This window comes from Penicillium longicatenatum (assembly GCF_028827895.1).
Source record: "Penicillium longicatenatum strain IBT 33135 chromosome Unknown contig_3_segment0_segment0, whole genome shotgun sequence".
NCBI lineage: Eukaryota > Fungi > Ascomycota > Eurotiomycetes > Eurotiales > Aspergillaceae > Penicillium > Penicillium longicatenatum.
In genome coordinates this window covers 1-533,055 of record NW_026643121.1, presented here as the reverse complement: position 1 = coordinate 533,055, position 533,055 = coordinate 1, and the positions used below count along the sequence as shown (strand labels likewise).

Here is a 533,055-nt window from a genome sequence, read left to right as displayed (position 1 = left end):
ACCATGGAAAACAATGAAACTAAGAACTGCATCATCATAGAATTACAGGCAAAATATCAATGGCCATGAAACAGAGCTAGTAAACAAAACCAAGAAGACAGCTCCCTAAAGTTACAAAATGAAATGCCGCGATGAAACCGGAGAGAAGAAAGCATGGGGAATTCTATACACGGAGAGCAGGTGTCATGTAGATCCAGAAGCTCGTCATCAGACGCCAGTTGCCCTTGAGAAGATGAAATCTGAAAAGAGGAAGAAAGAAAGAAAAGGATAGAAAAGAACAATGGAACATGATCTAAATGGCCACGTTCTTCATCTCTCCAAGGACCTCGGAGTCTAGGGTATTGGGTGATGATTCTGCGGTCTCATCGTTCTTCTCGGACTTTTCTTCGGAGGGCTTGGACTCGGGGAACCCTTCATTCTCTTTGTTGGAGATTTGCGGGGTGGTCACCTCTAGCAAATCTTCTGTGGGCTCGTCCTTGCTCTCCTGGGGATCTTCAGAGATCGTAGGCCCAGCCGAGCCAGAGGGACCTTCCTCGGTCACCCGGGCAAGAGGGCTGGACATACCGAAGGGGGTCTTAGGGCTCTGAGCGGGCCCTCGGTTGGGGAAACGGTTGGGAGATCGACCACGCTCCTCAGCGCGAGTCGGGCTGCCGTAAGGAGAATCCCGGGTGGATCCTTTACCAGATGCATTCACACCCATTCCGTTGGGGCCACGTCTGCGTGGTGGGCGGCGGCCGTACTTCTGGTCAACTCTCCACCGCAAAACCTCCATGTATGGCGGCTCGACATTCTGCGACTTGAACTCCTTGAGTTTCATCTCGTTGGTCTCCTCGTCGACGATGGTTCGGCCGCTGCAGAGATCATCGGCGAAGGTAGCCAGGAAGGCTGCCCAAGACCGCGCAACCACATATTTACAGTCGTAGTCGCGGCCGAAAATGATCACCTGGCCCCATTTACCAGCGGGACCGGGGGCAAGATCAATTGCAAGCAGATTGCCACCCCAATCGCGGGCTAGGGGGATCCAAGCCGGGTGGGCGTAGGCCTTTTGCACGGCTCCAGGAGGCTGAGAGTCCTGACGATCGAGCAACTCATTTCTCCATGTCGTACCGGACTGAGGCGGCGCGGCCGACGAGCTGGCAGCGGAGCTGGACACGGGAGTCGACATCATGGCGGCACTGAGGAACTCTTCGTTGACGGTCTTCCAGTTGTGACGCTCCTGCACAATCTCCTCGCAATCCAGCAGCATGGAGCTGAAGATAACACCGGTAGGCAGACCTCCACGCTCTTGCCCATCGTGGATCATCAAAGATTCCCGCAACTCGAGTGGCAGACTGCAGTCCAGCTCGTGTTCCAACTCGTTAATGTCGTTCTGTGTGCATCCTTCGCCGAGGTTGTCCAATAATTCCTCGTAATTGTGTTCCAACCACCGCTCGATCTTTCGCCAGGAGTGAGCGACGGGCGGCGGCGGCGGCGCACCATCGTGGAAACTTTGCATTTGAATTTCTCCTGTTTCCTGGTCATTTGACCTCCGTTTGGATGCGGTGGATCTCATGCCGGGCGAGTAAGGGCGGTTAGGGGAACCAGGGTCGGTCGGGGAACCGTTGAATTCAGTGGATTGGGCGGTCGCCAGGCCCTTGGAGGACTCATCATCATATGGGTTGGAGAGATCTGGCCGAGATTCGATGGCACTGGTGGCAATGGATGTGAGAGGTTCATGGCGACTTTGACTGAGAGGGACGTGTCGACCAGTACGGTAGGGAGAGTCGTGGGAGGCATGACGGTCATAGGAGGTCATGGTATGCCAAAAGGAGCGCCATGTCGAACCGAATCTGCAAGCAAAATTAGATCCGATTCCAAGAGAGATACTGATCTGCGAGGGGGGAAGGAACTAACACATTCGCCATGATGGGAGCGGGTTGATGGAGAAGAAGAGAGGGGGAGGTTTTTTTGGGCCAGGAAAAGGGAAGGTCTAGGGCATTTAGACCCGCAAATCAGGAGGATCTAGAAGTTTGCAATCTTGGGTTTGGAATTAAAGGGAAATCTGAAATCTGAAATATGGAGAAGGAAAAAGATGGGATCCAATTTCCCCTTAGGATAAAATGTCATAACTGCCTCCCCCTGGCCGCATCCAGGTTCCTCAGGCATGCAGATCATGATGTCGACACCTGAGCGCAGAATGATCATCTTGGCTTCTAGGATGACTCTGTATACCGAAGACGGTCATTTCAATGCATTTCAATGTGATTGTAATACGTAGTTCTGAGGCATTGTGAGAGCCCCCCCCCCCCCCATGCAGAACAACGCAATGCCTAATACCTTCTATCGAATTCCTCTTAACTCTCTAGCTCTCCTTACTAGCCATCTCTAGTCTGTATGTGTCAAGTTCAGCCACCGTGGCGCCTAGACTCCATCCCAATTAAGCTTCATCACAACCGAGACAAGATCGACGGGGAAGAAAGGTGATCCCCATGAACCTATCGCCATTCAGGCACCGAATAGACACATAGTGCCCTTGAAAGTCAATCTATGGGATATCTCTCATCAAGGTTTAGGGTCGGATGTGACTACCAAGGACGAGCCAAACACAAATCGAGGCACGATCACAAGTTATAAAATTAGACCATGGACTCCAAATGGCCAGAAAAGTGGAGCGCAGCGAGTGGCGCTGACCCAGATTAAAAAGGGGAACATTGCGACGCAGACATTCAGACCACGTCAGCCGTTGCGATTTCTGTTGAAACACGATTTGAAGTACCAAGTTCACAAATCATAGTGTAAAAAGGAAGAAAAAAGAGATGGAGAGACGTAGAACACAGAAGTATACAAGGCTGGCTCTTGGACCCTGGTATTAACCAGTTCTAGCCCAGATTTCTTATTACGATCAGCATGGCGGACCAACCCATCTGGTCTTTGGTCTGCATCGTTGCTTACCAGTGGCTGCAAGTCTCTTAGTGGCTTCGGACATTTGCCGGTGATTCGACGCTCCAAAACGGTGTGGCTTGGTCCACTTTCCACTTTTTCGTGGATTAAGTATTTGCCACCTGAAGTCATGGACCACTGCATGCAGTTATGGAATCTATATCCATACTCACTGTATACATAGTACTTACTATATGCTCTATAGACATAGAGATCACATCATACGTATTAAAGGGAACTCAACAAGGAGTGGACGGCATGGGATTCACACCAACGTAGTCATGAAGACTAAAACGAAGGGAAAAACTACTCAACATGGGAAATAGGTGAAAAAGCCAAGACCAGGGGTCCAGCAAAGACACCAATAAAAGGGAAAGAAAACATCAAAGAAGTAACCATCTCGAGAGACAAAATCATCAAAACATGCAGAGAGCGAATTTCATATCGTAGCCATCCTCGGCTGACATCCGCGAAAAACCAACCAGGCACGCACCGCACTTGGAAAGATCCCGACTCCGAACGATGCAAAGGTCCCCTTTCCTCGAAGAAAACAGACATCACTGTACCGAAAAGCAAGACCCGTGTATCTCAAAAACACCTCCAAACCAAGTACCAATCGCGAGCTAAAGGAATGCCCAAACGAAGCCACCGAGGGGACCTTGAACCAGTCTAGGTTACCCCTATGAACCGAATGCAAAAAAGCAGGGAAAAAATACAAAGGAAAAGAAGGATACTGAAGGAACGCAGGAGAGATGGTGTTGAGTAAGCACAAAAGAAATAAGAAATAAAACAACAGGGAGAAAAGAGCGAGGTCATCTGGACACCCGTCATCAAACAAGCAAGTCAAGTATGAAATTAGGCAAAAGAGCTCTGGATGCCTGGTGCCGCATCCAGCTTCAAGATGCGTCGGAGATCATCCTCCATCTTCTTCGTATCAACGGACTTGGAGGGCGATGGGGATTGAGTGGGCATCCGGAAGGCAGCAGTGGCGTATTGAGGCTGTGGAGAAATGTAGTTGTCCGGGGGCACAGCAGCCTGCGCTGGTGCTCGTCCCATGTAATGATTGCCATATGGACCGGGTGACGGTACATGATACTGATTAGGAGGGACTTCACGTCTCAGCGGGGACTCCGTATTGCGAACTTGGTGACCATTCGCGTAGGCAAATGGGTAACCGCCGTGGTTGGGCATTTGCGGAAGCTGTGCCGGAGAGTATCCCCGGTTGACCGGAGCAGGAGGGCCAGAGCTGGTTCGACTGGGAGTCGCATATGGAGGAAGGCTGGCATTAACGGGAGGTCGGCCTCCGTGATTGACAGGATATTCTGGAGCTGGAGAGCCCGACGCCGACTTCTGGGGGCGCGGATTAAGAAGCAGATGCCTCAACTCCGCATTCTTCATGCGTCGCTCCTCCTCGGCCTCGGGAGATTCGGTAGGTGGCGAGCTGTTGGAGCGAAAAGCGGACATGCGATCTTGATAAGATGGAGCGAAGGAAGGCCCGATATTTGAATTACGTCCATTCTCGGGGCCCATCTCAAATGAGAACATGCCACCAGGCGGATTGGAATAAGGCAGTCTTGGTTCAGTTTGAGGCGAGCGCACGCGACTGCTTGCCTCGGGGCTGCTCATGGGATTGGACTGACGCGCCTGCACAGCAGCCTTGAACAGGAAATCCAGAGGAGTAGATTTGGGCTCATCAGCCGCGGGCCGCGGGGGGCGAGCCCGGGGTTTGGAAGGGGTTGTTTCAAGATCGCCTTCCGTATCGGCAGTATCACTATCAGTCTCAAGAGTCGTCGCGAGGTCAGATTCAGGTAGCGACTTGGAATAGAAGCTTGGGATTGGTAATGCTGATGGCGCCGGTGATGCATGGAATGTAGGCCCTGCATATGCGCTATCCTTGGGTTGCGGGGTAACGTTCGAGCGGGAAGAGGTGCGTCGGTGTCCGTGCGATCCATTCGGTCCATGATATCCATTCGAAGTAGGCTCAGATCGATTCATGTCCTTGGGCTTCTTCCCAGAGCGGGGAGGCTTCTTCTTGGAATGGACATTATTAGGAATGGGGGAATCTGTGGCTACACCAGCTGGACTCATATTGCGTGGTGGTGAGGACGGAGGGGTATTCAGCAGGGCCATCTTCTGGGCGTGTGGGGTGGTGTTCTTCTTGGGAAGTGGGCGGCGGTTGTTGTTGTTGTTGTTATTGCGAGGGCCCTTGGGCGTAGGAGGATGAGGAGATGGAGTCGACATGACGACAGTGTGGCTTGAAAAATAGGCAGCCTGGTTCGAAAAGTGATGAAAGAGAAAGGAAAACACAGCGCAGACGCTAAGAAAAGCAGGTAAGGATATCGAATAGAAAGCCGGTCCTGTCACTGCTCAGCAGCTGTCGACAATATTAAGTTATTTCCAACGCTTAGAAAGCAGAGAAAATAGGCGAAAGGGAATGTAAAAGGAAGTGAAAGCAGAATCTAGGTCGCAGGGAACAACATAAATAAAGCGCGGGAAGGCATGTCTCTAAGGTGTGTGAGGCAGAAGGTGAGTCGTAGGAAAGTGACGGAAGAGTTCCCAAGGCGGGGACCACATGACTAAGGGTTTTGCCGCCTCCAGAAACAGTGGGGTTTTGCTGTGTTGGTGCTGGGACAAGCTGGAGCCTCACTCTATTTGAATTTGGCAGATTCCGATTGCCGTACAAGTACCTTTACTACCTACTCTGAAGGTGACCTGGGGATCTTTGCATGGTAATCTACCCTTACGTCAGTGACCTAATCCAAGTTCCTCCCGAGAGGTCCTCCCAGCATCCTAATCTACCGACCATCCCACTCCCGACCTCCCCACCGCTACACCACCAGACAAGCTACAAAAATGGCCGACGTGGAGATGAAAGATTCAGGCGCAGCCTCATCAAAAGGCAAAGCTGTCGCAAAGTCTGACGGTGCTGATGCTAAGAAGAAGTTCGAAGTGAAGAAGGTACTACACAACCACCTTGGGGGCCATGCGCGATCATGACGATGGGATACTGATTCTGATTTCCAGTGGAACGCCGTTGCCCTTTGGGCCTGGGATATTGTCGTGGACAACTGCGCTATCTGTCGAAACCACATTATGGACTTGTGTATGTTGTTGACACGAAGCTTGCGTGTTCGAGCTACAGCTAAACTATGCGGGAAACAGGTATCGAGTGTCAAGCAAACCAAGGATCTTCAACAACAGAGGAGTGTACTGTTGCCTGGGGTATTTGCAACGTAAGTAGCCTACACACCTTTTGAGGCAGTTGAATAAGTTCTGAACATCTTTAGCATGCCTTCCACTTCCACTGCATCTCCAGATGGTTGAAGACCCGTCAGGTGTGTCCACTGGATAACCGTGACTGGGAGTTCCAGAAGTACGGCCGGTAGAATATTTGAGGTAGAACCATTCGACAGACCAGAACCAAATGCACCGGAGCCTGGCCGCTGCCACGCATACATGTTCAATGGCTATGATCAGAGGGGGAAGAGCACTTTTTTGAAAGACAAAAGGATTTTATGATTTCCTTTCCCGGCGTTTAGGTAGTTATTTGCCTTGATATTTATCGAACCCGATGAATCCTTCCATGTGTTATCCCGTAACCTTGTATGCTTCTTCCAGGCTTTCAAGCCACCTTGACCCCATCTACCACCACATGTGGACCCCTTGAACTCCCATCTTTATTCAACCACTTCTCGGGATTCTGATTGTAAATGGGCCATGGCGGGATCACGGCGAGCGCAGTAAACAGCGTACCTCCCAGGCCGATCCAAAGCGTAAGGTGAATATCCTTGTAGATATATCCGACGAGAAAGCTAACAATCTAGAGGAGGTTCAGATGTTAGCAATATTGCTGTGTCTAATAAGTGAGGCTGGGCACTTGCTCCGGAAATAACTAGCAAAATAGTGCTTAGCAGCTCTGCTAGGTGTTGACCGTGGAAGTCCTGTCGCGTCAGGTCAGTGAAGATCTTCCCAAATTGAAGACACGCATGTGTCAAATTAGCGAATACGTACAATCTGACCTTCAAGAGCATCCTGGATTGGTGTAAGTAGTTCGTCCATGATTAGATGTGAATGGGATACTCGTGACGAAAGGTCACGTAACCTGGGGAGCGGGCTTATCGCAAGGGTGTCATCTGCCCACCGCCTCCGCCCAAGCTCCATGTCAACCATGAAGCGTTTCTGTTAACCATCACTCTGATGGATGTGATAGTAATTTTTTATCACTTCGATGGAAAATCCCGGCATCTCATTACTATGAGTGATTTCTATTAAAGAGAGAGAATCTATGGGGGAAATGTTTCGTAATTCATCTACTTCTACCTCTACCTCTTATGGCTTGGGGCCTTATGACCCACTCATACATAGATCATCTAGAGCGCTCACTATGGCAACTCATATCAAGCTTTCTCACCATATAACAATTACTTTCGCTGCAGCAAATTCCCGTGTCTCAGATCGGTTGCATGCTGCAGCGCAGACCGCAAACCAGCGGTGAAAAGGAGGATCTTGCGGCAACACACGGTCGATGCTTGGCAGAGAAAACAAGATTCCGGTGCACCAGTCACGAAAGCATCATTGTCCCTGGCAATTTGCCTCGCAATAGCTACCGATCAGAGCGCTTCCATCTCCGTGCATGCGCGTCAGGACAAAAAAAGGCAAGATTGGGGACGAGGATCGCCGATGACGCGGTGGGATTTTGCTCTCATGGAGTTCAGGTTTAAATCTCGGTCACGGTGGTACCCGCCTGTGCGGGCTCCAGCAGCTTCCATTGGCAGGTAATATTGTTGGAGGCGAACTGCGCGATGATGCGGTCTGCAATCTGGTCAAAGTTCTCCGTCGCCAGAGCCAGGATGGTTGGTCCGGCACCGGACAGACAGATGCCCAAAAGACCGGGCTGCGTCGCGGGAGTCATGAATTGCAGGATCTCGGTCAAGCCTGGGATGAGGGTCTTGCGGTATGGTTGGTGGACTCTGTCCTGCATGGCAAGGAAGATCATATCAGGGTCCGGCGGGGAGGTACCCAGAGCGGCGGGCAAAAGGGCTGCACGTTGCAGATTGAACACCTAGGAAAAATTGATGAGTCTAAAGTTTGACCAGGTCGAATCCGATGTCTCGACATACCACATCGGCACGACTGTACGATTGAGGAAGGACGTTGCGAGCATTGGCGGTGGGCACGACAAAGTCCGGGATGATGGCAATAGCCTTGATCTCGGGGGCCCAGTCAAACTTTCGGTAGTGACCAATGCCCAGCGGAGGCTCTGGGGGCTTGTTGCCCGTATCAATGCCACCAGCAGGCGCTGGCAGAACCTCACTCAATGGGATTTCTTTCCGGGCGACGTCTTCCGGCTTGAGTTCATTCAGATAAGTACCCACGAAGCCTCCGAACAGTGACGCAGCCACGTTATCCGGGTGTCGTTCTATAGACTATTAGTGTCATGCATGCAATATGGTGGAGATGTGGGTTTATATATCTGGATTTGGATTTGTGTTTGTGTTTAGATGGGCGCGGGTTCCATCGAATTAAGAAGTTGCACAGGGAAGGACTCACCAATCATTAGACAGTAATCCAGCAATCGCTCCTTGCTCAAACCTAGGTTGCCAACTGCATTACCCAGCATAACACCCGCCACCACTGCAGTACCCGACGATCCCAAACCCCGACCCAGTGGGATGGGGTTGGAGATGTGTACCTTCGTCTCCACGGGAAAGGCGCGCTGATTGTGGCATCGCAGAACGTACAGTGCCACTCGGGTGATCAGATTGACCTCGGGATCCAGGCTGATTTGTTCGGTGCTCTTGCTCAGGTCCTCATAAGTGATTTGGCAGTTCAAGGGGAGCTCGGACGAGGTTTTGGAGTCATCCACGGTGACCTTGAGTTCGAGGTGGAGGGACAGTGCCAGGCCGATGACATCGAACCCGGGGCCAATGTTGGCGGAGGAGCAAGGGGTTTGGATCAAAAACGAGCGCATTCTGTTTGAATTCCCAGCTCAGCTCACAGAGAGATGTAATGGCTCTATAGGACCCAATCTCCAAGGTATGACTCGATGCGGGACAGTCTTGGCACACCAAAAAAAAAATGATCCGGTCCGACGTCGGGGATGCAAGAGTGGATCTGATCATCACTACGGTTCAAATGGGTTATGATTGGATGCTTTGATGGATTGGATCTCCTCCAGATATGACAATCTCTGGTTGGGAGGATCTTGGGGAATAGTCCCCATTGTCCAATGCTTTACCCGGTGCTTAAGGGCATTCCCACTTACGGCGATCCCACTTGTCTCTGCCTCCACTTTTTCGGTTTCTTTTAGTTTGCGGCCTAAACTAAGTACCTGTAGGGCGATGAGAAGACGAAACATAGATCCATATTAATAAAGGTGCTATGCCCACTTAGGTAGGTGTATACGTGACAACAATTCCCGCGGATTCTACGTACAAATTAGTGATAGTAGATGCTGACTATTCACCGCTGTACCGATTGGCCAGTTGAGAGATCTGATCCTTCATGTGAGTCATTTGAACTCTATAAGTAGACTAGACAAACGACTAGGGTGTAAAATTTTAAATTATAGACATGACGTGCCGCTATAGAAGCAATAAATACCTCATGGCCAATGAACGTATGATGATACGCGAGACCTTGACGCTGTCGGCGGGACCCGTATTATATAGAGCGGAAAATTTTCACTGTGGCTGGCCAACGTTCATATATACTCCTGGCTGGGTAAAGTCACTCGAACTGGGATTTGATTTTTGGTCAATTCTTGAAAAACCCAGATTCATTGTTCATTCTCGAATCCAGCCTGGTTTGCAATTTTCCTTGCTTTTTGGGGAATTAAATCAAAGCCAAAAAGTGGGTTATGACAGTGTCCGGAGTACAACCCGCAAGCAAAGCCAAAGTGGTCCCGGTCTAGTTTCCACTCGCCACGCCTTAGCGTTGGATTTTCTCTCTTCCCCCCTACCTTCTCTCCTCACACATAAATTTCACCCACAGTGATCCAAGTGGGAGAACCTCTTATTTATTTCTTTTGCTTCTAAAATTGCTCTCCCCCCAATTGAGGAATTTGCATAAACGTCTTCGTTGAAGTTTCTGCAACCTCAAAAAGCCCGCGACCAGCTCGCACCTTTCGCATCCCTCTGCAACCCTGGAGCAGCCGCGCTCCTTTCTCTGGGACTCCTTCAAGTTGGCGGGACTTCGCTACTCTAAGGCCTCTCTCCTCCACCCTCTTGCAGGCCCCAAGTTCCGGGTCTTCTGCGGGGGCGACACCAGACCCCCCTAACTCGACTTACCCCCCCAACCTTCAACTGTGGCAGCCAGACGTGTGTCGGTAACTCCAGACCCCTACGTAGGGTCTGGATTCTGGATGGAGGGTGCTCGACCATAATCGAACCTCTTTTACCGACTTGCGTCTGCAGCTGATAAGCTGCCAAGAGCATATCTCATATTAACCTGAACACAACGAACACCAAAAAGCACAAGTCCTCTGGGATCCCAAAAACAACCAACAAACAGTCAAACTGGCGTACTGAAACCTTCAACTTCATCATGTCGGACTCGCCCCGATCTGAGAAGGAGCTCACCCTCACCCGATTCAGCACTCCGGTGCCGGAATTGGACGATCACCGCTTCCAAATGAACCCCCCCTCATCGAAACCCCCATGCAGGATTCGAGGAATCATCACAGCATGGACCTGGTGGGACCGATGGGGGAGACGCCGGAACGCCCTGACCTGCTGCACGCTCAGGATGCGCTCCGTGATCCGGGCCCATTGTTCCGAGACTTTGAGCAAGCTATCGTGGACGACTCGACGGTTGAAGGAAACCCAATGGGTCGGCGCTTCTCGGTCGACCCTACAGCTCAATTTCACTCGCCCCGCCGCATCAGTGTCGGCCAGCAGGATCTGGGCAATGCTTCCCGCAAGTCATCTGTCTCTGCTCGCTCTTCGTCACCTCCCAACTCAGTGGACGCTTTTGCCGATCCCCGTCGCCGAGAGCGAGCAAACACTCTTGACAGCCATGGTCCCCCGGATCTGGAGGCTATGCTGCAACGCACGGTCTCGGGGGGCACCCAGCCCCGGCGCCCGACCTTCAGCAATGCCAGTATCATCCGGCCTCAACCAGGCGATGTGCCCATCGATGGACCAGAGGAGGCATGCGTTCATACCTACGAGGAGCCTGGTCGGATCCCCGTCATCGACTATGAGGAGCTAGAGGAATTCGTCGCACTGAACCAACAGGCGAAAGCAAGGGCAAATGCCAACCGTCGCAAGCACAGCCAGAGCTCCCAGACCAAGAGCCCTCGGATCTTTCCCGACCTGCGCCCTGCCGAGAAGATCCCCGATGTCGACGAGTTCAAAAAGTCGGATTCGGCCAATTCAAGCGATACGTACCGAGCCCCCGAGTCTGAGGCATTCCCCGAAATCGAGGATGAAAAGCAGTTGGTGGAGAAGCTCCAGAACATCAACGAGCCTACTCGATTCGGGTTTTTCTCGTCTGAATCTCAGACGACGGTGCACGCGGCGGATCTGGGAGACTTGGTGTTCCCTGGTGACAGCTTCCGGGATCTCTTCCAGTTGGGTCCCGAGGGTGGTGTGTGGTGGCTCGATGTCGTCAACCCTACGGAGGAGGAGTTGGGCGCTATTTCCCGAGCTTTCTCCATTCACCCTCTTACCACGGAGGATATTTTGACTCAAGAAGCTCGTGAGAAGGTCGAGCTTTTCAAGCAGTACTACTTTGTCTGTTTCCGTACATTCTACCAGATGGACAAGACCAGTGAGGAGTTCCTGGAACCGGTCAACTTCTACATGGTGGTTTTCCGTGATGGAGTCTTGACTTTCTCTTTCGAGGAGAACCCCCATGCCTCCAATGTTCGGAAGCGTATTGGAAAGCTGCGTGACTACGTCTCGTTGAGTAGCGACTGGATCTGTTATGCCATGATTGACGACATCGTCGATAGCTTTGGTCCAGTGATTCGAGATGTCGAGCTCGAATCTGAGGCGATCGAGGATCATGTCTTCATTGCTCGCGTTGACGACTTTGAGTCCTTCTTGCCCCGGATTGGTGGCCTGCGTAAAAAGGTTATGAGTTTAATGCGCCTGTTGGGCGGAAAGGCGGACGTTATCCGCGGATTTTCCAAGCGCTGTAATGAGCAGTACGCCATGACCCCTCGTGGTGATATTGGCCTTTACTTGGGTGATATTCAGGATCACGTTGTGACCATGATGTCTAACTTGGCTCATTTTGAAAAAATGCTGAGCCGATCGCACACCAACTACCTGGCGCAGCTGAACGTCACCAACTTGGTGTTGGGTAACCACGTCAACAAAGTTCTGAGCAAGGTGACTCTCATTGCTACATTTTTGGTCCCCATGAACCTCATCTGCGGTCTCTTTGGAATGAACGTTCACGTACCCGGAGAGAATGTCGAGGGCCTGGGATGGTTCTTCGGTATCTTGGGTGTGATGGGGGCCATTGTTGTTGTCAGCGTGGGCCTTGCTCGCTGGCAGAAGCTGGTCTAATTTTTCTAATCTTGAGAGGGGGGGGTTGAGCTTTTTGCTTCTGCTTTTTTGGATCCTGACTCTTTGTCTGATTCTGTGTCTGGTATTTCGTTTGAATTTTCTGCTATATCTCTGATTTGTTGATACCTTCCATTCTGCTGTCATGAACCTCTGTGAGCGTCATGTCTCTTTATGAACATCCTCGATAGACTTATATATACACGCATTCTCGAATTACCAATATACATCCATAGATTCCATAGCCTCCGAATTATCGAAAATCCATACTTAACGGTCCCATCCAGCCACTCATCAACTCCTCAATCGTGACATCCAAGTCCAGTCCAAATATAGAAGGATCCGGCAAAGCATACTGCCCCAGACCAGGATCCGCAAACTCCAACCCCTCCACCGAGAGTTCCGCTCCAGCATTACTCGAAACCTCCAGACTAGCAGCCCGATAAGTCTTCTCAAACCAGACCGAGGCAGCAAGAAGCCACTTCTGATAATGCGCAAACTCCCCATCTTTACACGTCTTCGCCACATCGTGAAGCCTTTGCACATAAAATTGCAGCACCTTCGGCAAATCCAGTGCCTCACGCAGTTCCTCAACTTGAACATTGTACCTTAGCGATGGATCTAGAGACACGATGACCAGCTTACAGGCCGCCGCCACGATAAACCCGGTTTGCAGCCAGTTGAGGTAACTGTAACTCTTCTCGATTGTGGGGGGTAAGGTGAAGTAGAAGTCGACGAATCGTTTTGCAGCTGCGAGACCATGGCATAAAGTGTCAATTCGGGAGACGAGTAGGAAGCCGTCGGATGGTGTCGAGGCATGTTTGTTATCTAGGAGGCTGATTTGGCAGAGTTGAAGCTCTAGTGTTTGATACTGTATGGCGATAAGGACTATACAGGCGTTGGTTTTTGTCAATGCGAGTCGAGGATACAGATGGGGTATTCTGGGGATATACTAACCATCACAGGTTGGTGGAATAGGTAGCTGATTCTTGTACTCTTCCACCTCGGCTCGGAATGAACGCAGTTGCATCTCTACATCTGGATGACCTTCGATACTTTTCGTAGTCAACAGATTCATACGTTCCAGCATATGTTGTAGCTGGACATAATAGATCATGTATCGATCGGTGGGATACTCGCATTTCGCCGATAGTGTCACAGCACATGACTCTATGAATGGTGACCAGGGCAAAGTGCAAGTTTTCTGCATGATGATCGCATTCCTAGATCTCATCAGCATGGTTCACTTGTACTTCAATCTTGTCAATGTACCTACGTCGAAACGAGCAAAAAACACCCAATCAAAGCTCGGCTTTCATCGGCTATCGATGCCGATCCAGTCTGATCTGATTCACCCTCGATATCAATGCGGGTCGCGACTCGGTGCTTGGGTGGACGATCCATCCTGGCATCGTTCATAATGCTCAGTGCGATGTGTATGTAGCCGCTGAACCGACATAATTGGGATAATTGGCGAGTTCTGTACCTGTCAGTCTACAAAGATCAGCACAGAGGATAGGAGAGCAGCATACCCAGACAAGACAATTAACAATCCTTGAAAAGTTTCCAATGCATTAGGGTGGTTATCATGTGGGGAATGAAGAATTACATCCGAAATATAAGACTTGAGGACATCTTCCAGGGCTCGTTGCAGAGAGGGGTCTCGGAAGGACGTGGTCACGAAGATGCACAGGAGTATGAACGGTTTTTCAGCTCTGAGTTCTTTGACTGTCGTTCTGCCGGGTAGCATCACGAAGGGGAAGTATTGCATTGCTTCCCGGTAGTTATCTAATAAAATATTTGCGAGCTCATTGCTGACCAGGCCTTTGCCAACTACATCGCAGGCCCGGTGACTGTAATCACTACCTTCATTGCTTTTTGGTGTTGGATATAATTGATCTGGACGCGGATTAATCTGTTCCATTATTTGATCAATCTTGTCTTCGAGGGCCTCGATACGTCTGTTGGATGGTTAGTGACACCCTTGCATATAGGAATAGCACTCACGTTGTCCGCTTCTTGTGATTGCCACGCGGCCGAGACGGCCGGAAGTAACATTCTTTGTTCAAACGACGACATCTATGCCGTTAGTACAGGTGTATAGATCCCGAGAACCATCGAGAGTAAGATGAACTAAATCGGCTTACCGGTCGCAGCTTAGCGAATCGGGGGTATGAGCGCACCGGATCTTCGCCCGGACGCAGTTTTCACAGGTCTTTACCCGATCCGATTCAGGCATGATGAGGCTTGGACATGCAGTCACGGATACGGATACTTGGGGCTCTTTTAATCGGTCCGCGGACACGGACATGGAATTATCCGCGGACACGGAGTTGATGTCAGATTCCGGGCAATCAGCCAATCAGCGTTGCGTCATGTCCGGGGGCTAGATCTTACTACACGTCAACTTGCGTAGGATGTGCATAGCCCAGCTTATTCCCGAAACAAAGAGAAAGCAGTTCGGTAATATGAATCTAGTTTTAAAGTTCGGTTTTTCTACAGGGGACCCTGTGAAGATAGGTAAGGCTGATTTGACGCCAAAGACCTTTCTATACTACAGCCTGGTCATTCATGCTATAGCTTGTCAGCCACGTTCATGCTTGGAAGTCTACTCAAGCCGCATAATTATCTCACGACCTGAGGCATCTTGAGCTGAGAGTTCTGTTCGTCAACAAGTGCAGCTACATCTCCATATATTTCTGTCCAGCATCCTTGTATCACGAAACCACTAGCAGCAGCAAACCAAGGACCGAGGGATGACTTAGAAGCGAAGAGACTGTCTACCCAATACTCGTAATCGTTTGTCTCTTTCATAAAGTGAAAGGGAGCAGGAGATCTACAGGGCCAATGGCTGGTCCTTCTCGTATAGCCCCGGAGAAGACCGAACAAAGACTGAATAGTGGCCTCCGTTGACACCCAGCCATTACAAGGATTGGAAATCCCCTATCTGGATCCCCGTTTGCCAATTCTCCAAAGTTGACGAGCGGGAGATCCAGCTTTTCGTCGGCGCTGGTATGTAATAATCCCCGTGTATCTTCAGCACCGAGAAATTTAGGGTACAGATCAAGAACTAGATCAGCTGGACATGGGAAGTCGTATACCCTATTATTCTGAAGAGCGCTTCCAAGATCCCCAAGAGTCGCTATTCAACCTCGAAGCTGCCCTCAATAGCCTGAAGAAGGGGGTTATTGGTCTGCAATTTCCGAATGGTACCAGGAGAACCGGAGGCATTCAATAACGGCCGGTTTCACCCTCGCAATCTTGCAGCAATAAGGATAGTGCAAGCCATACAGCTTAAAGTAAGTTAACAGGATGGTGATTCTACAATATTTGTCCCCAATCATGTCCCCAACTAGGTTCATGTATGTCTACAGTAGTGTTCCATGAGTTTAAAACCACCGTATCTAGCTCATTGCTTACCAGCACGTAGCACGCTACAGTAGTTAGTCAAACAAGTATAATGACAGCCCACTATTGAAGCGCCTTTATTTGTGAAAAGCTCTGATCTTTTTTTGCTAGATTATCGAGAATGTTCTTGATAACATTCTCAGTAATGCTGGGGGGCCTGTATACTAGCGACTGAGTGTATCTCCCTGCGAGGCTGTGGTCGGCAGCAAAAGTGGCAGAATCTCCGATGAGACAAACGTGAAACGAATCATCGGTACGGAGATATTAGATTCTCTTTGATCGGTCTGCGGATACGAACAGAAGTATCCGCGGACACGGAGTTCATGTTAGATTCCGTTTAATTGACCAATCATTGGTGTGGACTCTATGGAAGCCTAACTATGGGGGCTGACTGTACGAACTTTGCGTACATACACGTCAACCTCTGAGAAGTTGAGGCTGCATAGCCCAGCTTACTCCCCCAAATTAAACCGGACTTTTAGGCAGAAAAATTGGATCTTGGCTACGGTCAGACAACTGTGATAAAATATAAAAAGAAAACGCGATGCCAGGTAGTTTGATCAAGCTTAAATCTTAGAAAATTCAGCCCTAATTACTCAAGATGTCGAACTCTGACAATTGCACCATAGTCACTTGCCCGCTTACCGAGGCCTACCTGGACTACCTACCCAACCTCCCAGCTAATGCATTCTTTGTCGGCTTATTCGGTCTCATCTGTGGGATTCAACTCATTTTGGGAATCAGGTACCGAATGTGGTCTTACATGATTCCCATGTTATTCGGCCTCATTCTCGAAGTGCTGGGATACATCGGCCGGATCATGCTGCACAACAACCCATTTAACTTTAACAGCTTTCTTCTGTAGGTATCTCAATGTGTCATAACTGAACCCTGACTAACTGTTTGTGTAGGTATCTGATTTGTCTGACGATTGCTCCGGCCTTTTTCAGTGCATCCATATATATCTGTCTGGGCAAGATCATCACGGTCTATGGGGAGAATGTTGCCCGCTTTCGTCCTCGAACATATACAATAGCCTTCGTCTCATTCGATATCGCAAGCCTGTTGATGCAATCGGTCGGTGGAGCCCTCACGTCAATCGCCGACGACGATCAGCGCAGCCTCCAACAGACTGGAATCAACATCATGATTGCTGGGTTGGCCTTCCAGGTCGCCTCGCTCTTTCTATTCATTGTTCTGGGCTCCGAGTTTGCCCTTCGAGTGCACAGAAGCCCGAAGTCAGAATTCAGTGACTTCAGTGGCCTCCGACAGAGCCGGAAGTGGACAATGTTCATTTACTGTACGTCCCTTGCCTAGCTTTCTTAGGTCCAGGTACTAACATTCATAGGCCTCATTCTTGCCACGCTGACTATCTTTATTCGATCGATCTTCCGAGTTGCCGAGCTGAAGGGTGGATTTGGCAGTGCATTGGCCAATAACGAGGTTGATCTGATGGTGCTAGAAAGCACCATGGTTTCCATTGCATGCATTGCCCTAACAGCTGCTCACCCGGCAATCGTTATTGGTCGAGCCTGGAATTCTCTATAAGAGAACGATGCAGATTTACAATATAGATTCAGCATCTCTGATTTATTATGAACTAGATAGTATTTATTGCATAGCGAGCGGCGTTAATACAATGGGGACCGTAAGTATTTCCCCAAATGCGGGCCCGGTAGGGCCAACCCAACAACCAACTTTTGGAAAGACATGTACCACTCAGTATGAAGATGGCTCGCTTCAAAGAAATTTTACTTTAACCCATGACTATAGAGAAATGTTTTGAGAAGATAACTCGAAGATCAATGTAGCTTTGGTGACGATAGAGCGGTTTGAAATTTATGAGTAAATATGGAGGACCCGCCGAGGCATTCACTGAGCTTTTAAACCCATATAACATTATTTACATGTTGTTAAAACAAGAAGTTCTTAGAATGTACCTAAAGCTTATTCACAGAGGAAGATATAATAGGATTTAATAGTACCTTTAGGGGTATATACCAGAATTATGGTGAGGAATACTACACGTAAAATTAATGTGTTAGTATAGAGAGTGACGAGACAACTACTAGTGGTTAGAAAGCTTAAATTTTTTGAAGTATTAAGGAATAGTTCTGTGCGTTAGATGGGTATTAAAAAATTTGCGTAATTATACAGAATTTCAGTAAGATATGGTGGTTGTGGTGAACCGTTCAGGGAATATGTATAATTGATGGATAGGCCCGAAGACTGATTTTGGGAGATACTTTTGACTAGATGGTGTATTTTTGTTTATGTTTCATAATACAAGACCACGGACATAATAGCACAATGAACAAACTAAATCACTCAGAACTAGACTCAAGCACACTCTGATTACAATTTCTTTCGAGTTAGCCAAGAAATAAAGCAAACCATTTGGTTGATTGGGTTAGTATACGCGTGGCCAGGCACCAAGGCAGCAACGATAAGCTGATTTGATTCCGATAAACAACTTAACATCTTTCTCCAACTGATCGACCGTATGTCGATGATCCGCCCTTCAGGAGATCTCCACACTCAGAGGCCCTGAATCGCATGTGTACTCTCTGATAAGCTCCATGCGCTTTTCCCGCAACCCAGTCATCCTCTCATGCGACTACTATCCGCTTTGCAGTGTCAACTGACTGCAACAGTCATTGCCACTTCCCTTGCGCTCGCCAGCGCACCGACCGCCTACGCCAATATTTGGAGCGATGGCGGGGTCGAGAGTAACCTAAACGTCGAGAATATTGCTCACGGAGCCGGGCTGCCGTTTGCGCTGGACTCGTTCAATGGATTAGAGTTTCGCGACGAGGACGACGAGGAATCCACCGGGCTGGACCTGGTGCGGAGATCCGTTGCCATTACGTCTCTGGCAAACAATAATTTCCAGGATTCCACTATCAAAACTGGGGGGGTACAATACTGGTACATTCCGGATGATGTGGTGAACGGTGATCATGGAACCGCGGGCAAAGGACTCCCTGATTACCTTGATTCTAGTGGCAATGTCGTGTCGCATACCGCGGCGCATGAGCTTCGAAAACGAGGGTTGTCCAAGCGCGCATCAACAACGGTCTATGTCTCATTGAACACATGCTCTAAGCCTTCCACGAACATTACCGGTGCCGAAGGCTTGTTCCCACAGCTGAAAGTCTACTACTCGACCTCAAAGGACTTGAAATATCCCGGACCGGGCAAGGATGACTCCCTTCAGAATTTCACCACAGCGAGTGAAGGCTTTGTTGGTCTTGAAATCGAGGCGGAGAGCGATGTCTACATCAGTGTCGTTGCGGACAACTCAACGTCCTACTCGGGCTCATATGACTACGACCTTGCCATATCGATCGATGATTACTTCTACAACGCGGTTCCCGAGGACCCGTTCCTGTACTTTATCGACTCGGATCCAAACGCAGCGCTGCTGGTCACCAACAATCTGACCCAGTCTAACTCCAGCTCCGCGAACTTTCAAGAGTGGATGAATCTGAATCCTGCCCCTTATACCCTGTATGCCCACAACGTCAATGACACCTCACTGAGCGGCTTGAAGTCCTCTTTTTGTGCAGTATCGCAGCATTCCCAGGTGATCAGCAATCCAAGCAACACCGGAATGACCAGCCGCGGACTGGGCAACAAGCCCAAGGAACAGTTTTACATTTTGGGACTCAATCGTAGTTCGACCTATATAGGGATCTTGGGCATGGCAGGCAACGGGTCGACCTACGGAAATAACATTGTTGGCGGAGGTGGAATAGTATGGCAGCCGATGAACTTCACCACCAAAACAGGTCCGCCTCCCACTCTCCCTTTCTTCCACACGAGCTAATGAAAACAGAAAATAACTGTGCCGTCTTATTCAACCTGACATTCTGCTCAGAAGTCGCATATGCAGTCCCATCCAATCCCAATCAAACAGTCGAAGACCTACGCCAGATCTACGACAACTACACGTCGAAATACTACAAAAATTTCGATTACTCCCTCCAACAAATCCAATGCAACGCCACGGCCGAATCCATGTTCTCACTAGCTGTCAACTGCACAGACTGCGCGACTCAGTACAAACAATGGCTCTGCAGCGTCAGTATCCCCCGCTGTGCAGATTTCACCTCCAACGACACATATCTCCAAGTCCGCAACGCAGGACAAGAATTCATCAACGGAACTTCCTTGCCAGAAAACGATCCCCTCCGCTGGTCCCCCCTAACGAATCAATCCCGGAATCCCATCATCGACACAGACATTAAACCCGGTCCGTACAAGGAGATTCTTCCATGTAAAGATATCTGCCACGATATGGTGAAGAGTTGTCCCGCAGCATTGGGATTCGGATGTCCGACCGGGAAATGGTTAAACGCGTCATATGGATACCGCGATCCAAACGGTGACATCACATGTAGTTACCTCGGCGCAGCCTATTATCTGAATCTCGGCGCGAGATTAGGTGTATGGGGGAGTGTGTATATGTTGGTTGCAATGTGGGGAGTTTGGTTGATATTGTAAACTTAGACTTGATAATGAGCATAGATGATTCACGTTATTCTTGACTTCGTAGCTTTCTTAGCACAACATACACTCGTTATATACTTCATCCCGCTAGTTACCATTCCAACTCCTTCCTTCCCTCCGCATATTCACCCTCAACCCTCCTATCCCCCCACCGTTCCCTCCACACATCCCTCTCCTCTCGCCACAAATCATTGACACACGGATCACACGAACTCCCACAACAAGTTCCCAATTCCGGCGGAGGCGGGGGATCATTATAGGCTCGACCTGCAGCCCGAAGAAGCTGTTTCGTCCGCGTACCTGATAATCGTTTCTTTTGAAGTGTTTTGAAAATTGGGACTTCATTGGGTTTGTAATATGGTTCTGGTTCCTCTTCATCCTCGGCTTGGCTTTTAAGAATGGCATTTGTCGATTCGGAATTTGGCGCGGCACCCTTGGTTGGGGTTGATGCGGCGGAGAGAAGGTTGCTAAATGGGGCGCATAGAGATGAGAGAATCGATGTGGATTGTTGACCTTCTTGCTTTTTCTCTTGCGTTGGTTTGGGTGTAGTATCGCCACCCGATTCAACGGCCACAGGTGCAGGCGCAGGCTCTGTCGAGCCTAGACTTGAATCTATACTCATTGCGAGTATATTTGCGTATATATAGAATGCAACATAAGGCAGCCTTGGGGCAAATTCGAACAATGGAGATTGATGAGTCGTTTTGATAGATTTTGATAGTGTTCAGGCGGAAGAATGTTCAGCCCGACCTATTCTGTATCAGCATCGAGGATAAACAAAGTCTTATGTTTGTTTCAACGAACCAATATTCCACGCAGACATAGATAGGTAGGAGCTAAGGAATTCAAGTCGATCGCGATTTTAGATAGACTTAACAAAGGCCGAGGTCGGGCCGGATAGGATCGGGTTGTTCGTTCCGATTACCCACTCTTATATGAAGGTTAACATATGCCGATGTCATTGAAGTCGGATATCACAAGAATCTTGTTTAAAGTCAAATAGTAAGTCTAAATTGAATCGGTTTAAATGTACAGGGCGATCAATATGCACCTATAATCTGAGCTATGTCTCTTGACAATGAAAACGCCTTTGGTCCCGTGGTATCATATCATGATCATTATCTATTCACTTGCGCCGTGGAGTGGGAGTCCACATGTTCTTCAATCCAGTAGATCCCCCAGAAGCCCGCGGTGTACTTCCGACCCGCGATAGCAAATTCTGTGCTGCAGAAGTCAACATCTTCCCGGAGCCAGGTCTTGGAGTCAGTCCATCGACACGTGGACTGCTAGCAAACCGGGGCGTAGTATTAACAGGTGTTTTCGTTACACGAGTGGCCCTTTCAACACGCTTGTTGCGTGCGGCACGATCCACCATGCGGTGGTGAAGAGCCTCTCGTTTACCGGTTTCGCGCAGTTGAAAGGGGTTTGGTGTTGCATCGCTCGCGCCGAGGAGACGCCAATCAGCTTCGAGGGAACCAGATGTCTGTGGTTCATATTCAGGTTCGTCTTCGTCGACGAACGCATATCCGTTGACTCGCGGGGTTTCTCCTCCCGGAACCGACGATGCTTCAGACTCGCTGAGGCGCGGGCGTCCTGCGATGGCATCTTGGATAGCCGAGATAGAAGGTGAAGCGGGAACTTTATTGGCAGCATCAGCGGCTGCTGCTGCATCGGCGTCGAGAAGCCTTGTGTTTTGATATAGGGTTCGCTTGGGCCCCGCGCGGGACGCATTCTCGGCCTTCTGCTGAAGCGTTTCATGTGTATCCTCGACCGACGAAGGAAGAAACATGAGCGAGTTATCCGGGCGGGACTTCCAGTGATCGGGTCTGGCTGGGCGAGCGTTGAGATCTGTCTTGATAGCAGGGCCGTCATCTGCCTTGATCAGACTGGTTTTCGGGTTCCCACCCTGGGCTGTGATGCGCTTCACTTCGTGATTATGATGGGCGATTTGTCGTGCCGATGGGATTTTATTATCGTTCCAAAGCCAGCCGTTCTTTTCGCGGCGCTTGATATTCTGCTTGTCCAGGACTTTGTTGAATGACTCGTTGTCCTCGCTTGTATATTTCGCTTGAAAGGCAAGAAGTCCCATATTGGACGCATCGGCAAGTTTCTGATCGTTGGCCGTGGCGGTTGTTGCTGTAGTCGAGGTAGATACAACGGACATGGGAGTATCGCCTCTCCATCCTTGCGGGGTCTCGTCTGACCGACCTGGTAGGTGTTGTGGAGTGCCCGCCACTGATGCGGCGTCGGTCTTTCGTCGCGCGTTTAAGCCTGGGGTCGGAGTGCGCATCACATCCGCAAGCTTCTGTTTGGAACTCTTGATCCATTCTGCATCTTTTGAGTCCAACGCATCGAGGTATTCCTGTTTGGATCGGGTCTCAAGCAAGCCAGGGAAGAAGTCCCGGGCAATAATATGGGAGAGGGCAGTTGTGTAGACATCTTCGTCGAGGACGGTCGCCGGGCGTTTAATACGTTTTGGAGGTGGCGGGGGTGGCATGAGCTGGCCATCTGGCCTCTTGGCCAAAGCCTGCGACTGCGACTGCGACTGCGACTGCGACTGCGACTGCGACGGAGAGGCCATGGTGGCGTGGAGAAGAGAAGGTAAGATTGAATTGAGGTTCGAGGCGATAAGATAGTCAAGTCAGATGATCCACCGACAATGTACTCCACAGCTCCAGTTGAGTTCACTCCACCAGTCTACTGTCTTCTAAGTCTACGATCCAAGATCTACAAGGAAAGCTTGATGGAAATCACAAGGTACCATGGATTTTTGCCCGTGGCTCTATAGTCACATGAAGATAAAAAGAAATATAGCGAATGATCCAAATCCTCCCGATGTCCTCTTTTCCATGGTTTTTACCCAGTTCCCTCCAGACACCAAACCAATATCGCTGAGAAATGCATTCAGACCAAACGACCGAACAGATTGAACACGGCTAACACAGCCCTCCCACCATACAAAAATTGAAACAGGTCATGACTCGTGGGGAATTCTATCAAGGGGTAGAGCGAGAAACAGAAAGCAGAAACCAGATATGCAGACAGATTTGCTCCCCCAAAAACAATCAAGGAAAAATAAAAAAGACAGTGCTTATTGAGCGGCAGTTGGGAAAAGAGAGTAAGAAGGCTTGCGGCTCTTCTTTCGATTCGGGTGTTTAGCAGGAAGCGCGGGGAGAGGAGGCTCGCAAGCCTTGCCCGGCCGGGTATCCATCTCGGAGGTGGACTTGGCACGGTCGTGAATGGTAGTGGGCACAGGGAATTCTGCGCCAATGCAAGGGCTGCTGCCCGCCTGGAGCAGCAGGTGAGCTTCGGCCAGACTCTTGGTCTGGCGATGGATAGTAGAAGAAGAAGGGCGGCTGATGCTAGACCCGGCAGCCAGGGCCTCGCTGGCGCTCAGACGGTCAGTGGGCATCAGCTCGCGACTGCTAGACAGGCTGTGGATCAGCTCTGGCACGCTAGTCGTGGAGACAGATGAACGGTGTTTGCGGACAATGGAAGCCGCGCGAGAGAGCATCAAGCTCTCTTGGGAGTTGCATTTGCTAATGGGAGAGAAGCTGCTCCGTGGGGAGACGGGGTTCTCCGAGATCATTCCCTGGGGGAAAGGGAAATGGCGATCCGACTCTGCATCGTTGCTGAGGTATTCCTCGTACAAAGTCTCTTGGGGAATCTGCTTGCCCAGGCCAGAGGAGAAGGTGCTGACAGGTTGGAAGTACTCGCCTGAGCTCCGAACAATGAAATCACGCTCGTACTCAGCTGTCGAGGGAGTGCCAGCCAAGTGCAACGGTGTCGATCGGGCTGGGCTGGAATCCAGATCCGGGGTGGGAAGAGCGGAGGTGCTCAAGGGGCTGGGCTGGAGATGCCGAACTTTCGGAGCCCCAGACCAGTTCTCGTTAGGGGACGGCACAGTAACCTGGGGGCGCTGAGTCTCTTCCAGAGAAGTGCGCGTCCAATCGAAGTTGCAGGTGGATTCGGCTGCGTGCTCATAGCAGTAGTCGATATCTGCATCCCACGAGTCATACAATTCGTCCTCATGCGAGAACTGATTCACACCCGACGTTGATGGCGGGGTGGTCTCCACCTGATCCTTGGGGGGAGTTGCGGGTAGACTGTCGGGGAGGTTCTGTGGCAGAGTCGGCGAGCCCAGGGCCTCGGAGAACTTTCTTGAAAGCTCCTCCGCCACGAAGATGGAAAGCGGCGCCTTGGGTGCCTTGATAGTAGATGGGTGATACGATTCAGCCGGTGGCTGACTCAATTGCGAGGTCGAACGAGAATGGGCATAGCCAATGCTAGCCTCCGGGCTTTCCCACATGCGGGTGGCCTCTTCCTCCTCCGGCACATCTTCGAGGTCATAATGGCTACTCATGGAGGATGTACGAGCGGAAAGATCGTCAGCCGAGTCCCGACGGTATTTGATGGAGGGTGCGGTGTGAATGTTTTCGGGATAGGTCGTGGCCGTGGACAAACCCAGGATCTCATCAATTGCACGTGGAGCCGGCTCTGCAACTTCAGCAGGAATCTCCGGGGTAGCAGGAGGAGGTGGAGTGGTGGGACACGATCGAGGAAATCTGGGGACCGGCCGCGAGAAGTTCTCATAAGCACGAGACTCCCGTCGAACATGGCCCGGGCTAACGGGGCCTGGTGGCGGCGATCCGGGGGGACTTTGCCGGGGTTCATCAACGGTGGTAGCTGTACCATATGCGGCGAGGTCATCAGTCGAAAAGTTACGGAAGTGGATGTCGGTAGCTCGGATGCCCTTGAGACCGGTCTCGGGCCGTTGAGATGCCCGAATCACGGAGAACTCGGTGCATAGATCGTTCTCTCGGGTTTGATCCAAAGACTGGAACTGTGCTGGGCTCGTATGGGTAAGGTGATGAAAGTCAAATGGATCCGAGATGAGGCTCTTTAGTCGATCTTCTGCACGTGCGCGTTAGCCAATTGAACCACGAGGGGCTTGTCGACCTTATGCTATCTATCCCAAAGACTTACGTTGTTCAACCTGGCGAGATCGTCGACCAAACATATCACCTTTCTCACGGGGCTTCTCACGATCATTCTCGTCTTCCTCGTCCAGCGTGGCGACGATGTTGATCTTGCTGCCTTGGCGACGGAGTATCCGACTTCCTCGAGCGAGGAACGATCGAGAACTCCGATCAGGCCTCTCCGTCCGCATCCCCAATGCCGAGGTGGTGCGTTCATCCTGCGACGACAGGGAGCCGTCCATGGAGGAAGTCATGGACGAACCCGGCGATCGATGGGACGAGGTCGAGGTCGTGGTGTTGCTTCTGGAGCGACCACTAAAGACCGACCGGCGTTTGGGACTATGGGCATTGGGATGGGCGGTAGACCTGGAGCGAGTGTGGACAGCGTGCTCCGGGGGATCATTTGAGGAGCGGGTCGACGGAGGATCACTGCTCCCATCGTCGTCCCAGGCCCGCGAATAGGGCATTTGGGAATACATTGGATCAATGGAATAATTGGGACGAACCCCCTCTAATTTATGTGCGAACAGGCAAAGCACCAACAATTGGGCTTTGTTTCATGGTAGGACCTGAAGCGCGCGAGTGTTAAAGAGAAAGGTGAGACGGTTTTTTCCCAGGAGATTGGGTCGGGGGCGGAGTTACATATGTATAATACATGTTGGTAAATACTGGTGGAGCTCCCGACTTCAGGGGTGTCGCGCCATGATTCGATGACGTTCCAACGTTTTTTTTTCTTTATGCAGACCTTGGGTTTCTTTTGATCGAAAATCTAGATCGATAGATTGATCTCATAATTGAGCATCTGCGACCAGCTCTCTTCCCGATCTCTTTTCAGATCCCTATGCTTTCCAATTTCGATATGCCTCCGGTTTTTTCATCTCCCCTATTGCGACTGATACGGAACGAATCCCAAAGGATTGTAGTGCCATGCAGCTCAGGGGGACTGAACGTGTTGGTAACTGTGGGGGGCCGCTTATCCATGTCGAGTAAGTATCGGCACATGATACGTATCCGTGTTTTGAATACGGAATGTTTGTTCCAGCCTAGGTTCTACTCAGTCCGAGGTTCCATGGGATGCAGGGCTCCCTCACATTTGAGGAATGGACAGGTGCATGGATTATTGAGGAAATTGGCTATTTCTTTGGGGCTTCTAGCTCCTCACATTTGTTCCATGATTCGTAGAACCCCCAGCCCGAGTCTATTTTCCTGTTTCCCCGCGTCACTAGCGCAAGCCTCGGGTCTAACGGTTTTATTCTCGCAAAGTGCGTTTGGGCTGGGCCCCGTGTAGGGCTTGCGATGGTCACAGATCCAAGTGGAGATTAATTACAGAGATAAAAGCGATCGGAGGCGGCCGTGTTTATCTATACAGGAGACTTCCCGTCAACACGCTTGTTGACTTTTTGTTTGTTTTCATCTTTGGTTGTGCCCGGGACTCCCCGGCGGTCCATGTCCAGTGACAAGTGACTGTGTTCCAGGCTCCGAGGAGGATCCCCCTCGTTGTTCCATGGTCGAAGGTATCTCCCGTGTATCATTACATCGTGATACACACAATCTCCGGTGGGGTCTAGTTCCTAAGATAACTCGAGCCCCAAGCCCCAGGGCCCATTCCCACAAGCCCTACGGAAAAGACCCGACATCACAAGTGGGGGACTCGTGGAGCCAGTTTGCGAAACAAGAGAAAAGGCGAAAGTCAAAAAAAAAAGAGAGAGAAAAAAATAACCAGCAAAAAAACAAAGGACGCCGGCGTCTCAGAGTAGACGGGACGAAAGTCAAACCCTCACTACTGGGGCAACTATGCTTTGGCCGCGTGCCCGTCCGATTTATCCACGGTGAACTCTCCTGACGATCCCTTGTCTAGAACCACCCATGGAACTCCTGTAGACGATCGGTTCGTTTCAAGTGGAGCTACGGAGCTGGTCCTTTTGGAGCCGGGTTACCAAGACACGCATTGTATTAGGTGGCCCCGATGCACAATTGTCCTCGCAATGAGTTTTATTTTAGGATATCGCTTGATGCTCTCGTAGATGGATATTGATACTTTGGGGCCAAAAGCAATAAGCATAAGGTTCCCGAAAGTCAAAGAGCCATACTCCCCGGGGCCAGGCAAGAGAGCCCGAAGTGCATCTCACATGCAATTGCAACGCTATGCGGCCCCCGCGTTACTTTGCAATCGTGCGCTTAGAGGGCCATATGGGTGCACGCCAATGGCAACGTGGACGGGATCTCGCGATCCAAACGCTCGGTATATTTAGTTACCGAAATCCTGCGGCTCGTTCCTCCCCCCTTTACCCTCAAGGGGGCTAAGATTTGCATCGGTTGCCCTGGCCCCTATTGTCATCTCTACGTAGACATGCATAGCTAGTACTAAGACATAGATTGCGATAGCTCCAGGGGCCATTTTTATCCATTTCTCTTCATCTTTCGTCATCCCACTCAGCCAGACCCAGTTTCGCCCCATCGGGAGTAACGGTCTGCCGAGGCGAGCCGTAGTCTTGTTTTTCGCCCTCCTGCAGGTACGCTACCACAGTAACTGCTGATGCATGCAGGATGCTATCTTTAACTGAGTCGTCAGCTATCAATCTGCATAGCGACAGTACATAGGATATGAGGGAGCACATGGGCTGATATTCAAGGCCCACGCGATCTGGACGTGGGCCCCAAATCGCACTAAAGGAGAGTAGTCCCTGTCAAATCCAGGCGACTGGCGCCATCGGCGACTAGTTGGAAAATCCAATCTATTCAGTCCATAGTGGTCCCGGCCAGCTGGTTAGTACTATATTTTTGGGCGATCGGGTCCATAAGGGGGACCAGGGCTCTAAGGGGTGCCGAGACTGGGTACAGCCGAATACAGTAAAAGGGGAAGACTTCACATTGCCGAGTCCATTGTCAATTTGAAGAATAGAACAATTCTTGATTACGGATGGGTACAGTAGATCCCAGGCCCATTTTTAAGCAGAAATCTCTTTTAGAATGATCTGCATGAAAAACTTTAGTAAATGAAGACAACGGGAGGGCGTATACATACCATCGGCTATTCTTGAGTATAAATAGTTCGTTCAGTAGGCGATTACCCCTTAACGACCGACATTAATGTCAGAAGTGCCCACACTGACGGGATCAACCAGGTTATCCTCGCCACGCTTCGCACTTCCAGCATCAATGATAGGACTTGCCGCCTCAACGGCACCAACACCACCAAGCGAGATACCACCACGCTTAGCTTTCTTAACATCGGCGCTGTCTCCATTGCTCAAGACATTGGCTAAAACATCGACCTGGTCGATAAGATCCTCCGAGCGGGGAAGAACAGCGTTACTGCCGCCTGTCAGGATGATAGGGACTGCGGTGACAGTCACGGCGAAGAGAGCTACAAGTCGGTATTGCATGGTGGATGTCGTGGGGCTGTGATGAGTTAGACTTGCTCAATGCATATATCTCGCTTGTCCCTACACTGTACCGCACTTACCGTGGTGGAAGCTGAAGATGTTAAGAATATCTCAAAGCTGCAATACCAAGGAGGAGTAAAAAGGATGGACAAGGGACGAGCAGCTTCAAGAAGCAGTCCTTTAGTTCGGAACCTGATGGAACCCTCCGTCACGGAACGAATACAGTTGACGTGCTCCACCCCACCGGGTCGAGTATACCGTTAAACCCAGCAGACCACTCCCCTTCCAACCAGCACACAACTGCGGTCCGGACGAGGCCAATGACATCGGAAAACCTTGAATGCCCTACCATAGGTAGGCAAAGCTAGGCTCAAGCCTTTGAGGAGAGGCTCAGTTCAACTAGTAGCAGACATCTAGAGCCTCAGCCAGGAACTCTCACTGAGTATCGCCGTGGTAACCCAATCTTGGAGAACCGTGGTGCTGGAGCTCTTGTGGAGAGCTGTCCTGGCCCGAATGAATGGAGAGTGGATTCAATGGGTTACAAAGTTCAAACTCAATCATACATCATGCCCGACTCCGTAGAAATGAGTTATCAGATGGTGACATTTGGTCGTTGTCGATCCCTAACTAATTGGGCGACAACCACAGAAATGGGGCGGATGGTGATATCATTTCGGGTTGCCGAACCGAGTACAGCGTTTCAAGCAATTAGAGGAATCACACGCCTTTGAATAGATAGGTATATAAAAGAGATCTAAATCCATGTCGTTTACTTTACATTCAATCAGGTACTGCTGGGTACATATGATATATCAACCCGTAGAATATCTACGCCACTCAACTGTGTATCCAAGTTTCCACAACCTTAAGGCGAATAAAGTTACCGCCACCGAGAAATGCTCCGCTGCAATCCGAGTCTACAGCGTTGCACTCAAGCTTCCATGGGACTTTTTCCCCCTCAAAGTCCCACTGAGAAGAGGGGCTTGGAGATTTTCACCACTGTTCCCCCCTCACTGCTGGTCTATAGTGACCACGTAGTCATCGAGCGATCGGAGACACTTTACTTCCCCAGAGTACTGAGGTTGCGGTATTTATCGGCTATTGTGACTAGAACGTGATGTGTCTAGTGTCCGTTCAGTAGGGTTATAGCGGCTGCTCGCAGGTAAGAACATGTTCGCTACAACAGATCTAGAGCGTTCCGAGTTCTCTGTCACATTCTTTCTTTTGACCTTACCTGACTACCCTGCATGTCTTGGCCACCCCTATCGACTTGGGTATTTTTGCCTACCACAGGCATATCTGTATTATGGAGGACAGGTATTACAATCGTGAGACGTTCAATAAACAACATACAAGATATCTCAGCAAACTGATTCTAAACGAGAGTACAAGATGCCTTGAGAAAATAAGAAAATAAGAAAATAAGAAAAATAAAAATAAAAAACCAACAAACCACAGATACACGACATTGGTATAAGCTCCTAGCAGCCTATGCAGCCAATAAGCATTTCAATCCGAGATGGATCTCATATGCATAGTTCCCGAGACCATCTGCAGTAAGCAAGGACGAGAAAAAGCCCGCAAGCAAGACACGCAGAAACTTGGACAGTAATGTATTACAAACCCAACAATACCGAAACATGTACATGCACGATCGGGACTGCCCCTGCGCCTGCATGCATCCTGCAGCCTATACCTCGGAATCGGGATCCAATCCCTGTGTACAGAGCACGATACCGCGTACAGGAAGAATACGGACGAGTGCGCGTCCAGTATCCCATGTACTGTATCGACGGAATTTTCAATCGCCAGGGACTTGATGGCACGCCTAAAGTTAAAAAGCACGCGACTAAACGAGAAAACACAGGGATCGGAAATTAGACCCGTCAGCTTGGGCCGGCCGGATGGATCTCGGTGCTAATTTCTTTCCTTGTACCATCTCACCATGTCATATGGCGCTCGGTCCCGTACGGTTCGTTTTTTTTTTTTTAATATGACTGGGATCCGTGGGTTGATTATGATTGCTTAACTCTCGTGTGTGGGGCTCTGATTGTTTGTAGATCGGGGATAGATCGGACGTGATTCCTTGTGCGTTTGGGAAGTGGTGGATGGTTGGTGGGGAAATTACAAGAGCCCGCGACTCTTGGGGATTGCGTAAGTTGTGGAGATCCTGGGATCGAATTCGTATTCGTAGAATATATTAAATGCCTCTCTGTATTACCGATTCATACGCGTGAGTGGAAGTGGTTCGAGTCTGGTGGACTGGACTTGTGAATGGAAGATGTACGACCTTGGAAGGTAGAAGTAGAAATATACTGCATAGAAGAATATAACAAGGTATTGAGGATAAGAACAACTAAAAGGCTAATTTACAAGAACATCTTGTTTCGCAAACTGTGTCGGGCAGCGTAAGTGACATCGTCTCTGCTCCCATCCCAGACGCCGGAAACACTTCTGCGAATAGGAAGAAAGAAAATGCTAGAAAAGTAAAAGACAGGCGCAGCTCAGTCCTCCATCTCTTCATCTTCGGTCGGCTTGGGCAAATCCACATCACCAAACAGTTCCTCGTTATCGTCGTCCGCGTCGACGGTCTGCTGTGGCGCCGGTTCTTCTTGCTCCTCCTCGTCGTCGTCATCGTCATCAGCGATGCGGCGAGAGACTCGGTCGCGGCGACGGGGTGCGGCGGTCTCTTCATCCTGCATTGGCTCGTCATCATCGCCGAAGAGATCTTGATCTCCCTGTTCTTCACCAGGAGTAGCCGGAGCGTCTTCTTGTTCATCGTCGTCCGAGTCTTCCACCCTCTCATTGCTCTTGAACTTGCTTTGGGCCTTGCTGCTTTGGGCCTTCGCACCAGAGCGGCGTTCCAACCGACGGCGCTTCTTAGGGGCGGCGTTTTCGCCCTCGCTCTCGGGCTCAGCGCCACTGTGCTCCTGATCATTCTCATCCTCGGCAGCGATGAAGTCGTCACCACCCTTCTTCTTGCGCTTCGTGGTGGGCTTCTTCTTGCGCTTGACCTTCTCGCCGGTCACCGAATCATCAGTAAGCTCGGCCTCTTCGCGAGCGCGTTCTGCTTCTGCACGCTGGAGAGCCTGTCGCTCAGCCTGTTCAACCATGCCCTGACGCTCTTCAGCAATCTTGCGCTTCCGCTCAGCCTCAATCTCCTGGGCCTTGCGGAGTGCCTCCTCGCGCTCCTTAGCTGCGGCTTCACGGGCCTCACGAGCTTGCTGAAGTTTCGCGGCGTTCTTCTCTTCGTACTCCTTCTGGCTCTGCATGGCACGGTCGAGCTGCTTGCTAATCGTGCGACCCATGTTGGCACGTTGCTCCAGAGCAGCACTGGGATAAGGCGGGTTCTTCTCCTTGGAGATGCGCTCGAAGGTCTCGATGGCCTCCTTAAGACCCTCAGCGGCCTCCTGCACATCCTGCAGGGTCTTCTGGGTAGCCTGGAGACTGTAAGCCAATGAGGCAATTTGGTTTTGCACAAAGGCCACATTGAACTGCAAGTGAAGTTGATCGGGGGAGACACCCTGTGCTCGTTGCGCGTAGTCAAGGGCAGTCTTCATAGCCATGAGGTTCATCTCCTGCTTGCCCTTCAACCACCAGACTCGACCAAGACAGGCCAGAATCTGCACGTCGCGGGAGCGGTCCTTGGACAGAGCAATTTCGTAGTTCTCAATCGACCGTGAGTACTGTCGGAGCTCGGCGTAGACATGTCCCAAATTGAGATAAACGCTGGGGTCCTTCAAGGTTTCTCGAATTTTGGACAGGATCTGCACAGCAGTGCTGTGATCCTTTTTGTCATCGACGAGAGCAATGGCGATACCTTGAGCAGCATAGGCGTTCTTAGGATCCAGCTGCAGAGCCTTGTCGAAGAACTCCACGGCACGCTGATACACCTTCCGGCGTTTCTCCTTCTCCTGCTCAGAATCACGACGCATGTCACGAGCCGAGAGAAGATGCACATTACCCATACCAGTCAAAGCGTACCGGTCGTGCTTGTCGTGGTACTGCAGAGTGTGCTTGTAATGGCGCTGCTCGTGATCCTCGGCAAGGTTGGCAACCCGCTTCTTGGATTTGCTGAGATACCAGCCGAAGAGCGCGCGGACCTCCAGGTTCGAAGACTCAACCTCGTACAGCTTAGCCATCTTCTTGGGCCCTTCGTCAGTGGGGCTCTGGCGCAAGCTGATGTATGTAAGTCGAGCGCTGGCTTCTGTGTAATCGCTGTGTCGCTCCAAAAGACCCTCGTAGACCTTCTTGGCTTCATCCCACATGTCGGCCGCCTCGTAAGTACGACCCAAATTGTAGCTGATAGTAGTAACAAGTGCATCATTGTCAGCCTTGTCTTCTCTCTCCTGTGATTGCACACAGGCGTTGAGCGCCGACTGGAACATGCCACGGGCCAATGCAATTTTCTCGTTTTGATACAAGAATGCACCCATGTTGTTGAGCAGCTGTGGGGGAAGCATGTCGCGGAGAGCATTCTTCATATCTTCGTCATCTTCAATTCCTTCCGGACGAGCACTCTCAGGAATACTGGCAATCTGGAGTTGCTCCAACTGAACAAGACACTGCATGCTCTTTTCGGGGGAGGTGCCCTCATACAGTCGAGAAAGGTAGACCAGAACCGATTCGTCGGGGGTCAAGTTTAGCTTCTCATCCTTCCACATCGATCGCACAGACTCCAAGAGGGTGATTGCACGTTTGATCTCAGTTGATTTGTCTTCTTTGCTGCCAGACTTTTGAGCAGCAAACACCTCTTCCGCATGGATCGCTGCCAAAAGTGTCATGGCCTCAACATTCTTAGACTGCTGAAGAATCTTCTCCAAGCGGAACTTAGCGCCATCAAAGTCCTTGTTTGTGACTTGCATCTGCACTGCGCCGAACTTGGCCGGAAGGTAGCCCTTATCACCACCACCGCGAGCCTGATCAGAACGGTTATAATATTCAGTGGCTCGTGTGTTATCGTTCTCATAGTGAGCTTTGCGTCCGAGGAGATACCAGCCGTCGCTGGCAATTGGCATGACATCAGTCTGCTCGATAGCCTTGCGAGCAAGAGTCTCCACCGTCGGGTATTGTTTTCGCAGAAGGAAGTAGCTGCCGAACAAAGCGCAGGTCATAGGGTATTCTTTGTCAAGCTTGAATGCTTTTTGGGTGTACTGAGTCATGGCGATCTTGTACAGGGAACCGAACATAGGGTCGGTGGTGGATCGGCGAGAGCTGTCGTATAGGTGGTACACTGCAAGCAGGATATTCGCAACCTTGGATTCGGGGTTCTATATTCGAAGCAAATTAGTTGTGAAATTCAGGCAGAGTCCAGAGGTAAACATACCAGAGCCAATGATCTTTCCCATGCCACCTTGGCTTGATCCTTGAACCCTAGCTGCCATAAGCAGCATCCCAAACCAATGCGAGGATCTGGGTCTGTGAGGTTTGGCACCTTCATGAGGACTTTCTGGTACCCATCCAGGGCTTCAGCGTATCTTCCTAGCATGTAGTGTGCCCGGGCACGTCCCAAAATGGCCATGATATTGCGGCCACCAAAGGCCTTGGATGACTCGTCGAAGCATTTGAGTGCTTGACGCAGAGCTTCCACCCTCTCGGAGGTATCAATTGCGCCAGGGCGGACAGCACGAGGCGGGTATAGTGATGCACGGAGAAGACACAAAACACCGCGAGCGAGGAACAAAGGTGGGTATGCCGGGTTCAAACGCGATGCCTCGTTCAGGGTCGATGTTGCCAACTGCAGGTAGTGGTCCTTAGTTTTTGCCTGCGAGTAGAGCTCTCCCTCCGGCGCCACACGAGGTGCCTGTCGGCTCTTGAGCATCAAAAGCCAGCAGACCCAGCCCAGGAGCCCAAGCTTTTCTTTGGTTGCTCCATGAGCCACAGAGGCCAGGCCCTTGTTGAGAATGTCGAGGGCATGGTCGAGCTGCTTTCGCTTCGCGTAGGCAAGCGCAATGATTACCCAGAAGTTCTTTGCTGCTCGTTCGTTTTCCAGCAGCGTGCATAGCTCGGTAGGGTCTTCGGGAAGATCAAGGAGGCTAACTTCGACTTCGCTGTCGAAGCTGGAGGCGGGGATATCGATGGCATCAGGAATGTCAGCAAAGCGAAGGGTATTCGAAGAGCTTGGAGGAGGCATTGTCTCCGTAGAACCATTGGTGTGGCCGTTTTCGAGGGACGCCATGGTTGCGACTGCGCGCTGACGAGCAAGAGATGCCGATGAAGTTGCGACTGGGATGAAAGAATGAAAGAAATCGAGCAAAGTCTTCAGCTCATGATCAAGCAAGATTGCCCATCTGATATATTGAGGATGTGGGCCAATTCACTGGGAGAAACGTTTGCATGAAACGCGCCAGTGAATCTCGGAGAGGCTCGCAGACCGCGGTGCTTCCAATTGAGAATTGGATGCTTGGCGTGGCTGAATCACACCGCCACGCCACTCACCTCCGCACCGCCACATTTGGAGTCTCCATCATTACCGTTGATAGGAATTGATTGTAAGAATGAATAATTTATTTATATATATATATGTATGGATATATATTATCTAGGTATTGATAGTCATGTCATGTCTTGTCCCCAAACCTATGGTCAAGCAAAAAGTCGTATTCCCCATCATTGCAACCAACTGCCCACAAACTTGCACAAAAACACCAAACCAATCAATACGGCAAAGATTTGTCCAAGCTCAATCCAATGATGCAGTCGAACATATGACTCGACATACCCAGCATCGACAGCTATTTTCTGTTCAGGTGTGGCGTTTTTGGCGTCGATCGAGCCGGCCAATTCAGACGGGAATCGACCCGTCTCCCAATATTGATCCAGCAGCTGATCTTTTTCGGTCCACCGGGCTTGCAACCATTCTTCAAATTTTGGCTGATCATCCAAAGGAATATCTGCAACAGCAAACCGTCGCCAATGCATGTTGACCGAGGTCGGCGGGCGTCCTTGCATGTATGTAGACCGGAGAGTAAAGAACTTGTCGGGGTAGACTCCATTTCTAAAGAGAATTTAGTATTATCCACATAAAGCTTGAAAGAGGAAACATACGGTGGGCCCTCATAGGCGATAGTGCTGTCATAAACCCATTCTACTGTCCCTCGGAGCTGTTGGAGACAAAAGAATAGGCCCGTTGACCGAGGCAGAATTTGATGATTAAGTGGAGACAATCCCTGTTTCTCTCCAAAGGCATCGCTTCGTCGCTTGGTATTGATGGACAAATTGGTTCCTTCGGGGAAGATCAGCAGCCACATGGGGTCATACTGGGACCCATTGGATTTGGCTCCCATATACTTTGTCTTCAATTTTTGCAGGCGGTACTCGATCCGGGCCTTGTCTGAAAGCCACTTCCGTGCCAGGAAGATGAATCCATAGAACATCATCCCCTGACCCATAATAGGGATCCACTTGAGGGAGTCCTTGAGAATAATGAAGATCCGGCCATGCATTGAATTGGTGTAGGCAAACCACCACAGGTATATCCAATCGGTGTAGATCTGGTGATTGGCAATCATCACCAGGCGCTCTGGGAAATCGGTCTGCAGCATACCATCTTCTGACAGATGAACTTGACCTCGGATACTGGCATCTCCACTCACCCGGAACAGCGTTGGGCTGCCCCATTCCGTGAGTGCAGTGATCACCAGCCCAAAGTTTTGCTTTGTGTACGCCATATACGAGTAGTACCAGCTTTTGTTGATCAGGTACAGCGGGCAACCAGCAAGTTGGGTTATGAAGATGAGGATAATACAGCTGTTAAACCATGTGGCCAGAGCCATGGATCGAAGTATTTGCATTCCAATTCCATGTTTCAAACCAGGCTCTGTGGGCGGCTTGGTGGAGTGTTTTAGAAGCTCGGTCGCTTCTTTGGTGGGAGGTTTGCGCTGGCGAGCCTCGGTTGAACTCATGACGCAATATGAGGCCCTGAATGGGCTAGCAGAAAAAATAATCTCAAGCTGGGAGACGATCGGAAGCTTGAGGCCCTCCAGGGAAGATGTTGTACGACAGTTCGCCGGTGGGGAGGGGAGGTATTTGCTTTAGTGGTCAGCGGGAGCTGGCGGGATCGGAGAGATCGACAATCAGGGCACGGGCTCGGGCTGTGTCTGCTTCCACTGTTATATACAGAGAAGGTAGGAGACAAGCCTCAAAGGAAAGAAAGGGAGTTATGTAGGAAGAGAACGAATATGTTAATTTAGGGAAATGTAGAGCATGTCAAGGTGTCCAGCTCTGTGGGGTGGTCTCGTGTACACGCATAACGTCAGAAGCCCGAGAGCGGTGGGGCCTGATCTTATTTACTGTTGCTCTCCGCTTTTCTTTCAACTTGGTGTCACAACTCCGACAAACTTTCTTTGAGCTGGACCGCTGTCCGGATATGATACTCATTACACAGTTTCCTGCATGACCGAGGCCACGGTTATCCAACCATGCAGTGCGCCCGTCGCAAAATCCCCGGCCTGTTCCTGCGTCGCTGTTTCTCTTCGTCTGCGCCGCATCACGAGATCCGCGATATTAGCGTTTTATCGCAGCGGCTGATCCCCAAATACCAAGGTGTGGCTGAGTCCGATATGTTGAAGGGGTAATGAAAGGTTAACTCTCTTTCAGAATCCCAAGGCGAACTTCTTTCTCTCCAATGGCCAGCGCCGCCACGAAACGTCTTGCTGGTGCGCAAGGATTGCGCTCCAACAGTGACAGAGTCTCTCATTGAATTTGCCAAGTATGCCAACCTATACCCAAGGCCAGTCATATAGCTCGTTTCCCTAACACGCTTTGTTCCAGTCATATCACCTCCACGTACCCGTCCACCGCTGTGATCCTCGAATCCAAGACCGCGGCTGAAGTTCATTCGTCGCTACCGTTTCCAGTCTACTCTGCATCCCTGGACGATAACCCAACCGCATTTCATAATAAGGTGGACCTTACGGTGACCCTAGGTGGAGATGGCACAATCCTCCATGCATCCTCGCTCTTTGCTACCTGCTCCAATGTTCCCCCGGTCCTGTCGTTCAGCATGGGCACACTAGGCTTCCTCAGCGAATGGAAATTCTCCGAATTTAAACGGGCCTTTCGAGAAGTTTACATGTCCGGAGCCGGGGCCGGTGATCGCACTCCAGTTCTGGAAGATAGAATTTACCCTGCAGAAAATACCAATGAGTCCACACAGGAATTAACGGGGCCGACAGGCTGGTCCTCTGTCCGAGGCAAGTCCATGGGTAGTACTCGTGGTGCCCCCATCTTGATGCGCAATCGTCTTAAGGTTGGGCTATTTACAGGCGATGGCCGAGAGACAACCCCCATTCGCGGCAAAAGCGATCAAGGGGAGGGAGTCTATGTCATGAATGAGCTGCTTATCCACCGTGGCAAGGAGCCGCATCTCGCCGTGGTGGATATCTCTGTCGGAGGTCGCTTTCTGACCGAGGCCGTGGTGGACGGCATCATCATTTCAACCCCCACGGGTAGTACAGCATACAGCCTGAGCAGCGGTGGCAGTATTGTGCATCCACTAGTGCCCTCAATTCTGCTGACGCCCATCTGTGCGCGTAGCCTCAGTTTCAGGCCTCTCGTATTGCCGCTGACCACGCCGATCACCATGCGGCTCAGCGATAAGAACCGTGGTAGGGAGTTGGAGGTCAGTCTAGACGGGGTCAATCTTGGCCAAGGAATGGCAACCGGCATGGAGGTCCGAGTGTGGAATGAGGAGATGCGACATGGTATGAATGAATGGCAAGGCGGCGTGCCCAGTGTCATGCGGAGAAGTATGGGCGACGAAGCGCACGAAGGGTGGGTTGGTGGCTTAAATGGGCTCCTTAAGTTCAACCATCCATTTGGCGAATGAGTTCCCCAAGGCACTCTGTTCTTTTTTATATTTAATTGTACTATACCCTGGGGGATATTCGATTACCCCTTTATATCAATTTTGTAACTTTTCCACATCTTTGACAGACTTTCGCCGTACACTGATCTGCCCATTTATGGTACCAAGTAGCCGCGGGCCCAGATTCACAACCGTGGATCCCATCCAGGACCATTGACGCAGTTCAATCTTTGTGATTGGTAGAGCTTTGTTTTCTGTAGATTAGCTCCATACACTCCATAGTTGGTTTATTAAATTCTTCCCCTATCCAGTAACCAAAATCCCATCTCAGGGGAGATCTGCCCCCATTCCCGCCCCAAACCACTTCGCTCCCCCTTTCATCCGTTTCCCTTCTTCTTTCCACCCCCACCATTATCATCCCACTTTTTTTTTTCTGTTCTCCCCCAACAAGACTTTGTCGGTTCATTGTCTCCGAGCCATCCTCGCAGTGCGAGGACCGCTCCTTTTTACTCACCACAGGTAAGCGAACAATCCCCGATTGGGGTTGTATCCCGACCCCCTGGAACGTGGGAAGCCAATAAGCTTCTTCCGCTCCTCCTTCAAACCCTTCGAACGCCCCTAGAATTTGTTCGTGCGACAACAGGGATGGTGTTGTGCTAACCTGTTTCTGCTCAAGCCACTAGCTTGGGGCCTCAGGAGGTCTGGTCGCGCATTCGCTTCTCCTAGCCCCGCGAACGCTGATCCCGACGTGACTCCAAACTCGGGACTGAACAATCATGGGTTCTTATGGAAAGTGAGTAGACTCAGGGAGAACAAGAATCAATGCCAACGATCCCCAACTCACATTCGAATAATTAGTGGTACCGCGTACTCGCCGGATCAGTTCATGAATCCGGGGCCGGCTCCCCGCCCCCCAACTGATCGTCCTAAGTTGACGCTTCCTACCAACAATCCAGTGGCCACCTCGTTCAGCCAGATGTCCTTGAATTCGCCGAGTACACCAGGCCCCGGCGGCAATCTATCGCTGTTCCCTAACACCAGCACTCCGTCCTTGGCCCGGAGCCAAACCGGCGGAAGCGGCGTCACCATTGTGAAAGAAGGCCTGGTGCGATGCAAGGAAGACAAGTTTCTGGCAACATGGAATCAGCGCCAGTTGATCCTGCGCGAATACAAAATCGAATTTCTGAAGACCGAGTCCGGAAAAGTTGTTCTCTCATTCCCTCTATCGACCGTCACCGCTGTTTCTCGTTCGGAGGATTCCAAGATGGCCTTTGAGATCACACGACTGGCCAATCCCAAGGATGCAAACTCCAAGACTGCTTTGATCACTCGCGACGTGCCCACTAAGACCATCACTTGTGAGGTGAAATCTGATGATGAGATCTACGAGTGGATTGACAAGATCTATGAGCGTTGCCCCGGTATGGGTGGTGTCAGTAATCCCACTAATTTCAGTCACCGCGTCCACGTTGGCTTTGACCCGCAGTCGGGTGCTTTTGTCGGCTTGCCTCCAGAGTGGGAGAAGCTGCTGACAGCCTCTGCCATTACTAAGGAGGACTACAAGAAGAATCCTCAGGCCGTGATTGAGGTCTTGGAGTTTTACTCTGATATCAAAATGCGAGAGCAGAACCCACAATATTACGGTGGAATGAATGGCTCTTCAGGTAGCCCGAACAAGATGCCTACGAGCACTTCGGTGGGCAGCGGCATTGCCCCTCCCCGACCCGCTCCACCAGGCCCCATGCAGCGCCTGGACAATGGACAGTCCATGCGTTCCGTATCTTCGCCAACATCGGATCGAAATGCGGACCAGCAACAACAATTGCAGCAGATGAAGGAAGCAGCGGACCAGGAGCGTCGCCGAGTAGAGGAAGCCCGTCGCAAGGAAGAACAACAAGAATATAATGCATCTCTTCCCAAGACACGTACTCCACTGGCCAAACAGGAGCTTGGTGGGTACGGTGGTGGTTCAGACACCCGCTACCAGCCAAGTCGCCCTGCCCCACAAGCGCCTGGCTCTGGAGCTCGCGCTCCAGCCTCCGATTCCCGTCAGCTTACCGCACAACGACCGGCCCCCGCTCCGCCATCGCAAAGTCCTTATGGTGGACAAGCTTCTTCCCGCACCCCGGGTGGCTCTCAGGACCAGGGATCGCCCTCGCGCTATGCTGCAAATGACCCTCGGGCTCAGGCTTCGTCAAGCCGGCCCCAACAGGCTCAGGGACCTCCCCCGACCCGGTTGCCGGCTCCTGTGCAGCAGGTGAAACCGCTGAACATAGCCAACAAGCAGCCAACCCCCAAGGCCGTTCCCGATAGCGTTCGGCAGGCAGAGGCTGCCTTGACCAAGAAGCCCGACACCCGACAGAAGGAGGTCCGTATGTCGGCTATGTCCGAGAATGAGGTTATGGACCGACTTCGCGCCGTGGTTTCCAAGGACAACCCGAACGAGTCCTACAGCAAGCAGCGCAAGATCGGCCAGGGTGCCTCTGGCTCCGTGTACGTGGCACGGGTCAAAGAACATTCTACATCAGCTGTGGCTCACGAGCTGTACCGACAGTACGGCCCGCGGTGCCAAGTGGCTATTAAGCAGATGGATCTGCGCAGTCAGCCCCGCAAGGAGTTGATTGTTAACGAGATTATTGTCATGAAGGACAGCCAGCATGCCAACATTGTGAACTTCCTAGATTCATTCTTGCAAGAGTCAAGCAACGAGCTCTGGGTTGTCATGGAGTTCATGGAGGGTGGTGCTTTGACCGATGTGATCGACAACAACCCAGTCATTCAAGAAAACCAGATTGCGACCATTTGCGCCGAGGTATGTTTCCCTTCGTCTTTTTTAAATGCACATATAACTAATCAACATTGCAGACTTGCAAGGGGCTGGCCCACCTGCATAGCCAGAACATCATTCACCGTGATATTAAGAGTGACAACGTTCTCCTCGACCGTGTCGGCCATGTCAAAATCACTGACTTTGGCTTCTGTGCCAAGCTCACCGAGTCCAAGAGCAAGCGTGCCACCATGGTGGGTACCCCTTACTGGATGGCACCCGAGGTCGTTAAGCAGAAGGAGTACGGTCCCAAGGTTGACTGCTGGTCTCTGGGTATCATGGCTATTGAGATGATTGAATCCGAGCCCCCTTACCTGAACGAGGAGCCCCTAAAGGCGTTGTACCTCATTGCCACCAATGGTACCCCACGCTTGAAGAAGCCCGAGAAACTGAGCAAGGAGCTCAAGGCTTTCTTGAGTGTCTGTCTCTGCGTGGACGTCCGTAGCCGTGCTACGGCCGACGAGCTTCTCGCCCACGAGTTCTTGCAGACTGGCTGCAGCCTTGCCAGCCTGGCAGAATTACTGCGCTGGAAGAAAGCCAACGGCCAGTAAGGAGTTTGAGGCAGATTGGACATTGTCTCTCAAACTTAATTACACCTCACCTCTGCACACCTACCATCGAAGTTGGGAGATCTGTTCCTGCGCACATATGAGTTCGATTTATCGCACTTCCGGTTAGATTATTCCTCTTTTTTTTTCTTTTTTTCTTGTGTGGATTTTGCCTCTTACGAACGAACCGAATACTGCATGGACATTGCCATATTCCCCCCTGCCTTGAGCTTGTCCTTGAGACCCTTTTTTTGCTGCAACACATACAGAACACTGGGCGTGGGTAATCTGGCGTTGATGAACTTTGATTGCTTTCGTCTCTGTCTCTAATGTCTCATGCACAAGATCCTTTCTCCTCCCATTTTGCCCTTTCCCCTTATTGTGCTTGCTTCCGACGACGTTCACGATTCCGTGCGCTGTGTATTTTGTGTCTCTGCACTAAAAAGCGACAACCTACTTAGTTTCAGTCTGAATTGAGGGCTTTTATCTTTCCGGCTTTATACCCGCCAAATTACAATTCAATAATCATTTATGGACATAATTCATTGAGTGATTTATGGGTGTATAAGTACCCATTAGTCTAGGCCGATCTATAGTGCATACCACCCGATTCAACGGAATTGATGTTGCAGCTAAAGTACCAGATATTTCCTTGGATATGTCGCTTATCAAGCCACTGTTCACAGGGGTGTGATGGCTTCCTATTGGGCTAGAAGATCCTCTTCAGGGAGTTTCCCTTCTTTCAAAGTGCCCCGAGGGAAACCGAGGAATTTACCAGAGCTTGGCCTTGACTCAATACACTATTGAAATTTCTTCTGCTCTCTGGTTGGAAGACCGAAGAGCAGTGCTTGATTGCCATATGAGCGGCGCTCTGGATTATCTGGATCCAAATCACGGCTTTTCTGATGTCGTTCCCATCTTCCCATCGAAGCCGTTCCTATCTACCACGATACAAAGGTGGTCTTTGAGCTGGCTCGTCCTCTGACTGATCCCTGCGCATCCCCCTACATGAATGGGCTTTTGACCAGCTAAGGTACTCGGGGTAATGGAGAGGAGAATAATCAGACATAGAAAAGACGAGACCTGGGATAGGGACCAGATATGGGAATAAGAGCCATTATAGGAGAAGGACAAGACATAGGAGGATGGTAATAACAGGGATCATCGGTTCCATCCCACTTGCTCGTGGACGATGCTTCTTATCAAACTTCCGAGAAATGCCTATCGCAGGACGAAGGACTTTATTCAGGTTATACCTACTAGTTCCCATGGTGGAACTCGTCTCTTTGGTCTGACTTCTTCCTTTGACACAGCCACCCCTGTCTTAGGTTCAGCGTCGCCAGGTTGTTGCTCATTACTTATATTGGCCTCGGTGTAGCCATCTTCCCTCGCTCTGCTTTCCCAATAGTCATCCCGAAACTGACGGCCGTTGACAATGATACGGTACCCAAACTGCAGGAAAATGGACCGGGCAGACACAAACGTGACCATCATATGCTGATCCTCAACTGGAAGGATATGTTTTTCCATCATAGTTTCTTTTTCGACTGATGAGGCGGCCATCTCGTGTAGAGACCGATATTCCATGAATAATCTTCTGCGACTATGATAGTTCAATGCCTCTGCACACTCCTCCGAGAGCATAAACAGCTTTTTGCCTCGATACGGTAAGCGGAAAGTCTGACATTTGTATTCACGGTTGTGACGCAGGTATCCCAAGAAATCGACCTTGGTCTCGCCCACAAGGTCAAACTTCGTTTGAATATATTCATCGCTCTCCTCGTTAAGATCATCTGACGTGTAATCATGGTATGTTGGAAGGACGCTTGCCAGTAATTTTGTCGGTTTATTCTTTTCTGGGGTGGATATCTTTCTTCCAGGGAGACCTGTATTGAGACCTGGATGGAGACCTGGATGGTGTGATGCCGTTGTGCGCTTTTGTGCTTCATCATCGGAGCTGACGGGATATTTTTCCTTCTTATACAACTTCCAATCATCTTCGAGATCATCTGAAATCGGAGACTGATCTTCACTCGAATCATGATTAGAGTTTTGTCCCTCTTCACAGATAGGGCTTGCCTGGCTAGTCTGCGGCGTTTCACGCGGACGTGTATCACTTTCGGTAGACATTTGTGGAAACAATTCTGGAAAAAAGCGATCGAAAGCTGCTTGACGATCGAACTTCTGTGTAGATGAAGGTACCGGAGTGCAATCCGATTCTCGGTCAAAGTCTACCGGCGAGTCCAATTCCATTTGGCTCAGTGACTTCACTGGTGAGAATGTATTGGCTTCGTCTTGCAGTTCCTTACTCATTTCATTTTCAGCTGAAGATAGGGAAAGACAGATATCGCTGTCAGCCGAGAGCCCCGGTAGTTGAGGATGATTCATCTCCTCTGAATGAGCCATGGGAACCTCAAAAGAGCAATCGAATGGTCCATCGGATTGCCGGGCAGCTTCAAGTGATCGTTTAGCTGCTAATCCCACATTCGTGGTTTCGACGGCAAGCCTGTCATTCGAGGACTCCTGTGTCCCCATTTCATCAACAGGAAGGGTAGGATTATTTGAAATCTCTAGAAAGAGGGGGTGAGAGGCTGCATCTGGCGAGGAATGTTCTGAAACTGTACGAAGGACGAATAAAGCCAGCTGTTCCAAATGCTCTCCAACGTGCTGCTCAAAAGTAACTGGTGGCTCAAAAAAATCAAGACATAAATGACATAAAGGGCATCTGAAAATATCATTCTTGCTGAGTATGGAATGTGCTTCGCACATATGACGATACCATTGCGAACGGCTCTCGTATAGCTTGAATGGAGTAATGCAATCGGATGATAAACAAGTATAAGGCATCAAGTCTTCAAAAATATGATTGGCCCAGTCCATTGGACATTTGATTGTCATAAGAGAGCCGCAGTATGGACATTCAAATGGACTGCTGTCTGTTGAGCTTTCTGGAGGGCTTGGAATGGACGCCGGCTCATAGCCTGTGAATGCATTTATAAAGTATGGCGCTTGGGGGAGCTCGGATGTAGAAGTCTCAGAGAACTGCAACTGATTCAAGCCACCACCAGCCTGAGAGCTCTCTGTCGGCGCTCTTCGAGGTAGAGTAGACTCTGAATCGACAATTTGACCACTGGGCCTTGGCTTCTGTGATCTATATTGCAGGACTGCTTTTTGCTTGGCCATGGCAGCACTGAGCCGTTGAACTGTAGACTCATCGAGATCGGGGAAAATCCGAGAAACGTGCTGCTGCGCCCATGATCCAAAGGGCGTAATATCCTCAGCGTTCACACCCAAAAGAAGATCGTGCTCGGCCGGCTTGCGAGTCTCCAAGGATAGCTGATTCAATAGACTGATAGCATTGTGTAGGGACTGATGCAACATTTGGGCATCAGTCATCAAGTCTTCATCCGATACTTCGCCAGCAAGATCCAGGAAAGCCTCATCCTCTGACGTATTTTCTTCAGGCTCGTCGAGAAAGTCAGATAGGCTTCGAACTACCCGCAGCACTCGCTGCAAGATGTTTAATATCTCGTTTCTCAGATGCGAAGCATCGCGAAGACGATAATCCAACGATGACTGGTCACGCTGAAGGGCGCCGGTATTCCCTGCCCAAATACGTAGTCGGCCAAGTTCATCCAGCCAGCGAGGTTGGGAGACATCGTTTTCATAACGCTGGACCCTCGAGGAGGCGAATTCCCCCACCTCTTTCAAGCAATCATTTAAAATGCTTGATATTGTTGTCATTTGGCAGCTTTGGAGTCTCAATTTTGATAACGCGGGACGTAAGTTGAGGAGCAGCGTTGTTTGAATGGTATGAGTTCCTTGTGTCTAGACAAAGTAGCTCCTCGTATCGAAGTGTGACGAGCTGACGGCTGACTGAGCGGGGAAACGCGGGGTTTGGTAAATATCATGGCTTTCTAATCGTTCTCTTCTCCTTTCAATTTCCGTCATTTCTGGATTCTGCTTTTCTTTCCCATGGCGACCGGAATCGAGGCTGTCGGGCTGGCCTTGGCCATTCTTCCCGTGGTCGTGAACCAAGTGGATAACTATGCCCGTGGACTGGAAAGAATAAAAGTCCTTCGTCGATACAAATGGCAACTAGAGGAATATTCCGTTGGTTTGAGTGCACAGTACGCCATCTTACTGAATACTCTGGAGCTGTCTCTCGAGGGTGTTGTGGACGATCGCAATCGAGCTGAGTTGATTAGGAACCCGAGAGGTCCAGGGTGGAGGGATGCGGCATTTGAAGACCGTCTGGCTGATAAGCTGGGCCGTGACTATATGCCATTCACAGCAACTGTGAAGGGATTGTGTGGTCTTCTGGAAGATCTATCTCATCGACTTGGATTGGACAACACGGATTATTCCACGATTGCATCAACAAAGCCTCTAGGCGCCTTGAAATTCCGCAAAATATTTTCTACTGCTATCTACGATGATCTGCTTGACAAGATCAATAAGACGAATCTGACGCTCAAGACACTCAGCGAGCAGTCTCAACACCGTGTGCAATCAGGACCAGATCCAAGACGACGAAGAATTCTGCAACGACACCGGGACCAAAGGAGACATGCAAGAGCTTTATATAAGATCATGGTTCAAGAAAGACAATGCTGGAATTGTCCTTGTCAGGATGCGCACTCAATTGGACTTCAATTGGACTCGAATCTTGAATCCACGCCAGCTTTCCACATACTGATATCACCACCAAATACCACATCCCCTTGTACGCGGCAGTGGAGCGAAGTCAAAGTGCAGGCTAGTGAGAGTAAAATCGCTCAAAGTGTGACGCATTGCATTTGCTTTAACTCACAGTCAAAGGGGAAGGTCAAGGTCAATTCAACTACATACTGCACGGATTCGCGGCACACAGCATCCCAGTCTCAGGGAACACCGGTCACCAACCTATGTTACGTCTTGAATGAACAGGACATTGATTTATTGGGATATTTGTCCAGTAAAAATGCCACATCCGATGCCAGATACACTGTTACCCGGCTCGCCAACTCCCAAGACGAAGTGTACCGGTATTCATTACGAGACACACTTCTGGTCTCATCTCCAGCGGTACAGCCAGATCAGCGTATAGAAGGAATGAGCCGCCAGGACAGCCTCCACCTCGCCACTGTTCTCGCATCCAGTGTTTTTCATTTCCACGGAACCTGGCTTCAAGAGAAATGGGGAACGCAGGATATCCTATTCATTCGCACCAAGGATGCCCTACATCCCCGGTATCAACGTCCATATCTTATTCGACGTGTGTCAAGCATACACCAGCCAGAACTGAATGACTCCACATCGCATAAAGGAAAAAGCCGACAGTGGATATCAAATGAGGTTCTCTTTCCGCTTGCCTTGGTGCTAATTGAGCTCTCCCTAGGGTCTTCCATTAGCTCACTTATCCTTCCCCAAGATGAGGGCTCATCTGAGCAAGAGGTCTTTTTCAATGCTGCTACACGCCTTCTTCATCGGAGAGTATATATGACAAGTGGGTTGGGCTATGGGGATGTGGTTAAAGAATGCCTCTATTGGTCCAGAGATGGCGGCTTCGACGATGCTCAGTTTGACGAATCGGTACTTGACATGATTGTCTCTCCTTTACTCAAGGATTTCAATTATTTTGTTGGAGCGGTAAATTGACATGCGTGAATAGCCTCCGTCCATTGAAGATGAGAGTATTGATGGGTCACCTTGTCGGGCAATCCTGTTGCTTCCTGTTGTACTAAGAAAGAATACTACAATATTCCTAGGGTTGCTCTTCAATCTAAAATACCTAGTAGGCACGAGTCATCACCACTCCAAAAATGCGCCCTTTTTGGTGATATTGAGACTGGAAAGCCGGCGAACGTTCATCAACCCAGGATCTTGACGCGAGAAGATGTAAGTCAAATTGGTAAACACATTTTTCTACTGAAACGATGGACTTCATCTTTCATGTTATGTCGTCTTTCATTCAAACCGGCTGTATAAGTAAAGAAAAATCGTACAAATAATACATCAATAGGCTGCTTAGGGCAATATATGCCCTAAGCAGAAATCTAAGAGACACCAAATACCAAGAGAAGAAAACTCCTTGAAGTATTCCCAGACAATCAACTCGTTAAGCTCCCAATTAAGGCAGTCCGTTAGCTACAAACTGCCTCAACTGACCACAGGCCTCGCTGAACAACACACCCTTCAACACACTCTCACCCTCACTAGCGGTCCAGCGTCCAGCATCAGTGAGTCGCCGTTTCCACGCGGCCTGATCCGAGCCACTCATATCCTCGTAGGAACGCAAGCGCTCGGCTTCAGTGAGCTGGTGGTGGTGTGCAGACGAGTATGTCTCGATAAGGACACTCTTTTCGGCATTTCCGTGGTCGGTACAGCGCACAATCACAGATAGAGACTGTGGAGCCTGAGTCTCCAGATCAGCTGGAGCAGCGCCTGCTTTGTGGATGCGGTCGAGGATATCCTTCAGACTTTCCAATACGTCTTCATCAACAGTGACATCTGCGTTGGGGTTTGGAAGAAAGTGGGTTTTGTCACTCTGGCTACGGGATGGAGAAAGGATGTAGTCCAAATAGGACCCTTTGCCTTGCTCTGGAGCAATGTACTCGGAGGCCCAGGATTCGCGGATCCCATCGGATAGCCACTGGGTGGCGCCGAAGTAGGGAGGGGTTGCGCCACGGATTTCCATGTAGACGAGCATTGCGAAGATGATTGCGCAGAATGATAGGATGCAAACAATGATGTAGGTGAGGAGTTCCCAGGTTTCGGAGGGGCCGGGAAGAGATAAAGTGTAGCGGGGATGGCGCGAGGAAGGTGGAAATGGAGATAGTGGGAAGGTGTGGACGACAACTGTGTTGCCCATGCTGACAGATGCGAGCTTGACTCTTTGCGGGGGCACATCTGGAGTAATGGGGTGGGAGGGAGCGATGAAGGTTGAGAAGCATAGTTTTGTCATGGAGAAAGGATGTACATCGCGAAGGGTTGTGTACGGCTTCAGGTTTTCGTAGCCACGGTTGGGACCATATTCAACCGTCCACAAGTTGATAGAGTTATCACTGCCACTCGCGGCAATGATTGTCTGTTGTTGTCCAACCGGGTTGGTGCCAAGTGCACAAACATCGAGGCCGAGGCCAATCTTCACAGTTCGAGGAAGCTTGCGGCGACGGATCACCTTCGCTTGCGCATCTTTGGTCTTTGGCAGCTTGAGGAGAACCAGCTCACTTCCGCTGCGATTCGGGGCATTCTGTAAAAGGAGAATGGCAGTGGGAGAGAGGAAGCGCACGGCACGGAACTTGGGGCGTGCAGTAGGAGCGCCACTGCTCGGCAGAGGGATAGTATAAACGCATCGAACATCTGGGGCGGCATTGGAACGAGTGGAAGACGAGATCTCACCAACCATGACATCTATTCCGTTGGTATATGCTACACGGAACTGGCCACGAGCATCGGCCGTCTGATCGGGATCAAACTCGAGACTGGCAAAGTCGACATCCTCTGCTTCCTCGTTGGCGCCGAGGCGGATACGACCAATCACATCTGACTGTGTAGGAGAGCCTGTCGCGCTGAAGAAGACAACTTCACCTGATTTTGCAAGTCCAGTTGTAATCGCACCGACTCTGGAGTCGCTGCTAATCTTGTCGCCATCAGTCTTGGGTTTCCTCCAGGGTGACAGCCTCAACACGCGTTGATAGCAATCGCCCGCATCAGCTCCGCTCTTAAAGCGGAACAGAGATGTCCGAGATAGTGATTCCGTTTTCCCAGGAATCACTTCCTCCTTGGGCTGCTCTTTATTCTCGGTCTCGTCCCCCTCCTCCCCCACCTCGATCGATGTAGAGCGAATTTTCTGCGGCGCGTGGAATCGAAATGAGCGCATGTGCTGGTTATTATTCTTCTTCTGTTCCGCAACCGAGCTGTTAATTCCAGCGAGAACAACCAGCGAATGTTCATCATCGTCAGCCTGTGGCGCGACAGCCAACGACGTCACCGAGTCCTCGTCGCGCGACAAACTCAGCTCAACAGCCTCCGTGATCTCATCCCGACGCGAGGTATCTAGCAGTGACTGGAATAAATCAGTTAGAATTTTGTCAAAACAAAATCTCACCGAGTAGCTGTGCAACTCACGATCTTGTTACCAACTCCGCTGCGGCCTTCGCCGCCTCCGCCGCCCACGAGTAGACGACCGTTGTTACGTGGGTCGAATTCGACGGAGAAGAGCGGGCAGGAGAGTGTGATTTTGGCAGAGTGGACTGTGGGCGCCATCTTCAGTTTTTGGTGTGGTCTGTTCTCTTGACGAAGGAAGAGGACAGATCTGGGATGATCGGAGGTTTCGATTCCCCGGATTCTTGGCGCGGATGGCCACATTGGGTGATGCCGGAAGCTTAAGCTCAGACTATTGTTTACTAGATATACTAAGAACTAAATGTACCAGCTTGAGTGGAAAATGACCCTGAACGGTGTATGAACAGAAGGCAAATGGTGTATATTTTTTAGACGTCTCTACTCTACTCCACTTCCTGGCCAGTGAACTCGGGCAGCCGCTTGGCCACATCAGCCCAGGTCTCGTCACCATCGGTGAGGGACTTGAGGGCAGCCAGGATCTCGTCTTCGCTAGCACGGACCTGCTTGGTGGAGTCACGGTCACGCAGAGTGAAGGTGTTGTCCTTGACGGACTGGAAGTCGACAGTGATGCCGAAGGGAGTACCAAGTTCGTCGTTGCGAGCGTAACGCTTACCGATGGAAGCGGATGAGTCGTCCACGCGGTTGGAGACACCAAGACGGCGCAACTTGGAAGTAAGACGCTGGGTCAGGGGCTTGAAGGCAGGGTTGGTGGAAAGGGGAACCAGCAACACCTTGGTAGGAGCAATAGCGGGGGGGAAGGACAGAACCTAGAAGGAGTCAGTATATGATGAGAAAAAAAATAAACAATAGGATGAAACATACACCACGAGCTTCATCACCCTCACGGGACCAGTAAACATGCTCGATCATGCTGTACATAATACGGCCGATACCAAAGGACGGCTCAATGACGTTGGGAGTGTACTCGCGGACATTGTCAACGCGGGTGCGCTTCTCAATAGTAATAAGGTCCTTCTCCAGCTCGACCTTGCCAGATCCAACACCAGCAACATCAATCTCAATCTTGCCGTCCTTCTCCAGGTCAAGGGACAGCTTCTCACGAAGTTCCTGGGACAGAGCATCAATAGCCGACTCGACGGCCTTGGCGTCCTTCTTGAAGCGTGGACCAAACTTCTTCTTCTCAAGGTCGATCTGGTACTCCTCGATGCGCAAAGGCTCAGCGCGGGTGGCACGAACCACAAGCGGGGCACCGGTCTTGTTCTTGTGCACGGTCAAATCGTAAGCACTGCGGTCAGCACAGCCAACACACTCAATCCAGCCGTAGCTAGTCTGGAGCTCAGCATCCCAGCAGTCGGCGGCGTAGTGGGCCATCTCGTTGGCCATGTGCTGACGGAAACGCAGCTTGTTGAAGTCAATACCCAGCTTGAGCAGGAAGAGCTGAATACGACCAAGGAAATAACCGAGGGTCTCGTTGTCCACCAGACCAGTCTCCACGGCGTGGCCGATGGTCATCTTGGTGGTCTTGGTGCTGCCAGACAGCTGCACGTTACGGTCAAGCAGGGACATCTCAAGGTCCTTGACCTCGACGAAGCGGGGGTGCTTCTTGCCACCCTCAGGGTCGACGTAGTGCTCAATCTCAGCCATAAGGAACTCACGCACACGCAAAAGACCGGCACGGGGAGAGATCTCGTTACGGAAGGACTTGCCAATGGAGGCAGAGGCGAAGGGCATGGACTGCTGGTTGAACTCAAGCAGCTTGGCGAAGTTCAGGAACTGACCCTGGGCAGTCTCGGGACGCAGGTAGCCGGGCATGTTGCTGCTGGGACCGATAGAGGTCTGGAACATGAGGTTGAAGGCAACGGGGGGCAGCACAGGGCCATCGGTGGTGGGGTTGCGGATATCGTACTTGGTGATGATCTTCTCAAGCTCGGGGCCATCAAAGTTATCAATCTGTGCCAGACACTCCTCGTACTCCTTGACGAGAGCATCGTCCAACTGAACAGCCTTCTTATCACCCTTGTTCTTTCTCTTCTTCTTGGCCTCCTTCTCCTCGTCGACCTCAACCTTCTGGCCACGAGCCTCCTTGTCGCCCTTGAGGCGGGCCTCGAGGACCTCCTCCACAAGGTGGTCCGCACGGAAAATCTCGCCAGTCTTGGGGTCCTTGCACATCCAGTCGGCGAACTTGTCCACGTGCCCGCTAGTCTTGAGAATTTCGTGGGGGGTGAGCATAGTGGTGTCGACCTCCAGCATATCCTCCTCCAGAACGAAGTGCTTGCGCCACAGGTCAGTCATGTTGGCGACCAGGGCGGTTCCAGGTGGGCCATAGTCGTAGAGACCCGACACACCACCGTAGATCTCGAAGGAGGGGGTGTAGAACATGCGACGGCGGAGCATTGAGTCCAGGATGCTGCGGTCGACATCCTGGCCGGTCTTGGTGGCGACGGTAGCCATCTTGGGGTTTCGTTTGGAAGACTTTGGGGGCGCGGTCTTTGATGTGAAAGTCCTGAGGAGGGACGGAGGGGAAAAAGCAGAGCGGGGGAAAAGTCGCGGCAGCAATTGAGTCATCCAATCAAGCCAGGCGCACCCTTGCCTGACTCAAACAACAAAACAATCAAAGTACAAGAATCGAACAGATGATAAGGATCAAAATGACAGGGCGCTTTCGTTTTTGACTTTTTACTTCTTTATTCAGCCCGATTTACTCCAATTGAAAAGGGATCAACAACTTTCGTGGCCGGAGCGCCTATATCCGGGGAAAAGATTTTCCGTGATAATCTATTTTCTCTGCAAAAAAAAAAAAACGTTATCGGACGGTCAAGCTCAACCACCCTGCAAATCTACAACTCAGCAAAATGGGCATGAAAGGCCGGGGTAGACCCCCTCCCAATGCGGGACTCGAAGAGTCGAAGCCTGCCAACAAGATGCGCCGTCAAATGATGCACATCAAGCGCAAGAGAGAGAAGGACTCAACGCGCCGAGCCGAGCGATATGCTTTCAAAAAGGAAGAATCTAAGAACCCCAAATTGAAGGAGGAACGTTTGAAGCGCAATGTCCCATTGACTCTCGACCGTAAGCGAGTCTGGGATGAGGCCGACAACGACGCTGAGGAGAGTGGACTGGGTCTCAGTGTCGACGTCGAACGCATCAAGCGCGCCAAAAAGGAAGAAGAGGATGAACTGAACCGACCCTTGGAGGAAGGCGAGGATGATAGCGACGCACTCGAGTCCGACAACGAATCAGTCGACAGTATGATTGCCAGCGACAGTGAAGACGAGGACGAGGATGAGGACAATGAAAAGGAGGACGCCAGCCGCGGGCGAAGCAAGTCGACACTGCCCACTGCCACCGAGCGTGCTACCAGCCCAACGGAGACAACAAAAAGCACAAACTTGAACCTTGCGCCCGAAGCGCTCGCTGCCAAATTCCCCACTCTCTTCTCGTCAGAGCCTCCTCCTACGCCTAAAGTCCTCATCACAACCTCCCTCAACTCGACTCTCCACAAGGAAGCCGAAACTCTTACCGACTTCTTCCCTAACAGTGTTTACATTCGTCGCACCGCGCACCGCTACTCCCACAAGTTCTCTATCCGCGAGATCTCCAAATTCGCCGCAAACCGGAACTTCACCACCGTGCTCGTGCTGAACGAGGACCAGAAGAAGCCTAGCGGTATGACAATGGTGCACCTGCCTGAAGGTCCTACCTTCCATTTCTCCATCAGCAACTGGATCGAGGGCAAGCGATTGCCAGGTCACGGTAAAGCCACCGAACACTGGCCCGAGCTGATTCTAAACAACTTCCGTACTCCGCTTGGTCTCCTGACCGCGCACGTGTTCCGGACTCTGTTTCCCTCACGTCCTGAATTCCAGGGTAGACAGGTCGTGACTTTGCACAACCAGCGTGATTACATTTTCGTCCGCCGTCACCGTTATGTCTTCCGTGAGAAGCGTGAAACAGAGAAGGCCGTCGTTGGGGCCGATGGCAAGGAGATTGCAGGTGTGGAGGGAATCCGTACCGGTCTGCAGGAACTTGGCCCACGTTTCACACTGAAGCTGCGTCGTGTGGATAAGGGTATCCAGCGAGCCAGTGGACAAGAGTGGGAGTGGAAGGGTGGAATGGAGAAGGTCCGCACGAAGTTCCAGCTGTGATTATCCATTTGCTTTGTTTTGCATGGGGTTCGGGGAGTATTTAAAATGGGCTTGGGCATCTTATATACTTGAATTGAATGAACATAATGTCATCAACTACTAGTTATCATCATTCATTCAGCTCCACGGTACAAGTAGTGATCTTAATAAACCTCAGTATCAAATGATGCAATGCTAAACTTTTCGCTTTAACTGGAACCAGACAACGAGGTCAACACCTGGTTGCATGCAATACACCCAAACACCAAACCCTGATACAACTCCATGTACCCGTAATCACACAACGCAAATCCAGTCTCCATGAATGTGTTATAAATCACCTCTCCCCTCTTTAAAACCCCTAACCTTAGCCATGGCCCTAGCGAAAATCTCATCCCTCCGCTGCTCAAAAGAAATTGGTTTTCTCGCCGTGACAATCCTCACTCTAGCAGTGATCTTCTCAGCAGCAAGAGCCTCCTCTTGAACCTTCTCACAAAGCTCCTTCGCAGCCTCAAGCGTATACCCCGCAAATCTGGTAAGCGGACGAAGCGCATGCGCCTCCAAGCCTTCGAGGAGTGCAATCAGGGCCATTTTCCCCAGTGTCTTGCCATGAACATCTTCCGGCCATAACCCAATCGGAAATGTTTCTTCGATGACAGTCACATTGTCGAATCCAGCTGCTAATAGTGCTTCTTTGCGGAGGTGATGAAGGTCCCGGGGACATCCTGAGATTTCGCCTGAGGCACGGAGGGCCGAGGCGTAAGTCCGTAAATTCGGCGTGTTACTACCTCCACCACTCTCATTCTCATCAATTGAGTTCGTCGTAACTGTGACAGTATCCCCCGCAGGATCTGTATCTGCAACCTCGATATATCCGCCCGGTTTCAGATGTGCAAAAGCTTGTTGGTAGATACTATGCCAGTCGCTGAAGGCACCGGAAAGACCACGGATATGGATCAGATCGAAGGGTTCATGGTAGGTCCACTGGGACTGGGCGTCCGCAAGTTGAAAGTCGACGTTCGGAAGCGAGACGTGGCCGATTCCAGAGTCGAAGATGCCTAGGTCGGAGGCGACGATGGTGGCATTTGGGTATTCGGCGCTCATTTCGATAGCCCAGTCGCCTGGGCCGGTGCCGATGTCTAGGATGCGAGGCGAGTCGTTGGTGAATGTTATCAGGGTTAGACGGCCCTCTAGGAGAATGAGGTAAATTTGATGAACGATGTTGAGGCGGCTTAGTTCTGTTTCGTCGTTGGGCATGAAGTAGTTTTCGTCGCAGTATCGGCGGCCGTTTTCCTCCACGTGGGGAAGGTTCTGGGATGAGCAGGATCGGGTTGATTTTCTATATGAATTAGCATTGGAGGGCCTTTCTCGTTATACTCATGGTCACTTACATGGATTCCTCTCCATCTGAGTCCGAGTCCGAGTCCGTCTCTGGGTCTGAGCTGCCCACTTCAATCTCTAGGGATTCTTCCCGAATATAGGAAGGGCCGGGGTCCTCCTCTGGCTGAATGGGCATGTCATCCATAACATGGCGGGATGATCCACCGGAAAATATTGCAGAGTATATGCACTCTTCAATTCAGCTGACTATCCCAAGGGAGGAAGTATACGACCCGAAAGAGGCTCAGGAAAGAGTTATCGCGAAGCCGGTCCTCACTAGGTATAATGCAGCCCACACAGTTCACAGCTCAATTGTCAAGCGAAAGAGGGGCGCAACAGCCGCCTAACATGAACACCAGAAACTTTTGACGGAATATAGTGGGGACGGACCAGCCCGATACGTCACTGCATAGCCCGTACAAAAAAAGAAAAGATGAAAAGTGATAGAGAATATAACCCGACGGACTGGAACCGCCATGAGAAGGGAGAACAGGTTAAAAGGCAAAATTGACCTAGACTCGGGCACACAAGAGCACGGGAAAGGTAAGTGATTGGAGTCAGCCGAAAGCCGGGAAATTAGAATTGGTCCTTGCCCCATAATAAAAAGTCAAAATTAGGACATTGGCATTGACGGTTTGCATGTACAGAGTTGGACAGCTAAAGTGGAGACCTTGAACCAGTGAGGTGAGGTGATATACGGGGTACTAGGTACAACGTACAGGAGTTTATGAACAGTAGAAATGACATGTTTGTCGACAGCCCGAGAGCCTGAAAGCTCACAATTTGATGTTGAAGAGTCCGGTTATACATGTGTATAGTACAGGTGGATCCATGTCCACGGTGTACACAATGGTACCACACCTCCGACCCGACACAGCGGTACTATACGACGATGACAGCTCTTCGGTCTTTGCAGGAACTGTCGAGGGAAACTAGAGTCCCTGGGGTATGCATCTATGTACTTAAGGAGTATAGGATCCCCTGTACTCCATAGCGATTATTTTCTTCATTGGTCCCAAGGACATGGGTCATGTTTGCATGAGCACATGCATTGATGAGTAGCCTTAGTATACACCGCTATACTTCCTCTGTACCGCTCATGCCGAATTCATTTGGGATATTCATTAATTTAATTTCGCTTCAAAGCCCCTGAATTGAAGAGCCAGGCATTACTAAGTAGCACAGACAATTTTTGGTCCGCGGACCCGAGTACCACCAGCGCTAGCAGTAAACAACAACAGTAGGTCGACATACGTGTGCTTACTCTACCGTGTACTTAAGCACTTTAAACCTTTGTGACATTGAAAACATTCATCTATAGCCCCACAGATCATATAAAGAACCACGCCCTCGGGATACAATCCCCAAACCCAGAAACCCAACAACCCGGATTCCATTTTTCAAAAACTTATTCCCCACCATAAACCCGACAGTCTGGTTCACGTATTCCGCCAAGCTTACCTAATCAGGTAAGGACCAGCGGCACCTCCGAGGCCAGTCACGAGACGATCTCCCGTCCCTGATCCAGACGGGCGGGTTCCATACCAAAAAAAAAAAATCAAATCAAACACATGCATCCTCCACCCGATATTCCCGTCCAATCGAATTCAGACCTGGCTTTGGACCCGGTCACGATTAATAAACATAAACAACGGACAGAAGCAATGATGCCAGCTGTTGCAGCTGCAGGACCGCCCCGCCGCCTTCTCTTCATAGCCTCAATAGGCAACCAAGGCCCTTACCGCCGAACAAGACACAGCGCAGGCCATATCCTGCTTGACGAACTCCTCCCCCGACTCCGTGCGCGATGGACCACACCTAGCGATGCGCAAACAACGCCCATCGGCGCATACTACTCAACATGGTATAGCCCGTCCTTCATGAACGAGTCAGGCCCAAAACTGGTCCGGCAGATGGTCAAGTCATTTGGACGGCAGGAGGAGATTCTTGCGCAGGGCCCTACCTTGTCGCCTTGGTTAGCTGGGTTGGTACCCTCTGGATCTGGGTCTGAGTCTGGGTCTGGACAGCCGCAATATCCAGCTACACTAGTTATTCTGCACGACGAGCTCGAGGCGCCGTTGGGCAAAGTGCGGGTTAAGCGGGGTGGGCCTGAGGCTTTCAGCTTACGGGGTCATCGGGGGCTGATTAGTGTTTGTGAGAGTCTAAGAGGGAAGGGGTTATATCCTGCGCCGAGTCAAGGTCAGAGTAAACGAGGGAAGGATGCATCCACGTCGCGGGATTTGTCTATTTTGCGAGTTGGTGTTGGGATTGGGAGACCGGAGAGTCGGGCCAAGAATGCTGTTGCCGAATATGTTTTGACGGAGATGGATGCGAAGGAGTTGGCAGCTGTACAGAGGGCTGTTGATCCTGTTGTGGAGGTTCTGGAGGAAGAGTTGTATAGGGTTGAGGTACAGAAGTCGTGATGACCTTTGTGATCTGTGATTTATGATGGATTTGTATTATATTGGTTGGATTTGATTTGGATCGAGCGTTGATACCCTTGAGCGATGCACCTGAATTGAACTCCTTGTGTCTCCGGAACAAAAAAGAAAGAGAATGGAAATGACCGATATAGCTCGGTCGATCATGTACATGACAAGGCTGGAGAAACAGAAACACCAAGAAAAAGAATTTGAACAAAGGTCACGTAGTCTTAGCGAGTGACCGTCCGAGCCTCACGAAACCACAATTATGCTAAATGTATCCCATCCTAAACAGTACCAGCAATGCTTAAATCCCGGATCTCTTGTAGCACCTCCTCAACCCGATTATCAAGATCACCACGGGCATACTGGTCTCTGGTCTCCGCATCAAGGTACTGCTGCACCTGCGCCATACGCGAGTAAGCCTCGGCACAGAAGCGCAGCTGGATCTTCACCAGAGCCTCGAAACTAGGATCCAGGTAAGGGACACGGAGGTCGATCAGTTGGGGCAGCTCGTTGAAAAGCTGCTCGTTCAGCTGCTCGTAAGCCTGCTTAGCAATTTCGGTCTCGCGCTCAGTGCGCGGCAACTTGGTAGCATCCTTGTCGGGCTTCTCAACCAGCTTCTTGACCTTGGCGCGCATAGAGTCGTAATCGATAAGCTTGTGATTGCGCTTCTTGATGCATTCGTTGACGTCGGGGAAATAGGCGCAGAAGCGGGAAATGGGGTCGAGGACGGTGGTCCTACAATTGGGTTAGCCTTGAGAAACGATACTCTTCATGCAGATCGTACCGGTATGGTCCATCCAGAGCCTTGATAGTCTCGGCATCCAAGTCCTCCACGGCTTGCTTATAGCTTCGGCTCACGCCATCCTTGGTTCCGGCATCGCCGTAGAAGGCATCGATTGTCTCCGCGATGCGCATCTGTGACGCAGTCATAGCTGCAGATCGTCATACTAGTCAGCCTTTGTTTTCGCTCGCATTAGAGTAGTACTCAGCACCCACCTCGCAACGAGTCTAAATATCCCTTTGCCTCCTTCTGCAGCCGATTCGCGGCCGCCTCCATGGTCCGGTAGCGTCTATATGACTCGTCAGATTCTACGTCCAACCCAAGAGCATATCTCCATACCGTTCTTCAATCTCATAGTCGCGGTCATTTGTTCTCTCCACATGACCTGATCATTGGAGCCTCGAATTAGTATCGCAAGTCGCAGTGGTGGTCGTCGCGATCGGGCAGCGACGCTGCGGGGTAGCATTCCGCGGACTAACCAGTCTTCATCATAACCTGCGTGGTGGCGCGGTTGACATTCTTTTTAAACCCTGAATAATAATGAATAAACTTTAGTATGGTTCTCACGGGGCGACCAAGCGTCTCTCAAACGGGAGCCTCAAGGCCGATGGGGGTTCGTGGTGTCGGAGCGCGTACCTGCCCAAGACATGATGGCAGTATCGGACTATCGTGAATGAAAGGGGGATATTCAAATTGATGACAAAAAGGGGTGTTAATATGATGACCGCACCAAAGTATCCAGCTCTGAGAGAAGAGTACTGCTGGCTGCGTTCCCGTCGTGATCGTGAAGAGCAACCAAGTCCGAAGTCTGCCTTACGAGTGTGGCGGTGCGTGGCTGGATTACGTAATGTACCCAAATGCGGCTACGTCACGATGAATATAGAATTTGCTCTGAAGACAGGGCTGAGGAGGTAAGTGTTTAATGTCTTGGCAATTAGCAGTGTGAATCGTCTATTGGATGTATTTTATAAAACGTAGGATACACCGCATGAACCGAACTTAGTGTACAGTAAGGCTGAAGGATTACAGCGCTTCTGCATTGCCATATCCGCCGGCGCCGAGGAGGAAATGCAGATGCCTAAAGACTGTTGAGATGCGCCAAGACAATAGTCGAAACGAACATTCAAGTCGCATTTTCAAGTGAAAACGTGGTATTGGGGCAGACAATTCAGATACTCAAGGTGCTGGGGGCGCATTATTGCATCAGCTCTGATAAGGCTGTCGATCACTTAGAATAGATTGGGGTCGGGGCGGAAATTGAAGGCTGAAAGGTTTCCCTGCTCAAGTATAAACTCCGGTAAACAAGAAACTTGGAGGGTATCATACAGTCCGTATAGATACAGGCCGAGTACAACCGGATGTAGACTGTTCCATCGTAAGATTCAAGTGGCTGTGGACCTGACATGGGCCCTGGTGCCACTTCTGTAACCTGATGTCATCAACCTAAGACACGAACGCCCACTCCAGGCCGCCTGATTTGTACGAGGTCATACGGCGGACTGATTTCTAAGCAATTGTGTAGTAAAGAAGGTTTGTAGTATTTCATGAATTCCACATTGGGGTTTGCTATGTACAGGTCCATCTGGTATAGGGCGTGTTGACAACAAAGACATCCTCATAGCTTCGGTTGGGATCGCGTAGGAATCTTCCAACAGTTGAGCCGATCATCATAAAAATACAAGTCCAGAAAAGAGTGAGACAGAAACACAGGGAGAGAGAACCCCAAAAAAAAAAAAATCACAAAACGCCGTCATCTCGATATCTGTTATATCATGCCGACTCGAGAGGTATAAGGGAAAAAGAAAGTCATGACTCTTCGTTGCATTTGACGTGAAAAACATGACGTCCATAAACAGAAAAAAAAAAAAGCTAATCAACGAACTTGCTGAAAAGGATATATCAATGCGCCGGATCAAGTGACCGAAAGAACAAAAAGGGCCTCCTGTCTATGAGGAGCATTCAAAAGGACGAAGACCGCCTTTTCCTTGGAAGGGTCTAAAACACAAAAGAAAGAACCACCCTGAGATGCTCGTATAAGGGAAGGGTTACATAAATCAACAAAGCCCCCTTTTTCCCCAAAAAGAATCAAAGGTTTGCGAACCTCTTAGAACCCTTCCTCGCCTGCCTTGCACAGTTTGATCTGCCGAACCCACTCGGACTTGAGAACCTGAGAGGCATTGATACGGCGAGAAGGATTCGGGTCCAAAATGGAGTAGATCACGTTGCGGCAACGGGCCTGCAGAGAGCTTGTTAGGAGGATGATCCAACTAGAAATCATATTATAAGGCTTACCCGATGCAGCGTCTCAATGGGCGCATAACCATCTTCGTGCTTGCGTCCCTCCAAGTACCGCTGGTAGAATTCATCTTCCTCCTTGCGAGCCACACGCCAAAGATGACGTCCCGTGCGCATGGCCATGTAGATTACTCCGGTAGCCCACAGATCGACTGCGCGAGGATCAAACTCCTTTTCGACGTATTCCTCAGGCGCGATGTAGGGAGCAGATCCACAGAGACCAGCGGTCATGTGGGCTTCCTTTTCCCAGGCCATACGGAAACATTCGCCGTTGCCAAAATCAGTGATCTTAAGTGCACCGTGTGTAGTCAGGAGCAGGTTTTCGGGCTTGAGATCACGGTGGGCAACGCCCATCTCGTGCATATACTCAACACCGCGCATCAGCTGCTTGAAGAAGCAGTCAGCTTCGGCCACTTCGAGCTTTCCAGCCGAAAGGACCAGTGTGTAGAGGTCGCCACCGGCACAGAATTCCATCACCTCACAGTAATCGCCCTTGGCGTCTTGTAGAAGGTCGAGGGTGTGGATGACATTTGGATGCCGGAGGGACGAAGAGATACAGAATTCCGATGTGAGTCTCTTCTGGTATTTTTTGGCGGTTTCCTGGGGCCGACGGCGGAACTCCTTGACAGCATACAGCTGCTCACACTTGGAATCCTGCGGGTCAACCTTGTGCGAGATCCGGACAATACCGAAGGCGCCGCGGCCAACGATCTCCTGGCATTTCCCGTATTTGTCTACCAGGGATGCCGTGGCATTGGGGCCACCCTTCTTGTCGAGGGCCAGCTTGTCCCGCTCGGTTTTAAACTGGTCGATCCAAGTCGACATGAGAGAGAGCTGCTGCTCATCAACCTGGTGATCATCTCCACCCTTCTTGCGTCCACCACCTAGCATGTCCCGGAGCAGGTCGGTCAATTTTTCCTGTCGTCGGGCACTCCGGAGGTGATGGGAGTGGTTACCGAGAGCTTCAGAGAGGATCTCGAAACGCTTATGCGGGGGAACGCCATCTTTCTGTTCCTTGCCGCTGGTCGTCTTCTTCTTCTTTTCCTCAATGGGTTCATTTCTGAGAGACGGTTGGCGAGAAGGAGTACGTGAGGGAGGTCTGGAGTTGGCTGGGGTCGTCGGTTTTGAGGTTGGTTTTTCTTTGGTACTGGGTGGTGGCTGGACGCTGTCCAAGCTGCTGTCGGATAGATCACGATGGGCATCGTGTTTGTCTTGAAGAGTGGGTGTTTGTTTGCCCGTCGTGGAAAACATGCGAGAAATACGAGAAGACATTTTTGGCTTCTGAGGTTTCGGGGCAGGGGATGCCGGTGGAGGGAGGGCTTCCCCGTTCGCCGCGGACAGATGCATGCCCGCTAGAGGGCGTGTTACCGAAGGTTCTCCATCCCGGGGGTCATGTGAATGTTGAGAGTTCGCGGTAGAGGAGACTGCAGACGGAACAGGTGAGGGAGGAACTGGAGTCATGTGCGATGAATTTTTGGGGGGAAGGCGAAAGAGAGGTTGTAGATGTCGAGGTTATAAGAATCACGTCGTCCCCGGAGAGGATGTGGGAGACGAGCGGAGCTCGCAACGCGGCCTAGCTGCGCAAAAGTGCAAGCTCTGACTGAATTTATCAAGTCGGTTCCTTTTCAGAAGGCAGAAGGGAGAGAGAGCAATCGAAACAGGCGTCGGTGGGCGGCGGGAAAAAAAGCGGTAGCTGGCCTGGAAGTGCGGCCTGAGGCAGGGAAGTGACGCCAGTTAACCAGTTCACGTTTGGGAAACGCGAGAGATGATATAAGTAAAACTCAGAGAATGGCACTGGAGCCAGAACCAGCCCTATGGAGGGTAGGTGTCACATATAAGAGATTGAACAGAGAAATAAAAGAAAGAGAAAGAAAAAAAGAAAAAAAGTGGCAGAGACGTGGGTTAAAATTGGCGATGCTACGGGAGGGAGCACATTGAAATACCACGGGGAAACGGTTTCTGTGTATATGAATTGTAACGATTTACGGGGTTGGAATTTCCACTTTTTTCATTTTCGCGGGATTATTAAGGCTGATTCTAGCAGAGTCCTACATGAAAAATCTCTGGTGGACGCAACCGTGGTAATTACCGCGTAATTTAATTACCATGTCAGCCTTAACTAAGCACTTTCCCAATGATTCTTTCCTTCCCATATTAAATAAATTAGGGCTTTCGAATAAGAGTAATCCTGAAGTGTTCATCCTTCTAGGAGATTCCCTTACAGATCCCCAAATGGTGCGGTAGCATCATGCAATACCCCAAGTACATTCCTGGTACCGAGTACCACAAGTGGCGCATGCCCTCCTGCCCTAGTGGTGTGGATTCAGGTCCTCAGTACTTGAGAGATTTTATTTTCCTTCCGCCTTCCGGCTTCCTACAGGGAACCGGCTGATCCAAGGATCCGACACTGGGTCTGCTTCCGTGTTCGCAGCTAAGAAAGATTAAGCAATTCGCCAGGCCCGAAATTACCAAGCCGATCCGCTCCGATGACGTTCCCCCCTGATTAGCCACGAAAAAGAAACCACGTAACCTCCCCGGTTTTTCCATATTTCTGACGTCGAAGTAGAGTAAATAAATGAGGGGGTTGAACAAGCTCGGCTATCCTAGGCTTCCTCGAATCCAGTAGCTTTCTCATCGTAAAGTTGAGGCGAGTGAGGCTGTGCAGCTCCTGTGCATAATGAGCATCCTCAACGATGATTCGATCGTGGCCCCGCACCAGCAACAAGAGCCGATGCGCTGGGTGTGTGTTGTGGCGCTAGCATGGCCACTTGTTACTTTTTATTGGGTTTGAGGGGTACAGGTCCGATGGCGAAGTAATTATGTTTTTGGTTCCGAAAGTCATTAGCCATTACCCCACGGGACAATGCACCGTCTAAGCGCCTTTCCCCATGATCGATTACACCACGAAGGGATTGTAGGTGGACGATGAAAGCTAGACGATACGCCCGGGCTAGCACAGATGTACTCCGTCCAAGGCAAGTACATAATGCGTCTCAAGTTTGCACTCACACAGCACAAAGCAGTATTGGTTCCTACAAGAGAAATGATATCCAGTAGAATTAAGCCAAGACTTCCCCTCAGGGAAATGGGGGACCAATCTCATTTTTGTACATTTCCACTGATCATCTATGGATCACCGATGGCTTTCCAACATCTTCACCCCGCGAATCATCCGAATCCTCTTCAAACAATGGTCGCCCGCTTTCCCTCACACATTGCCGGCAGATCGCTACGTGACGGGGTCAAAACTATGCACATCTCCTCATCGGGTTACTCACAGGAAGGTCCGCGTGGGGTCCCTGTGCGATGGAGTCATCAAGACGAAGTGTAAGCTAGCTTGGGCGCCCCCTCTATCTCGTAGCGTCATCCGGGTTGGATGACGGCATCTAGGGTCGGGAGTCCACAAGAGTGTACGTGCAAAGCCGTCCAACGAGGGGAGAGAAACAGAAAGTAAAACACGAAAAAAAGAAAGCAGATGTAGGAGCAAAGACCGTGTGAGTGATAAATTGGAGCCTATCAGGACAGCACGAGTATGCGATCGAGCTTGATTTGTGAGGAGCTTCACCGTCTATTTACCTATAAAGAAACCAGTAATACAGTATTGTCGAGTGGGGTTGCGGGTAAAGCAGTCTCAGGTCAAGTGGTTGTCCACCAAATTCCAAGATTCGTGACCTTTCCAAAAGGTTGACCTACATGGCAAAGGATTACGGATAGAAGGATACGAGAGTTGCGCATCGAAGTTTTAGTTTTAACCAAACCTCGGTCTTCTATAACCGAATATGCACATGCGACAGAGAACTGTACATACTCTCTCTCTCCACTGGCCGGCATACTACGAGGCATTTTCGTCTCTCCAATCAGCTGCCTCAGGAGGGGCTATATCCGCCTTTTCATCTCCTGTATTTCTCTTTATGGTAAATAGCCCCGTACATATTATTGTCACCTTCTTCTTCCGACCTTTATTGTGCACGTTATAGAGCCAGTATAGAAAATCATTACACCGAATAGATGGGATCGATATGTGTGCTATATGTTAGACCTTCACCGGATCGACTGTGTATATCGAGTCTATGTCACAATCCCAGATCACCTCGACCCCATTTTCAATTTCGATCATAGAATTCGCACACGACAGCCCCTCATAACCCCACTATCCACAAGCGCGGATGACACGCCGTAGCTCCGGGTTCAAACCCCAAGCCAAAGCTTTTTCCACCGGACCACGCCAAACAATGCTGACCGCCAGTTTAGACAGACAAAACTAAATAAAGACAAAATTAGAAAAAAAAAAGTCAGCCAAAAAAAAGCCAAAAGACTGAGGGGCCTTAGCTTGGATCCGGTGTCTGATACATGAAGGAATTACCTAAATTTTGAAATTAGTGCCCTAATAACGCATAGCACTAGCAGAGAAAGGACGCGAAACCAGGCCAACATGTATAGGTAATTATGATTATCAATCCGGTAGGACAAAGGTAACATGCAGGTCGGGATTGTCCGTGGGCTGAATTGAATGCGAAGAGCAAGCTTTAGATAACTTGAGCTCAGCTCGGCCTGCATGCATGTGCAGAAGCTCCGAGCCGTACTTGTTATTGCTTTTTCTGTACTTAAATTTTTAGTTTTTAATTTGTTGGGTTTTTTTTCCATTTTGCCCTACGTTGTATTACCCAAGATAGTCTCTGCGGAATAGGATCCGGTTATTGGAAGGTTTAATGGCGCACGCATGTACATGTAATATCAGAGGTAATACAGCCATAATCATAGGATGCGCATGCATTAATCTAGCCACCTATAATAATAAGGAGGACTAATCTTGGCCTAGACCGTTTTCTCTGCTCTATCATCTTTGGGTATTGAGATCCCAGCGTCTACTGCATACCGCCGAATCTCGATTCCCGAGTCTCTTTGTTTCACACCGAACATGTGTTTCTACCAAGGGCTCTGATAGCCGTCAATCCGTGCATGGGCCATGGGCCGGATTTCAAGGAGCCTGCTTTATCTTTTGCTTGGCAACATGGGCAATTGAGACATTGGACCGCCGTGATTGGCTAGCCCTGACACTACGGTTTTTTACGTTGTGCAGCTAGACATTGGTAACTCTCGGGAGTGCGGGAGGAGAAAAAGGTTCAAACTGCTTTAAGCTAAACCCACCTAGAATTTACCGAGTTGCTGGGATAATTATAGATTTGGTCGTTGACCATTAACGGCTCCGGGTATTCTGATGCATTGTTGTCATTAACAATGATAATGGTGTCAATCGAACCGAGTAGACTTCCGATTTATCCCGCCCTGTCTGGGATTGTCTTCCTCCATGATCATAAAACGCGAGCTATAGCCATTCGCAGGCTTGCGCGGGGTGACTATCGCTGATCCAGCCATCGGCCGTTGGCGCGTGCGCGCCACGTGGGGAGCCAGGCGCACTGAGTGGCAGCCACGACGACGGGAAGGAAAAAGGTGGTATGGGGCTCTTATTGCTGGGTATGCCGTCCTTGCAGATACCTATGAAACCACAATGATCCCTTCATGAGATTGCGGTGTGCGTTGTCTGTTGTTCGGCTCCGAATCCTCCAGAAAAAAAAGGCATCGGTGGGGGACCGTCATATAGTAAGGCTGGCCCAACTTGGAACCCATGGTGCAACATCGGTCCCTCAGTGTCTAGACTGGCAGCATGGAACTGCCGGGGCTGAGAATCGCTTGATCACGCCAGAACCCGAGTCTGCTAGCAGATCAGAAAACAAGTCAACAACACAAGGGCAGGATGGAATTTATGATGCGATGCAACATACCACAAATTGTTCTAATGATTCCTCAAATAGCTCATTATTGACGCCTACGCCGCCAGGGTGCTCGACCGGAGACAACGGATTCTTAACCACTATTTCAGATTCAAGTCAGAGAGGTTGTGCGACACAGTTGAGGTTCGCCGGGTCTTACGAACCGTATTCGACAAACAGATTGATGTAGATCTGCTGCAGGGCGATGCGCATGCTGGGACTTTTGAGGTCCGTCAACATGACAAACTTGATGTTGGTCGGAGTTTCGTAGTAGTGCAGCTTGTACTGGTTGGTGGTGTAGGAGATGAAGCTATTGCACTCGCCATTAGCGTTCGGGGTTCGGAAGTCCGCAATCGCAATGCTGAGGTTGTTCCATACTTGTCATCTTCGCCTCCTAGCTTGCGTACCATGTTCCGCAGCGAGAAAACGGTACCGAAGACCAATTTCGCATCATCATCGCTTGCTCGCACTGTCTGACCAAGCCCTGTTGGTCCACCCTGGGGCTGAGGCTTGCCCGCGATGGATGTCGGGCGCGGAAGCCAACGACGTTTGTAGATACATTCCGCTAAACGGTATCAGTGAGTTAGCCCAAAGATGGCTATTCGTCAGGGCCACATGGCACTTACCATGGCGGTCAAAGATGTAGAAGGAATAGACAGTCATGGCGGCTTCAGCATGGGGAAAGATAGCACTGGGGGCCAAAGGTTGTTGATGTTCAGGGGACCAGGGCGGTGAAGCTTAACCAGACACTTATCGATAACGAGGTAACGACGCTGCCTATTTCAGGGAAGGCGTGAGAGACCTGGAGGTCTGTTCTAGTCTAGTGTCACCTAAGTTAGGGCTTGTACACTCTCTAGATAGCTCTTTCTTTGATATTGCTGGTTAAAATTAAAGCTTTATCGTAAGGCTGACTGCACTGCATCACGCGTTATCTCAACCCCCGCTCTCTCTCCCCTCTTCTACCCCACATCTTTTCGCCGTTTGCTTCTCCCTCCATTTTGTCAAAACATCTTCCGCAATGGACGATTGTCCTGAGACTCCCTATGAGATCTCCGCGGAGCCTGGTGTGGACTCACCAGGCGTTGAGTCGGGAGACCCACCGCCACCCCCAACACGAGTCGAGTAAGCTCCAAAGACAGAAAAAAAAAAGCCATTGTCCCTTAGTTTGGGATAGAAGACTGACCCATGTTGCCATTTAATTCAGTTCTGCTGCATCTTACGAGAGCCTTGATCGGCATCGGCGACGAAACCCCCGAACAAGGCGTCCAGTGAAGGTTGGTGTTACGGGTTCTTGAAGCGTGACAGATTCGGCGAGACTGACCGTGTTACGGTTAGGAAACGCTGGACGCTCGCTCCCAATATACGACAAGCCAGGATGACGGCACAGCTGAACACCATATCAATCAATACCTTATCAAGCAAGAAATTGGACGAGGATCCTTTGGCGCGGTCCATTTGGCGGCTGACCAGTATGGAAATGAATATGTACGCACTCTGCGATCGCAACTCGTTGAGAAGCCGGATGAAAGCCAATTTATACCAGAATGAGTGCTGATAATATGCGCAAAGGCAGTGAAAGAGTTTTCCAAATCCCGACTTAGGAAACGTGCACAATCGCATATGCTGCGACGACCACGAGGGCCACGGCGACATGGCACCGGTCTGAATCTACCCAATTCGCCATTGCACCGCAATCCGTCTGAAGACGACAACGAGAATGCGAAAAACCCGCTTTATCTGATTAAGGAGGAGATTGCGATCATGAAGAAGTTGAATCACAACAACTTGGTATCGCTGATTGAAGTGTTGGACGATCCGACCGAAGACTCTCTCTATATGGTCATGGAAATGTGCAAGAAGGGCGTTGTGATGAAAGTTGGCTTGGAGGAACGGTGTGACCCATATGACGACGAGCTCTGTCGATGCTGGTTCCGCGATTTAATTTTGGGAATTGAATATTTGCACGCGCAGGGCATTGTGCACCGCGACATCAAACCGGACAATTGTCTAGTTACCAGTGACGACGTGCTCAAGGTGGTCGATTTTGGTGTTTCGGAAATGTTTGCAAAGGACTCGGACATGTACACGGCCAAGTCTGCTGGCTCTCCTGCGTTTCTGCCACCTGAGTTATGCGTGGTGAAGCACGGCGATGTCTCGGGAAAGGCAACGGATATCTGGTCTATGGGCGTGACTCTTTATTGTCTGAGATACGGGAAGTTGCCTTTCGAGAAAGCAAGCATTTTTGAACTGTATGAGAGCATCAGAAGCGACCCGGTGATATGCGAGGATGAGTCGGACGAGCGTTTCACGGACTTGATGAACCGTCTCTTAGAGAAGGACCCATCAAAGCGAATTGACATGCCTGGTTTGCGGGTGAGTGCCACGATCTGGTTTTTGGATTATTCTCACATATCTGCAGGAACACCCCTGGGTAACAATGAATGGAGTCGACCCTCTTCTGTCCGAAGAAGAAAATACAGCTCATAATGTTGAGCCGCCAACCGAGGAGGAAATGAATGCCGCCATCACTAAAAGTATAGGACATGTCATGACACTGGTATGTTTCTTCGGTCCAATCTGGTGTGATGTTTCCTAATCAAGCCTGTAGATGAAAGCTGTCAAGAACTTCAAGCGTTTGGTTGATCCAAACAAAGCCGCCCCTGCTATGCAAAGTATTCTTGGTGGAGATCATGAAGCCCACTTTGTCGAGCCACCTATGGAAATGGATCCGGATGACGAGTTTCCGGCCGTCGGACTGGATGAAAGTGTTTCATCTGGCCACGGGTCAGGAGGTCTCCGGAAGGTTCTAGGGCGACACCCTATACTTGCTGGGCCAGATCGTCGAGACAACTCATGGACAAGCGATTCAGCGAGCTCGTCTCGACCATGTCATAGCCCTGTTGGTAGCAAACGACCCAGTGGGGTCTTTGAGCCAGAACGGAGAGATTCCGGGTCAATACGCAGTGGTAGGTCCCCGGCTGGTTTCGGACATGAGGCAAGGCAATCACAGTCGGGATCCCCACTGCCAGCATCCCGAGCCAGCTCCGCGACTACCAAACGGAGTGTTGAAGGCACTCGGGGTCATGCGCGGGATCCCTTGGAGGAGGAGTTCCCTTATCTTCACATTGGGCCATCCACATACACGGGTTCTTCACAGGAACCCACTGATCTCAACATTGGAAGTGATCCGGCACCTCTTGTTGCTGAGCCAGATAGCATGGGGGATGATCTGGAGGCAGACTCGGTCGGTCCCGTGCATATTGTCAGCGAATCACCCGGAGCAGCTGAGTTCGATATTTACGACACGGCTTATCGACAGGAACTCGAGCGGATCAATGCCAACTCGAGTCACACTAGCCCCGGTGTCGGTCCGAGGGTATACCTGACACGACGCATCGAGAACAAAGATGAGGTGATGAACTTTGCCAAAGAAAAGGCGATTGACTTGCAGACTGGGACCAGAAAGTTTTTCACCTCGCCAGCAGCCAAGGGCCCGTCCTCAACGTTCAGTGCAGCTGTGAGCTTGCTTCGGAACCAGATAGAGCAGAAGAAAGAAGCGGATAGCAAGGAGACTCCACCGCCAGAAGAGCAAGAACAGCTGGCTGAGGCTCTTGCTGAGGCTGCAGCTGAGGCTCCGGCTGAGCGACGGGGATCCAATACACCTTCATCATCGATCCTGTCGCAATCCAATCCAGATCCCGAAGCGTCGTCGTTTGAGGCGACGGGAGTGCCTGTCCCAGAACCTCCCACTGGAGAAGACTCCCGAGCTCAGTTGCGACGACTTCTTGGTCGAGCTCGTGGGAAAATGGGGGAATAGTTTGTACCCAATAGAGATATGGGGGATGTACAGCACACCACCGCTTGTGAACATATTTTTCTTGCCCCTCCTTTCTTCGCTTCGGTTCCCTGTATTTCCGCTTTTCATGTAAACTGGTGCATTTGCATATTTACCCCTCAATCTGGTCTAGCGGCATCCCCTAAGCCTGAGCTTTTTGAAATATCTCCATCAAATCAACTCGCGTGCATTCCGAATGAAGATGCATCAACAAAAGTGCTCGGCAAGAAACATGAAAATCCCAACAATTTTGGCATATTCCCATTGGCCTCGAGTACCTGATGAGTATAAAGGACCTGTCAACTGGTCATTCGCGTGCATAACGCGCTTTCCAGGCTATTGGATGTTGAGGTTGGTAAGGTTACACATATGCAGCCAGTTCTGGTTTGATTTTACTTTCATTCATTCCTTTTATTTTTCCCCTTGCTCCTGAGATTCCAGAGATCCCTGGGATCGACACTGTTGAACTATTTGGCCGATGTTCTAGTGTAATCTATTTTGTTGCATACTATACCCCGATATCGGAAATATATATATCAACAAAGCACAGTACAGTACATCGTTACACAACACGTACACATAGACGAAGGGATATCATCGGGATCATCCCTGATTCTGATGAAAGAGCTAAAAGCTCACTGTACATTATGTATCACATCTTACATGCACCATAAACACGTATCAAGAAGAAGGAGATTTGCCTTGACAGTATAAGAGATATATGAATCTGATCCGAACTCAACAAATCAAGTCCTCAAAAAGTCAGTCATAAGAATCTCATCATAGATCCCAGAAAAAAAAAAAAAAGAAAGGGATCAGCAGAACAGTAGTGCCGATCATCAGTCAGCAAGAAAGGAATGAAATAAAACCCATTAAATAATACAGGACACAGCAGATCCGTAGTTGAATGCAAGTCCAAACAAGAAGAGAACGAAAGCAGTCAAGAAAAAATTGGAAGGGCTCAAAAGCAAAGAGCCGCCGTCGCCATGCAAGACATTCGTTAGTTGGGGTGCATGTCACATTACGCTAGACTGGGCACAGAAGAGAAGAATCAAACCGAAGCCAGAAGCATCAAAGAAGAAGGGATTGGTAAGAAAGCTTCAGGTTAGAAGCATAAACACAAAGAAAACGATGCAGCTGGATCTGCATCACATAACACTCGTTTCGTTCATAGAAAGCTGCAGATGAAGGGGAGGCGAAATCTTCGAGCGTGGATCATGGACACGTCATTGTTGAAGTTGAAGATCAGGGATTGGCGTGGAACTAGGATTCAGAATTGGATTGAAAGAGTGTCGTTGGAGACGGGTTTACATCGGAGTAAACAGGCCGAGTCTCGGCGTCTCTGAAGAGCAAACGCTAACGCTAGCAGACACAGAACGCAAAAACAAACGCAGACGCAGACGGAAATGTCAACGCAAAGCAACAGCGTTACAGGAACGCTTTCTATTGTTCATGGATTCATGGAATCGTTGCTGGGGAGGGTCAAGTCAATGGAACGAGGGTGTATGTTTCAGAAGGATTGTCGACGCAGGAATCGTGAACATCGCATCAATGGGTGGCAAGTGAAGTCAAAGTCAAAGTCAAATCAAGTCCCAGTTGCGGTTGTTGCAGGTTATTCATATCACCAGGGAGGCTATCGAGGGTTCTCGCCAGGGGTAGAACTTGCCCGTGAGTCATAAGGTCCCTGTCCTTTTGGAGTTGGATCTCCTCGACTGGTCACCGAGTCCCGTCGACTACTATCAGGCGAGAAGCGCTCCGGGACCCCATATGTCCCAGGATTACTCGCAAAGCGGGGAATAGCATCCGGCGGCCCTAGTTGCAACGCATGTGGGGAGGGAAGAGGGTGACCCAGTTCTTGGGGGCGGGGCAATTGGGGCAATTCTCGACCCATGGTGCGCGTCGGGACGTCCCGGCGTTCGTCGGGGCCCGGTAAACCTGGCGCAGGGGCAATTGGACGACCAGCCGAAGGATCATACGGAATAGTCACACCCCCCGGATTCGGGCCATGGGTCTGAGAAAGACCGGGATGTGCGTAGGGTGCGAGTGGGACAGGGCTATTAGGAGACGGCGGGATCTTGAGTCTGCCGGAGCCGGATCGTCTCGGGGGAGGATAAGTCTCCCCGCGAGCTTCGGCGGCGGCTTTACGGCGTTCTGTTTCGAGTTTGCTGGGGCGGCCTCGTTTGCGCGGAGGCTCGCCGGGGACTCCTTCTAGTCGTGGCGAGAGCTGGGCCGAGGTTCCACTTTCACTGCTATACGAGGCGACGCTGGCGGGTGGCCCTGGTGGTCTTGGTTGAATGGCGCGCGGTTTATTGTCGTACATCGGTCTTTTGCGCAGGTTGGGATCTATGGGTGCTGATGCCCTACCCTCTGGACGAGGTATCTGGACTGGGGCGGGCCCGGGTGTCGCAACTGGTGGATACGAACGGAAATGGGCTTGCATGGTATCATAGGCCATTCTGCATGAACTCATGGTGCGACCTGGGTGCCATTGGAGGAATTAGAGATGCGTTGTTACTGTCATTGATTGCCGGGGGAGGTGAGATACCTGGCGGAAGAGGGATATGATCCCAATTGGGTGAAATGCGATTCTCATTGATCATGCGAACCAGATAACTGGATGGGATACCGGCCTTTTTGAGGATCTCGGTGAGTAGGAAATACTAAGGCATTGGGTCAGTCAATCCTGTTCTTGTCGGTATTTCATGTAGTTCATACCTTCTCCTCCTCGGTCCATGGCCTATCGGATGGATTCGACATATCCAGACCATGGAAGCGGGACACTGACTTCCTTGACCCCGGATATGATGGTATAGAAGGAAGCACAACGCAATATAACCAAATATAACGATATATGTATATAAAATAAAAACACACGATCACCTCCCCACGATTTCAATCGGAGCGAATGGCGGGTCCAGTAGAGCGAAAAAAAAAAAAATAACCAGCACGGTGGTAACTTTTTAGCAACCCGAGAGAAATTAGAAAAGAAATCCCCCCCAAAGAAAGAAAAGCAGAAAGGCGAATTCTTATGTGGCCATCCTTCCCCGTCGAGAAAAAAGGAGTGACAGAAAAGAAAGGCTTTTCAGCCAGTGGAAAAGAGGAAGTCGAAGCAAAACAAAACGCGGTCCATTCAATCCCCGGCTCGAATTGGTCGACACGGACTTGAGCCGGGATCGCGCAGGAACAACGCGTTGGACCGGGAAAGCTGCAGGGACTGGGGGAAAGGAAAACAAGAGGAAAAGTGCCTGCGGACAAGTTTCATATCTTCTGGAAGACTTCGAAACTAAAATTACCACTAACTCCCGGCTCAAACATTGGTAGGTTCGGGAAGAGGGGCCAAAGAGCAAAAGTACCTGTAAGTCAGAGGGGCAACCCCTATTACATACATCCTGTTTCCTGGATCTGTATGGATACATGGCAGTTCCAGAGCCAAGGTACCATCGCGGGAAGCAAGTGCTTTTTTCCGGTTCCAAACCGTGCGTTTATTCCGGTGCATTGGGTCAATGGATTGTGTTTGAAGCTAAGGCCAGTCATGGTTAGACTCGATCCACTCACCGTACGGAGGATTCATGCTCCAAGGGCACAGTGCCAGGGCCCGTTCCTGTGTGTGTACGGTACCGTACAATGGTTCGGATCTATAGTTCGCAGCTCCCGGATCACCAGGATGCGGTCTGCAGTAATCTTCATCGACCAGCACTCCGTATATGTACTCCGTACGCGTACTGAGTTTCCGCACAGACACCGTTTGCCTGCAGCATTGTCAACGGTTCCTCTCGTCCAATCGATTCCCGCCCAGACTACAATTCCTTTGACCATGTCCATCTGCCATCCCTATCCACTCATTGTCACGCAAGTGGTCCCCTGTACTTCTTCGCTGGCGGTGTGGCTTGATCGCTAGACTTATCTATGAAACAAGAGGCCTGGGGTCAACTTGTCACGTCAAATCATTCAAAATCCTGCCATCATTCATCGAGAGCTTCGTGCTATGATCCACTGCAACGGATGTTCGGGGTTCATTTGCTTTCTCTAATCGATACCCGACGATCCTAGCGAGCCATGGCGATCTCAATTAACGTACGTGGGATAGAAAACACAAATTCACTTACCGCAATCTCAGCCTCTCCACAATCTCATGACCTCATCCTTTTCGATTTTCGATCGTCAATCTCTCATCCCCATCTCTGACGTTGCAAGGCAAAAAGAAAGACAAAGGATTCCAACGTGAACTCGGTTGTTAACATTACGCGTGGGCGGTGAGCGCGCGCGACACGGAATAGCGCCTGTGGTTTCGTTAGGATAATATCACCAGTCAATTTGAAACTTTTTTCCTCTCCTTCAACTGTCAATTTTCTTCCTTCTCGATCTCTCTTTCCACGTAGTCCGTGTCAGTCATGTCTGCCCATGGCACGGACTCCCATGACTTGAAGGCAGCTATGGATTCACCCAACGGCTTCGACGCCTTGAAAAATGGCCGGTCCGCGCGCACGTCCCGGTCGCCTTTACCGCGCCAGACCTCGACTCCGACAACTCACTCTGTGAAGGACGACCCCGATAGGCCTTCCGAATCTGATCCCATGGAGGAAAAAGTCGGTGGCGACATCGTCGTCAAGCAGGAGCCCGGTCAGCCCCCGAAGCTGTCTCGGAGTTCGTCACAGAAGATTGTGTCAAGGCCACCGCAGCTGTTCTCGCATTTGCCTGACAGCACCGACGATGCGAAGGCGACATTTACGCAGATTGAGGAGTGCTGGTATGCGAACAAATATATGGGCATCACCGAACATGCTATGGAGTGCGAATGTGCAGAGGAGTGGGGTAAGTCTCTCTATTGCGTTTGGTTCTTTACGGGAGTTCCTATTCCCCCTGGATCGTGAAGTGAGAGCGGAGTAAGAGGGAAAAGGGGGGGGGGGGGGGCTCACATTGCCATGTACCATCAATTTCTGGGGTTCCGTGTCACTGACGACCATTGGAATAGATCCCGAATCTGGTCGAAACCTGGCATGCGGTGATGATTCCGATTGCATTAACCGATGGACGAAGATGGAGTGCCTGGGCGACTGTGGTTGTGGCGCCGACTGTCAGAACCAGCGGTTTCAGAAGAAACAGTATGCGCCGGTATCGGTCATTAAAACAGAAAAAAAGGGATTTGGACTACGAGCCGAAGTGAATCTGGAGCCGAACCAGTTGATCTACGAATATGTGGGCGAGGTGGTAGGTGAGGCCCAATTTCGGAAACGGATGCGGGATTACGATGAGCAGGGCATCAAGCACTTCTATTTCATGTCGCTGAACAAGGGCGAGTTCGTGGATGCGACCAAACGGGGAAACCTGGGCCGATTCTGCAATCACTCGTGCAATCCCAATTGCTACGTCGATAAATGGGTGGTCGGAGAGAAATTGCGCATGGGCATTTTCGCGGAGCGCGCGGTACAGGCGGGTGAGGAGCTGGTCTTCAACTACAATGTGGACCGATATGGGGCCGATCCGCAGCCCTGCTATTGTGGCGAGGCGAACTGCACAGGGTTCATCGGTGGTCGGACCCAGACGGAGCGCGCGACTAAGTTATCGAATGCCACGATTGAGGCCCTCGGTATCGACGATTCGGACGGCTGGGATACTGTGGTAGCCCGGCGTCCGAAGAAGAAGAAGACCGAGGAGGACGACGAGGAATATGTGGACAGTGTGCAACCGAAGTCTCTGGATGAGGAAGGTGTGACTAAGGTCATGGCGGCATTGATGCAATGCCAGGAGAAGTGGATTGCCGTCAAGCTGCTCGGTCGTATACAGCGCTGTGAGGATGAACGGGTGCGGAACCGGGTCGTGAAAATGCACGGTTACCAAATCCTCAAGTCACAGCTTTCCATGTGGAAAGAAGATCACAACGTGACGCGGCAGATCTTGGAGATCCTGGATACGTTCCCCCGGCTTACCCGGAATAAGATCATCGACTCCAAGATCGAGGACACCATTCGATCGCTTACAGATTGCGCAGACGAGCAAGTGGCCCAGAAGGCGACGGCGTTGTTGGCGAGCTGGGCCAACCTGACGGTTGGGTATCGCATTCCGCGTATGAAACGGGGCGAGCAAGCCAAGCAAGCTGTGAACCAATTCGAGCGCCGCGAGTCTGGTCGAGAGCAGCAGCGCCCACGATCTGCGAGCCGTTCTCCATCGCCCGAGGCACACAAACCAAATCAACCGAAGAATCGACGGGAGTCTCATAATCGGCAGCCTCGACCCAATCGACGCAATCGTCAGCAGCAACAGCAGCCTTTGCCCGATGGATGGTATACTGCCAAGGACGACCAAGGCCGCGTGTATTACTACTCTGCCTCCCAAGAAGTGACATGGGATCGACCGACTGCCCCTGCATCTGGTCCCTCGGTGAACAAGACCAATTCAATCTTGCAGAATATCATCGACGGGATTATGAACACTCAGGAGACAACCCCTTCCGAACAGAAGAGTGTTACCCCGGGCACACCTCAGCCTTCATCCGACCGACCAGAGAAGAAAAAGCGGGAAGAGGGCTGGTGGAAGAAGATGGATATTCACAAACAGAAGAAGCTTTATGAGAACACGGTATGTCTATCAGATGGTCTAAATACACGCATGCTAACGGGATTACAGCTCCACCCCTATATCAAAGCCGTGGTCGATCAATACAAGCATAAGATTCCGAAAGAGCACCTGAAGCGGTTCGCCAAAGAGGTATGTCCATCCATGTCCTAAGACACCGTTCAGCTCCTAACTTTTCAACAGACAGCCAAAAAGCTCGTCGACAGCGACTATAAGCGGAACAAGGTCTCGGATCCGACCAAGATCAGCGAAAAGCACCAACAGACTGTTACATCGTTCTGCACCTCCTTCTTCGACAAAGCGGCGCAAAAGCACAAGGAGCGCGAGAAGCGCAAGTCCAGAGTCGCCCCAACCAATGGTACGCCCGCAGATGAAGATGCAAAGATGTCCGATGACGAGCCGGAGCCTTCTGCTGGCACGGGCACGGCTACATCGCCAATGGACGACGATGCATCTTTATCTCTGAAACGCAAGCGTCATGATCGTATAGATCAAGATCCAAACCATCTCACCCCGGGCCAGGATGGAAGTACATCCCCGGCCAAGCGACAAAAGTCCACTCCTCCTCTTCCCCCGTCACCTCCCACCAGAGATTCCGTTGACTCCAAGGAGAATGAGAATGACAATGGTCCCACCCCACCACCCCCCACCCCCTCCACCCAAAGACTCCCCAGGAAATGGACATGGGTATGAGAATGGTTACGAAGACCCAGATGTGGAGATGAAAGAGATGCCGCCTTCACAGATTGAAGTGTAATGCATAGTTCTAATCAAATCCAAGTCAGCGAGGGAAGAGAATGCAAGCCTTACAAAAGTAATTGTGCGGGGAATACAAGGCAGAGGAGGGCATAGCTGGACAAGATTGATATCGATTTGACTTTCAATTTTCAATCCTTATCTAGTTATGTCCTCGGTATTCACTTCTTGATTGTGTTTTTTTTCATCAATTTTTTTTTCTCATGCTCGACTTTGTCGATGCTTTTTGTATTTTGCAAATCAATACCCCGATCATAGTTGCAATCAAGGAGTTGGACTTTCTGCTATCCTATATTGCCTGATATACAGCAAATGCGTTAAATTGTACTTGTTCTGCATAGACAGAGAGCATGGAATGCACTATCTGCCAACTTCCTCAGGTATCAGATATCTACACATCTACAGCAGGTAACGATAGTCGTAATTACCAGACACTTCAAAAGAAAAAAAAATTATCGGTTCATTCAATGCAGATCAGATCCATTCGTCGAAAAGGTAAAAGAAAAAAAGAGTCTAGTAGAAACTCTCAACAATAGACTCCTTATTAGGACCCTGTCCGGAACCACCAGGAGCCATCTCGCCCAATCTGAAGACGGATTCAATAACACTCAGCTCAGTAGCGGTAGTATCCAATCCAGTAACAGCGAGCCAGTCATTCACGACCATACCGGCACCGACCACGGGAGAACCACGGTTAACGGAACCGGCGACGAGAGGAACCTGCAGGAGAGAGGAGAGCTCGTCTTGGTCGCGGATTGAGGTCTTAGGGTGGACGATACCACCTTGGTTGGAGAGGGCCATGTATGAACCTGTCAGGACGTTGTCGGCAACTGTTTGGCGGAAGACTTCTACGCCAAGGACGTCGGCGATACTATTTTTTGTAAGTGGATTTCCTTAGAAGGCATTTTGAAGTATTGAGTGTGCTTACATCTCCTCTGTCTCACGCTCCAAATCGGGGTGCACGATTGCGACGTGGTCGTTGCAGCAGATAACGTTGCCCAGTGCGGACAATCGCTCTTCTATGCGCTGGATCTTCACCGCGTCTGGGAGGGTGTTGCGCAAGTGCTGCAGTTCCTGGTCTGTGGTGGTGGTAGGGACGAGGAGACCTTTGCGGTTACTATTTTTGTATTAGTACTTCATATACCGCAACCATATCATATTGATCATCAGTGAGGGATGTTCACATACCCAACTGTTAACCGACCAACGATGCGGGTACCGGCGATGGTAGCGTGGCAGATAGGAATGACATCCTGGAGTTCGGACTCGAAAACACTATAGAGGGATTAGTTAGTATATGCGAGAAATTTCGGTTTCACCAGACTAGATCCATTACACACCTGTAGAAGTTCTCGGAGGCACCGACAGCGACGATAGCGTAGGAATTGGTCAAACGAGCGAAGACACCGACCCTATATGATATGTTAGACCATGTATAATTTTTACTAAATTTTTTTTTCTTCTTTTTTTTGCGAAATTTGCGACGGCCGAGATAAGGATCCGGATCTTCATGCAAAGCGCGGTCCTGCATTCTCTTCCATTCTTGAAAGACACCAAGAACCATAATCGCATCACATCGCATCTCACGAGCATATAGGAACACTCACTCGTTCGAGTTCTCAAATTGCGCGCGAACAGCCATATTGGAGGATTGTCGTAAGACGAGGGTATCACAGGAAAGAATTTTGCGGGAGGACCGGAGTAAACGAGACGCCTAGGTTATGAAGTCCTAGGAGTAAATGTGTCTGTTGATTAAGGTGTGTCGTAGCAGAAAACCAGAATAGCACTGGAATGGTGAGGTCGAGCAGAGAGCAGATCTTAAATGTCGAAGTGGGATGAAGATGAAAAAGAGCAAAAGCTTGGGCCAATCAGAATGCAAGGTTTGCTTTGCCCCGCTGGTGGAGTCGTTGGACCTCAGGGTTAGTCACTGGTACTCGAGTTTGCTCGTATTACACTAGAAAACTCAGGTATCTGGTACTTCTGCCTTGGATTGACTCATCTTGTCTCATGTTGACGGGGAAGATGACTCGATAAGATGGGGCTTGACTAGTACCATTCTGGATGTCCAGCGTGTACAAGGCCTGGATTCTGTCTAGTCTTATCTGCGCCACCTGTGAAAAGAGACTTTGCACTATTACCCAGGTGGATGGATTCATACGATGAAAGCATTTACTCAACTCAGGACTAGTATGGTAGGATTAGATTCTTTAACTGAATCCTGCAAACAAAAGGCTCGATCAGAGCCCAGGGGTAATAGACGCCAGGGGAAATCAACACCGACGCTGAAAAGCAGGTAAAACGCAGTAGAGTACATCCGGGGAAATCATGGGCAAAAAGCAGGCAAAGGGATTCGATCCGGAATTGTGAGAGGGAAACCGGCTCGTATGAATTGAGAATGTACTCAATGGGGACTGTGATCATGATTGGAGCACGGAAGTATTCTCCGCTCTTGGAATCATGCTTGGGGAATTCTTTTTTGGTGGGCCGAATGTCATAATTCGGGCGTGGCTGAGCCACTGAGAACGGTGATGGTACATTGGGAGTTCGTATGAGATGTGATTAGAGAAGCGCCGTCATTCCTTCATCTTTAATATCGGCGAGGAGGTGGTGGCCCATGTCCATGTGGAGGAGGCCCATGCCCATGAGGCGATGGAAAATACAGCGAAGGCGGTCCAGGAGGGCCAGGGGGGCCGGGAGGGCCTTGAGGAGGTCCATGTGAGTGAGGACCTGGAGGAGGCCCATGGGAGTGAGGGCCGGGGGGAGACAAGTAAGCTGGAAGCGGCAGACGCGCAAAGTTGGAACCCGGAGGTGGTGGGAGTTGAGGAGGTCCATTCATAGACGAAAAGGGATCAGGAAGACCCAGTTGGCCTCGTGCGGGAAGTAGGCGACGGGGCTGCTGGGTTGGAGTTGGACGAGGCAGAATGAATGACCGAGGATCAGTCGGGCCGTGGCTCATGCTCGGCGGGGGAGGGGCCGCCTGCGATGGCTGGGACAAGAGAGGTCGATGAGAGGGTGGCATATTAGGATCTGTTCGCATCTGAGGCAATTGGGTTGGCATCGGCTCGGCGAGAGCGATATCAGCTAACGCGCACAGAGCTCGAGGGACAGGCTCAGCTGCTCCATCAACGGAGTTGATTCTGCTGCCGGTGCCTTGCTCGCCGACGGTCTTGGTTGCCTCCAGGAGAATTTGCATGGACTGGTCGACCATGCTTTGGGTCTCGGCATCATTGCCAGAGCTCAATGCTCGAATCTGTGGGTTGACATCGACACCCATGCGGACTTGAATCATAAAGTCTTCCCAAGTCTCCATGCCGCGGTAGTAAGCACCGGCGCCTTCTGGTGTTCGCGCATGGTCAGAGAAGAAACCACGTTGGACCTCCTTGATGCCAGGCTTGCCGATCCGGAAAAGATATTGCGGCTCTTCGGCATCAGGATCAGATCCATCGGTTTCAGTGTGCTCATCATCTTCGGCGACACGTTGGCCTGCAACCAATTCAATGAACTTGCCTCGAGCGACGTAGTACAGTTCATCCTGTATATTTGTGATTTGTTCCTAGTTGCACGTTAGAGCCATATCAAAATGGTCGGGGGGAGGGTCAGGGGAATTACCTTTGTGCGATGTTCAACAGCATGGATCTCACCCTGATAAACTCTCTCCAAAGCCTTCACATTCAGATCATAATCTGCCTTCAAGCGTTTCATGGCCTTGCGCTCAAACTCTGCAAGTTCCATCTGCACCTGGGGCCATTCGGGGCAATCTTTGTGGGCGTTTTTATCCTTGGCAATTTTCTGCATAGAATGGTCGGCGAGGACAGCCAAGGCCAATTGCTGAACGTGTCCCACTTTCTTGAAAATAAGAGACAGTTCCTCTTGGCGATCCTTGAGAGGCTGAGTGAGGGGAATGGGCGAAGGAGATCGTCGTCGACTCTCACTATCCCAAATTTCATCTTCAATTCTCTTTCCGCCTCGTCGAACTGTAGTCGTAGTTGCACGGACACGTCCTCCACGACTTCCGCGGCCTCCTCGGCCTGCACGACCTGCACGTGCTGCCGTCGAGCGAACGGGCCCAATGGCACCACCACGACTACCTCGACCACGGCCTCGACCGCGACCCCGTCCCCGAAACCCGCCGCGACCACGGCCGCCCCGTTTGGCAGGTGCAGCGACCTCGGGTTCAACGTCAGGATCGGCCATGACCGCATCTTCCGGAGTGGTCTCCAGGGATGCCGTTTGAATGCCATTCTGGAGAGTGCTCTCAGGTGTGGCTTCGGCCTCTTCCAACTTGGGCTTCTTCGGGATTGGATCTGGAGATTGCGTCTCATCTTTCATTTCAATTGACTTGCGCTTGCGTGACAGGCGGGGTGAAGTGTATGCCTTGATTACATCGGGGATTTCAGGAGTAGCCTCCTCTGGGGTTGTTTTTGTCGATGCAGACTGTTCCGGCTCATCTTCCGTCTGATGAGGGTCATCAATTTCCTGGTGATTGGATGCATCAAGGATTTCAGGCGTTTGAGAGGCTTTGGTGAGCTCATACTCGCCATTCTGGAAGTCGTCATGTTCAATTGCTTCCATCTCCTTGCTGGGAGTGGGTTGTTCGGGGTCATCCTCGGGTTCCTTCAGTCGAGATGACTGACGAGCTGTTAGGCGAGCTGAGCGAGTCTCTCTGGATGATTCAGGGACAGCCAGGGCCCGCTTGGAGCGTCGACGCGGAGTCGTCGGAGTTTTACCATTCATACTTGACAGAGCCATGGAGGGCTCATGATCTTCTGGTGAAACATCGCTCGGGAATTCAGCGAGCCTGTCACCAGGAACCCTCAATTTGACGATCAGTGAAGAGACGGGGGATTCTTCCCGCGTCACTACAGGTGCAGGGAGACCACCGCGAGCATAGCGATTAGCCCAGCGACCTCTTCCGCGTCCACCCCCACGCCCGCGGGGAGTGGGCGTTGAGATAGAGACTGGTGGGAGTCAGAAAAAGAAACATGCAGCCATTTGGAATGCATATCCGGGATTTGATCATTTACCTGATGCACGACGCGTAGACAAGGATCGCGTAGCCAGACTGGGAGTATGTGCCGGGCCGACACCTCTTTTTCCTCTTCTGCCCACCATCCTGAGGTCTTTTGAATGGAGGCGTTAGCGTTGGCTACAGTGGGTGGAACCAAGGGAGGAAGAGCCTCACGCAGGTAGACCCAGTCTAACCGCGATCAGCAATACAATAGAGAAAGATATTGTGGGGCAGAACGAAGACCAAGAGAGAGAAAAAAAAGAGAACGGAAAGAAAAGAAAAACGGGAATATGAGGGTAAGGGTCTGGATGGAGAAGAGAACAAGAGGAAAGGAAGAAAATGGGAGAGAAGATTGGAAGAGAAAAAGTAAAAACCGGCGTTATAACCGCGACGAAAGGGAAGATTCACAATGGGGAAGGGGAAGGGGAATTCATCTCCGAACATTCACTAGAAGAATCGAAAACCGAAAATAGGAATAGTGAAGATGGGGAATACCACGCGATGCGTCTGATGTAGACGTTGAGTGGTTCTGCTGCTTAGACAGGGGGCGGAAAAAACAAGATTACGTAGAACGCGCTGAGCTGGGGGGGAAGCAAGATGAAGCAAAAAAACGCATTTATGGGGAATGGCAAATGGAGCAGAATCACCGATACTTCCATCCGAAAGGAAAACCAAGAACTTACCAAGAGCGATGAGATGGGGGAAGGGGAGAAAAAGAAAGGCGTAAGGATCTACTCGGAGCGCAGGATTTGACGGGGCCAGGTGGCGCGCGAATGAGGACGCAAGGGTGGGAATCAAGTACAGTATGAACCTCCAACACCCGTGAAAGAAGCACTCAAGGTCCAACGATCTCTCCGTTCCAGGCAAAGAGAAAGAGGAAAAGATGGAAAGAAGGAAATTACGTTCGGTGCTTTTTCCCGCGCGTCTACAGTGCACGAGACTCCTCGGACTAATCATTAATCATTAACCCAATGATGATCTAAGATTGGGATTCCTCTGTCATGCTATATTCGATAGCTTATTACATTCTACCTTATTTCTACCGAGTCCTATCCCTTGGTGAAAAGAAAAAAAAATAACGGCTTTGCTGCTCTTCTCTGGGTTGACCCACTTGAGGTTTTGGCAAGACGAACGCGGCCGTGGATGCCCGAACCAGTACCACGCCTGGAAACACCGCTATACTCGGCCTTGCGGTGGAGGACTGGATGGAAAAAACAACTAGGAAAGGTTGACAAATACTGAGGTTCAATCAAAGCTTATATTAAAAGACATAACTCCAGTTCATTATCATCGCGCAAATCCATTTGTACAAGACCAGCCATATCAAACAACATTACCTCCTTTTCAAAAAATGACAGGGACAAAAGGGAGGGTCAAACAGAGAGGAAGAAAAAAAAAAGAAATAAAAAAAACAAGTAAGGGAATCAGTTCTCGTAGGGAGATTCATTTAGGTCATATCTCTTCTCATATTGCGTGATACTGCGCCGGACATGGCCGGCATCAATGAAAGGCAACAACCCGGAATCGGGTTCCTTTCGCGCCTGAGCCATTTCGTCTTCACTGAGAAATGGCGATGGACTTTGGCGCGAGTCCCGGAGAGATCGGGCGGATCGCATCCGAGTCAGCGTCTGGTGTGTGATGATCTGGCCCGCAGACGGGGACGCCTTGACCCTCGTCCCCGGAGTTGGCATGGGTGAGGGGCAAGGACTTGTGGATCGAAAGAGAGGGTGTATATTTTGTTCTTGAATAGTAAGTGTCTCCATGGACCCCGTCGGGGAGTCTAGATGGAATGTGGAGGCGGTTGGGGAAGGCTGAACTAGGGTGTCCAGCGAGTGTTGCCGGGAGATATCGTCGCGAAGACTGGGCATACTGCGGATGCTTCCACTGCCTCGGAGCAAAGGCCGGTTTTTATCTTCTTGAAATTGGGTTTGTTCGTTGGGAGAGTGCAATGTAGATGCGGTGGAGGTGGTGTCGATAGAGCTATTTTTTGGCTTGAATAGATCTAGGCTGAGCCCAGAGTTCCGGTTGTTACGCCGAGGAAACCGGCGAAGAGACCCTCTTCGGGTATCAAATCGATTCATCTCAGGATACGGGTCCGAGACTTGGGCAGGAGGCGTGACCGAAGTAGGGGTGTCAGGTAGGGCCTTAAGCTCTTGTGACAGGTTATAGGAGTGCGGCCAAGCAGTGTCGGGTTTTTGTTGGAAGCAGATTACAAGAAGATATCCACAGTAAGACCCTTGCGCAAAGACTGAGAGTCCCCAGAAGATTGATCGAGCAATCCATAGCGAGGGCTGGTTGTGATTCGCGGCCATAGTTCCCGCAGTTGACCCGGCTGCAATGATCAGGTATGCAACCGCGAGGAAGAACACACCGATCTTCCAACGAGGCCATTGATGATTGTGACGAATGTCTTTATGCACGAGGAAGGTGAGCATAATCAATGCCACACAGCTCGCAACACTCAAAATGAGAGGAGCCAGCCCAGTGGCCCGCGTGGAAGAAGACAAGGATTGGATTGCCCCGTAAGCGAGGGCATTTAAAATGATAAGAATAAAGACAGACAGCATAGAAGCTCCTCCTAGGGAGTAAAATAGCATATTGGAAGACATCGTGCTATAGGAAGACAGTAAAGAATGATCCCAGATGCACTTCAGCGAGCATGGGCAGGTCTGAGCATCCACGGGGAAGAACGCCAGAAGGTGAGTCTTGAGAATCAAAATCATATGCAGGGGGAACAGCGCATACTTATGAACATGGGAGTTCGCGTGGATTGGAAATGAACGGGCCGGGGCGAAGCACACGGCGTGGCCGCACAGTGTATCGAGCATACAATATGCAGGTTGGGGTGAACATGTCAAATTTTGCAATATAGATCGGATCTGATCCATCAACCCGGCAAAGTGGTTAGAGTCTGCGGGGGACGGGATAAGCAAGCACAAGAGCAAGGCCCAGGCTCATTTACCTGTGGTCCATGATGAAATAGAGTAAAAGTCTACGGCTCAATTTCAGTTCATGTACAAATGATCTGTCGAGTGGAGTCCATTGCATGAACTTGCGGTCTGGGACCAAAGGAATCAATACTCTATTTTCTAATACGGGGCTCTAATATGCAGGTCTACTTGCATATTTCAAATTCCAGGTACCGGCAGTTGAATGCAATTATACATGCTACACTGCATCCTAATACCCACCCAGGTCTTTATGGCGTGCGGCGTGCTGTTATCGACGCCCATTTCCGGGGTACAATGGCGAAACGGGTTCAGGCCGGAGAAAGGTACTGATGATACTATCAGTCCAGCCGCTAGCTTGGAAACTATCTATATGATTCATCCAGTAGGATAACCGAAACTCAAAGTAGCGGATCAAGTAGTCCGATCTCCGGCTTAAATGTGATATATCAATCCGCAATGGGAATATCTGCCGTATTCCCCTGAACCCTTCCCCCTCTGGTTGGATCGTTGTTTCTTGCAGTGGCTCGATTCCGAACAAATGGCCAGGGATCGAGAAAGCTGGCCAGGTTCCTGGGACCTGTATCCCCATTTTTCGCAGATTGACGTATTATTCGTGCCAATCGGAGCTCCCCATATTCCCTTGCAGAGCTCTAAGAAGATCAGCACCTATAATTTGTCATGCCAATCGGTAAGCTTTTCAACTGTGGATGCGTTGATTCCTCATAAAGGTCTTCGATTGCCGACGTTGACATGGGTACCTGGTTGATGCTCTCTTATCGCATGCTAGCAATGGCGTGCAAATTAATGATGATGATCGACTGTTGATTTCTGGTCTAGAGCGCTACAAGCGAGAGATATACCGATATCTCATATGAATGTTGACTCTTGGCCAGTAAGGTCCTCTTGCTTACACCAATGAAGGTCCCCACGGGATGATTCCATGGCCATGGGGGAATCGTGCAGCCTCGGATCTTTTTGTCAATCGCGATGACAAATGAAATTTTCGTACGTCACTTCAGAGTATTGCAGTATGATTCATTATCAAGATCGAATCAAAAACATCGTTATTCAAGATTTCGATCGGGACTGACGTGTGGTTTCCAAGTTGTAGAAATGGAAATCGCCGAGGGTTGCCCGAGTGGGGCGGTGAGCCTGGGGCTTCTTTTGCTTGCCATCATCGTTCGTCTACTCTGTATTCGACTTCTACCAGGACATTCATTGGGACCACATCTCGTATACCTCCATATCCGTCATTCTTGACTCTGTGGAATTCCATCTCCCTCCCTCCTTCTCTCTTCCCCCATTCGATCCTCAAGTTGTGCCAAAATGAAGCTTACTTTCAAGGTTCGTCGAATACACCCATTCCTCTTTATCTGGCGATAAAACGCTAACTGCATATTTTTCACCGGTATAGGATCTGAAGCAAGAGAAGTTCGTCATCGAGGCCGAGCCCTCCGAGACTGTATGTGATGCTCTTAACACGACAAGCTACCCAACGCCACCCAGTGCGGGGCTAATGCTGTATTCCAGGTTCGCCAAGTCAAGGAAAAAATCGCCCAGGTGAAGAGCGGCTACGATGCAGACCGCACGAAAGTGATCTATTCTGGTATGTCATTCTTGCTCGCGGTTATCGATTTGATGGACCTGGCCCGCAGCTCTAACCATCTTCATCTGTACAGGAAAGATTCTGCAGGATGACAAGACAGTGGAGTCTTACAACATCCAAGAAAAGGACTTCCTAGTTTGCCTGCCTTCCAAGGTATGAAGGATAATATCTTTGCACTAGAATGATACATCGCTGACATCTTCTCAAGCAACCCAAGGCCGCGCCCTCTGCCTCTGCGGCCCCTTCCACACCCGCTGCCCGAGCTCCTGCTGCCACCCCCGCTGCTCCTCCTGCTCCTGCCCCGGCTGCTGCCTCCGCTCCCGCCGTCCCCGCGACTCCGTCACCCGCTGACCGTGGTACTCAACCTGCTGGTCGAGATGCTGCCTTCAACGACCCTTCCACGCTAGCGATGGGATCCGCCGCTGAGGGTGCCGTGTCCCAGATGGAGGCTATGGGATTCGCAAGAAGCGATATCGAACGTGCTATGCGCGCTGCATTTTACAACCCTGACCGTGCTATTGAATACCTGTTGACTGTAAGTTGAATACGCGGGTAAGAGGAATGAATTTCAAGGTCTAATCGCTTCTGGTAGGGCATTCCCGAACATGTGCAGCAGGAACAGCAACAACGGCAACAAGAGCAGCAGGAGCCTGCTGCTCCCGTTCCTTCCATTCCTGCCGCCCCCCGCCCCTCTGGTGGTGAGGAGCCCGTGAACTTATTCGAGGCGGCTGCCCAGGCCGGTGATGGCAGTGGTACCCGTGGTGCTCGTGGTGCTCGTACTGGCGGTACTCCCGCCGCTGATAGCAACGATCCCCTTGCCAACTTGGACTTCCTCCGCAGCAACCCCCACTTCCAGCAGCTTCGCCAGCTCGTGCAGCAGCAGCCCCACATGCTCGAGCCCATTCTGCAACAGGTTGCCGCTGGCAACCCCCAGATTGCCCAGATCATCGGACAGAACTCCGAGCAGTTCCTGCAGTTGCTGAGTGAGGACTTTGATGAGGATGATGAGGCCAACCTGCCCCCGGGTACACAAGCTGTTTCCGTCACACCGGAGGAGCGGGACGCCATTGAGCGCGTAAGTTTTTTCCCCATGGCAGTTCATCTACGGGTAGCTAACTATCTCTCAGCTGTGCCGTCTTGGCTTCCCTCGGGATTCAGTCATTCAGGCCTACTTCGCCTGTGACAAGAACGAGGAGCTTGCCGCCAACTTCCTCTTCGAGCAGCCCGACGAAGATGAGGAATAAATCACCCTTTACGTATTTCTTTTCTTGTTGCTTCTTTTACGTTCTGATGAATACCAAGCATACTGCTTTTTGATTCCACATGTGACAGAGCCTATGCCTCTGCTTTCCCCCTTTTCCCCCTACTCTATTCTATCTGCCCTAAATCCAAATCAAGTCACTCCGGCATCTCCGAGCTTAGCTGTCCTTGTCCGGTTAACCTGTATACCGGTTTGCCCCTCATCTTTTACCCCTTTGATATGACATCTTGTGTACTTAACCTAATGGGCAAAATGGGACGTTTCGCTAGTATCAAGTGGTAACTCTGTGTATTTGGAATGGTCCGTGCGTATCCTGTGTTCTGATCATGCGAATCATTGCAAGTGACCCTGACCCATTGACCCACCAATACCCTGAACCTTATGTCTATTTTTTGAGCCGTGGGGTTTAGCTTGTGCACTGGTCTGACCTTTGAGGAATCATCGGTGGCATTCTATGTAAATTTAAAGAGTCAAGATTGTAAACAGAAATATATGGGTACGAGGTACAAGGTTAAAATATATCGATGTTGTTGACAGTACTCGGTATCATGATCCATGGATATCCACAATATATACAACCCCATCTATGCTAAAAGTACCGCCTTTTTTCTTTTTGTACATGTGGGTTGCCTCGTTCAGAGATATCTGTTCGGTCCATGTGCAATATTCAAGTGTTGATGCCCAGAATATGAATGTTCCCGCCTTGGAAGGGTCTTGCACATCATGTTTACTACCGGTACCAAAATTTAGATAAGCATATCGCTAGTCAGGAGGCACAGCATCGCCAAATGTAATTCACCAATTAAATGGTGAAAAATATAACACCGGTATACTGAATGATCACAAGAGCCCAAACGGATATAGTGGGAATATTTGAGAAAGTTTATTTGATGGAATGGAAGAGCTCAATCTCCGCCAATTTACGCCCACTCGATGGGCCATGCTACCTTTATATCCAATTGTAAGGTACAGAAAAAGCCCAAGGTAAATGATGCGTGCCTACGAACCAATAAGTCGATCTTCGGCACCAAGGATGATCAAAAATTAAGCAAGAAGTAAAAGAGATATCCCCAAGAAAATAGACATGAAGTGTAGGACTATATTTAAGTTCCAAGGATGTGATGGATGTTCGCAACCTCCCGACCAGCAATTCATTTGCATGCTCGGCGGACGGACCAAACGCCCAGACCGCGACGGCCGATGACTCTGTTCAAAGTCTCGAGGACGCCGTCGTCGCCGAAGTCGAGGTCGTCTAGGTTCAAATGTTGGCTATATGACCACAGGCGGTAAAGTTGGAGATTGGGTGTGTGTGGGGTGGAGAGGGATGAAGGAGAGGAATATTGATCGAGAAAGGTCGCGGAGGAAGGAGCGACCAGATATACTGGGGAGGAATCTGGGCAGCTAGGAACAGCTGTTTCGAGGTGTTGGATCATTTCTAGGCCTGGGATACCCATTAAATCGAGGGTGTCGATCTGGCCGGTGTGATTTCCCTGTTGGGGACCGAGGAGCCAGTGTGGTGGGGAGTAGGTTTTCCACCAGAAGACGGTTGCGTCTGGGTGGGACTTGATGCCCTGGGCTGCAGTGTTGTTTTCAACGATGGACCGCATGGCGAGCTGGGCTGGAACAACGCCGCCTTGGTGGTAGACACCCATTAAGAAGCCCATCACTGCATTGAAGATGATCCATACTGCCAAGAATATCCGTGAGCGGTGCATACGGACGCAACTGAGAAGGAGTGGCACGCAGGGAATAAGGAAGCGTGGCTCCTGATGTGGGAAGATGGAGAGTAGCACTGTTGCTGAGACCGCAGAGAGGGCACGCGTATTTCGCATCCATGGTGGCACGATCGGCCAGCTGAATAGAGAGAGGATCATGGCAATGTATGCGGGCCCTAGTAGCTGGAAAAGGTTGGCGACGAAGTGTTGGTGGTGCGGGTGAAGGCCATGTAGTGCCAGGTTCGAGGAGTCGGAGTTGTAGAGAATATTATTAAGAGGAGTGATAATTGGATGGCGCACAATATCCAAGAACGAAGCCGTCGGTCGGTAGAAGGATGTATCAATGAATATGCCTATCGAGGTGAAGAGAAGCCCGAAGCCGACGAAGACCACCAAGGAGGTTGGCCTGTGATACAGGTTAGCAAGGTAACCTGCTAGAAACCCGATAGACACACTTACTTGCGCTGGAAGTAGGGCAGCAATTGTAGGCCCGGGAAAAGAAGGAAAGCAGGGAAGGTGATGCGGTTAAAAACACCGACCACCGCGATGAAGGAGAGGACGGCGTAGGAGAAGAACGATGTATGCTACCGCCACCAAGTCAGCTCAAGCCTTTGCGCTAGGGTAATCCGGAACGAACCTTGTTCTCAACGATGCGACGAATCAGCACCAGCCCCCAAGTCACCAACAAGGTCTCTAAAGAGTTGGAGAAGGTGTGCGTCTGATATGTCCAGGTGACATAGGACGAGGCCACCAGGACAACTGCAGCGCGCCGGTGCCGCGGCGAAGGCACTAGCTCATAGATAGCCCAATCTTCCAGCACAAAGCTCAGCAGGAACATTCCTCCCCGCAGCGCATAATAAACCAGTTGTGGTGGCGGGCTGCCCGCCCCAATCTCCATGTAGAACCATTTCAGCAGGCTCATGGGAACATCATAGATCGGCCATAGTGGAAAGACGCTGCGAATCGGAAGATCGGTGGTGAATTCCCACGTGAGTTTTGAAGGATATCCAAAAATGCGACCTATACAGTTATGGATGATCAGTCAGCTGTTGTCCAACTTCATAAGGAGGGTATTGCGGGATCGCCGGAATGACAAGGACGTCGGAATGGTTTTTTTTTTTACACCAGCTAGAAAAGCGCGACGATGCTACTCGGTGTTGATTATGAAAATATTGATGAAATCAGGAGATAGAACCTACCGGCAAAGACCTCTGGGCCCTGGAAATGCTCATCGGGATGTAGATAGCTGGGGGAGAGCGCGAAGTAAACACGGATCAGCAATAACAGTAGGTAGGTTCGTCTCCACATGATGGGGCACCAGGAACATGCTGGAAGATGAGTAACAAGAAGATTAATACATGAAATAGAGGAGACCAAAGGAGCGGATGGACAAGGAGTGTGTACAGAGAAAAAGAAAAAGAAAGAAGGAACGCGTTGATTATTGCGATGATATCACTTGCGACCGATAACGCGCCGGCAGAATCTTGTGTACGGCGTACCGACTATCCTCCACCGTAGTTGATAGTTTACATTTGAATTTACAATGGAATCTAAATTTAAGTCTACAATCCTCCCAGTTACTATCCAAAGAAAGAAGTAGTGGACATCTTGAAAAAGATAGTCAACCTGAGTGATTCTACTTAGATCCTTGTAAGAGGCCATCATATGCCATAATATCACCGAGTCTATTCCTATCGCATCTATGGTGTTATATGCCTTTACATGCCTGTGTATGCTTGAACTGACAAATAATGAATCAGGCAATGAAAATAACCGCAACACTACGTAGTTGTTGCCTATTCTTGACGAGGGTCTCTCAATGTGGGGGCGGAGGTACCTAGAAGGCCTTGGCTTGGAAGCCTTTGCCGTGTGCAGAGCCTCGGACACCTTACTAACCTTCTCTCGAACATCCATCTTTACCTCTCCACCTCCCCACTCCCTTTCAAATAATACTTAAAGTCAGTCTCCTCTCCCCCCTGTCTCCTCGAGTCTTCACAGATTTATCTACTTCGATATCTTCTCCGACCCTCTGCGATACCCCAGGTCACCCCGAAACTGACATCCCGCCTTTCCAGACGTTGCCACTTCACCTCATCATCTATCACAATCATCATGGCTACCATTAGCCTCATGAGCTCCGACGATGCGTTGGTCACTGTCGGTATGTGTCAACGAAGAACCCACGTGAACCGCGTGCTGGTGTGAAATTTCAAGACAGGAAGCTGACCCCGCTATTTCAGAGCGCGCTGTTGCCGAACGATCAATCCTGATCAAGAACATGCTGGAGGATCTAGGTGATTCCGGCGAGGCTATTCCCATTCCTAATGTGCGCCTTGCGATCTACTCTTTCCCCCTTTGGATATTTTAGCTCACTATTCTCTAGGTGAACGAGACCGTCCTCAAGAAAGTGATCGAGTGGTGCGATCACCACAAGAACGACCCCCCAACCGCCGGCGATGACGACGACAACCGTCGTAAGACTACCGATATTGATGAGTGGGATCAGAAGTTCATGCAGGTCGACCAGGAAATGCTATTTGAGGTGATTCTGGTAAGCCACCCCAATTGGGCAGCCTTTGCTTCAGGAAGCATTTATTGACAGACCGCTCTTATAGGCTGCGAACTACCTGGATATTAAGGCTCTGTTGGACGTCGGCTGCAAGACCGTTGCGAATATGATCAAGGGCAAATCTCCCGAGGAGATCCGCAAGACCTTCAACATCCAAAATGATTTCACTCCCGAGGAGGAGGATCAGATTCGCCGCGAGAATGAGTGGGCTGAAGAGTAAGCTTTGTCAAAGTACTTCTTCTTTTTTGAGCCTGCGTGTACTAATTACTTATCCAACAGCCGCTAAACATTTAATACAATGTTTATATGGATTGTCCCTCCCATTCATACCCCCCACACCCTCTGTAAGCTTTGATTGCAGTGACCCATGACCTACTGGAACATGGCCGTGTTATTCCGTCCTGACATTGTTTTATCATGTCCTAGATGGGTCTACCCTTTTGCTTTAGGACGGCGTTCGGCTTTGCGGAATCACTATCTACCCGTTTGCTTGCTCTGCCACATGAAATTAAAGCCCATAGCCAGCCTCTCCACTGGCTTTATGACCCCAATACAATGCTATTCTTTTGAACCTAGTCGTGCGTCTAAAAATAGTTCTTTGATGTAGGGAGCTGAATTTTAGCCTGGACATCGACGACATATATTATCAGGAAAGCCATAGTAACCCCTTTGCTCCATGTTTACCGGGAGCGTTCTAACCCCAGGGCTGCTGCTCATGAATTCCAGAGTTGGGAGGTACATAAAGCTTCAAAGAGGATGGTACGAAGATAGATGCCACTGACCGGAAGCCGGAAGGGTTCTAGATTGAGAGCCTCTTTTGACGTCTCGCTTGTAAATATTGTTGCTTTCTTTATCCCACAGATACCTATTCTGAGTAGGTCGATATAAATAGACATGGTTTGAATTTCGCTTTAATTTTCGCATAGTAACAATGCCATAGATATGACTTGATGATAATTCGGTATTCACGGACTATCGAAGCTGCTCCCAGTACAAGGACCAGACCACTCACTCCTTCACTTCACGCGTAATGGGTTCGAACAGAAATCATCCATTTGCTAATACCCGATAGCTCTTTGATATGTAGGCGTATAGCCTTTCCCTAGGAAGACTGGACCGACGACAGTCTTTTACGAGAACCAGGGGCTTTCTGATAGCTTGCAGCCTCTCTGTGTTCGCGGTTGATCCCATGCGTCGTGCATCCCACGAGGTAGGTGTCTCTAATCCTTTGGACGTAAGAATCGGTGAAAAGGACATGGAGGCCGTATCTGTCGTTGGATATATCTCTATTGTGAGCTTAGTTGTTTCTCATTTGTGCGTCAAAGTGGACAAGACGATGAGCGAGGGAGAGGACAAGAAGAATGGTGGGCTCATACTCCTAGTCAACAACTTCTCTTGGTCTGGACCTTATGGAGACAATCACAGAACCCGCTAAGACGACGTTGTCTGTGTCACTGGTTTCCATATCCAGATGCTCCAGATGTCTTACCAGGTCCTGTCGTCATTTCTAGCGCAATCCACTCTTTAATTAAAGCATATTAGTGATTCTAGCCTTGAAGCGTCTCAAGTGTTTCCACTATCTCTGCCGTGCATGAACGAGGTCGCTTCCAATGTTGATCGATTTTCCAAGACTCCTTTATTCCAAGGGAATAATTTCGAAGTCCTACAATGCTACGAAGCATCACAAAATTATGCAAGACAAAGGGGACGTCAATTCAATTCCATTCAAAATTTTTGTAAAAAGGAAAAACCGCCCCGCCTTCAAGTCCGTTCCTCCATTTAGACGAGCCCTATCTCAATCCCATTCCCATAAATCGTAAAAAGATGAAAATCGTCGGGGCCAGGTCGGATCGATATTCGTCATCGGAAGCAATCGAATATCGGTCGAGGTCGGAGAAAGTTCACCGGCATCGATCATTTTGCACCTGAAATCACACATCGACGATCTCGCATCGGACTTGAGTAGTTTCCCATCAAACTAGCGCGACCAAGTAGGGTTGAAATGGAAGATTCATATCGAGGTAGGCGTCCCGGGATATCGACACACATCGCACAACATTTTGGAAGTGTTGGAAAAATGGATCTTGAGGCGTAGGTCGGAGGGAATTGTCTGGTCGAATCTAGATGCCCAGACGGGTCTTGCGCCAGTGTCGCCGCTTAGCGTTGTAGCTGTGGGAGAGATCCTGTCAGTTTTTGATTCTTGTCTTCTTTCGTAGTCGGATCGATAAATTCTTGATTCTTGAATCGAATCTCTATCGGGATTGGACAGGTCTTGTTGGGCATTGTTTAGGGCGAATTACCGAATGGTGTTGCCAGTGCGCAGGCGAATCCACTGGGGGATAGGGCGGTTCTGGCGCTGAGCCTTAGCAAGCTTTTGCTTGGTGCGGAAGGTCTTGTGGCTCTGTGGGAAAATGGGGGTTAGCGACATGGGGAAAAAAGGCGGAAAATAGCACTTGTGTATAACAAAAGGCTAGAGATGAGTGTTAGCACATACCGGCATCTTGATGGCTGATCGCAACGGCAAGCTGGTTTGGATGGGAGAAAGATGTCGACCTTCGGGAAAGCGGGTGGTTTGTGTGCGGACAGGGCTTGGCGACTTCGCTTGGATGGTCAGGTGACTCATGACCCCAGTCTAAGAAACCTTGCTGCCTCAGGCCTGGTAAATTTCTTCAGTTTATGCCTAAGGCAGACTAGCGGGTCACGTTAAAGTTCGTGATTAGATCAGCAATCGACAGAACCGGTACTGCAATGCATCATACTTGAACGTACGATGAGTTCAACGCCCACTTTTGCTTTTTGTTTGACTATTCCCATTTGCTTCCGTAACTACATCAATATCGTAATGCGCGTTTGCCGTGCAAACAAAACATTATGGGAAACTTACAGGTGCCATCTCCCCATCCACCGGGGATACACCTAGATAGGCATCTCAAGGGATACACGGCAAAAGACATAGTGTGAAATACCTGGTAGAACAAGCCATTTACAAAGGACGTAAGCTGTACATGGCATTTCCTTCGGATCTAGGGGCTGTAAGAGTGATTGGACGGCAACGTTATTGGTTCCCCTGCATACCCTTGCATGAGGAATGCAGCAGGTGAAGACCGAGGGACGCTCCTTCCCATAAACAATACTTCGAACTCCGAAAGCTCGTGATCCACTCAATGGGCTCAGGTGGATTACGCCTCTTTCGAAACCCGTGATTTGACTCTGCATGAGGATCTTTGTCCCACGTCTTATCCTGAAATCCGAACCCCCCCAAAGGTCCAGATTAATCTCGATTTACGTGTCTTTCCTTTAGCCTCACCACTGTCACTTTCATGCGAATAATTCCTACGGTCCTTACGCTTTCTGCTAGCTACCGATCATTCGTGATCAAGATCACCAAGTTCCTACCAAATGCCGCTCGTCGTCCAGTCTCAAGTCTCTATTTCCATCCAACTTTCTGTATCGGCGATCTACGAATACAATACACCCAAGCTTGGTGACGCCAAAGGCTCTGCGACCTCTCGCGAGGAGCCGACCCTCTTATTATAACCAGATCGCGCGACCTTCGTCTCCTCAGCATTGGTTCAACGATATAGTCGACATCCATTATGCACCGTCCGGACTTGACCAAAAAGCAGGATTTCTCGGCGCTGGCCGTCGAATTGGTTGAGGTCCCCGTTAAGAAGGGCGTGATTGACCTCAACAAGGAGCTACCCAATCCACATCTTGATCTACCGAATTCCGCTTATCATCTCCTCCCCGATGAGAAAGACGCCGGAACGAGTCCCCTTTCCGAAGAAGACGCCATATATGCCCACCTGCCTCACGATGAAAAGCAAATACTTAAAAGCCAGCTGGACCAGCTCAACTCCACTGTTACTTTATTCGGTCTTTACAAGTTTGCCTCTCGCCGCGATCTGATTATTGTGGCCATCAGCGCCGTATGCGCGATTACGGCCGGCGTTGCGCACCCCTTATTTGCAATTATTTTTGGCTCGATGAGCTCAGACTTTGCCAAAGTTTCGACTGGCGCGATGGAGAAGGAGGCCTTTATGCACGAACTCAACCATAAGGTAGTATACTACCTCTATCTGGGAATTGGCGAGTTTATTACTGTGTACATCAGTATGGTTGGCTTTATGCATACGGGCGAGCACGTTACCCAGCAGATCCGGGAGAAATACCTCGAGGCGATCCTGCGCCAGAACATCGGCTACTTCGATAAGCAGGGTGCCGGTGAGATCACTACCCGTATTACTGGCGACACGAACCTGATACAGGAAGGGATTTCTGAGAAGGTTGGCCTTACTCTGACTGCTATATCAACCTTTGTTACTGCCTTTATTGTCGCCTACTGCAAGTATGCCAAACTGGCCGGAATTTGTACCTCCACCGTGATCGCTATGGTGCTGCTAGGCTCCATTGGATCGCGCTTTATTGTCAAGTACAGTGAACTTTCTCTGCAGTGCTATGGTGCTGGTGGCACTGTCGCCGAGGAAGTGATTAGCTCGATCCGCAATGCCACAGCTTTTGGCACGCAGGAAAAGCTCGCTCGACAATATGAGAGCCATCTGAAGAGGGCTGAACGATGGGGCACGCGAATGCAGATGGCAACGGGGTTGCTGGTTGCATCTATGTTTTCTATTATGTTCCTGAACTATGGGTTGGGATTCTGGATGGGATCCCGATACCTAGTCAAGGGTGAAATCGACGTTGGAGCCGTTCTGACTATTCTGATGGCCATTCTCACAGGCTCATTCAGTCTAGGTAACATCAGCCCTAACGCTCAGGCGTTTACCAATGCCGTGGCTGCTGGTACCAAGATCTTCGGTACGATCGAACGTAATTCCCCTCTCAACCCGACCTCTGATGAGGGGATGTGTCTGCCCTCTATTAAGGGAGATATCCGCTTTGAGAATGTCAAGCATATCTACCCATCACGGCCAGATGTGACTATTATGAAGGAAATGAACTTGACATGCCCTGCAGGCACAGTCACAGCTCTGGTTGGGCCTTCGGGTTCCGGCAAGTCCACCGCTGTGGGGCTGATTGAGAGATTCTACCTTCCTGTTAGCGGAACTGTTTCTCTTGATGGCCATGATCTTGGAACTCTAAATTTACGATGGTTGCGTCAGCAGATCTCTCTAGTGAGCCAAGAGCCCATACTCTTCCGATCTAGCATTAGCCAAAATATTCGCTATGGTCTAATTGGAACTCGACATGAATACAAGCCAGAATGGAGGATCCGGGAGCTTATTGAGAATGCCGCGAAAATGGCTAACGCCCACGATTTCATCACTGCTCTTCCAGAAGGATACGAGACCAATGTTGGCCAGAGCGGTCTTCTACTATCGGGTGGACAGAAGCAGCGTATTGCGATTGCTCGAGCCGTTGTGTCAAACCCCAAGATTCTTTTGTTGGACGAGGCTACCTCAGCCCTTGATACGAAGTCTGAGGGCGTAGTACAGGCTGCTCTTGACAAGGCTGCTGAGGGGCGCACTACTATCGTCATTGCCCACCGACTATCTACCATCAAGAACGCTCACAACATTGTTGTGTTCGTTAAGGGCGAAATCCAAGAGCAGGGCACGCATGAAGAGTTGCTTGAAAAGAAGGGTCACTACCACTCTTTGGTCGCAGCCCAACACATCGCGGAAACCAAGAAGGATGATGACGAATTAGACCCTGATATGTTAATCGAACAGTCTGACGCCTCTAAGCATCGCATCAAGACTATGTGGCGTGCGTCGACGGCTGATCCGTCTTCTATGTTCCGTCGTGGTTCTGTCGCTCGCCATGGCTCTGTGATGCGGCAGGGATCCATTGTTCGCCGTAGCTCAGTGATCCGCCAGGGCTCTGTTGTTCGTCATAGTTCTGTGATCCGTCAAGGCTCCGTTGTTCACCATGAGCCTCTGGATCGCCATCGCTCTATGGTTCGCCACACATCTATTGCTCATCCCTGCTCGACATTACGTCCTCACTCGATGTTCCATCCTGCTATGCGTGGCTCCTGGAACCGTGGCTCGATGATACGCCCGCCCACTTTCTACCCTGACAGAAATCAGCGTGCAACTATGTTGCTCCGCCCCGAAGATCGTGCTGCCCTCGGCATGTTTTCCCAAGATATCTCGAACACTATGGATTCCATAAAGGCAGTCAATCCAACTGAGTACCTGCGTCATAGCTACCTCGGAATGGAGGCTGGTGACGATGACTGCAGTTCAAGCTTCATTCTTGCGGAAGAGGAACCCATGGAGCCACAGCAGTACTCCCTACTTTCGCTGATTAAGTTCACATTTGAGTTCAATTCGAATGAGTGGAAGGCCTTGACGGTTGGGTTTATCTTTGCGATGCTTGCCGGCTGTGGTCAACCCATCCAAGCTTTCTTGTATTCTCAGGCAATAGGGGCTATCTCTCTTCCCCCGCGTGAATACAAAGAACTTCGCTCAGATGTTAACTTCTGGTCCTTGATGTTCTTAGTAACTGGAATCTCTCAGTTTTTCACCTCCGGGGCCATGGGTGTTTCCTTTGCATACTGCTCCGAACGCTTGATCTGCAATGCCCGGAGCAAGGCTTTCCGCGCCATCCTTCGTCAGGACATGAACTTCTTCGATCGTGAAGAGAACAGCGTCGGTGCACTGACTTCTTTTCTTTCGACTCAGACGAAGTCTCTCGCTGGCATTAGTGGTCAGACTCTTGGAACCATCCTATCATGCAGTACCACTTTGATAGTCAGTATAATCATTGGTCTTGCCTTCAGCTGGCAGCTTGCTTTAGTTGTGATGTGTGGTGTCCCTGTTCTCCTGGCATGTGGCTACTATCGGTTCGAGATGCTTGCCAGGTTTCAGAGCCGCTCTAAGAAAGCATACGCTCAATCTGCTGCTTATGCTTGTGAAGCTACTAGTGCCATCCGTACTGTGGCTGCTCTTACTCGTGAAGATGACGTGGCAAGGCACTTCCACCTGCAATTAGAGGCTCAGACCTATAGCAGTCTTATTGCGGTTGCCAAGTCTTCAACTCTCTATGCTGCCTCTATGGCCATGGTGTTCTTCTGTGTTGCCCTTGGCTTCTGGTGGGGTGGGACTCTGGTATCTCGCGGCGACCTCAATCTTCTTGGATTTTTCGTCTGTTTTACCGAAATTCTGTTTGGTGCTCAGTCGGCCGGCACGGTTTTCTCCTTCTCCCCCGATATGGGCAAAGCCAAAAATGCGGCCATCCAGACCCGTATCTTACTAGAACGTGAGCCTCCTATCGACACATGGTCTGAAGAGGGTGAGCGTGTCTGGAAGATGGAGGGCGAGATTGAATTCCGTGATGTGCATTTTAGCTATCCCACTCGCCCAGATCAGCCTGTCCTGCGCGGTCTGGACTTGACCATTAAACCCGGTCAGTATGTCGCGCTGGTTGGACCATCTGGATGTGGAAAGAGTACGACTATTTCCTTATTGGAGCGCTTTTATGACTGCGTGGATGGCGGTGTCTACGTCGATGGCCGCAATATCGCCGACCTCAACGTTAAATCTTACCGAGAGCATCTTGCCCTGGTCAGCCAGGAGCCTACTCTATACCAGGGTACTATTAAGGAAAATATCATGTTGGGGGTCGAGCGACGCCATGTCACCGATGCCGATATCGAGAAGGCCTGCCGTGATGCTAACATCTACGACTTCATCACATCTCTACCGTAATGTCTACCCCCCTTTACTTTGACTCGTCATATGCTAACTCCACACAGTGATAGTTTCAACACTATCGTTGGTAACAAAGGCGGCATGCTATCCGGTGGTCAGAAGCAGCGCGTGGCCATTGCTCGGGCTCTTTTACGTCGTCCCAAGATCTTGTTGCTCGATGAGGCTACATCGGCTCTTGACTCCGAATCTGAAAAGATTGTGCAAACTGCTTTAGATGCCGCGGCCAAAGGTCGTACTACCGTATCCGTGGCTCACCGATTGAGCACCATCCGGAATGCCGACATCATCTACGTGTTCGAAGATGGCAAGGTTGCTGAAGCCGGGAACCACATCGAGTTGATGAGGAAGAGGGGCCGCTACTATGAACTTGTCAACCTGCAGAGCCTCGAAAAGACTGTTTGATCCGCACAATTTGGCCAACTCGTTTTATGCCGTTCGACTTCGTTCAAGACACATGTATTAGTCTCATGATGCTGTGCGATAGCCCACAGCCTCCCTCCAACCCAAACGCCGTTTCTTTACCGCCAAAAGTCTCATTCTACTGCGGTGCCCTGGTAGCTCTGTGCTGACGCATGGCTGTTTCATATACCCGCCGCCCTAACCGTCTTGAACTTATTACCTGTATGTGTCTATTGAAGACACATTCCCTGCCGCAAATCTTGGTATGACTTCGCGCTAGACTTGATTGGTTGTCTATGCCTCTGGAATGTTGATTGCTAAAACCATGAATGAATGAATTCTAAACTTTCCATCAATCAAATCGTAAATGCATCGATCAAGTGGTGATCAGAAGACAAGCAAAGAGTAGGGTATCAATTGAGATCTCAGTCCTTCTCGTCAACTCCATATTCCTTGTGAATCTCCGCTACTCTGACTCCTTTTGCATCTGCAATCAACCCCATCAATCCCTGCGCTGCATCCTTGACTTCATTGTACTCATGCAATAGACGGACATGTCGTTGTACTGTTGTGCTGGGATCATTCCTGGACCACATCGCATTAGCACCATACTTTGTCGATATGCGCAAGGTTCAGGCATGTAGACCACTCCTAGTACATACCGCAGCTCCGCTTTGCTCTCTGCGACCTCCTTCTCCAACAGAGATAAATCAGATTCGAGCTGTGCAATTGAGGCTCGAAGCGCCTTCTACATTCCGGTCAGCAAGTCATCATATCCTAGCCAAGTCTACTACTCACTAAGCGTTGTTCCCGTTCCGCCATGTGGGGAACCGATGCAAGTCAGCCCGAGAGAGCCAATCAGCTGATGCGCTGAATAATCAGTGGATGGTTGCGGTGATGAGGAAGAGTTGGCTCAGGGGAAGTAAACAGGGAGGTAATCTGGAAGAAATGAAGTGTAGGTGATCAAAGGGCGAAACTGTGGTCATTTAACATTGCTTGATAGTTGGGCGTTGTTGGTTCAATGAAAGTAATCGGATGCTCCGGATTCGTGAGATCGACATTGCCTGATTTGGCCGCTTCCCTTTTTCCCTTTCCACTTCTTCAACCCACTCAAACTCACACTCCATCATGGATCTCTTGAAGCAAAGGTCCCTCTGGGCCCTGTTTCTGGTTATTGGGCTCGTCACAGCCCACGGCGGTCATGAAAATGTTCCCGAGGGGGAAACCGTCTCTCAAGATCCGATTGTTTGTCGCCCCCTCCCTTATCAGAGGTTACGTGTCGGATGCCTATACTAACAGTCTCAGGACTCGACCTTATGGATCCATATGATCCTTATGGGCTTCACATTCGGGCTTGTCTTCCCATTTGGTATGGTTCTAGGTGTACGTATCTATCTCTCCCCTCCACGCGCCTCAATCTAAAAAAAGGAACAGATCGTTCGTTCTCGCTGGCACGTTCCCGTCCAAGTAGTTGGAACCGTTATCGCCGTCGTTGCCTATTTCCTCGGCCACGCGCACAAGGGTCGTCAGTTCGCGCCGAACGTCCACCACTCCTTCGCAAACTGGTTGATGCTCATGCTTGTCGCGCAAGTTGGACTGGGATTCTACTTGAAGTTGCATCTTGAGAAGGGCGGCCAGGGCCGTATCAGGTGGATCTTTGTGCTTGCGCACGGTGTTCTCGGAAAGCTCATGCCGGTTGTTAGCTGGGCACAGATGCTCTTCGGTGGTATTGCCATGATGGGCTTCTGCCAGGCCGATCACATGGGTCAGTGTCTTGCGCACTTCATCATGGGCTCTGCTTTCATCGGGTACGGTATCTGCTTGACCATTCTTCTCTTGGTGGGACAGTACTGGTTACGCCGGACGGGACGGAGCCAGGAGTTCTTCGACTCGTTGATTATTGCGGCTTGGGGCTGTGTGAATACCTTCACCGAGCACCGGTGGGGACAGCCATGGGCGCACAACGATTTGCAGCACACCACTATGGGTATTGTTTGGTGGTGTGCTGGTCTTCTGGGAATGTGGTTGAGTCGCAGCCGTGATGGGCGTCCTAAGCGCAATCTTATTCCTGCGATTGTGATCATGATGACTGGTTATGCGATGTCTGCTCATGCACAGAGTTTGATGATCAGTACTATGATCCATACCGTCTTTGGGTACACATTGATGGCTGCTGGTTTGACTCGTGTTATCGAGATCTCGTTCGTGCTGCGTGATAAGCCTGCTATTAGCATGAGTGGTCGTGACCCGAACAGCTTCCAGTACCTGACACCATTTGTACGTCCCCTTCCCCTGATGGAAGTAATCTTTTGCTAATAATAACAGTTGCTGTACGCCTCTGGATTCTTGTTCATGGGCGCCACCGAGGAACAAATGCAGCTCCTTAACGACGCGGGTATTACTCACGTCTCCTACGTGCTGATCCTCTACAGCGTTGCCTTCATTATGTTCCTATGTAAGTTCGCATGGATTCCCCATAACGATTCACCACTAACTTTCCTAGTCGTCAACGTGCTACTGCATATCTACGCCGTCCACGCTTGGCCCAATGGTAACGAGGAAGAAGAAGCCCCCAAGTACAGCAACGTTAACGGAATCCACATGAATGGCAACGGACGTGCTCGTTCCAACTCCGAAGCCCAGCGCATTCAGGATGCCGAAGGCTTTGAGTTGCAGGGCCTCATTAGTGACGATGAAGATGAGGAGGGCACCTCTATGGGCCCTAAGAAGACGACCGATGAAGAGATGGGCGCAAAAGAAACAACTCACGCTTGATTTGGTTGAGCTCTGTTTCCCCTCTTGACTATGTTCATTAGATGGCTGGTTTATCTGTACTTGCACTTTTTTGGCGTCTAGGTTGGGGGTATAACATACCAGAAAACATCAAGTAGCGTACCTTAATTTTGAACATAAATGGACTCTTTTTGCAATATGAAACAAGCGCGACTTGATGAAGAAGATCTAAATGAAGGCAATGCATTCTTACCCGCTATCGTACAACATATGATTCGTAAGTGAAATTTGGAACATTTGATGAAGTATTACCAAAGATATCCAAGATATCATCCCGTCCAGACCCAAATCCTGAATTGATTTAAACGCCCCCACCAAGCACCCAATTCACGCCTTATTAGGCGCATCATCCATACGTAATGGAATAGTAGTAGAGGGCTGCTGCCCCAAGGGAATGGGATTGGAAACCGGCGGCACGGCAGCCAGTGCCTCCACATTCATGTCGGCGGGAAAGAACGGGTGAAGAGGGTAAATAGGACCGACATTCTTGTCGCCATCGAAAAGAAGCATGTTTTGTAATGGCTGTTCTCGCGCAGAGAGAACATTAATCACATCCTGTGCTAGTGCACCACCGAGGAACGCAGCGATGGGACTCAATTCGCTGCCCAGGTTCTGGAGGAACATACGCAGAAAAATGGAGTCTAGGGATCTCATGTCGAGTTTGAGTTCCTGGTGGCTTTCACTTGCAAGCTTGGTGAAGAGTTCTAGATCGGCGTGGTTATTTGTGGGGCGCCGGCCGCCGGAAATCTTTTCGAATCCCCATAGCGCGCGCAGGCAGCTAAGAAGAGGTGTGACCTGTTTCCGGCGACGGGGAAGACGGGTAAAGTCCTCTGGAAGAGGCGAGGTGTTTGCCAGAATAAGCGGCGAGTAGGATTCGCGCTTGGTGACTAGTTCGATTGTCTTGTCCGTCTTCTTGTCCTTTTGCTTAGTGGTGACCTTCACAATGCTGCGTGTTGGTGTTTCTTGGGTTGCCGGGGGCACATTAGATTTTTCGCGCTCGATCACAAAGTCGTGAGAGATGAGGTCTGCGAAGACGTAGCCATAGAGTCCATGAAGGCCAGCGGCGTAGAAAGGGCGGTTTGCAAGGCGACAGGCTGCGTTGATGGTTGCGTTGGTGCTGAAGTCAAGTTCCGTTGCAATTGTGATATCAAATTGGGCAAAGAAATCAGGTTGCTTTATTCGGACGTCATCGGTGTCAATGGTGAGCTTGACTCGTGGGTTCATGCGCTTGATCTGAGGACCGGCAATCTCGGCGCGCTTTGAACTGTTAGCCTCAAGAGCTGAATCAAAAGATGGGCGAAAGGGCCTGGGGATATCAACATACATTTTTTCCTTGCTTGATGAGTTCTTTATCACGGTATACTTCCTCCAAAAAGAATTGTCCCTCCAGGTCGTTCTCCGTCACCGGCTCATGGTCAATGATGGTTAGAGAACCGATACCTGCCAACACAAGATTCTTGGCAACTTCATTCGCAAGGGCTTTCACAGTGATCAAGAGAATGTTGGCCGAGCGGATCCTGGGACAAGATGTCAGTATCAGACACGACATGCTCACTGGGTCTTATTACTTCTCTTGCGCCTGCATGCCCCATAGTCGGATTTGACGATCATAGAGAGCGATCTCATCTGAACTTTGTGAGTACTTGCTCTATAACAAAACGAAAATCTACCTACCGGCGCTGATCTGGCCATTCTCCTGTTTCTCAGACTCAGTCATATCGGCGGTAGTAGGAGTGCGGAGTGGAGAGAAGGAAGAAGCTCTCCGATAAAGAAGCTCCCCACAATGACCTAATCTTATCACGTGCGAAGGTACAGGGAAGCACCGGAGTCAACTGTCGATCGATAGTTGTGTATCTCTTTCTTTCTCCATGGCGCAGTCTTGGATATCATATTTTCCGGTTTTGTATGAAGTCTGAACCCTCAGTCTTTCTGTTCCAGGTAAACAAATAACCTGGAAGTGTTACCTCGCTCCCACTAACCACACAGTATGGTATGTTTGACATCCCTGACTCTACTTCCTAAACTCACAGGCGTCCAAGTCAGAAAACTACGATCATCCTCCTGCTTCGTCCCGCCGACCATCGCTTCCCAGTGATCAAAACTCTACTGCTATTGTTCCCGAGAGAGGACACTATCAACAGCGACTGTGGGATCTTATCAACGACAACCCGAACCTGGAACCTGTCGCTCGCAATTTAGAGGCTCGTAGGGAAGAGGCTCGCAATTCACAGCGACAGCGCCCAGATGAACACGAGTCAGACTTGGACACGATACTTTCCGATACTCAATTTGCGAATCCCACTTCGCGCCTTTTAGACCGATTGATTGACGAAGAGTCGAGCGGGACCCCGCGCGACAACCAGCTTTCAGCTCGGCCAAGAGAACGCTTAATATATCTCCGGAATCTGATCCATCAAGAAAGCAACCACATAAATACGGATGATACCACTCGTGCCTTGGAGACGTTAAACCGAGAGATCGAAGATCATTACCTTGACCAAGCTCGGGATGGACGCATCACATTTCAACAAGCCTTTCATTCACTTCTAGCGATTCCCAACTTAAATTCACGAAGAAACTTGCTGGATCAACTTCCCCCACGCCAGCCGTCTACTGTGGCTCCTTCCAGTCCTGAGCCCCGCCCACCAAGTAATAGAGGTCACCGACGCCGTTCGTTCAGACCAGACCTAAGAGAATCACTTCCTACGCCATCACTCATGCCTCAATCTCAGAACAGCCGCGATCGCGAACGCCGGCAGAAGCGGCGTAAGCTGGACGCTGACGACAATCGTGAGGAATCCCGTGGGTTTAACTATGGACACCAAGGCCAGGTAGTCCCCGGAGCCTTGAAAATGGAAATCGCCAGCTGTGATGGTGTCTTCAATCAAGAAGGAGACAATTTCTTCCCAGGGAATGTTTTGCGGAATGATCAAACTGTTTACAGCACCAAGTCTGACCGTTGCAACGTGATTCTTCGTCACAGAGATGAAGCACCGTTTTGCTTGAAGAAGATCGTCATCAAGGCCCCTCGTACCGGGTTCGATTCTCCGTATGTGCTGCTATATTGGTTCTAGAACTTGACTGACTCCAGTAGAATCCAGGAAGGCATGGTGTTTGTGTCGATGACGTCGGATGAATTGCTTGCCCGAACCGCTCAGTATCAGATCCAGTATTCCAGCACACGACGCCGACGTGGATATCGCCGAACGGGTCTACAACCATCCCAAGAATACTTAACTGGGCTCCGAACCCCTCTTCAATCTCTCGACCGCACCGTGCTTATGGGCCCTGATTCCAATCTGGCCACCGAAACCCAGACCACACATGATCCCCAGACTGAATTCCGAGTCACCACCGAGTACAATGAAACCGTTGAAGATAACGTGTTTGTGGAAAGGGAAGATGACGGTCTGAATGCCTCGGTCACCACCGATCCGGAAAGAGCCAACGAACTAGACGATCTACTCTGTTCCGACACCGATGACGACAGTCCCAGTGACGACGATGAAGATCATCCAATGACCCGCCGCCGACTAGAAATCCAACGCCGAATTGGCTCCGCGCGCCGCTCAATGAACGGCGATTTATCTCAACGACGCCGCCAACCTCCAAGTTTGATCGATCCGATTCCTCCTCCACCCGTTCCTGGCCCAGCGATGACCACATCCAATGGCGAGGTCCTCAAGCCACATGCTCGCTTCTTCATCGAGAGGGAGAAGAGCGTGGTCAGCATCAAGTTTGATCCGCCTCCGTATGTCCTTGTCTCCCTTTGTTCTCCATTTCTAGGTGCTAATTTTACCAGATCTGGTCGTTTTATATTGATCAAGCTCTGGAGTCCCCGCAGTGATGGAAATATTGATATCCAAAGTATCATTGCCCATGGATATGCGGGTCCAAGATTTTTTCCAGCAGGCGGATTCCGATGATATTCTGCCAATTACGCTTTGATGGCTGCTTCTAAACTTGAGTGTTTAGGTAGCTATTTCGGATTTGGACGACGACACGATTATTGAATGAAGTTATGACTATTATTACCGGATTATGTTGATATCAAACAGCGCTAGAGCACTACCATGTCTTTCGATATTTAAATCGACTCACGTCTGATGTTCTTTCGTACCCACGGCAGCCTGGTTCCAGAAGAATAGGCGAAAACTATTGATCCCATGACTATGGAACCACCGTAGTGTGGCTTACTCGCATTATCCGCCCTCTCGGGTAGTGTGGTAGACTAATGGATTCATGTGGAGAACCTTTGTTGACCCATGAAGGCGATTCAAACAAGGTGGTCAGCACCACTTCAGCAACCTTTTCTCTAATTGATCTGGGACCTAATAGTAGGACGAAGTCTTGCTACTAGAAACGCCACAAGCAGATGGATGCCAATCGGTTCTTTTTGCTTCGGGCTACATGCTACACAGAAAATTGAAGGACACAGCTGCAAGTAAAGTTTGATCGAGACCAATCGCCAGGTATCTCGAACCCTTTTTCAGCTCTTTCCTCAGGTATCACTCACCCCCGCATTCATGAACTGGCACCAATGATCGTCTTGAGTGTTGTCAGACGAGGTAGCTCCTAATATTTAGATGTCAAAGTAATGAACCCAACTGTTGCCTGATTCCAGAATTGCCCTCTGACGTCCAAGCAACAGTCAAAATGGATGCACACAGCGACGATAAGGAAGCCCTTGCAAATCCAAGGGAAATAACTTATGAATGGCTGAGTAACTCCTGCCGTCTCTGCACAGAATCCCTTCTGCGGTTCGAGAGCGCCGATACGCCAAATCAAGAAGAATCAAAGCGACTCACCAAGCTCCTATTCCATGGAACCTGCTCTAACGAGAGAGATACCCACGAAGCACAGAAGTCACTCTGTGACTTTTGTCGCCACTTGCGCCTGAACCACTTACTGGAGTGTCTGAGATCGGGCAAGTTACAATGCAGTATACGATTCTGCGCGTTCGAAGACATCGAGAAGCGCCAAAGCTGCCCGTTTTGCCATCTGCTCATCCGGAGCGCAATGCCCTATGAATTTTTCTCCGGGATAGCTTCACACTTCGATTTTGAAGGTGGATTTTTGGAGATCATAGTTGAAGGTGGAGGATCAATATTTATGAAGTTCCAGTACCCCGATGGTGCTTGGATGGGTGCGAGGCGGATTTATTATGATTCCACGGAGGTGTTGGAGTTACCATGCACTGGATATACTGAGCTGTATGTGGATCTCAGTCTCTGCTGATACATCTCTAATAAGCACTAGCATGGCTGAGCAGTTGATCAAGAAAATCGTGGCTCAGCCTCGGCGACAGTTTCGAACCAATGCTATGCCAGACACATTCCGGACAGTCAAAAGAATCAGTGGATTCGTGGATTGGAATCTTCTCTCGGGCTGGTTGTCGTCCTGCGTACAGAAACATCCGGATTGTGGACCTCGAGACCTAGGCGTGAGACCTGCTCATTTTCGACTGATTGATGTGCAGCGGCGATGCATTGTCTCCCCGTCTCATGACTGTCGCTACGTTGCACTCAGCTATGTGTGGGGACCCAATCCTAATAAGACCAAGGAGATGACCTCTCGAGCGACCCTGAAATTGCTTCAGAAAGACGGCGGACTGCTTGCTTCAAATGTGGCAAAGACTATCAACGACGCGATCCTCATATGCACCAAGCTCAAGGAGGACTATCTATGGGTGGATCAGTACTGCATTATTCAAGATGATCCGAGTGACCAAGCAGAGCAAATCGCGTCCATGGCTGCGATATATTCATCCGCGGCATTCGTGATCATCTCCACAGATGGCGACATGCATGACGGAATTCCAGGCGTGAGCAGCGAAAGAGCGCAGAAACAAATCCAGTGTCAGCTCTCAGGAATCGAACTCATCAACATGGTTCCTAGATGGAGAGAGATAACTGGTGGGTCATCTGTATGGTCAACGCGCGGCTGGACATACCAAGAAGGGATCCTGGGGAGAAGAAAGCTCTATTTCAGTTCTTCCCAGTCATTCTTCGAATGCGACAAGAGCATCCTTGATGAAGATGGAATGTGGCAAGAGGCTCTGTATTCATCAAACGGGCTACATCCGCAGGTATGGCAACCGCTTGTTGATAGCTTCTATAATCATGTGTGGAATTATTCAGAGCGCCACCTGGGAAGTCAATATGATATCTATAACGCTATCGAGGGTGTGGCTAGTGCGCTATACGGGAAGAAGCATCCTCTTTGGTTCGGGCTTCCACGCAATGACTTTGACAAGGCGTTACTGTGGTGTCCTGACTCAAACCAGGCGAATCGGAAAAGCGATGGTTTGTCACCAAACGTTGCACCAAGAGCTCTTATCCCCAGCTGGTCCTGGTCCTCGACCAAGGGGGAAAATTTACTGCTAGATGATTGTAATCGAAGACCAATTCGATACTGTGGACCACTGGTCGTATGGCATTCATGTCAGCAGACAGAGAATGGTTTCAAGTTTGAGAGTATATCCCCCAGCTCAGCACCTGATTTTCAATGTTCCCTCTGTGAGAAGGGCAACGAATCAACAAGAACCACCCACAACGAAGGGTACGAAGACGAACAGCTTTTATTCATAGTCATTGCATGGGGACAGGGGTGCATAGAAAGCGCATATCCATTCAAGCTTCTTCGAAAGACATCACTTTCGAGTCTCAAAAGGGCCATAACCTCTCAATGGCCGTGCATGCATACATCATGGCAATTCCAAGGCCTGATAACCAGACCGTCCAGTGAAGCTGTATCTCACGCTGCATCGCTTGAGCCCAGACTCGAGCCAACCGTCGTTTTCACACGTGCACAGTCGACGTTTTTTCGCCTCAATCTTCCGACTGACCAGGAAATCTTGCTCCGCGATTACCCCATCATCGACGACGACGACGGTACAGTGGGTGTCCTCATCGGTCAGGATCCAGACCTACAAGCAGACCTACGTAGACATGTAGAGTTTGGCGAATATTTCGAATTCATTGCCCTGTCAGTCAGTACATTCAATGGCATCATTTCGCCAGACGCAACAACCAATTCCGGAAACTTTGAGTATAGAGATCCTAAGGAACACCTGCGTGAGAATGCAGTGTTGAGGGAGCTCACATATTTGGATAAGAAGGGAGCACCTCTTCTCCCGATCCCAGTCGTGAATACTATGCTCATACGACGCACTGGATTCACATCACGTCGCGTGGGTATTGCTTGGATTTACCTGAAGAAATGGGTGCAGGCGAGACCGCAGTTTGTCGATATTTTCTTGGAGTAGCTCTTTACAGTTCTACATGAAGTTGTCCAAATCGAATTTCTGAGAGCTATGTACCAACTTCTAACCCCCGACGTCTGCCCGGTATATCGGCAGTTCAAAGCCTCACTGCCGAACAAGCTTGCCTGGGATGTAGCCTAGGGCAGCCTAGCAGCCCCACAAATATTTTCCTTCGCCCCCACTACAGGGTCCAGCTATAAAGCTGCACAACACTTCATCCCCAAAGCCATTGGCAGATCAGAATGTCTTCAATTCCAATTTGGCAGCTCCCCGAGCTTCTAGAGAGAGATGATCCAGCCCCAACATGGATGGTGGTTTTTACATGTCCAATGAAGGAGGAAGAACGCGACGAAATCATGCAAGACCTTATCACCGTTGATAATGACTGGCCTGATCGTCCTCCCTATGAGCCGAGACGGTTATTACAGGTTCCCTGGTTGATGGATACGCCGGCATATCCGTCGAATATTTTCTCTATCGTCAGGCGGGCAGAGGAGCCCGAGTCAATGATATTTGTGGACGAACGGTCGTTGAAAGATGATACCGTTGTTCTGGCCAATTATGAACAGCCTGAGGAGAAGTTTGGGGTTCTAAGAGCTCCTATTCACAGAGCCAATGGTCTCTTGAGTGCCGCGGCTGAAGGCATGGCCCTTGAGGGGATGATGCCACTCCCAGATAGTTTCGAAGCGATGAAAGTAAATTTTACTCTAACTGGCGCTGATCCTAACTAACCTGATTTAGAAACGAGGAACCAAGTCTTATGGTGAAAATCCAGTCTTTATCCTAGAGGAAATGACCGAGGAAGAAATCCAGAAAATCAAAGACCTATTTTCTAAATCTGAGAATGAGTCTGATTGCGACCTGGATTGGGTAGACGTCTCCAGCAAACTCGATATCCCTGATATAGAAGGTCTTCTGGAGTATTTCGAATCCGAAGAACACGAGATGGAAAGGCCACCACCTTATTTCCTCGCAGTGGATCGCGACACTTTGGAATTTGCGAATCGGTCAGAAAGAAAGGCAAAATCGGAGGCTGTGATTCTAGCATCGCAAGAGGCTGGAAGACTCCGGTTCTGTGATGATTTGGGTGATGGACACAGCGAGGTGTGTATGGGATATGGCGTTGTATCAAGGAGTGTAGAAGATGCCATGAACGCCGTGTTGAACCTTTCCTTGGCAAATATGGACTTTTGTGAACTAGCCTCTGGGTATGAATATGTGTATTGGAAGGGATACCAGGCTTGGGTGGATACTAATATGGATGACTATGACGAAGGAGAGAAGTCATTTGCGAGTGTTTGGGTTCCTGGAGAAGGACGAGTCGACTGTGAGAGATACTTCTAAGATTGAACTATTCTATAACCTCTAATATCTATTTGTTTCAATTGAAATCATGCGCCACAAAATAGCTCGAAGGCGGTCCTAGGTAACTTTCCTTGACGCCGCCGAGATCTAAAACGATCTTCTCGAGAAGCAGGTTTGGATGTTTCAATCGTACCCGGATTTTGTGAACACCTGCATCCAGAAAGCCAATATGGTGAGTCTTCTTCCAGACACAATCCATGACAGCATCTAACCAGCCTTCTGCAGGAAGTTTGGCTTTGTCAGTCGATTCTCGGACCAGAGTGTGAGATGTGGAAAACTGATTGTCAATCCCAACATCATAGGACATTTTGTCGTTCGGATCTAGGTCAAGTGTCATATTGAAGTAAAGAGTAACAGTCGTCAGCTCCCGGGCGGAGAAGGTGTAGATGGGATACTCCAGAAACGGGACAGCAGTCTCGATTCCTAGAGCATCGCTGCCAATGGTAATTGATCCTTGGTTTCCTCGTCCTAGCTCCTGGTGATGGACATATGGTGCTTTGATGCCACCAAAAGCAGGAATGGATACACATCCGTCTGCTTCAACAAAGCCATGGAAAGAGCCGGGAATTCTGTGACCATGAATAGGAAGATGTATATTTTCAAAGTCCCCCTCCGTCGACTTAACGGTAATAAGAACCACCTCTTCAAAGTCTGTCTTAACTTGGTCCCAATCGATACCGAGCCAGATTCGTGCATCGTTACCATCAGGATTCAAAGTTCCCTGGTCTAACGAAAGACGAATCCACGGATAAGGCGCCGACGCGGTCCAGTGAATCATTTGTGTCCCTCGAGTGAAAATATCAAACCAGCGCCCTGCAGGTCCATACCGACTCATTGGTCCTAATGTCAAACCAGGCACCAGATCCCGACGACTAGGGTGAGTACGCTCGCTTTCTTCATTGATGCGGCCAGCTCGAATGCCCTCATGACCCTCGACAGCGATACCCATCTGACCCACAATCGGGTTACTATCCTGGCCTCGTTGCACATAAGCCAGTCCGAAGATCGCGTCTCGCGATGGCGCATGCCAGGTATCGCCGTACCCGAGATGGCTCTGACACATCATGTGATTCCATTTACCATTCAAAAGCGAGTGGAACTCTTGCGAGAGTTTGAAGTCGGCGTCAAAGAGATCGAGGACTTCTCGCAGGAGTTTATTCGCCGTGTTGCGTCTTTGGCGGGCGTGCAACTGATTCCGGGCTTGGGTCACTCGCAGCTGGGTAAATATCGTGCTGGCTTTGACTGGGTGGACGACGAGTTCCCAGATTGCTGCTTTTTGTTCCTCGGTGGCGTGGTCATGGATGGTCTCTGCGGCTGACGAGAGCTTAATCCACCGCTTTATGATATCATCGGCTTCGTTGTAGTTTAGGAGTGAGAATGTTTCTGGGTCGATATGTTCATGTCTGCGCAGACGAACGAGACGATCGTATTCGTGCCAGATATCAACAATCCCAGGACTTAACTTCGCACCAAAATATTCGGTGGAAATATTGGCCAGGAATCGAGGAATGCTGTCTTCCTGTACCGAGTTGATGTTCCATGCCATTTCCATGGCAAAGGTAAGAGGAACCTCGATGGGCTTGATATCGCCGACATTGAACACCCATATTTTGCGCGCATTTCGACGATACGCTTCGTGCAGCTGGTGGTATGTTTTCCCCTATATTTGTCAGACATGTTCATTCAAAGACGTATCCTGACTAACCAACGAGTTTGAGTTGATCCATTTGTAGCTCCGAGGCGCCCCAACATATTCAAAGTGGTAGTAAATCCCGGCGCCTCCTGGACGAGTCAGTTCAGCCCCGGATGGCAGTCGCCGAAGAGAGCCGAAATTATCGTCCGCAAATAAAAGAGTCACATCGTCAGGTACGGTAAACTCTCCTGCCTGGTAGAGATCCTGGATTTCCTTGTAAAGAGCAAGAACCTGAGGAACGGCATCCTCCCGTCCATGGACCTCCTTGAAGAGAGCGCGCTGCTGCAAGAGCACATCCCGGATCACAGCGCCAGGATCATCGGTCACCATTCTTCTGTCATATTCACCTCGAATACCCAATGTGAAATATGACTCGAGGCCCTCGGCTCGTCGAACGCCCTTACGGAAGAACTCGATAATCTCTTCTCGGCTCTTAGTCCAATCCCATGTCCCGTCTGCCCGTGGCTCCTCCTCAAACCACTCAGTTGTGGCGCGCTGCATGGGCTCATGATGCGAAGTCGATACACAGATTCCATATTCATCTGCAATGCGCTGATTCTCCGGGTCATCCATGAAGAAGACAGCTCCCGGATTGGGGTATCCGGGCCACATAGCCGGCCACATGAAGTTGGCTTTTAGTCGAAGAAGTAGCTCATAGACTTTCTTGTAGAAGTGGCTATTGTAGGAACCGAATTTCTCCAGCACCCACCCTGTCAGCGCCGGTGCCTCGTCATTGATGAAGATGCCTCGGTATTGGATGCTGGGCTCGCCGTGGCATGTTTGGATAGGAAGGGCATAGATATCTGGGTGAAACTGGGCTGGGACATCGGCCCACCAGTACCATCTGCATCATTAGCAAGACATTAGGATTTCGAATGTGGCAAACCTACGGAGATACGCCAATCTGGCGGGACAAAGTGTATGCGCCAAATATCGCAGCTCGTTTGTCACTTCCCGCGATGACCAAGGCCTTGGAACATCCCGTGATCGGCTTGTCAACGACTGTAGTCAGGAATGATTCCCATTTTCCTTTGATCGGACCGGTGTCAATTTTCCCTTCCTTCTCAAGCTTTCTCAGCATCCAACACGATTCGATGCAGCCAATGATTATCGCCGTGCTTGTTTCTACAGGGTTCAATCCAGCCTCGTCTACGAGCTGGAATGGACTCGCGTTCCCCCGCGTCACTCGACCGAAGTCGTCGGCCAGGTCTCGACCCGCATGCTGGATCCCAACAAAGTCGACTGGATCAATGAGAATAGAAGCTCCAATGAGATTGAGAAGGTCCGGTGACCCCTCGAAAGCGACGAGCTGCTCCTCAAACATGATGCTTTCTCATGCCTGAGTGGAGTGACGCGGTGAACTTCCATCATTTTCACATCGGCTGCAATGCGGAGCTACCCCCACCCCCGCATGGCGGACCGACGGCAACGGCCACAGCTTGAAATGATGCCTGAAAATCAGACTCGTTGCGACGAGCCCTTACACATCTACCTGTGCCGGGCAGGGGAATTGCTAGGTAGCTACGTCTGCATCGGATTCCAGTCTCGGAATGACAAGTTGAGAGATTTACAGAATAGCGTGCGATTCAGGCCAGGTCATCTCTCCAAGCTATGGCTTGCGGGAAGGCTGTTCGGGAGACAACAACCCGAGCGTGGCCGTGGGGGATTATGACGGACTGGCTCGGTGGACCCGACTAGGGCTGTTACGGCCAACTCCGTTGCCGACCAAGCAATCAGAGTTTGAGCTCGGGGCTCTTGTACCGAACTCTTGGCTTGAGGCGTCATTAGTCCCAGTCGGTTAGCAATTAGTTTCGCGCCGTCAAAACCCCGACCAGGGATGGCATGTTCAAGGCGTGGGGGACAGGGACGTTCCCCACGGGGCACATGTTGCGGTCCACCCCCGCTTCCCCGGATAAATGAGTCTGATATTCTGTTTCTTTCCTGCTTACATTTTACAGTTACGGTTGGCGCACGGTGAATATCTTGGCTTCAATTACTGCGATACGGGACCATTTGACTGTTTCATTCTTTTCGCTTGGTCTGAATTGTTCAGAGCGCCCTCATAATGACAAAGACGGAGAACCAGGAGATTGAGAATGTGGCTGGCATGAACGATGTTGACGAGCCACAGAAGAACCATACGGATTACAGCCAGGTTGACAAGGAAATTGCCAAGTACGCCACCGATGGCGCTATCGAGATTGACGAAGCCACCAATAAACGGCTGAAGAAGATGATCGATAAGCGGGTGTTGGTGGTGATGATGTTCACATATTTGCTGCAGACTTTGGATAAGGGTGCGTTGTCTTTTGCTTCGATTATGGGCATTAAGACCGATGCACACCTGCAGGGTCAGCAGGTAAGAGTCTTCAAACTCTGTACTGGTGCTGTTACTTACTGTCATAGTACTCGTGGTTGACTACGATCGTCTATATCGCTATCCTTGTCGTTGAATATCCCGTGAGTATCACACACTCGTACCGATTGGCAAATGCTGATACCTGGTAGGAAAACTGGATCATCCAACGAGTTCCCATTGGAAAATGGCTTTCCATCAATATTTTTCTCTGGGGGGTTTGCATCTCTCTAATCGCGGCCATGGACACATTTGAAGGCTTGGCTGCTCTTCGTGCGTTCATGGGTGTCTTCGAAGCCGCATGCCAACCGACCTTTGTCGTGCTGTCGGCAACATGGTACAAGAGAGAAGAGCAGGCCAGCACTATCAACTTCTGGTGAGCACCCTACTCAAGGACGTCAAAGATGATAGACTAATCTTGTTAGGTTCATGATGAATGGTCTCCAGAACATTGTCGGTGGTCTTCTAGCCTTCGGATTTTCCTTCGTACCCTCTACCTCTCCTATCAAGTCGTGGCAGGCCCTCTTCATGAGCTATGGAATTATCACCGTGATCTGGGCCACCTTTGTCTTTTTCTGGTTGCCCGACTCTATCATGCGCGCCAAGTGTTGGTCCGAGGAAGATAAGCGTCTGATGGTTGAGCGAGTGCGACAGAATCAGACTGGTCTACAGAACCGAATTTTCAAATGGGACCAAGTGAGAGAGGCCTTTGCTGATCCCCAGCGTATGTTCTTCAATCTTCAAACGAGAAGCTTTTTACTAACGAACCGTAGTCTACGCATTCGCTCTCATTCAACTATTGACTACCATCCCCTCCGGCGGCATCGGTGCGTTTGCGAACATCATCGTCAGCTCTTTCGGTTTCAGCACCTGGGCGAGTCAACTCCTGTTGATGGTCGTCGGAGCTGTAACTGCCATCACGATGATATCCTCCGCCTACCTTGACCGCTACTTCAAACAAACCATCCTAATCATGATTCTCTCGCTGATCCCCTCGATCATCGGCACATCAATCTTGGTCGGAATTCCATTTTCCTCAGACAAGAAAATTGGCATGCTCATTGCATACTTTATTTTCTACTCCTTTTTCGCTGTCCAATCGCTCGGATTGAGTTTGATGTCTCGAAATGTGGCCGGCCAAACCAAGAAATCTATCGTCATCGCCTGCAATTTTGTCTTCTGGGCTGGTGGAAATGCCATTGGACCTCAGATTTTCCGGGATAAAGATGCGCCACGATACTATCTTGCCTTTGCGATTATCTTGGCCTGCTTCGGATTGTGCCTTATTCTTCTCATTGCGCTCCGGATGTGGTACAGTATTCAGAACCGCAGGAGAGATGCGAAGATTGCATCTGGGGAGATCGTGCCCGATGTGAACTTTACGCATGCTTTTGAAGATATCACCGACTGGAAGAATCCTCACTTTAGATATAACTACTGATCCCATCCCATTGATGATTTGGGAATTGTACATAGAATGACTTGCATCAATACAGGAATGACCGCCCTCGAAGTGACGAGATAAATTCAAGTGATATAGAACAGTAAAAGCAGGTACAACTCCAAAGCCACATAATCAGCATGGATAAAGATCAAACTGAACTCTTCCGATCAATCGTCACCTCAACATCATGCCGCACGCGAATATAATTCAAACCCAAATACTCCTCCAGCGGATTCAAATTCCGATCAGGCTCAGGACTAGCCTCCACCCGCGCAGCATGAGCAAACAGCCTCACAACGTCCTCCTCCTTTTTACCCCCAAACGAATCAATCGGCGTCATACTGCGGCCTGTACTGTTCACATCAATACTAGCCCCCGTCCCCTTGAAGATCCCACGAATAGAATCCCTCGCGCGAGAAGGCATGCGTTTCCGGATGTAGTAATTGTGTTCGAGTTGGAGTGCCCATTGCACGACTGGTTGCATTGCGGGGAGGCAGGAGCCGATCACTGAGATGCAAGGTTCAATTGTGGACCAGAGGCATACGGGTGCTATGTTCCAGGTGATGTCGATCGAACCCTCGCCTTTTAGTTTTGTCAGGTAGTGGATTCGGATGATACTTGCTGCGAAGACACTGTATGATTGTTAGCCTCGTATACACAAATATAATTGGAGGAATAGAAGAGCCTACAAGCATCCCAAAAACAACACGATGGAAACCATGATCTTCTGGGCTACACGCATCTTCAAGCGCCAAACGATTGGAATCGGAACGGTCATCACGAGGAAATCACAGACGACATTCGTCGCCGCGTTCCCCACATAATAGCTGTAGAAACTGTATCGATAGTATCCGCCCGTTTCATCGGCAACTTGAGTCCAGAAATAGGAGATTGGCGCGGGGGCCAAGCAGAGTGCGACGGTACATCCGATGAACCAGCCCACAGAGAAGAAACAAGCTAGCCAGTTCAGTGGGTTCATGCCGAAGACGCGGCGGTAGAACAACAGAATAGAGATTTTGATCATGCAGAGTTCGAAATTATAGATTACTAAGGAGACGAATAGCATCTTCTTCATATTAGTTCATGTTGAATCCTCATCGGTGGGTATATCTACCTTTTTAAGAGTGATCATGTGCCCGACTGTACAGAGCCAGACATGTTTTCCAAGACCGTAGTGATCGGCTAGATAGTGTGAGAGGATGTTATGGAGTGAAGAGGATGGTACATACCGACGAAGTTGATTGCAAACAATACACCGAGAGGAGCCTGTTGAATCAGTCAGAGGTTAGGATGAGTATTGGTGAACCTCCGACTCACCATCGCAATAATCATAAGCCAGTCATCAATTCGTAGTGTTTTATTCGTACGGATGCGGACAAAGATGCGTATCGGAAGGACAATCGCTGCCAAAGCACACACGATGATGATGGCGATGTTATTCGGCAGATTCTGGTCCTGGGAGAGATCCACCCCCGCCGGCGGGGGTGAGAGTTCTGCAATAGTCGTTGATAGATTCATCTGTGCAGTCTGCCAGCAGACGATGACACGATGACACGAAGACTTTTCTCTTCGCTCGCTTGTCACTTCTCACTTCGATCGCCTATCCTTGCTCCTCGAGTGCTGACAATATAGTAAAAGAGGACCAGCAAGGGTCGCAGATTAGAACTCGCGCATGTCGGATCAGCCATTGTTTTAAGGCAGTGCAAGACTGAAATAGATACATGGCCATGTGGCGATTTCCCCGCTGGGACCCGTCTTCATAGCGAATGATAGCAGCAGGAACAGATGGGCGTTGGGGCCGTTCATGCTATTTTGGGGGCGGGCAAGCTTGTCTACGATGGGATTCTGACCCCCAACTTGTTTCGCATAACCATGTTCTCTGTTTTCTGTTTTCGCTGACTGGGATGGGGGCGGAAGTATACTTTCTCGGTCGATGATTGGGCGGCGATCTTGAAGGATTCGTGCCAAGAATTATAACTCCGGCATTGCGTGCAGACTGTGCTTTAGTCTTCTTCTCTCGAATGTTCTCAAAGACAGAGAATGAGTAGGAGAAGTGTGAATACTTCATGGATTTGACATGGATTCGGTTTAAGCTTGTGGAGTTTGACATGGGGCCGTATGCTGAGATGCAAGTGACTGGGATTGTAGAAGCACCGGGTTGCGACTTTGGTCACGGAAGCCCCGAATGCAGGGTGTGCGAGGGCGTCATGGTCAGAGAGACATGAGTATACAGGGTTGGTGCGTCACCAAGTGCGCGTGATGATGTACCTGTTGATCCTGTGGGGGCCACGAGGCAGTTTACGCTTATCCTGCAGGATTCACGGGAAACAAGGAACTGCAAATCTAGGAAATTACACTTCGTCCTCGGCGATTTTGTTTGATAGTATCTCCTATATTGGACAATTCTACAGATAGCCCACAAGGCTGGCGGTGTCGTTGCCACAAATAACGAACGTTCGCCACAAGTGTCAAAAGAACAATGGCGTTAAGGATTTCGAGTCAGCATAAGCAACGAGAGTTCCTTCTGGAAGCCAGTTTCAGGCTAATCTGAAACGAACAATGGTTCTTGCAATCGATTCGGAACATATTCTCTGGATCTGCAGATCTGGCATCGAATCGGATCCACCTCGTACTGGATAGCCCACTGAGGAACCCCTGGACCTAAGGAGGAAGTGGGCCAAAGACGCTTTTTAGTGATTTCGCGTCTATTATGCGATCGGATGGGAGGATTTACGTCACAGACGCATGGTATTCCCGTTTTGGTATCCGGTCATGTCATGGTCTCCATCCAGAGGCAACAACTTCAAGTCTGTACCTGATGGAGGGCTAAATCATGAACCTCTTACGGTGGTAAAGGTCTCTGGTAGCCAAGTAGCTCCATACCTGGCCCTTTGGTGAAATGCCGGAAAACCCAGCTTCGAAAAGTGAAGAAATGTGCGACGATGTTCATTCACAATACACACTATGTGCTTAATATGGGAACGACGATCATACCACTACGATAGTCAAAGCTAAACCTCCAAGAACAGCCTCCAAGACAGAACAACTACCACTTTGGATTGGCCACTCGGAAAGGGTTCGTATCACGAAGACCGTGCGCACAGCCAATTGCCTCATTGAGGATAACCAAAACAGAGGAAGGATCAATCCTGAAAGCCAAGACCTTGGTAAATGCAGACAAACAAAGCCGTCAGAGTTGAAGAAATATTGCATCAGACCCATAGTGTTCAGAATTCCGCCCACCATTTCGACAAGAAATGATAGTCATCCCAGCGTAAACGTCTAGAAATCAATACAACCCTTCGCGTATACTTAGATCATAGCTTCCACTGATTCTTCTTGTACTGTCGAGGCCAGACACCCGATTTCCCCGGAGCCATAATGCCATTGGGATCAATAGCATTCTTCAAGAGCTCATTGAATTTCAAAAAGGCCCCATCATTCCAGTTGTACGTCCCCATGATCTGGTCCATAACCGCCAAGTGCGTCCGATACTCACCCCAGCCCTTGGCAGCACAGTCATCAATTAGCGTCTTGATAAGCCAGTGCGCTTTCTTCTTCTGCTCAGTGTCCTTTTTATTGAACACAATACAGACAATGTGATCTGAACTGGAATTAGTCGAGGATAACAGTGTAGATCGGTGTACGTACGCATCTCTCGCATGCCAATTGTAAAAGTTCCGATAAAATCTAGACCGGCTTCGTGACATCTCTTCTTCGTGACAGCGTATTGCTCCATCGCATCTTTTCCTTGAACTGGAGCAATTGGTGAGAAGAATAGATGAGCGCCGTTGGGGAGCCAATCTATCCATTTGAGTTCGTCGTACGTCGGTATACCCTGCATGGTCTTGTGTCGGATGCGAAGAACCGAGTTCTCGGGTGTATCCTCTGGGAAGAAGAACTGGGCGCCCGGGATAGCGGAGAAGGCTTCCTTGATGGCGGCCCAGAGAGCATTTCGGATTGGCTCGGGGCCCTATAGAAAGGTTAGCATCATAATCAATACTTGAGGGATAAGACTCACATAGAGTGCTCCGTAGAAGTTCCATCGACCGAGCTTTAGTCTCTTGGCAATTTCATTCAAGTCTTCCTCCCCGAGTGGCTCTGTTTTCGTCGTGTACTCCTTCTTGGATCCCATGACTGCGGCATCTAACAAGATATGTCGAATGGTCGGCACATTTTGAAGCGCCATGTTTAAGCGAAGCGGCCGAATAATATCAACTGCCTGCTTCAAATCCTCTTCCCGGGGAATGGTAACAAGGTAAGACTGATAACCGCCGGGGTTTGGCATAAGCCACATCCCCAGCTTGGTTACGATCCCAAAGTTCGACTGGGTAAAGATCCCATCGACGTATGGACCGAAGCCATAATTGAACAGCTGCGCTGTTTTGTTCCACGGCTGATCTTCTGGTTTGAGGCCTGCTGTTTCTGGACGGGGTGGTTCTGGGAGAGCACCCATTCCGGTGCGTAGAAGTTCGCCGTTTGGAAGAACGACTTCCATGCCGCTGTGCATCATCCAATGGTCTGATAGGGTTAGTTGACGGTTATGATATGGTAACTGTGATACGTACCACCGTACGGTGTGTAGCCCACTCCACGTTCCATTGTATTTCCAAGGACAGAGCCCCCACCAAGGTCAGGAGTGTCGATCCAGAGTTTGTCCTGCAGGTTATTGGCAACGAGGTAATCATACAGTGCTTGGAAAGTGACGCCTTGAAAAGCTTTGTCAGTCATGCCCATAGATTCCGCCTGTTCCCCTTGGCTCTCTTACCTGGCTCCAGAAGACAGTATGCGCCTTCTACATTGACTTCCAGAATCTTGTTCATGTTTTTACCCATGTTGAGCACTAAACTTCCAGACACACGAGGCGCCGCACCGCCGTAGCCGGAGTTTCGGCCAATGGAAATCGGCCAAAGAGGAAATGACAGCGTATTAGCTAGTCGCACGATCGCTCTGTGAATTATTAGCAGATTCCTCTACATCGTAATCCTCTGCCACATACTGGACGTCGGAAACATCCCGAGGCGCTACTACCGCAGAGGCAAGGAAGTAATCTTGCTCCATCACATGGTGAGGGTCATGCGTATATGTCGGGTCCATGTATGACTTGTCGTCAATTTGATCCTTGGATGTAATGATGTCGACATTTTCATCGCCAACGAGGTTCGTTATATCTTGGATGAATTTGTTGAAGTCAGCGAGTGTCACCTTGGGCGGCAAGGCCAAAGGAGTGAACTTGTGAGAGCCGGACATGTTTTCAATGTGAGTTTGAGATGATTGAAATGGAAAAGCGAAGGACGGGAAATTGGAGAACTGGTCGCATTGACTGGACCCGCTGTCATGCATTGTCTGTGAAGACCACCCTATCTACATTTACAATTGCAAGCGAGCTCCACCCAGTGTCGTGTCAAAACTCGCACTACATAGAATAGGAAATGATAGCCAGTGAGATTGCTACGGGCTCAAGCTCTGAAGCTATTGCGGTGTGGCTAGTTCATTGGTGGGGCTTCTCCACTAACATTACATCTAGATGGGGCGGAAGAGGGGAAGATAAATGCACGCTTATAACATCAAATTAACCATCATCCCTGTGATCAAGTATATAAGCCTACTATCATCACATGAGGGTTACAGAAATTGACGGTATGTAGAATGGATTGTATTGCATCGGAAATTTACTCTTCGTTCTCTGCTTAATCTCTATTGAATCCGATGGACCGACAATTCGGCTTGCAACGATGGGAATGAAGGGAAGGAATAAATGAATAGAAGAGAAGGGCTGGATACAGGAACAGAGGGGCGAGATCATACTTGGAGATCGTGTCTTCTTTATATGAGATATCTTCCTTCCTGATATATGATGCTGCCACGACATGCCAAATAATGCCTAAACAGAACTATCTAAGCGAACAACAAGCTTCTCACCCTCGAACTCATCAATGCGCTGCATCCACTCATCCAGTGAATCCAGATCAACCACAGTAACCTTTGGCACAACCACACCCCGACGCACAAACTCTGCCGCCTCGGCAATATCAGCGCGATCCCCCGTAATACTCCCAATCATCCGAATCCCATAATCAATCAAAATCAGGGGATGAATCTGCACCTTCCAAGACGGCGGTGGGATTCCAACAGCAACAAGTGTCCCGAAATAATCCAAACACTCAATCGCACTCTCATACGCCGTCGTGGCACCCGCACAAACAATAGCAGCCGCACAAAGATTCCCACCAGTCTCTTTCAGCAATACACTCTTCAAGTCATCCTGTGCTTGATAATCGATATAAGCCTCCGCACCAGCGTCCATGACAACTCTCTTCCTTTTTGAACCGCCATCAACGCCGATAACCCGATACCCCATCGCCTTCGCATAAGAAACAGCCAACACCCCAACTCCGCCTCCAGCGCCTGAAATAAGCACCCACGATCCGGGGGTCGCCCCAGCCACCTTCAGCGCCTTGTACGCCGTAACACCAGCACACATCACCGGGGCCAGTAATTCAGGCAAAACATCCTGCGGTAAAGACGTTATGTAGCGGTCCGGAACCGCGACGTAGGAAGTCAGTGTACCCGAAATATCACGGCCGCTAAATACCTGCGTCTCGCACCGGGTCGTATCTCGTGCACAGTTCTTACACGAGCCACACGCATCACGGATCCAGCCTACGCCGACTGTTTGACCGAGCAAGGCATTGGGATTCGTACATGCGGCTCCGACTTGGACGATTTTGCCAACTCCCTCGTGGCCGAGGATTTGCTGCGTTGGGCCAAGGTAGCCTTTTGCGAGGGCAACGTCTGTGCCACAGACGCCTGTGACGGATAGTTTGACAAGGACTTGTTGCGGGGTAATTGTGGGGATTTGAACATTTTCAATGCTGAAGGCGAAGTCCGAACCAGGCTGGGAATTGTGAGTATGGATAAACTTTAGGACTGAATTGGACTTACGTTTTGGAGGATTCCGGCTTTTTGAGTTTCAGGTATGTTTACGCCGGGCATTGTGAAATTGCACTGAGAGTTGAGATGCCCACACCCTGTTTGTGGACGTTAACCCCTCTCTTTTTGAATGTATTGATAATAAAGTGAGAATGTTTGAAGTGGCAGACGAGGCTTTTGGTGTTGACGTACTGTAGTGGTGCTTTTTTGTGACCAATTGAGATGGTTGAAGATCGTCACATGATGAACACTTCACATTGGGAGGTCGGGTCCAGATTCATCTTGGACAATCGTTTCGTCTAGTGAAGCCTCGCAAAATTGATTTGGGACATATCTCGACGCTACCTGGGGAATTGGGATGTGAAGGGATTTGGCATAAATTGCCTGTTCGCCTTATTTTTAAGGCACCATTAATTTCAGGGGTCTATATTATATTTTACAGAGGTCGATGCCTTATAATTCAGGGCCAGACCCTACCACAATCTCAGTGGGACCCCAGTGAGTTGATTCCTGGTCTGACTTGGCGAAAAGAATTGCATCAAAACAGTAATGTTCAATTCTTTTTATTTGCGACCGAGTAATATTGTTCAAAGACCTCAGTTTCAAACATACCACATAGAACCACAAGAGCCAGCGTGTATTTTGAGGATGGTGTTTTTCAACCTGATCATTCACTAAAGTGGTGGGTCGGGACTGGGCCTGTGGGCCATGGTTCCAAGGGGCTTGGGGCTGGGGGAAGCGCGGGGAGAGCCCGATTTCTCGGGTATGAGCCTTCTCAATATGTGAGCTATCATATTGCATTCTAATCGATCCTCTCTTGCAAGCCATGGAATAAGCTCATTGCGCCACGCGTAAAATCAAGTACTGAGAGCTGAAAACCCGAAATGACGTAATTCATAAACAACATAAAGTTCTGTCAGGTTGGGATTGTCCTGTGCAGGTCCCAACCATGATCAGTCCATCGGATCGCGCATATTCCTCACCCGTCGGACAATCTTGGAAAAGACCGGTCGAATCATCTCCTGTAGCCACATCGGAGCCGCCCGAATAGACCCCGCTATCGAAAGATGTCTAGGAAGAATAATCTGTCCGCTCCTCCTTGACATGATTTGCTCAACTATAACACCCGAGACAACCTTCGGAGACATGATGGGTTGTCCAAAGTGGGATTGGTGGTCTGTGAAACCCTTGATCATGGGCGTCCCAACCCAAAGTGGATGAATGATGCTAAAGTCCTCAGTTAACGCGGCTTTTTCCATGTGAAAGTGAAATTAATGTATTTGAACTAACCTCGTCCGCACATTCGGCGCATTATACCAATACTTCAACTCTTGCCTCAACCCCTCGTGAAACACAAGGGCTCCAGCTTTCGAACAACAATAATCGACCATCTCGCCCACGGCTACGAAGCTAGCAACGCTAGCGACTGTGATGACGTGGCCGCGGTTCTCCCGGATCATGTACGGGAGAAACTCCTTTATCAATAGGTAATGAGCAAGATTGTTGACTTCGTATGTTCGTCGGATCTTTTCCTCTGTTTTCTCGAGGATTGTTCCATGTTCGAAGATCCCGGCGTTGTTGATTAAAATTGTTGGATCGCCGTGTTCTGTCTTGATCAGGCAGGCGACTTCGGCGAGTTCCTTGGAAGAGGTGATGTCTGCCTTGTAGAAAATCACGTTGCGGGGAAGCGGGTAGTTTGGGGTCTGGATGTCGAGTACTATCACGCGGAGTCGTTGATTAGAAAGGTCTTCAGCTAGTTGTTTTCCAATTCCGCTTGTGCCGCCAGTCAACAGGACCAGTTCATTTTCTGGGTCCCATTTCTCCGATTGTTGAAAGTTGTTTAGCACCAACTTCGTAAGCTTCCTGTGGAGGAGGTAAGCTAGAAGAGAGCTTCCGAATGCTCCTAGGAGTATAGTGGACGGGAGATTCAGCGTGGGCGTATTCATGGTGCTCCCCGATAACCACTGCATCCTTTTTCGTGACTGATATTAACAGAGAAAATCAATTTGAACGGCAGAGTTTAACTCGGACTTATCGTTCCTTATTTATTCTCGGATCGCTCAGCTTCTCCGTCTGCGCATAGTTCATCCATTTGCTTTTGCTTCTCGCTTATCCACATCCGGCTAGCCCAATGAATTAAAGCTGCACTCGTCCAAAAAAGCCGATGTCAGAGTACACATCATTCGCGAATCGGATAACATACCCCTACTCTGCTGACTTTTAATTTGTGCCTGTGGCCGAGCCATACACGTGTGGTTGCACGTTGATGCACAGTGCGGCTGGACCTATCATGACCCCTGTATGCAAGGGAGGCTCAAGACAGGAATGGTTCATGGAGGTGAACCCAAATTTAAGTTTGTGCGTCCATTTTCGAGTGCCACTGACAGTGAAGATCCGGCGATCGTGATATTTCATTCGTTCTTGTCAATTGATCATGGGGAACCGGTCGGCGTTGGATTCAAGCAGGTGCTGTATCGGGTCATGCCGAGCTAATTGTGCTTGGATGCTGGCCCATCGGGTTGCAATCAAGGATAATGGGTCAGCTTGTGCGTCGCCTCGGGCCGGCCCCACTGACAAGGCATTGTGTGCCTGATCCAGTGGAACCGAGATGTCGCTCATGTAACTACCAAAAAACTTAGAAGGTCGTACTGCGTCAAGATTCGGACGGATGTTTCTCTGTTTGCAGCTTTGCAAGTATCTCGGTCTTTGAAGGTTCACGAAGGGGAGATACGATCAGGCAACACGATGTTGGTATGCATGAGCTTATCAAAGAAGTAAGATGTGCGGCGCGGGGAAAGTCAAATGGTAGATAAGAGGCCAGGAAACGGGAAACTCAAAGGTGCCATTGACGTCCTTTACGTTTTACCTTGTCATCTACCCTACCCATCTACCCCAGAATTACAGGTCACACACGTCCGAGTCTTGTCATGTGTCATGAAAAAGTATATGGTTGGAAAGTGGTAGAAAAAGTAAATAATATCATTAAACGCATTAATCATATCCAGGATAATTAAAAAGTCCTTTCAATCATGGGAATACATAATCATAGCCAACGCCTTACAGAGAATTCAAAATTCCCTCAACCAACGGCAACAAGCCCGAGACATCATCAATAATAGTGGCTGTCTCGTTAACGAACTTGGTGGTGAGCAGGTCACCAGCGTTGGTCAGAAGGGAGTGCAATTCCTTGATAGTAGCCGGCTGGAGGAGGGATTCGAGCTCGGGCATAGACTTGTCGAGACTGGTGACCAGACCGCTGAGGGACTTGACGGTCGAGGGCGTGAGAAGCTCGCCCGCCTCGTCGATGAGGTTCTTGGTATCGGTGACGAAGGCGGTGTCGAGGAGAGTGGTTCCGTTGCCCAGGAGGTAGGTCAGGTTCTTCAGGGTCGTGGCGTTCAGGAAGTCCTCGGTGATGTTGGGGACGACCGGCACCAGGTGGTTGAGGAGTTCGCTGAGACCGCCGACCACGTATGGTGTAAGGAGGTCGTGCGCGCCGGAGATCAGGGACTCGGTCTCGTTGACGAAGGTTGGCGAGAGGAGGTCGTTGGCGTTCGTCAGCAGGGAGGAGATCATCTCGATGGTGTCCTTGGTGAGGAGCTTCTCGACCTCGGGGAGGAGTGGGGTCACCTCGCTGAGGATGCTCTTGAGACCAGAGACCAGCGACGGGGTGAGGAGGTCGTCCGCGTTGCTGACCAGGCTCTGGGTCTGGTTGACGAATTTGCCGGTGAGAAGGGCATTGCCGTTGTTGAGCAGGTCCTCGAGCTCCTCCAGTGTTTCCTTCGTGAGGAAGGTCTTGATCTCCGGGAGCAGGGGAACGACCGCGCTGAGGATCTCCTTGAGAGCGTTCGACACCGAGGTAGTAAGCAAAGCAGAAGCACCGGCCACAAGAGACTTGGTCTCCGACACGAACGAATCGGACAGAAGATCGTTGCCGTTGGTAAGCAGAGTCTGAATATCCGAAATGGTGTCGTTGGTGAGCAGGTTCTTGATCTCCGGCAACAGCGGCACAACGGCTGTGAGGATCTCCTTGAGAGAGTTGGTCACGGAAGTTGTGAGCAGGGCAGAAGCGCCGGCCACAAGGGACTTGGTCTCCGAAACGAAGGAGTCGGAAAGAAGATCGTTGCCGTTGGTGAGCAGAGTCTGGATGTCCGTGATGGTGGCCTTGGTGAGCAGGCTCTTGATCTCTGGCAGCAATGGCACGACAGCGTTGAGAATCTCCTTGAGGGAGTTGCTGACCGAAGTAGTAAGCAAAGCAGAAGCACCGGCCACAAGAGACTTGGTCTCCGACACGAACGAATCGGACAGAAGGTCGTTGCCGTTTGTGAGCAAAGTCTGAATATCCGAGATAGTGTCGTTTGTGAGCAGATTCTTGATCTCCGGCAACAGGGGCACCACAGCGTTGAGAATCTCCTTGAGAGAGTTGCTGACCGAGGTAGTAAGCAGTTCAGATGCTGACGCAACCAGGCTCTTGGTCTCAGTGACGAAGTTTTCAGAGAGCAAGGAGTTGCCGTTCTTAAGCAGGTTCTCCAACGCAGTAAAGGTGGAGGGTGTGAGGAAGGACTTGAGCTGGGGCAGCAGAGGCACAACAGCGTTGAGGATCTCCTTGAGCGCGTTGGTCACAGATGTGGTCAGGAGAGCAGTGGCGCTCTTGATCAAGTTCTGGGTTTCAGTGACGAAGGACTCGGTCAGCAGAGAGTTACCGTTCTTCAGCAGGTTGCCGAGCTCGTCGAAGGTCTCCTTGGTGAGGAAGTTCTCCAAGTTGGGCAGCAGGGTCACAACATCGTTCAGGATCTTCTTCAGTGCGTTGGTCACATCGGTAGTCAGCAGATCGTTGGCGTTGTTGACCAGGCTCTCAATAGACTTGACGTTCTTGGTAGTGAGCAAGTCGTCAGCATTATCAATGAGATCATTGACCTTGTCGATGTTGTTAAGCAACTTCTCAATGCCGGCCAGGTTCTTGTCAGACAGCAGAGTATCAGCCTTGTCGAGAATGTTACTAAGGGTCTTGGTGTTCTTAGCCGACAGCAAGGTGTTGGCGTTGGAAATGAGGTCACCAATAGCCTGGGTGTTATCGTTGGAAAGTAGAACCCGGATGTTGGTGTCAACAGGGGGAGCCAGACTAGTGGACAAGTACTTGAAAGTCGAGGTGAGCTCGTTCAGGAAATCGGGGTTCAATAGATTCTCCAAGCCCTTAGCCAGATCACCCAGATCACTGCCAATAGAGCTAAGACCAGAACCAGACAGAAGGCCCTCAATGCTGCTCAGAAGCCCGCTGTCACTGCTGCTTGATGAGTCGGTAGACTCTGACTTGGTGCTAGAGCTAGTAGTTGTGCTATCAGTGTTGGCAGACCCGGCAGCCGCGCTAGCACTAGCAGTGGAAACGGCAGCACTGTTTGTCGCAGCGGCAGCGTTCGAGTTTGCGGTGTTGGCATTGGCAGTAGCAGCATTGGCGGTAGCAGCATTCGCCGAGGCAGCATTGGCATTGGCATTGGCATTTGCATCAGCAGCCGCACTGGTGGCTGTGTTCTCAGTGGACTCCTCCGAATTGGCACCATTGGCAGCAGCTGCGGTTGTTGCGGCGGCCTCGGGGCCATTGACATTGGCCGTGGTAGCCGCATTTGCAACGGTATCGGCCGCATTGTTGACTGCAGCAGCCACGCTGTTCTGACTGTCAGCAGCAGAAGCTGCAGCAGTGGATGCTGCAGCGGTTGGCGACGCGCCTGTGACCGAGGAGATGGCCAGGAAGGTCGTCGCAAGGACTGGAATAAAACGCATGTTGTCGGTGTGGCTCCAATATCTTGTGTATGCGTTTAATCCGCAGTCACAATGGGCGTCGGGCTAAATGGAAAACCGCGAGAGGAGAGCCTGGAGAGAAAAAAGCATGCACGCGGGTCGCGCCAGGTCTTTATTTTGGCGGGTCGTGGGATCGTCCATCTGGGGTATCATTTCGGGGGATGCCTCCTCCACCCGAGTCTTGCGCTAAGAGGCTGCAGTGGAGGAAACCGAGATGTGGATCGCCGTCCGAGGCAGCAAGCTCGCCATGTGATGAGCAGAAAAAAAGCAAAATTCCGTCACATCGCTAGCGTTGAGAACCGCATCTTTGACATCACTCGGGTTCCTGGGGCTTGAGCGGAGCGCCATCGACCGGGGTGTCTTAGGGGAACTAGGCCGGTTCCGAGGCACAGGGGAGCCACAGTCTGGACGAACTCAGTTCAGGGGCGTAGAACCACCAGTTCACATGTGTCCCATTAATTTGGCATTGTTAAATTTCGTGGCTTTTGTGGAGATCGTGTTGGAGAGCAAGAGCTAAACCCAGACGAGCGGACCCGTCTCCACGTCGACGCCCATTGTTGGATCGAACCTGGCCGACCAAAGACCAAAATGAGGGGTTTTCGGAGCTAGAGCTCGAAATGGCAGCGAATCCTACCCCGGACCTACTTCAGCGGGGCCTCAGTGGGGCATTATTGATTGCAAAGCCTTGGAATTGGCAGTGTCCTACGTCCTGCGTCTACGGTGGAACCCGACGATCATTACTCCACATGAACATAATGCGCCGGAGAGAAAAAAGTGAAAAAGTGCAATCATTGGCTCGACCGCCAGGGACCAAAGACCCTGCACAGTTCCTGGATGCGTCATTTAGTCATCCATGATTATGGTGTGTACTGCGTTTTTGCGATTTTTTCAATGTTTCGCATGGCAATAGTTGTTGAAGTGGGCTCTCTCCACTATTAGTCTACTATTCCCATCTATCCTCTGATCGACGGACGTTTCTCCATGACAGAACTAACTCATGTACTAGCGCAAATCGCTTCGTGTACAGTAAGACATGGGATCGTGGTCACGTTCCCACGATGATTGACAGATTTCTGATTGGTTGAGTTTGACTTTGCTTTTCTCTCCACTTCCCCGGCCTCGTCTCCATCGCCAATCTTCATTTCCCGCTTTCCAAGGTTCTTGTTTCTTCCCAGGTTGCGTCATGTGGAGGGCTGTTCAACTTGAGCAGTATTGGTAAATAATTGGGACTACATTATCTAATATAGCAGACAAAGCAATTACGTTCAGGGGAAGAGGTAGCAAGGGGGAACGTGGCGTCAGAGGCTGCCAAGCAACCCGAAATGTGGACAAACCTCGAAACGAGCCCAATCCTCGGCCATGGATCAACCTCGATGGCATCAGTGCTTCCTTCGCGTCATACAAATCTGTGTGCATACAGTATAATATGGTGCAACCGACGTGGACTCAATCTCGCACGACATACATTATCGTGCGTCGCTTTGACTCCTGGACCCGCACGCTAAATCCTGCATGCATGCTAGAAAGCTCTATAGCCCGCTAGTCCAGCCCAGGCTCCACGAGGTCTGTGTAGCTATGAGAAAAGGATCGGTCACAATGGACCTGCAAGATCGGAACGCCTTTCACTCTTAGTCCCCGATGACTACTAGTTGGACATAACAGAGATCAGACAATAAGACAAAGATGAATCGATTGCTTTGTACGGAATACACTGTAGATTGTGACAAGAGTCTGCGAGATCCAGATCCCCTTTTTTCTCAGCTGCGGCCTCCCGTTTAACGGGATCCACATGCCTACTTCGTCTGTGGGACGTGATGCATCCTATATTGATGTAGAACGACAAGTCGGGCATTCTTCTTATTCTAGTCACCGTATTGAAAGATATCGAAATTTGTAGGATATTCAAATTGAAGCTGATCCTATATCCGATGTATGGAGTTAATATGTAGACTCTAAATAGCATGGACCCCGCCAAATCTCGTTAATGCCCGACATCGTAAACTTTCCTCAAATTCGAGTTTTTTCCCGCAACAGATCGGCAGTGATTCAACGGTTGCGGCTCTCTATCTTCCAGCTCAAATTTTACATTGTTCTATTTATGATATTGTTTCTATTTATGAGATTATTTAAACTATCCATCGCGTCTCAGATTATCCCCATATTCCAGTATCAGCCCCGACCGGCCCGGCCCTGAAAATGAACCTGACGAAAATTCAGACACTGGAGGCAGACTCGGACCTTCCAGAGTTGCCTAGTGCTTTAAGTTTTCTGTTTTCCTTGTTCGGCCAAGTCTGCACAGAGCTCGCCGATCTGGGCGTATGCTTTCAAGGGATAGATTAAGGGTGCATGGGGCCGAGTTGCGGGGTCATCATCCAAGCCATTCATTTAATTTCATTAATATCGAAGATTCCGAGGCTTAAGTCTTTACGATAGATTAATCATGTGTCATTTCCGTCATCGCTTCTCTGGACGTCCACTGTACATTCGAGATAAACAGCGACCGGGAAATGCAACTAAAACGGTCTATTCCAAGCTTTTATCCTGTATATACTCTACTGTAAGATACTCATACTCATATCAGCCAATCCAATCTTTGCTTGAGCAATATCATCTACGTGTGGCCGTGATATAAGGGGTGTAGGATGCGGACCGGCTCCCAACACTATAAACAACCCCAGTTCCCGAGGTCAGCGGCAACAATCTCACTGGGGCGCAGCACCATTCCCAGTAACCCCGCACAGTGAATAATCGCCTAGTTTCTCACATATCCTCAACACGAGTTGGCTATATGTAATGTCTTCGTAGGTATATTGAAGGGCTTATTGTAGCTCCCGCACCGTTTGTAGAGGCCGGGCCGCGTGGGGCAATGGATCAAGTCTGTAGCAATGTTCAATTTCATCAAATCGACAAAGGTAGGATATACAGTAGTTCCGGTAATCGGTGTCACCATCTACTGTATACTCTTCTATTCTTTTTTGAACCCCTAATGCTAAGACGTATTAGGCTATATAAAGACTACAGTAGCCTCGGAATAAAGGTAATCCTGTATTATCCGGTAGTCACGTACTAGATTTGCATATATAGAGAGAAATTACTCAAAAAAGTAGTCCATCGCTTATATAGTTAGAAAACCCCATTTTGACTGCCTTGATAAGACTGTAAATATAAATTAACGATTTGAAGGTAGTGCGACCGATGTTAACTTGACATCGGTCACGTAGAATAGCACGGATCTCGTTATATATGCGCTCCGACTGGATAAGCATATTAAAAAGGTCTTTATTAGCGAAAAGCTCTGATCTAGGCGGCATTTTGTAGGAAATAATGGTTAACTCAACGAAAATCATAGACGATTTTGAAGATTTCATAAAAATTCAGAACCAGGCCAGGCCATTACAAAACTACTACCGAATTGATCAGAAAGCCTAAGGATCCAGAACCCTTGCTCATATTTGTCCTAGGTTGCATGGCGGTGGGGATGTGGCAAGATGAAGTGTTGGGATGACAGTACCATAATGCTGTAACTTCTAAGGCTCTTTATTGATATTGTGGGCGTTAGAAACCACGGTATTTTATTAACCAATCAAATTAGCTCATCATTACAGCATGGTATACTGTACCAGACCACGTAAAGGCGGTCACCAAGGCGGCTAAGATGGTGTTTGGAGCTAGTCCTAATTAGGCCAAATCAGACATCAATCAGGCCAAACGGAACCAAAATCATGCATACGATCTCGGGGCGACTATTAGTCGCCGTAGTCAGGACATTAACCGCATTTCTGGGGTTAGTGAACTGCACTGTAGCGGTCATTGCGGTTGCTGGAGTGGGAGACCAGGCGTAATTGAGGCTGCGAGATAGTAAGACAACTAGGCGCATGTCGCTATCCGGCTTAATAATTGACGATACTGATTGATATATCATTCCCCTATAGCTAATTAGCGGACATCACAGGAGGGTACGCAGATTCTCTTATACGTGTCGAAGGCATGTGTTCATCACCCCCCAGGATGTATTCAAGACCAGGTCCGTGGGTATACAATCGCATGCTCGGTTTGGATATTAACGGTTTCGATGGGGCCATAATATCGAACGGTCAAACTCGCTGTGTGCTGCATCGTGGGTGCTCCAACATTTTGTTACGAGAGTTAGAGAGGGTGTGCGAGGGGAAGAGCCGCATATTTCTTTTGTAGACCGAGAAAACCACCCATGACTACAACGCGAGCGCAAGGCAGCAGATGCACGCTTCAATTGTTGTGTCGCTAGAGCCATCGAGCCTTGAGGAGGGCTACCCGCGCGGGGTTGTGTGGCGCGACCGATCGAATTGGTGTCTTTGGCTGTGCCAGGCTTATTGGTAGGTCGCACTAAGCAAAACTGCACTTTTATTGGGAATCCACGCATAAGAAAAAGGTAGCCTAAAAGCAATTCAGGTCGGCTCTAGCTACCTCGCTGTTGGCTTGCTTTACCGCGTCGCCATCGACGTGACGACAAATATTGAAGCCGGAAAAGAGAACGCTGAACCCGAATCCTACTGTACGCTGACGTGGGGGATTGGCATGTGTCATACGGTGCACTACAAACCAACCCTTCGCAAAGGCTAGCCAAAATGTGCTACCCTATCTCATAGGCTGTGTACCGATGCACTAGCCCCGGCAGCAGTTCATCCTCTGTAGTAGCCCATGTCGCTGTGCGATATATACCGGTCTACTTTCTGGCCTTTTTCTCAAAGATCTCGAGGACAGCGTTGTTCGAGGAAGCCGCTGCCAAATCAATCGCCGTCTGCTGCACGTTGTTCTCCATCATCGGATCTAAGCCCACGTCCATGAGCTCCTGGAAGCGTACGACATCGCCGGCCGCTGCGACGTGCAGTAGCCCTCTACCCGCATTGTCCGTGACGAAGAAGTTGGCGCCTAGCTCCTGTAGCAGTGCTATACTCCCCTGCTCTCGCGGCACCTCGTACTTGACACCTCGGAGTTCTCGCTTCATGTAGTCCCTGTCGTACGTATCGCCGGAGCCTTGCGGGTACCGGCGAGCGAACTTGAATAGTGGCGTCTCGCCTAGCACGTTGCGTCCGTTGATGTCGGCCCCGCGATTTACGAGATCTCTAAGTAATTGGCGAAGCTCCGCCGTACCGAGATCATTTGCCAGCATGTGCAGCACACCTTCGCCGTGCTTGTTTATCGCTAGCGGGGATGCACCCGCTAATAGCAGGCTATGTATAGGCTCCGTTTCAGCCGCTGATTCCACGGCCTGACGTACAGCATGCATCAACGCAGTATCGCCATGAAAGTCGACAAGATGTACCAGCTCCGGCGCCAGGTGGATCATAGCCTTCATAGTTGCCCTCCACTCCGATGAGATAGTCCACCTGTGGCTAAGCAGGCATATCAAGATCGTTCGGCCAAGGGCATCTTGTGCAGTGAGATCGGCGCCAAGTGCTACCAGGCGCTGGAAAACAGTTTCGCCTTGTAGTTCGTCAGCAGTGGAGTACTTGGGATGACACGGTTTGTCGATAAAGTCTGCTCTCAAGCATGCAGCATGCAGAACAGTGAGTCCCTGTGGATTCCTGTAGTTGACATCAAGCCCGGGAACTAGGAACAGTTGCGTTTGAAAGCCTCCGACAGTTAAAATCAGCTCGTGCAATAAAGTCGCTTCACGATGATCAGGTGTCGCGTCTAAGGGCGATGCTCCCTTTTGGAAAAGGATGGACACCGGCCTCGAACCTGAGCTGAGGTCCCCTTCTACAAAGAGGTAATTAGAAAGGGGGTTCGCTCCGTGGTCGATCAGGATCTCAATGCACTCATTAACAATGATATCGTTAACCTCCGGCCTACAGAAACCATCATCTGGGTGCGGTTTGATGAACAGCATGCCCGCTGCGCGCAATGCTGGATCTAGATCTACATCGGGATATGCTCCGTCATCTCTTGCGTGCAAAAGCTCACGGAGTGCATCGACCTGACCAGCCTCGACTGCCGATACGACGTCATCAGGCATAACGATGGCTCCGTGCTTCATCAGTAGGCGGATCATCAGGACATCATGGTGGGCCATGCCGAGGCAACTTTTGCCCCTCTTCGTTAGGGCGTGAATGTCGGCTCCAGAATTTATAAGGAGCTTCACTGCATCGTAAGAATGAGGTCTAGGTTTGAGGACTTCCCCGCCACTAATCGCCACGTGTAGAGGTGTGAGACCACCCTTGACGCGGAGGTTAATGTCGATACCCGGCACCTTTAGGAGATATTTCAAGGCTTGGTGAACATGCCACCAGCGCAAGCCTTGTGCAACGTGATGAAGAGCCGAGTCGCTATATGCAAGTATACGATCGTGCCCTGTCCATTCTGTACCCCAAATCCTCTCGTTAACGTCCACGTGGAACTCCTCGACGAGCAACACAACGACCTCATGATTGGGAAGGTCGCGCTGCACGGCTTCGAGGAGGAACGGTTTTGGAATGTTTCGCACATCTGACTCGAGGGAATACACGACTCGTCCCTCTGCTTGCATTTCGTTCGCCGGCCGGTTGGCGCACCACAGCCCTGCTTTGGAACTATCGCCAAAGGCGTGCCAGTCGCCTTGACCGAGCGCGCGTTTCGCCTCAATAATACCAATTTCCTTGACTAGCAGGGCGAAACCGTGCTGGACTAGTACCGCAAAGTGCGTGAAATGGTACTTGTCGCGAGGATCCGGGAGAAACCTCGTGCCGCGCTTGGCAAGCTCCTTCACCAGTCGATACTGTCTTTGACTATACTGTGTTAAATCGTAGTAAACGAAGCAAGTATAGAAGACTTTTCTTACCGTAGAAACAAAAAGAAAATGTAAGTGTTCTGTGCGCCGGTCTCAACCCGTAGAAAGCTCTCCGATGAGGCGAGTGTAGGATCGTATGCAGGAGCGCTGACGGCAAGGATAGCAGTGTAAGGGGATGACTTGCCGGGCTCGACCCAAAGGCAACGTGGAACTCGATCGACAATGCAGCTGGCTGTGTACGCCTTGCCATGCCATATACAGTCCCCTATGATCCCTCGAGCATAGGGCTGTCCCATCGATCCGAGCCCGAAAGGGTCAGCACCAAAGTTAACAAGCAATGTCACAATCTCCTCTAGCCTAGCCGTGTCGCTAGTGAACAACTCAAGCCCGAGGGAATTGATAGAAGAGGACACTGCTTGTTTGCTTGAGGCATCTAACCTGACTTCCCTCTGCGTTAGAGGATCATGATTGACGTGGCATGTCGCCTTGCGAAATGCGTTCTCTTCTTCAAAATCGCTGCAGGCTTTGAGCAGGTTGCCGCCTGCGTTCACATTCGCCCCTGCTTCGAAAAGGATCATGACGGTCTCAGGTCTGCCGCTTCGGACAGCGTAATAGAACGGACTAAGCCCATTTACATCTTTCGCATCGATGCCGTCAATACGACGTTTGTCGCCATCCTCATTCGGGAGAAGGGCCTCCGAGTTTGTGTGTGGCTTCTGGCGTGACAATTTATGCAGCGAGCGCACGAGCATACCGACGATATTGCTCTCTTGTGCGCGAGCAGCCAGATGCAGTGGTGTAAGGTATTCATGGGTAATGGCTCGAGGATTGGCGCCGGCCTTCAAGAGTTTCTTAGTACAATATTCCGTGCGGGCCGACGCAAGGTGCAAAGCTGTCATGCCGGCATGATCCGGTGTATCGATGTTCTTCATCTGTGCGATGATGAAGTCAATGGGCATAGGATCATCGTCATAATGCTGAGCATCGTCGGGATATGCATCACAGAGAACGTGAAGTGGCGTGCGGCCTAGGTGCTATATATTCGCTATTTGATCAGCAACGCTTCTCTTTAGATTCAAGCCATAACCAGCTCCGCGGACACAAGAACCTACGTTCTGCTGGTTGACATCGAGACCAAGGGTGCAGACAAGTCGATTCCAGAGCGGATTTACCCACTCACGGCCATATGCCTTTTTCGATGCCTCTCTGGCTGCAAGCTCATGGAGCAGTGAGTTGCCATCGTAATCGACTATAGTATGGTCAAGACCGATTGCCAGCAGGAAGTCGAAACGTGGAGTGTCCGTTCCCTTTTCAGAGCCAATTGGTTGCGTTTTGATAGCCTCATGCAGACAAGTCCTTCCCCTAAAGTCTCGCAAGTGGGGAGAAGCCCCGTGACCAAGAAGGAAGGATAAATCGCCGGGAGGCTGGCTTTCCTCGTCATCTCTCGGCTTTGGCATTTGTGAGATTCGATGCCAGAAGATGCTGTGCCCGGCGCGATCTCGCGCGTTGATGTCTGCACCCGCTGCCAGCAATAGGGCCCAAATTTCTTCGGCATCCTGGGACTCAAACGAGCACATCAAGGCTGTTTGGCCATGGCGATTGCGTTCATCTGGCCCAACACCGTTTTTAAGGAGAGCATTGACTATCCTCTGCTGCCCGTTAGCTTTTGAACAGTTATCGCAACGTCGGCCTGGCGACCTAGCTTACCGGTGTCGCGTAGTTTTCGAGTGCGACATGAAGGGTGCTGTCACCGGCGGAGTTGAGGATGCCAGCATTCGCCCCACACTCTAAGAGCAGCTGTACTTTGAGTTCGTTATCATGCTCTGCCAGGGCCGCGAGAAGGGGCGTGTCTCCGTATACGTCCCTGACGTTGACGTCGGCGCCGCCCTGTTCCACCAGGAGAGGGACACAAGCTGGGACCCGCGAGTAATAGAGCGGTGTCCGACCTTTGGAGTCCACCGCCTCAGTCGACGCTCCCGCCTCCATGAGAAGCCGGGCCAAATAGTAAGACACCTCGACGACATGATGCAGCCCAGTTGTTCCATCCTCAGTCTGGCGGTGAACATCAGCGCCAGCATTGATGAGGAGCGTGGCTATCTCATGGCAGTCATCCTCGTTCCAATCATCATAGCAGTGCGAGAAACCGGGCAGGCCGCAGAGAGCATGAAGACAAGTGAACTGGTCATGGGAGCCGTTCGGCTTCTTGGATGTCGTGGCCGATCCGAATTGCTCCGCCCAAAGTTCATTCAACATCTCTGGGTCAGCTCCAGCTCCGATCAATGCCTCCACGGTATTCAGGTCCCTACTTAAGCAAGCCTTGAACAGAGCAGTGCTGCCGCGGACCATGGTGTCAACCTCCACACCTGGCTGTGACAACATGTGTTTGACGACTCGGGCCTGCCCCGTCCGCGCAGCCCAGGCTAGACAGCTGTGCATTGCTTCGAGGTCAAGGTATGGTAAGAATGCGTCAAGCACCTCTACATGCCCGTGTTCACATGCGTGTGCGAGGGCTAGTTCCCCGCTACCGTAGTTTGCGTAGCCCGCGGCCTTCGCATGGTTGGTGAGGCCTACCGATGTCAAAGGGTCAACGCCAGCCTCCAGCAAGACCTTTACAACTGCGTCATGACCTTTACTAGCAGCCTCGTGCAGTGGTTTTCGTCCACTCAATCCATCTTGATGATCCGGGTCCGCGCCCGCGGCTATTAATTCGCCCACCGTAGCAGCATGGCCATGAGAAGCAGCCCACCATCTGTTGGGCCGGGTTAGATCGATCTTTGCCTCAGTTAGGTCTGGCAACTCACAGTGGTGTTTTGCCCGTAATGTCGCATGTGTCTATGTCGCCAGACCAATCCGCAACGAGCTTCCTTGTATATGCTACAAGACCATATCTCCCTGCGAGGTGTAGGGCTGAAAACTTTCGTGCATTCGATACACGTCCGGGCCAGGTCACCTCGAGCCATGCCTTTATGACCTTATCCACGCCAAAGAGTTGCTCAAGAAGCTCATTGATCTCATCTTGCGCATGGCACACCGCCTCCGAGTTTCGGATATGAACGTGCCAGTTGCTAGTAGCATACCTAAAGAACGGAAACTTGATGCGTAGCTCGCATATATGGTGCGGAACCCATTTAGACTTCTTATGATTGTATGGCTCATCACTATAGCCCTCTGTCTCGTCGCTATCATCAATCGTAATCTCGACTTCATCAAGACAGTGAGTCACTAACAAATACTGCAGGCACGATAGAGCAAGCTTGGCGTGGGATGGCCCTGGTAGCAGCACTAGATGGCCATTATCGTGCTTAGATCGTGTAGCGCCATTGAGGTACTCGGTGAAGGAATGGTGAATGACGGACACCGTCTCGTCCGGTAGTATCTCCAAAAGCGGTCCACACGCAGTCCTAATAAGTTCTTTCATAGCCCTTAGATCCTGGCCCAACCCAGGGTATTCAATCACCCTACACATCTCGGCGAGTTCGAGTAGTCGTAGCGGCCTTGTTGCATGCGTAACAGACTGGAGAAGGAGGTGCTGCACGCTCGGTGATACGCCGGATCGCCTAGCATGTTCACGTAATAGATCGGTGTAAAGAAGATTGAGATCTGCAGGAAGATTCGCTAAAACGGTCCCAATGTCGACGCCTGGCTCAAGAAAGGCCTCCATGGCCAATTTTGCGTAGAGAAAGAGACCGTTGGCCCGGCCAGGTACGGCATTTACGATTACACTCCACTCGCTGTAAGGAATATGTGATCCTGACAGCGCGGTATGCACGTAGGTCGAGATGTCGACATCGACGAGTCGCTCCTCGAGTCGGATTTGGAGCGCTGGCGTCTGTAGCATGAGAATCTCGAGCCTGGGAATAGGTCGACTCGTGACCAGGACCTTAACCTTCATGGGCCTCCACTGGCTAAGCGACCCGAGGGCCTGGATGAAGGTATCATTTCCAGTGTCCATCTCGTCGAGCGCATCGGCGATACAGAAGACTTTATCGGGCAGAGCACGGAATGCCATCTGCAGATCCTTTAACAGATCACTCGTCGAGAATGAGCTTAACGACATTTCATCCTTGATATAGGTGAAAAGCTTGTGTTGTAGTGGCGGGCTATACTTCAAGACTTGATCCATCCAATCTCGAAGCAGGGCTTGCGGGTTATGGTTGGCCGCAATAATCTGTCGAAAAAAGAAGAACAGCACTGGGCAGCTAGGGTTCGCCTTGCCGAGGTCATCAATCAATTTGGCAGCGTGAACAGATTTCCCTGACCCAGGAATACCTTTTACCCAGAGCAGGCCGCATTCATTTCCTTGAAGCCATCGCCGATATTCATCAGTGGAAGTAAGCCACTGTCCGGTCCCCGGCGAGTGGGATGCGAGATGCTTGCGGAAATCGCCGCCAGCAATGGCGTATGAAGTTGGCTCCAGCCACTCTCGAATTCTCTTGATCTCCTCTATCGATACTGGAAGGATATTGTCAGGGTTGTAGTTGCTCACATCTTCTTTATTGATGATGCTGGCATCAGACTCGCTGTAAGTCTCGCTGCCCGACATTGTGAGCAATGCGGAGAGAAGTTTCTCTATCAGTACTTCGAGAATCACTCCCTTGAAGTAAGACTAAGATGTTTCAAAAAATTGTCCGCAGTCAAGGGCTATCGAAGTATTGAGTCGATAACAGTCGGTGTACAATTGGAAAAGGAGAAGTGCAGGTCACAGCGTACGTAGGACCGACCGGGGACCAATTATCATGGTCGGCGGCTGGCCGTGACCAGTGCACCTCTCCCCAAACACATCACATTACTAAAGAGGCATCCTGCTCCACTCTCTCACCGACCGCAGTTGATTCGTGCAAATCCGCGGCAGACCTAGCGTCATGCCTTGATGATGGCTGTACAAGTACGACCCATTTTGATAACCATATCATGCCTCCTAAAAATGTCATGCGTAGTGCACAATTCAATCTTTCTTGAGCCAGAGTTTCTTTCAATCCCTAAGCTGTGGTTTCCTTGGCCCTGCTGTCTAGCCATGCAGTGAGTACAGCTGGTGAGGTCTGGCTCTGGCTCGGCAGGGTAAAGTTTCAACGAACGGCGTCGGACCGACCCGCCTAACCTTGAACGTGTTCATTTTCAGCAAGGCCACATTGACGACGGTTTGGTAATGCGGCGTCTAGACTCGCAGCCTAAATTCATCGGTGATTTGCTGATGACCGCTCAGGTTGCCAAGAGTGCTGACTTCTGCGCCCGTTCAGTAGCACAACACAACTGGAACATAGATGCAACGGAATATAGGTCTTTCCCCCGCCAGGTGTAGGTAAAAGTCAATGTTCAGTGGTTTGTTTTCTCTTCCATTTCTTTCTTTCTTCCTTCCTCCGCGAATGTGTTTGTCTTTTTCTCTAGCAACTTGTATTCTCTCTGGTTTTTTTATCGGTTGCTCACTTAATTTACACGTGCCGCCGCATCAGCGAACAATATCAACAGCCTTTGGTTCCCTTGTCTTCATATCCACTTCAAATTGAATTTATATTCTATGACCACAACCCACGATGTCGGGGACCTACGCAGACGGCTACTTGAGGCAAACCTCGGAAGTACCCAAAGATCGTTTGAAGTCTTTCATTGGCAGGTTAAACAAGTCGAAGCAGGCTGCTCTACACAATTGCTTGATAATTGGTATCGATTTCGGAACTACGTCAGTCTCCTCTCCAATCTTGATCTAGAAGTCCCAATGCTGATGCCGGTTCTGAGGGTAGGTATTCCGGTGTCTCGTGGGTAACATTGGCCGATTTCAAACAGGAGAATATCAACATCATCACACAATGGCCAGGGGTGCGCGGTGACCATGCTAAAGTGCCCACTAAGCTGTACTACGAGTATGGACCCGAGACTTATACCCCCTTGTGGGGATTTGAGATTCCGCACGATATAGAAGCGCTTGAATGGTTCAAGCTTCTTCTGTTACGGGACGATGACATGTGGAAGGATCTCCAAGAGTCGGTGCATATTGGTCGTGCCAAAATGCTACTGCGTGAAAGTGGAAAAACGGCCGAGGATTGCATTGCGGATTACCTTCGGGCAATTTGGAAACATACACTCAAGACCATTCTCAAAGCTCGTCCCAGCTACCTCGTTGAGTCTCTCGAGTTCCACGTGGTTCTCACCGTGCCTGCCATTTGGAAAGATTATGCACGCAGTGCCATGACGGAGGCGGCTAAGAAGGCGGGGATTCTTGATGATCGCCCTGCCGGCCCGACCTCCCTAACTTTTGCTCCCGAGCCTGAGGCAGCCGGATTAGCAGCACTCATTGAGCGTGGCAGCGACACTAAGCCAGATGACGTGTTCGTCATTTGCGATGCCGGAGGTGGGACCGTAGTAAGTCGCACCCGAGCACGTGGTAAAGTACTATCTGATACAACTCCCACTCACTGCTGTTTTCACATTATTAGGACGTCATAACCTATAAAGTGGGACACCAGCAGCCATTGCAGTTGCACGAGGCAGTTGAGGGCGACGGTGAGTTGATAATACCCTCTCTTTGTCTTGACAAGGCGAGAGATGTTTTAGCTAACGGCATATTGACGATGTACAGGCAGTGTGTGTGGCGGTATCTTCATTGACGAAGACTTTACAGTACAATGCAGGAATCGTATTGGCCGAAAATGGTCTGGCTTCAGCCCAGCGGATCGAAAAGCCATTTTAACAAATGAATGGGAGTACTCCATCAAGCCTTCGGTTTGGAGAAGCAAATGATTGGGATACGTATCCAGTGTCGATTAGACAAGGGCCATTAACGGCCGCGGAGTTAAATGACACTTCCCGCAAGCCCCATATCAAGGATGGCCATATTTTCTTTTCTGGGTAGGTCTCCTCATCGACCCCACCGATAATCTTTGACTGACCAGAGATCCAGCTCGGACATTCGCGACGCTTTCCACAAGAGAGCTGTGCCCGGCCTCTTGAGACTGGTGGAGAACCAGCTAACCGAAGCCCAAAGTAAAGGGCTACGTGTGACGGTAAGTAGAGCTCTGTGCCGTCGGTTCTAAAATGCTCATGCTCTATCAAGGGAATTGTTCTTGTCGGAGGGCTTGGCTCGAGTCCCCACATATATAAATGTCTTGTGGCCAAGTATTCCAGCCGAGGAATTGAGATCTGTCAATCTAGCGCTATCAGAAGGTAGGCCCCAACTCCATGATATTTGCTGATGGGGTAAAGTCACCTAACATCCGATTTGAAAGACGCACTGCTATCTGTCGTGGCGCTATCCTGAAGGGGCTCATGGATGCTCCAATCACTACGCATGTGCCTAATGCTCCTGAGATATTGTCGAGAATCTCGAGAATGTGCATCGGTACCTCATGCATCGAAGAGTTTAAAAAAGGAGTCCATCACAAGAAAGAGAGGTATATGTGTAAACACGAGGGATACTATAAGGTGAGGGGTATGATGGATTGGTACATTACCAAGGTATGCGCCGTTGAACATATCCGCACGATCTTGAGTCCTGATTAGGTACCACCAGGGCGAAGATGTTGCAAAGTCACATGCAATTCGAAAAGACTACTACCGAACCTTCATCAACAGGAAGGACTTCCCACCGTCTTCTTTTACAATAAATATGTACAAGAGTGAAGCTGAAAGGCCGCCTGCTCGGTTGAGCGATGCTAGTGTGATGGAGCATTCCACGCTTGAATTTGACCTCAGTGACTACGATTACGATGACCTTGAAGATTTCAAGGGGCTTAAAGGCCAGAGGGGGAAGAAATTCAATTATACAATTGAGATGGTGCCATCGGGTGCTTCCACAGAGTTTTCGATTTATTTTCAAGGCAAGAAGGTGGGATCAGACTATGTATCAATAATGGTGGACTAGCGGCTTTAAGTGGAAATTATTCTTAAGGGCTGTTTCGATTTAGTCGGATTCCTGTAATTTCTACAGTTCTCCGGACAAAAGGTGCCTCTATAGATACCACTTAATTAAATTATAGATATATCATACTTTAGATAAGTAGGTTAATGATTCATACCTGGGTAAATTATTTAGTATGTAGCTAAAGCTCATACCACTTATATAGTGCTAACTAGTAATCAAATAATATAATAACTAGGCGAGGAGAGGTGAATAATAGTATGTATTCGGTGGAATAATCCAAGACTAATTCTGGAAGAAGAGACGGGGAGAGGCCTGTCCTCTCTTCCCTTTAAAGTAGGTTTTATAAGCAATTTGTATGCGAATCGGGAGGGTGATGTTAGGACTGGAGTCCCAAAGAGGATAAAGATAAGAGTGATGACGGAGAAGTAGAGTACTGGTACGCCACCGTTAGATTAATGGTAATATAATCGTTGAAGAACTTGTGAGAGTTCTCCCGCGAGCCGCCCTCTGAGGGGTAGGTTTTTACCCTACTCGACCCGCGGGCAGGAGGAGCCCGCCCTCCGCCCGCAAAAGTGCGGGTCCGTTGGCGGCACTCAGAGGGCGTCTGGCGGGCCGTTATGAAATATAGATACTCAGCATCGACCAAAGCATTATCTGATATTGTTTGCTGCTATGTCTTTCATATTTCTGTCTGTTTGTACACGAGACTCGACAGGAAAAAAGCAATGCAAAGTATGAGATACAGCAAATTCTACACAAAAGGAAGCACCACATGACTGTCATAATCCCCTCCCATATGCACCCAGTGTAATCCCTTGTTCAAAGTGTGATTCGCACCGAACTTAGAGAAACCCTGATAGCGACCACTGATTCTCAGCTGCAGGGACTCTCCAGCTTCATATTCCACCCCCATGACCCAGATCCCAATCTCCAACCGCACCACTGTGCCAGGAACAACCTTTTCTTCTTTCTCATGTGTGTAGAAAGGCCAGTTTGGATGCATAGACCGAGAAGCATCTATTTCTCGGTTCGATGCACGCTGAATACCAGTAGGACCCTGGTAAAGGATAAGCTCCGAGTGTTCCTTCTCTGGTATCTCTGCAATTGACGAGACCGGCAGGTTCTTCCAAGGAATGTTAAAGTTCAGCAGCTTTTCACCAGAGGCTGAGATCTTCTCCAGGACCAGGAAAACATCCATGTCATCGAGATCATCACAGTGCATGTAAAGCACCGCTTTGGGAATACCCATGAGCTGCGTCCGCTCAGGGAAGGTGTACTTGAAAGCGACACCTGCATCTGGGTCTTCAGAGTTGTACGAGATGGCTGTCTCATGATCAGATGGTTTATCAAAATTCAAACCATCGGGCGTCAAATATGCTTTTCGATACTCAGTACGTGATGGTGGGAAGTCCGACTCGACGACGTTCTCGATCGGCGCTTTCTCCCCGAATCGTAGGAGAGACATTCGGACCCGAGGAGTAGATTCCCAATCATTGTTGATGTCTTTCAGGTATCGATCAAAGAAAGACAGAAGCTCATCTCGCCCTTCCTGATTGCCCCAAATATCATACCACTCCTGATAAGGGTGCCAGCGAAGCCATTTCTGAGGGCAGCTCACTTCCAGCCAACCCCTGATCGCTCCCATTCCATGCATAGTGTTCGTATAAGTACCAGTGATGTACGTCGGGATGTTGATCTTGGTCATGTCGGGCCGCTTATCATTCCACCACTCATTTGCGCTAGGGTGCTGCTCGAACATCTTGCGGAAACTCTCGATGCCATGTCTCCCTCGAAGCATGTACTTGATGATAAGGTTGTCGAAGAGGTCACCACCATATATACCACCTCTTGCAAATTGCTCCCGATAAAGATCTCCACATCCCTCCCAGGGTGCAATCGCTTTCAGAGATGGCGGGTGCAAGGCCGCGATGAACCACTGGATAATTGCCAAATGGGAGTTACCAGCCATGCCGACATTTCCATTGCACCAGTCTTGTTTGGCAATCCATTCGATCACATCATAGCCGTCTTCCGCTTCTTGAGTTCCCATGATAGCCATTACTCCCTCCGAGTCAAATGCGCCACGAGAATCCACATTGATGATGGCGTACCCGCGATTGACGAATTCTGCAGGATCAGGTCCTTCGAATTTCTCCAAGCCGCTGAGCGCGCTCTCAGGGATCCCAAGATTCCATGGCGTCATCAGCTTGAGGGATTGAATTCCATTAAACTTTTTGCCGAAAGGACTCCAGGATAGAACTGCTGGTGTGGCTCTATCGAGAGCGCCGGGTGGTCGGTAGATATCTGCGTAAAGGGTGCAGCCGTCTCTTACTGGGATTGCGACATCATGTTCGACGAGAATATCACATGGTAAGATGAGGCGTCCTGGTGCCGTTGAAGTGCCTTTTGCTAACACCTCGGAATGCGGTTGAAGACCTGCATAACCCTCGGATTGCTCTGGTGCTGAGAGCTCCTCCCACGGAATGTCCACGTTGAATTTGACCATAGTGTGATAGAATGATAATGACTGATAGAGAGCTGTTAATAATTACTGACGAGAATCTAGGCGTATAATATAGTACAAATTTTTGCTTTGCACCCATCCGGCTCGGTTCGGCTCGGTTGCCGATAACCCCAGACTGTGCCCGCTGTGCCGTGTGGGGGACGCCACAACAAAACCCGGGGTAAGATTGCTTTCACAGGGGAATTGATAGGCAAGGGTGACCAGCTATAAGAGTATGGCTATCGTTCGACTCCACAGTCTCCGCAGAAGCTGTCAGATTCCAGCTACGCTCCAATCACTCTCACCATGGACAAGGCCGACATATCGCACGTTGAACTCGCCGAGACAGGCCACAAACAGCCTACAGGACTGCATGTTGAGTTATTCAAAGGAGATGACGTGGTGCTAATTCCGACTCCATCAGCGGATCCCCGGGGTATGTTCCATCCTTGCTCGAAAACTCGGTCCCTGACAAGATGAAGATCCATTGAACCTCCCCGCTTGGCGCAAATGGATTCTCCTGATCATAGTGTCTGCATACAGCTGCACCGCCGTTGTTCTCGCCTCGGGAATGGGATCGATTTTCTCTATTGTCGAAGCATCTTATCCCGGACAGGAAGCGAAAGCTAATGACTTGATGACTTATCCAACGTTGTTCATGGGGATCGGGAACCTCATCTCCATGCCTTGGGCCTTCACGATTGGTCGTCGGCCCATCTTTCTTGCATCGATTCTGTTGCTTCTTGCAGGTGGAGTCTGGTGTCAATGTTCGACGAGTCTGGACAGTCATATCGCTGGGCGTATTATTATGAGTATTGCTGCTGGACAGAGTGAAGCGTTAGCTCCCCTGATTATTCAGGAGATTCATTTCGTCCACGAACGCGGTCGGAAGATTGGGTGGTTTATCTTCATCCAGAATATCGCCGCTGGAGTTTTCTTCGTGATCTCAACGTACATGGTCTCGGCTTGGGGCTGGAGATGGTGGTATGGTTTCTTCACGATTATGAACGCAGTGATCTTTGTCTTTGCTTTGATTTTCGTTACGGAATCTCGGTTTGAGAGGACAGAGGCGCAAATGCGCGGTGAGGCTCTAATTCCAAAGACTGTTGTGGAAACTGCCGGAGGAGAGCAATACAAGCCGCGTTGCTGGCGCGATGATCTCAAGCTCTTTGTTTCTAACCCCCGACTTTCTGATATTCCAACTTTCTATAAACACATCTTCCAAGGCCTATTTATCCCGACAACGCTTTGGCTACTTCTTTTGAACGGCGCGAATCTCGGAACATATGTCTTTGAAGCCTCGACCTTTTCCAGTATCTTGATGGCTCCTCCATACAGCTTCAGCTTCAATGCCCTCGGCTATGTCCAAGCTGGTCAGATTGTTTGTTGCCTCGTCTTCCTTCCACTACTCGGCTATGGAAGTGACATCGTCATCCGGGCCTTTAGCCGCAGAAATAGTGGAATATATAAGCCAGAATACCGGCTACCAGTCATCGCAATCCCGGCAATCGTCGGCGTCATCTGTGGTATCATATATGGACAGGCCGGTGCGCACCCCGAGAGCTGGAGCGTTGCATCGATTGTGATTGGTTACAACGCCAGTTACTTTGCATTCCTGGGAGCCAACATTGTTGGCATCACATACGCCGTTGACAGCTTCCCATTCCGTGCGGCACCATTCTTGGTCGTTATCTGTGCTGGACGAGGATTCATTTCATTTGGATTGAGCTATGCCACTTTGCCTGCTATTTCTACTCTTGGGTATGATGGAACGATGATTGTGGAGGAGGTTATCTGTGTTGTGCTAGCGTTGCTCGCCATTCCAATGTTCTTCTTTGGTCCTCGTGTCCGAGAGTATGTTCAAAGATGGTGTGATGGTGAAAAGACCTGTTGATCCAGCTAGTTATTTGTCAGTGGATGTGACCTAAGAGCAAATTTGAAACTTGAAACCAATCATGCCGAAGTCCGCAAACAAAGTAATCTCATGACATGTTTGTCAATGAATATTGAACAGCAATGATTCATCTGCCACCTAATAAGACTTGGACGATGCCTCCCGGTATCGAGATGATATCAAAGCTTCAACCTTGAGGTTTTTGCATTGAGATGAGAGCACAGAGAATCCGTAGAAGACTGGCAAATTAGCTTAAAGCAATACGCAATTGAGATCATGTTATGTTTGGTTTCCCTTTTCGGTGATTGATAGTTGCCATTACTTTACAGTCCCCTCCCAACTAAAACGTCACTAACCTCATCCTTCTTTCACCACCTCCAATCTTCCTCCTTTATCACCCCATCTTCAGCTCTGCTCCCGTTTCTACTTTTCATCATTCCTCACGTAGTTTCTGCCTTTTATTGCAGTCCCAGTCCTCAACCGTCATCATGCGTAAGTGCACAACTTCAAGCCTTGATGCATGATTTGAGGGTGCTGACTCACGTCATGTCAAAAGCTCGAAAAAAGAGAAGTTTGCAAGCACCGGCCTTGACACGTAAGTCACGTCATGCGTGAGTCTAGCTGTCCATTTTCGAGCTAAGGTGACTTGCAGCCGCCCCGTTGGTGGGTGTCGACAGTGAGGGTAACCCCAGCTTTGAGGAGATCCACAAGGCTCTTATCACGGAATTTGACGAAAAGCTTTTGCGAGCCCCTCTTCTTCGAAATGTTGACTGGCGACAAAACATTGTGCAGAGTTGTGTCACTGCATACTCCAAGCGCTCTGCCCTTGTTCAGCGAACAGGACGTATCGCTCCCGCTGAAGAGGCCTGCACCTGCTGCGCCAGAGGCGAGGGACCGTTCAAAGGGTGTGTTGTCCTTATCACTGAGGGGGATCTGATCTACAACGCTGCGTGTGCAAATTGCTGCTTTCGAACAATGCCGTGGAACTGTTCCTTTCGAGCGGCTCTGCCTGCCTGGATTTTCGACTGGCTGAAGCAGGAGAACCCAACCCACCGCATGATGATTGAAGCCAAAGCCACGGTATGTTGAATTATGCTGAAGGGCGCTATTCTTTATTGGCTAATGCATGACCCCTTCCAGGACCAAAAGTTGAAGATTCAGCAGCACAATATGGATCTGTTCCCTGCCCGTATGAACTCTCAAGCGACCCAAACAACACCCGAACGCCCAAAAGTACCCGAACTCAAGAAGGAGCTTGAAGCAAAGGAAATCGAGAAATTCGGGCCGGACTACAACAGTACTTGGTACCTGTCTCCTTTGGAAGACCCGACCCTCTTCGGCTCCGATCAGGAGAGTTTTGCGAGAGCACGCCTCGCTTATCATTCGCACCACGCCCTGATTAACCGTGCCTACTTCGACCACTCTTGGCTCAAGAGGTACCTTGACACTCACGGTCGACTTGAGGCTGTGGATCCCTCTGAGATGGGAGACTCAACTCCCAAGCCTTTCCTGGCCCCTTCGTTGGCCAAAATTTGATCGGTGGTGCTTCAATAGTATTTTTATGTGATTTCTTTTCGTCCTTTGGAGGCTGAAGGGACCGATTGATATCGACGCCCTGGAATTTTGAGTTGCCCTAGAAATTTGTCATCTCAGAACAGCCTTGGTTGAGGATGTAGGGTGAGCAACTTAAGAAATGACGTTTATTTGCTAGTTTCCTTTCTCCTTGTTCATTCCTAAAACTCGTACTCTCTCTTCTCTCTTTGGATAGATAGTACTAGACACCATGGTGACACAAGAACTGGGTTCAAGCCTTTGACCGGGATGTGGACACACTTGAATGAGTAATGTCAAACTCAATAGGTAGACGAAAAAACTCACAAGGTCCGGCATTTGACAGCAAACGCACCATCCCCGGGTACACCAGGTGTACTTAAGTCCCCAACCGAACCGGGCCGACCCGAACCTAGTAAACCGAACCGGAATCAACCACTCCCAAATTCACAGCGCAGAGGTTGGATATAAAGATTCAAGGTCTCAATCATATTCTAGTAAAGCCAGTCAAAGCTAATTAAACATTGTGAAGTTTCTTAAGAGGTAAAATATCACCAGTGACCCAACATGACCACCGCCACAACCACGGCAACTTCAACCTCCACCAGCCTGACAGCACCAGCTGGACGTCTATTCTCCCAAGGAGCTGACGTAAAATATGGTGACTTTCGCGATGACCTGCTCAAAAATGGCTATGCGGTCATCAAAGGCGCCGTTCCACGCGAGCGGGCATTGAAATACGCAGATGATATCTATGACTGGCTTGAAGGCTTGTAAGTGCATTCCTTCCACACTGAACAAATCGCCTAGTCCATCCACTGACCAACCATTTTCTTAAAATAGCAACCTCGGTTTCAAAAGAGATGATCCCTCAACAATCCATAAAGACCATCTCCCCGATATCAACGAAAAGGGAATGTGTCTCGGCTACGCCATCTCTCACGAATCGTTTACCTGGGCTGTGAGACAAGAGCAAGGAGTAGTCGAAGCCTTTGAGAAGGTCTACGATACCGAGGATATCATTGTTTCGTTTGATTCCGTGAACATCGGATTCCCGTCGCGCAAGGATATCGAGCCCAATACACCGTGGCCGCACCAGGATCAGGATCCCGAGAAGCCAGGATTCCGCTGCTTGCAGGGCCTTGTGAACCTTTTGCCAAATGGGCCCAAGGATGGAGGATTGATTGTTTGTAAGGGGGCTCATTTGCTGAGTGAGGAGCTGCATGAGGTCTTTAAGGGAGAAGAGAGGATTTGGTCTTGGTATGCTATATTTTTTTGTCTGTGTTATCTTCATGCTAAACTAGTGCGGTACAGGACGAAAGAGTGGTACGGCCTGACCGACGCGAACAGGGAATGGTTGAAGGAAAGAGGATGCGAGTGGATCAAGGTGGAGGCTGAGCCTGGTGACTTGTTGCTCTGTAAGATCAGCCTGTGAATATAACCATGCCAATGCTAATGATGTTCTAGGGGACTCCCGCACCCCGCACTACAACCTGTCATCAGAGACATCCCAGCCGCGTTTCTGTGTTTACACTTGCTATATGCCAGTGGCGGACGCTACCAAGGAACAGCTGCAGGTGAAGAAGAAGGCTTTTGAGGAGACTCGTATGACCACTCATTGGCCAAACGCAATGCATGTTGTGGATCTGCCAGTCTTCAGAAATGGAGAGCCCGATCCCCACCAACGCTCGAAGCCTCGATCTAAGGTTCAGCTTTCGGACCGAGGCTTTAAGCTAACCGGTATCCCATATCTAGAGAGCATGGCTTGAAGTAGGACTTTCTCTTTGGTGTTTAGTCATTGTACATGTTCAAAGTTATTGAATTTATTCATTTCATACGATAATTTTTCTATTCACTATGCGCAAATAAGTGGCTCAAATCATTCCAATCCCATCCAGCCCAATCTAGAGCGGACGGGCCCCAAGTTAACCCTGCCTCAAGAACGGAGGCTGTATCTCCTATCGGTATGTCACTCAAAGCGAGACCATCTGTGTCTAGAGGGAGGAGATCGGGCTGGCTTGCCGTTGGCGCTTCCAAGCAGCGAGATGCGTATTCCTGCAAATCGCGGAGAATCTCATCGACATTCCCTGCAGTTTGATGCCTATCATAATATTCCTTCGTGATTCGAATGCCAACTTTCATAAGCTGGGAAGGTATTAGCCTCGAACATGTACTTAGAAATTCTACTTACCTCGAAGTCAGACCGAATAAGGAGTGAATTGCGCTCCTGAAATATATGAACTGCCAAAGCATAGACTGCTGCCAAAGGCGAGGTTATACTCATGAGATAGTTCGGTGTTCCTGAGTCAATGAGTGCAATAAATAACTTGATCGTTTGGCGAGCGGCTTCAATGACCATTGTTGGTCCAGATAGGAGACCTTGGCGCCATGTCTTTCCAGCAGCGAATTTGTTGATCATGGCATGAAGCTCATCCTTAGGTACAAGGATAGTAGATCGCGTAACTAATATCACACTGAGAGAGCGTTAGTAGAGAAGTTACGACAACAAAGAATACCGTACCCGAGAACTTACCCGATATTATAGTAATATGAAAGGAATGCAGACTGCGGTCCACTGCTGAGTGCGGATGCTGATCCAGGTCTGTAGATTTTTGAGTTCCTCAATAAGAGCAAGCTGCCTAGATGAGCTCGAGACATACCTGTATGCAGAAGGCAGACTATCTTGCCATTCCGAAAGCAAGATTTGCAACTCTCCTGCAGTCTGTAGTTTGTCCTCAATGGCTTGCTCTACCGATTGTGGCATCCATTCCTCCCGCCTCCAGGCTCTAACAGAGCGCTCCTGCATTTCATGTAACATATTTGCCAAGCTTATCAGGGCATTTCGAAATTCTAGTCCCGCCCCACGGTCTTGATCGACTTGAACTGGCGACGAGAGTGTTCCAAATAAGTGACGATCCCAGATGGCGGACGGACGACCAAACTCCAAAGCCAAAATTCGTTCAAAAACGTACATACACCACCAGGTCTGGAATTCTGGAGTATCCTGGGTTAAAGCGTCATCTTGGGCTGAGGTTGTTTGGTTTATGCCAATCGATTGCGCCATGGAGACCCCCATTGTAAGGATGTCCCATGCCCAGGCAACCTTGTCACAACTACGCAGTACCATTGCGAAAAGAAGAATGGCCTGTACTGATTGCAAACCGCGACTCGAGATAATATGACCAAGAAGCGAATTGCAGTAGCTGATGTACGAGGAAATGAGTGATCGGGATGACCCGTCAGCTGGCATGGCGAGCATACCTGCTGTCACAATAAGATATTTCAGAGCCTCTCTCGGTGCGTTAGCAACATGACATGGATTAGGTGTCTGTGTGTTGTATGTGTCCGCATCGATGAGTGAGTCGACAATACTTCGATTTAGAAATGGGAAAATCCCGTGGAGGGTATTCCAGTAGCTCTCAATGCAAAGCTGCAGCAATTCCCGGGGTGGAAAATTCGGCGGCTGTACGCAAATGACCGATGCAAATTCCTGATCAATAACAGGAGAAATCGCATGAGTCTTGGGGCCTTTCAAGCGATAAAAGGCCATATCGAGCCACTCAGTCATCAACTCCAGCATACTAGATCCCACAAAGCGAGGCATCATCGGAAGACGCCCCGTCTTCCAACCTTCTGGTCCCCAGCATTGTGACCAAAATCGTGGTCTTTGTTCAGCCGAGGTTCGAACACCTGCGGAAGAAGGTGACTCTAGTGTTCGAGGTGTACACACTTCCTGTGGTGACATTATTGTGCGTCTTTGACATTGAGTATATGCATTCGTCGCATTATTAGAAGGCATGTTATCATGGTCTTCCCGTCTGCGATGCCTTACTATTGCGCCATGGCGTCGTTTGTCTGTTGTAATGCATTCCACCTCGGCGATGCGGCAGTTCCGACATGGGTGTTCCTCGTCACAGCGCGTCTTCTTCTCACGACAGTAGTTACAGGCATAACTAAGTCTTTTGCGCTTTGCAGTTGGCTGGTCAATTAGTTTGTTCATAGGTCATGTAGAGAGTCTTTGGACATGTATTCCCGCAAATTCAGAGTGGATGTGTTTCATCGACCTCCTCCACTTGCCGATATCACGTGATAAATTGGTAGGTTATTCGAGGATAGATTATCTTTGAATAATTATGTGGAATTTCCTGTGCGACAGGAAGATGGGAGAAAATAGCAGCGAAGGGACCGTGGACACTGTACTACCTACCTATTTTGCATGAGTGGAACTCTCAGCGAAGGTAAGAGATGCGCTGAGAGGTTATGTTTGCGAGGCATTGTGTTTGCGTTGATGGGGGCTTAGCTAAGGGCGGGACTAACGGGATTGGATTGTTCGGTGTTGAGTCGCTCGAGAGCTACAGTACAATTGGATTGGTAAAGCACTTGTCTGAACTCCTGTGCCCTTCCAGATTTGAAGCTCGAACAGACGGGTCTTCTACAATACGCATTATCTAGCTCCTGTCTCAACGACGTTGTTTTTGATAGACTGGGGCACCTAAATGAATACTCCCTTTATAGGATTTGTGAGAGTGTTCACGATTTAACCAGATCAAGTAGATTGATTTTTCTTTGTCTAAAACAACCCTACTTCATCCTGGTTATCTAGCAACATTAGTCCTGCCATCTATATGGTTTCTGCGTAGGCAAATACAGTAGGTGGTATTAATCAATGAGTTAAATTAGTTGATTGGTTGTGTCAGGCATATAACAAGGAAGTCATGTCACACAGGGGCGCGGACTTAGATTGTCACAGGGCCTGAGCTCAAGCAACAACAGACATGCATTCCAGAGTTTCATTACGCGGATCTACAAGTGTGATCCACAATTCAGGTGGCGAATTCATCTGAATACAGTATACAGAATTACATGGTAGTTTAAAAAACTTTTCCTATTCAAATATGCCTTTGAGCCCCATTTCATCCTAGATGGGCATATTTGGCCAAATATTCTTGAATTTACAGCAAGCACAACATCCATGATGCGCCCTCGATCCTCTTCGCTTTTTTTCTCTGCTCAAAATTTAGCCGATGAGAATCTTTGAGGGCAAATACGCCTGCCACAGACTATTATTTACCTTGAAATCCTTGGCACACGGGAATCATTGAACTTTAGGCGTGCGAGTGGATACTCAAAGTTTACACTGCTCCCTAGAAGTATAAGGATTCCTAAAGGCCCGTGGGCTCGAAGTCTGCTAGGTGTTACGAACCCTGCAGCCATTCGTGATTGTAGTGGCCGCATCATACGAATGGGCTAGTAAGAGTCAACCAATTCCTAGGAACCAGGTTTAAAAACTTGCTCATGAGTATATCTTGGTGTAACGATATAGCGCCACTACCGTATGAGGCGAGCGGCAAGTCATACGAACTATGAATCAGGAACTATTGGGAGCAAGGAAAATAGAGAAACCCAAAGTATGGTTCCCGACTGTGCGTGTTGGAACATCCCGTGATCACCACTCACTATATAAAGTGGTTCTGCATTATCTGCAAAGGCTTCTTACTATATGTTATTCATATTTTGCTCTTCATATCAATACTAAGTCATACTATATTGTCTATTATCTGACCGACCCCTCCGGCGTATCCAAAGAATTTTTGCGCCCTACGGCCCCTGCCTAATATGAGAGCCATTTCATTGCTTCTTATCTCCTGCATCTTCTTGGTCGCCATATGCACGGCGAAATGCCCTCCAGATGAGGACAAAATAAAGGAAATAGCTCACCCTTTCGGCGAGAAGTGGAAAGAGATGTGCCAAAAAAACAGCGGGTGTAAACCTGGGACAAAGCCCGCTCACACGAAGTTCCTCTTTCATATTCTTGAACACAAAGCTTGGAGAACGTTTCCATGCTTGGAAAGTCTGCCGTTTTCAAAGCTCAAGCCGGATATAGACAGGCTATGGAAAAAATGCCACAAAAAACAAAACCTGTGTATCGAGAAGCACCGGAAGGCTTTCGTCGATTGTGCGAAGCAGTTCATTCCCCCCTTGATTATGAAATATGGTGGCCCAGCGATAAACGCCTGTAATTGCGCTGATGACAAGATTATTCCTAATTGGGACTCGCAGTATAAGGATACTGTGATGGGGTGGATGGATAATTTCTTCAAAAAGTGCTGATAATCCCGGTATGTATCAAATATTCAATCCCTGGATATTAGGATACAGATTGGACTGATATCTGGAGAGTTTGCTTATAGTGATCCCACGTATAAACTCTCGAGTTCTATCAATGAATGGAGTCCTTATGTATTCTTTAAGTTCTTACTTTATGCTTCATTTTTACCAGAATTACTTTCCACCAGAAATCTAAAGCTAATAATGCCATGAGCTGGTGTGCGTAGACTCCTACTGGGACTTGATACGGGGACTTGGAGGCGGTAGTTGACTGCGCTAATTCATCAGAATTGGTCTCCGAAACTTCTTTTCCCTTGCCTTTCAGCGATATCGGATGATCAGAAGCTGTGATGTTGGAGGGCTCCTGGTGAGTATTGCCACGTTCCTCGTGGCTGCAATCATGCGTGCCGGTGTCAGCTGTGCTATCATGAGCTCGCGCACTAGCGGAGGATCTAATATCCAGCTGCGAAGAACACACCGGATAGATTTCTGAATTGAGACAGAGAGTGTTTCCACATCGGCATTTGGCCGGAACAATACAGGGAATATCTCATTCTCGACCATTATCCGCTTCAAATCCTTCGAACGTGTATTTAGCTTCTTGAGTTTCTCATCAAAATCGGCTCGGCGATTCCTTTCATCTCGAGAGAAACTAAGATTATCTCGGGCTGAATTGCTTTCAGCTTGGATCCGCCGCTTTTCCCGGCGAGGATGATTGATTGCTCACTCTCCATTGTAGAAGCTGAGCTCAAGAATTGAAGGAAATTTATTATCCCTATCCCAATTGGAGAGGATATTATAGAGAGGGTCTTTGGACAAAGCAAATATTTTGACGCAGAAGTTCTTGAGGGTATCCTTGATCTTGTTGATTGATTCGTGCTCCGGAAGAATGTCCCCTCAAAAGCGGAGCGACTCTTCCTTCTCCTTCTCCATTGTTCCAAAGCGTCCGCCGTCCAGGATTGTTTACAGGAGAATGAAAGGGATTGAACTGGATTGAGGAAAGGGAGGGCGGGGTAGGCAACCTTGGGTAAAGCAGCAAACAGGCGTCTCTACACGTCCACGGAAAGGATGCCACGTGGTACTGACATGGGTGATATGCACGCCTGACAAGGTGAGCATGAATCCTCAGATGATCTGATCGACGAAACGGTCAATTTTGAATACCGTAACGGGTGACCTTCGAGACGCTAAGCGGCTACTCAGATGGTATTTGCACTATAGCCCTTTTCGGTGGTCAGCAAGCAGATCGCATTAGGCTCTGTTGACAGAACCATCTAGCTCTGTAATACCGATGAATCTCTCCAAGCCTCAAAATTCACTTGACAGTGTTTCACTAGCTGTTTCAATCTCATATTGACGAAAGATTGACAAAGCGTAAATGTCTTATTTGTGCGACGTTTGGTATCTTATACTTCGTATTCGTTTCCCCCTCAACGCACTCGTAAATGCATCAATGCTTTCGAAGTTCTAATATTTGAGGACACAATAACAATCCTTTTCGGACACTATGACCTTCACGCGTGTTTATCGGAAATAGATACCAAGATATGACTTTGAGTTAGCGGAGGTTTAGGTTGATTAGTCGTCGCGTCGAGATAATTCAATAGCTCAAAACGTCTGTTAGGCAATCCTGGAGTTCATATCATTGCAAAAATCATCCTCCACGCCTAATCCCTACTATGCTTTCTGTTACCTTCCTCTGCTTTTAATTCCCTTCATTTTACATTGCTAACGTGCTGACGCTTAATTGACATCAATATCTACGTGTGGCTGACTTTTCATTGCACGAAATCACGCCGGAGGCTCAAACCTCATTCAGACCTAACGTACGATTTCCAAGAGTTCGATCCCTTTGATTCTGATTATACCCCTTCTGAGCCCGATTCCAGCCCTGTGCTTATTAAATTGACCCACAGGTGACTCCGACGTGGAGGACGCTGACTAGAATCTTGAGGAAGATATGACCGATGAACAGCCCTCTGCATCTGATACTTTGCTCAATCTATCCGTGAACCCTATTGCGAACGAACAACCTATTTTATCTGGGGATTTCTCTGGTGAAAGTATAGTGTGCTACGCGAATATTCAATTCTCGGACTATCTGAATGAGGTTGAGTATTTCCCTTTGTCAGTCTTTCCTGCCGGAATGCCTAGGGTGGAGCCTATCAGTGTGTTTGGAGAAATGGTCTCAGATTGCACTGTACTATTTGACAGTGCTTATGAAGGCATAGAAGACGACGATCCCTCCAGGTCTGTTGCTCAGCTTGATTACAATCCCAGCAACCGCCACCCGCGCATACCTTACACGATCATACCTCCTGAAGAGATGTACCAGAAACAGTTGCCTTCCCCAGTGCAAGCCCCTTGTGTATCAACCACTGTGCAGGCCCACATGAAGCAGGAATATGGCGAGCAATCGCTGGAGTTCTCTCAAGTTCTGACCTTTGAGAGCCAAAGGCAAGCTCCTTTGTTCCAAGGCTGTGGGTTTCAAATGCCGCCTACTACCAATGCCGAGCCTTATCAAGATGACCTCTTTCGGATTGAACAACAAACAGAGCTTCAGCGGAGTCAAGACCTTACCCACGAAATACAGCTCCGCCAAGAGCTTCGCATCCCGCTACCAGAATTTGTCGTGAAATCACCTCTTCTGGATAGTGAATATGATCAGGTGAGAAGGGCTTCTCAAACACGTGGAGATTCTTACTAATCAAATTGTATACAAGCCCTCTACGCCTACGCGCCCCCAACGCAAGTACATCTATGAGACTCCTGATCAGGGCACCCAGACTTTTCCGAGTATCAATCCTCCTGCGCAGACCAAGGCACACAGAGAGGACAAACAGCGCGGAAAATCCGATTCTTTTTCAAAAAATGATTCGGGTTTCGACGTTGAGAAGGCCCACAGCCAACTTACCGGAACCCTGATGGAGATTGCTAAATGTGTGAAATTGAACCCCAATACCACTCTGTCCAGGTCCTTTTCTTCCAAGTCTATCGAAGAGATTGGCCCATTCCATCATGCCTTGCAAGAGTCTACCATGACAGCTCGTCGGAAATCGGACCCAGAGAATCTTGATTCAGTCCGCTGGGAAAAAAGAATGCATGCTTCAACTATGGACAAGCGCTCTTCACCAGATGCGGAGCGAAGTCAAACACCAATACAGGGACAATATGACTCATCCTCAGGGCAAGATAGTCCCACGCCAAAGAGCAAGAAGGCTCGCGTTCAACTACATACTTCCAGCAAGAGAACTCCGACCACAGCCCGCAGCGCCAGCAAGAAGACGCCGGCTAAAAACTGCAGCACCAGAAAAAACACTCCACTTACGAACCGCACTGCCAGCAGGAAGGCTAAGCCCAAGGACTCAAGCCCTGACAGGTTTCGGTTGCACACTCCATCGGCCAAGGCCAAGATAAGGCATCCGATTCCCAACAACTGGGAAGAGGCCTCTGCGGAGGACGTCTTGTTGTTTGAGCTCAGAAGGCAAGGCGCGGGATTTCCAACCATCGCCGAGGTATTGAGGACAACTCGCGGCACGCCTTACAATCCCAGGACCCTCCGCAATCGCCACTGGAAAATCGAGCACAGGCTCGGTGAATTTCCCAATAGCCTCCAACCCAGTAAGCCGCGTCTGCTTTTTATCATCTCTAAGACAAGCTTACGTTGAAATTTCATTTGCTAATCTTATTGTTTACTACAGACAACAAGCAGAAAGCGGATGGAGACACATCTGACCTGTCTTCTCCTAAATTCGATACCGAAGAATTCAATTACTTCTAGTTCGAGACTACCGACTAACTATCTGATATGCCGCGAGGGGTTGATGTTTGTAGAATAACGAAGGGTGGTTTATGTGGGAACAACATTCTTATGAGATTTGATGGAGGGCTTCAATGGATGGAAATTATGGGCGAAAGTTCAGATAAGAAGTGACCCACCGGAAGGTTATCTTTAGGCTTCATGCGGAGGATTTAACGGATCTGGCGACCTAAGGAATGATCTATGGGAGAAAACCATTTTTACAAGTTTTCTGTTACCCGTAGACCGTGGAAAGGTCTGATTAACCGAACTCGATGATGTTCTGGTCCTTACCCTAGTTCGGTCGTATGCCCTAAAGACCTTTAGCTAGTTGGGTAGGTATTATGAACATCTTCACAGACTTCTATGAATTTTGGTGGGTAACAACCTTGGAATGGTCCGCACTTCGGCTCCGAGGATGAGATTACTGAAAGTATCATGGAGCATTGCAAGCTGTGGACCCCGGATGGAAGCTTCAAAGATACATGAACACCTGAGTTGAGATGTTCCAAATCAGAGAGGGCATTCCTATGCTCTGTATTCTTTGAAACCCATTCATGACCATAAAAGCGCAATTTCGGGTCAACAAATGTAGAGAATTACACTATAGATGCAATGACGTGGGTAATCCACGATCAGGGTCGTCAACAATAAGCCCTATCAAACCTTGGAAGCCAAAACCTCATCGAGCCAAACTCTCCGATGGATCAAAAGTGGGTCGATCAGAGACACACCCGTAGATCGACCAATGGACGTGAACTGAACAAGTGGAACCCGGTGGGACTACCGACTTTGCTTTTTAGTCTTATCAGCACTATCGATGTAAATCGCGTCAGCAAAGCGAAAATAAACACCCTAGAGCAAGGAAGCGGGTCCTGCATGATGCAGTGGCCCCATTGGCAGCCAATGATTCCCTCGGGTTCGAGCGGACCACATTCTTTCGGCACCTTGATTGGCGATCAGTGCAGCAATCAGTGCAGCCAAAAATGCAATACTCGGCGATCCACCGAGCTGGGCTATGATCGGGGCGGATTCTTTAAACAGTCACTCCGTGTCATTCTACCCCTCTTGCGCTCAGCTGGAAGTCAACTCTGTCACGTACCTCGACACCGCTCGCGCCATGAGTAAAATCATGGAAGAGGAACCTGAGCAAACAGGAATCCCCTACTGGCGCTTTATCTTCGATGCGGGCGTCATTCCCCATGAGGTCGCAGCACACCACCACGATGGCGCAGGTACAGACGAAGATCCCTTCCAGGTGACATGGATTGAGAAAGATGCGCGTAATCCCATGAACTTCGGGATCGTGTATAAATGGTTGATCACGTTGTTGGTCGGCATTAACACCCTTGCCGTCGCATTGGTCTCATCTGCGTACTCTGGTAGTCTGGTTGAAATCATCGAGGAATTCCAAATCAGCGAGGAGCTCGGTATTGTGGGAATCTCGTTGTTCGTTCTGGGATTCGCTGTCGGTCCCTTGATCTGGGCGCCGCTCAGTGAATTATATGGGCGAAGGCCCATTCTGATCGCGAGCTCGGCCGGATTGACGGCCTTTACGGCTGGTTGTGCTGGTGCGCAGAACATTTGGACTCTGCTTATCCTGCGATTCTTCGCTGGATCGTTGGGTTCGGCTCCGTTCGCTGTTGCGGGTGGTGTGATCGCGGACTGCTTCCCTCCCATCAGCCGTGGGCTTGCGAGTGGGCTGTATTGCGCTGCGCCGTTTTTGGGTCCGACACTGGGCCCGATCATCGGCGGATTTTTGTCGGAATCTGCTGGTTGGCGTTGGGTGGAGGGACTGGTGGCTGCGTTCGCGGGACTCTTGGGACTCATCACGCTTTTCTTCTTGCCCGAGACTTTTGCCCCTACCTTGTTGAACAAACGAGCTGATCGGTTGTCCGCTTCCACTGGTCAAGTGTACCGTAGTAAGATCGAAATTGATCAAGGCAAGAAGACTCCCGCGGCTATTTTCAAAGTGGCTCTCTCAAGACCGTGGGTGCTTCTTTTCCGAGAGCCCATTGTTCTGCTACTTTCGATCTACCTCGCCATTATCTATGGAATGTGAGTACCTTTAGGTTCTGCTTAACGAGTTCTTTCACTAACTCCTGTCAGCCTGTACCTGCTCTTCGCGGCAATGCCAATAGTCTACCAAACGGAACGCGGCTGGAGTGAAGGACTCGGCGGACTCTCGTTCTTAGGCATCACAGTCGGCATCCTCTTGTCCGTAGTCGCAACGTTCCCGATCTACTTCAGCTACAGGAACAAGACTCTCGCGGCCGGTGGTCGCCTCCCACCGGAGCAACGTCTCCCAGGTGCCATGATCGGCTCAATTGCGTTGCCAGCGGGTCTATTCTGGTTCGCCTGGACCAATTCTCCCTCTATTCACTGGATGGCTTCCATTGCAGCTGGCGTTCCTCTCGGATTTGGTATGGTGATGGTCTTCCTCCCGGTTCTAAACTATCTGATTGACGCATACACGATCTACGCCGCATCTGTCCTGGCTGCCAACGCTGCCTTGCGCTCGCTCTTTGGTGCTGTATTTCCTTTGTTCACAACCTATATGTATGAGAACCTCGGTATCCACTGGGCATCGTCTATACCGGCTTTTCTAGCCCTTGCGTGCGTGCCCATGCCTTTCTTGTTCTACCGTTATGGTCCCCAGGTTAGGAAGCGGTGTCACTATGCTGCTATCTCGCATGCGTTTATGGAGAAGCTATATGAGAAGGCTGCATTGCCACCAAAGGTTGAGAGAGATGAGCCTACCGATGTCGAGACTACGTCGGATTAAGTTGGAGTTGGAAGAGATCACATCATCGTTCGGTTCACTGTTGGCAGGTTCACTGTTGGCAGAATGACGGCAGACAGAACAGAATACTAGTTGAAACAATGTAATTATTAATGTCTTCTTATCGATGTTAGCTGTTCGATATCGGTTTCGCCTCTATAAGTCCGTTTCCCTATGTTTTAAGTATGAGAAGAAGGACAATCTTTTATTTCTTACTTCCTATACTAATGTCGAAGAAAAAGAGATTTCGAGTGGAAATTGAGGCCAAAATACTTATCACTGAAGCACATTCATCTAGGATCAAGCAGCGCTTAGAAAGTACTAGTGTCTTCTACAGCCTTATCATGTGGTCTTCGGTCTATACAATCGAATTTTAGGTATTTCGTGAGGCGTAAGAGATGGGTCTTACGATAGAAGCTTATCATTATTTACCGGTGTCTCTGAGGGCCTCATACAGCGTTTCAAGTGACTTCCAGTGGCCAAAGAGTGCTTTCCGGCTCATTGACTATATTCCACGTTGAGAATCCTATCCAGAACCCGCTTCTATAATGGGAAAAATTCTCTCTTCAAGAATCTCTTCTCTCCATATCATTCAATCTCTTTCCCGATTATCCACCCAGACAGTTCAGTAACCTCAAATCTTAGCAGCTATTGCCATTTCTATATCTGAAAGCTGCAATCAGAGTCGCCAAGCTCGTTTTTCCTCTTGCTCGCATTCAATCCGTCTATTCAGTAGTATGTCTTGTTCTCTAGTGGTCCAAAAGCGATAGTGATACGACCTAGGATGAGAAGCCGGACTGACAGGACTGACAAAAATGGCCCTATTAGCAAGTTTCAAGCATATTCGCGCTCCAGGCTCAAGGGCACAAGAAGCAGACGATACCAATGTTGGTCTTGGGTCCAAGAAGATGCAGAAAGCTAACAGGGAGGATTTTGGTCTACATGCCATTTTTCTGTTTGGACGACGTGATGCGTCGATCTCTCTCACTTTAGAGACTAGCTAGAGGCTGGAGGCTTTCACGAATCTCAACGAGGATGAGATGACTGGCGTTCTGGGTCGCATGGAGGCCAAAATGGCTGCTAAGAGGCTAAATGATACAACTTCTTCGGAGGTTGGGTTTCGAAGTCTCAGTCATGTCTTCATGGCCATCGAGGACCGGTCCTGGTGCCAGCACCTGGGATGTCGGACCTGCACAGACTACCCAGCCCTTTGGTGGCTTTATAGATATCATGGAGTTTGATTCGACAATGCAGGTTATTGGACATTGAATCCAAGACCTTGTCAGAACGATTGGATCAGGAATTTCATCCAGTGGCAATTTTCTATTAAACGGCAACGGGCAAAAACAAAGGCTAATATCAATATGATCATGTTCACTGATGATCAAAACAGCATGTAGTAATGATAAATGCAGAGAATTCAGATAAGGAAATGGCTCGACACGCGCTCATTACGACACCCAATCCTTGTTCAAAGTATTCGAACAGTTTTCGTCCTGTGAGTCTCCAATTCTATCCAAGATATTATCCAACCGGTCGATATTGCGCTTGAGAGCCTCCTCTGAGCTCTAAGATGGTTTGGCCAAACAGGCTTACTGGTGAATAAAGGCTGTACAGAAACAAACAGTCTCCAATATGATGGACAGTGAACTTCAAAAACAGCTCTTCCGTCCCCACAGAGAGGTGGTCTCCAATTGATTCACATCGAACTATCACTTCCTTTGATTGTATCCCCTGTTCTTCATGCGTAGGCACACTGGAGACATATTCAGATAGTCACATTGCTCCAGAAAGGGGACTACATCTTAACAGAGGTATTCGGGTTCCATCCTGAGTGCCTGGGGTGGGGAAAACATCAAGCCAGCCCGGACACTTGGGTTAGAGATGAGGCCTCTTCGCATACCACGTGAAGACTGAGAACACCCGATCACGACAACTGGTAGCGAAGTGGAAGTTTAGCGCCGCCGTCTTTTCCACAATGTGATGACTCCTCTACTCTCATCCTGGCTCATGTAAGCAAAATATAAGGCTGACATTTAACAGAAGAGGACCGACCTAAGGGGCAAACCAAGAGTCCGAAAAAGTCCGCGACAGGTGAAGAGAAATATCTGTATACTTTGATATTCGAATCTATCTTAAAGTCCGGCCCTGTGTAGTGCTTTTCCGTGCTTGTCCTAAATCAAAGTATTGTGCAATCGAGAATACGTCTAGGCGATGACAGTAATGTGCTTCATAAATAGATGACAGATATCAACCGATGTCAATAATCGTGAGATCGGAGTATTTAAAAGAATTAAATTAGGAAAATATCTTGCTTCTCGGGACTTGGACATGCCGACATGGATCTTCCGAGGTGTAATATTCGAGGCAAAGGTGCACGGGTCAGTCATTTATAACAACCTGGATACAGAATCAAGAGGAAAGACCACATTGGAATTTTAAAAATCTCATTGAATCTTCATATCTATTAGAACACCAGGATACTGGCTTCAGCAAAGGGACGAACATAATGTTTTCCAATATTGCAGAGAGTCATAATCTCTAATTGTGCACAACACTTCCTTCGCTATCAGACGATTGTTCAGCCTTAGCCAAGCTCTGCTCCTTGGTAAGCTTAGGATTCCGCAGGCAAAGAGCAAACGCAATAAGCGGGACCGTCAGACAAATTCCCGTAATGCACAAGAGTCGCTGGGTCGTTTGGTAGGCAAGGATCACTTCATCCCGGGCAAAGGTACCGACGGGGTTCGCAGCTGCAAACACCAGTGGTTCGGCGTAGACTGATGCGGCGAGTGTCTCGTTTCCGAGTCTGCGGCTCAGCTCTCCGGGAAGTACTTGGTTCCAGATGGAACCGGAGATTGTGTTACCGAGGGCACTTCCGATGTTGTAAGATGCAAGGAAGATACCGGTGACGACAGCGAGATCTATATAAGTTTAGTATGTGATTGGATCTCGGATTAAAGTCAGTTCTTTGATCACGTACGCTCATGCTTAGATACTGCCTGGATACTAGCCTGGGCAGGGTAAGGGAAACATCCACCAGCTATTGAGTTGGGTATTAGTACTTGTTCCTGGGATAGTGATTTTCCTGGTGACGTACCTATTCCTAACAGAATCTGTCCACCGATCACACCAGAGTGACTTTCATGTCCACTTCCACCACGGAAGTGGATCAAGATACCGAAGGCCACGGTGAATAACATAGTTCCGAAGATGATGAAAGGCTTCAGCTGGCGGACCTTTATGATAATGAAACCTAAAATAGTTCCGGTGATGACGGATGTGAAACTGTACAGTGAGGTGATGCGTGTCGCGCTGAGAATCGACTCGTCAAATCCCACGTAGAGTACAGTGTACAAGAAATCACCCTGGAGATACCATGCTGAAATAATGTCAGACCAGATTCAGACTTAATGTTGTGCCAGTCATACCTGTGTTAAGCATAACAGCAATTCCGAGGGCAGCCCATACGCCACGATCTTTGAGGTGCTACTAAAGTCAATACCTCTGAACATACAGCACTCGAGCCAAGCTACACACCTTGAAAGGAAGCATTGGGTATTTGCATTTCTTTTCCCAAAAGACCCATACTGGGATCAACAGGACACCGATAACCAGGGGCGCAATGACCTTTGCCGTTCCCCAGGTTGTTTTGACACCTCCGGCGAGCGTGAATGGAACGAGAATGCAGGCGAATATGGCAATCATCAAGAGTAAGCCAATGACATCCAGGTGCCAGAAAAGCGCGACTGCAAGTTGACGACCACCCATAAGATCAAAAGAGCTCTTATAAGATTCCAGCTGACCAGATTTCTTTGCGCGACGGTGGACGATGAAAAGGACTGTGAGCAGAGGAAGCGCACATACAGGGTAAATGATGGCGAACATGCCGATACCCCATCTCCAAGATGTGACTTTGAGAACAGCGGCGGTCAAGTTACCACTGATCCATGTATTGATCTATTTGCAGATGCATGGTCAGAGACGTCCTCATTCTTGTGCAAAAAGAGAAGACTAACAATAAATGGTAGAGCTGGAATGTATGAGAACAATAGACGAGAGCGAGTAGAGGTCAAATCCGCAATAAGGACCTCGACAAGCAGCATGATACAAGTGTATCCGATCTATTTCCGTCAGAAAATCTCTATTATGTATGCAGGGCCTACATACCTGGTAGATTACAGCTCCGGCGCAGAAACTCTCTACGTTTTTCGCGCATGCTTCGATAATCGTACCGACCGTGTAGAAGACAACGGAGACAATAATGAGTTCAATTCTGCCAAAGACATCGGCAATCTTTGCAGCGGTAGGCTAAATAAAAGACTATTAGCCATGGAACTCCAGTCCTCGAAACCTGTGGTATATACCTGAGCAGCGGCGGCGATGACAGCGCGGAGAACATTGATCGTGGCGAGGAGACTGTGCTGACCATAACTCTGAGTAGCATAGGGCTATGTCAAGCTTTGGTCAGTATTATTGATATCAATCGTATGATTTTCCGGGCACTCACCTGGTAGGTGTACCGAACGGTTCCATCTAGACCATAAACGTAGGCGATGAGGAACACACTGGCAAACAAACAGATGCGATCAACAAGACGGAAGTGCGAGTTAATAATCTCAATCCGGTGAACTCCAGGACTACCTTCGCCGAGCAGCTGAGCGTTCTGAACCGGGGCCGTCTGAGTCTGAGGGTCCTTTCCCGGGATTTCCCCGCGGCCGCTGGCCGGGCTCTCAGCGCTGGCCATGATGAACGATGTCAGAACAGGTTCAACAGATACGTAAGATCCACGCGCTGATCACTGGATCAGGGGGTTTCTGGAGATCTTTTAAGTCCGAGGGAAAAAAAGAGAGAGAAAAGTACGCCTCATGAGTTAAATTGGGAAGAGTAAATTCAGGGTCTAATCCATCTTATCAGATGGGGCCCCATGACGGTGGGCCAATCACAGAGCTCACGGCCACACCACAGGAGCCTGGACGCAATTAGACTTTTCGCTCATTTGCTGACACAAGTTTGTTGCCTGAATACGGCTTAGTGACTGTACACCAGGCTGGATCAGCCAGTCAAAGCTGACTTGCCAAGGTCTGGACCGGAGCATAAGCCATATTTGCCGTGTGGTCCGACTCACTGGGCCTTGGCCTTGTAGCGCAACTCTCATAACTACGAGGCATCTCGGACCTTGTGTATATCTGGTCGTGTGACCATCAATGGTAACTTGAAGTGGGCATGCTGATATTGGATCCCTTTGAGATAGAAGTTAGCTTTCCTGCAGTTACAACTATCCAGAAACCCGAAGAGCACGTAGGCTTGAAAGAAGAAACCCTGAACTTGAACTAATGCCGCCAAACGCCATCCAACCTCCATTCCAATCCAACTTCATAAATCATAAGTAAAAAACATCAAAGAACGCTCAATTCCCTCCTTCCACTGGTCCCACTCCGCATACTCATCCCCATTCCCTGTCCGCTCCACTCCGAAGACGAAGAATCTCCACGAGCACGTGAGCCACCAGTACTGGTACTAGCACCGATACTGATGCCCGCCGTCGTGAGGGAGTCTCCATCATCCATAATCGTGGGAACGGGTCCACCAACCATGACCGGACGGATCTTCGCGCCAACGAAGCCACGACGATCCCGACCTGTGCGGCCGCGGCCGAGCCAATTGTGTTTAAGAGCTTTGCTAAGCACTTCGATTCTTTCTTGCGATTCATCGTCTGTTTGGACGCTTGCGAGCACACTGACGCATTGGAGCATGCGGCCGACTGTCTCGGTGATGACGTGAGATGAGTCTGCAGAGCCGACGCGGTGCATGATTGTTGGGCGTTGGTTCGAGGTCGGGGGAGACGAAACGGAGGAGAAGATCATTGGATCTGGGTTGGAGGATGTGTTGGATGTAGCGCGACTGCGGGAGTCGCTGCTTCCGGGTCTGAAGTTGGCATTGGTATGAGCCAGGATACTCACGGAGTCGGAGGAGTAGCTGTCAGCGACATTGCTGAGCATGGTCGAGGACTGAGAGTTGTAACTGCCGAGGCCTGCGTCTAGTGATGCAGCTGTACCTGGTCGGCCGCCTGTGCCGGTGCTTTTGGCTGTCACGCTCAGTGTAGGGAATCCAGTGTTGATACTGTCCAGGCTGAGGCGAGAGAAGGTTTGTTTGAGGGTTTCGTAGCGGTTGAGGATCATACGGTCTCGGAACGCGATCAACACTAGGTTTCGCACGTCAAGCAGCCCACCGACTGGTAGTGATCCCCAGAATTCATGAGCTTCACAAGCAGACATCAACGAGCCAACGCCCTTGAACTCAAGGTCCAGAGGCAAGAAGACGGCTTGGATAAATGGCAATATTGTGCCAAAGACCAATAACCACACTTGAACTAAATGAGGAACCAGCTTTTCATCGGCAATTCCAACCAAGGAACTGTGGTTGAGCGTCGCAAAGCCGGTCTCCAGCAGTTCTTGGAGATCTAAAATGATTGATGTGGGAGTGCGTTTCTGGACACAGCGTTGTAGATGCACCAGCACAAGCTTGTTAAGATCTTCGATGGCTATTCGCACGTCCTCGCCATCAAAAATGACCAGCAACTTCGCCTTGAGAAAGTCCCATGCGTCCTCAGGAGACATGTTGTTAAGTCCGAACCCTTGTAAAGTCTCTCGTAGGACCGCCTCTCCCATCGCACCAGACGAGCTATTTAAAGAAGAAGGTCCAGTAAAAACAGTGGCGGCAGCATTTCCACCCGCCGCCGCATTATTGAGCCATTCAGTATGCTCGGATTCCGCAAGCGCCTTCTCCTTTCCCTTTTCTTCCTTCTTCTTTTCGCGCAGGGCTCGACCGCCATGTAGCAAATCCAACCCACTGACAGATTTCCCAAAGGTGGCACCCGGAGCCGGGGAGGAAGGCCCGGTGAAAGAGTAGAGGGACTGGGGAGCATTGGGGTCAGCAGGACGAGAGTTACTCGATGCTGAGGATAGAGGTAACTTCAAGTGCTCGTCGCGGTCCTTGAGCTTGAGCTTCTGTCGCGACAAAAAGTGATGCTTGTGTTTATCCTTGTCTTTGGTGTCCTTCTCTGGTACAGCAGGCTGGGATTTGTCTCCTGCCGGTACCACGGTATTGACAGAGGCATTGGAGAGGTTATACATAGAGGAGTTGTTAGAGGGCAGATCGGCCAAGCTAGCCGTGGACCCGCTAACCATGCGCGAGAGACCATTGCCAATCTTGCTCGGAGACGGCAGTCCACGATCCCGATTAAAAGGATCTGATTTCTCTCGACTGAGCACGATATGTTTCGGTTTTGAGAATAGCTTTTTTTTTCTTCTTGTTTTCTGGTTGGTCCATCAGCTGGGCTGCTGCGCCAGCCCGCGGGAACACCACGTTGGCGGCCGTTGTGGCCACATTCGGAGAGGGTTGGTTGAGTCGAAGGGGAGCAGGCACCAACGCAGGTAAAGGTGGAGGGGAAGAGCTGCCACTTCGTAGTGCGTCATCTGAACGTTTGATTTGCTGCATAGCAGCCTGAGCAGCGATGCGGGAAGCCGACACCGGGGGCAGCTGATCGGACGATGCGGTGGGTAGTGAGGGCTCAAAGAAACCTTGTGAATGATGCCGAGACCTGTGTCGTGTCAGTTCAGACGAAGGGCCTCGACCCGACGGCCGACGGTCTTGCGGCATTCTAGCGGCCGCGTGTTGGGGCGACGTGGTTGCTGAGGATCGGTGAGGAGAGAAATAACTACCACCGGTAGGCGGGTTGATCGGGGTGATCGGGGCGGCGGAGACGGTGGTCACATTGGAGGAGGCATCACTACCGGAGGATCCGGGGCGAGCCAATTCGTTGTCGTCTGAGTCGTCTTCTTCGTCGTCGTCGTCGGAGACTGGTGGAGGCTGGGGGTGATGACGATAGACTGGGGCGGGGCCTCGTTGGGACCGGCCCGGAGAGTTAGGAGAACGATAAGTAGGGTTCATGGCGAGCGATCCATGAGGACATTAGGCTTTCTATCTATAGGTAGCAGTGTCAGAAGTTGACAAGGTTGGATGCCTGTTTCAATCGGTGATCAACAAGCTCACCCCTTTAGGTTTAGTCAAATCGACTTCTCCGCCGATCTTTTCTTTTTCTCCCCCGCCGCTCCCACTTTCACAATCTACAGACTACAATTCTGCAATCATGGTCCACACTCCTCTTCAAGCTGTTTACACCGCTCCAGACGCCACCAAGTCTTTCCAGCATGCAACCCCTGTGGCTGGTGGGACTGCCTCTGACCCCCTCGCCGCCAAGCTCACTCACCTGCGAGCCCTCCAATCCCTAGTCCCAAAGCTCCAGGACGAGATCAACGTCTACTTGACCGCACGAATGGAAGAAGACAAAAAGGCGCAAGGACAAACATCGGATAAGGAAGCTAAGGAGGAGGAAAACTACGGGGAGGAAGTTGTCGAAGACGATGCTTGATCAACATCATGACGTGATATAATATGCTACAACTGGGTATCAAACGAAAACACCAAATCCTGCACGATGCAGACGAAAAAAAAAAAGAGAGAAAGAAAGAAAAGGAAACCGAAATCTAGCAACCCTACCCGGAACGAACACTCGCAACTCGATTCGCGCAACCCAAATGAACAACAGTGTTGCTAGACAAGTCAGCAGAAATTCGAACTTCAGAATATACCTTGGAACTTACTCGGGGAACACATTGATTACACTCCCTCCCAAGCGCTTGTGACACACGCCACAGATCCGCTCTTCCGTGATCGTAACGTGTCGCGCCCGGGTTCCACCTCGAACATTCTCGCCGAGTGCGAGTTGGGCCTCGGTCTGCATGTCGCGTGCCTTTCGCAGACTCGCTACGATGCGTGCCTCGTTGAAGACGGAATTTGCTGCGCGCATTCGGCCCTTGAAATAAAATTCGAGGTCCTGCACGGCCAGTGTGGCGGGGATCAAGCCTAGAGCTGCATCAGCGGGCAATCGGGAGCCGTGCTTGGCGAGCAAGGCCAATGCGGGTCCATTTTGGGCTGGGTAGCCATGTGGTGGGGCCAGGTAGAGCGACAGCAATGTGAGATAGATGGATTGCTCTGGTTCTTTCTCTTCGGTAGCTTCAGTCAAATGGACATGGTTGCAGTACCTAATACGATTAGCCAAGTCAAATGTGCAAAAAAAGAGAACTTACTCTTCCGCTTTTTCGTGAGCCTCTAGCTTAAACACGTATATCTCAAGCACTTGACGATGCTGGCCCATCTTGCTGAAGACAATAGCTCGTGCCTCGTGGAATTCAGGATCTGTTTTGTCAGTATAATCCTAATTTTGGGTGAGTCTGAGCCTACCTTCGCGGTCCAGCCGGTTCAGAATTTTAGCTGGCGAATATTGCTCGCTTTCCTTGAGCATGTCCAAGAATCTTTCTTTGGTCTGGGTGTCAGTCTTGTCGGCTATGATCTGATCAAGATACAAGACTAAAAGCTGCTGATGTAGATCCGGACTCATGTCATTCCACTCGTGAATGACATGTTCAAGGTATCGGATGGCGAGTTTGGAATCAACGCTCTGCAAGAACTTGAAGACCTGAGGACGTGGCAAGGTCTCGGCATTCTCTGTGTCTGTCAGAAACACCTCCATGCCGATATTTTGGTCATATTGGAGCGGCCATTCTCCGAACTCGAGGATCAAGTCGATTTGATCGGGTGGGAGGTTCTGCAGATAAGCCACAGTACGCGTTGGCCCACTAAGCACGCCCTCCTCATCCTGTCCGAATCGTTGAAGCAGTTCCAAAGCTTGACGATGTAACTTCTTTCCGTAGAGGAAATCTATTAGATCGTTGTACCGGCCGGTTTCTTCCAATCGTTCCATTACCACCTCCGGATCACAAAAGTTGGCAATGCGAAACAGAGACCCTGCGAGTGATGGCGTTGCATACATATGGGCGCGGAACAGGGTCGTATCGACGAGTCGTGCCTTTTCCCGAATTGTAGGCAGGAAGTCTTCGCTGGCTGGAAAGTCCAACAATTTCAGCACAGAGTCGCTGGCCTCGTCCATGGATTCAGTTGGCACGGGAGCTTTGAGACTACCATCCTGAGCCAAGAATCTCTGGAATCGCCGACGAACGTCTGCCAAGTAACCTTGAAGTTCACGTACAGCATTCTTCAGATCCTTTTCTTCGTCACGGATGCTGCCCGAGTCGCTGCTCCCATCAGTCCTCGTTTCAGCCCGTCTGAGGAAGGACTGGACAGACGGCGCATAAACGGACGAAGTGTGAGCTCCATTGGCCCCATTGGTTACATTGGCTGGAGGATCCACAGGACCGTCAGCTTGCGAGCCGTTGATCTTCGGGTCAGAGCTCCTCGGGTCAAAGCCGTTGTCCATCTGCTCAGGGGCAGCTGAAAGTTCACCAGCGATTGACCGAGGATAAAGACGAATGACTGTCTCAGGAGAAGCAGCAACCTCAGTGAACAAGTCCAAAGACTCTCGGTACTTGTGTAAAGCAAACAAGCTCTGGGCCTTTTCGAGCTGTGCAGTGCGTAGTCGGCCGGCTTTGTCTCGGAGCAGAGCATCTTCCAACATTCCTAGGAGACTAATAGCCTCATCCAAGTACCCCTTCTCGACCAATGTGTCAATCTGGGTATCGTAGCTTAAAGCATCCATCCGCCAGATTGTCCGGTCACTTCCAACCAAGAACCCTTTTCCGGCATGGGCAAGGCTGATATTTGGCTGAGGGATGTGCAAAATACTTGCTGATGGAAGCGGGATCGATTGCAATAACGATAGTGTCTCTGGGTTTCGCACTTCAAGAACGCCCTTAGCTGTATCGTGAAGCGCGAGGAGAAACGGATAGGAGTAGCCAATTTCCATGGGAGCATGGCTCCAAGGGATCTGCCGTCGCCCCAGTGGTTGACCTTCCACATCGATGAAATTGGTATTCACATCCTTGGCCAACAAGATTTGGCCTTCTCGTAGCCTCGAGGCAAGTGGCTTAGGTACCATGCCTCCCATCCCAATATAGCTCATGCTCGCTGCACCGACTCCCGTAAACCGACCCGATTCCTCCAAGCTCCCCGGACTAGGTAGTTCGGTAACCTGCCCGCCTTCAACATCCACCATAACGAAGCTCGAGCCCAGTCCCACAACCATTCGCGTCGCTGATACCCAGGTAAGCGTCTTAACCCCGCTCACCAAGCTCAGCTCCGTAGTGTTCGGTTCCAGCTCCATATCCCGCCACACCCACATCAGGATCTTCCTTTTGACGGCGACAGCCAATCGGGACACAATAGCAGGAACATTTGTATCGGGGTCATTGACGACATTCGAAGTGATTGCAAACGCCGAGGCGCCTTTTGTCTGCGCAAGCTGTTCCTGAAACTCATAGGTCTGCGAGTCATGGAAGCTCACATACCCACCAGACAGCGAAACAATGACATGTGCCTCCTTGACCAGAGCTAGCTGCTCGATCTTGTATCGGGCGAACTTCTCCAGCTCTCGAAGTAGCTCGGTCCTGCCATCGTCTGTCACACGGTAGATGCGGAGTGTGCCGTTGTTGAGGCCGGCTAGTAGTCGGTCGCCGTAGGCGAGCACCGAGTCGATTTTGGATTTGTCGCGTGGCTTGAGCTCCACCAGCGGTTGCGCGGTGAATGCAGATAACATCGCGCGCCGCCAAGGGTCAATTTGTCCCTGTCCCTCACTGGGCTCCTTGGTGCTTGTGGTGTCGAGGAAGCTCCGCCATGTGACGTCTTGCTGAGTCAGCTTTTGCCTGAGGCTTTCCCCAGTCTCGACGATAGCAGCAGTATAGTGCGATCAAAGGTTGGACATATTTTTGATGAAATTTAAAGGCTAATGGCTTGAAGAAAACGACCCCTGAAATTGTTTGTTCATACGGGGTTTTTTTCTGAAAATCCCAACTTTGTTCCAAATTTCTAAACGATCTCTACTTGGCTTCGACCAAATCCTCTTCCTATTGTCATCAGTATCACCCTGAAAATTACCAAATTTAGAATTATGAAAGTACCACATCTATTGTTGCTCATAGTATACCCATGCTTCATGGGAATTAGACGCTATCCAGGGACATTTCAAGACTATTGGATGCGAATGCTCATAGAGTCATGAGTAAAGATCCATGGGTATACCTACCTTGATAGGACAAGGACACTAAAAGAGGAATTCATAAGATTGCAAGCGGAATAGTGACTGCCTAGACGTCATTGAAAATTCAATATCTCCCGAAAGTGCTTGAATATCAGATCAATTCGACTTCTTTGATCCAGAAATCATTTCAGATAGGCTTACTGGTTTATGCACCACCATTGGTGCTCTACCTACAATTTCCGGCTGTACGGGGACATTAAATGCCCGGGCACGAGAGGAATCGCAGCAATAGAAGCAGACGAGTCAGGTAGCTATTCGAATGATTCAACTCATACTCGAAAAGGGCTCCGACGTTTCACAATGACCAATGTTTTAGACAGGCAAATGCCAACGGTGGTCAAAGAGATGATGGAAGATACAATGTATGAGAGGTGTATGCTGAATTCCCGATCTAAAAATACTCGCTCGGCAAAACAACTGCTGTTGGATGACTAGAATTGACTTGTAATTGTCATTTTTGGTATCTGAACATACATATTTAAAAACTCTCTTCTAACGCTATTTCCGTTCCTGTTACTTCTGTTCCTGTATATCTACTGGGAAATCCTGGTGCTTTGCTGAACTTCCCTTCCCACGCCACGTAGATACGGCAGAGATACCTGCCTTGAAGCGCTGTTCTTCTGTGCCATACGCACGGGGCGTAAGCTTGATCAATGTATGCAGGGGAACCTCCATCCATGGGCTCTGCTCCTGCGGCACGTTCATAAAGTACGCATAGATACAGCGCAATACCGCCTGATGCGTGACAATAATGACATTCTCACTTCGCTCCAACTCCATGATAATGGGCTCTAGGCGAATGACGACATCGCGATAGGATTCGCCGCCACGGTAGCGGTAGTTGTATTTGTCTTCGTCGCGGGCGGCGAAGTCCTCGGGGTATTTCTCGGCGATCTCTTCATAGGTGAGGCCGTCGCAGACACCGGAGTCCAGCTCGTCTAGCGCTTTCCATTCTAGTTTCTCGAAGCCAGTCTCGGCTTGCAGGTGCCGGGCTGATTGGATAGTGCGACGGAGAGTTGATGTCCAGATGACGATTTTGGTATTCTCGGGGATTCCAGATTTGCGCATTAGCTCAGGGAGAGCACGGGCGTAGGCTTCACCACGCTCTGAGATGTTGGAGTCACCGCCGATACGGCCAGTAAGATTATATTCCGATTCGCCGTGCTGCTAATATGAGCTTTTGTTTTATCTTTTTTATTTCAGGGCGGAAACTCACTCGAGATAGCCAGATCGATCGTGGCTTAATGTGCAGGTTTTGAATGTAGTATACCAAACGACTGGACAAATAATCCTTGATCTGGTTGATGATAACAGTCGATCCAACATTGATGAGTTTGACATAAGTGTACTGCTTTTCACCATCGTCAATCGTCTCATAGGCCTTTTCGTAATTGACAATACGATTCCGGAAATCCAAGGCGGCCAGCTCAGGGTCCTGGCCCTTATAATCCGGGGAAGTAGTCTTAACCTCCAGAATATTGTTCATGATGAGATCCTCGTCGTCACAAATCGACTCGACAAAGAGAGTCTCAACGTCGGCAGCAGTACACTGCTCATGAATCCACTTGCGGCGCTCTTTGGTGGAATTAGTCGCATCTAAGATGGCAACTACACCCTTGCCCGCTTGGAACCAAGCCAGCATGTCGGACAACGCGGCCTCGGCGGCCGCCCGACGCATACGCTCACCCTCGGCATTGTGAGGATCAAAGAAAGTGGCTTGTGGCTGAGGAGTGTTATGGCGCCGGTAGCTGCCGACATTGAACACACGAGCCGGGATGCCAACCCAGGCCAAATATCGCATGGCTGGAGCAATTAGCCTCTAGGATCATCATTTGGTGGGGTGGGTGGGGGAGCTTACCCTTTCCAGCTATGAGACTCTTGCCCCGCGCTGGGAGGCCTACCATGACCACGCATATCTTGGAGTCATCTGACTTGATGGGAGGTAAGCTCGGTTTCATGGTGAATAAATATCAATGGACGGAGGTGGCAAAGGAGCACATGGGCGGGATTAATCAATATGATTAAGAAAGAGGAAGGGTCAAGGCAAAGGAGTAGCAAGCATCAGATGATCAGAAAGATCCATTAGGGTTTCAGGGTCTCATGATCGTAGCAAGGGTACTTCAGCCTCGCCTAGGTTACCCCCATGTTCAAATACAAACGTCTTGTAGCATCAGGTATGGGGATAAGCTTGGGGATAAGCTTGAACCGAGGCAAAGAGGGGCAGGGATCCCCGCGGACAGAAGGCGATCCGGAACTAAGGGGGAAAGAGGGGCAATTGCAGTATAACTTACGCTAGCAATAAACACCTTATGCTGCTGCTGACTCCGGATAACACTTTTTGAAGACATTGCGAATTTTCGAGATCGGGAGGAATAGGGATACTTTCCGACCCGAGGCCGAGAGATGCAGGATTCGCGGATTCACCTAAGCATGCAAGGTTCGCACGGCGAGATTGTAAGTGATTGACTAGTCGTAGATCGAATCCCAAACGTAAAATGAAAAAGAATTTAACTTTTAAAATGCGAAGGAAAAAGGAATGCGATCATGCGGTGAGTCTGGAAATGGTTTGCTCCACTATCGATAACTAACGTCATCAACCCCGTTTTCCTCCCAAATGCTTGATTTCCCACTTTTGAATGAATTTATCCCTAATGCCCTTCTTTTAACTCCTATCTATAATTTTTTTTTTCTTGTCATCTGGTCAGGTCATGATCATCAGTCTTAAAGAGCCTCGGAGCTAATGCGCTCCTCCGGCTTGGTAATGCCCCGCGCCCGCTGCACGCGGATCGGGCCACCCCACGGTCCTTGTTGGCCATTCAGAGTATTCAAGGCCCGTTGAGCCTCTTCCACGGTGCTGAAATCGACAAAGAGATAATAGTGCTCGCCGGGCTCGAATCGCTTCGCGGGGTGGGGGGAGAACAGCTTGCTCACTTTCTCACTATGGCGCGAACACGTCAGTAACGATCGAGGAGAGAACGATTATTTCGGGGACATACACGGTGTATCCTTGGAAAAAGGTCTTGATCTGGGCCTCCGCAACCTCGGGCTCGGCCACACGAGGCAATCCACCCACATATACGCGCTGGCTGAAATCAGAGCTGACTCTGGGTGAACTCTCAGTCTCCGAGCGACGCCATCGGTCCATGGCAATCGGGGATCGCTGCTGTTGTTCACTGGCACGCTCGGCCGATGACTTAGCCACACCGGGCTTGATCTTCACGGGACGACCTAGCATATCCTTTCCATCCAAGTCGATCATGGCCCGCTCAGCTTGTTCCTTTGTGTGCAGGTCGACGAAACAGTACGATGGGTTCCGGCCGGTAAAAGGGTCAATGGCAATGTCAATGCGCTCGCTATCAAGTTTCAGACTCAGCAAGGCCGACTCGCCAGAAGAAGGTTAAAAAGGCCATACATGGAGAATTCGGATGCTGTGAAGAGTGCCTCAACATCCTCGGATTTGGCGGTATAGGGCATGTTGCCAACATATAGACGGCGGCCATCAGAGATAGCTTGGGGCACATGGGATCCTGGACGACTAAAGGCGGTGCGAGAGGTATTGGTTCGCGGGGAGGGGGAGGGGGTTGAGGGCTTTCTTCGCCCTTCATGCGCCAGTTGGCCGAGTTGAAGGCACGGCCGTTGGTGCGGATATTCTGGTGAGGAGTTCTCGGAGCTGATAGAATTGTCAGACCTCTAATGCTCTAGAAATGATCGGCTGTATTTTTCTGCATACTTTGCTGCTCCTCGGGTCTGAGGATCTCGGTATCGGCCATTGCCTGGAAGTTCAGTTGGGATTCATTTAAAACCATGGACAATCCTTACTGAAATTTCCTATGATATCAATCCTCCAAAGATAGTTTTCGTGCAGAACCAAGAAACGCCGTGATGCTTCAACACTTTTTTTTGTTTGTGAGTGCAAACGGTGCAAACACGTGATTCCACTATTTATTTTTTCGCGCGGCGTCTCGCTTCCTCTTTTTTTCTTCGTTGCGGAAAATCTGAAAATTTATGTTTTTTCCTTGCTTTCAGACCATGTGCTTATGGCTTGATGCCATTGTGCTGCAATGAAGCTTTCAAGGCTCCTGTGGTGCTCGCACAATGCCGGCATTGCATGAGCATGAAGCTAAACTTGTCTTGCCTCGAAAACTCTAACCACGCCTCGACCTGACACTCGATCTATTAACAACTAGTGAGTCCTTGTCTAGCTTTCCAATCCGCTTCAATGATGAGTATGATTATACACAGACCTGTTCCAAAATACCTTGAGGATACCAGATCGATATTCAAATCTGATGAAGCTTTTCCATTGTGTTTTTTTTAACGCTATGTCTGATCATTGCTAATGACTATTCAGTAAACAGGAAGCATTATAATCACACGACCATCGACCGAATGATATACACTAATCGGTGAGTCTCATTTGTTCTTGTCCCTCCCGCTTCAGTGATGAGTAAGATTTTACACAGACCTGTTCCAAAATACATTGAGGATACTAGATCGATAATAAAATCTGATGAAGCCTTTGAATTCTGTTCGATTCAATACCATGTTTGATCGTCGCTAATGATCATTTCAGCGCAGGAACTAATCGACCCCGACATTCTACACCAACCCAAGAAGACCCTGCACACTAATTGGTGAGTCTCGTTTGTTCTTGTCCCTCCCGCTTCAGTGATGAGTAAGATTTTACACAGACCTGTTCCAGATTACCTTGAGGATACTAGATCGATAATAAAATCTGATGAAGCTTTGCCTTCCATTTTACTTGGCAATATGTTGTGATCAACGCTAATGATTATCAACAGATTTCAGAACTCCATAATATGAACGCTAGCGATATGATAATATAATTGCTATACCATCTTCAAATTTAGTTTCAATCTGTAGACGTACTTGAATTATAATCGCTTCGTCTGATAGTCATTCTTATGATAGTACTCAGCAAACCCAGTCTCGATCAAGCATTATATCCCAAATCCTCATGCACTGGACCCACGTACTCCCTCTCATACAAAACCTCCGGCTTGACATCCTTCCGCAAAATAAATCTCTTTACAAAATACGGAATCTGCCTCAGTCCGTACTGCGCGTGGAACTTAGTCGACACTGAAAAGACCTGATCCAACTCCTCAAGAGTCTTATTCTTCGTCTCGGGCATAAAGAGCAAAACAAGCCACCATCCGACAAGATTCCACCCGGCATAAAAGGCAAAAGCACCATGCGCCGTAAATGCACTCTGCATAGCCGGCCATGTAATTCCCAGAACGAAATTAAAGAACCACGTCGTCGCAGTTGCCAATGCCATCCCGTGCGGTCGGACATAAAGCGGATACGCTTCCGCGGAGTAGGTGAATGGTACTGGGCCAGCGCCGGGAGAGTAGACCATACCGAAGAGGTAGGTTCCTAGTACTATGCATGTGATTCTGGCGCTGTGGTCTTCTGGTATCCAAAGGCTAAAGCCTGTGAAGAACATTGCTAGTGACATTAGGGGGAATGTTACCAGAAGGAGATTGCGGCGGCCGAATGTGTCGATTGTGTAGATTGCTGGGATTGAGAAGAGCCAGTTTATTACGCCCCAGCCGAAGGAGACGAGCATGGATGAAACGGCGGAGAGGTTTGCGTCCTGTGATTATTTAGATGGATTAAATTCGGGGGGAGGAGTAAGAGTTGATTAGAATATACCATGAAGATTGCTGATGAGTAGTATGCTATTACATTGACACCACAAAGCTATTCCATTTAGTAGACGATCGGGCTTTACGTAGGGGAGTTCTCACCTGCTGCATGAACATGAGAATTTGCGAAGCGATCATAGCTCGCCGATTTCGAGGTACTTTGACAAGCTCCATTATCGAATTCTGTCCAAGTTTCATACTCTTCTCCGCTTCCAGCAACGTATGCATATAAAACATGTCTCTCGCCGCCTGGATTTTATGATGCCGCAACGAGCACATCGACTCGTAAGCGCGGTAATACTGATTCTGACTCATATACCAACGCGGCGACTCGGGACATGAAAAAACAAAAGTCAAAACGATGACAGCTGGAATGATAGCAGATCCCATCATGAATCTCCAGTTGAGACCCACGATTGTGCGAGGATCAGTAATCTGATAGAATGCCAAATCCGCTACATATCCCAGCATGATACCGAACGCAGTCCACATCTGCCATTGCATCACCAAGGCACCGCGGATAGATGATGGGACTGTCTCGGCTGCGTAGATGGGGACAGTAGCGGACTTAGGACCAATACCAAAGCCCAATGCAAAGCGCGAGAGGAACAGGTTCCACCATTCCGATGCGAAGCCGGACCAGAAAACGGACAGGGCACTAAAGGCACATGTAATGAAGATGGTTCCGCGTCGACCAAACCATTGATTGAATGGGACTGTGAGCCAGCAACCGATGAAAGCACAGCAGAGATAGGGCGCTGAGGTGATCAGACCTAAGATCCAAGTACTTCGGGCACTGTCATCTGCGATTCCAAATTGATGTTTATACCAAAGCTGGGCACCGTTGATGGTGGTTTCGTCTGTAATATGTTCACGTCAGCTCTATCATTCTGTTGGCTTGGGGGTGACATTAACCCATTCCCTGAACAGCAGCAGAAAGCGAACACAACACAATCACCAAATACATTTTCTTCGGTTGGGACCATCGGTGCTCGACCTCGTGAAGCAGTATTGCTTTTTCATGAGCCGTCAAGCCCTCTATACTCGCAAAGCGCTCTGGGGCTTGAGCCAACACCGCGCCCAGTTCAAAGGCACGAACGTCCTCCTCTTCGCCTATCTCATGATTGAGCGCAAAAACACGACCCTGCTTCCGCAGCTCGGCGTGGCTATACCCGGCAAGCGGATTCGAGAGCTTAGCATTAAGATTGCGACGGGCGCGCTCGGCCGCATTGCCGAAATCGCGCTGCAGCACAAAGTCAGCAACCGGCTGTTCGTCCAAGGTTTTGTTCTTCTCCGCCATTCAGATCTTGTCAAGGATAATCACAAGAATAAAGATTTAGCGAGGATGCATCGGTGTTAAATGGCATGGAATTACGTGAGCGGACGAAATCAAAACAAAGAAAGGCGAACATGTTGCTTGCTTTTCGAGTCTGCTGGGTAATACTCGTCCTGTCAAAGAACAGACTTCCAGAACTAGAAGCAAGCTAGTGCAGAAGACCGCCTGGTGGAAAATCGGTTCGTGTGTTCTTTCAAGTGATTGGTGGGTAGGAGAGTAACGGCCAGATAGACAAAGGATCGTCGCTCGGTCTCTCATTTGAGTGCAGGGGTGCACGCAATTCATTGGAGTGGCTGGGCGCCGAAAGATGCATGGAGCAAAATGCAGGTAGAATCACAGGGTGCATAGAGAACAAACCTGAGTAATAAGAGGCGGGCAGAAAAGATCGCAATAGCGAAGTGGACCTTGTTCCATAAGATCAGGAACCTCGGAAGTATTTGGCCTTATAGCCCTAGAGTTGCTTAAGCTGCAGGGGTCATGCAAATACTCAGTGCCTAGATGTTCTCGTGACAGAGAATCACCGACACCGTGACATCCGAAGCAATCTACTCCCAACATGTACGTATATATATACAACCCACTTATGCTCAATAACCTTGGAAGTATATAGTGTTCCAAGCTTAAGTGCATTGCTTTTTGACAGTTGCCCGATGGAGTTGCATTGCATTATAATTATACCTGTAACGATTTAGAGCTGCTATAATACCGTCAACTCGTCCACATACGAACCACCAAGGTAAGGTGGAGTTGGATGATAATTTTCCCGCTTATGACGTCTGCGATGCCAAAGGATATGACGGGCTTTCCTGAGCAGAGTAGGTCGTCAACTGCATATATGTAATTGCATAAAATCCAAGCAACAGCCGAGTCAATTCAGCCTTACGCCTACTCAGGGACTAAGACCGTATTTTATCGACAAAACCTCTCTGCATAGATAACTGCACAGATCATAGAGCGCCCGTCGGATAAGGTCGGCTCGGCGTGGGGAAGTGGGCGATCCGCCCCGCAAAACCATGTAAAAGCAGCCGCCAGCGGATCGCCGACCGTCGGATAAGGAGCCGATTTACTCACTTCCGATCGTACATAGTGATGCTTCAGCCATTGGAGGCTCGAAACTACCTTCCGAAGGTGCGGGGAAAGCAACGAAGTGCCAAATATAAAGTGACGCGAATAAACCGCGCAACTGAATCCCTCACTTCCCTTTTTCCATATACCTCCTCCACCAATATTACCACACCACAAGATGCTGGGAAAGATTGCCCTCGAAGAAGCTTTCGCGCTTCCCCGTTTTAAGGAGAAGACAAGATGGTGGGCTGGCATGTTCGCCACGGATGTCGATAAGCACACTGCCGAGATCACAGACGTGGATTCTATCCGGTTGAACTTCGCCGAAAAGCACGGCGTCGGTCTCCAGATTCTCTCATACACCGCACCAGGTGTACAGGATATTTGGGATGCCAAGGATGCACAAGCACTGGCTGTGGAAATTAACGACTATATCGCCGAGAAGGTGCAAGCGCACCCGGACCGGTTTGCTGCTTTTGCGTAAGTCATACACCATACAACTAGTCATGGCACGTCGTACTAACGGTGCGTGTAGTACCCTCTCCATGCACGATCCCCAAGAAGCAGCTACAGAGCTCCGCCGCTGCGTAACAAAATACGGTTTCCTCGGTGCCCTCGTCAATGACACCCAGCGCTCAGGGCCAGATGGCGACGACATGATCTTCTACGACAATGAGAAATGGGATATCTTTTGGCAAACCTGTACCGAGCTCGACGTGCCACTCTACCTTCACCCCCGCAATCCCACCGGCACAATCTACGAGAAACTCTGGGCAGACCGGAAGTGGCTCATCGGACCCCCTCTCTCCTTCGCGCAAGGCGTGAGTCTCCATGCACTGGGTATGGTTACGAACGGAGTCTTCGATCGTCACCCCAAGCTGCAGATCATCCTTGGACACCTTGGCGAACACATCCCATTCGATATGTGGAGAATTAACCACTGGTTCGAGGATCGGAAGAAGTTGCTCGGATTGCAGGAGACGTGTAAGAAGACTATTCGGGAGTATTTTGCGCAGAACTTGTGGATTACTACCTCTGGTCACTTCTCGACTCCTACATTGCATTTCTGTATGGCCGAGGTCGGGGCTGATCGGATTTTGTTCTCAATTGATTATCCGTTTGAGACCTTTGAGGATGCTTGCGACTGGTTTGATAAGGCTGAGTTGTCGGAGCCGGATCGGTTGAAGATTGGAAGGGAGAATGCTAAAAAATTGTTCAAGCTGGGCAACTATAAGGATAGCAATGCTTGATCTGCATTGTTATGACTTATGGTTATGATGATTATAATGTAACAATTACTTGGTCACGACTTGATAGCGAATATGCTTAGTTATATTTGAGATTCGCAGAATGAAATTGGGTATCTGATCATCATATCATGCACACATAGAAGATTTAGCTCGAACTTGCGTATTTCGTGTCGTTTTCCTTTCAAACTTTATCTTCCTCGAAGCAGCGTGCCACCCGAAGGCCACCTGATAACTCCACCATAACCGGCGCAAAAAATCGGCTCTTGATACTGTGCAGAGCATCCCGGTAGATGGCGTAGCTTTCAATCGCACGAGACAGAACATCCCAAATAGCATGAAGTGTCCGAGTCAAATGCAGACGGCCGATATCAAGATTCTTCTCATGGGTGATTTGGCTGTTACGGAGATGAAGAAACGTGTTGTGGACCCACTCGTCGTAAAAATCGAGGTACTTGGAGAGGAGGGTCTGCTCAAGGTGTCGTGGTTTTCTAAGATGACTGCCTGCCTATGTTAGTGTGCTTCAGTGGAGGCCTCGAAATATAGCCGCACTAACGTCGCGACGAGAAGCGCCATCCGTCGGTATCGAGTCACCACTGCGACATCCTCGACGGCCAATAATCCCAAAGTGCCAGCCACGAAGCCAGTTGTCTCAACAAGCTCTTGCATCATCCCGTCTACCCATGAGGCAAAAGCGAGAATCACAGTGGCGATTGACTGGGCATCTTCTGTGGCCTCTGAGTCCAGGAACTGTTCCTCATCGGAGAAAAGGGTGTTTTCCAGACGGATGATTATGTTGGTTAGCGCAATGAATCGCAGGCGAGTTCTCTGACGAAGCTGCGGGTGAGAGAGAGATTCCTTCATGGCTTCCAGTGTTTTATGTTTCTTGTCTACCACTTGTCTGAGCACCAAGATGTGAGGGTCCACGGCTTGGGCGCGGATCTCCTCCTGCATGGCTGCAGTGAAGGCGACTTTGTAAGCCTTTTCGGTTTCTGCATCGGACGCGGATGACTCGTCATCATAGTCTGGGAAAGGCTCGGAATATATGTGTTCCTGTCGTGAGTCGGTTTGCTTCCGGTCTCCGGGATTCGACATGGACGGTGGAGAAGCGTCAGCATCCCAGTCGACAGCGAGGTGTGAGCGAACTGAAGTCAGCAATGACACGGTAGATGGAGCACTCATACTGTGGACAGCCACATTGAAAGTGGACGATGGGAAGGGATAGTGGTTGTGGTTTAGGAACAAATGAAGTGAGGAAAACGCCAAAAGCGCCAAAGGTAAACAATGCATCAATTTCAAAACTATGCCCTAAATATGATTACTGTAGATATATTCCACTTCTCAATCCCCAAATGCATCTTGGATAATGTCAGAGTCACATGAGTGACCCTAACAGAAAGGATGCCTTCTGATTAAGTAGAGATGTGGTCTTGCCTTCCCCTAGATGAAAGCCTGAATAGTGAAACAGACCAGTAACAGCGGAACAAGACGTTCCAGTAGTCACTAGAGCTATCTCTCAGGTGATTCCACCAAGAGTTAATGAAGGCAAACTGGTTCTTCGCACATTGACTAATCAACGTCTCATCGGAAAGGAGGACGGCAACTTAAGTAGTGCGATTTGATGTGTTTTCTACTCGGTTTTGGGATGGGCAGAGGGGTCATCGGGTAGCACTTCATCCTCTTCCTCATCCTCTGGCAAGGGGACGTCCATGACCTTTTCGCCTGCCCATTGTAGGGTTCTTTTGCTCCAAGACCGGACACCCTTGTAAACAGTCTGCAGAAATGGGGTTAGTAGATGGAGGTAGCGTCTCAGCAATGCTCAGCATACCCAAAGGAAAGTGGCCACTCCCGCCAGAATCACTAGCCAGTTCAAGTTGGCAGCGCGATTACGTCCCGTAGACCGACCATTGCTCACAACACCTGAGCCACGTATCCAGAATGGCGGCGAGAGGGTAAACAACGCCCTGAGGAACGACGTCAATCCCAGTGCCGCAAATCCCTTCACAAAGTGTTCAAGCCAAGAGGCCTCTTCGTCCAGCTCCAGGTATTTATCATCCAAGGGGCCGACGTAGAGATCAATGACGGGGTCAGCAACAAATCCAAGTAAGAAAATAGTCAATAGAAGAATGGCCATGGTAAGAGCTAGCTGGGTGCCAGTGCTACTGATCCAGCGAGCCCATGTCAAACGCTCCAGGCGATATTGAAAACCGCAGGTCGGACACTCCCAGTAGTTCCGCGTCGCATATCCAGGGTTTGCATGTCGCCAGGACTGCAAGCATCCTTCGTGTACATATCGCGAAGATCCTTTGCATTTGCAGGGGCGAAGCAGTCGACCGGATTCCGGATCGCTAGACTCATATACCAAGCGAGGTTTTTGGAGAAATTCCGAGGGCTGAACGGTTGGCCATACTGTTTCCAAGCAGATGCGACAGACTCGGGGGGGATAATTCTGCTCGGAAGTCCCTAACCCCGATGAGTCCGGCTCATTGCTTGGGGAGTCCATCGAGTGTAGTGAAGATCATATCCCTGGGCTAAAATTCGCTTCGGTGAAGACAAGAGAAGACTGAAGGAAAAGCGGAAGAAGACAGTTAAAGAAAGTGTGGGAAGACTTGAGGAACTAACCCGATTGGACTCACCGCCTTGGAGCAGCTCAGTCACAGCTACCTAAGCAACCGCGTCAAACGTCACCCTCCGTCTGCCTACTTATCCAACCTCCTTCTTCTCATCTTTTCGATCTCTGTGATTTGGTGTTTGTATTCTACACATTATCATGGCTGACCGTTATTCCTTCTCCCTGACCACTTTCTCCCCCAGGTAAGTTGATGGTCCCAACCCTCAGCATTGGTCCATAAGCTAACCCCATCCTCCACAGCGGAAAGCTGGTGCAGATTGGTAAGATCGAATCAAGAGAATTAGCGGAGAAGGTCTCAGCACTGACACTGTTCAAACAGAATATGCTTTAAATGCTGTCAACCAGGGTGTTACAGCCCTCGGCATCAAAGGTAAGGCTTCCGTCTCCATCAAAACCTACAAAGCTAATGATTTTCCAGCCACCAATGGCATCGTCCTTGCAACTGAGAAGAAGTCCTCATCGCCACTTATTGATCCCCCTCTCTCTCGAAGATCTCCCTCGTCACCCCCGACATCGGTATGGTTTACGCCGGCATGGGTCCCGATTACCGTGTGCTCGTGGACAAGGCCCGCAAAGTGTCACACACTGGCTACAAGCGCATCTATAACGAATACCCACCGACTCGGATTCTGGTGCAGGACGTCGCCCGGGTGGTGCAGGAGGCCACGCAGTCTGGAGGTGTTCGGCCGTACGGTGTCAGTCTGTTGATTGCTGGCTGGGATGAGGGTGTTGAGCCCCAGTCCGAAGAGGCTACAACTGAGGAGAAGCCCACCACCAAGACCGGCGGGATCCTTAAGGGGGGTCCCAGCCTGTACCAGGTGGACCCCAGTGGTAGCTACTACCCATGGAAGGCGACGGCCATCGGCAAGCACGCGACAAGTGCTAAGACTTTCCTTGAGAAGCGATACACTGAGGGCTTGGAGCTGGAGGATGCCATCCACATTGCGCTGTTGACACTCAAGGAGACCATTGAGGGCGAGATGAACGGAGACACAATAGAAATCGGTGAGTTTGAGCAAGTCCGGCTGTTTTTGCTTCGGAACTAACATCAAATAGGTATTGTTGGCCCGCCAGCAGACCACCTGCTGGGCTACGAAGGTGTGGAGGGAGCCCAGGGCCCACGGTTCAGGACATTGACCAAGGAGCAGATCGAGGATTACCTGACCAACCTATGAGAGACATGATAGAACTCGAATGACATTTGATTTGTTTGAGCAATTCATAAATAGAATCGCAAGGACAACTACCGCTGCAGCTTGGACCTTGGACCGGGTAGATGCACTTGACACTTGACAGCTCGTCGACAGTAGACTTTCTCGTCCCGTATCCCCATCCGACATCCTGTTCGGAAAGCATACTAGATACTCAAGTAAGTTTTCCAAGGGCCAGGCCCCGGCGAATACCCGCGTGAAGTACTACGTATCTCGCATGAACCACCCAGGTACAAAGGTCTGTGCCACCCTTGTTATTGACTAAGGCAGGGATCCGGGCAACACCCGACAAAGTTACAATACTGTCCGCCAGTTCTCGTTTCAAAATCGTTGAACAATGTTCTAGATCTTCCGTCACCTCGGGGTTGGCTAGTGGATGCTGAATAGCTTATTTTCTTGCTATTAGCCATGTACCGCATTATTGAAACAGTATTTGGTTATATTTAGTCCTGGGTTTACAAGGTAGCAATCGAGATACATTTCTGCATTTGTTGCATTTGTATCTTGCTTGTACCACCCATCCGTCTTTCTTTTTCTTGTTCTCGTTTCCTTTCTTTTTTTCTTCTCTTTCCTCTCTACGATTTCCTCTATACCCTACCTGCCTAGAAAATGTGGGCTTACCAGACTGGGTGAAAGGCTCTGCCGAGTCCATTCGCTTTTCATTGCTCCCCGAATGACCCGCTTCTATACAGAGTACCCATCATGCCCCCACTCCCCCAGGATCTACTAGATGGAATCTCCGGGGGCCTCGCAGCAGAAGGAGACGTCCTCAGAATGGCCCTAATAATCTTCATTGGGTTATCATGCTACAACATCGCCGAGCTAGTCGTCTTAGTGACAGCCACCTTCCGCCGATGGCGCGGTTTATATTTCTGGTCTTTATTGGCATCAGGCTGTCTTGGCGTGGTACCATACACGATTGGATTCATGATGAAATTCTTCACGCATGCCGACACCGTACTATCCGTTACTATCCTCACAGTAGGATGGTGGACGATGGTGACTGGTCAATCGATAGTGCTATATTCGCGACTGCACCTCGTTCTCCGGGATGAGAAGACCTTAATTTGGGTCCTACGGATGATTGTGTTTAATTTCTTCCTGTTGCAAGTCCCTACTACCACCCTGACGTATGGAGCTAATATTATCCATACCGGTAGTCTGACCTGGGTATGGGGATACAATGTTATGGAGAAGGTCCAGTTGACCGGATTTACGATCCAGGAGAGTCTTATATCTACGCTTTACGTGATCCACACAGTGAAGTTACTTCGTCTCGGTGCGAATACGACGAATCATTCCGATTCGCGGACGATCATGTACCATGTTATTGGGATAAATTGTACCAACATAGCAATGGACTTGTTATTGTTGAGTTTGGAATATGCCAACCAATATGCCGTCCAGGTCGTGTTGAAGGGATTGATATACTCCATCAAGCTGAAGTTGGAGTTTGCGGTGCTGGGTCGGTTGGTCTATATCATTCAGAGATCGAGGCATCCTATCTCGGTGTCTATTGCGGATACACTGCCTCTTTGTTCGTATCCGCATGCGCCTGAGCCTTCGAGTCGTGCTGAGCAGACTGATTCTGAGCCCGAGCCGAAGGATATTATTACCCCGCTCGAAGGGGAAGTGGTTGAGACGAAGGATTTTGTCGAGTCGGGGGAGTCACGGAAACCGGCTTCATGACCTTGTAATGAATAATGTGAATCTGAGCTATGTCACGAATCATTCTTCGGCGCTCTTAACAGCGGCCAACGATTCATCATTCCACTCAAACTCGTCCTCCGAGTCTTCATCCTGACTATCAGCAATCTCATTAGATGCTTTTCGTTTCCGACATGGCGTAGGCTGAGTCTGCTGCAATGGTAACGGTGGGTGTAAGCCCAAAGACCTCCGATCAGCCACATCAATGCGTTCACAAAGACCACCCTAGACCCATTAGAGAAAGGAACCAAGAACCTTTAAAGTAGCAAACCAACCTCCTCAATTCGGAATGGAATAATCAACTCCCCGATCCTAACAGGGAATATCTTTCCACCCCTTTTCGTAATCTCCATGAATCGCTTATCAGGTAAATCTCGATACATAGCAATGCGCGTCATAACATTTTGTTCCCATCCTCCACCCGCAAGGATGGGCTGCAAAGTTGCACGTAATTGGCCCTTAATCTTCGTATGTGCCTGATTAATGGCTAGCACGGCGATACCCCGACTCGCCAACCTGGCCAGATGGACTGCCAAATCAGATGAAACGTTCCACTTCCGATTAAGAAGCCACTGTAGCTGTGACTTGTCGGTGATTTTGCCTTGGGATTGGCGTTCTTTGAGTTCTGCTGCGTTTGGGAAATAAGAGGGGAATAATGAGGAGACGGAGTCGACTATAAGGAGAGAGGTTTCTTGGGGTGGGAAGTCTTTGGGTGGATGGGTAAGAAGGGACATGAGATGAGGCAGAGTTGGAGTGCGAAAGTAGATTAGGTTTGTTAAGGGGATTTGGGTTAGTTCTTGGAGTCTGGGAAGTGGGATTGGGGCGCTTGTGTCTGATATTGTTAGGTTGATTCCAAGATTGCTGTGGTTGGAGAGCGTATAGCGTACCAATCCAGATGACTTTTCCGCCCTCACGGAGTGCATTTGATGCAATATTCATCCTGTACAGAGTTACTATCTCACGTAGTATCGGACAGAGGAAAGACGGTTCTCACGCTAATGCTGTTTTTCCCACCCCTGGTGGCCCAAATACTTCCGTCACTTGTCCACGCAAGACCCCGCCAGGCCGGCCCGGATCTACCGACGCGCTATCCAGCGCTTGATCAAGACGCGCCAGGCCCGTCGAAATGGGTTCCCGGGAGAACTCAGACGCATTCAGTGACTGTGAGGCCGAGATTGAAACAACAGGCTCTATCAAGGGTCAGCATGGTTTCTGCATCTTGTGAGTCAACGTACGCGTATCTTGGCCGTCGGCGCCAAAAAGATCGACGGTACTGCTCATTATGAATGGGCTAGTCAGTTGAGATTTAAGGCTATAACATATTGAGATTGATCATCAACATTGATTCCTGGTCTGTCACGTATATCGTATTCGTGAGCCTTGAGGTGTAGTCGAGTTGTGTGGATCAAGTGGGTCCAGATAAAGTCGCGTGTAGCGCGCCGTGATGCGTACCTGGAATTATATGTGCGGTCTTATTCTTGGGGTCACGCCCTATTAACTTAATTCCGATCTAAATGTTTTCTGCTGCATCGCATACTGAAACCTAGTGTTTCTATTTTGGCAATACATGGTGGCATTTCTGGGGTTATAGTGGAAATTGCCGCCACCTATTAAACTATGTGACACTATGTTCTTGCGCTAATATTCGAGGTTGAACAGGGAACTTATTATTTCCAGTTGATTCCATCAATGCAAATACCACCTACTAGCTAGGTAGGGTCATGAGAAGGCTATATACAAATACAAACGCTAAGCAGTTAAAATCCCAAAATTTACTCAAATTATGCCCAAATTATGCTGTAGGCTCCAACTTGCCAGAAGTTGTCACAGTGGGCTCAGCCTGCTCAACAACCTCATCCTCCGACTCCAAAACAGGAACCTCGTCTGGCTCATCAGGAAGGAGCAGGTTCAGAATGACACCCACAATGGCAGTGACTGCGAATCCATTGGTCATCACCAAGTCAACAGCATTCAGCAGACCCTCCAAAGCACGGTTATCACCCGAGTAGGTGAAGAAGTAACTCCACCACGAAGGAACAAGCGTGATACCCATGCCGAGTGCAAAGCTAGCAGTCAGGATGAAACGGTTGCGACGGGTGAAGTCGATCTGGGAAATAATGCGAATACCCGAGATAGCGACACTGCTGAATAGGAAAGTTGTCATACCACCAAGGACAGGGCTTGGAATGGACACGAGGGCAGCGGCAAACTTCGCGAACAGACCCATGACAATCAGGAAGAAGCAGCAGCAGTAACCGGCAGTGCGGTTGGCGCATTTGGTGAGAGCGATGACACCATTGTTCTGGGCGAAGACAGACATCGGGGAAATTGTCATCAATCCAGCGAGAACGCAGGTAATTCCGTTACCGAGAACTCCACCCTGGATCCGGGAGTCGAACATTGCGCCCTCAACTTGTAAACGGGATACATCGCAGGTTGCGGTAATATCACCGATAGACTCCATCATGATAACAATGTACAGCGCCAGCAGCGGCAGGATGAGTGGGGGATAAACCGATAGCGGAAAAGTGTGGACCCAAGCGAATGAGATGACGGGCGCCTCAGCAATACCCGAGGACTCAAAGTAGTTGCATGCAGCAGCGACGATCGAACCAACCAGCAGACCAACGACGACGGCACAGGACTTCAGGATTGGAGGTCCGAACCGTTCGCATAGAATGATGGTTACGAAGACCAGGAATCCTAGACCAATGAATTGGGGGCTACCCCACAGTAACGCGTGCGGAGCATCAGCACTGGGACACATACTGCGTGGGGACGGTCCACAGCCAGAACCACCACCCCAGTCCTCCATGGCAGACTGAATCAGGGAGGCGCCGATCAGGAGGACAGTTGGGCCAGTGACGAGTGGGGGGAAGATGCGGGCGAGGAGGCGACTGCTCATGAAGGAGAGACCGATTTCGAGAAGAGCGCATAGACAGGACGTTCCGAGGAGGGCACCGTAGCCCTTGGGGCAGGGAAGTTTGGTTCCATCGGCAGAGGTAGGACAGTAGCCTGTTTCGTACATTTGGGTGAATGCACCCGAGGCAACGGTAATTGTGGCGAAAGATGTGCCTGGAAAGCTATAGTTAGTATGCAGAGTTCCTGTCTCGTCCGGGTATGTTCCAGTGACCACATACCGACGACCGATAGTAATCCGGTTCCAATGTAGTATTTTGTGCCGTAGATGTGAAAGCGCGTCATCTGGATGGCGCTGAGAATGCCCGAAACGATCAAAGAGGTTGAGACGAGGTACTGGTAGTCCTCTGTTCCAAAGTTGACACCAGACGTGCCACCGAGCATAATTGGTGGTGAAATGACTATTTTCGGTCAGCGTCGGATATTTTATGAAATATCCAGCGACGGTACTCACCACCAGCCAACATGGCGAGCGCATGTTGCAATCCGAGGATCAAAGCGAGAAGGATGGGGACGCGATCATCGAGACCGAAAAACGGCGCGGATTTCCGAACTTGGTTGGTGAAGGGTAACTTGGGTGTGAAAAGGAAGGCATAGTCGTAGTCGCCGATGAGACCATCGCTAAAATCATTGTTAACTGGGTGATTTGGAGTAGCATTGGCGATGAGCATACCGAGTGGTAAAAGTTCTCACGAAGCTTCGTAGTTTGTCGCTGTAGGTGCGCTTGGGCGAGAGATCGGGACCAATCTGATCGGGGCCGTCCATGATGGGGAAGTGGATTTGTTTACTGGAGCCCACTGGAACCTGGGGGTGTCCCGCACTATATAGAATTCCATGTCGCGTATGATTCACGAAATTGTCCAAGAGCACTAAACCCCGGTTCCAATATCGTTCGCAACATGTGGAGTATGGCCGATAAGATTTAATTCTCTATCATTAGGCAAGAGCATCGAGTAAATCCAATTGTAACTAAACTCCCTTCGGTTAACAGAGTCCACTTTCACTCTTATCTGGGTGGGGCCCCTTCGCCTCCTGCTTCAACCAATCACCGCCCATTTGCCCACAGGATTCCGAAGCCTCGAGATAAGGAACCGAATATGTCTTTAGCCGCTATTGGATTTACGGTTTGTCTTCATTGCCTCTCTACTCGGCTGTCAACTCACTCATGCCTGTCGAGTGGGCCTAACTGCCGTTCGACGCCCCTTTTGCCACCTTGTGATAGGCCCGGGAGCTATCGGGCACGTGTGAACGCGGGTTTCCCGAGACTGACTCGAGGGTTATCGTGATATCTGGGGTTTATCTCTGCTGTCCAAACCATTTGACGGAGCCCCCCGTGGCTCATGGAAGGCGCCGATGCCTTATCAGGGTGACCAAGGATGCAAGAGCTGCGGTATATGAGCTGACCAGGTTGTAGAACTCAAAACGACAGAGATTAATCCAGTCTTCTGCGATTGATGTATCTGAAGGGTCTGAGCATGGCTTTGATCAAACAAAGCGAGATTCAAGAGGGAGAAAAAAGTTTGACATATCAGGGTAAAGAATGTGGTTGAAATATTTGAATATTTAGAGAATTACATATTATAGAAGAGGCCCTCCTAGGGTGAACGTTTCATTCATATTTCAGTTCAGGAACAAGAGTCCGACAGCCTAGTCCATTGTGGATCTACTCTGATCGCTGGTGAAAATGGGGTGATGGTGATTGAACCCTGATGATCTGGAATTGAAGCTATTCACAATGTACCGCCCCCTTCCACGTACTTTTGTAGTCACTTTGCTTGGATTATTGCCACGAAGGTGTTTGCACAGATCTCACTTTATTTACTTTTTGGCTTCTAAGTCTAATGTTTACCAATGGACCAAACCCAGGGCTTCAGGCAAGAATTGCTACTTGTGTATACTTCCAATCATTAGTCAAGGAATTATGTAGCATTAGACAATGTGGCGACTGTGCGTGGCCTTTAGGTCAGCAATTTGTGGGGGTTTACGCCTTTAACGTTTCCGCTAAGCCTAATCATGATTAGCACCGCTTTAAAGCTCCAAAGATTGACAATTTGAATAGCGAAATTGCATCTTCAGCGTTAAATTGCGGTTTTCATCGCAATAACACACTTGATTAAAAGTTAAAAATCTTGAGACTCGACAAAGTTGATCAATAGATAAATCAAAGCATTGTCAAATTGGCTTGGAATACTTCGTTACCTATGAGGCCTGTGACAAGTACTCAAGGGTGACAATGTAGTTCGAGTGCCTGATTAGCCTTTGAATACTGATCAGCGTTGTCAAAGCTGATTAAGCTACCTGTCGTGGCCCTTTCCACAGATAGCGTTAAACTGTATCTTTAAAGTGCCGTCAACCGCTATCATATCCACACTAAAGAACAAAATTTTGAACTATCCTTGTCCGAACAAATTCCTTGCAAGTTGCAATACTGAGGTGTCTCACAATACCAAATCACCAGACCAGTAGTAGAGTATCGTCAGCCCTCAATAAAGAATATAATATGGCCACTCAGCTCTGCGTCTTGGACGGCCGTCTTTTTCTTTTTGAAGGGACTCTGTCGGAGCTCCAAATCCTTTCATTGCTTCTGTTATGATCATCGTAATGTTGCATGTCATCGCATCGAGGCTCTGTAGCCAATGTCAATCATTCCAGTAGAGCATAGTATAATATCCAAGACAGACCCATCTTTTCGCGTGACTAGTCAGCGCATGGAGTTGTCTTGAATGACTGCACGGACCTTTTCGGCATCTACCATTTCCTTTTTAGACAAGTTACAGTAAGTTCGAAATCAGATTTGTCTCGACACTCTTCAAACTGCTTTCCCAAATGTAAACTCAGATAAACTAAGACAAGCCTATCCCGTCAGGGTTGGCTAGATATGTTCTGCTTTCCATAATATAGCCTGTATCTATGTTCACGCTGATACAGTAGGACCATGGTACACTTTTTATTCCTTTTTAATTTTATTTTTTGGGGAAAACAACAAAGTAATCCTAAACTGCATCATTAGCTTCCTGATCTCGTCCTTTCCTGATGTCCAACTGCATTTAGCCAAGTTTCAGCCTGATATGGGATGTCAGAGTCATAATTAACGTATTTCACCACTGAGCGAGCCGTCCCGGTCGGGCGAGCCGCCCCATCAACTTCAATTAATTCAAACCAGCATAATTCACCCGAAATAACGTAATATTGAATATCTAAGCTATTTAATCAAATTTGGACAATGTGTTCTCTTGTGACCCTGAATATTACACTCTGAGCATCTTGGTGGCGCCCTAGGTCGTCGTTCTTGTGCTTCTCGTTGACCGGTTGGCTGGTTGGATGGAGCTTCAATTTGACCATTTCCATCATTTTGAGCTATTTCTCGAAGCTCAGCGACAGATAGGCCCTCTGGAGCTGATATCCGGAGCTTAGAACGTGCTTTTTTTGACTCTGATTTCTCCGCTCTAGCCCGTAAAAGCTTGATATCTTAAGTCAGAAGAGCATAATTATGCATATGGGTTTGACATGATTTAAGCACCCGATCTATATGAGAAAGTAGCGGGCTTAGTGGGCTCTTAGAGCGTGCTTTTAAGAGCTTTTTAATCGAAATTTCATGCTTCTGGAGCTGCTTATAATTTAATGGTGTCTGATATATGCTACTTTAGCTACCTCGAGATGGTGGTGGTGTAGGCGTCCGGAGCTAAATATTAAGCTTTGAAATAACCCGATTTAGATTATATGGAACTAAACCGGTTGCCGAGAAGCTATTTTTGATCGTTTCTGCTTTATAAGCTTCGTTTCGAGCGTCCGGAAAGGCGTCTAAAAAGTCTAACTTATCGATATAGTTCTAACCTAACCGCATCACGTTCTCGACGCACTTTCCGTACGCACGCTTTAAGACGGCAAAACAACCTATATCTAGAGGTTATAAAAGATATGATAAGTGCGGTGGCATATAGATTAGAATGATTCGATTTTTAGAGTAAATTTCGTCGAATTTTAGAGTTAGATAGCTTCCATGACTATCTAGAACCAGGAGTTAATATATCCCCTTTAACCTCGAGGAGGTCGATGGGATAAAGACCTTTTTAAGCCAGTAAAGTCTAATCTCGTCCGAGGTCCATCTATTTGGACTAACCTAGAATTGCTAGTCGCCTAGAAGCTTTAACTCTTAAGCCTAGCCTTTCGTGAATAATTTTGCCTTAAAGATAACCATCGGAGGAAGGCTATATCTAGACGCGCCTATACACTTAATCGCGGTAACCCATTCACGATTTCTAGGCTATAAAAGAGAGCGTCGACTATAATATTCTACTCTTATAACGACTTTTGCGGTCGCTGTTAAGCCCATCGCGAACCCCGTCTCATCAAAGTTATAGATATCGTCTTCGTGGATCCCATACTTTAGGGTCGTCTTTTGAACTAGGTCGAACCACTCTATAATGATTTTTAGGTCCTCGCACTTTGCCCGCTTATAATTATAGCGTCTTAAGAGCCTTGTATCGAGTTCTGGGTGTCGTTTAATGTATTTTGTGACCTAATTTTTGCCGACGGTTTGGATCGGGGTGGTTCCACGTGTGGCGAGTAAGAGATTAGCCATTTCTTGGACCATAGAAGGTCGTGGAGCTGCTCCGCGTATATCCATAGAGATCACCCATTCTTTAAGCGAATTCTCCTCAATTTCAGTCAATTTAAAGGAGGTTGCGCGAAATTCGACGCGGTTTTCTCGTCCGCTGAGCCGGTGCTGGAGCGTTGTTCTAGGGATATTGTACATGCGTGCTGCTTTGGTAATTGACAGCTTTTTTTCCTGCTTCTGGATAGCTTGGATAGCAAGCAAGATACGACCTTCTTGTTCTATCAAATTCTGACGATTTTGAGAGCGAATTGGTGGCATGGTGGTTGGTTGAAGAAGACAGGTCTAACTAATTAACGCATTTTGGTTGGGTCGGCTCGCCCGACCGGGACGGCTCGCTCAGTGGTGAAATACGTTACGCTGTTTGATGACAAATCAACTTGCATGCTGGTTCATAGTAAACCGGCGTATATCTCCCCATATGTTCCATTCTGAACACCCATTTTCAAATAACGAACCGTGACCATAGTCATGAGTGAGACCTTGGCTGATCCTTTTCTCAACAAGTGGAGCAAGCGAAATGCCTGGATCAAGAATTCCACTGATAATGATCAATTGATTCGCATCAGCTACATCGAGTGCGCACCGCCAACAACCAGTGCTCCAAAAGGGAATATACTTTTAATCCATGGATTTCCACAATCTTCGTACCAATTCCGGCATGTGATAAAACCCCTCTCCGAAAAGGGATATCGAATAATAGCCCCCGACTATCGCGGGGCTGGTCAATCGTCGCATCCCACCCAAGATTTTAGAAAATCGACAATGGCACGCGATCTTTTCTCCCTTGTTCATGACCATCTCGGCATTACGCAGGCAATCCATGTGGTCGGGCATGACATCGGGGGTATGATTGCGCATGCATATGCCACGCTATATCCCGATCATGTTGCGAGCGTCATTTGGGGCGAATGCCCGCTGCCTGGAACTTCTATTTACGATAAGAACAAAATCATGCCTGAGCAGTTCCACTTTGTGTTCCACAGTGTGCCCGATGATTTGGCACTTTCCTTGGTGACTGGAAGAGAGAAGATATACCTGGATCATTTCTTTTCTAAACTGAGTTTCAACGCCCAAGCAATATCTCCTCTTGACTTGAACTTCTACACTCTACAATACTCGCAGCCGGGAGCACTACGGTGCTCCTTGGAGGTATACCGGGCATTTGAAGAAGATGCTCGAGAGAATCGGGAAAGCTTGCGCCTCAAAGGGAAATGTACACGACCTGTGCTCATTCTCAGCGGCTCACAGAGCCGGCATGTGCACGAGGCCAGAGAAATGGTGAATGAAGTATATGCTGGAGAAATTCAGATTGTAGAGATTGAAGAATCCGGTCATTATATCGCGGAAGAGAACCCAGACGGCTTTGTGCAGGCGGTATTGGCCTTCATTTGTTCTCATGCGACTGTGAAGTGATTGTTATTTTGAAACGTATCTTTAGGTAAAGCCCTTTAATTGCCTGATCACATTTTTTTCTCCTTTTGACAGGGTAAAAGGAGGGTCTCCCGAAATCTGGATCCATGCCAAGAGTATACAGAGGAATTTGAGTCAAAGTATCTTTCTAAATACCAATTTCTAGGACGCGTTGGTATTGATCAACTGCCGGACCTGAGCCATTCTGTACCGGAGACCGAAAGGGGAAAGAAGAAATAATCCGCAAAGAACGCCGGCGCATGTAACTCCTGTCTTGGTTAGGTTATTATCCGAGCCTTTCTCCAGTCGATACCGCCTCTACTTCAAACAGCATTAAGAAGACTTATGATACTATAAGAATAAAATAATTCTAATTACGTCTGAGTGTAATACAAACCTGCTGGGATTACGGAGAAGGCCCCAATCTAAATTCGCGTATGTCGATCCCGTGAAATTACCTTGCCACCCAGCTAATGCGTTTCCCTGAGGGTTTCGGTTCAACACGGGACTACCCTGCTGCTCCAGCTTTCCCGAATTTAAGCATCTCCCCGAATATGTAGATGGTGAGGTTGTGAGAGGACCAACATAACCGCTCCAGAGGCTTGAGCCCAGGGCACATTTGACATCAACCTGAGTAGTCCAGGCCCATTCATATTGATGTCCCTATTAGGGCGTCATTTTCAACATAGCTTTGGCTTCAAGTCACTTGAGCTAAATTATACGGACGAGATTACCGATGATGAAGTCATGTTATGTTATCAGCACATTTAAAATTGACCTTGCTCACATCAGCAAACTACACACAACAAACAAGCTTGCGGTCACAGGCTTTTAAATAGGTGTCCGAGGCCAGGGGTTCTCGTCCACCAATGATCATTTCCATCCATGTCAAAGGGCAGACTGGCAATACAGTAATTGTTCGGCCAACCAAGTCCGATCAATGTTGAGATTCAAATTTACCTGTGATGATCCTGGCCTATACCATATGGTCGTAAGAAGTGCCGAGGATCTACCATTGTTGACGTAGTAAACCCAAATAGGGTTTACGCCGGCTCAGTACAGTTGTTTGCCTCGGTGTCCTCGACGATCGACCGTCCTGAAAATGACGTCTATGAACTATATTGCCACTTTTCAATCTCACTTTGGAATTGAAAAGCAAGTATATGAACAGGTTATTTCCTGTGCCATTTTATGCTTTTGAGTTTCTTTCCTTGCAAAGACCAAAGTGGGACTGTGATTGTGGACCAAAAGCTTAAAAGGATTTCACGTGGTGGCACGTGATGTCGATGGCCTACTGCGGAGTAGTTTTTATCGGATTTGCCACCATAGGGCGTTGGTGGCGCAGGGGTCGAATAACCATGGGTTTCCAGGAGGGCTGTGAAATTCCGGGAAAGCCCAATGAAAAATCAGGCAATGCATGTCAAGTCAAGTCAAGTGCACTGAGAATTCTGCGTCCTGTTAATTGAACACAGGGATTGTCCCTTGCTCTAGCATACAGAGAATGAAGATCCCCCTGGTGCCTGTGTTGGGAATCACGTGCGAAAGCCCAGGCCCTGCACCTTATTTTCCCTACAATGCAGTTCGCGGGTATACGAACTAGCACGAAGACAAGGTACGGAGTACATAGTCGCACATTGTAGAACGTACATTACCTTCGGCCTTAGTCATGGACCATGAAAATGAGCTCCAAAAATACCATGCCATCCCACCCTGGGCCAGCAAATCAGAGAGTTACTCAAGCAGGAATTTCCTAATCTTTCCGGAGCTTCCGCATGGAGTAATGGTTCCGTGCCTCAGGCAACAAAGCGTTGGGGCGGGACCCAACATTGTTCGGGAAAACATTGATCTCGCCACTCACGATCAGGATAAACTGAAATAAGAGAATTGATCTTCCTCCTTTTTCTCTTGATTTCTCTACCTCGGGATCTTGTGATTGAGTGGCCTGTTCTTTTCATTCGCTTGGGTGCTGAGCTCCCCCCATATTCGTTGGCGATCAAACCCTTCGAGGCCCCCCAACGTTGGTCTTAAGTGGGCCCTCCCCATATAAAAAAAGCTCTTGTCCGCGCCCTCATCCCACTCTTTTTCCTTTCAAACCTTTTGGTCGTCCTCACATTATCATCATCATGTCGACCAAGGCTGAGGCTTCCCGCCCCCGGCCGGCAGACACCAAGAAGGTGCACATTGCCGACACCCAGATGACTCGTGCCAACTGGTACAAGCATGTCAACTGGCTTAACGTCTTCCTCATTCTCGGTATCCCCATGTATGGCTGTGTTCAGTCTCTTTGGGTGCCGTTGCAGCTCAAGACTGCCATCTGGGCCGTTGTCTACTACTTCTTCACCGGTCTAGGTATCACCGCAGGTAAGTTTCCAGTGTTCTAGGTCATCTATTGGGAGCGGTTAATTCTAACTTGCTATAGGATACCATCGACTTTGGGCTCACTGCTCGTACTCGGCCACTCTTCCCCTCCGTATCTGGCTCGCTCTGGTTGGAGGTGGTGCCGTTGAGGGCTCTATCCGCTGGTGGGCTCGCGGCCACCGTGCTCACCACCGTTACACCGACACCGAGAAGGACCCTTACTCCGTTCGCAAGGGTTTCTGGTACTCCCACCTTGGCTGGATGGTCATGAAGCAGAACCCCAAGCGTATCGGCCGTACCGACATCACCGATCTCAACGAGGACCCTGTCGTCATCTGGCAGCACCGTCACTACCTCAAGGTCGTCTTTGGAATGGGTCTCATTGTTCCCATGCTTGTTGCCGGCCTCGGCTGGGGTGACTGGTTTGGCGGCTTCGTCTACGCTGGTATTCTGCGTATCTTCTTCGTCCAGCAGGCCACTTTCTGCGTGAACTCCCTGGCTCACTGGCTCGGTGACCAGCCCTTCGACGACCGCAACTCACCCCGTGATCACGTCATTACCGCCCTGGTCACTCTCGGTGAGGGATACCACAACTTCCACCACGAATTCCCTTCGGACTACCGCAACGCTATCGAGTGGCACCAGTATGACCCCACCAAGTGGACCATCTGGACCTGGAAGCAGCTGGGTCTGGCCTACGACCTCAAGCAGTTCCGTGCCAATGAGATCGAGAAGGGTCGTGTGCAGCAGCTACAGAAGAAGATTGATCAGAAGCGCGCTAAGTTGGACTGGGGTATCCCTCTGGAGCAGCTGCCCGTGATGGAGTGGGATGAGTACGTCGAGCAGGCCAAGAGCGGCCGTGGTCTCATTGCTGTCGCTGGTGTTGTCCACGACGTGACCGACTTCATCAAGGACCACCCCGGTGGTAAGGCGATGATCGGTTCCGGTATTGGCAAGGATGCCACTGCCATGTTCAACGGTGGTATCTACTACCACTCCAACGGTGCTCACAACCTGCTGTCCACCATGCGTGTTGGTGTCATCCGCGGTGGATGTGAGGTGGAGATCTGGAAGCGCTCCCACAAGGAGAACAGCGAGTACGTCCGAGACGAGTCCGGCCAGCGCATCATTCGGGCTGGTATGCAGGTGACCAAGATCCCTGAGCCGGTTCCCACCGCTGATGCTGCTTGAATGTGCTTTGATTGAGATGACGTGACTTGCATTGTGTGGGTGGGTTTGGTGTTCACTCGGCGTTATTCCCTCTTTTATTGTGTATCAGAAAAGCGACTTTCACATAGATAATCTGTCATGAACTAGAAACGACCATTGATTATATCAGACCTGATTGTGCGGACATTGCAGTAGCCCGTAATATTGTAGCTTAAATATATTGACTGAGTCAGTTCAAGTCAACAAGCGGGGAACTTGGGTACAGACTCCGGAGTACACATCACCTGACGGCCCCGTATCTGTTATCTGTGTACTCCGTAGACCTCGATCCCGAACTTGGTTGCATCACAGCTGCAGCTTAATTCTGAAACACACACCGCATATTTCTTCTACCTAGTTTCCGCCATTCCTTTCACCCGCCACCTCCTCATCATCCTTGCCGCTATCATCGTGGCGCCCCTCCTCCGTCTCCCCGCCGCCCGCCTCACATCCGTGCTGGGTCATTTGCGTACAACACCTATTCGATATTTGACAACCTCCAACATGGCCCCCGCTCACCTCCGGCGCCCACCACAGGCCCCGCCGACCTTCACGGCTACCCCGCAGTCCGTTGTCGCCGATGCCGAGCGACTGCTGAACACGTCCCGGACCATTCAGGACAAGCTTGTTGCCGACATCAAACCCGCTGATGCCACGTTCGCCAACGTGCTGCGTCCGCTTGCTCAAGATGAGAATACCATGGCGTTGGAGGCACACATTTTGGGCTTCTACCAGGCCGTATCAACCGATCAGAAGCTTCGGGATGCTTCCTCCAAGGCCGAAGAGCTCATGGATGAGTTCTTCATTGAGGCCGTCATGCGAGAGGATGTTTTTAAGCTGGTGGATGCTGCTCTGAATAAGAATGAGGATCTCGATCCCGAATCACGCCGTCTGTTAGAGAAGGCACACAAAGACTTCGTGCGAAATGGATTGGGTCTGCCCGCGGGGCCCCAGCGAGCTCGGTTCAAGGAGATCAAGAAGCGTCTCAGTCAGTTGAGCATTGAGTTCCAGAAAAACCTGAACGAGGAGAATGGTGGTATCTGGTTTACTCCGGAGGAGCTCGACGGGGTGCCGGAGGATGTGACCTCCGGCCTGAAGCGCGGCGAGGGTGAGAATGCCGGCAAGCTCTGGTTGACCTTTAAGTACCCGGATCTGTTCCCGACCATGAAGTACGCCAACAATTCGGAGGTCCGTAAGCAGGTCATGGTTGCCAACGAGAACAAGTGCAACCAAAACGTCCCGCTGTTCCGCGAAGCTATTGTGCTGCGTGACGAGGCTGCCCGTCTGCTGGGCTACCCCAACCACGCTGCCTTCCGCATCGAGGACAAGATGGCCAAGACGCCGGAGACCGTTGACACATTCTTGGGTGATCTGCGCGCCCGGCTGGCTGACGGTGGTAAGCAGGAGATCCAGACCTTGATGAACCTGAAGAAGGAGTTGGACCCTAAGTCTGATGGTCGCTACTACTTGTGGGACCACCGATTCTACGACCGACTGATGTTAGAGCGGGATTTCCAATTGGATCACCAGCTTATTGCCGAGTACTTCCCGTTGCAAACCACCATCCAGGGCATGCTTAAGATCTTTGAGGAGCTGTTTGGATTAGAATTCGTTGAGATTGTTGGGGAAGACCGTGCGGCCTTGGCTCCCACCGGCCAGGGTAATGATATTGTCTGGCATGAGGATGTGCAAGTCTTTAGCGTGTGGAATGACGAGGGTGAGGGTTCTGGCTTTGTCGGCTACTTGTACCTGGACTTGTTCCCACGCGAGGGCAAGTATGGCCATGCCGCCAACTTCAACCTCCAGCCGGTATGTACAGCAAAAGCTTCAAACAGCAAGAAACTAACGGTCAATTCTCTTAGGGTTTCGTTGATGCGGAGGGCAACCGACGCTTCCCCGCCACCGCCCTGGTGTGCAACTTCACCAAGCCCGGTCCTAAGAAGCCCAGTCTGCTGAAGCATGACGAGGTTGTGACCCTCTTCCACGAGTTGGGCCACGGTATCCACGACTTGGTTTCCCGAACCACTTACTCCCGCTTCCATGGCACCAGCACCGTGCGGGACTTCGTCGAAGCGCCTAGCCAGATGTTGGAGAACTGGTGCTGGACTCCCTCACAGCTGCGCTCGCTTAGCCGACACTACTCCACCCTATCGCCCGAATACCTCGCCGGGTGGCAGGAAGCTCAACAAGCGCGTGGCAAGACAGACACGACCCCGCCTTCGGAGCGCATCCCTGACGAGGTGATCGACAACCTTATTCGCACCAAGCACGTTAACGACGCCTTGTTCCAACTGCGCCAGCTTCACTTCGGTATCTTCGATATGACCGTGCACGAGCCTAAAAGCCATGCCGAGATCGAGGCTCTGCCTATCTCGGCGACTTACAACCGTCTCCGCCAGGAGATTACCCAGATGGATGGCCTGGAGGCACTCAATGGTGGTCAGGAGTGGGGTCACGGCGAGGCAACATTCGGTCACTTGATTGGTGGTTATGATGCTGGATACTACGGATACTTGAGGTGAGAGTAACCCTACCTTTTGAAGATTATTCATACTGACCCCATATAGCTCCCAAGTTTACTCCACCGACATGTTCTACACGGTCTTTAAGGACGACCCGATGAACAAGGCTGCTGGCCGTCGCTACCGGTACCAGGTGCTCGAGAAGGGTGGCAGCCAGGATGAGATGAAGACGCTGACCGAGTTCCTGGGTCGTGAGCCGCAGACTACTGCGTTCTACAAGGAGCTGGGTCTGGCGTAATAAGCTGGATGTGAATAGACAAATTTAAATACAATGGTGGTTCCACCTTATAAATATTATTGGGGGCCAGTAGGTGTCGAACGTAAAAGTCAGCTTTGTAGGACATTCGAAGATTGACAGGCTGATACCGATAAGCCCACCGCCTTCAAATCCACATCTCCAACTTGCAGCTCTGCAAGCTCAACTTCAGTTCAATTCAATTTAGCTGGATCTCTACGGCCGTAAGTATTAAAAGAATGCCTTTAAATGCAATTCTCTCGAGTGATAAAATCTAATAGTCTCAGCTAGACCCTTCAAGCCCTCCCAATCACTACAACCACCACAGAAATCAGAAAAACCAAGCTTGCAAACCGTAACAAGCATATTCACGCATATCCAAAACAAATCCAATACTCCCGTCGCAAACCCTCGAAGCAAATACAATGACATCCTCCGAACCCCGCCTTCAGATCCGAACCCAACACTGCACATTCTGCAACCACCTTCTCCTCGCGACAACACGAGATATATCAACCCTCCCCCGTCGAGGCGGCGAAGCAAAGGATAAAGCCATTATTCTCCCACTGGAGGACCGTACAATTGGAGAAGACGCGGATATCAACGAAGCGCAAGGCACAAGGACAAAACATGCGACATTACTTCTTTCCACCACTATACCTGATCGACGCGCTACACTTATCAGACGTGAAGATGGGATTGAGAAGAGAGTTCTTTTGCGATGTGGACGGTGTAAGGCTGTGATGGGATACTATCTCGACAGTGTGCATTATGGAGAAGAGAAGACCAAGGTTGTCGAGGATGATGATGGGAATGTGGAAGAGAAGAGGCCGGCGGTTTATATTCTGCCCGGAGCTATTGTTGAGACGGACAAGATGGGAGGGAATAGTGATGATGCAGAGTGGCAGGGGTGGAATAATGAAGCCTAGTCATACTAGGTAGCTAATCAGTTTACCGTGGACTAAGATCAATTGAATACATTTAGTAATATAGACATCCATTCGCACTGGATTGTAATACATTCCCTTCACGCCGAGAACCGTGGATAGTGTAGGGGCTTAACCAAAAGAAATAATAGACAGCATTTAAAAAGAAGAAATGTGAAGCCCGATTCCGCCAAGACAAGACATGTTCCATAACCGTAAACGTGTGCGCATCATAAACAGAAATTCAAAGTTGCATCGATTGCAGGGGTATCGGGTGACCTAGTTGGCCAGAATGGTGCGCACAAGATCAGTGTAGTTGATCTCGCCAGAGCTAGTATCGACAGCCTTGAGGAGCTCATCGACCTCGTCATCGGACATCTTCTCGCCGAGGTTGGTGAGGACTGCTGATGGTTAGCGTACGTCAATAACCCAGGGCTTGTTCGCGACGATCACATACTGTAGCGCAACTGTCCCACTCCAATGAATCCCGTCATGTCTTTATCGAATACCTGGAAACCACGGCAGTATTCCTCTGGCTCGCCGGGCTCACGGAAGCCACCAGGGCGGTTGAGGACCTTCAAGAAGGAATCAAAGTCGACTGTTATCATCGTTAGTTGGAATCCATCTATCGCGGCATCGCTGTCGACGTACAATCAGGTCCGACGGACTTCTCGAGATCACTGATCTCGGCGAGAGTGGGATTCTGTCCGCAAGCGCGCAGAAGGTCGCCCAGCAGGTCACCGGCGACACGGCCGGTACCACGGCGGTCGAAGAGAGAGAACGCTTCCTTGTAGTTGGTGGAGGCCTGATCGTTTTTATTAGCCATGATGAATCGAGATAGTGTATCTTGGGTGCATATGTGGAGTGGTGTTGTTATGACGGCGAATGTGGAAGGGAGGTGATCCAGGGATGAGGGGGCGGAAAGTCAATCCGCGGAACACAGGGACGGAAGAGGCAATTCGTCAACATCCCTTTGGTACGCACCATTTTGGAATTGTATTGCTTTGAAGGAGGTCAAATTGTAGGGGGAAACAGAGAGAGGGACAGAGGAATGAGAAGTGGGAATCTGGGAGAGTGGATCGGCGGTCGTTGTTGCGGCAACGGGCAGCCAGATTAAGGTGAGATCATTAGCCTAGAGATCTAATGTGGGAACCCTTGCACCTTGAAATATACAATAATTAAGTACTACTTCGTTTACGATTGTAGTTTCGCGATGCAGCTGTCCAGCAGCCGCGCCGCTTCACCTAACAATTCCCACCGTGAACTCGCGAATGAGTCGCGCAGTACCATCAACAGACCCAGACACGTATTCCGCCCTTTCATCCCCTCCAACTCATTCGGCTCGCGTACCCCACCAACGCGCTGCAGAAATATCTGCATGTCTCGACTTCGTTCGATAGAAGTTGGCAGTATTGGTGGGGGTCGTAAGGGGCCATCCAATGCAAACCCATAACACCACACCACCAACACGGCAAAGTACATAACCCAGGGCCGGTTGAGAAGGTAGTCGTCGCGGGCGACATACTCTCCCGACCCCTGCTCCACGAAACAAGTTGATAAAAATTTAAGTGCATAAAAAGTGGCATCGCGGGCAGAAGCTTTAGTCGCCCAGCGCCCGGTCTTCTCAAGCGCAGTACTATAGTCTCGCGCCGTGATGGACCGACCCATCAGCCGATCGGCGCCAGCAAAGATCTGGAGATCTACGATATCCACATGAGATGCCATGTGGGCAAGGCCGTGGAGTACATCGCGAGACTCGGACTCAGTCGACGGGGCCGGACCTAATGCCTCATCGAAGTCTCGACGCCAGTTGTCAAATGCGCGGAGAAGCGCCGTGCGCCACTTGTCACGACCACCGAGGGTCTGCCCGACTCCGAGCGAACTAACTTGCAGATCTCGCTGGTTCAGATGCCAACTCACGCTCAGTAACCCCGCTATTAGGATACTCCGACCGAACGCGTTTGTACGGACGGGCTGACCATTCAGGGTGCGTTTCAATCCGTCGAGGAACATGACAGGCCGCACACCGTGTGATTGGAGACTCGACTGCACGCGCGCTACCTCCGCAGCACTGGTTGCAGCCCACAGGGCCTCATCGCACGGCAATGGCAGCCGTAGCTCATGCGCTACCATCTTGGCCGAGTGTCCAAACATCGTGGCGTGGGTTGAATCTAACACAAATGCAGCAAAGGCGACTCGCCGAGTCGCTTCGGCCTTGATCCAATGTGACCATGACTCATCCTCCTCTTTGGATTCCGGGGTATCAAATGACGACCGTCCAATTAGCGAGCTACCTCGCCGCATCAGTGTCAGCGTCGTGTCATGGTGGATATGGGCACGCTCATGCAGCGCCCGGGTGGAGAACCCCTTCTCATAGACCTCCAACAGTAGCAAGGACTGGAACACCCATAGTCGTGCGGGCGGACGGAAATCTGCATCCATAAAGATCTCCCAGCGTAAATGCCATGCAATAAAACTAGCTAGTTCAGCGGCTGTTTCAGTAGCCGCTTGTCCATGAATCTTGTCCAACGTAGCTGCTCCAATCGCCATAATAGCTAATAACAGTAAATTGGGTGTGCGATCAGCCGCGAAGGTCGGCTGGTGAAGGATCGGCAGTTGTGCATGGAAATGATACCAGTAAGATCCGATATACGTCTGCATCATGCGTAAGCTCAAGACATGTCGGTCGCTATCCAGATCTCCGTCCATCAATGCGTCTTTGCGTTTGGTATCAGCCGAGTACGCTGCCTCGTTGAACCGCGTCGCCATCAACTGAAGCAGTTCCTGCCGTTTTTCTTCTGAAATGATAGCCGGTAGCGATCCTGAATCTAGGATGCTGGTCACGCTCATCGGATGCTGGGGAATGACGGTACAGAAATTGTGATAGGCTGGTTCATTCACATAGAACTGGTTTTGCACCAATGGCATCATTCCGTAGCCTAGCGGCGCGAGCGGTTCACTGAACAACCAAGCCGCAAAGTCATCGGCCATGGCAAACGGTGACCGGTTATACGTCTCTCCGCCAAAAATGGGGTATGCATTTGACATGGCGTCAAGATCCAGCATGCTATCGGGTTGGGTAAAACCCACAGTGAGGTCCGAGTAGCCTGATACCGGGATGCCTGCGACATCAATTCCGGTAGATAGCGGGTAATTCGAGCTCGGGGGAGACTTGGAACTGGGCGCGTGGTCGGTCATGAATGTATATTCTGCAGCGGTCATGGATGGTGACGAAGGGGACGAGGTGGGGATCAGCGATTTGGGCAAGTCATCGTGGCTGTCCGCTGTGAATGAGTCGCGCTTCTGTAACTGGGACCCGCGGGTAGTATGGCGTTCGCGATGGCGGATACATAAGTCCTGGCGCACGAAGGATCGATAGCAGTTGGGAAAGTCGCAGCGAAAGATCTGTTTCGGGGCATCTTCTCACGGTCAGTTCTGAGTGCGAAGTGGGTTAAAGGAGCATACGGTTTAGCTGGTGTCGGTAGAGATGCTCGGCGCGTGAATAGCTTTTCCCACAACCCTCATGAGTGCATTCGAACTTGCGATCTGACGGGGCGCGGCGACTGCGTCGACGCCGCTTGGAGGGTTGTTCGTCGTCCATATCTGTGTTAACGGCGGGCCACACCATTGGACGCCATAGCAGGATGATCACGGAGGAATGTCGATCTACCGGCGGGGAGGAGCTGTAGAGAATGTGGGAGAGAGGGACTTCTGGGGAGTGCGGAGAACTGGAGTGGGGTTGGTTAAAGTTGGCGGAGGTAATATTCGCCGACCTGGGGAGATTAGTGCTATGAAGGTTATGGCTTGACAGATGTCTCTAGTAATATCCCAGAACCTAAAATTATCATCAGTTCAAGTGTTTGATTTACATATAGGTAGGCATATGACGTTTTGTACATGAGGATGTGGGAAGATGCAGGTAATGGATGCATTTGGACTAAGGTATTCCAGTGTGGGAACAATTGCTCAAGCCAACTGGTCAGTCCCACGAGATACAAGAAGTTGTCCACTATTGAATGGCCTTGGAAGCTTTGTATAAAAATTTAACTATTTCCATCATCATGCATGTTATCAGATGTCGAGTTATATACAGTGCAATTGACCTGCGTTAGCAAATGGACTCGGATGCATATTTACGTGTGTTTCTACTGGTTCAAAATTTAGACTTTGATTAATTTCTAGAATTGTTGAGTCTGTTCCAAGGCTCTATACGTTTAATACTGTGGTTCTTAAAGCCAACTTATTCCTTTATCCTTAATCTCCTGAATTTTGTTCTATATTCCCCTTGGACAGTGTTGGGATGAGAACAGCAAGGGTAGGACCAGTTAGTAGTATGCACTAGCCGCCCAGGATCGTAATCATTCTCAGGTTCTTGGCCTAGACATCTGACTGGTCGGATTTAGGCTCCGAAGCAATTATTGATCTGAAAGAACGATATATCGATATGTATCAAGCAGTTGAACTAAGTTCACTACTTAGACATAGCTAGTGCTTGTATTCCGTTGATGCCACGCTGCAGAGTTCGGGTATACGAGTACGAGACCCGTGACTACGAGCACGACTCTGGTACCTCGTACACCTGTGCACCCGTGCTTGACCTTGGAAACACTTGAATTCTACCGGGACATGAACACATGCCGTAGGCCCCTATACATCGCCATGCTACTACAATTCCAATGCAAGTTGGCCCACTTATCTTCAATCTGAATCACTCGCGTGCCTCGACCGTTCGGCGGAGATGCTTGGCACAAGTCAATATCATCCCAAGTTTCCCCACTACAACACTGAAGATCCCATTCCATGGGTAACTTTATATCCAGGAGATATTCAATTCATTCACCGTATCCAGTACTTAGTTTCCTAATGGTGCCTTCCATTCTCGTTCCGTTGTTCGAATCGTTTTCTCATACGCAAGCGCCCCCCCCACACTCGACGACGGAAATGCCCCACAAGACGCGTATTCCGCCACAGACTGGCGTGGACAAGATGCCGATCGCTTCGGTCTGTCAAATCCCACTCATGCAGGCTTACTCTTAAGGGGTTTTCAAAATAGTGGACACGCGGTCCTGTCCAATCGGGAGCCATGAACATACGAAATGCTTGGTTATCTCCGACTTGGGAGGTCGCCTTTGCTCCTTAAAAAAGTCGGTCTTCGGCACTAATTGCGATCTTCTGACCCTTAGAGTTGCTCGGGGCTGTCCCGCTCCACCGTTCAAACCAACACGTTTGATTTCTTCTCCTTCTTTTCCTTCTTTGTTCAACTTTGTCCTTTGCTTTGAAGGCCTTGGCTCTACCATGCGTGGTGTTCCCTTATAGTCACTCCTTTTAATGTTTACCATGCTGTTCCTCGCTCTAGGACTCATGTTTTTACATGGGTCCGTCGCGCAACGTGATAATGACCTCTACTCCTTTGTCACAGTGAGTTAGTTTCAATTTTATCTGTCGCTTATCAACTAATCGTATTTTATTCAGCTCCCTGAAGTGCGGGCACTGAAATTTGAGATCAAACATATCGACCGAGAGCGACAACAGCCGGGATACTGGTTTGTGGCCCCGTATGGTCAAATTGACCCTGAGGCATCGACGCACAGGTACACTCAGTACCAAATTGGTCCGTATATCTATGATAATGATGGCGTAGGTTGATCGTGATCTCCGATAATTTGCGCACTGCTGACATGCGCATAGATGCTTATCTGGGCCGGGTCACCGATGTACGACAACCGAAATGTTTTTGACTTCAAAGCGAACTGGAATATCGACGACGACCCCCATCTATCCTTCATTATCCAGCATGACGACCAAGTCAAAGGAAGCGGAATGATCCTGAACACCAATTACGAGATCGAACATGAAGTGGACGTGGTCAACGACCTCGAAGCCTTCAACATGCATGAATTTAATATCCTGGATGGCGGTAAGACCGCACTCGCCTGCACATATCGAACCCAAACGATCAGCTTTGCCGATTTCGGCAGACCCGGCGAGGAAACCTGGGCACAGACTGGTGGATTCGTCGAGCTGGATGTCAACAACGCCAATGTTCTCTTTGAGTGGGATTCCAAGGACCAGATTTCTGTCTCAGAATCCGCAGTTCTAAACGCCTGGAGTGCCGCATTGGGTCCACCCGGCACAGACTATGTTCATATCAACGCCGTCGACAAAAACGAAGCCGGCAACTACATCATCTCTATGCGTTTTACCAACACCATCTACATGATCTCCGGCATCGATGGTCACATAATGTGGCGTCTAGGCGGAAGGCAAAGCGACTTCGATATGGACTTCACTTTCCACAAGCAGCACGATGTGAAATTCATCGAGTCGAACAGTACACGCCACGTTATCTCGTTGATGAACAACGGCGCGGACGAGGGCTATGCCGACGAGCGTGTCTCCGCGGCTCTCTATATCGACATTGACGAGGCCGCCATGACGGCCCGCGTGATCCAGCGCATTGAGCGACCCGACGGCGGTCTCACCCGTTTGCGCGGTAACGTCCAACAACTCCCAAACCAGAATACATTCATCGGATGGAGTCAATGGGGATACCACTCCGAGCACGCTCCTAATGGAGACCTGCTCATGTGGGCCAAGTTTTCATCTGAGCGATTCTCGAGCTACCGATCTTACAAATTTGACTGGATCGGCCGCCCTAATACCACTCCCGATGTCGTCTCTTCCGTCTACGGCACCAACAACAAGGACATCTTAACCATCATTCACGTTAGCTGGAACGGAGCCACAGATATTGCCCGATGGAACTTTTACGCTCGCGCCTATGACAAGGGTGAGAATGTCTTTATTGGACACGCCGAGAAGTCTGATTTCGAGACTATGTACTTGGCAGACGGGTTCATGGACTGGGTCTCCGCAGAGGCAGTCGACAGCGAAGGAAATGTCCTGGGAACATCAGATCTCCATCGAACCAACAAGCCGGATGACTGGAAAGCCATCGGATTCGAAGGAGCTTCTTCGCCAAGTCCAGACGACCCTTCCATTCTCTATGTTAGCGATGATACCAGCGATGACACCAGCGATGACACCACCGAAGACGCGGTCGATAATTCTCAAAGCTCCATCGACTCGAAGGTCAAGTCGCAGGAAGCCGTTTACTCCGAAACGAAAGACGTCGCCAAGGCGGTCTACAAGGCATATGAGATCCTGCGTGGAGTAGAGGGCTTTATCGTCCTGGTCCTGCTCGTTGGATGCATCGGTGGGGCCGTGGTGGGCGCACGGAGGTTTCTTCGTCGCCGCCAGGTGCGCTCTTATAAGAATATCCCCACTGAGGAGGGTGGGGAAGCGGGTGAGAATATTCCCGTGGAAGAGATTCCGTTGCGTCGGAACTCGAATGGGTGATCAACCGTTACCATGGTTCCCATCTTAATATTGTACAGTATATATATTCGGTTATGAAAATAGTTAGCGCTCCATTCAAACTAAGGTTGTAGTCTTTTTTTTTTTTTTTGGAAAGTATTACCTAGTTGCATGCCATTGGTGTTACATACAATTGAATGTTGATAATAGGGTAGCTAAGTACATAATTAAATACAGAAGATGATTTTACATCCGATAACCTTGGAATCTATATACTTTTATCTGAATGACGTTCAGTCTTGATGAACTGTCACCACCGGCCCCTCATACTCCTTCTTGCCTTTCACTGCATACATCACCAGGCTAAGAATAAACACGGCACCAAAGATCACGACGCTCCAATTGAAGTTGTCAGCTGTGACGGGCAGCTCAGTTGGCCAGAACGACCAGAACATCGCGAAGACGCAGTAGAGCAGACCGACGATATTGACAACCAATCCTCCCCGCCCAATGTCCCATCGGCGAAGAGGAAGGGTCTCAGGGTGCCATACCTTTCGGTAGATGACGCAGGAAATCGAAATAGTGTAAGTAAACATCAACGCCGCCGTGTTCACGGAAATGATAGCGTTAAATGCCGTACTGGAGCCGATGTTGATGAGAGAAAGCAGGCAACTGATGACGCAGGACAAAGCGATAGAGTTGACGGGGATCTTGCGCTTCGTATCAACCTTGGAGATCCACCGCGAGAACGGAAGACCCTTATCGCGGGCGAATGCCCATGTTTGCCGAGAAGTGGCTGCGTTGAACAGAATGTTGCTGAAAATCACGGGAAGCAAGATGATTGACGCAAGCGCATTCACTCCGGCGGTGGATGTGATTTGCTTAAACACGTAAAGGAAGGGGAACCCACTCGCATCGTTCAGGGAGTCTTCGACGGAGGGAGTCGCGAAAAGATAGGCAACCAGCAGAATGGCAGCCATGATACCATTGACGAAGTATCCCCAGTACATGGCTCTTGGCACATTACGACCTGCGTCCTTGATCTCTTCAGACATGTGTGCACACGCATCCGAGCCTAGATAATTAGTCAGTTTATTACTTTGTACCCAACGCAAAGCCTTTCACGTACTAAGGCAGCCGTAAATGGCAGAGATTTGGCCAACCATCACACTAACTCCCATGGTGGGCAATCCGCCGATATTCTTCCAATTCGTGACAAAGACCGCTTCGGCAGATTGGTGGGGAGCCATGGCCCACAACACGATCAAGATCGCGGCCCAGGATAGGACATGCAGGATCATCAAGAGGTTACTCAGGATCGGCATGAGTTCCGAGGCATACACATTGAAAATGTAGATCACCAGCACCATCGAGAAGACGAGCAGGGTACCCTGCCAGCCTGGGGACGTATAGTCGGGATTGCGGACACTAATCAACCCTTGAATAATCGTGCCCGTGAGGAAAGAGCCAGAGGCTGTTCCTGATTGCCATGCCAAAACGGACATCCAGCCTGGAAGAAGAGGTTAACGGTGAACATGCCAGAAAGAGTGAGCGGCTAAAGGACTATACCGGTTATGTAACTCAGAAACTTCTGGTGTCGGGGAGAACAGAATTCCGACACCCAATGGTACTGTCCGCCATCAGTTGGCGCCATGGATGCCATCTCAGCCAAAGAGGCGATGATGAAGCCAAATCCAATGAAAGTCCAGATATACGACCAGAACATGCCAGCCAAACCACCATCTTCCAAACCAGTGTAATCCGAACTGCATACGTAAGTTTACGAATTACAGATGAGTGGGCGCGTGAGCTCTGGGGAAAAAAAGCAATAAACACTTACATGATAAGATATTCCCACGTCGCTTGCAGGACCGATGCGAAACTCAATGCTGCCAGGGGTCGCATGTTTCTCTAGAGCCGAGAAAGGTCAGCGGCATTATGGGACATAGACCTAGTGCCTACGCACCTTGAACTCTTGGACTTTCCCCATGCGATGCATCTCATCATCGTCGACCACCGTCCCACTCTTTTGGGAGACGTCCTGGTCTCTATGAGTTAACTCCATGTCCATGGTGTCTATCGCGGTGGTTTTGGCCGCCATCGTGACAGTCGAGGAAAAGGGACCGGGGTGCACAAGGGATCAAGGGAAAACCGTCGGGGGCATGAGATATAGGAGTTGGGTTCTGCTTTTGAGGCCGCTGCAGCCGACCCGGTTATTAAGAGGCGCCACACCATTTCATATTGGTGCGCCATGCTGGCGGATCAAATATGCAGAGATTAGCGTCTGACAAGCGTGAAACAAGTAATTAAGCGATGATAAGAACGGTCGAGACGCCAGAGACGGCAGGTGGTCCCGGCGCCATTTTTCGAAGCATGTTCGTGATGCATCCCGCCTGGACCAAGTGGGGTATATCTCGGGGTTGGTTGGTCTGTCCGACAGTTAGCCTTTCGTCCAGGATTGTTAGTGACTTGAGTAAATTAAGTCGATGCATTGTTGTGCAGACCTGCGCGGGCCAGTGTCCTTAGCGTAATTCGCTAGACCAATGGGCGTTCGTGGATTCTCCTGCAATAAAGTCATTGTACGTCCTACACGTACAGGAAATAGATTCCACGTTGCCACTAGTTCCAGATCATACCGCTACCGTTGCCTCGCATAGAATTGCCTCGTAGTTAAGGGGGGTGAGGGGACAAAAGTACGAGAAACACGCGTCCAGCCAGCTATGCTCGATGCGGGATAGATGCAGGATGCATCGTGATCTGGCCCTGCAGCCAAAGCCCGTGAATGGCTTCGTATCCTTATCGCTTGAATTGCCCTGCTCATGCGGCGTTTTGGTGTTAATGAAATCCCGTACCCTCATAATGAAAATGCGCCGCACATCGCCTGTAGAGGAATTCTGCGATATTTGTTTCCCTTGCTTTCGCCGTACATCCTCCGGCTGGGTTGGTCATGTCGAAGTCATGGCCTGCGGGTGTGACCGCACCACTCACGGTGGACAATGCCCATAACCACAGCGGACTTATCGTTGTCCTTACTGCGTTTGCTCTGGTTCTGTTCATTGTTGCCCTTGCAGCGCGGGTCTACTCATCGTCTCAGAAAGCCAATCTGCAGCCAGACGATTACGCATTCGCCGCTCTCGTGGTACGCTTTTCACGAAGACGATGGCTTTTCCTGGGTCTTTAGCTGAAACTAATGGCTCATAGACAGCAGCTTTCATTCAGGTCTCTTTAGTGTTCGGTCAGGTCCATTATGGGTGGGGAACTCAAATGGAGACCATCGATACCGGGAGCAAGAAGCAAATGCTCAAGGTAGGATTGATCCTATTCTGACTATGAAGTCTAGACATTCACATTTACAAGCTAGGATATGCGGCCGATATTTTCGCCGTCATCACTCTGGGTTTCTCCAAGGTGACCACTTGCTTGTTCTATGAAGGACTTTTTTCCCAGATGCAGCGCCGATTTGTCCGTGCCATCCTTCTGGGCGTCATTGTGTGGACCTTCGTCTCGGTGTTGCTATTGGCAATTCGATGTACCTCCCAGCCTTGGTACGATATAGATTCGACTCAATGTGGTGGATTGGTATGACTAGACCTGCCTTGAAGAGCCTAAGCATGATTAATAACAGCTGACTTGCTCTATAGCTGGCCCGCTGGGAAGCCGTCACCGTCATTGACATTCTGACCGAGACTTTACTGCTCATTTATGCCGGACTTGCAATCAGTAAAGTCAAAATCTCAACCAAGAAAAGAATCATTGTGTTTTTCGCTCTGGAGAGTAGAATTATGTGGGTGATACTTGACATCAAATCAACTATTGAAACAACTTGCTAATGACCGACAATGGCACAGCCTCATCCCTACAGCCGCTGTCCGTCTCCACCTCATCAAGATGCAGCTTCAATCAACAGATCCCACTCTATCCGGGTCCTATGCCACATCCATCACCGAGATATACCTGGCTTTGAGTGTGACCTGCCTTTTAACGGCGTTCGCGAAATCATTCATTGCGGTGTACGAGGACGAAAATGGGATCTCATACAGGTATAGGGAGCCTACTACCAAGTCGGATTCAAAGGGGACTTCTGGTCTGGGATCTCGATCGGGAATGACCCGATCGAAGGATACGGTCAGTCGGCGCTTTTCTCGCCGCGGAGACAGAAGTGAGCACCTTCAAGGATGGGAGCGTGAGGAGGATCCTATCATTGGTCAGTCGGATTCAGGGCAAGGTCTCCAAATCCTCAAAACGGTGCAGTTGAGCGTGAGGAATGAGTCTATAGAGCTGTCGGAGCGAGGGGGTTCTTCTTTATAGGATCTACAGGTCCGACCTGGTCTCGATTCTATGATTTGGGTATTAATTGATCTTCGGGACTCATGTTGAGAACTTCATGGTCATTCATGGACAGGTTGTGTAAATTAGCTGTAGTTAAAAATAGAAGTCAAAAGGTATATATAGTATGTATATAACAGCCCGTGTCGGGGCTCATTTTTGCTTCAAGCGTCCAAGAGGCATTGGGATTCATTAAATAAGTTTCAAATCAGTGCAATTTCCCCAATATTACCGCTGTGTTGCTGCCCACTCACCAAGCAAAGCCAACGTAGGGCACAGTGGACATGTGCTCGATCATGATATCTCGGTTTTTGACACTACATTGATATGGCTATCTGGACTCACTGGTGACGTGACACACTCGCCTTGATATTAAAACCAGAGTTACTATGGTTGTGCTACTGTTATCAATTGATGTAAGCGCAAAGCGTTGTGGTTCGCTGGTTTCTTCGCAATGCAGTCAACAATTCGGTTGGGCTGCGACAGAACAAGGTATACGAGACTCTCGACGCGCAGTAACGTCACCCAATTGAAGGTTTTTCGAACTTAATTCCGCTTTGCCTAAGACCTGGTGTCAAATTAAACAAGACTACACCTTTTATTGACTGAGCAGCAAATTGAGGCACCGGCGAAAAATGCTCATGCAAGACCCAGATTTGACTGTGGTGCATTTAGACAAAAGACAACACTATAGATGTGAACGATTGAGTCAGTCTCAGCCTCTTGATTGACATGATAACCTTGGAATGACTACCTAGGCAGATCTACATGGATGCATAGGGCGACATATTGTCTATTCGTATCTTCTACCTGTCATAACGCACATAACTGGGAAACCGATTCGTAAAGTCCCGAGGATCCGGTCACTGTCGAAAGACCAGATGCAAGAAGATCTGGCGGCCAGCGTGGAGCCGGCGGATCATAATTCATCACGAGCACGACCGGATTCGTGTGCCTTCATAGCATACCACACATGCCACATATCGCGTTAAGAGGAATGGACTAACACCTGTTGTGCAAATGCTCCGGGGGTTTCTTTTTTGTTCCGGAGAACACATGAAGGATAAAAGAAAAAAAATTGTACACATGAAAAGACACCTCATCCGCTGAATCGGAATCGTGTCGCCTCCAGGCGGCCAAGACCGTCGCGGGGGGCCACGTTGCGGCGGCGGTAGGAGTTGGTGAAATCTGAAAAATGTTAAAACGAAACGATAAAAAAAGTGGATTTGAGACAAACCTTGCAGTAAAACGCGAATCTTCCGTGTTTCACCAGACTGGACCTTCTCAGCAATGCCCTTGAGCAGTCGCTCGGCCTCGGCTGGCTTCATGGAACCCGGGGGCAGCATCTGCAGGGTGCTCTCTAACCAGGCGCCCGTCTCATGAGGGAGAACCTCGAACAGGGTCATCATGACTCCCGAAGCATCCGGGAAACAATCACCAGGGAAGATGAACATCATGCCTGTCAGCACGCGCTGGGATAGAAGCTGACCCTGCGACAGAAGAAGAGCCTTGACGGCCTCACGGACCTCGGGCGGGTTGCTGTAGGGCGTGCCTTCGGGGCTGGTAAATTCGGAGACAGTAGGCTTATCAAATGCAAAGCTGAACAAGTCACGGTAGTAGTGAAGGGTGGCGATAAGGGGATCGACTTGTTGAAGGGTGAGAGCACTAAGTGCAGCGGAGAAGATAGGGACGGCCAGAGATGAGCTAATGCACTTCTTGGGGTAGTAGCGGACGGCGTCAGAAGACAACCGGAAGAAGTCCTCAATAACTGTCCAAATTAGTATTAATATATATATGAAAAAAAAAAAAAGGAAATCTCATGGAAATGGTGATCTTACCATCGGGAAGATTCTCCGGGGGCAGATCATTCAGGATCCGGAGGAATGAAATGGCTTGCTGCTCATAGAACTGGTAGACAGCATCACTAGTCGCCTGGTCCACATACTCAGCACCCTCAGAGAACTCGCGAACCACTGCGTCAGTGGCCCACAAGAAGCATCCCTCCCGGGACGCCTCGAAGCCGCTGGCAATGCTTTGAGCGAGAGTGGGAAGAAGGGGGATCATGGCGGTGCGGTAAGAGATAATCATGTAGCGCCAGCATCGGCAGACGCGCTCCAGAATAGGGGTAGAAGACGTAAAATTCATAACGATCGTGGCCATGATAGGCAGGATTTCGCCGCAGTACTTGACGGCAGGGTTTTCCTCGCCCGGCGCAACGATGGGAGTCACCACTTGAATAAAGATTGTGATCAGCTGCAAATGGTCGGCAACCGCTCGCTGCCCCTCTTCATCTTGGGCGTTGTTGGCGAGGTTCATAATTCGTTGCATGATCGGGTCACAGAACATCTTGAAAGAGTCGTAAATCTTGTCTAGGGGTTGCACGGACACTACAGCTGCAACACCCTCTGTCACTTCCTCTTGGCTGGTGGGCTTCAGCTTGTCAAGCACAGACAAGAAGAAGGAATGCAGGTGGTCAATATGACCACCAAGCAACTTTTGGCAATCGGTTCCCAAGAACTTGAAAGCAAGAGCAGCCGCCTGGATAACTTCCGGGGAAGGGTGTTGGAAGGCGGAAATCACGTAGTTGAGCTGTGCCTCAAGGGTTTCTGGGTGAAGAGCGGTCCATTCGGTGTAGCGAGCGAGAGCCATGATCGCTTGGAAACGAACTTTTTCTTGGTCGGGGATCTGGACAATCAAGCTGACCAATTGGCCCAAGACAGTACTTTCCTCGGGATCAACCATGCGGCCCATGGCACGAAGACCAAAGAGAGGGGCCTCCAGTTCCTGCCAGTGCGGAACGTGTTCGTTACTAGCCTGCGCCGCGTACTTGCCCACCCATTGCTGGATTAGCTGATAGATCTTGCCGAGGCAGTCGGTCACGCCCACGACAGAGCAACAGTCCTTCAAGACATCACCCATGGAGTGTCTGAACTGGCGGAACTTTTCTTCCTGCTCTCGATCACCACCAAAGAGGTCGGTTTCGCCATCCTCGGGGCTAGGGAATTCCAAATGCTTGACCATGATATCCACCAGCTGGGAGAAAATATCCTGGAAATTAACTCGAGAGTCGGCGTATCGGTCGATGGTGATGTACTGTTTTAATTCGTACCAGAAAATAAAGGTGAGAGAAACTGCGTCCCGCTCCCAGTCCCGCGCGCAGCACTCCAAAACAGCCTCGACGAGGCCACGGAATTCGGCGGGCAGGCGAGCGATAAGAACGGCCCAGGCCTCACCAGCCTCTGAGAACATTCTGGTAATGCCCTTGAAAGCCTCCAGGTCTTCGGCTTCAGCGGTCTCAAGAATCTTGGGTCGGAGAGACATCAATCGGGGGTAAAGGGCTTGAATTATGGGGAGGGATTCGTCGACATCCTTGGTATCTCGGAAGAGGGTGCACATGCAGTCAACACCAGCGTCGAAGGAGCCGTCATTGTCCAACGCCTTCATGATAACGTCCATTAGAGGTGACTCAACGACCCGTGCGGGGGGAATTTCGCGAAGCCACGAGGTAACGCAATCTAAAAGACGTGGGTTGGTTGCAGCGGAAGGCGAAGACTGAGAATATTGGATCATCAGCTGCATGACCTGCTCCGCATTATCCTCCAATAGTTCCTTCGTTCGCGATAGGAGCTCATCCTCGCTGAGATTGATTTTGCGGCCTTCTGTAACCTCCTCTGGGAGAATTTTCAGGAACTCTAGCACGCAGTCCCCCGCACTGTTGCCCAATGCAGATCCTACGGTGGCGAGGACGTCCTTCCAAGCGGTCATCTGGATCGCCAAACTGGCCAAACAAACGCATAGCTGGGTTTGAATGGGTCGCGGACCGGAGGCAAAGGCCACGAGGAGGCCAAGGACGGAATCCCGGAGGGCTAATACGGACTCGGGGTTCAGTTGGTCCAAATCGAAGACAATCTACCCGGTGTCAGCCCCGCGCATTCTTTGTGTTTCCCTCGTAATCAGTATCGCAGTGCTCACCTTTCCCTTCAATGTGGTCGCAGCAAACAATTTGGCTTCGATTGGTACGTCGGGTGACTGTAATAGCGAATGCGTGGTTTCCCATGCCTCGATCTAAGACTCATTAGCTCCAACTTTTTTCTTGTTGTGAAGGTGGGGTTCGTACAGATTTCTGGAATTTCTCAAGGAATTCATGGGCTTGGGTCTTCTCGGCCCTGGATACGTTGCCTTGCATTGTCGCGACGGCCGCTAGGACCGGGGCGAATGCCTGCCCACCATCCTTGCTGGCCATATCGTCGGGAATTGCGATGTACAAGAGATCAGAGCTCAGCAATTTAGACCCCAAGCGACACAGAAAAGAGAAAAAAGAGAGTGTGGAGGGGTTAAGGTAAAGGGGGTGGGGGGTGAAGTCGCGATATAAGTGCGAGACTGAGAGGAAGGTGGGATGTTGGTGCCCGTGACTTGTGTAATCGTATTACCGCAAATCACGGGACGCAGAGCTTGACTTCTTCATTGCTTCGACACCTTATCGATTCCAACCAACCACCTTCACATTCATCATGGCTGGCCGCAAAACATTGTTGGCACCAATCCACTTCATTTTCAGCCTGCTGCAGAAACGCAGCACCGTTTCTATCTGGCTTTACGAGCAGTTGGCCATTCGAATTGAGGGAAAGATCCGGGTAAGTCACAAGTTCGCAGGGCAACACGATTCCCCACTAACATGGTCTAGGGCTTTGATGAGTTCATGAACTTGGTCATTGACGATGCGATCGAGGTGCGTCTAGCTACAAAGACAGAAGAGGAGAAGCGGAGGCCGCTAGGTATGGTTATTTCCGTCCAAAGAGTTGAAGGTAATTAACACCGCGATAACAGGCCAGATCCTCCTCAAGGGCGACAACGTCTCCCTCATCCAAGCCGTTTAAATCAATTTCTGTTTCTGTTTCATTTCGGCGGTCCGGATACCGCTCACCCACCATGCGCGCATCAACCAGCCAGGCCAGTCATGCGCCAATACCGGATCTCCTCGACATGTGCTCCTGGAGCGACAAAGCCACTAGTAACGGAGTTAAGTTATTTCGGATAGGAAAATACAAGGGGACTGGGTTTTATCAGGGAATGGCATCTTGCCAGCTATGAACATCGTGTTAGAAATGGTTATAATATTCTCACCATATCCGAGCAATCCCTGAAGCGCTATGCCTGGAACTACAATCAGATCGAATCCGTTTTCAAGTGCTCTACCAACCCATTGTATTACCTAGCAACCATGAAAGCCATAGCAAGCTTCTGGGGCTGGGTTCTTATCGGATTGACGGCGATCGTCTATGCCTGACACTCCCGAACATGAATGTAAACGCTAGCCCACCGCATAGTGATTTCTACTTCTCAGATTTATGGAATAATGATTTTCAACGCATGTTTTGGTCCTCAAAGAGAGGAGATGCCTCTGGATACTATAATACATCTGTTGATACATATCGTACACGATCAGTTTGATGCTAGTGCTTTCTTCACCAAAGCCGGCACATCTGCCCTATTCACTGGCTTGCCATCCAATGGTCCTCCTTTGGTAAAAAGAGCTCCAATCAGAGGACCGGAACGCACTGCCTCTCCCTTTGCTTGGAGTTGAGCAATCTGGTCCGCAATGATGGTTTCCAGCTCCTCAATGGGCATTGTTTTGATTTGACCCGCATACTCCTCCAAGATAACGACTTGTTCATCTTCCTTTGCTTTCAAGTCCGCACGGTTTTCTTGAGCAAACAGTTCAGCGGCCTCTTGGGCAGCCTTTGCACGTCTCCGGATAAGGGAAAGGAGCTGGATATCGGTCTCGAGAGGGCTGGAGGTTTTGGCGGCATTGTTGGTCTCGGAAATCAATGCGCGAAGGACATTGAGCCTGCAATGTTCAGCTGAGAGGCAATTGATTACTTGAGGATTCGGCCATACCGGGCAGTATCTTTGGCACGCATGGCTGTCTTAAGATCAGCCCGCAGTGTTGCCATCATAGGTGGTGTAGTAGCGGTAGAGTTCCATCGCACCTGGCGCAAAGGAGCGCAGGCGAATCTTCCGACACGGAACATAATTGAAGCTGTAAATTTGAAGCGGGATGATGAATCAAGTCAAAAGTGCAGCCATCCAAAAGGCGGAAGATCATTGAACGGTGGTCCGTGCACGGGAATTGTTGACCTCGCAAAAGAAACCTTGAAACGAATCACCTTCAAAAGCTGCCCGCAACTTCCTCCTCTCTCCACCGCCTATCTCCTTGTCTTGCAGCTTTGCAAATTCCCTGATTCTTACTGCAGCTTCCTCTTCGTTTGTCTCTTCAGCGGGGAGTCCGTCCCTCTCTCCTCCCCAGCTGAGCGCAATGTCGTACCCGATTCTTCAAGCAAACCTACCTCCGGCGACGCCGCAGAAACCCCTACCGGGAGCTTACCTGCAAACGCCAGCCGTACCTCGCAATGGTCCCATGTCTCCTCCACAGCAGCAGCAGCGGCCTCAAGTTCTTCGAAGCCCGCCCCAGATGCTTCCTAAGCTCCCACCGATCGCCGCGACACAAAGTCGGAACCTGAGCACAGAAGAGCGAGGAGCGCGCACCATCAATGAGTATCTCTTCCAAGAGTCGCGATACCCAGATTTGGATAGCTATTTATCACGTATGTTCAGTCACTCTGCTGGTCCAACGTGATTGGTACTAACCTTGAACAGAGGGATTCTCATCTGAATATGACATCCCCACGTCCCCGTCGTGGGCACCTTTCCAAAAAGTCAAAATGTACAACATCCCCGACCAAATTTTTGACCAATACAATCGCGCTCAGGTGTCGACAAGCATGGGACTTTTCGCCGAATTGAATCACGCGTGGGTTGCTATCGACAACGCGCTCTATTTGTGGGATTTTACACACCCGAATCCTCAATTGGTTGGGTTTGAGGAACAGCCAAACAGCATCAATACCGTCAAACTCGTCAAGCCTCGCGCAGGAGTATTTTTGCCGGCGATTACTCATTTGCTCGTTGTGTCAACGACAGCCGAATTGATTTTGTTGGGCATGGGAGTGGAAACCACCCCGACGGGCGGGCGACAGGTTACCTTATATCAGACTGGGATGGCAGTTCCAATTCGAGGCCTTGATATTCACGTCATTGCGTCATTTGACTCGACTGGCCGGATCTTTTTCGGTGGTTCGTCCGATAACGATGTTTACGAATTGACATACCAACAAGAAGAGCGGTGGTTCCAGGGTCGATGCGGAAAGGTCAACCACACTAGCTCCCGATTAGCAGCATTCACACCATCGCTGAGCTTGACGAATCTCGCGAAGGTAGCTATGGAGAATGTGGAACAGATGGTGATCGATGACAGCCGCAACCTTCTCTACACTTTGTCTTCGGCCTCCACCATTCGTGTTTTCCACCTGAAGCCCGATGGCTCTCTTTCACTCGCCATCACCAAGCATGCTTTGGACATTTATTCAAACATCGGACATATCATTGCATCTAACGAAACTCTCAACCCTAAAGTGCCAATTGTCTCTATCAGTCCCGTCCCTGCCGCGGAGGCCTCTCGCTATCACCTTGTTGCAACGACCGCTACTGGATACCGTATCTATTTGAGTGCCACAGGTTCGTATAGCTGGTCGCCCGTGCCGAATGGCACCAATGCGCCTACCAGCATGCAAGCTCAGCACGTCAAGACCCCACCTGTGGACGCTCCTTCCGATTTTGAGCTTCCTCGCTTCCAGCAACCTGGTGGCAAGCTTGCGATTCACACTTTATCGCCGACACGCATGGCAGCTCGTTTCCCGCCTGGATACTTCTTCTGCTTCGCCTCCAAGGATCTCGCGCAGAAGGCCGATACTTTGTTCATCTCGTCCCCGGATTCTGGGCGAGTTGCCAGGGCCCAGGATAATGTTCTGACTGGAAAGACAGGCGAGTCCGCCATTTGGATGAGCCTAGGCGGCCGAGCAGAGGCCATTGGTCTTTGCTCCCCGCCTCCGCCAAGTTCTTCGGGCTTTGGAAATGAGCTGGCTATCCAGTTCGATCACCCTGCTGCCGAAATTGCTATCCTGACAAACACAGGAATCCATGTTATCCGTCGGCGACGCCTTGTGGACATCTTCGCCTCATTGGTTCGTGGTGGTGGCACCGGGGAGGAAGGCTTGGATGGTGAGGCTAAAAACTTCATCCGCACATATGGCCGACCCGAGGCTCTGGCTACTGCACTTGCCGTGGCTTGTGGACAAGGCGTGGAGATTTCATCGGATCAGCGACTCACTCAGATCAATGATCCCGACGTCCTGGAGTTCGCGCGTAAAGTTTTCATTGACTACGGTGGCCGCCCCGCGATAAATGAAAACATCGTCGCTGATAGCTCTACCCCGACGATTGACCTTGTTGAACCTTCCCCCCGACATGCTGGTATCTCGTTGTACCTGTCTCGCTTGTTGCGGTCAATCTGGAAGAAGGAGATCGCTCAGGTTGGCAAGGGAGCCAATGGTGCTATGACTGTCTCTGCTTCAGTGTCTGCTTCCAAACTGCAGACTATCCAGCATGATCTCTCGGCCCTTCAGCAATTCTTCAAGACCAACAGAAGCTTCATTGAAGGGCTCAGTGGACCCGAGGCTCTCGCACGAGCGGCCACCAAGCAAGAAGAAACCGCACTGCAAGGCGAGCACCGTGCCTTACATTCCCTTGTTGAGTTGGTCTCGCATACCATTGAAGGAATTTCGTTTGTGCAGGTTCTTTTCGATGAGCGGGTGGACGAGATCGTGGCTACCCTGCCCGAGGAGTCCCAGCAGAAGTTCTTGAAGCTGACATACGAGGAGCTCTTCAGTACTGCCAAAGGCAACGAAGTTGCCAAGGAGTTGGTCAAGAGCATTGTGAACCGCAACATTGCCAAGGGCTCCAATGTTGAGACCGTTGCTGATGCCCTGCGACGCCGTTGTGGCAGCTTCTGCAGTGCAGAGGATGTGGTCATCTTCAAGGCTCAGGAGCTCCTCAAGCGGGCCACTGAGGCCGGAGCCAACTCAGAGCTGGGCCGCAACCTCTTGAATGAGAGTTTGAATCTGTTCCGGCAGGTGGCTGATAACCTTCCCATGGACTATTTAGTTTCTGCGGTGGAGAACTATATTGGAAATCAATTCTTTGCTGGTATGTTTTTTCGGCCAATTTCGTTATCTTGCTAATGTTTCTTAGGGGCAATTCAACTGGCGCTTACCGTTGCGGCTCGCAACGACAAAGCGAATATCGCGCTCTCCTGGATCATGGATGGGCGCCCCGAACAAGTAACGATTTCCCCCAGACATCACACCATGCACCGACTTACCGACCTACAGGACCCACGGAAACCCATCTACTTATTCCGCAAGCAATGTTATGACCTTGTCTTTAATGTTATCATTGCGGTTGATACTTTGGCCGCAGCCGACCCCGGGTTTGTTGATGGTCAAATGACCCAGATCGCCAAGCGCCAGAACGAGGCATACACCGTTATATCCGACTCCAATGATGAGGTGTTCTTGACCAGCCTTTACGATTGGTACCTGGAGCAGGGATGGAGTGATCGTCTTCTGCAGACACAATCTCCATTCGTGGTCACATACCTCGAGAGAAAGTCTACTGACGACATCGCTCATGCCGATCTATTGTGGCGTTACTATGCACAGTCCCAGCGCTTTTTCGAGGCTGCCAAGGTGCAGTTCCAGCTCGCACAGAGTGCATTTACCCTTCCCCTGAGCCGGCGTATCGAGTACCTGGGCCGAGCCCGGGCCAACGCATCCACTTTCACACCGGATGTGGGGCGTCAGGCACGGCAGCGCTTGTTGCAGGAAATTTCTAATCTGATCGATGTGGCGAACATCCAGGACGACCTCCTGCAGCGCCTGAAGGATGATGATCGGATCGCTCCGGAGCGCAAGGCCGAAGTCCTTCGGGATGTTGATGGTCCCGTCATGGACATTAGTACAGTAAGTTCGGTCAATTTCCGATAGAAGTCCGGGCCGTGCATCAGCCACTGACTAAAAAATCAGCTCTTCAACCAATATGCCGACTCGGCCAGTTATTATGACATCTGTTTGCAGATCTTCTTCCTGGCCGATTACCGGAACGCAGCCGACATTAAGACCACTTGGCACCACCTAGTTCACGATCTTCACGCCGTCACTGTGGAGCGGGGCTCCCCACAACCCTATGAAGCTGTTGTTGAGAAGGTTCGGAGTCTTGGCAGTCGGCTCCGGATGTCGGAGACGGTATTCCCTGTGCGTGAACTAGTTCCCTTACTCGAACGCTATTCGCTCGAGCACCAGCGCAATGTTGGCCCTGATCATTGGATTGTCGATCTCTTCCTGGATCTGGGAGTTGCACACGAATCCATTTATGCAGTTCTGGAGGCCATGTACTACACCGACGAGGCTCCGTTCCAGGGGCCTTACCGTCGTTTCATCGCCACCGATCTGCTCTACCTATTGGAAGGATGGTTCCAGGAGACCATGCGACTAGGTGGGATGGTGTTCGGGTCGGATGTGGTTGCCGAACGCGTTTCCGAGACCCTCTTGTTGCTGCAGCAGGGAGCTGCAGTCAATGGAGCTGACATTGAGGGGCAAAGCCGGGACCTTCAGCGGAGGATTTTGGACATCCTGAACTAATTTTTTTTTGTTTTGTTTCCTTGTCTCCACCTGGAAGGATTGGTGTCTTATGTACTCTAGGCGGCGTTCGGAGGTAATGAATCTGAAAATCAATCTTCATTATAATGAACCGTTTCAATGCTTACTAGGACACGAAAAGATATAGGTATTATCAATTAGGCAAATAACATGGACATTTTTGAGAGGAACCGAGAAATAGAAACAGACACAGTCTAAATCAAACTCCCGCCAAAAAAGCAAAAATGAAGAAAAAGCAAAAAATGACCAAAAGTCTATCTACACTACTCGGAATATTCGTCGTAAACGGGGATCGGCTTCTCGCCCAAGGCGATGAGACGGAAGATATGACGAGCCTTTGCGCCATATTCCTCATCAAGGTAATCCACAATAGCAGAGTCTGCACACTGATTAGCATCCGTTCCCACGTCCAAGAAAAGAGGATACTCACGGGTCGTAGCCCTATTATCAAACAGCACAATAGTTCTGGGCTGCCACCGCACTCTGGCCTGGAAATCATGTCCAGTCACAATGTGATTCATCAAGAAGTCCAACATCCACTTGGTCTCAGGCTCCTTCATCCCCTGGATCTTGGTGATAAACTCGGCATTGACAAACAAACACTTCTCCCCCGTCACAGGATGAATCCGTACAAGCGGATGAACGGTATCAACGGCATCCTTCCGCACCAAACCACCCGTCAACCGCGTATGATTAATCATCTTCGCAGACGAGTGCACCGTGTTCAGCGTATCCAGGAATCCGCGTAAAGTCGGCGATAACCGTTTATATGCCATGTCCGTCGCCGCGAAGACCGTATCTCCGCCCACTTCCGGTCCCTGCAGAAGACCCAGCATGACATAGCCTGGCGGCTGGATCTCATAGCTGACATCCTGGTGCCAGAGTGTCGTTGTCGTCCGCGCTTCCAGGAAGCGGGCGATCTCCTCGCGGTTCCCATCGCGGTGAATCACATGGAAAGCGGGGTGATTCCGCACAGTCCCTGACACGGGCTGGTAATTCGGTTTCCCGAAGTAGCGCATGAAAGCTTCCTGTTCGGCGGGTCCGGCATCGATGAGATCCTGGTCTGGGAAGGCGAGAACCTTGCGCTCAGAGATGAGGAGGGCGAGTTCATCTTTTTGGACATTTGTGAGCTTGTTTAGCTGGATGCCTTCCACCACGCTGCCGATTGCTGGCTGAATGTGGTTGACTTTCACATTCGGCGTGAGGAGGTTGGGCTTGGAGTGGTCTTTCACGCGGAGAGCTGGGTCTGCGTAGTCGTGTTCTGGCAGTGGGTCGAACCACATCGGGTCCCAGGTTGGGAGGTACTCCGGGTATGGGGTTTTGATTTTGGATTGTTTTTCCACGTCCACATAGGGGATGTTGATGTCATAGCTGACGGGGATTTCAGGCTTATGGCCATTGGGGGCTTTGGCTTTGGAGCGGATCAGGGGGGCGGAGGAGGGCATCTTGAAGGAAATATGTTTGGAGGGAAGCCTCGGTTGCGCTCCAGTATACGTGTTGATTGATAAGAAGAAAGGAAAGCCGGGGCGTCCATTTGATTTATATACCCCATCAATTACGTCGATATCATCGCCAACTCGAACACTAGTGGAAACGATGTAAGTGGTCTGTGTCCTGTTCGCCAGATGAGCGGTCTGCACAGGGAAATCCATAGTCCCCATAGACCACCCTGATCCCGGTGAGTTCCGACCTGGGACCCCGGTATTTTCCTGTGCGATGTGCTCATCGGCATTATTTTTCTGGGAAGAGAAGAGAAAATCGGATTCCATGAAGAAACGCTACGCCGCGGGCTTCATGTCCCGCTTTTAATTTCTATGTATTGGGTGTTTCAGCCATTTTACCGTATAGTATGCAGTGACTACAACTGATAAGGCAGATGCAGGCAGGATGGAAACTACGTTATCTGCCGTGATCGGTACGGGAGTTAGGATTGGTCAATTGGCATAAGCCGATAAAAGTCCACAACCCACATCCTCGGCTCCAGAGGTCCCAAGAAGCTAATCTCTCGCCAACCGGATGGGGCAGCTCCTTGGAGAAGAAGCGTAGAATGCCTGGGCGTTCGATGGGTTCAGGGATTGGATTGGGTGGAGAACATGCGGTCTGCAAATCCCGCATCCCAGAGCCAGATTAACGGACACGTCGCACGGGAACTTCGGTGCTACAGGATTCCGAGGATGTGCATGGACACGTATGGTACCTGGATGCAATGGCAGACCATGTAGACGGTAGCCCATGGGCAAGTTGCCATCCTGCTCATCCTGATGGAATCTGAGCAAGCAGTTCATCACATTCCCTGGATTGACACATCCACTCATCGCACAAGGTACCTATGTCGTGTTACTGAAGAGATTTCCCGTTTCCCCTCAAAGTGGATCTCCCCAAAAACGAAAAAAACATACCCAAAAACAAGGATCGGCCCGGAGTCAGCTCCAGGGCACAACCACGGTAGAGCTTCGTAACGACTTTCCTGATTGATAACGAATATTGGATATCACGGTGGACCGAGATCTCCACAAGCTTATTTTGGAGGAAAAAGCAATATGGTGTAGCTACCGCCGATCTGGTCGCCCCGCTCTAGGGGCCGAGAGCGACCAGAGGTGCAGTGTTTACTTTACACCGCCTCAACCCAAACAGCTATACAGCGATCACATCAACCGACTCCCAGATCAGCTACAGGCTACCGCAACTCCCACCGCTGGGCCTATCACAATGCTTCGCAGAGACTATGCATACCTCTTCTTCTTCCTCATCCACATCCCCATCATCTTCCTAGTCGACACGGTCCCTCTCCAGCCAACCTTCCTCCGCACCGACCTTTCCAAAACCCTGCGCGACTTCTACATCACCACCTACCGCGACAAATTCTTCGAAGAGCCCGCCCCAGTCTGGTTCACCACCTTTATTTGGATGGAACTGCTGTACCATGTTCCCCTGAGTGCGTGGGCCGTTTGGGCATTACTCCGAGGTAACACCACGCTATCTTGTCTTGATATTTATAGTTCCTCTAATAGCTCACATGCGTGTGATAGATCATCCGCTTGTGCCTGTGAATCTTCTTATCTTTGGCATCCAGGCTTGTGTGACGTCGTTGACTTGTTTGGTCGACGTGTGGAGTTGGGAGGATCGCTCGACCGACGAGAAGGTGCAGATCACATATCTGTATGGACCTTATGTGGCTTTGGGTATGTGCATTCCATGCATGGTCGATATCTGCTAACCGGTGTAGGGGCCTTGATGGCTTTGGATATGGTTTTTCGGTTACGGGACAAACTTACGCCCAAGCCCAAGCGCGAATAAAGCGTAAACACATACACACACACAAGACTCTTAATCGTACATTGATTCGTTACGTGCTGTGATATAATCCGCTAAAAAAAAACACACCGGAACGCCTTTCTCCTGCTTAGCATTAGATCAAGAATCCAATTGCCCCATCTAGATCGCCATTGGCGGCTTCCAGTGCCCGTTCTGCCTCGTCCCGCGAGAATCCCAGCTCCGTGATCTTGGCAATTGAATCTTGTGGCCAGCGCGATGTCGGAGGTGCTGGTCGGGCCGGGGCCTGGGATGCACTGGAGCTCCCTCCGCCCGGTCGGCTTGCCTGATGCGTCACCGCTCCAGTCCGAGCACCCACCTCGGCCCCGTCCGATCCCTTCACAGTAGGCTCGTCCTCAAACTCCTCGGTCAGATGCTTGGGGATGTCTGCCTCTCCAAGGAAGGGGACCGCCTGGTCTTGAATCACCAGTGCCCCGCGCTGGAGGTCAATGCACGCCTGGTGTCGTCGGAGCATGTCCAGACCCAGGAGCAGGTCGATTTGTTTACCTTCCATGACTGTGAAGGAGCACGGCAGGAACATGTCTCCGATCTTGATCTGAGCAGAGTGTACCCGTCCCAGAATCGGAGCAGTTCCCACGCCCTTGGCGATACCCCCGTAGCGTCGGTCGACCAGTCGCATGATATTGCAGGCGACTGCGCACTCTGGCGACATGATGGTGACCTGGGCGCCAGAGTCGACGAAGGCGTTGAGTCGGTGGCCGTTGACCTCGACGGGGATGTAGAGCATCGTAACGCGACCGAAAGCTGTCTTGGAATTAGTTTCTCTGCCGTAGCATCATAACAAGCCGAGTGCGCGGATGCCTACATTCAGGATGATGCTCCATCGCATTATGCAGGTTCTCCGTCACGGCATTCTGGCGAATAATCTCCTCGATCTCGCGCTGGTTCTCGGGGTTGAACGGGTCAGAGTTCAACATTGCGATCCTCGCCTCCTTCTCCGCTTCCTGACGCGCCTCCCGCTGCTGCTGCGAGAGCAACACTTCCCGGAACCGCTGTGCACTATCCGCTGCCTCGGCCAGCTCGGGATTCTGTCGGCGAACGGCCTCTCGCACGCGCGGGTCACCCAGGATATGTAGTCGGATAGTCTCGGGATCGGGCATGCCGGGTCGGGGTGCGAACTGATTCTGGCGCGGTGCGCTGGGGCCGGGGCTGGGACGCGGGGGCAGTTGTGGCGGACCACTGCGGAGGGCGGCGTGAACACCTAGCATGTCGCCCTCGCCGATGCCGACCTGGTCTAGGGTCTGTGCCGGGTTCTGGAGGAGTTGGTTGTTGTAGACAAGTTGTTGGGCTTCGGGTGGGATGGCGGTTTCGCTTTCGATGATGGCTTTGAGGAGCTCGATGCTCATGTCGCCGCCGACTTCTAGGTTGATGATGTCAGAATCCGCATCAGGGCGGATGACACTGACGGTGATACGCCTGGATCAAGGTCAGTGGTTGTGTCGCAGCTGTCAGCTTCAGCTTGGAGGGGTAGGTACATGACTGTCGGGTTGCGTCAGGTGCGGGGAGGATGGATGGAGAAGCAAGAGCGATGAAGGGAATATATGCAGGATGATCACAAATCCAGGCAGAAATGAAATGAGATCCTGAAATAGATTAGAAGGAAGGTGATAGAAGTGGAGAGAGGTGCGGGCTGTGTCCTCCTTACATGATCCACAGCTACGATAACCGTTCTAGACCAGCTGCAGGTCCATTCACCTCCTACGTACGTGGATCTGCCCCGCATTACTATTATATCCCCGGTAGTATAGGCGGTCCTCTTAAGGGAGGGATCCTAATGCCCTTCAGCTATGGGCTTGACTGACCCGGCTTTCGGGAATTTCCGCTCTAATCTGTTATGGCTCGAAATGTACGTCCGCAGGAGGCTAAAGTCTATTAAGAAAATCCGGATTATGCTCTCGGATGTAAACGGGCCCGCAGGATGATCCCGTCCGCCTGTATACTCCTGAGTCTTGCCATTTGTGCACGCAACTTTGACTTCGACCTTACATTAACTACCGCACACTACGATCACACTATAAGCTGACCGGCGTCAAGCTCGCAGGTGCATGGACAGCCGCAACGTCTGATCACGATGCATGTGGATGATCTCTCGGGAACCAGGAAGGGACTAAACTCGAAGAAGAAAACACTAAACATGGATTGGCTGCACTCGTCCCAATAGAGTACGTACTATTCCCGCTTGACATTCACTCAATCCGCTGAGCACTTGAAACGTCAGGAACCCCTCTTCCCTCGGTGATCTTCGCATCAATCACCTCATCAATAGGAATCTCCGCCAGCCGCGACACCACATGATGAAGCGTGGGGAGCGCGTCCCAATCTAACCCGCTAATCTCCACCTTGGCATTCTTGGTTCGCCGCAGACGCGTCACTTTCGACGGGACAACCTTGGATTCTTGCGCATGGGGCACAAAAATGGGGTACTCCGCCTCAGCCTCGCCTTTGGTGCTTTTGCCAACCTTGGGCATGTATCGGTATACAAGGATGCCGTCGTCGTCCTCGCCGCCAATGGTCCCTTTGTCCGCTGCGGGATCTTGGTCTTCCAGATCCTCGAACTCAAAGTGTCCCCACACGGCTCCTTGCCAGCTTGTCTGTAGTCGGAAGGACTTGTTACGCTCGTGGATGTCGACCGCTGTATACAATTTCGGCATGCCGAGTTCTTCGCGTCCCGAAACGATCGGGTCCGCCAGACTCTCGAAGAGAATGGGCATGTAAGTACCCTTGAGCACCTCGCCGTTCTCCTTTGTGTACTGCACCCCGTGAATGTACAGTCCGATGTGGCGGTATCCACCGCCACCCAGCCAGTCCATTCCGTTGAGGGTGGTCTGTGAGAAAGAAGCCCGCGCGACGGATGATGGGGAGATGAAACTGTATCGGTCGGAGGGGAACAAGTTTTGAAGCAGCGTGCGGCTGGTCTTGAACTTGATAGAGGCAGTCTGGAAGGTTGACTCTAGGGATTTGAGTGCGCGGTCTCGTCCCATGTGATCTTGTCGGGGGCCGGGCATTGGGCCAAATACGACGGGCTGACGCCAGTACATGTGCGGGTTTTGAGACCAGAGGTGCTTTCGGAGGACCTGGGCGGAGTGGTCGAATTCGTCGTGGCCATAAATATAGCTGACCATTTCCCTGGCTAGAAAAAATTAGCAGGCGCTATCTGATTCGTGATGGGGTACTTACTTCGTTCGGCGGAGATCAGTGTGACTGAATCGCGAGTCATTTGCTGAATGGTTGTTGCGCGCTCGTGGCGTGCCTTTTGGTATACTTTCAGTCGCTCGGGAACGTCTCTGGTAGTAACGTCACCAGATAGCATCACAGATAGTGAAACAGCATCTTCAATCGCCATCGCACCACCAGATGCACGGTAGGGCAAGAAAGGATGAACGGCATCACCTAGAACGGCCAGACGACCCTCCACCCACGACGGCAGAGTGTCCATGTCCAGGAGAGGCCACAGCTTGAGAGTCTGTGGGTCCGCCTTCTCCAAGAGCTTGCGGACTTGCGGGTTAAAGTCCTTGAACACACTGAGCAAAGTATCCTTGCCAATCTGCTGGTTGTAAGAGTCCCCCTCGGTCTCAATGGTCGTTAATTCTTCGGGGTGGATGCAGACGAAGTTGAGCAATTCATTGTTCGCACATGGGTAGATAACCACGCGGCGATCAGATGAGTCCCACATGTCGACAGAACCATTGTCGCGTGCGATACTGTTGGTCTCTGGATCATCCAATGCTTGTTGACGGCTGATAAGGAAGCGGAAGGCATTCTTGCCCGAGCTGTATGGCTTCTTGTCTGACAGCTTGGTTCGAGTCATAGAGTGGACTCCATCCGCACCGATCAAAACGTCTCCCTCGACGACCTCGCCATTCTCAAGAGTCACTGTTGCTTTGTCTGCGTCGACGTCGACGATCTTGCTTGCGGTGTGGAGTATAGCAGGCTTGCCTTTGCCGGCACCTGTAGCTGTGGCTTTCAGTCCTTCGTGGAAATGGGCACGGTGCACGAGCAGCCATCGCTAGTGATTTCGAATAAGTTAGGAACTGGCAACGTGTCTAGAATACTTACATGTCTCCACATGTCCGCATGTTCCTTCACAGCTGTTATGTGAACCGGCTCCCCGGATGGAGTGTATTCGCGCAACTAACCCGTTAGCTAGATTTCCGTCCGATCAGGGATAAATTCTTACCACCTCAGTCTCCACAGCCCCAAATTTGGTAGCATCAATCCCCAGACGTCGCAGGACGCCATTTGCATTTGGGGACAAGTGGATAGCAGCGCCGATTTCATTGGCGAAGCGTGAACGTTCAAATATCTAACAAGTCAGCCATATTACATGAATGCCTCGAAAAAACATACCTCTACATGGTGACCTTGTTGCCTTAAGGCAATCGCTGCAGTAAGACCGCCGATCCCCGCACCAACGATCAAGATGCGCAGACCAGAGCCACTGTTTAATTCTTTCAGTGTCATTTTGTATTTGTACAATATCCATAAACTAGTTCCCTGGGGACTGTATCACTCTATTATATTACCCTCGGCATCAATCCCTCCCCCCTCACGCTTGTCCTCTCGGTTGACGACAGGGTTGCTCGGAACTCTGCGTTTCGGGACGTTCTCGGCTCCACATACAGCGCTGCGGAGCACGCTCAACCTTCCGAGGAGTGGGGGAGAATGTATATGAAAGCTAACTCCAATTTCTTTTCTATTTTCAATTCGTTTACACATTTCTCAAAATGCCTAACGAAATCAAAAACATCACGACCCGGGACGAGGTCTCCTTCCCTTACGTCTTTGAGCAAAATGTATCCATCAACCTCAAAGATGAATCAGGTATCGTCCGCGCAAACGTCTACCGCCCTAAATCTTCTTCGAAAGTTCCCGTGATTGTCACTTACGGCCCATACGGAAAGGATATCCCTTACAAGGATTTCCACGCTCAAAGCTTCAGCGAAGTGAACCCTGAACAAAAGTCCGAGCATTCGTCTTGGGAAACTCCCGACCCTAAGTACTGGACTAGCCAAGGCTATGCCGTTGTCCGTGCAGATGAGCGCGGAACGGGTCAGTCGGTTGGTAAGCTCGATACCATGTCGCGGGGAACGAGTGAGGCGTTCTTCGATGTGGTTGAGTGGGCTGCTGAGCAGGAGTGGTCCAATGGCAAGGTTGGCTTGCTGGGTATTTCCTACTACGCTGGTAGCCAATGGCGTGTTGCGGCGCGTCAGCCTAAGGGCTTGGCCTGTATTATTCCCTGGGAGGGCATGTCAGACTACTACCGGGATCGATGCCGCCACGGTGGAATCCTGTCAAGCAAATTTATCAAGTTCTGGTGGGATCGCCAGGTCGTTAGCAACCAGTACGGACTTGGTGGTCGTGCGGCCAGAAACTGGGGCCCTGATACCATTGAGGGAGATCTGAGTGAGGAGGAGCTTATCCAGAACCGCCAGGATCAGAACATCGACAATGTATCGAACAAGTTCCGCGATGATCTCTACTACGCTTCCAAGGAGTATAGTATGTCGGATATCCAGGTTCCGCTGCTGTCAGTCGCGAACTGGGGTGGAATCCTGCTTCATCTGCGTGGAAACGTCGAGGGTTATACACAGGCTGGCTCGGAGCTGAAGTACCTCCGCTTCGTCACTGGTCGTCATGATCTTCCCTTCTACTACAGTGAGGAGGTCGAGCTCCAGCGCAGTTTCCTCGACGCCTTCCTCAAGGGCGATGACCGTGTCGGTTGGTCAACTGGCAAGGCTCCCAAAGTAGATATCGTCCTACGCAAGGGCGATGTCGGCTTCAACAATGCCGAAGCTGAGAAGCAGTACACCCGTCGCACCGAGCACGAGTGGCCGATTGCCCGTACACAGTACACAAAGTACTACCTCACTTCCAAGCAGGAGCTCCTCACATACGCTCCTGTCGAGCGCCCCGTCAAGGTCTCCTACGAGGCCCTGGGCACGCTGGAGACTCCCCAGCTGGTCCAATTCACCACACCTGCCTTTGAGAAGGAGACCGAGATCACGGGCCACATCGTCGCACACTTGAATGTTTCTATGAGCGCAAACCCTGGTGCACCTACACCCCAGGATATCGATCTTTTCGTCACACTGCGCCATATCTCTCCCGCTGGAAAGGAAGTCTTTTACACCGGTACAGCAGGTGATCCCGTTCCGCTGTGTAAGGGTTGGTTGCGTGTGAGCATGCGCCAGGTGAACAAGGAGCATGTGCGGAATCGTCCGTACTTGCCTCACCGTGATTACTACTCCACTGATGTCCGGCCTGTCATTCCGGGTGAAGTCTACCCTGTTGATGTGGAGGTTTGGCCCACCAACGTCGTTGTTGAGAAGGGTGGAAAGATTGTGTTGGAGATTTCTAGTGGTGATACTCAGGGCTCTGGCATGTTCCAGCACAACTCGCCTATCGACCGGTAAGCTTACCCTTTTTTGTGTTTCTTGGATTATGCTAATGATGTTTAGATCTGTCGAACGCTTCCAGGGTCAAAATCATATCCACTTTGGACTGGGTGAGAACTACGTCACTTTGCCTATTATCCCTTGATTTCTTCGCTCGATGCTACCTCCGAACGTTATAAAGTAAATATCAATGAAATGTATGCACATATCAAATACTATCTAGAGATGATCAACAATGGCAATAGTGTGCATCTTAGTAGCCAGAAACAGTTTATCACAGCTCAGCCTTGACTTCACCCTTTCTCATCTGTTCAACCCTAACCGAGAAGGGATTCAAATCCAAATTCTGATCTAAATCCCCAAGCGTATGATTGACCTCACAATGCTTCGCCTCATCAGCCCTCACATAAAGCAACAAAGAGCGCATGCACCGCTGATCAACAGGCATCTCCCAGTATCTCACGGCCATATCAGGCGCCCGCAGTGATTCCCACCGTGGAAGCCGCCCATTATCGAGGTCCCGAATCGCCTTGCTGTATGTGATAACAGCCTCCTCTTCTAAATACCCCACGAAGCGGTGACAAATCTGTGGGGAGATGAGGTATGCGACTGAGAAGCCGGTGAAGAATACGCATTGGGCGCCTAGGACCATGAAGCGCATTAGGGGGGTTGGTTGGGCCAATTGGAGGAATGTCAGCAGATGCATTCGCTCATTGTAGGCTTCTTCGAGGAGAGTCTCGATCCTAGTAGCTCTAGTTAGTATCCAAGAACAGTATTTTCTTTTATAAATCTCAGGTATCCCTTACCATCCGTTGTCTCTGCGCATCTGTCGTAGGCTTTTTAGGTGACGGAGCATTCCGGCTACCATGCCTGGTACACCGGCAACACTTTCAAGGAATATAAATCTCCGAAGCCATTTTTCTTCCGTCATATCCTCGTTGAGTATGGTGGTTGGCCCTGAAGATCTATATCCGGTTGCAAAGTCCATGCCCCGGCGTAGGAAACGTACTTTTTGGAGAGCGACTCGATCTTGCCATGTGTCGGGCTTACGATGTGCGGGCTCGACGGCGGTGATATGATCTTTTGTGTAGCTGTTTTTGTTAAAACATGTAAATGGACATCATTTGCCGGGCTTACGTAGGATGTTTCCATGATGACTTTTGTGGTATCTGGGATGTTGTGTGGCGCCTTGTGTGAGGGAATGGAATTGGGTAGAAGGTAGTTCTGATGATCGAACCACGCAGAGTACGTGGTATCAATATAGAAGCCGCCATCCTGTCTTCAATGATTCTGCGGCTGCTGCGATTGATATAAAGCTACGAGTTAGACGTCGGATTACTATCATTTTATACCCCAAGGATGCTCGTTTTTACAATGTAGAATGTAGAATATCATCCATTGTTTTGTTGAGGATGGGGTGTACTCCTATGTACAGCGCAGTCTATGCGACTTATCGAGTTGTTTCCTAAATATCCCGAACGAACCCACTGTAGATAACCTTCTGACTCACTTTGAGTTTAATCGCTTAGCGGTCAGGATCGACGTACACCGGGCCGGTTGAGCCGCCTTGGAAATAACAAACAGGAAAACACCAACTGTGGACTGGCCTGTCATGATCACTTAAGCTGAGAACTCGCATCTAGTTTGAGAGAATTGCCTCGCTTTGAAGAACCAGAAGAAGTTGTTCAGTTGATGAGCCTTGAATGGTAGCTCTTACGCCTATCACTTGCTGTCTGTCATCCCACCACGCTTTCGGTAGCTAAGGCTGGAATTTTAGTTTGTTAATTCTTTTCTTCTGAGGAGCTTTAATGCCCAGGATTTCCCTGCATGAGCTTGAAAGAGGGTTATACAGGAAGATGCGGGGTGAGTATCTTGGCAAGCCCTCGACTCGCGGGCTTGCCCCGACACGGCACCTCTCCACTATCCCCGCTTCCATCTCCGCATTTTCTACAGGTAATTGCGATCTCGGTATGATGCCGTGGCATGAGGGTTGAAATAAATCTATTGTCTAAATCTCCTCATTTGGAGGAAAGATATTTTGATCTCATCGGTCTAAGGCTTTCGGTGCGAGCATACTACTATCCCACAAACATCGAGGTGACCAGCCAATAGCCCGCTTTCAAGCTTCGCGATGGCTACCTTTGCATCGATTCGTGCCTTGGTGCCAAAAAAGGCCTTCACACTATTTCGACCATCAATCTCGCGCACGATCGCAACCCGGGAAACCTCATACACTTTAAACACGGGGTACCAAATCCCCGCACTCGGAATTGGCACATTTGGAGACGCAGATTCCCAGGAAGCTATTGTCACCCAAGCGTTGAACAAAGGCATACGGTTCATTGATACAGCCCGTGTATACGATGTCGAAGTCCAAGTAGGCAAGGGCATGAAACGCAGCGGCATTCCCCGTGAAGACGTGTTCCTCGCTACGAAGCTCTGGTGCTCGGACTACCACCCCGAAGATGTGGAGCGTGCTTTAGATGACTCCATCCGTGATCTGGATACTCCATATGTCGACTTGCTTCTCATGCATTATCCGTGTACCTTCAAGCGAGGATCTGATCGGTTCCCTCGCGACGATGGTGGAAGAATGATCTCAGGGGAGACCAGCTATGTGGATACGTGGAGAGCAATGGAGAAGTTGACTCAGTCGGGCAAGGTGAAGTCCATTGGGGTTTCCAATTTCAGTAAAGGGGAAATCGAGACGTTGATCAAGAATTCGTCAACTGTGCGTTCTTCTGGATCTTTGAAGTGAGCTCATGAGTTGACTGTTTTAGATCCCGGCCGTTCATCAAATGGAAGTCCACCCTTATCTCCAACAAAAGGGATTCAACAATTGGCTTCAAGACAAGGGAATCCATGTCGTTCAATTCAGTCCTCTAGGCAACATGAATGATTTTTACCGGAAAACAGGCTGGAGTAAAGAGATTTCACACATGATGCGGGTGATCGACCAACCGATTCTGAAGGACATTGCCGAGAAGCACAATAAAAGCCCGGTCCAAGTGGTTCTTGCGTGGGGGATCAACAGTGGACGCAGTGTTATCCCGAAGAGTGTGATCGATTGGCAGGTCGACGAGAACATTGCTGCTGATTTTGAGCTAGAGGAAGAAGATATGCTTAGAATTGCGAGTTTGGACGCGAAAGCGAGGTTCAATGATCCTAGTTTGGATTATGAGTGGAGACTTTATTCGGATCTGGAGGGCATTGATGGAACAGTCAGAGGAAAGACCCATTAGATGGTTAAGGAAGTGATCAATTTCGGTATTTCTCACGTTGCCCCAAGGATGCGCATCCATAGGTCCGAGTATAGTGACGAGTAGCACTGTGGAATGGAAGCGAGGTCCACGTCAAACCCTATTCAGGAGATGCAATCGTCGGTATCTGCCGAATGCTGGTGCGGGGTCAGTGGATCCAAGAGGATGATTCATCCAGAAGATGTCTGAGCCTCCAATCGTCTCTAAGAAATTACGAAGATCGGCAAAGTTCGAAGGAACGCTAAGGACAACATATGCATAGTTGATGTATTTGAGTATTTTATACTGTACTGAACAACATGTAGCGCTGTGAAGGTAGAGTCGTTGACCTTGGATTGTTATGCTAATACGCAACGGCATTGCAGATACTAGCGTGAGTGACTTCCATCACTTGTCGGGTCCGTCGCCATGCAGAATGTACTTTTGTATGAGGCCCTTGCACACGGCATGTCTTCATTGTGCCCATTTTTATAAGAACCGAGACCTTTGCCAAAACCGACGTTTTAAATCGTTGAATCAATTCCTCAGCACAAAATGACCTCTCTGTCTTCTAGCTCCGGCCTTGCCTCGAAATGGCCCGCTGCCCTCGATCTCGCAGGTTCGGCGGCACCTTGCCGAGTAGAAGGCGAAGTTGGGGATTTAGTCGTCTTGGGTGAAATCCCAGACGGTATCAATGGGACTTTCTACCGCGTGATGTGCGACCCATACATGCCCCCACATCCCGACAATATCCCTCTCGACGGGGATGGCAACGTATCGGCATTTCGAATTCGTGATGGCCGCGTCGACATGAAGATCAAGTATATCGAGACGGAACGCTATAAGCTAGAGCGACATGCGAACAAAGCATTATTTGGCCTCTATCGGAATCCCTTTACTCATCACCCATGTGTCAGAGCCGCAGTGGACTCAACGGCGAATACCAACCTGGTCTACTGGGCTGACCGGATGATTGCTCTGAAAGAAGTGGCCCTCCCTTACGAAATAGACCCCGACACTCTGGAGACACTATGCTATGATCCGTTTGGTGATCAGGTCAAGTCAAAAACTTTCACGGCCCATCCAAAGGTTGACCCGTACACCGAAGAACTGGTTGTCTTTGGCTACGAAGCTAAAGGTCTTGGGACTAAGGACATCGTCGTCTACGCTCTTGATAAATATGGAAAGAAACACGATGAGCAGTGGATCGAAGCACCCTGGTGTGCTTTTATTCATGACTGTGCCATTACGCCAAATTGGCTTATTCTTGTCTTGTGGCCATTTGAAGCTACCCTTGAGCGTTTGAAGGCTGGGAAGCACCACTGGGCCTGGGACTACAGCTTGCCAGTGACCTTCATTATTGTCCCAAGGAGAAAGACCACACCCGTACCAGCTGGATGGAAAGAAGGGGAGCATAGAGTTTATTCCTGGAAGAACTGCATGCCTATTCATACGGGAGGGGCATGGGAAGCTCAGAATGGAAAATTATATCTCGAGTCATCTCGCGTACATGACAACGCGTTCCCTTTCTTTCCGACAGCCGATGGGGAACTGCCATCGCCGGGCGCCAAAGCAGACTTTGTGCGTTGGGAGTTCGATCTGAATCTTCCTGATGGAAGTCAAATTCCGGACCCGCAGCTTATCCTCGATACGCCTTCGGAATTCCCTCGCATGGATGAGCGGTTTATGACCAAGGAGTATGAATTCATTTTTCTGAATGTTTTCATTCCTGATCGGTTGAATGGGGAAAAGAACATTTTCCATGGGCTCAACGGGCTTGCGATGCATAGTCACAAGACCAACAAAACTCATTGGTACTATGCCGGAGACGACTGTCTCGTGCAAGAGCCGGTATTCATTCCCCGTTGTGCTGATGCTCCCGAGGGTGATGGATGGGTTCTCGCTATGGTCGAGCAGCGTACTGTAAATAGCTGCCACCTCGTCATCCTCGATACGAAAGAATTCGAGAAACCGATCGCTTTCGTTCAGCTTCCTTTGCATGTGAAGGCACAGGTTCATGGCAACTGGGTTGGTGCATCTCTGCTTCCTACGAGCAAAAGTCTTGTTCGGACCTTCTCTCAGCCTATCATTAGTAACCAGGGATCCTTGGTCTCTCTGGCTTAGATCAAATAGTATACTGAATGTGATTCGTGCGAAAGTTTCAACTTTTGGCCAGTAAATTTTCAAGGAATGTGGGGGCTTTTGGCACCGTGTCGTGGCCAAACCAAGAGTAGAAGGCTTTCTGACGATCGCTCTGCTCTGATGTTCAAATTGTGTTTCAAAGTGAATATCGGATACATAGCATATTTCTCCTGGTCATCTCGGGAGGCTTTCCGAGGAGCTCGTCTCGCGTGTTATCGCCTCGTAGTGGTCATGTGAAGCTTCACATATATCACTGTGATTCTGCTGTACCTATGAAAGTCACTCTACTGATCCCTCTACATAGATCAAGTTCTTTCGTCAACAATCTCGTGGACATTCTCTTCTCGATAGATATGAATTCTTTTGAGCTTCCGAGCTCCATGCGGGCTCTAGGTAAGACCGTCGATGCTGTCTTCACGTACATGGAGATAACAGTTCAGAGTATTCCGAGGCACAAAAATTCAGCATTGTGGAAAAATATTTGCCCCAGATACGAGAACATGACATCCTGGTTTGTCTGCATCCAGCTCAAGCGATTAAACTAACAGGTTGAAGATCCAAGTCAAAGCATGCGGAGTATGTGGCACAGACCTCCATATCCACGACGGAGAGTTCGGAGCTCAAGTGAGTCAAATAAAAGCCCATGGTTCCTTCAGATCTCTCATAAAATCAGTTTCCCCTTGTCCCTGGTCATGAAACGGTAGGTATTGTCGCAGCATTTGGCAACAAGGTTCACGGTTTCAAAACAGGAGACCGTGTTGTGGCCGACAACTCCGAATTATGCAGTACATGCCACTACTGCCGTGTCGGTAACGGCAAAGAACTATTCTGCGAGAACTTCATTGCGCATGGAGTGATGGTTGACGGGGGATTCGCTGAATATGCTGTTTATCCCGGGCATCGCGTTTTCAAATTCCAACATTTGTCAGATGCCGATGCTACGCTGATCGAGCCCGCTGCCTGTGCTGCACATGGGATTGATATCATCGCCCCGCATATGAACTCCCGTGTTCTTCTTTTCGGTGCTGGGCCGACGGGATTGATGCTAGCGCAGCTTCTTCGTCAGAATGGTGCCAGCCATCTGGTTCTCGCTGCACCTCGCGGGTTGAAGATGGAGCTTGCCAGGTCGCTTAATGCTGCTGATGAGTACTTGGAACTTCCTCGTGAGGCGGATGCCGCGAATGCGATATTGGACAAGCTAAATCTTGAGAATCCGTATGGATATGACATTGTCGTCGAAGCAACGGGGAGCGCTAGGATCCTGGAGAACGCGATTAATTTTGTGACGAAAGGAGGGAAGTTAGTGGTGTATGGTGTGTACGACGATGATGCCCATATTTCACTATCGCCGAATAAAATCTTCAAGGAGGAAATCAAGGTGATCGGATCATTTTCGCAGATCTATAAGTTTCCGGCTGCGATCGATTATCTAGGTAAGCGATGCAATGATTGGGGAAAACCTTGGCTGATAAGCATTCAGATGGCAAAAAGGTCAACGTGCAGGGGATCGTCAACAAGACTTTTAAGCTGGAGGAATGGGAGGAATGTCTGCAGGCGATGAGGAACAAATCAGTGGTCAAAGCTGCAATTGTCTTCGATTGATAAGAGATGCATGTGTATGCAGCAGTGCACACAATTGGGCCACTATCGGCGGTTAATACTACTCTTTTGGTATCGTGCGGAGTGGGATTAGACGTGGGATGATCAGAAAGACTTTTATTTTACCGAATGGACCCCGAAGTTCCTCAGTGCCCTGTTTTGATCTACTTGATCCGCTGTCTTTAATCCTCATCACTTTAATCTCAAGTTATTCACCGTCGCTGGTAAAGTTCCTCATCTAAGCGCATCATGAGGAAATATTTGCAAAAACCACCGACTTACCTGTTAGCATGCATATTATGCTCTGCAAATGGCCTTTTGTTTGGCATGGACACGGGGATTATAGGTAATTTCTACGATCATAGCTTGTTCGCAACGCTAATGATTACAGGCCCTGTGACCGATATGAAAGACTTCAAAGCTGTCTTCGGTGGAAGCCAGAGCTCGACGATCCATGGATTAATTGTCTCCAGTATATTAATTCCTGCTGCGCTATCCTCACTATTTGCTGGACATCTTGCCGATCGTCTGGGTCGTGCCATGGGAATTAGCACCGGATGCTTGATCTTTGGAGTCGGAGCTGCTATAGAAGCATCGGCTGTCACTCTCGGAATGTTTATTGCGGGTCGTGTTATTGAAGGACTTGGAGAGGGCTTGTTTTTGGGAAATCTGGTGGTTTACATTTGCGAGGTATCGCCTACGAAATATCGAGGTCCGCTGACAACTGGTCCGCAACTGGTGATCACGGCCGGTATCTGCTTGGGATATTTCACTTGCTATGGAACTTCGAAGCATATCGAGTCATCCTTTTCTTGGCGCACCCCTTTCATTCTTCTTGCATCTCTTGCCATGATTCTGTCCGCGGCATCTCTTCTTCTCCTTCCCCCGTCCCCTCGCTGGTTGGCGATGAAAGGCCGTCACGCGGAAGCCAACGCGGTGTGGGATAAGCTGGAAGTGGATTACAGCGAACATGAAAAGATCGATTTGCAAGAGATACAAGGAGGTTCCCCGTCCAAGCAGGGTACAGTGGAGAAAATGCTTGATATTTTCTCCAAGGATGTCCGGTCCCGCACAATTCTCGCTGTCTTCATGATGGCTGCACAGCAGCTGAGCGGAATTGATGGCGTGCTATATGTATGCATCGCATCCAGGTTCAGACGTTTTCATACTGATTTGTATCTAGTACGCACCACTATTGTTCCAACAGGCCGGACTCACATCGTCCGATGCAAGCTTCTTCGCCTCCGGCATCTCCGCTCTAGTCATCTTTGCCGCGACCATCCCCGGAACGCTGTACGCCGACAAGTGGGGACCGGAAAAGTAGTATTATCTGCGGTGGGATTGGACTTGCAATGACTATGTTTGTCATCGGCTCTCTCTATGCCGGAAACGCTGTGCACACCTCCACTGGCGCTGGTCGCTGGGTCGTTATCGTTTTCATATACGTGTTTGCCGTGGTATATTCCATGACCTGGGCAGTGAGCGTCAAGATTTTTGCGGCGGAAGTGAATCCGCAGAAATGTCGTGCGGCAACGGCGACTCTTGCCCATAGCTCGAACTGGTTGGCTAACTTTGTAGTGGCGCTTGTCACGCCTATCTTACTCTCGAAGAGTAGTTATGGTGCTTACTTCTTATTTGGGGGCTGTTCACTTGTTACTGCGGGCGTTGCAGCCTTGTTCATGCATGAGACGAAGGGAAAATCTCTAGAGGAGATTGAAAAGACTTTCAAGCCCAAATCGGCGAGGAAATCTGCGATTGATGACATTTCCACTACGATATTTTATCAGCCAAAGTCGTCGGTCTGAGTCTAGCACGTGGAATAGACGGATTCATGATATCAAGAGCAACGACATAGATTAGATTCATGAGCGTGACTTTATATAGATGCCTAATGGGAATTATTGAAAGATGTTTGAAATTGTATTTCACTGAGAAATCCAACATAATATGTGCGAAATAATGCCACAGCCAAATTTGAAACGCTAAAATTGTCACCCGTGATAATCATGCATACTTCTGAGGTCGTTTCATAGACTTCCATTGAACAAGCGCAGCTCCAACGAAGGAGAGGGCAGCGGCAGCAACAGAAACATAAAATGTCTGCGTAACCGCAATGTTATAAGCATATAACACAGATGGAAGAGCCTGCTTTGGGATACTGTGGGACAGATGGGCTGCCCCAGCATCGATGATAGCTCCTGGGCTAATTTCTGGGGCGTACTTGGTGATGCTGGCCACCAGGCGATTTTGGAACACGGTTTGTGCGATGGAAATAAACAATGCGCCGCTCAAACTTTGAGCAAATGTGATTATCGCAATTCCAATCGGAATATCATCCAATGGTAGAACGGTTTGCAGGCAATTAATGCACTGTTGGAACCCGAGCCCTGCGCCAATACCTATTACAATCTGGTAGCCGATCCACTTGCCGGTTCCTGTGTGAACTTGAAATGTCGTACAGAGGCCGGAGCCGATTGTGAGGAGGGCACTGCCGACGAACATTAGGGGTGTGTAGTACCCAATCAAATTCACCATGAGTCCTCCAAGCGCTGAGGAGATGATCATTGAGACAACCATTGGGAGATTGTTGATTCCGGACACGGATGCTGAGACCTGCTCGATAGCCTGGAACCAGATAGGAAGCTGCGCTGTGTAAGCTAATGTCTCCAGAAGGGTGGTTCAACTTACATAGTACCCGAACACGAAGAAAGAGCCCCCGAGAAAAGTTGCGTGTATGACAGCGCCAAGAATATTGCGGTTCATGAGTAGGCGAGGAGGAACGGTAGCTTCTTCTTGTTTCCAGTGCTGAACATAGCACCAGGCCAAAGAGAATATTGAAAATAAGACGAAGAGTACAATGATACGCACATTTGCCCATTCATACTTTGTGCCGCCCCACTGCAAAGCCAGAAGAATCGATATAATTCCGGGGATAAAAAGCATAATCCCGAGTGGATCCATCCGTTTGACTTTGTTCATTCGTCCTGATTCGATCGTTTTCCTCGGTTTCACGTCCTTGAAAAATACAGCGATAAAGATACCCGTAATTGCACCAAGAGGAAGATTGATATAGAAACACCATCGCCAACTCAGATGGTCCGTCAATAGTCCACCCAGCCTAGAAAGGAAATTAGCCGCTGCACACTTTCTGCAAAGGGTTGTCCTACAATGGCCCAGTGACGGTTGCAATCCCGCTCGTGCTCCCAATTATGCCAAAATATAGAGCGCGTCGGTGGAGGGGCACACTATTAGCCAGCACTAATAGTGCACCGGGTGATAATCCACCTGACCCAATCCCTGCAATCGCTCTTCCCAGTATCAATCCCTTGGAGGTTGGCGTAGCCGCACATGCCAGTGACCCGATCTCGAATAAACCGAGGGCGATCATGTACGTCCATTTCGTGGAATAGTAGGTGTAAATCTTGCCGAAGGGGAGTGTGACCGCGCACGATGTCAGAAGGTAAGCACTGGCATACCAAGATAAGTCTTCCAAAGAGTTGAATTGTTCGGTGATCTTCGGTACGGCTGTCGCGAGGATGGTATTGTCCTGGACAAATTAGATGAGCACTTCCAAGTTGACGACGGACTCACCAGCGCGATGCAGAAGGACTGAAAGCAAAGTCCTATGAGGATAGGAAGAAATTTGATTGTAGACGGGTACTCGATCGTTTCATCATCAATTATATCGCTGCTGCCCGACTCTTTCAAAGGGATATCATCTCGACACTCGTCACTGTGACAATCTCTCACTGAGCTGTCTGCCATGAAACACGTTACTCCACAGCCAAGTCCAGACCGTGAAATATAATCGTTAAATCGTTTGGGACATTCGGGTCATAGGTGAGTAGGTTGAAGAAGGTCAAGTAGAGATTAGGCCTGATCGAAGGACTCAAAGCTAAGCTCATAGAACTGCTACCTTAAGCTTGCTTGTAGCCCATATCTAAGCAAGGGGGATACAGGAGCTCCCCAGCGGAGACTCGGCTTTATCAAACATTCCATTGACATCAAGTATGCGCTAATTCCGTCACGACGCGAAATACACAGCCAAGGAGAGCGCGCCATCTTATCCCGTGATTGAATGGAATTTCCTATTCGAACAAAAGTCCCGATTCTAGAATCGATTCGTGGGTCAAATGTACTTTCAGTCTATCTCGCGGATTGCGTTCCGGTATGTTTTGGGGTTGGGGAAGCCACGTACCTGCATTCCTAAGATGAATTACCGAGCAGGGTTCATGCACTCTTCCTAACTTTAATTCGTTCCGCGGCGAATTTTCTAATGAAGCCTTGTCATGTGAGTTTATTGCATCATTCACATCATAGGGATAGAACGCTAAGGCCTGGGAGTAAGTTTGATGTAAATTATGCAGACTGGGTGACGATGGTACTCGCCACCTTAGGAAGTGATCGACCCAATTTGCTTCTAAGGCTCTAAAGTTGAAAGCTGATGAGGTTCTGATCCTCCGAAATAGCCAACTCAATAATGCTGCTCTAGCATGAAATCTTCTAAGATCAGTTAGTCTAATCTCAGTAGATGCTTACAAGTCGTTTATAAGTGAACCATTAGAGTACTACGGGAGAGAAAGCTTAGGATCTCTGGGCCAATTGCAATATATATTACGCACTTATCTGACCAGGCATTAGCAAACAAAGTGAAGAAGTATAGACAGATCTGAATGGGAATGTTCGACGACTGAGTGTTTTCATCGCGTGGAAATGAAAATATATTAACGCAACTACGAAGCTGGCTATGAAGTCCATCCGGAATTCCAGACTGAGGCCTATACTTGGAATTAATCGCACCAATAAAATCCTACCACTCTGTAGCTTCTGATAGGGAAAGTTCCCTTTGGTCCCATGGCCTTGTTGCATCAACTCTTGTTCATAGTACGAAGCTTTCCCTGCTGACTAAGTTCAGCACTCAAGGTTGCCTGGTTACATAAGAGGCGGTCAAGGCTATCTTTTTGCCAAGGCGGTGGGGAATATAGGACGCACAAAAAAAGTTTGATATTCGACTCAAGCAACAAAGTAGGCGCCAAAGCACCCACTTTTGCAGGGCAAAAAATATGACCAGACTGGGGCTCGATCCCAGGACCTTATCGGTGTTAACGATACGTGATAACCAACTACACCATCCGGCCAATTGATATAAGGAGGTGGAGATTGTGCCACTATGAGCCAAGGTTCTGTTCACGATCCACTGTGGAGCCAGGGAGTTCAGAACCTGTAAATTCTATCAGTCGTCGAGCTTAGAGACCCACCGGCATGGGGGCATTGATATCGGCAGAGATACTAATACAGGCCAGCCATGTAGAATACCAATGCGACTATCGACCAGTTAGAGTGTGCCGCAGTGGATTTGATGGTTGGTGTTCAGTGGCGGAGTAGAGACCCAGCTTTCGGCGAAATGTTGCTTCGTGGAAGTAGAAGTAACTTGTCTGGCTGTACTTCAAAGATAAATTTGTCAAGATTTGGCAATGTACTTTGGTGTAAGATATGACTCTGCAAAGGCGACGCAAGAGCTCGATAATTGCAACGAAGAGGCCAGGAAGAAGCTCTCGGTAATATCTATGCTCTTCTTTTTCTCATTGGCAACAATTGCATCGATGCCAAGCTAGATCTCATGAGTTTTCACCTTTCTTTCCCCCAAAAATTCGTAGTCGCCGTTCCAGTATCTTGTAAAAGTTCGGCTGGAATACTCTTGAAAGTTTAGCCGGGCGAGACCCTTATCAGCAAAGTCAAAACCCAAGGCGGTTGATATTTTGGGGCGCAGGGAGGTGCCTGAGTGCCTCGGATATCAGTGACGTAAGCGACGACAACGGTTCTCAGCTTTGTGCTTAATGATCCATCAGTGAATTCAGCCAATTGACTTTCTCTTCCATAGAATCACTATCAGAGAAAGCCATTCCGCTAGGCAAGTTTAATCTGCATCTCGGTCCGGTGCCTGAAAATAGGTATACCTGTTAAGTGGTGTCGCGTATGATTGTGATAAAATAACCTCGAACTTGAACTTGAAATCCAACAAGGCCTAGCCATTGGATTAGTCCCGTCGTATTCGATCGTATCCGGTCCGAGGTTCGGCACATTAGGGACATTCCCCCTGCCGAGTCGGTACAATTATATACCTAGCTTAGGCTTCGAAACAGAAAAGTCGCGAAAGCGATTGAAACCACTACTGAAACGAAGAATCTGCTGCAATGGGCGCTTCACTAGGAGGACCGATTACACTCAAGACCGGGCCGGCTTACGGATACAGGGCTCTGTAGATTGATAATCGTTAAGGATGACGCGGTGGATCCATTCCAAATGTAGCATGAAGAACATCATTTTCCCAAAATGGCCATCGCGGCCGACCGTTGTTAACTCCGACCTGCGCTAGCCAGTGAGATAACAGTACAGCTCGGATATCCGACTCCCAAAGTTCGTACCTGCGTGAACCTTGGAGCTCCCTGTCCCACGAGTCATGTGCGTCCCAGATAGGTCTGGGGTTCGTTGTTTCGTGTCTGTGTGGTCCACTTTGAATAATGCTTAATTAAATCAAAATTCTGAAGTGACGAACGCTAGTGAAATGATTTCACGGGGGACGCGTTGGCATGCACTATACTTGATAGTGGTTCGGACGTTACTTTGGATCCGTTGCCGATCAATGGAGAGATGTGCAAGTGAGAAGTCTATTTAAGATCCCATGTCGATCCCGCTGAATGCATTGTAAAACCCATTCCATTCGTTCTTCAATTGCAGTCTATCGTTCATCATGCGGAGCAGCGCACTCCCTATTGCCTTGGGCCTGGCGGCGGCACCCGTCGCCTCTGCCGCTCTCTACGACACCGTCATCGAGACCAAGTATGGTCCCGTCAAGGGTTATCCTGCCTTCAACAGCACCAACACGGGTAACATGACGAACTGGAAGGACATCACTGTCTGGAAGGGTATTCCTTTTGCTGCCACCACCGGTGGTGAGAATCGCTGGAAGGCCCCCCAGCCCGCAAGCACCTGGAAAGAGACTTTGGATGCCCGCACCTGGGGTCCTGTCTGCCCTTCTGCTACCACTGGTAACAACGACTACACCATCAACGAAGACTGTCTGAACCTTAACATCTGGTCTCCTGCCAAGATGACCGATGCTAAGCTCCCTGTGGTCATGTGGAGCTACCCGGCCGAGTCCACTGCTGCCGATCCTCTCTTTGACGGTGGTGGTATGGCTGACAAGGGCATTGTCTTCGTCAACTACAACTACCGTACCGGTCCCTTCGGATAGCTCGCTCACTCCGAGCTCTCTGAGGAGTTCGAGAAGGTCACTGGATCCAACAGTTCTGGTAACTGGGGTATGCTGGATCAATTCGCTGCTCTGAAGTGGATCCATGCCAACATTGCCGACTTCGGTGGTGATCCTGACCATATCACCGTGCAGGGTCAGTCTGCTGGATCGGCTGCTACCCAGCACATCTTGTACAGTGAGCTCACCAAGGACCTGATCGTCGGAGCGATCATTGAGAGTGGTGTCCGTGACCCTCACGACCCTCTCTGCACCAGCCTTGCAGAGGCCTACACCACTCTTGATGATGCCCTGGAGGATGGTCTTACTTACCTCTCCAACCTGGGTGTCTCCAGCATTTCTGAGGCCCGTAACATGACCATGGAGGAGCTGATCAATGGTGCCACTGGCACTACTCGTGAAGACACCATCATGTTCGAGGCCACTCTCGACTACTATGCTATGCCTGATACCTACCTCAACATTCTGAAGAAGGGACTGGCCCACGATGTCCCCGTGATCACCGGAAACAACAAGGATGAGAACGGCGCCACCTACGGACTTCAGCTCTCCCTCGAAGAGTACTACCAGGACGTCAATGAGACCTACAGCGGTGAATGGATCGACCGTTTCCTTCAGCTCTACCCTGCCAACAGCTCCACCGCCGCCGGTGCTTACAACTCCATGTTCACTGACCGTTCCAAGGTTGGAACTTGGTTCTGGACCCAGCTCTGGTACGGTGCCAAGAGCTCCAAGGTCTGGAACTACTTCTGGGACCACGCTCCCCCTGGCCAGACCTCCGGTGCTTACCACGAGTCCGAGATCAACTACGTCCTGAACAACCTCTATGCCACTGATAAGCCTTGGGCCGCTGAGGATTACGAGATTGCCAAGAAGATGAACGATTACTGGGCCAACTTCATCAAGACCGGTAATCCCAACGGCGAGGATACCATCGTTGCCTGGCCTGCTGTTGGCTCCAAGAAGCTTGTCCAGCACGTTGGTGACGGATGGGGCCAGATTCCCATTGCCTGGAGTGAGAAGGTTACCCTCTTCAAGAAGTGGTTCGCGACCCTGGTTGCTTACTAGACAATTGTCCTATAACTAGCTTTACATCCGGGCATGGTTCGCAACTTTATTTGCTTACTGGACGATGTTGTATACTAGCATTATATATGGCCCCAGCCATCCTGTCGCTATTAGGAGATAGAATGTCTTTAGTGGAATTTAATACTTTGAAGATGAATCCAACTTTCAGTAACCCAACACATCCTGAGGCCCGTGGCCCTCTTCGCCTCCGTGTTTTGTCACTTCTTTCCAAGATTTCACGGGTCGCTTGAAGGCCCTGGTAACTAATCCCAAAACCGACCAATACAAAAAATTTACCGCATAGTCCAATCACTACTATTTGGTCTTTAAAAGACACGGTAGATGCAAAAAGACCAAAAAATTGACCGACGCAGGGGTCGAACCTGCAATCTCTTGATTCGTAGTCAAGCGCCTTGCCATTGGGCCAGCCGGCCTTGTATGAGTGGAGGTTCGGTTTGTGGATACATATTCCAGAGCTAAAACTCTGCGCGGGCTCGGGTTCGGGTTCGTAATTGTGGAGACCAGGATCAGATCTTCAATGGCAATTTCTTTGGCGAAGCATGCTCTAACCGGAATTAGGGACTTCTTCTTGGGTATTCTACAATTATATAATGAGTTTCATATTTATATTCTATCTGTCAGGGTTCTCACTGCCTCAACGTAATACCTTTGTCGCCTAAGGTCCCAAAATTTGCGTCAGCCCTGGAGCTCCGTCTCCGATCTTGGCGTCGAGGATATATATATATTGAGATACGAGTATATTGGTGACATAGATACCCAAACAAAATTGAATAATCTAGAAATCTCTAATACATATTCAAGTGAATCAAGATTTGAAAGCATTAATCCGAATTTACAGGCCATGTTCGTATCACTCTTTGTCTATCGTAAATAGTTGGTTAGCAGGGCACACACCCTGGGGCTACTTTGGAACGAGCGAGGATGAATATTCACTGATTCTTGAGTCAAAGAAGCGCCCATACCTGTTCCTCAATCTTTCGTTTTTCTCCTCTTCCCCTCTTCCACCTTTCTTTCTTTTTCAATTTTTTCCCAATGACCACTCACACACCTGTGACTCTCGCCACCGTTCCTCTGATTCAGACTAGTAGATATCTAGCTATGTCGCCCTGTGCATCAGCTAAAAGTACTCAGCATCATGAATACGGATGAGGATACCTATTTCGACGTGTCGCATCACCTCAATCTTCGTTGCATACAACAATACCGCTTGACCCAAGGCCGCAGAATCACACGGAACTCTCTTTGGCCTGGCTAATGGCCGAAGTACTAAACTTAACTTCCCACCGATAACATCGATAAGTCAGAATCCTGCATGAGGGATTAATGCGGGCCGCACCTGCAGGATGCACACGAGTCTTTCCGTGCAATCTAGATTCGAAGCAATGATCTCGCCCTCAAGGCGATTTTATGGCATGCTGTCAGCACGAACAAGGTGACAGCCCCTGGAGTAAGCACAGTAAAGAGACAGTAATGAAGAATCAAGGTTCCGGACCAACCAACTTCCTGACCGTCGAGGAATGCCACATCATTCCTCTTTTAACTGCTCCCGAAACTGTTAAAGACTGACTTTCAACCACTAGAATAAGGATACCCTGGCAAGGAATGATTTTCTTTTACCGACCATGAAATGGGTACGGGATTCAGGGTCTGTACTCAGATGCATGTGCTCTCAACGTAGCAGTCTCGGACAGATTCAAGTTTGCTGCAACAGAAGTCTGGCCGAACCTTCTAAGCAAATGTGAAAAGCAGGGCTTTTCGTGCATATTGCATGCGACATTATTTTCCAGAAACAACGGTGAATGATGCCCTGGAGTTGTGGAACCACCGAGGGAAACCCTTGCATAAGAAACCTTAATGTGTGGTTCCGGTCGATTCAATCGTATTTTTAGACACCAGGTTGACTGGATCAACACTGATGTTTCCACAAATAGGTCATTCGATATACACCGGTAGTATGGCGTTCCCAAGATCCACCTGATCACCTGGAAGACTGCGCCCTGTCGATCGGGCGTTGGAGCCGCATCCTCGGCGGCGAATGGAGTAAAGATCCAAATGCATACGAGAGGGCAGATGCAAGAACTGTAGCTCCACAGTGCAGGGGCCAGAGTTCGCCTTCGAGAAAACTTTGGAACACACATGGACCAACATGTGGCTTTGAAACGAGATACATCAGAGATCGGCAATGCGAAGGAGAACGCATAGAGTACATTGACTTTCGACGGAACTTTTTTCCCACTTGAATCCACAGAGCATCAACATTCCTTGCGATTATTAATTCGGATCTCTTAATCCCAGATGCACCCCGTACCTACACGATCGTGATATTCCCCTCACCCCGCAAACGGCAGATAGCGATGAGCACAGACCAAAGCGCCCGGACCCGACTTCCCTGATCCGCACGCCATCAACACCGAAAACTCAGAATCTCGCAAATGATCTCAGCGGCGGCGGGAAGTGCCCCGTGGCGCGAAGGCATCAGATATCAAGGCTTAGACATAGAGCATAGACCATGCTTGCCGTACACTCTTTCTAGAAGAGTGTGTACGCATGGGAATGACGGGAGCGCGTCAGATCAGGCCATGTGAAACGAAGCCCGGAACTGCCTGTTTAGGCAAGTCGAGCGACTATCCCCCAGGATTTCGGATGTGACCGCGGGGAATGACGTTGCACTCCTGGTTTGCGGCTTTTTGTTTGTGGGGACGGCTAGGATGCCTGTTTAGGGGCTACGAGCCTACGACCACGGGAAACTGCATGACCCCAAAGGGCTTTTCTATGACAAATCCCAGTCCCGATGCCAATACAATTCCTAGGGAAAAAGCAATTTATAGAAGTTTCCGCTGCTACAGGATACATTGAACCCCCTATTTTTCATCGACGAGAAACCGGATTTTCCACGGTTGTTGACCTTTAGGTTAGCGAAGGTTTTCCAAGCCGCAAAATCAGTGGCTTGACCCATCCCGGCGCCAAGCCGACCGAGTCGCGATTTATCCCGGTTATGATATGAACACGACTAGACCTTGTATGACCCATCGGGTCACCTACGTCCGGCCAGGTACAAGGTACCCCATACCGCTTTCCCTTTCCTTCCACGGTTCGCCTAAATTCAACCGATTCGATTCCGTGGATTCCTTTGATCCCTTTGTTTCCTTCTATTACGGGCTGCCTAAATAAACTTCATCGCGTGCCCTGAGATCCTACTCCGCAGAGGCCAATTCTCCAGACCCCAGTAATTTTCCCATTTGCACAAAGCAATAAGCGGCTCCACTCCTCCAAACTGAAATCTGACAGGCCGAGAGCCGATCGGCAGGCTGAACAGCCTGGGGAGTTTTAGTGCGAGCTTCCTAACCCAACCTGGTGAACCCGGACGCCGATACCCCCCGGATTACTTGATTCTGATTGGATCTACGGGCTCGCGTGGCCCGATCCCGTCTGAGAGATTACTCGGGGGCCGTTTCCCCCAGTCCTCGTTGCGCCCTGATGACCCCGGGTCCAACCATGGCGCCGTCTGGGGACGGTGGAGCCTGCGCCATTCGCTCCGACCACAGGTCTCTCTGTGTACTGAGGGGGACTCACGGTCCCCCATTGGGCTTTTTAAATCCGGCCAGGTCCCCCGGACATGATGATCTTTTTTGATCTCTCTCCAGCTAGTGTTCATATATCATTTTTGGTGGCTTTGTTCTTGTCCTCCCGGGGCATCTTTCTAGACATCTGTTTCGCCGACTGGGTCGGTTGTGTATAACCTTGAGAGTACTACAGCCCTATACTGATTGGACTGGATCCACGTTTCCAACACTATGCAGACGAAGCGCTTCTTGGGCCTCAATGGCACCAAGCTTCAGATCGCCATCGGTCTGTTGGCGGGCATGGACTTTTTGCTGTTCGGTTATGATCAAGGTGTGACTGGTGGTCTTTTGACACTCGACTCATTCGTCAAATACTTCCCCTCTATCGACTCGACTGGAGCTAGCGCAACCAGTTCTGCTTCCACCCGTCAAGGTATCACTGTCGCCGCCTACAATCTCGGATGTTTTGCCGGATCAATCCCGACCATCTGGGTCGGTAACATGCTCGGTCGTCGGAAGGCCATTTTCCTCGGTTCCTTTATTATGGTTATTGGTGCGATTCTGCAATGCACTTCCTACGAACTCGCCCAGCTGATCGTGGGTCGTCTGGTCACTGGCTTTGGAAACGGTATCAACACATCTACCGTCCCGACCTGGCAGTCCGAGTGTTGCAAGTCGCATCGCCGTGGTCAGATGGTCATGATTGAGGGTGCGATGATTACCTGCGGTATCACGATTAGTTACTGGGTCGACTTCGGTCTCATGTTTACCGACCCCAATGAGGTAGCTTGGCGATTTCCCCTGGCATTCCAGATCTTCTTTGCAGCAATCATTCTGGCCTTTGTCATGTTCCTGCCCGAGTCCCCTCGCTGGCTCATCCTGAAGGGTCGCGAGGAAGAGGCCCGCGAGGTTCTGGCTTGTTTGATGGGCGATGAAACCGATGAGATCTTTCTCGATACCGAGTTCACGGCCATCAAAGCCACTGTCTTGGAGATGGCTAAGGGTTCGTTCCGCGATATGTTCACTATGGGTCCAGATCGTCACTTCCACCGTACGATGCTCGCCTACGTCAACCAGATGTTCCAGCAGATTTCGGGTATTAACCTGATCACCTACTACATTCCCACCATCCTGCAATCTCAAATCGGCCTAACTGGCACTGTCTCCCGTCTTATCTCAGCTTGCAACGGTACTGAGTACTTCGCTGCGTCTTGGGTGGCAGTATTCACCGTCGAGAAATTCGGTCGTCGTACCTTGATGATCTTCGGTGCTGTCGGCATGTCTCTCTCTATGGTCGCTCTGGCTGTTGCCGAAGCCGTTGCCGCCTCAAGCGAAGGCCAAAGGAAAACCTCTGCCAGTATTGCTCAAGTCGTCTTCCTCTTCGTGTTCAACACTTTCTTCGCCGTTGGCTGGCTTGGCATGACGTGGCTATACCCAGCTGAGATCGTGCCATTGAAGATTCGTGCCCCTGCCAACGCCCTGTCCACCTCCTCAAACTGGATCTGGAACTTCATGGTCGTCATGATCACACCCGTCGCATTCGCCAATATCGGATACAAGACCTACGTTATCTTCGCCGTCATGTAAGTACCTTCTTTCAAATTGAAGATTTCAATACTAACCTTCACAGCAACGCATGCATCGTGCCAGTCGTCTATTTCTGGTTCCCAGAGACAACCAACCGTTCTCTAGAAGAGATGGACCGCCTCTTCCGCAAATCGAACAACATGTTCGATATCGTCTCCCTCGCACGTAACGAGCCGCACATGTACGGACCAAACGGTGAACTGCTCCGCACTCTCGACGACGTCGAAGATGAGGCCGTTCGCCGTGCCAGTGTGCTGAGTAACCCGGCTAAAACTGCCGAGCGTTCTCACCACGAGCACATGACTGAAATCAAGGATAGTGATGGAGGTAGCAGTGAGGAGAAATAGTGTGGTTATGGTCCACTTACTTAGATACCCGGATTCTTTTCTTTTGTCGTGTAGCTGGAATGCTACTATACACTGTTTATGAGCTTTAATGTCCAGATATACATTACTTGTTCATGTTTTGCTTCTATGAAATACCTTAGTAGTTTCTGATTTCTTTATAGAGATTAAATTGGCTCTGGTCGTTGCAAATGTGTACCCTAAGACAGGAAGAAAAAGGACATTTAGGTCACGTAATTCATAAATCTTATAACTGTTGTAAAAAGAAACGGAAACTTTCTGTGTTCATAAATGCATTTCAACCCCACTCAACTCCCGAGGTCCTCAAATATCAAGGTATAACCTTAACCTTATCTAAACAACTTCTTTATGATCAACCTCCTCCTTGGCCCCATCAACCTTCTTTCCAACCTCCTCATCAAACTTATTAGAAATGACATTTGTTCGCCACGGCTTCACGTCCGTATCAAACACCATATCAATTTCCTCGAGAGTCCGTCCAGCAGTCTCAGGGTAGAGGAAGAAGACATGGAAAGTCATGACGAAGCAGAAAACGGCGAAGATAACATATGTCCGCCATTGGATGTTGTGGAAGGCCGGTGAGACGAAGTAAGCCAGGGCGAAGTTGAAGATCCAGTTTCCAGATGCCGACAGACCGACTCCCTTTGCACGGTATTTGAGGGGGAATACTTCGGACGCGTAGATCCAGGCTGCTGGTGCCTATATATTATGTCATGTTAGTTTTGCTTGTGGAAAGGCATTGAGACTGACATACCCAGGTGAAACCGTAGACGGCCGTGAAGATATATGAGAACGCGATCACGGCTTTGCCGGCGTCGCCCTTGATTACCCATGTCAGGTTGGCATTGCCATTGACACTAGACACGGCATGTCCCTTTGTGGCCATAACTGAGGCAATGATGATGTGGATGGCCATGGCGCACACTGATCCTACGAGTAGTAGTTGCCTTCGCCCGATGCGATCGATGACAGGGAGCATGATACCCGTGGTGAAAACGAAAATGACGTATTGGATGACGGCCGAGTAGAGCGAGGAGTTACCAGTCTATACGAAATAGATTAGCAGTCGCTTTTTGGATCAGTTGATCTGCACTCACCATTCCAGCCATCTCGAAGATGTAGACAACATAATACATGGCCACGTTACCACCGAGCAACTGCTGCCAAACCTGCACGCTCACACCGCATAGAGTCCGCTTCCAGATCTTTGGCCCAAACAATGCAAGGAAGGAAACATCCTTTGCCTGGTGCGCGATGCGGGCAGCTTCTTGGACTTCTTCAAATTCGACCTGCACAGCGGGATCGGTCCGGTCGCCGTTCCCATGCAACAAAGCCAAGGTATCCAGCGTCTCCTCCCAGCGCTCCTTTCCAGCCAACCAACGTGGTGACTCAGGGAAGAACAGCAACGCAATAAAGAGCACCAGACCCGGAACAGCCTGAATACCCCAGCAAATACGGAACGCAGATGGTCCATCAATACCAACGGCACACCCGTATGCAATGAGATACATAATCAACATGCCCCACTCAATAGACCATTGCTGCACACCGACAATTCGACCTCTGATTCTTGCAGGTGCAAGCTCAGACATGTAAACCGGTGTTTGAGAAGAAGTAATACCGACAGCAAGGCCACTGACAACACGTCCAGCGACCAGATGCGTGACATTCTGCGCACTGCATTGCACCATTGCACCGACGATCCAGATCCAAGATGCGACCATGAGAGAGCGGCGGCGACCGAGGTAATCACATAACCAACCTGCTAATATGGAGCCGGCGAATGAACCTGCGGACATGGAAGCTGTAATTCCACCTTGGAGGTCCGAGTTAGGATATCCGAAGTATTCTTTGTAGGCATCTACGCCTATCCAGGCGCTCATGGAGCTGTGGCGCGTTAGTTTTGTCTCATGCTTTGGTTCCGCGTGCAATTGACCTACCTCACATCGAAGCCGAAGAGGCCTCCGCCGATGGTGCCGAATGCGGCGAGCACTGGATTGACCCATCAGTATCGTCTTGGAATGCGAATGACTTGACAGATGCCCTTACCATATATATTAGAAACACGATACATGTTGACGTGCCGCTATGTATGCGGAAAATTGAGTCCAAATCATGAGTGAAAATCCAGCTTTATAACTTTCACAGGACCAGGGTCCATGCGCCATTCTTCGGGTGGCTCACGGGGTGGCTTCAGACCCGGCGCTACTAACAAAACTGCAGTAGCGTAATGACACAGTGTTGGACCGGGACATCCCCAAAACGGGAGCGATCAACCGGGGTTAATGTGGAGGTGGATCCCGGGGGAGGAAAGTCGGGGAAGGGCGCTGCGTCATTGGGTGGGGAGATTGCGGTGCGAGCCAGTCGGGATATTTTGTGTTGAGGGGGATTCGGGTCGGCGGCGGGGTTTTTAACCGATTCACGTTGCTTTTAGCCGGTTTTTAACCAGGCCTGGGGATGATCTTAGCCCTTTTGAACGTAGTATTTGCAGGGCGTTTTGTTCCTTGCGTTTGCGGTTCTGTAGTTACGTAGTAGAACGGTGGTCGGCTTGGTTGTAGGATCGGCATGCCGACGTCATGACACCGATCAGACAAGCTATGTTGTAGAATAGCTGTAATATAACCTAAGTGTACTTTGTGTACTTGAATCGACCTTTGGCCTAACGTTGGATTGATTCTGAACTAGTAAGAGTGATACTAGACTCGGACCACAGGAGATTTGGACGTAAAGCTTATCATAAGCTCGGTTGAATCAGGTTTACGTGAGATTGCTCGCAATTGGATTGATTATTCCAAGAGTATTGGCAGGGTTACATGGCAGAATCCATGATTCCCGGTGGTCGCAGTAGTTTGACCACATTTCGGGCCGCATTCTCTCCCGATGGCGTGGCGCCACTGAAGGGAATGGCGCACATGGCTTGATGCCGAGACTCTCCGACTGGTTGACGGACGCGCTATTTAAGCCCAACAATTCTAGACTTTATCCTGAAGTGTGAAACATCCTGTAAAGAAAAACATGATATTCATGGTCCTCGGTTAAATGTGGACGGGCTGCACCGCCGGGCTATTACTGTTTCGGTGGACCCCTCGTTGGTCAGGATTCGGCGACGCTGTTTCGTCACATTCTGGCCTTAAACCGGGTCCATTAAGACATCAGTCTCGAAGACGTTGAACTGCTTCTAATATCGTTCATGTGCATTTCGGATAAAGTAAATTTGTATTGGTATTTTTTTGCCCAGGAACTACTTAAAAAACAATTCACGAAACCTGGCTTAGCTAAATATCCGTCCATCTAATCATGACCCATGCGATCAATTTCCTCGAAACCAGGCTTCATCATTGCAACCAACACCAGCTCAGAACTCAATGACTTGTGAAGTGAAAATAAGCAGTGGTCACCCCCTAGAAGCCTCACTCAATCCGCAAGACTAGGTAGACTTGAACAGACGCCTCAGACGGTCCAGCAAAGCGATATCCTAGTCATAATAGCCTCAAACGTTGTCATGACCTCGTCGATCAATGCGCGCCGCGACCGCACAAATTCATCACCCAAGAATAGATTGTATTCACTCAAAAGATGCACACTGTGCTCAGGTGAGAGAGGCTGGTGATTCTGGGGGTTGTAATCGGCAACTTGCTCAGACTCAATGCGCGAATCTCGTATGATCTGTCGAAGATTCTTCATTTTGGCCTTCAGAACTGATCGCTCGTGACGGATTGCCTCCTTCTCCTGACGAACAGAATCGATTTCCTCTTTCTTCTTCTTCTGTTTGTCAGGATCTGCTTGGGACGCGGTTGAAGGAGCTGGCCGAGAGCGACGACCAGAAAGAGGAGGCAAAATAGGCTGCGGCGGCCCAAGAACAGACACGTCGTAGAATGAGCAACCATTCATGTTCCCCTTCCAGCGGCAATTGCCGCACACGGAGGATCCTGGAGCCTTCACGCAGAGCGCGAATGGGCCATCTTTTTGTTGACAGTGCGTGCACTCAGTTTGCTGAACAGTTCCAACCACTTGGATAGTGGCGGCTTCAACACGGGCAATCTCCAGACTGATTTCTCGTGAAAGATTTTCATCAGTCCACATGGTTTGGCGGCCAGGCCGCAGGGCCAACTCTTGCTTTGGTGGCAGGAGGTGCAACGCACACATCAGATCTGTCTTCGCCTGCTTGCCCTCAATCCTGACTGGCCATGGCATGTTCAGAATATGTTCTGCCCATAGGCCGGGCTCTCGCACATCAGTCCCCATTGGTACTGGAGGGATGGGGTGTGAGGTCGCATTGTGCTTGGGCCTTTGACCGGGTCCTGGTGCTTCACTATTGATCTCCTGTCAATTCTTACGCTCAACAAAACAGGCAGAGCTGTCTCACTCAGTCATTGGGGACATTGAGGGAGAGTTTGGGTGGGAAGAGACAACGGAGACTATCAAGATGACAAGTTGAAAGGCGCAGAGAGAGCATGCGCGTGAAAGATGGGTAGAGGGAGGAGAGAGAAGATGAGATTCAGAAATTTGGGCAATGAACAGAGACGAGGCGTGCGCTGCCTGAAGAGTACATAGAGTGTCATGGTCATTGATGGAACCTACGCTGTTTGCCTTGAATTATATCCATGTTACGTTTTTAACTGCAATTATTCGGCTTATGGCCATTGTAATCCAATATTTCAAGGATTTGGGGACTGGTCATTATAGAATACTATACTCCAGCAAGGAGATGGAGGCTGCTAGCTGACCTATGGCAAATACTGCACAAAGGCGATTCAAGTGCCGCCGGTGATGCATAGTCTGGATTTAGGGTATATCCAAGCCTTTTACCCGGACACTCTGCTCAAAGAACCGCGACTACGTTTCAAGAATACATAGCCATTGAAACATAGGCATTTGCTTGATCTGAAATATCTCGTGTATTCTTATATCCAACGCTCTTAAATCCAGAAGTCACCACCAAAGCATCCAATCTTGCTCAGATTGATTGCGGCTCTCGAGAGGTGGAGCCACGGCGGGCTTCTACTTCCAAGCGGGCCAATGACCAACAGCATAGACAACTGCGAGCCTATCAGATTGAAATGTCCAGGCTCAGGGAACATGATCTCTGTCGAACCATATCTTATTCAATCGTGAAATCACTGCAACGATATTCTTCTGAGCGAACTTGGTGGGTCAGTAGAAGCGGAGACAGGTGGGGGCCAGCACATATAATGATACCTTGCTGCCCACGATGAGGTGTTGACACAGAACAGAGATAGAAATGCCATGAATTGGATATAGAAATCCTCTGACTGAGCTGAATCTGTATATACCAGTCTAGTATCGATACAACTCAGAAGCAACAAGGCCGGGAATAACGATAGGCGGGCGAGGTTGGGTCCAAACAGACCAAGTGGAGCCCGTGATTTCCATGTTGGGAAGGAGTTTCAGCACTAATAATCTTAGGGAATGGCTAACACAACAACGGTAGATCATCGGCGCGCAGAAGAGGCTCGAGCATCCCGCTGAATCCTTCTCGCCCTCTTGGGGCTCGCGTTGCTTTTTGTTTTCTTCACTTAAGCACGCCAGCGATACAATGGCCACACAAACACTGGCCTCAACATGGTCTCCAACAAGCTGCCCAGCATCAACTGATCTTTGGGAGATCTACCTTACGACTAGCGCTGTTTTCTTTCTCTTGGGACCTCTGACGGCAACCTCTGAGTGCGCGCCCTCTGGCTATACCCCGACAGTACCTTATTATGCCGCATCCTGTCCGACTGGTTATACTTCGGCCTGTGCTCACGGTCTCGACGATGCGACAACCGTGTGCTGCCCCACGTTAGTCTCCACAATTCCATGCGGCTTTCTGATATGGCTGACAGTTGTGACTAGTGCGCGCGCCATGACCTGTGCATCAAGCGCAAAGGTGTACAGTTCGCTCACCCTAAGCTGCGAAGAGAGGTTTGCGAGTTCATATACGGCAGAGGTCACCACGACCTCGGTTTTCGTCACCACCGGTGAAACGGGGACTGCCACGGTTGTTTTCACGCCTGATTTCGATGCGGTCAACGGGTTTGGTCTCGAATATGTTCCAGTAAGTTCTCGGATACCTGATATGGCTATCGTTGACGCCTAATATGGTGAGCTTTCTTTCAGATGACTTCTACGAGCAGTAGTTCATCTACAACTGAAGCGACCACAACTGCGACGACTACTTCATCCTCAGCCACCACGACAGCCACCTCAATCAATTCGGCCACGACAGATAAGACCACTGGGAGCAGCCTGTCTGGTGGTGCAATTGCCGGCATCGTAGTCGCAGTCGTCGCTTTCATTGTCACCATCACTCTGGTTTGGAACCGCTCGAAGATCACTGCATGGATCCACCGTCATACTGCCCCACGAACAGATAAGGCGGATCAAAACACATATTCAAACACCTTCCAACCAGCTTGGGGACAGCAAACCACCGGATATCATACAGCAGGCATGGGTCAGCCTACAGAGCTAGATTCAGCGTGGGGACCATCGGAGCTGTCGTCGACGCCACAGGTCGTAGAGAAAGGCTGAGCAGTTGACCGTAAGATAAAGATATAATTATAATTGATTCGAAGATAGTCCCCGCAAAGTCGGTCGCGTACTTGTGAAGTGTGGTACTTCGATGGCCAGGGGTCTGGGAGAGTATTCTGTTTGAAAATGCGACGTCGGGCTCAGCGGGTGAATGTCAAAAATAGCAAAAGAGGTGCTGTAATCACCAGCCTAAGTCCATAATTTCTCTGTCGATCTAGGTTGCGGATGGATTGTGGAATCATATTTGACTGTATCATAAATCGGTTCTATGAGATCTACTTATCTCTAGTCTATCCGAGCCATTAAACAAAACGCAATAGATACTAAAACAAGACACCAGGGAATAGAAATGAAGAATTTACAGCTTGCTCTTAGCGGGCTCGTTCTTGAGAACGTTCGTGTTCCACGGGTAAGGGTCAAACACCAGATCGTTGACCGGGTTCTCTTGACTGGCCCGGCGGAATAGATCTTCATAGACCTTGCCGTCAGAGCGACCGAGACTGCTATCCAGCTGCCAGTCCGGAATGGCCCAAGCATCAACCAAGCGAATCGCGTGTGGGCGGACCTCGTCCAGTAGCTTCATCACGGCTGTTGTGCGGGTCAGGGTAATCTGTCGCACGGTAACAGCGCCCGAGGAGAAGAACTCCGCGGCCTCACGCTCAAGGGTGTGGAGAGCGAACAGACGGAAGAGAGAGTGCATCAGAGACTTGGTGTCCTGGTCCAAGGCGGAGGACAACTCGGGGGAGGTAACAGCATCGTGGAAGTTCTTCACCACGAGGTACTGAGAGTGAGCGGTCGAAAGGCGCCAGAAGTCAACCAACAGGCTGTTCCATGAACGCTTCTCGGCATCACGGTGCTTCAGAGCCTCGAAGGTCAAGTGGGCTGTGCGCCAAGCGAAAGCAGCCACGATATCGGCGTCTTCCTCGAGCACGTCGAAGGAGGCACCCTTCTCCCGTCGGTTAAGGTAGTTGCGCAGAATGCGGGCAGTATCATTATCGGCAGCCTTGCCAGACAGGACGGCACGAGCAGATTTAAGCAGCTATATAAACGTTAGCCTGGATGATCTGACGAATATTTTTCAAAAAAAATAAAATTTAACTTACGTAACGAGCGACCTGTTGGGTCAGCATGTAGTTGTCACCCTCCCAGGTGAGAGTGGGAAGGTAGTCAGCGTACCACGGTCCAATACCGCTGTAGCTGCTGTAGCCGTGACCACCGCAGGCGCGACGGCACACTTCAAGACCTTCACCGGCGGTGGTACTGGCAAGAGCCTTCAGACCGCAAGAAGTGGCGTGCAGATCTGCCAGCAGGTCGGCACCAGCCCGAAGCTCCTCAGGGCCAGCTCCACGAGAGTCCTGGCCTGGGGAAGCGGCCGCCTTCATGCGCTTCTGGTTCTCCTGGTACAGACGCATCATACCGCGACCAGTGAAGTGCAGAGCATACATAGATGCCAATAGTGGCAACAAACGGACCTGCACCATCTTATAGTTGAGGACTTGGTTTTCACCAGCGTGGGGCTCCGCATCGCGGTCCTGGAATTGTCTGCGAACAGCTGCGTACCGTGTGGCAATAGTAACACCACGGGCCAAGACACCACCAGCCTGAAGAACAATGTTGGAGCGAACCCAGGTCAGGGTGCCGTACACCAAGCTTGGCATCGCAGGACGAGTATATTTGTTGGTTTCCTTGTCAATGCTAGAGAAGCGGGCCAGCATGTTGACGTGGGGGACCTTGACATTGTTGAACAGCAGGAAGCCATTGTCCATAGTGTTGTAGCCGAACTTGGGACCAATGTCGCCAACATACACGTTCTCCAACGGCTGGTGAGTCTCGAGGTCACGCACTTGTACCACGAACGGGTGAGGACCAAAGTTCTTTCCGCCGATGAAGAGTTGCGCCATCACTACGGCATGATTGGCAGTGCGGCCCAAAGAGCCAATCCACCACTTGGAAGCAGTGAGGGTTGGAGAGGTGATGGTGAAGGTCTTATCGTCGGGGTTCCAGGTGGCGGTAGTCTCAAGACCACGGACATTAGATCCATGGCCCAGCTCTGTCTGAGCATAGCAACCGATGATCTCATATTTCTCGGCACGTTCGAGGAAAAGCTTGTGTTGCTCGGGGGTTCCTTGTTCGCGGAGGGTCACCTAAAAGATTCGCGGGTTAGCCAACTTCTGTGTTGATGGGGGGCTTATGGCTTAGTACATACCAGGAACATGGTCGCGTGGAGGCCATATGGTGTGGGCTCGCCAATGAGATCATTGGCGGTATGAAGCTCCTCCATGGTCCATTTCTCCTGCTCGGCTAGCTGTTGCAGGCGTTTGGCCTTGGCCAAAGACCGCTGCAGACGCTCAACGCGACCAAGAGTGTGGTTCTGGGACTTGTCGAAGACCTTCTCCGGCTCAACAAGAGCCAAAATCTTTTTTTGCCTTTGCAGGGCTTCCTTAGTGTGGAGCAACTCGGACAGCTTCTCGACGTTGACGTTGGATTGGGCCCGCTCTTGGGCGAGTAGCTCGGAACCCTGCGGGCCCGACGGCTTCAGAGCCTTGACCCAGTCAGGAGGTGGGGACGGCATAGTGAGGAAATTGAGGAGGAATTGAGGAACAGGGAGTTGGATAGAGAAGGAAAAACCTGGGGGAAGAGGTTATAACTACGGGGCCCCGGGAATTGCGGACTGAAAGAGCGACGCAGGCCGAGGGACCAAGGGGGCCCAATCTAGTAAGTGCCTCGGCTTAAGATTGACCAATCAGTGGCCTCGCCGACGATCACCGACATGCCGACTCTAGATGTACTGAGTTGTGTCCTATGACTTTACTGAATTTTATATCGAAAATTACTACCCCAAATTGTCTGTCAAAACCATCAATGCCTATTTACTGTCATCGCCGCCCTGTTTAAGTGTTTTGCGGGGGAAGCCGAGTGGGTGTCGGCTGGGTCCATCCCGGGGTCAGCTTACCTTGGCGTCACCGAAGTCGGTTGTCAGTGTAGAGGGGATCGTCACCCGATCAGCTACGGCGATGGCCGGTGTCGCGCTATAGTAAAACCCCTCTGGGAGGGACGCCACAGTATACGATTACCTCGGTACCCAAAGTCGAAATAGCCGTTGCTATTACCGCATCCATATATGTAGTTCTTGCTTTGTCCAGTTGGTTTGCTATACAGGCAGGCCACACTTCATTCCGACCGGGCCCGCTCCGGTGTCGCGGAACGCCACATTAAAAAACAAAAACAAAATAATCTGAAAAAGAAGTTGCAATCTGGAACATTTTACCCTTTTCCTTTTCTTGACCATGAGAGATGTGGAACATGACATTCCATCTTGGACATGAACAACCCCTGTCATCGGGGTAGAGCGGCTCGCCGATCGGATCAGATAAGAGATCGATCCCGATTTTCACATGCTCACATGCCATACGTTCCTTTCCTTGTGAAAAGACACGAGCTTGCTACTTTCTCGAACCCGTGAATTATTGCACGCTCTGCTTCGAAACCCGCGGTAGTCCCAGCCAAGCCAGAAAAATTGCTCCTGACAGCGCGATAATGAACGGCTGGAGGACACTCACACCCTTGGCTTGGGCCAGTGCACCCACCGCAAAAGGGAGAATAGCAGCTCCAGATCCTCCAAAAGCTGCTGCAAAACCGATCGAACTGACGTGCAAATGCTGAGGAAGAAGCTTGGTCATCATGATAATTGCACCTGGGAACAGTGGACCAAGGAAGAAACCCTGCATTGAAACCGCCACAGCCGATGCATAAAACTGAGGCACAAGCCACAAAACTAGACCAAAGGCGATCGAGCAAATAATATAACCCTAAACTCCTGTTAGATATGAATCAGTCAATAACAAGTAGTGGATCTTACCGCGATCGCCAACTTCTCGCCTAGTCGCGGTGTTACAAATCCCAGGACAATCCGACCGACGGTGATTCCTAGCCAGAATCCAGTCGCCGTCATACCACTAGCAAAAGCACTGCCATGTCGGACGCGGATCATAAAGGTGACAATCCAGCCACCCAATGCAACTTCCACGCCGACATAACCGAGCAAAAACAAAGAACATAGCCAAGTGACTCGCGCAGAAGGCTTTCGGAAAAGTGCACTTTTTAAACCACCCTTGTTATTATCTCCAAGCGCCTGTCCATTAGAAGCGCGGAATTCTGCCCCAGTGGATTTCCAGAAGCACATGCCGCATGCCACAATTTCGATGACTGCACAAGCCACCTGATAGCCATCAATACATGGATCTCAGCAGGCGAGGAAAAGTTGAACTTACCATGATATAATAGAAGTAAAACCACGACAAGTTGGCCTCGGTAATCATTGATGTGGCTGCCAATGGACTCAGAACAGCACCAACGCCATAAATTCCATGTAGAATTCCTAGGAGTTCGTTCGCATTGGCCATATTTCCAATCCATGCATTCCATGCCGCATCTTGAATGCCGTTTCCAAACCCAGCAAATATGAAAGAGATCACCAAAACAGGGTATGGGGGATGCACACAGTTGATGATATAGGCCAGGAGGTGGCACCCCGGTCCAATAAGAGCTGGGCCACGGCGACCGAAGGAAAGATGGATGCGCTGATTGAGAAAAGCAGCAAGGGTATAGCCGACTAGCGGCGACAAGAAAACAAGCGACACCACTGTGTAGCTTAGTTTATAATATGACTCGAGCTGCGAATGATCAAAAAAAGTCCAAGCTGAGAGCTTGAGGGTTGAATCTCACATATGGAATCAATGCCTGGCTTCGTTAGGTTGAAAAGTCGTCTTTTAACCGATGAGTTCATTTCTTGAAACTTACACCGTACGCAGCATCATTAGCACCCATCACTAGAAAACTCCAAAATGTCGAAAAAGATCTATAGATATTGATCCGTGGAGAGTTCCATTTCTCCAACGCTGGAAAAGCGCCCGGCGGATCATTCGAGGAATCCGTTGTAAGCTGCCCACTTCGTGGCAGCGCCTCAAGGCTAATGTGATCCGCTTCCCGTGTCTGTTCTTGCACGACACAGGTAGAAGCCATGATGAATATCAGATTTCGCTGGAAGCCACTCGGTGTGAGACCCGGATGTTGAAGGACGTTGTAAGATTTTGAATTTATGTGGGGATTTCAAACTTGGAAGAGGTCATGCTGTCACTTGCATCTCCAGTGCGGAGATGCTTGGCGTCGGAGGGGGTCCCTGGTTGCGGGTGGAGGTCTATGCCCGGTAGAACTTCGGGATGTAACATTTTGAACTCAACAAATATTGCCTCTTTCATATTAGCGCAGATGCTTTTTGCATAGACCATGTAGATTGTTCTAGCACAATGGTATAAACTCATTTAAGTCATCGATCAAAGACATTGCAAGGAAATGACTAAACCTTTTGCCGAAATTAACGTTGCCTCGCCCACGTCTTGAGCCAACCGTCTCTGCAATGCTATGAAGTGTTCTATATCACAAATTTTACATATGACCCCTCAGCATGGGCAAGAGTAATTAGCAAAATGAATAATGATCTTGAGTATCTACTTGAGGATAGAACAGGCTGGTTGGTTCTCATTTGGAGAATAATGCCACCTCGCCTCTATACTGGAGCTTGAAAATCATACAACGAATCAATTTCGACCCGTCACATCCTTCGCATTCGCTGTACTCGTGGAGGTCTAATGACGGAAATTCACCAGATAGACCAAACGTTCGTGAGATGCTGTATTTTCATATTAGAATTTTGAGATTTTTGTTTAGTCCGGAAGCTCCCTAGTCCGGCGACATTCTTCGCATAGGGACGCAGGTATATCCCAGTGGGCTTTTGTACCACATTGAATGGATTAGCCTGTATCTTGCTCCTTTTATGGGTAGTATCCCCTGATCTCTGCACAGTCAAGTTTCCACATGCTCTTATTTCCCTAGAGCTGCGATCAATTTTTAGGGTAGGTGAGTATACTCAGGGAGATAATCGAGGGGCAAGTGGAAGTCGCGCGGCCGAAGGTTATTCCCACCTACCTTCTCATCATATCCAAATTCTCGCACTCACCCTTCTCACCTGGGAGACGCCATTCGATCTACGCCTGGCCTATGTATCATTCAATCTTGTTACATAAATCATAAATAACAACATGAACTTCCAATACAGTTAGCTGCGATCCCCAAACATAAATACTAGCGGGAAACAAGGTTAGGCTGTTCTAGGGACTGTGGGGCTGGTTAGTATGCGGTAAGAAGAGCTAGTATCTATGCACTTATACCTATCGCCACAATAATTAAACTATATAAGAGTCAGGGGCTATACTGATTGTCTAGCGTTACATGGTATCATGTTATATTCTCTTCTATGCGACTCAGCCAGAAGAGCACAAAAGGTTTGCCATATGCGAGCACCCTCTTCAACGCCAATTCTGATCATACCGCTTTCATGGATTATGGAGTATACCCCTCCCTGTGGATATCATTCTCTGCAGGCTTCAGCTATGACTTCATCGTGCATGATCTTAAGATCGCGCCATCACCCCGCCATCGAGATCTAGTACTTGATGCCGTATTCCCCATTCACTTCGTACTTTATGCACAAAAAAATCGACTAGCTTCAATTCCTAGTCATCCCCAAAAAGCCTAGTCTATATTGTATTAGACAAACTCCGCACGTTATTGACATTCAAGAGTATAATTTTCTATAGTCATGTACATGTATTTTTCCGTCATTCACCATGTCAACAATATCCATGGATGTCGGAAGTGAAGTGGAAACTCCCAAGGTTCTTTATTATCATTCAGCGGCTAAGTCATAAATATAAAACCTATACTCCATATACACATACTGTAAATATCAATACAGATGTGCAGGCAGTAAAGTGGAGAAGACGTGCCGATCGTTCGGTACCCGGTGGCGGAGCTGAAGGACCTCTTAGGTGATACACGTATTTAGTGCGTTACAGGTGTACAATGTGGATCAACAACATCGGCAATCCCACGCAGGTCAAATTCTCTTTACAGGAGAGGTGAATGAATTAATCATAGGCTGCTTCCCAGTGACAACTTCTTACAAAGTGTGTAGATCGGATATGTAAAATAGATGCGCAATTCATCATGGGCCATGGTATATAAAAGGTATAGTGAATGAAAGCACAACGATCATATTACAAGATCGAGACATCGTCGGATAGTGGACTAAGAAGTGGAAAAGCTATAACTAAGAGATCGGCAGAATTTACGTACTTTGTAGATGAGCAGTTCGATCGGGAAAGCTTTACCCGATGGATTAGAATAGGCAGTGAATTTATATATGGACCATGCAGTAGGATCGGAAAGGCGTGTACTGCAGATCATCGTCAAAGAATCCGAAGTGGTCAGCTGCAGAAGTAGTCTGATGGAGCATAACTTTAGCCGATGCAGTAGACAGATGAGTGGGGAAGTGGCGGCGTGTGACTGTGACCAAAATAATCATGTTGGCTCCAACCTGGGGTTGTCCATGAGTACTGGAATACAGATGAATAATTGAGAACTCTGCAGCTTGATTTGTATACGGAGCTCTAAGTTACTACCTGTGGCCACTAAATATAGGGGTGTCCCTTTCACGCGTCGTAGGTCCAGAAGGATGGGATATTATGTTCCACCCTGTCGTTAGTTGTATACAAACGAGCCAATCAAAAATGAGAAGAACAAAGTACGGAACATAAATCCCCGTAAGTTTGGAACGCAAAACAACTTTATTCGTAGTGGCAGGAATTGATATAAAAGGCACTGGGCTTGCGTATCAATGACCCATATCCATCCTCAGCTCACCTTGACTATCATAACCACATGCTTCTGCATTAATGCCTAAAATGTCTCCACTATCCTTTTCTCTCTCCGATTTTGATCCGATTGTCTGTCGAAAATGGGTTATAAAAGGCACCGTCATCCTCCCCTCTGGAGCAACTTATCCTCACTTGCCAATCCAGCTACTGCCTCCCTCCTCGAAACATCCTCCAAAGAAATCAAACGCAATCATGGTGTACTACGCCTACGCAAAGAATTTCAGACTTCCTTTGAAGGCCTGGTATATTTCTCAGGAGCCGCTGCTAATTATACAAACAGAGCAATGATGATTGGTCATGGGCGCTACATGATTATTGCACCTTCTTACGATGTCCTGAACCAATGGTTCGAGGCTGTCAAGGCACGAGTCGCCGATAATGTCATTTGGCGCGTCTCTGAGGATTTCTACGTGTTCGATCGGACCAAGTTGAACCTCGGAAGAAGTACCGCACCAAACGCCGAGGCCCCACAGTTCATGAACAAGCTCATCTTCCAGCTTCAGAACGACAATGAGGGCCGAGGTATCTCGACTTTCAACAACAGCTGGAACCGCTGAGAACAAGATTCGAAGCTGTAAGTGCTTAGAGAATACCTATGTCTGTTTAGGTTCCAACATTTATCTCAAAGATGTTGTGCCTGATAGCATCATCTTTGCATTTCGCTAACCGTCGCTCAATTACAGGTGCAGCACGACGATGTTTCCCTCCAATATCGATTTTGTTCCACTTGTAGCCTGTCAAGGCCGGTCTTCCCTACAATTAGCTACGTTATCATGGAATAAAGCCTCTTGCTTCCTTTTTGGGGACCCCTAGATCTACCTACTCTTATCCTGACAGAAGCCACAATGTGAAAGAAGTCTAGCTGTAGTAACTTCTAGGTAATCGTCACCGAAATTCTCTGATTATCCTCACCATGGCAGACTCTACAAAAAGGTCTGTTAGACGAGATGTCGAGGGAATCAGTACTAAGTCATCCTGTTAAGCGCGTTTTTCATTGAAACAAAGGGGTGGTAAATCTGACAATGGTAATGCATACGCAGACTAGGCAATGGGAACAATATAAACTTCTTATCGGGTAGCACCTCATTTCATCAAATACCGCGAGCAGGAATAAGACAAAAAGGAAGAGCATGAAGCATAAGTATTTCCTAAAGTAAACTGTAAATGTAATTGTTTCACTCAATTGCCATCCTCATACTTGTTGAAAAGGGTCCGCAACTACTGCAGCGTCCATGTGAGGCGATTTCTCTCTGTTCCTGGCGAATCAAGTTACATGGCTAGAAGTTCCAATATAAATGAAGAAGATGTGGCTTATCGGGAACTCAGCGGTCGGGTCGGGACTGGAGTGTCCTTTGAACCACGTTCTTAGAATGATCCTATCTATGACGTCAACACTGTCATGGTCATGGGCTCATTCCAGCTGTGCGAGGTCAAATATTGAAAGCAGATTGCCGTAAATAGATTTAAGAGTGCTTCACCGAGATCGAAACGAAATGCAGGCTCTCAATGATTATTGGTAGGGGCATTGTCAGCTCTTGTTGTGAGTTCCTAACCCGACCCCTACGATTTGATCAAGCGCATTACCACTCTTTCAAACTCTATTCAGCTTCAAGGAGGCTTCATATCTTGGTACAGCGGAAGTCTCAGATATTATCTTCCATTTATAGTTTACGCTTCCTAGTGGTTCTGAAAATACCCATGGTCAACATGGTCTGGAACTTGAGCGTTCAATTTAGCGATGAGGGTGTACATTCCACTCCCCGTTCTATCATTCAATCAACACAACTGACCTAATGTGTATCTCACTCGGTCAATTTTTGGTATCGGAGATCTCGCCCCTTCGGCTCAAAATCTAGGCATGTCTCCAACGACACCTGGAAGCTCGGAGAGTCAGAGCTCACGAGTCAGCTACCACAGCGTCGAAATTCCAGACTCGGGGCTTGCCAACGAACGTGACGAACAGTCGGATGTTGCCAAGAATGGCACTGGTCTGCATGAACAATCGCGATCCCAGGCGCATAGGGTCCATTTCGGATGCGATTCGACAGAAAACATTGCCAACGCAATTACAGCTCCGCAGGATGGTCAATCAGCATGCGATTATCGACCACCGGAAATTCCCGAGGCTGCGTCCACTGGCCATACGCCCTTCTATAACGAAAGTTCGCAGAGTGAGAATACTTTGGGCCAGTGGGAGAAGTCATCTCCTGAGACAGAACACGTTGTTCAACCGAATTGCTCACAACCTCACTCACAGAAAAAGCGTGGACACTCGATGTTAGAGAAAGTTAAGCTTTTGGTTACCCGCTTGTATCAGCTATCTCCTATTTATAATGGCGAGAGGTCCGCCGCACAAAGTCATTCATTGGATGCGAGTGAGCCTGGGAACGGCGACATCTCTGCCAGCGTGCAGGCACATCAGCTAGTTCGGGGATTAGTATACGAGCAATCTGACCAACATACCACCACTTGCCCACCGGAAAGTCCAATCGCGGAGCCTGTAATACAACGCCGTGAAAGTGAGGGAGGTGTTCTGGCTCAATTGCTGAAACTCTATGGGGGCTTGGATCCACCGACGCGAGATACACGACCGCACAGCAATGTCTTCTCAACGGCTGCGACACCCAGTACCCCCTTTGGTGGAAGCAGGTCAGGTAGGAAAAGAATGCCAAAATGGTATGAGAAGCCACAGAATATGCCAATGGATACCAGAATCGACAGTGCTGCCCCTTCGGGTGAGAACAGCCCCATAGCTTCCAAAGAGATGCTTAGTGCTACCCCCAGACGGGCACACAGACTAGGCCACCACATGCGATTAGAAGACGAAATTCGCGTGACTGTTCATATTGCCGATATAATCTCGCGCCAAAAATGCATCATCCAGCTCTGCAAGGCTTTCATGATGTTCGGGGCTCCAATGCATCGGTTAGAAGAGCACATGCAGAAGACTGCATTGGTTCTGGAGGTGGATAGCCAATTTCTCTACGTGCCGGGATGTATGATTATGTCCTTCGACGATCCCACCACACGCACGACGGAGGTGAAGCTGGTGCGGGTGGCTCAAGGCATTGATCTCGGGCTTCTAGCCGATACCCATGATGTGTACAAGAATGTGGTTCACGATGTTATGGGGGTTGAAGAGGCCACCAGCGAGCTTGAAGAGATCATGAACAAGAAGCCTCGGTACAACAAATGGATCATTGTGGTCCTCTACGGGATAGCTTCAGCAATGGTTGGCCCGTTCGCATTCAATGCCCGTCCGATCGACATGCCAATAATTTTCTTCAATGGCGCCCTCCTTGGCATTCTACAACATGTCATCGCTCCACGTTCTGTGCTATATTCCAATGTCTTCGAGGTGACCGCTTCGATTCTGACTTCATTCATCGCACGGGGATTAGGAAGCATCAAATGGACCACACCAAGTGGAAACCGCGAGCATCTGTTCTGCTTTTCTGCAGTTGCCCAATCGTCCGTTGCGCTCATTCTGCCGGGATATACTGTACTCAGTAGTAGCCTGGAGCTTCAATCGCATCAACTTGTGTCTGGATCAATCCGAATGGTATATGCTATCATATATTCGCTTTTTCTTGGCTACGGAATCACGGTCGGTACTACGATTTATGGACTGATCGACCCCAATGCCACGTCTGCCATCACATGTCCAAGCACCGAAGCTTGGGGTAACGAATATGTTCAACGATTTCCATTTGTGGCAGCATTCGTGTTATGCTTGTTAGTAATCAACCAGGGCCGGTGGAAACAGGCACCAGTCATGCTGTCCATTGCAGAAACCGGCTATGTTGTCACCTATTTTGTGACACGACGCATCGGTACCAGCTCCCAAGTTGCCAACACTGTCGGTGCATTCACTATAGGCATGATAGGCAACCTTTATAGCCGCCTGTGGCATGGTCATGCGGCAACTTCTATATTGCCGGGAATCTTCGTTTTAGTGCCGTCGGGCCTGGCGGCATCGGGGTCTCTCATCAGTGGTATCAAAACTGCTGACGAGACCCGTGGTAATGCATCAAGTGCTATAAACCACACTAGTAGCACGACCTATCCCGTAGAGTCTGATGAGCTCTACAGGTCGGATCTGGGATTTGGCATGGTGGAGGTATCAATTGGCATCACCGTGGGACTGTTCATTGCGGCTCTGATGATCTACCCATTCGGGAAACGACGAAGTGGGTTATTCAGCTTTTAGGCTATTCGAGGTTAGTGTAGCATCTATAGACTTAATTAAAAAGATTTAGAAAGATAAGAAATTCAGTTGTATTGTGATAGATTATAATCTTATGCGAGAAAATACGAACGACCCCTTAGTATCTAGCATGCCTTTAAAACTAGTGAATAATTTCCACGACGGGAAGAGCCTCCTCGGGCTATTGGGTACCAGCGTTCGCTCACGCAAATCTCCTAGTGGATTCTAAGGTAAGATAAGTTAAGGCTAAAGATATGGTAATAGGCTAATATATGCGGGCATTTCTTTAAAGGAATAGTCCACGGGTATTCCCGAAGATTTAATCGTGAAAAAGTTTCATCCTGAAGTTCTATCATCAGAAGACTGCTCCCTAATCACGGCTTATGCGCTAGAGTCGTTGACCCTTTAAACTAATATATTTCCTTATATCCTCGTTCTAGTTGATTTTGGAGAGGAGCCCTTGATAGGGCACCTAGGTTTCTTTATTATAAATATCCTCCTAAATATCCTGAAATATTAAGAAGGGGGTATATAAGGAAAATGTTTAAATAGAAAGATATAGTATCTAAATGAAGAGTCAATTATAATTTCTAACATATATTTATTACCAGTTTCATGCGAAACCCCATAACGTACACTCCTATCTCACTACCTATATGTTCGAGTCATTCCAAAAACCCACATCGGCGGAAAACAGTCCAATCTCAGAACTCTGCAGCTTCTTTCAACACTCAATGAGGTACGAACTTTGCGCCTAAGGACTGCACCGCAGATTCGATCAGATGTGTCACCGATGGCGCGTTGCTTATCTGAAAGATGCTGATATCCAAGTCAAGATGGCGGCGCCACCATTTTCGAATCTCAACTTTTACAAGTGAGTCAACTCCAAGATCGGAGATGGCCCTGTCGGGGTCAAACTCCTCTTTTGTTATCGAGAGCAAAGAACAGAACATGCGAGAAATTTCCTTGGTAAGTATCTCCAAACTAGTTGGATCCGCCAAGACAGAGCTATCTGCAGCTATGCTCGATAGAAAGTCTTTCAGTGGGGCATCAGTATTGCCGAGACTGCTTGCTGTGTCTTGCTTAAATTCGCGGACAAGGCTTAGGCGGACATCTTGCCGCAATCGAGGAGCACTGCCTGTCTTCATGGTGACGAATCCAACATTCAAGTGAGTGAGCCCGAGTGTGCTCGACAAATGGTGTTTCGGTAGCTGGTTGCCAACAGTGAGTTCCATGGCGTCCAGAAGATCCCGTATGGTAAGGATATGCGTTCCTTGCTGGCGGAATCGCTCTAGCACAAGCGGTGTTCTAGCGACGAATCCCACTTCGTCCATGACCCCTAGATTGATAACCGATGCAGGAAGCCCCAAGGAGTGGCGGTAGTGAGCGAAAGCGTTTAGGAATGAGTTCGCAGCCGCGTAGTTTGCCTGGCCCGGGTAGCCGCGGATTCCGCCGATGGAGCTCATCAGAACAAAAAACCTCAAATCCGCACCTCCAAAGACGGAATGGAGATTCCAAGTTCCGTTGACTTTGGGCTCGACTGCAGCGCACCATGCATCATAGGCCATACCGATGGTTGAGCGGTCCTAATTTTATCATGTTAGGCTTCATCTGTGGATTCTGATGGTCTTAAACGGCCTTGCTAAGCAGCGGCTGATTGGCAGTCATACCTGTAAAATCATTGCTAAATGTATGACACCCGCAATTGGCTTTGGGCTCATGTTCACAATCTGTTGAACGTCACACAACTTCCTAACATCTCCACTGATAGCTGTAACCTCAGCACCATGTGCCCGAATTTCATCGAAGAAAGCTTTGTGCTCCTGGGAACGTCCGGCAGATGGTGAAAAGAAGACAAGGTGGCGTGCTCCATTCTCGACGAGCCAGGTGGCGATTGGACGACCTATTCCTCCAAGTCCTCCAACTATCAGATAGGCGCCCTCCTCGAAAGGTTCAACTTTGGACCGAGTCGGAGCTAAACTCAGAACCTCGGATCTTTCAGGCATCCTGATGACAATCTTCCCAATATGCTTTCCTCTTTGCATAAGACGGAATCCCTCTTGGGGCTTTGTAGCTTCAAACATATGGATAGGTCTGATGCTCTGGATGGCGTGTTGTTGATGGAAAGAAAACCATTGACGGAGAAGACTATATATCCCAAGGAGGTTAGCCCAGACACCTGCCACTTACTTGCCCCTGCTGCTCCGCTGCTTGGGCCACGGGAGAACTTACCCTTGGACTAAATCCGGTTTATCTCTGACAATTTGCGCCATATCGACACCGAAGAATGCTCGATTGCGGAGGAGCTCATTCATGCTTAGCCTTCCATTCCCAAGGATGTCGCGCTTGCCGATTTCGACCATGGTGCCGTATTGGGCCACGCACTGCCAGGATATGTGGAGTAGCTCCCCGCTCAGGGAATTAAGCACAACGTCAACTCCTCGTCCTCGAGTCGCTTGCATGACGCCAGCAAGAAAGCTGGGGCTTCTGGAATTGAATATCTGATCCGAATGGATACCATATTTCTCCGTCAAATAATTAGCTTTTTCGTCGTCCCCTACTGTTACGTAAACCTGAGATGATCAGCAATTAATGAACTGGCTCACGAGTGAGTACATGACGTACAGTTGCACCGACGTGCTGAGAGATCTGTATAGCTGCCTGCCCCACTCCTCCCGCACCGGAGTGTATCAAAATGGTCTAGGATCTCAGTCAGTCAAACATTAAGGAACCAGGATGCGTCATATCTCACCTGTCCCTTCTCAATCCTAGCCACGTTAAGCAGTGAATGTATTGCTGTACTGAAGACACAGGGCATGGTGGCTGCTTCTTCCAAAGGAAGGTTGTCTGGGATCTTGTGACAAAGCTTCCTAGGGACGACTATTGGCGATGCAAAACAACCACCGGCGGAAAGAAGCACCACACTGTCTCCCACGATCAGGTCGTGCACCTCAGGTCCCACATTTGTTACTGTCCCTGAAGCCTCTATACCCATGCTTGTGGGAGAGTCGTCCACAATACCCATAGCCACAAGAAGATCCTAAACGGTGTTATTCCTGTACACGGAACCCCGAGGGCGGTTGGCTTAGTAACGTACTCTGAAGTTCAAGCCCAAGAAACGCGGTGTGACTTCCACCAAGTCCCTGGTGAGACTTGTTGTTTCTTGAGCTACCCATCGCATAGCTTCAAGCAGACCGTATTTGCCAACTGTTAGCACTTTCGAATCACCTGGATCCGGTGTCGCTTCCAATTCCGAGTTCAGGGAGCATGGCAGGTACCTTGGCACCTGGATTGTGCTACCGGTCAGGATATACTCGAAATCAACATCTGCGCCAGGCAATTGTCTGAAACTGTCAAAATGTTCATAAACATCTACAATCCCTTTGGCGGCCGTCTGGCTTGAACCATCGATTTCTAGGGTAGCAAAGTCCAATGAAGCCTCCATCCGGATAGTCCTGGCTAGACCAAGGATCATGCCATAGCGCGGGTCTGTGCTTTGCAGTTGACTTTCCAGCGTCACCCAAAGTACGCCCTGGGACGTCAGTCCGGACAGCAACCCCTGGATGTTATTCCAGTTATCCTTGGAGATGTCATGAAGGAAAGGTCTGTCCAGCTCCAGCAAAGATACGACACTTTGATTACCAGGCAAATCCTGGCCCAGGTTGCACCAAGAGACAGTATATCCGCGATGGATAAATGACTGTTGAATGGACTTCCCGGTGTTGCCAATGAGCCCATCATGGAGCAAGGTAACGGACTTTTCCGGGTCAATCTCTTCACGCATGGATACGATGTGAGCCATTTGATGAAATGGCTTTTGATCATCGTACACAACCGACTGTGCTCCACGAAATCCAGACTTCCGAAGCTCCTCGTGCCATCTTTCGGGCTCCACATAAGGACTGTTAACACGTTGGTCGTGGTCACCTAGCCACCACCCCGGGAGAGAACCCTTGATACGAAGTGAAGAGTTAATATTTAATACTGTGGATACTTCTCTTAGGATACGAGACTTACCATAATGTATGATTGTGCGACCATATCTTTGGTATTGTTAACTCATAGACGGAAGATAAGAGGACAATGACACAAACTTACCTCCGCAGACCTCCTGGAGAAACAGACGGCCGCCTGGCGCAACAAGCTTCCTTACGTTCCTAAGAGTCCTGGAGAGTGAAGGAGTTGCGTGCAGAACCTGTGCAGAATTTGCAAGTACCTCGTCAGTAGGCGATCTTTGAGCAGTCCTTTTGTGCCGCCTTCGTAGTAGGCGTGGCAATATGTGGGTTGGGTTTCTTACATTTGCAGCAATAACCAAGTCATACTGCTCTGCGGCAAAGCCTTGCTCAATCGGATCGCGGCTGATGTCAAGGACATGGTAACTTATGCCCTCGTACCCGGAAAACCTTTTCTTTGCTGCTTGAAAAAACCCTGGAGAGATATCGGTGAAAGTATAGGTCGAAAACAAGCGGACTCCGCTAGCTAAAGACAGGGCTCGGAGTGCAGTCTCGGTCATACCGCCAGTCCCTGCACCTATTTCGAGGATCCGCATATTCGGGCGTGATTTGCCGTAGCAGGTGAAAAAGTCTCCGAGATCCATCGTGCTCCCGATGGTCCGATAGATGTCAGTCAGACAATCGTCTCTGGCCAACAGGTCGAGCCCATGGACTCTTTCCTCAAGAATATCGTCCATGTTGTTATAAATGGATAATATTGCCTGCACATAGGGCGCAAATTGACCAGACTTTAATTTTGCCGCAGTCTCACCGATCATGGTCCTTCTAATTGATGACGATGTGGCTAACAACGCGCCTGTCTCGCGGAGGACAGAGTAATCGCCTCTTGCAAATCGTTCGACCTGGAAACATATCCACGATTGAAATTTTCGAAGGTGTTCGGACGAGGCACGACGCGTACTCATTTGACATGCACTTTCAAGAATGCACGAAACTGCTAATTTCTCCACTAAGACTTTGCTGTCACGATGCGAATTTGGCCGCATAAGTTGTCCGTATGATGCGAGATCTATCAGCGGCGTCCACGTCATCTGTGCGCCTGCTAACGTATCACGATCTTGCGCATCCTCAGTGACGCTGACGCGTTTCAAGAGCACATTTCGAAGCTGCATGACAACGATACCGGCTGAATCTGCAACGGCGTTTCCAATCACAGTACCGCTTTCAGCTCTGTTTGCCGTGCCTTTCGCGGATATATGAGAACTTCCCTGACCGATGAATATCTCGTCTATGGATTGGGGTATCAAGGCTTCCCCTAGTTTGCGAACTAGACCATTGCAAGATGCCGCTGCAGAGAGAACAATGCACTGGTCGATAGTGGTAGGATGGAGTGGATATGGGTTGTTGTAGGGGTCTTTTTCCTCGTAGACAGTGGCTGCAGCCAAAGGGTGGGTTGGGCTGGCAGAGATATTTTTCAGACATTGGAAGCTGGGCCCATAACGCAATCCAATGTTACGCACGCTACGATACCATGACGGTGACGGTACATGTCGTGCAAGATCGCAAATTCTTTCAGTTGATCGACGACCTTCAGCCACACCTTTAGCCTCCCCGGCGCAATGTTGCATCCAATGCGTGCCATTCCATGAGGTGACGGAGAATGACCACCATGCGGAATCAAGCTCATCGGTCAGCCGTACTGGCCTGAGGCTTGTAAACAACTCAACTGATTCGGTTTCCTTGAGAAGCAAGGCATTTTTGATGAAAATGTTTCGTAAGATGTAATTGCCATACCCTGAGATCTGGCGGACAGCTTCCCCTGCCATAGCCACATATGCGCTGCAGGGAAATACAATATCATTGCCGACTTGGTGGTCCCGCAACCAGGGCACGTCATTCAATCGAATGACATTCCTCCAGGCCGGTTCTAGGGAAGTAGTTTCGAAAACACGGCTTCCGAGCAACTCGTGGTTAGCGTGCTGCCGTGACCTCCACTCTTTAACATGTCGACTCTCGTCCCAGAAGTTGGTTCCATGCTGCCAAGGATACAACGGAATATCTGTGACGATATTTCTCTCACCAGCAATTCCGTTGACAGCCGCAAGTTCTATCGGGACGCCAAAGGCGTGGAGGTTACCAGCGGTCTTCATTAAGGAACACAACGGGCTTTTGTCGCGTACGACCGTAGGGATATAGCGTAACACCTTATTCTCAGCTGCAAATAGCTCCCGTAGAGGACCAGCTAGGGCTGAGTGTGGCCCAACCTCGACGATCGCTTCTATTTCTTGTCCTTTTAAAAGCGCCATCACAGCCTGAGAGAAAAGTACTGGCTTCTCCAAGTTTCCACGCCAGTAGGAAGCCCGCATTTCGCTGCTACTGGGCATTGCTTGACCAGTAACCGTAGAATATAACGGTATTCTGCACCCACCGCTCTGCACACCACGGCCTAGGAGAGACTCATACTCTGGACCAAAATACTCCATATCCCCTGTAGGAGCTCTCGTTAGCATTAATACCACCAGAAAAGTCGTCTCCTGAGCGAGCTTGTTACTGACGCGAGTGATATGCCACATTCACACGGAGAGGGCGGCAGAAGGCATCCTTTTTTTCTGCCTGAATATTCTCGGTGATCTTGTTTAACTTATTGCTGTCGCCAGAGAGAGTTACGCTTCTCGGGCTGTTTTCGCACGCCACTTTGACTCCGTCCATAAGGTACGGAGACACCTCCTCACGACCAAGTCCAATTGCTGCCATGCCACCTTTTGTGGAGCGCAAGGCAGCTTTCTCTGCGATCTTACCGCGGTAATAGGCAACAATAATTGCAGACTCTGCTGTCAAGGCACCGGCTGAATAGGCTGCCGCGATTTCACCACTGGAATGACCCAGGACAGCGGCGGGATGAACGTTCCATTCCGCAAGCATATCGACCAGACCAATCTGTAAAGCCGTGCAAAGGGGTTGTGATAGCCCGGGCGTATTGATCTGATAGCCTTTCTCCGGATACGAAAATAGATCTGATGGAGTCCGTCAGTCCCACTGCTCTATTCCACTGAGTAGCTGCAACAAAGGGGCACGGCACTCAATCTAGACAAAAAGCTACATACCTATTATCTTCCACTCGGGAGGGTCTGGTAGAGATTGTAAAGCTTTGTCAAGCTTGCTGACGCTGTTGCGAAAGCACTGGGAGAGCAAGTAAAGGTCCTTTGCCATTCCAGCCCACTGAGCCCCCTGTCCTGTAAATACAAAAGCAAGTCGCGACGTCGATGGGAAGGATTTTTCGATACTAGAGAATGAGACGGATTCTCTTCCATCCGCGATAGCGAAAGCTCGGTATTTCAGATGCTCTCTGCGTTGGCACATGGTATACGCGATATCACGTATTTCTTTCGAGGTCCGCGCTAAGTAGCCTTCAAATTGCGAGATTCTCTGTTTCAGGGCGCTGCAGCTTTTTCCAGACAATACAATCAGCTTTGGGCCGTTCGTGGAGCGATGGGTCGTTCTTTGACGCTCTGTCCTGCAGTAGTTGCTCGATTCAATGATGGCCTGAGGGTGTAAGCTATGGTTAATCAGTTATAGGCCGCCGCTGTAATCATCAACTTACGTGTGCATTAACGCCCCCAATCCCAAAGCCGTTGATGCTGACCCTCTTACGGCGGTCTGCAGGCCATTCTGTAAGCTGTACAGGGACCTGGAGATGGGCTTTCTGAAAAGGGACTATTGTTCAATTAGATTAGCTTGTATCGCTCCCCAAAGGAGGGCTCAACCATACTCCGAGGGTTAGGCATGGAGAAATTGATATTAGGCGGTATTTGCTCATTTTCAATAGAAAGGACAGCCTTGATGATACTGGTGATACCGGATGCGCCCTCGGAATGACCAACATTTGGTTTTACCTGAGATCAGGTAAGCCATGTGTGTACCCTCTAGATATTTCGCAACCAAGTCTTACAGATGTGATCATGACACCCTTCTCCCCAAATACCTCGGCAATGGCGCCTGCCTCTAGAGGATCTCCAACTGTCGTGCCCGTTCCGTGACACTCAACAAAGGCGGTCTCGGAGAAGTTATGGATCCCAGCGACATCATAAGTTTGACGTATCAACTGCTCGTGGCTTCGGGGATTGGGTGTCTTCATATCTGCAGTTTTACCGTCAAAGTTTGTCGCCGTGGCCCGGACCGTCGCTCGAATACGGTCATTGTCTGCCTTTGCTCTGTCTACCTTCTTGAGCAGGATAGCAGTAATCGCCTCTCCACGGCCATAACCATCTGCTGCTGCATCGAATGTTTTTGAGGTACCCGAGGAGGATATGACTCCCTCCGCAGTCATCGCCATCATCATTGTCGGTGTGATGATTAGATTCGTTCCCGCGACTATGGCCGAGGTGCAACTGCCGCTCGAAATTGCCTGACAGGCGGCGTGGAGGGCCACCAAGCCCGATGAACAAGCTGTTTGGATTGTCAGGCTGCGAAGTCAGCTTTTGTGTTTTCAAATAGATATCGGAGCACGGATGTTTACCTTGGGCCCCTCAGATCATACTCATAAGACACACGATTTGCAAGGGCAAAGTCCATCGTAGAGTTCACCTGTCCATCCCAAGGACGCTGTAGGTCTCTAGAGGTGATGTCAAGCCAGCTTTCTCCAAATACTCCAACAAAACACCCAACGTCAGTGCCTTGCCAGCCTACCTGTCCTGCGTTCTCCATGCATTCCCAGACTACTTCCAATAGCATTCGTTGTTGTGGATCCATGTTGCCTGCATCCGTGGGTGAAATGGAGAAAAACTCATTGTCAAAATGACGAATGTCCTCTTGTAAAAAATGACCATGCTGTGTGCAGATTGAGCCTGGTCGACCCGCAGGATGGTAAAACCCCTCTGAATTATACCTATCTTCCGGAACGCGAATACAACCACTTTCCTTGTTGGCGAGGAGATTCCAAAAGTCTTCAGATGTCCTTGCCTTCCCTGGAAGTCTCATGCCCATACCCACGATGGCAACAGGCTCGGAACTGGCACCTTGCCCGCCAATCCCTCCACCGTCATCCAATGCACACATTGGCTTGGTAGTGGTTCTAGTGCACACATCGTAAAAACCTGTTCCGTTAGCAGCTTGAGTGATTTGACTGTCGTTGTTGAAGGTTTTAGCTGCTCCGGAGACTTACCCTTATCTTCGGAGGTAGTAGCTATTTCATCCTTGCCACGGTCTATGAGTGGACCACCAGGCGCAAAGCTATCGAAAGGAGCCATTTTGAATATTGAGTCCAAAATAAAATTAGGATTGCACCTTGACCAGGAATATGCCGAGCTTGTTCAGGGATTGAACAGAAAATTGAGCTTCCCGCGTTCTTTTCAGGAAGATTAACATTTGAAGCGTTCACCTGTCTATCTTTGTCCACTGCATGACGTGCACTTTACTAGACTTTTCTTGTAGAATGACTGCCTTCCTTCCCTGTTATTCAGGTCTTCACGAGGTTGGTAGATGTAACTCTTTTGGAGATAATACAGGTTTCTGGAATCTGAGATTTTTACCACTACAAAAAGCAAGCGTCATCGACTTAGACACTATTAAGGTTTGGATGATATTATTCATGCCTCAACATAATCACTTCATGATATAGAGTCAGACTAAGATATAAAGTTGGGCTCCTTGTTTTAAGAGTGTCAATTAAGATTATGGATCCTCTCAATTCGAGTAATCATCCCGCGACATATAATGAATAGAATGCTTCTCGAGTCTCGACTCTACTATTTATTACCCGTTCAGTATTGCAACAAATAATTTATAATATATACTTATACAAGAAATATTTTAAGTGAGATTGCCTCCACTTCGAAAGCATTAGCTAGAATTATAATGAACTTTTCCTCTACTTTAAAGCAAGGAGTCTTGGGGTTAATTATATCTACTAAGAGTAAGACCCTCTCTTAGTAGATATATACCTCCAACTAATCTTCTATATTCAGCTCCCTTTGATCAATTTTACTGCAAACTAGAGATTTCGGTAGAAATAGTGATGAATATAAGAGATTATGCTTAAAAGCAACATTTTTTGGATTATTACGTTCTACCTAGCTAATTCTATTATTGGTAAAACGGTTAGTAGTGGCCGAATGCTAATCATCACCTTGTCACTCATCCATCATCCACTTATTCATCATCCACTCATCCACCCGTTTTTTATTTTCCATCAACAAATCTCCACAAATGCCTATCTTTCTATCGCGGAGCGCGCACCAGCGGAAGGAGCCACACCGTCAGGCTCGTGCAGAGGCCATCGCCGGCGTGACTCGACTGCATAAGCTCCTTAATGAGTTTACACAAATGCATATCCACCCAACGCAGCACAACACACTTAACGTCAAGTGTAAAAATTTCCCAATCGACCAGAATGGCCACAATCAATCACCTTCGGCGCTTAGCGACCGTGTATCTAGAGAGCAAGGCGTATCTTTAGAATGGACGTATAAATCAGAGCCGTAATAAACTGCCATAGCCCACGCCCAATCGTGAAGCGCCTGTATTCAGTCTACTTGATAATATGCGATCACCTGGAGGATGGATAAGTTCGCCCAAATGAAATAGAATAGTGTTGCGCCGAGGGGACCGCTTCCCAATGGATTGATGGCCCTCGGTTGCATCAGTCTGCAATACGAAATTCTCATCTCCAACTAGTGTTTCCCGCATAAAAAACAAGTTCCAAACGGCAAAAACATACAACAGTTATTATATGGTCGCGGTCACCTAGCGCCATGGTTCGGGTGTGGGCAGCTCGCCGCTATGTTTAAAACTCCTCAGGACAAAGTTCGTAATCTCCGCGCTGATTGGTTCGTAGGGCGAAGGCGTTCGCGTCGGTCTGAGTGATGGTCCATGCTGCACCGGATAGAAACTGCTGGACTATAACACCATACTCATTAAGCACGGACCGGCCATCGTATTACAAACCTGCCGCAAAACCCGCCAATCCCAGCATCTTATTTAGCTAGATGCCTGCCACAACTGATGTTATTTATTAATTTATTAAGCCATTTCGTGCTAGAGAGACACGCGATCCATAAGGACCGGAGCTGATCGGTCGCGTAAGAGGTAGTCACGATATTTCGAAACAAGCTGAGCAAGTCATCAATCAAGCTACTTGTTCATTAAAAACCTGCCCATTAGTATTTGTTACGTCTAACGATATATTCATTTCTTGACCAATAGGTTTAAATAATGATTGTCCGAATGGTCAAGCTAATACCTAAGAAAGGTTCTGGAGAATTACAGTCAACAATCAAGTCTTCAAAAACCTCAACGTTTTGGTGACTGAAACTAAAATTTCTCCAGCGCAGTACTGTACTTTCCTTTTTTATTGAATTTTTCAACCAGAACTTGCTGCTTAGAAATACCAGTCTCTCAAGGGTTATAAGGTACTAAGGCGTCTAACTTTTACATTCGATAGATTAGCCACTAACCCACCCGTGGGACAGGTCAGGTGCAGGGTGTATACGGTGGCTGGTGGGTCTGTGCTAGGTCTAGTATGTGGGCGGTTTAATAGGAACTAGAAGTTGGGTCCTGCTTACTGTATTGAGTGCGTGTACCTCTTTGTCTAAATCAATTCGTAACCAAGAAAACCATGATATTAGATTATTATACACGAGAATAACAAACATGTTGTTGTGAGTATCACGCCTGTTATCTGATTATGAGAAACGGCTAGTTTACTGCCAAAAGGCAGCAGCGCAGGCCACAGCTCCGAAAAGGCTGGCAAACACGCTCACACTGTTTCCACTTGCACCATTGTAAGCCGGGGTAGCGGATGCAGACGCGGACGACCAGGTCATGCTACCCGACGACATAGAGGGCATGCCCGTTTTAGAGGCACTGGGCATTGGCATGGAAATAGAGGGCATCATAGACATGGAAGCACGCGAGCCAGACTGTCCACACTTGGTGCCCATACCCATGGGTCCATTGGGCATACCAACTTCGACGATTGCGGGACCTGCGACAATGTTGTCATCGGTGGCCTGCTTGTTGCCCTTGGTCAGGACAAGGTAGCTCTGACCAGCAACGCCCTCGGGAACGACGATAGTGTATTCTCCGGTACCAGTGGACTCGAGGGTAGCCCAGACGGGTCCAGTAACGGTGATGAAAGCTGCGTAGATGTCCGAAGTATTGACCATATCGCCGGCAACCATCAAGTCGACTTGGGAGCCGGTCATGACAGGAGCCATGGAGGGCATAGTCAAAGCGGGGAAGGCTTTGACTGGCAACTTTTCATTGCTCTCGGGGCATGAGGCAATGAAGAGCGAGGCGAGGGTGTACACCTCATCGAAGTCAAGAGGGTCGTCGAAAGCCTGAGCAGCAGGGGCCTCGCCGAGGGTGGTACGCAGGTAGGCACTGTGACGGGCTTCGACGGTCAAGATGCTGCCTGCGACAGTGAGGTAAGCCTTATCCATGATGCTGGCGGCCGCGCCAAGGTAGGCGCTGACTCCGACGCCTTCCAAAATGCTACCAAGGGCAAGAAAGGATTTGACATCCGTGGAAGGAAAATTATAAGTGCAAGCCTCGACGGGGCTCGCACCAGCAGCCTTGAGAGCCTTGGTCAAGAACTGGACGTGCTGCTGCTCGTCGCTGGCAGTTTCCTTGAGGTTGGCGTAGAACGGGTCCTGCATACCGACCTTCTGAAAATCGGCGTGGGTGTAGTTCTTAAGACCTTCCTGATAGAAGGCAGCCTCGAGGTGCTCAAGAGTCAATGCATAGTTGAGAACGTCGGCGTCGGTGACTTGCGCGCGCTCAGCGAGAGGAGTAGCTTGGGCAAGGCCAATGGCTGCACTGGCAAGCGCCACAGAAGAGAACTTCATTTTAAAGAATGACTTTGGTAGGAAAGTTAATAATGAAGATTCATTGAGAGTGAAGATTAATTTGTCGGCCGCAAAACACCAGCCCTTTATACTCCAATCCAAGCCCACTAAAGCTATAGAATCGCAGTTTCTTAGTCCGGTGCCCAAAATTTCGAGGTGTACCTGTACCTGCCAAGCGTGTCTTAGCTTCAACCCTTTGTCAATCATTTCCAAATTTAGCATGAGCTCGAACGTATCCGCAGTCGATCTTCCCCAAAAGTCATGCCAAAGAATCAGTGCCTGCATGGTGATTATCTCCGGAGTTTCCTAAAAAGGTATTGATCTTCAATCGAAGTCCGTGCTTCTTACAGAGAGCACTTGGTGGAGTCAATATCTGGCAGTTCAAAAAACCCGACTGGTACAAAAATTAGGCTTCATTTGGCTTGTACGATCCCGCCGACTAGTACTGTAAGATAGTCCGAGTGCATGTGGAGTCAAAGGGCCCCACTTACTGTGTCCGAGGACCAATCGCATAGTTTCGAGATAGAGAAACCGCGAACAAGAGCGAGAGCGAACGAGAACGAAAGCGACGACGCGCTAACTTCCAAGATTACACAAACTTTCTTCACTTAAACTACTCATTTTTCGTTTGGCAGGGTGCTTCGCGATATATCGATCTACAGTGGCAAAGGATAATTTGATTCGATTGTTCGGAAATGATATCACACAAAGGCCGTGTCTCAGTGCAAAAGCTTATCACCAAAAACACATCCCAAGTCAAATACGCAATTATTAGCCACCTGTTCGTTAGGGGAAAAAGGATACAAGTAGCTTTTGCTGAGAGCACGTATTATTTTAATGAAGCCGTTAAGGATAGTAAGGAAGGGGCTTTTCCAGGTACATGAGACCGGACCATCAAACCAGGAAACGATATTATCATCTCAGACTATCCGACAATTCCAGCGGTGTTCTCACAGAACACGATTCAGGCTGCATTGGGCGTTCAGGTTCAGGTTTATGAGGCCATACTGTTGATGGTTAATCAATTTACAAGATCGCCCACTGAAGTGAAGAATTCAATTGCACCATACCTGTTCGATGTCCTTTTGGGAGCAGCAGTAGACATCCCCGCCAGAGCAACTGGCGCCGAGCAGGCCAGGGGCGATATTACCCAGGGAGATAAGGCCATTGCCATTGCCTTTGCAAACAACAACCTGGCCACTTTTGCAGGTGGTATCGGTGCTGCTTCTAGCAATAGACGCCGCGATGGCAGAGGAAGCAAGAGCCAGAGAAATAAAGAAGACCTTCATGACGATTGAAGTGAGTATTGTGATTATATCGGAAGATAAGTATCGTTTGTTGATCTTCAGATAAAAAAAATGATGATCTATATGAGCAATCCAAGCTCGAGCTAGAATTTATATGATACTGACTCGCCAAGAGGAGGCATTTAACTTTTACAATAGTTGGGAAACTATGAAAATCTGGGATCTCTTACCCCAAGAGTCTGCCATTCATGTAGAATTCAGTGGACTAAACAATCCTATTGTGGTCATAATGACATGAACGACTGTTATGGTCAAGGCCTTGTCTGTTCCGAAAACAGCTACGTAGTATTGACAGTGTAAGGATCAGCGAGGTGATGACAAGGATAGCTTTTCTCTGGCTCAAAAGGATAATCTAAAACAATTGGCCAGTTCTAGAGCTCCCAGTACTAGATAGCGCCTTCCTCTTCCGGGACATCCGGTCGATCCGTGGAGCAGCTGTACCATGGGTTCAGACACAAGTTCGTAAATTGATATCGCGGAATAACAAGCCACCGGCCTGGCCATATCGGGGTTCCATTATTATTTTACTCCATCTTCAGATATTTGTTTTTTCTCTCCGTGGTACATGGAGTTAACACAACCTTGGAACGCTCGTCAATGCAAACTTGTACCGCTTCCCATATGACCACTTCCGTGACAACAGAAACCGTGGTGGCGTATGTGACTGTTTGTCCCATTGCGGAGGCAAAGGCAAGCGGAGAGACTAGTACCATAGCTGCTCTTGAAACTACGATTGCGCATGGTGAAAATTCTTTCGCTGCCGCTAAACAATTGCATCGAGCAGTAATTTCGCGACTGTCACCTCGACTTACAGCTCTTTCCATGAGGTGTCTATAATTGAGGGTACCACGACCTATCTCAGCACTATCGCTATTCCCGTGACCCAGATGCTTGTCTTGGGTACCGTCATGGGTACTGAATCAGCCAGTGTTTCCTCTTCCACCATTGATACCTCTCAAGCCGCTGAATCCAATGATACCCCATTTGATGAATCCCAAAATGAGAGTGTCGGAAGTGAAGATAGCCTCTCTGTTTACCCTAGGGGTGGGACTGAATCCTATCCTTCAGTGAACATCTCCCATGCTATCGTGGCTTCTTCTTCTTCTTCTTCTTCTTCTTCGGCATTCCCCCGTTCCACCAATGAGGCTGCTCGAAGTGGCTCATCCACTGTTATCAACTCTTGGTCCAGCACCTCTGCTGGTCTTACCGCTGCATATACAGGAGCTGCGTCTAAAGTGAATGTACTAAGCGCTGTGTCTTTGTACTTAATCGTCTTTGCTGGACATATCGTTCTTTGATGTGATATTTATTACTTTGAATGAATTGATACTAGCTGGGGACTTTTCATTTCTATTTACTTGTTTCATTTCTCAATTGATACGCCAATTGTTTTTAACTTGAATTTCTAATTACACTGAAGTCTATTATATACAAAGCCACCACATAAGAACATACTTTTGGGGCCATTCATGGAGCCTTTATCAATTCGGCAGAATTCTTGCCCGGGCACAAGACTGCAACCGAAGCGCCAAGCCTCCAGGGCTGCCGTTTAGTCGAGCATCCCTGATTCTGCCAGCCCGTATATCCTCTTCTGTCTAATAAGATCATCCATCGCGGAGAAGAATAATTCTTATTCCATCTTGGCTGCTCGGTTCATGCGCGAGGATAAAATAAAGTTTAACTCTGAGCAGAGAACACATGGTGAGGGATCCATTGGAAGCAAGAATGTGATATGTGACGACGCTACAGACCGCCTCAAAAAAAAGACAAACATATTGAGATGACTCCCTATTCATACGGAATATCAGCCTTCCGATGCGACTACGCTCCATTTGCTAAAAAACCTTTAGTTGTGAAATATCTTCCCTCGCAAACTTTGAAACTCCGAAGCTAAACGGTCAAGGCAAAATGGGCACGTTTAGAATAAATTTCCCCCACCCCCTGTGCCGTAGATCTTCCTCCGCTCTCCTCCGCAATCTGCTCCACCAGGGGGTAATTTCGTGCACCCGGATGCTTTGCCTGTTTCTTGTGCGGTGCTCTTCACGATTTTTGCTGCTTCGGAAACTCCGCCTATCATCCCTGGACTTGCTTATCTTAAGTGACGCCTAATAAAAGAGCGCATCCTTCGCTTCATTAATCCTCGGCTGCATGTTAAGGTCAACAATGTCGCACCACGTGGCAAATAACGGTTTTTTGCCAAATTAAGCACTAGTGCAATCCATGATCTTCACCAACCGACTTGATTTGATGAAGTGGACACGCCACACGGAGCGAATGGAAGGATGATTGTTTGGCCAAAACCTGGAAACCCGTGGTTTCCGGCTTCCTGGCCAATCGTATTACGTTGGTCTTTGTGCGCCACGAAGCACTAAAAGGAGCAGAGAGGGGACGTCGTATGAGGGGGCAGGAACATTTTTCCCTTTAAACTCCCATCTTTAAGTGTTGCGACCGCAATGTGAGCCGATTTCTGACACTGGATAACATAGTGGATTCTCACTTTCTTATCTCGCATTTCCCCTCCCCCTTCCCTCCTTTGTAAGACTTTGAGCCACCAACCATGTCTGATAAGCCAATCGCCGTGGTATGTGTTGCGACTGATGGAGAGAGTTATCATCCTGATTTTCTACCAGGATCCAGATTACGTTATCGCGCGTAATACGTACCAGCCAGAAGATTTTGAGTCGTGAGTTCCTGCCTCATTTGAAATGACAGCAAAGGGACGTGCCTTAACAAATTCATCGCCAGTGAGACGACGTCGCTTTCATCAACCATATACAGAGGAGTGATAGAGAATGGACGTCGGTACCAGGCATTGAAAGAGGGCGAGTATTGGTGCGTTCCATCCTACAATTGGTTATTGGACCAGTGGAACGACGTTGACTGGGGAATAGGAGTCCAGCGGATGAACAGCAGTTTGAGAGCTATGAAGCCGGGTATTTAAACATATTGCTGGATGTTATTGCAAAATTATGCTAATTGTAACAGTCATTTAGTATACGTGCTGCTTGACTCTGAGAGAGAGAATCCGCTTTTCCACTCCCCGGTCAAGAATCCCAAGGTATGTTTCTCCACAATGGCCTCTCGTGAAGGAGATAGCACGGATTTTCCTGACTCATTATCTCATATATCTAGCATGTTTTGGACATGGGAACAGGCCGTGGCAACTGGGCAGTGTAAGTAATGCGTTCCAAGTTTGCCATTTTGTTGCCAGTATCCAGACCTGACTAGTGGGATGTTAGTGACGTTGCCGATATCTTTCCAGACTGTATGTTGCTTGTTTGATCAGTCAATACGCAAACCTAAACCTAATATCTCGCCTGACAGCCACTGTTAGGGGTGTGGACTTGTTCCCTCCACCTGAAAACTGGCTACCTCCAAATTGTGTGATGGAGATCGACGATGTGCTCCAGGATTGGACCTGGCGCCAACCATTTGACTTGATCCACATACGCCAGCTCATGGGTTCTTTCACGGACGATGAATGGGCAAAGGTGTACAAGAACTGTTATGAGTAAGCCAAAGCGACCTATGCTATTCACTGTCTCCTAACCATCGATACATGACACAGTCACTTAGAACCAGGCGGTTGGATCGAACAATTGGAAGGTAATCCACGTATCCGTTGCGATGATGGCAGCGTCCCAGATAACAGCAGTGCATTTGTGCTGGGCGACCAGTCATGCAAGGCGGCAGATAATTGGGGCCGTCCCATAACAATTGCGGATACGATGAAATCGTCGCTGGAAAAGGCGGGGTTTGTGGACGTGCATGAAAAAACATACAAGTGGCCTATTGGAGCGTGGGCTAAGGATCCCATTCTCAAGGAGGCTGGAAGACTACACTACCATCAGTGGGTTTCGGGTATGGAGGGCTGGGCCATGTTCTTTTTGACAAAGTATGGTGTCCCGCAGCCGTGGAGCACTGAAGAGGTTCAAGTATTATTGGCTAAGACACGGGCCGAAATTCAAAATCCACGTCATCACGTCTACCAAGTTGCGTGCGTTTTTCTATTCCCAAGTTGGTGGTCTGAGTGACTAACTATTATAGTCGACGAGTTTGGGCTCGGAAGCCCATGCCAAATGAAGAGGGGGTGGAGAAGACAAGCGAGTAAATCACTTGAGGCATTTTCGACTTCGGCTTTCGATTTATTTTCCGACGCAGCAATGTTCACCAGAGATACCCTCTCTTAAGTTTTGTCGATCAATTTTTTCACGTATGGGTCTCTCATTTGACGCTATGATGGTTCAATGCCAACAGGGTAGACTTAAAATCTATCGTAAGAAGATCCAAGGTCAGGGTGCGTATAAGTCACCTGTATCTTCCGGAATTCAATTCCTAGATATACTTTTCAAGTTCCCTTCCTCGTTTTGCTGTATCCCACGTATCTAATCTTTTAGGTTTTCATAAGCTAAGGTTGAAATGTGATTTAATGAACATAGATTCATAGACTGAATTTAGAACTTCGAGCATAGGTTCGTCGCAGGGGTAGTATGTATGTCTCCTGTTTATACATTTAGAGTTTTGGGTTCGTGAAACATGACTTAATGTCATATGGCTGCAATTTCCGGCTTCTAAGATTCTTAAGAAAGAAAACTCGTCGTCACCTGGGCATCAAGCAAGCAAACCACAGACTTTAGCGATTTATGTCTTCTTCTAGCTAAGCGAGATTATCTTTCGGTAGTAGCTTAGGTCTTCCAAAGATAGCTTGGAGGAATAAGCACCACGACGTATTGTATTTCTCGGCATCCACCGTCAACATTGACTATTCATACCTGCCGCCTAAACAGGACTCAAAATCTTATTCCTCGAAAATTAGTGCCTCAATTGGCACCTCTTGATATCCAAACTCCGTCATGATGTCTTGCTTCTAGATTTGCTATTCCTTTAAGATGAAGTCTGTCAGTCAACAAGTCTTTTGGCGATCATATCATCAATCCATCACTTAGGTAGAAGTCCTGCTTGCTTTCCATCTTGGATAGGAGTCGCTTCAAAAAACTCGTCACACTTTGAAAGACTCTGTCGACACCATACTGTTTGGCAGTATCCGCGTTCTCGCAGTCACCATCTACATATATTGAGCCTTTGATAATCAAGGTGGATGGTTGCTTATATTGAAAGTCATATCCAAGAAATAGTATAGAGGTTTACATACGTCCTGTTCCTCCGTCAATAGATCTATTCTTATTCATCAAACCCTGCCCTAGCAACTCTAGCAGTGAACAGGTCTTAGCAGCTTAAAAATTATTGTTATGTTGCCCAGGTGATATGATAAATGAATGGGGAGATTAGGCAGGCTATCATTTTTGAGCTGGTGCTATGAGCATGGACACAGGGTGCCTTGATTTTAAGGCGTGACATCACGTCAGGTTCCGTGCCCCGCCTGCTTTGCACACAGCACAAAAGGGGCCTCTTCAACTGAGGATAATGACAACATCTCCTCTTCGGTGATCCATCATTGAAATCCTTATTTATATCCCTTGGCTTTTGACCTTTGAACAGGTGGTCGCAGCCCAAGTCAGTTACCCCTTGGACAGGTTGTCCTCTTGCATAAGTACCTCGGAATGGAGAACACGACGGACCTTTTGCAACCTTTGGGGGCCTGTTCAAAAATGAGAGGAAACCGCGCTATACGTGTTCATACTCGTTCCCTGAGCAAGGGACCACTTTGTCAACCTTGCGCTAAGAGATCGGATTGGCAACTGCTGGTAGTAGTTAAATCCTCTATTTAGAGTAATCGTGGTCTTTACAGAGTATAAGAGCTACTGGATTGAACCGATGCTTCTTGGAATTGACAATTTACTGAAACCAATGTTCTAAACTTGACACACATTGATTTGTCATCCTTGTTGTGAGAAGAAATGAGCATGTTTTGAGGGCGCTAGAGCCACAGGCGCGGTCAAGCCCCTCGGAAGTATAGTGCTGCTAGTTTAGCCACACCGGCCTAGTTCGCTCATTGTCATTCAACTAATCTTGCCCAGCATACTTTGCGGTTGCGCTATGGGGCCAAACATGCCACATAAAATGATTGAACAATAAGCGTCTTTGTTTTGCGGGCAATCTAGGGTGTGCTTTGGTTTTACCGAATCAGATTTGCGCAGATTTGAGCGTGTTGCTTGTTTCCAGAGAAGTCATCCTTCGCGAACTGTGATGGTAAGATGGTGGCTGCAGCATCTCCAATCAGCATTCAGAGTACATCTAAGAATTTTTACATTTAGTCTGAATCCCCCCTTTCCAATTTCACCTGCCTTTTGCCAATCCTGTTCCATTGTCTATGCGACAAGATTGATCGACTTGTCTTCCGCGTTTCTCAAAACACCATATCTGCCCAGCTTCTGTCTTCCTATAGCACCGGAGTCGAAGGGTGGAGAACCAGCGATCCGATTCAAGCCTGAGCGCCTTCGTGAACATGACGGCGGGTAAAGTGGGGAGTGATCCGCAGAAAGCGGCCGACATCCGGACAATGACTGGTGAATATCAGGCGAACAGCGACACTCAGAGCCTGGAAGAAAGAAATGAGAGACAGGTGCAGGACCATCCCGATGAAATCACCCACGACGCACAGATTGGAGTTCAAAAGGCTGAAGCCACGGCTTTGGTTTGGTCCAGGACTGCCTTGTACGCGGTATATGCCTGGTAAGTGGACCAGAGCCCTTCAGCGCTTCCTTAGAACAGACCGAGGGCCATCTCTTCTGAGTCATTTACGAAAGAAGGGTTCTTATATCATTAACACCGTTACTGCTAGGATTTGGTTGTGTTTCTTCATTCTATCAATGCAGTTGTCAATCAGCAGCAACGTGATGTACTACGCCTACGCAAATTTCGCCTCAGCCCCTCAAATCTCCCAGGCTTTCATTGTCTCGACCATCGTTGGTGGAGTTCTCCAACTCCCCATTGCAAAAACTCTGAACTTATGGGGCCGGGCCGAGGGCTTCCTAACATTTTTGGTGGTCTTCGTCCTTGGTCTCATCGTGATCGCTTCTTGCAATGGCCCGAATGGCTTTGCAGCCGGCTACACCCTATACTGGATTGGTTATACCGCCATGAATTTCATCTTGAGTGTCTTTGTCGCCGACGCATCTGGACTGCGGAACCGAGCCTTTGTTTACGCTTTTATCGGGACGCCTTCTATCTGTACGGCCTTTACTGGGCCACTTGCAGCCCAAGCATTCATAACCCATTCTACCTGGCGATGGGCCTATGGCTGCTTCGCTATCATCACCGTTATCGTCTTCGTGCCTCTTGCTCTTGTCTTTAAGTTTTACCAACGTAAAGCGGAGAAGTTGAATCTTTTCATTCGGGTACCAAGTGGTCGAACCACTGCACAGTCTTTCATTCATTACTTTCACGAATTCGATATCATTGGCGCTTTCATTCTCATGGCGGCTTTTATTCTGTTCCTTCTGCCATTTAGTCTTAACACTTATGGCTTTACTGGATACTCCTCGGCGACCTTTATCGTTATGGTCGTCATTGGAATCTTACTGTTCCCGGTCTTCGCCATTTGGGAGCGTTTCTTTGCGAAGACTGCTTTTATCAAATGGGAGCTATTCAAAAAGCGCACGGTGGTAGGAGCCTGTGTTCTGTCGGCTGTGATCTTTTTCAACTATTACACCTGGGATCAATACTTTTACTATTACATACAGGTTGTCTATAACCTGGATACATCGAAAACCGGATACATGACACAGATATATGGTGTCGGATCCACCATTTGGGCCGTTCTATTTGGAGTTTTGATCCGCCAGACGAAACATTTCAAGAACGTGTGTCTTTACTTCGGTGCCCCCCTATTCATACTCGGTGCTGGACTCATGATCCACTTCCGAGGATCCCAAAGCAACATCGGGTACCTGATTATGTGTCAAATCTTCATTGCCTTTGGAGGTGGCACACTAGTCATTGGTGATGAGATGGCTGTGATGGCCGCTGCCGACCGGGACGGTGTCCCATTAATGATCGCCATTATCAGTCTGGCCTCCAGCTTCGGGGGTGCAGTCGGCTACGCCGTTGCAGTTGCTATTTATTCCAACACTTTCCCCCAGGCCTTGCTGAGCGCTCTTCCCGACTCTGCCAAAGCTGATTATGAAACAATCTACGCTGGGGGCTCAGCAACTCAGCTTCTGTATCCCCCTGGCAGCGAAACAAGAGATGCGATCAACTATGCGTGGGCATACAGTCAGAAGTACCTGTGTATCGCGGCAGCTGCTATTGCCGTTCTTTCTTTCCCAGCCATCGCCGTATGGAAAAACTACAATGTCGACAAGAAGCAAGTGAAGGGCACCGTTATCTAAGACAACAGGAGTTATTTTTTCGAGTTCGTGGCAGGGACGGATTGACATAGAAAGAATGTATAGCAATGCAGGAGCCGCTCAATAATTGTATTATAAACCACTTGGGGGTTGCTTCAAACATCTAGGCATATTCCCGATCTATGGACCATGTCAATTTAGTAGAATCATTTTTCCTTTCTTTTCTATCTCGCCCCGGGGCTTCACTCGCAAGGAATGACCGGTTCCCAACCCCTATCTTCCTAGACCTGTCTTTTCGCCAAGTGAATCGTTAATAAATGCATCACACTCATCCTGAAAGCACCCCATAAGCCACGTGGCTCTGTACTGACGTGCGGATCGCCCCTGGAACCGGAAATGACAAGTCCGACATGGATTCGGTGCATGAATCTGCATCGGAATCTTACAACAGCTTTGGGGATGACACTAGCCGCCTTCCTGTCTAAACAACATGCATATGTCTACCATACAGTATTTGCATCCTGTCTGTCTGTGCATACGAGAGTCTTCTGCAATTTCCCAAATTCGCGAAACGCGGCTTGCACTTAAACACAAGCATGCCCTTGTAATGCAGGCTACCGCGTTTTCCGTTGGATATTACGTTTGAACGTGCCTGACATGAGATGTTCCCAATGGATCTCATACAGCCACTAGCGTGGTCGCCTTGCATTAGCTCCCGAGATGGTTACACCTCGATGGAAAAATCTGCTCAATTGCACTCACATCCTTGGGAATCGGACGGACGGGACTGTGAGAGTGAGAAAGGATCTCTGGAACACTTCAGGATTTTTTTCCTCACGTACGCTGACTTCTTACATTTCTCGTATACCGGGAACGCTAGGATCGCTCCACCTCCTGAGTGATGGCTTGAAAAAAAATTTCATATCTCCAGCCCCATTTTCATTTCCATTGAGACGGATTGCTTGGCATTTACTAATAACATGACAACGCTCTAACCATCTGTGCCTGGAAACTAGGAGGAATCGGCGAACAAACTTTACCAAAACGGTGGATGACCGAAAATTGAGCATGTATACTCGATGATTGGGCCGTGTATTGCTTCATTACAACTGGCATTTGATCAGGTGGCAAGTGGCAAAGAACATATATTGAAGTTCGTGAAAGGTGCGCGTACAAGGTACTCCGTGGTTGGAAAGAGGACTCTTCCAACCTGCGGCGCAGGGCGAATTTCATGAAGAAACCGTCGTTGAAGTATTTTCTTGGCTTATGCTACCAGCTTTCACACTCTTCCACTCGAGGAAGCAAGCGGCGACAAAGGCCGCGATCATCAAAGCCAGGCTGACGCGATAAGTATCTCTCAGTCCACTCATATAAGCCTGGATAACGCCATCCAGCTGATCAAGGTGACCCAAGGTACTCAAAACTTTCCTCATCTCGGTAGCTCCGGCCCCTATTATGGCGCTTGGATCAACACCAGTTGTATGGGTGGAGATGCCTGCTATTAGACCATTCTGAAAAACGGACTGGCCTACTGCAATGAAGATAGCGCCACCCAGAGTCTGAAAGAACATGACCGCGGCTGTTCCAACAGGAATGTCTTCTGGCGTCAAAACAGTCTGCACCGCCGTCATTGGGACTTGAAGACCAGCGCCAATGCCTGCGCCAACGACAATTTGGTATCCAATCCATTTTCCATTAGAAATATCGACGCTGTACAATGTCATAAGCCCCGCACCGATGACGCCAATGGCAGTGCTGATGATCAAGAATGGTGTGTAATAGCCGACCGCAGTGACCAGCATGCCCACGGCTACAGATGACACTACGGTGGCGAGCATAAATGGCAAAACTTGAAGTCCAGAAGTCATGGCAGAAGATCCTTTGACGCTCTGGAAATAAATCGGAATGTAGTAGACCAGAACGAAGAAACTGCCGCTGAAGAAAAAGGCGAAGAGCGCGGCGGACCCGATAGTGCGCTGCTTCAGGATCGACGGTGGTAAAGTTGCCCTTCCACTCTTTTCCAATTTTCCATTTTCCTTGTCTTTTTTGTCCAGGTAGATCTGGAACCCTGCAAAGATGATAGCCAGCAAACCAAATCCCACAAAAAGTCCGATTATTTGAGAGCTTCCCCAGGAATAGGTATTACCACCCCATTGCAAGGCAAGGATTAAACAAATGATAGCTGGGATAAGCAAGCTCGCACCGATCAGATCAAGGTCCTTGATCCGGTCAATGATACTCAATCTGGCGACCGTGTTATCGCTTGGCAGTCTAAGTACCAAGAGAACAACTACCATTGAAACTCCACCAATGGGAAGATTGATATAGAAACACCATCTCCAAGAGGCACCGTCGGTGAACGCGCCGCCAAGTAGTGGACCGACAATAGACGCAATACCCCACACCATGCCATACACACCAAAAACGAGTGGTCTCTTTGCCAGGGGAACAGTTCTGGAGATGATCACTAGAGCGCCGGAGAAGATACCCCCAACGCCAATTCCTGCAATCGCGCGGCCAACGATCAACACCGTACTGGAGGGAGCTACACCGCAGATGAGGGATCCAATCTCAAAGATGCCAACTGCAGCTAAGAAAGACCATTTGACCTGAAGCAGTGTCAGACTTTGTTCAATTGAGAGTTTGGAGATTTCGATCCAATACCTACGTTGAAAATTTTATAGATTCTGCCGTATGAAGGCTGCAATGCCGTTGAAGTCAAGAAGTAGGCACTACCATACCATGCGATATCGGAAATACTCTTGAACTGATCCGTGATCTTTGGAATGGCGACTGCGATGATTGTCTGGTCAAGAGCGACTAGAAAAGCTGCCAGATATATTGCCAAAACAATCATCACGACTTTGCTCATTGGGGGCCATTCTGGCTCTTCATTGGAGTCCGAATCCTCCATATTGGTCTCTTCACAGTTCACCTGCTGGGATTGCTTCTTAGAACAGGCCTCTGCATCCGAGGAATAGCTTCCTTCACTCATGATTGTGGTTATTGAAGTGGCAGAGAGAAAACAGCAAGAGTGCGCTCTACCTGAAATCCCGAGTCAAAAGGTGAGAATTGAGACTCGAAAAGTAAATCTTGGAATTTTGCGAAATTTGGTAAAATGCACAAGCTACACAGCCGGGGGAAGCGTCCTCGTAAAAGTGTATTTGATCTGCATCAGGAATATCTCAGTATTAAAATCATCGACGGAGGTCCCCTTCCACATGAATGGGTCCAGATGGAGACTAAGAGCATCACAATTGCCTCAAACATGCTCTTGTAAGTAAATGTAACATACCTCCATGGACAAAGCTTTGTCCCCCTTTCCCGTCATCCTAGGATAGTTAGTCTAAACATGCAAAAACTTTAATGGATTTTTCAAAGTCACATTGTGGCGCCAATGGCGCGAATGACGCGATAGTGTTCTGGGACGGGCCGATGTTGAGATTTCTGCATTGTGAACAATAATCCAACGTCACTTGGTCCTGTGGCTTGACTTAAACTTTATCGAGTGGTGGTCATTCTAAGATCATGAGCAGCCCAGCCATACGACGTAGCTTTTGGCAGGTCAAGATTCCACATATCTGAGGGAAAAAAACAATAAGGCCACTACCACGCTGGGCTCCATGGTAGCCGAGGTGTTGCAGAGCCTCGTCTGACTCAGATAGTATGGATCCTGGCTTGATTATTTTCGCTTAGACCTCCTCGTAGCGTCGGGTACATAGTACTGTTTTTTAGTACGGCCCCATTGTCACTCCCCTTTGGCCTCTCGAGGCCCTTTCCGACGAGTAATTCTCTCAAACATGCGCAGCTGCCCAATGCACCAGGGCTCTGGAGGAGTTCGTATTCTTCAGCGGTGATATTAGTTCAGGAGTATTTTGTTGACATGAGTCTTGGCATCCGAGGGAAATGATATCACTGGCCGCTCATTGGCAGAGCGCGTTCCGTTTGCAGATGATCAGCACTTCCATGCCAGATTTGATACAGGGCTCGAGATATGATAAATGATTACGACTTGCACTCGGAATTGCAAGCTCGGTTATTCTCATGTTCGCTGGGCCGCCTTGATACAGCGTTGGTGGAGCTTTTCCTAATTGTACAATCCACAATTCCCTTGTTTCTCGGGCTGCAGTATACCATTTTGGGAGAACTTTGCTACATTGAGTCACCATGGCTCCAGTGAAGATTTACCCTTACCAGTCAACTGAGAGACCAACAAACAGCCATGTCGGGCCTGGCGAGATTTCTCTGGGCAACTCTTCACACCCTTCAGATAAGGTGAAAGAGGTCTCGCGGCTCATTCTAAATATTTTCCTCGCGCATGCTCTCAATAAGTTTGAGTATTCAAAGGATCACCTTGAGGACTCACAGAATGGCTTCCTTGCTGTCATCGCTCGGTTTGTTGCCAAAGGAGAGCGGATACAGGCTTGTCTTCCCGCTTTCCCCTTCAAGTCGGCCAACAAGGTATATAAGGTGCTTGGCAGTTTGCCGGACATGGCAGAGAAGCTGGCCCTTGAACGATTGAATACGATTTGTATACGCATTGAAGAAATTTACAGTCCAGGCGCTGAGATTGTCATCATCTCAGATGGAATTACCTATAACGGTATGCGAATAGCTTTCTCCATGCAAATTGACTGACTGCTAATTACTTAACGTTCATATCAACAGACCTGTTGTGCATCTCTGATCAAGAAACCTGGATGTATGGTGAAGCTCTGCGTAAAATGGTCGTCGAAAAAGGATTCAACAACATCTATTTCTCGAGAATCAGAGACCTTCTCGACTTTCCGCTACCCGAGAAGTTGAATGAGATTGTCTACGTGGCTAACTGTACCACATTCCGTCGCTTGCTCTTGAACAAGTATGGCAAGGACAGCCTTGACATCGACCAGGAAATTGCCACGAATCCAGATACAAAGTTGACATATCTTGGATATAAACGCTTTCTGGAATCGGATCTTCAATATATCTTTCCTCGAGGACAAGGTCGTTCCGCGCACAGCTACAAACGGGATTGCAAGTACGTGGCCAAGCAGATGCTCATTAGAGGATATGTAAGCAAAAAGAATTCACATAGACCTTTACTCCAATCTCGAATGTCAGTCTGACTTAACGTGACAGGCATTTGCAGCGGCAATCCGGAATGCCTTCCCCAATCACCTGCGTCTTTCAATCCATGAGTCTATCTGCGGTACCAAGCTACCTATCAGTTTACTGAATACAAAAACTGGCTTCACGACCCCATGGCACTGCAGTGTAGCCCAGTTGGCGGATGGAGTATGGGTTAGCGGTCCTATGGGCGAATTAAGTCAGGATAGCCGTCTTGAACTTGTCCATGTCGATGGTAAACCCAGTCACTATCGGGAAAAGCTTCATCACGACAGCCTCCCTATCAGCGAGGGAAATGCAAGTTATCTTCAATCTGGCAAGTCCATCCATGTCAACCAATATAAGAATGGAGCCTCAAGAGGGGCGCAAATCACATCTTCCTCCAGCGAAATCTCGCTGTCTTCGTCCGAGGACAAAATACCGGAAAGTGTTCTCACCACCCCAGAGATTCAATCAAACCACCTATTCTCGCCAGAGAATTCGGGATTGAATATCACTTTGGACAAGGAAATTGACTCTATAGTACCGAGGGAGCAGTCAAACGATACATTGTCGATTCCCTATGGCAGCAGACTCATTCCTCAGATAATGGACAGCCTTGCTGCTAATGAGCCAGAGAAGCCAGTTTTCTCTCTCTCAACACTCGTGAATGGGTCTCTCAAGCTCAAAGATGTCTCCGCTCGGCTTTTCGCCAGAGCAGTGAACAAGACTGCTTGTTGGCTTCGTGATCAGGTTGAGATTCCGAACGGAACACAACCCGTCGCCTACATTGGACCGCGTAAGTCAACCGGCGGTAGGCAAATTGCACCCGGGCACTTACTAAATTGATTGACTAAGACGATCTCCGACACATATTGTTGACGTATGCATGTATCAAGACGGGATATGCGGTAGGTCTACATCAAGAGATTGCGATATCAAGCTTCCAATTCTAATCTTAGCGTGACAGGCTCTTTTTCTATCGCCGAAGAATAACGCGGATGGAGCTCTTGCAGTGTTAGAGAGGACGGGCTGTAACATATGGGTCAATGCTGTCGACGCTTCGCCGCCAACCTTGGTCAAAGAAGTTCTCCAAAGACGATCTATGACTTGCTTACAGCTTCCTCTGCTCGACGAGCTTCTTGATGCCGACTTTACTGAAGATATTCCATATACGAAGACGTTCGAAGAGGCTAAGAACGATCCATTTTGCATCCTGCATACGTCAGGAAGTACTGGGCCACCTAAGCCTATTCCTTGGTCTCACGGGTTGATCGGAACGATGGATGCAGTCCGTTTACTACCACCGATTGGTGAAAATGCTGATCTTGTTCCATGGACCTCTGACTGGCATGAAGGAGATAAGATATACTCCTCATTCCCAATGAGCCATGTAAGTAAGCCACTGTTTGTATTATGCTGCGCTTGTATTGCTGTGCAAAGACCTACAAACTGACTGGAGTATTAATAGGGCGCTGGTATTATCATGGATATTCTGATGCCTGCACTTTTCAATCTTCACTGTGTCTTAGGGCCAGTTGGGGTTTTGCCGAACCTCAATCTTGTTGAAAGGTTGGCTTTGGATGCGAAGATTGATATATGGAGCATGGTGCCATCTCTGGTGGATGAGTTGGGTGAGACCCCCGAGATTCTGGCAAAGCTCGAGCCGAGCAAGTTCATCTGTGCATCCGGCGGTCCTGTCAGCCCCATCAGTGCTAGCAAAGTGAATGAGGTAGTAAGAGTGCTCAATCTGACAGGAACTACCGAAGGCCTTTTCATTGGAAATTTGAAAACATCACGAGAAGACTGGTTCTGGTTTTGCTTTCATCCCTACTCTGGCTTTGAATTCAAAGAGCTGGAAGCGGATACATATGAGCACTGGGTGCACCGCAACGAGCATTGGCCTCTTTTTCAAGGCATCTTTCACACTTTCCCAGACAAGGATTCGATCAATTTCAAAGACCTATACATTAAGCACCCTACCAAGCCCAATTTGTGGGCCTTTAAGGGAAGAAGTGATGACCTTGTTGTCCTATCAAATGGATATAAAATATCACCGCTGGAGACGGAGGCATTTATTACCATGCATCCAGCCATCAACGGATGTCTGATATTCGGTACCGGAAAGCCTCAAGCGGGACTACTCGTTGAGTTGAAGGATCCATCGAACAAGCCACCCGAGCTTATTGACAGTATCTGGCAAACCATACAGAAGGCCAACTCCATGTCTCAGCACAAAAACCAATTACTGAGAGATTTTGTCACTTTCACAGTTCCCGAGAAGCCTTTCTTCCGGACGGATAAGGGCACTGTGAAAAGAGCAGCCACCCTAGCTTTATATGCCGACTACATTGAGCGTTTTTACGATTCTCGCAGCGATGATATAGATGAAACGATTAGTCTGGATCTGAGGTCTGACAATGCGATGCAGGAATCTATCCGCACAATATTCAGCTCTTCACTCCCTGAAGCCCAAGTCGCCCCTCCGGATGTAGATCTTTTTTCACTTGGGCTCGACTCGCTCGGCGTTTTTGCGGCTGTTAAAAGTATTCGGGTGGCTTCAGGTCTGGGCGAAAAGATTGCACCTCGACATGTTTACGCGAATCCGACCATTGCAAGCATCACCTCCACCGTCGCCTTGTTAATGACCGAGCTACAGAGTGCCAGATCTAGTATCCCACTTGAAAAAAAACTGGATGATCCTGCTGGGATTAACGCCATGATCGCTCAGCACAAGGCGCGACAGTCCTTCAGGTTGAATGCCTTCGACTACGTCAACCCCAATCATGGGATGGGCATTATGCTCTACTTCTCTATTCATGAGGAAATATCATTTGAGCAAGTTTTTTCAAACCTCCAACAGGGACTGAATCGCACATTTGATATGATACCGGCTCTCAGTGGCAAAATGATGCACTGCTCCGAACAAGAGATTGGTTACACTAAAGGAGACCTCTGCGTGACTATCCCACCAAGTTCCATGGCGGCTTCTGCTCACAATCGTCTTGTGTACAAGGATATTTCGGACATAGTTCCATCTTTTGCGAACCTACGAGAAGCCGGCTTTCCCCCTTCGGCGTTCAAAGACGGTCTCGTACTGCGGGACGATCCGTTCCCTCGATTCCCAGCTGATATCTTCTCCGGTCAAGTGAACTTTGTCGCGGGTGGCTGTATTATCGCAGTTGACCTCAACCACTGCTGCCTCGACGGTCTGGGAGCTATGGTCGTGCTCAAGGCTTGGGCAGAAAACTGTAGATACCTGCAAGGGGACCGCTCTGCAACTTGCAGCTGGTATGACCCCGAAAGCTTTAATCACAGCCTACCGGAGATCATTCATGAACAAGAAGGATGGGCTCGGCCGGTAGAGGGAATTGACCCTGGAACATGGGGATTCTTGCCTTTCTTCCCACCTGACGACAACACAAGGCCGAAAGGCGACTCAGTTGACAACACCACATCCGCTACCAAGGGTCATATGCTACCACCTGTTCCTGAATTTGCTTTGCACAAAGTTTGGCCCCTTCCCCGTGCTGAAAGATGTCTCAAAACCACAATGTTCCTGATTGAGCCGGCCAAGCTTGAGAACATGAAGCAAGAGGTCATAACCGATCCCGAAGCTAAGGGAGTCATCACATCAATCAGTGACATTGTGCAAGCCTTCCTGTGGCGAGCTGCTATCAGAGTGCGATATAGAGTGGCCAAGGAGATACGAAAGCAGACTTTCAGACCTGACGAGGTGTCTATTCTTGAACTACCCACCGATGGCCGCCCGTTCTTTTCTTCCTTATTGCCCTCCACGTATATGGGAAGTCTGCTCATTCTCAACCGAGCAACCATGCCAATTGAGATACTCTGTTCAGATGAGACCAGCATAGGCCGCGTCGCTTACTTGCTGCGTCAGTCTGCTGCACGCATCACCCCTTCAGTTGTGCATGACGCGTTTTCGATCCTGCAGTCTTTACCGGATCATAGTCGCTTCTCTACTGCTAATATGGGCATTGAGCACATGCACGCTATGATCTCCAACATGATGCTATTCCCAAATAGTGAGGTCTACTTTGGGGACTCGTTCTTTGCTAACGGCGGATTGCCGGAATCTTTGAGACCCCAACTTGAGCGCGGAAACGGGCGATTTCGATTCCTGGTAATTCTTCCCATCAGGGAAGATGGAGGTGTTGAGTTTGTCCTGGGCACTCATCCAGAGGAGCTGGACCTGTTCCAGGCGGACGAAAATTTCACGAAGTACGCGAAACTTGTAGATACTTGCTTCTGAGCTCTCACTTTTGTAACGTATCAAGTTTGCATATTATTCCTACTCATTCAGTCTATATAATGTCTTTCGTCCTGGCATAATTAAATACTCGTTATGAAAGACCGGGGCTAAATCATGCTTAGACCTATTCACTATTTCTTTTACACGCAGAGAGAACTATGGTGGGATGGAAGGATGTGAAAAGGAAGATTGTTCATGACCACGAATGATCATTAACTTTTCCTTCTTGATCGGGAGTTTTGAGGACAAAAGCAGCTAGCCAAGGGAGGTTTAATGCATAAACACAAAGACAAAGACAAAATACGGGGAAGTGGATGCTAAGGCGCACCAAATCTATGATTTCTCCACCAATGAAACCGTAGCCGGAAATGATCCGCATTGCGGCACCTTTAAGACAGCCGCCTTCCTGCTGATGATGAGAACATCTGAACACGTATTGCAAGGTTCTATCATGAGTTTCACAAATCCCATCATACCGGGTTTCAACCCCGACCCTTCCATTATCCGAGTGGGTCGGGATTTTTTTCTGATCACTTCAACCTTTGAATACTTCCCTGGCATTCCAATCTACCACAGTTGCGATTTGATTCAATGGAAACTGATTGGACACGTTCTGACAAGATCTAGCCAGCTTCAGATAAACACCCCCGAGCCGGGAGGCGGTGTATGGGCGCCGACGTTGCGTTATCACCAAGGGGTGTTCTACGTGGCAGCTGCCAGCTTTTCGCGTTACCGACCGCAAGAAGATGACCGAGTCTGGCCACTGGGCTTCTATGTTCGAACAACCAATATTTGGGATGACTCTACGTGGTCAGATCCTGTTTATTTCGATCAAGTTGGATTTGATCAGGATGTATGTTGTATCAAGGCTCAGACCGGACTGCGGTGAAATGTTGTTAACATTTCTACAGCTTTTCTGGGATGACGATGGCACAGTTTATCTTTCGTCAACTTATAGAAAGCTTAAAAGAACTCCAAATGCCAATATCAAGGATTTTGCGGTGCACATATGCACCGTGGATCTGGACACGGGCCACTCTACATCCGAGCCGAAGTTGATTCGCGAGTCAGCCTCGGGTGTCGCAGAAGGTTCTCACATTTTCAAACGTGGTCACTATTACTACCTGTTTACTGCTGAGGGTGGCACTGAGAGCGGGCATTGCGAATGGGTCTCTCGCAGTTCACATGGACCGCTTGGGCCTTGGGAGCTTGGGCCGAATAACCCGCTTTGGCGGAACGGAGCCGAAGACGAAGTACAGAACACAGGCCATGTTGATCTGGTCGAAGATGCTCAGGGTCAATGGTGGGCGGTCCTTCTCGGAGTAAGACCTGTTCAACGTGGGAACAAATGGGAGGAATCAGTCCTAGGTACTTAAATGTTATAAACGTGGCCTCCTGTTGAGCCTTTCATTAAATCTGCCGCAGGTCGCGAAACCTTTCTCGTTCCGTTGAATTGGGAGAACGACTGGCCAGTGATTGATGGGGGGAAGATCACCCTTCAAATGACAGGACCTGGACTCTACCATCATACAACACCGGTATCCTGGAAGGACGAATTTTCGAGCCCTCGACTACAATTAGGCTGGTATAGAAAGAGTAAGACCTTCAAGCCTTGGCTATGACCTTGACTAACTTTCAAGATACCCCCTTGATAACCGATTACTCGCTTACGGAACGCGTGAATCATCTCCGACTTTATGGCGGCCCTTACAATCTGTCTATTCCCGCATGTCCGACACTGTTCTTACGCAAACAAATCCATAGATTTTGTACCTGGGAAACAAGATTGTCCTTCCAGCCAGAATCGGAACATACCGAGGCAGGGACAGTACTATGGTGGAACTATTTTACATACATTAGCCTTGGAATTCGGAAGCGCGGTGATAGTCGCATTCTGCAGTTCCAGCAATCCGGTGGATCTTGCATGGAGCATACTCTGTCCCTAACATCTGAAGTGGTACTCGTGATTGAATGCGGTGACCAATATCGGTTTGGATATCGCGAGTTGACGGATCCTGAAATTACTTGGATTGGTGCCATTGACAACATTACTGTGGCCAAATCACCACCTTTGGGAGCAGCATTTACAGGAATGATGCTTGGATTGTATGCATTTGGCGAACGGCAAAAGTCCTTGACTCCCGCCGATTTTTCGTACGCGGAGTTTCGATAGAACGAAACTTCGGATAGGAACTTAGCATTCTACTGGGGTCCATTTATTTCTACCTGTCATACAGCCTGAGTGTTACTGCGCCTGATGATCTACGGTGTGCAGTCATAATCATGAAATCAGAAATGGCAGAATAGAAAGTGACAAATGGCGACCACCTTTGGTGTACACATTAATATTGCAATTATCTCCAGTCCATGGCAAACACTACACAGCGCCATCTTGCTATGCGCTGGTGTGGGGAAAGTCGGACTATTGTAAAGGAAGAACCAAGATGGCCAGCCCGAGGGCCCACAGACTGCCCGAGACAGCTTTGGAGCCGACATTGGAGAGGACGACAGTAGATGTGGGCTTGGGTGGAGAAATTGGGAGCGTAGTAACAGTGGTCGATTTCGCTTTCGTGAAAGTTGATGTACAGGTAGTGTGTCCATGGGGCGAAGTGGAGGATTTCGTGTCTGGGTTACCAGTCACCAGGCTGACAACGGTGGTGGATGCATCCGTGTGGGTACTGAAGCCCACCTGTGGGACAGTCACGGTGTGAGAAGACCAGGAAAGAGTCGTGCAAGGAGGCTCAGGTGCCGATGTCATTGGGACGATATGTCCAGTAGGCGAAGGTGCACCGGTTACATGCTGGGCAGGCACACTGCTTGACGGTGTGGTGGTTGGAACAATACTGATAATAGCAGGATTCTTGGGAACGTAAGGGGCGCAAATTCCGGCGAAATAGGCAAGTGCGGAATCGGTTTCCTGTTGGGAGCTGCTCCAGGCATGAACGCAGGAGTTAAACTTGTCGGTAAACTCAGAGGAGGGGCAGAAGCACGCGGCATCACTGTTGGATGTACACTTGGGAACAGAGAGCCAGGTATTCAAGCACTTAGGCACCAGATCTGGGCAAGGGGGGAGGGCTCGGCGCAGCCGATGTGGTAACGGGCAGTGGGACAGTGGTTTGCGGGGGCTGCTTGACGGGCTCAGTAACCGTCGTGTGCCAAGGCGTGGAGGCAGTAACGGTGGCATGGTCAGGACAATCAGTCACCGAATCTGGGCAACGAGTCACAGTGACAACACGGGTAGTCCAAATGATCGGAGCTGTCACCACAGGGGGCTCATGAGTGGAAGTAGACACTTTCACAACACTGGTGGAAGGCTTGTGCGATTCAACTGGAGCTGTCGGTATAAACACAGCGGATGTCGAAGGAGACGGAGGAGCAACGAGCGGCCCTGCAGGCTTAGGTCCAGACGAACAGTCAAAGCCCATCTGATGCAGTTCCAGATCAACTTCGCCAACTTGATCCAGCACAGAGAGTTGAAACTTCACTGAAACTGCATCACCACACTGCTCATTCACGACGTCGCTTCCCATGGGAGAGGTTGAGGCTATCTGGCGGCAGGTCGAGCCATCTGCCAGAAGATAGGTCATAATGATATCAGCATCGCGTGAGGTGGTGATGTGGAACTTTCGAACGGAGAACGGTGCCTGCTCAGCGTCGATTTGCAACTCCCAGTTATCTTCCCGGGAGAAGACTCCCTCGATACATTTGCCCTTTTCAAAGTCAGAATGAGCAATGTCATCAGCCGTCTGTACTTACTCCTGAGGCGCGGCAGCCATCCTTGGGTGCAAACCCATCAAAGCTGAAGCCTTCATAACTCCAGTTATCTCCATTGCCCAGTTCAGACCAGTCAAAACCAGACTCTTGAGCCGTGGAACAATGGTTGTCGGTATTTTCTGGACTCGGATAGCAGAAGTCGGTACCCCACCACTAGCATATGTTAGTTTGAGTCACAAAATTGAGAACACTTTGTACGTAAGTGCATGCGTATCTCAGGAGAGCTTACAAGGCCACTTGGATGGGCGAGAGCCACGGCACTCAAAAACACGACAGATCCAATCAACTTCATCTTGGATGATGGAGCGGATTTATTTGCAAGTAGTATTGCGAGAATTAACGAGAGACAGCAACGAATCAGTATTAAAGTTCTTATGGGAAAGAATAAGTCTCACGAAGAGAAAAAGGAGAGACGAGAAAGCAGAAGGGCGAAGTTGTCGAGTTGTCGAGTTGTCGTTGATTTGGATCCTGAACAGCGCAATAGAAGGCTTTTAAATCTTCCAGTCGCTAAGCATGAAAGCCACCAATCTCCCCTGGTATCAATGAGGGACAAGGAGGCTTGCAATGATTGGATCGTTAGATCACTATTGACCTCCTGGTGCCAAATAACACCGATTCTTCTACGGAATGTGATGCCATCATCACACCTTGAGCCCTGGGCCTAGTTCCGAATTAAGGTCAGAGTTAGAGATCATACGCGGGAATTGAACCAATCATGGACATCCGCTCAACCTCCACGTGAGTTCTTGCTTCTCATCCCTTGGTCGATCCCAATCGGATAGATGGAATGTCAGGGGCGCCAATCACAGAAGTCGGACCTGGAAGCCGGACAATATTCCGTGACGCATTCTGTACAGTCCCTTGCCTTGTTCTCAGGAACAAACCTGTCTCTGCGAGCTTTGTTATGAAATCCAAGGTCTCGATACTTGGTTCTGCGGCATGTTACGTCTAGGTGGAAATTGCACAAAGGCCATCGAGGTGCCCCAAGGCGCATGGAATGTCCGGGTATTGTTTACAGGTCGTTCTTCTATATGTGTGTGGCATGAGAGTTGTTGTTTTCCAAGTTTTGGCTGGTCTCCATGTAGACACCCACGACCAAAATGATTGCGGCTCTTTGATCATCGTCTACTCTATCAGCCCGCTGAACCACAACCTCTGTTACGCCGGCGCCATTGCACGATATCCAATGTACCCTGAGGGTGGCTTATATCTGTTCCGAGGATCCGACTGGGCCATACGACCTCTGTTATAGGTGCCATATGTGTGCTTTCAAAGGCTCAAGATGCGACCAAAGCAGGTTGATCACATATCAACGGGGTTGTGTGTAACAAGCGAAGAAACTCCCTGCACTAGCCACATGATCACCTGGGTATACTCCTAGCTTTAGACCTCCTTATGGACTACAAACTCCCAAAGATAATGCCGATTGTATGTGCTGTCACAGAGACTGGAGTAGAGAAATGGACAATGATTGGTGTGTCTGTCCGAAGAGACAAGACGACTCATAGAGCAGCCGATGACGATAATGAAATGTATTCATGATACCATTCCAAAGGCAAATTCCTGGAAGCTGTGTGACAGAGGGAAACTCAAAGCCTTGCGACATGGACTTGAAGATTTGCTTGGTCCTGTCTGCCACTTATCTACTATCTCCCGCTTATTAACCCCCACCCTTCACGAGTGCACTCTCTTCCTCTCAACCCATCTTAGCTACATATGACCAACTGGCTGTTTGTCTGTCCATTACCAACCAATGCTTGCTTGGGTGTTGCTGCAGGTGATATTTCTAGTCTGCGTTCCACAGAGGAGTGATTGAGAAAGCTTGTACCCCGGTCGAAAAGGTCAGGCAAGTATCGACATTGCTGGGAGTGTAGGTCACCACTGCGTCACCCGAGCAGTCTTTGGCCGCAAAGCCTACAATCTCCCAGCCCTCGTTATCGACTGATGTGCCGCAAGCCCACGTATATGTTACCCCAAGATTGAGATAGTAGCAGTCCGTGGGGTCATTAAGGGTTAGATACGCGCCCAGGGTGGAGCAGGTATTATTCAGGCTGCTTAACTCTAGCTCGACGTCAAAATTGGTCGGGACTGCATAGGACGAGTTTGCAGGAACCGAGGTGATGGCACCCGTCAGATTGGAGAGAAGGTGCCCGTCATAATTGGCAATATACGTCTCTTTTCGGAAAATCAGTATGGTGATGAAAGTCTGGTTTTTTTGGCTTTTCACTTACCCAAATCTAAAGTGGTGGTTCCATCTTCGGATGAGTACGTGCCATCGCAGTAGCATTGCAGAGTAGATCCACTATCGACGAGCTGGCAGTCGTCGCAAGAAGACCAATAAGAGCCACTATAGATGAGTTTGGGTTATGAAAGTTCAATTAAAAAGACAGACCCGTGGACGGTGCATGTAAAAACTCACTCTGTTTTCCACTACCAATACCGACGTGTTAGTTGTCAGGTGGTTACTATGTCATTCCAAACAGGTGTTGGGAATATTACAACATACCTTAAGAGTACCTTCGCTATTCTCGATTTTATTAGGAAGGTACACGCTGCTTGTGATCTCCCCGGTGCCATCATCTGTGGGACAAGTCGCGATCAGCCAAGAATCAATTAGGGATATATCCGTGCATTCAGAGGAATATCCTTGTGACTGGACCAGAGATCCCAGTCCAAGGACAAGAAAAGTGACTTGCAAACACTTCATGATGGTGAATTATAGGCTGCTGGAGTGATATGTAAGAAATGTTGATTTTCTTTCATCGCCCACAGTCTTTCTCCAAGGTTATATATGCCCTCACCTGGCAGCCACAATACAACCTCATGACGCGGCCAGCTTATCCCCTTTGACTTCTTTATTCCTGCCGAAGCCTAGTTCCACACTTCCTGTCAGTCCTCCACTTCTATCACAATCCTTCTGAATAAGCCCTAAACCGGTTCAAGAACGACTTCGGCAATAATGCGCTAGTCAGGGACTTTGCTTACCTCTAACCTGAATAGAAGATGACCTGCATCGGGGATAAAACTCTTGGGATCAAGCTTCACCAAACTCGGTTGTGAATGCATTGAACCGGGATATTGATTGGCTCTTGGGACTTTGCTCCCCTAGTCAAAAGCTAGTGTAGTGTGGCCTTGAAAAATCTCCTGCAGTTGCCGCATTCCCCTATCCTTCTAACGCATTACTCCCATTTACAACTTTTGCCCTCAGTCAAAAGGAGTAACCAGGAAAAGAACCATCAGACGTTGCAGTGCAAAGCACGGCGTGTAAGAGGGACTTCGGGTTCCTTCATCCATTGACTGGCTGGTGTTCAGCTCGGGAAGTGGGGATATCTCACATCATGTACTAAAATATTTGCGTGAGGCTGTAAAGCGTGAACCAATGATATGAATATATTTGAGAATTGAGCCCCACGCCCGCGGAAATGAATACTGCCCCACAAAGTAAGCACCAATAGCTTAGCGAGGGATGCTCCGTTACAATCGACGAAGCAGGTTTGGGTCGCGGAAGATGCATTCCTCTTTTCCCCTTTCTGTTTTCTTTTGAGCGTTTAGGAACAATAATATAGATATTCGGGGTAAAGTTCTAGATCTAACTTGGGTGATGGGCTCTATTTTAGGCTTAGAAGAAATAACCTGGAAGGCCACGAGATTCAAAGCATAGACTCCTGATTTTCAGTTGAGCACTGAGCAGCGAGGTCTCATCAGTAGTACTCGGCCAGTCCAAGGCTAGAGAAATCAGGCACATCATCCCCGCACTTGAAAGAAGGTGAATACGCTTTATCCGGTAAGAACCCCCCTTTTCCACGCGGTGCGATAGCTCCACTGTGCTGCGGTTTCGGTGCGCCAGGTCCAGTAGAACCAGCCCATGGCAGTCTCGAAAACGGACATCTGTGCTTCGGCGTAATATAGGAGCCATTTTTTGTACGCATCCGAGTACTCGGAGACGTCGGCGTTGGCATCAGCACAGCTGCATGTGCCCTCGCTGGCCGTGGGACAATACTGCGTCGAGGAACTCGTGTCATACGTTCCCTCCCACCGAGTTCCGCGACCGACGTTGTTCAAATATTCCGCGCAGTCAGTGTCAGCTTGGGACCACTCGCCACATATTGTAGGGCCCCATCCAGAACTAGTGGTATTAATAGCCTCGATCATACTATACCAGCTGCTGCAGATGAGCTCAATCTTGGCCGTGTGGTTTAGCACAATCTCGCCGGTATTGAAGGTGGTATACTGGTGCGTGTCCAGATACATGTTGTCTGGGTGGTCCTTGAACATTGCGTCCCATTTATCCAGATTCAGGAACCCGTCGTGGAAGACGATGGTGGCATTCACACCGTTCTCCCGAACTAGTTTAGCTGTCTGATTGTTCCAATCAAGGACTTTTTCCACGGACAAAGAAAGCATGAGTGGCTCATTGACAATGCCATACATCGTCACAATATTTTTATATCGGTCTTGGGCAAAGAATGTCGAGAGTTGATCATGAATCTCCAGACTTCGATTCGCGTTCAACTCCCCGTCTGTTCCATTCAACCAGCGGATTTGTCCTTGATGGCCACTATGTTGCCAGCCGTTTTGGCTACCAGGGACGCCATGAAGATCGAGTTTAACTCGGAGTCCATATTTGCGACAGTACTCGATTGCACGCAGGAGGTATCGCCAGGAAATCTTTGCCACGTAGGGATCGTCGTCATACACTTTCACTGCCCAGTAGGAATATTGGATGCGCACGTGGTCCAGACCTGCTTCTTTGATTTCGGCAAAGTCCTGCTCCGTATAGAAGGTCGCGTAATGCTTTTCGATGGTGGTTGCGGCGCTGGAGCCCAGTTGTTCACTCAATGTCCACTCATCAATAACACCAGCATCGGACGAGTAGGTGTTGAACAAAGATGGCACGATCCATGGTTCAATAGATAGCCAACCGCCAATATTGACTCCTCGAATAGGTTGTGAACCGTAGGGAAATGCTTCATTTAATGGCGGCACGTTATTGTTAGGTCTGGCAGAATCATCCCACGACGAGTTAAGACCCATGATGTACAAACCACCAATAGTGTCATTTGTAAAGGTTAGGTTGAACCCTTCGGTTTCATACCAGGTGAAGGGATCGAGGACGGTCCCTTGCGCATACGACTAATAATCGGGTTAGCTTCACTCCTCGCCAGTGCACCAAAGGCCAACTCACAGGAATGCTATCCCGACTAATTGTGTCCAGGTTGGCGGTCAAGTTGCTCGAGGAGCTTGACGAGCCCGAAGAGGAAGAAGACGAGCCTGTTGATTTCTTCTGGGATTCGATGACTGCGATTGGGATGATAATGGCAAGCAACAGCAAGATTCCCGCCATCGTTCCAATCCAGATACGTTTTTTCCTGGACCATGAATCCCAGAACTTCCAAAACGGTCGCCGCTCAGTACTCCCATAGCTTCCTTCCCAACCATCCTCGTATTTCCATGCCTGGTCCATCGCAGGACCACCTCCGCCACGGCGGCGAACATTCATGTCCGGGCTGTGGCCTGCTTCTAAATAAGCCCCAGATACGACTCTAGCTCCAGACTTGTGTCTTGGCCTTCCCTCAAGGAGTTCGGCGTCGAGGGCACCGGCTCCTGCCCCCAAAGCGGCTCTTTTCCGTTGTCGACGCTCTCTGCGTTCATAGTCTTCATCTTGGTGCCTGGATCGTTCCCGCGCTCGCTCTCGTTCTCGTTGGCGACGCTCCCATTGCTCCGGTAAATCTTCCATCTCGTGCTCAGAGGTCTGTCGCGTCAAAGCATCAGCGGCAAGTAAATGGGAAGCACTGCTTGTCGACTCCATGCTCCGATGCTTCTTTTCAACTGCCCCGGCAGCAGCAGCTTCCATGTTCCGCTCCCGCTGTCTCTCTCTTTCACGCCGATCTCTTCGCCTCTGTCTCCTCGCCTCCGCATCAACATCGAGTTCCCCTGCCCGATCTCTGTCCCGAGTCCGTCGCTCTCTCACTTCCTTTGTAGGACTTCCCTCTCCCTCCACATACTCTCTCCTTCGCCGATGCCCGTCGCGATCCCGCTCCCGATCACGTTTCTTGATAGGCGATGTAGCGGGCGACTCCTTTGCCTTGCCCCCCTCCTCTTCCCTCCGTCTTCGTCTCCGCTCTCTGCGTCTCTGGTCTTCTTCGTATGCATCAATTCCATCTCGCTCTTGGTCGTAGGAATCATAACCCGCATCCTCCCCCTGGAACCGATACTTTCTTCTCTGTGGATCCCCAGGACTGGACACTGCGCCATCATCATCATCATCATATCTCCTCCGTCGATGCTCTCTTTCCCGCCGACGCTCGCGGTCGCGCTCTCGATCGCGGGACTGCCCGTGTCGATCGCGGCTACGAGACTCCCCCGGCATCCCCTCTCCTTAACAGTGTCACCGCAGGACCGGAGGTTCGTGATCAATCATGCACGGATCCTTCAATGTGGTTATGGGGCTTAGTGCGCTGCAGCGGGCCGAGCTCGCTCTTTCGGGCCGCTCAGGGGCGTGGAATGCTCGCGTGAGAATGTGAAGCCCCGCGCAACGTGTTCGGCAAATCGGTGTGACGGCTCGGATTATTAATTCTCGTGGTTGGTTTGGAAATTCTGGAATCGCAATGAAAGCGGTTAGGCAAGTCGCAGGCGTTGGGGGTAAGTCAAGAGTTGTTTTGATCACCTTTTCGCGCGCGTTCCAAGGTTAGTGCGCGTAAGGCTGTTGAAGACGCGGGGTTTCTTCCTTCGCGAACGTCGGGGGCTTAGTCGCGTTGTTCTTTGCTTTGCTCTTTCGATGTGATCAGTAGCTTATCTTGAATCACAATGTTGGTGTGGACTCTGGAGTCTGCGATGTGAGGGACGCGTAAGTGGTGGAGCTGTGAGGACCAGGGTCTTTGCGACACACTACATTACCCTATATAGTCCTGGTTTACTAGAGTCGGTTTTTGCTTCATTTTTTGGAAGGTACAGTATACTACTCGGGTCCTCTAATTGGGCATTTTTACCATTTTCAATCAATGTGTATGCTGAAGTTTGATTGGAAATCGTGCCCGCGGGTTTTCTTAGGTGGTTCACCGTCTCGGCCATTCGGTCTCGGTCATTCAGTTCGAGGCCGCCGATATATATCGCTGATCTATTGTCCCGCCTCAGATCTCCAGATTTTTATTAAAACACCAAGACTTCTAGAGTTTGAAATCAGAGACATTTTGATCTTGTTTCATAGGTACTAAAATGCCAACCAAAATTCAACCGCGCAGGGCAGAGCATCTCGGCTCCCTCCTGTGTCCTACAGAGCTTCTCCAGGCCGCCTCTGGCAACAGAGACCCAAGGACATTGTAAGAAATCAAGAACCGAGAGATCGCAGTGATTGTGAAGGACCAAATCAATCTTGGACTCAGAGTAGTCAATGATGGAGAGTACAGGCGCACTCGTAAGAACGCTTGAACCCTATGCCGAATAACCATTGACTTTCTAGTATTTTGGGGGTCTTTTTTTGACTAGCTTGATGGGTTTGAGGAAGTCCCGTTGGTTGCAGAGGACATTCGGATGTATATTCCCAAGAACAAAGCGCTTCTGAACTATCATATTGGAAGTACGGTTTTATGCACGAGCAAGATCAGACACCCTGGACATAGCCCACACTTAGAGGAATTCCTCTACATGAGATCGATTGTTGAGCCAGACAGGCTGGGTGATGTCAAAATCACCATTCCTGCACCCCATTGGTACCATCTCCGGTACAAGCATGGTCATGCTTACCGAAGCGAGGTTTATGCATCCGATGAGGAATACTTCAAAGATCTGGCAGCAGCCTATCGAAAGGAGCTACAACTTCTGTACGATGCAGGTCTGAGACGGGTTCAAATAGACGATCCTGACCTGTCATGTGAGTTATCCCAGTTTCATTTCGTATTTCGACATGAAAGACCGAAGTTCCGAATCTGATGGTGTTCACAGACTTCTGCTCTAAGGATGTCCTAGAAAACTGGGCTCTTGACGAGACAAATACACAATCCCCCACGGAGCTACTTGCATCATACATCAAATTGTACAACGACTGCCATGATGTGCCTCCTGACATGCATGTCGGAATCCACATTTGCCGGGGCAATTTCACCGACAGCCGATATTGGTCGGCTGGCGGCTATGACGCAATAGCGATTCAATTGTTTCGGGAGCTCAACGTTAACACCTTCTATTTGGAATTTGACACTTCACGAGCTGGCGGATTTGAGCCTTTGCAATTTTTGCCAGTGGGAAAAAATGTGATCCTAGGTGTCGTCTTGACGAAGTCGGCAGAAATTGAAAACATTGAGGAGCTGAAAGAGCGCGTCCTCAAGGCTGCCAGCTTTATCGCAGAAGGAAATGGTATCGGCCTTGAAGAAAGTCTTCAGATGGTAGGTGTCAGCCCCCAGTGTGGCTTCGCAAGCAACAGTCGAGAGGATCGCTTTACAAAGGAGAACATGTTGGACAAGTTAAAATTGGTGAGAGAGTTGGCAACTGCTATCTGGCCGGGAGAGGCGTGATACGGCCTCAAGCTCCTGCATTTGCTAGGGTGGCGTAACGTGGAAATTGTGCTCAGAGAAATGGACTAACTAAAAATGAGTCCGAGGATTGAGAAACATGAACAGCATGGCTTAGCTATATTCTATGAGCTTCCAATGTATTTCCCATTAGTTCCATCCAGCTGTGCTTCTAGGACCGCACTTCTACCTCCTAGAACGCTTTGGATTGCCTCGGGTAGCCCCTGTGCCAATTCCGCCACGTTAGATGCCCGGCCAGCCCACAATTCCCCACCGGCGGCAGCTTTCGCAATTCCAGCATAGTCAGGGGTGGGCGCAAATGAGATGTTCAAGTCCTCATTCGTAGCTCGGGAACCATCGCCATTTGGGTGAACCAGCAGCATGCTTCGCCGAGGCGCATTCCATCCCTTGTTGTTCAACACGATGGTCAAAATGGGGATATTGTAGCGACGTGAAATCCAGTAAACCGAACCTGGGACGGAGAACAAGAATGTACCATCACCGACAACTTGTACTACAAATTTACCCTTACCGGGACCTCCATTCTTCACATCCGATGCCAGCTTGATTCCAAGTGCGCCACCACCAGACCAACCCAGACCGCCGCCGCCACAGTTAATCCAGGAGTTTGGCAATGTCGCAGCAATCTGATCCGATACAGGGTGCGACAGTGTGACCGCTTCGATCGCCCAAATTGCGTCTGTAGGGCAACCCTTGCGAACTTCCGACATTAAATACGAAACGTTGATCAAGGCTTCGTCACCACCTTCAGGCAGAGCAGCCGAGTCGGTGATCTCCTGTCGTCGCTTTAAATATTCCTCATCACGTTGCTGTCCCATTGCTATATTGTCCTTGGATCCAATGTACTGTTGGATCTGGCCGTTGATGCCGATATAGTCGTTGAGCTGCTTCAGTGCAGTTGCGGAGTCCGCACGGAATGTAGCCATTGAGTTGATGTAAAACACAGGAATTTGTTGCTTCAGGGGGTCGACATCAATATGAATTATCTTCGTCGAATCGGAGGGCTTGAACTGAGTTGGCACCCATGGAACATCGCAATCAATCACAATAATAAGATCAGCGGTCGTCACTAGTTCGTGGCCTGGATAACTTAATCCCACCCAGGCCGGGTGGTTGGCAGGGAAGCACATGTCGCTTCCACCAGTGTCTAGGACTCGAATTCCCTTGAAGTGATTTGCCAAGGTCACCAGTTCCGTCACAGCCTGGGCTTGTCGGCCAGTATATCCGACCACCACTAACGGGCTTTTCGCATTCGCAAGCTCGGATGTAATCAACTCGACTCCGGCTGTGGGCAGGGCAGCGGGTGAGACGGGTCCCCAGACCTTTTGATTCAGCTGATAGGGTTCGATCTCTTCCTCCATGACTTCTCGAGCTCCGACCAGATAGACCGGGCCCTTTGGGTCACTTGTGGCCCATTGAAGGGCTCTGTTCACGATCTGTTTCACATTCTTCCCGGATTTGAGTTCTCCGGTGTAACGACAATATTGTGACACAATTTGCTTTTGGTCTGGCACATCCTGAATCCAGTGGATATACTCAGTCCGTGATCCCCGGGTCTCTCCTTCGATTGTGTACGGAGACAGACCAGCAAAGATCAGAACCGGAGCTCGGCCGCAAGAGGCATTGTGAACCGCAGCGCCCAATCCTTGAGTACCCACATCGACATGAACGATAACAGCTTGAGGCTCACCAGTGAGGCGAGCGTATCCATCCGCCATCGAAAGTGCTACCATCTGGACGGCAGGGTTAGCTCTTGTTCCCGTTCCACACATGACCGCGCTATGAAAATCGCTGAAACTGCGAGTCTCAGACGATGACAGGAGGCTTCACACATACCTCATTGGGACATGTGATGATTTTCGGAAACTGGCCATTCTTCTCCCGCTGTCCTTTCAACATGGCCTCGAGAATTGACGGGTGGTCTGACCCCAGATTAACAAAGACATGACTGACGCCACCCTGAAAGGAAAAGAGCATTAAAATGGTGTGATAATGACGATGTGCTGGCCACAAACCTCCCAAAGGGCCTCAAAGAAGGCAAACGACGCGGTATACACCCTGGTCAATCGACAGTGAGTTTCTATGCAAAAGAAGCATTGTGGAGATATCAACATACATGACTATATTATGATTCCTCTTATTGTTCAACAAGAGCTTCAAGGGTAGAGAATAGGATAAATAGTTGGAAAAGAAAGATCATTGTGAATGCGGGGCAATTCCGTTGCTCTCGATCAACCAAGTTGGCGATCATTTCGGAGTTGTGTCCGAGATGAGGAGATGTGGGGGGCAACATCCACCGGATCTTTTGGAATCCACCGGATGTTCTTCGCCCAGACTCAATTTTGGCTAGGTTGTGAGCCAAGGGTATTTAGAGTGGTGATCTTGCATCGGGCTGAGCTTTCCCATATTCTTAAGTCGGGATGACATTTTGTTGATGGAGCCCCAAGGGATACTATTGGATCACATCAGCTCCTGTGAAATGATACCGCCCCAAGTAAGAGTTCAGGAATCAGGTGACAGCAAGGAGCACATCACGGCATCCATAGCTCACCTGTAACCTCGCATCCCCTTGTTCTTGTGGTCTTCACCCCCTGCCCCTGGCTTCACGGCTAGGATGGAGAAAAGAAGCTTTTTGGGAAAATATAAGTGTTCTTCTGTTTTTGGTTTGTGAACAGGGTGCACTTCGCTTAATCAATGTAATCTTGTTCATTGGTGGAAGATATTCACCAACCCTTGCTATACCCGGGAAGATCAACGCAGACTTGTTCCCCAGGCTTTTCACCACCCGGGGATATTAAGACTTTTCCGTCGCTCCCCCGCAGGATGTTTCTCCGCAATTGAAGTTCGGTATAAAGATCTCCGATTCAATAGAGACTTGACTTGGAGCCCCATAAATATGGGGCCATTCAACTCTTCCTCGTGGTTTCCACTTGTCAGCAACTATCACGATGCATCTACTGGAAATCTCTTCAGTGCTGGCCATTGGGCTGGCGCTTTTGACTCCTGTCTATGCAGTTCCGACCAGTGGAAATGTTTGCACTGTGAAGGCAAGAGGTCACCAAAAGGATGACGTTGAAAACATTTTACAGGCATTTAAGAAGTGCGATAACGGTGGCACCGTGGTTTTCCCCGAGGATCAATCATACTGGATTGCGACGCGATTGAACCCAGTCCTTAATGATGTTAAAATCGAGTGGCGCGGCAAATGGACAGTGAGTGATCCATCCCCAATCGCAGGCAAATTTTGATCAGTGGTCATCTGAAGAGAGAAAGCTGATGATCTGAAGTTCTCTGATGACCTGAGCTACTGGCGCAACAATTCCTACCCAATAGCCTTCCAAAACCATCACGCTGGTTTCATCATTTCTGGAAACAAGATCACCATTGATGGCTATGGAACAGGCGGAATTGATGGAAACGGAAATGTGTGGTACGATGCGGAGGAAGGGACTACGCAGCCAGGGCGACCAATGCCATTTGTGTTTTGGAATGTGTCGGATGTCAACGTGGAGAACTTCTACGTGAAAGATCCACCGCTGTGGAGCTTGAACATTATGAACGGCAAAAATATGCGTTTCAACAATATCATATGCAATGCTACCGCAGTGAATGCGCCGTATGGGGAGAATTGGGTACAGAATACAGATGGCTTCGGTGAGTAGCTCATCCAACCCACTGTTAATCAAAAGGAAATTAACGGAGGCAGATACGATGGATGTGGACAATGTTCAACTCACCAACCTGGTATATCAAGGTGGGGATGATTGTATCGCGATCAAGCCACGTTCCTACAATGTCGACATTCGCAATGTTACCTGCCACGGAGGAAATGGCGTTGCGATTGGAAGCTTAGGGCAGTATCTGGAAGACTCGGGTGTGGCCAATATTCTAGTCGACAACGTGAAGATCATTCGACGCAATAATGACATGGAAAACGGCGCCTACATCAAGACATGGATGGGCGGCCTCGTGCCCCAGAGCTCGTATGAAAGTGCCGGCCTTCCCCGTGGCGGTGGCTGGGGGAGTGTGCGCAATGTGATATTTTCGAATTTCGAACTGGATGGTCCCAGCTCCGGAATTGCCATAACTCAAGACAGTGGTGACAATGGTTCATACGTTGGAACGAGTAAGATGAGCATTTCCAACGTTGCGTTTGTGAACTTCACAGGATATATCGACAGGGACTCGACTAAAGTCGCGTCGGTATCCTGTTCCAATCTGCATCCATGCTATAACATTGACTTTGACAATGTTGTATTATATCCCGAGAACACCACCACTCCAGGCATAGGATCTTGCTCTTACACAGCCGATGATGGGGTGCATGGGCTCGAAGGATGCTAGTCAAAACTTTTCAGTGCTGCTTAGCTAGCTCATTGTTCTCCAATTGATATCTGAGATATAATTCATTCTTTCAATGCTTCTCACAGACCCTAGTAGCCAGTCTACGCTAATCTAGGCTTAGCTCGTACTCCTACCCCTACCGCCCCACGTCTTATCTCCTTCCACTTCTTTGCCTTCGTTGTAACTGCCCATATCTGCTTCCTGATCAACGTCAAAGTTTGCTTGCTCTGTGTGGAACATCTGGAAAGGCCGACAAAGGTAGCATAATGAGTCGCCATGGAAAGCTCCAGGTCGCACCGTTCGGACAATGGATTAGCCCTATCACGGACGAGATGATCACATCTAAAAGTATCGTCTTTACTGAGATTTCCGCTGCTGTAAGTATGTTCATATATTCGGCATAGATATTTGCGCATACTAAACAGATAATCAGAAAGATGGTATATTTTATGTAATTGAAGCTCGTCCAAGTGATGCTGGACGATGCTGTATCGTTCAATGGCGCGATGGACAGGCTAGAGATGTCCTACCTCAAGGATATAGCGCACGAACGGCAGTGCATGGATACGGTGGAGGCGCAATCAGCCCTCTACCAGACAACAAAAGATTAGTTTTCTCGGACGCACGTACACACGGAGTTTGGATCCTCGATTCTACGACCTGTCGCGTCACAACAGCTATCATGCCAAATCCCCATGTCTATTTCGCGGATTTTCATGCCCATCCAATTCAGGAGGAGTGGATCCTAGCAGTTCGCGAAGATCATCGATGCTCGTCAGGGCAGGTTATTAATACCATTGTCGCGATCGATTTAGTCAAAGGCAAAACACACAGCCTGGCCAAAGGCGCTGATTTCTACACGCACCCACGTTTTGACCCGTCCGGAACTCGAGTGTGCTGGACGCAGTGGCACTATCCAAACATGCCTTGGGTTGGGACCGAGCTTTTTGTGGCGTCTTGGAAAAATGACGGCTCTATGGATAAGCCTACCTTACTTGCAGGAAGAGAGGGCCATGAGAGTATCGCCCAGCCCCGATGGGGCCCCGATGGTACGCTTTATTACGGTCCTGATATCAGCGTTAACTGGCAACTTTGGCGATGGCATCCAGACTGGGTTGATTCTGTTCCTACACCCGTTTCCCTGGATGGGCTAGAAACAGGCGAGTTTGCTGGACCAGAATAGTGGCTTGGCAGGTACATATATCCTTCATCTATTTTCTCATGGATTGGTCTCATGATTAACTCTTGTGCTTTGTAGTTGTGCATATGGACTTCTCGATTCCAACACCATGGTTGCTACATGGACATATAACGCCACCGAGCATCTCGTTCTCATAAATCTCACGACCTTGAAATATCAATTTATCGCAGCTCCGGTTGCAGCGCTTACGGGAATCGTTGATAGCGCCCTAGCTGTAACTTCTCCCATCAGCGTGGCTATTATCGCATCTTCACCCAACTCTCCGCAGGCCTTATACCACGTGAAATTGAGCAAACCGGTCTCTTTTACCACTCTCCGGTCTTCGACTACGATTTCCGTCCCCAAAACATTTTTCGCGCAAGGCAGATCTATCTCATTTCCTCGTTCGAATACAGGACCTGACTCTGGCGAGAAAATAGATATAATCGCAAAGGCTCATTCGACTGCGCATGCATTTTTCTTCCTACCTCAGAACCCTCACTATGTCGGTCCTGAGGGCTGTCTACCCCCATTGATCATTTCGATTCACGGTGGCCCCACCCTTCATTCCAGCCCTGGGCTTTCTTTACAGTGGCAGTATTATACAACCCGTGGCTACGCTGTCGCCCTGTTGAATTATGCTGGGTCATCGGGATACGGAAGAAAATACCGCGAGATACTCAACGGGAAATGGGGGACTCTAGATGTCCAGGATGCCGCCGACTGCGCACGATACCTTAGTTCTTCAGGTCTAATAGATGGAAATGCGATTGGAATAACCGGGGGTAGTTCAGGCGGCTACGCTGCTCTACAAGCTATCTGCGACTTCCCATCCCTTTGGGCAGCCGCAGTGAGTATCTCGGGGATCAGCGACATTGAAGCGCTTGTCAAGGACACGCATAAATTTGAAAGCTTCTACCCCCTGAAACTTATTTTTGGACAAGACGTGCCTAGGGATGAAAGTGTTCGACAAGTGACATATCGTCAGCGCAGTCCACGTTTCAAAGCACAGAAGAACAAGATTACAGCTCGGACAATGTTGCTCCAGGGACGGGAGGATCAAATTGTTCCTTTGAACCAAGCTGAGGCCATGACGCGCTCAATCCTTTCCAATGGCGGTACAGCAAAGCTCATAGTCTTTGGTGGAGAGGGTCATGGGTTCCCGCGGGAGGCAGAAAATGCACTACGCGCGGTGCGAGAAGAAAACAAATGGTGGCGCCAGAGTCTAGCCATTCAACAGGCATCCTCGCATCTAGAAATCAGTATCTCCTTGGCAGCTTTATGTTACATTGCTGTGATCTTTTGGTTGTATCAGCGATTTTAAGATTATTAAATTATTGCTTATGGTTTTTATGGTCAAAGATTTTGACAGTTTATGCATATAGTCTAGTATGAACTCAGTAAGTGATGATATTGTAAGGAGAACAGGGCTAAGTCAATAATGGCAGCCCTCAAGTATAGCCAAGTAGGATTTTCTTTACTCAATCCTTGGACCTTCAACAATGTATCAGTGGGACAATCATGACTAGGTGCTCGCCTATTACATTACTATAATATTATACTCTTAAGAAACTCACTCGGACCTCGGAAAACCCACAACTCCGTCCCTTCTGGGCGTTCTCTTCATCCAGACCTCTTTATCCGGAATGTCCAAATTGGCAACCATTGCCTCGGGAACCAATTTCGCCTTGCTATAAGGGCTTCTGAGACTGACCCCATTGTAAATTTCAATCACATGATCAACTTGCCGAGGCAGATCTCCCCAGGCTTCGTCACCTTCATTGTCCGCTTTTGAAGGAAGGTGGTACGATTGATGAGAGGTCGGGATCGGCCCGGATGGTCTAAGCCTGCCTGGTTCACTACCTGGAAAGGAGTCGACATGATGGGAATTTCTGCCTCTTTCATGGATCTGCTTTGCATCAAGCTTACCTGAGATAGCATCGTTGCAGGCCTGGCGAACAGCCTTCATCTCATGGGCCAGGTTGATGACAGTGGCAAATATTTCCTCAGCCTCATCATCGTCGAATTGACCAATACAGTCATCAACAAATGCCATCAACCTATGCAAATTATATTTGTTATAGTCGTCGGTACGGCTCCATAGCACAATTCGCAGACCTCGGAGTATTTGCTTCTTAGATGAAATCCGGGCCAGCATGCATCCGGTACATTTGTTGGCCTGGTATCGCCAGGCGCCAGGCGCCACAGGTATGGTGTTTGGCGGCGTCCACATCCCCTTCAACGCTCGAAGGTCTGCTAAGGTCTTTGTTTCACAAAGGGGAATAAGCTCTGGGTGTACATCAAATGCATGGAAATGCACAGTAATCTCCCGTTGAATAAGGTGTAATATGTCAGTGGTCACTTCAGGATTCATGAGGTGGTGGACTCCACATAATTTGGGTGAATTATTCACTTTAGGGCGTCTTAGGCATTTAGGTAGAACTAGAATGAATCGCAAGATGCGAGTCTTATAAGATGAATGAGTTGTGTTGTCTAAATGCAGTATCTGTGTCAGCATTGTGATCTCAGCTTGTGTGAGCTCTACAAGTGACTCTGGGTACTTCTCAAGTGGTTCAAGGTCGGGTCTATTGGGTCTACCAATAGGCGCAAGAGTAAGTTGCTTTCTATGGTCCTGGCTTCTGTGTAAATTCATGCCTGCGTCGCAAGGCAATCCTGAATGCGTATCTCAGTCGTAACGTTTGTGAGAATTTGGAATTTTGGCGAAATTGAAATAGGACAATCTGATGGGGAATGCCACTACATTTATGCAGTGCCTTCGTCTATGAATATCCAATGTCTCTGTTTCTATCGGAGCCATGAACCCGGTTTGTTTCATGTTCTTTATGCCTGGACACAAATATCATTATGCTCTGTATCTTATTCGATTCTTTGTTTATTCCCATACAGTCCTTTGGACTATGCTGTTTTTACAACCCTTTATTTTCGTGAATGAAATTCAAAGCATTCGTGTCTTTCATTGTCTTCCACCCATTGTTTAACTTGCCGGGGATTTTTCCCTTCAAGCAGTCCATATCATGGCTTCTAATACGTCACATCCAGATCCGCACGCAGGAGTCCGCACCTCCTGTCCCTAGAACATGGCAAATTCCATGATCTCGATTAGTCTGCCTGGGGCCCCACCTAATACAAGTTAAGAAGTGCTCTGAAGAATCATCAATGGTTTTCACTAGGCGTGCGTCCTGTGACAAATCCCAGCACCGGATCGTGCGGTCGTCACCCACACTCATCAGGTATCTCCCTCCTGGATGAAATGCAAGGCCACGGACCCAACTGTCATGCCCTACCAGGGTTTTGACGAGGATCCCTCAATCATTCCATAGTTTGATTGTTTTGTCTCTGCTTCCAGTGGCAATGAACGTGGAGCCCCTCAATGACGATACCATCAATGGAGCAAGAGCAGCTATATTGGAATGGCTCAAGGCAGGGGCAAAGGCACAACATTCGATGTAGCTCTCATGGCCTGGTAGACTGGTCTTTGCTTGACCGGAAGAGGCTTCCCAGATCGTAGCGGTGCGATCATCTCCCCCGGCGACTAAATACACTCCATCAAAGGAGGGCGCAATGTCGCGGATCCACTCGCCTCCGGTGTCGATACGCTTCACACAGTAACCTGTGAACACATCCCAAATGCGAATTGAGGCGTCCCGACCGGTAGATACTAGCAGGGTCCCCGTCGGCGTGAGAAAGCGAACGGCCGAAACGGGTTGATCGTGGCCGTGCAAGGTGCGAGCATTTGTATAGTCTGTATTTGGATCCCATGGTGAGATCGCCAGAGCCGGACGCGAGCAGGGTGCGCCCTTGAGGCCCACCGAAATCTAGGCCAAATACCGGTCGTGAGTGGCCTTTCAACGTGCATTCCAGCACACCAACTTCCCGATCCCATATCTTGATAAAACAGTCTTCGGATGCGGAGGCCACAGATGGATGGAGCGGGTGGAAAGCAAGACAGGTTATTGCCGCGCGATGGGACTGCAACATATGTTTCGCGCTAGATGTAGGCAGCCAGTTGGTTGGCGTCATTTCCATATCGATAGGAGAAGCACTTTCAAGTTTCGATTCTAAGCTGGTGATTCTTGATTCTAGGTCCAAGATCTATTCGCTTATTAGCCTGCTACATCTCAATGGACCAAGGACATACCGCACCCTCCTCTGTAGCCGCATCACGTTAGTCCATTTCGCGCCAAAAGTCCTTCGTATTTCTTGCGGGCGACAATATCGAAGCTGTTATCCACTGGAAGCTCATTTTCGACGATTTCAACACTTTGTCGCGCATTTATGGATGCTAAATAAGCAATCATGGACTTGTGACTGTGAGAGATTAGCTGAAGGTCTCCGCACTAACGACTATCAACCTACAGCTCTCCGGCCTGTCTAGTTGTTAGGATGTGAGTCATGACGGGAAATTTCTCTAATAAGGGAAGCGAAAACCTCAAGGGTCAAGAGACGATACAAATACTGCTCAACTGGACTCCGAGCCATCGTACAAGCTGTGACTTGCATGTCATCTATCATGTTGACATGCAGTCCAGGTCACACAAGATCTGGGTGTCGTCCCTTGCCAAAACAAAAAAGATCTTGATAATATTCTTTCATTGGATATTGCCGGAGTATTTGTAAAAAGGAGTCTCACGTTCTACGTCATATAGATTGGACGTGAGTTTTTTGAGTTGTACATGAGCAGAGGCCACCTAGTGGCCGTACAGGATCTGCCGGTCCGTCACTCACTCCAGACATTGGCCGCCCAAAGGCACCAGGTATCAAGAAGCTGCGTGTCCTCTATCATATGGGAAGAAAAGAAATAGAGAGAAAACGCCCGTCGCCGTGCAATGCAAGTGGAAAGTGTAGGAAAGATGAGTGGGAAAACAAGACAATCTCAAGCCTTGCCCTTCTTCTTGTCCTTCTTTTTCTTATCCGAGTCGGCTCCCGAGCTCTCGCCAGACATGCCAGGCATGCCAGGCATTCCTGGGATCGAAGGCATACCGGGCATCCCCTGCATATTCTGCAGTTCCGCCATGGCTTCTTTGAACGGGTTATCGCTCACGCCACCTCCACTGTATGCAGGCGAATGAATGGGCAAGATGGTTCCGATTTTCCAACCACGCGGAGCCTGGGGAGCTTCTGGGAGTTTCTCGGGGGTCGGGAGGCCACGAATGCGGAGTCGGTATGGGGATTGTTCGTTGGTCGGGTGAGCTTTCAGGTATTGCGCGACGATGATGAAAAGATGGTGTTCTGTAGGAAAATCAGTTAGTGTCGATCCAATGCCATTGACAATCACCAACAGCGCATTGTGGAGAGATGACAACCGGGCACGTACTATTTTTGATGTTGGAGTTCATCAGGCGGCCATTCTCATCCTTCAAGAGCACACGCACCCGGCCAGGATTCGCCCAATCCTTCGGGTGTAGCTTCTCGGGCTCCAAGGCGACTTTCAATCCTAGCATCTGTACGGCGTCCACAATGTCTCGAGCCAGCGGGTTTTCGACTGCAAGTTCTGTTCCAACCTTGCGGCCCTCCGCGCGGGAACGGGTCTTGTCGAAATAGACGGGGTACAGGCATTGGTAATGTCTGGGAATTTCACGCTGGGGCTGAGGCTCGGGCATTTGGGGCATCTGGGGCATCTGGGGCATCTGGGCCACGGGTGGGCTTGGGGTGGCCGTAGGTGCGGAGGCCGGGGCAATGACGAAGTCGCTGGGAAGGGACTCCGAGGGAGCGACCTCATCGGGGTCGGAGTCAGACAGCTCCTCGATGCGGGCGTGGTGCGACATGGCGATGGTGAAGGGTGTTGGGGAGAGAAAATACGGAAAGTGGCCTTCTGCTGCTTGTGTTCTGTGCGGGCGGAGTAGTGTGGGCTGCTTCTCCCCGCCCATTGACCAGTTGCCATTGCTGACATTTCCATACTTCCCAACAATCGACTTGGAACCAAGGTTGCAAATGTAGGTTGTTCCAAACGCGACCTGGCGGAAAGGAATCTTCAGGTCAACCTTGTTGTCCATCATTCGGAATCGCCATCAGTCAGGCAAATGCTTAACGAAGGCACCCGAGACCAATAGAATATCCCAATTAACGATACGATCTACGCCAATGGAAATCATAAATTGATGCAATAGATCTTGAATGAGATCGCTCTGCATGTGACCACTGAAATGTAAACAAAAGCTGGACTTACGATTGCCTAGGTTCTCTCCGTCTGTTTCTTTACCCCCTCCGGTATATAGACATCCTGAGATATTCTTTTGGACTTCGCCAAAGTAGGCCGGGAAGTTTCTTTCCGGTCCTTCCTTTTCCTTACCCAGCTCACCTTTTTCTCTGCTAGTACTTTCGACAAAGATTCCTGATAGGCGATCTGATGATCCGGCATCAATGTCTCCAGAATCCATGGAATAGAAATAGAGTAGAATCATCGGGAGCGCGGATGAAACGGCATTGTCATACTACCTTTTAATATTGCAGATAAATAATACTGCAGTTCAGATGGGAAAAGCCGATACCTATGCAAACTGATCGAAAAGGACTCCGGTGATCAAATGCCCTCTTTTCAGGGATCACCATCTTTGAACTACTATGTGCGGGCAAAACTCGATGATGCCATTGAAAATGTTTGGGGGATTGTTCCTTCAACATTAGTAGTTTGTCCCCCTAAACAATAAAAAGAGAGGATTTCGCTTCTTGAAAATTTCGGTTCCCCGGCCTATCTCCGTTTTTTTTTCTTGGTGAATCCCTTCAACTCCGTTCTTTGTCTCAGTCGATGGATGGTAACCGCCGAGAAATATGTATATCACGTCGAGGAGATCATTATTTGGGAGACATAACCCGATCCATTTTGCTCACAGTAGTCTGGATCTTACTCATATGATCGGCTGATTTCTGATAGTACAACCAAATAGAGTTGTTCAATTGCCCCTGATACTGACGCCCAGTAGATTTGTGAATCACTTTGCCACAATCGCCGCGCCAAATTGGTTCCGGGCGAAAGGGTGTGGGAATAAAGTTGGAGAAGGTAGTGACATAGACGAGAGCAAGAATCCGCGCCAGGTTCGCCGGGAGCTACACCCGCTCCCCGACACATAGTACGGTATGATGTTCTAGAATCCACGGCCTCGGGCCGATGCACAGGATTAAGTATGCATAAGTTGAAACTTTGTTGTGGGGTATTCGACACTTATCCTCGCACCCATCTCATAATTGATTATAGTGAACATGGTAGGAGCACCTTTAAAGATTCTTGTGGTTCAAGAAATAACAACCTTGGAAATGAGTGGTAAGGCTGACCCCAGTTTGGGACGTACTATATCCTGCGTATCACTGCATCCTAATTTCTACCATGACTAATAGTTTGATAAGGTACATGTAATTCATGAATGTGAACGAAGAGTTCATGTATGGGCTTGAATTCGGATCAAAACAGTGACGTGTAAACACGGGGACAGTTCGTGCTGGCCAAGATGACGTTTCGGGCGGCGCGGTGGTGGAGGTGTTGTTGAAAAAGACGTGTGGGGATGGTTTGGAATCTGAACGATTCATTGATGGAATTGCAATTACTCCGTGTTCACTATGCGCGAGAAGGTCCAAGCGCTTTTGGAGGAACCCACTGAGCGCGGGTAAGCCAATGGTGTCATCGGCAGTCATTTCACGAGCCGATCAACCCACGAGGCCAGGTATGCCGGAAAGTGGCACGGAGCGATCGAGCCGATGGGACCGGGGTTACTCCGAGTGCTCGCAAGTTCAACTCGGTGATGTTTCCGTAGGAAATCTAGAATTATTGACAAAGCAGTGTTGAATGAACAGTTCTACTAGGAGAACTAAACCGAATTGGGTGCCCGACCATGGAATCCGTATGGGAATTGGCAAGTGAAAACCGAGTCTCATTAGTCAATTCCCCAGGTCCCCAGGTCCCCAGGTCTCGGCGCTAGCTTGCCCGTGGAATCGGTAAAAAAATTTATCTCCGGTTAAAAGCGGGTAATAAATATGACATCACTGAGGGAATATGCTGATGGTATACGAGGCTGTGAACTAAGAGAGATGTAGAGGTGTGAAGTGCAATCTTCAATCAAGAATTCTCCTTCTGAATCAATATATATCAGACATCACAACACATCGTCGAGCTACACGGTCAGTGCATATGGGGAATCGACGACAGCCGATCTTCCCCTCTCGGTGGGGTCCAGTCCGGCCAAGGGAGGGGCTGCGTGGGATGTATGCCAACCCCGCCGGGGACACGTTTATTAAACCAGTCTCTCCCCAGTTTCTGCTCCCTTTCCTTTCTCAATCCATTTTTTGTTTTTGAAAAAAGTATTCTCTCAAACCTATCCAACATGTCTCTCGGAAAGAAGGTCACTTTGAACACTGGAGCTCAGATCCCGTACGTGTACCTGAACAAAAACACCACATTTGCCAAACACCAATTGACAATTTCACAGCCAGTTGGGATTCGGCACTTGGCAGTCGGCTCCTGGTCAGGTCGGTGAGGCCGTCTACCAGGCCCTGAAGGCCGGTTACCGCCACTTGGTATGAGCTTCGTGCCCCCTTGCAGAAAACTAATGGAAGGGGTTACTAACGTGCGTTCTACATTAGGATTTGGCCACTATGTACGCTATGATTGGCTCCCACGGCCTCAATTGCCATTGACTGACCCTTTTCTGTTTAGCTACCAGAACCAGCGTGAGGTCGCCGAAGGTATCAAGCGTGCCTACAAGGATATCCCTGGCCTGAAGCGAGAGGACCTCTTCATTGTAAGTATACGATTTACCGTCGTGAACTCATTCTCATTGCGCATTGCTAACTTGATTAATTTTTGCAATAGACCTCCAAGCTGTGGAACAGCCAGCACCGCCCTGAAGTTGTTGAGGCCGCTCTGGATGGCTGCCTTGCTGAGCTGGAGCTGGACTACCTTGATGTATGTGAATATTACAATTTTTACAAAAGAAGTCTGCTAATAGGCAAAGCTCTACCTCGTCCACTGGCCCGTTGCTTTCCAGAAGGGTGACGACTACTTCCCTCTCGTCGCCAACAGTACTGTCGAAGGTGGTGATGTCGCCATTGACGATGATGTTTCTATTGTCGACACCTGGAGAGGTAAGCCAAATGAGCGATTACATTGTGATGATCTGTTAGGCTTGCCAGCTAATGTTTTGATTTCCTATAGCCATGACTAAGCTTCCCAAGAGCAAGGCTCGCGCCGTCGGTGTTTCCAACCACACTATTCCTCACGTTCGTTAACCTACCCAACGCCGATATACCCTACACCCATACTGACTCTCCCATAGCTCGAGGCCATTATTAACGGCACCGGTGTTGTTCCCGCCGCAAACCAGATTGAGCGTCACCCCGTCCTGCAGAGCAACGACCTTATTGAATACTGCCAGAAGAAGGGCATTCACATTACTGCCTACTCTGCCTTTGGCAACAACGGTTTTAACGTTCCCCTCCTGATCACCCGCCCTGAGGTGAAGGAGGTCGCTGAGTCCGTTGCTAAGCGCACTGGTAAAGCCGTCACTGGTGCTCACGTTATGTATGTATCCCTCCAGTGGGTGATCGTTGTTCTATCGCTAACACCATATTTTCAGCCTTGCCTGGTCCCAGGTCGGAGGTCACAGTGTCATCCCTAAGTCGGTTACTGCCTCGCGTATTCAGGACAACTTCCAGGAGATCGAGCTCACTCCCGAGGAGGTGGCTAAGGTCTCTGCTCTGGGTAATGACCGCAGACGTTATAACACTCCTTACATTGCTAGTAAGTGCCTTTCTTGTCGGCTTCCATATGGCGAAGGCAATTTATATGCTAACTCCATGACAGACACGCCTCGCTGGAACATTAACATCTTCGGTGAGCCCGAGGAGCAGCCTGCTGGTCACAAGGTGATCGTTTAAGCGCCCTTGTTACGCGAACGAAAATGAAAATATGAGACATGTATATCCGTGGACTTTGAGTAGGGATTCAGATAGAACCAGTGCATAGAAAGAAATTGGATACCCACTGCTGTTTCCCATATTGAGCTTTTTACAGTAACGATTCACGGCCTTGGGCGCAGTGATCTAATTTCCAACATAAATAGTCATGGCTCCTCGCAAGGGGCAACCTGCGGTCCTAGGCCGCCCGTTTCTATCACGTCGTTTTTGCTAAGGAAATTAACGGTGGTGCTGATTGAAATCCTACCATCGAACGAATAAATGAATATGCAGAAGCTTGAAGATAACAGTCACCTTCGGGCTTAACTTAGACGTAGAAATTAAAGATCAGTAATGGCATCGATAGGGCCAAAAATGTCAGTTTCAGGGGCCTGGACCCTGGCGAGAAGCTTGTAGTTGATAGAAGCTTTACGTACCACGTTGGAAACTAGACTCTTTTATACCTGTTGCATCTCGATAACCTTCTCGTACGACTTACCTTAGTTTGTGCTCCAAGGTTCTTGTATCGTTGCTGGATTGGGCCGCATGCCACCGCATGTACGACCGAGTCTGCTAAAGAGTGTTACTCTTTTACCTATGTGTTTTATGAAAGCTATAAGAGATTCTTCGCTAATGGTTACCAAGTATGGTACCATAACGTGTAGTCCACCGGTGCTAATAAGCAACCCTGAAGTAGACAAGTTGATATAAGCACCTTCGGATGTAAGAAAGCCTGTCGAACTAGTTCTATGCAGAGGTTTAATTACTTCGAGCCCACCTTACTTCTAAGGTCCACACCAAAAGTTTTGATGTCAAGCCTAGCCTGCGGTCGACTCGAGGTGCCTGGTTCCATTCTTATCCTGGGTGGACTTGGCTGTATTGACAGACTCAGCTCCGTCAAGATATCGCGGTGACCGATCTAGTCCCGTCGTCTCCGCGCCCATGCCATCAATGATAGTATCATCCTTCCATCCTTGCTCGTCATCAGGATCAATACCATCAAACATCTCATTGATCTCCTCTAATGTCTTGCCCGCAGTTTCCTTCAGACAGAAGTAAGTCACGACGAGAATAATAATATCCAGCAGACCGAATAGCAAGAATGTCGCCCAGCCAATTCCGGCCATAATGTATGGAGTGGAAAAACTCCATACAAAATTAAAGAGCCACTGAGAGCCAACGCCAAAGGCGACACCCGGCTCGCGAATTCGAGTGGGAAAAATCTCACTTGCGCATGGCCAGGGCAACGGGCCCCAACTCAAGTTATAAGCGATAATATCGAGATAGATCAAAGCAACTGTAGCCATGCCCGCAGAGGACACCACTCCATCCACTGGTGGGTAGTTCTTGACGACAGCAGCGGTGACCAGCATGCACACAGCCATGAAGCCAGCTCCCCCAGCCAATACTGGGCGGCGACCGAATCGGTCAGACATGAATAACACGAATATCAAACAGGCTACAACCTTCACAGCACCAAAGATGCCAGTAAGTAGCAGATTCTTGTCACCTGGGCCAACGATAAGGGAGAAAAATTGAGGGCCGAAGTAGGCGAGGGCAGTCGAACCAGTCGACTGCTGCGCCAGGAAGAGACCACCGCCGACCAGGAGTCGGTGCAAATTAGGCCCTTCAAGCAATTCACGCGGATGGAAGCCAGCCGTCGCATGACGCTCTTCCTCAAGGCCACGCTGCATTTCTTCAAATTCCTCCAGCACTGCAGCCCCGTCACCAGCACGTATCCATACAAGGCTTTCCCACGCCTGCGCGGTTTTCCCATGGGCCAAGAGCCAGCGCACACTCTCATTCAAAGTGAACATGCCCAGGCCCATCAAAGCACCTGGAACAAGCTGCAGACCGATTGGCAGCTGCCACTGCTTGGCACTAGAAGGCATCTTTTCAACGCCGTAGTCAATCCAGTAAGATGCCAAAATGCCAATCGTGTAGGTCAATTGGTAACAGCTGCCAAGCCGGCCACGAATCTCCTTAGGACTCATCTCGGATAGGTAGATTGGAATGACAGTGGCGGATGCTCCGACTCCAAGACCACAGATCACGCGTCCGACATAAAATGCTGATAATGAGTTGGTGTCGATGACCTCTAGCACGACGCCTATGCAGAAGACCACGGAGCAGACCATCATGGCAATTCGTCTGCCCCACCGGTTGGTCACTGGCCAAACGATAAAACAACCGGCTAGTGCGCCAGCCTGTTGGATGCCAACCGCAATGGCACTGATGCGAGTCTTCTCTCCTGAAGTGAATTTGAATGATTGTTGAAAGGAGTCGAATGTGAGAACACCGCCTGGGTGAAATTAGAGACAGGAAAAGGAATAACGGATACCAGGGGTCACCAGGGTACACACCAATAACGCCTGAATCATATCCAAACAATGCACCACCACAACAGAGAACAACGGCAAGCCAGTAAGTGCGCCATCGGGCTTTAGATAACCGCAATGCCTCCATTGTGGAATCTTGCGTCTCACCCTCCAATCTAGGGGACTGTTGATCGGGAGCTTGGGGAAGCTGCGAATATGAGTTTGAGGACGGATGAATATTCCACCAGCTGGTCAGTCCGGCCCACCAAGCTGAGAAGAAAGAATCAGGGGAGGCGGAGGCGGGCTGGGAAGGAGATCTTGATATAGAATCGGTAATTACATGGTCGGACATGGTTGCGAAACAAGAAAAAACGACACAGCTAGACAAAAAAGACTTCCCAAAGGAGTGAGAGAAAGTCGGCTGCCAAAGTGTAAAGTCTGGGTCGCTCGCTGCATATGGTCAACCTCATCTCCGGATTCGCTGATGCGGGTCCAACATGGGCGGTGAATTGCTCGAGTTAACCAGATGAGAACGTCATGGACTGCCGAGAGCCGATGTCAATGGTCGATCAGTCAATCGAGGAGTGATAACACTGTGGGTCATCAATATACATACCGTTACGGAAATAGTGCGTGGGTTTGGACTAGAATGAATCTATGAAGTAATGAACTATTTGCTGATGAGCCCAAAGTCTTGTTCAAGGCTGATGGGAGTGACTTGTACCATCTCAAAACATTGTTACCATGCGGATTCGCGGGCTTGAAACCTTCCCCGCATGTAATGTTACAGCCGATTACACAATACCGCCAAGGGCGGAACCCGCGTATCCACAATTGCTCCGCGCAGCTCATTCCGCAGCCGACGGCCGACTATCGAGTCTTCTAACTTGATGCATCATTCGCGGGGGAAAATTCCTGAAAGAATATGTGCCAAAGAAGCTGCCGGGACGAGCCTTGATATAATCTTATTATACACACTAGTATGAGGGGCTAGAGGAACTCCAAGCTGTGATTTGCTTCGACTCAATGGTTGCAAGACGCGAAATCTCGAAGAATTGATTCAAGGGAGTCGTACAAGCTATGAAAGTCTAATTCTTGTAGGCCTTTATACTTCAAACATCTCATCAGGCATTGTTCCCAACTATATCATCTTTATGTGCTTCCGTGGAATGATGATGAATGATTTATGATTTGCGGTGCATGGCACCAGCACCCGCCTGATTTCATTAGCTTCAGAATACCCATGCAGGCCGTGGAATAGAACTTACCTGGTGGCTAGGGTAGACTAATGTGTCAGCAATTACGACATTCTCCCTTCGGCCAGCGGCGAAGACTACAACCTCGGCAATATCATCTCCAGTCAATGGCTCGACGCCCCTGCAGATAAAAGTCAGCTACGCGAGCTGCGCTATGACACATACTATTCCCGCTTACTTGTACACGGCATCAGCCTTGGACTTATCTCCATAAAATCGAACAACAGAGAATTCCTAAATACCTGTTAGAACATTTTGAAGAAGAACTCCAAGGGCAAACATACCGTCTCAACCTGACCGGGGTCGATCTCAATGACACGGATTCTGGTCGCAATGAGCTCTCTTCGAAGAGAGTCTGTGAAGGATCGCACCGCAGCCTTGGTAGCACAGTAAATGCCACCACCGGGGTAAGGCTCGCGACCGGCGATACTGCCAATGTTGATGATATCACCACGGCCGCCCTCCGATCGGCTCTTGAAAATAGGAAGGATAGCCTGGGTCATGTGGATCAGACCAGTGACGTTGGTGTTGAACATCACATTAATATCCTCGGTCTCGATATTGGGTGCCTGAGCAACGCCCTTCACGAGACCACTGTATGTGCACTTGATATTAGTATATCATCCTGCCCCTCAATTTGTTTTCGGAATGACTCACGCATTGTTGACCAGGACATCAATGTCCTTGAACTCCTCCGGCAGCGAGGGAACAAAATTCTTGATCTCCTCCGGATTGCTGACATCCAGCTTCACGGGAAGCACCTGGACACCATCGCCCACCTCCGCCTTGATCTCCGCCGCAACTTCCTTCAAGGTGTCAATGCGGCGCGCGGTAAGGATCAGCTTCAGGCTTTTCGGCGACGTGCGTGCAAACTCCTTTGCAGTGCTCTTTCCGATGCCAGAGGAGGCACCGGTCACAAGGATTGTCTTGCCCTCTAGGCGCTTTGCCATTGCGGAAGCCATAGTACGTCGAATGGAGGTTGGGTGAACGGCTAGAGCGAACGGGTTGGTGAGCGTACGGTAAGGCGCGGAGAAGGGGTATCGGAGTCGAATTGATTGTAGACAAGTCTTAAGACTGTTCATAGAGACAAACCAGCTTTACTCGCAAGGACGAATTGCTCAGAATGAAACAGAAGCAATGGGGAGATAACGTGCGGGGACGGCGTCATATCGGGTTAGGTATAGAATCGGCTAAACATTCGGCCCGAGGGCCGATTCCATTCCCATTAATTTTGAGACTAAGTCGACACCGGAAGTGACTTCATGGTGGAAATCTCTCTGGCGCTGTCCACGCTGGAGTGTCAATGAAACCTGCTGTCCAAAGTTTGGAATACCACATGGTGACTGCTTCCGATTTTAGATACGATGATAATTACGGTGGTGACTCGTGTGTAAATGTCATTGTGTTGATCTGGAAAGTCTATGTGAATATATCTGGATATCTAGAAAACAGTCAATAGTATACAGCCACCGAGCAGTGAGCATCATTACATCTTAGGGACGGGGATGGCGGTGCTGCGCCGCTGACGCTTCCGAGACTGAAGGGTTTCGATCCATCCACCCGACCCTACGAGCTCTTGGAATGCCTTTTTATTTGGCGGTGCGTCCCAGAATGATTCACCCTTGGCCTTTCGTCGTGACTTCACGTCCTGGTCATACTGGCGAACAATGTCTCGCAAAAGCTTGCGGATTCGACGACTTGGATCCAGGCCAGCATTATCCATGTCACGCAAGAATGAGACTACCGCGGGAAGGTCATTGCAGCTGTACCAGTAGAAAGCCATCAGCTCGTCGCAAAGAACCTCCGAGGTTCCCAGGAAGGCAGATGACCGGCCATGCGCCTTGGCCGCAGTTCGGAATTGGCTGATGAGTTGCGACTCTGGAAAATGAGTACTCAGGATTCGGAATGCGAGAAGTAGAAGCTGCGGATAGAGCTTTGCGACTACGGGGCCAGCTGGAACTGCCGCCGGGATGTTCAAGGGACCAGAGGAAGGGGATGCACCAGGGGCCTGGAGCACATTGCTGCTAGAGCTGGAATCGGGATCCTGAGCAGGTGTTGACACCGGTCCTCCTATATGGCTTATCATGGTGAAGATCCGCTGCCTGCAGACTGCCCAGAGTCCTGAATCACCTTTGCCCTGTTCCACAGCTTGGAAAAGCTCTTTTTCAATCCTCTTCGCCTCTCGCTCGACGACCATATTCACTGCCTCTGCCATGGTGACAACGGCATCGGCGTCGGCACTTTCAAACAATTCTTCGAATCCCAGATCTCTGAGGTGAATCTGATCCGCTCCATCATTTTTTTCTTCTACTTGGTTGTTTTGACGAGGAAGGGCTTGCTCCTGCTTGTCTGCTGATACGCCATCTTGAGATTTCTTGACAGTCTGGGATTCTTTCGCACCGGCACGTGTATCCTCCAGAATCGATTCAAAAACGCTCATGATAGCCATCAGGTCATCGGTCTTTGGCACGGGCGCTGGTTCCTGGGTCCCTAGCGGGCTTTGATCAGGCTGCGCGTTATTCAACCGGCTCAGTAGCCCCCCGAACGCCTCACGTTCATTTCGAGTGATTGTCCTTGACTTCTTGTTTGGTGTCTGTTTCTTATTGCGCTTTGGCTCTGGACGAGGAATTGAAGCACCACGATGGCGCAAGTAGCTTATGTGCCGTGGTGGAGGATCCGTGGGTGTTGATTTCGTGAAGTCATTTTGCTGTTGCTCGTCTTGGGCTGCTGAAGATTCATGGCTTTCCCCTTCCAGATCTATGCCATTGCGCTCTGTAGAATAATGTCGGTGGAGTTTTTGAGGCGGTCGGAGGGAACGAGATAACTGCGAAAGAGTTCGGGTCTGGTAGAGGAATGGTGTCGATGAAGTCGCTGCTGACAGGATGTACATGCGTGAAAGATTGGTGGCCATCGGAGTGGGATAAAAGTGCAGTAGTACACAGCACAGAGCAAAGCTCAAGCTGAGACTTTCTTTTAAAGCGACGTCGGTAGAAATGTCTTGAAGTTCAAGCTGTGTTTTCTACTTCTTAAGTTTTCCCACTAATATAGTCACCTGATCTCGCGTTCCTGTGTCGCGTTTACCCGCGCATCTCCCACTCCGTCCATCATCTCTACTCACACTCCGGATTGATTTTCATTCCTTTGTTCCAAAATGGCTATTAACACACCAAATACCCTATCCGAGATTGAAAGGCAACGCCAAGCCAATATTGCCGAGCAGAAAGCACTCCTGAAAGAGTTGCAACTAACACAGCCCACTGGGAAATTTGCGAGCGCACAAAAGTCAGCTAAGAATGATGCCACTAAGAACAAGAAACGAGCTCCGCCGAAGCGAGTGAAAGAGGAGGAATCTCCCGCCCCACGACGACAGTCATCCCGCCTGCAGGGACTCGCTGCTGACAGCGAGGTTGCCAAGCGCAAGGCCGAGGAGCAATATGAGGCGGCCAAAGAGGTTGAACGTGCGAAGAGGATCAGACGCACAGATTCATTTACGCAGAACGACATGTTCATTGCTGGACAAAAACTGAGCGGCGATAGCCTGATTGGGATCGACGTCGTCAACAAAGGTGTTGCGGAACCATATCTGCGAACATTTGGGGACGAAGATATTAAGAAAACCACTGATAAGGAGCTCAAGGCTCTTCGCGAGGAGATGAATGGCTTGCAATTATGGGACAAATGGGATCCACAGAGTACGCCTCTCTACGCTGAAACCCCCAGTCGTTATATGATTTCGAACTCACATGCAATGCGATATGCACAGGGATCAAGATCACCCCCGAGCGGGTTTATACCATGGCATTCCACCCATCTGAAACAAAGCCTCTCGTGTTTGCTGGCGATAAGATGGGACATCTGGGCATTCTGGATGCTTCGCAGGAGAAACCTGAGGTGAAGCAAGAGGATGAGGATGATGAGGATGATCCCGACCCCGTTCTTACAACCCTCAAAATTCACACGCGCACGATTAGCTCGATGACTATCCACCCTTCGAAGCCAACCGCCTTGTACACAGCGAGCTACGATAGCTCCATCCGCGAACTGGATTTGGAGAAAACTGTCTCAGTCGAGGCGTATGGGCCGGAATCCACAAACATCGACGAGGCAATTTCTGGGATCGATATGGCACCAGAGGATCCCAATGTCCTCTATTGGACGACTCTTAACGGTGGATTCGCTCGTTATGACGTGCGCACCCGCAAAAACACAGTATCATCCTGGCAATTGTCTGAAAAGAAAATTGGCGGTTTTTCTTTATGTCCATCGTCTTCGCATATCTTTGCTACCGCAAGTTTGGATCGCTTTATGCGACTGTGGGATCTACGCAATTTGTCATTTGACGAGCCAGAGCCTATCGCAGAGCATGAGAGTCGTCTCTCTGTCTCACATGCCGCGTTCAATGCCGCTGGTCAGATCGCCACGTCCTCGTATGATGATACTTTGAAGATTTATGATATGGGCCTGAAGGGTATCTCCTCATGGGCAAAAGGCCATACAGTGCCTGAAAAAGAATTCCGCCCCGATACTGTGGTCAGGCATAATTGTCAGACAGGTCGGTGGGTTACGATGTAAGTCGATCCCGTATTTTCTATTTCGCTTATAAATTCTTATTGACTCTTGTTTAGTCTGCGTCCCCAATGGCAATTGAATCCGCAGTCCCATATTCAGAAGTTCTGTATCGGCAACATGAACCGATTCGTCGATGTTTACAGTGCCGGTGGTGACCAGCTTGCTCAGCTGGGCGGTGATGGGATCACTGCTGTCCCTGCAGTAGCGGTCTTCCATCGCAGCAAGAACTGGGTGGCTGGTGGTACTGCTAGTGGCAAGCTGTGCTTATGGATGTGAACCTGCATTTGGTCTGGATGTCCTTTTACTCGGTGTTTGTGAGACCCTATGCTTCTGCACGGGTGGATGGTACTTAGATGCTGATACTAGGCTTGGAGTTTCAGGTGGTGGGATTTTCACAGCTCAAATTAGCTACCTTTTGTGTACACTACCCGAAGCACATATGTTTATCGTGGCTTCTTCCTGAAAACAAAATTCTCCCCTATCTGGAGTTTTGTCTACTTGTAGTCCTCTCCATTCTAGACAAGGAACGATAGACTTTGTTATCATTTCCTATAAAAATTGGTTGTAGACCTACGAAGTATCAGCTTCCCTAGGGTAGGCTTCAATGTTAGATTAGATAGCCACTTCGTGATAAAGTATGTAATGAAAATGAAATATGTAAATCTGTCTTTTGCCCCAGGAAACTCTTAGGCTTGTGTGAAGAATGATTGTTGTCGATGGAACTAGGCCCAAATCGAACCGACATCCATATCCGATCCACCGGGCGCAACGGAGGGACAGATACACCCAGGAGGAATGGTAGTAGAAGACCAGCCCGAGGGCGGAGAAGGAATAGATCGGCCCATGGCGCGGGCAAGAATATTAGTTGGACTGGAGGCGGCGCCCTCACGGGCATGGAGAAGACCGAAGCGGAGGAAGACCTCGGAGATGGTGACGAGGATAGAAATGACAATGAGGACAATGATGATCCATGTTTGGTCTATGTCCAGAATTAGTCAAGTTGAAATGCTGATCACTAGGCTTTCGAAGTAAACATACGAGAAGTGCGGTTGTCGGCGATGGAATCGGACAAGATCTCCGCAAGGTCTAAGAAGACTCGACAGCGCTCATTGAGCACTTGAATTCGCGGTTTGATTTCCAGGTATTCTCGTACAGCGAGGTAAAGAGGGTAAAGTGTGGGCTCGCTTTCCCAGAAAAAATTCGGAACGTCGAGCATATTAGAAGCTGAAAAAGTGAATCATTAGTAACTTTTGAGACGCAAATGAAAACACAAAAAAAGAAAAAGAAAAGAACAAGACATACAAAGATTCACTTCCACTCGGCTCTTGAAGAGACGCCCAAGAATCCGGAAGACCTCTTCCCGTTTCATGCCTAGCTTTCCGGTCACGGCGAGACGGCGGGGAACGTCTTTTGCGTCTGCCATTTGACGGGCCATGACCTCCTCGAAGAAACATAATTTTGTGCTTTGAGAGATACCGTGACTGATTGCCAGCTTGATCATGTGGTCACCACTGCGCAGGGTGATCATATCATTGTACACGCGAGGACGCGAGATCTCAGTTGAGTACTCAAAGTGAAATTCTTCTGTCTCGAAATCCTCTTCGTGAAGCGGCATTGTAGTGAGCGGGATAGGCGTTCCAGTTGCCGATGACGTTGCAAATGCCAGATCTGCCAGCAGATCCTTCTCCTGTCGCTCAGTAAAGTTCCAAAATACCACAACTCCGTAACCAAAGACGAACATCTCCGCAACGTTGTAAAGAGTCCGCGCAGGCGCGGGAGATCTCGATGATGATGCCGTTGCTGCTGGCGAGGGAAGGTCTCGCAAGATGGAGTGACTTTCGCCAGAACTGTGTCGACGACGAGGAGGCGGGATCTCAGGAGCCTGCTGGGCTTGCTCCGACCCACTCTGAGTGGAGGAGTTGAATGTATTAGAGTCAACGGCCGATTCATGGTCTTCTTGAATGCGACTGTCCTCTTCCGAAACAGTAGTTAAGAACCTTTCTTGGCTCTCCTCCTGCGAGCTTTGATCATCTGACTCCCGAGGGGATGCCTCTCGATGATGCTCGTCCTCACCGCGATTGTGGCGTCCGACTGAGTGCTCTTCAATCTCACCGATGTAGTCGTCGTGGTGATCACGAAGTTCATTTCGTTCAATTTCCTCATCCAGGAGCGACTTGCCACCAGGGAATTTCACGACGGGACTGCTCCGCAGACGATATCCCTCGTGGCCTGGGAGAAGTGGAAGGTGGTAGGCTGTGTAGAGACAGTCGTCATATAGTTTTGTCCGAGCTCCGTGCCATTCCTTGACAAATGACGCCAGGGATCCCATTTTGTAGGCCTGTGCTGTGCAGTATGCCGTGACGCGAGCCAGCTTCTCTGCACGGCGTGCCTTTGGTAGTCGCTCGGCATAGCTCTTCGCCTTTTCGGGTGCGACGCGTCGCTTTCGGAGTAAATCTTCTTCGGCCAGCAAAGGAGCAAGGTCATTATCCACACCGAAATCCCCGCCCAGTCGCTTTTGCATCAACAATTGCCGTCTGATCTGTTCCGGGTCAACTCGTTTTTCCTTGGCTAACCGATCTACAAGCTCCTCATCTACAAGATCAACGTCATCTTGAGCCTCATCGTCATCGTCCACGGTATCTTCCTCACCGACGCCACCCGTGTCAGGTAAAAGCACGAGCTTTTCGCTGACTTTAGTTGTTCGTGGGGGAAGGCGTGGTTGTGCCGCCAGTCGGCCAATGGTGCCGCCCGAGGTCGCGAGCCCTCCCGAGGTTCCGCCCGACGGGAGTCGGCGTTGTCGCGTGGTCGGCGGGGGTTGTCGCTGTTGCATTGAGGGAACATCGGAAGCATATTGGAGCACATTATCGACGGTGATGAACCGGGTGGCGGGAGATCGGTGTCGTCGAGGTGTCGAAGCAGATTGTTGGTCGCGAGAATCGGTGACCTTAAAAAAAAGATTAGCTCAACACTCATGAGATGAATTGCGTTTTCTGCCATACCAAGACAGTCGGACTCCGCTGACTTGTGCCCCGTCCACGCGGAGGAGGAGCCATGATTGACTCTCAAATAGAATGGTTTAGTGAAGATGAGAGAAGATGCACTTTCAACTTGCTTCCGTTACGCTAGACCGGATATAGATTAGCAGTAGTCTGACGTAATGACTTCATCTAACTAATAAGTCAATTCAGTTAACAACTACTTGTGACTACTTTGTGAGTCAAAAAGTCAAATCCTACTGAGAAATTCAAACGCTCTTTCATTGGAGTATGTGGCAAACAATCTGTGATATTCTTGGCTGATAAACGAGTGTACCTAGTAGACGTACCAGTGCCCAGTCAACTTCATTTGCATGTTTCCGTGGATTAGGTAAGCCCTGCAGAAGGTTTCCCTTCAATGTTCGCTACGTACAACCTTTGGAGGGTGCCGTTCACCTATTCATAGATATACCTTATGTCTTCAATCATTCTAAGATTTCGGATTCTCGAGGTTATCTTTCATTTCAAGGTTTGGCGCAATTTCTTTTGCGGTCAGTCGGAGGATCTATGCAACTCAGATCTTAGAATGTTTGTCATCATAGCATCGAAAATATATTACGGGGTTTCAAGTGGTCAAGGTATCAAATGGCATAGGATTTACCAATTATTAGCAGAAGAACTACATATTAGCAGTACCAAATTCTAAGTATACTCTTCTAGGAGTTAATGGCAACCTTGCAAAGAGAAGCCCATGATTGAAGCAAGGTTGAACGTAGGTTATTTTCCAGAATTGGAAAGTTCGCAAATCAGGGCATAGAGGCATACAACATTGGGCAAACGCATTTCTACCACTACATTTCTAGGTATATTGACCTCCGAACTGTTTGCCATAGACCTCAGTTTCTGACCTCATCACCCACATGAAGTACCCATGTTCCTGTCAGTCAAGACCTTCGAGGGCCAACCATTATGATCAAACGCGGCTTGTGCACTTGACACAATCATCACATCCGTACCTAAGGATCAGCAATTAGAATATGAATTATACGTCAAATAATATGCTGTCACTCACGGTCGCCTTTGAGCGCCTTTTAGCAAATAGATTGATCCGTGTTTAGTATCAAGATGGCTCAACAATTGCTGACTGTCAGTTCCAAACGAGACATCCACCCAGTCATAGGCCGCGATAGATAGTCCAGCACCACTAAAGCGCCCGGAAGAAGCCTGATGACCGTCCTCACAAGGATCAAGAGGAGATAGAAATTCAACTGTTTTCTTAGGTAGTGTTTCGGAACCAGTAACTGCGCCCATTCTAGTCTTTCCGAGAATCACAGCACCCTGCGAGATGAGCTGCTTGAAGTATGAAGAAGATTCCTTCTGTACCAATAGTAAGACGTGTACGATTTCCCATACTTATGACTACTGCACTTAGGTGAAAGTTATTCTTATTGCCGTGTTTGATTCAATCGTAAATCGGCAAGATGTCCGATCCGCTCGGAAATGGGTGACATGCATTGCTTGGCGCACCGGTTAACCACACCAAACAAGGGATGTCAAAGAAAACAACGTTGGGAAAACCAGAGCCTTTGTATTCAGCATGCGGAGCTCCAAAGCTTCAAGTTTCGGATTTGGTTTCCTGTTCCGGCATGAGTTTGGATGTTCAATCCCCCGCGATGCCAAGTACTGTTGTCACGGAGCCGGTCCGGCACCGATCTACCAGCCGGTGCAGCTTCATTGCCCACAAGATCCGATCTGTTTAACATGAAGTCAATCAAGCGAAACCGTTGGGTAACATTGCAAGGTCTAATAATCAAGGACTATGGATAATATCTAGTCTTTTCCAAGTGGTTTATGTTTTGATGGCCTCGGGTGCCTGGATCGTGACGCATGCGGTTAAAAATTTTTAAGTGAATTTTTGAATCGCAAACGATCTTCAAGACCTCAATTCTTGCACTGAAGCCGGGTGGATGTGTGAATTTTCATGTGAATTGAGACCTGATGTCTAATGTAGTAGTACTCTGGGTTGCCACTGAAAAATGCCTAAACTTTGCAGAAAAAAGCCGTGTTATCCGAACGCCGAATCGATGGCTGATCAACACCTATACTACCACATTGGAATGGACTAGGCTGGAATTTCTCAGAATTTTGTCCAGAACCGACCCTTGTCAAGCCTGAGAATCCAGATCATCGCGACACTTGGCGGGTCCGTATCCTAATCGGAACTAGTAAGTGTCGGGTTGGCAGATGCTCTCGTCATGCTTAGGTCGTAGACAATGTCAAAGTATTAGGTCAATGTGGAGCCAACCCATAATAATGTCGAGTTTCATTTGCCTATTACCCCAACTTGTGACTAGGACCCTGCGAGAGTGGAGCTCGGTTTACATTTGCTAAACTCTGCTGGTAATTCTTTAGACTCGCACATCCCACCTATATGCATTCAGTACGTTTTTTTTGTCAATTTGATGTGACTCACCAATTTAATCATGGCAAACCATTTTCCAACGGAAGAGAACCTACAAAGGGCACTTTCAGCGACGGGTTAGTATAAATCTCTTCCTCACTTTTCCCGACAAGGCTTGTTAAAGTTTCCCACAGAGAATGTAGTCATGTCTCCCAATGAGTCGCTCAGAGACTCGGATCAAGACTCAGAATTCCTGCATGAACCTATCCAAGAACGTTACAATAACCCATCTTATGCTCGCTTTCGACGGGTGGCTTCAAAGACAATTGTGTCATTTGGGCCAAATGACCCAGATAATCCTGTCAATTGGAAAAATGTACAGTGGAACCAGACACCCTATACCTCGGCATTCCTGAGGCTATCTAGCCAAGAAAGGTACCGGCAAAGGATATTTCACATACTAACAAGTAGCCTAGAGTCGCAAGTTTCTGGTGCTGGCTGCCGGTGTAATGCAAGTGAGTACCCTTACTGGAATCCGCATGTCCCTCTTTTAACGTCATGTGCAATACGTATAGGTCATGAACAGCACCATTGCTTCGTCAATCTGTAGCAACGCAATTCCTCAGATCGCCACAGAATTCAACATCCATAATGAGCAAGCTCTAGTGTTGCCCATCTCCATCTTTCTGATCGGCTACATCCTAGGTCCCCTTCTTTGGGGTCCTAGCTCCGAGTACTTTGGGCGCAGACGCCCTTTGCTCATCGCATATTGCGGCTTCATGATATTTATGCTGGCATGTGCAGTGGCAAATTCGTATCCGTCGTTGTTGGTCTTTCGCCTCCTGAATGGAATGATGGCATCGGCACCGATCGCTACAGTGGGTGGACTGTTTGCTGATGTGCATGACAACCCTACCAAGAGAGGCCGTCTAATGGCCTATTATATGGCAGTAGGTGAAACAATCTTCTTTGATATTTGCCGATCGCTAAATCTTCACAGTGCACGACTTTTGGCCCGATTGTGGGTCCCTGGGTATCGGGATTTGTCGCCGTCGTGAGTTGGAGATGGTGCTTTTGGATTGGCCTCATCTGCTCTGGCGCGTCTTTTCCTTTGGTCGTTTTGATGCCGGAAACTTATGGACCCGTTGTGCTGAAACGACGTGCGATGAAGCTACGCAAAGACACCGGGAATTCAAATATCGTGTCTCCGCTGGAAGTAGACAGTCGCAATATTCGTCAGATGTTCTTTGTCACCATTTCACGACCATTCCGCATGATACTCCACGAATCCATCGTGTCGCTAACTTCTCTGTATCTCGCCCTGGCGTATGCAATCTTCTACCTGTATTTTGAGGCATACCCCATCATCTTTCAAGGTAAATGCTCTTTGGTATCCTCTATTCCAAAATTTGAGCCCTCATACTAATCAGACTCAAACAGATTTGTACGGAATGAGCGCTGGTGTTGCTGGTTTAATGTTTTTGCCCAGTAAGTGCACAACCCCTTTATAAAATGAAATTGTCTGACGTAACGAGCAGTTGGTATCGGGGCTATCCTAGCCTGCTTCGTATTTCTCTGGTATGACGGCTACCTGGCTCGGGCAAAAGCTCGCAATGCCCCTTGGGCCGAGATCGAAGAATACAGGCGACTTCCGCTCGCTTGCCTCGGCGGTCCCTTGTACGTGATTTCGCTCTTTTGGGTGGGATGGACTTCCTCAGAGAATATCCCCTGGGTCGTTCCATTCCTCTCTGGCATTCCATTTGGAATGGGTTACCTCCTAATTTTCATGGCTATGCTGAATTATCTGACCGACGCATACGAAACGCTATCGGCCAGTGCTCAGTCAGCTGCGAGCTGCACCCGTAGCATTTTGGGGGCAGTGCTGCCCCTTGCTGCAAAACCGATGTTCAATCGACTGGGTATTCACTGGGCCTGCAGTCTCATTGCCTTTCTGGCTCTGGGTGTCTCTATTATCCCGTTTGCCTTCATCCGCTATGGTGACCGCATAAGAGCCAACAGCAAATTCTGTCAGGAGCTCAAACGTCTTAAGGAGCTGGAGCAGTTGGAGCTTGAGCGAGAGGAGAATCATCAGCAATCTGAGGACCACGATTTGGAGAAGGTCCCAACAACGCACACTGGCCCTATAACAAGAGTTGATACAGCTCGGAGCCAAGCCGACAAGGCTTCCATCATTTATTAAAGCGGTACAAACATCCGCCTTACGTAGGATTGTTGGTTTGAACACTTAAAAGCCCTTTTGTTGCATTGCTTCCTTGGCGTTTGGAGTGACTATGAATTTGCCCTAATGTCTAAAAAATATGTTACTGACTTTCTTCAAGCATATTGTCTGATGTTCGCATTTGATTAAATAGAAGCTGCCTAGCTACTATTAGATAGGTCTAATATAAACAATTTCTGGGCCTATACCCTAATGTTTAATCCATAATGACATAATGCAGACAGCCTTGGAACCTACCTTCCTCTGCACCCGCGGACCAGGGCAAGTGGGATTCCAGGCGTGTCGGCTCTTTTTTTACTCTCGCTTGAGACCGACCTTCCCTACTTGGCGCAATCCCCAGGCACTGATACCTACAGCAGCCAGTAAGAGCCCAAAACAGGTCCAAAAAACCGCCCGATATCCGACCATAAGAGCTTCCGGCGAACTTTTGTTCTTGTATGAGGATGCATCCGTGACACTAGCTGCAATTATGGCAAAGGTAGTGAGACCGATCGATGTACCGAATTGGGCGATAGTGTTGAACACAGCTCCTGCAAGACCTTGTGTTTTGGGCGAAAAAGAGTCCGCAATAATCAAATTTGCGACAGTGAAAATAACTGCGAATAATAAGGTCAGTTTCGAGACAAACTTAAGCACCAAAGGGATCTTTACCGTCCGCTGATAATGGGCCTAGTACCATTACCCAGAACACGCAATACCACCACGACCATTTGGGATCGATAATTGCCATGAGTAGTGGTGAGACAGCGGAGAGAATCGAGGTAAAGATGATGAGGTAGTTAGCGCGAAGGCGATGCACCACTAGTCCTGTTCCAATATTGACGATGATCCCGATGATGACGTTAGGTAAGAATCGGAGAGCTGCTTGGATTGCAGACAGCTGTTGAACTTCCTGCAAGCTATTTTGGGTTAGCTTGAGGGAGAATTTTGATTATGATGAAGACTAACAAAAGACTCAAAATCGTCTCCATGCCGTTCAATACGCCCCAAGAGAAAAGAACCATCACACAGATGGTTGCAAATGCTGTGTTATTCCATAGCGAGTTAGGAATAAGTGCTGGCCTCCCTGACCTTTCTCTCCATTGCATCCAGGCCCAAAAGGAGGGTATCATAGCAGCAGCCACACAAAGCAAGCTGATATTTTCTGGGTTCCGAATAGTAGATGGGTTATCTGTGATATTGCTATACAAAAAAATCAGTTCCGGGTCCGCCTCATGGCAAAGACAAGATACTCACGCGAAAACATAAGATATGATGCCTAAGCACGCGCTCGAGAGGAGAATTCCCACCCAGTCGATCTCGGTCCGGAGTCTGTGAATCGAGAAAGGATCTCGAGGCTTGTCCTGAGGTAGTTTGAAGTAGTTGACGACTGTTAAAATGGACGTCGCCCCTGCACAGAGATAGTAGCCAAATCTCCATCCGAGTGTGGAATCCTGGAAGATCCCACCCAAAACAAGACCCACAGAAAAGCCAAATGGTTGACCTAGCCCCAGACAGGAAAACCCGATATTTCGACGTTTGCCTGCGGGCATGCTGTCCGTCATAATACTGAAAGCGGTTGGGAGACACATTGAAGTCGCAATACCTTGAAACGTGCGAAACAAGATAAGCTGGAGACCACTCTCTGCTAGGCTGCAAGCGAGAATAAACACTGTCAAGAGGCAACATCCGACCAAATTGATGACTCGATTCCCAAAGAAATCTGCCAATGAACCTGCCAATAGCAAGCAGCATCCGTTTGCAAGACTAGGCTTCTCGTCAATTTCGCATTCCACAAGTGGAGTGGACGGTACTTACGAATATACCGAGGCTGGCCTTGAATTTTCCAAATCAGTCACCTCACGTCAGCTTCCTACTGCGCGTTTCAGAAACAGGGGTCTCTCACCATAGAAGAAGGTTATCAGGTAGATTCAAGTCAGCCGCCATCCCAGGCAGACAAACTGTTAAAAGACCACCACTCATACTGCCGACGAAGGTCAGTCCGGTTAGCGTAATCACCAATATAACTGCTCTAGCTCGGGAGAGTTCCAAAGGCTGGGTCTCCTGAGTCAGTCGAGAGAGCTCATGTGCGTGATTGCTCAGCGGGCCATGGATCGATACTCGTGAAACAGGAGTATTCCATTCGTCGTTGGAGTCGACTATTTCCAAGGGAATCATTTGAGTCTGGGTCTGGACTGCGGTCGCCATTGCAAAGACTTCAATCAAACTCGTTCTGCAGATAGTAGAGGATCAGATTAAAGTGCAGATTATTATCAGTTAACGGGGTCATGGCAAAGGCATTAGTCATAGAAAAACCACACATGTGGGGACACGCCTTTCCTTGACAAGTGGAGCTCAAATCGGGGTCAAAGTGGATCGACAACGGGTGTCAATAGAAACATATTATTTATGATACTTGAAATGAATACCCATGGCTGTGTAAGCAGCATCACTGCCTATTTACGCGGCAAACATTTACAGGGTCAACCTTGTTATCCCTCTGAGCTCCGCCTCTTGTCCTGCCAATACCCTTTCGAAACGAAAACGAGACTCAGCACAATGCCTAGCCCAGTCAGCCCGATTCCAAAATACCAAGCCCCGCGATACCCAAGGAGGACATCGGAAGGCGTTTTGCCGCCATTGTTTACATGCACCTCTATCGTACCCGCAAAGCCCAACCCGAGCGAGATACTATAATTCACAACAGTAGCAATCAAGGCTGCTCCCATGCCCTGGTGCTCCTTCTTAACAGCATTCGAGAAGATGACCGTCGCCGCAGGGAATGATGTGTCCATGCCGAACGGGATGACTAGCATGCAAACAAACAACTGGGCCCAGTACGTTCGATGCACTGGCGCTGTCGCCACCAGGATAGTTCCCACCATGAAGCAGGTTAGTGAGAATGTCATAACCCACGCCGCACGAACATGATGCAGCAAGAAGCCAGTAGCCACGGACGCGAACGCGCCGGAGACAGCAACAGGGCAAATGTATGCGGCTAGGAGCAGCGGCGAGGCACCCCTCAACACTTCGATGAACTGCGTCAAATAGTATACCCAGATACCAAAGCAGGCCCAGCCACAGGCGATGCAGCCAACCACGAAGATGATGTCACCCGTAAAGACCTTGAAGGGCACAAGCGGCATCGTGGCCCAGCGAGACTCAACGAAGAAAAAGCCAACTGCGAAGAGAACACCGAGGATCAAACAGACGTAGATGTATGCTTGTTGCCAACCGTACGCTGGGCCTTGGTTCCACGCAAAATTGAACAATACCAGTGCTGCGACACCGGTGACGGCCCCAGGAATATCGAGCATTTGAAGTTTCTCTTTCAAACCCTTGTCTTGGTCGTGCGAGCGGCATTGCGATGGGATGACCAGGGTGCTGAAGCCAGCAAGCAGCACGAGTGCGATAGCAAAACTCCAGAAAGTCCACGGCCACCAAGCTAACTCAAATAGACCGGAGAAGACGAAGCCAAAGACACCACCACCGGGTGCACAGGCACCAAATAACGCGAATGCCATATTCTTCCTTGGCCCCGGTGGATAGGACACTCCCAAAAGTGCAAGCCCGTTGGGTAGTAAAGCCGCAGGGCCCAGTCCCTGAAGCACCCGAGCGAAAATAAACAGGTACTCATTCGAATAGACACTGAGGCCCGCAACCATACTCCATACAGAAAACCACAGCATGCCAATGACGAAAACCTTTTTGTGACCAAACAGATCGCCGATCCGACCCGCAACGAGAATAAAGGTTCCCGCCGTCAAGCTATAACCAGCAATGAACCAAGAAAGTACCCCGGGATTTGTAATACCGAAGCTATCGCCGATCTGATGCAAGATGCCCAGTGTTTGGGTTAGGCCCACTTGCGTCGTGAATTGAGCCGTGCATATCGTTGCGATGAAGACGCATTCGTGGAAAAGTGACATTTTCTCAGAGGCGAACGTGGAGGATGAGGTCGTCTTCTGATCATCGTCGCAGGTGGTGGGTGTGGATCCCTCAGGCTTCTGCTCATCCTCGACTGCTGTCTCTTGACTCTCGTCATCATGCGGGGATGTAGCCTCATAATGGGGCTGTCCCTCCGTATCAATATCATGCTTCGGACTCGCCATGGGCTCGATCTTTGATTCTATGTTCATATCGCCAAGGCAATTATAACCCTATAGAGACATTAGACGGGTATTTTGAGTTTGCAAGGAGAACAGACCGTGCTGATATAGAAACCTTAGAATATGGGCCCCGGATAAGGGCGGTTAGCGTGGAAATAGTGCACCGATGTCACTTGACGCTTGCGATCTGGCGGGAGCGATGAATATGCCCAGGTATATATCAATGGAAGAAAACAAAGACTGCACCTGGGCAGGATTTTTTTTATTGAATATTGAGCGATGGACTCAAAGTATGGAGAGGTAACGTCACGTGTTTTGACGGGATCATAGACTCGCCTCGACTTGATAATAGTAGGAGTATTAAGTCGAATGATTCAAAGGGTTACATCAGTGATCATGGTGTGGCTCTGGGAACCAGGTCTCATTGTATCTTAAATCAGGGGAATAGTAGTCTATTAGTCAGTTTGCAGATCATAGGCGGAAAACTTGGAAGACCTGATGGTAGCGCGATCAACCATCCATTAACTTTGTCAAATTCCGGCCTACTGTGGATCGTATGATTGATAACAAGTTATTTCAATTTTGACCTCTTAATGACCATTTTGTTCAAGATGATCGCCGAGTATTAAAATTTGTTATGAGCTGATGGTGCGACGTAGGTGGAAAGGCGGCCGTTTCCGGCACCAAGCGTCGATAAGAGCTTTCTCTTCACTTCGCTTTCTCTCCTTCTCAGTTCTCGACTTTAATATGGAAGGAATATGGAAAGCCTAAAAAGCTGAGCTGAGCTGACCAGGTGAAAACCGGAGACGGAAAAGCCAGCCCCACTTAAATCAAGTTCAAGCCGAACTCGCATGGCTTCGGTCAGCTAGTCCTCCCTGTGGGGTATTCTTAAAGGAGTGACCTGATGGAAGCAAAGAAAGCTCCGTGGATAGTCCGAACTTAAGCGACGGGAGAACATTAAGGTTATCACCGGTGAGATGTTGAGGTCTCGACGCCGACAATCGGAAGAATTTTTCCCGCATAACCTCAACAGCTCAACATCCCGGTCTTGGTCTTCAGTTTTGGGTTTGGTTTGTGCTTTTTGTCTTGGTTTTTCTTCTTCCCAAACCGAAAACACGTCAAACTCTTGACTCACACGCAATTCCCCATAAGAGTTCGCGAATAAATTTCAGCTGCATTACCGACTCCTCAGTACGTTTGCCAAGAACTCTTCTGATTATCTTTATCAGATCGGCCTTTTTTCTCCGCCTTCAACTTTTTTCCTTCTCCCCCAGGCCCATTTTGTTGGAGCTCTTCAGTGCACGGGCTACAGGTTGAAGGTAGGTTGACCGGGTAGTTTTTCTCCCCATTGTTACGGACTCGATAAGCGATATGCCTCGGTTAAGGCTGAGCGAGAACAGCGCGGAGAACGTGATTTTAGCGTTTGGGAAGAATTTTTACTAATTAATATTTCCAGGAACGGGCGAAATTTTGTAAAAATCATCTGGCACAGTTTTGATGGTTATTATTGTCTAAACCAGGTCGCCTGGGTTATATTTGGCAACGGGCCTGCCCACTCCGAAAGAGAGAAGAAGAAAAAAAAAAACATAACCAAAGCTTCAAAATGAGCGCCGACGCATCTGAGTTCGCGAGCATCCCCAAGGACCCCGTTTCCGAAGATGTTCATGAACGCCCACAGGATGCATCGGACTCCGCATCTGGGAACGACCTTGCCCCGGGCGAGTTCAGCGTCGATAATGTCGAGCGCATTTATAAGTAAGGACTAACGCAAACCCGTCTTGTTTCATTTACTGATAATTTCGACTTAGTAAATTGGATTGGCGCATTATTCCCGCCCTCTGGGTGCTCTACTTTATGGCTTCGGCCATTCGCTCTAATGTTGGTTTGGCGCAAACCATGAATGAAGGCGCCGGTCACGACATCGGCGATGTTCTGCACATGACCAGTCACCAAATTTCAACTGCCTTGGCTCTCTTCTACGTCGGCTATGTGGTTTTTGATTTACCATCTAACTTGGTCATGACGCGGTTGAGTCCACACGTCTGGATGAGTCGCATTGTGATCAGTGTCGGACTGATCGGTACCTGCATGGTGGCCATGAAATCGGCTTGGAGCTTCTAGTATGTAGAAATCGTTTGCTCTGACAGATTAACACTAACGGACATACAGCCTGCTCCGCCTCCTTCTAGGTATCGTTGAAGCAGGATTGTGGCCGGGGATGACCTATTACTTGACGCTCTTCTACCCGCCATCTCGCATGGGAAAGCGTATTGGCCGGTACTTTACCGCTGCGCAAGTATCGGCCGCCGTTGTGGGACTAGTCTCTGCTGGATTCCAAAAGATGGACGGAGTCCGTGGCTACGTTGGATTCCAATGGATGTTCCTGGTATGGGGTGTGATTACGATCGCGCTTGGATTTGTCTTGCTCTGGTGGCTACCGGACCGTCCTGTGGCACCGGGTGAGGATGAATCTACTCGCGCATGGTATATGAAGTGGGTGCCTCGCAGTGCCCCGGCTTTGAAGGGACGTGATGCGGTGATTCACTACCATGACTTGAAGCGTGTTTACCATGCCCCTGCATGGAGCTTCCGCGATTTACTTCATGTGTTCATGGACTGGCGGCTATGGCCGCTCTTGATCATGTACTTTGGCGTTGTTGGCGTTGGAATCGGCGTCCAGCTCTATGCGAACCTGATCATCCAGGCAATCAACCCGTCCTTGAATGGAGTCGATGTGAGCTTGCTCACTGCTCCTATTTGGATTGTAAGTTAATCAATCGAGCAACCTTTACTTCGCATCTAGCTAACTGAGTTTCCAGATGGATTTAATTGCCATCTTGCTTGTTACACCATTCTCCGACCGCTTCCATCGGCACCGTGCTCTTTTCTTCTCCATCCCGACTTTGCTTCAGATCCTGGGTCTCCTTCTCACGAGCTATGCCGGTTCTGACGAAAACCCTTGGCCTCGGTACGGTGGCTTATTGATCGTCGGATTCGGTCTCGGGCCTACTGTACCCATCACGATGACGTGGACTGCAGAGATTTTCCAGCCCCGTCACGGCGAAGTCGGCGTGGCAGCTGCTTCTGCCGTGGTTTCAGGCTGGGGAAACCTGGGAAGTATCATGACAACCTATGCCTTGTATTCTGGATGGGCGAGCGACGCCAATGCGCCAGGACGGCATAAGTACCGTAAGAGTAACTTGGTGATGATCGGCATTTTGATTGCCAGTATTTTGGCAGCCATCTTGATGCAAGTGACACTTCACTATACGGATCGTCGGTACCGTCACACCGAGGAGCACGAAGGCGCTGTTGACGGAGCTGCACGGCGAGAGGCGCAACAGCGTGGACTGCGGGGATTAGGATCGGGCATGGGTCAGTTTTTCCGACGTGGCAAAGCCGATCAGGAGTGAAACCCTCCCCCCCAAAAAAGTGACAACTAGATTGCTCTGTATAATCAGGGTCGGAAAACGATATCCCGACTTTAATCGCGAAAATGAACTTTGGATCTAAGTAATAGTACGGGATACGGGTCGGGCCTTAGGTACATATGAACACGAATACATACAGTACTGTATCCGGGAAACCTGGTCTGTGCAAGAGTCTGTGACCAATTGGATGCTGAGAGTCCTGCAGATTATGCTAATCCTTCCGGCTCAGCTGGCCGTGTTTCGCAACATACGAATCATGTAGCATGTAAGGCTTTCGCTCCATTGGTTATTGAATAGTTGAGCTCCACTACCCAGATTGATTCCTTGCTAAGGAATTTCAGAGTCGCATTCTTCACTGCAGCTACCCCACTTTACTAATTCTTACCGTATACTTCATCTGCGGAGGTATACTCTAATCACCTATAATTCCTGACCAGTAGAGCACTGACACTTATAGCCTAAATACCATACTTTGTAATCATACCGCGAGACTATGGGATATCCACCCTCGTGCATGTCATTGCCAGGGACTATAATTCAATACACCTGTTTCAGCGGCCACATCACAACCGTATACATTATTTGATGTACGCATGAAGATGTTCGCTCAGTTTATAGCCAACGTCAAGGTATTCCAAGAATGTTACATCACGAATTTTCATGGGCAATATCTCCCTTAATCCAACTCTCTACCTCATTTATACTTTGCATTCTAAAAAGGATGTAAACATGATCTACCAAACTCTCTCATATAGATACTCGACTTATGAAACTCGATAGTCTGCACTTCCTTCAATTTCGGAGTTTCTCCCAGTCCGTAAGGCTCTTGGACAGCCGCGTATCAATCCTGCCATGACTCTGCCGCGATTTTTCAGTATGGCTATCCAAAGGCGTGGACAGTATGCAATCCAGACTCATTGGTGTTCCAGCCACCGTGATGAAATAGCACGGACGGCTCGGGAAGGCTCTCAAAATATTAATACCAAAACGATGGATCATCGTTGTAAGCTACCTTGGCTGCTCTGAAGCAAATAAAGAATGCCGATGAACGGTATTTTTCCATGCAAGCAGCAGCAGACGAACGAAATTCCATCTCGTATCTCATTAGGTATTGTATTCGCGAGAATCTGCTGCACAGGGTAAACAAAGCGAAACCTAAGGCGTCGACTGCTGGAATTGATTTCAGACACCCTCATTGAGTTAGGTAAGATGTCAAGATGGCACGTTACCCGGGGCCGCAGATAATGATTAAGTTACGATCGATACCAGTCATCTAATTCTAAGATTTATCTTGCTTACAGGTATTCGAGTTTTGGATGGGTATGTGCCCAGGAATGGCTTTCTTTCAGTTGGTTTGGGGTGACATGCATGATGAGTTGACATGATGACCCACTCGCGATATAAAACCCTGAAAAATGAGAGTTCAAGGCTCGGGGAAAGCTTTAGGGGAAGCATGAGAAACTGTGTGTCCCGAAGTCATTGTCATGGATTCTTCGATATTGTCTCGTTAGGCGAATAAGTCACAAAGTGACATGTTGAGATTCGCAAATAGTATGCGAGTTCGCCGATAGGGCGATCTCAAGCCGGTTTCGGGCAAAAGAGGTGGGACTGGCGTTCGGCAGACGATGGTGGAGATGCTCGCCAGGGAAATTATCATATCAGAACCCGGAGATTGAATAATAATTGACTATCAATTCAACCGGCACTCGCCGCTGCCCCGCCTTATCACGTGTTGATACCCCACTGTTGTCACGGTGGACTTCTTTTTCTTTTGACAAAGGGATCTCGTCTAATTCGGAGAATCGCTCATCAATAGTGAGGTTTCCAAGCTTCCTAGCATTCAAGGTCGTTGGCTGCTTTGCGTATTTGCTGTTGTGTTCAGCGCAGGACATTTCCCCGCCAAGTGGATCTCCAGTTCTCGGGGACCTTGGCGTGGAAAAAGCGGCCGATAAGACCAGGAGAAAATTCTGCCAAGTTGCATCTGCAAGCCAAGTGAAAGCCAAGAGCAGCTGGTATAATAAGTTGTCTCTTCCGCTGCTGTTCTTTGATCCGTGCTCGGCAGGGTTTTCAACATCCTGATTCCGACCAGAGTCTCAAAGTCTAGTGGGGAGAATATACTTCCGGACGATCGGCATTCAGTTGCCCTTGAAGTCACAATGTCATCAATTGTTGACGAAACTCCTGCGGACTCGCACAGTCTGGACAGTGACAAGAAATGGAGCTTGCAACCCTTGATCCGCAAGGCCGAGCGTTCCCATAGTCGAATGCCAGGAATTCGCAAAATTCCTCTTCGGGCCATCGCGATCATCATTCTGATTGCCTTTTTGAATATCATCGTATGGGTCGCCGCTGCGATTGTGCTGGTATGTCGAGTTCCATTCGTTCATCCAAACTAAGAAGTGGAATTGCAAGACGCTAACATCCTGACAGCACTTTCATCCGTATGTTTAGGTATTTGATAGATCCTGCCCATGGTATATGAACTGACGATGTTTTAGAGCCATGATTTCGACTGCAGCTCTCGCATACTCTCTCGGCTTAAGACATGCTTTCGATGCAGATCATATTTCCGTAAGCCCAGCACGGAATCCGCATTTTCACCAATGCGAGTTCTAATTTGAATAGGCCATTGATCTGATGACACGACGATTATTGGCGACTGGCCAAAAGCCCGTCACTGTGGGAACATTCTTTTCCCTTGGGCATTCCACGTGAGTAACTGAAACTCGACTATCGTCTAATGAACATCACGCTAAGTCATTTTTAGAATCGTAATCATCACGTCCATTGTAGTCGCAGCTACCGCCGCTGCAGTCTCGGACAAATTCGACAGTTTCAGCAAAATTGGCGGCATTATCGGTAGCTCCGTCAGCGCAGCATTCCTGATACTACTTGGTCTCATGAATGTCTATATTCTGTTCAAATTAATCAAGCAGATGCAAAAGGTCTTCAACTTACCGGAAGGACAAGAAGACGAGGCTTGGAAGATCGAGGGTGGAGGGCCACTGTTCTCCATCTTGAAGAAGATGTTCAAATTGATTGACCGGTATGTCGCAAATACACGTTGGTCTTGACCTCATATGCTGACCATGTCCAAGTCCTTGGAAAATGTATCCTCTCGGTATTTTGTTCGGACTTGGGTTTGACACTTCATCTGAGATTGCGTTGCTTGGTATCTCATCCATCGAGGCTGCCAAGGGAACATCGTTCTGGGTGATCTTGATTCTACCTGCATTATTTACCGGTAAGAGCATTTCCATGAGCACTAGCTGATATCCTACTGATTTCCATCTAGCTGGAATGTGTCTCTTGGATACCGTTGATGGAGCTCTTATGTTCTCTTTGTACATTCAACCTGCTCAGAACTTCCTATCCCAGAAGGCCGCCACTGAAGTTCTTGAAACATCTTCGGATATTGACGATGACGAATTGCCCCAGTCCAGAGACAATCACCGAGATCCTGTGGCGTTCTTATACTACTCGATTGTATTAACCATTCTGACCGTTATCGTTGCCATCGTTATTGGTGTGATCCAGCTCCTGACCATGATCCTCAATGTCACCGATGCCACCGGAAAGTTCTGGGACGGCGTGCAAATAGCCGGCGATTATTATGATGCCATCGGTGGTGGTATCTGCGGGTGCTTTATAATATTTGGAGGATTGAGCGTTGTGGTGTATAAGCCGTGGCGGAGATGGATGGACCAACGCTACGGGCGCTCTACCGTGACAGGTACCGAGAGATCCCAAGATGAGGAACCTGAAACCGGAGAAGACGATGTGTATGAGCGTGGACAAACCACTGTTATCACCAAGGGGGACTCTACTCGTGTCACGGCTACTGAAGGGCGACGGATCGAAGAGGAGATCGTCTAGTGTCACCTTTCACATCGAACATGACACATCTTCATCGGCCGTTGAGCAGTGCAAGGCATAGATAACAAAAGAAAACTGTTGATATTTTTCGCAGTTCGATCCGCATGTGAGAAGTCAAATATTGAAGGTTGGAGGCATCGCATGATACCCACGTGCACTAGAATTGCTGTGTAGCAAACTTAAATTACCACCAGCCGATGTAGCTAGACTTGCTTAATGATATCCATACCTACAATATTTTACCCCTATCTCTATCCACTTATCCTAGCTTTCCATATTTCTTTCCCCCGTTGCCATTCTATTTTTCATATCTCCCAATGTACAATTTGACGTGACATTATATCAGTACCTGGTAGGAACCTCCGCTCAGGTGGTTCTCTTCCTAATCATATACTAAAGTTTGTCAAAAGTACCACTCTAAAGTTGCCAGACATATCATCAGGCTATTTATGTACTTTGGTCTTAGCGTAGAATGTGTATTACCGCCTGTATATGTAACATAAGACAATATATCAAAGATTCGAGTTATTGAAAAGTCCTTTCATCATTCTATTTACTAAATAGTGCATCTAAACCACCAAAATCGCGATTCTCATGTTGTCCTCTAGTTTCCGGCTTCCAAAGATCTACGATCCTGGAAGAACTCCACTTTTTCGTTGTCTCAGCGCCACATCCGACGGCTTGTCTACGATGAGCCTTTATTGTTGTAATTTACGGAGCGTATTTGGTATACTGGCAAGTTGAATTACTGTAAACATACCCACATGCCCGGGCGAGGATGTGTCTGTCTTGTCAACACACCAAAGCCCGAGAATCTTCTGTGCAACAGGGCAAAGTGTAAAAAATACGTGCTGTCTTCTTTCAGAATGGGCTAGACCCTGATTCAATTTGATTGCACAGACCTCAGTAATGTATTGCTAATTAGGTTTTACCGCTGGGTGTATAATACTCTTCGCTGTCTGCACTGCAGAAATGAAGGATACAGATTGTACACAGGAGCGCAGGTCTTACATGATATGTATTCGTAATGTAGTTATTTCCCCTGGAAATTAGTAGAGTCTTGTCAGTTCAACACTTGCGCATCATTCACAATCCCAAGCAAGTTCTTCCGTTCGGACGGTTACCCGTTCCGAGAACAACGTCCGAGATCAGCCACATGGTACACGTATTACTGTGTTTTGTACCTTATCCATTGTCGTTATTACCCGCGCAAAAGTACCGGTACCGTGCGTGAAGCACTATAACACTACCGAGGCCCCCCCCCCCCTTGCAAATGCATTTTTTTAATCCACCACATCCCTGACGATCCGCCATTCATGACACCTGGCTCCACCCCCAAAAACTCCTAATACTGTACTTTGCAATCTACCGCAGTCCGACCTAACCACGGTTCGGTCTAAATCTCTAACCATGACCGATCAGATTACTGTGGATGTGGATCCGGATTTGCATATAATAACGGATGAATACAGTCCTGAAGATTGGGCCTCAGAGACCACTTCCATCGGTTCCTCTTTGTACAGGGGTCTGATGGAAAATGGCCGAAGATATCAGTCTCTGAAGTCCGACGAGTATTGTTTTCCTGCCGATGAAAGACAATTCGAAACCTACGATGCTGCACATCTTGCAGCTATAATCGGGGATTCCGATGAGGAGAACATGCTATTCCAAGCCCCATTGAACCCCAAAAATGTTCTTGATATTGGGACTGGGAAGGGTTCGTGGGCCATTGACGTTGCCGATATGTTCCCTAATGCCGCTGTCCGTGGCGTGGATCTTTTCCCCCCCTCCAGTTAGCTGGATGCCTCCCAATTGCGTTCTCGAAGTGGATGACGTTTTACAAGAGTGGACTTGGCGTGAAAAATTTGATCTAATCCATCTTCGCATTATGGCAAGTGCCTTTACTCCTGCGGAGACAGAGCAATTGATGAAGCAAGTTTACGACTGCCTAGAGCCGGGTGGATGGATTGAACAGATGGAAATTCACCCGACAATCTATTGTGATGACGATAGCATTCCGCATGATAATGTGTTATTTGATATCGGACCGAGGTATGGAGAACCCCCCTTTCCGCCTCCCCAAGGATATGTGACGGTAGCTGTTGATGAGACAAGTCGGACTGATTTGTTTTCCTCAGATTTGATGCTGCCGCTAATAAGTCTGGGAAGCCTATGGACCTTATCAAAACAATGCGGGCCTCGATTGAAAAAGCCGGGTTTGTTGATGTCCACGAAAAGAACGTCAAGTGGCCAATCGGTCCATGGCCAAAGGACAAGACCCTGAAGGAACTTGGGTCGGTCAACCTCCATCATTGGCTGACTGGTATGGAGGGTTATACGATGTATCTAATGACTAAGTTTGGAAGTCCGACCCCGTGGTCGCCAGAGGAGGTGCAGGTCTACAACGCTAGGATGAGAAAGGAACTGCTCAATCCTCGTCACCACGCCTATCAACGTGCGAGAAGAGTATGGGCTAGGAAGCCATTTTCAGACCAGAAGACCGAGCAAAGAGATTAATGACGGCACCTGGAGGCAAAAGAGGCTGCGCGCTTTTTTTTTGATGGCGAACACTACTTGACGTTGTTCCAGTAGCTGTTCCTCTTCTGGCGTGAGCTGCCAGGACTTGAGCTTGACCAGGAGACTAGAAGGAACATTAGGGAGGTGCGTTTCTTCAGGCCATATCTGCATTCCCGAGGTCGTCTTTTTATATATCAATGTCGCATAGTTTGAATTTCAATTTGACACGCGAGACACTGGACTGGCTAAGCCTTGGGAAATTTCCACGTTAAGCTTGCAAGAGATGTTTGACGTCGCTTCGAGAGTTCTAGAAGCTCGAAAAGGCGAATTAGACAAGGCCTCGCGGACTACAAGAATCAAAGTCGCGTTAGACACCGTGAGGGCGTCACCGCAGTTTTCAAGGCGAAAGCCACGAGAGTCGGATACCTATAGACTAGTTCCAACGTTGCCATAAAATGTTTTCAAAGTTCCCCTTAACCTTTTTGGCCTATTTACTTACGATCCTTCAATTACCTTTCGAACCTGGATCTGAACCACGCTTTGATTCACCTGTGCAGCGCTCTGTTACACTAGCTTACAGAGGGCTGACTCTTGTCCCAAAAACGTGACAAGAGAAAGTGCAAAGAAGCTACTCATGCTCGTATCTTGATTTGGTCTCTAGTCGATAACGAAATAGCTATGTTCGCTCACTACTGTATCAAAGCTCTAGTGATACGCTAACGGTCAGCCTTCTGCTATTTGCACAACAAACGGATCAGTTTTGAATACCAGGTATATGATTCGAGAGTTCAGACCAATCACCTATCGTTGAGTGATGCTATTCCGGTGAAATGTTGCACAGCATAGCTTCTCGCGGATTTCGATGAGTCAAGATCTCACGATCTACTATGTATGAGGGTATTTGTCTGAGATCATCTTCAGTTCAAACTTAGGTACTCAGCAGGACCGGAAACGCTCGATTGGTCAAGATGAGAATACTTGTAAATCCTTCATTGGACTGGAATGCGCTACTTTTCGTGTGTGTAACTCTACGCTGTTGTGATCTTTGATGGGTCTAACAGCTTCCAGTATAAAAGGAGTTGATAAGTGTATCAATTTGGCAAATCATCTGGGGTGCCACTCCTTATTGAACCTGCTTCCCGAAGAACTGCCCCCCCTTAAGATTACCAAAATGACGATCTCGGTGATTATTGCACTAGCTAGCTTTTTGTCATGCGCGTTGGGTGCCCCTGTCGACATCGACACGAGCAAAAACTACGGAATGACTCCATGTTTGGTAGGAGATTAAGTTTAGTTCAACTTTTGACATATTACTGTTTTGCTCACGAATATCATTGCCATAGCTCGTGTGCAACGAACAAGCAGCTATCGTCGGAGAGTGCTGGAAGGGCGTCTCAGATACGGCATGCACGTGCCCAAGTATACCCTACCTGGATCATTTGAAGAAATGTATTAAAGCATCGTGCCCATACTCTGACTGGGAATGTATGTTGCAACACCGATTTTCAAGGGAAGCTCGTCGCTAACTTCAACAGTGGCCGTTAAGTTGCACGTTGAGGTCTGCAAGTCGCCCTTCTTAGAGGGGACTTCACTGGATTGATGATAGGGTTTTATCGCTTCATCTGAATGATTTTTCTCAGCTACTTATGGTGGGCTTGAGTATCGCATAAGTGGTAGACGGAAATTTGGTGGAACGACTATCATATATTGGCTTATGATCGAGAACCAGGCATTCCAGCAAATGATACTTTGACATTATGATAACTCATATCCACGTAGGCGATCAGTTTGAATACTCTAGTTTCCAATGCCCTCAGATTCACAAGATGCATAGACAAATGCACAACAGTGAAGCTGAAGATATATGACGTCATTTAAGGAATCCAATCGGATAACGCCCACTCAAATCCCAACCTCACGTCTGAAATCTGAACTTAGGCGCCACACAACGGGACACGACCCGATTATGTTCACGGGTTACTGCATAGGAATGTGGTTGAGATCACGATTATCTATTCCCTGCATATGTAAATACACAAAAAAATGGGTATCGAGCGCCCCATCCAAAGTGCGTCGGACATCAAGACCGAGGTGAATGAGAAATTATTTACCGGGCACCCTCCAATATTCATTCTGCCCACCCACATGACACTGGACAAGCTACATGAAACTGAAGATCGTCTACTCAACCACGGGGGAAACCTAACATATGACATCACGGAAGCAGGTATAATATTGGGTAAACTTTCCCATAAAAAGCGAGCTGCGCTGGAGCTGCGCTCGCGTGGGATATGGACCGAGGAATTATGCGCAATTTCCGAGCCAATGTCAACTTCGTCCAAGGCCGAAGTGGGGCCTCCGCTGAAACGACAAAGAACCACGAAAGTCAATTTCACTGTCGATGCTGCAACAGATATCGTGAATCTCAGCACGGAATCGGAAATAGACAAGGCGAGAGGTCAACATTATCAAGCCGAGAATGAGGCTCAAACAGTCGCAGTCGTTCAACTGGATTGGCTAGATTGTTCAATCAAGAGTGGTGAACCTCTCCCCTACGGTCCATTTCTAGTTTACAAGGGACGGAAAGGCATCGCTGCTCCATCAGCCACCCCTGCAGCGCCACCCACTATCATATCTAGCCAGATCATAAAAAGGGCAAGGGAAGATGCAGCGGGACGTCCTTCACCAGTGCAGCAACACCACCAATTTCAAGCTCGACGCTCCAAAGAGCCCACAAACGAAACTCCAAGTCAACGAAACCCACCGGTGCTTTATCGACAATCCACATCCGAGCATGACGAGACTGTATCACTCCCGCCCCAACCAGACTGGGTGCGTGACCAAGTGCTGTATGCCTGTATGCGCTCAGCACCCCTTCATCCTCCCAATGAAGAATTCATCTCTCAGTTAGTGAAGATCCGTCGGATCCGGGAGCTGACTCTCGATGAGATTGGCGTACGAGCGTACAGTACATCCATTGCTGCTATAGCTGCATATCCTTATGTCATCAAACGACCCAGTGAGATCATCGCTTTGCCGGGATGCGATGTGAAAATCGCCAATCTGTTCGCAGAATTCCAGCAACATGGTGCCTGTAGTCACACTGATGACGATGGCAATGTTGCTGCTGCAAGTGCCTTGGAGGGTGACCCAGTCTTGCGTGTCCTAAACATTTTCAATGAGATATGGGGTGTGGGAGCCAAAACAGCCCGGGATTTCTATTATCATCGTGGGTGGAGGGACATCGATGATATTGTGGAGCATGGTTGGAAGTCGCTCTCCCGCGTGCAGCAAATCGGAGTCAAATTCAACGATGAGTTCAAAGCGGGAATTTCGCGCTCCGAGTCCGAAAGCATCGCTGCGATTGTGCAGTGGCATGCTAATCAAGTGCGACCGAAAGCAAACGGCGAGGTGCAATCCATTTTGGTCGGGGGCTACCGACGTGGGAAGCAGATATGCGGCGACGTGGATATTATACTGACTCATCGTGATGATACAGTCACGCGGAGCCTTATTGTTGATCTCGTTGCTAGTCTCGAGACGAGCCGCTATATTAGCCATACGCTCTCCTTGCATCTCACCTCAACGCTTCGTGAGCAGCAAACAATACCATTCCGAGGCGATGAAACAGGGAAGCATTTCGATACGCTCGATAAGGCATTGGTAGTCTGGCAAGACCCGCACTTTGATGACCAAAGCTCTTCGGGAGATCAAGATCCCAGTCGTCACAAACGAAATCCCAATCCTCACCATCGTGTGGACATCATTATATCGCCCTGGAGGACCATTGGCTGCGCCGTACTTGGCTGGTCCGGTGACACGACCTTTCAGCGGGATCTGAGACGCTTTGCAAAGAAGGCTCATAATTGGAAATTCGATTCAAGTGGCATACGAGAACGCACTTCGGGGGGCCAAGTGGTTGACCTGGAGCACGATGGCGACAACTGGGAAGATAGAGAAAAACTTGTAATGGAGCGAATGGGGATTGGATGGAGGCCAGCTGAAGAGCGATGCTCACGATGAGGAATTCCATGTGAGTAGCGGGCACTCTAGGTTTCTCCGTGGATATCTAAAACCTTCTAGCCGCGTTGAAGACGACGGGCCATTTAAATTAATGAGATACTCGTTATGTATGAGTTGGTAGGTCCAATTTCAGTCAATATAGTGGCTCTCATAAGCAGTCCAGGGTATCCTGGCAAGGGGAAGCCCACAGAGAATAGGGGCAACGCAAATTGTCCCCCGAAATTCTAAGAAAGATGATCGTCTTAATTTGCCCATTTTGGAGATGCCATCCAGTTGTTTCTGAATGCATTCATGCCCACCATATTGAATCGTGCGTACGTCGCGATTCGCGATGAAGGTTTGAAAATTGATGGGTTCGGTTTCAACATCGGTTCCGAGTGGTATGCGATCAGTCTCTTCATCGACCCTGGTATCGTTGATTGCCGGCCCCAACAAGCTCTGGTTATCTGAGCCATCTTTTGATGGAAATGCGTCCTTCTGCAGATGCTTCAAATCCGCGGCCGACACTAAGATTTGATCTAAGTACTCTTCCAGAGTTAGGTCGAGGCTCTTTTCGACGGTGGTCAGAGTTGCGGTTGGATAACTTCATAATATGACCCAACATAGTGCTCAGTAAAATACTGGTTCGCGTGATCCATGATTTCAGTGTGGCTGTCTGTGGTAAAGCCTAAGTATTCGGTGGTTTTGGTAGGTACGCGACTTGACGAGTTGCACCGCATGTGGCATGTATACGTCTTCGACTTGGGAATTCGAGACCAACCATTTCTTTGATCGCCTGATAGGAATGATGAGCACCGGCTGGCTGTTCCAAGGCCCTGTTGTGGTCTTATAGTCTGGGAAGGCTGCCAACCACGGGTATTCTGAGTGCGTCCATTCGACTGCATGGTCGGACCTCGCAAATGCCCCATTCAACACATCTTCAAGATGCTCACAACACCAAGCCGTCTAAACGCTTGAACCAGTATCCAAATGATTGTATAGATGTGGTGATCTTCAGAAACATGTAGTAAAGGAGCTGCGGACGACTTGCCCATCACAATAGATTGATAAAGTAATTTTACCCGTGGCTAAGGCCACTTGATTGGGTATTATGCACAATCCAAGGTCAGTGGTACTGCAACTCTCAATGACGACATTCCCGGACAACTTCGTATTGATTCAACTTGCAAACGTCAAGCTTTCTTTAGGACTTCAGTTCGAGCCTTCAAATAACTGAGAAACGAAATACACATTTCAAATAAATTCCTAGTCATGCGTGTCGCCATAGCTGGAGGTACTAGCCCTACTCTTGGCACAAGTATTGTTTCCGCTCTTCTCGCCACTCAAGGCCGTTATACTCCGGTGATCCTCTCACGCAAGAAACGAGACGTTTCTCGGCCTTCGGCCCAACAAAGTTGCGAGATTCGATATGTGGACTACAGTTCACAACCCTCCCTTGTGGCAGCCCTGCGGGATGTGGAAGTTGTCATCAGCGTTCTCCTAATACCGGGTCCGGACTGGGTTACCGCACAAGTGAACCTCCTCCACGCAGCGGAAGAAGCTGGGTGTCGACGATTCGCACCGTCAGAGTTCTCACTCACAGAACATGCACATACAATGGTTGATCTACTTGCAGCAAAGAACGTAGTCTGGAAAGAAGTTCAGACCTCAATCCGCCAAGGCAAGATCGACGCCGCTCGGTTTCCATGCGGTATGTTCATGAACTACCTTGGCATTGGAATTCCAGAGGAGGAGATAAGGCTGGAAGCACTCGCAGGTTTCCAAGAAGGGTCTTTTCTCATCCATCTAGATGCTCCATCACCTTGGATCGAGGTCCCAGTACACGCAGATGGATCATTTCCGAGTTTGAGCATGACAGACATCAGAGATGTGGGTTCGTTTGTAGTTGCTGCTTTGGACATTGAAGAGCCGTGGGGAGGTAGGGATCTGGGAATGGCAGGGGATACTCTAAGCTTCGCCGATTTGATCAGTTTATGCGAACAATACACTGGGAAATCAATTGAGGTCCGCAAGGTGACGAAAGCAGAGCTCATTACACGGCTCAGAGGTATACCTCCGAGCCAATTCATTCAATACATGGAATGTCAACTGGAGATTGTGGGGACGTTGGATCAATGGGTGATTGATCCCGCGTTGAATCGTCTATCGTCGGTCCAGCCAACCACGGTGGAACAGTACATGAGACAATACTGGGGCAGAAAATGAATCTACTATATGTTCGGATTCACCGGTACTTATTCACAAATTCAATTACTGCACTATTCACCTCGGTCGGATGAGTGCAGTTTAAGAAATGCGCACCTCCTTTGAGCAGCACCAAATTCGCATCCTGAGACTGCGTAAAAAGCTTGATCTCTTCTGTGGCATTCGCCGCGGAGAAAACAACATCCTCAGTTCCCTGAATGAATTAGCCAGGATCGCAGAATGGCAAATTCATACACCTACATGAAGCCATAGAACCGGGCAGCGAACGTCCGCCAGCCGAAGATGCATTGATCCACGCTCTGCCAAGTTGATCGCAGCCATCCGAAGACGTTTGCGACCGTCCTCTCCACGATAGTTCGATTTGATGGAGTCGCGCCAGAAGTCGTGAACCTCGGCAGAGCACTCATTGAAACCGACTCCAATCAGTGCATCGCAGTAGTCATCCCCGGGCTCAAAGTTAGGCACTGGTTTACTGACAGTCCATTGATTCACGAAGTCAGACACGACTTTTAAGCCGTCCCAGCAATCAAGTTTTCGACTGCGATCTGACTCTGAATCCATTGACGTCCCCAGGGGGATGATACCCGCAATCTAGTAGCAAGTCAGCAGTGGCAAAAATGGTTGGTGTCAGCTATCATACCATTTCTGGTCTAAGCAGGGCCATTTGAACGGTGACCCAGCCTCCTTGACTAGTGCCCAACACAAAGGCCCTGGCAATTCCCAAAGCATCCAAGACTTGGAGATTCATCTCAGCTGTGTCCCAGTACGTCCACTGCTCAGACGACGTGCGTGTCTGACCATGTCCAAGGAGCTCGATAGCCACCAGGTTCACCTTGGCGGCAAGCTGGGGATCATCAAATTGCTGTCTGTATAACTCAGATGTAGCGGTGAAGGCGTTCACGAGGACAACCGTTGGCTTGGCTGGATCATACTCGGGCATCTGATAGGCGGCGTCGATTCCGCCTAAATGGGGAACGTGGACAATTTTAGTATTCGGCATGGCTTGCTATATGGATGAGGCTGTTCTTTCGTTTCAAAGAAATTGCCCCTCGTCAGGCTCAACCCCACTTCTTATATTCTGGAGCTCTCATTCTTGGCACCATCGTAGAGTTTCGGGGAAATAGGAAATAAGTGGAGTGGACCCTCCACTGGTCCGACGGGTGGCAAGTCAACTTTACGAGAAGAATGAAGACCTTGGGGTCGGGGAGATAATTCAATTCATACATCGTTGCTCCTATTGGCAATATTGTTTTTATATGTCCTCTGCTAATTCCACCACCGGGCCTGAAAATCGCTTTTTCCCACCAAAAGCATAATAGTACACCCCACCAAGGAAGACCCAGCCCACCATCACGACTACACAGTAATTCATGTTGTTGGGCGTCACGGGCTCGACGGTAGGGAATGTACTGAACACCATTGCAAGGGTCAGCCACAGCAGCGCAATGAGGTTCACCACTGGGCCCCATCGTAGTCCGAGATTGAACATGCCCGATCCCAATCCACCGATGGCAGATGAGGATGATCGTCGACCATAGAGAAGCATAAACAGAATGGGAGAGAAATAGGACGCATACATGCCGAGAATAGCCATAGAAAGGACGGCATTGAAGGCAGTCGAGCTTCCCAGGTAGATCAGACCCAATAACATCTGCAGAAACCCGACAACCACCACCATGCGCACGGGCACTTGCAAGGTCGGGTTAACATACGAAAAGAATCCCGAACCCGGTAAACCGTGATCGCGCGCAAAGGCCCATGCCGTGCGACTGGTTGAGGTTGTACCAGCAGCATTGGCAGCCAAGGCTACTAAGGTAATGCAAAGCGCCATAACGGAGGCACCGGCGCGGGAGCCTGTCACGTTGAGGAAGAGTTGCATAAAAGGGAATCCTGTGTTGGACTCGAGGAGATCTTGCAGATTGCCTAAGGAGAACAACAGGATGATTGCATAGACAAGGCCAATCACTCCGTTAATGGCGACACTGCCGATCATGGCCAGGGGCACGTTACGCGAAGGCTTGGGAAGTTCCTCGCTTAGGTGGCAGGCGGCATCGTATCTGCAATCAATGTCAGTCAGGTCATATGTGAGATTTAGGATAACTTCCTACCCGAGAAAGGGATACACAGTGCTGAGTAAACCCACCAGCCATGAGACTCCGTCATTTGTCCAGCCACTGGTATTGGAAAACTCCTTGAAGACGTAGTCGGCGGAATGTTTGTCGGACATTACACCCAGGACACAGACGATCGCGATGAATCCCCCTACGTGCAGAATTCCTGGATTGTAATCAGCCTAATTACCTCATACAGGACATTTCTCTACTGACCTGCGGTGGTGTTGGTATGAGGTAGAATCTTGGAGCCGAAAATATTGACCGCCATCGAGTATGCTAAGATTAACCAATAGAAGAGCATTCCCTGCCATCTCGTCGGAACATATGTGTCGGGGTTGTTGAGGGTAATGAGAGACTGCAGCTGTAGCCCGGCGGCAAAGGCTGCTGAAGCGGCGAGAACGAGTTGGCCACCGATGGAAATCCAGCCTGTGAACCAAGTTGCCGTGGCTCGAGATGATACAGGACTGAGACAGTAGACCCAGTGATATTGTCCTAACGTACACCTTGTGAGCGGGTGAGGCAAAGGGGAACGAAACAGTATCTTACCTCCTGCAGTAGGATAAATTGCAGCAATCTCACACAGTGACAAAACAACGAAGATTGTGCCGATCAAGGAGATAATGCTGGAAGAAAAGAATCAGGGTTTGCCCGGATACAGAGTGGCCTTCCGAGTAACATACTAGTTATAGAACAAACAAGGGGCACCACCGTTGGTCAAAGCCGTGGCCACTACAGACGAGAGAGCCTCCCATGTTGCCATCAACGAAATTTGAAGACACACAATAGACCATAGTGAGAATTCACGACGGAGTTCCTGGACGTGACCGAGGGCAGCCAGCTGCTCCTCGTCACTGATGGGCTTCTCGGGGGAAGCCACCTTGGTCTTGTCTTCTAGATCAGAAATGGAATTCATCTGTGCACTGCACAAGGCCACGAGCAACTCTCCACGAAATCTATCTTGGTCTTATAGCCGCGGAACTAGTACGAGATAGGGGGTAACTACCCAATTCGCGGTGCACAATCCGCACTTCCCTGATAACCTAGGTAACGATCACCCTAGATCATAGGGAAAGTAAGGCTTATCGCCAGGGCTAATGCAGACTGTGGTGATTTATCGCCCCAGATCCATCTCTTCCCCGCATTTTAGGTAAATAAATGTCTAAGGCGCTACTTTTATCTCTGCGCGTTCTTTCCGCATTTCCAGGATCAATGCAGATTGACCCAAACATGACAAAACCACGTCCAATGGCTGTTCAGTGACAAAAGCCACCGTTGTTGATTGGGCACGACATATGCCGTGGGTCTGTCACTCTCTCCGAGCCGTTGGGATGGCAAAGGCAAAGGCTCGGAATCGGAATTTAAAGTCAGATAGGACGATAAGCAGCAAGCTCGGAATGGCTGTTGAACTGTACCCGAAGAAAGGACCTGTTCCCCGTCGATCATCATCCCAGGGATGTGCGACTCATATTGTATTGGTCTCCAAATTCCCTCGGTAATTAGGGTCTCATATATGGCTACACCACGGGCCATCAAATCCACATCCCCGCATTTTTCGAGGTTTTGCGGAACTACTTCCATCCAGAAGTCTAAATGGGAGCCTAATGATTCCTTGGCACAAATTCCCCTGTTCTGCTAGAGTCATCGCAATCGTGATTGGTCATGTCAGTGGTTATTTTATGTAATGTACTGCAGCTTGCCACTCGGCGATGGAAGGTCGGAATGGAACCTGCGATAACAGCCTATCGATAGGACTGATTCGTAGCAAACAACAACATTATACTCGGAGCCCGTAGAAATTAATGTGAGCTATCGATTCAAAGATTGTATTTTATCATCCAAAGCCAACAGATAAAGATTCATTACCTAGACATGTGACTTAGACAATCGTGATCAAGGAGCTCGGATCCATTCCGGCTTTCCGAGCCCGGAGCCCCCACTCGATCCCCTCATTCCGTACCGTTATATAAGTCACCCTAGCATGCCTGGGAGCTTGTCAAGCTTGTCAAGGAGCTGCTCAGACTAACCACAATCATGCTTCACCCACTTGCTATCCTCTCCGAAGAGGAGACCAACCTAGCCCGCGATGTGGTCACAGCCGCTCACCCCAACACCATCATCGACTTCCGCGAGATCTACCTACAAGAACCCCCCAAAGCGCAATTGCTCGAGTTCCTTGCCATCGAGCATGCCGGTCGCTTGAGTCCAACGACCCCTCGTCCACCGCGTCTAGCCTTGTGCCAGTACGACGTGATTGGCACTGACCGGATCCCCTCCTACGAAGAATCGGTCATCGACATAGCTACTCGCACCCGGGTCAAGCACCTCGTGGTGGGCAAGGAGCACCATGCGGCGCTCACCCTGACTGAGTTCGATACGTTGGTAGAGCAGTGCATGAAGTCGCCTTTGTTCCAGCAGGCTCTCGCGGACTTCGATCTCCCAGAGGGTTTCGAGGTCGTGATCGAGCCATGGCCATATGGTGGTCTGGACAGCACCGAGGACAACCGTCGTTACTTCCAAGCACTGTGCTTTGCCCAGGATAAGCGTTCTGGTAACGAAGACTCTAACTTCTATTCATTCCCTCTTCCCGTGATCCCAGTCATGGACGCACACACACAAGAGATCATTCGAGTGGACCGACCTGCAACCGGTGGTAAGGGAGAGGGCCTGCTTGAGCAGACCTTCAAGCGCGATATCATTGGACACTGCAAGCCTTCCGAGTATGTTCCCGAGCTGCTTCCCGAGGGAACACGAAAGGATCTCAAACCTTTGAATGTTGTTCAGCCTGAGGGACCCTCCTTCCGGGTCACAAACGACTCTCTTGTGGAGTGGCAGAAGTGGCGCTTCCGTGTCGCCTTCAACCCACGTGAGGGTGCCACTATTCACGATATCTGGTATGATGGTCGTAGTGTGATGCACCGTTTAGCGATCAGCGAGATGGTATGTTTTCTTCCTTATGAAAAGTTGCCTGTTGTTAATTGTTACCAGACTGTTCCTTATGCCGATCCCCGGCCACCTTTCCACCGCAAACAAGCCTTCGATTTTGGTGATGGTGGCGGTGGTAACATGGCGAACAACCTGTCTCTGGGATGTGACTGTCTCGGAGTCATCAAGTACCTCGACGCCGTGATGACAAAGCCCGACGGTACTGCTCAAAAAATGCCCAATGCCATCTGTCTTCACGAACAAGATAACGGCATTGCCTGGAAGCACTCCAACTGGCGTACTGGTCGGGCTGTGGTCACTCGTCTCCGCGAGTTCGTGGTTCAATTCATCATCACTTTGGCCAATTACGAGTACATCTTCGCCTTCAAGTTTGATCAATCAGGTGGTATCACAGTGGAGTCCCGTGCAACCGGTATTCTTAACGTGGTCAACATTGATGCGGGTAAAGTCAGCGATTATGGAAATGTCGTGAGCGGGGGTGTCCTCGCTCAAAACCACCAGCATATTTTCTGTGTGCGTATGGACCCAGCCATCGACGGGCTGAAGAACTCCGTCGTAGTGGAGGAGTCGCACGCCGTTCCCAAGAATGCGGTCACAAATCCCAACGGAAACTTCTACCAGGTTACCAAGGAGACCATCAAGCGTTCCTCCTGGATCGACGCAGCACCCCAGCTGAACCGGACCATCAAGATGGTCAATCCCCACAAGACCAACCCCATCAGCGGAAACCCAGTTGGATACAAATTCATCCCCTTGGCTACGCAAACATTATTGGCAGATCCAGACTCGGTGCAGGCACGCCGAGCTCAGTTCGCTCAACATCACGTTTGGGTCACCAAGTACCGGGACAATGAACTCTATGCAGGTGGTCGGTACACGTTGCAGAGCCAAGTCGAGGTTGACGGTGTCTCAGATGCCGCTCGCCGAGGTGAGGCAGTCGAAGACACAGATGTCGTAGTTTGGAACACATTCGGTATTACTCACAATCCACGAGTTGAGGACTGGCCTGTCATGTAAGTCTTTACCTTCCCCCTTATCTTCAAAGAACAACCACTGACTAAACTATCAGGCCCGTTGAAATGTTCCAGCTCATGATTCGCCCTGCGGATTTCTTCACTGCCAACCCCTCGATTGACGTACCGTCTAACAAGAATGGATCGTCCCGATTGGCGGACTCCGAATGCTGCAGAAAGGCACACATCTAAGCATCACTGTTTTCAAAATACACATTGTATTAAACTAATGTGCTTTCTTTGTCATTATACCCAAGTCTGTATATATCACGGGTCATGAGATTGGCGAACTACTATTAGTTACATTTCTTCAGTGTATCATTCATTCAGCTTTACCTTGAAATAAGTTTGAAGGGTTAATTTGGTCAGTTTCGCTTCAAGCTCATGCCAAATATGTATCCATATATAATATATCCATAGATATGCAAATCAAAGTTTCCAGACCAGCTGGAAACCCTCGATAATCAAGGAGTGCCGGCTCCATTGGAAAATTTGACAGCCCAGAAATACCCCAGACCTGCTGGCGGCATGCAGGTTTGTTTAGTTCGGGGAAGCACCAGCTTCTCATAGTAGACAAACATACCTAGATACACCTCCAGGGCTGTCTAGGTATATACTTCGTGGATTATTCTGCAAAGTAATAATGGCGTCGGATTTTTCCCTTCTCAACCAAGAATCCCAGAGCATTCAATATCAGAATAATCCTTTCTCAGATCACTTGTTCTTGGACTCGAGTAAATAAAACGCCTCCGAGCCAGCTGAACGTATTGGAAAAGACCAGCTTTTCACAATTGATGAATCAACTTAACCTCCAGATCAGTTCCAGACCAGCTGGGCGTGTATATGGAGGCTTAGGACAATGTCAGATTCTCCTGACAGATAAATGTACCTATCTTGGTAGGTACTTCCATAGGATGTTCATATTCCGCTAGGAAACGACTTCAAGTTGTGTCCTTTTCCACTCAGGAACACCCAAAACTTCTGACGCGGGAATATGGCCTGTTCTAGCTCCCTTCCCCTTTGGTGATGGCAGATTAATTCTCGTATCAGCCTCCCAGGCCTCAAAGTCGCCATAAAGCCGAGCATCTCCTGCAAAGAAGGGAGAGTCTCGGAGTGCCTCGAGTACAGTAGTATGTTCGTCTTTAATTTCAAGACCATGCTCTGCTCTCAGGATCTTCTTGCTCATCGCGTAAATAATACTTGGATCCCAGAATATATCAACATTGTGGGTATATCCTTTTTGGATCAAAGACAATGCTCTCAGTCGAAGCTGTAGGCTCCGGCATTTTGCAATGACGAAGTAAAGATATGGAAGAAGTCCGACTTCTAGCATAAAACCTGGGGCCGAGGAAAGAAGCTGCGATTTCCGCGCGTAATCGATGATTTTCTCAAAATCTTCCATGCAGGTATCGTAGACTTCATCGGCCTCTCCGAGGCAAATGACCCAGATCTTCAACATGATCCATCTGAGTTGCAGAATGCAAGATATGTTTTCAAATTTGGGGTCAATGGGGAGTCTTGCCCTGAAATCCGCAAATTTGATTCGCAAGGACTCGACTTCCGTATTTAGCCGCTGTTGCTCTTGGACAACAATATTCCTCGAATAATCAGGAGATTCAAGCTGAGAGGCGCGGCATTGCTCTTTCATGCGAGCCAGCTGAGCGGCATCATATTGAATAGAGTTTATTGAACTCTGAACCTCGATAAACGAGTTCAATTTCTGTGGTGTCCGGTAAGGCCGACAATTTGTGAGAACAGGGAGGGTCCATATGGATTGAATGGTAAAAATAGGCGTAAGACTCATGTACCGGAAGATAGCACCTATCCTCGAAACATGTTGCGACGCATTCATCAAATCAATTCCATGTTTAATATGCGTCATTGCTGCGTTGATATCTCTCCGTGTGAATTCAATGCATGCAAATAGCACACAAACAATCAACACCGTATCGAGTTGGTCAGCTTGGACCGATTTCAGCAAGCGTATTTCTTTCATGGCGGAATTATAGTGGCGGAGAGAAAAGCCGCTATCATATGGAAGCTGGACGAATGCAGGATCCTGATTGGTTGTCTCATATAGACTCATGAGGCTGATCGTGGCGTGGCGTGCAGCTGGTTCCTCAACAATTAACCGCGCGACAATGCGTGACCAAAACAAGTAGTTGAGAGGCAGGCAAAATGCCGATTCTAGACTGTGGTAGAACCGATCCAGGCTACGCAGACAATTGCTGTCTGTATCGGGAAAGAGTGAGGGCTGCAACTGGGATAATGAGTTCTGTGGAATGGAACTATATCCGTCACATTTTCGGCCCGTGGACTCGCATCGCGTGCAAGATGGGCGTGTTTCATCACATTTCACTTTGCGAATTCTGGTTTTAAAATTAACGTTCAAGCTTTATTAAAGACGGCCGTCAACTTACTTGCAAGTTAAACAGCCGGTTCTAACTCGGCGGTGGACCATGCGCCGAGTTGCCTGTTTCGACTCTTTGTTCTCCATATTCATGTAAGCCGGAGTTTCAATGTCAAATGATGGGGTCTTTCAGGGCCAGGAAGGGGGCGGGATTTTGAATTTATGGATTTCATGATGAAGTACTGAAGCTCAATCGCCTCCCATTGGGGTCTAAAAGATGCCCACGAGCATGTTGATGTTTGCCACTTGGGCACTCCCTCAAGGCGTTTCTGATTCAGTTTCAAATTTCTGTGACTCCGTTTCAGCAGCGTTTCAGATTGTTGTTTCAGATGGTTGTTTGATGTCAACGGAGTCTTCCAATCACTGGTTACTACCTCTACCCTGATACAAGGGATATCACTGATCACATGTCAAGATATATGCCTACTGTTCCATTCTGTCTTTGCCGACACATTGTAGGAAACCTGGGCTGCCAGATCACCTTGTGTTCTTCTAATTTATATTGTAACTTGGTTTATTTGACGTGAGTCTACATTTTGAGCCGCATTAGTGCTAACATCAGGCCAGATTTAACATGGCAACTCAGATTTGGGGCCAACCGTGACGATCACTTGGATGCCAACGCGGCTTCACGCCTAACGCCCTACGAAACACCAACAAAACTCAACACAAGGCTGAGTCCAATTTGGATTTCAGTCATGCGTCGGCACTTACGAACGGCAGATATGTCAAAGCGACAAGTATTGAATGCACATGTGCGAGATCGTATTTTAGTGCATAACCTCCAAGGTTACTTCGAGCCAAGGGCTTACTAGGTCGCGCTGATGATAATAAGAACTAAACTTTCAATGCTGCGCAGGCCTCGAGATTTTTCTTTGCCCTAGATAGGCTGACCGGCGATGAAAATAGGGCCATATCTCTCCTGGCTCAGAAGCGTGGAACTAGCCAGTGTTGACCCATGCAGTGACATCAATGTTCAAGGGTCACCAATTCCAGTGCACCAAAATTAAAATTCCATCGACGAAAACCTCCACCAGGATCGGCTTCATCTAAGAAACGTGGGGCAAACTCGTTGCGAGAAATCTTACGCCGTATATGCTAGATCTCCTGGCATCTACGTGGATACATGTGAGCCTGGGAACTGACCTGAAACAGTAAGATCTTACTGTTTCCGAGAATATCTGCGGCACGGGTATCAGCTGGAAAATTATCACAATTCAACTTGGCCCTTTTACCTTATGATCTCCGGGATTCTCAATGCGGTTCATCTGGGCGTCCCTGCTGGAAGCCTAAGATCAAATCATATGCATCACCAATCCATTTCAGCGTTGATGCTTCCCACCAGCTTCTTTCCCCTTTTCCGCCACAGGAATTGGCTACTATCAGCTTGCAATGCTAGCAATTATTACGCCACTTTATGCAGGAGCTCAGAGCATATGACTTCGTGTATGGCTGATCGGCCTGGACAAAGGGATCAAGCGCCATTGATCAGGTACTAGAACGGGAGAAAGAATTCAGCTAATTTGTTCAATTCAGCGTTGTCATTGCGAGTATTGTTCGCCTCATCGTGCTATATGCAAACATCCACTCCGACGATGCGGCATGGTGTATTACACCAGTCTTTGTCTGGTCATGCGTCGAGCCTTTTTTCGGAATTGTTTGCTCGTCTATCAACATTCATACCTCTTTTCCGTCGTTGATGGGCCGTTCTTATCACACGAAAGATTGGAAACTTGACTAGAAAAGACATTGAACAGAAGAGTGGATTTCTCGATTGAAGTCAACGGTCGAGAGAGACCGGGCCGGCCACATCTTTCAGTGACCTTGGAAATAGGAAGCTTGTATACAATAATGTTTGAACAGCTGCCCCTAGCACCATAGAATACCCCGCAACCTCGAAATCTATGAACTTCGCAATTCCCCAGTGACCGAGGGCGTGTTATCGTCTTAATCATCTACACCATATTTTGAAAGTCTATACGATCAACTATACACCCTCAGCCAACTTTGTCAACGCATCACCCTCCACCATCATCTTCATCCACTCCTCCATCCCCTTAGCGCCAACCTGCTCATAGAATCGAATACTAGGCTCATTCCACTTCAGAACACTCCACTCCAACCGACGGCCCTGCGCCTCAAGCACCTGCTTCGCCAAGTACTTCAACAGCAAGAACCCACAGCCGTGACCACGAGCACTCGGCTGCACATATAAATCCTCCAGGTAAATACCGGGGGCAGAGCGCCAAGTGGAGTAGTTGTAGAAGTAAAGCGCCATACCGACGGGGATCGGAGCGGGGTTTTCGGCAGTGGGAGGCGGGGTAACGAGGGCCGTGTAGACGGCGCCTCGCTTGGGCGGGGTACCAGGGAAGGAGAGGGTGGCTAAGAGAGACTCTTCGGTGGCTTCGACTTCGTGTAGGGCTTTTTCATAATCGGCGAGCTCGCGGATGAACTGGAGGATGAGTGGGACGTCTGGAAGTTGTGAATTAGTGGGGCTCGGACTCGCGGTTTCACGGTTTGAGGAATGTGGAGATAAATGTAATTGGAAAGCAATGGCATTTCTCACTCACCCTCTGGCGTCGCCAGGCGAATAGTAGGTTTATCCATGACGTTTAATGTTAGGTAGAGGTGGAAGACATGGATTTTTTTGACAGCTAGTACTAGACCCGAATTGGCTTTGTTGGAGGAAGCGGCTCAACCCGCTTCACTAGCCCAATAAAATGCCGCCTCCGATCCCGTTATATATGGCCTTGCGACAATCAGACTGCGATAAAATGAACATGGCTATACCTCCTGGGGCCAAAGTGCCATGAATACAATTTGGCCACGTCAATTGGGGCCTCTCCGGTTGAACCTTGCAATGAAGCTCAAGCTTCCAAGATTCGAAGGCAGACATCTTCTTGTTGCTGTTTTTGCAGTAGGGTCCATGCCGAGATGGCATGACTGCCCAGGCCGGGGTGTCAACTATTTCCCCTATGATTGCTCCTCGGAGATTTGGAAAGGTGTAACCCTCAAATACGTATCCGGCTATTTGCAAATATGTCAAATCATGACTTTTGTGCCTTGTAATATGCGACTAGCGGTGTCAGCCGTGAATATAGACATACCATTGCTGACCCTATCAAGAATAGGTTAGATTTTAAGTGCAACAGGTCAAACGATGTGGCAAAGGATGCTAAGGCAAAAAAGCAAACAAACATAAGAAAGATGTAAGGTTGGAAAGAAGATCAAGAAATAGGTACACGGTGAGCACCGCGGACCAGGTGAAGCCGGCCCGAGTCTAGATATGTTAACGGAATACATATCCAGTGGCCGGGGATTGGTGTGGATGCTAGCCAAGACAACACAGCCGACCTAATTAGCTGGAGAAGCCTGATGCTCACAACCCTGGAAGGGAAAAAGAAAATACTCAAAGAAAAAAAAAAAAGCATTACAGTACTCCGTATACACCCTGTCATTAGCTACAGGTGACGTCGCAGACCTGCATGGGTAAACAAAGTTAGAAGAGAAAAAAAAAACAAGAGAGGAAAAACACAGAGTTGCCTGAAATCGAATCAAAATGTTATTAAGAATGATTATACCCTTTCAAACTTGTCTTTCGAAATTCCTAGTATCTAATTGAGAGCGACGTATAGAAAAACACCTAACAGACTTGTAATAAGTTCCTTTCAATTGGTCCTGACGGGTAACAGAGAAACCTGGAAAGCCCCCTTTCGAACCTCGCACCATCCCTAAAGTTCCCAATCCCCGTCATAGCGTCTATTTCCTCAAATCTGATTTCAATTCGGTCGCACAAAAATCAAATAAAAACCCGCCTTGCACCTCCAAGCCCCGTTGTGGCGGTTGACCGTGTAACGGGGTGTTTTGCAGGCTACAGCGGCAAGCGCGCTTTGCGTGAAAGGAGCGGTTGCAGCGACCCCAGAATTGGCTCCACCCCAAGTGGGACCGTGGAACAGAACACAGTGCGGAAATTGGGGTGAAAAGTCGAAATGCAAATTCTGGACCTGATGATCGCCGGTTTGACTATTGATTTTGTCGTCAACGCCAAGGGGGTGTGCCTGCACACCTGCCCTATGTGCCCATTTGACCAGGGGGGAAGTATCCATCTAGACCAGGTCGGGGATTGCGGGGGCCTAATGATGATCTTATTGTATTTTAACGGTTAAAAGGGTCAAAGCGGATCGATACATCATATAGCATGTCGGTGGACATAAAAGTAAAGGTACTGCTCTGGGTGGGGGGAACCCCACACAGACACAAACTCGGAGTCATACGTCAGGCTCCTTTCAGCTACATCTGTGTGGCTGAATGACCAGAGTGATGAGCTCGGATACTTGTTGATCGAGGTCTTAGCCAGTCGGATCTAGCATGTTAGTACGTCTGTAAAGTGTAGACGATCCAAAGCTGGGGCTAATAGAACCTTGGCGTGACTCAGATCAAACATCATCGAATGCTGCTGATGTGCAGAGCCCTCGCTTCACGCGGAATAAGCTGCGGTAAGACCGGTATCCCTCCGATGGTATCCGGGTTCGTTGCACGACCTGGTCTCGAGGTTTGTTTCCCGATTTCGTTCGGCAAACTCACCACGAGGGGTGCGCACGGACGTTTGAGCTTGACGATTGTGATGCCTAGATCGTGCTTTCATGCCTAGCGATTGGGTCCATTCACTGGCCCTGAGCACGTCCCCTGACTTTCTCCAAGCGCCGATTCCGTAGTGTAAAAAGGACGGCCCAAGGCCTATCCGACCATCTCCACCAGCCCCCGAGACACTAGTGGAGTCGTTCCATACTAGCACAGCCCGAGCCGCTGATGACCCCAAGCTGAGGTCAACGATCATGTGTCTATTGGAGGCGAAGTGCGGCTTTTTTTTTTTTTTATTTAATGATTTAAAAAGGTTTTTTGCGGGGAATCCTTGAGCGTATCACGGCCGTCCCGTATGAATTAGGAATGTGGAATGCAACTGCTTTCCTTCGATCCATTTTTTGACTGGAGCTAGGCCGGATTTTCACTTTGGATTTACTGGTTTTTCTCTTTTATTTGAATTAGTGCTCTTTTTGTTTTTGTTTTTTATTATAATTATTTTTGTTGATCAGCTGGTTCTATGCTTTGATTTTTGCCTAGGGCTTAACAGGGTAGTACGTCTCGTCATCAAAGTCAAAGCCTATTTATGTAAACGATCCTTCCATAATTCGGTTTAGAGCATCTTCTCTTTTCTTTTTCCTTTCTCGCCTATCATAGAAGATTCAATTGCGATCAAGGAAAGGTTATTTTCTTCAAATTGAGTTCGTCCTTTCACATATCAAGGCGCATGGAAGAAGTATGACAACATTTTCGCTGGTGGCGCTCTCTATCCTGATCCTACTGCTTTTCGTGGGATCCCAAAAACGAGTTTTACATTGGCTCAGAAAAGCATCATTGCAAAATGCCTGTTCTCAAGGGCCTTCTGACCCTAAGCGCATGGCTCCATATCCAGCACAGCCGATTCGAGGTCGAGAACGATATCGGATTTTAATGGATGTCCGCCGATTAGACACCCAGAATTGGCTCACTCTCGACAAGAACTATATGGATGAGCATCGAGTCAGAGACCAATTGCTACGAGAAAAGAGAGACAACGTTCTTCAATGTCTGCCTGAGTCTCTCGTTGCTTGCCAAGAAACTCTAGAAGAAGTGTCGGAGTTCCTTTGTGAGCGCTTCCCCGGCATGTTCAAGAAGACAGTCCAGGGGAATGAGACGTGGGTTGAAAACAAAACCACGAAGGAGAGATTTAATATCAGTGGCCAAGCCACTGTGAACAGCACTGATGCCCTGGAGGCGGCAGTGCGGCTCACAATGGAGGACCTCAGTGTTCTGATGATGAACGACGATGGCGAATATTACCTGTAAGAAGGGTTGGGCACTCTGTTCCAAGGCCTTTGCTAACTATGACGCAGGGCTGCCAGCGCGAGTTTGTTCCCTACAGGGTGGACAGTTGATCAACGCATCGGTTGGACAATCTCCCAAATGCACGAACCAGTTCCCCTCTGGCACCAACAAGTAGCCAACTCGGTCAGCAAGTACGTCAAAAAGCCTATATACACGTAAAAATGACAGTCCTAACAAGCCTTCAGATTTCTGGCTCGTTTATCTCCAACATCGCCAATGGAGCGCTCGAACTACTTCGTGGAAATCAAGCGACCAGACGAAGATCTTTATCAAATTCTATACCGACCTGGATCTCTATGTGAAAAGGAACTGATTGATCCGTCGCCTAATGAAATCATCATCCGTCGTGAAAGACAAACCTTCCGCCGCCTACCACGAACAGGCGCAATAGTGTTTGGTGTTAAAACCTATCTGACACCAATCAGCCAGCTACCAATGCAAGAATTGGAGAATCTGGCTAAGGAGATGAAGACCTGGCCAGAATATGTAAGTGAATACAAGGGCAAGGACGTGTGGGGCAGAAAGGTCCTGGAGTATTATAACAAACGTGTTGCGGAGAATCAGATAAAGTTCTCGGAGAAGGAGGTTTTTACTGAGGTATGATGTTTATACGAGTTGAATGAAGACAGAATGGGACTCGGACTTTGCTGCATTTTTTTGGGGAAGAAAAAAGGTGGGCGGCTATTTGTGTTTCTATATCTGTTGCATTTGGCTTCAATGTTTACTCGTTGCAGACTATGGATACTATCAAATCTCATGGCTAGAATAGTAAATAGCCAAAGCCATGTTGAGCTGACGTACCATTGAGCGTTGGTGCCCAATGGCGGGACCGTGAAAAGGCAGTCCGTGACGAAGGTCTTACTGATGTCACTGACATCGACCAGGGTCTGAAGCCACGAGGTCCCATTGGTCGAATCCATTATAAATAATACCTAGTCATCCCTATACTACATATAATATTGTTGACACGAAGCAACTTCTAAAAGTGGGGAACATTGCAGCAAGGCTTTCCAGATGCATGCAAATGAACTGTTCAACACGGTAGCTGACCCTACCAAGACCCCCGCGTTGTTTTTCTGATCAAAATTATGTATTTCACAGGCCAGGCAGTATTTTCCCTCGGCCCATCGGTAAAAATCGAAGGCCTGGCGCGGAATGCGACAACAATATCCAATTGGATGCCAACCATGTTCTGAAATGGTCAAATAATGGACTGGTTTACCCTCGTCCACTGAGACTTGGAATTCGAGGAAAATCGAGGTTCTGGCGGGGGGCTTAATTCGGGTGCCCAAGCTTTCTGGACAGGCTCCAAAGTGGGAATTTCGAGTCGATATGTGCTATGATTGATATCAGGCGACGGCGCCGCCGCAGAACGATTTCCCAATAGTCGAGCAAGCTGTCGACGTTGCATTTCCTCCTCGCTCAATAAGGGTGTATCGGCTTCCATCCGACGATCACCCGGGAGCCCATATTCATAGTAAATAAGAGTCGCTGCACCCCCGTGTATCAAGGTAAACGCGCTCGGCAGACCGATGGACACGACCCGGAGCGCGGACAAAGGGAATAGATCGCGAGCGTATATATTAAGGAGTATGTTGAACAAGGCGATCAAGTTGATTATCATGAATGGCCTGGCAGGCGTAAGTTGGGAAGTCAATTAACGTGAATAAGTGAACTGACGTAAAGAGTGAATGAAGAAGAAAGACGCGTTGGTGCCGTTGGAAGAATGCAATGCCGACGGACGAGGCATGCGCGAGGCCAATGAAGAAAAGAGCGGTTACGGCGGTTGTAGTTTCATTGATGTGGGTGCTTTCGTTCGAGTTGCCAAAGACCACCGCCAACATGAGGTACCTGGAAGAAGATAGTTTGATTAGCAACGTGTGGTTGAACATCCGTGAGAGCGAAAGCCGCCTACCCTGCTAGAAGAAGAACCCCAGAAAGGACAGTCGTACACCTCCATGGCCGTGATATTCGGCTCGAGTTGATGGTTTGTCCTGGTGGGACCAGTCCATTGTACTCAGACGGAGTTAGTTGCATTTCGTACAGTCATGTCAGAAGCCGGCCGATATTAGGTCCTCCGTAGGGCGCAGGAAGCACTCAAGACAGAACGAACACTTCGGAGCACAGAGCGAATGAACCCATGAGGGGTGGAACATCCAGCTCCGAAGAAATATTTGTTCTAAGTCGCACGGTGACGGAGAACGGGGGAAATGGGGCAGTGTGGCTGCAGATCCTGGTTCTGACCAGTGAGATTGCAGACTGTGGTGCCTTGTCATCGGGCGCCACAATTTCAATGCAGGTCGCCTGACTTGATCATTGCCATTCTTTGTTCGATTTGAAGCCGGTCAAGGATTTGGATCCGCGTTCGTGGTCTAGATTTTGGGGATGTCAATACAAGAATAGGGGTGGGAGGGGAACCAAGGACCAAGGTAAACAAATGTTTCCAGCCCCCCACTTTACCTCCACTCTCTTATCCACATATTGTCACAACTTGACACCCTGAGAAGGATTAAGGATTATACGGGGGGCGATCTGATCTGATGAGCTTTACCACCGTATTTGAACCAGAATGGCAGATGATTGCCGTTCGCTGGAGTTCCTAGGTCCTCGAGCCAACGCCACGAGTGATCTTGGACCTTGCCGCTGCAAGATTGCTTTTGAGCTGCTGACAAGGACAAAATTAACTCATTTCAAGCGTCCCTCGGAAATCAATGAGGCTCTCTTCCAGAGACCTTTCCCATATTGCTGTTCGGCGAGTCATATTGCCGGGTCTCGCGGAAATTCCTCGGTTCCACCATATAGCCGACTTGCTTCCCCCTCGGCGAGTTGATAATCATTACTCAGCGCATAGTATATCTGTGGAAATCTTCCATGTTATCAAGTATCCAACTATATCACGGAGAACCATGAAATTTCCACATACTGCCCTCGCGCGATTGTCAGCACCGACGATTCGCGCCCCATCACGACTGAGTCGATGTCAATCAAGTGCAGCTTCCACACACCGCCCAGCTCCTCTTGCTGGTATAACTGTGGTCAGTTTGGAACAAGCCATTGCAGCCCCCTTCTGCACACGTCAATTAGCCGACCTGGGAGCTCGTGTCATCAAAGTTGAACGACCAGTAGTGGGAGACTTCGCCCGCCAATATGATAATCGTGTCAATGGCATATCTTCTCATTTCATGTGGACTAACCGCTCAAAAGAAAGTCTAGCACTGGACCTAAAGAGTGAAAGCGATCATGGAGTTCTCATGAAACTCCTGGAAGGAGCCGACGTGCTAGTCCAGAACCTGGCACCAGGCGCAAGCGCACGGTTGGGGCTGTCGCACGAAGCATTAAAAGAAACGCATCCCTCTTTGATCGTCTGTGACATCTCCGGCTATGGTCAGGATGGCCCTTATCGTGACAAGAAGGCCTATGATCTTCTTATCCAAAGCGAAGCAGGAATGCTCTCTGTTACTGGGACTGGGAAAGAGCCAGCCAAGGTCGGCATCTCAATCGCAGATATTTCCGCCGGAATGTATGCCTACAGCAATATCCTTTCTGCTCTGTTACAACGTGGAAAGGATGGCCAAGGTTGTCGAATCGATATATCCATGTTGGAGAGTATGGTTGAGTGGATGGGCTTCCCAATGTACTACACCTTTAACAATGCGCCTGGGCCAATCCCAGCTGGTGCATCGCATGCAGCCATCTACCCATATGGACCCTTTGAAACAGGCGATGGTCAATCTGTCATGCTGGGCATCCAAAATGAACGAGAATGGGTCAACTTCTGCCACGACGTTCTCCGTCAACCAGAGCTATCCACGGATAGTCGGTTTTCCAGTAATTCGCTCCGAACACAAAACCGCGACGCGCTTAAGGAGATCATCCACGATGTTTTTGCGACATTGACTGCCCAGAAGACCATTGAGCGACTTGATGCGGCGTCTATCGCCAATGCAAGTGTCAATGATATGCAAGGGGTCTGGAAACATGCCCAGCTCAAGGCTCGCGACCGGTGGACTGAGGTTCAAACTCCCATTGGCCCAGTAGAGGCTCTTTTACCACCTGGGTCTACAAGTTCAGCAGATAAAGGTGGTTTCGGGGCTCAAATGGGGTCGGTTCCTGAGGTTGGTGAGCACAACGAGGCGATTTTGGCCGAGTTAGGAATATCACGCTAGCCACTAGGCAAGTCTACACAGATCCGAGATGAACGTAAAAATGTAGTTGTCTTTCTTGATTCTTTTCATTTGCCTGACAAATGACCAAGTCGACGATGACCAATCAATGAATTAGTTATACACAACACTCTTTATTTCAGAATCCCCTATTCCATGATCTCTAGTTTATCCGCGACGGTGAACTTGGCGTCCGTCTTGCTGCGAACCTCTTCCACTTCAACGCCCGGAGCAAGCTCGGTCAAAGTGAGCTCTCCCGTAGCCCGGTTTACTTCGAAGACACACTGGTACAAGTTAGGGAAAACCACACAAAGAAGCAGTGCCGCTCACTTACCAAGTCAGTGATAATAGTGCTAACAACGTTCGCACCAGTCAGGGGCAGACTGCACTTCTGCACAATCTTAGGCGAACCATCCTTCGCCACATGGCTTGTCGCGACCACGATTTTTGTCTGATCAGGATTCGAAATGAGGTCCATCGCACCGCCCATACCCTTGAAGACCTTGCCTGGGATCATGTAGTTTGCCAAATCGCCGTTCGCGCTGACCTGCAGGGCCCCGAGAATTGACACATCGACATGACCACCACGGATCATGCCGAAGGACTCAGTACTGTCGAATGTGGCGGCACCTGGGATCAGAGTCACGGTCTCCTTTCCAGCATTGATGATGTCACTGGCGAGTGTTAGAAATGAGGCCAACGAAAATATGGGGAAAACTCACGCGTCGACCTCCTCTTCGGTCGGATATGGTCCCTGAAACAGGTTAGACAACATTCAGTATTTTACATGTACTTCTCATTCACTAACCATTCCGAGGATTCCGTTCTCGGATTGAACCCAGACCTTGACATCCTTAGGCAGGAATGATGGAGCGAGAGTGGGAATACCTATAATTGTCAGCAGCTATGCAGTATGAAGAACTCAACATCACTCACCAACGCCCAGGTTCACATAAAACCCTTGCTTCAACTCCTTAGCAGCTCTCCGACCAATGCGCTCTCGCTCAATTTGAGCCTGGCTCTTCGTCGGGCCCTCCTCGCTGTCGGTCTCACTCTCCCGTAACTTCTTGATCTCAATGTGTTTCTCATCAGTGGCCGGCACGATTCGGTCAACGAAGATACCGGGCAAGTCGACATCATTAGGATCAATGGACCCAACGGGAACAATGTTCTCGGCTTCCACGATGGTCAAGGTTGCAGCCTTCGCCATGATCGGACCGAAGGCCTTGGTCGTGTACCTGATTGCCATTCCATGAGTATATGAGCCGAGGTTGTGGGTTGAAGAACTTACCGGAAAACACAGTTTCCAGCCTCATCGGCCTTCCACGCACGCAGGATCGCCACATCACCCGTCAGGGCAGTTTCCATCAAGTATTTTTTGCCATTGAACTCACGAGTCTCGCGCGGCTTTCCTGATTCTAAAACCTTCCCCGACTCATCCATGCGAACGGGAATCTTGCCTTCCTCGATAAAGGTGTCTATAAAAGTCAGAGATGACTTTCCACTGGATTCTGTGCCAACTTACGCGCGCCAGTCGGGGTGAAAAAGGCTGGAATGCCGGCACCACCGGCACGCAACCGCTCGGCCAATGTTCCCTGAGGACAAAGCTCGATGCCAATATCACCCGACAGATACTTCTTCTCCAAGACCTTATTATTACCTAAGTAGGACAAGATCAACCGGTTCAGCTGTCCGTTCTGCGACAATGTCGAGAGTCCTCCCTTGCCAGCGGCACCAGCATTATTTGAGACAGCCGTCAAGGAATGCAATTGATCTGCACCTCGTCGGCCCATGGCATTGATAAGCGTTTCTAAGATAGGTGACTGTGAGCATAGAAGTTGCTTCCCCATCTCCGGAATTCACTCACCAGCAACCCCGCACAATCCGAACCCGGAACTCAGAATCGTCGACCCGCTCTTAATATCAGCGACTGCGGCATCAGCATCCTTGAATACTTTTGATCCGCCGCGTTCGATCTTAGGAGCAAGAGACAGTCGCGGCGCGCTCGTTGAGTAGTTGCTCGGCCGAATGGTCGGAAGCACCGGCCGCACGCTGCAGCGCACTCCCAGATAGACCCGGGGCCTGCAGGCAGTGATCGCTTTGCGCGATAATGAAGCTGTGGTTACTCTTAAAGCCGACATTGTTCGTACCCATGCAGAAGGAAGAAACGGGATTGAATCGCAATTTAAGACGCGCCGATTGACACCAGTTCTCGGTCATCGGAGCTACTTTTGGATGCCGAGTGGTCGATGGCCCATGCTATGACGTAACCGCCAACTGGGTTTCATTTACCCGGTCATAACTAGTATAGAGAGTCGCTGAAATGGGATGTGAATGATTGCTGCTTTTCTCGACTTGCTACTGCCCTAGTGAGCCAAAGGTCTCAGAAACAGTATTCTGTATGTTGGTTAGCTACCAGTAATATGGTCAGGCACATGTGGACCGGGATGCATAGACATCTCAAGGTGAGTGCTCCCTTGGGTAACCCTACGCAATATGTATGAATTGATCGAGTAATAAATAGATTGAGAGAATATCTGCTTATGTCTTTGATCATTAAAACGACAGTGGGCTGCCATTACGGGATATCCAAGAAGAAAATTTTCAAATTAACGGACAGCGCGCATCACCTGTACCAACACCTAACCAGACTTCCAAATTCAAGATCATCAGAAACGGAGGATTATGAAACGCGGCGAATGTGGTTAGTAAAACCAGATCCTAAACGAACAATATGAATACATAAAAGCAAGTTGGGTACATTCCATATCCAATTCCAATTCCTCGTCAAGCCCACCTGGGCATACCAATTTACTTGCAGGCGCTAATTGTAAATAGTCGGTTGTTCCGGATAAACCCTTTGGACCAGAGTCAAGAATGTAGTTTGGTCAAAGCCATGTGGCAATTTAGACTCCACGGATGAATTCTCCATGATCGACCCGAGAGGAACTTCTCTCCCAGTTTCTTCAGTGGAGACCATCACCACTGGAACTGACGTGTTCGTCGGTGCCTGGATAACCGATGTCTCATTTGCACCAGCCGCCATTCCACCTTCTGTGGGTAAAATTGTTCGAGGTTTTCCGAATGGCGTCTTAATCTTTCCAATCACCATCAGGAACATAACAACCATAAATCCCCAGAATAGTACATGAAGGAATATTGCGGCAACGAGTGAACATGTAGGGGTTTTTCTGGCCCTTTCCCACCAAGTCTGGCTCGACCTGTCAATTATTTTCACTGGGGACAAAGCTTTTTCAAGGTCTCTTGCAGATGGTGCCATGTTGGGTCCATAACTAGGGCCTTGGAATTGTAAGCTCATACTGAAGGTTTCATTTGTGCTAGGGACTTACCAGATGTAACTCGGTAGACTTCACCATAGTATATCTCGTTGAGAAAGCCTGGCGTTGAGCTGGTCAGTCTATCAGTCAGATGACTCCACTTATCCGGTCTTTCTCTAGGCAATTGACGAGGCATTTGTGACTTGGATGCTGGTTGTACTAGTATCTAGGGTCAGTCGGTTGCAAAATATGGAAGAAGGAATTATGAGAATCAATCCTTCTTTTCAGTGGTTTCGAAAAGCTCCGATCGGTGAAAGAGACATGCAAGTTCCAATATAAGCATAGTCTATTCTGAAGGGGCTGAGATGGGTTTAGTCGAGGAGAATTGAAACCCTTTTTTGGAACCCCGGCTAAATCGTGCGCTTAATGCGAATGTCATACACAACATGAATCGCAATCTTATTTCCAGACATGTATTTTTAAAAAAAATATTATATACAGGGTGAATGCACGAAACCGAGATTTCTGAAACGATGCATATAACAGGGCTACCTTGCATATATGGAAGCCCTTAGGCATCACAGATAGAGTGAAGGTATATACTTAGCACCATGAGACCTTAGCTAGATCTGGACAGATATTCTCGGCGGTTTTGACTGGAAAAGCAAACATCGCATGTTGTTGCCTCGCATCGGAGATTTGATACATCAAACTGATCTAGAATATACGTGCTCGTATTCAATTCCTACCAACATCCAAGCCAGAGCCCAAAAGGGCTAGTCCGTTGGGCATTGTTGATACCCCTCATGCTTCAGAGATCTGTGCATTTGATGTGCGTGCAACCAATCGCACGCTGCGGGAAAGTATGACTCGGTTGGACATACTGAAACAGGTCACTGGATGCGGGTTGGAAGTTTACCCTATCTCGTCCTTCATACCACGTTCTATAAAGATATTGGATTCCGGTCTTTTGATAGCTCTCTGTCAATTATTTGTTTTCTTTGCCCAGAGGCCTTTCGCAGAAATCAAACAATATGGGTCGGACATTGACATATCCAAAGGGCGTCTCTAACACGGTGAATCGGTACAAGCATCGCGGTATGGGGAGCCCTGAAAATCACCGTCTGCCAATATCTAACTCCTATTCGGTAGCAACGTACGATTTGGGCGCGATCCACTCCATAATCAATACATCCCAGGTGCTTTATGTCTCCTTCAACCCGGATCCAGAGGACCCATTTCCCACTATCCTCCCTATGATCGGGCAGATGGGATCATTTGACTATCCATCGGCAACAATTAATGAACCACTTGAATGCTATCTTCACGGCTATGTGAGTTCGCGCATCATGAATCTGGCCCGCAACTCCGATTCCAAAGAACACGGTCTTCCAATCTGCATCGCCACGAGCCGAGTCGATGGAATAGTACTCTCTCTCACCCCTAATTCTCATAACTACAACTACCGTTCCGCAACATTACATGGATATGCGAGCCTGGTTACATCCGAAAAGGAGAAACTTTGGGCTATGAAGCTTATCACCAACTCTGTTGTTACGGATCGCTGGGATAACGCACGAATACCTCCCGATCGGGCAGAAATGTCATCTACTGTCATTCTCAAAGTCAAGGTGGTTTATGGTAGTGGCAAGATCCGGGATGGTGGAGTATCTGATCAGCGCAAGGATGCGGAAAATGGCGATGTTAGCGAGCGCATCTGGACAGGAGTGATTCCTGTTTGGGAAGCGTTTGGAGAGCCTATCTCCAGTGACCGAAATATGGTAGCTGAGATTCCAGAGCATATCACCTCGTTTATTGCAAGTAAGAATGCCCAAAACAAAACTTACGCTGAGGGTGCTGTACATATTGCGTTGCCCCCGGAAGAACAACATTGATCTCGAGTTTTCCTTGGATGATGGCCGGATACATTCAAATATACCGTGCAACACAGGTGACTGACCTACGAGTACTTGTGTTCTCCGTCTTTTTTAACTAAAATGTGAAGGTCTTGTTAGACAGGGAAATCTCATATAGTACATTGAAAAAGAGATTACTTAGGGAACGCGCATACTTCAGACATAGATGAACATACCGAATGCTGTGAAACCTCAAAATGATCTCTGGCCTCTGTGACTTGATGAATAACTTGAAACTACAAGCCTCCCTGGTCAAGGACTGGGATGAGACACTTGGGATGGAGGCTTCATCCGTCATTCCTTACAGCACACCGGCCTTCGGTTCCAATGCCCCGGTCATGCAGTTCAATTCCTTTGAAACATGGAACTTATGGCCTGAGTTTAACACATCAGACAACCCAATTTCGACACAAAATCCGTCCGAGTGGAACATGCAGTCCACGAATTGTATAAAGAACACTCTATTGTTTCCGTGATACGCTCATCTTGTGCCCACATGCGCAGATGGACCGCTGTTGAGATATTGCCCCGCATAGATTGACTTGATTCTTCCTATAATATACTGAGACCCACCTTCTGGTATGATCAATGCAAATCAGAGACGTCACGATTCCCATTTGATGATCACTACCTAGCAGCCTTCATCCGTAGTAATGAATTTTGACTCGACCTCCCTTGGCAAGGACGACAAATAACAACACAAATGATGACTATTAGTCGGTTTTCCAGGCTAAATGGCATGATAGGGTGTAAACCCGAACGAGGATGCAATTACAGATGCGCTACGTGTAGTAACAAGATCGCTACCCACGAGCATACAGAGCGTACATGGTGGATGATTAAAGCAAACGCAGCGTTGTTCAAATTACAGGTTCGGTCTCACCAGGTGGTGCGACACATTCATGTATATTTACGAGTGTCAGTTGCCGAACACGTTCATGGCTCTCCATGCGTACGAGTTCAAGTCTCAGCACTGTGCTACCAAACACCGCAACCTCAAAATAGCCTGTAAGTTGCGCATCAAGCTATCACTGGAGGCGACATTATTACATGTTCCCGCGAATTAGCGATTCCGAGACGGTCCCATGAACAGAACAGTAAGCCGACATCAAAATAGTTAGTGTGAAGTAGAGTTTGTCTTAACTGGGGCTGACCCAGTAGTTACTCCAAGGCCTCCGTCTGTCCCAGGTTTTAATTGAGCATATCATTCCAAGGTTGAAGTAGGCGGAGTGCTGAACCCGTTGAGAAAAGACTGCTGTCTGGGTTATATTTGAAATTCAAGGATTCAGTTCTAAGACACTCACTAGAACTCTGGGTCTCGGCCTCTTTGGATTGCATTGGATACGTTCAACGACGCCGGAGGCCATTGGTTATGCCCCGGATTCTTCGGTGCGGGGAGACTGTCGTGTGACAAACTGTTCCTTGCATCCCCGTTCGTTATTTTATGCCAATATTGGAGACAAGTTCGAGAGGAGCATTCAAAATGAAGGCGTTGATGACCTCGAAGCCCTGTGGCTAATTGTTATAAATTGCGGCCTCTTTCTCTAACCAGATTCTCATTCACCCTTCATCCAGTTTACAAGTAGCTCAACAACACTCTCAACATGGCCATGAAAATTATGTTTCTTTCTCTTCCCTTGTCGGCCTTTGCGAGAGTGGCTGCAAATATGTTCGAGAGCACGTCTGATACGCAAGCACTCGACCGAGCCACTTCCATGCCGCACTTGTTCACAAGTCAGAGATACGGTGCCTGGAGTTCCCAGATGGCGATGCCAATGAATGGAGAGTGCCAAATGCTTAAGAGCACGGATGATCTGTTAGTCTGCCAAATAATCTGCCCCTCAGTTGACTGACCTTGCTAGATACCATAATGTTGGGTCCATTTATATTCCCTGTGCATCTACGGCAGGCAAGAAGGCCATGTGCACCATGTACAGGTATGTGATAGATGATTCCCATCTGCATGGGCACATATTAACAGAAAAAGTGACTCAAACTGTCAAGACATGATGGTGGAATTCGACCGTTCGCACTACAGATTGTTCGATCGCTCCCATGGCAACACAATGCAGACCACCTACCTCGGTGGAATGGTAGAGAGCGTCAAGTGCGAGATGGTCGACGTCTCAACCGAGGTTTCGAACAACAATGGCCATGTCTCCACTATGCACATGTCCCAATGTGTCGGTGATAAGTGCAGTTCCAATCGTGAATGTCACCTCAACCTCGGCGGCCATCTCTTCTGCTCCGAGAACAACGACATGACCTGCCAAATGGGCCGCTTCCTTACAATGGGCTCCGAGTGCACCGAGGACAATCAATGCCGCGAGGGATACTGCACTAACATGAATGGGCAGATGAAATGTATGCCGAAGCGAGCACTCGATACTCTCTGCTCGTCTTCTGCGGAATGTGTGTCTAATGGAGTTTGCTGCGATCTCGCTGGAGGATCGCGGTGCAGCCGGGACCTCTGTCATGCAGAAGTCGTCAACGATGATATGAATATGTGCATGAGCACCGCAATGGAATGTTCTGAGGACTCCATGTGTTGCAGTGGAAGTTGTATGTTCGACCCAATGCTCATATCGGGGAGGTGCATGTAGGGCGGGTTGGTGATGCACGTTTCGAGAGCAAACAGGGCTGGAGGGCAAGGTGGAGGACGTGAACGAAGACACAATGACGTGGACCGCGATGAACTAGTTTGGCAGGGAAATTATGCAGAGAAATGGAAAATAACTTTGATTTCGGATAAAACGGCTTTTTATTCGCCTCTGTTTAAGAAGCCTTTCCGTATTCCCCTGTCCAGCATATGCGGGAATATTTGTATTGCGTCTACCCATAAATGCGAGCATTGGCTAAGGCAGTTTATTGATTTCTGGACCAGTCAGGATCTTCAGCACCGACCTTCTCAATTAAATTATCAGCAAGGCGAATGCATGTAGGGCATCACGAATGAGATCTAGGATCAATTGAACCGCATCAAGTTCTTTTACTGGCACCGATGAATGTTAGCCTTTCTACATTGGTCCAAGTCATTAATCTTCTTTTTCGGGACCCGTCCGGCACACGCCATCGATAGGGATTCGAAGCCCGAGTCGCTTGACCTAGGTGAACTGATTTGTTCTGGAGAAGCTCGCGGATGCGGCGGCTACTCATAGCACCTGGTTGCTTTCGCGAGTGGGTTGGGGAAAATGACTTCAACGTAGAAAGAAGGCTCGTGCATAGTAAGCTGACTAGCATAAGCCCTGGACCCAGCGTCTCAATGGTCTTAGTGCTATGACCACGTTTTGTTGCTGGAAAATGATCTTCAAGGCTAGTCACAATTAGTAAGTGATACCAGTTACAGCGGTGCAAGACTCAAAAGTGGTTCAGAAGTGCCTTTCAGAGAGAAGATTATAGTCGTCAAAGCCTTACACATTCGTGAATGGTATGGCATTTCCGACTAAGGATGATTGTTTCGTCATGCTAGGCAGGTGAAGGCAAGCAAATAGATTCAACTCACCACACGAGATAAAAGTCCGTTGGGCGTTCACCTTCCATCGCCGTTCCACCAAGAGCTCTAGACCAATTCATATTGTCCGTTAGAGGCACCTGTAAAGGTGCTGCTATCTGGCTATTCAGTCATCATAGGAAATGATCCTCCGCCCAGGGTATGGGTGCTGATTCCGTGATTGTTGTCTTTGTCCAGATGATCCTGGGAGCTTCTCGTAGTTGAGGGGGTCGGACATGGTGCTATTCAAGTCGTGCTCAGCTGATCTTTTGGACTTCTTGGCAGCAGGGACGTTCGCCTCCTTGTTCGTGTGTTCATTGCTCTTAATAGCTTTGGAGGCCAATCCGTCCTCTTGGGACTTCTCCGCGACCGCCTGATGATCCTTCGCTGACAACTCTTGACGAGCCTCGTATTCGGCATCGTCTTGTTCGAGTTGCCTTGCGCGTAGCAACGAGTGGATCTCGCTGTGTCTGAATATTCGGATCTGATCATCGGTGAGAGTCCGTTTTACCCCATCGGGGTAATAGCCCAGGTCTTCATCGCCGCCAGCGTCCTCGTCATATTCGGGTTCGTTTGCAGGCGCGCCGAGAGTTTCATGTCCTGGGAAGTGCTGCGCTTGAAAGGCTTGGAGATCTTCCTGTAACAAAAACCATCTTTTAGCATCAAGTCAAGACAGTGGATCAGAGCGGGGAGGTGGGATCTTACCAAGGTGACTGTTGGGATCTGCATCGTCGTTTTCCAAGGAGATTGTAAAGGGAGGTTTTAGCGCGACGCGGGCGCGACTGAAAAGTTACGTAACGTTTGGCTCCAGCTCAACAATCCAAAATTCGTAGATGGTCTTGACATTCAAGTTGATTTTGAATAACTTGTATTATGGTGCAGTAGTCCGTTCGAAGTTGGATTCATATCACAGTGATTCAATTGTTTGTTGGTAGAGGTATGCTCGCGACATGATTCCCAATTTTAACCTTGACGCTATCAAACCGGACCCAAAGATCCTGAAGTGGTTTCAAGTCAGTCGCTGCAACACGATCCTTCTCTTCCTGACAAGGCTCTTTCAGTGCCCATGCAAGTGAAATGTGAAAATAGTCGGAGAAGTCTTGATTATGTTGATTGCCATGCGATGCATAGAGAGGCGGCTGGCCAAATCGAGCCAGTACACGATTCGAGAGGCGTAATAGACCATTCAAACTGTCAGGTCCAGGCTTCCCAACTCGTAGTACAAGGAACCAGCGTGTCCGCTCATAGTTGGACACCCACTTCAGTCCATTAGGTTTCAATGCAAATCTAGTCGGAGTTAGCTATCATGTCGGCACCTCCTGGAAGGTGAAGCTTAAACTTACGGTGCTATTTGGGATTCCTCTATTTCTTTCTTTAAGGATATTTCAAAAGAGCTGCGCTGTTCGGTGCGAAGGACAACTGGTCGGGATAGGCTGATATGGAGGGGCAGCTGCGCGCCAAGATCGCTGTGTAGGAGACTTTGAACCCCTGGCTGTGAAGTTGAGGACTGAGGTATCAAATTTCCAAGAAGTACCAGCTCCTCCTTTGATGGATACACTAGCGGGATTAGTGCTCTGTCAGACTAAATGGGCGCGTACACTTACATTCAAGGTAGAGGTGAGTTGGCCAATTTCCTTCGACATGAGGAATTACTCGCTTTCGACCCCCATGAAGGCTTGGATCGTCTTGAGTGCTAACCCGCGTAGCCGAAGCATATAGATCATGGAATGTTGCTGGGAGTGGAGGGAGACTTGACGATGTCTTGTCCGATGTCGGTTGTTTGTGACAGGGCCTTTTGGCTGAGGGTGTCAAGACATCCGCTTCGTCTGACTCGGACTCAGAATCCGAGTACTGAACCAAGGGCATTTTCAGGTAGCCGTGACGGATTAAGAGTCGCGTGGAAGTCGAGATCGGTGATTTAATGCCACTCCTAAACTATGGGAAAGTTCCAATTCTATTGAAGCCTGACAAGTAAGGCTTTGATATCCGACCCCACAAAACTCTCATGATTGGCTTTGGATGTGCAGTCGTCTTCAAGCATAGTCAGTAAGAATTGGATCTCATCTCAACAGAATCAAGAAGTCTGTGTCCCATGGATGAAACCCTCTTTGTCCGCTAGAAATTCGACAAATTGATGTTTTGTTGAGACCTGAGGCTCCCAAGACTCAATAGAAATAGGCCGTCGCGTCTCTACACCAGCTCACTCACTCACCATAGCAACCCACTCGGTCTAGGTCCGTAGACTATAATGGACCTCATTGACAGCGTTAGCCTTGACAACCTCTCGCAGGACGCCATCGCCGCATGTTCTAGTAGGGTCATGAAGGAGGACAAGAACGATAATGATGTCGGAGTCATCTATACGCAATTGGCGAAATACCTTCTTCAGCTTTTCGAGGTCAACTTTGACCGAACTGGCGGCCTATCATCGCCACAGGCCGAAGCCCAAGGTCCTACACCGCTACGACCGCTGACATCCAAGGCACATAGTACCCTACACCATGGGGGTTTGAACACTCTCGGTACGCTTTATTGCCTTCTCTTACATTCCCGATGCTTTGATCAAGTGCGCTAATTATATCCCTCATGTCTAGGTGACCGAGCACACGGGTTTGCGAAGAGCCATGACCCCTTATGAAAAGCTGCAGTGGCTAGGAAAGGAAATGTATACATCCAGCACAAACCGTATACCTAAAGCTACCTAATGACGTGTGTTGCAAGGACAGTGTAACTTAGCAGTGTGACATTAGTCAAGATCGTCCATCTCGGCCTGACTTCGGCTATATCCCCATCATCAGGTACGGGACATGGCTACACAATGTGGGGGAAACTGACCAAACCCCACATTCGTCAGATCGGAGTGTTGATCAACCGACAAACCACCAGTCAAGTCTTCCTGAATTGCGGAGAATCGCATATTAAATATCTCATACTCCGCATTTCCGGGTTGGAAATATCCCGAGACCCTGAAATTGTCATCCAACCTGCGAAATGCCTTGGCCTCCTTAAGCGAACAAGAAACATGGAACACAACTGGCTGATTACAAAAGGGAGACTGATCCTAGACACTGAACTCATCAGCTCATCGACAATTTCTTGAACCTTTTTTTTTCTCGATGTTGAAGCCCATTCTTCTACTACTACTACCGTTGGTAGTGGCCGCATCGCGTGTGCCATACGAGGAGTATATTCTAGCTCCGAGCTCGCGAGACCTAACCCCAGCATCGGTCTACCAAGTCAATGGGTCCGTGACAAATGCAAACTCCCTAACACAAGCATCTGGCAGTGGAGCCACCTTTAATGGCGTTTCATCTGTAACATTGGACTTTGGCAAAAACGTCGCGGGCCTAGTATCCCTTGTTGTTAACTCCGTCTCGTCATCATCGGCATTCTTGTCTGTCACATTCACAGAATCAAGTCTCTGGATCAGTAACGAGTATAGCGATGCGACGGGTAACTCTGGATTCGACACACCATTGTGGTTCAATGTCGGCAAGGGCGCAGGAACATACACACCAGCCATCGAATTCCAACGAGGTGCCTTCCGGTATCTCACAGTCGCGAGTAACACCACTGCTACCGTTGCTCTAGCGGCTCTCCACGTGAATCTCACTTCCGCACCGGACCAAAACCTCCGAAGATATACGGGCTGGTTTCACTCCGACGATGAGCTGATTAACAAGATCTGGTATGCCGGCGCATATACGAACCAGCTATGTACTATTGAGCCAACGGCCGGCGACTCGATCACGTCGCAGAACGAAGATATTGTTCTGCCGGAGATGAACGCTTGGTACAACAACTACACTATCACCAACGGAACTAGTACCATCACCGATGGAGCGAAGCGCGATCGGCTCGTCTGGCCAGGGGATATGGCTATCTCCCTTGAGAGCATCGCTGTCAGCACTGGTGATCTGTACAGTATTCGGATGGGATTGGAGTCGTTGTTCATCTTGCAGCAGGCTGATGGTCGACTACCGTATGCTGGTACACCATTTAATTTTGGCGAGAGCTACACCTATCACCTGCACAACCTTATTGGCATGTCTTTCTTGTATCGCTTCTCGGGAGACAAGTCGTGGGCATTAAGCTATTGGGATCAATACGTTCTCGGAGTGAAGTGGGCATTGGAGTCGGTTGACAGCACCGGTCTGGCCAATGTAACAATGACTGCAGATTGGCTGCGATACGGAATGGGAGGCCATGTAAGGTCGATCCCTTGATCATTGAGCATAACTAACAGAATCAGAACATCGAAGCCAACTCCATCCTCTATTTCGTTCTGAACGATGCCCAAGATCTCGCAAAAGAGTTGAATAAGACCTCAGTCATCCCCCATTGGGCAAACGTCGCAGCAGGAGTCAAATCCGCCGCGAACAAACTCCTGTGGGACTCCTCAGCAGGAATGTACCGAGACAACCAGACAACGACTCTCCACCCCCAGGATGGAAACACCTGGGCCATCAAAGCCAATATCACCCAATCAGAGACACAACGCAAGACTATCTCCGCCGCTCTTAAGGCCCGTTGGGGATCCTATGGGGCTCCGGCCCCCGAGGCCGGCGCTACGATCTCCCCATTCATAGGCGGCTTCGAGCTCCAAGCCCACTACATCGCCAAACAACCCAACGCAGCACTAGATCTCCTCCGCCTCCAATGGGGGTACATGCTTCTGGACTCCAAGATGACTCAATCTACCTTTATCGAAGGGTACTCCACAGATGGATCCATTCATTACGCGCCTTACACCGATGATGCGCGGATCTCACATGCCCATGGCTGGTCTACCGGTCCAACATATGCGCTCACGGCGTACGCCGCAGGGATCCGGCTGACCGGACCGGCGGGTAAATCCTGGATTATAGCGCCTCAACCAGGGAATCTGACTACTATTGATGCAGGTTTGGCTACGGCTCGTGGTGTTTTCTCTGTGGCGTTTCAGCGATCGTCTGGTGGGGGGTACAGTCAGTTTTCATTTAGTACTCCGTCCTCTACTGCAGGAGTTGTTCAACTCCCTGGAGTGGAGGGGACTTTGATTTCTAAGACTGGGCAGCGGATCAGACTTGTGGACGGTACGGCGAGCGTTCCGGGTGGAAGGTGGAAGCTGCAAAGCCCATGATGTGTATAGCTGGATCGCAATAGAAAACATGATTGGAGTGAGAATGCTAGTTCCAGAATGGTCCATAACGTGTCATCTGAGGCGGAACCAATAAGCAAATCCAAGGACATGGGAACAGCCTCACTGTGACAATAGGCGGTGTGGTCCAATAGATCCCTTGCCCTGTTCTTAGTGGAGCAATGATGGGATCCACCTTGAGCTTGGAGCTCAGCTCGGTTTGAAATCCACCCAAACCATCATCTGGTCCTCTTTATCGTCTGGATGATTTCCATTGGTCTCTTGTTTCAAGAAACCAGGAGAATGGTTACCCATCGCATGGTCTTGACTCTTCATGGAATCTTGGGGAATGGTGTGGCTTGGTAAGCGCTTGTGGTTTTAGTCTATGCATTATAGCTTGAGGCAGCAATGCATTCACATTCAATATCTTGGCGCTGGGATACACCACAACCTCAGCTTCACGAACACACTCTGGGTTTCTGTATAAAAGGCGTCTGAGGTAGAAGCATCTCTACTCCATACTCCCATCTTTGGGCACAAGGATCAACCCGACCTGTGTGACCGAACAAACAAGACAGAGCCGCTTGTCAAATGCCAACGCATGGTGGCCTGTCCCAGTTGACCACCTCTAAGCCAACGCAGTCACATTCGTGGGAGCTCATGATTGGCTTTTGGCCTCGTCGTTGCTCTCCTGGTGATCCCGGCCAGACTAAAACCCTCCGTCTCACCCCACGCTTTCTTGTTTTCTGTTCTCTGTTTCTCGATCCTCTTTAATCTCCCCGGCTTCTCACTTCATTCTCATTCTCATCCTTGTGGTGGGAAACAATCAGAGCTCTCCAATCCAAAATCCAGCCCCGGACCCCAACCTGCACTAGACTCCGCAGTTCATTTCCCCACTTTTGGTCAAGCTTCAAGCTCCACCATGGCTGAACTCATCTCCAACGCCGCAGAAATCAAGCACGAGATTGACCCATCCGCTGAAAACATCAAAATTGTAAATGGCTCGCCGCCGCCCGCCCCCGAAGTAGCGGTCAAAGATACCGCTGCCTCCCCAGTCCTGGAAACGTCGCCCAAGACTGGCACAGGATGCAAGAAGCACGACAAGATGGACGGCATGAAGAAAAAGAAAAGAAAAACCAAGAAGCGAGATGTGGACGAATCATCAGACTCGGATTCCTCCATTTCCACTGGTGACACCGACACCGACACTTCAGTCACGGACTCAATCGCCAGTGACTCGGAGCCGGAGCGACGGAAGAAAAATCGGACGCGAGCCAAGGCTCAGGCCAAGCGAGCGCTGAAGGATAAGAGAAAGTGGAAGAAACGCAAGCAACGAGGTCGCAAGTCGGTAGCCGCTGATGCGATTTCGGACACCTCGAGCGATTCGGATGCCGAGTCGGATTCTTATGAATCGGATTCGTCGTTGGATGAGAAACTGTTGCGAAAGCTGGTTTCTAAGCTTACCGTGAAGAAGCGTCATAAGCGACTGCGGGATCAGACTAGTGATGATCTAGGCGCCACTGATTCTCCATCTGAAACTCGGCGGGAGAAGCGGTCGAAGAAGAAGAAGCCAGCCTCCAAAGTGGCTTTCAAGCGTGTAGATCAATGTAAGTCGTCCCGAGACCCATATTCTGTAATCTGTTAGCTGGACCCTACTAACAGATCACCACCTCTAGTGTGGGATAGCACGATCCACAAATACAAGCTGACCGAGACGGTGGATGACCCTGATGCGGACGAGTGGGACCAGTACATCTTCACGGTGCGCCGCAAGTTCAATTGGGAGAACAAATTCCTTGATGTAGTAGTGGATATCAAGAGCAAGCCCCTTCGTGAGGCGCTGGCCAAGGTGATGGATGGCGTTAAGGGTGTCAGTCTCGTCGAAGAACCAGCAGTAGTCGACCCAAACATGCTGTTTTTATATCTGGAGGAATCAAGACAGTACATGAAAAACCTCAAGCAACAATCGCGCAACGAAAAGAAACGAAAAGCGCGCAAAGCAGCAGCTTCCAAAGCGGCCCACCTAAAGGTACTGATCAAGTACCTCGACACCGACTATGCGAATATCAAAAAGACACTCTACCCTCTTCTGGAGGCAAACACCATCACTTTCGACCTGCTATGGGCCCTCTTCAAGCCTAACACAATTGCATACACTCCAACATACGGCAACACCGATGAGCCCCGAGCCTTCAAAATCGAGTACGCCATCAAGGAATCCTCTTTCATGAAAGGCCAGTGGTACAGCATCGAAGGTCGATACCTGGAATATGACGGAAAGGACTTCGGATTCGGCAGCATGGCCGCTGAGGTGGAGTCATTCAAGGGCGCACGCAAGATCACCAGCCTCGCCTGTTTCCCACTTCAGTACCACCGTGATGCCGATGGACTGCGAGCCCGTCTCGTCGAGCGCGGCAAGCGCTTCGTAGCACTGCGCGGTATGAACTACCGCTTCCACAAGGGAATGGCGTTTTATAAGAAGAAGCGTCATTCCGTGGGCAAGGTCAACATTGAAAGCCGAGTGATGATTGATCCAGCCATCCACCGTCGAATCAATCCTAACTACCCCATCAGCACGGTCCGGCCTAAGGATCCGGACCTGCTCGAGTTGTCGGATGCAGAATTGAGTGACATGGATGAGGGTGATAGCGAGGGTTGCTGCTGCGGGGGCTCAGACTCTGAATCTGAGCAAGGAGGTATGTCCGATACTCCACGGACGGTGTACAAGGTAGTCGAAGGTGAGGATGGTACTCCTCGCGTCGTGGAGGTGGAAGTCGACGAGAACGGGTTGGAGATTCAGAAAGAGAATATGGATCGAATTGAAGGCAGTGCAGGTGTTGTGGGTCGTGAGTTCACCGAGGAGGAGCTGCTCATCGCTAGCCCCGTCGTACTAGGCTTCGCCTTCACAGAGAAGATGTGGCTTGAGTTCACCATCTCGGGCATCAGCGATATCGACTGGGACAAAGATGCGTTCGACTCATTGGTTCTCCCAGCAAATCAGAAGTCCATAGTCAAGGCCCTCGTCGAATCGCACACCTTCCACGCAGCCCAGAATATCGACGACGTAATACAGGGCAAGGGCAAGGGTCTGGTTGCCGTATTGCATGGGCCACCCGGAACAGGCAAGACCCTGACAGCCGAAGGCATCGCCGAGCTACTCCGGCGTCCACTGTACATGGTCAGCGCAGGAGAACTAGGGACCGACTCACGTTCATTGGAAGCAGAGCTGAACAAGATCCTTGACATTGCTCACTCATGGGGTGCGGTCCTTCTTCTTGACGAAGCAGACATCTTCCTAGAGAAGCGGACCATCCACGATATCCACCGCAATGCCCTCGTCAGTATTTTCCTCCGTCTTCTAGAGTACTTTCAGGGTATCCTCTTCCTAACTACGAACCGCGTCGAAACCTTCGACGACGCCTTCCAGTCGCGTATCCACGTCGCACTGCGATATGGTGATCTGGCACCGAAGGCGAAACGCAGCATCTGGAAGATGTTCCTTGAACGAGTACGCGGTATCGAGGGTGTTCAAACGGCTGAATTCTCGGAGAACGATTACGATGTGCTAGCACGGCACACGCTCAATGGTCGACAGGTAAGAGCTCTATCCCGTTCCCTGGCTTCGTATCCTTCTCAACTGCGCACCAATGTAGACAAATATTTGTTCCAGAAACTAACAGGCTCATAGATCAAAAATTCGGTTCGTACTGCGCAGGCACTCGCGGTCAACGAGAAGACCCCATTGTCTATGGATCATATCAAGCGAGTTCTAGACGTGGCGGAGACGTTCGATCAGGACCTTCGTGGTGGAACGGGTTACCTGGACGTGATGCGCAGTTACACTTAATACTCAGTTTATGATTTTACTCGGGTGTGGGGTTTAGATTTAAGGAGCTTCTGATTGCGATTGATGATTTACATAGCCGAGGAGTGAAAGGCATCAAGAATGGGGAATCTTGCTTTTCTTTCGGGCTTTATGCATGTAGCTATCTACTCCTAATGAATGCCAAGGATCAAACAGCACTACCTATGAACCAGGACTGTAGAAAAGCAATGGTTTACAGGAAGAAATTCACGGATTAGACCGATATACATTAAGTCAATTATATCGATCTAAGAATACAAGGCCAGACGCTCTGGAAAAGCAGAGAACTGGGAAACAGGGGTTGATGGTATACAGCGACTTTTTTAAGGGTTGGCCTTGACGAAGTCAACACCCTTCTGGATGTTCTTCTTCAGGTCAGCAAGGCAGGCCTCAAGGAGACCCTGCTCATACTCGTTGACGGGGCCAACGGGGTGGATCTTCTCAACACCCTCGGGGCCGAGCTCAACGCGGGAAGCGAAGAAGTCAATGCCCTGGTCCTTGTAAAGGGGAGAGTCAACGAAGGTAGGCTCAATGACGTTCTTCTCGCCCTGGGCAGCCTTGAGGAGGGACTCAGCGAAGCGAGCACCGGCCATGGCCATGGAGAGGGTGGCGGAGCCGGCACCGTCCTTGGCCTTGACAACCTCGTCACCGCCGAACTGGATGCGGTTGACAAGGGCGTCGCGGGCCTCACCAGCGATGGAGGGGTGGCCAGACTGCGACAGCAGGGGAACGATGGTCACACCGGAGTGGCCACCGACAACGGGAACCTTCTCCACGGAGGGGTCGGTCTTCTGGACCTGGGAGATGAAGCGCGAGGCGCGGACAACATCCAGGGTGGTGACACCGAACAGGCGCTTGGCGTTGTAGACACCAGCCTTCTTGTAAACCTCAGCGACGATGGGGACGGTGGAGTTGACCTGCGTAAGACATTAGGTATAGCTCATCAATCGGTTATCAGATCTTTCGAGCACGTACAGGGTTGGCAATGACCAGGACCTTGGCGTTGGGGGCAGCCTCAGCGGCGGCCTTGGCGAGGTCGCGGACGATGGAGGCGTTGGTATTGAAGAGGTCATCACGGGTCATACCGGGCTTGCGGGGAACACCGGCGGGGATGAGGATGATCTCGGAGCCCTCGAGGCACTCCTTGAGGCCAGCAGCATCGGGGTTGTAGCCAGTGACGGTGCTGTTGGTGTTGATGTGGCTCAGATCAGCGGCGACACCTGGTTGAAAACATGTTAGAAAGGGATTGCTGAGCTAATGATACCATACAACATACCGGGTCCACCACGGATATCGTAGAGGGCAAGCTCAGAAACACGGGGGTTGAGCTTGAGCAGCAGGGACAGAGGCTGGCCAATACCACCGGCGGCACCGAGAACGGCGACCTTGGAGGCCTAGGGTAGAAGGGTTAGCGCGCGTAAATAAAACCCAATTCATCGTCATGTACCTGGCTGGCCGAAGCGGAGAAGGCGCGCTTCTGGAAAAGGTTGAAGGTAGAGCGAGCGGCAAACATTATGTCTACTGGTCCCAGATGATGTTGGATGGAGGAAGAAGAAGGGAGAGAATGGGAAGGGGAAAAGAGATTGGGGGCCCGGTGAGCTGTCTCCACTCTACGCTTCCGATGTCCCGGTGCTCGGCCGATCCCCAACGCTCGGGCAGAATCGCAAACAATTGGACAATTCGGGTGGAATTGGGATGCTTTTAAGCTCTTTTACTGGCTTCTTACTTGACATGTGACACAGTCTCTTGGAAGAATAAAACACTTGCATTGTTGTTATACCCCAAATCAAAACGCCGTCGCTGATGGAAAGCCAAACTAATCCAGGAAATAAAAAATATCCACCATACAGAGCGTCATAGAGTAAGAAAGTATACAAGTCCATGATCACCGCAAGAAGTGCAGCACCAACCAACAGAAGAGGATGAAGATCACCACGCCGCCCCAGAAAATCCATTTATCCTGTCGAGCGCGACGCTCAACCATGCGAATGGTATCTCCGCTCACACCCAGTGTATTGGCAACACTATAAAGACGACGCTGAGTACCCTTCAATACTTCTCGTTGTTGGCCCAGATCCGCGAGCACTGCTCGTCCCCGATCCAAAAAGTCGTCCAATTGGGTGTTGGTGTTGGAGAAGAAAGATTGTTCACGCAGCGCATGGCTTTCACGAGTGTGGTCGGCGGGTCCACCACCAAAGCTCAGTCCGGAGGATGGCGCAAAGGAAGAAGAGGCCTGGGGGAGGTTTGATTGCGCGTAAGGGTTCTCGGGAGTAGCGGCGTGGTGCGGTCGACGGCCTAGAAGCTCACTGCGGTTGGTGGACGATTGCTGGGAAGTCAGGTCAGCCAAGAAGCTTGTGGTGAAGCTTGTGGTAAAACAAGCTCCAGTCCGGCCAGGATTGAACTTACTGCGTCCTCTCGCTCCTTACGCAGACGGTCGAATTGTGTTCGATAACCTCCCATCTCATTGCGGAAGCTCTTAACCCGATCAAAGGCCTTCTCCTGCTTCTCCGGAATCAGCTCCTTCTTTGAAAGAGCCGAGTAATCGTCGATGGTTCGTGAAAGGGAGGCTAATGATGCAGCAATTTGGCCTATGGACGACAAGGTCAGCTAGTATTCAACATCGCATAGATCTCGGGGCGCACCTTGGAGCGCGGGCGAGGAGGTCGCGGGAGACTGCGCAAACGTGTCCAGATCCCGACGAATAGCAGATGACTGCTTCAAGGCAGAGTTGAAGAGGGAATTCTATTTACATCAATAACCATCTTGTATCGTATGGGTCGATTAACATACCATGGTGTGGGCGGTAGCTTCCACGTAATGGTTCGATATCTCAAAGTATACTAAGAAGACAGAGAATCGACAGATATGTCAGTGCATGAAGGTACCGGGAGTTTGATCCACCTAGGTACCTCCAGGTTGAGAGAGCAAAGCGATCCAAGGTTGAATTGAGCCCACGCTTCGCGCGAGGCCACATGTGTGTTTTGGCTGCTGACCGCCTTCGGACATAGCTTTATCATCGCGCTGGTAGGTCCTTCCTTTATAAGCGCCGCTGCTAACGATAAATCTACTCAATTTAGTCTCATTTACTATGCAAAAGAGTAGTCGCTGATGGAATTTTAAAGATGACGAATTGATTCACACCGCATTCGCGTCAAAATGGTATCGTTAAGGCTACTAGTACAAGCCCGATGATCCGACTCCGTCTTCTCGCCAAAGAGTACAGAATGCAAGGTCTCAGAAAAGCAGGGATGGTATATTAAAAACAGAACTCAAGCCAGGATGAGGTTTAGGAAGCACCGACGAGAACATCTATTTGGCAGGGTACTTGTTCTGCAGGAACCACCTAGACGACAAGTTAGCAACGTGCAAGTACAGCGATCACACGAATACATTGAAGCACATGTTATTCTCCAATTTTTCAAGTGTTATAAGATACTTACTTGCTGGCAAAGTAGTCCACGACACCGAAAGCGCCCACGGCACCAGAAACAAGACCGACCAACTCCCACGAAAGCTTGCCCTGGGCATGCTTGTGGTAGGCACCGAAGCCCAGACCAGCACCGACCAGAGCACCGAGAACGGCGTTGGTGATGTACACGGGGTTGTCGGAGTTGGCGAACAGACCGCTACTCTTCGCCTTGCGGGCCTTGGCCTTTTTCTCACTGGCCTCACGAGCCTTGCGCTCCTCGGCCTCGGCAGCCTCACGCTCTATCCGCTCAGCCTGTGTAGTTGTCTTGACATCCTGGTTGACGTAATCGGGGTCGACGGTGTTCACGTGCGGAGAGTCAACGTCGATGAGGGAGGCAGTGCTCTCAGACTCGTCGTGGTACACGCCACCCACGTTGGGAGCGCGACTGGATATATGTCAGCAAGTCGTACCATCTATCACGGTGTCCTTTTATTTGCGACTCACGCCTGTGTGTCTGGTTAGCTCGAATTTCTCTGCATTGATGTCACATGCGGTAGTACTTACATCCTCGGGGGCCTGCTTGGGACCCTTGGCAGCTGCGTCGGCGTAAGACATATTAATGTAATGAATCAAGGTATTTGGGGAGCAAAAGGTAGTAGTTGCAAAGTTCTGGCGATCGTGACCGAATATAATGGTTCAGGTCAAGCGAGGGGGGGTCCTTTTATACCAAGGAAACCTTGGAAGCTTTGCCGTGTGACATCACGTCATTGATTTGGTGGAGCCATGACCCTATCTTACAATGATGTTATATTTATCCCCCCAATATTCCCTTCAGCTCGTTGAATGCGATGAAGTATTTGTTCCTCCCATCACCTATATAATCAACAGTTTACTGGTCATTTGTCGGGATATCTCGACAAAGCGCAAAAGATGCGCACCGTATGACTCGCAGCCACTGACGTGCTTCCCGCTCCGGTCTCGTACCAAACCCGACAGGCAACTGGAACCTTCTTTTGGATTTGTTTTATGATTATTTACTGTACAGTCTATATAGTATTATTCACAATATATTCGGGAAGCCAACTGTCAGAGAGCTCTCGGCTTGCCTTGTTACGATATAGCTGACTGTCACATTCTTTGCGCCTTGGGGGCAACCTACCTACGTTTGCGGTTTGAGAAATCCCCCAAAGAATTTGCCAATTTTTCGGTACTGATCGAGACTGATTACGGCGGAGACATCTGCACGAGAAGATCAGTAATTGCAGAAGATATTCGGGTCTACAAAGACTTACATTGATCAGGTCGAACAATAATAAGGGCCCCTTCTTTCGGGCTGATGCCGAGGAATTCATATGCACGCCCGTGGCCGCTGTTGTAACTTTCATCATCGTAGTATATTTTGTGCAGATCTTCGGAAATTATTAGCAAGTGCGAACTCGTTTACAATGAAACCTTGGGAATTTACCCTTTGTCTGATTTTTACCAGTCACTGGGTAGAAGCATTCGGGTATGTGCTCCAGTTCGATATCATGTCGCTTTCCATGGCCAATCACGATGGTCTCGATCAGACTATCCACGTCCTGGGATTTTGGTGTAAACATTCGGACTGGGCTGTCGCGTGACGACAGGTATTCTCCGAGCTAGAAGATGTCAGAACAATTCAATCATCTCCAAGGTAATCGGGCAGACTCACTGCGTTCAACTTGGTCCGGTTCTCCGAAACTGTAAGATCACCGACAAAGGCCATAACACGCCACCGGCCATCTGATTTAAGCGTCTTCATGAGTTGGAGGGGCTTTGAATCACAGAGCCGCACCACTTGTGCACTGGGTAGGCGCATGCCAACCACAACATTCGATGCAAGCTCTGTGGACTCCAGGGCACTAGTAATGGGAGATGCATCATACTTGGCCGTGAGACCAGCGGTATATTTTCCTGCTTGGATGAACCCCTCCTGGAATTCTGCAGATGTATTGGCTCCGGAGGAGAATAGCTTGGCAAAGTAGCGATCAAAGTTGATCAAATCGATGGCGGTCTTTTCCCGCTCCAGGACATATGTCTCGAGCAAAGAAGGGCTAGCTAGTCCCGCTAAGACTTCACCAAGCTTCCATCCGATATTGTATCCATCTTGGAGACTGACATTCATACCCTGGCCAGCTTTAGGAGAGTGGGTATGGCAAGCATCACCAGCCAAGAAGACTCGATGGTCCTTATGGAAGAAATCGGCATGGCGCTGGCCGATCGAGTATGCAGACCACCACACCATCTCGACAAACTCAATCTGATACGGATGTAAGATCTTCTGTGCCTGATGCTGCAGTTTTTCCAGAGTCACGTCCTTCGGGTTTGTCCCCGCGGGGAGTTCGGTGTAGAATCGCGTCAAGTTGTTATTCTCGCCCTCTCGGGGGATGATCAAGATATTCCCGTCTTTGGAGCGAATGGCGGACTTCTTGCGGAAATCAGGGAAATTTGTGCGAGGGACCATATCCATCACACCCCAGACTGCATCACTGCTATCTCCAACCATCTTATATCCCAGAGCCTTACGAACAACGCTGTGTGCACCATCGCATGCCTATATGCTGTTAAAGATGATCACGACCCCAAGAAAGCCAAAGTACTGACCAAGACATATTTTGCCGCAAACTTCTCTAACTTCCCGTCCCGTTCCGCGGTCACGGTGACAGGATGAGTATCAGAGTCCGCAGATGTGCCATCCACCTTGACATCAGTAACATTATACCCATAATCAATCTGCTGATCATTGTACTTCTGCATCAGCTCAATAAGCAGCCCATTGATGCGGGCCTGATTCAGAATAACGTGCGGCTGATGGGACAATCCAGGCTGCGTATCAGCCGTCCGACCAGTGCGCTTAATACCCGACCCATCATCTGCCCAAAAGTTCACTTCAAGAACATGATAGGCCTCGCGCAATAGCTCCTCGCCAACACCAAAGCTCTCAAAGATCTCAACGGTTCGACACTGCACTCCATCTGCCTGTCCCATCTTCATGGGACCATCCCGGCGCTCGAGAATCTTGCATCGGATGCCATAACGGGCGAGCCAGGTTGCGGCGCAAAGACCAGCGGAGCCACTACCGCAAATAATAACGTCGAATTTGTCCATCAAGGTAAAGTGGAGAAGATTGTCAGCTTTTTCTTTGCACAATTGTACCGGAGATCTCTGTTAAATAGGCTGCAGATGAGGCGTGATAGTCTGGAGTATATGGTTCCTGCGGGGCGTTTGCCGGGATCCACACCCGGGAGTGTCCCGAAAAGTCTTTGACCAAAAATACTTTTATCATGCGCAAAATTACACCGTTTTTGCATGTATCTCTGTTTGAAACTTACTTTGCATCTCCCGATCTATCCCCGTCGGCTGATATCCCGGGTCACAAAGGCCTCGGGGTTTATTGACTCGGTCATTAAGAGGCTCTGCAGTGCCGTTGATGTGATTTGGAGAAATCTGCATAGCAATATGCCGGGCTCCGGGCCATTTGATTTTCTCGGGGTTGATTCTTGACAAGTGCTAAAATGTATTATGCATGTCGAGCGGTTTCCGCCCTAGTGCTCAACCAAGAACCTCAATTTGTGTTCAGACTGACCCCAAAGTTAATTATTAATGACCTTGAGCATCTTCGAATATTGACCTCAAACCTGCCCATTGATTGTAATTATGCACATGTATAAGACACTTGAGATCTCCCGATTCACATCGTAGGGCCGTGGAAGCATGCCACAGCGGATGTAGTGTGCCGGCAGCGCTGCTTCCGTGGGTCAACATCTACCTCAGACCTATATGTAACTATCTACAGATCTCAAGGTGACGCAACATCCACGTGCTTGGAAACAAGGATGTGACCTTTCAGGAATGAAGATAAACCTTTGGGGGTCTAACGTTTGCGACGGGGATTATCGAAACATTGAATATCAGAATAGTTAAGTACAACCTGACAGGCAGGTGGGCAACATCTCGACATGGCTTGAGTCAACATGGAAACACCCGTGGACTTAGAATCTCGAAGGCTAATTCATCTACACAGCCTTATACGCTGAACATGTTTCGAATTTTGTAACCAAGAAAAATTTGCACAACAACACTGCTTATCTTTTCAAAATATGTAGAAAATGGATTGCAATTGCTAAAATCAAACACAAAAGGACCGATGCAGGTCTAAGGGGCAAAGGAGATTTTAATACAGATTACAGTAATGGGGGTACTGAAGTCGTGGCAGCTTTTACAGCATCAGCTCAAGAGGGTTCTCAACAACCTTCTTCAGCTCCTTGATCCACTCGCCACCGACGGCGCCGTCCACGACCTTGTGGTCGAAGCTGCCGGTCACGATGATCTGGTCATCCCACTCGGTAACGGTGCCCTCCTCGGTCTCGACAGGGACAGCGACCTTGCGGACGGTGCCGACGGCCAAGATACAGGCCTGAGGGGGGTTGATGATGGCGGTGAAGCGCTCAACGGCAGGGTTCATACCCATGTTGCTGATGGTGAAGGTACCGCCCTGGTACTCCTCGGGCTTGAGCTTGTTGTCGCGAGCACGCTTGCCGAGGTCACGGACCTGGTTAGAGATGCTGGACAGACCCAAGGCGTGGGCACCCTTGACGATGGGGGTGATCAGGCCGCTGGGGGTGGCGACGGCGACACTGATGTCGGCGGACTTGTGCTCGCGAATGACGACCTGGCCGTCGACCTCGATCCAGCTAGAGTTGACCTGGGGAACCTTCAGGAGAGCGGAAGCGCAGGCTTTGATCAGGAAGTCGTTGACGGACAGCTTGTACTTGCCATCGGCGGAGGCGTTCAGAGCCTGGCGGAGCTTGAGGAGCTTGGTGACCGACAGAGTGGTGGACACGAAGTAGTGGGGGTTCTCCTGCATAGACTGCTTCAGGCGGTTGGCAATGGTCTTGCGCATGGAGCTAACGGGGATGTCCTCGTAGGTGGGGCCAGCGGCGGCGGAGGCGCTCGGCTTGTACTTCTCGACATCCTCCTTGGTGATCACACCACCCCGGCCAGTGCCCTTGAGGGCCTTGACGGGAACACCCTTCTCAAGGGCGAGAGCCTTAGCCGCGGGGGAGATGGAAGGCTCGCGATCCAGGGACGGCTGGAGCTTCTCATCGGAGTTCTCGGGCTCAATAGCGGCGGGCTCCGCCGAGGGGGCCGGAGCCGACGGCTCAGCGCTCTTGGGCTCCTCCTTCTTCTCGGGGGCGGGAGCGGCGTTGTCACCAGCATCCTCCAGGGAGAAGGACTCGAAGGCAGAGACATCGGCACCCTCCTCGATAAGAACGGCAATGGGCTGTTGATAGGGGGAAAACAGGTTAGATTCGGAATTCCGAGGGGAAGCTCGGGAAATTTCTTACCGAGCCGACAGGAACCTCCTTCTCGCCAGACTCCTTCAAGACCTTGGCGAGGACACCCTCATCCTGGAACTCGAAGTCCATCTGGGCCTTATCGGTCTCAATCTCGACCAGGACATCACCGGGCTGGAGGCTGTCACCGGCCTTCTTCTGCCACGCGCCGACATTTCCAGCGGTCATTGTAGGGGACAGCGCTGGCATGCTGATGATGGTGTGGGGAGGGAAGGCTATAGAATCATTATAAGTTAGAGAAGATGGACATGAAGGATTCGTCGAGGATTTCATGCGGCCATACACTTGGAGGCATAGTAGCGGGAGAGAGCGGAGATGGAAGGCAATTGAGATCTGCGCGCGCAGAAATTATCAGTATCATTTCATGAAAGCCATAACTCATCCCATTGCACATACTGCAAAACATCCTGGAACTTGTAGGCGGCCTGGGGACGGCGCATGGGGGTGGCGCCCCGGACCATGAACATGGCGCTGGGAGTGCGCATTCTGGCGGCGGCAGCAACCATTTTAGCGGAAATTACCGGCGATTGTGGAATCAAAAGGCCCTCGACGCTGAGATGGGGATTAACAAAGAAAGTCCAACACGGAGGTGAGGACGTGGAGGGCCGGAGATGAGAAGTTGGGGAGAAGAAAGATGGCCTCTAAGCGGGAAACTTTTCGTTGAGCTCCTAACAGCCTTCGGTGAACCACTCGAGCGCCGGAACATTGAGGGTCATGTGATGTCAGGTGACAGAACGTGGAACTTGAGCGCTTTCCTCTTATCCGTCCTGGCGGTTCAGGTTTAGTCTAGCGATGTAATACATTGTGCTTCTTTTGTAAAGCTTTCAATTCTTCCGGGTATTCCTGGGTCCCTATTCTCTCTATCTGAGGTGTGTTAACATGTATATTGAATGGCTTATCACTGCTTGATACGGAGACTGATATTCCCAAAACAGGCACGGCCGGCATGGTCACGTGCAGGGACGCGATCCGAATCACATAAGCAGTTTACGGGCCCATCTAGTTATGTAAGTGTTATTTAGCGTGGCTGAGTGTTCTCAGCCTAAACTCGATTCGGAGAGAAGAGAACACGCAGCGCCCCCATATGCTTGCTCCATAGTATCCCGCTTCCAGCTCTCACAGCGAATTATCCCCGTTCGATGTCCTTGATCTAATCCAGATAGCCTCCGCCTGGAGTCTCCATGACAATGGCGGACGTCGACCCTGGCTCTGAGCCAATTCATCAACCCGCAACCGACTCCGAGAAGCCTCCCGTGGATACTACTACCGAATCTCCCCCGGCCTTAAACCCAGACAAGCCAAACCTATCCGAAGCCACAGAATGGCAAGAAGTGACGGAAAAAGGGGGCGAGGAGGTGGACAAGGAGGAAGAAGGACCCCAGAATGAGGAAGAACTGGAGGGAAAGCCCGAGGTTCCGCCAAAGGATACTTCGGACAACACAACAGAAGCCGAAACCCCCAAGCTCGAAGATGGACCGCCGGAAATCCAGGAACACAAACCTAGCGAAGACAATGAACGAGAATCAAGAATGCGTTCTGACTCGCGGTCCACCACCGCGACTTTTGCGACAGCACGGGGAGGTGCGGTCAGTTCAGCTGTCTTCATTGTGACAGCTCTCGATAGCATTGCCGCCTCGCGGGAAGCTCGGAGGAACAAGGAATTAGAAGATTCCGTCCAGATCGCTCTGAGCAATATCAAGTCAGATCGTATTGACCCGGAACTCATCTTTCGCCCACTTCACCTGGCAAGCAAGACTCTCAGCGTGCCCCTCCAGGTGACAGCGCTAGATTGCATTGGAAAGCTTATCTCCTACTCCTACTTCGCGTTTCCTTCCGCCGATTCCCAAAATGACACCAACTCTGAACAACCACCCCTGATTGAGCGAGCCATTGATGCAATCTGTGATTGTTTTGAGAATGAAGCCACCCCCAATGAGATCCAGCAGCAGATCATCAAGTCGCTGCTGGCAGCGGTTTTGAATGACAAAATCGTGGTACATGGAGCTGGTCTCCTGAAAGCCGTTCGCCAGATTTACAACATCTTCATTTACTCCAAATCCAGTCAGAATCAGCAAATTGCCCAGGGTTCCCTGACACAGATGGTGAGCACAGTGTTTGACCGGGTACGTGTTCGGCTGGATCTGAAGGAACTTCGAACCCGTGAAGTCGACCGCGTCGCAAATGGTTTGGATGCGACGTCTAGCGACCAAGGGCAAATTTCCGAGGCTGCTTCGGTCTCAGTTGCGGACCAGGCAGATCAGCCAGACCAACCAGTCACCAAGGAACCAACTGCTGAGAAGCTCACCCTCCAGAGTTTCGAGTCGCCTAAGGAGGTGACTGGCGTGAATGACAATGCGCCAACTACAGTTACCCGTGCGAAAGCGACGCGCTCTTCGACTCGTTCTATTACCGGCATCCCTGAAGACCGGGAAGATGATGGCACCGCTGAGGATGATGTGGATGAGGTCTACGTTAAAGATTCATTCCTAGTATTTCGGGCTCTCTGCAAGTTGAGCCACAAGGTTCTTGGCCACGAGCAACAGCAAGATCTCAAGTCTCAAAACATGCGGTCGAAACTCCTTTCGCTGCATCTCATCCACTACCTGATTAACAATCATACCAACACCTTCACTTCTCCTCTGGCTGCCATCAAGAACAGCTCGACAAGCCCAGAGGCCATGACACTCCTTCAGGCTGTACGACCGCACCTCTGCCTAAGCTTGAGTCGAAATGGGTCTAGCTCGGTTCCTCATGTGTTCAAGGTCTGCAGCGAGATTTTCTGGTTAATGCTCACGCACTTGAGAGTCATGATGAAGAAGGAGATCGAAGTGTTCATGAAGGAAATTTACCTGGCTATTCTTGAGAAGCGGGCTGCTCCTTCATTCCAAAAACAATATTTCATGGAAATCCTGGAGAGATTAGGTGGTAATCCGCGCGCCTTGGTTGAGATTTACCTCAACTATGACTGTGATCGTACCGCTTTGGAGAACATCTTTCAAAACCTCATCGAACAATTATCACGACATGCCAGCGTCCCGGTCATCACTAGTATTGCGCAGCAGCAGCAATTCCAGGAGAACCACACCAAAATGTCTAGCATTGGAGCTGAATGGCATCAGCGCGGAACACTCCCTCCATCTCTCACCACCGCTAATATAGCCCCTCCACCGCAGCCAGCTGTGCCCAATTTGCCATCAGAGTATGTTTTGAAGCAGCAGGCTCTCGAATCCCTCGTAGAGATCCTTCGGTCTCTTGACAATTGGGGAGCACAGCGCCCTGATAATCAACCTTCTCAGCAAGATCCCATCGACTCATCCAAGTCTATGGATCACCCCCGGGAGTCCATAGATACCAGTGTCCTTATTTCCCCACGTCCTGATGCTGCTGATGGACTTGCCACTGGCCGGTCCACACCGGTGCCAGATGATGACCCCAATCAGATTGAAAAGGTAAAGCAGCGCAAGATTGCCCTGATGAACGCCATCCAGCAATTTAATTTCAAGCCCAAGCGTGGTATCAAGCTTTTCCTTCAGGAAGGGTTCATCCCCTCGGATTCTCCTGAAGACATTGCAAGCTTTTTCCTTCGCAATGAGCGTCTGGACAAAGCCATGCTGGGTGAATATCTGGGTGAGGGCGATGCCGAAAACATTGAGATCATGCATCACTTTGTAGACAAGATGGAATTCGCCAAGCGACGTTTCGTCGATGCTCTGCGGTCGTTTCTGCAGCATTTCCGTCTACCTGGAGAGGCCCAAAAGATTGATCGATTTATGCTCAAGTTTGCGGAACGGTATACAACTCAAAATCCCAACGCATTTGCCAACGCCGACACCGCCTATGTGCTTGCCTACTCGGTCATCATGCTCAACACAGATCAACACAGTGCCAAGATCAAGGGGCCACGGATGACCAAGGAAGATTTCATCAAGAACAATCGCGGAATTAACGATAACCAGGACTTGCCATCTGAGTACCTGGTGTCTATCTACGACGAAATTGCCAATAATGAGATTGTCCTGGATACTGAACGGGAGCACGCTGCAAACATCGCTATCCAACCTTCTGCTCCGACTGGCCTGGCCCGAGCTGGGCAAGTTTTTGCAACCGTTGGTCGTGATATTCAGGGAGAAAAATATGCACAGGCATCCGAAGAGATGGCTAACAAGACTGAGCAACTGTACCGCTCCCTCATCCGGGCTCAACGAAAGACGGCCGTCCGCGATGCCCTTTCTCGCTTCACCATTGCTACATCAGTTCGACATGTCGGGTCGATGTTCAACGTCACCTGGATGTCCTTTTTGTCTGGACTGTCGGCACCAATGCAGGATACCTCAAACATTGAGTCCATTCGGTTATGCATGGAGGGACTCAAGCTGTCGATTCGTATTAGCTGTGCTTTTGATTTGGAGACCCCTCGGGTAGCTTTCGTCACTGCCCTCGCCAAATTCACCAACCTCGCGAATGTCAAGGAAATGATGCCCAAGAACTTTGAAGCCCTGAAAGCCATTCTCGATATCGCAACTACTGAAGGCAATCATCTTCGTACCTCCTGGCGCGATATCTTGACCTGCGTCAGCCAACTCGACCGTTTGCAATTGTTGAGCGACGGCGTCGACGAGGGTTCACTGCCAGATGTTTCTCGGGCACCCACTGCAGCGGATACACCGCGCAAATCCATGCAAAGTACGCGGAGCAAGACCCGCGCACGCTCTGTCCATGGCCCCTTAGCTTTCCGTATGGATATTGCCATAGAGAGCCGATCGGCAGACATGGTCCGCAGTGTAGACCGGATTTTCACCAACACCGCAAATCTCTCACATGAGGCTATCATCGATTTTGTCCGTGCACTGAGCGAGGTGAGCTGGCAAGAGATTCAGTCCTCGGGGCAAAGCGACTCCCCGAGAACATACAGTCTCCAGAAACTGGTCGAGATCAGTTACTACAACATGACCCGGGTCAGGATTGAATGGTCTAAGATCTGGGAGGTCTTGGGTCAACACTTCAACCAGGTTGGCTGCCACACCAACACTACCGTTGTGTTCTTTGCTCTCGACTCGCTCCGACAACTGTCGATGCGTTTCATGGAAATTGGGGAACTTCCTGGTTTCAAGTTCCAGAAGGACTTCCTCAAGCCTTTCGAGCATGTAATGGCGAACAGCACCACCGCTTCCGTCAAAGATATGATCCTCCGTTGTTTGATCCAGATGATTCAAGCCCGTGGTGATAACATCCGGTCTGGATGGAAGACCATGTTTGGAGTTTTCACAGTTGCCGCGCGAGAGCCCTATGGTAAGTCACTTTTCCCAAAAAGCACATTCAAATACTAACGAAGTAAATAGAGGGGATTGTGAATATGGCGTTTGACCATGTCACGCAAATCTATAATACTCGTTTCGGAGTTGTGATCACCCAGGGTGCATTTGCAGACCTAATTGTTTGCCTCACTGAGTTTTCCAAAAACTCTAAGTTCCAGAAGAAGTCACTGCAAGCAATCGAGACTCTGAAATCCACAGTCACCAAGATGCTGCGTACTCCGGAATGTCCGCTCTCCCACCGTGGTGGACCTGCGCCTAATTTCCAAGAGGAGGGAACCAACCTTGCCAAACAACTTACTCGCCAATCCCAAGAAGAGCAGTTCTGGTACCCCATCTTGATCGCATTCCAAGACGTGCTCATGACTGGCGATGACCTCGAAGTTAGATCCCGGTATGTTTCGCTCATGTTTTACCCTCTAATACACTAGCTAATAAGACTCCCAGTGCACTTACGTACCTCTTTGAGACATTGATCCGACATGGCGGTGACTTTCCCCGTGCTTTCTGGGATGTTCTTTGGCGTCAACTTCTCTGCCCAATCTTTGTGGTTTTGCAGTCCAAGTCCGAAATGTCCAAGGTTCCCAACCACGAGGATCTGTCCGTTTGGCTCTCCACCACTATGATTCAGGCTTTGCGGAACATGATTACTCTCTTCACGCACTACTTTGATGCACTAGAATACATGTTGGGGCGCTTTTTGGAGCTTCTGACCCTGTGTATCTGCCAGGAGAATGATACGATCGCACGCATTGGCAGCAATTGCTTGCAGCAGCTGATTTTGCAAAACGTTTCCAAATTCCAGCAGGAGCACTGGACTCAGATCGTTGGGGCCTTTGTCGAGCTTTTCAATAAAACCACCGCATACGAACTGTTCACAGCGGCGGCCTCCATGACCAAAATGACGGAAACCGCCACCAATGGTGACGTTCAGGCTGCCGAGGCCGCCGCAGCCTTGCCATCCACAGGTGATCTGCCCGATGCTCTGCAGGCCAATGGATCCCAAAGTACAGCGTCGCTTCAAGACTCGGGTGACCCACCCGCTCAGAGCGAGGCTCGGGCTGAGCTCGAGGACTACCGGCCCCAGGCGGATTCACAGCAACAACCAGCTGCTGTTACCGTGGCTCGACGTCGGTTCTTCAACCGTATCATCACAAACTGTGTTCTCCAGCTTCTGATGATCGAAACCGTTCACGAGCTCTTTTCCAATGACACTGTCTACGCTAAGATTCCTAGTCCCGAGCTGCTGCGACTGATGGGTTTGCTCAAAAAGAGCTACCAGTTTGCCAAGAAGTTCAACGAGGACAAGGAACTGCGCATGCAACTCTGGCGCCAAGGCTTCATGAAGCAGCCTCCTAACCTCTTGAAGCAGGAGAGTGGTAGTGCGGCTACCTACGTCCATATCCTCTTCCGAATGTATCATGATGAGCGTGATGAGAGGAAGAGCAACCGTGCTGAGACTGAAGCAGCACTCATCCCTCTCTGTGCAGACATTATCCGTAGCTTCGTTCGCCTTGATGAGGAGACCCAGCACCGCAATATCGTGGCCTGGCGACCCGTCGTCGTGGATGTCATCGAGGGGTATAATAACTTCCCCCAAGAAGGATTTGATAAAAACATTGAGACCTTCTACCCCTTGGGCGTCGAGCTCTTGAGTCGTGACCTAAATCCTGAAATCCGTGTCGCATTGCAGGCTCTTCTGCGCCGTATTGGCGAGGTCCGACTAGGCGTTGCTCCACCCAACCCATTGGATGCCCCGATCAGTCCGCGCAGCTCCGTCTCCCAGAAGACTCCTCGTCGCGATAGCCGAGCTGCTGAGTGATGATTTTGGTATTATCTTGGGATCGCCCACCCGCATTTTGTGATATACGGGTGGTCCATGGCGTTTTCTTCTTTATTTGTCTAGCCTTCCTCCAAATTTTGTTGTCACTTGTTGCCTACGGGCTTGACAGTTGTTTTGTGTTCTAGAGATGCATAGCTGTATTGTATAAGACAAAATTCCTTTTACTCTATTCCAATCTTCAGGGATCTACTTCTGCCGCTTAACCTCCCCAAGCTTTCCCTATGCCCATCACGTTTCCAACCGGTGGACCTATAGCACAGCACACCTGCCTAAGGTATGTCAACATGAAATTCTAGGTAGAATGAGAGATCAATACTGTATATATTTTTCCACGGGTGGTCTGTTCCTAGATCCTGAATGCAGTACATACAAAACAGAAGCCCAGTTAGGGTGTTCCGACTCAAAGCTTATATAGCTTGCTATCAACAAGGTTGAAACAACCGGAGTCTTGATTCCCCGCCTTCATAACCAATCAGCCAATTCTTAATCTCCCGGCGTCGAACTCTGGCATGTTGTCCTGGATCCGGATCACCATTGTCACGATGCTCTTGCGCAGCTTTCACGGCCCACCCGATCACCCCATCAGGCAGTGTCTTTAGCGCGTCCCGTCCTCCACGACGCGTGAATTGTAATCTGCAAGCATACACGATTGACAGCACAATTAATCCAATAAACACCCCCGCAACGGTTAATACAAGCGCCTCAATGACTGGTGGCACGTTAGTAGCAAACACAATGCACCCCTGTGTCTGGACCGCATCCTGCGCTGGAACAGATAGAAGTATGTTATTCCCCCCGTACACCATTGTCATTGTGTTGAGGAGAACGGCCAGCTCTAGCGCTGGGTCAGAAACGGACGGTGTGCCGGTTCCGTAATACATCAGGCCTTGGAAGACGGTCTTCCATGACTCAAGTGCAGTTGTAGTGTTCATTGCTCCAGTGATTTTCTCCGCGAGATCGGCACTCATGCTGCAGGAAAGTGGAAGCATGATGACGTTATCATCGTAGGGCGAGGCGTTGGTTTGAATGGCTGCACGCACACCCCAGGTACCCGTCGAGGAGCTGTTCGTGTTGAGACCTATGGAGCTGCTCCACGTAACGAAATGGTTGTAGTATTCCCCAAAGCCAGAGTACTCGCCCGTTGGGTCGGGAAAGAGTAAGCCCTGCTCAATCAGGTCCGCGGATAATTCTGCCTTATCATAGGCCGCACTATATGTGCGAATGGCATCTGTGGAGCAGACCCAAGTGCCCAGAATATCTTCAACCCCAGGACAGAATGTGACATCCTGGTTGACCTTTGCATATATGCCAATGGGACAGGTGTTGTTAAGGCTGAAGTATTGCGAATTGTGAGCAACGATGTACGGCATCCCGTTTGACGGAGGTGCAGTCAACAGATAGGGTCCGGTGGTGTTGAGAACCAGCCCTTCCCCGAATGAACACCGAGACTTGACTGCAACTTGAGTGACGAGGTTCGCAGTCAGTAAGTCAGCGATCTTGGACAGTGCGAACAAGATCACCATCGCACTATATCCAAGTGCTCCGCCGGGGAGCTGGCGGAGCTGGTATACCATTTTCAACAGATCAAAGCCTTGCTGCCAGCCCATAGCTGTGTGGGCACGGATGCTGCCATACTGCATGATCCTGAGCTGGGATCTAGATTGCAGGACACCACCAGCTAACCAGGCGATCAGACTGATGACTATCAAAAAGTAGGCTCTCAGAACTAGGCGAGTGTCGCCGGACGATATGTCCGTCAAAATCATATTGGTGCCAATATGGAGTGGATCGTCTGAAACTGTATAGCCAAGTAGATTTTACCGGATGGAATATAAACCAACACTGCTGGCGTGGTCGCTATTTAAATCCTTCATCGTGGAAGACAGGGCGATATCGAGAGAAAAGAAAGCGGAGAAAGCGCTCGAGGCCAAAATGGCCGAGTCTATCTCTCATACCGTGGCGTCTTGATAAAAAAAAAAAGGAAACATTGAAATCGTCAGGGCATGACTGCCGAGAACGAGGCGATTCACAGCCAAGCAAGCCACTCCTCATGGCAGTGCTTATCTGGAAAACATTGGGGTAACAAGGGGCGATGGCCAGGACCTAGCGACAGGTCAGGAACGCCTGCCAAACACGAGCTCGGGAGCTGGGTTCATCAGCGGACAGCATGACTCGTGTTTACAGGGAAATCATTGGTAGAAACGAACGCCACCAGAGGCCCGGAGACTGTGAAACTTGCATCTCTCAGCCGCACCAAAGCCACATGGCGAACTGTGGATCAAATATGACTTGAGCAATCAAGCGTTCGAGAGAGGTTTGGGTCTAATTCAATCAAATCATCAAACAACTAACCAAAGAGTCCACTACTGTAGTAGTTAAAATGATTAAAAAATTATTACACCTGTAATCCTAGTCCAATGATTGCCATCATTGATAAAACCGCAAAAAGCGACAATTGTGTTGCGTTCCACCGGGAATTACGAGAGTCAGTATTAACTGCTGAATGTCGAACAGATGAACTTACACAGAGATGTTGAACCCGTCTGGATTTTGCTTGTTAGCGATCGATACGAGACATTGGACGCATTCAAAGTTACCGACTGGCCCAAAGACGAACTTGAACTAGTAGTCGAACCTGGCGAAATGGTCGTTACACTTGTCTTTGTCGTCGAAGTAGCAGTCACTACGGTTTCGACGCGTAGACTAGCCAAAGTGGTGGTTATGCTAGCAGGCCCTTCGATGTTAGAGCAGAACTCGTTCAGCCTCCTAGCAAACGGGTAATATGTCGGATGAGCCGCACTGACCAATGAAACATATTCACTCGCATATGTATTAAACGCAGATGCGCCATTACTCCCATTGGAGTTGCAAGCCTTGGGCGCATTGTTACAATTTTGTTCTAGAAAATAGGCGTTCTCGCCAGCGCTCATATTGTTAGTGGCAAAATTTTGGCAAAAGGAAACCTCTGTGTTGGCGATGCAGATCTAAAGTCATTTATTATGATAGACAGATGGGTGGATTTCCATGCATATTCAGGGAAATAGGGGAGGATCAACATATCGACGTGACGGAATTTCTTTGAGTTTGGTGGCAGTGTATAAGCAGTAGAAGTGGCATCGGCTGCCGAGGAATACGATAGGGTTTTCACCTTCAAGCAACGCCAGCGCAAACGCTTGATTCCCAGAACCTGGTGATGGGGCGATCCGTAACAGAATCTCGTTCTCCTCCGACAATCTCACCCTATCATTAAGTCCGAGCACAGAGATCTTAGAGCACATGGATACAAATGAGGACAGATCTGCAGAGGCAGTGTCTTTTGGAGTATCCTAGTGTTGCCACGAGCGGTCAGTTCGTTCGCATACACATTAGATTTAGACAAATGCGAATTACTGCTCGCATATTCTTCTCGTCTTCTCGGCAATCTTTGTATTGACTTGACATCATCCTTTCCACTCTCTAAGGCACGTAGCTGTCTATATTCTAAGGCTCGCTCGCATAATCAAGCTATCTCGCTCTCGGTAATCACCGACAAGCTATAGCTTCTGGTCCCGCCTTGTCTGTCCAATGAGACTGGACCTGGAATATCTTCTAGTCATGATGTCTCTTCTTCAGAAAGAGGAATAACCTTATTGGCTGGTATCGCGCGTGCAGGGATCAGAAGCCCGGTGATCAGATAAATGCAAACAACAAAATACTCCATCAACAGTCCCATGACCAAAAACGGGGCAATCGGACCGAGAAGGGCATTCCATCTGAGGTCTGATGCATGGAGTACAGATAGAAACAAGTAGGTAATACGCACACCAATAAACGGCGTACCAAAAGCCATAGCTTTGAGGATCTAAGATTCATGTCAGTGCCAGGGAAGATCAAATTGCAGGTAACAGAACGAACCGTCCGACTTGTCTTTGAAAAAAGCGAGTATTGTGTCCAGAAATATGCCTGGATGGCCAACAAGATGGCGGCAAATACCACGACGATGCTATAGCCGGCTTTCACCAACTTCATTCCAATAGGGACATCACTTGTAGTGTCACTTCCCTCCAAGGCTCCACCCGCAATGGTTAAAGAAATGCCCGCTAAGAACAGTAGGCGAGACAAACGCAACCCTTGCTGGATCTTGGGACTCATGCTTTGCTGAACGGCCACACTGTTTGATTTTAGAATCCATAGGTATGGGCTTATATACAGCCGAATAGATATAGATATGTGCTGGCTTCTCACTTACATGATTCGAATGTAGCCCATGGTAGCTGCGATCAATGGGAACACACCGGCATTGAGAAGGATTGTCGCGGCAATCATCACGCCGACGCTTGGCTTCTGCTCTGAAATAATCACCACTATTCCCGCAGCGATACGAACTGGATACCAATGTCAGATCAATGGGTGTAGGTTTAAATGCGGTGGAGAGTTGCACTTGTGGAGAAGAACATCAGGGTGATCCATGCCATGCGCGGTCTCTTGTGTCGATAGCATGCGAGACCAGTCGATAGCAGAATCACAGGTATATATAGCACTATTAGAGCAATGCTCATCTTGGAGTGATCCTGAAGCATGTTGAATTATAAGTGGATAAATAAGTGGAGGATGTGGTATGGCTCTGTGAGTACAATGTATAGAAAGACCGGCTTCCGAAAGATGTGCCATGAGAAGGGAAAGCATGCTTCTTATAGTTGTTTTCTAGTAGCATTCTGCCTGCTCGTAGCAAGGCTGTGCGTAAAAGCAAAATTGTGGATTCATCATCGAACCAAAGTATACAGCCCTGGGGGTTCGCAAGAAGAACCCCATTTTGGGTTTAGCGTCTCCACATGTTGGGCGTGATGATCTTAGTCATCCATTAGATCCACTGCGAAGGCGTGAACTAGTTAGCGAGAGCAAACTGCTGACAAGCTTGAAATGCTAAGCGGGACGAGACTCTTTTTCGTGAGCGCACTATGGTTGGGGTGGCTGGGAAGTCGAAAGGGTGCAACACGTGTCGAAAACGGAAAATTGCTGTGAGTCGCAGAACACTGCATTTCATTCGCAATCAATGACTCCCTAGTTTAGTGTGATCAGCAGAAGCCGGCGTGTAACCGGTGTACACGGTCAAATCGAGTGTGTGGTGGGTACGAGAAAGACAGAGTGTTTGTGCTCGTTCAACCCGCCGCGGAGAAAACACACATCTACCTAAAGCCCTCTTCTGACCCTCAAAATGAAGACTCTCCAGAGAGCTCAACACCTGGTTCTTCTCCGCCGGCCACGGAGATTCATCGCGTGCAAAGAACTTGCTCGTTTCCCGAGACCAGCCCCGGCTATCAACTGATCCACAGCAGCATCGAACGCCACAACTTAGTTCAAGCTTTCCTCTCCAATTGTTTCCCATCACAATGGGTGACCACGTCTCCTCGATCCTGGATCCCCTTACTTGCAGAGCTACCGACCAAAGCCAAAACCCTCGAGATATCGGCTGCGGCAGTTGCAGCCTCGGCGATTGGAAATATGTTCCATATGCCTGGTCTGGTCAAAACAAGCCACAAGTACTATACTCAGGGCCTCCGTCAGCTACAAAGGGCCCTGCATGACCCACTTCTCATGCGCGAAGACGAAACTCTTGCGGCATGCATGGCCTTGAGTCTTTACGAGGCGCTTGAATGTCCTACGGCGGGATCTGAGGGCTATTTCAGTCATTGCCAGGGTCTTATCGCATTGGTTCAAGCTCGTGGTGTACATGCACATACTTCTGCTGTTGGTCATCAGTTATTTCTAGGGCTCCGAATTCCAGGGGTTAGTCTCTGTGGTTTCTTAAAATCATTTATGTCATTGCTTACCGACTCTAAAATCTAGATATTATACGCCTTACAACGCAACACCTCTACTATCTTGTTCGACTCCATCTGGATGGAGCAGCCCTGGGTAGAATATACGAAGTCACCACTTGATTGCGTCACTGATTGCTTTGCCCATGCTCCTGGGATCCTGGAGCGGGTAAGAAAACTTCCAACCCTAAGCGCCAATCAGCAGCTCGGCTTGCTTTATAATCTGGTCCATGAATGCTGGCAGGTAGACAACCAGCTGAATATCATACACGACGGGATAGTAAAGAACGCGCCGGGTCCTCTATACTGGCTAGTGCCCTCACAGCAAAGCTTTTTGGCTCATGATGATTCCGTCGTGGGTCTTTTCCCATTCGTCTTCTGCTTTTCAAACATCCAAACCGCCAGAACACTGACGCTCTTGTGGGCAACGCGAAGTATGCTCTGGACGGGTCTATGTAATCTATACAACTATGCCAACTTCCTTGCAGCTGGGAGCTGCAAATTCATCACTGATGAGAGTAGTCTACCTCCTCTTGGCCATCGTGAAGACTATGTTTCCATGGCCTGTCATGTCTGTCAGTCGGTGGAGTATTTTCTGCAAAATGAGATGCTGCTGGCGGGGCCAATATCAGTCAGTCCAGCGCTTGGTATTGTTCTTGACAGCCTACAGCAAGGATATCATCCTCAAGAAGTTACGTGGCTTCGAGCAACACTTGATGTAATCCGCCGGAAAGGTTTGCAGGCACTGGAATATGTCACATAATCTCGGCCTCGGAAGTCAGGTAATTGATGAACACACCTGCATATCTTCCTAGGTATCGGGTAGTTCATGGTGAGGGATCGTGTATCATTCAATTGGTATATACTTATGTATACATGTATTTATCATTTGCGCACTTCCTGGAGTGTAGGCACAGTCCCTGGCCCGTATTGAGATAGCAGTCCATCCATGTCTTGTTCGGTCATCTCTACCAAGTCGTCCAGACTCCACGATTCGCAGACCGTCGACATCCACTTCATTCTCTTTGGCCCTTCCTCTTGGTTAGGTGCGACCTCTCGGAGCTTCTTCCGTAGCTTTCCGACATTCATGATAGCAGCTCCCATGTTGGATGGCAGGGTCGCTGCGATCTTCTTGCGCACAATGCTGGCCAATTTCGGGCCATTGCCATTTGTGCTGACCATAATCTGGAGAGGACCATCCCGGTGTATGCTTCCAAAGTAAAAGTCGCACTCGGGAGGAACATCAGCGATATTGGCGGGTATCCGCTTTTCCTTGCAGAGTTTCCAGACTTGCGTCGAGGCCTCCGGGTCATCAATGGCGCACAGCACCATGTCCGCATCATCTAAGTCGGAGGGTTCGAAATTCCGATCGACATGGATTACTTGGCTCTCGGCGACTCGGTAGGCGACTTCTTCATTGAGGCCAGTGGCCGGACAAACGACGGTAACGCGTGCGTCGGCATTGAGGGCGTGGAGGATGCGCCCCGCGGCGACCTAAAATGGAGCTGTAAGCAACCGAATATATAACGGCGGGGAGCTTTCGTCGAGCTACCCCATAGCTGACCACTCACTTCACCCCCTCCTACAACTAGCACGTGTTTCCCCCTGATCTGCCAGGCCAAGATCAAAGAGCCTCCACCTTGAACTTCGGGAAACTTAGACATCTTTCGGGTGAGAGATAATCCATTGAAGAGTCCTTCACAACGATAAGACGTGGGGCTTACGGGCACCCACACCGACCAACCGCGCAGTCACTAGTTTTTTCTCCGTCGCTTTTTCGTTTCTCTTTCTTTTCTTTTTTTCCCTTTCTCCATACTCAATCCCATCCGCCATGCGGGGTGTGCAAATTTTCTCGGGCAATTCTCATCCCGGCCTTGCAGATACCATCTGCGAACGGCTGGGTACGTCGCCCGCTAAAGCAGACCTTGGCAAATTCGCCAATGGCGAAACTAGCGTGAACATCAACACCTCGGTACGGAACCAGGATGTCTACATCATTCAGAGTGGCAGCAGCAAGATCAATGACAGCGTCATGGAGCTTCTGATCATGATCTCTGCATGCAAGGGAGGTTCGGCCAAGTCGATTACTGGTATGAGTTCCGAATCAAAATTTTGTGAAACATGCACTGATGATCTCTCAAGCGGTCATGCCGTATGCTACCCGTCTTGTTTGAACCCAATCACAGTGGATGCTGACGCGCAGACGAGGTACTTCCCCTACTCGCGCCAATCCAAGAAGAAGAGCCATCGCGGTGCCATTACCGCTCGCATGCTCGCCAACTTACTCTCCATCGCCGGCGTCGATCATGTCATCACCATGGACCTGCATGTACGTTTTAATCCCGTCTTCCCCGTGTCTAATGTACATTGTCCGTCGCTGGGGAATTACTGTGGAATTACTGTGTTCGATATTGATCGGCATCGAATAGGCATCTCAGATGCAAGGCTTCTTCGGCAAGCCCGTCGATAACCTCTTCGCCGAACCGTTTATTGCCCGCTGGATCCGGATGAACGTGGCTGGCTGGAAGGACGGCGTGGTGGTCAGCAAGAATGCCGGTGGCACCAAGCGTGTCACCTCGCTGGCTGATGCCCTGAAGTTGAACTTCGGTATTGTGACTACTGATCGTCGGCGACCGAAGGTTCCGATGACCATGTCGGACAGCACTGTCTTCTTCGATGCCATGGAAGAGGATAGCCGGGTACCCAAAGATCAGCAGCTCTTTGCAATTCACATGCAGCGCTCCAATGCCACGCCGCCCATTCTGGAGGAACCTGAAATCCCCAGCCCTACGGAATCTCTCCTGCGCCCCGAGACTCCCCCAGCTGCCCGCCGGCCGTCGGAGCTCGAGGCTGCTTACGAGTACACCGACGTGCGGGTGCGGGATGTGGTGACTGGCCGCCTGGTACAGGGTCAGCTGGTCGATGATGATTACCACGCTGACTCTGGCTCCCAGTCTGGTGGCACCACTCCTGGCGCTGGTAGTGGTGGTGGCGACGACAATGTTGAAAACACAGAAGCCGTCCCAGACTCCATGATGAACTCCATGATATCCAATGTCTCTTCATTGCCCCCCGATCATGCTTTGGGTGGGTCATTCGATGCAGTCGAATCTGACGATGACGAAGTCAGCGTTGCTGGTCTTGAGCACGAAAAGACCATTACCCTTGTCGGTGAAGTACGCGATCGACCAGTGTTCATTGTTGACGACATGATTGACAAGAGTGGGTCATGGATCGCCGCCGCCGAGACGGTCGTGAAGCGCGGTGGAGCCCGAAAGGTCTACTGCATCGCCACTCACGCGCTGTTTGGGGCTGAGTCCCTCGAGCAGCTGGAGGAATGTTCGTCCGTTGATCACATTGTCGTGACAAACACCTTCCCGATCCCTCCGTCAATGCTAAGGTCAAAGAAGTTGATCGTCATTGACGTTTCGAGTCTCCTTGCTGAGAGCATCCGGCGGCATCACTACGGTGAAAGGTAAGGCCTACTGGAATTATGATTGATTGAATGATTTTCTAATGGTACCTAGCGTCTCGGCGCTCTTCCACCTTAACGATTGAATGATGACCGGGATGTGACGAAACGAAAAGGACCGAAAGCAAGAATTTAACCCTCTAGGGCGTTTGATACTGATTCGCAGGCGAACTCTGCGCTCCATGATTTCATGGCATGATACCTATTTTTAACCTACCAATGGACCCAAAAAATCCGCTTTGAAGAAGTTTGCCTTCTAGTCGGTGAAGACGTAGTTTTTCTTTTTCTTGCTTTTGTTTTGTTTTGTTTTGGTTTTTTCTTCACCCAGCGATGCAGTCCACTCTGGGGGTACTGCAGGGGTATCTCGTTATCCACGAGATTCCCTTAACGGAGCGTTGGCAGAGCAAACATCGGGTTATGGGGTTGGGTTTTCTTTCCTTTCTACCCTTGGGTGAACGGAAGGAAAACACGATCCCATAGCACGAGGAGGTACGATGGCGCCGGTTTCTGAAGGTTTTGATATTCTCCGGGAATCAACCTCATGCTTTTTTCTTGGCAGTGGAACCGGGGCCAGAGAACATCTCGAACATATCTAGGATTCGCACTCACCGTAGATCAGTGAACAGTCAATATAAGAATTTTTTCCCTCGTCCAGTCATTATCCATGTTTCCATACTGCAGAACCTAAGTTTGACATCATCTCAAGCCTCAACGGCCATGCGGGCCGCCGTATGTATCCCCAACAGCCTGGGAAGCTGTGACGGATTCGAATGCGGTCCAATTGTAATCGAGTCTAGAACCGGTCGATGGGAACCTTCTACTAATTGATTCGACAGGTAGAACGGGAAACAATAGGTCATGTGAACAATTTCCCGTTTCAAGGCTTCCCAGATCGGCTCACCTGGACCAATTTCGAAGTGTCGTCCTTTCCTGACAGGTGCTTATTGCCGGAACGGATCGTACTTCTGGGTTCCTTTCCGACGGCTGGAGCTGTGGAGCCCTAGCTGTACACCCCCGTATCGGGTAATAGAGGCGGAAAGTTAGGTCACCATGTCCCGGAGTTCCCCGTGCATTGGGGACAATTCCATTTAATTTAGAAACATATTAGGAAGCAACAATCGGCCCCTGTAAGCGACGGGCCCAAGACTAGTAACCGGGGACGTACTTCCGAGGCCGATCATCATTCGACCAAGGATGTTGGGACTCGTCACCGCATCAGCCTCTTAGTGACTCGATTCGAGGCTCTAAACAGGTCTGAAACCATGAACCTATCAGGACGAACCTATAGGATATTTCCCCTAGGGGATAGAAAAATAAAAAAAAAAAAAAAAAAAAAAAAAAAAAAAAGTTCTATGGTCCCTGAGATGTGCCATGTGGAGACTAGCAAAGAGCCGTGCATTGGTCCAAGCGTCGGACCCATAATGACTATTTTGGTGTTGGGAAATGAAAATGATGTATCGATTTATTAAGTACCAGGGGCGGGAAATAAATGGAACCCAAAAAATAGAGAAGTGGAAGGAAAGAAGGGGGTTTCAAGTCATATACAAACATTGGAATGCATCAGCCCGTATGATCGGCGATCAAGCCGAAGATCGGGGAATCAGCAGTATTTTACGAAAGATTGGCGCGAATAGATATCGGGCGATCATCTCCTTGACGAGAACGCGGGTCTAATTCAACGCGGCTAGTCGGTTAGTGCTGTTTACCTAGTTCGGACGGACACAGCGAGGGGTCAATACGTGTAACTGTGCGTCGACAAAGTACAAGGGGGGACCCACAGGTTCTTTTGGCAACACGAGTCGATCTGCACAAGAAAAATGAAAACACAAAAAAGAAATGAAATATCAATCCCTTGGATCTCTCTCGGATCGCTTCCTACCAATTGTAGCCCTCCGATCCGTGAAGATCGTGATCCCGGCTAGAAACTGGGATCTGCCGTCTTCATGCGCCATGCAAGATGAGATTCGGTAGATCTAGTTCGGTTCCCTACGCATTTTGACTCTATCCCCTTCTTTTCTTTTTTTATTCCCGGTGAGCTCGAGAAAACGGAACCCTGGGAGAAAAAAAAGGAAAATTGGGAAGAAAAAAAAAAAACAATTAAAATAATTTGACTCAATCGACACAAACTCGGATACGTGCGTCATCGGCCTTCTGCAGACCCTTCACGGCTTTGGACGTGGACTGGTCTTGATTCCAGGATCATTGGTCTTTGGCCAAAGTACAGTTGATAGAAAGTTGTCCTGTTCAATCCGAGGCTATATATAATGGCCGGTCCAGATACTTTGGGACTTTATTCATTCCATCATATCTGAACCACTTACCCAAACATCCAATTCGACCATCTGGACTTCTCAAGACAAGCATCAAGTGTCTCTCTACCTAGGAACTGTGATTCCTTATATCATTTGATTTGGGTGAATTTGTCGTCCTTGTTCCCTCCCTCCCAGTCCCACACACTGGACTTGATATCCGGTGATCGACGCGTCCAGTCCCTCGGGTCCCTTGAGTGTTTAGTGCGGTAGGTGACGGAGCCTCGGGTCCGGAGAGTATAGCTTATCTAACCTGGACCAGAACTTCTATCCCCTTGAAATACTTCCATCATGGCCAACCAGTGCTCCGGTCACATCTTCGCCATCGTTCAAGCGACGAATGGCAACATCCTGACATGGCGGTGCTCGGATTGCAACTCCGGACCCTTCGTGGCCATCTGGCGCTGCAAGATCTGTGGCCACTGTCGCTGCAATGCCTGCCACAATTCTAAGAATTAGAGCAGCAAAAAAGGTACGTTGCAACCTTGCACAGTTCCAGGAACCGGGATGTTGGAAGTAAACACACCGGTTCTCGGGATTCGATATGCTTGTAGCTCTTTATTCGTCGGCTAACCTTTTCTGCTTGTAGCGCTCTGCATGAAAAGTTTCAGCCTCTTGCATATCACCCAGACCTCAACCTCAGACCAGGGTATCCCATTGTCATTGTTGCGGCATTCTTTTCCTGGATTCGTTCTGATTTTGTTCTCTTGCTTTCCCATGGCTGCGTTTGGCGACGTGCATTTGATCAGTTCAAGGTTCTCCAAAAGTTCTCTCACCAAAAGTTTTGGGTGCATTGGATGGAGTTTTTCACTTTTTTTCTTCTCTCTTCTTTCTTCTGTCATAGATTATGCCTTGCTACAGTTTATTGATTTCGGTGTATTCGTTCGGTTTCTTCGTTCGGGAATTTGTCACGGATAGTCTTTAGTGCATTTAATGCGAACCAAGATCTCCATCTCCTCTGAATACTACAGACGGTCCAAACATTTGTAATAGTTCATCAAGTAATAATTGGCGATCATATAGCCCGAATTGCCATGTCATCATTGCTGCACAGGGTCATCGATTTCCAAGTTCAAAAAGTCCCAAATCGATCGAGTACCTTTGCCCACAGTAAGGACGCAGAGTCCGAATGCAGGGCTTATCCCTTGGTCCACGGAAGTACATCTCCGTTCGGGTCCGACCTACATGAATATATGCAGCTCTCAACTCCCGGCATGAACCCCTCCCCCCGACTCTAAAACTCAATTGTACAGCCATCCATCCGGACCACTCGGTCCAGCTTGCCATCCTTTTCCACTTTTCCCATACATGATCTCATTGGGCCCGAAATATCGGACCTACCTTACGCCATGCGGTACCCAACCAATACACACCCCATGGAAAAGGAATCCGCACCCTACAGCGCCGCCATCTCGTGGCGCTTGAGTAAAGTATTCCAAATCGACAGGTCAAAAACTGGGAATTTGAAAGGGAATCATTGAAAGTTCGGTCTCGCTCGCTTAACAAGATGTGGATTGTAAGCAAAGCAGTCGAGAAAGCGGCCCAAGGAACAAATCGTAATTAAGGATTTCCAGGGGCTTGGGTCCGCTTAACTCTAACTTACGTGTCCCCACTTCAACAAAAGCACCACGCAAGGACCATTTGGTGGCACACGGCGGTGGGATTGTGGAGGTCTGTGGGTCTGAAGAAAGTACTGACCCGGATGGCTGGGTTACCTGGTTACTGGTTACATGTACACTGGTCTATCATGCTTAGTTCATGCCGGCTAGTATAGATCGGGGAGCAATCATGACGATCGCGGGAAAATTAAAAAGGACCAACATAAGTACAAGAAAAATATCAAGCGAAAGCTTGACCATGACAAATATGAACCTCCACAGACGCTACTGGAAGGTACGTGGACTAGGAGAGTGATCATACGAAAAACTTGACAACCCTCACGGTGAGCATATGCGGGATATCGATCGTCGATAGTCGAGTGGGATGGGGGGGGGGGGGGAACACAAATACACGAAAACGAAAAACTGGGTCGCTACGTGTAGATGCTCTAGCGAAAGATGTTAGTCCCGAAAATACAACCCCACAGTAAGGCACCACCGAGGCGATCCGAGAAGACAGAAAAAAAAAAAAAAGAAAAAAAAAAAACAAATAGAAACTCAAATAACACAAATCAACTTACCTCCGTAATCTGGTTCACAGCCAATCCAGGCTCGGCCATCTCGGCCTCACACAAAAACTCCAAAGGCAGCCACACTAAGTGGCCTTTGATCCGATCGAGTTTTTCCCGCACCTCGGCAATAGGCATATATGGATCAAACAGATGACCCTGCTTGTGTGACCCACGCGGATAGAAATTATCGTAATCCTCGAAAGTCTTGATGTTGTCATCTGGGTCCGCACGGAATAGCACCCGATACGTCTCCGTGTTCACGGTAGCCTGTTCGGTCCAGGTATTCCAGACCGCATCACTGAGTGGGTCGGTGACAAAGTCGTTCTCAGGACCTTCGAGGATCTTATTGAGACATACGTTGGGGGGTTGGGCATTCGGCTCGTTAGCTGCATCGTAGTCTTGGGCCGGGAGAAGGCCGAGGTGTTCGCGCCAGAGTTGGCGGCGAAGTGTGGCTGCATGACGACCTGCGCGGTAGGGTTGACCGTTCATTTCGCTGTCGATGAAGTCCTGGTCTTCCATTACGATAGCGAGTTCACTATCATGGGAGCCAAGTTGGGACTAACGGGTTTAGATCAGTGCTAGGGACACAGAATGTGAATGATGGAACTTACTCGGTCGTTGATGTTGGCACTACCGCAGATAACGATGCGATCATCGACAATGCACACCTTGCCATGCACATATAGCTCTTCTTGTACGATATTGGGCTTTTCGGCCTCTGGGTCACCTTCCCAAAACTCATCGGACATCTTGCCACCATTCAGCATGGTGACATGAGCCACCGAGTCTCGGCTTGCATCGCCTTGCTTTTCCTTGTTGCGCTCAACTTCCTCCTCGAACTTCTCAAGCTTGCGCACCTTCTCTTCCTTCTGGGAGGGGTCGACGTCATAGCTCTTTTCGTTGCGATCGCCATCTTTGCCAACGGAGGGATGCACACTCTCACTCATGATAGACTCCGCGATACCACGCTGGATATCCTGGTATGTCACCCCGGCCTTGCTCTCAAGCTCCTCCAGTGCGGGGGTCTTGTTGATACGGTCATAAGCACGCAAAGCAAAGACGAAAATGTGCTCTGTACAGGGCAGTTAATATCCACATCAAAAGACCATGAGACAGAAAGACCTACCTTTGGGGTCCACGCCAGCCTTGGCGATTTGTCCCATGATCGAATCCTCGCCCCGACAGATCGATTTGTACTGGTAATCCATGATGGCTCTGGTACCTGATGCAGCATTATCACGTAGATCGCCTGCAAATCCGGGAATAGCAGGAATCACCAAAATGACGCGGAACTTACGGCCTTCCTTGCCAGCCCGAACAGCTGCATCAACAATGGCCGCGCCAATTTTGTTGTAGATGGGATGCTGATTGTCACCCGTAGCCGTGACTGCAAAAATCAGCTCTGATCAACAAACCATGTGAAAGATGGACATACTGAAGAACTGGTTCTCAATGTAGACGAAATGCTCCGCATTGCGAATAATCTCACAGTACGCATTCTGAATACTATGCTCATTCAGAATCCCACTGCTCCAGTCATCACTACTGCGCACCACCTGCGCTCGCACAGAGCCCTGATTGCCGCGTGGCTTAGTCGAAAGCGGTGTCAAAGGATGATGAATGTACTCGCCACAGGGATACTTGGGCCGCTGAACAGCAATGATATCTTCCTGCTCATCTTCTCGTCCCTCCATCAACAACCAATCCACATTCTCATTGCGCTTGTACTTATCGCGCTTGATGAAGTTCCAGCGGAGAACAAAGTGCTCGGCAATATCGTAGACGCAGTCGCCAATCAAGCCCATTGCCACATCATGCCACGGCATGCGGCCATACTCGGTTTTGCTCAATTCGTTATTCTGCCAGTCGTCCACGCTTTGGAAGTCCATGATGCGGTTGTTATTGAACTCCTGACCAGGGAAGATGTCATCTCTGAGACCGGCTGGGTGGACGTCGGCGAGTGGGTGCTGGTGGGCGTCCCAGCGACCAAAGCAGAGATCGATACCCCCAATGAATGCCATCGCATAGTCGATTACAATGAATTTCTCGTGGTGAGCCTGTGACATATTAGGATACGTTGATAGTGCGAAAGTTGGGTGCATACCCAGTAAAGTGTCATATCAGCACCATTCTCAAAGACATTATGGTCCGGGTGTCGTAGGACTCGAATATTGCCATGTCCGGGTGTACCCTCGGGACAGAGGTTACGCAATGCATATTTGGTATGTGCCGAATTACATGTCAGAGCTTGGTTGACCTGTACTTTTTTTTAGCCTGCATATCCTTTCTTGGAGACAATGATATTATACCTCTTTGTAGACGATCACATAGATCTTAACGCCCGCCTCCGCGCGTCTCTTCAAAATATGGTCTAATCGCCATTCCTGGTGATCCACAGGAGGACGGCGGAGGAATAATTCTGGCGACAACCACCAATCGGCAATGTATATAGTCTCGGTTGCTTTCTCCAGCGCCTCGGAGACAGCCCAGAGGTAATCCATACCATCAACATACCATTTTACCCGGTTATTCTCGTGGATGGGTGCGAAGGAGTGGAAGCGGTGGGATTCGGCGATTTCTGAGCGTTTCTTATCGGTGACTTGTTCATGCTCCTCATCGTGGCGGTGATTTGGGTTGACGATGTTGTAAAACTTGCCGACCTTGTGTTTTAAATGTGCTGCGGAGGCTTTGACGTCCTGGAGATTGTGGTCTGAAGAGGGGTTAGCGTGTAAAGCCCAGAACTTTGAACACCAGTGGGGAAAATCACCTTTAAACTTCCCCTCCAAGTTTTCAATTCCTTGCTCAAACTTATCCTTGAATCGATGCATAATTTGACGTGGCTGGGAAAGTCCGAAATCGCGGTGTGGGGAAAAGAGGGAGGAATGCAAGTGGAAAGGGAAATATCCAACTCCGCTTGGTGTGACATCACTGCAGCCCTATGGCCAGATCTCGGCGTCGCGTAAAAATACACTTGGCGTCGATCGTCATTTGATAGTGATGTGTAGGCGTGCTGATAACCATGGTAATTCAGGTGTTCCTGTGCCGTTCCAGCATTAAGAGGATTTGGATCCACTGTTGGTCCGTGGATGCCGAATGGGATGACGCCCGCCCAGTTTCTTCGTTCTTGGCGGGAGGGGTTATCCCAGTCAATTGGTTCCTTTTGAGATGGTATGTATGACAAAATTTCAATTTAGCTGGGTACAGTATCAATCAATTGTCGATCTGAGGAGTGGGGTCGGGGTCGGGGTCTCACGGTTTCTAAAGCAAAGGGCACCTGATGATCAACATGGCACTTGGTGGAGAAAGATGCATTAATTCTCCGATTCGAGACCATTGTGCAACCTGTCAATAGATTCCGATTCGCTGGTTCTCTCAAAGACATCTCTAGGCTCTCGGTAGCTCTAAAGATATTGGAAGCAAAGGTTTGATTGTGATTGGGAACTCAGTGAACGCCTGTTCTGAGCTGCGTGGTTTATACTCGGTCCCCTTTGAATTTGAGCGCCTGTTTTTCCTAAAATTGGCTTGAGATAAAAGTCATGGACATCCGTTGATGCATGCATTTGTCCCAAGAAGCATCCCGATTATCAAGTTGGTGTGTACTCGATTGATGCTATTTCAAACATTTTAATGTGTGAACGTTGACCGGGAACCTTTCGCGCAATGTTGTTCTGGGAGAATATATAGTTGGGATGATAATAATCAACCTCGCTAAATGCTACCCTTTAGTTTAAAAAGGGGTCTGAAATTCATCGGCAAAGTATTTAGAGCCTATTCAGAGCCCTCTAGGGCCTTGCACATAACAAATACATTGATGTGTTGTGACTTTTCTGGTTACATGTGTGGTTCTCGAGGGTATGACGTAGGGACAAGCAAGAATTGAGTCGACTCCTTGTGTGCCAATGCATCGGATACTAGCACCTCTTAAACCATAACATCATTTTCTGAGTGAAAAGTAAAAATAATAATAAAATAAAAAAAAAAAAAAATCAAAGCGCGATAAACTTGAATGCAGAACCCATACCTTGAGATCCAACATTGAGGAGTTCTAGGATCCCGATCTCGAGAGAACGGTCAGAATCGTCTCTGTAGGATATCAATGAGAATTTCAAAATAGAGCACTTGGCTGTCAGTTCCAATAGTCCTGACCCTGTTTTCTCTGTAACCTCCTGCATAGTTCGTGAAATGCTTTGTTTTTGTTTAGCGTGGAATGCTTACCTGATGGCCTCACGTGATGACCCAAACAACGTTGTCTGAGGAACGGCCTGCTCTGTTTATCCTCCCACGTCTCGACTACACCACGCGGCCAGCGATAGCCCTGCAAATTCGGGTCGGCTCTTGTGTGGGATCTTGCTGAAAGCACTGCTAGCCATTTGTTTAAGCTCAGTACCAGGTTTCTAAGTGGTCATCGTCGCTGTGTGTGTGGGTGTGCGTGTGCGCTGGTAAGAAATTCACACGCCTGTGTGCAGGAGCGGCCATCTCCCTGGTGACGGATCTCCTCCACTTTTTTTCGATTCACCAACCGGATTCAGAATGCCTTCTGAACTAGGTGAGAAAGCCTGAGCACACTCCACTCGATCGCTCTGGTTGTAAATGCTCATAAATCATGATAGTACGCGCCCCGTCGCAAGGCAGCGCGGTCTCGCAGACAACCCAGCACATGGGCCCTCATAGTCGCCCAGGGACGGCCGACCCCTTACGATCACGGTCGGAAACGCTTTCGCGAGGTGGCCGCCGAGCTCGGTCTCGAGGCTCGACTGCTAGTATTCATTCAAGTACAACCCAACAGACTCAAGACCAGCACATCGATGCATTCCCTCAATTCATGCCTTCCCAAGTCGCCAATTCCCAGAGCATGTTCGCCAACAACCCCGAAGACATGATCATGCGTTTTGGTCATCAGTTTGGTCATCCCGCCCACGGCGCATCCCTAGGTCAAGACATACGGGAAGCTCACGCCGTCATGTCTCGGTCTGAGGACTTTCCCACTCATGCTATGCATGGACACACACTCTCGCACCATTCTTTGACCCCAGACATGGCTCACAATGGGGTCGCTGGAGTCTCGGTTCCTCAATATCAAACCATGTATGACAGTGGAATCGAAAACCACCTGCCAGAGCAAACCTTGGAAGAGCCAGACATCTCTGAGCAAGGCGGGAAAAAGAAAAGAGGATCTAGCTCCACGTTGGCAAATGACAATGAGCTGCGTAAATTGCTCCGTCAATACGAAGGTTGGTCGTTGAAGCAAATGGCTGCTGAGGTCATGAAACACGAAGGTGCTGGCGGCAAAGCAGAGAAAGTGAAGCAGGTATTCGCCATGATCTGGTAGGACACCCACCATTATTTCTTCTCTAATGGACTTTGGCTCACTATGTCCCCCGTCAATAGGTTGCGAGAAAACTGTCGGAAGAGTTCTGGGTCTGTAAGACGAGATCGTGTCTATTGCTGCTATGCAGAAAACTGTGGAACAGAACGTGTGTCGGTATTGAATCCGGCCTCATTTGGTAAATTGGTGCGAATCATCTTCCCGAACGTCCAAACACGACGTCTTGGAGTTCGTGGGGAATCCAAGTATCATTACGTCGATTTGTCGGTCATTGAGGAGAAGCAGCAAAAGCCGGCACCAGTGAACGCGCAAGTTGTACCTAGTCAACGTGGATCTGTAGCTCCAGAGAGGCCTGCAAGCGCGATGCGTTCAAGAAGGTACGTTGACACGTCTGACACTTCCACGCTAAGTTTCATCAACGCTAACACGTCCCTCAGTATCAGCATCTCCCAGCCCACAGCCGATTCTGCGGTCTTTCCCTCCCCTACTACTTCTTTTGCTCCCCGATACCCCGTCAATCCTCCAATGGCAAGCTGCGGCTGCCCATCTGATACCCAGCCAACCTTGTCTGGCCCAGATGCCACTGTTACGCATGAAAATGTTGCCCAACACGCCGGCCGGATCATTCATCAGATGCTGCAGTTCCCAACTGATGAAGCCCCGGTTGACAATGACACCCTCAATCTTCCTGACATCCGTGGTCATTTGCCTGCCAATACCGATCTCAAGGTGGCAGATGCTCTTGCGGCCCTTTACCGAACTCACTGTATCTCAGTAATCGACAGCTTCCGGTTCTGTAAGGAACGCAACCTCATGAAATACTTCTCTGCGTTCCATGGCACTTTGACCGTTCCTGTGCAAAAGCTTTTGACTCATCCCAACCTTGCCCCTTGGATCAAGGAATGTGACTGGTTGATGTACCAGAAGATGATTCCATTCGTCGCACCTCTCACAACGCAGGTTGTGCCTAAGCCTGTTTTGGATGCATTCCGCTCCATCTCGCAGCGTCTTTGTGGCCATATTGCGGAAACCTTCAAAACACAACCAACCCACGTATCTATTGCCCGCTTGATCCCGGCCCATATCTTTTGTAACCTGCTCAAACACATGCTTGACGTCAACCAGGCTGCGAACGCTGCTGCTGCCTGGCTCTGCCACCCTGAAAACCGCAATCAGATGTGGGCCGATTTCAAGTCCCTTGTGGATCCACAGGAAATGATCACCAAGGCCAATGTTCCTGCTTGCGCTGCCCGCGCTACAGAACAAATCCTCAAACACGATGTTCGAGCTCTTCTCACCCCGGTCACGGATGTTGACCCCACCGATACCTTGCCTTTCTACCGCAAACCAGATACTGCCGAAGACATTGAAGCTCACCGATTGCCTGCGGAAAACGCACCTGGTGACGAGTACAATTTCCCCGACAAATGGATTCAGTTCATTCTCAACATCCCGGCTGTCTTTGCGAACCATCGCTCCCAGTGCGTCATTGCAAAGGTTGACGCATTGTGGGAAAATATTCTACACCGGTTGACTCTGGGTGGTGCTGCTAGTTTCAGTGCTTGGTGGATGACAAAAGTCTTCTTCCACGAGATGATGCTCTGGCAGGCAGAGAAGGGTGGCTTCATGCGTAGCAATCCGGCTTCTCTGCAAAGTGTTACCGCTGCCCCCGAGCCTATGGGAATGGAAAATTTTCAGCTGAAGCAGAACCTTGGATCCGGCCGCAACTCTTTTGACGGCAATCACCCGCGTGGATCCCCCTCGGGCCCCCAAGATGGTGTGCAGGGCCGCACCCGTGATGACCATGTCGACCACAAGCATGCTCCTAGTGAAAAAGAGCTAGCACTGACAGACTCGGGCTTCCAAGCTCCCAACAATGACGACAGTGCGATTGACCTTGAGGATGATCCGATGTTGATTGCAGTGGGTAAATACGGCGACATAATGGCTTCCGACCCCGCGGACGCCGAAGGTGATGTGGTTGTCATCTAAGTTTTTGCTTTCTACATTGTGACGTTTGCCTTTTGAGGCTCGGAGTTGAGATATCCCGGTGTAACTATTTCTTATGTTCTTTTTCATTTGTTTTACGAAAGGCTTTCCTTTGTCACGGCGGAACGGCGTTTTGACTGTTCTGCATGAAGAGATGAGACACGAGATGGGCGCCAAGGTCTTGCTTGCGAGACTGCCAAAGGTGCCCGAGGTCCATACAAGCATTTAATCGGCGTGGGGAAATCCTCGGCTTAATTCTTGCTTTTGCATTTTCTTCCCTTTTGTCTACTTTTTTTTTGGCCTGCCCTTTTCCTAATAAGGCTGTACATATGCTCCTACACGCTTTGGATCGTGTTGAGTGGAGGCAACTTGAGGTGACGATATACGTTTGTTCAATTCCTTGCGAGGACATCACAACATACTTAACATCTTTAGTCAGACTACTTAAAGTAACTGTACATAAGGTAGACTGGAAAGGAACCTGGGATGGCCCCAATGACCCAATCGGGCTACCAAGACCGCAGTGGAGCTCGGAGATTTTGGTACGCGTAATCAATCTCCGAGATGATAATCACTCACCTCCGATTTCATCAATCGACATCTCTCGCTTTTTGCGAAACATACATATTAAGGGAGCCCACAAAATGCGGCCACATCAAACCTGGGTTGGGACGCTGCCCCTGCTGACCTGTCTCTCTACCCCAACTTTGGCTACCAAAGACGTCGAGATCTTAGAAAATGCTAATCACATCTTCAACGCCATCCAGTCGACATTGAGACACCACGGATCGGAGATCAACTACAACGGCATGTCGTTTTACCGAGCCAGCGTGCCAAAAGGAACTCAATTTTACCACGGCACCGGTCTGAAAGACTCAATTCAAGGACTTGAGTGGCTGGCTTTCGAGCCCGAGCACTCCCTAGGCTTTGCCCACTGCAGTGGCAACAAGTTCGCAAAGAAGGACTTACAGCAGCCCCTCGACGACTATACAGCACCAGAATGGGATGGAAACGGGTATCTTCATACCTATGCCGCTGCCAAGGATTTGCGCTTGCTGTACATCGATGGGATGTCGGCTGGGCCAGGAGGTGGAGCAGAATCCCAGGATCGCATTCTATACAACAACACCATCACTGGTGAGCTGCCGATAGATGGCCCCAAAATTGGAGGACCGCCCCAAGAGCAGCAGCGGGCGATCGAGGCTTGCCGCATGGCGAAGGAGGACTGGGGTGACAAGATCGATGGCATTGTACGCACCGAAGGTGATTTTGAAATCATTCTCTGTAACTTTGAGCGCGACCTTGAAGTGGTGCATATCATTCAGACGAAGCCCCAAGAGAATTCGGGTCGTCCAGGTGGACCTGGTGGGCCTGGAGGTGGAAAAGGACGAAAGGGTCAGCATGGTGGTGGTCCTGGCGGACCCCCCGGAGGACCTCGGTCAGGTATCAAGTACTGGTCCTTGGCTACCAGATTCGATGAACGCCTAGGAAAGAAAGTGAGAATAGACTTGGACAACTTCGTTTCAGCTTATACTTATGGCCTTGACCTCTTTCCTAACAATGCCACTGTTCCGAAAGTGGGCCATATACCAGTTGAAGAGTTGCACCCCATTCGACAGGACGTCTACAAACTGCTCAACACCTGGGATTCACCTATCGATACATTCGATTGGCAGGCTGTGGCCGATATGATTGTTTTCCAGTATTCCGATGAGCTGAAAAACCTGGCTGCAGGAACCTATTCGTCGGCGGAAGAGCTGCGAGATCACCTCGAGAAGCTGTTGGAGCCTTTCATCGATTACCGCGACTTTGATAACGGTGAGGTCATTATCAACCGCTGTGCCGGTGAATGGATTCCTCTTTCGGCTCCCGTTGGCTCACTGGGTGGCAATGCTGTACGATCCATCGCCCGATCGGTCTGCTCTACCTTGGTTTCCGCGATGATGGATGATGAAAAAGACCTAGAGGTTTTAATTACGAGCTTCAAAGACCTAATCATCTACCTTCAATGGACGACCTGGGCAGCGGATGCATAATTCAATCTTTGAATATAGATTGTATACCTGTTTATATCAAATTTCATTTGCTCGAAAGATATTACATACACTGTCAACGAAGAACTATGCCGTAATCTCCTTGGCCCAGCGACCGATTGTGAACTGGGAGTTACACATGTTGGTCAGTTCCCAGCTCTCCGCGGCCAATACGGCTGGCGTATTCTGGTCTTCAGGATCACCTGCCGCACCCGCAACAAACATTGCCGCCATGAAATGATCATCGGTGGCATGAGCGTCCCTAAAGCGAGGATGCTTCATCAGCCGCGTCATGGCAGCACGAAGCTGCGGTCCTGATGTTTTCGTAATGACATCCTCCACAGCCTGTCGAAACTCCATTGCCCAATCCTCCGGTGGTGTCTCCATGGCAAAGTTATCCCGGAACCGAAGCATAGGGGCCCAGCGATTGCGATACAAGTTGTGAACTGCACCTCCCGTCCCGATGAGCAGATAATTCTCCCGACGGAGCGGTCGTAGTGTAGCCCCCATCTTCATATGGAAATGCGGATCATACCGGGCGTTCATCGAGATCAGGGTTGTGGGTGGGCAGCCCGCAGGGAACATGCGGATGAGAATCAAATAGACGTCGTGAATCCAGTCAAACTTGGGGTTTCCGCCGACATTGTATCCCTCCTTGGCGAGCATCTTGATGCATCGGTCGGTTGTTTCCAGATCAGGGTTGAGCTGATAGTTGACGTACTTTTCCGGTTTCACATAAGCGACCGGGCTTTTTTCGGGATTTGGGTTGGTTGACAGCTCGATCCTGTCACCGAGGCAGTCCCAATGCGCGCCCTATTCCGATTGTCAGTCTATTGATTGATGATAACTGTCATGGCTAGTTGTACCATAATCACGACGCCCCTGATACCCTGCGCCAACGCTTCATCTCCGCATTTCTTCCAATAGTCGGCACTTTCGGACTCTTCTCCCAGCATCATGGTTGAGCCATGGGAGAAGAAATGTACTGGTGTGAGACCTGTCAAAGTGAGTTTGAAAGTTCATATCAATGGGAACCGTGACTGACCCATGTCGTCTGTAAAACCTGCAGAACTATTTCACAAAAATTGCCATAAAGAATCGACCCTATCCAGGCACTATATCACCCTGCGCCCACCGGAACACCAGATTGGCCCCTGTTCTCCGATTCGAACTTCCGTTGGACGGTCGGATGTCGTCCCCCACATCCCGAAAATGTCATGCGGGGATCCCAGGGATTAGGGGTTGCGTAATCCCCAGAATATTGAGTTGGACTCTATGCCCCTTTTGAAGCGAAGTGAGGGGTGAGGACCAGAAGTGGGCTTACCCAGCCGGCCACCCAGACGAATCAATAATGGTCTTCAACGACCATAATCTGGGGAACATCCAAGTGTGGGGTCGCAACTTCATGGCACTTGCAAGGAAACACGGAGATTGGTGAAAATCGCCTCGACTAAGCGAGAGATGGAAATGATCGGCAATTCATGTTGACAAGCTTGATGGAGCTATGAGTGCCTTGGTAGTAGTGTCTTGTGGCAAGACCCCATGATCTCCGTGAACTGCCGACTTCCCCAGATTTCCGCCTTCGCCTTCTGTCAATTTTCCCCTCCACCATCAACAACAGATGATCGGGGATAACAATGTTCAATGAGTCTCCGACCACTGACCAGCTGAACACCGCCCAATCCCCAACCAAATCCAAGGATGGAGGCTATTTTCAGTGCGGGTTCTGTAAACGCCACTACAATCGAGCGGATCACTTAATCCGCCATGTTCGATCGCATACAAGGGAGAAGCCATATATTTGCGATGTTTGCGATAAGGGTTTTGCCCGGCCGTAAGTGGTGCCCGGATTGCATTCGCGACACGTCACTGATAACCATGGAGGGATCTTCTAAAAAGGCATGCAGCGGGGCATGCACACGATAGGGATCGCAAGCGCAAAAGAAGCTCGTCAGTTGCGAAGCAAAGTCGAGTGTCACAGGCTTGCAAAGCATGCGCTTCGTCAAAGCTCAAATGCGACGAAACCAAACCGTGTAAACGGTGTCGCGAACGGAATCTGCATTGTGACTGGCAGGATGTCGTGCAAGACTCGTCTCCGGAGCCATCGCAGCACAATGATGAATTGGAGAGACTGTCGACTCTGCCGGTCGATTTAACCGCCACTGTGGCTTTCTCACCGATGCCGACCCCGATGGATGATTTCCCACCCACTAATGCCATCCTCATGACCCCACAAGGAAATGCGCCTGACCAGGTCCTCGACCCGGCGCTTGATTCGGTCCTTTCGCCAGGGGTGCCAGTGAATGGCCCGACTCAAATTGAATATGGTGGTATGTAGCGTTTTGACAAATCACGAGGACTCGCTGACAGCAATAGTTTCACCCACGGACCAAGAAAGTGGCATTTTCAGCGTGGACGGCACCTTTTTTCCAAATTTCTTCCCCGACTCGTTCATATCCTCGCTTGGTCGATATAACGACCCATTTGATCCGTCCAGCCTGATCCCCGAGTTCACACCTTATGGTGCACTAGAAAATCCGGCTCTGGATTTCAGTTTGACGGATGGTGACTTCGGTCTTATTGACATGTATAATGCCGGAAGTTCAATGCCGAGGAACGAAAACGATCAACAGGACCGTTTCGATGCCGACAGTGGTATTGGTATTGGAGCGGCGGCTTACCACCGGTCGTCGTTGTCGGCATGGAAACCTCTCCAGGAAGACCGTGCATTCATCGATCACGAGAACCTGTCGGTTCCCAAGGCCATCGATAGCCCCGAAATCAATCTTGCCGACCGACAAACATTATGCGAGCGGCTTTCCTCGAGCAGCCGAGACCAGATTTTTGGTCTGGTGCTTGAAATCAGCCGCGAGACCAACTTGAATCGAATTATGAAGTCCTTTCCAAGCACAGAATTATTGGATGGGTTAATTCAACAGTTCTTCGACAATCAGAGTCGCAACGTGGACTCTTTCATCCACGCACCAACTTTTCGGCCAAGCGCTGAACATGCAAGTATCCTTGCGGCCCTGGCTGCTTCGGGAGCCGTGCACTCACCCATTCATACCATACGCAAACTTGGCTATGCTTTACTGGAGGTTGTGCGACTGTACATGCCCACGAAGGTATGTCATTTCCACCCTCGAATTGGACTCGATATTAACAGCCACTAGTATGAAAAGGATAATATTGCCACACGGGACCTACGTACATCACAGACATATGCGTTGACTATCGACATTGGAGTCTGGAGTGGCAATCGGCGAAAGACTGAAATTGCAGAAAGCTTTTCTCAACCGTTGATCACCATGCTCCGTCGCGGATTGAGATTTCGTCGGTCGGTCTATACAACTATCATTCCTCTGGCAGAAGATACGGATGATATACTGGAGCGTAAATGGCACGAATGGATCGAGCAAGAATCCTTCAAAAGGTAAATACTCCAGGGTTCTGTCCGTGACCACTTCTAACCACGACTAGACTTGTTTATCATCTTTTCCTCCACGATTCCCAGACCGCGGTCACTCTTAACGTCAATCCTCTAATATCCTATGCCGACCTGGAGCTCCCCTTGCCAGCAGCGAGGTCATTATGGGAAGCCAAAACGGCTGGCGAGTGGAGACAGCTGTATCCTGCCCATGGGCCTGTGCGTGTACCGTCATTAACAGAGCTTCTACGCGACATGTCGCAGTTGTCAGTATTCCAGGATCGCATCGACACACAACTTGCCGCTTTAGTCCTACTTCATGGTCTCTCGGCCCTGATCAACGAATACCACCGACTAAAGTTCATCTCAACCAGTAACTCGAAGCATTGGCATGCTCTTGTGACCAATTCCCGCCAACAAGAGCTGGACCAAGCCCTCCAACACTTTCGCATGGTGTGCTCGGAGTTGTGTGTTCCATGCCGGCCTGAGATCATCTTGGTATGTGAGGTCGTCTCGATGCTCTTACACATGTCGCTGGAAGAGCTTCAACTATTCGCAGGCAAGGAAGACAAACAAGAGGCACATCGTGTGTATCAATCTGCCCTCGAGTGGATAGCCAGTGCCGATTCCCGCCGAGCCATCTGGCATGCCGGCCAAACCATCCGTATTTCTCGTCAAATGCCCCCCAGCTCATTGACCGGGTTCTTCGCCATTGGGGTATTCTACGCTAGCCTGGCATTCTGGTCTTATGGCGTGGTATCCAGAGCAAAGAATACCCGACTCCTGGGGAGCCCCGTTTCCCAACTTCCTAGTCAAGGCCCCACAGTCTTCCTTGACGGAGAGGAGGTGGCGGATGTGTCCAAGTTCGTCACGCTGGGCTGTGGTCATCCGGCGTTACAAGGACCGAGTGAAACCGTCTTCCTATCGGACTCTAGGTCCGTCATGCAGATTGGACAGAGAGCTCTGCGAGCAGATATCTCAGAGAGCACACCACCCCTGGTGCAGAGTTTGGCTCAGTTAATGAGCGATCTGGGAAACTGTGTCCTTGTGGGGTCTTAGCAAGCATGATTCAATGTAAAATACGAACATCTCAACGTGATACCCATGATTATGATTGAAAAGTCTCCAAGATATCAAGTATATTCTTCAAATCGGGACTCTTGTATCTCCTGGCATTCATCTGCCATTAACAACCACCTGTAGCACTACTGCCCACACATACTTCTCCGGTGCAATCAAACCCAAATGTTCCCTCAACATTTCCACATAGATACTCATCAACCTGAGTATTATTGTTGAATGTCAGATCAGCACCAGCAATTGTAATATTCTCACATGGCTCTACAGCAGAACATTGCAAAGTAGCCACCTCACCACTCGACGAAGTCCCCACAATGTCCTTCAAAACAATATCCAGCAATTGAAACTTTGATGACGTGCAATTCCCTGAAGCACCGGAAAAGGTCGTACACTGTGAGATTGCAAAAGCCGGACCCCGCAGCCCCGTAGCAGAGAGATCCTCAAATATCATATCGGAGGCATCTATAGACAATTAGCACTCGTCTTGTTCATCCTTTTTGATCAGTTCACTTACGACCCAGCCCCCCGCCACCCCCATTAGGCGGATACCCAACCTGCTCTCCAGTCCAAGTCTTCACATAAGCAGCATGCAGCGTATTATCATACGTGATGTTCCTGACCATAACCCGCTGGACAGTCTCATAGACGTCCTTATACTGTCCAATACTCCCAATGGCGACCCCGAGACCATTGTAAAAAGTACAATCCTCGATCAGGATATTAGTTGAATTAGCCTTGAGACTTATACTGTCGTCTCCGTTGATGACTTCCCAGTTTCGGAATGTGATATCTGAACTGTAGATTGTGTCTGCGCCATCAGTGTTGTGGGCTGTCCCGCTTTCTCCAGTATTATTGACGTAAATATTTGTAAAGGATGTTCGTTGGGAGTGGATTATGGAGAGTGTCCTAGTGAGGCTCTCAGTATCAGAATTGACTGGACTGCTCAGCGTGTATCTTACCACATCTGACTCCGAACAAACCGCAACCCGTCAAAGATCGAATCCATGGCCGATACAGTCATAGCATGCGGCCGACGTGGATAATTAGATACGGAGCCGACGAAATCATACCATGCTTGTCCGTTCCCGTCCAGAGTCCCATATCCATGTCCATAGAAACGAAGATTCTTGCCTCCGATTACCCACGCGGTACTTTGATTCTGGTATCCGACTGGCAAGGAGTTGTTAAGCCAGTATGAAATATTTGTGCTCCACTGCACACGATCAAAACATAAGATACTCAAGGTCTAGTTCGACTGTGATTCATGCCAAGACTTACCAGGAGCGTGCCCTGAAGATCGACTTCGCAGTCTTGTAGTCCAGTCGTATTCATCACACTCTGGATGTGGTAGGTTGTGTTTGTGAATATGATTTTTCCGCCACGTCCACATTTACTGAAGGCGTCTAGAATAGCGGGCGTGTCGTCTATACTCGTAGAGCCTGCTGCGGGTACAGTGCAGACCTTGGGAGATTCTCTTGGCAGTGCAGCAGCCAGGGAGATCCCCGTTGCTGCTAGAAATTGGAGTAGAACTCGTGGAAGATACATGATAGGATGCTCGTGGCCTCCAATGAGCCCAGACACGCCATTTGGTTTAAATAAGACTTGTTCTTCACAGTAGATTAATAGCTACTCTATTTGTGGAAATTTAATGTGCGTGATCGACATGAGACATAAGGAAAGAGAATGCGGGGAAGGGATTCGGTGTAATGAACAGCGAACAACTAAAAGAACAAATTTACGTTATGGCTGTTATATGCAAAAATTTGATTAGAATGATTTTCTTGCAATGCTCCTCATCGACGGAGTAGTGCGGCGTGGCTTTGGGCAACCAATTCGGAATCTTTCATTTCATGAACGAATGAGACAGGAAGCGGAATTGAACGATCGTATGTATCTGTAAGGATGTTACCTACAAAAGGGACTATTGCAATACAGATGGTGTGACAGGAGCTTGGGTCAATGGTGGGAATCATGCTGAAGATGGATGTGGCGGTGGCTAAATTTATAGGGCACTTACATCAGCCCGATATAAATCCACACGGCGAAAGGGTCGGACAGATGTCCGAATCACATCGGAGTTCTGCTTTTTTATGTTTGTGAAGCAATTCGGGTCGCAGAACAAACCAGGCCCCCCACATACCGAGGCGTGGTCTCCACGCTCATCCGAATATGCGGGGTTCGAATGGATCGGAATCGGTACCGAGGCCGATTGCGACAAGCTTCAGGCGCGTCACGAGTCGCGTTTGGGATTCATTATAAAAGTGGAAAGAGCAGAAGAAGACCAAAAGACATGAACTGTACTCACCATGGCCCTCAAGCTTAAGCAACGAAATGGGTCGGCATCTGCCTCCGCACCCAAGGTGGACACGACTGCAATCGTGCGGAGTGTCATTGATGACATCCGTGCAACCGGTGACCAAGGTGTGAGAAAGTATTCAGAGAAGTTTGACAAATGGAGTCCCGCTAGCTTCAAGCTTTCACAGAAAGACATCCAGTCGATCATCTCCACTGTGCCGCAACAGATCATCGATGATATCAAGAAGGTGCAGGAGAATGTTCGAACATTTGCACTGGCTCAACGGGCCTGCATTAAGGATTTGGAGATGGAGATCCGACCTGGCGTGTATCTGGGCCACAAGAATGTCCCAATAAACTCCGTTGGAGCGTGAGTACCACGGATCCCAGTGAGATTAGCCATGCTAATGATGGGCAGTTATATCCCCGGTGGTCGCTATCCCCTCCTCGCCTCAGCCCATATGACTATCCTCACTGCAAAATGCGCCGGAGTCCCCCATGTCACTGCGTGCACGCCTCCAATCGCTGGAAAGATACCTGCCAACACAATTGCTGCAATGTTCTTCGCAGGCGCGGATGATATTTATGTCTTGGGGGGCGTCCAGGCCGTCGCATCGATGGCCATCGGAACCGAGACAATGAAGAAGGTGGATTTCATCGCTGGACCCGGGAACGCTTTCGTCGCCGAAGCCAAGCGCCAGCTTTTCGGCGAGGAAATCGGCATCGACCTTCCAGCTGGGCCAACCGAGATCCTGATCGTCGGTGACGAGCACGCCGATCCATTCATTCTAGCCACCGATCTCCTCTCTCAAGCCGAGCACGGCCCTGATTCCCCGGCCGTCCTGATAACCAACTCCAAGGCAGTCGGCGAGAAGACCATCGCAGAAGTCGATCGTCTGCTAAAGATTCTCCCCACAGCCGACATCGCAGCTGTGTCCTGGGATCGTCTCGGCGAGGTCCTTGTTGTAGACAACCTAGATGAGGCATACAAGCTCGCAGATGAGTACGCATACGAGCACGTCCAAATCCTCACCCAGACCCCGCGCGAGGCTCTGGGAAAGATGTCGAACTATGGAGCATTGTTCCTGGGTGAGAAGACCTGCGTATCATACGGTGATAAGTGCATCGGAACCAACCACGTCCTCCCCACTCGAGGTGCCGCCAGGTACACGGGCGGTCTGTGGGTTGGCAAGTACCTGAAAACCGTTACGTACCAAGAAGTCACCTCCGAGCAGGAAAGTGGCGAGCTTGGTCGTCTGTGTGGTCGCTCTGCACGTGCGGAGAACTTCGAAGGTCATGCTCGCTCTGGTGATGCCCGTGCTCATCAGTATTTGGGGGATCAATTTGATTGGATCTAGTATAGCTTATCACTTACGCGTAGCTTCATGCATGCATGAGTCAAGCGAGAAAAATTATGCTTCTATTTTGCCTAAATATCTCTTTTACGCGATCTAGTAATGATAAGAGCTGAACGGAGACTGTTTTCCGAATTAAAAATCTGTCGTGGCGGTTTGGCTCCACTTGCACCCAATGAACACCCAGCCTGACAGTTTTCTTTACCGTTTTAGCTTTCATTTCTTTCTATCATTTACTTGTCTTTTTAGAATGAAAGCGGGTTCCCGATTCCTTATTCCTGAAACACGATCAATGAACTTGCCATAAATACGCAGAACCCCCGGATTCGCCTGAGTTCCTCATCGCAACTATGGCACCAACCGTGGATGCAGGTGGAGACTCCAAAACGGGTGTCTACACTCAATATGATGACCTGGGATCTACTGCTGCGAACACAAGAGCCAATTCCATGCTCTCACTCTCCACCATGGATTCTACCAGAAGGAATTCTGAGCATACTCAAAATGTCGAGTTGCACACGGTCCCCACTAGACCCCGCGGGAACTCTCATATGGGTGAAGCACTGGAGAATTTGTCTCGGACAATGTCGAGCATGCCAGAGCAAGAAGGGCATCTCGACCTCGGCGTCGTGCAGTCCCGCCGCTCAATTAAGCACATGCCCGGTCTGGCAGAAGAAGCCGGATCACCGGCTCTTCAGAAACATCAGGGCGTCCCACCTGAACTAGGCAATCTAACCTCCGAGCTGATATTTGTGTTCGTCTGCTCAGCTGGATTGATGTTTTTCGCTTTCTTGCTTGGTGATATCACGGTGAACCAGATCGCCCTTAGGCGCGCATTGGGAATCACCAATAGTGAGCTTCCATGGCTGCTGGGTGCCTATACGCTTCCATTGAGTCTTTCAGTGATTATCTCTGGTTCGTTAACTGACCTGACCCCCCCCGAGGATGATCATGGTCGGTGCGTTCGCCTGGTTGACCATTTGGAATATCGTTGGCGTTTGGTCGATCAGTCCGGAGAAGGTGATTCTCTTCTACATTGTCCGCGCAATGCAGGGTCTTGCGATCGGAGTGCTGGTCTCCGGATCAATGAGCATTCTTGGTCGAATTTATAAGCCCGGTCTGCGGAAGAACAAAGTTTTCTCCGCAATGTCCGCCACCTCACCATTTGGTTTCTGGCTAGGTGGAATCCAGGGTGGAGCGTTCAAATCCTGCCTATATTGGATTTTCGGATCCAATGCGATCATATCGGGAATGTGTTTGGTAGCCGCCTACATGGTCATTCCACCTCTTCGTCCGATGGCCGATATTGCAGGCACAGAGGCTCCTTCAATTCGGCACTTCGACTTCCTTGGAGCAGGAGTTGCTGTCACGGGCTGCGTTTGCCTGCTTTTCGGCCTTACACAAGGAGCCGTCGTCGAGTGGTCCCCATACACATACGCACTGGTGATAATAGGGATCCTCCTATTAATTGGCTTTTTCTTCGTCGAATGCTGGGTCGAACGCCCCTTAGTCCCCAATCGACTATGGAAGACGAAGGGATTTACACCACTCATGATCGCCTATTTCCTAGGATACGGTGCTTTCTCTGGCTGCTGGCAATTCTACGCTATTCAGTTTTTGCTTCGAATCCAGGGACACAGTCCACTTACCTGCGCCCTCTATCTCCTCCCGAATGCTATCGTTGGGGTACTTGCAACGTGGGTGGTGAGCAAGACTCTTCACATCGTCCCGGGCCATTATATCTATTTCACCGCCATGATCGCCTTTGCACTGGGTCCAGCCTTCTTCCTCCCACAAAACGCTGGTACAAGTTATTGGCCGCTTTCCTTTCCGGGCATTGCGCTCGTCACTTTTGGACCTGATCTATCATTTGCGGCCGCATCTATCTACATAACGAGTAATGTGCGTCGTTCCTACCAAGGAAGTGCTGGTAGTCTGCTTGTCACGATGCAGAACTTGAGTAATGCTGTTATGACGGCTGTTGGAGATGCTATTGGGAATAAAGTTGCCAGGGATGCATCTGGTAGCATTGATTTGGAGGGGCTTCGAGCTGTCTGGTGGTTTGCATTGGCGGCCGAGGTTGTTGCTGCTCTTATCACTTTGATTTGGGTGCGGATTCCAAAGGAAGAGGAGAAGGAGCATGTTACTTAAGACTTCGGGTATAAATTGTAGACGAGATAGATGGATTTCGGGGCTTCGATAATTTTTACCACGAATAAGGCCATTACGAAATTGCAAAAATTGCACCTATGATCCGGAAAGGACATTCAGTATCATCAGGGCCCATACGAGTGAAAACTTTGAATTATTACCAAATACAGTCTCAGTAAGCACGGTACAGTCTGCAAATAACATTTCAGACTCAAAAAGTGGATCTCCGCTGATATCATTGGTTCATATCTCGATGATATCTCCTGTGAAGCCTTTCTTAGTGCTATCGCCAGTACACATTCCAAGGATATACATTTCTTCGTTATTGTCATGAACCTAATCTAAACATATCGAAAAATTAATTTTTCTCCCCGTTTCGCCCGCCAAGCATTCGTGGAATTCATCAACTCCGGACACCCCCTTACGACCCACTGCCACTTCTTCAAAAACGCCTCCGTGAGTTCCCAATTCCTGACGTCCCAGGGATCACCCCATACTAGAAGTCCCACATCTTCTGACGAAGCATTAGTCCAGAATCCCATAATTTCCAAGCACAATTCCTCGTCGTTCCACTCATCTCCCGCTTGAATCAGGTTATCCCGCATCTTGGGTATAGGGAAGAAATCCAGCCAAGGGTGATGAGGAATCGTTCGTTGGACTTTAGTCGGTTGGAGACTAACAGGCAAATCGTTCACCATAGATTGGTCTGGCGACGATCCCCCTATTTCGGGAGGTGGAGAAGGTAGGATTGTATTGAAGACTGAGATTGCGTCATCGTTCATCTCATCCAAGTCCGTCCCGATTAATCGCATATTGTGTCCGAATGCACGGAACACGTTGAGTTTCGAGAGCGTCAACAGGTGATCCGGAGCAGGAGAACCGAGTATATAGCTTTGGTAGGCCGCTTTTGCGAATTGGTCAAGGAGTAGGTCTCGTGTGTGAGGCGATATGCATCTCCGCGCCTTGATTTCCTGACCGAATGGGATGTCTGAGTGGATTGATGATGGGGGTGTTGGGTAAGAAGCCACCAGACTTTTAGGATGGATGTCTTTATCTTTAGCTTGGATGCGCTGGCGCCTTCCTGTGTTGGGTTAACTTTGGGTTGTGTTGTGCAGTGCAGTGTTGGTGAACGTACGGTGGGCCCGCTGATTAATTCGATTTTGGCGTCTTCGGCGTTCTATCGGGTCAATAGTGTCTGACCAATCATCTGTTCTCTCTTCGCCTGCAGGAACGATCGTGGATTGTGGGGATTCATCCATTGTATCTGGTTGTGAGGTTGTTGTGTCGGCAGTTTGAGGAAGGATGAGGAAGGCAAGTCTGGCTTGACGAGAACAATCGAATTATTTGCCAATCAAATCCTCGGCCGACGACCCATGCGGATCCGGAGGATTCGGAGTTACGGAGATCACGGGTACAGGTATTGTCACAAAATGTATGATACCATTGTTTCTATTATCCATTCGCTTTCAATCATACATTCTTCAATGCGCTTGGTGAGCATGATATCAACATAACTTTCCAAATTGATCTATACAATGCTATCGACAGAGAGAAAGCTTTAAGTTTACTCCCCAGTAAGCTGTGCAACCATCTTTTCATATCTCTCTTTACAAGCGATTCGCCACTGCTTCCCTAACCAGATCACCGGAATGAATAGAAGATGAATCAGGAATGCAAGGTATCTAGTCAAGATGAAAGTGCTCTCTAGCCACAGTTCTAAATCAGCGAGCCCAATTCATAAATAATAATGATGACGAACATGTACTGGGCAAATTCACACTTACCAACGCATTTCCGATGATCTCATGATTGTCAGCACAAAACTTGATTTCGACATGTAGTCATATAGGAAACTGACCTTCGAGTAGGACTATATCAGAAAAATAACGAATTCAGGAGAAGCAATGCCGTGCTGAAGCCATAAACGCCGGATCCAATACACGGCAAAATCCACGGCACACCCTCCACGGTATTGTTAGTGATAATTTATTCCCGAAGTCTCGTAAAACAGCCTGCCAGACTGTGGTAATAAAGACACAAAGCGCCGTCAAAGATCTAAACAGATTCGCGGCTCAATTCCAGCCCCAATGGAATCAGTATAATTGTATCTATGTCAATTGAGGCACAGAGCACGGCGTATTGATCAATAAGCTCGGGGTAAGTGATGCCTAGGAGGCCCTCGAAGGTTTCCATACTACTGGGCCAATGCAAATTCTGATTTACGATCAGTAATGTAGTCATGAAACGCCAAACAGAATGTTCGTATCATTTTAACGGGCAAGCTCAAAATCAGAGGAGTGTAGAAGGCGGTGATTACCAAATTCACAAAATCTCTTGCTCGAGCCCAGTTCTCATAAATTATCAGCATTATTAAAAAACAGCAGTATAACCAGAAGTCTCACCAAGAGGTTACTATGATCTACATTTGGTCTAGAATGTAGAATAACAGAGTTAGCACCTAGTAGATGAGATTTATAAAATAATTGCTATTTGTACCCCGACTTTGCTAATTTCGATTCTGCTATTTGAAACAGTGCATCAATTGATAAAGTACCTTAATAAATACTGCATCTTAGCTAATAAAAGCAAAATATATGTGGTGTCAGGCTCTCTCGCTGAACTAAACTATGTCAAGACAATGGTCAGTGCCATTTATTTTACTGACAGCCACTGGGACATCTACAGCAAATACGAGAAGAGAAATCTTTGGCATCTCGGAAAGCCTTACATGAAACCGTTCAAGAATGAAACTCGGCATACTGCACTTATCACCTTCGGGTAAAGTCAGGATTGTCGTTTGCTAGGATCTCGCTTTCCCGCAGGCCTTCCGGGGGTTTATCACCGACGGCGCCAGGATTACAATTGTGCGTCTACATTGAGAATATACCGATTATTCGGAAATAGGTATGAAGAGAAGCCCCAATCCTGAAGGGTGATTTCTAGATGCTGTGGTGTTAGCCGAGCTTTTGAGAACACTTATACGGTGGTGTTTTGCAACATTGCTGAGTTTTCACAGGTAGACTGGCCATTTTGGTATTGCTTGAGAGATCTACTAATAGTCAAGCGGGCATGAAGATCCTCAATGTAGATATGGAAACTGTAGATGAAGCCGAGGGAGTCCAGAAGATTCGAGAAGATATTGCAACGCCAGATTGACATTAGGGGTATCGTCATTGACATCGAGATGATTAGAAGGTGCAACCATACTGTATCACTCAAGCATCATCGCTTGCTTGATACGAGACAATATTTGGCACGAACTGAATAGCGAGAACCGGGGAACGAAAGAGAGAACGCGACACTGATTAGCCGGCCGAGGATCGAAGAGCGAATTGCTATCCAAAAAATGTAGGAAGTGTTTAAAATTTCACCAAAAGCGAGAATCATGCCCTTTATTGCCATTATACCCGTCAATCGCAGCAGATGGTTGTTTCTTGCATCTGCGGCGCTGCATGCACATCATCAACGCCAACCGTAACCACCATCCAATCACAGAAGAACTTGCCGAGTCCTGCTCCGATAAATATGCATATGATCACGTAAACATTAAAGTACATGGCCAGGAGCATAGTAATATAGGCACCGCCAAATGTCACCGCGTGGATGATAGCACGAGTCAATTGTTGTACCGGTGTCGCCCGGAATGAAATGGTGAACGTGGTGGATTCGGGAGTCTTGGCAATGGCGTGTGCGGCTTGGCGCTGGAACTGGCGGGTTAAGAAGTTGTCATACTCGCGGCTCATGCGACGACAAAATTCGACCAAAATGACGAGCAGAATCACCCCAATACAGGTTGCAGCGAACATTCCATTATTCTGGATCTGCCACCCAGCCGACAGGAAACAGGCGTCTATTGTGTGAAAGTTGAACAACATCTGGGATTGATAAGCGAATCACTCGGGCCAAGAAATTCGCCTTGGCACTTACCGAGATCTTGCACTCGGTGCTGTCACTTGAACTCATGTCCATGATGTGTATTCGACAAAGCGATGCGAAGGGAAGGAAGGATAGAGTACTTTGTAAATGTGAATGGCGCGACGTGGAAGATATGCTTGTGACCTTATAGCAATTCTGGTAATTTGCCAATGTTTGAAGCGTAGACTAAGTGGAGCACTTTGCCTCAGGAAACCGCCAGGGCGTTTTGCAAATTTGCTCAAATGGCCTCATTGACTTGATGGCCATGTTTGTGTGCCAAATTTCACCAAAAGTGATTCCCTACAAGAACTCTCCGTCTCCCGGGGCAAAAGATCGCATAAACAACCGCCATGTCCAATACAACTGCAGAGTTCGCATTTTCGAATAAGTGAATGGTCCATACTCTTTTGGTTGGTCCTGGTACACTCAGAAGTGAGGTTCAACTTTCGCCAATTGCAGGCGTGTATTTCGCACGAAACGGTACTTCTCCGCGACACCATGTCTTTCGCGAAGCTTAATGCTCGTCACATTCAAAACTATAGCGCTGCCACCACATTAGAGCCACATTGGGGTTATGCGGATCGAGCCCTGCCATGCACCAACGATGCTGGCTCTTGTGCTTATCTGGACGTCGTTTATGCATCCCATGACCGGGGGATGCTATACACAGGCATTCTGTGGTGCGCAATTGGTGGTGTCCTCCTGATCTGGGCGCTGATTCACCAAATCGCTAAGCCGGCTACCTATTCAAACACGGGTACTGATGATTTACGTGGACTTCGCCGAGTCCAACATACCCTTGCATCATTCTCCCGCAAATATCTCCTGCCTGATGCAGCCCATGTGATCTTTGGACGAACAACAAGGCTTCAGGTCCTCATTGTCACTCTTTTGGCAGGCTACCTTTTGATTTTCAGCTTCGTTGGTATTTCCTACAACACGTGGATCACTCCCGTCTCGCCTGTACCTGGCCTTTATCAGACCCGCAGCAGCATTGGCCCATGGGCGGATCGCGTTGGCGTTTTTGCATTTGCTCTAACCCCACTATCCGTGATGTTGAGTAGTCGAGAGTCCTTTCTGTCACTCATCACGGGCCTGCCATATCAGAGTTTTAATTTCATGCACCGTTGGCTTGGTTATATCATTTTTGTGCAGAGCTCCCTTCACACTATTGGCTGGTGTATCGTTGAGCTGAGATTATACCAGCCACAACCATCTACAGGTATTGAGTGGATTACACAGACATACATGGTCTGGGGCATTGTGGCCATGTTTTTGCTTCTTCTCCTCTTCGTGCTGAGCACACCATGGGGTATCAGATTCACCGGATACGAGACCTTTCGCAAGCTTCACTATGTCCTCGCAATGGTCTATATTGGTGCATGCTGGGGCCACTGGAAGCAATTGAAGTGCTTTCTCCTACCGTCTTTGATCTTCTGGTTCTTAGATCGAGGTGCTCGTCTCGTTCGCACCGCAATCTTGCACCATCGCCCAGATCACCCGGGGATATTCGCTTTACAGGCTGCGGAAGCAGCTATGACCCGGTTTCCAGATCAGGAGCACGGTGATGTGATTCGGTTGGATTTAGAAAACGAACAAGATCCATGGGCCATTGGTCAGCATTATTACTTGTGTTTTACGCAATGCAGTATCTGGCAATCCCATCCCTTTACCCCCCTCAACGCGCCAATCGTGGAAAAGGGGAAAGTAAGACACTCATACCTTCTTCGGGCAAAAAGTGGAGAAACGAAAAAAGTCGCATTGCTTGCTGCAAAGGGCAACTCTGCTACCCCCATCATTTTCACAGGCGCATATGGCGATGATATCACTAAAGGACTTTCGCTAAAGACCAACATCATATGCATAGCTGGCGGCACTGGCATTACATACGTCCTCCCTGTGCTGCTTGAGCTTGCACGACAGCCATTATCACCAGGCCGGAAGATTGAATTGATCTGGGCTATTCGCCATACTTCAGATACTGCCTGGATTAGTTCAGAACTGGATGTTTTGCGAAAAGTCCGAAAACGTTTGAATCTCCAAATCAAAATTTTCGCAACCAGGGATGCTAGCAGCGTGTCCTCTTCAGTCGTTGACCATACAACCTGCAATTTATCCTGTTCGGACATGGACGAAAAGGTCAATAGCGCTTCAAAATCCTCTTTTCCCCCAACATGCTGTGACTGCGAAGAACCTACACCAGTGGAGAAACTAGGTGGAGGACCACAGACAGGTGGCAAACATCCGGATCTATTGAACTTGATCAACAATTTCCTAGAGAATACGGTGGAGGGTCCAACCAAAGTCTTTGCTAGCGGACCTGGTGGCATGATCAGTGACTTACGGAATATCATTGCCACTTGCAACTCGGGCCTCAAAGTTTGGGAAGGAAAACAGAGTTTTGATGTCGATCTTGTGTGCGATGATCGTCTTGAATGGTAATAATGTTTCTGAATCAAATATTCAAAATTTTCGAGTAATATTAAATGAAGTACATATAGACACAACTCATGTCAGCATTTACCTAGTAAAAGACCCCTTATCCATAATGAGGGCTCACACAACTTAAGCCTCAGCTAATGGAGAATATCTCACAGTTGTAACAAGAATAGCATGTTTTAAAATATCAAGTGTCGCCTGACAGGAATATAAATGCCCTTCATTTGCATATAGATACCACATGGCCGTGCTAACGGGGCTTTACCTTCCACGGATTGAATCTGATAAGGTCAAAAGAACACTATTTGTACTGATAAGAGGAGGGAAGTCAACAATCAGTGAGAATTTGTATATCTTCAAACATGACTCATATCATAATCAGTCCCCATAACAACCAATTCAGCTTTAGCACCAGGTCTTTTATGCACACACGTGACTTAGGTGCCATGATATAGTAGATTCAGTCTCCGTATTCCATAATCCAGAGAATTTACCACCCGTTGACGTAAGCTGCACGCATCCTTCGTAAGAAGTTCCCCAAGGTAAACTTTCCGACAGTAGCGACGCGGGACCCAGAGTCCGTCCTTGATTGTTTGCAGATGGCCTCAGCTACTAACGTATCTGGAATCGATTACCTGCCCTGCTTTTGAATGTTCCCCTTGGTTCCTAGAATCCATGGTAAATGAGGGTTGAAAACAAAGAGACTGGTCTCACCACAGTAGGATTATCAAAAGTTCCAGTAGTGATTGATGTATTCAAAGCAATATTCAAGTTCAACCGTCCAAATGAACTCATACCCAACACCATGTGCATTCCTATCTGGTTGCTGGTCTGAAAATTGTTGAAACTTGTGCCCGGTCAAGCAACCTTTGGACTAGATTGAGGGCCAGTTATTTGACCCACGCAGCCTGTTCTACGTCCAGGCTGATATTTATCTCGAAAAATGTTTCAACATTATGCTTTTATATGTTTGAATGTTTCACCTTAAGCTCTTTCATTCGTCATAACTCTTGGCAATCGCTATCATGTTCGAAGACTAAAACCCCCACAATCAATCCGACCGTTCCGACCGTGATTGGCTCCCACCTTGACCAAACGTTACGAATGTCAAATCAGATGAGATGATCAGAATGCAGGGAACTTGGTAAACGGTAGAAATATTCAAGAGTCATATGGCTAAAATAATTACTTCACGGGGAATCAGTCCTTACTGCTAGTATAGTACCGCAGACCTCCAGTGATACTAATGTCACCCTGACCCTATCACCAATTCCGAAAATTCTCAGACTCTATCATTATGCACGATGCATATGAAACACGGCTTGGAGGACTAAATATACTATGGCAGATTTTGGCTAGATTGATCTAAAATCCTGGTACTTGTGAACCTTACATGTATGAGATTAAAAATATGTAATTTCCAAAATATTTGAGTGCTAGCCGCTTCCCACCGTCAACATGCTCAAGCTAAGCTATTCATAGACTCAAGAACTCATCGATAAGATCAGATGGGAAATCGAAGTAATCAAACATGACAATTCCAACTCGCTTCCCCTTCTGCTCCTTCAAGAAAGGAACAAGGCGCTGATTAACGCCTCCCCTGGGAGTCAAAGTACCGTTTCCAACAGCCATGATCTCCGGCCAAACAGGGGGTACGTTATCGGTGTTCTCGCTGGATGTCCAAGTCCAGAAGAGACTGTCGGGGTGTTCCATTGTCGCCTTGACAATATGACTGGTGGTAGCATTGTACTTCCACTGTATGTTTTCGGCCGCCGTAGATCCAGCGGGTGTGGTAGGCTCGTAATAGTCTTCAATATAGGCGGTCAAATTAATTTTCTCGTTGTATGTGAGGGCGATATTGGGGTCATTGTCGGTCCACAGGCTTGGCGAGAAGTGAAGCCCTGGCATCGCGGCCGTATAGGAGTCTGCCAATTGGTCAAGGTCGAAACGACGCATCAAGGTTATTTTTCCGCGCCCTTCACCCAGAGTTCCAAGTTCGTTCTTTTTCTGAACAAAGTACTTACGCGCAACCGGGGAGGTCAGCGTGTTGAACAGTTTGAGCTGGAGTGACGCGTCATTGGACGCGTATTTTGCTGTTGAGCCTTCGTACTGGAGAGATAGGAATAAAGTTTCCGACGGGTGGTCATCCAGCCACTTGTAGAATCCAAAAAGTACATCATCCAGAGTAGCAATTTCAGACAGCAGAGCCTCCGAGTGGTAGAAGACGATTGTCGTGTTAGTGGGATCAAACGCGTAACGCAAGTCAAATGCCCGGATACCCTTATTCAGCATGCCGACCAAGGACAGATCCTGACAGCGGAAAGTCTCAGGCACCGGAACAGTCACCTGATTGAGATCGGTGATGCCTAGAAGAGAGGCCCGAGTTGCCTGGCTGTAGTTCCATGTCGCGCTGTCGTGGGTGCCCGGAATGTTCATGTGGACAAGCTGCGTCTCATCATGGTGATTTTTCATCCATTCCGCCTTGTCTTCTGTTTCTTTCACGTAGTTGCCAAATATAGGGGTCGCATCGGCAAGCAACCTCTCCAGAGCGAAAGATTCCAGAGAAGACGAAATGACTGGCGAGGCCCACGTGGCCAACATGGCCAGGGAAAGCAGGGGAGTGAGCATAGATAAAAATCTTCGGATGAAAAGTTGAGGAGAGGGAAGAACTCTTAGTTGGCCAGATGGGAGTTATAAACAACGCCCCCAATCTGCGTTCCGAAGCCTGTGAAGAAACGTGGCAGCGGTAGAGATGTATAATTATTGTTTGCACTCAAGGCGTCACGTCTCCACTAGTTTTTGGTGGACATCCAAAACTTCCACGCCATATTTCTTGTCGGCTGTATTAGTGCTCAACGTGCTTCACGATGGCTTCATGATGGTCCCATTACTCTGCAATGGCGCGTCCCTGAAAGAGTCTCACCCCCCACGTGGAGTGATGCCGACGTGCCGATTGGCTGCAAAGAAAGTGGGGATCCCGGACAGGGATTAGCCGAGCTCCAATTCCGACATCTTTATATTGAACCTCTCGCGCAGTGATGTTTGAATGGGCAGATTTGTGGTATCTTTTCTCTTCAATTCCTGAATATATCATGCGTGGTGCTCATGCCGCTGTTGTTCTTGGGGCTATCGGCCCCGCCCTTGGTCTAAGCCCCTTGGACACTTTCTACCCGCCGACTCTCAATGATACTTCCTATATTTCCAATAGCTCCATTGGAACTTATGGCGGTATCTACAAGGCTTCTATCAGTGGTCCAACCGAGGGCACCCCTTACGGTACCTATGACTACTGCTCGATGCCCCACCCCCGAACCAAGGAGTATGAGCTGCCCGAGCCAATCGCGAAGGGCTCCTTGAAAGGAAAGCTTGTCTACCTTGAGTACCTACAGCGCCACCAGCGTCGCTCTCCATACAACATTCTGCCCGGTGGCGAGGTAAGGAGATCCAATCTGAATAGTTGAATTGAGCTAAGCGATGCCCGCAGAACCAAGCGTACGAGTGTGACAATGTCCGCCCGTACCTTTTTGCCGGACCTAGCTCCAATAGCGGAGTTCAGCCCATTCCTATGTACGCTCAGACGTATCAGGATCCGACTAACCCCTTCACTCCTGGTGTAAATGGCACCTGTCAGTACCCGCAGATCACCATCGGCGGTATCCAAGACGGCTTCCAGCATGGTAAAGACCTATGGGCCGTTTACGGCAAGAAACTTGGCCTTATTCCCGATGAGCCCAACAGCCGCGTCTGGTTCCGCTCTAGCGAATCTGCTCTTACCCAGGGCTCCGCTGGTGCTGTTCTTCGTGGTGTCTGGCCCAAGTATAATGGTGCTCTCCCATTGCACCAGATGGTGTCCTCGGTTGACACCGTGAACGAGGGATACTCTTGCAACGCAATCGACACTACTCTCGATGAACTCGAGGCGACCAGCGAATGGAAAGAGCACTTGACCGTTACCGCTGATCTACGCTCCAAGCTTGGCTCTATGCTCGGCGCTACCTCTAGCTCGTGGCAGAATACCTTTGACCACTTCTCTGATAACTTTCAGGCTCGTCTTTGCAACGGCTATGACCTGCCTTGTAGTACCTCTAATGCCTCGGCCTGTGTCAGTATGGAGATGGCTGAGGAGGTCTTTCGTGCTGGTGACTGGGAGTGGAACTACTACTGGCGTACCAACGCGTACGTCAAGAAGTATATCCAGGTCGTTGAGGGTCTCTTCATCTCTGAGATCATTACTCGCTTACAGGCTGTCCTGGATGGCAGTTCTAGCCTTGATTACTCTCACATCTTCATTCACGACGGCGATATCGGCCCTATCCTGGGTGCCCTGGGAATCAACGCCCTCCGTTGGCCTGCTATGGCTTCGAACATTGCTTTTGAGATCTGGTAAGCACTTCTCTGGAAGTAGGTTATTTTTTTTCTTGATACATTGCTAATTGTTTTCAGGGAAACTGAGGATAAGGAGAAAGACCTCTACGCTCGTGTTCTGTATAGCGGACAGCCTGTTCAGACCATCCACGGGACTCTTGAGTGGCTTTCTCTCTCGAGCCTCATCGACATCCTGACCCCCTATGTGCCCGATGACATCACTAGTCTTTGCGGCTAAACCAGAGTATACTTAGGGCATACCAATGGTGGACGCGAATGAGGAAATTCCTTTTCACAAAGTCACTGAATCTCGCACAAATAAAAGCGGCCGCGAGCCTTTACATTCTTCGCGATATCAATCCAAGCCTTACGAGCTCATAATCTGACTTGGAGCTGTTTCATACAGTTTCATTGCCCATAGCTTGAGACAATTTACTTGAGTTCAAATCGGCATATGTGTCTACCAAGACGATACGTACAGTACTCCAAATATTTATTGCGAGACAGTCCATAGTCAATTCAAAGAGCAGTGTTTGAAATGACAATGCTTCCTCCCAATTTTTCCAGATGCGATATCTTACAAGAGCACCAAGTTAGCTGTAGGGTCGGCTGCATCGAAATCTGATTCAACGAATGGCACTCGAGCTCTCGTCAAGCCCAATCAAGCAGCGTATGCCTGGCTTATGTGTAGCTATTGTAGTGGGGAAGAGTGGTATGTGGTGACTAAGCATATGTGATGTATAACGTATTTCACCACTGAGCGAGCCGTCCCGGTCGGGCGAGCCGACCCAACCAAAATGCGTTAATTAGTTAGACCTGTCTTCTTCAACCAACCACCATGCCACCAATTCGCTCTCAAAATCGTCAGAATTTGATAGAACAAGAAGGTCGTATCTTGCTTGCTATCCAAGCTATCCAGAAGCAGGAAAAAAAGCTGTCAATTACCAAAGCAGCACGCATATACAATATCCCTAGAACAACGCTCCAGCACCGGCTCAGCGGACGAGAAAACCGCGTCGAATTTCGCGCAACCTCCTTTAAATTGACTGAAATTGAGGAGAATTCGCTTAAAGAATGGGTGATCTCTATGGATATACGCGGAGCAGCTCCACGACCTTCTATGGTCCAAGAAATGGCTAATCTCTTACTCGCCACACGTGGAACCACCCCGATCCAAACCGTCGGCAAAAATTGGGTCACAAAATACATTAAACGACACCCAGAACTCGATACAAGGTTCTCAAGACGCTATAATTATAAGCGGGCAAAGTGCGAAGACCCAAAAATCATTATAGAGTGGTTCGACCTAGTTCAAAAGACGACCCTAAAGTATGGGATCCACGAAGACGATATCTATAACTTTGATGAGACAGGGTTCGCGATGGGCTTGACAGCGACCGCAAAAGTCGTTACAAGAGCAGAATATTATGGTCGACGCTCTCTTTTACAGCCTAGAAATCGTGAATGGGTTACCGCGATTAAGTATATAGGCGCGTCTAGATATAGCCTTCCTCCGATGGTTATCTTTAAGGCAAAATTATTCACGAAAGGCTGGGCTCAAGAGTTAAAGCTTCCAGGCGACTGGCAATTCCAGGTTAGTCCGAATAGATGGACCTCGGACGAGATTGGACTTTGCTGGCTTAAAAAGGTCTTTATCCCATCGACCTCCTCGAGGTTAAAGGGGATATATCGACTCCTGGTTCTAGATGGTCATGGAAGCCATCTAACTCCAAAATTCGACGAAATTTGCTCTAAAAATCGAATCATTCTAATCTACATGCCACCGCACTTATCACATCTTTTATAACCTCTAGATATAGGTTATTTTACCGTCTTAAAGCGTGCGTACGGAAAGTGCGTCGAGAACGTGATGCGGTTAGGTCAGAACCATATCGATAAGTTAGACTTTTTAGACGCCTTTCCGGACGCTCGAAACAAAGCTTATAAAGCAGAAACGATTAAAAATAGCTTCTCGGCAACCGGTTTAGTTCCATATAATCCAAATCGGGTTATTTCAAAGCTCAATATTTAGCTCCGGACGCCTACACCACCACCATCTTAAGGTAGCCAAAGCAGCACATATCAGACACCATTAAATTATAAGCAGCTCCAGAAGCATGAAATTTCGATCAAAAAGCTCTTAAAAGCACGCTCTAAGAGCCCACCAAGCCCGCTACTTTCTCATATAGATCGGGTGCTTAAATCATGTCAAACCCATATGCATAATTATGCTCTTCTGACTCAAGATATCAAGCTTTTATGGGCTAGAGCGGAGAAATCAGAGTCAAAAAAAGCACGTTCTAAGCTCCGGATATCAGCTCCAGAGGGCCTATCTGTCGCTGAGCTTCGAGAAATAGCTCAAAATGATGGAAATGGTCAAATTGAAGCTCCATCCGACCAGCCAACCGGTCAACGAGAAGCACAAGAACGACGACCTAGGGCGCCACCAAGATGCTCAGAGTGCAATATTCAGGGTCACAAGAGAACACATTGTCCAAATTTGATTAAATAGCTTAGATATTCAATATTACGTTATTTCGGGTGAATTATGCTGGTTTGAATTAATTGAAGTTGATGGGGCGGCTCGCCCGACCGGGACGGCTCGCTCAGTGGTGAAATACGTTATAAGCCTAGTTGTGCAGAGATAGCAACTCAGACCATCTTTCCTTCTCAAGCCACCCCTAGGTTCTCCTCTCTTGTCTTCCGCTACCCAAGTATCTGCCCCGGTGGTGTCTGGTTCGCAGACAGACACTACCAGCACCAACGACGCGTGCCCCACTTCACTATATACTTACCTTTGATACAAGCCAATCCAAGCTTACTATGCTTGTCTACTCCCCGGATCTACTTTTGGCTGATTTTTTTTGTCCATTTGAGGCCAATAATTATCGTTCCGTTTTCTCACTTTTCTAATCATGACCTAGTCGATTGAAAATGCACGTGAAACTGATCCTCGCTGCTCGATCTTTCAGGTTCGATCGCCGCTCCCAGATAGTTTGCTCGACCTTGGCCTGATCCCCTCCCAACCTACATATTGCACGCAAAACTGACCGTTTGCTGCACGGTCGTCCAGATCAAACGCAAAAAGCGTCAATGTGAGGTATGGGGTTGATGGACAGGGCGGGAAGCTCCGCAATTGGCGGACATACTTCTTCGCGCTCCGCGTCTTAATCCTGGCCATCCGCGATTTTGGCATTTCTCAGGCCACAATACCCCAGACAAAGCTCTACAAAACAGTATTACCAGCTATTCGTACTATGAAGCCCAAGGTTCCAGCTTCATATGATCCAAGGGGGTATGATGGAAAAGTGGTATCGGATTACTTCAATAAAAAGCGAGGTGGCGGCCATTTGGGTCCATAAAGCCCTGTTTATGGCCATTCCCGGTACCTATAACGATGTTTATAGCTGTTCGATCCACTCGGTTGTTGGATCATCTGACTTTTATCTACAAACGAGAAATTGACTCATACACTGGTGATAGGCGTCGCACTGGCTATTCCCTTTGGCTGGCTGGAAGCCCGATGGGGTCGCAAGCCAGTCGTGCTGATGAGTATTATCGTTTTTCTACTGTTGATGACCTTTAATCCCTTCGTTAATGTATTTTGGTAGGTCTTCCCGCTACGTCTCGTCAGGCTGGCGCCTATCTTCGCCATCTTGGCGTCGACGCGCCTGTGCTGTTCTCGATGATTCTAATAGTGATTGCAAACATCATGCTGGAGAATGAAAGGTGATATAACCGCGATACTGTTGACAGCAGAAGTAATAGCTAACAATATCCGATCGACCTCCTTCTTTCAACCCATGACCGGCGAACATGTCGCGCAAATCACGGCCACTTCTATCGCGTCGGCCTTGATGGAGAGTCTCAGGCAATGGCTCCCCATCTAGCTGGGCTATGTTTGTACATTTGTGGCCCTCCTGATCTGACTTTCGCTGAAAGAGATGGCTCAACCGCACAAGACCATTAGGTGCACTACCTAGACTTCTCCATTTCAGTGTTATAATGTATCATATTTCCTTATATATATCTGCGAATATATATATAATACAAATTCCCTTCGTAGGTCTGTGAATATTACAAGGGGTCTAATCTTTTGAATGCGGTATTCCTTTGCTCTATCCAGATTTTTCTAAAACTCAAAGTATGGATCTTATCCTGAAATCTACTCTAGACCTAGCATTAGGGCCCTATTAAACCAAAATTAGCCCCGTTATTACGCAATAAAGGAGCAGACTTTGGAAATAGGCTGAAAAGACCAAAACACGATTGTCTTAGAATAGGAATGCCTACATCGCTCATAGATGTTGCCGTAGATGGATATACAACACTGTGAATATTCTCCTTCACGCTACTCAAGAAATTGAGAAAAGGGTCAACAAAGTGAAAACTGAATATAAATTTATAAAACCGAAGCTGCCTTGACACCAAGCAAGTCTTCGGCATTTCGGTATGCGAATTTTTGCAAGTCGTCTTTCGAAAGCAAGCCGCTTCTCTGAACCTCCTCAAAGAAAGCTAGACCTGTTTCGTTTGATGAGAATGGATAGTCCACGCTATATAGTACATGGCTGATATCCATAGTCCGTAACAAACACTCAAAAGGAGGATGAGCAAACATGCCACTCGTAGTGACCCAGATGTTCTGGGTCCACACTTCCCTCATTCCTCGCTTTAGCCCCCAGCCCTCTGATGTATTGATGATTCTCTCAAGTTGGAATGGGATCATCTCTCCCATGTGCCCAATCACTATTTTGAATTTCGGGAAGCGATCGAAGAAGCCGCTAGCGAACAGCTTCAAATTACTCAAGGCAGTTTCTGAGTGCCACTCCCAACCAAATGCACTAAGAGCAAGGCCAAATTTCTTATTGTTACCATTGTAGTTACCATAATAATGTCTTGAATGCTCTTCGGTTGGAAAGGAGGGATGGATATACATGGGTACATCTAGTTCCTCTGCCTTTTGAAATACTGGCCAAAAACGTTCGTTGTCGTAGAATTCCCCGTTGACATGGTTATCCTCCAGTGCGCCAACATATGTCAATTCCCTAACACATCGTTCAAGCTCCTTGGCAGCTGTGGCGGGGTTATTCATTGAAAGCATGGCAAAACCCCTCGTCCGAGAGCTTTCGCGTGTAGCAGAGGCAAGTACATCGTTGGATGCACCACAGAGTGCTGGAGGTCGAATACCAGGACCATGCGAGATCACTTGAACTGATACATTGCCGTTGTCTAGGTCTCGCAGTTGGCTTTCACCAAGGGTCTTCAATTTGGCTGAAATATGAGGAGGGAAATTGGCATAACGGTCAACTTTCTGAGCTCGAATGACTGCTGAAGAGACGTAATGCTCTTCAAGAGCAATCAACTGAATCATGATGACAACGGAATCTGCGTAAAGCCGCTAAGATTACAGGAGGAGAATGAGAACAAGCAGACTGAGATCTGTCAGGAAGGAAATAATTATCCAATTTGGTAGCATCAGTCGTCTCATATAGTCACGTTGGTTGAATGTGCCGAGAGGCCGAGAGGCCGGATATCCGACATGGTGGAAGTGGGTTAAATTGAAAATTACAAAAAAAATGTATTCAAAGCCGGACTTTAGAACGGCAATAAGAAACTGCCATGAATCTACATACCGCATAGAATAGATCGGAATATCCGAATTTATAGCAAAACGGAGGCAAGAAGTCGCAATCATTAAAAATGACGTCGAGGAAGACGGGTGATTTTGAGTCTCCGAGCCAGCTGTCTTTCTACCAATTTTTCTTGTGTCATGTTCTATGGATTGTACTAATTTTATACATTTCAGACCGCGTGACTCCCCTGCATTTCTTCCTCAATACCTCTATTGCTGTTTCTTACCCGTTCAAACAGTCAATAACGTCAACGCTTTGAGGGATTTCTAGTAGAATGCCCTTTGCAATCTTGTTAAATCTTCGTCAGAAAGTTCCTCTCGCTATCTGCTCTCACCCCACTCCCGTCGATGTTCTGGGGTATATCCTGTCATTTCAATAAATGGAAATGATCTAGTAAATTATTGCGTATATGAAGGCGAATGAAGGCCCTTTTCAACGAGCTAGGAGCCGTGGAAATAAGCTAGCGTTGAAAATAATGAACACTAATGACCTGAGTTGCTCGATGTGTTCCCTAAACCAGAAAATTCATTTCCTACATAACCCCGTTGAATTTGTTACCCTATCCATTGAGCGAGGATAGGTATTGTTCTCGCCGTTCAACATCACCTAGAGACTGCGACTTGCATTAGGCACTGAGCTATACTTGAGGTACTTATGCAGCATAGGGTCTTTGGATGTATGAATGGAGCCATATAAATAACAGGCAGACTGTCAGAAATATCAGCAATTAGTCCTAATAGCATGTTATCGATATGAGGCATATCAGACAGCAACAGCCCCGTCATAAATACCTGACCACCCTATAATTTGAATTTTGTGGATGAGTGGAGCTATTGCTTTATCCAGTGGCCTGTGGATTAACCGCAAGCATATCCAATTTCTTTCATGCTAAGTTTTCATTGACGTGCACAATACGCATGATCCCCCATCCTATGTTTTGATTACTATAATTGAAATGATCTCTCCCGCTTTATGCTATTCTGCTGTAATTGTTCAGCATGTATATGTTACTTTGGGGAATCCTAGAGGATTTACTGCGTAGCCCCGGGATAGCCGAAAGCCATGTAAACATGATGAAAGTCGACCCACTAATGGCCGCAGAAAGACCAAGGCAACCATGCTCCTCATTAGCGTTTCTCTTACCATACAGCTTTCTCCGTGATACCGTGTACATTCAACACGAGTTCCATTTTTATGAAGTCCTTTTATGTACATAAGCCCCGGTAGTTCCGATCTAATGCACAACCAAATGCCGGAGACGAAGATGAACCAATACGCGGGGACAAAGAATGCCGAACACCGATGATATGCGCACTTTGCATGATAAACCGAAGTATATATTTTTCTGTAATGTTCTCATTCTTTGCCGTCGCTTTTTTTACTGTGTTTATATTCCCATCCGCCTTTGTTCTACAACATGCTTTTCCAAGTCGCTGCAGATGGTCGCAATGTTGTGCCGCTTGTCGTAAATGGAGAGCCCCTTCCCATTAACGAATCCAAGCTCTACCCGGTGGTTTCAGCTAGGACCAATAAGACTGTTCACTACTATCAGTCTGCTTCGACATCTGACTGCTCTGCTGCTTGTGATGCAGCGTGGCAGGCATTTTCCCGTGGAAATGACAAAAACGGGCCCTGGAAACGTGTCGGTGTCGAAGAGAGAAGAAGCCTCCTAGAAAATGTCGCCAGTCTCATAATCGAGCGTGAGGAGACCCTGGTCAAAGCTCAGATGGAAGAAACAAGCAGTGGTGCATTGTGGGCGAGAATGAATGTGCAAACCACCGCCAAATATGTTCGAGAGCTCGCCGCTTGCGTGTCTAGTATAAGAGGCACTATCCCCCCTAACGATAAACCTAACACAATGGCATTCGTTTATCAGGATGCAGTTGGCCCTGTTCTGATTATTCCTCCGTGAGTTGCACCAAAGCTTCTTCTAAGAGCTTGACAGCTGACTTTACGTATCAGGTGGAATGCAGCCTTGAATCTGTGCACCCGTGCTCTTGCAGCAGCTATTGGTGCTGGCTGTACAACCGTCTTGAAGGCGTCTGAGCTTTGTCCATACACGCATACCCTGATCGCAGAGATTTCGCTGATGCTGGTGCCCCGCCGGGAATAGTCAACTTTGTCTGCTCTGCGCGGGACAACGCCGCAGAAATCACGGAAAATCTTATCGCGAATAAGCATATCAGGAAAGTGGATTTTATTGGTTCTCCAAGTGTTGGTTAAGTTATAACCGCTACTGCTGCTAAGCATCTCAAGCCAATACTTTTGGAATTGGGAGGCAAATGCCCTGCAATCGTCCTCGACGATGCAGATCTTGAGAAAGCTGCCCAAAAGTGTGCAATGGGAATTCTCATTCACCATGGCCAGATTTGCTTCGGTACTGAGCGTATCATCGTTCAACGCAAAGTTGCAGAGCCTTTTACGAACGCCTTGATCGCCACTGTAAAGACGTTTGAGGGAACTCCAGAGTTCGCTGGAACTGCAGTCTCTGAACAAATCGCCCGACATGCTTTGATGTACTTCAAGATGCAAAGGAAAAGGGATTGAGATTCATCTTTGGCGATGCCGCGTATAGAGAAGACCGTCTAAACTCATTGGTTCCTGCTATCGTTGTAGTTGATGTGAATATGGATGCCAATGAAGTACGGATCGTCGATGAAGAGACTTTCGGACCGAGCGCGAGTCTGTATATCGTTAACACAGATGAAGAAGCCATTGAACTGGCAAATCAATCCGCCTTTGGCTTGAATGCGACTTTTCATACACAGGATCTTGAGCGTGGTATGAGAGTTGGGCGTGAACTGGAATACGGCCAAGTGCATCTGAACTGGGAGACTGTTTATGTTACCCGTGAGTTATTCTCGTTCACACGATCTATTGTTTGGAATTAACAAGTATAAATAGCCACCGGCCCTCAAGGAGGACTCAAAGCTAGCAGCTGGGCAGACAAAACGCGAGCTGGGGATTGCAAGAATTCCTGGAAGAGAAGTCTATCACCTGGCATGGCAAATAGATTATTCATTAAAATTATATTTTCCTTACCCTATACTACTGAGATGTCAGATAAAGCTCTCTGTTTGTTCCTTTTGTTATTGCGCATCTCTAACTTTTCTTTTTGTCTTCTCTCTATCCACCATTCCAATTATATTCTGTTCACTCGGTTTACTGTCACCCACTTTCTTCTTCTATCCCCTCTGGACTATATGTCCTCCGGTAGATTCGACGCTGATGAGCCCTTATCTGAGATTTCAATAGAAGCCCAAGGTAAAGCATGCCCAGAAGGCGATCGGACCTGGAGCTTATAGGGTAGATCAATCCAATAAAAGCCTTTCATGATGAAAATGGACCAATTTGACAGTGCTTCCTGATTTGTCCCCTCACGAAACAGTTTCCTAATCAAACCATCAAACTCTTGATACATTTAGCTACCACGGATTTATGCGAGTAATTTTAATTCCAAGGCTGTGAGAATACAAAAGATGATTTTGCTCCCCTTATTTCCTCATTTCCTTGATTTTATAGCATCTCATCGAACTAAGTGTAAAACATTATCATTCACGTTTTTCCTCTCGTATAGCAGGTTTAACGCTATAGTGTATAATTCCGAACTCCACATATAAACATTTGTTGATAGAACAAATTACTTCTATGATATCGAAGGCCTATTTAACTAGTAGTCCACCTACCTGCCCTGGATTTGAACCGCTAGTCGTGCGGAAGCTTTTGAGATCATGCTTAATTATATACCTTGCCTTTGAAAATTATCGGTAGTGGAAGCGCCTGCCCTAAGAGGATAATTGACTCGATTGCATTTTCCATTCAAGATTCACTGGCTATAGAATTATATTCGTTGTGAGAAGTGAGATTTAAGCTCTAGATGACATCAGGTGAAGTTATATGCCCATTCTTCGCATATAAACTTGCTTAGGGGCTATTTCATATAAATTGACGACAAGATACTTCATCAACGGAAATGTTTGTCAATTTTCGTCATTTTACGATATTTTGTGACATTTCATGCGGAAATCTGCGTGGTTTATAGTCCCGCATAGACGTCGGAGTGGAATTTCAGGTATAATAAAGCGACGTGCTGCCTCGCGGACAGGCTTGATTTCTATTCCTTGAATAACCTGTTTAGCGGGAAATGTACAAATCTTCTTTAAAAAATTATCTTTTTGTTAGATGCGAATTAAAGGTATAGGATTTGATTTAAGTTAAATGGATGCGGGAGCACGCATGAAAATGGGCCGGTGTGTCACTCGCATGACATTTCACGTTAAGCTTCAAACTTTAGTATGGAATGTCATTTCTTCTCATATTTCTGTAACCCATCTAAATCATCTAATTTTTCACGTCGTATTCAGTACGTTTGCCGCTAAGTATGCATGCATAATTTGATGTCATCCTTTAGGCCCACCTCGACCAAATGCTTAGGCACCCCTGTATAGGGCTTAAGCAGTCAAGGTGCTATAAGGTTCAACGATCGCCTCATCCAAAATTCGTCATCATGGGCATAATCTTATAAAATATTTACAAAGGCGATGGGAAGGATTTTGATACAATTGAATGACTGAGATTGTTTTTCCTACAATCACGCAAGCTTCGCGATAATGCTAACCCCAGAGTCCTGGAGAGACGCAAAAACAAAAACAAAAACAAAAAAACACAAAAAAGTAGGGAGAAAAAAAAGGTTGACAAGGATACGCCCGACCGGCTAGGAATGTGGATACCAAATCAACGTTGCTTGTCAGTCAATTCGGAACGGTTTCCGAGATGAATCATTTCCTAATAGAGCCAAGTCCACGGACTACGTCCAAATTGGGTTGACAACATCGTATGCATTACCTTCCAAGAATCACAGGCCCCACGCGCGAAAATCCCAAGAATATACGTCCGATAAAACTGATTATTACTGAATACAGGATTTATCACGCGTGATTTGTATAATCCTGCAGGATGGTTATCTCACCATTGAGCATGTAATTCTCAGCTATCGGACATACTGACCCCGCTTTGACAAACCTCCCGTGCTCGACACACATGCTCTCTCCTTTGCGCATCTCAATTGGATCATCTCTGCACATTCTAGACAAAATAGAGGTACTGAAGATCAGACTACGATGGAAAAGGTCAGGACATGACCGTATGGGCCGACTCAGGGGGAGGCCTATGCGGGTGGAGTTTTTAGTCTATGTGAAACTTCCCAAACCATTTCTACGTGTATATTACCTAAAGTGCTTATATGGTCCCACGTCGCCCCCGGCTCGCAGAATCTGCATAATATTTGATCTGGGTGGTCTCTGACCATAGTGTGAGCGCACATGGTCAGTATTCAGACAGTCATCGGGCCTGCCCCTCTTGGCGTAGATCTCTCTGCGAATAGAACCAAGCAGGATAATGCGGTGGTGATCAGCTTATCTACCCTTGCGATCATCGCAGTCGCTATCAGATTCTATGTAAGGTTGAAAGGGGGAAGCTGGATCTCCGCAAGCTATATCTTGATGATTGCTTGGTCGCAGTTGCACTCGTGAGTTGACCCGTGGCTTCTGAACACAAAGAATCAGGCTGCTAATGATTGGCTAGATCCCTCTTATCGCGTTGCTATCCATTGCACTTCTAGGGGGACACTATGGATTAGGGAAACACATTTGGGTGACCACTGTCGAGGATATGATAAAATTGAAAAGGTAAGAACAATCATCATTCTGAGTGACATTGGCTAAATTACGTTGGTATTTGAGATCTTATTTTCCTACCTATTCATCTACATCTTTGAGCTTTTCATTGTCAAGATATCATTGCTGGTGCTGAGATCGAGACTCAGTGTGTTCCAGTAAAGACTGCGTCGCCAAAATATTGTCCCAAAGAGAAGGCAAACCTGGAAGAATACTTGGGTCCAATGTACATTATGGTAAAACATGATGTTGAGTGGTCGGAAACTCACGTGCATACTATTGAATAAGACTTCCTGCATTCAAACATGGCGTGGCCATCGCAATTTATTTGATGAACAAGGTCCCAATTGTACAAATAAGCGGGGCCTCGATCAATATTTAGCGCCCATATCGCCTTGAACATCGCAAAGCTGTCAACGATCTTACTAAATTTCACACCCCCTTATTTATTCAGCATCTTCTATAGTATTTAACTATACACTCAAATACTTTAGTGGCTATGCGAGTGTTCAATATGAACTGAGAAGACCACGTTCCGGTGATCGATCGAGTCTGCCTATGGTGGCTTAGCCTAGGTAGTAAACGATTTGCTCAAGCCTCTAGAGTAAATACGGATCAATCCTACAAGGTACTACTACACTAGGTAGAAACGAGTCACGGCCGAAGCTAAAGATATAGTGTCCCATACATATACATAAGACCACCAGTCGATTCTCAGAAGGGAAAGTAACGCTGATCAACGCAACGAAGGGGCCGTTTAACCTCGTAACAACTATTATCCGCCCCTTTCAAAGGCAGTTTGACCTACGACCGAAATGCCGGAATTGGGCGTAGCTAGAAGAAGCTCGACTAGGTAGGCACGGGCCATATGTGCGTTCTCTCCACGGTATGTGATACACAACCAATAGGCTTGGTTCACCCTAACTTGCATTGCAAATGAGATGCCCATCATTTTGTACATTTTCATATGTCAGCTTACCACCTAAATTCTTGCCCCTTACAGCACAGTATTCATATATAATATAATACTATGCTTACTAACGGTGAATCAGTGTACCGTAGAGCGCCATCAGTAAAAGAATTGTTAGTCATTGCACCAGAGCCCGTACCCGAACCTTTGCCTGATCAATGTGAGGAAGAGAGGGAGAATTACGCTAGGGAGAGGAATCGCGTAGAGGATGACAAAGCGGAGTTACTGAGAAAAAGCAAGCGGCAGTGTCGCATTGATCAGCAGAAATGTATAGACGAAAAAGCCGACCTAGCGATCAAAAAGCACCAATGTCTGAATCACAGACATCATATAGTACTCAACGTCCCCAGCAGAAGGATCAGATCTCTGAGCTTCAAAACACCCTCAAACCCCTCAACTCAACCTGCCAGAGCATTCTTACACAACACAGTAACCAGGTCGTTATGGGAAAGGCTTGTCGAAAAAACATGGTCAACGCTGGTAAGCTGATTCAAACTGACACATCAAATAATTACTGTTGCTTTTTCGGTATCGCTAATTTGAAACAGAATCACGGGACAACCGTTGTATCACATTACGATCTGGAAAAATTTCCTTATCTATCATAAATCGCGTACGTCAATATGGCTTATTTTGGCGATTAAAATAGGACTGACTAACAATACTAGATCGACTAGGAGGCTGGGAATTTGACCTAGGCACTCCACGTGCGAATAGTTTCACTCAGTGTGCAACAATGTGTGGACAGAATTCAATATGTGTCCGATTTGCTTGGAATTCAGTTAAATCTGAAAAATTACGCTATATGAGCTCTGGCCCTGGGAGAGGTCCAATCACCGCGACAGAGTATACCTGTGGCTACCTTTTATGATAAAGGCGATGTCTTTGTGTCACAGAGAATGAAGTTCTCATCTGTTCTCTGAGTTCTCACTTCATCTGCCATTCTACTGGAAATTTTCGCTATCTTCGCTTATATAACGTTAATTAACGTTTTGTCTATTCTGCTTGAATCCTTATGTCAAGTCTTATGTAATCAGTTCTAGTAAGTTAACTAACCTATTTCGGCAGAATAATTCTAATCTTAAGCCTGGTTTCTTCTCAATTTTCTATATCCCGGAATTTCCAGAGAAGACCCCGAATTAGGTCGGCTTACCCACATTGCCTTGATCGTCTGATCTAATTCCCTGAAATTTTAATGGTCTCCATATCGGGTCAAGTCGGTTATATATTTTAAACTACCAAATCATGGTGTATTTAATGGTAAGGTTGTAAAGTTCTACATAAAACTTAACCAAATTTCTGTGTCGAAATACTATCATCCTAAAGAGATAATTCCGAGAGTTTGGTATAGTCTAAAAGCGTTGTTGCTGAGATACAAGGCTGTAATTTATCAGATTCACTATGTGTTTTGGGGTGGCCGGCTGGCTTACATGGCCGACTCGCGTACCGTTCACGCTAAGACGTATCATGCTTATATAACCTTGAAAATATGCTCTGTATACTATAGAGACGATAATTGTACGGAAGCTCACCAAGGTGGTCAAATGGGGCCAGTGCAAGTTGTTGAAGACTTGTCGTATCCAGAACAAGAGTAAGGAGCCTCCAGCACAGATCTGTGTAGAATGGCTTAGGGTTTGTGTTTGCAACTCAGGAGCTCAATTCCCTTGTAGTTGAAGGAGTAATCACAGTCGAGTTATTGATGCCATTGAGCTCGCTAGTGATTGATCCGACATAAACATTGAAGTTATAGTGAATGCAGCTGTTTTTGATGACCAGGTTCCCTTCGCCGCTGAGAATTGTCTGTCCATCACGGGTCACAGTGAATGACTGATTTCCCACGCCCATGGTCACGTTTGAGGTGACAATTCCCGCAGGCACAGCAATACTAACGGGCTCATTAGATCCACTAGTCACAGTCAAAGTGGCCGGATATTTCAATATGGTGGCCACGAAAATACTGTCGCTTAGCATGCTGACGCCGTTTGGTGCTGGTAGTTGATCACCCGTGCATATTACAGCTTTTGGAGTGGGGCGATACCAGTACACGACTTTTTCCTCGTCCACAGTAGGGGTTTTCGCTCCAGATTTGTAGGCTGTAATATATGGCTGATACAAGTCACGCCATGCATCGTGAGGCATTCCAGCCGCCCACTGGGAAGAGCCATCATCGCTATGGTGTGCTGAGTACGGGCCAATGTAGTGAGATTCGCCATAATCTATAGAAGCTGTGGTTAGACTTGTATTTCGGAAGACAGAACTCAGGGAATGCAATATAAGCTTACCATTCCATGAGATAATCTCAATCAGATCAGGCTGCATGGAAAGCATCTGTTCCCAACGTAATGTTGGCAAATTCTCGCAGATGAACACCCAGTTTTTAGAATTATAGTGAGTTGCAAACCAGGGCGACACGGCTGTCACTGAGTTAATACCTTATAATGGACTGGGTACTGTTAATAGATACTGACGGGCCATGTATGTCTTTCCAGCAAGGTCCTGGATATATCTATCATCCCACACTGTTGTCATTGGTCCGGGGATAATGCTATTTCCCCCATCTGTGGGCCAGGCATACCATGAAAATGCACCATCAGCGCCTCTGGCAGCATTGCTCGAGGCCTCCGCTGGATCCTGAAGATTTGGCAATGCATGAATCTGATGTGGCGTGCCCTGCTTCACCGGATTCCAATCAAAACTGTCTCCAACGAATGTACTCACGAGTGCGCCACTGTCATATTGCATCTGTGCTGGGTGGCTCGCATATTGTCGCATGTACTCGGTGATTTTCGCTGTATCCCCGTTGGTCCAGTAGGCAAAGTCGAAGGAGATGAAGACTTTGAAGCCGACGTTCTTGGCTGCCTCGTATGCTAGGGCGAGCTGGGTTGGTGTGTAGCTGTCTATGCTTGCGCAGTTCAGCGCAAAGGCATCAATTCCAATGGAGTGTGCCGCGGTCATATCCGCTTCCCAATCTCCGAGCTGATAATTCTCCACGATGCCAACCTATATGCATAGCATCTCAAGTCAACAACCGCGGATATAAAGTCTCCATCTCCTGGTCTTGCACTAACCATAAAGTGAGCGAAAACATATTTATTTTGCGTCTGACGGCTAGTCACTTCCCTGTCTGGAGCTGGGACACCTAGAGCGAGGAATGTGTGAGGCAGAATGGCTATAACGCTGAAGAGAGCGTTCCAAATCATGATGGTCATATATCCTTATGTGTCTTTAGCTTTGAAAGTTTGGTATTTTCATTTGTTTTGCGAATATTGGAGGCCAACCAGCATTTTATACAGCGAAGGATTGTTCATCACCTCCATGAAAGGTCAAAGACCATTCTCCACCCCAAACCAATTACAAACGGCAGCAATAAGCCACTCAAACCAACCTCTCGCCAGATTTTACGCTTTAATTTGGATATAAATGATGAGGGAATTATATTTGCCGATCTGGATGCTGTTACATCATCATTGTAACCCTATTTACACACCTTCGGAGAGTATAGTTTCATCACACATTAAGCCACGCGAGATTACATCGTATCAGCAAATTTCCTCCTTCCTCAAATATAACCCGCATACCATTTGTGTGGTTTCTCATTTCCACTTTGCCTACAAGCTTGTCTTTGGCAGACTGCCAATGGCCGATCCACCCGGCTCTAGGAAAAGAGTCAGATGAGAATCAGAATGCTACAGTATTATCATGTCAGATGTCGATCATGAACACTAAGACCAATCAAGGCTAATATGACGGCTGTGTGGTGGGGAGGCTGTCGGAAGAAGCCAATTTGAAGCTGGTCCACGAGGACAAGAGCAAAGGCAAATACCTACAACACGTGAACATCAAGTGCAGATCTGGCCACATTTAGATATCTTGAATGCACTGCATTATGATTGGATGATCGATTCATTAATTGTCCATGTAAGTTTCAGGTTGCGCAACTAGGGGATTGGCATGTAGGACATGATGAATGTGGATGTCTGTTCGATCAGAGCCCTTGGGGTTCCTGCGGCGACCCTGGCCATCATTTACCTGGATAGGTATGGATGGACTGACCCTGATAGCAGAACGGTGACAACGAAAGTGAGGCCTGGTACTTACAATGACGCCCCGCAGTTCTGCATGTGAAGGTTTTCAGGGTTGTTGGGACAAAGTCATGTGATGAACGGACAAACGGAGAGCTTAGGGCACAGAGCACCGCAAAGAAGATTACCTTCTCTGTAATACTTCGCTAGTGTTAGTGTGTTTAGCATGTATGACAGGTGTTTGAGTCAGTTGCCCTAGATTAACATTTTTCTATGATTTACTGGAAACGTCAATTTAATGATCTGTATTTTCGTTTCATAGCCTTTTCTTATGTTCTCTTACTTAGATAAGTAAATTAAATGTGGTGGTTATAGTGGAGCTTAAAAATTCGTAATTCCTAGGTCAAACGTTATTATAAATTAGGTTCGGAATTAAATCATTTGACGGAGAGAAGTTCAGTCGACTAACCAAGTGATCGCCCCTTGCAAGCCTATTTGGAACGTAAATATAATCATTCTATTGGTTTCTTTACCTCCAATTCCGCGTATGCGGGACGAATGCTATATCAGTGAGTCAACTGATAATGCGATAACCTACCCCAGACTATGTCCTAACTTCAGTGGTATCGTCTGGAGATAGATCCGGTGCTAAATTTGAAGTTTAAATGTCAGTGTCCATTTCCTGTTTTGGGAAGCTGCCTTGGCTTCCTAATAACCGCTAACCGCAATGAGACAATCTGTATCCTTCATTGACACATAAAGCTCTCATAGCACAGACTGATAAATCCACCTGGCTTTTTCCTGGGTAAATGGACTCGACCCGGTATCCAAAAGCATTACTAAATGTACCTCGATTATGCTAATTGTACCCCCTCACAAAATGGCCATCCAGTTTCTGACCACGGCCATCCACGAAACCATCATGACCTTAGTCTTCCCTCCACTAATATTCCCATTCCGCCCCTCCGGCTCCGCGGCTTTTGTTCTGAAGATGGCTGATATGTAACTTTTATTAGTGTTCTAATAATATATGAGAACAATATATAAGCATGATATATCTAATCTACTTTTGAGCCCGATTTCCACCCCTCTTTCTCCCACGCTGACCCTGAATTCCTGGATTCTGTTATTGCGATCCCTTAAGGATTGCATCTTGTTGCAAGTCAATAATCTCAAACCGCGATACTTCACGACTAGTTGATGCTTTTAGAGCATCTTGTGATATAATCAGTGCTTACTGCGAGGCTTCACTTAGTCGTCCTCGACCCTAGTATACGGACCTATCTATGTTAAGGTTAATAAGGTTAAATTGGGAAATCTAGATAGAGAACCTAAGATCATCCTCTATTAGGAGAGAACTAAGGCGACGAGGGGGAGGCATAATAAGAATAATCGTGGATATGTGAATGGTGAGGAATATTAAATCAAAATAGTGTAGATGTTAAGTATGGGGTATCAAGGTGAAATGAAAGTAAAACAAAAGCCGCGGAGCCAGAGGGGCGGAGTGGGAATGTTAGAGGAGGGAAGAACTGAGGTCATGATAATTTCGTGGATGGCCATTTTGTGAGGGGGTACAATTAGCAATTCTTGTATTCAATAAGTGAAAATCGTTGTGTCTACACTCGACTAGTTCGGATAATGCATTCAGCATACCTGGAGCATATATCAAAATACAGAAGGGCAACATTTATATGCTGGATTCTGAAACAAATTTATACTTCTTTTTTTAGAATGGCTTTCGATTTACTATTATCGTTAACACTAACCATGGGTATGTAACATCTGTCGGGGACGTTTTGGACCCCTTACCAAGTCATGGTGTAGATTGTAAACCTCCATAATAGAAGTTTGAGACTCTCTTTACTACCACTATGATGTTTCTTCATCATATCAATTTTGCAGACTAATTGGTAACTAGAGCAAGATTATCTCTACCTCCGAGTCAATGCGCCTAATGGAATGGGAAATTACATTTCTTTTAAATGATAAAACCAGAAATAAACCCAGCTTTTCTACCACGTCTTATTCTTATCTTCCTTATCAAGGCCATTTAAGCATTACATCTAGGGTCGTGATACTTAGTTCATCTCATATTTTAGATTATTTTAGGGATTTTAGTCCACTAAATTCACTATTTTACCCTTTCTCCATTTAAATTTAATTAATACTTACTACTATATAATTACCCACTATACTTATATATAACGGAAATGTATAAACTTAGGTAAGGTAGACGCAATAGTATTAATATATAATAGTAAGGTAATAAGTGACAAAGAAAAGTATTCGATTTTTTAATGTACCCATCGTGGTCTCTCAAACTAGGTGCTGCATAATGAATTGTTTCTTTAAAGATGCGGCCAGGTTGTTTTGAAGCATGTTATCAGATCGTCTAATCAAAAACCAATCTTACTCCCAGTGTTTAATGTATGCTTCGTGTCTTTGCTCGTCTGTTATATGTTATTGGATTTCCTGGGTGAGTTTTTGGATTTCCTCGCTTAGTATTGCTTATATATGGTCAATCTAGAGGAATATACCATCTTTGGCGTAGGCGGGTAATATTTGATAACGTTAGCCCCGATGGATCTTGGCTACTTGAACCGGTCTCACTCCTAGGGGAGACCAACCCGTTCTCCTAAACCCTATCCATTTATCACATCCAGACTCATCAACACAGACTAGTTGATATGACTAAAATTCAGATAGTGGAAATAGAGGTCTCGCAGATCAGGGTCCCGTTCTTTTGCTCTTTTACGGGCCGTCCTTTCCGTCCAACCCGCGGAAGAAAGGGCTCTTTTTATGCTTCAAGGTGACACGGGAATATCAAATTCGTTATGTAGGAAAACTGCCATCTCGTCAAGGTATAGACCAGGCTTTTCGATGAGGTGATCGAAGAGTGCTTCAAGCATTTATGGGGTTATACTGCGTGGTCGACCTCCAGGATTGGGTGGACTTTCAGTACCAAACATGCGTAGGTGTGATCAAATATTCCGGATAAAACATTCGCTACATTCGGCAGCATCAGCAATCTGAGAAGTAGTAAAGCATTTTCTGCGTAACATATCGTGGATAAGCATATGCTTCCAGGGTTCAAGCCTCTAGAGCACCCTCTCTTCCGAGGCACGTCCTATAAAACTTTCTTCTTTGAAAATCGCAGGAAAGTATCCCTTATAAGTACAATGACTACTCTCTGTGTAGTCCATAACGGGCGACTAAAAGTCGCTCCCTTTCATGTCACAAGACTCACCCTCCCAGCTGGGTATTAGATAGCTCATTTATTCTGAATTAAAAACATAAGAATCGAGCTCGACGATGTGCCTTGTCAACCAATGTATTGGTGTACCGAGATGATGGATGGGTTTGGCCAAGTATCTTCTTTCGCCCCTGCAAAGCATAACGAAGAAAATTCTCTGCTTCTTCGAACCAGTTCTGTTTATAGAGTGACTTGCCAAGCCATTCTGCAGAATGGAGTGTGTTTGCGTCGTCTTGACCTAGCACCTTTCTACGCCCTTGCAGAGAACGTCGTAGCATTTTTTCTGCGTCGGTGTACCGGTGTAGTTCATACAAAGCCAGGCCAAGCATGTGTGTGGTATTGAGAGAGTCTGCATGGTCATGACCCAACACTTTTTTTTGCCCTTGAAGAGCACGGTGAAACATGGTCTCTGCTGCTTCATAACGTTTGAGCTGGAAGAGCGACCGACCAAGCCAGTGTACAGAATCGAAGATATCTGCGTGGTCATGTCCCAGTACCTTCACTTGCTCTTGCAGGGCTTGGTGGAACATAATCTCCGCTTCCTCGAACTGTTTAAGCCGGTAGTGAGAGAAACCAGCTTGCGGAAAGTATGTGGGACCTGGAAAATTGGCCCAAGGGCCCTCTGGTCGATCTGAGTCTCGGGCTGGGTGGGGCGGTACCTGTGAAACTTACCTGGGGGCAGATGAATCGTTCCATTGTTAAATCCCACCTGGTTTCCGAAGTTTATGCCGCTGAACTATATCGAAGACATAAGTCTTTTAATAATACACCTTGTGTGTCTATTTCTGGGACGATCGAAAGTTCTTCATCTCGAAAGTAGAAGAACTTTCATCTTCAGCCCCACTGTCATGTGACCTGGGCGCTTAAGCTGATGGGGGGTTCAATACTATTTTTGGGACAGAGCCTGGACGGCTTCTTTGCTGCAGCTATTCAATCGCAGAATCAGAAGGTAGTGTTTTTCGGTCCAGAGTTGGGATAATCCGGGACGGAATAGGCTAAGGCAAGTCTGGACTGGCCCACTTCCAACTCTCGAGGCCAGACTACACCTCGACAGAATATACCTTACCAGAACAGTCGATTTGTGGGGGCCTGTGGGGACGTGGTAGGCCTATTAGCGCCATGGAAAGTAGACATCGCCAAAACCCACATAACCCGAACCCGACCCATTTTAGTGCAAACAGTGCAAACATAAATTATGCAAAATTACACATGTTTTGCTCTTGAAATAAGGTACTTTTACTTAGTAAATTCAGTATATAAATAATAATATATAGTTAAAATCATCTAATATTATAGTATATAAGATAATATATACAGAAATACTATATTTAGTAAAATTAAGTAAAATACATAGGCTATAGAAAAAATGGTGCATCTCCATTCTATGAAATACATACATCTTTAATATTACTTTAAATATAGCCCCCACTTATCGAATTTAGTAAACATAAGGTTATATAAGGTAAATAAGTCATAAGGATAGCTTACATTATAATAATTTACTAGTAGAAAAGGGTATATAGCCTATAAAAAGGTAAGAAAATTCGTATTAAAAAATACAAGTGTATAATTAGTAAGAAATTTATGTGTGCCAAGACCTTGATTTTATGTAAAAATGGGTTGAAATGGGTTATAAATGGGTTTTCAAATTAGAACTTATAACCCATTAGGTTAGGTTCGGGTTGAAACTCATAACCCTTAACCCGCGTGCGGGTCGGTTTCGGGGTTAAAGTTTGTAACCCATTTGCGGGTTATGGCGCAGACTAGTCTAGTGGAAAGCGGCGGATTTACGTAGAAGCACGATTAGGCTCCGGTAAATGAGGCCCTATTCTAAAATTCAAGAACCCACCCCAACCCTAAAAATCTATACACCCGTTAGGAGCCCCATAGGTAGCCCTGGATAAAACCCGCGGGAGCTGTTACGCGGTGCTAACTGGTCACAGTGAGTATCGCTCGTAGTGATGCTATACGTACGTCGAGGCTCGTCCTCAAGTCTCAGTCGCAATCGTACCGTTGCCAGTTGGCCTTACACGGGCTCGGATCTATAGAATAGACTTTTGTTGGGCAGCGCTAGATAGTAGCGCCTAGTTAAGCTATGCTAGACTTCCGCAGGACCCAGACCATGTACCTAATGGGTACCCAGGAAAACCCGATTTTGCATAACATCAAGGTCTTGACAGTCTTAATCTAATTATAAGTTACGTACTTTTATTATAAAATATCACTTATATTCTCTTTCTACATAAAGTTTGGCATATTATATTAAAGGATATATGTGCATACTTGTCGGATCGAGTCGATATGTGATCAACAAGTCCGGGTTAACCAGTTGCTAATTGATTGGCAATTGATTAACAGAGGTTTTATATGCGAGGAGATCAAGTTATCACATAAAAGAGGGCTCTTCTCAAAGATCAGAAAAGACTGAAATGCAGAAGAAAATTGGCTTGAGATTCAACCTATGCAGCCAAAATATCAGGTCTTAAATACATGTATTTTAGGGCATAAATTCGCTCGAAATCATAATGAATGTGTGAGAATATCAAGTGGTCAAGATCAATTGGTAAACAAGCGAATATAATCTCTCTTTTGCATATCGTATATCTGCAAGAAAAGGTGCAAAAGGAGTTGTAAACAGCGGTCTGAAATCAAGGAAAAACAATAATGCCGAAAAGAAGGGAAATCCTGTATTCCATGCATAAGCATGTGATCTAAGTGAGAGATCTCTAATCTCTGACAAATAGTCTTATCTTTCCTATTAGCGTTATATTCATTCAACTCATCTATAACGAATGGCTCTCCATAAAACATATCGCTGCGATGAAAGCCTAAGGAACTTATATAAGGGATCCATGGGCTAATAGACGCACACTATATGCAACAGGTACACACAGAATAGGCCAACCAGGATGCAAAGAAATGCATTCAACTCTAGTGTATTTAACCACGACGGTATAAGGAAATTACCCCTATGGGTTAGACAAGATCTGCATAACCCTCAGTGCTTCGAAAATTCATATTACCGAAATATTACAAATACCTGGTGTAGATTTATCATCTTGGATTGACTAGCCTGATTCCAAGGTTGCATATTTCTGTGCACAAGTTTCGATCCTTGGGGTAAAATAATCATCAGAATTATTATTATCTTTATTTTCAAAAATTATAGATAACAGAAAGTCTTCCTGTTCGGCATATTACTAGCGTCTGATATGGATCTCGTCCCTGGGACAAATATTATGAGAGAGGGACAAGGGGTGCCTTTGCCAAATGCATCAAATCATGACATCCACTTAGTCACTCAAAGACCGCGATGTCTCTCTATCTGATCCATATATATCCATGACAGACTTGTTCCCCGCCTTTCAGACGACCCGAAAGATGCCTTGAACTGGTCGAGGACGTGGATGTGTAAGTAAACGCAAACTTCCAATGACTGAAGGTTAATCCTAGAAAATCACACCCCTGCAGATATAGTCATTACATTTCAATTTCTCTTCCTATTCATCTCCATGGAATCAGCCCTCTCAATGGGACCGATGTTCCCTCTCTTCGCTGCTGAATTCCACCTCGACGATACGGAACTGAGTTTGTTGACCGGTGCATGTGTACTTGCTCTTAGCTTTTCCAAATTTCTCATTGTTCCATGCTCAAACATATTCGGTCGCTGTCTGACTAGCCTCGTGTTTTGCTTATTGGGGATTGCTTCCTGCATTTGGCGAGGCTTGGCAACTTCTTATACCACCTTACTCGCTGCACGCGTTGTAAATTGAGTTGCGACCGCAACCAGTAAGACTCACTTGGTGCAGGTCATTGGAAAAATGCTGTTTCTTCATGAAAAGCGTCTTTGGACAGGGGTTTATTTGTAAGTGCTACCTTCTGGCTGTGATGACGGGCGCTAATCTTCCACCAGCATGGGATACTTCCTCGGTCTGCTCATTAGACCAATCATCAAGGAAAGAAACCAAGGGGTGGAGTCTGAGCAACTGGAAAGTGTCGGACGAGCGACTAAAGTTGGCACTGGGCGACCCTCGAAGTCCCAGTTCAAGCTCTGGCAAGCCCCAGAGGCGGAGTGAAAACATTTTCTTCTCGGAGATATTTTCTCACCATTCCGCCTCTTTTCCTTTCCAATCATTCTCTGGGTAGCCTTGAATGTCGCTGGCCCGGCTAATATCCTCCTCTATTAGAACTTGACCGAGTCGTCAGTCCTCAGCGCTCCTCCGTAGAACTTTTCCCCGTCTAGCGTGATATATGCGAATTTTGCGTTCGTCGTCGGAGGTCTATTGGGTCTTGCTACCGCGGGGCCATTCTCTGATTGGATTGCCATGCGGGCTACGGAACGAATTAGTGGTGTCCGAGAAGCGGTAATGCGCTTGCCAGATTAATAACCTATTCAATACTTACGGTTGTTGGGATCGTGATCGGCGATCTAGGCTACGATCGGCTTTAGGGTTGGCCTACAGTCTTGGTTGTTGGATATGGCTTTAGTGGCCTTTGCGCGGGCTAACGAGGCATTTACACGTACATTCATATGCAGGTTGATGATTCGATGAGCATTTTCCAGACTGTACAGGATGCTTGATGGGGTAACTCAGTTTGCGCCCGTGTTTGTGTGAAATAAGGTATTTTGGTGGGGAACCGTATATCTTACAGAACCATGCTGGTGACGTTATGTCCCAGAGCATTATTAGAGATATCATTCACACTAGCTAGTATCAATTAGAGATCTTTAAACTCCTACACTTCTCTCATCGGATCTCTATGGGTGGGTTTCCGTTCCTTACATGCTCGACTGGGTTTTGCTGTGGTGTTTGCATGGCTGGATCGACTCGTGTACCTAAAGTGAACTGCTATCGAGCATTCTCGTCTTCAATAGTCTACTATCTCTACGCTTACGTATAAAAATTCTAAAGAGTCTAATACTAGGTGGTGTTGCGGTGGGGCTGTGATAGGCGCGCTGCTTTTCTCACGGCTTCAGGTCTCTAACCGGCGCACAATAGTGGCCATGAATTACACTTAGAAGCAAGGAACTTTTGGCTCGAACCATAAAAAAATGGAAGTTCATGGAAGCCGCAGAAGCACGTGCTACACTAACGATCGGTGGCTGAACATGAAAATCATCTAGATAGGATCTAGGCTTACTTTTCTAGTAAAGCAGGGTTTCTTCCCGCGTATGAAGAGAAACAGTATAGAAAAATCTACTCTTAGAATATAGATAATCAATGATTGACTAAGTGCCATGGCTCTTACTATAGCTAGGCTGCTCTTAAGCATTTTAGCATATCTCATACCTTCAGGACCAAGTAACCTCCGGCTTGCTAGTATCCACGATAAGGCTGTACTTGCCGATCAAAAAGATCTGGTGTACTGCTCGATTCCAATTTTCTGTTCGTTCTATCCAATAAAAATTTTTTGAGGTTCGTTGCTATGTTCAAGGTATAATTCCTGTGTCGCTAGCACGTTTGGATGATTAAGGTACGGATTTTGAGAGCATCGAAGACTAACGCCTCCCACAATACCTACACTTCTTATTGTAATAAATAATGAACAGTTCATATGTGTCTAGTCTCACATGAAATGCAAGCACAAGCTTTGAGGTCGACCACCAACGATTTTCAGAGTGCCTACTCCCGCTGCCGCCTCCAACGGAGCAAGCCCCCTCCTACCACTCCTCCTTTTTTGCATCGTTCAATCCACCGTGACATACTGTCGCCTAGTTAATAAGGCCCGTTTTTCTCTGAGACCAAATTTCATCCTTACGATCCAAAAGACCAAGCGGAACGCGAGGGATTTCGTTCGTGCGAGAGATGCCAACCAAAGAACGCTAGCTTCCTTGGCGAGAGGGAGGATGTCATCATAGAGATCATTGCACTTCAAAGGATATCCTAGATGATATTTGGATGGAAGGCGGCTTGAAAAAGCCGGCAGAAAGGACTGGCGTTTGACCAGGTAACATTTTCCGCGTATTGAGGAAGACAATGGGATTACCATCAGTGTCTATATGACTGAGATTGAGAAGGCTACAACCTTGGAAGATCTGTCGCTGACAAATTTTGAATACAGCCAAAACAATAGGAAGCCCAGGTGATGAAATAATGGCACAATGTCTGGCAGCCTCTGTAGAGGCCCTGGACTTGTATATTGATTATGATCAATATCTTTGTCCGGAGGATTCAGTCAATAAGAATCCTGGAGTGGAAATACGTGAAAAGGGGTATTTATCAACGGGAAGTTTCAGAACTAATGATTATTGTGGTGATTGACGCCTGGGTAGCGTACGTATTCTGCAATCGCACTACTGCTCAAAATCAAAATACCTGCGTATCCTGATAGTTGAATGTATCAATAATATACACACGTAAACCATCCGAACTTCTGACCATGCCTAAGGTCATTTTTAACCCGAATATTCCCACCGCTTAAACCAGACATGAAACATTCTGAGAGCTTGAATACTTCCCCACGTCTACCAACATGGCCATTCCACTGGACAAATGCCACAAGACGTGGCAGTGAAATAGCCATGCTCCCGGATTATCAGCCCGAAATCTCAAAACCGCATACGCACGGCTAGGAATATAGATGTTATCTCGCAACATCGCTAGCGAGAAGTCCATTCCGTCGGTGTCGGGGTAAGCATCTGGGTCAGAGCCGGGAGGAGACGAGTCGGAGAAGGGATTGTAGGAGCCCCAGCCGATTGGACCCTTATACACAGTAAGAATGTAAAAATGGTGGCCATGCTGGAATTTGCAGTTTTGTTAGCATATTGTACAAGTTGAAGAGTAACATCTACCCACTAAATGGAAAGGGTGGCCTGTGTCATCCAGATTGTTCACGACCAAGTCGACCCATATAGATTCTCTTTCTTGTTCATCGTTGCCTACGACCAATGCAAGCTGCTTTTTATCCCATTGCTCCCGTGGAAGCCCATTCAATGGAACGGGAGGGTTTTGTTGAGGTGCCCATGAGGTGTGGTTGAAGTAACCATACGGCACGTTATGGTTGATGGCGAATTTCTGTGTTTTGACATATACAATCTCGGTAGTATTTGCATGACTCGGGAGCAAGGATAAGATGTCGACAGGGGAAGGGATATTTTGTATGTCTAGATGAGAGTTTGGCTTTTCATTTTTGGTCGTTAGTTGTGCCTCTGAGGCGTCCCCGGCGTTAATGAGAAAAGTCTGATTGGGCGTGAGTGCCGGATTGGGGAATTTCATGCATCTTACTCAGTAAGTCTTGTCGCCTTGCGATAAAAAGAATAACAACTTACTCTGAATCCATCTCAATGTTCAAAGCGGACATCTCTGTGTCACTTGGAACGCGCATTAGGAGATCCATGCGCTGACCCGGGTACAAGATTCCAACCGAATTGGCCTCTTCTCTATCTGCAACTTTCATGCTGTCCACCGCAATGACAGAAAGAGACTGTGTAGGCGAGGTCACGGTAAATCCAACTAGCGATCTGAATACTTTAGTCCACAAGGAAGACCAGTGTATGCTACTTGAATGCTCACCCTGTATTTACCACACGTAGGCGTTGCACAACATTGGCATTTGCGTGTAGATATGTCAAATCGGAAGATTTCTCAACACAATCAACTGGTCGGGCAGGGACTGCCTTAGAGCAATTGTAATGGCCATCTCCATTAATTAATAACGAGTCAGGAGCCGGCTACAGTATGTCAGTCAATCATCCCGGCCTAGGTTGACAGAGAGCGACGTACATCATTGCCAAAAGACCCTGCACGCATGTACCATGACATGACTTCAACTGCAGGCCGATGATACCAGTCGCCAATCAAAAGTAAGAAATCATTGCTGTATGAAGAAGGATTCGCGAGCAATCCACGCTCTACGAACTTGGATGCTGATTCGTGGACAACCAAGCCTCCGTACAGCCCATCGGCTCTTGCGAGCCCAGAGTGACCATGGTACCAAAAGGTCCCATGTTGATGATCTGGGATAGTGAAGTTATAAGTATAGGACGTTCCGGGTGGAATACCACACTGTGTAACCCCAACAACGCCATCCATTCGATCTGGATCATATGTCAGACAAAAGACTAGCAACAGCATGCGGAGAAGGTGCATCAATACTATCAATATGTAGACCATGCCAATGGATTGAGACTTGCTCTTGAATATGATTCGTGACATTGACGATTAGAGTGTCTCCTGGACGAGCCTCGATAGTTGGTCCCGGGAAGAGGCCTGCCAGTAATCAACACGAGGTCACTCAATAGCATGGGAATAGTCGATACCGTTGATAAGATGCACTGTTTTGAGTACCCCATCTGGCCTAATATCTTTAGAGCTCAGAGTCCAGTCCAAATGCTGGGTTTCAGGATCTCGATAGGCATGGTCCTCTGCATGGAGCTCTATTCCCGTGGTATGGGTTCCCGCAGAAGGGGAATCAGCCCCGTGATGAATGCTGAAGATATCCACCGAGATGGCTGCTTTTAGTAAATCTGGCGTGCTCCACTGACACCAGAAAACAAATAAAACAAACAGGCATGTAATTACTGGAAATAGCGTCATGCAGAATAAGTTGACGTTTGTGGACAATACATGTTGACGGGATTTAGTCCCGCTGCGCTCGTCTGTGGCATTAAGCTTTCTTCGACGATTAAAAAGCTGCTCCATCCTTGGTTTCAGATCGCGGGCATGAAGTGATTCTCCGAAGGCCCGAAGACTCATCACGTTTGGTTAAATGCACCTAGCTACAACTCGGCTGGGTGCAAGTTCCTGATTACAGAGTGGGGTAGGTCAAAGGAGGCGATGCAACTCAGTATCACGTTCCTCCGGATTTGACGCTTGACTGAAATCCTGTTTGATGTTTTTGACTTCTCGTGGACATCGGCGCCGCTCCGTGAAGTCCGATCGGAGACGGATTGTCCTGCCAATGAACTAAGAGAGTTCCCGCACGTTTAGACGGCTTCTCCACTCATATCATGCAACGCGGCTGTGGCCGACCAACGGCGGAAGAATGGCAAATCATTTGTTTATCATGAGTTGAGAAAGATCGACAGTTCCTGAAATGTGTTCCTGTCTTTCCCTCGGATGGTCCCCACGTGCGACCGAAATGGATGCAGCCGAGATTAACCCCTTGTTAGCCCCCTTCCTAGAGGCTGGAAGCTCACATCGTGTGAATAATCTGGCGCATCCTATTAGCTAGTTCAGATCGGGCTTCCCCCCGGTTACATTGCAGTATACTACCGACAGTGTCATCTACATTCACGGTCGCACGGATCGGAGCTTTGTTGAAGCGACGCAGTAAGAGACGCGCATATAATTACCGAGGTCCTGCAACTTGGGACAACAGTGACTATGTCTCGTAGGCTACTATTTGCCAATATGAGTACTCTATTGAGCTCTGCCTTATTGCTCCTCCTTGCAGCCCGACCGGCGTTTGCTGGATCGTTGAAGGATATCGAGCATGTGGTGATTTTCATGCAGGAAAACCGATCATGGAACAACGTAAGTCAGCTTTTACAGCGTAAAGTAGAGATCTGCTAATGGAAAACAGTATTTTGGAACTATGGCCGGTGTTCGCGGCTTCAACGACCCGAACGTGCAAGTGAACGCCGATGGCCTGGATGTTTATCACCAGTATGTATTGCTAGCGAATTGCAAAACATTTGAGACTGACTTATCAATAGGCTTGTTGATTCCTCAATGTCTACGAAGACAAAAACCCTTCTACCTTGGTACCTGGGTTACCAAGGTGGATCCACAGTCGATGCCATGCAGTGCATGACTGCTGGATCTAACGGCTATGAGGACAACCAGGCCGCTATCAATAGTGATCTGAACAACATGTGGGCGCGTAACAACACTCCCTGGAGCTGGGGGTATCTGAAGAGAAGTGATATCCCAGTTCATTTTGGCATTGCTGAGGGCTGGACTGCCGGAGATATGTATCAGGTCGGACCTTTTCATTCGTCATCTACAGCAAGGATATGCTGACCGGTTTTGTAGGAATCTCAAGTCACCTCGACCAACCCCAACCGTGTCACTTTGGTCAGTGGCTCCATCAATGTCCCAGGAGGGCCTCAGAGCCCTGACCAAGGCGGCCCTTACTTGGACAACAATGAAACTCCTGGCTGTGAGGACAATGAAATTAACTGCTACCCTCTGAAATGGAAAACTATCTACGATATCTATGAAGCCGCCGGTGTCTCGTGGCAGGTATGGCAAGACTCGGACAACTTCGACGATAATCCTCTAGCCTGGTTTGAACAGTTCCAGAACGCCTCCTCCGACTCCCCTCTTGCCAAGAAGGGTCTTTCTTACGTTGGCCTGAAGAGCTTTTATGAGTCTGCTGCTAACGGAACTCTCCCGGAAGTCAGCTTCATCGTCGGCCCTGCCGAGCTCTCCGAGCACCCCCCTTACATGCCCAAGGATGGTGCGTGGCTTCAGAAGCAAGTCGTTGATGCCGTGACCAGCAGCCCTAAGTACAATTCCACTTTGTTGATGATAAGTTACGACGAGTCTGGCGGTTGGGGAGATCACGTCGTCCCCTTCCACTCGCCTAAAGGCACTGCTGGTGAATGGATGGAAGATCCCTATGGCCTTTTCGGTGATATATACTCTGGTCCTGGTGTCCGGGTTCCTTTCTACATAGTCTCTCCTTGGACTCGTGGCGGTCGCGTTTTCACTGAGCGTGCGGATCACAATTCTCAGATTCTGTTCCTGGAGCAGTGGCTGGAGGCCCGCGGATACAAGAACGTTCAAACACCCGAGATGGCTAACTGGCGCCGTGAACACATGTCCAACCTCGTCAATGCTCTCGATCTAGATAATCCGGATCTAAGCTTGCCCACTATCCCGGAGGCCGAGACTCCTGATATGGCTCTGGGCAAGTACACTGGCACATCAAACTGCGAGGCCAAGTACCCCACCCAGCGTCCTACCGTGCCTTATGGAAACCAGAGCAACAAGACCAACACTTTGTTCTTTGAGGAGGGATACAAGGAGGTCATCGGTTATTTGACTGAGGGTCGATATTTGACCTTTGAGAGCTCCGCAGAGGCTCTCACCAACTCTGGAAACACTAGCAAAGTGAGCAGTACCCCCGCTAAAGCGGATCACAGCAGCAAGAACCAGCGCTGGGTGATTCACTATACTGCCGATGAGGAGAGCCAAATCTTTCATATTTCAAGTGCTTTGGACGGTAAGTTCATTGGTGCTAAGGGATCACTGGTGACCAGCCAAAGCAAGGCCGCAAACATCAAGATTACTTTTCTTGGAAAGAGTAAAGGTTATTCCATCGAGTACGAGAATGGACATGCTATTGGAAACCTTCAGAGCGGTTGCAGGATCTGGAGTGTTTCTTACAATTAAGCTAAGAAACATATTCTGGGTGCGCTTTGGGTTGACGTTGGCCAGAATAGTACTTAAATCAAAGTCACATTGGCAAGTAATGATATAAAATAGTCAACATATTTCATTGAAGACAATATTCTTATAATGCTATCTATACTATGGAGCTACTAGGTGAATAGAAATATAGAGTCCTCTAGGCTTTAGAATATCATTAACCTTTCACATGACTTACCTTGATCTTGTGCAGCTCTAACACAGCCTAGGCTACGATATACAGTAAATAGAACAGTAATAAGGACATGTGGGATTTTTGCAAATATTGCTGCTCGTTATGCGCTCGTTACGCACTGTTTCTAACCCTTAGTTTTGATGGTTCTAAGCTTATAAACTCCATTTTAGACCTAACGACATAATAGAACCAGACTCTAAAAGCCTAACCTATTGGGGTTATCTATTTAGTGCGAACTTCTTTAGTATAGGGAAATAAAAGTAGGTCAGGGTCCAAGGGATTTAATCTTCATGAGTAAAGAACTTACACTCTACCTTCGGGGGAAGCTTGTATTTTCATATATTTGGTAACACCCTCTATTTTATACTTGGAATGAAATTTAAATTATTCCCACCACTAGAATAGGTATTTATAGGGGTTTGAAGATAATAATTCTTTTTAAAAAGGGTACTAACCTTCCCCGCCTATAATATAATATAGTCAATATCTACTGTTATAGATCTAATAGGTTTTTTATTATCAGTAAGCGGCTCATGTAACGAAAAATCGTCAATAATGAGTTTTGTCTTTGGTCGAAGAATAGGAACATGCTGTCGTTGAATTTGCACACACTGGGAGTCGGGCCAGTTGTGGAAGATATTTCGGAAGTAGTATGTGTCGCCGACGACGGTCTGCGGGGTGAAGAAGTCGTGTGTCTGCGAAATCACCCGGTGATTGTCTCCTGTTGATGCTCTTCCTTTAGTCGTATATGACTGAGCATGTGCATGGGGAGCGACATCTTGCACCAAGAAGTGGAGGTGAGGTAGGCGTTCAGCAAGGCCGATACTGATTGTGCCGTTGCCGCCGCCGACATTAACGAATAATGATTCCGGAGCTAATGACGATAGATGGGAATTGTTGGGGATAAAGTCGAAGTCAATTCGGGCGGCCATTGCGCTCATGGCCAAGTTCCAGCGTTTTTCGCGAGCGGAATGATTTTGAAGCTCTTCATAGAGACCTAGTTGTTTACTATTTACGAGAGAGAAACCCTGGATTCAATCTCTCAATTATTTAACAAGAAATAACGTGATAAGATAGATGTACTGATTGATTTGCAGATTGTGATTCTCCATATTTGACCAGCGCGTCGACTGCCTAACTTATCCGCGATGTCAGCCAAGATTTACTCGAGAAGTCAACTCTACTTGAAGTTCCTCGATAGACTACACTGACCTTTACGGATGCTGGGAATTGTTCCTCATCTATAATACCGGGAAATGAGCGGATCCGTTCGTCTTCACGCAACAACTTCCATAGATTAAGATACCCAAACAGTGGCTAAACCATCACGTAATCCAGATTTACTGCATAATTTAGTGCAAAATGATATGTCAACTTCTTTTGCCTTTTTGGGTTATACAGGGTAACCCTTTGGGTCTTGGGTCGGGTTTCCCAGATGACAACTAGTGAGCATTACGGGCGCGCTGGCATCATGTCCGTTGCGGCCGGGGCTTATAGCTTTGCCGAGGTTGTTAGGACGTTCCGGAGAATTTTTGACTATCAGGCTACCCAGTGTAGCAGTTTTCTGCCAAGGCCTCCTCATTGTAATATACATCTGGATATCTGCATGCACTCGGCAAGTTTCACTGTTGGAGTTCCGATGGATGGTATAACAGCGGAAATGCCATCTACTTGAACTCGCTTTTACATTGTGTAGTTGATCATATCGCTATATAGAGTGCAGCATGACTTCAATAAAGTAAAAAGTCCATGTCAGCAGCATGCGTCGCATACATACCGGATAATGTCTGGCGTCCGAGACTTGCTCTTTCCGTTTTGGTGCTCACCCCTCGCTCCCGGAGCAAAACTGGGCAAGGCGCTAAACGCCCTGATCTGCTCAGGGAATTTGATATGATCAACATGTTAATCTAAAATTCTTACCAAGAGGGAGAAGAGACAGGACATGATGCGCTGCTTTACTCGCTGAGCTACCTGCGCAGTGAAGGTCTTCCTCGGCTGCACCAATAGGAACAGCATGACCCTCTTATAATCTTAGGGCCGCATCTGATCGACACACACGCTCTCAGGAATGCAGCCGGCAAATTCGGTATCGATGACATTGTAGATATCTTTTGCTAAGGCGGATATTACTGGGGTTTAAGACGCCATCTGCTTGTCCCAATGATGTGACCTGCTTTGTACGTTGATGAATGCTGATGAAATCGCCGTGAGTTCAACAATTGTCGTACTTATTAAAGTATATTCTTATATGGCGGCTGCCATCATCATCGTTCCAGAATTGAACAGGCATGACGGGAATTCTTTCGTGCAGACAATGAATAAACAGCAATTATGGGACAGGAGGGAGACGTTGCTGGTTACATTGCTACTTACGCGAAGCCGTCGCCAGCTTGTAAGTATTTTTTTTTAGTATTGTAATTGGGAGGCATTGTATGCTCGATCTCGGCGATGATGATGGTCATAAAGACGGCGATGGACGCAGATACAGATTCGGTCGAAATAAGCTTGCTCTACTATAATCTAACAAGGATCTTAGTAAATCGCATGTTTATGAGAAGAAGTTCATTCAATTCTGAGCACACAACGATGATGATCTTTGCTAACATCACGCTACATTGTGTAGCGGGAATAAGGATTCTTTAGGTCTGTCACATTATTTTCACCCAGCTCACGTCCCCGCTGCTCTTGCTCCTCCTTCGAGAGTTCACTTTCAGCAGCGAGGCGATCTCGTCGCTTGTTCATCCACACGTACCAAGATCTCCAGGCCAGAATATTGATGGTTGCGAGGGCAAAACAGACGGAGCAGGCAATAGTGCCGGAGACATATCGGGGAGCATCGTCTGTTTTGAAGACCTGAGCACCGGCCATGTTACCCATACAGTAAGCAATCAAGGTCATGGATGAGACAACAGTCTGCTTGGTCCTCCCAGCAACATTGGACGGAACTAGTACGCATATGCATTAGATTTCTGAGAAAACCTGTAGCTGGATCATGGACAAGGGGTCACCTACTTAGACTCCAGCCAAGAAAGATGGTAAGTGAGAAAACGACATTAATGATGTACATGCCCCATTTTAACCATTTGTATTGAGGCGTATCCGGGAGTAGGGACATCACCAAAAAACTAGCAAAGGGAATGATGCAACTCGCTATCATCACCCACATTCGTTGATTCTTCACTTTTCGTGTGTAGTATCCGACAGCCAGAAACGCGACAACATAGACAGCTGTGAGAATAAAAGTTATGAACCAGAATATTCGGTGAATATTGGAGCAGAATAAACACACCATTTCGTGGACAGCCATATAGCATGGACTCCCAGTCACTGAAACCAAATGTTTCATACATTAGGGAACCGAAAGTTGTGATTCCCCTGTTATTTTTGTCTTAGTGCTAGGTATCGAGAGCGGCAGTCACGGACTACTTACCCATTGGGAATGTTGACTAGAAAAGAAGTGGCGACGGAAAAGTATAGTTGAGGATCCTGAAATGTCTCAATCACTTGTGGCCATGACCATTCCCTTCCGGTCGTATCCGGAGCCATTTGGTTGTCAAATGTTCGTGCGGCGCTGTTCAAATTAGCATCACGTAGATGTAAGATATATAAGAGAGCAAAACTTACGCCATCCTTTTTTCGTTGTCATTCAACCATCGAACTTCATGTGGCGAACCAAGAAGAAAAAAGGCAGCGACCGCCCCAGCAAGTGTCAGAGATCCAAGGAACAGTGAAATGCAACGCCAAGCTGCAATCCTGCCGTATGCCTCGACATGTCTAGCAATTCCATATAGGATGAGGTTACACACAATTGAAAAGAACCCTTCAGACGATTGCCAAAAAAGCGATCTGTTAGCATGCTCTTCTGTGCGATACCGCATCCCGGTGAGGAGAAGAAACCCAGCTGAAATATTGCTTTCGAAGAAGCCTTGCAGGGCACGCAAGGCCATCATTTGTGACCAGCTTTGGGCTGCACTGATGCAAATGAGACAAATACCTATAATACACCATGAGTAGCTATCCCTTAATATTTCTGACTCGATCTTTCTTACCCCAGCTTGTCATGTAAATCGAAAGAATGCGGCCAGGGTTGAACCTCTGAAGCAGATACACTGAAGGGAATTCGCCAACAAGGTACGCCAGATAGAAGCTGATACAGTTTTAGTTCTCGTCCAAGTTCTAGGAATCATTTCCCCTACATCGTCGTCAGCCATTGGTATTGCTGGCCTTGCAGTGCCAAGTCGTTTTCCATTCCAAACAGCTAGGGTCAATTAGCCTATTACAACACCCTTTGACTGGATTTAACGGATCCTTACGGCTTGAATACTTGTGGAAGTCTTGTCGGTCTGCTGGATGCCATAGAAAAAGAACCTGCCAGATCAGAACTGGGCTGTAACATAAGGGGTGTCTGCACGAAACTCACATCATCGGGAGAAGGAAGCAGTCGATTTTTCTCGTCAAGCGCTTATACTCCTCCTTTGTGTAATCTATATCCTTTTCATGAGCCACAGCACTAAAAGATACCGGATATGCTGACATACCAGACGAAGAAATGATTTCGCCAGTCCCCATTTCTGTCACCGATTGGGTCTCGGCGTCGAGAGAGTAGACTTTGTCCATAGATCGTCTTTCCTGTTGGGAATTCTTTGTTGGTGGATCATTTGCCAAAGACCCAGCAACAAGGGTCATTTCATGAGGATTCGAAGACATGTTTGGATACACTGAGAAGGTATAGAAAGGCACTTCGTTTCCAAGGCAGCCGACTTCAAGTCACGATTTTCGGTTTAATATGAATCACAACTCTCATCAGTTATATCTTTATAGCTGCATGGCTTAGTTGTCTTCCGATAAGTGAGCCGATATGAAAATATATGAATATCCATAGGGTGTCCTTGTAAAATCCGAATTAGAGGTCACGGGAATCCGCGACGATCTTCAAATATAAGACGTCTAAAGCCGAGAGGGGTAGGACAGAGTTTGGAATAGTTCCATTTGAATGCAGGGGCAAAGACGAAACTAATGCACGACGCGTACGATCATGACTGGGAGTTCACTGGAGATAGGGGATTGGCTCTAGCGGTAATTGTCGCCTCTTGTTGATCGTTCTTATCTATTGTAGTGGGGAACCATGTCCCCCATATATCTTACAGAACCATACTAGTCACGCTCCGTTACAGGGTGGTATCAGAGATACCATTAATACTAGTTAGTATCAGTTACAGAAATTTACACTCTTACAACTCTCTCATCAGACCCCTACTAGTGGATTCTCGTCCTGGACGTATGCTGTGGGGGTTTGCTATGGTATTTGTTTGCACTGCTGAATCGACCCGTGCACCTATAGTGCACTGCCATCGAGTGTTCCCCTCTCCACTATGAACTCTAAATCGGTCAACTAATCTGAGGTCGAAAGAATCTGTCAATTACTTCCGGCTCTTGTGTGGCAGGAGAAAGTTCGTTATGGGAAGATTCCTGTCTAAAGTAGTATGCCATTGACAACGGTTATATAACAGTCATACGGACATGTTTAATTTACACGTGGGATACACTATCGCTGCTTTTCGTCAAGAAGGGAATTTCAGACCCCAATCGGCGGATAGCGAGGAACGCAGCCTACCCGCCGCAATTCGCCGATGTGGATCCATAGAGCATATCGGTCAGAGGCATTGGTACAGAAACTATCCCCCAGCTCCTATATATCGACAAGTATTCACGAGACCATAGCTCTAACTAGGTAGCTATCAGTCCCCTCTGTGTAATCATGTCAGATCGATCTTCACCACCGGTACCCGAGCCGACTACTCCGTTCTGGAGGACAGCCACTCACCCGCTGGACCGCCATCGCAGCACATCCGACCTGCCATCTAAATGTGATATTGTCATTGTTGGAGCAGGCTTTGCAGGGGCAGCCCTTGCACATTTTTTGTACAAAAGCAATCCTTCTCCCCCGTCAGTCGTGATTCTGGAAGCCAGAGAGGCATGCTCAGGAGCCACAGCACGCAATGGTAATTACCCATATCATGGATGTCACCCTTCTTTTTTATTTATTAGCTCATTTCAAAAATAGGTGGCCATTTGAAGCCTGATATATATTTCAATATCCCAAAGCATATAAAAAAATACGGCGCTCGCGCCGCAGCTGAGGTTGCTCAGTTTGAGACATCCCAGGTTCTAGCAGTCAAAGAACTTGTGGAACAAGAGAAGATCGAATGTGATTTTGTCCTCACCCGAGCTTGTGACGTATTTCTAGAAGAGAAGCTGGCCAAGGAGACTGAAGTCGCTTTTACTGATTTGGCTAAATCTGGAAAAGCGGATTTGAAAGACGTTCATTTTACACCCCGATGTGATGCAGAGCGGGTTTGTTACCCGGACCCTGTGCTTATATTCAATTATCTAATTTCTTTTCTCTCTTTAGATATCAGGTGTCAAGGGGGGCTTTGAACTGCTTCACATTCACTGCCGGTCATATCTGGCCTTACAAAATGGTGATGCACCTTCTGGAGGGCGTTGTTAAGAAAGGTGCAAACCTTCAGACTATGACACCGGTCACACATATCGCTGAGACCCCAGGTTCCGATGGGAAATGGCTAGTTACGACTGAAAGAGGGGGTATCAAGGCCTGCAAGGTGCTCCTAGCCACGAATGCATACTCATCTCACTTGGCACCACAGTTCACAAATCACATTATTCCTGTCCGCGGAATATGCAGTCGCATTGTCGTGCCTGAAAACAAAGTTGCCACTTTTTTGCCTCAGACATACAGTATCCGCCATGGTGATGCGATGTATGACTATCTTATCCCACGCCCGGACGGCAGCATTATAGTTGGAGGTGCAAAGCCGCCGTTCTGGTCAGACAGTTCCCATTGGTATGGCGTGACTGATGATAGCAAACTCATCGAGCCAGCCAAATCATGGTTCGATGGGCTCATGCAAAGAACCTTTATTGGGTGGGAGAACAGTGGTGCTTATACTGATAGAGTCTGGACAGGGAGTATGTTACCTCTTTACTTCTGGATGATTGGCAACCGAGGAAACTAATTTGAATTCAGTCATGGGATATAGTTCTGATTTCATGCCATATGTCGGTGAAGTGCCTGGCAAACAAAACCAAATGATCTTGGCAGGCTTCTCGGGCCATGGTATGCCATTGATTCTTCTTTGTGCCAAGGCTATTGCAGAAATGGTACGCAATGGAACGCCATTCGAAGATACGGGAGTTCCTTCAGTGTTTCGAGTGACTGAAGAGAGACTCACAAGCACCAGAAATGAGGTCTTGGAGGAAATTCAGAAACAAGACGCACGAAGCAGACTCTAGGTATCTTGTCCGGCCTGCAGCATTATTCGCCCGTCTAGCTTCTAGATATTACGATCTTCATTTTGACAGTAGAATTCATGCATTCTAAATGATCTCACAGCTAGCTAGCAGCCGAAGTAGCAATTATTCTATCTGCCATCGAAGGGAGATCATCTGCCATTACATCCATGTCTCCAAAAATATCCGAGCATGTTTCCTTCTCCCACACTGATACCCAAGCACCATTGAAGCTAAGTGTTCTCAGTTAGTATTAAACTCAAGACGACAAGAATATGAAGCTATAACCTACCCACGACGGCGTGCAGCAGCGGCATCCCACATATGAGCCGCTGCAAACCATGTCTCCAGACCCTCAGGATTAAACTTGTCGAGAATATACTGATAAGATGAGGGGTCTGGCTTGCCAATCCCAATAGTGTCGCATGAGACGAAATTATCAGCGGGCATCTCCACTCCGCCCTTGGCAAGGTATCCTGCGACGCGCGGCGTATCTCCAGCCGTCAAGGCCCAGACAGTAAACCCCGCAGCGCGAAGTCGAGAAAAGCACTCTGCGATACCGGGGCGGGGTTCCAAGGCACGGTACGAGGCCAACAGACATTCTCGATCTTCATCGTTGGCGAATTTCCGCGGCTCTGTAATACCAGCTTGCCACAACGTCCGATAGAAGATTGATCGGAAGACGTCAAAGAATTTCACATATTGACCTGAAAGACTCAGATACGTGTACTCCCGCTCTCCGGCTTCCATCCATGCGTATCCAAACAAACGGGATCCAATATCATTGGCCCGAAGTTGTACACCCATTCGAGCCTCAATCGCATCATAGAAAGCGTCGTAAGAAACGCATGTTCCTGGGTGTGAGTCAGCCTACTGCACTGGTCCTTTTGCGTAACGTGCACGAGTTCTGATCCTCACCGACGACGTCAAATACGACATGCTTGTTCTGAGTCGCCATGGCAGCTTATTGTCGATGATGCACTGTTGTATGTCAATAATTGAGTGAAACCTTTGTTCGGTTTAATAGGTTCGAGGAAATGTAACAGTGCGTCATACAGCCATTGTTCGTATGCGGGGATTTATTACCTATCGGTGGTATGCGCGAGGGGAGCGGAAATTAACGGCGAAAGCCGACAGTAGATAAGGCGCAGTTGTAACAGATAGAACGTGTCCGCATAAAATGCACCTGCCCAAATATGGTCAACGGATAGAAGCGACGCGCCGGCTAGGATAACTTCTGTAATGCTTCAAATTGTCCCTCTTGATTTGTTAGAAGCAGTATAACCTTGCCTAGATATTCTATAGGCAAGCCTCACCATGACCCAGTTCACTCTGCACACCTCCTCATTATTTGATCCAAAGATCAAACAATTTTGCAAAAATGTCTCTGTCACAGTGGACTCATCTACAGGACTAATTGTTCAAGTTTTTGAGCGCGATGAAGAAGAACAGTCATTTTCGACAATCATGAAGCATGGAGATATTGACCTGCGTGGAAAATACGTTCTTCCTGGCCTAGTCGATGCCCATACTCATGTTTTTCTGCATTCATATGAGTAGGTTATAAGGCGACAATATCTAAATACAGACGAGAATTGATCTTTTGTAATCTAGTGAGACTGGAGCGCTCCAGCAAAAGCGAGATGAAAGCATCGTTGAACGGGTGGTGAGAGGCATCAATCACTGCCGGGCCGGACTCTTGGCTGGATATACGACTTACAGGTAAATGTTTGCACAAACGAAACAAAAGGGTTTGAGAGCTAACTCTTCAACAAGGGATCTCGGCTCAGAAGGGATGCAAGAGTTTGATGCGAACTTGAGGGATGCTATTGCTCGGGGGCTAGCTCCTGGGTCTCGTCTGTTTGTTGCCACGAAAGTGATTGCCAGTACTGGGTCTTTCGAGTGCCGTACGGAAAATGCCGCTGGAGGACACTGTTTGCCCTCAACTGCGGATGCGGTAGATGGGAAAGAAGCATGTCGTCAGGCGGTCCGACGACGGATTGCAGCCGGTGCAGATATCATCAAATGTTTTGCCGACTACAGACGAAGAATCATGCGATCTCCTCCTGCACAGCAGCACCCTTATATTCCTAGCGTCCTACATCCTCCTAGAGAGCCAAACCCGGATTATATGGTTTTCTCTCAAGAGGAGATGAACATGATTGTATCTGAGGCTGCTTTGGCCCGATGTCCGGTTTCTGCTCATTGTTGTACATTAGAGGGGGCATTAGCAGCAGTTGAGGCAGGAGTCAACTCCATTGAGCATGGATATTTCACTACCGATGAAATGTTCCAGCAAATGGTGAAGAAAAAGGTCATACTAGTTCCCACGCTGGCTGTAGCTGAAAAGCTTCATTCGAAACGGTTTGATCAGATTCTTAGTCAAGTGAAACGTGCTCACGAGCTTGGTGTTCGAATTGCCTGCGGAGATGACACAGGTACATACCCACATGGAGAGAATGTTCGGGAGCTAGAGTTAATGATCCAGGCTGGCATTCCTGTGGCTGATGTTTTGGAAGCATGTACGATCGGGGGCTGGGAAACATGTGGCGGAGACCTTTGTGGTCGTCGCTTTGGATGGTTTGAAGAAGGTTTACAGGCAGATATTATTGCTCTAGAAGAGAACCCTGAAAGTTCGACGACCGCCTTACGGAAGGTGGACTTTGTTATGAAGGATGCTCGGATTTATAAGCTTAATGGAAAGCCTTGTGAGATGTGTTAGGCCCGACCTTAGGCTGCAATTTACAATAGGGACAGAAATCTGACTGCTAAGGAGACGATCACTCTATTTTTGTTTATTACCTAGAAGAATTACAGTAAGCAGAAGGGATCAGATACTCAGCCCACAAAGAAGCAGGAGTGGGGATCCAATTGGAGTGTGTGGCTAGTTCATCTCTAAAATAGAAAATAAACGAAGGAACAGAGTGCCGCAATAGCAGAATATAACATGCAGAGAGGCCTCTCCTTGATTGTATTGAAACGCAATGAGCCTATTCAAAAGCTGCAGACTGCTCCTGCGATCTATCAAAATATCTTTTCAAGCTCGACTCGTCCCGGGGTGTGAATCGCACTTCGAAGTCCGAAGGAATGGCATTTGAAGCAGTCGGATCTTTCTTGTAATTAATGTAGTGGGTATTCACAGGAAATTCCTTGCTCTCGGTCATTTTGAATGAGATTATCAAGCGCAAGAGACTGGAATACAGAACCCGATTGGCAAAATTGACGGCGGTGCACATGCGAGAACCAGCGCCATACGCAAAATGATATGGGGGCGCGATATTGCACGTTTTGTCTGTCCAACGTTCTGGACGGAATTGATCCGCGTCCTCGCCATAAGTCAATTTGTCTGATAACCCAGATGTTAGTATAGGCAGCTAGCGTTCTTTCTAACTATGGATGCATATTCTTACCGCGGTTGACAGCTTGTGCATTTACATAGACAAGGACGCCCTTGGGAATGTGAGCACCTTGACAAGTAAAGTCTTTGTATGTCTGTCGTGCAGGGAGAAGCTTGAGAGGAGGATAAAACCTCAAAGCTTCTTTCACAAGGGCGGAAACGTATTCACACTTTTCCTCGGTTAAACAGTGCTCGATTGCTTCCTCAAGGGTGTTGTACACATCCAATATGCTGCTGTATGCTTTGTTCTGGATTCCTTGGCCTTCTGGAGTGGACAGAAAACCAACAGTGATGATTGCAGTCGAAAAGATCGTCTCGAAACCTCCTGACATGAGTCCGCTGAGTATAGTTTTGATATCAACTAACAAAATTAGCTTTCTGTCGTAATAGAGACACTGAAGGATTGTACATACGCTGAGTCAGGCCTTCCTGATTGTCAGTTAACAACATCTCGGACACGCATTTCTTCGACCCATTTCGCAGAGGCAAAGAGTTCCGGACATTGTCCAGCATGGATGACAGCCATGTGTCTCGACGCTGTCGAACTTCAACAGCGGCGGCAGTTCGTTCGTTGAGCTGATACCTCAGATGAGGGATAAAATCTTGAGGATTTGAATTGGTAGACCGAAAACTGTTTTGCTTCAGTAAAGATTAGGAGTAATTTTCGTTGATGTCGGTTTCTGACCTCGCAATTGTACTAGCATCCGATAGAATCTGGAGAAGCAGAGGATCCGTAACCGAAGAGAACCGTGTTCCATAGCAAAACATCATCATCGCATTTAGTGCGAGTCGCTTCTGATAGATATGAGGCATAATATTGACCGTCCCATTTTTGCTGTCATTATATAGCCCCAAGACCATTGAACCCACCTCTACATCCAACATCTGCCGTAGCTTCTGAATTGATGGACCCGTGGTGAATGAGCCCACGACACGCCGTTGCTTTTTAGTTCTCTCATCCCAAGGACTTGTTCCAATAGTTGCAGCTTGATGAACTCTTAGTTTTGCTTATTCTGTCGATCGAGAAAGCTTATACTTACCTGAAGTTGCGGATACAACCCCGTGAAAGGTATAAAATCGGGGGCGATCCAGAGTTGCGGACTGGTTTTTGACCATCCATTCCCGGGCCGCATCGAAGGTGTTAACAAATATTGCTCTTCGCCGTCCTAATCTGGCCTGGAACACGGGAAATCCATACTGTGATGCCCATTTTTCTGCCGTTGTCGCATGGTCATTCCCTAGCTGGTAGAGATGCCCCGCCAGAAAATTACCGCCCGGGATTTCAGGAATACCCTTGATTTTGGGGATATCAACATAGAGAAATCGGAAACAGATCGCTAAAATTATGAGAAGAAATGTGGAAACAGCCATTGTCACCTTAACACAGCCTGTCGCCATGCGAGATTCGAGAGGAAGATCCATAGTGGACGAATCAGTCTCTCTGGTCCTGACTTTCCAAACGAAGAAGAGATACCGATGCAATAAAACCAACAACAGAGGCTTGGTTTGAGAGGCATCTTAGTTTCGGCCAGTGATAAGCTGTACCTGGCTGAGAGTGCTCCGGAGCCACGCATATACGTCGGCGGATCGCGTCGGTCGAGGGCGAATACCCGGAGAGATGCGAGCAATCACCACCCTAATACATCCGTACTACGTCGCAACGATTAAACCACAGGTTGAAATCAACATAGTGAACAGCATAGTGAACCAAAAAAAAATTAAAGTACCGATCACTTACTACATATGTTTATTCTATTTTTTTTCCGTTCAAGTATTAAATTTTTACAAATCCCCAAGCAGTAAGCAGTCACCATGTGGGAAAACTTACAAGCAAGTTCTCTCTACGATATCACCGATCGATGGACGGTAGTCACTGGTGCAGGTTAGATGCTACATCAATGCCTGTGGATATTTTGAGTTGACCATTGTTTAGCTAGCGGCATCGGTCGCATGCTGGCGCGAGGTTGCACCGTCAATGGAGCCAACACAATTCTCATTGACATCAACGAGCAAACTCTTTTAGAAGTTGCGAATGAGTTGAAAACACTTTCCTCTCATTCAAGCTCCAATTCCCCAGAGATCCTCACGTTCGTCTCAAATAACGTAATCTGTTTTTCCAACGCTGATTACTTAGGATTTGCGGCGACCTTTCCTCCGAGAATGGAGTTAAGTTAGTCGTAGACAAAATTAAGAACATGCGAAGCTCGATCGATGCATTGATTCATTGCGCCGGTATTCGATACATGAATGAAATTACTTACACACCTGGGGATGGTTTGAGCAACCTTGAAGCTGCAACCTTGTCCGCATCTTATCAAGGCTGGGAGCACACATTTCGATTAAATGTACTCGCACCTTATTACCTGACTGCTGATCTGATTGGGCTTCTCGGAGTAGCAGCTTCGAAAGGCGAAGGAAGAGGCTGCGTGATAGTCTTCAGCAGCCCGGCCAGTGTGCATAATCATCAATTTGTGCCTTCCTATCAAACATCGAAGGCGGCCGTTGATCACTTAGTGAGAATAATGGCGACTGAATTTGCAGACTTCTACAGTATGTTTGAGAACATCCTCCTTTTTGATTTTATACGTGTAGCTCACATGATCAACAGTTCGCGTGAACGCTATTTCTCCTGGGATCGTCCCCTCAGGAATGACGACTACTGATGCGAATTCAAACCTTCACCTGGCAGAGCAGGCTCCAGCAAGAAGAGCAGGGAATGAGCAGGATATGGTTGGTACCACTTTATGGCTGATGAGCAAGGCCAGTAGTTTTATGGATGGGAAAGTTATTCGTGCAGAGGGAGGGCGGCTGTTGATTCTGAAAGGTGTCACATCTAATTCCGATTAAGCATTAAGAGGTTCCAGACCAAAACATATGTAAGGACGCGTGGGCTTGTTGGCTTGTTGGCTTGTGAGTAGTTAAACCTATGGGCCTGATGCAGACGGTCCCCTTTCCTTTTTGTTTTCCTTCTGTTATCACACCTTTTCTTAGCGTGAGGTCTGGCAGTCATTTCTCTCATTTCCTCGCTGCATACGGGCCTAACAGCACACCCATATGACAACGTGTATACAGAGCGAGCTACATCGCGCGTATAAAACATCATCTTTAACAGAATATTTCACAGTGGAAGATCAGCAAGTATCCAAAATCCCACCGTACTTCTCAAAATAAAAGACTCAAGGGCCATGCAAAGTGACGCGAGTCTAGAGAGCCATCAGGCTGGTAACGTAGGCATGGATTGAATCTTCAAGTGGAGCAGGTCTGTGGTACTCCCCCACACCTGAAGATAGCTATGACCACCCTTCCAGTGTGGCGCAAAAAAGGAAATAACTTCGGTGCATTTCATCAGATCTCTCATGTGTGACTGAGGGGATGTCCATTGTTTTGCAATACTTGCTGCAATTGAGCAACCTGAGACCAGAGCCCTGGAACTCGCGACAAGTGGCGGGATAAAGCTGTCGCTTGTCATGGATTCTTGGTATGTGCTTGATATAAGCTGGGAGGCTGATTCAATAATTTTGTGTCTCAATGAAATCATTCCTTTGCTGAAAGTTTCATCGGCTTCTTGGAAACAAAAAAGACACGGTCGGTGTTTAATGCACAATGGGAAAAATAACATCCACGTCTCTTTGACGACTGGATCTTGCTCGGCAAAGATCTCCAATTTCTCCATCAATGAAGACACCTCACCGACAAACGGACAGATTTGAGGCTCGTATATTCCAGATCTACCATATAGTGCCTGAAACAACTGTTCATAGCAAAGAAGTGTGGCTTCATTGTCACTGATTTTAGACCATTTAGATCCGCTCAGCATTGTTGGCCGGCCAAAAGTCGTGCGAAGACACCTACAGTCCGTCAGTGATTCCGAAATATCCATATTATATACATCAATTCTTGCCATACTTCTGAATATCTCTCAGTGCAGACATGAGACGAGCCTCCATGCAGTTCAAAGAGCCATTTTGTTTGCAAGAATTTGTAGAAGAGATTGGAGAGCTTTGTTCGCTCAAAATTTGGGGTCTCCGGTGCCAGCCTAGCTGGAGGCAAGTCCGTGTAGCGAGATCAAGCAGCTCCCACATGGCTCCTCGGCTCGGATCTGCTAATTCAAATATCAACAATAGCAGGACAGTCGCCAGTGTTTCCCCATCTGCTGGCGATATAAGGGGCGTCACAAACTCATTTACCCAATCCCGACAGACCAGTGCACATGTCTTCCACTGCGGCGCCTTGTAGCTCTCACGAGCAGCAGCGACGGCGCATGCTATCAAGATATAGAACTTTGTTGGGTCCGGTAATTTATTGAGATTCATGCCATCATGTCGCAAGATATCCGAGGGTATGATATCATAGCAAGGTCTGATGCACTGATCATAACGTCCAAGAAGAAAGCGAATAATGCTAGGAGTCAGGATTGATCGGTCCCCGAACGCAAGCTCTGGAGGAGGCTCGGCGCCATTTTCGGCCTGAAGATTGTGTTTCACAACATCAGGCTGGGAAAGGACTTCAAATGTGATTCTCGTGATGAGCGGCGGGAGGGACGAGTCCGAATACATGTCTTTTCCCCGTCCAGGCATTAGTACATTCAAAGACGTGCCCTCTGCAGCCAAAAATGAGTTCCCGCCATTACTTTCGGGTGAAAGTCTTTTGTTATTCTCATTAGCCGCGTCTGTGGGAAAAATTGATACGACTTACCCTGAAAGACCATGCGGATGTAGTGCAAGCTGAGAGCTAAGCTCTTGAATACGATCGTTTAAGGATTTGATGTAACTGAGCAGCAATGAGCCATATCCAAGGCAACCACTATGTTCATCATGTAACCGACCTTCTAGGGACATCTGCTTCGAGAGCATGATCTCGAAAGGTGCACTCCATGTCACTTTTGGCACAATTTGCACATGCTGGCAGTAAAGAGTCACACTATGGCTGTCAGCGATGCTGAGTCACATAGCCAATTTTCAAGAGATAGAGAACCTTAATTCGGCGACTTCGACAACGTGTGCATGTTTGCAACATTTGTGGGGCGGCCATTAGGTCGAATTTGATCAAGAATCAAGTGAGGATTGCAGAAAGAGACCAGTCGAAATTTAGGTCATGGCGATAGATAGTTTCCACTAGTAACAAGGACTGTAATTGGAATACGGACTGGAAGCTTTTTTGGAGGAGGAGTGAACCCGGAGGAATTATTATAGAGTAAAATTCCCCGGGGAACCGGCCAAAGCCTATCGGGGCCAATCAAAAGACGAACTGTTATGCGGGGTCGGTCCAGCCAATCTCATGATTTGGCTAATTAAAAGATAACGATTTCACAGCTATTGGGGTTTTATCCCTTCCACTTTATATATTTTTTGATCTTAAATCTACATCATACATAGTGTAGTGGGGTGCGCCTACGCAGACAGGAATAGCAGTCTATCTGATGACTAAGGATATGATGTGATAACTAACGTATTTCACAATCGAGCGGAACACCCAGTCGGCCGGAACACCTCTAAACACATAGTAAAAGCAATGAGTTACAACTTAATATCTTGACAACGTAAGTCTGGGGGGCATTTTAATTATAGCCTAGTATTTTCAATATACTATTTAACCACTTTGGTGAGTTTAGGGAATGACCAAAGCTTGATGGGCACTCTGGTAGTAGAAATATATATTCTTGAGCTCCCTTCATAATTTTCGTGACCGACATAATCTAGCTTTTTAATTTCCTTGAAATTGATATTTTATGTTAAGAAGTCTTATCAATAGCTATCGATCGGTAATTGAATAGAATAAACTCATGGTTGGTGAGATCTAAAGTTGTGAATTATCGCTTTTACTATGTGTTTAGAGGTGTTCCGGCCAACCGGGTGTTCCGCTCGATTGTGAAATACGTTATAAAGCCAACCCCGCTCGCGGTAGAGTCAGACCATCTTCTTCCTTCATACCACCCCCTAGGTCTCCTCTCTTGTATATACTAATACCTCCGGACAGCGTACCTGGCTCGCGGACAGAAACGGCTCCTTTGACAATAGGTAGGACCTGACTCATCATGCAAAGATCTCACCGACGCTCGACGAAAGTATGCACTCGCTGCAGAAAACGCAAGACGAAGGTAGAAGCCCTTGATTATTTGACATGTTATTAGCTACTAATAAAAAGAAAGTGCGACTTCAAGCTTCCTGCCTGTACCTCTTGTAAGTTGGCGAATATGGTGTGTTTGGGTTTTGACCCTATTACTAGACAAGCAGTTCCAAGAAGGTAAGCTTCGGTCACCCTGGGTTTCCATAATATTGATTGAAACTGGATTTATTAAATATGTCAGCTTGGTAAAGTCTCTCGAGGCCCAATTGGCCGAATTAGAAGCCCGGATGTATGCATATCAAGCAGATTCCTCCAATCTGCCTTACCTGATGGCTTCAAAGATAGCCCAAGCAACGATCTCAGTGGGCATACCATGTCCAGGTTCATTTTTACATTCCAAGGTTTCCCCAGCGCTTTTCTTCCGTCCTTCTTGCCCGCCTCTTTCAGTTGTACGAGAAATAAAATACAACCCATCCGTGGATCACTCACCGCCTAATGCCAACAAGCCACCATTGAATACCCACACCCGATACAGTTCGGGCACACTCATTAATTTGAATAGTGTTCCATCCTCAGCGATTGCTCGCATGATACAAAACTATATTACTATTCACCTGCCTCAATACCCTTGTGTTTCTCAGTCGATGCTGGAGGATATCGTTCAACGAACCTGCCACGAGGAGCTGGGTGATACAAATTCGCTGTTGGCCTATGGGATCCCTGCAACTTCTGGTGTGGGGCATTTCGAATACTTCGTCCTTCTCATCGTTCTGGCACTGTCATCCATGACCCTGACCTGGAAAGATGATGATCAAGCACAGGCTGCTTCGGAATCATTCTACAACTCGGCCGTAAAGCACCTGCAGGCAATAATAAACTGCAGCGAGACCCAAGCCCTTCAAATATCGTTGCTCCTAGCTCATTATGCGAGTATGTGTCCCGACAGGGTGGACAATTGGACGTGCATCTCAAATGCTATTAGGATTGTGTTGAATATGGGCCTACACTTGGAATGTCCCAAAGGCCTTGATGAAGAGCAGGCGACCCAGCGGTCAAGCCTATTCTGGGTAGCATATGGGATGGAAAGATCTCTCTGTACGAATCTCAGACTTCCATTATCTTTTCCAGAAGAATCAATCGCGGCCAAGGTAAATATATTTTCAGACTACGTATTCTGCTGCCTTTGCTCATCATATTGGGTCCACAGTTTGATTTGCTGTCCAATGATCCACTCCAATCTTCCATGGACCCGGACCATATTATACCACAGTCATCAGCCAGCCATATATGTCGGTACCGCGCACTCGAAACCGAAGTTCACCGAGTTTTGCATCTGGAAGAAGACTTGCATAAGTTTGGCTGCACCAGCATCGAAAGCTGGATCGAAGATATTACAACGCGATTGAATAGTTGGTATGAGAGAGCTCAGCTCTATACCCCATACAACATGTTGGAGTTCAAAGGCGTTCAATTAAATCATCTCATCGCTCGAATCCATCGGCCTACGCCACGGTTGAGAACCCGCAGTGCGGAAGATCGGCAAATTGTGCTAGATGCGTCCTTGGTCCTTATCGAGGACTACCTTGGTCAAGATCGACGCCAACGACTGTTTTATCCTTGGCATGGGGTACACATTCTGTTCGAAACTACTATCATCGCACTAGAGGCATGCTGGTCGTCTCGAGATTGGCCTCAAGCAAAAGATCAAGTTATTAATATGCTGCAATTCTTCATCCCTCAGTGCATACAGCTACTGAGGAATATAGGCCAACGATGGAATGAAGCTTGTCTTTGCGCAGACCGGCTTGAACCTTTGATAGGAAAAATGAGTGCAGTCAGCATTCTCGATGATGCATCGATAACCGAAGAAATTGAAGGTCTTCTTTTCTCCGATGGGCCCCTTACATGGAATCGAGAACCTCTGGAAGATATCCCTTTCGACTTTGCGGATGACACGGATTTTTTCACAACCTTCTAGGGACTGGGCTCGAATTCTTCCAGTGGTGCCCAGAATGGGACATTATGCCATCTGAGCCCCTTCAGGGTTCCTAGATATTAATAATGGCGAGACTAAATATTCTAGCTCACTACTATCCTGTTTCTACCTATTCAATGTTCCTCTCGGTTATTTCTATTCCCCCCAAAGACCCTCACAACCTGACTTGAAATCCCTCATGCCGCTTCACGTTATCTACTTACAACCAATGGTGAATAGGTGTCCTAGGTCTCGCGCGGCCTGTGGGCAGGACTTGCCTACCCACCTCCCGAAAAAGGCGGATCTGGGCGGCCTTTAGAGGAAGATTAGTATAAAATTTTAGATCATCTATATCGGTTGCTAAGGAGTTTTAATAACAGGGAATTCCTTGTTTCGTTGTGCATAATCAAGACGGAAAGCGGCTTTGCCGTCAGTTAACGGCTATGTCCATACCACTGTTCTTCACGATAGAATCATCTAGATCAATAACAACTCTCTTCCCGGACACCGTTCCGTCTCGGAGCATATTTAGAGCGTCATTTATCACAACCAGCCCCCCCTTTTCTTGAACAATAAGGCCTGGGGGTTGTAGAACCTTGGCTTGAAGAAGACATTCCAACCAGCGCATGATGCTATCCCCAATGATTGGACATGAATGAAATAGCTTTATAGGAACAGTATGATAACATACTCGCAGGTGTTTACTCTTGGGAAGACCGGTCAAGCCCAGCAGGTGTGCCTGGGGTCTCTCGGGGCTGGTATTTAACGCATCCTGCAATATTGTGGCTGTTTCACAACCTACCATGTCCAGGGCGTATCTAAGTCGACCCCCGGTAACTCCTTGGATGACCTTGATCGCGCGGACAGTATCATACCGATCTACCAGCAGATGCGCCCCCGCCTCAAGCAATTGCTGGCCGTGGCGGGCAATGTCAGCCACGCAGACCACTTTCAATCCGCACTGCTTGGCAATCTGTAACATCATATACCCTGTTGTGGTCGAGGCTAAAGTGGATGACAGAGTTAGTTTACCTGCCATTTGCAACTCAAGGCTAGTGCAACCAACCTCCCCAAATTGCAATCCAATCTTCCGGCTGCACTCGCTGCGCTTTGTCCGCAACAGAGAAGCACTCCGCAATTATATCCTCTGGGATGTCTTTCTGGTTCATTTCATGCAGTATATGCAAGAGGTTTGGCCCTGGTGCGGCATGCAAGGTCGAAAAGTCAAGGCCAAAGCAGACACCCAGTGCAAGAGTCGCAGCAACAAACGCCACCCCGAGGGAGGCTCCCTGGTACATAGATATAGTTCGCGGGATTCTTGCGGCATTATAGTGCGCTGCCACCGCATACTCCTGAAAGGCTGCTTTGCGGATGTCGCGGTAATCTGTTGAGGGGACAAGAACAAGGTCGCCGGTCTTGATCCGAACTGTGAAATTTTGCGATGGGGAGGTCTGAACAACAACTCCGGCTAGGTCTCGTCCGAGCACCCAAGGTAAACTAGGGATGCCAAAATTAAACGCCCTAGGATGATGGTCAGCGTTGAGGTATCCTGCCAATATGGGTTTCATTCAACAGGGTACTGTACGGGGATTTCCAGTCAACAGGATTGAGTCCGATGGCGGCCACCTTGATCAACACCTCATCTTCACCTAGCAGCAAGGGAATAGGGTGATTGGTGACAAGTGTGTATGGTTCTTTGACCCTGTGCAGGACAAGAGCTTTTTGAAATTGACCGCTTGAATCTCGAAGGGATTCTGTTAATTCTTTATCCGTCGAATTTATTCCAAGGGGAGATGAATATCCAAGAGAAACTTGCACAGGCTCTTGCTGGCAGGAGGCCGATATTGCTGCGGTCATTGTGGTGAATTATCACTGACAAAACTACAATGAACATATTAGAAATCCTTTGCCTTCATTGTAAAGAGTGCCTCATTGACAGGCTACACGCGATAAGGAAACTGGACATTTCAGGCTGTCTAGTCATCCATAGGGTGCGGTCAGGGTCACTAAGCTGTGAAGGAGAAGAACTTACGGCTTGCGGCCGCTTTACACACGGTATAGCAGAATAAAGACTGATTACGTCTCAAACAGCCTGCAGAATATTGGGAGTACGCGGACAAAATAATGACCCCCGAAAGAAAAAGCAAACCGGCAGTGCGAGATATCTTAAGTGTCTAGGCCCAATAGCCATTACATGAGGTTGCTACTTTCCTGGTTAGGCTCTATATGCCTCGGCTATCAGTGCGAACGATTCCGTGATCCGGCCGAAGAAGCAATCCAAGCGGATGAGATCCGAGATAGATCCCAAATACTTACTTCCAGAATCCAAACTTCAACATCTTGGCAGCCCATCAAGATTCAAGTTAGCAATTAAACTTTAATCACAGAAGACGTGTCAAGCAGTTTTACAGCTTGCAGACCAGCCTTGCCAATATCGCCTGCTAAACTTGGTTCCTCAATCCGTTTCCAGAAACCGCAAGGATGGCAGAAAATTTACCAGCATCGAGCAATGGGCTTGGTTTCGTCAACAAGAAACGGATCATTTTGAATGCATTTGAGATGTCGACAGTCGGACACATGTCGCCTGGACAATGGAAGGTGCGAGCAAACGAACATTGAAAGATTAGGATCAACCTGACAATTAATTTTCTCAGGACCCAGAGGATAGATCTGCAACAAAGCGAACCTTGTATTATTGGATTAATCTGGCCCAGATTCTCGAGCGAGGAGACATCAACGCGCTGTTTCTGGCAGACACCTACGGGGGCCACGATACCTACGAAGGCTCGTTGGATAATTGTATCAGGCGCGCTGCACAATGGCCTGTAACCGATCCTTCCATTGTAAGCAACCTCTAGTTATCGTTTCTAACGTCCGTTGGGTATAATATATACTAATTCGATCGTGTGACATAGGCTATATCGGCCATGGCGGCTGTAACAAAAAACCTCGCCTTTGCCATCACCTACTCCACCTCCTTTGAGCCTCCTTTCTTGCTGGCGAAACGATTGTCGACCCTAGACCATCTAACGGCTGGCAGAGTGGGTTGGAATATTGTTACTGGCTGGAAGAAGGGTGCTTTCAAGGCAATCGGGTTGGATGAGCCAATGGACCATGATCGTCGCTACGCGCAGGCAGACGAATATGTCCGCGTACTGTACAAGTGGGTGTCAATCCAATCTGCCGCTGAAGCTTTCATGCGTTGAGGCTGACTATAATAGGCTTTGGGAAGGCTCCTGGGCAGATGACGCCCTTGTTCAAGACGCCTCGGCCGACATCTTCACGGATCCTGCCAAAGTTCGAACCATCAAGCACCAAGGAGAGTTCTATCACCTGGAGAGCAAACACATTGTTGATCCCAGTCCACAGCGGACACCACTTCTCTTTCAGGCGGGCACGTCACCGTAGGTATTACATTTGCTGTGATTGTAAAAAAAAGGGGTCTCCTCGCTGACAACAAACTCCCACAGGGCTGGCTCTCACTTCGGTGCCACTCACGCAGAAGGGATCTTTGTTGCCGCACATAGCGCGTCTGTTTTGGCTCCGCGTGTCGCCAAGATGCGCGAGCTGGCACAAAACGCCGGTCGCGACCCTCAGTCGCTCAAATTCTTTGCCAGTTTCACGCCATTCATCGGGGTCACCGAAGAAGAAGCAAAAGCCAAGTATGAGCGGGCGAAGAAGTACACCTCTACCATTGGCGGATTAGTGCTGTTTTCCGGCTGGACGGGCATCGACCTGTCCCAAGTGCCGCTGGATGAGGAGATTGACCCGATAAAGCACTCGGTGGCGGCACACAAGATCACTTCTACGGTCGAGATGCTGACTGCGCGCAGTCCAGATCTACCCTCACTGACCCCACGGCTGGTGGGCGAGATGGCTTCCATCGGGGGACTTGGACCGGTAGCGATTGGCACTGCGGCACAGGTCGCAGATGTGATGGAGGCGTGGATCAACGAGGCTGATATTGATGGGTTCAATCTAGCGTACGTGACAGCCCCCGGTACATTTGAAGATGTCGTCGATCTTCTTGTGCCGGAACTCCGGCGTCGTGGGCTCTATCCCGCGAAGGCTGAGACTGCGGACCCTTTGACGGCCAGAGAGAGACTCTTTGGCAAAGGCCATAGTAGACTTGGCCCAGACCACGTAGGTAGCAGGTACAAGTACGATGTCTACAAGGATCCCCCCTTTTCTTCGGCAGATTAGTCGGATACAGCAGAGGATGAGAATATGTGATCGATATATTGTATCGCGAGTTCGCACATCGTTCCATGATGGCGGCCAGACAATGCAACATTCTGGTTGATTATACCGTTGAGACTAGTCTACAGAATATCTCTATAAATCTAAATTCTACGAGACAAGATGTTTGCACGGCTAGGTCTGAGCTTGGCCTTGTTAAGAGAGACAGAGACAAATACTGGTCAGCCAGTTGCCGCTATAATTTGAACCTTACTAGGATATCTTTCCAGTTCTCTATGACTGAAAGTATTGGCTGAACTGGCCTTGAGATAATACGATAGTACTGATGGTAGCGACAGTGGTGAAGTGAAGTGAGACAGCTACGTACAGAGTAGGGGTTGGACGGTCCGTAGTGTCCATGACCACAGATGGTCTTAATCATTTGATTGATGTTGATGTCGCTGTGAACGATATGACGAAAACTCTATTTCCTATCTATTTTTCTCCCAACTAGCGCTTCGATGCTTATCTTTGTTGATCGGCTCGGAACTCGGCCCGGGGGGACCCAGACACCAGTCGCTCCAGTGTGCCTTCCGAAAACATGACAGGGAAATCATAATTCTGCCAAATTGCTAGAAATTTGAGCTCTGTCTTATCAAGAACTTGGAATGTGGAATTCATGAGGACGGGAGCAGATAAATAAGTACTCGTCCTCCTTCGTCAATCAATCAAGCTCCATACCCACAATACCCACAATTATGACAGACACAAAGCCTCTGCCTAAGAATGAAGTCAAGCAGGAAGTTGAGGAGGGGACTGGTATCTCCTGGACAGCAGAAGATGAGCTATCTCTTCGATGGAAGATCGATCTCCGTGTCTTCCCCGTCCTCATTGTCTTGTTCATTCTCAATTTTATGGACCGCAATAACTTCGCCAATGCCCGCCTCAAAGGTCTCCAAAACGATCTCAAAATGAGCGATGTGGAATACCAGACTTGCATATCAATCCTCCTGGTCGGCTATGTCATTTGTCAAGTCCCTTCCAATATGATCCTGAACATTTTAAGTCGACCGAGTCGGTATCTGTGCGCCTGCGCCGCCACATGGGGAGTGATTTCGGCTGCCACGGGCTCTGTTCAAAATCCCACGGGAGCGATTATGTGTCGTTTCTTCCTCGGATGCGTCGAAGCATCGCTGTTTCCCGGAAGCATCTACTTCCTTTCACGCTGGTATACCAGGAGAGAGATGCAACTGCGAGTAACGCTCCTTAATGTTGGCAATCTGTTGGCACAAGCCTTTGGTGGGCTCATTGCGGCAGGTATTCTCGGCACGATGGATGGTACCGCTGGTATCCGTGCCTGGCGATGGTTGTTCATTTTGGAAGGAGTCATCACCATTACTTGTGCAGCAGTAGCGGCTTTTATCCTACCTGATTATCCATCCACCACTTCTTGGCTATCGGCTAGGGAGAAGCTGATTTGCCAAAACAGACTTGACTGTGACTTGGGCGGCCCGGACACGACCAACGACGATCCCACAATCACTACCGCGTTGCACGGGCTGAAGCAGGCAGTGACTGATCCCAAGGTTTGGCTGCTTGGCCATGCGTACCACTGTACGATCATGGCATCGTCTGTATGTGCTTCTGTCCTTTTCCTCATTCCCTCCCTTTTAGCTTCTATCCGGCTTATTTGTTGGTATAGTTCAGTTATTTCTTCCCTACAATCACCCAATCCCTTGGCTACGGGACTACAACCACCCTGCTTCTCACAGCTCCACCTTGGATCTGGTCTGCTATGATTTCGCTACCCAACGCATGGCATGCTGATCGGGTAGGCGAGAGATTCTTCCATTATCTTGGCCCAGCTGTGGCGTGTATGACCGGATACATTGTTGCGATGACGACAACGGCCACCGCTCCCCGATATATCTCCATGTTTTTGATGACCAGTAAGTGATCTGATCTACTACAAACCACCACCTCTGTCTCTGACCCTACTTCTAGTGGGGTATTCATGTGGATTTGTCATGCTAGGATGGATATCTAGCACCATTCCACGCTCACCAGCCAAGCGCGCTGCGGCGATCGCAATCATCAATGCTATGGGCAACATCGGTAGTATTCCGGGCTCGTATATTTTTCCTTCTAACTATGGGCCGTACTATGTCAAGTCTTTTGGTGCCGAGCTTGCGATTCTCGCATTTGCTTGCTTGTGTGCCTTGGCCCTTCGTATGTATTTGGCACGTCTCAACAGCAAGCTCGACCAAGAGGAGAGGGAGCATGTTTCCCACATTGACTCCGTGGAGTACCAGCACGTGAAGTCCTTTCGCTATATATATTGAGAGGAGTTGCAGCTAACTGACTTACTCAAATGGGATATACGATTGGTGCGATGCGTTGAGTTGGCGGTATTAATTTCTTATGCTACTTTCATATTCAACTCGTTCTAAATTGCACTCAATATTCCAGAATTGTACGAGCATTCCCTCAAATCTAGGAGCTTTTTGCTCAATTGAACCTATTCTAAATTGCACCCAATGGCTCAGAATTGTATGAGTGTATTCCCGACTCTCTAGCGATATTTTCTGCAATTATTCAATCTATTCTAGATTGCACTTAACAGTTCAGAATTGTATGGGCATTTCCTCAACACTCTAGCTATTTTTCTCAATATCTCGCAGATGGTAAGCAAACATGCCATTTGAAGGAACACTGTTTCTGTCGATCATCTTCTGCGCTGCTTCCAACCCGGAGACTGGGACTTGCCACTCCTGTCGGTTAAGACTACCCGGAATTGAGAACGGAGAGGGTAGATAGTCGGGCAGGATGCCCAACTGCCTGAGCACTGTTCCTTGATCCCACGCGATATGTTCATGGTACAACCGATCACCGCGGATATTGACAATGGCTGTGAAGGGAATACGGAGTGCTCGGCCAGTTGGAGGCATCCCGGGCAGGCTGCAGTATAGTCGAATGAGCATATTATGAACCCCTATGCTTTCTTGGAGGGAAATACTCACATCCAATCGACCTCCTTCGTATGCGTGAACTTGTAGATAAACTCGTCCACAACGCGGTCTATTCCAATCGTCCGGCTGATCAACTCCATCTCAGTGTCTTCAGGGTTACTCCAGATGAAATGGTCACGATAGAAAGTGGTGAGGGCCTCGCGCCCGATTCCTCCCGTTAACTGAACGGTCATCAGTGAGTCGTGATATCATTTGCTCTCCTGATTTGCTTGTATCTTACCGTGGGAATATGGTTCACATATGGCTCCTGTACCATAGTTGCCATAGTGTGCTCAACAGAGCGGTTCTCAAACTCGTAGGAAGTGTGCTCGTCCCAGATCTGCTCTAGATCGAAGTAAGGGCCACCCATATGCCGTTTCAAATGCGTCAGATTACGGGTGTGGGCAATGGCGTCGGTAAGGTAATGGAACTCTGGCTGGAAGGGAAGCGCGAAAGATGTGGATTGGACCGTGGCATATTCATATTGCATGAGTTCCTTGGTACGTTGAAGTTCGCAGCCTGCTTTGCCCGCAATATGATGTACAACGGGCCAACATGAGGGTGCAAGCGTCGTGACGTCGGAAGCATTGCTATATACCACGATAGCCTTGATTGCCTCGATGGAATTGACTGCCGTTGCGGCTTGGCTCCATAAGCTCATCTCGTACGCTAAATGCAAAGTCAGCGATCTGTTCACGATTGAGTTAATACGCCCCTTATAGGATGCACATACCTACGAGACCAATAGAATTCTTTGGCTCGCAACGATCACAATGCACAATGCATTCAATTGCTTGTTTGAGCACCTCCTGAGGATTGGTTTCCAGCGCGCTTTGTTCGATCTCCACCACGGTATATCCCTCCTCCGCCCATTTTAGAAGAGGAGAAGGCACTCCATCTGCAATCTTGAGTTTAATTTGGGAGCTGCTGGCGTCTGGAACTAGCAGTATTATACCTGGACCTGTGCCAAGGCGAGATAAAGGTAGCAGGAGAGAAAGTCCCGGTATCGGCGTGGTCAATCGAGGCGTTGGAAGAGGGGTCAATGGGGGAAGACTGGCCATGGCTGCTTAGAACACTAGTTTTGATAGAGTGGAATCGCATAAAATAGCAGGAGATCTCTTATATCCATTTATAGATACCGAACACATATTGACAGAAAAATGCCGAAGATTACCCGACGCTACTAGCAATCTACGACCCCTCCTTCGGATCCCGGCCCGAGGATCAAGTAGCATTTCGTACAGTGCTTCAGATAACAAAAAAGCAGTTTTATTTATTCCAAGTGGATATCCTTCTATCTATCTGGGCAAGTTATCGGTGCTTGTGCGGTATGACGATCCACCAGCAGTTTCGGGCCGACTCTGCCCTCCCGCAGGGCTCATTGATCCTCGTCACAGGAGCGTCTGGATTTCTTGCAAGCCATATCATCACTGAAGCTCTACACTTGGGATTTTGTGTACGTGGAGTTGTTCGCTCGAAGGATAAGGGAAAGCAGACCGAAGCCTTGTTCAACTCACCGAAGTACTCCTCGGTGGTTGTCCAGGATATGGCGGCTGATAAACCGTTTGACGGCGTCCTCCACGATGTGGACGGCATCATTCATTGCGCATCAGTCACAACCTTTTCTCCAGATGCGGAATCAGTGATCCCCCCAACAATCACGGGGACACTTAATATATTACACGCGGCGATTCGGCAGTCGAATGTGGTACGGTTTGTGTACACTTCATCTGCCACAGCTGTTACCTTCCCGTGCAACAATCTCAACGGAATAATTACAGCAGCAGCCTGGAACCACGAGGCCGTGAATATGGCACAACAGGCGGCTGCAGACTCGCCAGACATGCCCTTCCTTGTCTACTCAGCGAGCAAGATGCAGGCCGAGCAGGCCGTTTGGCGGTTCACACGAGAAGAAAAGCCTCATTTCACGGTCAATTGTGTCCTGCCCGCGACCAGCTTCGGCCGCATTTTAGGGCCTGCTGGGGAGTCAGGCAAATATATCCCCGATCTGGTGCTGCGACGGGCTGTGTCAACACACCTTCCTCCGCGTAAGTCTATTCCTCCGCAACTGTTGACAAGTCATTGGGCTCACGAGTCGGCGGCTCTACAGAATACATAGTTGACGTCAAAGACTCGGCGCGCATTCATCTGGCTGCTCTGCTGGACGTGACCGTTGCAAATGAGCGAGTATTGGCGTTTGGGCATTCTATCAACTGGAATGACATTATCGATAGCATCCAGCAGTCGCGACCGGAGCTTCAACTGCCCACCCGTATTCCAGGCTTAGGCCGAGATTTGAGGGAGGTCGAAAACTCCCTAGCGGTGAACTTGTTGAAGAAATGGTGGGACAAGGATGCGTTCACTGAGCTGGATGAGACTGTACGTGAGAACTTAGTAGGAGTTAATGGATGATGTGAGAAACCCATTCGAATAATTTGAGGGCTTTCCAAACAAGTATTTGGTCATTCATTTATAGCTCATGTATATACTCAAGTTCCATGGTTGCAGACAGGAATAGAGGTGTGTCACCGTGTGTGTGACGACTTTGGGGGCGGTGGGCGGTGTGAAATACAGTGATACCAAATCTACTCATATCCGCTCATTTCCATCGTAGTGCTCTCAACCGCTCTATTATTCCTGGTTCATAATCACTATCTTGATATCTTTTCGGGCATGCTGCGCAACAAAGGCGTCTGATGCTCGGGTCAAAGGATATGTAGAGGTGATTAGGGATCTCAAGTCGACTTTGCCTCGACTAACTAGGTCGATGGCGTCACCGTAGCACCCTGGAGTGAATCGAACCGTTCCTAATAATTGAAATTTCAGCAGCTGTAAAGCCAAAAAAAGTAGACTTTCCAGCTCACCTTTTATCGTCAGCTCCTTGGCTGTCAGCATCAATAGTGGGACGGCTGTCAACGGCTTTCCTAATCCCGCTTGGATGCCTGTTCTCGTTAGTGGACTCAGTCGAATTGCCATCTATTTGTGCTCGCTTACATGTCCCTCCAGGTTTCAAAATGGCGATGGCCATCTGAGCACAGCTTTCAACCCCACTTGCTTCTACACTGACATCCACCCCGTGATCCAATCCCTGCTCCTTGAGAGTTTGAGCCACGAAGCGCTGCGCGAATTCCAAAGCGTCATCTGATCCATCATTATTGGGAGAAATGATTCCCACATCTGCACCATACTGGACGGCGAAGTCCATTCGAGACTGCTCCACATCAAAGACGATGATCTTCCGCACACCGGACGCTTTAGCGACCGCGATGACAAGTATGCCAAGGGGACCGCATCCACTGTGCGTTCATGTCAGATTGAGTAACTCAAATCATGGAATCAGGGGAGATTTGTGCAAGGCGCACTCACAAAATGGCCAGCGTTTTGTTTGCCGTTAGTGCTGCCCGCCGACCCAACTGGACGGCGATGGCAAGTGGTTGGATGGCCCCAGCCTCTTCCCAGCTTATCTTGTCAGGAATGGGAATTGCCATATGGGCACCACAGATGAAATACTGCTGGAGCGTTCCATCAGTGGGGTCCAGTCCACAGTATGCAAGATTCGTGCAGATATTCTGCTTTCCTTGAAGGCAGGATTCGCATCTAGTAATATTGAGATTAGATTAACCTTTTTCGTGACAATCGAAGATTGATTAGACATACTTCAGGCACGCAAATCCAGGCTCCATAGCAACCCGTTGACCAACCCGGGATTTGTCAACATTGGAACCGACTTCCACAATGATCCCAGCTGACTCATGACCGAGGACTAATTGGCGCGATACATGGGCGCTGTTCCAATTATGTGCGTCGGATCCGCAAATACCCGTGGCCATCACTTGCACCAAGACGTCGTCGGGCCCGACAGGCTTTGTAGGGAGCTCTTGGATCTCAAGGGTGTTGGCAGCGACCCAGACGCAGGCACGATTGGTGTACTTTGCGGACATGATTGGCACAGCAGTAAACAGTTGCTTTGGTAAGTATAAGCTCGGCAACTGTTGTCAAAGCTGTTTTGCTGAACTTAATACTAAAATGCGCATCGGATCTCGGCCCGCTTGTGGTTCAATCACTGAAACAGTCATTGCGCATCGATAACGACAACCGATAACTAGCTTATCATCCTATTACACACTGCGAGTTTGTTTTAGACACACTCTTCATAGCTCATAATCAAGGTCTCGATCTCTCCCATGATACTGGTTGAGTGAGCATTTCCATGGCTTTAGAGTCCATCAATTGTTTTTAATGAGGATGGCCCCAGATCAAGAATACGGTGCCGCTATAATTATGGAAGGTCAAAATATCTTGCCTTCGGAAATATCCGATTTAAAGTGGGATTGTCATGCTTTGTGTAATTGCTTCGAGCCGTAACCGAGTCTCTGAATGCCTAATTTCTCCATATTCAAACATGACAAAAGGAATCCTCTTTGGACAGAAGTCAAGATAGAAACTAGCTTAATGAGCCTAGAGTTTCAAAAGAACAAAAAGTGAAACTAAATCGGAACATAATGCCCGGAGTAAGGTGTGATTGCTTATAATGCTTGCATCTAGTGTTTATATTCGGTCGATGGAAATGATTTTAGCTGCGTCTCCTTGCCCTCTACTTGTACCCATTCGTAGCTGGAGCACCAGGATCAGAACCTTTCTGCTCTGTTGCCGTCTTTGCTTTCAGATTTGCTATTTCTGTTGCCATCCAGGCCGTCACAGCGACAATGTCTGCTCCACAGTTCACAAAATCAAATCCTTGTTTGTATTTCTTCGCCGCTATTCAGACACTCATCAGCCACGTCATTGCGGTGCAATTTGGCAGGTGCTTACCAGTCTCGGCGGATAATGCGAAATGTCCGGCATATTTACCGGCGGCTTTGGCAGCAACGAGCACTCGCTGGATTGCTTCCTGGACTTTAGGGATCTTGGGATGATCAAAGGCGACGTATCCCATAGAGGAAGCGAGATCATTAGGCCCAATAAAAAGCATATCTGAGTGATGCAATCGGTCAATTTAGATTTTCTTGTCCGGGAACACGTAAGCCCACCGATGCCGTCCACTGAAGCGATGGCTTCACAATTTTCAACACCCAACTTTGACTCGATCTGAACAATAATCGTGACATTTGTGTTGGCGTGAGCAAGATAGTCACGGCCATTCTGGTTGAAGGCCGCTGGAGCGAACATCGCGCCTGCTCCTCGCACGCCTTGAGGCCAGCGCGTGGAAGGATACTTACAGCTTCGCACGATTGCCTCAGCCTGTTCTTTGGTGTCACACATAGGAACCATAATACCGTGCGCACCACAGTCGAGGGCTCGCTTCATCATCCACGGCTCTGCTGCTGGAATACGGACAATCGGGGATACACCAGCAGAGGAAATGGCCCCAACTTGCAGGTACATTTCTTTGTCGTCGATATCTCCATGTTCACAGTCAATTAAAACCCACTACAAGTACGCTTAGCCCTTTTCATTGTCTTGTACGAATCGATAATATGATTCGACTCACATCTTCTCCCAGTGGTGCCACTGTTCGGGCCAGTGAAAATCCTGGGAATTCTAGCCACTGCCCTACGGACGGCCCTTGCCGCGTTGCGGCAGACTCCAGGAAGCCTGTAATCGAGTCTTGCCGATGGGCGACACTACCGGAGAGGCAATTGTCGCTGCCATTAGTGTGGAGATCGAGCAAATCAGGCAAAGGACAAAGGCAGATAAATTTCGATGGAAGTTAACTTCTATACCATTAGTTAGGGTGGTTAGGGTTAGGGTGGGTGTGGTTAGGGTGGGTGGTTAGGGTGGTTAGGGTGGTTAGGGTGGTTAGGGTGGTTAGGGTGGTTAGGGTGGTTAGGGTGGTTAGGGTGGTTAGGGTGG

The 533,055-nt window shown here is 48.9% G+C and overlaps 203 protein-coding genes across 203 annotated transcripts; 96 read left to right on the top strand and 107 right to left on the bottom strand.

The window, feature by feature from the left end:
* Nucleotides 1–292: 292 nt before the first annotated feature.
* On the bottom strand, nucleotides 293–1,904 carry N7484_005560 (SMI1/KNR4 family protein; the record flags this gene model as incomplete). Its single annotated transcript, XM_057115979.1, has 2 exons — nucleotides 293–1,829; nucleotides 1,894–1,904. The coding sequence occupies 2 exons, from the start codon at nucleotides 1,902–1,904 to the stop codon at nucleotides 293–295; spliced, it is 1,548 nt and encodes a 515-aa protein (XP_056971862.1).
* Nucleotides 1,905–3,774: 1,870 nt separating this feature from the next.
* On the bottom strand, nucleotides 3,775–5,160 carry N7484_005559 (uncharacterized protein; the record flags this gene model as incomplete). Its single annotated transcript, XM_057115978.1, has 1 exon — nucleotides 3,775–5,160. The coding sequence occupies one exon, from the start codon at nucleotides 5,158–5,160 to the stop codon at nucleotides 3,775–3,777; it is 1,386 nt and encodes a 461-aa protein (XP_056971861.1).
* Nucleotides 5,161–5,772: 612 nt separating this feature from the next.
* Nucleotides 5,773–6,305, top strand: N7484_005558 (SCF ubiquitin ligase complex subunit HRT1; the record flags this gene model as incomplete). Its single annotated transcript, XM_057115977.1, has 4 exons — nucleotides 5,773–5,877; nucleotides 5,944–6,022; nucleotides 6,082–6,152; nucleotides 6,207–6,305. 4 exons carry the CDS (start codon nucleotides 5,773–5,775, stop codon nucleotides 6,303–6,305), a joined length of 354 nt encoding a protein of 117 aa, XP_056971860.1.
* A 236-nt stretch (nucleotides 6,306–6,541) lies between these two features.
* Nucleotides 6,542–6,978, bottom strand: N7484_005557 (signal peptidase complex subunit 1; the record flags this gene model as incomplete). Its single annotated transcript, XM_057115976.1, has 3 exons — nucleotides 6,542–6,739; nucleotides 6,801–6,860; nucleotides 6,931–6,978. 3 exons carry the CDS (start codon nucleotides 6,976–6,978, stop codon nucleotides 6,542–6,544), a joined length of 306 nt encoding a protein of 101 aa, XP_056971859.1.
* Nucleotides 6,979–7,636: 658 nt separating this feature from the next.
* N7484_005556 (homoserine kinase) lies at nucleotides 7,637–8,890 on the bottom strand (the record flags this gene model as incomplete). The annotated part of the gene is made up of 3 exons (XM_057115975.1): nucleotides 7,637–7,981; nucleotides 8,040–8,338; nucleotides 8,470–8,890. 3 exons carry the CDS (start codon nucleotides 8,888–8,890, stop codon nucleotides 7,637–7,639), a joined length of 1,065 nt encoding a protein of 354 aa, XP_056971858.1.
* A 1,714-nt stretch (nucleotides 8,891–10,604) lies between these two features.
* N7484_005555 (magnesium transporter CorA family protein) lies at nucleotides 10,605–12,437 on the top strand (the record flags this gene model as incomplete). The annotated part of the gene is made up of 1 exon (XM_057115974.1): nucleotides 10,605–12,437. The coding sequence occupies one exon, from the start codon at nucleotides 10,605–10,607 to the stop codon at nucleotides 12,435–12,437; it is 1,833 nt and encodes a 610-aa protein (XP_056971857.1).
* A 250-nt stretch (nucleotides 12,438–12,687) lies between these two features.
* Nucleotides 12,688–14,673, bottom strand: N7484_005554 (uncharacterized protein; the record flags this gene model as incomplete). Its single annotated transcript, XM_057115973.1, has 6 exons — nucleotides 12,688–13,322; nucleotides 13,392–13,657; nucleotides 13,711–13,914; nucleotides 13,967–14,395; nucleotides 14,442–14,513; nucleotides 14,582–14,673. 6 exons carry the CDS (start codon nucleotides 14,671–14,673, stop codon nucleotides 12,688–12,690), a joined length of 1,698 nt encoding a protein of 565 aa, XP_056971856.1.
* A 1,770-nt stretch (nucleotides 14,674–16,443) lies between these two features.
* Nucleotides 16,444–17,390, top strand: N7484_005553 (RTA1 domain-containing protein; the record flags this gene model as incomplete). Its single annotated transcript, XM_057115972.1, has 3 exons — nucleotides 16,444–16,703; nucleotides 16,754–17,142; nucleotides 17,191–17,390. The coding sequence occupies 3 exons, from the start codon at nucleotides 16,444–16,446 to the stop codon at nucleotides 17,388–17,390; spliced, it is 849 nt and encodes a 282-aa protein (XP_056971855.1).
* Nucleotides 17,391–18,444: 1,054 nt separating this feature from the next.
* Nucleotides 18,445–20,348, top strand: N7484_005552 (MID1 family protein; the record flags this gene model as incomplete). Its single annotated transcript, XM_057115971.1, has 2 exons — nucleotides 18,445–19,633; nucleotides 19,681–20,348. Coding segments are annotated over 2 exons (1,857 nt in total), but the record flags the coding sequence as incomplete, so codon positions are not given.
* Nucleotides 20,349–20,445: 97 nt separating this feature from the next.
* Nucleotides 20,446–20,976, bottom strand: N7484_005551 (uncharacterized protein; the record flags this gene model as incomplete). Its single annotated transcript, XM_057115970.1, has 1 exon — nucleotides 20,446–20,976. One exon carries the CDS (start codon nucleotides 20,974–20,976, stop codon nucleotides 20,446–20,448), a length of 531 nt encoding a protein of 176 aa, XP_056971853.1.
* A 504-nt stretch (nucleotides 20,977–21,480) lies between these two features.
* N7484_005550 (splicing factor ESS-2 family protein) lies at nucleotides 21,481–22,935 on the bottom strand (the record flags this gene model as incomplete). Its single annotated transcript, XM_057115969.1, has 1 exon — nucleotides 21,481–22,935. One exon carries the CDS (start codon nucleotides 22,933–22,935, stop codon nucleotides 21,481–21,483), a length of 1,455 nt encoding a protein of 484 aa, XP_056971852.1.
* A 510-nt stretch (nucleotides 22,936–23,445) lies between these two features.
* N7484_005549 (uncharacterized protein) lies at nucleotides 23,446–25,800 on the bottom strand (the record flags this gene model as incomplete). Its single annotated transcript, XM_057115968.1, has 2 exons — nucleotides 23,446–25,268; nucleotides 25,341–25,800. 2 exons carry the CDS (start codon nucleotides 25,798–25,800, stop codon nucleotides 23,446–23,448), a joined length of 2,283 nt encoding a protein of 760 aa, XP_056971851.1.
* Nucleotides 25,801–28,407: 2,607 nt separating this feature from the next.
* N7484_005548 (uncharacterized protein) lies at nucleotides 28,408–28,719 on the bottom strand (the record flags this gene model as incomplete). The annotated part of the gene is made up of 1 exon (XM_057115967.1): nucleotides 28,408–28,719. The coding sequence occupies one exon, from the start codon at nucleotides 28,717–28,719 to the stop codon at nucleotides 28,408–28,410; it is 312 nt and encodes a 103-aa protein (XP_056971850.1).
* A 2,504-nt stretch (nucleotides 28,720–31,223) lies between these two features.
* Nucleotides 31,224–36,623, bottom strand: N7484_005547 (uncharacterized protein; the record flags this gene model as incomplete). The annotated part of the gene is made up of 4 exons (XM_057115966.1): nucleotides 31,224–33,989; nucleotides 34,046–35,009; nucleotides 35,441–35,716; nucleotides 35,767–36,623. The coding sequence occupies 4 exons, from the start codon at nucleotides 36,621–36,623 to the stop codon at nucleotides 31,224–31,226; spliced, it is 4,863 nt and encodes a 1,620-aa protein (XP_056971849.1).
* Nucleotides 36,624–37,139: 516 nt separating this feature from the next.
* On the top strand, nucleotides 37,140–38,548 carry N7484_005546 (NADH kinase POS5; the record flags this gene model as incomplete). The annotated part of the gene is made up of 3 exons (XM_057115965.1): nucleotides 37,140–37,263; nucleotides 37,318–37,429; nucleotides 37,492–38,548. The coding sequence occupies 3 exons, from the start codon at nucleotides 37,140–37,142 to the stop codon at nucleotides 38,546–38,548; spliced, it is 1,293 nt and encodes a 430-aa protein (XP_056971848.1).
* A 672-nt stretch (nucleotides 38,549–39,220) lies between these two features.
* N7484_005545 (serine/threonine protein kinase CLA4) lies at nucleotides 39,221–41,905 on the top strand (the record flags this gene model as incomplete). The annotated part of the gene is made up of 3 exons (XM_057115964.1): nucleotides 39,221–39,320; nucleotides 39,386–41,339; nucleotides 41,393–41,905. Exons 1-3 carry the CDS (start codon nucleotides 39,304–39,306, stop codon nucleotides 41,903–41,905), a joined length of 2,484 nt encoding a protein of 827 aa, XP_056971847.1. The 5' UTR covers nucleotides 39,221–39,303.
* A 1,242-nt stretch (nucleotides 41,906–43,147) lies between these two features.
* Nucleotides 43,148–45,646, bottom strand: N7484_005544 (chromatin structure-remodeling complex subunit RSC7; the record flags this gene model as incomplete). Its single annotated transcript, XM_057115963.1, has 1 exon — nucleotides 43,148–45,646. One exon carries the CDS (start codon nucleotides 45,644–45,646, stop codon nucleotides 43,148–43,150), a length of 2,499 nt encoding a protein of 832 aa, XP_056971846.1.
* Nucleotides 45,647–45,877: 231 nt separating this feature from the next.
* Nucleotides 45,878–47,542, top strand: N7484_005543 (uncharacterized protein; the record flags this gene model as incomplete). The annotated part of the gene is made up of 1 exon (XM_057115962.1): nucleotides 45,878–47,542. One exon carries the CDS (start codon nucleotides 45,878–45,880, stop codon nucleotides 47,540–47,542), a length of 1,665 nt encoding a protein of 554 aa, XP_056971845.1.
* Nucleotides 47,543–48,014: 472 nt separating this feature from the next.
* Nucleotides 48,015–52,537, bottom strand: N7484_005542 (glycine--tRNA ligase; the record flags this gene model as incomplete). The annotated part of the gene is made up of 4 exons (XM_057115961.1): nucleotides 48,015–49,952; nucleotides 50,030–50,152; nucleotides 50,404–50,778; nucleotides 50,834–52,537. 4 exons carry the CDS (start codon nucleotides 52,535–52,537, stop codon nucleotides 48,015–48,017), a joined length of 4,140 nt encoding a protein of 1,379 aa, XP_056971844.1.
* Nucleotides 52,538–52,824: 287 nt separating this feature from the next.
* On the top strand, nucleotides 52,825–54,117 carry N7484_005541 (rRNA-binding ribosome biosynthesis protein RPF1; the record flags this gene model as incomplete). The annotated part of the gene is made up of 1 exon (XM_057115960.1): nucleotides 52,825–54,117. The coding sequence occupies one exon, from the start codon at nucleotides 52,825–52,827 to the stop codon at nucleotides 54,115–54,117; it is 1,293 nt and encodes a 430-aa protein (XP_056971843.1).
* A 309-nt stretch (nucleotides 54,118–54,426) lies between these two features.
* N7484_005540 (class I SAM-dependent methyltransferase) lies at nucleotides 54,427–55,621 on the bottom strand (the record flags this gene model as incomplete). The annotated part of the gene is made up of 2 exons (XM_057115959.1): nucleotides 54,427–55,435; nucleotides 55,488–55,621. 2 exons carry the CDS (start codon nucleotides 55,619–55,621, stop codon nucleotides 54,427–54,429), a joined length of 1,143 nt encoding a protein of 380 aa, XP_056971842.1.
* A 1,426-nt stretch (nucleotides 55,622–57,047) lies between these two features.
* Nucleotides 57,048–57,899, top strand: N7484_005539 (aminoacyl-tRNA hydrolase; the record flags this gene model as incomplete). The annotated part of the gene is made up of 1 exon (XM_057115958.1): nucleotides 57,048–57,899. One exon carries the CDS (start codon nucleotides 57,048–57,050, stop codon nucleotides 57,897–57,899), a length of 852 nt encoding a protein of 283 aa, XP_056971841.1.
* Nucleotides 57,900–58,186: 287 nt separating this feature from the next.
* N7484_005538 (amphiphysin-like protein RVS161) lies at nucleotides 58,187–59,335 on the bottom strand (the record flags this gene model as incomplete). The annotated part of the gene is made up of 6 exons (XM_057115957.1): nucleotides 58,187–58,640; nucleotides 58,690–58,837; nucleotides 58,902–58,975; nucleotides 59,026–59,071; nucleotides 59,166–59,216; nucleotides 59,323–59,335. 6 exons carry the CDS (start codon nucleotides 59,333–59,335, stop codon nucleotides 58,187–58,189), a joined length of 786 nt encoding a protein of 261 aa, XP_056971840.1.
* A 1,455-nt stretch (nucleotides 59,336–60,790) lies between these two features.
* On the bottom strand, nucleotides 60,791–62,442 carry N7484_005537 (serine/threonine protein kinase SAT4; the record flags this gene model as incomplete). The annotated part of the gene is made up of 2 exons (XM_057115956.1): nucleotides 60,791–60,922; nucleotides 60,979–62,442. 2 exons carry the CDS (start codon nucleotides 62,440–62,442, stop codon nucleotides 60,791–60,793), a joined length of 1,596 nt encoding a protein of 531 aa, XP_056971839.1.
* A 4,234-nt stretch (nucleotides 62,443–66,676) lies between these two features.
* N7484_005536 (TRAPP subunit BET5) lies at nucleotides 66,677–67,415 on the bottom strand (the record flags this gene model as incomplete). Its single annotated transcript, XM_057115955.1, has 5 exons — nucleotides 66,677–66,697; nucleotides 66,765–66,853; nucleotides 66,917–67,062; nucleotides 67,131–67,317; nucleotides 67,379–67,415. The coding sequence occupies 5 exons, from the start codon at nucleotides 67,413–67,415 to the stop codon at nucleotides 66,677–66,679; spliced, it is 480 nt and encodes a 159-aa protein (XP_056971838.1).
* Nucleotides 67,416–67,770: 355 nt separating this feature from the next.
* N7484_005535 (serine/threonine-protein kinase) lies at nucleotides 67,771–70,569 on the top strand (the record flags this gene model as incomplete). Its single annotated transcript, XM_057115954.1, has 6 exons — nucleotides 67,771–67,874; nucleotides 67,957–68,026; nucleotides 68,088–68,237; nucleotides 68,322–69,125; nucleotides 69,172–69,309; nucleotides 69,361–70,569. The coding sequence occupies 6 exons, from the start codon at nucleotides 67,771–67,773 to the stop codon at nucleotides 70,567–70,569; spliced, it is 2,475 nt and encodes an 824-aa protein (XP_056971837.1).
* A 1,651-nt stretch (nucleotides 70,570–72,220) lies between these two features.
* N7484_005534 (putative AT DNA binding protein) lies at nucleotides 72,221–73,344 on the bottom strand (the record flags this gene model as incomplete). Its single annotated transcript, XM_057115953.1, has 3 exons — nucleotides 72,221–73,065; nucleotides 73,133–73,247; nucleotides 73,303–73,344. 3 exons carry the CDS (start codon nucleotides 73,342–73,344, stop codon nucleotides 72,221–72,223), a joined length of 1,002 nt encoding a protein of 333 aa, XP_056971836.1.
* A 1,634-nt stretch (nucleotides 73,345–74,978) lies between these two features.
* set2 (SET and WW domain protein) lies at nucleotides 74,979–77,853 on the top strand (the record flags this gene model as incomplete). Its single annotated transcript, XM_057115952.1, has 3 exons — nucleotides 74,979–75,399; nucleotides 75,560–77,292; nucleotides 77,344–77,853. The coding sequence occupies 3 exons, from the start codon at nucleotides 74,979–74,981 to the stop codon at nucleotides 77,851–77,853; spliced, it is 2,664 nt and encodes an 887-aa protein (XP_056971835.1).
* Nucleotides 77,854–78,429: 576 nt separating this feature from the next.
* N7484_005532 (translation initiation factor 6) lies at nucleotides 78,430–79,558 on the bottom strand (the record flags this gene model as incomplete). Its single annotated transcript, XM_057115951.1, has 5 exons — nucleotides 78,430–78,787; nucleotides 78,845–79,033; nucleotides 79,105–79,191; nucleotides 79,257–79,328; nucleotides 79,524–79,558. The coding sequence occupies 5 exons, from the start codon at nucleotides 79,556–79,558 to the stop codon at nucleotides 78,430–78,432; spliced, it is 741 nt and encodes a 246-aa protein (XP_056971834.1).
* A 945-nt stretch (nucleotides 79,559–80,503) lies between these two features.
* N7484_005531 (uncharacterized protein) lies at nucleotides 80,504–82,650 on the bottom strand (the record flags this gene model as incomplete). The annotated part of the gene is made up of 2 exons (XM_057115950.1): nucleotides 80,504–81,469; nucleotides 81,526–82,650. 2 exons carry the CDS (start codon nucleotides 82,648–82,650, stop codon nucleotides 80,504–80,506), a joined length of 2,091 nt encoding a protein of 696 aa, XP_056971833.1.
* A 1,698-nt stretch (nucleotides 82,651–84,348) lies between these two features.
* On the bottom strand, nucleotides 84,349–85,533 carry N7484_005530 (uncharacterized protein; the record flags this gene model as incomplete). Its single annotated transcript, XM_057115949.1, has 1 exon — nucleotides 84,349–85,533. One exon carries the CDS (start codon nucleotides 85,531–85,533, stop codon nucleotides 84,349–84,351), a length of 1,185 nt encoding a protein of 394 aa, XP_056971832.1.
* Nucleotides 85,534–87,201: 1,668 nt separating this feature from the next.
* Nucleotides 87,202–88,725, top strand: N7484_005529 (putative UV excision repair protein (RadW); the record flags this gene model as incomplete). Its single annotated transcript, XM_057115948.1, has 7 exons — nucleotides 87,202–87,219; nucleotides 87,290–87,337; nucleotides 87,406–87,481; nucleotides 87,555–87,634; nucleotides 87,690–88,016; nucleotides 88,074–88,556; nucleotides 88,609–88,725. The coding sequence occupies 7 exons, from the start codon at nucleotides 87,202–87,204 to the stop codon at nucleotides 88,723–88,725; spliced, it is 1,149 nt and encodes a 382-aa protein (XP_056971831.1).
* A 1,168-nt stretch (nucleotides 88,726–89,893) lies between these two features.
* Nucleotides 89,894–91,765, bottom strand: smp3 (glycosylphosphatidylinositol-alpha 1,2 mannosyltransferase smp3; the record flags this gene model as incomplete). Its single annotated transcript, XM_057115947.1, has 4 exons — nucleotides 89,894–90,863; nucleotides 90,917–91,041; nucleotides 91,095–91,477; nucleotides 91,657–91,765. 4 exons carry the CDS (start codon nucleotides 91,763–91,765, stop codon nucleotides 89,894–89,896), a joined length of 1,587 nt encoding a protein of 528 aa, XP_056971830.1.
* Nucleotides 91,766–92,569: 804 nt separating this feature from the next.
* On the top strand, nucleotides 92,570–93,246 carry skpA (SCF ubiquitin ligase subunit skpA; the record flags this gene model as incomplete). Its single annotated transcript, XM_057115946.1, has 4 exons — nucleotides 92,570–92,618; nucleotides 92,698–92,783; nucleotides 92,841–93,008; nucleotides 93,073–93,246. 4 exons carry the CDS (start codon nucleotides 92,570–92,572, stop codon nucleotides 93,244–93,246), a joined length of 477 nt encoding a protein of 158 aa, XP_056971829.1.
* A 2,076-nt stretch (nucleotides 93,247–95,322) lies between these two features.
* N7484_005526 (60S ribosomal eL39 domain-containing protein) lies at nucleotides 95,323–95,649 on the bottom strand (the record flags this gene model as incomplete). Its single annotated transcript, XM_057115945.1, has 2 exons — nucleotides 95,323–95,427; nucleotides 95,521–95,649. 2 exons carry the CDS (start codon nucleotides 95,647–95,649, stop codon nucleotides 95,323–95,325), a joined length of 234 nt encoding a protein of 77 aa, XP_056971828.1.
* Nucleotides 95,650–96,622: 973 nt separating this feature from the next.
* On the top strand, nucleotides 96,623–101,107 carry mdr1 (ABC multidrug transporter Mdr1; the record flags this gene model as incomplete). Its single annotated transcript, XM_057115944.1, has 2 exons — nucleotides 96,623–100,698; nucleotides 100,750–101,107. 2 exons carry the CDS (start codon nucleotides 96,623–96,625, stop codon nucleotides 101,105–101,107), a joined length of 4,434 nt encoding a protein of 1,477 aa, XP_056971827.1.
* Nucleotides 101,108–101,529: 422 nt separating this feature from the next.
* N7484_005524 (SWI5/SAE3 family protein) lies at nucleotides 101,530–101,926 on the bottom strand (the record flags this gene model as incomplete). Its single annotated transcript, XM_057115943.1, has 3 exons — nucleotides 101,530–101,689; nucleotides 101,767–101,852; nucleotides 101,903–101,926. 3 exons carry the CDS (start codon nucleotides 101,924–101,926, stop codon nucleotides 101,530–101,532), a joined length of 270 nt encoding a protein of 89 aa, XP_056971826.1.
* A 306-nt stretch (nucleotides 101,927–102,232) lies between these two features.
* On the top strand, nucleotides 102,233–103,879 carry N7484_005523 (Ytp1 family protein; the record flags this gene model as incomplete). Its single annotated transcript, XM_057115942.1, has 5 exons — nucleotides 102,233–102,349; nucleotides 102,410–102,487; nucleotides 102,539–103,381; nucleotides 103,430–103,559; nucleotides 103,608–103,879. 5 exons carry the CDS (start codon nucleotides 102,233–102,235, stop codon nucleotides 103,877–103,879), a joined length of 1,440 nt encoding a protein of 479 aa, XP_056971825.1.
* Nucleotides 103,880–104,224: 345 nt separating this feature from the next.
* Nucleotides 104,225–105,614, bottom strand: N7484_005522 (E1 ubiquitin-activating protein AOS1; the record flags this gene model as incomplete). Its single annotated transcript, XM_057115941.1, has 4 exons — nucleotides 104,225–105,154; nucleotides 105,222–105,414; nucleotides 105,466–105,523; nucleotides 105,572–105,614. 4 exons carry the CDS (start codon nucleotides 105,612–105,614, stop codon nucleotides 104,225–104,227), a joined length of 1,224 nt encoding a protein of 407 aa, XP_056971824.1.
* A 270-nt stretch (nucleotides 105,615–105,884) lies between these two features.
* N7484_005521 (uncharacterized protein) lies at nucleotides 105,885–107,823 on the top strand (the record flags this gene model as incomplete). Its single annotated transcript, XM_057115940.1, has 4 exons — nucleotides 105,885–105,887; nucleotides 105,928–106,946; nucleotides 106,992–107,648; nucleotides 107,700–107,823. 4 exons carry the CDS (start codon nucleotides 105,885–105,887, stop codon nucleotides 107,821–107,823), a joined length of 1,803 nt encoding a protein of 600 aa, XP_056971823.1.
* A 1,334-nt stretch (nucleotides 107,824–109,157) lies between these two features.
* Nucleotides 109,158–111,164, top strand: N7484_005520 (HET domain-containing protein; the record flags this gene model as incomplete). Its single annotated transcript, XM_057115939.1, has 1 exon — nucleotides 109,158–111,164. One exon carries the CDS (start codon nucleotides 109,158–109,160, stop codon nucleotides 111,162–111,164), a length of 2,007 nt encoding a protein of 668 aa, XP_056971822.1.
* A 239-nt stretch (nucleotides 111,165–111,403) lies between these two features.
* On the top strand, nucleotides 111,404–112,505 carry N7484_005519 (uncharacterized protein; the record flags this gene model as incomplete). The annotated part of the gene is made up of 2 exons (XM_057115938.1): nucleotides 111,404–111,856; nucleotides 111,903–112,505. 2 exons carry the CDS (start codon nucleotides 111,404–111,406, stop codon nucleotides 112,503–112,505), a joined length of 1,056 nt encoding a protein of 351 aa, XP_056971821.1.
* Nucleotides 112,506–112,542: 37 nt separating this feature from the next.
* N7484_005518 (glycoside hydrolase family 115 protein) lies at nucleotides 112,543–115,543 on the bottom strand (the record flags this gene model as incomplete). The annotated part of the gene is made up of 3 exons (XM_057115937.1): nucleotides 112,543–114,186; nucleotides 114,232–115,063; nucleotides 115,110–115,543. 3 exons carry the CDS (start codon nucleotides 115,541–115,543, stop codon nucleotides 112,543–112,545), a joined length of 2,910 nt encoding a protein of 969 aa, XP_056971820.1.
* Nucleotides 115,544–116,284: 741 nt separating this feature from the next.
* On the top strand, nucleotides 116,285–118,016 carry N7484_005517 (uncharacterized protein; the record flags this gene model as incomplete). The annotated part of the gene is made up of 5 exons (XM_057115936.1): nucleotides 116,285–116,578; nucleotides 116,626–116,679; nucleotides 116,728–116,951; nucleotides 117,001–117,299; nucleotides 117,349–118,016. The coding sequence occupies 5 exons, from the start codon at nucleotides 116,285–116,287 to the stop codon at nucleotides 118,014–118,016; spliced, it is 1,539 nt and encodes a 512-aa protein (XP_056971819.1).
* A 151-nt stretch (nucleotides 118,017–118,167) lies between these two features.
* Nucleotides 118,168–119,537, bottom strand: N7484_005516 (uncharacterized protein; the record flags this gene model as incomplete). Its single annotated transcript, XM_057115935.1, has 4 exons — nucleotides 118,168–118,651; nucleotides 118,709–119,066; nucleotides 119,249–119,285; nucleotides 119,337–119,537. 4 exons carry the CDS (start codon nucleotides 119,535–119,537, stop codon nucleotides 118,168–118,170), a joined length of 1,080 nt encoding a protein of 359 aa, XP_056971818.1.
* A 1,799-nt stretch (nucleotides 119,538–121,336) lies between these two features.
* Nucleotides 121,337–123,269, bottom strand: N7484_005515 (FAD-binding oxidoreductase; the record flags this gene model as incomplete). Its single annotated transcript, XM_057115934.1, has 6 exons — nucleotides 121,337–121,623; nucleotides 121,671–121,992; nucleotides 122,041–122,540; nucleotides 122,588–122,728; nucleotides 122,788–122,969; nucleotides 123,019–123,269. The coding sequence occupies 6 exons, from the start codon at nucleotides 123,267–123,269 to the stop codon at nucleotides 121,337–121,339; spliced, it is 1,683 nt and encodes a 560-aa protein (XP_056971817.1).
* A 634-nt stretch (nucleotides 123,270–123,903) lies between these two features.
* On the bottom strand, nucleotides 123,904–125,015 carry N7484_005514 (uncharacterized protein; the record flags this gene model as incomplete). Its single annotated transcript, XM_057115933.1, has 2 exons — nucleotides 123,904–124,917; nucleotides 124,965–125,015. 2 exons carry the CDS (start codon nucleotides 125,013–125,015, stop codon nucleotides 123,904–123,906), a joined length of 1,065 nt encoding a protein of 354 aa, XP_056971816.1.
* An 890-nt stretch (nucleotides 125,016–125,905) lies between these two features.
* Nucleotides 125,906–126,898, bottom strand: N7484_005513 (uncharacterized protein; the record flags this gene model as incomplete). The annotated part of the gene is made up of 2 exons (XM_057115932.1): nucleotides 125,906–126,179; nucleotides 126,243–126,898. 2 exons carry the CDS (start codon nucleotides 126,896–126,898, stop codon nucleotides 125,906–125,908), a joined length of 930 nt encoding a protein of 309 aa, XP_056971815.1.
* Nucleotides 126,899–128,009: 1,111 nt separating this feature from the next.
* N7484_005512 (uncharacterized protein) lies at nucleotides 128,010–130,727 on the bottom strand (the record flags this gene model as incomplete). The annotated part of the gene is made up of 1 exon (XM_057115931.1): nucleotides 128,010–130,727. One exon carries the CDS (start codon nucleotides 130,725–130,727, stop codon nucleotides 128,010–128,012), a length of 2,718 nt encoding a protein of 905 aa, XP_056971814.1.
* A 4,720-nt stretch (nucleotides 130,728–135,447) lies between these two features.
* On the bottom strand, nucleotides 135,448–142,033 carry N7484_005511 (uncharacterized protein; the record flags this gene model as incomplete). Its single annotated transcript, XM_057115930.1, has 5 exons — nucleotides 135,448–137,488; nucleotides 137,542–138,524; nucleotides 138,603–139,139; nucleotides 139,198–140,239; nucleotides 140,292–142,033. 5 exons carry the CDS (start codon nucleotides 142,031–142,033, stop codon nucleotides 135,448–135,450), a joined length of 6,345 nt encoding a protein of 2,114 aa, XP_056971813.1.
* Nucleotides 142,034–143,021: 988 nt separating this feature from the next.
* N7484_005510 (Hsp70 family protein) lies at nucleotides 143,022–145,345 on the top strand (the record flags this gene model as incomplete). The annotated part of the gene is made up of 9 exons (XM_057115929.1): nucleotides 143,022–143,167; nucleotides 143,229–143,847; nucleotides 143,922–143,988; nucleotides 144,065–144,207; nucleotides 144,278–144,333; nucleotides 144,386–144,488; nucleotides 144,539–144,648; nucleotides 144,711–144,939; nucleotides 144,995–145,345. 9 exons carry the CDS (start codon nucleotides 143,022–143,024, stop codon nucleotides 145,343–145,345), a joined length of 1,824 nt encoding a protein of 607 aa, XP_056971812.1.
* A 751-nt stretch (nucleotides 145,346–146,096) lies between these two features.
* On the bottom strand, nucleotides 146,097–147,851 carry N7484_005509 (CocE/NonD family hydrolase; the record flags this gene model as incomplete). Its single annotated transcript, XM_057115928.1, has 1 exon — nucleotides 146,097–147,851. The coding sequence occupies one exon, from the start codon at nucleotides 147,849–147,851 to the stop codon at nucleotides 146,097–146,099; it is 1,755 nt and encodes a 584-aa protein (XP_056971811.1).
* Nucleotides 147,852–148,154: 303 nt separating this feature from the next.
* On the top strand, nucleotides 148,155–149,742 carry N7484_005508 (uncharacterized protein; the record flags this gene model as incomplete). Its single annotated transcript, XM_057115927.1, has 2 exons — nucleotides 148,155–148,284; nucleotides 148,331–149,742. The coding sequence occupies 2 exons, from the start codon at nucleotides 148,155–148,157 to the stop codon at nucleotides 149,740–149,742; spliced, it is 1,542 nt and encodes a 513-aa protein (XP_056971810.1).
* A 488-nt stretch (nucleotides 149,743–150,230) lies between these two features.
* On the top strand, nucleotides 150,231–151,278 carry N7484_005507 (DUF3716 domain-containing protein; the record flags this gene model as incomplete). The annotated part of the gene is made up of 3 exons (XM_057115926.1): nucleotides 150,231–150,234; nucleotides 150,395–150,822; nucleotides 150,883–151,278. The coding sequence occupies 3 exons, from the start codon at nucleotides 150,231–150,233 to the stop codon at nucleotides 151,276–151,278; spliced, it is 828 nt and encodes a 275-aa protein (XP_056971809.1).
* Nucleotides 151,279–151,860: 582 nt separating this feature from the next.
* N7484_005506 (uncharacterized protein) lies at nucleotides 151,861–153,062 on the top strand (the record flags this gene model as incomplete). The annotated part of the gene is made up of 4 exons (XM_057115925.1): nucleotides 151,861–152,066; nucleotides 152,137–152,553; nucleotides 152,608–152,711; nucleotides 152,761–153,062. The coding sequence occupies 4 exons, from the start codon at nucleotides 151,861–151,863 to the stop codon at nucleotides 153,060–153,062; spliced, it is 1,029 nt and encodes a 342-aa protein (XP_056971808.1).
* Nucleotides 153,063–153,141: 79 nt separating this feature from the next.
* On the bottom strand, nucleotides 153,142–155,293 carry N7484_005505 (uncharacterized protein; the record flags this gene model as incomplete). Its single annotated transcript, XM_057115924.1, has 4 exons — nucleotides 153,142–153,438; nucleotides 153,485–153,767; nucleotides 153,827–153,895; nucleotides 153,954–155,293. 4 exons carry the CDS (start codon nucleotides 155,291–155,293, stop codon nucleotides 153,142–153,144), a joined length of 1,989 nt encoding a protein of 662 aa, XP_056971807.1.
* A 4,068-nt stretch (nucleotides 155,294–159,361) lies between these two features.
* N7484_005504 (uncharacterized protein) lies at nucleotides 159,362–161,182 on the top strand (the record flags this gene model as incomplete). The annotated part of the gene is made up of 3 exons (XM_057115923.1): nucleotides 159,362–160,069; nucleotides 160,125–161,022; nucleotides 161,103–161,182. 3 exons carry the CDS (start codon nucleotides 159,362–159,364, stop codon nucleotides 161,180–161,182), a joined length of 1,686 nt encoding a protein of 561 aa, XP_056971806.1.
* A 1,138-nt stretch (nucleotides 161,183–162,320) lies between these two features.
* Nucleotides 162,321–163,985, top strand: N7484_005503 (MFS transporter; the record flags this gene model as incomplete). Its single annotated transcript, XM_057115922.1, has 2 exons — nucleotides 162,321–163,258; nucleotides 163,310–163,985. The coding sequence occupies 2 exons, from the start codon at nucleotides 162,321–162,323 to the stop codon at nucleotides 163,983–163,985; spliced, it is 1,614 nt and encodes a 537-aa protein (XP_056971805.1).
* An 812-nt stretch (nucleotides 163,986–164,797) lies between these two features.
* Nucleotides 164,798–164,986, top strand: N7484_005502 (uncharacterized protein; the record flags this gene model as incomplete). Its single annotated transcript, XM_057115921.1, has 1 exon — nucleotides 164,798–164,986. The coding sequence occupies one exon, from the start codon at nucleotides 164,798–164,800 to the stop codon at nucleotides 164,984–164,986; it is 189 nt and encodes a 62-aa protein (XP_056971804.1).
* Nucleotides 164,987–166,523: 1,537 nt separating this feature from the next.
* On the bottom strand, nucleotides 166,524–168,726 carry sit1 (putative siderochrome-iron transporter Sit1; the record flags this gene model as incomplete). The annotated part of the gene is made up of 9 exons (XM_057115920.1): nucleotides 166,524–166,903; nucleotides 166,963–167,022; nucleotides 167,080–167,361; nucleotides 167,411–167,468; nucleotides 167,520–167,939; nucleotides 167,999–168,103; nucleotides 168,150–168,290; nucleotides 168,347–168,430; nucleotides 168,490–168,726. 9 exons carry the CDS (start codon nucleotides 168,724–168,726, stop codon nucleotides 166,524–166,526), a joined length of 1,767 nt encoding a protein of 588 aa, XP_056971803.1.
* A 652-nt stretch (nucleotides 168,727–169,378) lies between these two features.
* On the bottom strand, nucleotides 169,379–171,932 carry N7484_005500 (uncharacterized protein; the record flags this gene model as incomplete). Its single annotated transcript, XM_057115919.1, has 2 exons — nucleotides 169,379–171,245; nucleotides 171,343–171,932. 2 exons carry the CDS (start codon nucleotides 171,930–171,932, stop codon nucleotides 169,379–169,381), a joined length of 2,457 nt encoding a protein of 818 aa, XP_056971802.1.
* Nucleotides 171,933–172,131: 199 nt separating this feature from the next.
* Nucleotides 172,132–172,413, top strand: N7484_005499 (uncharacterized protein; the record flags this gene model as incomplete). Its single annotated transcript, XM_057115918.1, has 1 exon — nucleotides 172,132–172,413. One exon carries the CDS (start codon nucleotides 172,132–172,134, stop codon nucleotides 172,411–172,413), a length of 282 nt encoding a protein of 93 aa, XP_056971801.1.
* Nucleotides 172,414–172,537: 124 nt separating this feature from the next.
* Nucleotides 172,538–175,593, bottom strand: N7484_005498 (putative vacuolar morphogenesis protein AvaB; the record flags this gene model as incomplete). The annotated part of the gene is made up of 4 exons (XM_057115917.1): nucleotides 172,538–172,595; nucleotides 172,646–173,086; nucleotides 173,132–173,240; nucleotides 173,286–175,593. 4 exons carry the CDS (start codon nucleotides 175,591–175,593, stop codon nucleotides 172,538–172,540), a joined length of 2,916 nt encoding a protein of 971 aa, XP_056971800.1.
* Nucleotides 175,594–176,607: 1,014 nt separating this feature from the next.
* On the bottom strand, nucleotides 176,608–178,509 carry N7484_005497 (bifunctional nucleoside/nucleotide kinase/histidine phosphatase family protein; the record flags this gene model as incomplete). The annotated part of the gene is made up of 4 exons (XM_057115916.1): nucleotides 178,386–178,509; nucleotides 177,953–178,025; nucleotides 177,311–177,897; nucleotides 176,608–177,261 (listed from the first exon to the last, which is right to left on the bottom strand). The coding sequence occupies exons 1-4, from the start codon at nucleotides 178,440–178,442 to the stop codon at nucleotides 176,608–176,610; spliced, it is 1,371 nt and encodes a 456-aa protein (XP_056971799.1). The 5' UTR covers nucleotides 178,443–178,509.
* A 306-nt stretch (nucleotides 178,510–178,815) lies between these two features.
* Nucleotides 178,816–179,864, bottom strand: N7484_005496 (RNA-binding protein; the record flags this gene model as incomplete). The annotated part of the gene is made up of 4 exons (XM_057115915.1): nucleotides 178,816–179,032; nucleotides 179,091–179,447; nucleotides 179,542–179,764; nucleotides 179,825–179,864. The coding sequence occupies 4 exons, from the start codon at nucleotides 179,862–179,864 to the stop codon at nucleotides 178,816–178,818; spliced, it is 837 nt and encodes a 278-aa protein (XP_056971798.1).
* A 1,184-nt stretch (nucleotides 179,865–181,048) lies between these two features.
* On the bottom strand, nucleotides 181,049–183,066 carry N7484_005495 (sugar porter family MFS transporter; the record flags this gene model as incomplete). Its single annotated transcript, XM_057115914.1, has 4 exons — nucleotides 181,049–181,714; nucleotides 181,774–181,821; nucleotides 181,869–182,626; nucleotides 182,682–183,066. 4 exons carry the CDS (start codon nucleotides 183,064–183,066, stop codon nucleotides 181,049–181,051), a joined length of 1,857 nt encoding a protein of 618 aa, XP_056971797.1.
* A 1,279-nt stretch (nucleotides 183,067–184,345) lies between these two features.
* On the top strand, nucleotides 184,346–185,417 carry N7484_005494 (amidohydrolase family protein; the record flags this gene model as incomplete). The annotated part of the gene is made up of 2 exons (XM_057115913.1): nucleotides 184,346–184,647; nucleotides 184,703–185,417. 2 exons carry the CDS (start codon nucleotides 184,346–184,348, stop codon nucleotides 185,415–185,417), a joined length of 1,017 nt encoding a protein of 338 aa, XP_056971796.1.
* Nucleotides 185,418–185,598: 181 nt separating this feature from the next.
* Nucleotides 185,599–186,596, bottom strand: N7484_005493 (uncharacterized protein; the record flags this gene model as incomplete). The annotated part of the gene is made up of 2 exons (XM_057115912.1): nucleotides 185,599–185,914; nucleotides 185,971–186,596. 2 exons carry the CDS (start codon nucleotides 186,594–186,596, stop codon nucleotides 185,599–185,601), a joined length of 942 nt encoding a protein of 313 aa, XP_056971795.1.
* Nucleotides 186,597–187,044: 448 nt separating this feature from the next.
* Nucleotides 187,045–187,917, bottom strand: N7484_005492 (E3 ubiquitin-protein ligase MARCH; the record flags this gene model as incomplete). Its single annotated transcript, XM_057115911.1, has 2 exons — nucleotides 187,045–187,188; nucleotides 187,243–187,917. 2 exons carry the CDS (start codon nucleotides 187,915–187,917, stop codon nucleotides 187,045–187,047), a joined length of 819 nt encoding a protein of 272 aa, XP_056971794.1.
* A 194-nt stretch (nucleotides 187,918–188,111) lies between these two features.
* pre8 (proteasome core particle subunit alpha 2) lies at nucleotides 188,112–189,221 on the top strand (the record flags this gene model as incomplete). Its single annotated transcript, XM_057115910.1, is given in 6 exon segments — nucleotides 188,112–188,228; nucleotides 188,287–188,306; nucleotides 188,366–188,416; nucleotides 188,465–188,595; nucleotides 188,613–189,051; nucleotides 189,103–189,221. The coding sequence occupies 6 exon segments, from the start codon at nucleotides 188,185–188,187 to the stop codon at nucleotides 189,219–189,221; spliced, it is 804 nt and encodes a 267-aa protein (XP_056971793.1). The 5' UTR covers nucleotides 188,112–188,184.
* Nucleotides 189,222–189,959: 738 nt separating this feature from the next.
* N7484_005490 (uncharacterized protein) lies at nucleotides 189,960–190,946 on the top strand (the record flags this gene model as incomplete). Its single annotated transcript, XM_057115909.1, has 1 exon — nucleotides 189,960–190,946. The coding sequence occupies one exon, from the start codon at nucleotides 189,960–189,962 to the stop codon at nucleotides 190,944–190,946; it is 987 nt and encodes a 328-aa protein (XP_056971792.1).
* A 39-nt stretch (nucleotides 190,947–190,985) lies between these two features.
* Nucleotides 190,986–192,245, bottom strand: N7484_005489 (uncharacterized protein; the record flags this gene model as incomplete). The annotated part of the gene is made up of 5 exons (XM_057115908.1): nucleotides 190,986–191,189; nucleotides 191,240–191,796; nucleotides 191,852–191,904; nucleotides 191,959–192,154; nucleotides 192,200–192,245. 5 exons carry the CDS (start codon nucleotides 192,243–192,245, stop codon nucleotides 190,986–190,988), a joined length of 1,056 nt encoding a protein of 351 aa, XP_056971791.1.
* A 511-nt stretch (nucleotides 192,246–192,756) lies between these two features.
* On the bottom strand, nucleotides 192,757–194,648 carry N7484_005488 (nucleobase:cation symporter-2 family protein; the record flags this gene model as incomplete). Its single annotated transcript, XM_057115907.1, has 4 exons — nucleotides 192,757–194,039; nucleotides 194,105–194,284; nucleotides 194,338–194,504; nucleotides 194,557–194,648. 4 exons carry the CDS (start codon nucleotides 194,646–194,648, stop codon nucleotides 192,757–192,759), a joined length of 1,722 nt encoding a protein of 573 aa, XP_056971790.1.
* A 4,321-nt stretch (nucleotides 194,649–198,969) lies between these two features.
* On the top strand, nucleotides 198,970–199,914 carry N7484_005487 (alpha/beta fold hydrolase; the record flags this gene model as incomplete). The annotated part of the gene is made up of 1 exon (XM_057115906.1): nucleotides 198,970–199,914. One exon carries the CDS (start codon nucleotides 198,970–198,972, stop codon nucleotides 199,912–199,914), a length of 945 nt encoding a protein of 314 aa, XP_056971789.1.
* A 2,120-nt stretch (nucleotides 199,915–202,034) lies between these two features.
* N7484_005486 (uncharacterized protein) lies at nucleotides 202,035–206,238 on the top strand (the record flags this gene model as incomplete). The annotated part of the gene is made up of 5 exons (XM_057115905.1): nucleotides 202,035–202,272; nucleotides 202,331–203,407; nucleotides 203,837–205,287; nucleotides 205,341–205,996; nucleotides 206,046–206,238. 5 exons carry the CDS (start codon nucleotides 202,035–202,037, stop codon nucleotides 206,236–206,238), a joined length of 3,615 nt encoding a protein of 1,204 aa, XP_056971788.1.
* A 422-nt stretch (nucleotides 206,239–206,660) lies between these two features.
* Nucleotides 206,661–207,164, top strand: N7484_005485 (uncharacterized protein; the record flags this gene model as incomplete). Its single annotated transcript, XM_057115904.1, has 1 exon — nucleotides 206,661–207,164. One exon carries the CDS (start codon nucleotides 206,661–206,663, stop codon nucleotides 207,162–207,164), a length of 504 nt encoding a protein of 167 aa, XP_056971787.1.
* Nucleotides 207,165–207,440: 276 nt separating this feature from the next.
* Nucleotides 207,441–207,987, bottom strand: N7484_005484 (uncharacterized protein; the record flags this gene model as incomplete). Its single annotated transcript, XM_057115903.1, has 3 exons — nucleotides 207,441–207,562; nucleotides 207,619–207,759; nucleotides 207,813–207,987. The coding sequence occupies 3 exons, from the start codon at nucleotides 207,985–207,987 to the stop codon at nucleotides 207,441–207,443; spliced, it is 438 nt and encodes a 145-aa protein (XP_056971786.1).
* A 368-nt stretch (nucleotides 207,988–208,355) lies between these two features.
* N7484_005483 (putative C2H2 finger domain protein) lies at nucleotides 208,356–210,762 on the bottom strand (the record flags this gene model as incomplete). Its single annotated transcript, XM_057115902.1, has 2 exons — nucleotides 208,356–210,580; nucleotides 210,627–210,762. The coding sequence occupies 2 exons, from the start codon at nucleotides 210,760–210,762 to the stop codon at nucleotides 208,356–208,358; spliced, it is 2,361 nt and encodes a 786-aa protein (XP_056971785.1).
* Nucleotides 210,763–212,498: 1,736 nt separating this feature from the next.
* Nucleotides 212,499–214,520, top strand: N7484_005482 (uncharacterized protein; the record flags this gene model as incomplete). The annotated part of the gene is made up of 3 exons (XM_057115901.1): nucleotides 212,499–212,579; nucleotides 212,634–212,798; nucleotides 212,850–214,520. 3 exons carry the CDS (start codon nucleotides 212,499–212,501, stop codon nucleotides 214,518–214,520), a joined length of 1,917 nt encoding a protein of 638 aa, XP_056971784.1.
* A 251-nt stretch (nucleotides 214,521–214,771) lies between these two features.
* N7484_005481 (uncharacterized protein) lies at nucleotides 214,772–216,579 on the bottom strand (the record flags this gene model as incomplete). Its single annotated transcript, XM_057115900.1, has 5 exons — nucleotides 214,772–215,553; nucleotides 215,608–215,988; nucleotides 216,048–216,244; nucleotides 216,319–216,389; nucleotides 216,445–216,579. The coding sequence occupies 5 exons, from the start codon at nucleotides 216,577–216,579 to the stop codon at nucleotides 214,772–214,774; spliced, it is 1,566 nt and encodes a 521-aa protein (XP_056971783.1).
* Nucleotides 216,580–217,425: 846 nt separating this feature from the next.
* N7484_005480 (uncharacterized protein) lies at nucleotides 217,426–218,786 on the top strand (the record flags this gene model as incomplete). Its single annotated transcript, XM_057115899.1, has 5 exons — nucleotides 217,426–217,617; nucleotides 217,680–217,784; nucleotides 217,836–218,057; nucleotides 218,120–218,262; nucleotides 218,327–218,786. The coding sequence occupies 5 exons, from the start codon at nucleotides 217,426–217,428 to the stop codon at nucleotides 218,784–218,786; spliced, it is 1,122 nt and encodes a 373-aa protein (XP_056971782.1).
* A 1,100-nt stretch (nucleotides 218,787–219,886) lies between these two features.
* Nucleotides 219,887–223,114, bottom strand: N7484_005479 (mRNA transport regulator MTR10). Its single transcript, XM_057115898.1, has 5 exons — nucleotides 222,922–223,114; nucleotides 222,777–222,869; nucleotides 220,643–222,713; nucleotides 220,042–220,572; nucleotides 219,887–219,992 (listed from the first exon to the last, which is right to left on the bottom strand). Exons 1-5 carry the CDS (start codon nucleotides 223,045–223,047, stop codon nucleotides 219,904–219,906), a joined length of 2,910 nt encoding a protein of 969 aa, XP_056971781.1. The 5' UTR covers nucleotides 223,048–223,114; the 3' UTR covers nucleotides 219,887–219,903.
* Nucleotides 223,115–223,315: 201 nt separating this feature from the next.
* Nucleotides 223,316–223,681, top strand: N7484_005478 (small nuclear ribonucleoprotein E; the record flags this gene model as incomplete). Its single annotated transcript, XM_057115897.1, has 3 exons — nucleotides 223,316–223,438; nucleotides 223,489–223,579; nucleotides 223,632–223,681. 3 exons carry the CDS (start codon nucleotides 223,316–223,318, stop codon nucleotides 223,679–223,681), a joined length of 264 nt encoding a protein of 87 aa, XP_056971780.1.
* A 565-nt stretch (nucleotides 223,682–224,246) lies between these two features.
* On the bottom strand, nucleotides 224,247–224,836 carry N7484_005477 (uncharacterized protein; the record flags this gene model as incomplete). Its single annotated transcript, XM_057115896.1, has 2 exons — nucleotides 224,247–224,652; nucleotides 224,703–224,836. The coding sequence occupies 2 exons, from the start codon at nucleotides 224,834–224,836 to the stop codon at nucleotides 224,247–224,249; spliced, it is 540 nt and encodes a 179-aa protein (XP_056971779.1).
* Nucleotides 224,837–225,120: 284 nt separating this feature from the next.
* On the top strand, nucleotides 225,121–229,399 carry N7484_005476 (putative non-repetitive nucleoporin; the record flags this gene model as incomplete). The annotated part of the gene is made up of 4 exons (XM_057115895.1): nucleotides 225,121–225,409; nucleotides 225,462–227,906; nucleotides 227,952–228,721; nucleotides 228,785–229,399. 4 exons carry the CDS (start codon nucleotides 225,121–225,123, stop codon nucleotides 229,397–229,399), a joined length of 4,119 nt encoding a protein of 1,372 aa, XP_056971778.1.
* A 281-nt stretch (nucleotides 229,400–229,680) lies between these two features.
* On the bottom strand, nucleotides 229,681–230,862 carry N7484_005475 (TauD/TfdA dioxygenase family protein; the record flags this gene model as incomplete). Its single annotated transcript, XM_057115894.1, has 1 exon — nucleotides 229,681–230,862. One exon carries the CDS (start codon nucleotides 230,860–230,862, stop codon nucleotides 229,681–229,683), a length of 1,182 nt encoding a protein of 393 aa, XP_056971777.1.
* Nucleotides 230,863–232,126: 1,264 nt separating this feature from the next.
* N7484_005474 (EXPERA domain-containing protein) lies at nucleotides 232,127–232,714 on the top strand (the record flags this gene model as incomplete). Its single annotated transcript, XM_057115893.1, has 3 exons — nucleotides 232,127–232,382; nucleotides 232,447–232,599; nucleotides 232,644–232,714. The coding sequence occupies 3 exons, from the start codon at nucleotides 232,127–232,129 to the stop codon at nucleotides 232,712–232,714; spliced, it is 480 nt and encodes a 159-aa protein (XP_056971776.1).
* A 112-nt stretch (nucleotides 232,715–232,826) lies between these two features.
* ddiA (putative DNA damage-inducible v-SNARE binding protein Ddi1) lies at nucleotides 232,827–234,473 on the bottom strand (the record flags this gene model as incomplete). Its single annotated transcript, XM_057115892.1, has 3 exons — nucleotides 232,827–233,494; nucleotides 233,556–234,166; nucleotides 234,457–234,473. The coding sequence occupies 3 exons, from the start codon at nucleotides 234,471–234,473 to the stop codon at nucleotides 232,827–232,829; spliced, it is 1,296 nt and encodes a 431-aa protein (XP_056971775.1).
* Nucleotides 234,474–234,936: 463 nt separating this feature from the next.
* On the bottom strand, nucleotides 234,937–237,211 carry N7484_005472 (putative salicylate hydroxylase; the record flags this gene model as incomplete). Its single annotated transcript, XM_057115891.1, has 5 exons — nucleotides 234,937–235,880; nucleotides 235,928–236,756; nucleotides 236,807–236,881; nucleotides 236,928–237,053; nucleotides 237,098–237,211. The coding sequence occupies 5 exons, from the start codon at nucleotides 237,209–237,211 to the stop codon at nucleotides 234,937–234,939; spliced, it is 2,088 nt and encodes a 695-aa protein (XP_056971774.1).
* Nucleotides 237,212–237,474: 263 nt separating this feature from the next.
* Nucleotides 237,475–239,290, top strand: N7484_005471 (CocE/NonD family hydrolase; the record flags this gene model as incomplete). Its single annotated transcript, XM_057115890.1, has 2 exons — nucleotides 237,475–239,159; nucleotides 239,209–239,290. The coding sequence occupies 2 exons, from the start codon at nucleotides 237,475–237,477 to the stop codon at nucleotides 239,288–239,290; spliced, it is 1,767 nt and encodes a 588-aa protein (XP_056971773.1).
* Nucleotides 239,291–239,419: 129 nt separating this feature from the next.
* Nucleotides 239,420–240,419, bottom strand: N7484_005470 (alternative oxidase; the record flags this gene model as incomplete). Its single annotated transcript, XM_057115889.1, has 3 exons — nucleotides 239,420–239,888; nucleotides 239,952–240,236; nucleotides 240,283–240,419. The coding sequence occupies 3 exons, from the start codon at nucleotides 240,417–240,419 to the stop codon at nucleotides 239,420–239,422; spliced, it is 891 nt and encodes a 296-aa protein (XP_056971772.1).
* An 857-nt stretch (nucleotides 240,420–241,276) lies between these two features.
* Nucleotides 241,277–242,387, top strand: N7484_005469 (aldo/keto reductase; the record flags this gene model as incomplete). Its single annotated transcript, XM_057115888.1, has 2 exons — nucleotides 241,277–241,876; nucleotides 241,926–242,387. 2 exons carry the CDS (start codon nucleotides 241,277–241,279, stop codon nucleotides 242,385–242,387), a joined length of 1,062 nt encoding a protein of 353 aa, XP_056971771.1.
* Nucleotides 242,388–242,939: 552 nt separating this feature from the next.
* On the top strand, nucleotides 242,940–244,508 carry N7484_005468 (carotenoid oxygenase family protein; the record flags this gene model as incomplete). The annotated part of the gene is made up of 1 exon (XM_057115887.1): nucleotides 242,940–244,508. One exon carries the CDS (start codon nucleotides 242,940–242,942, stop codon nucleotides 244,506–244,508), a length of 1,569 nt encoding a protein of 522 aa, XP_056971770.1.
* Nucleotides 244,509–245,026: 518 nt separating this feature from the next.
* N7484_005467 (alcohol dehydrogenase) lies at nucleotides 245,027–247,449 on the top strand (the record flags this gene model as incomplete). The annotated part of the gene is made up of 6 exons (XM_057115886.1): nucleotides 245,027–245,037; nucleotides 245,075–245,150; nucleotides 245,200–245,959; nucleotides 246,007–246,072; nucleotides 246,517–247,259; nucleotides 247,309–247,449. 6 exons carry the CDS (start codon nucleotides 245,027–245,029, stop codon nucleotides 247,447–247,449), a joined length of 1,797 nt encoding a protein of 598 aa, XP_056971769.1.
* A 28-nt stretch (nucleotides 247,450–247,477) lies between these two features.
* Nucleotides 247,478–247,930, top strand: N7484_005466 (MFS sugar transporter; the record flags this gene model as incomplete). Its single annotated transcript, XM_057115885.1, has 1 exon — nucleotides 247,478–247,930. The coding sequence occupies one exon, from the start codon at nucleotides 247,478–247,480 to the stop codon at nucleotides 247,928–247,930; it is 453 nt and encodes a 150-aa protein (XP_056971768.1).
* Nucleotides 247,931–248,129: 199 nt separating this feature from the next.
* Nucleotides 248,130–249,890, bottom strand: N7484_005465 (MDR family MFS transporter; the record flags this gene model as incomplete). Its single annotated transcript, XM_057115884.1, has 4 exons — nucleotides 248,130–248,768; nucleotides 248,814–249,243; nucleotides 249,293–249,672; nucleotides 249,717–249,890. The coding sequence occupies 4 exons, from the start codon at nucleotides 249,888–249,890 to the stop codon at nucleotides 248,130–248,132; spliced, it is 1,623 nt and encodes a 540-aa protein (XP_056971767.1).
* A 2,986-nt stretch (nucleotides 249,891–252,876) lies between these two features.
* Nucleotides 252,877–254,466, top strand: N7484_005464 (carboxylesterase/lipase family protein; the record flags this gene model as incomplete). Its single annotated transcript, XM_057115883.1, has 2 exons — nucleotides 252,877–253,344; nucleotides 253,381–254,466. The coding sequence occupies 2 exons, from the start codon at nucleotides 252,877–252,879 to the stop codon at nucleotides 254,464–254,466; spliced, it is 1,554 nt and encodes a 517-aa protein (XP_056971766.1).
* A 3,815-nt stretch (nucleotides 254,467–258,281) lies between these two features.
* On the top strand, nucleotides 258,282–259,984 carry N7484_005463 (uncharacterized protein; the record flags this gene model as incomplete). Its single annotated transcript, XM_057115882.1, has 2 exons — nucleotides 258,282–259,633; nucleotides 259,681–259,984. The coding sequence occupies 2 exons, from the start codon at nucleotides 258,282–258,284 to the stop codon at nucleotides 259,982–259,984; spliced, it is 1,656 nt and encodes a 551-aa protein (XP_056971765.1).
* A 351-nt stretch (nucleotides 259,985–260,335) lies between these two features.
* On the bottom strand, nucleotides 260,336–262,076 carry N7484_005462 (sugar porter family MFS transporter; the record flags this gene model as incomplete). Its single annotated transcript, XM_057115881.1, has 5 exons — nucleotides 260,336–260,701; nucleotides 260,757–261,047; nucleotides 261,100–261,889; nucleotides 261,943–261,994; nucleotides 262,052–262,076. The coding sequence occupies 5 exons, from the start codon at nucleotides 262,074–262,076 to the stop codon at nucleotides 260,336–260,338; spliced, it is 1,524 nt and encodes a 507-aa protein (XP_056971764.1).
* A 1,376-nt stretch (nucleotides 262,077–263,452) lies between these two features.
* On the bottom strand, nucleotides 263,453–264,247 carry N7484_005461 (DUF3716 domain-containing protein; the record flags this gene model as incomplete). The annotated part of the gene is made up of 1 exon (XM_057115880.1): nucleotides 263,453–264,247. One exon carries the CDS (start codon nucleotides 264,245–264,247, stop codon nucleotides 263,453–263,455), a length of 795 nt encoding a protein of 264 aa, XP_056971763.1.
* A 1,312-nt stretch (nucleotides 264,248–265,559) lies between these two features.
* N7484_005460 (uncharacterized protein) lies at nucleotides 265,560–266,536 on the top strand (the record flags this gene model as incomplete). Its single annotated transcript, XM_057115879.1, has 3 exons — nucleotides 265,560–265,804; nucleotides 265,859–266,060; nucleotides 266,123–266,536. The coding sequence occupies 3 exons, from the start codon at nucleotides 265,560–265,562 to the stop codon at nucleotides 266,534–266,536; spliced, it is 861 nt and encodes a 286-aa protein (XP_056971762.1).
* A 358-nt stretch (nucleotides 266,537–266,894) lies between these two features.
* N7484_005459 (uncharacterized protein) lies at nucleotides 266,895–269,108 on the bottom strand (the record flags this gene model as incomplete). The annotated part of the gene is made up of 3 exons (XM_057115878.1): nucleotides 266,895–267,575; nucleotides 267,640–268,680; nucleotides 268,743–269,108. 3 exons carry the CDS (start codon nucleotides 269,106–269,108, stop codon nucleotides 266,895–266,897), a joined length of 2,088 nt encoding a protein of 695 aa, XP_056971761.1.
* Nucleotides 269,109–270,000: 892 nt separating this feature from the next.
* N7484_005458 (uncharacterized protein) lies at nucleotides 270,001–271,558 on the bottom strand (the record flags this gene model as incomplete). The annotated part of the gene is made up of 5 exons (XM_057115877.1): nucleotides 270,001–270,345; nucleotides 270,396–270,755; nucleotides 270,808–271,209; nucleotides 271,262–271,276; nucleotides 271,337–271,558. 5 exons carry the CDS (start codon nucleotides 271,556–271,558, stop codon nucleotides 270,001–270,003), a joined length of 1,344 nt encoding a protein of 447 aa, XP_056971760.1.
* A 2,833-nt stretch (nucleotides 271,559–274,391) lies between these two features.
* On the top strand, nucleotides 274,392–274,868 carry N7484_005457 (uncharacterized protein; the record flags this gene model as incomplete). The annotated part of the gene is made up of 1 exon (XM_057115876.1): nucleotides 274,392–274,868. The coding sequence occupies one exon, from the start codon at nucleotides 274,392–274,394 to the stop codon at nucleotides 274,866–274,868; it is 477 nt and encodes a 158-aa protein (XP_056971759.1).
* A 1,301-nt stretch (nucleotides 274,869–276,169) lies between these two features.
* Nucleotides 276,170–278,521, top strand: N7484_005456 (threonine/serine exporter family protein; the record flags this gene model as incomplete). The annotated part of the gene is made up of 1 exon (XM_057115875.1): nucleotides 276,170–278,521. One exon carries the CDS (start codon nucleotides 276,170–276,172, stop codon nucleotides 278,519–278,521), a length of 2,352 nt encoding a protein of 783 aa, XP_056971758.1.
* A 728-nt stretch (nucleotides 278,522–279,249) lies between these two features.
* N7484_005455 (type I polyketide synthase) lies at nucleotides 279,250–287,717 on the bottom strand (the record flags this gene model as incomplete). The annotated part of the gene is made up of 16 exons (XM_057115874.1): nucleotides 279,250–280,104; nucleotides 280,189–280,666; nucleotides 280,751–281,091; nucleotides 281,144–281,218; nucleotides 281,271–281,558; nucleotides 281,616–282,470; nucleotides 282,536–282,561; nucleotides 282,617–282,713; nucleotides 282,816–284,959; nucleotides 285,027–285,485; nucleotides 285,576–286,014; nucleotides 286,073–286,185; nucleotides 286,241–286,364; nucleotides 286,421–286,934; nucleotides 286,988–287,564; nucleotides 287,633–287,717. 16 exons carry the CDS (start codon nucleotides 287,715–287,717, stop codon nucleotides 279,250–279,252), a joined length of 7,470 nt encoding a protein of 2,489 aa, XP_056971757.1.
* A 2,451-nt stretch (nucleotides 287,718–290,168) lies between these two features.
* On the bottom strand, nucleotides 290,169–291,314 carry N7484_005454 (ferritin-like domain-containing protein; the record flags this gene model as incomplete). The annotated part of the gene is made up of 1 exon (XM_057115873.1): nucleotides 290,169–291,314. The coding sequence occupies one exon, from the start codon at nucleotides 291,312–291,314 to the stop codon at nucleotides 290,169–290,171; it is 1,146 nt and encodes a 381-aa protein (XP_056971756.1).
* A 950-nt stretch (nucleotides 291,315–292,264) lies between these two features.
* Nucleotides 292,265–292,603, bottom strand: N7484_005453 (uncharacterized protein; the record flags this gene model as incomplete). The annotated part of the gene is made up of 2 exons (XM_057115872.1): nucleotides 292,265–292,321; nucleotides 292,385–292,603. 2 exons carry the CDS (start codon nucleotides 292,601–292,603, stop codon nucleotides 292,265–292,267), a joined length of 276 nt encoding a protein of 91 aa, XP_056971755.1.
* Nucleotides 292,604–293,242: 639 nt separating this feature from the next.
* On the top strand, nucleotides 293,243–293,919 carry N7484_005452 (uncharacterized protein; the record flags this gene model as incomplete). Its single annotated transcript, XM_057115871.1, has 2 exons — nucleotides 293,243–293,277; nucleotides 293,406–293,919. The coding sequence occupies 2 exons, from the start codon at nucleotides 293,243–293,245 to the stop codon at nucleotides 293,917–293,919; spliced, it is 549 nt and encodes a 182-aa protein (XP_056971754.1).
* A 1,259-nt stretch (nucleotides 293,920–295,178) lies between these two features.
* On the top strand, nucleotides 295,179–296,732 carry N7484_005451 (class I SAM-dependent methyltransferase; the record flags this gene model as incomplete). The annotated part of the gene is made up of 10 exons (XM_057115870.1): nucleotides 295,179–295,202; nucleotides 295,252–295,304; nucleotides 295,367–295,453; nucleotides 295,513–295,554; nucleotides 295,607–295,679; nucleotides 295,754–295,794; nucleotides 295,861–295,886; nucleotides 295,946–296,132; nucleotides 296,190–296,618; nucleotides 296,669–296,732. 10 exons carry the CDS (start codon nucleotides 295,179–295,181, stop codon nucleotides 296,730–296,732), a joined length of 1,026 nt encoding a protein of 341 aa, XP_056971753.1.
* Nucleotides 296,733–299,027: 2,295 nt separating this feature from the next.
* crmC (siderochrome-iron transporter crmC) lies at nucleotides 299,028–300,912 on the top strand (the record flags this gene model as incomplete). Its single annotated transcript, XM_057115869.1, has 2 exons — nucleotides 299,028–299,254; nucleotides 299,364–300,912. 2 exons carry the CDS (start codon nucleotides 299,028–299,030, stop codon nucleotides 300,910–300,912), a joined length of 1,776 nt encoding a protein of 591 aa, XP_056971752.1.
* Nucleotides 300,913–302,099: 1,187 nt separating this feature from the next.
* Nucleotides 302,100–303,865, bottom strand: N7484_005449 (MDR family MFS transporter; the record flags this gene model as incomplete). The annotated part of the gene is made up of 2 exons (XM_057115868.1): nucleotides 302,100–303,479; nucleotides 303,539–303,865. 2 exons carry the CDS (start codon nucleotides 303,863–303,865, stop codon nucleotides 302,100–302,102), a joined length of 1,707 nt encoding a protein of 568 aa, XP_056971751.1.
* Nucleotides 303,866–305,037: 1,172 nt separating this feature from the next.
* N7484_005448 (transferase family protein) lies at nucleotides 305,038–310,231 on the top strand (the record flags this gene model as incomplete). The annotated part of the gene is made up of 6 exons (XM_057115867.1): nucleotides 305,038–305,473; nucleotides 305,539–305,924; nucleotides 305,992–306,757; nucleotides 306,817–306,869; nucleotides 306,929–307,351; nucleotides 307,430–310,231. The coding sequence occupies 6 exons, from the start codon at nucleotides 305,038–305,040 to the stop codon at nucleotides 310,229–310,231; spliced, it is 4,866 nt and encodes a 1,621-aa protein (XP_056971750.1).
* A 451-nt stretch (nucleotides 310,232–310,682) lies between these two features.
* Nucleotides 310,683–312,404, top strand: N7484_005447 (glycoside hydrolase family 43 protein; the record flags this gene model as incomplete). Its single annotated transcript, XM_057115866.1, has 4 exons — nucleotides 310,683–311,084; nucleotides 311,143–311,599; nucleotides 311,657–311,827; nucleotides 311,872–312,404. 4 exons carry the CDS (start codon nucleotides 310,683–310,685, stop codon nucleotides 312,402–312,404), a joined length of 1,563 nt encoding a protein of 520 aa, XP_056971749.1.
* Nucleotides 312,405–312,653: 249 nt separating this feature from the next.
* On the bottom strand, nucleotides 312,654–314,297 carry N7484_005446 (uncharacterized protein; the record flags this gene model as incomplete). Its single annotated transcript, XM_057115865.1, has 4 exons — nucleotides 312,654–313,274; nucleotides 313,330–313,941; nucleotides 313,988–314,158; nucleotides 314,235–314,297. The coding sequence occupies 4 exons, from the start codon at nucleotides 314,295–314,297 to the stop codon at nucleotides 312,654–312,656; spliced, it is 1,467 nt and encodes a 488-aa protein (XP_056971748.1).
* A 1,494-nt stretch (nucleotides 314,298–315,791) lies between these two features.
* Nucleotides 315,792–316,712, bottom strand: N7484_005445 (uncharacterized protein; the record flags this gene model as incomplete). Its single annotated transcript, XM_057115864.1, has 4 exons — nucleotides 315,792–316,180; nucleotides 316,237–316,352; nucleotides 316,425–316,435; nucleotides 316,512–316,712. 4 exons carry the CDS (start codon nucleotides 316,710–316,712, stop codon nucleotides 315,792–315,794), a joined length of 717 nt encoding a protein of 238 aa, XP_056971747.1.
* A 1,070-nt stretch (nucleotides 316,713–317,782) lies between these two features.
* On the bottom strand, nucleotides 317,783–320,375 carry exg2 (putative exo-beta-1,3-glucanase; the record flags this gene model as incomplete). Its single annotated transcript, XM_057115863.1, has 2 exons — nucleotides 317,783–319,138; nucleotides 319,191–320,375. 2 exons carry the CDS (start codon nucleotides 320,373–320,375, stop codon nucleotides 317,783–317,785), a joined length of 2,541 nt encoding a protein of 846 aa, XP_056971746.1.
* A 49-nt stretch (nucleotides 320,376–320,424) lies between these two features.
* On the top strand, nucleotides 320,425–322,515 carry N7484_005443 (cobalamin-independent methionine synthase II family protein; the record flags this gene model as incomplete). Its single annotated transcript, XM_057115862.1, has 3 exons — nucleotides 320,425–320,517; nucleotides 321,491–321,875; nucleotides 321,947–322,515. The coding sequence occupies 3 exons, from the start codon at nucleotides 320,425–320,427 to the stop codon at nucleotides 322,513–322,515; spliced, it is 1,047 nt and encodes a 348-aa protein (XP_056971745.1).
* A 122-nt stretch (nucleotides 322,516–322,637) lies between these two features.
* Nucleotides 322,638–324,510, bottom strand: N7484_005442 (uncharacterized protein; the record flags this gene model as incomplete). The annotated part of the gene is made up of 2 exons (XM_057115861.1): nucleotides 322,638–324,266; nucleotides 324,370–324,510. The coding sequence occupies 2 exons, from the start codon at nucleotides 324,508–324,510 to the stop codon at nucleotides 322,638–322,640; spliced, it is 1,770 nt and encodes a 589-aa protein (XP_056971744.1).
* A 971-nt stretch (nucleotides 324,511–325,481) lies between these two features.
* N7484_005441 (putative extracellular exo-polygalacturonase) lies at nucleotides 325,482–326,877 on the top strand (the record flags this gene model as incomplete). The annotated part of the gene is made up of 3 exons (XM_057115860.1): nucleotides 325,482–325,745; nucleotides 325,911–326,187; nucleotides 326,240–326,877. 3 exons carry the CDS (start codon nucleotides 325,482–325,484, stop codon nucleotides 326,875–326,877), a joined length of 1,179 nt encoding a protein of 392 aa, XP_056971743.1.
* Nucleotides 326,878–327,143: 266 nt separating this feature from the next.
* Nucleotides 327,144–328,060, top strand: N7484_005440 (alpha/beta-hydrolase; the record flags this gene model as incomplete). The annotated part of the gene is made up of 2 exons (XM_057115859.1): nucleotides 327,144–327,254; nucleotides 327,311–328,060. 2 exons carry the CDS (start codon nucleotides 327,144–327,146, stop codon nucleotides 328,058–328,060), a joined length of 861 nt encoding a protein of 286 aa, XP_056971742.1.
* Nucleotides 328,061–328,166: 106 nt separating this feature from the next.
* Nucleotides 328,167–329,381, top strand: N7484_005439 (alpha/beta hydrolase family protein; the record flags this gene model as incomplete). The annotated part of the gene is made up of 1 exon (XM_057115858.1): nucleotides 328,167–329,381. The coding sequence occupies one exon, from the start codon at nucleotides 328,167–328,169 to the stop codon at nucleotides 329,379–329,381; it is 1,215 nt and encodes a 404-aa protein (XP_056971741.1).
* A 249-nt stretch (nucleotides 329,382–329,630) lies between these two features.
* N7484_005438 (uncharacterized protein) lies at nucleotides 329,631–330,431 on the bottom strand (the record flags this gene model as incomplete). Its single annotated transcript, XM_057115857.1, has 1 exon — nucleotides 329,631–330,431. One exon carries the CDS (start codon nucleotides 330,429–330,431, stop codon nucleotides 329,631–329,633), a length of 801 nt encoding a protein of 266 aa, XP_056971740.1.
* Nucleotides 330,432–331,383: 952 nt separating this feature from the next.
* Nucleotides 331,384–332,861, bottom strand: N7484_005437 (WD40 repeat domain-containing protein; the record flags this gene model as incomplete). Its single annotated transcript, XM_057115856.1, has 4 exons — nucleotides 331,384–331,820; nucleotides 331,888–332,170; nucleotides 332,217–332,227; nucleotides 332,804–332,861. The coding sequence occupies 4 exons, from the start codon at nucleotides 332,859–332,861 to the stop codon at nucleotides 331,384–331,386; spliced, it is 789 nt and encodes a 262-aa protein (XP_056971739.1).
* A 90-nt stretch (nucleotides 332,862–332,951) lies between these two features.
* On the bottom strand, nucleotides 332,952–334,071 carry N7484_005436 (RNA-binding signal recognition particle subunit SEC65; the record flags this gene model as incomplete). The annotated part of the gene is made up of 2 exons (XM_057115855.1): nucleotides 332,952–333,307; nucleotides 333,393–334,071. 2 exons carry the CDS (start codon nucleotides 334,069–334,071, stop codon nucleotides 332,952–332,954), a joined length of 1,035 nt encoding a protein of 344 aa, XP_056971738.1.
* Nucleotides 334,072–336,390: 2,319 nt separating this feature from the next.
* akr1 (putative aldehyde reductase (AKR1)) lies at nucleotides 336,391–337,942 on the top strand (the record flags this gene model as incomplete). Its single annotated transcript, XM_057115854.1, has 10 exons — nucleotides 336,391–336,437; nucleotides 336,496–336,583; nucleotides 336,650–336,663; nucleotides 336,723–336,807; nucleotides 336,879–336,971; nucleotides 337,021–337,150; nucleotides 337,221–337,285; nucleotides 337,342–337,586; nucleotides 337,642–337,805; nucleotides 337,869–337,942. 10 exons carry the CDS (start codon nucleotides 336,391–336,393, stop codon nucleotides 337,940–337,942), a joined length of 1,005 nt encoding a protein of 334 aa, XP_056971737.1.
* An 836-nt stretch (nucleotides 337,943–338,778) lies between these two features.
* N7484_005434 (sugar porter family MFS transporter) lies at nucleotides 338,779–340,630 on the bottom strand (the record flags this gene model as incomplete). The annotated part of the gene is made up of 2 exons (XM_057115853.1): nucleotides 338,779–340,262; nucleotides 340,312–340,630. The coding sequence occupies 2 exons, from the start codon at nucleotides 340,628–340,630 to the stop codon at nucleotides 338,779–338,781; spliced, it is 1,803 nt and encodes a 600-aa protein (XP_056971736.1).
* Nucleotides 340,631–341,462: 832 nt separating this feature from the next.
* Nucleotides 341,463–342,616, bottom strand: N7484_005433 (SDR family oxidoreductase; the record flags this gene model as incomplete). The annotated part of the gene is made up of 5 exons (XM_057115852.1): nucleotides 341,463–341,495; nucleotides 341,547–341,655; nucleotides 341,713–341,768; nucleotides 341,819–342,128; nucleotides 342,192–342,616. 5 exons carry the CDS (start codon nucleotides 342,614–342,616, stop codon nucleotides 341,463–341,465), a joined length of 933 nt encoding a protein of 310 aa, XP_056971735.1.
* A 404-nt stretch (nucleotides 342,617–343,020) lies between these two features.
* On the bottom strand, nucleotides 343,021–344,445 carry N7484_005432 (uncharacterized protein; the record flags this gene model as incomplete). The annotated part of the gene is made up of 1 exon (XM_057115851.1): nucleotides 343,021–344,445. One exon carries the CDS (start codon nucleotides 344,443–344,445, stop codon nucleotides 343,021–343,023), a length of 1,425 nt encoding a protein of 474 aa, XP_056971734.1.
* A 240-nt stretch (nucleotides 344,446–344,685) lies between these two features.
* On the top strand, nucleotides 344,686–346,379 carry N7484_005431 (WD domain protein; the record flags this gene model as incomplete). Its single annotated transcript, XM_057115850.1, has 3 exons — nucleotides 344,686–345,226; nucleotides 345,298–346,102; nucleotides 346,160–346,379. The coding sequence occupies 3 exons, from the start codon at nucleotides 344,686–344,688 to the stop codon at nucleotides 346,377–346,379; spliced, it is 1,566 nt and encodes a 521-aa protein (XP_056971733.1).
* A 446-nt stretch (nucleotides 346,380–346,825) lies between these two features.
* N7484_005430 (RMD1 family protein) lies at nucleotides 346,826–349,156 on the bottom strand (the record flags this gene model as incomplete). The annotated part of the gene is made up of 4 exons (XM_057115849.1): nucleotides 346,826–347,082; nucleotides 347,142–347,327; nucleotides 347,406–349,047; nucleotides 349,103–349,156. 4 exons carry the CDS (start codon nucleotides 349,154–349,156, stop codon nucleotides 346,826–346,828), a joined length of 2,139 nt encoding a protein of 712 aa, XP_056971732.1.
* A 2,405-nt stretch (nucleotides 349,157–351,561) lies between these two features.
* On the top strand, nucleotides 351,562–353,679 carry N7484_005429 (MFS transporter; the record flags this gene model as incomplete). Its single annotated transcript, XM_057115848.1, has 7 exons — nucleotides 351,562–351,616; nucleotides 351,653–351,855; nucleotides 351,956–351,994; nucleotides 352,055–352,429; nucleotides 352,480–352,855; nucleotides 352,920–352,967; nucleotides 353,018–353,679. The coding sequence occupies 7 exons, from the start codon at nucleotides 351,562–351,564 to the stop codon at nucleotides 353,677–353,679; spliced, it is 1,758 nt and encodes a 585-aa protein (XP_056971731.1).
* Nucleotides 353,680–354,012: 333 nt separating this feature from the next.
* On the bottom strand, nucleotides 354,013–355,905 carry N7484_005428 (major facilitator superfamily domain-containing protein; the record flags this gene model as incomplete). The annotated part of the gene is made up of 5 exons (XM_057115847.1): nucleotides 354,013–354,314; nucleotides 354,370–354,617; nucleotides 354,667–354,900; nucleotides 354,955–355,510; nucleotides 355,683–355,905. 5 exons carry the CDS (start codon nucleotides 355,903–355,905, stop codon nucleotides 354,013–354,015), a joined length of 1,563 nt encoding a protein of 520 aa, XP_056971730.1.
* Nucleotides 355,906–356,189: 284 nt separating this feature from the next.
* N7484_005427 (MFS transporter) lies at nucleotides 356,190–357,809 on the bottom strand (the record flags this gene model as incomplete). The annotated part of the gene is made up of 1 exon (XM_057115846.1): nucleotides 356,190–357,809. The coding sequence occupies one exon, from the start codon at nucleotides 357,807–357,809 to the stop codon at nucleotides 356,190–356,192; it is 1,620 nt and encodes a 539-aa protein (XP_056971729.1).
* Nucleotides 357,810–359,409: 1,600 nt separating this feature from the next.
* On the top strand, nucleotides 359,410–361,219 carry N7484_005426 (putative MFS transporter; the record flags this gene model as incomplete). Its single annotated transcript, XM_057115845.1, has 4 exons — nucleotides 359,410–359,561; nucleotides 359,615–359,926; nucleotides 359,976–360,570; nucleotides 360,626–361,219. 4 exons carry the CDS (start codon nucleotides 359,410–359,412, stop codon nucleotides 361,217–361,219), a joined length of 1,653 nt encoding a protein of 550 aa, XP_056971728.1.
* Nucleotides 361,220–363,393: 2,174 nt separating this feature from the next.
* N7484_005425 (HoxN/HupN/NixA family nickel/cobalt transporter) lies at nucleotides 363,394–365,113 on the top strand (the record flags this gene model as incomplete). The annotated part of the gene is made up of 7 exons (XM_057115844.1): nucleotides 363,394–363,600; nucleotides 363,668–363,678; nucleotides 363,736–363,808; nucleotides 363,863–363,948; nucleotides 364,005–364,283; nucleotides 364,336–364,481; nucleotides 364,533–365,113. 7 exons carry the CDS (start codon nucleotides 363,394–363,396, stop codon nucleotides 365,111–365,113), a joined length of 1,383 nt encoding a protein of 460 aa, XP_056971727.1.
* A 1,410-nt stretch (nucleotides 365,114–366,523) lies between these two features.
* N7484_005424 (class I SAM-dependent methyltransferase) lies at nucleotides 366,524–367,630 on the top strand (the record flags this gene model as incomplete). The annotated part of the gene is made up of 4 exons (XM_057115843.1): nucleotides 366,524–366,905; nucleotides 366,958–367,165; nucleotides 367,252–367,407; nucleotides 367,480–367,630. The coding sequence occupies 4 exons, from the start codon at nucleotides 366,524–366,526 to the stop codon at nucleotides 367,628–367,630; spliced, it is 897 nt and encodes a 298-aa protein (XP_056971726.1).
* Nucleotides 367,631–369,673: 2,043 nt separating this feature from the next.
* On the top strand, nucleotides 369,674–371,653 carry N7484_005423 (uncharacterized protein; the record flags this gene model as incomplete). The annotated part of the gene is made up of 1 exon (XM_057115842.1): nucleotides 369,674–371,653. The coding sequence occupies one exon, from the start codon at nucleotides 369,674–369,676 to the stop codon at nucleotides 371,651–371,653; it is 1,980 nt and encodes a 659-aa protein (XP_056971725.1).
* A 1,251-nt stretch (nucleotides 371,654–372,904) lies between these two features.
* On the top strand, nucleotides 372,905–373,858 carry N7484_005422 (aromatic alcohol reductase; the record flags this gene model as incomplete). The annotated part of the gene is made up of 1 exon (XM_057115841.1): nucleotides 372,905–373,858. One exon carries the CDS (start codon nucleotides 372,905–372,907, stop codon nucleotides 373,856–373,858), a length of 954 nt encoding a protein of 317 aa, XP_056971724.1.
* A 228-nt stretch (nucleotides 373,859–374,086) lies between these two features.
* On the bottom strand, nucleotides 374,087–374,858 carry N7484_005421 (alpha/beta fold hydrolase; the record flags this gene model as incomplete). Its single annotated transcript, XM_057115840.1, has 2 exons — nucleotides 374,087–374,449; nucleotides 374,499–374,858. 2 exons carry the CDS (start codon nucleotides 374,856–374,858, stop codon nucleotides 374,087–374,089), a joined length of 723 nt encoding a protein of 240 aa, XP_056971723.1.
* A 252-nt stretch (nucleotides 374,859–375,110) lies between these two features.
* N7484_005420 (uncharacterized protein) lies at nucleotides 375,111–376,885 on the bottom strand (the record flags this gene model as incomplete). The annotated part of the gene is made up of 5 exons (XM_057115839.1): nucleotides 375,111–375,915; nucleotides 375,967–376,120; nucleotides 376,186–376,464; nucleotides 376,519–376,595; nucleotides 376,653–376,885. The coding sequence occupies 5 exons, from the start codon at nucleotides 376,883–376,885 to the stop codon at nucleotides 375,111–375,113; spliced, it is 1,548 nt and encodes a 515-aa protein (XP_056971722.1).
* Nucleotides 376,886–378,003: 1,118 nt separating this feature from the next.
* Nucleotides 378,004–380,120, top strand: N7484_005419 (putative copper amine oxidase; the record flags this gene model as incomplete). The annotated part of the gene is made up of 3 exons (XM_057115838.1): nucleotides 378,004–378,909; nucleotides 378,958–379,928; nucleotides 379,985–380,120. The coding sequence occupies 3 exons, from the start codon at nucleotides 378,004–378,006 to the stop codon at nucleotides 380,118–380,120; spliced, it is 2,013 nt and encodes a 670-aa protein (XP_056971721.1).
* Nucleotides 380,121–380,856: 736 nt separating this feature from the next.
* Nucleotides 380,857–381,810, bottom strand: N7484_005418 (uncharacterized protein; the record flags this gene model as incomplete). The annotated part of the gene is made up of 1 exon (XM_057115837.1): nucleotides 380,857–381,810. The coding sequence occupies one exon, from the start codon at nucleotides 381,808–381,810 to the stop codon at nucleotides 380,857–380,859; it is 954 nt and encodes a 317-aa protein (XP_056971720.1).
* Nucleotides 381,811–384,325: 2,515 nt separating this feature from the next.
* N7484_005417 (GNAT family N-acetyltransferase) lies at nucleotides 384,326–384,945 on the bottom strand (the record flags this gene model as incomplete). The annotated part of the gene is made up of 2 exons (XM_057115836.1): nucleotides 384,326–384,810; nucleotides 384,909–384,945. The coding sequence occupies 2 exons, from the start codon at nucleotides 384,943–384,945 to the stop codon at nucleotides 384,326–384,328; spliced, it is 522 nt and encodes a 173-aa protein (XP_056971719.1).
* A 2,712-nt stretch (nucleotides 384,946–387,657) lies between these two features.
* On the top strand, nucleotides 387,658–388,866 carry N7484_005416 (heme-dependent oxidative N-demethylase family protein; the record flags this gene model as incomplete). Its single annotated transcript, XM_057115835.1, has 3 exons — nucleotides 387,658–388,220; nucleotides 388,272–388,394; nucleotides 388,449–388,866. The coding sequence occupies 3 exons, from the start codon at nucleotides 387,658–387,660 to the stop codon at nucleotides 388,864–388,866; spliced, it is 1,104 nt and encodes a 367-aa protein (XP_056971718.1).
* Nucleotides 388,867–389,464: 598 nt separating this feature from the next.
* On the bottom strand, nucleotides 389,465–390,155 carry N7484_005415 (uncharacterized protein; the record flags this gene model as incomplete). The annotated part of the gene is made up of 2 exons (XM_057115834.1): nucleotides 389,465–389,894; nucleotides 389,944–390,155. 2 exons carry the CDS (start codon nucleotides 390,153–390,155, stop codon nucleotides 389,465–389,467), a joined length of 642 nt encoding a protein of 213 aa, XP_056971717.1.
* A 1,014-nt stretch (nucleotides 390,156–391,169) lies between these two features.
* Nucleotides 391,170–392,429, top strand: N7484_005414 (CaiB/BaiF CoA transferase family protein; the record flags this gene model as incomplete). The annotated part of the gene is made up of 1 exon (XM_057115833.1): nucleotides 391,170–392,429. The coding sequence occupies one exon, from the start codon at nucleotides 391,170–391,172 to the stop codon at nucleotides 392,427–392,429; it is 1,260 nt and encodes a 419-aa protein (XP_056971716.1).
* A 146-nt stretch (nucleotides 392,430–392,575) lies between these two features.
* N7484_005413 (3-oxoacid CoA-transferase) lies at nucleotides 392,576–394,567 on the bottom strand (the record flags this gene model as incomplete). Its single annotated transcript, XM_057115832.1, has 8 exons — nucleotides 392,576–392,710; nucleotides 392,761–393,100; nucleotides 393,149–393,180; nucleotides 393,235–393,314; nucleotides 393,363–393,664; nucleotides 393,718–393,904; nucleotides 393,952–394,236; nucleotides 394,294–394,567. The coding sequence occupies 8 exons, from the start codon at nucleotides 394,565–394,567 to the stop codon at nucleotides 392,576–392,578; spliced, it is 1,635 nt and encodes a 544-aa protein (XP_056971715.1).
* A 2,171-nt stretch (nucleotides 394,568–396,738) lies between these two features.
* On the top strand, nucleotides 396,739–397,599 carry N7484_005412 (pyridoxamine 5'-phosphate oxidase family protein; the record flags this gene model as incomplete). Its single annotated transcript, XM_057115831.1, has 2 exons — nucleotides 396,739–396,802; nucleotides 396,857–397,599. The coding sequence occupies 2 exons, from the start codon at nucleotides 396,739–396,741 to the stop codon at nucleotides 397,597–397,599; spliced, it is 807 nt and encodes a 268-aa protein (XP_056971714.1).
* A 218-nt stretch (nucleotides 397,600–397,817) lies between these two features.
* On the top strand, nucleotides 397,818–398,096 carry N7484_005411 (uncharacterized protein; the record flags this gene model as incomplete). Its single annotated transcript, XM_057115830.1, has 1 exon — nucleotides 397,818–398,096. One exon carries the CDS (start codon nucleotides 397,818–397,820, stop codon nucleotides 398,094–398,096), a length of 279 nt encoding a protein of 92 aa, XP_056971713.1.
* Nucleotides 398,097–399,224: 1,128 nt separating this feature from the next.
* Nucleotides 399,225–400,320, top strand: N7484_005410 (uncharacterized protein; the record flags this gene model as incomplete). Its single annotated transcript, XM_057115829.1, has 4 exons — nucleotides 399,225–399,436; nucleotides 399,483–399,557; nucleotides 399,608–400,182; nucleotides 400,259–400,320. 4 exons carry the CDS (start codon nucleotides 399,225–399,227, stop codon nucleotides 400,318–400,320), a joined length of 924 nt encoding a protein of 307 aa, XP_056971712.1.
* Nucleotides 400,321–401,237: 917 nt separating this feature from the next.
* Nucleotides 401,238–402,976, bottom strand: N7484_005409 (uncharacterized protein; the record flags this gene model as incomplete). The annotated part of the gene is made up of 5 exons (XM_057115828.1): nucleotides 401,238–401,743; nucleotides 401,816–401,892; nucleotides 402,095–402,397; nucleotides 402,454–402,667; nucleotides 402,715–402,976. 5 exons carry the CDS (start codon nucleotides 402,974–402,976, stop codon nucleotides 401,238–401,240), a joined length of 1,362 nt encoding a protein of 453 aa, XP_056971711.1.
* A 382-nt stretch (nucleotides 402,977–403,358) lies between these two features.
* On the top strand, nucleotides 403,359–403,748 carry N7484_005408 (uncharacterized protein; the record flags this gene model as incomplete). The annotated part of the gene is made up of 2 exons (XM_057115827.1): nucleotides 403,359–403,632; nucleotides 403,705–403,748. 2 exons carry the CDS (start codon nucleotides 403,359–403,361, stop codon nucleotides 403,746–403,748), a joined length of 318 nt encoding a protein of 105 aa, XP_056971710.1.
* Nucleotides 403,749–404,226: 478 nt separating this feature from the next.
* Nucleotides 404,227–406,232, top strand: N7484_005407 (putative alpha-L-rhamnosidase A; the record flags this gene model as incomplete). The annotated part of the gene is made up of 2 exons (XM_057115826.1): nucleotides 404,227–405,318; nucleotides 405,357–406,232. 2 exons carry the CDS (start codon nucleotides 404,227–404,229, stop codon nucleotides 406,230–406,232), a joined length of 1,968 nt encoding a protein of 655 aa, XP_056971709.1.
* A 919-nt stretch (nucleotides 406,233–407,151) lies between these two features.
* On the top strand, nucleotides 407,152–410,076 carry N7484_005406 (ATP-binding protein; the record flags this gene model as incomplete). Its single annotated transcript, XM_057115825.1, has 3 exons — nucleotides 407,152–407,836; nucleotides 407,906–409,824; nucleotides 409,918–410,076. The coding sequence occupies 3 exons, from the start codon at nucleotides 407,152–407,154 to the stop codon at nucleotides 410,074–410,076; spliced, it is 2,763 nt and encodes a 920-aa protein (XP_056971708.1).
* Nucleotides 410,077–410,417: 341 nt separating this feature from the next.
* N7484_005405 (malate dehydrogenase) lies at nucleotides 410,418–411,607 on the bottom strand (the record flags this gene model as incomplete). The annotated part of the gene is made up of 4 exons (XM_057115824.1): nucleotides 410,418–411,011; nucleotides 411,070–411,314; nucleotides 411,371–411,488; nucleotides 411,542–411,607. 4 exons carry the CDS (start codon nucleotides 411,605–411,607, stop codon nucleotides 410,418–410,420), a joined length of 1,023 nt encoding a protein of 340 aa, XP_056971707.1.
* Nucleotides 411,608–411,979: 372 nt separating this feature from the next.
* N7484_005404 (golgi SNAP receptor complex member 2 family protein) lies at nucleotides 411,980–412,887 on the bottom strand (the record flags this gene model as incomplete). The annotated part of the gene is made up of 4 exons (XM_057115823.1): nucleotides 411,980–412,420; nucleotides 412,501–412,682; nucleotides 412,737–412,836; nucleotides 412,885–412,887. The coding sequence occupies 4 exons, from the start codon at nucleotides 412,885–412,887 to the stop codon at nucleotides 411,980–411,982; spliced, it is 726 nt and encodes a 241-aa protein (XP_056971706.1).
* A 516-nt stretch (nucleotides 412,888–413,403) lies between these two features.
* N7484_005403 (uncharacterized protein) lies at nucleotides 413,404–414,118 on the bottom strand (the record flags this gene model as incomplete). Its single annotated transcript, XM_057115822.1, has 4 exons — nucleotides 413,404–413,437; nucleotides 413,535–413,948; nucleotides 414,008–414,017; nucleotides 414,064–414,118. The coding sequence occupies 4 exons, from the start codon at nucleotides 414,116–414,118 to the stop codon at nucleotides 413,404–413,406; spliced, it is 513 nt and encodes a 170-aa protein (XP_056971705.1).
* A 544-nt stretch (nucleotides 414,119–414,662) lies between these two features.
* Nucleotides 414,663–416,632, bottom strand: N7484_005402 (putative phenol 2-monooxygenase; the record flags this gene model as incomplete). The annotated part of the gene is made up of 5 exons (XM_057115821.1): nucleotides 414,663–414,742; nucleotides 414,796–414,912; nucleotides 414,969–415,143; nucleotides 415,197–416,078; nucleotides 416,129–416,632. The coding sequence occupies 5 exons, from the start codon at nucleotides 416,630–416,632 to the stop codon at nucleotides 414,663–414,665; spliced, it is 1,758 nt and encodes a 585-aa protein (XP_056971704.1).
* A 1,111-nt stretch (nucleotides 416,633–417,743) lies between these two features.
* On the bottom strand, nucleotides 417,744–419,387 carry N7484_005401 (putative pyruvate dehydrogenase complex, dihydrolipoamide acetyltransferase component; the record flags this gene model as incomplete). The annotated part of the gene is made up of 4 exons (XM_057115820.1): nucleotides 417,744–418,808; nucleotides 418,873–419,096; nucleotides 419,165–419,214; nucleotides 419,278–419,387. The coding sequence occupies 4 exons, from the start codon at nucleotides 419,385–419,387 to the stop codon at nucleotides 417,744–417,746; spliced, it is 1,449 nt and encodes a 482-aa protein (XP_056971703.1).
* Nucleotides 419,388–420,068: 681 nt separating this feature from the next.
* Nucleotides 420,069–426,015, top strand: N7484_005400 (Arf family guanine nucleotide exchange factor SEC7; the record flags this gene model as incomplete). Its single annotated transcript, XM_057115819.1, has 3 exons — nucleotides 420,069–424,170; nucleotides 424,221–424,587; nucleotides 424,641–426,015. 3 exons carry the CDS (start codon nucleotides 420,069–420,071, stop codon nucleotides 426,013–426,015), a joined length of 5,844 nt encoding a protein of 1,947 aa, XP_056971702.1.
* Nucleotides 426,016–426,458: 443 nt separating this feature from the next.
* On the bottom strand, nucleotides 426,459–427,802 carry N7484_005399 (uncharacterized protein; the record flags this gene model as incomplete). Its single annotated transcript, XM_057115818.1, has 1 exon — nucleotides 426,459–427,802. The coding sequence occupies one exon, from the start codon at nucleotides 427,800–427,802 to the stop codon at nucleotides 426,459–426,461; it is 1,344 nt and encodes a 447-aa protein (XP_056971701.1).
* Nucleotides 427,803–429,628: 1,826 nt separating this feature from the next.
* Nucleotides 429,629–430,595, bottom strand: N7484_005398 (uncharacterized protein; the record flags this gene model as incomplete). Its single annotated transcript, XM_057115817.1, is given in 4 exon segments — nucleotides 429,629–429,877; nucleotides 429,931–430,252; nucleotides 430,265–430,400; nucleotides 430,457–430,595. 4 exon segments carry the CDS (start codon nucleotides 430,593–430,595, stop codon nucleotides 429,629–429,631), a joined length of 846 nt encoding a protein of 281 aa, XP_056971700.1.
* Nucleotides 430,596–430,973: 378 nt separating this feature from the next.
* N7484_005397 (Zn(II)2Cys6 transcription factor domain-containing protein) lies at nucleotides 430,974–432,597 on the top strand (the record flags this gene model as incomplete). Its single annotated transcript, XM_057115816.1, has 3 exons — nucleotides 430,974–431,033; nucleotides 431,086–431,802; nucleotides 431,863–432,597. The coding sequence occupies 3 exons, from the start codon at nucleotides 430,974–430,976 to the stop codon at nucleotides 432,595–432,597; spliced, it is 1,512 nt and encodes a 503-aa protein (XP_056971699.1).
* A 122-nt stretch (nucleotides 432,598–432,719) lies between these two features.
* Nucleotides 432,720–433,498, bottom strand: N7484_005396 (bifunctional precorrin-2 dehydrogenase/sirohydrochlorin ferrochelatase MET8; the record flags this gene model as incomplete). The annotated part of the gene is made up of 2 exons (XM_057115815.1): nucleotides 432,720–433,328; nucleotides 433,406–433,498. 2 exons carry the CDS (start codon nucleotides 433,496–433,498, stop codon nucleotides 432,720–432,722), a joined length of 702 nt encoding a protein of 233 aa, XP_056971698.1.
* Nucleotides 433,499–433,665: 167 nt separating this feature from the next.
* N7484_005395 (ribose phosphate diphosphokinase subunit PRS1) lies at nucleotides 433,666–435,392 on the top strand (the record flags this gene model as incomplete). The annotated part of the gene is made up of 5 exons (XM_057115814.1): nucleotides 433,666–433,924; nucleotides 433,977–433,986; nucleotides 434,043–434,163; nucleotides 434,264–435,309; nucleotides 435,362–435,392. 5 exons carry the CDS (start codon nucleotides 433,666–433,668, stop codon nucleotides 435,390–435,392), a joined length of 1,467 nt encoding a protein of 488 aa, XP_056971697.1.
* Nucleotides 435,393–437,906: 2,514 nt separating this feature from the next.
* N7484_005394 (uncharacterized protein) lies at nucleotides 437,907–438,074 on the top strand (the record flags this gene model as incomplete). The annotated part of the gene is made up of 1 exon (XM_057115813.1): nucleotides 437,907–438,074. One exon carries the CDS (start codon nucleotides 437,907–437,909, stop codon nucleotides 438,072–438,074), a length of 168 nt encoding a protein of 55 aa, XP_056971696.1.
* Nucleotides 438,075–439,647: 1,573 nt separating this feature from the next.
* pldA (uncharacterized protein) lies at nucleotides 439,648–442,613 on the bottom strand (the record flags this gene model as incomplete). The annotated part of the gene is made up of 8 exons (XM_057115812.1): nucleotides 439,648–439,662; nucleotides 439,795–440,343; nucleotides 440,397–440,857; nucleotides 440,912–441,172; nucleotides 441,221–441,842; nucleotides 441,890–442,042; nucleotides 442,095–442,495; nucleotides 442,553–442,613. 8 exons carry the CDS (start codon nucleotides 442,611–442,613, stop codon nucleotides 439,648–439,650), a joined length of 2,523 nt encoding a protein of 840 aa, XP_056971695.1.
* Nucleotides 442,614–444,315: 1,702 nt separating this feature from the next.
* On the top strand, nucleotides 444,316–447,103 carry N7484_005392 (RFX family transcription factor; the record flags this gene model as incomplete). Its single annotated transcript, XM_057115811.1, has 4 exons — nucleotides 444,316–444,331; nucleotides 444,396–445,110; nucleotides 445,174–445,488; nucleotides 445,549–447,103. 4 exons carry the CDS (start codon nucleotides 444,316–444,318, stop codon nucleotides 447,101–447,103), a joined length of 2,601 nt encoding a protein of 866 aa, XP_056971694.1.
* A 641-nt stretch (nucleotides 447,104–447,744) lies between these two features.
* N7484_005391 (uncharacterized protein) lies at nucleotides 447,745–449,136 on the top strand (the record flags this gene model as incomplete). Its single annotated transcript, XM_057115810.1, has 1 exon — nucleotides 447,745–449,136. The coding sequence occupies one exon, from the start codon at nucleotides 447,745–447,747 to the stop codon at nucleotides 449,134–449,136; it is 1,392 nt and encodes a 463-aa protein (XP_056971693.1).
* Nucleotides 449,137–449,220: 84 nt separating this feature from the next.
* Nucleotides 449,221–450,182, bottom strand: N7484_005390 (DODA-type extradiol aromatic ring-opening family dioxygenase; the record flags this gene model as incomplete). The annotated part of the gene is made up of 3 exons (XM_057115809.1): nucleotides 449,221–449,946; nucleotides 450,000–450,130; nucleotides 450,179–450,182. 3 exons carry the CDS (start codon nucleotides 450,180–450,182, stop codon nucleotides 449,221–449,223), a joined length of 861 nt encoding a protein of 286 aa, XP_056971692.1.
* Nucleotides 450,183–450,770: 588 nt separating this feature from the next.
* On the top strand, nucleotides 450,771–453,619 carry N7484_005389 (uncharacterized protein; the record flags this gene model as incomplete). Its single annotated transcript, XM_057115808.1, has 5 exons — nucleotides 450,771–450,967; nucleotides 451,018–451,463; nucleotides 451,510–452,258; nucleotides 452,307–452,566; nucleotides 452,614–453,619. 5 exons carry the CDS (start codon nucleotides 450,771–450,773, stop codon nucleotides 453,617–453,619), a joined length of 2,658 nt encoding a protein of 885 aa, XP_056971691.1.
* A 127-nt stretch (nucleotides 453,620–453,746) lies between these two features.
* On the bottom strand, nucleotides 453,747–455,185 carry N7484_005388 (putative exo-polygalacturonase; the record flags this gene model as incomplete). Its single annotated transcript, XM_057115807.1, has 4 exons — nucleotides 453,747–454,102; nucleotides 454,155–454,546; nucleotides 454,600–454,853; nucleotides 454,919–455,185. 4 exons carry the CDS (start codon nucleotides 455,183–455,185, stop codon nucleotides 453,747–453,749), a joined length of 1,269 nt encoding a protein of 422 aa, XP_056971690.1.
* Nucleotides 455,186–455,946: 761 nt separating this feature from the next.
* On the top strand, nucleotides 455,947–457,293 carry N7484_005387 (histidinol dehydrogenase family protein; the record flags this gene model as incomplete). Its single annotated transcript, XM_057115806.1, has 2 exons — nucleotides 455,947–456,305; nucleotides 456,354–457,293. 2 exons carry the CDS (start codon nucleotides 455,947–455,949, stop codon nucleotides 457,291–457,293), a joined length of 1,299 nt encoding a protein of 432 aa, XP_056971689.1.
* A 347-nt stretch (nucleotides 457,294–457,640) lies between these two features.
* Nucleotides 457,641–459,441, top strand: N7484_005386 (uncharacterized protein; the record flags this gene model as incomplete). Its single annotated transcript, XM_057115805.1, has 2 exons — nucleotides 457,641–458,248; nucleotides 458,301–459,441. The coding sequence occupies 2 exons, from the start codon at nucleotides 457,641–457,643 to the stop codon at nucleotides 459,439–459,441; spliced, it is 1,749 nt and encodes a 582-aa protein (XP_056971688.1).
* A 341-nt stretch (nucleotides 459,442–459,782) lies between these two features.
* N7484_005385 (DUF3425 domain-containing protein) lies at nucleotides 459,783–460,700 on the bottom strand (the record flags this gene model as incomplete). The annotated part of the gene is made up of 2 exons (XM_057115804.1): nucleotides 459,783–460,522; nucleotides 460,577–460,700. The coding sequence occupies 2 exons, from the start codon at nucleotides 460,698–460,700 to the stop codon at nucleotides 459,783–459,785; spliced, it is 864 nt and encodes a 287-aa protein (XP_056971687.1).
* Nucleotides 460,701–462,851: 2,151 nt separating this feature from the next.
* On the bottom strand, nucleotides 462,852–463,410 carry N7484_005384 (copper transporter family protein; the record flags this gene model as incomplete). Its single annotated transcript, XM_057115803.1, has 2 exons — nucleotides 462,852–463,316; nucleotides 463,369–463,410. 2 exons carry the CDS (start codon nucleotides 463,408–463,410, stop codon nucleotides 462,852–462,854), a joined length of 507 nt encoding a protein of 168 aa, XP_056971686.1.
* A 444-nt stretch (nucleotides 463,411–463,854) lies between these two features.
* On the top strand, nucleotides 463,855–465,798 carry N7484_005383 (ferric reductase family protein; the record flags this gene model as incomplete). The annotated part of the gene is made up of 1 exon (XM_057115802.1): nucleotides 463,855–465,798. One exon carries the CDS (start codon nucleotides 463,855–463,857, stop codon nucleotides 465,796–465,798), a length of 1,944 nt encoding a protein of 647 aa, XP_056971685.1.
* A 1,473-nt stretch (nucleotides 465,799–467,271) lies between these two features.
* Nucleotides 467,272–468,396, bottom strand: N7484_005382 (phosphatidylinositol-specific phospholipase C; the record flags this gene model as incomplete). The annotated part of the gene is made up of 1 exon (XM_057115801.1): nucleotides 467,272–468,396. The coding sequence occupies one exon, from the start codon at nucleotides 468,394–468,396 to the stop codon at nucleotides 467,272–467,274; it is 1,125 nt and encodes a 374-aa protein (XP_056971684.1).
* Nucleotides 468,397–468,887: 491 nt separating this feature from the next.
* N7484_005381 (uncharacterized protein) lies at nucleotides 468,888–470,398 on the top strand (the record flags this gene model as incomplete). The annotated part of the gene is made up of 3 exons (XM_057115800.1): nucleotides 468,888–469,229; nucleotides 469,280–470,178; nucleotides 470,239–470,398. The coding sequence occupies 3 exons, from the start codon at nucleotides 468,888–468,890 to the stop codon at nucleotides 470,396–470,398; spliced, it is 1,401 nt and encodes a 466-aa protein (XP_056971683.1).
* A 4,164-nt stretch (nucleotides 470,399–474,562) lies between these two features.
* Nucleotides 474,563–475,531, bottom strand: N7484_005380 (amidohydrolase family protein; the record flags this gene model as incomplete). Its single annotated transcript, XM_057115799.1, has 1 exon — nucleotides 474,563–475,531. The coding sequence occupies one exon, from the start codon at nucleotides 475,529–475,531 to the stop codon at nucleotides 474,563–474,565; it is 969 nt and encodes a 322-aa protein (XP_056971682.1).
* A 1,679-nt stretch (nucleotides 475,532–477,210) lies between these two features.
* Nucleotides 477,211–478,684, top strand: N7484_005379 (aldehyde dehydrogenase; the record flags this gene model as incomplete). Its single annotated transcript, XM_057115798.1, has 4 exons — nucleotides 477,211–477,701; nucleotides 477,756–477,888; nucleotides 478,050–478,309; nucleotides 478,369–478,684. The coding sequence occupies 4 exons, from the start codon at nucleotides 477,211–477,213 to the stop codon at nucleotides 478,682–478,684; spliced, it is 1,200 nt and encodes a 399-aa protein (XP_056971681.1).
* A 4,062-nt stretch (nucleotides 478,685–482,746) lies between these two features.
* N7484_005378 (uncharacterized protein) lies at nucleotides 482,747–483,115 on the top strand (the record flags this gene model as incomplete). Its single annotated transcript, XM_057115797.1, has 3 exons — nucleotides 482,747–482,918; nucleotides 482,987–483,051; nucleotides 483,107–483,115. 3 exons carry the CDS (start codon nucleotides 482,747–482,749, stop codon nucleotides 483,113–483,115), a joined length of 246 nt encoding a protein of 81 aa, XP_056971680.1.
* A 970-nt stretch (nucleotides 483,116–484,085) lies between these two features.
* N7484_005377 (glycoside hydrolase family 71 protein) lies at nucleotides 484,086–485,638 on the bottom strand (the record flags this gene model as incomplete). Its single annotated transcript, XM_057115796.1, has 4 exons — nucleotides 484,086–484,654; nucleotides 484,721–484,852; nucleotides 484,907–485,438; nucleotides 485,507–485,638. 4 exons carry the CDS (start codon nucleotides 485,636–485,638, stop codon nucleotides 484,086–484,088), a joined length of 1,365 nt encoding a protein of 454 aa, XP_056971679.1.
* A 7,896-nt stretch (nucleotides 485,639–493,534) lies between these two features.
* Nucleotides 493,535–493,789, top strand: N7484_005376 (uncharacterized protein; the record flags this gene model as incomplete). Its single annotated transcript, XM_057115795.1, has 2 exons — nucleotides 493,535–493,578; nucleotides 493,627–493,789. 2 exons carry the CDS (start codon nucleotides 493,535–493,537, stop codon nucleotides 493,787–493,789), a joined length of 207 nt encoding a protein of 68 aa, XP_056971678.1.
* Nucleotides 493,790–496,132: 2,343 nt separating this feature from the next.
* On the bottom strand, nucleotides 496,133–497,869 carry N7484_005375 (uncharacterized protein; the record flags this gene model as incomplete). The annotated part of the gene is made up of 5 exons (XM_057115794.1): nucleotides 496,133–496,453; nucleotides 496,511–496,934; nucleotides 496,984–497,175; nucleotides 497,228–497,385; nucleotides 497,438–497,869. 5 exons carry the CDS (start codon nucleotides 497,867–497,869, stop codon nucleotides 496,133–496,135), a joined length of 1,527 nt encoding a protein of 508 aa, XP_056971677.1.
* Nucleotides 497,870–499,066: 1,197 nt separating this feature from the next.
* Nucleotides 499,067–501,055, top strand: N7484_005374 (nonhemolytic phospholipases C family protein; the record flags this gene model as incomplete). The annotated part of the gene is made up of 4 exons (XM_057115793.1): nucleotides 499,067–499,189; nucleotides 499,239–499,321; nucleotides 499,372–499,636; nucleotides 499,691–501,055. The coding sequence occupies 4 exons, from the start codon at nucleotides 499,067–499,069 to the stop codon at nucleotides 501,053–501,055; spliced, it is 1,836 nt and encodes a 611-aa protein (XP_056971676.1).
* Nucleotides 501,056–501,716: 661 nt separating this feature from the next.
* On the bottom strand, nucleotides 501,717–502,198 carry N7484_005373 (S-adenosyl-L-methionine-dependent methyltransferase; the record flags this gene model as incomplete). Its single annotated transcript, XM_057115792.1, has 2 exons — nucleotides 501,717–501,730; nucleotides 501,877–502,198. 2 exons carry the CDS (start codon nucleotides 502,196–502,198, stop codon nucleotides 501,717–501,719), a joined length of 336 nt encoding a protein of 111 aa, XP_056971675.1.
* A 1,678-nt stretch (nucleotides 502,199–503,876) lies between these two features.
* On the bottom strand, nucleotides 503,877–505,973 carry N7484_005372 (MFS general substrate transporter; the record flags this gene model as incomplete). The annotated part of the gene is made up of 10 exons (XM_057115791.1): nucleotides 503,877–504,211; nucleotides 504,279–504,494; nucleotides 504,556–504,641; nucleotides 504,697–504,837; nucleotides 504,891–505,260; nucleotides 505,316–505,413; nucleotides 505,463–505,524; nucleotides 505,580–505,634; nucleotides 505,687–505,750; nucleotides 505,805–505,973. 10 exons carry the CDS (start codon nucleotides 505,971–505,973, stop codon nucleotides 503,877–503,879), a joined length of 1,596 nt encoding a protein of 531 aa, XP_056971674.1.
* A 1,051-nt stretch (nucleotides 505,974–507,024) lies between these two features.
* N7484_005371 (NAD(P)/FAD-dependent oxidoreductase) lies at nucleotides 507,025–508,580 on the top strand (the record flags this gene model as incomplete). The annotated part of the gene is made up of 4 exons (XM_057115790.1): nucleotides 507,025–507,268; nucleotides 507,331–507,620; nucleotides 507,686–508,256; nucleotides 508,315–508,580. 4 exons carry the CDS (start codon nucleotides 507,025–507,027, stop codon nucleotides 508,578–508,580), a joined length of 1,371 nt encoding a protein of 456 aa, XP_056971673.1.
* A 100-nt stretch (nucleotides 508,581–508,680) lies between these two features.
* N7484_005370 (2-haloalkanoic acid dehalogenase) lies at nucleotides 508,681–509,535 on the bottom strand (the record flags this gene model as incomplete). The annotated part of the gene is made up of 3 exons (XM_057115789.1): nucleotides 508,681–508,810; nucleotides 508,870–509,431; nucleotides 509,496–509,535. The coding sequence occupies 3 exons, from the start codon at nucleotides 509,533–509,535 to the stop codon at nucleotides 508,681–508,683; spliced, it is 732 nt and encodes a 243-aa protein (XP_056971672.1).
* Nucleotides 509,536–509,894: 359 nt separating this feature from the next.
* Nucleotides 509,895–511,299, top strand: N7484_005369 (metal-dependent hydrolase family protein; the record flags this gene model as incomplete). Its single annotated transcript, XM_057115788.1, has 3 exons — nucleotides 509,895–510,133; nucleotides 510,192–510,299; nucleotides 510,354–511,299. 3 exons carry the CDS (start codon nucleotides 509,895–509,897, stop codon nucleotides 511,297–511,299), a joined length of 1,293 nt encoding a protein of 430 aa, XP_056971671.1.
* Nucleotides 511,300–511,567: 268 nt separating this feature from the next.
* Nucleotides 511,568–513,396, bottom strand: N7484_005368 (cytochrome P450; the record flags this gene model as incomplete). The annotated part of the gene is made up of 5 exons (XM_057115787.1): nucleotides 511,568–511,923; nucleotides 511,988–512,335; nucleotides 512,388–512,605; nucleotides 512,660–512,960; nucleotides 513,015–513,396. The coding sequence occupies 5 exons, from the start codon at nucleotides 513,394–513,396 to the stop codon at nucleotides 511,568–511,570; spliced, it is 1,605 nt and encodes a 534-aa protein (XP_056971670.1).
* A 390-nt stretch (nucleotides 513,397–513,786) lies between these two features.
* On the top strand, nucleotides 513,787–514,821 carry N7484_005367 (SDR family NAD(P)-dependent oxidoreductase; the record flags this gene model as incomplete). Its single annotated transcript, XM_057115786.1, has 4 exons — nucleotides 513,787–513,856; nucleotides 513,908–514,061; nucleotides 514,109–514,524; nucleotides 514,583–514,821. The coding sequence occupies 4 exons, from the start codon at nucleotides 513,787–513,789 to the stop codon at nucleotides 514,819–514,821; spliced, it is 879 nt and encodes a 292-aa protein (XP_056971669.1).
* Nucleotides 514,822–515,864: 1,043 nt separating this feature from the next.
* N7484_005366 (fungal specific transcription factor domain-containing protein) lies at nucleotides 515,865–516,827 on the bottom strand (the record flags this gene model as incomplete). Its single annotated transcript, XM_057115785.1, has 2 exons — nucleotides 515,865–516,603; nucleotides 516,670–516,827. The coding sequence occupies 2 exons, from the start codon at nucleotides 516,825–516,827 to the stop codon at nucleotides 515,865–515,867; spliced, it is 897 nt and encodes a 298-aa protein (XP_056971668.1).
* Nucleotides 516,828–518,684: 1,857 nt separating this feature from the next.
* On the top strand, nucleotides 518,685–519,033 carry N7484_005365 (uncharacterized protein; the record flags this gene model as incomplete). Its single annotated transcript, XM_057115784.1, is given in 2 exon segments — nucleotides 518,685–518,970; nucleotides 518,987–519,033. The coding sequence occupies 2 exon segments, from the start codon at nucleotides 518,685–518,687 to the stop codon at nucleotides 519,031–519,033; spliced, it is 333 nt and encodes a 110-aa protein (XP_056971667.1).
* A 1,412-nt stretch (nucleotides 519,034–520,445) lies between these two features.
* On the bottom strand, nucleotides 520,446–521,872 carry N7484_005364 (zinc-binding alcohol dehydrogenase family protein; the record flags this gene model as incomplete). Its single annotated transcript, XM_057115783.1, has 3 exons — nucleotides 520,446–521,020; nucleotides 521,082–521,536; nucleotides 521,601–521,872. 3 exons carry the CDS (start codon nucleotides 521,870–521,872, stop codon nucleotides 520,446–520,448), a joined length of 1,302 nt encoding a protein of 433 aa, XP_056971666.1.
* Nucleotides 521,873–522,496: 624 nt separating this feature from the next.
* On the top strand, nucleotides 522,497–524,218 carry N7484_005363 (xenobiotic compound monooxygenase, DszA family; the record flags this gene model as incomplete). Its single annotated transcript, XM_057115782.1, has 5 exons — nucleotides 522,497–522,613; nucleotides 522,670–522,858; nucleotides 522,931–523,178; nucleotides 523,237–523,419; nucleotides 523,486–524,218. 5 exons carry the CDS (start codon nucleotides 522,497–522,499, stop codon nucleotides 524,216–524,218), a joined length of 1,470 nt encoding a protein of 489 aa, XP_056971665.1.
* A 734-nt stretch (nucleotides 524,219–524,952) lies between these two features.
* N7484_005362 (uncharacterized protein) lies at nucleotides 524,953–526,536 on the top strand (the record flags this gene model as incomplete). The annotated part of the gene is made up of 3 exons (XM_057115781.1): nucleotides 524,953–525,828; nucleotides 525,897–526,143; nucleotides 526,199–526,536. The coding sequence occupies 3 exons, from the start codon at nucleotides 524,953–524,955 to the stop codon at nucleotides 526,534–526,536; spliced, it is 1,461 nt and encodes a 486-aa protein (XP_056971664.1).
* A 312-nt stretch (nucleotides 526,537–526,848) lies between these two features.
* N7484_005361 (ester cyclase) lies at nucleotides 526,849–528,263 on the bottom strand (the record flags this gene model as incomplete). Its single annotated transcript, XM_057115780.1, has 4 exons — nucleotides 526,849–527,152; nucleotides 527,215–527,384; nucleotides 527,444–527,871; nucleotides 527,936–528,263. 4 exons carry the CDS (start codon nucleotides 528,261–528,263, stop codon nucleotides 526,849–526,851), a joined length of 1,230 nt encoding a protein of 409 aa, XP_056971663.1.
* Nucleotides 528,264–528,532: 269 nt separating this feature from the next.
* On the top strand, nucleotides 528,533–529,614 carry N7484_005360 (uncharacterized protein; the record flags this gene model as incomplete). The annotated part of the gene is made up of 2 exons (XM_057115779.1): nucleotides 528,533–529,250; nucleotides 529,313–529,614. 2 exons carry the CDS (start codon nucleotides 528,533–528,535, stop codon nucleotides 529,612–529,614), a joined length of 1,020 nt encoding a protein of 339 aa, XP_056971662.1.
* Nucleotides 529,615–529,833: 219 nt separating this feature from the next.
* On the bottom strand, nucleotides 529,834–531,143 carry N7484_005359 (uncharacterized protein; the record flags this gene model as incomplete). The annotated part of the gene is made up of 5 exons (XM_057115778.1): nucleotides 529,834–530,009; nucleotides 530,067–530,144; nucleotides 530,197–530,498; nucleotides 530,569–530,799; nucleotides 530,860–531,143. 5 exons carry the CDS (start codon nucleotides 531,141–531,143, stop codon nucleotides 529,834–529,836), a joined length of 1,071 nt encoding a protein of 356 aa, XP_056971661.1.
* Nucleotides 531,144–531,796: 653 nt separating this feature from the next.
* On the bottom strand, nucleotides 531,797–532,854 carry N7484_005358 (HpcH/HpaI aldolase family protein; the record flags this gene model as incomplete). Its single annotated transcript, XM_057115777.1, has 5 exons — nucleotides 531,797–531,960; nucleotides 532,015–532,176; nucleotides 532,233–532,632; nucleotides 532,694–532,713; nucleotides 532,764–532,854. 5 exons carry the CDS (start codon nucleotides 532,852–532,854, stop codon nucleotides 531,797–531,799), a joined length of 837 nt encoding a protein of 278 aa, XP_056971660.1.
* Nucleotides 532,855–533,055: the final 201 nt, after the last annotated feature.

Excerpts from the sequence above, each read along its gene's own strand:
- N7484_005479 (XM_057115898.1), bottom strand. The coding sequence starts at position 223,047 with ATGGCCAGCAAGGATGGTGGGCAGGCATTCGCCCCGGTCCTAGCGGCC. Across the intron at positions 220,573-220,642 it reads CCCGGAGAATCTTCCCGATG|TTATTGAGGACTTCTTCCGG; the intron begins GTAAGATCACCA and ends TAATTTGGACAG. Across the intron at positions 219,993-220,041 it reads GATTCGCGTTTTACTGCAAG|ATTTCACCAACTCCTACCGC; the intron begins GTTTGTCTCAAA and ends AACATTTTTCAG.